Genomic DNA, 555287 nt, shown 5'->3' on the forward strand with positions numbered 1-555287 from the left:
AACCAAACCAGCCAGACAAAAAGGGCTTCGGTTTCACCCCACTGGCTAACCACAAGTCACACAAGCAATTTCCTTAGACACTCCAGTCTCCCAGTATCACCATCAGTGCCACTCGTCCTGGGGATGAATGGTTATGAAAACCAACACCCCAATAAAAGAAAACGGTTCTCTCGATCCCAAAGGACCAAGCCTCAGACCCAGGTCAATATACACATCAGATCTTACCCCCAAATCACGCTGTTGCCAATCCTTTAGAATCTAAAATCTAAAGGTTTATTCATAAAGGGAAAAAGATAGAGATGAGAGCTAGAACTGGTTAAATGGAATCAATTCCATACTGTAATGGCAAAGTTCTTAGTTCAGGCTTGTAGCAGTGATGGAATAAACTGCAGGTTCAAATCAAGTCTCTAGAGTACATCCCCCGCTGGGATGGGTCATTCAGTCCCTTGTGTAGAGCTTCAGCTTGTAGCAAAGTCCCTCCAGAGGTAAGAAGCAGGATTGAAGACAAGATGGAGATGAGGCATCAGCCTTATATAGGCTCTTCCAGGTGTAAGAACACTTCTTTGTTCTTACTGTGGAAAATTACAGCAAAATGGAGTCTGGAGTCATATGGGCAAGTCCCTGCACTTTGCTGAGTTACAAGGCGTATCTGCCTCCTCTCAATGGGTCAATTGTGTAACTGATGGTCCTTAATGGACCATCAAGCAGGCTAGGCAGAGCTAACACCAACTTGTCTGGGATGTTTCGCAGAAGCACAGCACAAATTTGAAACACAGACAGTATAGAGCCAATACTTATAATTTTAACTACAAAATGATACACCCACACACAGACAGCATAATCATAACCAGCAACCCATAACCTGGTCTTAGACACCTTATATGATCCCCTTTACATAAGATTTAGTGCCGTTACAGGACCTTGGTTGCAAACCATGTTCTATATGGTCCCAGTTTATATCAATAACGTCACACCCCCAACGCAAAATTGATGCAGGAAGGGATGACACAAATATCACTGACTGCATCCCAAGAGCCCCCCCTCCTTGGGTCTGTCTCACTACAGCTACTGTTGGGCTAGAGGCCGTACCAGTGTATAACAGAAATGGTTTATCAAAGTCGTGTTCAATAACATGATTTAATCTCTTTACAAACTCCTGGTAAAACTTGGTTTGAACAACAGTGGATTGGATCTGCTTTTGCCTAACAGAAGTCACTGGCTGATGGGGTGGGCTCTCTATGCTAACAGCTATTAGCAAGTCTTCCTTTTCCCAGCCAGGCAGGTAATTTGCATTAACACAAACACTAGCTTTTAACTTCTTAGCTGTTACCAATTCCAAGGCTGGACTCTGTCTTACAGAGATACCACACAAATCCAAAGGGTCTGAGGGTGAGAGCTGGCTTGCTCTACCCTGCATCCTCAAGCATTCAGCCATAAAACTGTTCTGCTCTGAAACACCAGTAACCCAATCTGTCCTCAGATCCTGAAGCACAGACTGCTCACTTACAGATTCAGCCTGGAGACAGTCCTGTTTCAACACCATTGTCTTCTCAACATGCTGGCCACACACAGCCACGTGGTTATAGGGCTGCTCAACTTTCTTAACAGCTTCTACTCCACCTGAGACCTTTTCAAAGCTGCCCACACTGGATCTTTCAAAAGGAAAGTCAGTGGATCCATTCACAACAGAAAATTTCTGGCTGTTAGGAACTAAAACTTTCTTGATTAAATCACGTTCACACCCTTCAGTTGCAGTAAACTGCTTGCACAGATTATGATGAGGACTCCCTTCCCTACGAGGTTTTCTAAGCAGCAATTCACCCCTCTCAGAAATTCTGCTCTCACCCTCTTCACCTAGGGCTTGCTCTAAATGAACACTTTCCTGAGCAACCACAGCCGCTTTCTGGGTCTCACTTACATTTAGAATCACCTTAGGCCCAACAGGCGGATTTCTACACAATCCCCTTTTAGGCACACCTACAGACTTTCTCGATAACAGGTTAGAAGCATTCTCCTTCCCTTGGCCATGAACAAGTTCAGGAATCTTTTCCTTCTTGCTACAAGTTGTTAAACTGTTAGTAGGTAACACAATTAAATCACCTTCATGCTCTCCTTGTGGCCTGGCTAGGGTATCACCCTGATCAGACAGAGTTGCTATACCCTTTTCCAACCACACATTAGCAACCGGCAAACTACAAGCACCAGAATTGTCTGGTCTCTGGGATTTTGCTAAGACACTAACTGGATGCAACCTAGTCACAGGGCCATTCTCCCCAGCAGACAGAAACTTAGGACCATTCCCTTCCTGGGCTTTAGCTGTATTTACAACCAATTTCGAGACAACTGAATTACCCTTAACCATCACAGGTTGAAAGGCACCTTCTGTCTGCTCCACAGACACAGAAGAGCCGGAGACACATTCTCCTTCACCAGACACCCAGCTTGGGATCTCATTTCCCTTGTCCCAGCACACAGGGCTGTTCACAGACAACTGCTTGGAGACCGAGGTAGCTTCCTCCATAGGCAAGTCAATACCCCTGACAGACACAGGCACATTTCCTTCACTGTCACATTTTCTCCACCCAGGACACAGGTAAGGGATAGGGAGACTCATCTTCCACTATCCCTCCCTTCCCACACTGCTGATTAGACAAAGCCATCAGCTCACAAGGCTGCCTAGGCTCCTCCAAACTTTCCCTACCAGGCACATTGCCACTCCCAATGGATAAGCGGCTGCTTTTTTCACTACACTGAGCTACTTCCAGCAAATCACAGTTACCCATTTCAGGTTCCCTTTTCCAAGCTGTACTAGCCACCAATCCATCACCCATCACAAATCTACCCTTTCCTTCCTCAGTTTGGGCTTCTACCTGACCATTTACTTTAATTTGCTCCTGAGAAACATTTTCCTCCCCAATGAGATCTTTCTGCCCATGATCTAACTTCAGATTCACTTCTGAGACATTAGACAGACATTCAGAAACTTCATTCACAAACACACCTTTGGAGCAACCCACCTCAGGCAAATGATTGCCCACAATAGACACAGGTTTAAGATCATTCCTCTCCTGTGACTGGCTACCTGGACTGAACAAAGCTTTAACATTTTCCCCAATTAAAAGATCTGTAGGCAATAACTTCCTGACGCCAGCTATCACTTCATGCTGAGCCCCATTCCACTCAAGGCGGATTCTGGCCAAAGGCACACGCACAGTAAACTCATAGAGGATCACAACATTCACACTCTGATTTGGTAAATAATCTTCCTCTTTGACCAGATCTGCTTTAACAAGAGTGATGTTAGAAGCCATAATTTGCCCTAAACAGCTTTTACCATTGACTTTTACACTCTCTATGAATTTTCCATTACCACTCCCATACATCGCACTGGCACAATTTATGGGGTCACCCTCTACTGAACACACAGTAACAGCATTGACATAAAAGGTGGCAGTGTTGGGGTACATTTGGTTACCCCCAGACAACTGCTCAGAGTTATACAACATACCAACATTGTTACAAACTGGACTTTCAAGAGGATACAATTTCTGCTGTTCTTCCCTTGCTTTTTTGACTTGGAGCTGGAGTCTAGCCGTCTCATAGAATCCAGGCCTGGTGCCTGGATGGGCCTCCTTCAGCTGGGCGGCAGGGCGGGCTGCGCCCATTCCCCTGGCCCCAGGCCTGGTGCCTGGATGGACGGGCCTAGTTCAGCTGGGTGGGAGGGCGGGCTGCGCCCATCCCCCTGCCCCAGGCCTGGTGCCTGGATGGACGGGCCTCCTTCAGCTGGGTGGGAGGGCGAGCTGCGCCCATCCCCCTGGCCCCAGGCCTGGTGCCTGGATGGATGGGCCTCCTTCAGCTGGGCGGCAGGGCGGGCTGCGCCCATCCCCCTGGCCCCAGGCCTGGAGCCTGGATGGACGGGCCTCGTTCAGCTGGGTGGGAGGGCGGGCTGCGCCCATCCCCCTGGCCCCAGGCCTGGTGCCTGGATGGACGGGCGTCATTCAGCTGGGCGGCAGGGCGGGCTGCGCCCATCCCCCTGGCCCCAGGCCTGGTGCCTGGATGGACGGGCGTCATTCAGCTGGGCGGCAGGGCGGGCTGCGCCCATCCCCCTGGCCCCAGGCCTGGTGCCTGGATGGACGGGCCTCGTTCAGCTGGGTGGGAGGGCAGGCTGCGCCCATCCCCCTGGCCCCAGGCCTGGTGCCTGGATGGACGGGCGTCATTCAGCTGGGTGGGAGGGCAGGCTGCGCCCATCCCCCTGGCCCCAGGCCTGGTGCCTGGATGGACGGGCGTCATTCAGCGGGCGGGAGGGCAGGCTGCGCCCATCCCCCTGGCCCCAGGCCTGGTGCCTGGATGGACGGGCGTCATTCAGCTGGGTGGGAGGGCGGGCTGCGCCCATCCCCCTGGCCCCAGGCCTGGTGCCTGGATGGACGGGCGTCATTCAGCTGGGCGGCAGGGCGGGCTGCGCCCATCCCCCTGGCCCCAGGCCTGGTGCCTGGATGGACGGGCCTCGTTCAGCTGGGTGGGAGGGCGGGCTGCGCCCATCCCCCTGGCCCCAGGCCTGGTGCCTGGATGGACGGGCGTCATTCAGCTGGGCGGGCTGCACCCATCCCCCTGGCCCCAGGCCTGGTGCCTGGATGGACGGGCCTCGTTCAGCTGGGTGGGAGGGCGGGCTGCGCCCATCCCCCTGGCCCCAGGCCTGGTGCCTGGATGGACGGGCCTCGTTCAGCTGGGCGGCAGGGCAGGCTGCGCCCATCCCCCTGGCCAGGGGCGGCTCTACAAAGTAGGCTGCCCCAAGCAGCTGGGCGGCAGGCGGGCTGCACCCATCCCCCTGGCCCCAGGCCTGGTGCCTGGATGGACGGGCCTTGTTCAGCTGGGCGGGCTGCGCCCATCCCCTGGCCCCAGGCCTGGTGCCTGGACAGACAGGCGTCATTCAGCTGGGCGGCAGCGGGCTGCGCCCATCCCCCTGGCCCCAGGCCTGGTGCCTGGATGGGCGGGCTCATTCAGCTGGGCGGCAGAGCGGGCTGCGCCCATCCCCCTGGCCCCAGGCCTGGTGCCTGTATGGACGGGCCTCCTTCAGCTGGGCGGGCTGCGCCCATCCCCCTGGCCCCAGGCCTGGTGCCTGGATGGACGGGCCTCGTTCAGCTGGGCGGCAGGGCAGGCTGCGCCCATCCCCCTGGCCCCAGGCCTGGTGCCTGGATGGACGGGCGTCATTCAGCTGGGCGGCAGGGCGGGCTGCGCCCATCCCCCTGGCCCCAGGCCTGGAGCCTGGATGGACGGGCGTCATTCAGCGGGCGGGAGGGCGGGCTGCGCCCATCCCCCTGGCCCCAGGCCTGGTGCCTGGATGGACGGGCCTCGTTCAGCTGGGCGGGCTGCGCCCATCCCCCTGGCCCCAGGCCTGGTGCCTGGATGGACGGGCGTCATTCAGCGGGCGGGAGGGCAGGCTGCACCCATCCCCCTGGCCCCAGGCCTGGTGCCTGGATGGACGGGCGTCATTCAGCGGGCGGGAGGGAGGGCTGCGCCCATCCCCCTGGCCCCAGGCCTGGTGCCTGGATGGACGGGCCTCCTTCAGCTGGGCGGGCTGCGCCCATCCCCCTGGCCCCGCCCCAGCCAGGGCCGCAGGTCGGAGCGTTCCAGAGGCCCCGCCCCCCGCGCTGTACCTGCCCGGCTGGAGGGGCGGGCTCTACCCGGGTGCCCTCCAATCGGGAGGCGGCGGCGGCGGGCCGGGCGCGTGTCATTGGCCCGGCTGTCCCGGCCGCCAGCAGGGTGCGTTGCGCCGCGCCGCGCTACGGTTAGTGCCGTGGCTGTCGGCGACGTAGGAGCAGCCCCGGCGGCGAGAGCGCGAGGCGCCGGGCCCAGCCCGGTGAGTGCGGCCGCGCGGGGCTTGTCCGCGGCCCGGGCCGCGCTGAGCGCGTCTCCCTCCCTCCCTCGGGCGGGCGCTGAGGGCCTGTGGGGCGGGACAGGCCCTGGGGGCGGTGAGAGTCCGGGGGCGGGGCTGGACGGGCCTGGGGCCTGGGGGCGGGGCAGGACAGGCCCTGGGGGCGGTGAGAGTCCCGGGGGCGGGGGCTGGACTGGGCCTGGGGGCGGTGAGAGTCCCGGGGCGGGGGCTGGATGGGCCTGGGCCCTGGGGGCGGTGAGAGTCCGGGGGCTGGACGGGCCTGGGCCCTGGGGGCGGTGAGAGTCCCGGGGGCCTGGGCCCTGAGGGGGCGGGGCTGGACGGGCCTGGGCCCTGGGGCGGTGAGAGTCGGGGGCGGGACGGGCCTGGGCCCTGAGGGGGCGGGGGCTGGACGGGCCTGGGCCCTGGGGCCTGGGGGCTGGATGGGCCTAGGCCCTGTGGGGGCAGTGAGAATCCCCCCCCCCGGACTCTCACCGCTCCCACAGGGCCCAGGCCCGTCCAGCCCCCCCCGAGACCCTCACCCCCCCCCGCAGGCCCTGGGGAGGGGCTGGACGGGTCCGGGCCCTGTGGGGGGCGGTGAGGGTCCCGGGGGCCCCGGTGAGGGTCTGGGGAGGGGTGGCTTGATGGACTTGGGTCCTGTGGGGGGTGGTGAGGGTCCGGGGCGGCGGGGGCTGGATGGGCCCGGGCCCTGTGTGGGGCGGTGAGGGTCTGGGGGGGGGCTGCCCTGTGAGGATCGGCGGGTGGGTGGTGGAGGATGTGCCTGGAGGGGCCGGTGAGGGCCTAGGGAAGCTGGGTGGGGGGCGGCCTGAGGCCTTGGGGGGCGGCCTGAGGCCTTGGGGGGCGGCCGTTTGGGATCTTAGGGCAGCTGTTCCCTGGCTCTAATCTGTTTTCCCCCCTTTGCCGGCCGGGACAGAGATGTCACATTACTGGGAACTGGTGCTTAAATGAGTGGGGGGCGGGGGAGACTGGTGAGTGGGTCTGCCCCTGTTAGCCAAGACCGAGCTTGGGCACTTGTTGAGTAGACCCCGTCTGGTGCTCGCTGCCTTGCCGGTGCTTGTATGAACTACCTACATTTCCCCATAGCAGACCTGGCCCAAAATCCGTCTCTTCCCTCGGGCTTCCTGGTCTAGGGATCTGCTGGATTGAAATGATTCTGTGAAATCTCAGAGAGTGGCCCATGTTGCTGTTGGCCAACTTGTGCCAATGTGCAGTGCTCACTCTTTGTACATCTGGTAATGCTCAGAAAAATGCATCTCTGCCTACCTGAGCAGCAAGATTTCTCCCCCTTAACCAAGCACTAGTTGTTTAGCCTTCCCAGAAAGCAAGGCGTGCCGAATAAGTGTGAGAGAGACAGAAGGTCCCCCACAGTGATTGACCCAGGATTATCTGTAGAGGAATAGGAAGGAAACAGGATGCTTTGCCTTCCAGTGGATCAGATCTCACAGAGAGAATGTTCTCCCCAAACAACTAGGGTGGCTGCAGTACCTTAGGAACATGTGGGGTGAGCTCACTGGTTGGGCCCAAAGCAGATCAGCAGTGGTCAGATACTAAGGCCTTGGCTACCCTTGCAAATTTGCAGCGCTGCAGCAGGGTGTGAAAACACACCCTCTCCAGTGCTGCAAATTGCGGCGCTGCAAAGCGCCAGTGTGGTCAAAGCCCCAGCGCTGTACGTTATTCCCCACAGGGAGGTGGAGTACGGACAGCGCTGGGAGAGCTCTCTCCCAGCGCTGGTGCTTTGACTACACTTAGCGCTTTGAAGTGCAAGTGTAGCCAAAGCCCACGTGCTGCTTTGCTAAGTCTTAGAAGAATCAAGTCAAACTCTTCTTCCTGAGTGAGCTGCCCTGAGCTGGAGAGTGGCTGTCCTTGGGGAATATCCGCTCCACTTTCCCTAGTACTGGGCGGGGTGCTTGACTAGAGGTGGTATGTGAGCTTTGTCATGGTTTCCAGGTACTAGAATTGCATCCCATCATGTCCGAAGGAGAAGCCAAGCAGGTTCCCAGCAGTGGTTCAGACACAAAGCCAGAATCCACATCTTCTGGGCCAGGAATGACCTCCGTGTCTCCACCAGTGACTTCTGCAGCTCCGGCAGCACCCCAGGAGGAGGAGGAAGAGGAGGAGAGTGAAGATGAGTCTGAAATCCTTGAAGAATCTCCTTGTGGACGGTGGCAAAAGAGACGTGAAGAGGTCAGTGCCTAGCAAATAAGCAAAGGGCAGGGAACTTGTAATGTTGTGAAGTCCAAGACTGTAACAGGGTTCAAAAAAGAACTAAATAAGTTAATGGAAGATAGATCAATCAATGCCTATTAGCCAGGATGGGCAGAGATGGTGTCCCTAGCCTCTGTTTGCCAGAAGCTGGGAGGGGGTGATGGGGTGGATCACTTGATGATTACCTGCTCTGTTCATTCCCACTGGGGCACTTGTTATTGGCCACTGTTGGAAGACAGGATACTGGGCTAGAGTGGCCTTTGGTCTGACCCAGTATGGCTGTACTTGTTAAGTTCTAATGGCCTTTATTGGGGCGGGGTGGGGGGGGGGGAAGAACACAGAAAATAGGGGATGTGATGAGGATTGGCGGTGGGTGCCTATGTGAGCTGGTGAAATTCTGTACTTTCTTTTGAGTATAGCCAGTGTTTGGGACTGGTGGAGAGTTACAATTCCCCAGGAAGAAGAATGGTGGTATGAGGAAGCTCAGCCTCGGTATGAGGAACTGGTCTGAGTAGCCCAGGGCATCTTGTCCTGTGGTTGTCATTTGACTATGTCAAAGTGAGCAGGACAGATTGGTGCCATCGGTTCTTTTTATTAGTGAGTGGTCCAGTCATAGAACCTGGTTCCCTTCCTGAGCTGAATTGTACCCGTCCTCTCTCAAAGTAGCTTTCTCCCGTTGGTTCCTTTGCATCCTTTTCTCCCTCACCCCGTCGTCATTTCCAGATAGTAGTTTGTTTTTACCCCTGTTTGTGTAAGAGAGTGAGACAACACATTGGATGTACCTGAGTGCTACTGAATAGTACTCCATGTGGTGGTGGAGTTAACTCCTACCTAATCCCCTTTGGACGGTGGCAAAAGAGAGAAATTCACAAGCCCCATTTGAAAATGATTTTCTTCAGTCTCTGGGATGTCGAGTCCAGGGGCCTACCTGTGGCCTCTGTTTGTTAGGGGTTATTTCTCTTTTTATGCATGTTGAGTTAGAGCTAGTGCAGTTTACTTCTGCACAGAAAATGGGCAACAGAGAAGTGAGGGATGGTATTTGTGGCATCAGTGCATACGTCTCATCAAGCCTTTTGTTGTTGGCTATCCAGAGAGAATTGGCCAATTTGTGTTTTGCTGTATTTGTCTGGTGATTAAGACGTTCTCTGATGTGGAGGTTACCACAATCACCCATCCCTCCATCAGCTGCTGGCTGGACTCTTGTGGCTGTGCTTTGGGCTTGACTTGGAACTTCAGCCAGTGCAAAATCCTGCCTTTTAAGTAGGGGCACACGATGTGAACTTGACTCACATGCTGCTTGCTCTGCACAAAGCTCCTGGTGCATAGCAAGGTTTTGTTTGCCATTTGTAAAGCCCCCAGTGGGCTGTCACAGACTCCAGCTTCCTTCCGTTCTCCATTGTGGCCCGTGTATTTCACGCAGTCCTAGTTGTCTGTTACCAGAGCTGACCTCCAGGTAGGTGACAGGACTTGTCTGGGATTTGCTCCCTGATGCGGTCTGCTAAAATAAATATTATCTTGAGTATCATGCAAGACTCACCCCATCCTCCCCTTTCAGAGCTTGGCTTTACTAGGAAAAAAAAGTGCACACTTCATGTCAGGTATTATTAGGTAACTTCTTAGGGAAGACAAGACAGTTAGAAGGTCAAGGTGAACCCAAGGCTTGCTCATAGTCTTTATATTGACCTGCTAATACATGCAAAGTGGCTGAGCCTGGATTAGAACTCATGGCCCCCTGACTCCTCGTTCCTCCAGATCAAACTGCCTTCCTGCTAGAGATGCTGAGCATCTGCAGTTCCCTTTGATTTCAACTGAAGTTATGAGTGCTTAGCACTTCTGAAAGTCATGCTCCATGTGTCTCAAGCGAGGCACCTAGAAAATGAGGAACACGTAGCTAGTGGCTATCTATGCAAATTTTGGCTTGGCTTGCCCAATGGTCACATAGGAAGTGTGTGGGTTTGATGGCATGGACTGCACTCTCAGCAAGTTTGCAGATGACACTAAACTGGGAGGAGTGGTAGATACGCTGGAGGGTGGGGATAGGATACTGAGGGACCTAGACAAATTAGAGGACTGGGCCAAAAGAAACCTGATGAGGTTCAACAAGGACAAGTGCAGAGTGCTGCACTTATGACAGAAGAATCCCATGCACTGCTACAGACTAGGGACCGAATGGCTAGGAAGCAGTTCTGCAGAAAAGGACCTGGGGATTACAGTGGACGAGAAGCTGGATATGAGTCAACAGTGTGCCCTTGTTGCCAAGAAAGCTAATGGCATTTTGGGCTGTATAAGTAGGGGCATTGCCAGCAGATTGAAGGACGTGATCATTCCCCTCTGTTCAGCACATTGGTGAGGCCTCATCTGGAGTGCTGTGTCCAGTTTTGGGCCCCACACTACAAGAAGGATGTGGAAAAATTGGAAAGAGTCCAGCGGAGGGCAACAAAAATGATGAGGGGGCTGGAGCACATGACTTATGAGGAGCGGCTGAGGGAACTGGCATTGTTTAGTCTGCAGAAGAGAAGAATGAGGGGGATTTGATAGCTGCTTTCAACTACCTGAAAGGGGGTTCCAAAGAGGATGGATCTAGACTGTTCTCAGTGATAGCAGATGACAGAACAAGGAGTAATGGTCTCAAGTTGGATATTAGGAAAAATGTTTTTACTAGGAGGGTGGTGAAGCACTGGAATGGATTACCTAGGGAGGTGGTGGGAATCTCCTTCCTTAGAGGTTTTTAAGGTCAGGCTTGACAAAGCCCTGGCTGGGATGATTTAGTTGGGGATTGGTCCTGCTTTGAGCAGGGGGTTGGACTAGATGACCTCCTGAGGTCCCTTACCATGTGGTCAGCCTTTCTCTTTCTGCAGAAAAGCCTTCCTTAAGGCTTGCCTATATGGGAAAATTGACTGGACTAGCTGTAGCAGAGTAAACTGTTCACAGATAGCTCCTTGTGTGGATGCTGTTCTGGAATAAGTCATTTTATTCCAGAAAAAATGCTATGGAAGTGCATTAATTATTCTGGATTTAAAGTGACTTTGATTCCGATAGTGTTCACAGAAGGAGCTATTGTGGAACAACTTTTCAGCTAATTTCTCTGTGTAGACAAACTCTTTTCACTACACACCATGGCCTAATTTTGGCAGCAGTGAGGTAGTGATCCTGTTGAAAACACTTTAGTCATTACACAGCTGATTCATTCCCTGAGTATCATCCATCCTGTGCACTTAAAGAGGCAGATGCCTGTGAAACAAAATAGTGTGTGATCATTGTACTACATCATGATATATATGTATAGGGGAACAGAATTAAAGTTGCACAGGCAACCTTCATTGTGGCATTTCCTCTTTTGAATCATTGACTTTGCGACCTAAATAACATTCTTTTAGTGTAGATTGGTGTATGTAATAGCCTCGGTTTCTTTAAAACCTGCTGCCAAATTCTGCATAATTGCAATCTAGTGAGACAGTATGTAGCAGCTGGAGAACATTGGGGCCCTAGCAAGTCACCAAGAGGAGGGCGGGTTTTCACTAGGGTTTGCTAATAGAATGGCGATGGCTATTAAGTGCTTATCTCTTTTACTGTACACTTTATTGGGTACCAAGGGAACATGTTCAGAAATGGTGTTTTTTTTTTTCTTTCTACTTCACTCTCCTACCAGTCTTGCAACAGGACAACCTCCTAAAAGGGCTTTGTAGGTGCAAAGTAAATAGGTTGAGTCATAAGTGAGGACAAAAGTCTTAAAATGCTGCACAGCTGTCTTCTCCAGTAGTTTTCCTCCCACTTCCTCGTTTCTCAGCCATTCTTCCCCATAAATATATACCCCTTGACTGGGCCAAAGGAAGATTCCTCCCCCCCCCCCCCCCGAAAGTGGTGAGTGAATGGAAACAAGTTTTTTATAGTGACATCCCACATTGATAGCTAGAGAGCTGGGAAAATTCTATATGCCAGAGGCCAACTCAAATTCTTTCTAAGAACTTACAATTCTTTATGCAGGTTATTAAATGACAACACTTTGAATCAGTGAAATGCAGGATAGAAACATTACAAGTTTTAATATGGGTAAGTGTGTACATCTAGGACAAAGAATGGAAGCCATAATCACCTGACTGGAGGGATTCTATCCTGGGAAGCAGTGACTCTGAAAAAGATATGGGGTTGTGGTGGATAATCAGTTGAAGATGATCTCCCAGTGTGATGCTGTGGCCAAAAGGGAGGTTTAGGTTGGACATTAGGAAAAAGTTCCTAACTGTCAGGGTGGTTAAACACTGGAATAAATGGCCTCGGGAGGTTGTGGACTCTCCATCTCTGGAGATATTTAAGAGTAGGTTAGATAAATGTCTATCCGGGATGGTCGGACATTATTTGGTCCTGCCATGAGGGCAGGGGACTGGACTCGATGACCTCTCGAGGTCCCTCCCAGTCCTAGAGTCTATGATCCAATGGCTGGAAGCTGAAGCTAGACAAATTCAGACTGGAAATAAGGCCTACAGTTTTAAATGAGAGTAATTAATCATGGGAACAGTTTACCAAGGGTCATGGTGGATTCTCCATCAGTGGCAATTCTTAAATCAGGACTGGATGTTTTTCTAAAAGATCTGCTCCAGGAATTGCTCTGGGGCAGTTCTCTAGGGTAGTTATACAGGAGGTCAGACTTGATGATCACGATGGTCCCTTCTGGCCTTGGGATACAAGCGTTGTTAGCGCACACGGTCATCGGCTGCTCTGTGATCTTAAGTGCATAATATGGTTACCTAGCAGCTTCTCATTAGAATTGCCCCTTTGAAAATTGCCTCAGATTCCCACCCCAGGGTTTGTGTGCTCCTTGTGGCTGATTTGGGGCTAGGGTTGTGGGGTCCCAGCTGTGGATAGCTGTGTCAGCAATACACTTAAACATCTCCAAGATCTATCTTGAGTGGTAACAGCTAATTTAGACCGCATCATTTTGTACATATGGCAGCACTCTTCCTCAGGTCTGGGAAATGTACTCATTGTCACACCTAAATACACGGTTAAACAGTTTGTGAACTAACTACTTATGCTAAACTTTCTAAGGGACCATTTGAGGTGAAAAGGCCTGTTAACACTCCTGTAGTCTTAGGACAAAAAGTCACAAGGGGATCTCACTAACTGGTAACTCTTTGCAGTCAGCTTTGGAATTTTATATAATCGAGTAATTTTGTATCATCTGGAAACTTGGCTACCTCACTGTTTACCCCCTTTTCCAGATTTATTATGAAAATGTTGAATAGCCCAGTTCCCAGTGCAGATCTGTGGCAGACCCTGCTGTTTACCTCTCATGCTATTTACGGTGGTTACTAAAAAACTACCTTTCCCTTCCCATGGTGCTCACTGGACATTTCACTAAGCAATGAAAACAGAAGAATGACCAAGAACCCCAGACCTCACAATGTTTCTTTTGGCAGTTTTAGCAGATTTTCAGCCATCCTAGTGCACTGTCTAGATGGTACATTGGGTCTTGTATGCATCCCTGGGCCAGAACAAATTCATCTTTGTCCATTAAAGCCCTATCTTTACAAAAAGGATGTGTTCAGTGTTAGCTCAGTCAAGTTATCTCATCAGGATTGAAAAGCCCTGTTGTAATACAGCCAAGGAAGTTTGAAATTAGATTAGCTTGCTCTTTTAGCCTTGGCTCGCCTAGCTAAAACATGGTTAACATGGCTTCACATGTGTTTAAAAAATCTAATGTAGACAAGACTTATCCCGAGTTAGACTGCTGTTCCCAAAGGTAAACTGCAAACAATTATAACCTGGAACAAGCATTTTGTTAGTGTCCAGACTAGCCTTTACAAACATGAGGTAAAAACTCTGGTGTAGACATAGAACAGAATTTGTTTTCATTTGTTGTTGGAACTTTCCAGCCCTCTGGTGTCACATTGGGGTCTGCAGACCCTGTGTGACTGGCACTTGAACCAGATGCACCTGTGCACAGCTGACATACTTAGCAGAAGAAAATAGTACTGGGCCAGTGTGTTCCTTTTTCTCTAGTAACCAAGTTGTTTTCTTAGCTTGCTCCAGAAGGGAGGACACTGATTATATCCAATTACACACAAGTGCCTGATGTTTTTTCAACCACCTTGAAAGAGCATCTAAATTTGTATTGAATACTGTAATAGTATCGAAGCTCATGATGCAGCCAGAAAGCAGCTAGAGTCTGTGGTGGCCCCTAAGATTAAGATTCATGGTCAGTTGTCAGTAGACTTGGAAGCGTTAGTTTGGTAACGGTTTCATCATGATGGAGAAATTGAAACGGTTGTGGTGGTGCTGGCTTGAGATCACTTGAGCGCCCTGGTGCTATATGATGCACAGAGGAAGACAAGGAGCTGATATAATGGAGAAAGGGGGATGAAGAGGAGGGTGTAGAAGAAATTTTGGCTTTAATCCTATAATGACTTGTGGCTGCAGCAGGCTGTTGCAGGGTAATAGTCCAGGCTGGTTCCTTCCAAATGCCTGCTGTGCAGAGCACATGCCCTCAGGCCCTGCAATGTGAGAGTGGGATAGGTGATTGCACGGACTGCTCATCATCCAGTGCATATTGGGGCTGGACTTTCTCCTTGTAGCCTCTGCGAGTGATGAGCTCCACTGACGTCATTTTAAGAAGCTAAACCTGCTTAATTTTCCTTTGCCCAGAGATGCTTCTTTCCCTGCCAGGGGAAACCCTGTTGTTGTGCTGCAGTGGAAACCAGGTAGTGGTGAGGAAAGGAGTATCAGCCTCTGATCAGAGCCAGCAACAATGGTGAGCTCACTCAGGGTTTGGGTGTGTTTGTGGGAAAATCCTGAGCCTCCCTGCAACCACCCTTGTGGGCAGTTGATGCTGTGATCGCAGGCTTGGCCAGATGCTGGTGTGCTGTGTGAGTGGCAGGCTGAAAGGCGTCCTTGGAGGTACCCCCTAGGGCAGTAGTCTACTGTGGAGTCACTTGGTATTAACTTCTCTGTATTAGGGGGACTTAAGAATGGCTATACTGGGCCAGACCTGTGGTCTGTCTAGCCCAGTGTCCTATCTTCTGACTGTGGCTGGTGCCGGACGCTTCAGAGGGAATAAATGGAGCAGGGGAATTTTCAAGTGATCCATCCTGTCTTGTTCAGTCCCAGCTTCTGGCAGGCTGAGGTTTAGGGACACCAAGAGCATGGGGTTGTGTCCCTGATCATCTTGGCTAATAGTCTTTGATGTACTGATTCTCCTAGAACTTATTTAATTCTTTTTTGAACCCAGTTATGCTTTTGGCCTTCATAACATCCTTTGCCAATGAGTTTCACAGGTTGACTGTTGTGTGAAGAAGTACTTCCTTATGTTTGTTTTAAACCTGCTGCCTATTAATTTAATTGGGTGATCCCTGCTATTTGTGTTATCTGAAGGGATAAATAACACTTGCCTATTCACTTTTTCCACACCTGTCATGATTTTATAGACCTCCATCATTGTCCCCCATAGCACTCTTTTCTAAACTGAACAGTCCTAGTCTTTTAAATCTCTCCTCATATGGAAGCTGATTCATGCCCCCAATCACTTTTTTCTTCCCCCTCTGTACTTTTTCCAATTCTAATATCTCTCTTTGAGACGGGGTGACTAGAAGAGCACACAGTATTCATAGTATGGGTGTGCCGTGAATTTCTATAGTAGCTTTATGATATTTTGTCATATTTTCTATTCCTTTCCTAATGTTTTTTAACAAGAGCACATTTTCAGAGAACTCTCCACAATGACTCCAAGATCTTTCTTGAGGGGTAACAGCTAATTTAGACCCCATAATTCTGTGTGTAGAGTTGGGATTATGTTTTCCAATGTACATTATTTTGCATTTATCAACATTGAATTTCATAAGAACATAACATTCATATGCCATTTTATTGTCCAGTCACCCATTTTTGTGTGAGATCCCTTTGTCTGCTTTGGACTTAACTATCTGGAGTAATTTAGTATCATCTGCAAACTTTGCCACTTCACTGTTCACCCCTTTTTCCAGGTAATTTATGAATATGTTGAACAGCACTGGTCCCAGTGCAGATCCTTGTGGGTGGGGCGGCACTATTTACCTCTCTCCATTCAGAAAACTGACCAGTTAGTCTTACTCTCTTTCCTGTCTGTTAACCAGATACTTATTCATGAGGATCTTCCCTATTATCCTATAACTCCTTACTTTGCTTAAGAGCCTTTGGTGAGGGACCTTGAGGAACACAAAATTCACTGGATCACCCTCGTCCATGTGTGTTGACCCCTTGAGACAATTCTGATAGACTGGTGAGGCATGATTTTTCCCTTTACAAAGGCTGTGTTGACTCTTCCCAAAACAAATCATGTTCATCTATGTGTTTGATTCTTTTCTTTTCTGTTGCTTCAACCAATTTACCTGGTACTGAATTTAGGCTTATTGGCCTGTAATTGCCAGGATTACCTTTGGAATCCTTTTAAAAAAAAAAAAGTCACATTAGCTGTCTTCCAGTCATCTGGTGCAGAGGCTGATTTAAGGGATAGGTTACATACCACATTTATTAGTTCTAAAACTTCATATTTAAGTTCCTTCAGAACTCTTGAGTGAATACCATCAGGTCCTGGTGACTTATTCCTGTTCAATTTATCAGTTTGTTCCAAAATGTCCTCTGACACCTCAGTTTGGGACAGTTCCTCAGATTTGTCTAAAAATAATGGTTCAGATGTAGGAATATCCCTCACATCCCCTGCAGGGAAGAACAATGCAAAGAATTCATGTAGCTTCTCTGCAAGGGCCTTGTCTTCCTTGAATGCTCCTTTAGCGACTCAGTTTGTCCAAGTAGCAAAGAATCCTGTGGCACCTTATAGACTAACAGACGTTTTGCAGCATGAGCTTTTGTGGGTGAATACCCACTTCATCGGATCAGTTTGTCCAGTAGCCCTACTGATTGTCATGCTTCCTGCTTCTGATGTACTTGAAAAAAATATTTGCTGTTAGTTTTTGTCTTTTGGTAGTTGCTCTTCAGATTTTTTTTGTCCTGTCTAATTATACTTTTACACTTGATTAGCCAGAGTTTGTTCCTATTTTTCTCAGTAGGATCTGACTTCCCATTTTTTAAATGATGTCTTTGTCTCTAACTGCCTCTTTTACTCTGTTTAGCCATGGTGGCATGTTTTTGGTCCTCTTACTCTTTTTTGTTTTGTTTTAATTTCGGGTTTACATATAGTTTGAGCCTCTTGTGGTAGTGGTAAAAAGTTTCCGTGCAGCTTGCAGGCATTTCACTTTTGTCACTGTTCCTCTGAATTAGCATTTAACTAGCCTCCCCATTTTTGTGTAGTTCCCCTTCTTGAAATTAAATGCTACTGTGGTGGGTATCTTCGGTATTTCCCCCACCAGAAGGATGATAAATTTAATTACATTATGGTCACTATTACTGAGCAGTTCAACTATATTAGCCTCATGGACCAGATCATGTGTGCCATTTAGGACTAATTCAGGAATTGCCTCTCCCCTTGTGGGTTCCAGGACCATCTGCTGTAAAAAGCAGTCTTTAATGTTGTCTAGAAACTTATCTCTGCATCCTGTCCTGAAGTGATCTGTCCCAATCAATATGGGGATAGTTGAAATCCTCCATTATTTTGGGGTTTTCTGTATTTTTAGCCTCTCTAACCTCCCTGATCACTTCATAGTCACTATCACCATCCTAGTCAGGTGGTTGGTAGTATGCTCCTGCCTCTATACTCTAATTATTTAAGCATGGAATGTCTATCCATAGAGATTCTGTGGTACAGTTTGATTCTTTAAAGATTTTTAGGATATTTGACTCTTCTTTCACATATAGTGACACTACCCCACCAGCATGACTTATTCTGTCATTCCTGTGTATTGTTTACTCTGGTATTACTGTGTCCCATTATCATTGTTCCACCAAGTTTCTGTGATGCCTATTATATCACTATCCTTATTTAGTACGTCACTCAGGTTCACCCATCTTAATATTTCAGCTTCTTGCATTTGTATACAAGCACTTATAAAATTGATCAATATTAGTTGTCTGCCTCCATGTGGTGTAATTCAATGGGATTGTTCTGTTTGACTATTTCTCTTCAGTTCCTACCTGTACTTTATCAAACTTCTATCCTCTTCTCTTTGAGATATAGAGAATCCCCATTAATAGATCTTCCTCTAAGGGATATGTCTTTCTGAATCCTGTGCTTCTCCATATCTTTCGTCTTTCCCCTGTCCTTAATGTTAAAACTCCTCTGTGGCCTTTTAATTTGACATACCAGCAATCTGGTTCAGTTTAGGTGGCGCCCATCCTGCCTGTATAGGGTCCTCCTTTCCCAAAAGGTTTCTCAGTTTTGAATAAATCTGAATCCTTCCTCCTTACACCATCATCTCATTCACGCAGCGAGACCCTGCAGTTCTGCCTGTCTACCTGGCCCTGCACGTTGAACTGGAAGTATTTCAGGGTATGGTCCCATGGAGTCCTGGACTTTAATCTCTTACCTAGCAGCCTAAATTTGGCCTCCAGGACATCTCTCCTACCTTTTCTTATGGCCCTCCTAGATGTATTGAGAGGTCCACAACCTTTGCACTTGGCAGGCAATTTACCATACAGTTCTCCCGCTCATCACAAGCCCAACTATCTGTATTTCTAATTCTCGATTATCTGTCTTCATAATTATAGGGGTCCCGTTCCCTTGAGCGGTATACTTACTGCAAGAGGATACCTTTACATCATCTGTAAGGAGGGTTCAAACTATGCAATTGTTTCTCTCCACTCCTGCTTGATGTTCTCCTTCCCAAATACTTTCCCCTCCTTAGCAACACAGAGGTTGTTAGACTGGGGGTTGGACTGCTCTGCTGTGTCCTGGGTAGGGATGTAAATAGTGGTTTTAAAAAAAGTAACCATGTAACTGATAAAATATTATCAGTTACACGGTTAAACATTTTACTGGGGAACTAGAGGTGCCCAGGATGCTGCAGCACCCCTCACGTTTTACACAGGGCTCTGCTGCCTACCCCTGTGGTCTGCTGCCATGCCCCTGTGGCCAGGTACTTCAGCTGCTGCCCTGGGAGCAGGGCTGACAGCGGAGTCCTGGGCTCTGGGGGGGGGCAGCGGAATTTAATTGTTAACCGTTAACCAAAACTGAAACTCTCTTATCGGTTACATTTTTATATCCCTAGTTCCAGGAAGACTTGTCTATGTACAGCTCTGTCTCCCTTAGCTCCTCCAGTTGAGTCACTCTGGTCTCCGGAGACCGTACACGGTCTCTGAGGGCCATGAGCTGTTTCCCTTGAATGTGCACACATACCACCTGCCCTCAAGGCCAGCTGTACATGCTGCATTCAGTGCAATAAACTGGATACCCCTGCTACTCGGCTACTGGACTTCTGCCTGCGTTATTTTTACTCTTGCTGGTTTTGTTTTGTTTTGGAGGGAGTTATTGGTTCAAGCTTAGAGAATGTTTGTTTAGGTATATCTGGCTCTCTTACAATCCTAGAATATCAGGGTTGGAAGGGACCTCAGGCGCTCATCTAGTCCAACCCCCTGCTCAAAGCAGGACCAATTCCCAACTAAATCATCCCAGCCAGGGCTTTGTCAAGCCTGACCTTAAAAACCTCTAAGGAAGGGGATTCCACCACCTCCCTAGGGAACCCATTCCAGTACTTCACCACTCTGAGTGAAAATGTTTTTCCTAATATCCAACCTAAACCCCACTTGTCTTTTACACCCCTGCTGTGACTACGTGGGTGTGAATTCACCTGGATATCTAAAAAGGCTTTCAGCTAATCAGAAGGCAGCTGCCACTGCAGGCGTTGATTCTGTGTTTTCATAGAATTTGCAAAGCTATTATTTGAAGCTATTCTTGTGTTTGAAAGAAAAATGTGTCCGTTACTAAGGTATGATCTGGGAGAGCAAAATTGCATTCGCTTCTAATTCTCTTGACCTGCCATCTAGAGCTGATTCTTATTTTGTCAGTTTAGTAGTTCCTGTTCACTTAAAAAGCGACAGAGTCCTGAGGCACCTTATAGACGAATACACGTATTGGAGCATAAGCTTTCGTGGGTGAATACTCACTTTGTCAGACACATACCCACTTTGCCGGATGCATGTGTCTGACGAAGTGAGTATTCACCCACTAAAGCTTATGTTCCAATACGTCTGTTAGTCTATAACAGGGGTCTCAAACTCAAATGACCATGAATGCCACATGAGGGCTAGTTCATTGGCCCGAGGGCTGCATCACTGACACATCCCCATCCCCTCGCTGCCCCTGGCCCTGCCCCCATTCCAACCCCTTCCCTGAAGTCCCCACCCCAACTCTGCCCCCTCCCTGCCCCCAGAGGGTGTATAAGGGGTGTGGTGGGGGCTCAGGGCAGGGGGCTCGGGGCAGGGAGTTGAGGTGCAGGAGGGGTGGGATGTGGCAGGGGGTGCAGGCAGGGGGCTCAGGAGATTGGGGTGCAGAAAGGGTGTGGGATGCAACAGGGGCTCGGAAGGGAGTTGAGGTGCAGGCAGGGGTTGGGGTGCAGGTGGGGCGGTGCCTGGAAGCCAGGGCAACACACAGATGGAGCCCTCTGCTTCTCCCCCCCTACAGCAGGAACATGATGCCAGCTGCTTCAGGGAGCAGCATGGGGCTCGGGGGGGGGGGGGGGCGTAATCCTGCTGCTGTAGTTTGCCCACCCCTGGCCTGGAGGGAGGCCGGGGGCGGGCCACTTGGTGGGCCGCAGGAAATAGCCCCGCGGGCCGCGTGTTTGAGACCCCTGGTCTATAAGGTGCCACCTTCCTGGTGCAGGAATTGTACTGGTTGCTAATTTCCCAGAAGTGGAAATATGCAGAGGCTACTGGAAGAAGAAAAAAGTTGCTTACCAGTAACTTCAGATTCCAAGATTCCAGAAAGGACCATTGGGATCACCTAGTCTGACCTTCTGTATAACACAGGCCAGAGAAGTTCCCCAAAATAATTTCTAGAGCAGTTCTTAAAAAACTATCCAATCTGGATTTAAACATTGTCAGTGATAGAAAATCTACCATGACCCTTGGCCAATTGTTCCAATGGTTAATTGCCTTTGCTGTTAAAAGTGTGCGCCTTATTTCCAGTTGGCGTTTGTCTAGCTTCAGTTTCCAGCCATTAGATTGTGTTAGACCTTTCCCTGTTAGTCCGAAGAGCTCATCAAATATTCCCCATGTAGTTACGGAGATCAAGGCAGCCTTCTCTTTCTTCAGCTACATAGATAGACTCAAGGAGCTCAGTCACTATAAAGCAGGTTTAATAATCCTTTAATCCTTCTTGTAGCTCTTCTCTGAACCCTCTCCAATTTAACAACCTCATCCTTAAATTGTGGGCATCAGATCTGACCCCAGCATTTCAGCAGTGGTTGGGGGGGGTGGTGTGCGTGCGCATGCGCTCTCTGCACATTCAAGGTTCAGCCCACCTTCCCCCACTTCAGTCTCTCAGGTCAAGAATTCCAAAAGTAAAGAAGGAACTGGGAGGCGGTTGGGGCCACTGCCCCTTATCTCTTCAGAACCGTCTGCAAGGTCGGGGGAGGAAGGGAAAAGTGGCCCCAAGGACAGTGCTCTCTAGAAGATATTACACTGAGAGGGGCCAATCCCAAAAGTGTGCAGAGGGCACCCTGACTACTGGTCAGTAACCTCTGTCCGTAGTGATAGGAAGGAAGGAGCAGGCATTCTGTTGGGCAGTGTTACATTTTAGTTGATGCTGAGACATCTAGGACAGGCTGTGATTTGGCATTGGATGGAGGGAACTGAAGGAGTGAGCAAATTTGTACTGGAGAAAGTCTGCCGTCATGGGGCTTTCATAAGCTAAGCAGGGTGTGATGTCTGGTCACCTCTCCAAGGAGAACCCAACCTGTGATAGGAAGTCTGTTTTGTCATCTTAGGTGATTTGAGAAGGCAGTCTTGTTAGTACTGACCAAATGCCCAGTGCTTTGTTGCAGTGGTCAAGGTGGATTGATTTAAATCAAGGGGAAAGCCTGCATTTAAATTGACTTTTTAAAGAGGAGGTGCATTCTCAATGGTTGATGCAGCCATTAAAGCTTGTTGATTTACAACAAAACAGTGTCTTTATGCTGGATTTGAGAGAGAATTTTTTTCCCCAGGAGAGTACACTATAACTACATATATTTATTTAAGCAGTTATGTTGCTTAATCTTTTCAGGTTCTTATTAATGCTACATTTTTAGTATGTAGAAAACAGTGACTGATATATTGCTTGTTTATTATATAATTAACTTTTTTGCTTATGCTTTGTATCACGCTGCATTATGATGGTAACTGGCATTTAAATACAATAGCATATAATTTTTTATTAAAACAAGCCCTTAATACAGTACATAACCTATTGTGCCATATTTATAAAGCTTGATCTCAAAAGTTAGAGGTTTTTCCTCTGATTCTTTCTTTATATAGAAAGTCAGCCTTTAACTCAGTTTTTGATAGAGGCTCATGGATTCAGCATATTTTTTTTATTTTATTTAAATATTTTAAGAGATTATAATAAATTTAGGCCTTAACATATTTTGTATTAAATTCAGATTTCATTTAACAGGTTTATTTTGAAAAAGAAAACACTATAATTTAAATCAATTTAAATAATCCAATTTTGTTTTTTAAATAATTGATCATCATCCTAGAAGGGTGGCTGGTCCCTGGCTGAATCAGTGCTAACCCCAGTGTCCCAGCATGGTGCTAAGGGTGTTGTGCTTCTGGCAGAGAGATGTAACACCAAAGTCCTGAATGAGCGTAGGCAGCCCAGATTCCATGTGCAATAAGAGAGATGAGGGCCTCATGTGTAGGCCAAATTAAAATATAAGGACTCTCACTGGCTAAAACTTCATGCAATTTCAGTTTGATATGGTTTCATTCATTTCCTGTTCTGTCTGTGTAGCTAGTTGTTGGTGGTAAACGGCAGCTACTTTCCATCCCAGATGCAGGATCGTGTCAGTGGTGTGATTCCTGTGTGTTTGTAGTGATGGCTAGGCAGAGGCAAATGGGAGTAGTTAGTGCCTTGTTGTAAAAGGATTTAGAAATTGCAGCCCTTTATAAAATGCATCTGTGCTCATCTTCCCCACCTTTTCTCTAAATTTGAAAGCACTTTGGGGCAAGGACAATCGCCTTAATACAACAGGATGTGACCCTGATTGGAGCCTCTGGGTGTATGTGGTACAAACATGCCAATGAGTCTGAGTCTGGATCAGCTGACTTGGGCTCTTGGAGTAGGTGTTGGGGTTATAAAATTGCAATGTTGAGGCTTGGGTTGGAGCCTGGGGCTCTGAGACCTCCCACCTCGCAATTTTATAATCCTGTGAGCCCAAGTCAGCTGACTTCAGCCAGCTGTGGACACGGTGCACTTTCATTGCAGTGTAGACATACTCCAGGTGCCTCATTGGGCCAAGACTGGTTTGTCAGTAGAGCACTAGTCATAGTAGAAGGTGATCTAGAAATGACTGGCCCCAATGGAGGGAAATGGTATGAGCAAATCATCGGGGTGTTGAAATAAGAGTAATAGAAGTGTAGGGCTGGAAGAGATCTCAGAGGTCATCGAGTTCAACCCCCTGTGCTGAGGCAGGACCAAGTAAACCTAGATCATCCCTGACAGGGGTTTGTCCTACCTGTTCCTAAAAACCTCCAGTGTTGGGGATTCCCCAATCTCCCTTGGAAGCCTATTCCAGAATTTGACTCCCTTATAGTATATATTCTTGATGTATAACACCACCACCTCCCTTTTTCTCTGCCTCCCTTCCCTGAACAGACTGTACCACTCTGTACCAATATCTAGTCAGAAGATTTGCCTCACCAAGTCTCATGCTAGCTAGTACATAAACTAAATTATTACTGAACACTTCTAGTTCTTCTTTATTCTCTGTACTCCTTGCATTTGTCTATAGACATCCAAGATGTTGAAAAGAGTCCCCCTCTGATTTCCCTCATGTGGCTCTTATTACCCTACTGTAATTTTCCATGATCCCCCGGCAAGATCAGCTGTACTGCTGACTTCTCCACCCTTGCTTCCAGAGGTCTGTAGTCACCGCTGATCTGCTCAGGGTCATATCTGGCAGTACTATAAGTATGCACGTGGATGAGCAGCATGGGGTGGTGATCAGGGGACAGATGAGCCACGACAACCTTTCCGTAATGTCTCAGATGTGGGCTCTAGGCAGGCAGGACACCACATGAGACATCAGGTCAGTAGATCGATACCTCCATCCCCCGCAGAAGGGAGTCCCTGACAACTAACTTCCAGTGCTGCCTTCTCTTGGGTGTGGTGGCTGTGAGGCTCCCAGCCTTGTGGGGAGGTGGCTGCTCCTCACCTGATGTTGCCAGTGCACTGTCCTGGTGCTCAGTTATGCTGGGTGGGGGGTGGAGAACTGTCTACTGCTCCAAGTGGCCAGCAGCCAGTCTACTCCCTGCAGAGCAGACTGTTTTCCTTCTTCCTCTAGGGATGCTCTAGTCATGTGTAGTTGGCTACCATACTCTGTCCCAGATGCTTCAATGTGCATCCCATCGGTGAAGTCCTCTCACTCCCGGATTCTATGCAGATGAGCAACCTCCTCCTGCAGCTCTTACCTGCTTGCTGAGCAACTCCACCAACAGATATTTCTCAGACTGGGTGGTTCCACCTGCTTGGCCTGTGGCCGAAGGGACATGCAGGCCACGTTCGTAGTAGATCCTTGGCTGCTGCTGCATGTCATGGGAAAATGTACCTTACCAGTGGCAAGGGCAGGGACTGCAACATTTCCTGCTGCTGTGACTTGCTCTTCCTCAAGTCTCTCTGCTAACTTGCATTCAAGCACCTTGTCCTCACCCGCAGGCGCTCTCTGGCTCTTAAAAGCTTATCTGTACAAAGTCATCTTTGTCCATCCCATGCTTTGTCTGCTCATCTCGATGCTTCCTTAGAGCTTGTCTTCACACTCTTTGCATATCTCTAGTGCAGGCACACTCACACTGGGTTATAGCTGTTCATTGGTAAACCTACTGATACCAGCTAAAGTACTGTCAACAGTTTCAAACTGTTCTACTTAAATTGGTACAACAACTGTGTAGACAGCTGTGCATCTCCTCCCACTCACAGCTGTCTTGATTTCCCTGTGCCTGAAATGACTTCCTTCCTTCTGTGCTCCAAGCAACATCACTCTCTGCAAATCCCTCCTGACACTTCTTGTCTGCTTGGTTTCCACATGGGGGTCCTCTCTTCACCCCCTGGATCTGCTTGGGGGCATGACTTTAAGCAGAAAAAAAAAACTAAAAAGATAGGGGGGGTAGAGAGAGGGATGAGAGAGAGGAAAGATAAAGGAGGCTAGAACTTGGAGAAGAGAAGAGGAAAAGAAGAGGGGGACATGATAGAGGATATGATAAAAGTGGATGAAATCATGAAAGTGGATAAGGAAAGTTATATTTAAATTCAAATAACAGAACTAACTAAACAAAAAAAGAAAAAATAAAATTAAAAAAAAAAAAAAAAAAAAAAGTTCTTTCTCACGCAAGCACACAGTCACTTGTGAACTCTCCTTCTGAGAGGGTTGTGAGGGCTAGGGACTAACACAATGTTTAAAAGGGGGATAAATTCGTGTGGCTAAAGTCCATAAATAAATGCCTAGCCAGATGGTAAGAATGGTGTCCCCCTCTGTCTGTCAGGGAGGATGGGAGATGGATGCAGGAGAGAGATCACTTGATCATTGCCTGTTAGGTTCACTCCCTCAGGGGCACCTGGCATAGGCCACTGTCGGTAGACAGATACTGGGCTAGATGGACCTTTGGTCTGACCCGGTACGGCCTTTCTTATGTTCTTATGACTGATAGAACTAGAAATATCCTAAATGATACAAACAAATCATGCCATGAGGCAACCCAAACTGCAAGCTAATGTCTGTGCAAAAAGTTCTCTCCCTAGAGCATTCCCTACTCCCCCGCTCACATGACCCCTGGTCTGCCTCTACACGTGTGGCTTAGAGTGTAGACTCCGCTGGGCACACCATAACTTACATGAATAACCAAGTCTCAGATTGCACCCTGTGGTTAGTAGGGTTGAGGCTGTAAGATCAGTGTAGGAGGAAGCTATAGATGAGTGACTGGTATTGGTGGTGTGTCCCTGCCTTTGGCTTCACATCTGTCCCCATCTATCTGTCCAGGTGAATCAGCGCAACGTCCCTGGAATTGATAGTGCCTACCTGGCAATGGATACAGAAGAAGGTGTGGAAGTTGTTTGGAATGAAGTTCAGTTTTCCGAGCGCAAGAATTTTAAGCTTCAGGAGGTAAGTTAGGGTGGAGATTGTCCTGCACCTTGTACCAAGAATGTGTCCTGTGGCTAGGTGGGGATCACAGACCATGTGGCTGAGCATAGTTACATAGCATAGAGTTACAAACCCAGCCAATCTGACAGGAGTGCTGAATTGCTCTGATTCTCCAACTGAACATGCAGGCCTCTGGGCATGCTTGGAACTGAACTGTGTTGTGCTCCCAGTGCAGAAAGTATGACAGGCTGGTTCTGTCAGGCTCTTCCCCTTGGATGTGGAACATGGTTTGAATCTGTCAATATCAGTGGCCAAATAATGTCCAGCCATAGTTGGGGGCAAGGCATGCAGTTTGTATCTAGCATTGGGGTCAGATGCTGCTAGTGTTAAGCACATCAGTTGGAACCATGCAATGGGGTAGTGCATAGCGTTGGAACGTCTGGGGACTCAGACATAGGAGAAGAGAAGGTTGGGGAATGGATGGGAATGTTCCTTGGCTTAGGACGGTAATGTGGTTCTGCTTTTCTGGTTGTCATAGGAGAAGGTTAAAGCTGTCTTTGACAACCTGATCCAGCTGGAACACTTGAATATTGTGAAATTCCACAAGTACTGGGCTGATGTAAAGGAGAACAAGGCCAGGGTAAGTGGTGTAAGAAGCTCCTCTTAATCCGCTCGCTGGGGATACTGTGGGCTAGAGGGGAAGCAGCAGGTAATGTCTCATCTTGTCCCTGCAGGTGATTTTCATCACAGAGTACATGTCCTCAGGCAGCTTGAAACAGTTCCTGAAGAAGACAAAGAAGAACCACAAGACAATGAATGAAAAGGTAATCTCTCCTCCTGCATGTGTGCCCTGCTTTGATGGGCACTCTCTCCTCTGGAAAGCTCTTTTCACAGGCCCCTTGCTCATGGTTGGGGGTTGCTGTGTCCCTGCCTGCGGTAGAAGCTCCATTCAGCTGTCATCCCTGGCAGTCAGCCAGCATAACTAGGGGTGTCTCTCCAGGAAAGCATCAGGCAGGTTGATGCAACTCTGCAGAGGGAATGAGCTAGTTTTGAGATGTGCACAGATTGTGCACACCTCTCTTGCATGTAGAGTACAGAAAGAAGGTGGAGGATTTCTTCGTCACTGCATGAGTGATGTGGCTGTGTTGAGCGTGGGAGCGGGGATTCCATGGTTACCATTCACCAGTACAACTGGGATGGTCTGGAGCTTAGAGGCCAGGCTGCAGCAGGAGAGGCGCGTTCCTCCAGATGAGCTGAAATGGCAGCAGTTAGTCCTACTTGCTGATTGTGACTTGTACTTCACCTTGTTATTTGTAGGCCTGGAAGCGCTGGTGCACCCAAATCCTCTCTGCTCTCAGGTAGGTGAAGTGGGGCGATGCCCTCAGTATGAATGTCCAGCTGTTCTGGAGTTCGGCAGCCTGAGCCAGTCTTCCTAATTAGCTGTGGGATGGAAGAGTGCAGCCTACTAATTAGGCAGTCTAGACAAAACTACTCTGACCACTAGACTTGGTTTCAAATATGATGACCTCCTCCCCCTCTCCTCCTTCTGCTGGTAATCCTGCCCCTCCCACAGACCAGAGGCAGCTTCAGACTGGCCCTGCAGGCAGCTGGGGACACTGGTCCTGTGAGCCCCAGATTACTTTTTAAATTGTAAACTCATTCACCACATCACTAGCAAGTTACAGAACTAGAGTGAAATATTCAGCCTTGCAAAGAGGAAGGCCTGGATCATCCCATCACTACCATTTTTCCAAGCACAGATAACCATAATGGGGGGAGGGATAGCTCAGTGGTTTGAGCATTGGCCTGCTAAACCCAGGGTTGTAAATTCAATCCTAGAGGGGGCCATTTAGGGAACTGGGGTAAAAATCTGTCTGGAGATTGGTCCTGCTTTGAGCAGGGGGTTGGACTAGATGACCTCCTGAGGTCCCTTCCAACCCAATATTCTATGAACCAGAAATAGCTGGGGATCCAGTGAGCCCCTCAGGCTGCTAACTCGGCTAACAAAAAGTGCAGGATAGATATAATCTCTACTTCTGGCTCTTTAAAGAGCCTAAGCCAAGGACTGGGGAATAAGCTCTGGAACTGAGGGCTCTCTGCTAAGAATGCCCTTGTCTAAACACATGCACCCAAAGACAGTCAGCTCTGGGGATTTAGCTTACCTCGACTGCATGAAAACCACTGATGTGCAAGGTATAAATATCTAGTAGGCCAAGGTGTGTCTCTACAGTACCTGAGACCCAGATCAAGAAGGGCCTGTCTGATCTGGGAATGTGTGTGTGCTAGGCTACATGCTCTCTGTCTAATGTCTGTACAATACTGGGCACCTTCTTGGTTCCCAGTAAGTAAGGTCAGAATGGGTGTTTCTTTTGGGGGTGGACTCTGCTTTCAGACTTGGCTTGCCTCAGTATAATGTCTGAACATCTTTGAAATCCCTGTGGCCAATATTCTACCCATGAGAAATCAGGTCAAGTAATATTTCTCTCCCTTCCCTTCCCACCCCCTCCCCCATTTATTGTATCCTGGGCTTTTGGGCTCCAAGAGCTTGTCAGAGACGGTTTCCTTTTCTTCTTTCCTGGGGTCCTTTAGCAGGAGCCAATTTTATTTTGTGTCTTATTCTTTGTCTTCTAACCCAAAGACTGTGCACTTCCAGTTCCTGAATTGTATCGCCCTGGTTTTGTAAATACTCTTGCATATTGTTCTGTAATGTCACCTTTCCAGCAGGGCAGGGAGAAGCAGTGGGAAGGGGAATGCCACAGCACTCTTTTCACTAGTGTTCTGTTCTGAATTTCCAGCTACCTCCACTCCTGTGATCCCCCAATCATCCACGGCAACCTGACCTGTGACACCATCTTTATTCAGCACAATGGACTGATCAAGATTGGGTCAGGTAAGACTCTCCAGAGGTGACCCTCAACAACAAAGCAGTTAACATGGTCAGTCAGTAGTGGACGCCTGGTTCCTGAGCTGCCGAGAAGCCATTGGAAGGGATATCTGCGGGAATGGGCTATCTAAGTACTAGCACTGCCCCTCCCCAGACTGGGGGGAAGGCTGGGCAGGAGGGTCTGTCCTGCCTTGTCTGTTCCTGGGGCACAGAGGGGCTCAGTGGCACAAACTGCTTTCCCTTCTAGTCAGTTAGGTCTGGGCAGGGCCGGCTCCAGACCTCAGCGCGCGCTTGGGGCGGCAGGCGGCTCCGGTGGACCTCCCGCAGACGTGCCTGCGGATGCTCCACCGAAGCCGTGGGACCAGCGGACCCTCCGCAGGCACGTCTGCGGGAGGCCCACCGGAGCCGTGGGACCGGCGACTGCTAGAGCGCCCCCCGCCGCGTGCCGCCCTGCTTGGGGCGGTGCAATTCCTAGAGCCGCCCCTGGGTCTGGGTTTAGTTCGTGTCCCTGAGGCGAGGGATTGAAACTAAAAATGTCACTGGAAAGTCCCAGAGTCTTGGCTCTGGGCAGAGTCCTCCATTGTTTAAACCTCTCCTCACAATCAGGCCTTCCCCAAGGACTATACGTGCCTCTGCCTATTCGCACTTAATCACTCCCCAGTGCTGTTGATTTTCGAGAACTGCCTGGAAAATTGCCCAGTGAGACCACATGAGCACCCTTTTGGGGGGACCAACTGTTCAGAGCCAAAGTTATGGAAGGATTCTGTGGCCCTTACCCCCTTGGCTCCGTTCGCATGGCTAGCTGCTGCCAGTGGGGGGACAGTTCATCTCGGTGTGATGGCCTTGGCCTGTGCCTGTGAGCCTCGTCTACCATTGCTCAGACCTCTTGCCAACCTAGAGTCACTCCTTCTGGTCTGGGCCACAGGACGTTGTCTGACTGGGCTACGCCTCCAAGTGTAAAGGTGCAGAAAATTGGCTTCCAGTCCAGGAAGCCCTCTCTGCTGAAATGTGAATCTCAGAAGTTGGACAGGCTTTTCCTAGGGCAGTGCAGAGCAATGCGCCTGCTCTCTGCCTCCATCTCAACTGTGTTGCTATTTTTAAGGCTTCTAAGACTGTCTGCAGCCATGTGCATTGTCTGCCATCTTGGCATACTGCCCTCCAGCTGACAGTGCTGCTGTCTTTGGTCATTCCATCATCACTAGCAAATCCATCCAAAGGTCTAGGCCCTAGCGAATGTATTCAGGCTGACTTGTGACCTGTACCAGTTTGATGCTGCCAGTGTTTGGGGACTTGCCCTTTGAACCCGCTTGTTTCACCTGTCACCTAAAGAGACCATGCAAACATGATCATGCCTGCAGTTTTTGTGGCTGATCCTCCTTCGCTGTGCTCCAAAGGGACACTGGTATCCTCATCTCAAATGTATACCACGCATGGTGTCTGTATTCCTTCTAAATCAGATCACCAAGCTCTGCTTCTCCCCGGGGGTTAGACTCCATACAGTAGGTGTCAGAGGCTTTGAACTTGCATAGGATGAAAGCGTTGGAGATCCTGTACAGACATTGTATTCCTTGAGGATCACTGCAGAGGGACATCCCCTCCACACCAGTGGGTTAGGCTGTCCATTGAGCCCGATTCTCCTTTAGTCAGAGTCGGGAGCTCTCCGGGCCCTGGTGCTGACTCCATTCTTTTTCTGATAAGATCTACATTTGGGAACACTTCACAGGAGTTGCATGTCTGATTCCCCCTTGTTGGCAAACCACTTGCCCACCGTCATTCCCCAGGTTCAGCCCATTGATGATACAGGAAGGATTAGACACCTTAAAGGAACTACGCCTCCTACCCTTCCTCGTTGGTAAGAATCGCATGCAGCTGCAGGTTTTCTGACTGAGTCAGCACTTCATTCAGGGAAGGAATCTACTCTTGACTTGGCATTTAGATCTGAGGCTTGATTTGGAAGGACAGTTTTTTCAGTCTTTAACACTCCGCCTACACTTTCCTGGGGGTGTACTGCTTGCTGGACTCCCACAGCTATGCAGAGGCTGCCTTGAAGAAGATTGCCGTGGGTCTTTGAGTGTCGCCCCTGCATAGTCATGCTGTCTGCCTGCCTTTGCCTGGGTTTTGTTTCTCTAGTGTGTATTGAAGGAAGTGAAGCGCTTGGAACCCTGCAGCCTTTCTAAGGACAGTATAGCGTGAAGATGCACAAGTGGTCTAACAGGTTGCACTTTCTAAAAGATCTTCTCCCAGCACTGGGGAGGGTATATCCCATAAGCGTGAATATGCAGAGGCAACACTCAGAATTAGTTACTAGTAGGCAGCCACTCACAGCTACAAATTGTGCTGGCTGGGACCTTTTTTTCCTTACATACAGAAGAAAAATGATCGTAATCTCTCCGATTGAAGCATTTCTTTTAAGTAAGGGAGCTGAACACGAAAATGGGGCTATGGTCATCAAAGCTCCTCTCTGTATAGTATCTCTCATCCCAGTGTGCCCTAGAGTCAGAGCTGCTGAGGACAGTGCCGCATTCCCACTCCTGCAGTGCCCACACAGTTAGGGGAGAGGGAGCTGGGGTCCGGTCTGAATAGCCAAGTGCATTCCAACTGCGTGATCTCTATTCTCTCTGACTACGGGAGCCAGCCAAACCAGTGTGACACCCAAATCATAGGGGGAGTTTATGGTACTCTAGGATCCGTCAGTCAATAAACATGGAGCCTATGTTGCCATTTAATCACTTTCAGGGACTAGCCAAACTTTGAGAACCCTCACTATCCTGTGTGTAATTGAAAGGAGCCAGTGAGCAGTGCAGTTCTGACAGTGTAGGGGCAGCAGTGACAGGCAGTGACAGAAAAGCAGAACTCAGATGCCACTATATGCCCAGTGCAGTTTCTCACTGCAGTGCTGTGTTAGAACAGCAGGGCATGAAAGTGAGAGCAGGTTAAGTTCTCTTTGGGCTGAAGCAGCGGGTGAAGCTGGCACTGGAGACTAGTGGAGCAGGAGGATGGGGGAAGCCGCCACATTGCCCTGTTTAAAGGAAGAACACACAACCCCAGCTGGGCTGGAAGTGTTAAAGGTGGATGGTGCTTCTGGGGCAGCTGACTCCTTTTAAATAATGTAACACTATCGATTAGGTGCTATAGCCTCTAGTGCAGCTTCAGGAACCAAGGCAGCTTGCTGCCTGTCTGGCAGTCCAGTTCCGCAGTGCTCCCTGTGCAATATTTGGAGTTGTGAGGTAGCATGTGCAGTGGCAGGACAGGTCCAGCTCTACATGCAGTCCTGGAGCAATACAATCCTTTTTCTTCACCCGTTCTTCCTAGGCATCCTGATGGGGTGTTGGGACTTGCAAGAACGAAGGACAATCAAGAAGTCCACTATCAGTGTCTCAAACTGGTTGTTGGAGGGTGAGGGGGAGTGACAAGCAGCAGAGCAGTAAATAGAGCTGTGGATGCAGGGGGTCATCTAAGACAGAGATGGGTTGGGATGGACAAAGGGTATGGGATAGTGATAGGTGTAGTGCTGGGGTTGCAATCCATCTGTTCCTGAGCCCATGTGGTCCTTTTCTCACATAAAAAGTGGGTTTAGGGATGGCGGAGAGAGAAGTCATTAAGGCACAGGGAGCGAGGGGACTGGGAAGGCTGTGGCCAGAGCAGGGAGATACCTCACCAAAGGCTCTTATGTAAATTAAGCTGTCATGGGATAAAAGGGAAGGTCCTTTCATGGATTGAAAACTGGTTAAAGGACAGGGAACAAAGGGTAGGAATTAATGGTAAATTCTCAGAATGGAGAGGGGTAACTAGTGGTGTTCTCCAAGGGTCAGTCCTAGGACCAATCCTATTCAATTTATTCATAAATGATCTGGAGAAAGGGGTAAACAGTGAGGTGGCAAAGTTTGCAGATGATACTAAACTACTCAAGATAGTTAAGACCAAAGCAGATTGTGAAGAACTTCAAAAAGATCTCACAAAACTAAGTGATTGGGCAACAAAATGGGAAATGAAATTTCATGTGGATAAATGTAAAGTAATGCACGTTGGAAAAAATAACCCCAACTATACATACAACATGATGGGGGCTAATTTAGCTACGAGTCAGGAAAAAGATCTTGGAGTCATCGTGGATAGTTCTCTGAAGATGTCCACGCAGTGTGCAGAGGCGGTCAAAAAAGCAAACAGGATGTTAGGAATCATTAAAAAGGGGATAGAGAATAAGACTGAGAATATATTATTGCCCTTATATAAATCCATGGTACGCCCACATCTCGAATACTGTGTACAGATGTGGTCTCCTCACCTCAAAAAAGATATTCTAGCACTAGAAAAGGTTCAGAAAAGGGCAACTAAAATGATTAGGGGGTTAGAGAGGGTCCCATACGAGGAAAGATTAAAGAGGCTAGGACTCTTCAGCTTGGAAAAGAGAAGACTAAGGGGGGATATGATAGAGGTATATAAAATCATGAGTGATGTTGAGAAAGTGGATAAGGAAAAGTTATTTACTTATTCCCATAATACAAGAACTAGGGCTCACCAAATGAAATTAATAGGCAGCAGGTTTAAAACAAATAAAAGGAAGTTCTTCTTCATGCAGCGCACAGTCAACTTGTGGAACTCCTTACCTGAGGAGGTTGTGAAGGCTAGGACTATAACAATGTTTAAAAGGGGACTGGATAAATTCATGGTGGCTAAGTCCATAAATGGCTATTAGCCAGGATGCGTAAGAATGGTGTCCCTAGCCTCTGTTCGTCAGAGGATGGAGATGGATGGCAGGAGAGAGATCACTTGATCATTGCCTGTTAGGTTCACTCCCTCAGGGACACCTGGCATTGGCCACTGTCGGTAGACAGATACTGGGCTAGATGGACCTTTGGTCTGACCTGGTACGGCCTTTCTTATGTTCTTATGAGATACCTGCAGCTCTTTCTCCCAGTCAGAATGCTGGGGGGGGAGGGGGGGGATTTTTTTGAGCTACTCTGTGAACTTCTTGTGTTCAGCTGAAATCACCTAGAAATAAAAGCTGCCTGCTTCCCTGTGCATTTCACCAGGTGGTGTTCCCAGAGCCCCCAACTTACTGCCAGGAGGGCACTGTGGTTAGGATGGTGATTGCCTTTCCTTTGGCATTGGCTGCAGTGATTATAATCTGTCTTGAAAATGCAGCTTGCTTCTGAAGACCCTTTGAGTGGGTCGGGGGAGAAAGGAGCCAGAATGGCAGAGGTGGCGGTGGTGCTGTCTAGGAGGAGGGAGATTCCAGGGAAATGCTGGGTTGGACCTAAGGGGCTGTCAGGCAGGGCCCTTTAGGGCAGAAAAGGGGAGAAGAATGTGATGTCAACTGGAAGCTCCAGTGTGGAGTATGGCTGAGGGCTTTTCTCTCCAGGTTCACAGACTTTTTGGGGGTCACTTTGTGGGTTTTAGCAGAGGCCTGAGCTCAGGGGGCTGTGAATGTGGGAGCCAGCCGGTGGTATGGAGGAGCTCGGTGGGTGCATCATTGGGAAGTGTTTGCTCTGGGTGAGCAGAATTGGAAACTCTTAAACTGAAGTCTGGGCTGCCCTCAGTGAAATCTGACTGGGTGGTGTATTGTGCTCCCCCAGAAGATCAAATAGTCATTTCTACAGTGGCTGGGTGTGGGTGGCTTTGGGGCATGTTAACCCCAAGGGCTGTAGGGGTAGCTTCCTGGGAGCGTCCCAAATATATTCATAGAGCCTGACTTGGGCCATTCGCCACTTGCAACAAGGACCTTTTTGTCCTCTAAACGTGCTTGCTGTGCTCTTGGCTGGATACATCCAGTGTGTTTCTGTATACCCCAGCCCTCACTAAATCCCTGCTGTGGGTGCTCGGGGAACATGGGATTTGACCTGAAGTTTGTGTTCATAGGGACAGCAATACAAATTGAGTGCCAAAGCACGTGGCAGGGGTGCGACTGCTAAAATCCATGTAGGGTGTTGGCTGTACTTCCAGCAACATGCTGCCCATATCTGCCCGCTGAGCATGGGCACAGGGACTGGGCACAGGACAATGGTGGCTGAGTGACATGGTTGGAATTCCAGCCTCCTCAAAAGCCGAGAGCCCTGAACATAATGCCCTGGTCGGTGTGAGAGGCCCCCAGAGCCCACCTCTCCTTTGCCCCTCTACAGTTCTTGGTGTGTAGAGGCATCATGCTCCTGGCTTAGCATCAGCAGGTGTAAGGGTTATTGAAAGGGCGGCCAGCCTCTTCCTTTTGTCCCTGTTTTGCCGTGGTTCTACCCAGCTGTCTGTATTGATGTGAAGTGCTTGCTGTTTCATCAACTCATCGACTTCTATCTTGTTTTACTTCCCGCTTACGGGCTGCTCTGTTACCAACAGTCTTTCATAGGATTTTTGCTAATGGTGAGCAAACTTCTCCGCTCCTGTGATGTGACTGTGTCACTATATATATAATGTTCATTATATATATAGATAGATAGATAATATATTATAACTTATATATACGGTGTTCCCTTGCTATAAGGCTGGTGTATAAAACTGTCCAGCATAGGCCCCCCTACCAGCAGTAGCCGTGTTCTGTGCTGGGAGATAGTCTGTTCCTTGTGCTCCCAGCCAAAGCCTTACAGAGAGGGACACTGCCTTGTGTGAAGTCTTCTGAATGTTAGTTCTGTCCCTTCTCCTTGTTCTTAGACTGCACTAGTCTGTGGCCCCCACTGCATGCCAGCTCCTGCATGTCAAGCAAGATAAATGCATTGTTCTGACTGCTCAAAGCCAAGCTCTCCATGTACATCGGGCTCTTCCCTCCTGCTGCTGCTGCTCTGCAGGGCTTGGCTGAGGGCCAGACTTAGACCAGACTCCGCTTCTTGCTCGGACCCCCTGCCGCTTGCTTGTAGCTTTGTTAACCCCATAGACATTTTGTTTTCAGTCTGAATGTTTCAATGAAATGTGTTCTGCACCTGGTGGCTAGACAGATCTTCCACCCAAGTGAGCCCATGGCTGTGAAATGAGGGCCTTCTCTCCCTAGCCAGGCCTTTGGCGTTCAGTGAGCTCACCTGCGTGTTTGTGGGCAGGGAGTTTGCTGAAGCTTTTGGGTGGAGCAGTGGCAGGGGCTGTTGGATTGCCCCCTTGGTTTGCTTAGTTCATAACCACGTTGGGTTTGACATGAGGAAACAAACAAGGAGTCCACCCCTAGTGATCCTGTTCTACCTTTTGTCAAATGGGAATGACTATGGGGCAATGCTCCACTTTCCCCTAACCCTAGTCACCACCACCTAAGGGCCAGTCTGAATAAACTCTGTGGGTTCCCCATGTCTGCAGATGTTTTACAGTAGGGGTAGACCAAAGCCTCTCCCAAGGTGGCTGCTCCTGAGTCCCGTCGGGTTAATGGTGAAGTTATTGGGTGTCATGTGGTCTTAGCAGTATATCAGATCTCCTCCTTTTTCCAGAGGCTGATCTGCGAGGGAGCTAGGAATTAGGTGGCAGCATATTGTGCTGAGAGTCTGGCTCTGAAGGGTCAAGTGACTGGACAAATCCCTCTCCCCAGGAGGCTGCTCTGGAGTGGGGCATTCAGGAAGCGTAGTCTCAGTAAGCACGTTACGGTGCTGCAATGGGGACACATGTTGGGACAAAATGCAGCCTGTTGTGAGCAGCTTCACCACCATCACCCAGAAAATCCTTCTGCACTGGGCACTGATCGCCCACTTAATGGCTGCAGGGCTTGGAGCCCTCAGGAGGTGCTACTGCTAATGCTTCATAGTTATTACACCATCCTGCCTATAAACAAAACCAAGATCTCAACTGATAACATAAGGTAGTGCGCCCTGGGAAATGCTGTATTGTCAGCTACTCAGTGGTCTTGGAGACACCTGCGGAGGGGGAAAAAAAGTCATGGGACCTCAGTTTTGCTGCAACAGCACTGAGACCTCCTTCGAACCTCAGGCTTTCTCAGACAGTCTCTTGAGAGCTAGACCAAAAGACAGGAATGAGTTTTACTGCATTTTCCCTGCACGCTTTTGGCTCATGAGAGCTGGGAATTAGGCTCCTCAGTCACTTGGGTGCACTTGAAAATGTTAGCCAGTGTGGTGGTGCTCTTCATGCATCCAGTTGGACTTGGTCATTTTTTTCCACTCTTTGAATTTGTCATCTGGTGTTCAGGGTATGTCAGATTGTCATTTTCATATCTCTAACAGGCGGCATGTGAGTAGTATTTGTCACTGCACAATGTAAGTGTTTAGTGTTGCAGGAGCTAGGACAGGGATTACTTGGGTATCTTGAACTCTTCAGTCCCCTGTCCCATCCCGGTTAATGCACAAGGTCACTCAACCATTCTCTCTTCTTTGCCTGAAGCTACAATGGGTTTGATGTAAACATTGAAATGTTCTGTTAACTGATAGAAGTCTTGACTCTGAAATATTAGCACCAAAATGACTTAATGAGGGTGGTGACTGCTATACAGATGCCCAAGATGACCTGGTAGCTGAAAAAGTTCTAGCTCTAGAAATGCCAGGCTTTGTGAATACTTTGTCTAGGGTAGCCAGTCCTGTGATGGGAGCACATCACACAGAGCAGCCATACAGGCTCTCACTGATTATTGGCTTCTAATGTGTATTGGTATGTGGGCAATGGCTCACAAGTCAATAACGATCCCTTCCCAGGCACGTCTGGGCAGTTTGTACACTTCTAGTTTTCTTGCTTGTCTCACATGTTAAATTCATTGGGATCAGATCTTTTTTTTTCCCCTCAGGAGATGTAACAATGTCTAGGTAATTGGCATGTTCTCCCAATGACCAGCTTCCTGAGGGCACCAAGTATTGACACCTTCTTTAAATGCCCTCTGTACAGGAGTCTTTCTTCCATCGTACATGATCCCAGACGCAGAGCTCCCATAGCTCAGAGGCCATAACGAAAGTCTTGGCATCAGAACCTAGATAACGAGCTCAGTTTTTGGCTCTGAGGTAGTGAAGACTGAAACAATGCACGCACGCAATCATTTCTTCTGATCAGTAGCTTGCTGGCAACTCCCACTGCCTCCAGCTAGTTCTTCCTTGCCTGTGGCCTGAGGGTTATTTACCACAAGTGCTTGAGGCTCTACACATCTTGAACTCTCTCCCAGCCTCTTATTTATTGCAATGTTCCTAGAGTCCCTGAGGTCTTTCAAGCCATCACTTACTTCAGCTTCCTATTCTGATGCCAGTTGGGATTTCCCAGCAGCTCCTAAACCTGTCCCCAGCATGTGAGCATTAGCCCGTAGACCTCTTTGATTCTACGCTACAGTTCGACTCGTGTCTCTAATTCTCCAGTTTAGTCACCCAAATCAGTGGGTTTAAATTTAAAAAATACACACGCACGCTCTCTCTTACAATCAGAAGTTAACTGGCCTCACTGTCTCTCTAACAGAGCAACTCAAATGTTAAACTAATGCAGGAAGTTGGGCTGGTCATGCATGGAGAAAAGATGCTGTTTCTGTTTGAGGCTGGATGTGATCTTTGTCCTCTGCACAAAACTAATTTCAGATTGTGCAATAGGACAACCACTTTTCATCATAGAATATCAGGATTGGAAGGGACCCCAGGAGGTCATCTAGTCCCACCCCCTGCTCAAAGCAGGACCAATCCCCAACTAAATCATCCCAGCCAGGGCTTCATCAAACCTGACCTTAAAAACCACTAAGGAAGGAGATTCCACCACCTCCCTAGGGAACCTATTCCAGTGCTTCACCACCCTCCTAGTGAAAGTGTTTCCTAATATCCAACCTAGACCTCCCCCACTGCAACTTGAGGCCATTGCTCCTTGTTCTGTCATCTGGTACCACTGAGAACAGTCTACATCCATCCTCTTTGGAACCCCCTTTCAGGTAGTTGAAAGCAGCTATCAAATCCCCCCATATTCTTCTCTTCTGCAGACTAACCCCAGTTCCCTCAGCCTTTCCTCATAAGTCATGTGCTCCAGCCCCCTGATCATTTTCATTGCCCTCCGCTGGACTCTTTCCAATTTTGTCCACATCCCTTCTGTGGTGGGGGCCCCAAAACTGGACACAGTACTCCAGATGAGGCCTCACCAATGTCGAATAGAGGGGAATGATCACATTCCTCGATCTGCTGGCAATGCCCCTACTTATACAGCCAAAATGCCGTTAGCCTTCTTGGCAACAAGGGCACACTGTTGACTCATATCCAGCTTCTCGTCCCTAGGTCCTTTTCTGCAGAACTGCTGCCTAGCCACTCAGTCCCTAGTCTGTAGCAGTGCATGGGATTCTTCCATCCTAAATGCAGATTCCTTTTGGCCCAATCCTCTAATTTGTCTAGGTCCCTTTGTATCCTATCCCTACCCTCCAGCGTATCTACCACTCCTCCCAGTTTAGTGTCATCTGCAGACTTGCCGAGGGTGAAGTCCATGCCATCCTCCAGATCATTAATGAAGATATTGAACAAAACTGGCCCCAGCACCGATCCTTGCGGCACGCCGCTTGAAACCGGCTGCCAACTAGACAAGGAGCCGTTGATCACTACCCGTTGAGCCCGATCTAGCCAGCTTTCTATCCACTTTATAGTCCATTCATCCAGCCCATACTTCTTTAACTTGCCGGCAAGAATACTGTGGGAGACTGTATCAGAAGATTTGCTAAAGGCAAGCAATTACACATCCACTGCTTTCCCCTCATCCACAGACCCAGTTACCTAGTCATAGAAGGCAATTAGGTTAGTCAGGCATGACTTGCCCTTGGTGAATCCATGCTGACTGTTCCTGATCACTTTCCTATCCTCTAATTGCATCAGAATTGATTCCTTGAGGACCTGCTCCATGATTTTTCCAGGGACTGAGGTGAGGTTGACTGGCCTGTAGTTCCCCGGATCCTCCTCCTTCCCTTTTTTAAAGATGGGGGGCACTACATTAGCCTTTTTCCAGTCAGCCGGGACCTCCCCCGTTCGCCATGAGTTTTCAAAGATAATGGCCAATGGCTCTGCAGTCACATCCGCTAACTCCTTTAGCACCCTTGGATGCAGCGCATCCGGCCCCATGGACTTGTGCTCATCTAGCTTTTCTAAGTAATCCTGAACCACTGTTCTCCACAGAGGGCTCGCCACCTCCTCCCCATGCTGTGCTGCCCAGTGCAGCAGTCTGGGAGCTGACCTTGTTTGTGAAGACAGAGGCAAAAAAATCATTGAGTACATTAACTTTTTCCACATCCTCTGTCACTAGGTTCCCTCCCTCATTCAGCAAGGGGCCCACACTTTCCTTGACTTTCTTCTTGTTGCTAACATACCTGAAGAAACCCTTCTTGTTACTCTTAACATCTCTTGTTAGCTGCAACTGCAAGTGTGATTTGGCCTTCCTGATTTCACTCCTGCATGCCTGAGCAATACTTTTATACTCCTCCCTGGTCGTTTGTCCAATCTTCCACTTCTTGTAAGCTTCTTTTTTGTGTTTAAGATCAGCAAGGATTTCACTGTTAAGCCAAGCTTGTCGCCTGCCTTATTTACTATTCTTCCTACACATCGGGATGGTTTGTTCCTGCAACCTCAATAAGAATTCTTTAAAATACAGCCAGCTCTCCTGGACTCCTTTCCCCCTCATGTTGTTCTCCCAGGGGATCCTGCCCATCAGTTCCCTGAGGGAGTCAAAGTCTGCTTTTCTGACAGGGTCTGTATTTTGCTGCTCTCCTTTCTTCCTTGTGTCAGGATCCTGAACTCGACCATCTCATGGTCCCTGCCTCCCAGGTTCCCATCCACTTTTGCTTTCCCTACTAATTCTTCCCTGTTTGTGAGCAGCAGGTCCAGAAGAGCTCTGCCCCTAGTTGGTTCCTCCAGCACTTGCAGCAGGAAATTGTCCCCTACACTTCCCAAAAACTTCCTGGATTGTCTGTGCACTGCTGTATTGCTCTCCCAGCAGATATCAGGGTGATTGAAGTCCTCCATGAGAACCAGGGCCTGTGATCTAGTAACTTCTGTTAGTTGCCGGAAGAAAGCCTCGTCCACCTCATCCCCCTGGTCTGGTGGTCTATAGCAGACTCCCACCACAACATCAGCTTTGTTGCTCACACTTCTAAACTTAATCTGGAGACTCTCAGGTTTTTCTGCAGTTTCATACTGGAGCTCTGAGCAGTCATACTGCTCTCTTACATACAATGCAACTCCCCCACCTTTTCTGCCCTGCCTATGCTTTCTGAACAGTTTATATCCATCCATGACAGTACTCTAGTCATGTGACTTATCCCACCAGGTCTCTGTTATTCCAATCACATCATAATTCCTTGACTGTGCCAGGATTTCCAGTTCTCCCTGCTTGTTTCCCAGGCTTCTTGAATTTGTGTGTAGGCACTTAAGATAACTCGCTGATTGTTCTGCTTTCTCAGTATGAAGCAGGAGTCCTCCCCTCTTGCGCTCTCCTGCTCGTGCTTCCTCCTGGTATCCCATTTTCTCACTTACCTCAGGGCTTTGGTGTCCTTCTCCCGGTGAACCTAGTTTAAAGCCCTCCTCACTAGGTTAGCCACCCTGCTTGCAAAGATGCTTTTCCCTCTCTTCATTAAGTGGAGACCGTCTCTGCCTAGAACTCCTCCTTCTTGGAACACCATCCCATAGTCAAGGAATCCGAAGCCTTCTCTCCGACACCACCTGCGTAGCCATTCAGTGACTTCCACGATTCGACAGTCTCTACCTAGGCCTTTTCCTTCCACAGGGAGGATGGACGAGAACACCACTTGCTCCTCAAACTCCTTTCTTTCATCAAACTCCTTTATCCTTTAGCTCATGACCACATTGTACTTGACCTAATGACAAACTCATAGACATAAGATAGTGATATGGTCAATTAAACTGTTGCTAAGAATCTAGAGATAATTAAAGAACTGAAACTATCAGATTATACAGAGGCTTCACCTGATACCACTTGTGTTGAACACACAATATTCTGGGATGTGGCAGAAACAATAAGGATAAATGTATATCTATAGAATCCTAGGAGGAGAGATAATGATCCAAATAGAACATGCCAGAGCTATGAAAACACTGGAACTAAAATAGAACATCCACTGCTACATGGAAATGACTAACAGGCATGATCAAAGTGATAGGTGAGCGTAGCAACATAGAAAGAGGGTGAATGGAATATTGTTTAAGAGCTTTCTACTTTTGTCCAGGTCATCAAGCCAATGCAGCTTTGGCCTGGCAGCTAAATAACACGTTCATTTCTGAAAATCTTCAGAAGGGTACTAGCCATACCAGCACATTCCACAGAGAGCAGTTTGCCACGTACTTACGAGACCTTATCCCAAACTTCTGGAAATGCTCATTAGGAACCAGTTACAGAGCAGACCTCTTCCTAGATTAGCTGAGGAAGAAGCTGAAGCAAAGATGCTTGAATTCTTGGGGCTGAATACAAGTGATTTTTAAACTTAAAAAGCTTGTTTTACAAAAAAGCACCATCTGCAAAGATGGGAAAGAATTTTAATATCAAACTTACAGAAGAGTAAAATAACCATGGAAACGCTGCATCGTGTTAAATGTGAGAAATGTAAACACCACCTGACTGGATCTGTGGAAGGCACACAGCTGACTCCAATTTGTGTTGGAAAGTCTATGGCATCTTTGGCACAGTAGCCTGCATGTAGTGGAAGACAGGCAATCCTTGCATTCTGGGGAAGGTTTAAAACCTAATTGTAGAGACTGCACAAACTAAATACCCTGTTGTGACACGCTGTACCTCAAAATAACACGCTGGAACTCCCATATTGACCGCTATAATATGATTGATACTTCTATTTGGTGTCCTCTGCCACTGACAGCAGCACAAAACTATGTATACATTATGGACTGCACACAAGATAAATCCCACCCCTTGATCCTAATGATGCACAAGTTTTACAGTAGAATTTGGGAAGTGATGGCGGGATGTCTGTCTTGGAGAGAGAGAGAGAGGGACCTAATCACCAGAATCCTTTTTCATGAATACGTTGTCAGAGGTCATGCTGCTGTCAGCTTAAATCATTCCAACTTTGACCACTTTTAACACCAACATTAACACCCACAAAATAGTTTCCAGGTTCTGAAACAAACTAGATGCTCCATAAATTGTAGTTAAACTTATTCAGAATCATAGATTTTATTTTTAAGACCAGAAGAGACAATTAAATCTGGTTTGATGTTCTGTATATTACAGTCCATAGAATTTCATCTAGAATTGAGCCCAACGACTTGCTTGACTAAAGCATATCTTCCAGAAAAACATCTCTCATTTATTTAGTGTGTGGCCCACATATTTACTGCACACCATCCAAACTCTGCACTGAATACACTATTTATTTATTCATGGGTTTTCTAGGGCACTCTTGTAATTGAACCTTAGTTCTTTATAAGGATTAATCAGTTTTTCACCTCGTCCCTGTGAGATGGTGGTATCCCCATTTTACATGTGAGGTTCTGAGGCACAGATTAAAGCCCAAACTGTCAAGTGTCAGCTAACTTTGGGTGCTCAGTTTTGAGAAGCGATGGGCCTGAGTCATCAGACTAAGCATTTTATAGGACTTTACATGTTCAGAGGAGAGCTCTCATTTCAGTTGCAGCTGTGAGCGTTGGCACTTCTGTAAATCAGATCCTGGGTGACTGAGTACCCAGAAAATAGGAAACACAGTGACCCAGCTGTGAAAAGTTTGGTGTATGTAACTGGCCCAGCTTCATATAGTTTCTCTGTGTGGTGGAGGCATGGATAGAATCCAGTTCTCCAGGGTAGCATTCAGTTGCTTTAACCATGAGACGGTTTCTTTTTCTGCAATCCCCTGCCTCATTCAGTACGTACCTTGCGAGTCCTTCAAATGATGAGTCGCTGGTCCTGTAGACAACAGCATCATTCACTGCACATCCCTGATTCATTCCCAGAGCAAGTCTGTCCAGAGTGTGCTGTGGTGGTGGCAGGGGAGAAACTGTCATCAGACAATTAAAGACATAATGCGCACACACAAGGGAGATGCATTGGAGTTGCACAAGGAACTTTAATACTGGTATTCACCTAATTTCCTAAGACTCAAGTTAGGGAAGTTTCTTTTCAAACAAACCCTTACATTGAAAAAACAAATCACATGGAACTATATTGATTCCCAACCTGGCTCATCAGCAGGTTTGAGATCTCCGATCCTCAGCACAGCCCTCTGCCACTTGAGTAACGGGTAAGAGTAGGAGGCTTACGTTCAGCGTGGACCTGCTGCTAGAGGGGTTGAGACTAGACAGCAGAGGAATGCCACGGCTCAGTAACGAGTCCAGTTCCAAGGTATGTAGGACAGCGAGCGTGCTACAGTGGTCAGACTCTTCCTTGGAGCGATTGCCCCCATCTTTTGCCCATGTTCTGTGCTCCTGTCCTTCCCTGCCCCCTTTTCTCTGCCCCTTGGGGCTCTGGCTTCTGCCCTCTGCCTAGTGTTTCATTCCACCATCCCTCTGCATCTGGCTTGCTGCCTGAGCATCAGCAGGGGGAGCATTCACAGCATAGAAGACAGTCTCCCAGCTCTCACGTCCAGTGCCTGGTGCCATAGCAGCCCCTGGCAGCTGGCAGGAGCAATTGCAAGGTAAGTCCTGCTCAGCTCCTTCAGATCTGGCGTGGAGCATGCTCAGTTACTCCGTGGGGTTGTACATCGATTCATGGCTTAAAGTTTTGCCTTGATTGAGAAATTTTGCTTGATTTGCCCTCTGAAATACCTGGACTGAACTGAATGGCTGAATTCTTGCTGCTGTTCCAAAGAGGTGCACATCTCCTTGTTCAACATTTAAGGCAATGTGCTCTCTCGCTCAAGGTCACTATTTTGTGAGCTTTCCTGTGAAGTGATAATTAGAACATATCAAAAAGGTAATCGGGGTTTGAAACCATAGTGCCTTCTGGCAATTGTGAACATTCTGAGTCCTAACCTGATGAGGCATGATAGGCCTGTGAGTGGGTAAGGCAGTGATGTATCTGAATTGAAGGTGCAACTTAACCTGGCTGAAGCCGAAGCTAGAGATATGTGATCTCTTGGGCAATGTTGCACAGCCCCTGGAGTGTAAAGTGATCCAGTGCAGTGGGCATGCTTGGGCATTGCCTGTTCATTTCTTTTGTCCTTGGGGACCCCTTCGGTGGGAGAGTGCCCTTGGCATGGGTCAGTCTGTGACAGTTCAAGTGAAGTGCTTTTCTTCTGACTGATATAAACTTGTGCAGGGGCGTGTAGCTGCTGCGGTTGATCTACTTGTTGCCATGTTAGTTATGACTGAAACTAGAAAGAGCAGCGGTTTTGTTCCCAAAGTCCAGACCCTTTGTTTTTCAAGCATTAAGTTACTCTGGCGTTGCGGTCAGATAATGTATGTTCTTTCAGATTCCTGGCTGTCCAATAATTAATCAAGCTCACTGCCTGTAACTGCGCTTTGCACTGTTTTGGGGATTGTAACACTTAACTACTGATGGGTCTTCTGCACAAGCTTCACCCTCCGGCTTGATACCTTGATCAGAATGAGTCAATTTCTGTGAATGAGCTTTTCCAGCTTTTGCTGGTTAACTGTCTTCTGTTTATTGCAAACTGAAAAGATCATCTTATAGCACTGTTGGTCTGCAGCCCTTAAGGTAGATCTTCCATGTGACAGCATTTGGATGTAAAATGCTTGGGTTCTCAAAATGTGGCAGATGTTCTGAGATGTTTCCTCTCCAACTTTGATTCCACACTTAATGGCTGTAAACTTCGCTTTGTCACAGTGGCTCTGAAGTCGTGTTCTCCAAGTCTCTGATGCCCTCCTTAATTCAGCTGCATCAAGGTTCATGAATGGAGTGAGCTGTGAAATGTCTCATGCTTTGGCAGATGTATGCAAGTGTGAGAGACTAATCTTTCTACAGCTTAAGAACATAAGAATGGTTGTACTGGGCCAGACAAGTGGTCCATCTAGCCCAGTATCCCATCTTCAGACAGTGGACAGTGCCAGGTGCTTCAGAGGGAATAAATAGAGGGAAATTTATAATGATCATCCCCTGTCATCCTTTCCCAGCTTCTGACAGTTGGAGGTTCAGGGACACCAGCACATGGGGTTGGGTTCCTGGCCATCTTGGCTAATAGCCATTGATGGATCTATCTTCCAGGAACTTATCTAGTTCTTTTTTTAACCCAGTTATGCTTTTGATCTTCACAATATCTTATGACAATGAGTTCCACAGGTTGACTGTGTTTTGAAGAACTTTCTTATGTTTGTTTTTAAACCTGCTGCCTATTAATTTCATTGGATGACCCCTAATTTGTATAATAGGTGAAGGGGTAAATAACACTTACTCACTTTCTCCACACCAGTCATGATTTTATTAGACATCTGTCATATCCCCTCTTAGACATCTTTTCCAAGCTGAACAGCTTGTCTTTTTTAATCTTTCCTTATATGGACACAGTTCCATACCTCTAATCCTTCTCTATACCATATCAAATTTTAATATATCTTTTTTGAGACGAGGTGACCAAAAGTGAACATAGTATTCAACGTGTGGGCATATTATGGATTTCTGTAGTGGCATTATATTTTCTGTTGTCTTGTCTATCCCTTTCCTAATGGTTCCTAACATTGTTAGCTTTTTTGACTGCTGCTTCACATTGAACAGTTTTCAGAGAACTATTCGGGTGCCTCCCAAGAATTTTTTCTTGAGTGGTAACAGCTAATTTATACCCTGTCATTTTTTATGTGTAGTTGGGATTATCTTTTCCAAAATGCATTCCTTCATATTTATCGACATTGAATTACATCTAGTATTCTGTTGCCTAGTCATCCAGTTTAGTGAATTCCCTTTGTGACTCTTTGTAGAGGGGTTTGGGCTTACCTATCTTGAGTAATTTTGTATTCTCTGAAAATGTTGCCACCTCACTATTCACTCTTTTCCAAGTCATTTATGAATATGTTGAATGGAACTGGTCCCAATACAGATCCTTGGGGAACCCCACTATTTACCTCTCTCCACTGTGAAAACTGACTGTTCATTCCTACCCTTTGTTTCTTACATTTTAACCAGTTACTGATCCGGGAGGGGACCGTCCCTCGTATCCCCGTCTACTTACTTTGCTTAAGAGCCCTTGGTGAGGGACCTTGTCAAAGGCTTTCTGAAAGTTCAAGTTACACTGTCCACTGGATCACCCTTGTCTACGTGCTTGTTGACTCCCTCAGAGATTTCTAATAGATTGATGAGGCATGATTTTCCTTTCCAAAAGCCGTGTTGACTTTTCTCCAACATATTGTGTACATCAGGGGTAGGCAACCTATGGCATGGGTGCCAAAGGTGGCACGCAAGCTGGTTTTCAGTGGCACTCGCATTGCCCAGGTCCTGGCCACCGATCCAGGGGGCTCTACATTTTAATTTAATTTTAAATGAAGCTTCTTAAACATTTTAAAAACCTTATTTACTTTACATACAACAATAGTTTAGTTATATATTATAGACTTATAGAAAGAGACCTTCTAAAAACGTTAAAATGTATTACTGGCACGCAAAATCTTAAATTAGAGTGAATAAATGAAGGTTCGGCACACCACTTCTGAAAGGTTGCCGACCCCTGGTATACATTTACGTGTCAAATAATGCTGTTCTTTACTATTGTTTCAACTAATTTGCCTGATACTGAAGTTAGGCTTACTGGCTTGTAATTGCCAGGATCGCCTCTGGAGTCCTTTTTAAAAATTGGTGTTACATTAGCCATCCATCAGTAATCTGGTACAGAGGCTGACTTAAGCGATAGGTCAGATACCACAGTTCAGCAATTTCATTTTTGAGTTCCCTCAGAATTCTTCGATGAATTCCAGCTGGTCCTGGTGACTTGTTACTGTTTATCAGTTTGTTATAAAACCACCTCTTGACACCTCAACCTGGGAGTTTTTCCATTTTTTTAATCTAAAAAGAATGGCTCGAGTGTGGGCATCTCCCCCGCATTTTCTGCAGTGAAGACCGATGCAAGGAATTCATGTAGCTGCTCCACAATGGCCGTGTCTCCCTTGAGTGCTACTTTAGCACCTTGATTGGCTGGTGGCCCCAGTGACTTTTTTAGCAGGCTTCCTGCTTCTGATGTAATTAAAAAAAATTGCTCTTCGTTTTTCTCTTCAGGTAACTGTTCTTCAAATTCTTTCTTGCTCTACTTTTACTCTTGACTTGCCAGAGTTTATGCTCCTTTCTATCTTCCTCCCTAGATTTGACTTCCAGTTTTTAAATAATGTCTTTTTGCCTCTAACTGCTTCTTCTACTCTGCTGTTTAGCTGTGGTAACTTGGTTTTGAGGCATACGTTTAGTTTGAGCCTCATGATGTTTTTAAATAGCTTCCATGCAGCTTGCAGGCATTTCAACCTTGTAACTGTTCCTTTTAACTTATGTTTAACTAGTTTCCTCAGTTGCGTGGTTTCTGTTTCTCATGTTAAATGCTACTGTGGTATGTTTCTTTGGCAATTCCCCCCCCTACACTGTCCTAGGCAGTCTTCTGCTCCAACACCCAGTCTGTGCCGCTTCCCCCACTGGCTGGTAGGGGAATCCTCGCCTGCCTTCTACCTCTGGTTCCAGTCCATGGACCCTACATCTATCAACTGCGGTCTGCTTGATCTCTGACCATGTTGCTCTTTCCCTGAACTCCTTCCTACACCTTCTGGCTTTCCCCTTTATGGGCTCAGCAGCCCAAACTCCCCCCTCCGAGAGAGTGACTGCAGACTGCTTAACTCCTTAACCCCCAGCACACCTTCCTTCTCCCAGGGAGTGACTGCAGACTGCTTCTCTGCAGCTCCTTTCTGCTGCCAACTTCCTGGCTTTATACCAGCCCCACCTGCTCCTTCTCAACTGGGCTCCATCATCAATCACCCTTTTAATTCTTGGCTCTCCCCCAGGTGCAGCCTTTCAGGTTAATTGACCTAATTTACCCTGCTTTACCTTGTGTGGGGTGAACACCCCGTCACAGTACCCATTTGGAGCTTATGGTCACTACGTAGATCTGCCCAGTTGCATACTCAGGACTTGCTTTCACTGCACAGTTAACCTGGACCTTTACTTGTGTTTTAGCCCAACTCCCACCCCCATCCACACAGAAAAACCTCTGACCCGGCTTTGGAGGTGCTTAAAGTCAGTCTGTTGCCACTGCTTTGGGGTGGAATAGAACCTTGGCTCTGGTTTAACTTGGGCTGGAACCTGCCTGGCTGGGATGACTTAGTTGGGAATTGGTCCTGCTTTGAGCAGGGGGTTGAGCTGGATGACCTCCTGAGGTCTCTTCCAACCCTGATCTTCTATGATTCTATAATAGCAACCTTTTAGAAGAGCCTGTACATTTGTTTGGCCCAAGTTTGTAGGTCTGTCATTGAAGTGGTCTCTGCAGGGTACTGTCCCCTCTGCTCATGGCTCCTGTGGGGGTCACACCTCAGTTTAAACTTAGTTGGATAAAGGTGGGAGGGCAGGCTGAAGCACAGGGGTGTTGTCTTCTTTCCCCACTCCATGGGGGTACATATCTCTGCTGTGCAGGCTCCCCACTGTAGTAGACAGAGGGCCTGAGACTTAAGGCCTTGTAGCTGAGGCCTGGGCTAAAGTAGTGGTCAAAACTTTGCTGATATAAAGCAGTGTCAGGCTGTGAGCACTGCAGGGCCTACTCACAATCTGGCAAGAACAGGGCTGATATTGCAGAAATGCACATTCCTAAGAAGTACTAGACAGAGCACTCGCGCAAGTGTCTTCCAGAAGGATGGTACCAGAACACCTCGCTATCACACATTCCCTACAGAGAACAGGAACACGCTGACCCATCCTAGAGATAAGGTCAGGAGGACGGTGTGATGGATAGAGATGTACAAGGTGATGGGTGGTAACCAGCTACATCAAAGGGTGTCAGCTAACTACGTCAGAGGGGCAGTACGTAACTTGTTTGTATCGATGTATAAAATGGAACCTCAGAGGGAGTGTCTGGCCAGCCTGGGGGGAATGGGAAAACCAGCCGCTCACTGACCTGCGTCCATTGTTATGGGCACACGTGTTTTAATATCCTGAGTCTGCCAGGTGCTGTTACTGTGCTTCGTTGACAATAAACCTGGCTGGGTGTCTTCGCTCCTTAATGGATCTTGTGGTCATTGGGTGGTTCACTGCTATGCCAGCTGTCTGCGCAGAGTTGGGACAGCACACAGAGAACACTCACACAGCCCAACATCTGACAACACACACTGCCTGGTGTGGAAAGGGCCTGACGCTCTCCAGTCTTTGGAAATAAGGAATTTCCCTGTGCAGAGCTGGATTGTTCTTTGCAGTCACGGTCTCTGTTCAGGCAGAGACTTGGTAGTAGGGGGCCCATTTGACTACTACTGTGCAGTGCCTTAGCCTGCCCTTGTGAAACAGGCCTCTGTGAAAGCTGCAGGGGCGCTGCCTGGAACTAGGTCTGTCCTTTGCTGTGACGTTGATTGGCAGCTAGGCTGATGCCTGTTTAGTGTTGGTGTACTGACAACAGTGAGTACGCGACCTTGCACTGCTCTCCGCCTGTTGTGGAGAGGGGTTGTTAGTGTTGGTAAGTTTCCCTGGAGTACTGTGTGAGGGAGGAAGCGGTTTATAGCAAGAATTGGAGCAGCTGGAGTGTTACTAGAGAGGTCCCTGTTGTTTCAGTCCTTCCTTCTGCTCCAGAGTCTCTGTTTCTGGCAGGAGCACTCGGGTCTGCCCCTGCTCCTCTGTGCATCCCCTTGGGCGTGCTGCTCCACAGGAGAAGGTCACATGTCCCATCATTGGTAAGCTGCTTTGCTTTTCCTCAAGAGAGATTTAGGGAGCCCAGGAGTTGCCGGTATGGCTCAGGTCCGTAATCCATACCATCCAGTGGCCAGCCAGGTGCTCTAAAGAGAGGTGTAAGAAACCTCCTAATCCCTGGTAGTTACAGATTAATTTAACCCCCAGAGCAGGAGGTTTAATCTCCCTTCCAGAACGCTTGTTAATTATGAAAACGCTGGATATTCTTGTGACCTAGGCAAATGTCCAGTTCCTCTTTAAATCTTGGTAGCTTCAAGTTTTTTCCCCTGTCCTGCTGGTAATAGCTCACCTTAACTGATCGCTGTCACTAGAGTGTGTATGGTAACACCCATTGTTTCATGTTCTGTGTGTGTCTTCCTATTGTATTTTCCGCTGCATCCATCCGATGAAGTGGGTTTTAGCCCACAAAAGCTTAGGCCCAAATAAATTTGTTAGTCTCTTGGTGCCACAAGTACTCCTTGTTCTTGTAGCAGAGTTTCACAAGATAATTACACATTGTGTGAAAAAGTACTTCCTCGTCAGTTTTGAAATTCCCACCTATTTTAATTTCATTGAATGTCCCTGTGTTTGTGTTATGAACCAGGGAGAATAGGGGGAGGGATAGCTCAGTGGTTTGAGCATTGGCCTGCTAAACCCAGGGTTGTGAGTTCAATCCTTGAGGGGGCCACTGAGGGATCTGGGGCAAAAATTGGTCCTGCTAATGAAGGTAGGGGGCTGGACTCAATGACCTTTCGAGGTCCCTTCCAGTTCTAGGGGATTGGTATATCTCCAATTATTACCTTAGATTCTCCTGACCTCCTTTCTCTAGACCGTTCATTATTTTAGCCTTCCATCATGTTCTCTTGCATTTCTCTTTCTCACACACTCTCCAGAGCAGTTTTCCCAAGCCCTTGATCATTCTCGTCACCCTTCTCTGAACCCCCTCTAATTCTGCAGTGCCCTTGGGGGTGGCATGACCAGTCCTGCGTGCAGTATACAGATGAGGCTGCACCATTGATTACATGAAGGCAGAATATTTTGATGATTTCTCTATGCAATTCCTAGTGCATTCTAATATCGTGCTTGTTTTCTTGACTGCAACTGCTCATTGAGTTGTCTCCAGTGACGACCTCCTCCTCATTCTGTTCTCTTGTTTCAGAGCACTCTGTTCATTCATAGAAAAACAGATATGGGAGATGGAAGCACCTTGTTAGGTCCTAGCCCCTGGAAGCCAGGCAGGATTGTCTCTACAGTCTGTTCTCCGAGGCTTTTCTGCAGCCCAAGTGACAGGGCTTTCTTGAGGCTGTGGACTAGTCGGAGCTCACTCAGCGCGAAATTCCTTTTAGTTTCTCCCTGTTGTTCCTCTTTTGGAATAGAACAATCTCTACCTTTTTGAAACAAGCACTGTGTGGAGTCTCCCATTCAAACAGGGATGCTAGAAAGAGTAGCCAGCTGTGATTCGTTTGGAAAGAGTAACTGAGGCAGATTCCCTAGGCTTACTCCTGGGGGAATTCTGTTTCAAAAAGTTAAAAATTCTGCACACAATATTTAAAAATTCTGCAAAATTCTGTGTTTTATTTGTCAAAATAAGTCACTCCAATTTCAATTATTTTGATAATTTATTTCAAAATACCTATTAGCAAGTATATTTGTAACAATACAGACGACAAAAATGATTCTGGACATTTTTTGAGAAATAAATTCCTTAGTAGGCATATTGATACAGACCTTTGAGGAATAATTCAATTAATTAAACTACTATACAGAAATGTATTTCCCGCACCCTTCAAAAACAGGGCAAAGGTTCGGGGAGAGGGATGTAATTGCTGGACAGGTACCTGGGAACAAACCTGGAGGGTTGTTGGGTATGGGTGGAAGAATGGAACAGGTTTTTTTGGGGTGTGGGGATTGTTGTGGAGTTTCCCCCATGCAGACCTGGCTGATCCCAACCTCTCCCGTTCAGTCAGCTACATCTGCCCCGTCCCCATGTGTCCTTGCACCCCCACTCTCATTCAGCCCCTGCCCCAGTCCATTCCTGCCACTAGCCCTTCTGAACCCGTCTGTGACTCTCCCAGCAGCACTGTGTCCCCCGCTCTGTGTATCCCCCCATATCTCATGCCTCCTCACCTGGCCCCGTGGGCATGGTGCTGTGACCCCTCCCTATCGGCTGCTGACTGCTACAGCTGGTGAGCTGGCTGTCCTCTATTCTGGCACCACAGCAGCACCTACTGGCCGAAAGGCATAACTGCAGAGCCTCTCTGGCAGAGTATTTTTTGCCAAGAGAAAACACAAATCTGCAGAGGACATGAATTTTGCACATGCACAGTGGTGCTGAATTCTCCCCCAAGGGAGAACATTCTGAGTTAAGTGTCACTACTTTGTAGGATTGTGGGTGGGAGGGTGTGGATGCCCTGTCTGAAGGAGATGAGGTAGTGTTGGGAGCACTTTGGTGCAGGAGTGGCTGTGCTCCAGGGAGGGGTGAGTGCTAGAAAGGAGGGAACCCATGTGTTCTCTACTTACCTTGATTTTTCTAATGTTTAGACTGCTGTTCCTTCTTGGAAACTTGTCTATAGTCCCCTAATGGAGCGAGTTGTCCCAGGAACTTATCCCCTCCCCTCGGAAGCCCGTGTGCTCATGCTGCTCTGCTTGCCCTCACTGTTGGGTTTGGTGCCATCTTGCTGCTGCTGGTAGGCTGAGTGCTCCTGGCAGAGGCCTCCTGCAGACATGAGCCATAGGCAGAGGCACTGGGCTGGCTGGACCTTCTCCATCAGGGTCTCTGTACTGGTGTCTTTTGTGCTTGGCTCTGCCCTAATGAGGGACCCCTCTGAGCAGAGCAGAATCTGCACCAGCAACAACTTGTTGGCCATGGAACAAGTAGCCTCGTTGCAGAGCTGTCAGTCTGTCTGAAACTCAGTGCCTCTGTAGCCAAGCCTCAAGTTGCTGAATGCTGTGGGTCTGAGCTGAGAGCCTTCAGGCTTGACTGTAAACTTGAGAGGCCTTTCTTAGGTGCTCCTTCCTCTGCAGGGGCCAGGGACTCCACAGGTGCTGTTTGAGCCCAATACCAGGTCTCAGTGAGTGTGCAGCCAAGGGAACAGAGTAGAGAAACATTCAAGTGCCCCTCTGCTCTCCCGTGCATGGGGAAGGTGCACCCACCTCAGTGTGAGATGAGGGAGCTGGTGCCTGGGGTCATTATGGACAGCTGGGGCCCAGCTGGTAAGGATTACTGCATTGTAAGCATCTGTGACTCTCTTCCAGTGGCACCAGACACCATCAACAACCATGTGAAGACATGTCGTGAGGAGCAGAAGAACCTGCACTTCTTTGCCCCAGAGTATGGAGGTACAGTACAGCAGCACAGTGCCCACAGGCCTCGGGTGTGGTATGGCTGGCTTGTCTTGCTAGTAACCAGTCTGTGGGTGGCTATTACCTGCATATCTCAAGAGAGGCTGCAGCTAAGGGGAGCTAATGCTACTCCCCCCGGGACTGCATGGCCTTGATCTGGAGCCACTGGGAGCCCTTGTCCCTGGAATAGCAGTGGAAGGGAGGGGGCTGCAGGATCTTGCTGCCTGGTGTGGCGGCTCCTGGTGCTATAAGGTGCTGGGACTGTCCTGTTGGGAATTGACTGAGGAGCCTTGTTCCTGTGTTACAGAAGTCACCAATGTCACCACTGCTGTGGACATCTACTCCTTCGGGATGTGTGCCCTAGAGGTGAGTGGGCTGGGCTGCTTCTGTTTTATTAGGAAGGGAGATGGCATGGGGGTGTGTTCTGGGCAGGGGAGGGATGTCTGAATGAAACAAGAATCCTCTCTGTTGGAGTTACTCTGTCCCCCAATCCCTCAGCAGCAGTTCAACCATTTCTGTCACCAAGACCCATGCCCTCCCCCGCTGCATCCTCCCACCCCCCACTGGCACTAACATGCTAGACAAGGATTTGGGCTGGTTGGGGCCTTTCCATCAGTGTCTGTCCCCTGTATTGGTCTCCCTTGGGTGGCTCCTCCCACTCCAAATGTAACAAGTGACCCGTGGAACTCAGTGCCACAAGATAATGAGGCCAGAAGCTTAGTAAGAGTCAAAGGAGGAGGATGAATTTTTATGGAGCATCTGGACAACCACAGTTTCGATGCAGTTTAATAAGGAATACGAAGCTTCCTGTTTCAGGGCATAAACCAGCTGCTAATGAAGGTTCATAGAATCATAGAATCTCAGGGTTGGAAGGGACCTCAGGAGGTCATCTAGTCCAACCCCCTGCTCAAAGCAGGACCAAACCCAACTAAATCATCCCAGCCAGGGCTTTGTCAAGCCTGACCTTAAAAACCTCTAAGGAAGGAGATTCCACCACCTCCCTAGGTAACCCATTCCAGTTCTTCACCACGCTACTAGTGAAAAAGTTTTTCCTAATGTCCAACCTAAACCTCCCCCTCTGCAACTTGAGACCATTACTCCTTGTTCTGTCATCTTCTACCACTGAGAACAGTCTAGATCCATCCTCTTTGGAACCCCCTTTCAGGTAGTTGAAAGCAGCTATCAAATCCCCCCTCATTCTTCTCTTCTGCAGACTAAACAATCCCAGTTCCTCAGCCTCTCCTCATAAGTCATGTGCTCCAGCCCCTAATCATTTTGTTGCCCTCCGCTGGACTCTCTCCAATTTATCCACATCCTTCTTGTAGTGTGGGGCCCAAAACTGGACACAGTACTCCAAATGAGGCCTCACCAGTGCTGAGTAGAGGGGAATGATCACATCCCTCGATCTGCTGGAAATGCCCCTACTTATACAGCCCAAAATGCCGTTAGCCTTCTTGGCAACAAGGGCACACTGTTGACTCATATTCAGCTTTTCGTCCACCGTAACCCCTAGGTCATTGGCTGGGCAGCAGTTCTGCAGAAATTCGGTCCCTAGTCTGTAACAGTGCATGGGATTCTTCCGTCCTAAGTGCAGGACTCTGCACTTGTCCTTGTTGAACCTCATCATATTTCTTTTGGCCCAATCCTCTAATTTGTCTAGGTCCCTCTGTATCCTATCCCTACCCTCCAGCGTATCAACCACTCCTCCCAGTTTAGTGTCATCTGCAAACTTGCTAAGGGTGCAGTCCACACCATCCTCCAGATCGTTAATGAAGATATTGAATAAAACCGGCCCCAGCACCGACCCTTGGGGCACTCCACTTGTTACCGGCTGCCAACTAGACATGGAACCATTGATCACTACCCGTTGAGCCCGACCATCTAGCCAGTTTTCTATCCACCTTACCGTCCATTCATCCAGCCCATACTTCTTTAACTTGCTGGCAAGAATACTGTGGGAGACTGTATCAAAAGCTTTGCTAAAGTCCAGAAATAGCACATCCACTGCTTTCCCCTCATCCACAGAGCCGGTTATCTCATCATAGAAGGCAATTAGGTTAGTCAGGCATGACTTGCCCTTGGTGAATCCATGCTGACTGTTCCTGATCACTTTCCCCTCCTTTAAGTGGTTCAGAATTGATTCCTTGAGGACCTGTTCCATGTTTTTTCCGGGGACCGAGGTGAGACTGACTGGCCTGTAGTTCCCTGGATCTTCCTTCTTCCCTTTTTTAAAGATGGGCACTACATTAGCTTTTTTCCAGTCGTCCGGGACCTCCCCCGATCGCCATGATTTTTCAAAGATAATGGCCAATGGCTCTGCAATCTCATCGGCCAACTCCTTTAGCACCCTCGGATGCAGCGCATCCGGCCCCATGGACTTGTGCTCGTCCAGCTTTCCTAAATAGTCCCGAACTACTTCTTTCTCCACAGAGAGCTGGTCACCTCCTCCCCATACCGTGCTGCAGAGTGCAGCTGTCTGGGAGCTGACCTTGTCTGTGAAGACAGAGGCAAAAAAAGCATTGAGTACACTAGCTTTCTCCACATCCTCGGTCACTAGGTTCCCTCCCTCATTCAGCAAGGGGCCCACACTTTCCTTGACTTTCTTCCTGTTGCTAACATACCTAAAGAAACCCTTCTTGTTACTCCTAACATCTCCGGCTAGCTGCAACTCCAAGTGTGATTTGGCCTTCCTAATTTCACACCTGCATGCCTGAGCAATATTTTTATACTCCTCCCTGGCCATTTGTCCAATCTTCCACTTCTTGTAAGCTGTTTTTTTGTGTTTAAGATGAGCAAGGATTTCACTGTTAAGCCAAACTGGTCGCCTGCCATATTTACTTTTCTTCCTACACATCGGGATGGTTTGTTCCTGCAACCTCAATACGATTTCTTTAAAATACAGCCAGCTTTCCTCGGTTGGAGGAAGCTTTTACAAAATGGAGTGAGCGTTTTAAAATGGGGTTTGAATTACAATATGGCAAACAGTGAACAGAAGTTACAATGTAGGCAAGTGTAGTGAATGGTGAGCAGAAGTTACATTAATAAAGTGAACAATTTAAAAATTTCATTCATCAGTTCTACAGCCTTTGACAAAACAGTCTGGCAGAAGAGATTAGAAAAGGGGTAGGAAGTGCGGCTTTTTGTTAATCTTGGGATGCAAGGGCCTTGGTCAATCACAGACAGATGTTCTGGGCTAGCAAGTCAGCCTCGACTTTGGACCCTAGCTCACCTCCCTGGTGTGTGACCCCCAGGAGGCTGGTTGGGGGGGTCCTGCTCCATCACTGTTGTGTCTCAGGCTGGGCAGAGGTGCATGTGCCGCTTCATCCCACCATACCAAGGCTGTGCAGGTCCTTGCTGGTGTGAGAAGCAGTGGGGGATGGAAAGAAGCACAGGAGAGTGGGGGAAACAGAGCAAGATCTCGTGACTATCAGTCTGATGTCCTCACCCGTGTGGCCCTCCTGATGACTGAGTCTTCTCCAGCAGAGTCAGGCAGACTCTGGAGTGAAGCAGAGGCCTGTCAGCCTTTACTCAAGGGAATCCCCCAGGAGTCTTTCCTCCACGTGACCCCCCAAAAGGGGGCAATGGGCAGAATAGTGCATCCCATAGTTCTTTGAGTGCTTGCTCATATCGATTCCAATTAGGTGTGCGCGCGCCGTGTGCATGTTAGTCGGAAGATTTTTACCCTAGCAACACTCGGTGGGTCAGCTGGGCGCCCCCTGGAGTGGCGCCGCTATGGCACCGGATATATACCCCAGCCGACCCATCCGCCCCTCAGTTCCTTCTTACCGCCCGTGTCGGTCGTTGGAACAGTGGAGCGTGGCTTTGCTGACCTCCACTTCCCTAGCTACTCGTAGTTCTCTCGTTAATTCTTGTGTATATATAGTTGTCGTTAACTTTATTCGTTTGTAGTATAGTTAGTGTATATAGTTCAGAGGGGTTCAGGGATTATCCCCTTCCCCGCACCCGGTGCCGGGGCCTATGCCCGGTTCACCGGGTTCCAAACTGTGCTCGGCCTGCCACAAGCCGATGCCGACAAGAGATCCCCACGACTCCTGTCTTAAGTGCCTCGGGGAATCTCACCTAACAGATAAGTGCCGCATTTGTAAGGCCTTTAAGCCGAGAACAAAAAAGGAGCAGGACTTTCGTCTCAAGCAGCTCCTGATGGAGGCAGCTCTTACTCCTCCGCCCTCGGCACCGAGCGCTGGACAGTCCTCAAGAAGCGCTCCCTTGGCACCGGATCACTGGTACCACCAAGGCCTCTCGGCACCGGATCACTAGTACCACCAAGGCCTCTCGGTACCGGCCGTCGCCGGCACTGACGTCCGCTCGGCACCGATCCCTCTCCCCGAGGGCGAAGAGGCACAAGACTCCTGCTGCGTCCGCGCCGCCTGCCCCGCAGCCCGAGCGCTCTACTAAGTCGGACCGCCCGGCACCGATACCTGCCGTGGCACCGACAACATTGGCACCGTCGATTCTGGCCACAAAAGAGCCGTTGAGTCCAGTGCCTGAAAGCTCCCCGGTGCGAGCCGTGGTTGAGCTCACTATTCCCTCCATGCTGGAGACATTTTCCACGGCGAGGGAGTTGATTGCAATGACGGAGTCTGCGCTGCCTCAACCCCCGGCACCGCCGGTGCGGGTTATACAGTCGATCGGGAAGCCTGCCTTGATCAGACTACCCTCCGTCGGCGCCGCAGAGCGGCACCGATCACGATCACAATCCCACAGACGTTCTCGGTCCCGTAGCCGATCCAGGTCCTGACGTCGCTCGCAGTCCCGGCACCGTTCTCCATTTCGGTACCGGTTGTACTCGCGGCACCCGTCAGCGTCCCGTTTGCCGGCCCGGTACACTCGGCACCGATCCAGCTCCAGGCACCGTGACTCTCGTAGCCACTCCCGGCACCACTCCGGTCACAGGTCCCGTTCTCGCTCCTGGTACCGATCCCCGGTGCCGCATCGAGCGACGTCAGCTAGAGAGGGAGACTCTGCCCAGGGCTTTTCAGCTCCTCCATGGCCATCCAGACGTGCATCAGTGTCGTCCCATGCAGGCAGTTCATACGCGCAGGACCGTGATTCGGATGTGCCCACCAGAGTCTTCCAGGAGCCCCAGGCCCAGGACCCTGGCCCCCATCCGTGGTCATTCTGGACACATTGGGCGTACCACCAGGCCCAAGGCGTACCTGTGATCCCATCTCGCTCTGTTCCGTCAGAGCACCGGGTGCCAGAGGCGACAGTTAGCCGTCCCCCTCCGACCGGTACGGAGGAAGCCCCGGTTCAGCCACCGGACTCCCAAATTCCACTGGAACAGGAGGTTGTCCAGGAGCATGAGCCCACGCAGGACCCGCTTGTCCCCGGCCTTTCTTCTTCCTCCTCCCCAGATGAGGCGGTGGCAGGAACATCCTCCTCGGGCCCTCCTCCAATCGACTTGAGGGCCCATCAGGACCTCCTGAGACGGGTGGCACTCAATATGAACCTCCAAGTGGAGGAAGTCTCGGAGATAGAGGATCCGGTCATAGACATTCTGTCGGCTGATGCCCCCACTAGAGTGGCCCTACCATTCATTCGGACAGTCCAGGCCAATGCGGATACCATCTGGCAGCCTCCAGCCTCTATCCTGCCCACGGCCAGGGGAGTCGAACGCAAATACATGGTACCCTCCAGGGGGTACAAGTACCTATATGTACATCCTCCCCCTTGCTCCCTTGTCGTCCAGTCCGTCAATGAGAGGGAACGCCATGGCCAGCAGGCACCAGTCCCTAAATCGAAGGAGGCTAGGCGAATGGACTTACTGGGCCGTAAGGTGTACTCGGCAGGGGCCCTGCAACTCCGCGTAGCAAACCAGCAAGTCCTGCTTAGCCACTACAATTACAACACCTGGGTGGCGGTGGGCAAATTTACGGAGTTGCTTCCTCAGGACTCCCGTCAGGAGTTTGCTGCCCTCCTGGAAGAAGGAAAGAAAGTGGCGAGAACTTCAGGCCTCGTTGGATGCAGCTGACTCCGCTGCCAGGACTCTGGCTTCGGGTGTTGCCATGAGGCGCATTTCATGGCTCCAGGTGTCGGGCCTTCCCCCGGAGCTGCAGCATACTATACAGGACTTGCCCTTCGATGGCAAAGGCCTGTTCTCTGAAAAAACTGACCCTAGGCTGCAAAGCCTAAAGGACAGCAGGGTCACTATGCGCTCTCTTGGCATGCACACGCCGGTGACTCAGCGCCGGCCTTTCTGTCCCCAGCCTCGCTGCCCTTACCCTGCGCCTAGACAAAGACAGGACTTTGGCAGAAGGCGTGGCCGAGGCAGTCGTAGGCGACTGTCAGGGCCCCAAGGGAGCCAAAATCAGGGTCTCTCTAAACCACCAGTGGGGCCAAAGCCTAACTTTTGAAGGCACGCTCGAGGACGGCGTACCAGTTATTACCCAGGATCCATTCCCTCTCTTTTACAACCTCCTCTCCTTTTTCCTCCCTGCGTGGTCCCATCTAACCTCAGATTGTTGGGTCCTACGCACGGTGGAACTTGGGTACTGCCTCCCGTTTATTTTGCCCCCCACCCTCCATCCTCGTCCCTCTTCAGGGACCCCTCTCACGAGCAATTCCTCTTGCAAGAGGTGCGGATGCTCCTCGTCATCGGAGCTATAGAGGAGGGACCAAAGGACGAAAGGGGCAAGGGGTTCTACTCCCGCTATTTCCTAATCCCCAAGGCGAAGGGAGGTCTCAGACCTATCCTAGACCTGCGGGAACTCAACAAGTTCATGATAAAGCTGAAGTTCCGCATGGTATCCCTGGGGACCATCATCCCATCCTTGGATCCCGGAGACTGGTATGCCACCCTCGATATGAAGGACGTGTATTTTCACGTCGCCATTTATCCTCCACACAGAAGGTACCTCCGGTTTGTGGCCAACCGTCAACATTTCCAGTTTACGGTCCTTCTGTTTGGCCTCTCTGCAGCCCCAAGAGTATTCACAAAGTGCATGGCTGTAGTCGCCGCCTCCCTCCGCCGCCATTGGATACACGTTTTTCCATATCTAGACGATTGGCTAATTCGAGGGACCTCAGAGGCCCAAGTTACCCATCATGTGGGCATCGTCAAGGACCTATTCCTGCGTCTAGGCCTGATGATCAGTATAGAGAAATCCACTCTGATTCCCACTCAGAGAATAGAATTCATTGGGGCCATCCTGGACTCCAGTCTCGCCAGAGCCTGCTTACCTCAGCCTCGGTTTCAGGCAATGGTAACAATTATACAAGGTCTATGGAACTTCCCGACAACTTCGGCTTGCACTTGCCTAGGTCTCCTGGGTCACACGGCTGCCTGCACGTTCGTAACCAAACATGCCAGGCTTCGCCTCCGTCCCCTCCAATCGTGGCTCACCTCGGTGTACCACCTGAGCAGAGACAGCATAGACATGATCATCATGATCCCCCCGAGCATCCTAGGCTCCCTCGACTGGTGGTCGACGCCCTCCCTGGTGTGTGCAGGGATGCTGTTCCATCCACCTCACCCCTCGGTGTCCCTCACGACGGACGCCTCATCTCTCGGCTGGGGTGCTCACCTTCGTCAGTTTCACACTCAGGGTCTTTGGTCAGCTCAAGAGCTGGCCTTGCACGTCAATGTCCGAGAGCTGAGAGCAGTCCGCCTTGCATGCCAGGCTTTTCAGCAGCACCTACAAGGCTGTTGTGTCTGTGTTCACAGACACCACAACGGCCATGTATTACATAAACAAGCAGGGAGGAGCACGGTCCTCCCCTCTTTGTCAGGAAGCCATCCAGCTCTGGGACTTCTGCATAGCCCAATCGATAGCATCCTTTCTCCCAGGGGTCCGGAACACTCTGGCGGATCGCCTCAGCAGATCCTTCCTGTCTCACGAGTGGTCGATTCGTCCGGACGTTATCCATTCCGTTTTCCGGAAGTGGGGCTTTCCCCACATAGGCCTCTTCGCTTCTCGCAAGAACAGGAAATGCCAGATGTTCTGCTCATTCCAAGGCCTCTCCCCGGGCTTGATCTTGGATGCTTTTCTGATGCCGTGGACGAGCCTTCTGCTGTACGCTTTTCCACCGTTCCCGCTGGTTCACAGGGTCCTGCTAAAACTCCGCAGGGACAGAGCGCACCTGATCATGATCGCTCCAGTGTGGCCCAGGCAGCACTGGTACACCATGTTGCTAGACCTGTCAATAGCCAACCCGATTCCCCTGCCTCTTCACCCAGACCTTATAACGCAGGATCACAGCAGACTTCATCACCCAGACCTGCAATCCCTGCACCTCACAGCATGGCTGCTGCGTGGCTAAACCGATCCGAGTTACGTTGCTCTGCCTCGGTACAACAGGTACTCCTGGGTAGTAGGAAACCTTCCACTCGGTTAACATATTTGGCCAAGTGGAAGCGTTTCTCCTGCTGGTGCGAAACGCACAGTGTTACTCCCACCGAGATCCCGATCCATTCCATCTTGGACTACCTCTGGTCTCTCAAACAGCAGGGCCTGGCGGAGTCATCATTAAGGGTACACTTGGCAGCCATCTCTACCTTCCACCCAGGGGAGAGTGGCCGCTCCATATTCTCGCACTCTATGGTTTCTAGGTTCCTCAAGGGCTTGGAGTGCTTATATCCTCAAGTTCGCTGCCCCGCCCAAACCTGGGACCTCAACCTGGTTCTAACCAGACTTATGACTGCCCCATTCGAGCCACTGGCAACCTGCTCGCTGCTATACCTGTCCTGGAAGACAGTTTTCCTTGTAGCCATTACATCGGCCACACGAGTCTCTGAGCTTCGGGCTCTCACGGTGGACCCACCGTATACTGTGTTTCACAAGGACAAGGTGCAGTTGCGACCACATCTGGCCTTCCTCCCTAAGGTGGTGTCGGCCTTTCATATCAACTAGGATATCTTCCTTCTGGTTTCTTTCCGAAGCCACACTCACAGCGAAGGGAGCAACAATTGCACTCCCTAGACGCCCGTAGGGCGCTCGCATTTTATATCGAGCGGACAAAGCCTTTTCGTAAAACGCCCCAACTCTTCGTCGCAGTGGCAGACCAAACAAAGGGCCTACCTGTCTCCTCCAGGAGGATTTCATCTTGGGTGACGTCGTGCATCTGCACCTGCTGTGACTTGGCCCATGTTCCATCGAGCCACCTCACTGCACATTCCACCAGGGCTCAGGCTTCTGCTGCTGCCTTCCTGGCTCATATACCCATCCAGGAGATATGTTGCGCAGGTACCTGGTCCTCGGTCCACACCTTTGCCTCACATTATGCACTGGTCCAACAGTCCAGAGATGATGCAGCCTTCGGCTCAGCAGTTTTGCATTCTGCAACATCTCACTCCGACCCCACCACCTAGGTAAGGCTTGGGAGTCACCGAATTGGAATCGATATGAGCAAGCACTCGAAGAAGAAAAGACGGTTACTCACCTTTGTAACTGTTGTTCTTCGAGATGTGTGGCTCATATCCATTCCAATTAGGTGTGTGCGCGCCGCGTGCACGTTCGTCGTACCCTAGCAACACTCGGTGGGTCGGCTGGGCGCCCCCTGGAGTGGCACCGCTATAGCGCCGGATATATACCCCTGCCGACCCATCCGCCCCTCAGTTCCTTCTTGCCGGCTACTCCGACAGAGGGGAAGGAGGGCGGGTTCGGAACGGATATGAGCAACATCTCGAAGAGCAACAGTTACAAAGGTGAGTAACCGTCTCTTCTCTCTCAGCTAGGTCCAGTTTCCAATTTGGTCCATTCTGATTCTTCTCTCACGTTGGTTCCCAGTGACGCTTTTAACAGAGTCCTTGAGTGGTGTCAGTTGAACATTGTTTGGACTAATTCAGTCTGTCTTCTGTCTGGGCCTTCCTCTGTCCATGTTTGACGTAGGTGATTGTAACGCTTTGAGCTTTCACCCTCTTTCCAACACTGTTTTCAGGCTGCTAGACCCCGGTTATTACAACAGTCCCGTCTGTGTTTTGGGCTGCCATTGGAAGTGGCTGGGGTAGCCTCGGTGGCTCTTTGAGGTTCTCTCTGTATTGTGGGTAGCAGCACTGCTGAAGGCACTTTCTTAGCTACCTTTCTGAGGGTATTGGGGAAATAGTCTTTCCAGCTTGTTCTGGGTCACTGGGAGCAGGGGTGATATTGGGAAACTTATGGCAGCAGTCCAGATGGCTCCTGAGAGAGTGCAGGGGTGGGACCATTCCTTGCAGCCTGCTCAGTTACTCTCCTACAATTGGATCCAGTATTGCCATCCCCGAGAGCTCAAAAACCATGAGGAAGACCCCAGCAAATTCTGAGCTGGACTTCAATCATGATTTAAAATAACAATGGATGCTTTTATTTGCTTTTTGAGCCATTAGGTCATGTTAGAGTCCTGCTTTCAGGCTTGTCCCTATAACCATGAGGATTACTCGATTTCTTTATTAAAAAAAAAAAGAAAAAAAAGTGTCACCTAATCACATGCCTCCAGGGGCTGGTGCTTCACAAGAAACACCAAATATCATCTGATCCAATTACAAGAGTTGGCAATATGGAGTTTCCCTCAGTTCTCTCCCTGCTCTGCCAATTCCGGGAATAACTCCCTCGGGCTGAACTCTGGTAGAGTGACTAGGCCACCTGGGCTCAGCTGGGCCTGATGTTTCTTTCTGCTGGCAGATGGCGGTGCTGGAAATCCAGGGTAATGGCGAGTCATCCTATGTGCCCCAGGAGGCTATTAACAGCGCCATCCAGCTGCTGGAGGACCCCTTGCAGAGGGTGAGTACAAGGCAGTGTTAGGAATATGCCTGTTGACGCGAAGGGCTCAGACTTGGCCCCCGCAGCCTGGCTGCAGCACCCTCTTGGCTTTGTCGGATGTGCCTTCCTATGTCTGTGGCTTCTTGTCTTGCAGGAGTTCATTCAGAAGTGCCTGGAGCTGGACCCTGGGAAACGTCCCACTGCTCGGGAGCTCCTCTTCAACCAAGCTCTGTTCGAGGTGCCCTCCATGAAGTTACTGGCCGCTCACTGTATTGTTGGACACCAGCGTGAGTATGAGATCCAGGGCACACCTTGCTCTGTACTTTCAGGAGACTCCAGCAGCTCACCACCCTACAGACACTGCAGCAATGGGAAGCTGGAAGCCAGGCTTGGGGTGGCTGCACCACGTGAGCGTCCATCCCTTAGCAGTGCCTTGCCTGCTGCGAGAGCTGTGTGGCTGTCTCAGAGCTGCATCCCGTGGCTTCCTTTAGCCCTCAGGCAAATTGGGCAGGGGTTGGGGCAGTGTGGGTGTAACCTCCTTCCTCTTCTGTGCAGATATGATTCCTGAAAACGCTCTAGAAGAAATGACCAAAAACATGGACATGAATGCAGTGCTAGCAGAGATCAACCACACAGACAGGGAGGGGGTCAAGATGATGTGAGTACCCCTCTCTGCAGGAGAGCCAGCCTCCCACACTGCTGCAGTGAAGAGCAAGAGCTGCCCAGCACAGTATGATCTGTATTACTGTCGCACCTGGGAGCCCAGTCTTTGGCCAGAACCCCTCTGTGCCAGGCACTACAGACAGGCCCTGCCGCCAAGAGCTTAGTGCTGCCATGCGAGGCTCCCAAACTCTACTGTGGTGGGAGCTGACTCATTGCATGGGGATGGCACAAAGAGCCTGGGAGTGAGAGGAAGCCAGCCTGACAGTCTCCATGGCGGGGAAGGGGTGGCGGCTGCTGCTGCAGAGGAGGAGAAACTGGAGGAAGAACAGATGATGGGGGTGGAGGAGAGGCAGTCTTTGGCTGCTCTGGGTTGTCCTGATCCAAATGGGACTACCCAGAGCAGCCATTGTTGAGTGTTCCTGGACTGATCCAGAGAGGGGACATGGGCTGGCCTGGGAAGCAGGAGCGATAGAGTAGCTCCACGGACCTGCAGCCCAGTCTCCTCCCTGTCTGGCCAGGCTACCCCCAGAAGTCAGTGCTGAAGTTGGTGAATGCTTCAGGCCTGATCCTGAGCCGCCTCTATCTCACTCACTGTACCCCAAGCCTTCAGAATCCGGGGGATTTACTGGGTAACCAGTGAAAGGGTCTCTTCTTTGCTGCCTACATTTTAAAGCTTCTCTCTGCAGCCATGCTGGTAAGAAACTTGTTTTTTTCTGAGCTGTCGCCAAGGTGGATCCCACTGTAGGTGCATATGCCCCCCATGCATGGGAGTGGAGTCTTGAACAGCCGTGTCTGGGGCTGTGCATGTGCCCTGTGCCGTGTCATGAGGCAGCACAAAGGGTGGCGCAGCCATGGCCCTCCCTCAATATGACAGCCAGATGGAATGTGGCAAGTGTCTGACCTAGGGCAGAGCCCCACCCTGGACAGGTGTTATATGCAAGTCCTCCTCTAGGAACCACGAATCCAGTATTGCCCAGCCTGTGACTGTCACTTCTGGGTCTAGAGTGACCCATGCGGACTGCTCTCTGGCAGATTTAGCTTGAGTTGAGCATCCCTGGATATGTCCATCTCAATAGGGATCAGCCAATCAAAGGATGGGGGCAGGGTTTGGATCTGCCAGGTGGTGTGGTGGTGGGTGCAAAGCAGCTTGTTCCAGTGCACCGGAGTGGGCGGGGAGGAGGGGGGCAGACACCGATAGCTTTTCTTCTCTTTGTCAATGTCCAGTTCGATGGGACTGTGAAGATTCCGACACAAGGTTGGATGAAAAATTGGTTTTGAAGTCTAAGGAGAGTAATGGGTAGGATGTTCCCCAGCTGCCGTCTGGCTGCAACTGCCGGGAGTAGAGGGAGGGTCAAGGCTGCTCTGCCTTCTTGTCCTTGCACAGGGTGCATGGGCCCAAGGGACATGGCTATTTCAAATCTCCAGTCTCATGCGCATGAAGTGCATGTACACCTACAATGGAATCCGCACTGACAACAAAGACCTCGACAAACCACAGTTACTGTGGGGTAAGTAAACAAAAGGGAAAGCAATATTCTCACCTGATCACCTGGCTCCAGGAGCTGGGGCTTCAAGAGAACATGAAATATTGGGACAGGTGGCAACACTGTTGGGGAGGGAGTGTCTGCTTCCTTTTGGAGAGGACCTCCACCCTGGTGCTGCACAGGGCCCTGCTCTGGGCTCTTACGCTACGTGTCAGACCTGGCTTGTCATGGGGGGGTGATGGGAGGCAGGAGGGGTGGGGTTGGGCAGATGAGGGTCGTAGCAGTTTGATTCCCCAGGCACTCAGCTGAGGCAGGTGCCCGGTGTGTGAGGAGGTGGTGGTGTGGTGTCTGAGGTTTGTGCAGCCATGTAAAGCAGGAGGCTCTTGCTCCATGCCTGGCCAGAGTGTGGAGTGTTCAGGAGGGCTGGGCAGTGCAGCAAGTTAGGGGCTGGTCACCAGGATGCTTTTCTGCGAGCAGCTTCTCGTTCACAAGAGAGGGTAGCACCTCTCAGCTCTGGGCTCTGCATTGCTGCTGGAGGGTCCGAGACTAAGCCCAGCCCTCAGCTCAGGGCACCAGGAATCCTTCTGCCAGAGGTGGAACAAGCTGGTGGGTCAATTTCTCCCAACTGCTTTGTTTTATAACTAGTTTTACTCATTTTCATGCAGTAGTGACTTCATTTCAGCATCTAGCTCCTCTTGCTCTCCTGAGCGGAGGTTCTAACCCTGTGGTGCAGCCTCTGTAGCAGGCGTCCTCCGTCCCCATCCCAGTAGTGCAGAGCCCCGCAAGCGTCAAGCAAAATGTAAGCATGCTATGAGCATCTTCTGAGGTGCTGCAGAGGGCGAGCTATGCTCTGCTTCCCCAAGCTACTGGCCCTCACTCTGCCATGGCATGGGCCTTTGAATCAGACTGGCATACCAGGGCGTCAGACCCTTGCCCGAAGCAGCGACTCTGTTGTGGGAGGCCTGCCCTGGAGCATCTGGATTCCCCAGGGGAGCAAAGCCCCTCGCAGCCTGCCCAGGGGTGTCTCTTTCAGGCTCCAGGTCCCAAAGACTGCTGCTGGAAAACTGAATCTAGTTCTGGTGCCCACAATTCAAGAAGGGTGTTGTTAAATTGCAGAGGGGTCAGAGAAGAGTCACAAGACTGATTAAAGGATTAGAAAACCTGCCTTATGGTGATAGACTCCAGGAGGTCGGTCTATTTAGCTCAGCAAAGAGAAGGTTTAAGGGGTGACTTGCTCAGTCTGTAAGTACTTACATGTGGAACACACATTTATTAATGGGACCTCTTGTCTAGCAGAGACAGGTCCAAAAAGTTACAATGGCCAGAAGTTGAAGCTACACAAAACTGGACTGGAAGCAAGATGTAAATTTTTAACAGAGGGTAATTTACTGTTGAAACAATTTACCAACAGTCATGGTGGATTCTCCATTACTGACCATTTCTAATCCAAGATTGGATGGTGTTCTAAAAGATTTGCTCTAGTTCAAACAGGAATTAATGGAGGGCAGTCCTATGACCATGGTCCTACAGGAGGTCAGACTAGATGAAAACAATAGTCCCTCCTGCACTTATAATTTATGACAAAGGAAGTGTCCCCTTTATAAAGCAGTGACTTGTATTGTTAATGAGCAGTTGGAGAAGGGTTAAATGCTGATTTTTACGCCTTTACCTTCCCACCCCGAGGGAGCGTGTGCTGGGCCCCTCTCACAGGTAGTCATCTGTATCAGGCTCACTCCCCCTCCCCTCCCCTCCCCGGCCATGCAGAGAAGCCTGTGACTCCTGTGAAGCTCTTCCTCAGGTTGCAATGCAATGGGAATTGTACCTGCCCTGGCTTTCAGCCCATGGACCCTTCCTTTGCCAGGGAATATAAGAACGACCATACTGAGTCAGACCAATAGTCCATCTAGCCCAGTGTCCTGTCTCTGACAGTGGCTGGTGCCAGGTGCTTCACAGGGAATGAACAGAACAGGGCAACTACTGAGTGGTTAATCTTATGTTATCCAGTCCCAGCTTCTGACAGTCAGAAGCTTAGGGACCACCCAAAGCATGAGGTTGCGTCCCTGACCATCTTGGTTAATAGCCATTGATGGACCAGTCCTCCATGAACTTCTCTAGTTCTTGTCTGAGTGCAGTAATACTTCTGTCCCTCACATCATCCCCTAGCAAGGAGTTCCACAGGTTGATTGTGCATTGTATGAAGTACTTCCTTATGTTTGTTTTAAACCTCCTGCCTATTAATTTAATTAGGTGACCCCTGGTTCTTGTGTTACGTGAAGGGGTAAATAACATTTCCTTATTCACTTTCTTCCCACTGTTTATTATTTTATAGACCTTTAATATTTCCCCCCTAGTTGTCCCTTTTCTAAGGTGAACAGTCCTGGTCTTTTTAATTTCTCCTCATATGGAAGCTGTTCCATCCCCATAATAATTTTTGTTGCCCTACTCTGTATTTTTTCTCATTTTGAATGTAATTCTTCTTTGAGTAGTGTCCCTATGGGTGCTCCACTCTAGGTGCCCCATGCACCTCAGATTGGCGATTTTATGTACCAGTGTCCGTTTAGCCTGTGCATGTGCCTGCCTTCCCCCTCTCCCCCCCTGCAGCCTTCTGCTATATAGAGCTGTGCGGGTGAGCCACCCTCAGTTCCTTCTCAGCAGCATCTGAGTTGAGCTTACCTCAACTATATTTTTCTCTAGTTCTTAATAGTTAACATTAGTTCTTCGTTTCCTTTGTGGTAGGTAGCTGGAGTAATTTTTATAGTTTACAAAAAAAAAATACTTACATTTTTAGGATAAGGACCCTTGTCCCTCCCCCTGTTTTTTTGTTCTCTTTCCCTCAGAGGAACTGAAACCCTGAGAGAAGATATGCTTGGTTCTCCCAGGTTTAAATGTTGCCTTTTGCACCAAGAGGCTGTCCGGGTCAGGGAAGGACGTTCCCGGCTTATCCGCTGCCTTGGAGAGTCATGTGTTCCCCAAAAGTACAATTTCTGCCTGAAATTAAAGACAAGAGCCAGAAGGAAATGGGAACTCACACTGTCTCTTTATGATGAAGAGCTTGCACTGACGAGCTTCTTACCTTGACCCAGGGGCCCCCCGTACAGTTTCCAATCACATCGACTGCTTCAGCCTTCTCATTGCAGCATTCCCCTATAGCGTTGAAGAGGAGATCGTTGGAATCCTCTCGAAAAGACTCGAGAAATTGGCCTTCCAGCCCTCTGGGTAGAGAATCTACCTCAAACAGATGGTCTCTGATCAGGTTGAGCATTTCAGCACCTACTGATCTCCGACCCAGTACCCACAAGGCCGCAGGTTCCTCAGTTACTGTCACCGCCAGTAAGCCTAAGGACTCTGAGTTCTAGCTTCAGAAGATTGGCACTGTTGGGTGATTGAAGTGGCAGAGAGAAGCCCAGCTCTTCTAAATTGGTATCAAAAGTCTGCAAGGATCTCAGTACCCAGCACTTCGGCTCCGCAGAAGACCAGACTGACAGCTACTGGTCATTCATCATAGGGCATATGAACTTTGGTACCTTCGGCACCTTCTGTCACAGTCACCTCTGCCCAATTTGCTTCATCAGTACCACTCACTGTTCCGGGACCTCAAGAGATTTAGATTTCCTCGAGACATGGCAGTAACAAATGCCTGAAATCTCCCCTGTTCAGCACCGACCACATCTTGTTCCTCAAAGATTTACCTGGTATCAGTGGAGTTTCTGCTTATTTCTATGACTGCTCCACCTCTATCAAGTGAGGAGGAGGAGGAGGAAGACAATGGGGACTTTTCATCAGTCTCCCACATTTCTGTCCAGGGCGCTCCCTTCCATTATCAAGGAACTTTTTATCCTGAGACCTCTAAGGAGTTGGACAGTCCTTGTGAGAGTCGTGCTCCATGCTGCTGGTATTGATACCTTGGGGTGATTCCACCCATGCCTTACGTACCACCTCAGTGGCTGTACTGGGACCTTGGATGGCTTACTGCCAGCAATTCTCCTGGGACCCTAGTGAGCTTCACCAGGAGATGAGGAGACAGTCCCCACCAGCCTTTCTCTAGGGTTTCTGATCCACAAGAGGAGACCTTTGAGGATCCAGAAATTAGATTGGACAAATTACCCCTACAACTAACATCTCTTCCTCCTCCCCAGACAAAGTTGTCATGCCTCCTTCGCTGTCCTTGGCTGATGATTTTAAACAGTTTCAGACCTTATTAAAAGGGTAGTGGACTCATTACAAATTCCACTGGAGGAGTTTAAGAAGTCGCAGTATAAATTACTTGATATTTTGCACACTTCATCTGCCTATGTTGCGCTACCCATTAACGAGGACTTTAGACCCTGCAAAAATAACCTGGCATATCTTGGCCAAAGTACCACGCATCTATAAGAGGGCAGACAAAAAATATTAAATTTTTTAATATAAAAATATTTCCTCCAAAGTCTCAGAATTTTTATTTTTCACATCATCCCCCAACTCCCTTGTGGTTGATGCTCTGGATAAACATGTCAGACAGCACCACACTAAATCGACTCCAGATGGTAAATATTTAATGTCTTGATTTTTGGGGGGGGGGGGGCATAAGTCATACTGATTGGCTACCTTTACAATTTAGGATTGCCAGTTATCAAGCCCTCGTGGTATACTAACTATTGAGCATCATCCAGAAGACCAGAGGGAGCAGTTCCAGGCAGTCATCGCAGAGGGGCAACTGCTTGCAAGAACATCTCCACAGGCCTCTCTGAACACCACTGTTACAGCTGCTCATTCTGTCTCCATGGAGACAGTCATGAGGAAGGGCCTCCTGGCTTCAGCTCTTGGGTTTTCTGAGATGTTCGATATACAGTTGAGGACCTTCCTTTTGACAGATCAAAGTTGTTTGCAGAAAAACGGATGAATCTTTGCATACCTTAAAAGACTCTAGAGCCACCTTGCACTCTTTGGGAATGTACACCCCTGCACAAAAAAAGGTTCAGTAAGTCTCCGACCGCACAGAGCTCACGTCCCACCCAGTTTCTTACACCGATGTTTGTAATCCCTCTGGGAGGTAAGAGAGAACTCACCAAACAGATATAGCTTAAACATGCTGCTACTCATGCCTTCGGTAGTAGAAATAAATAAAAATCCCTTGACTGGTGGAAGAACCCTCACAATGTTTGCACAGGGGTTCCCTGCGCTCAACCATCTCTAACATCAGTAATAACAGATGCATCCCTACCTGGATGGGGAGCCCACTAGTTGCACACACTGTTCAAGGCAGGTGGTCTTCTCTCGAGTCCACCCACACGTCAACTTGCTAGAACTGAGATCAGTCAGAAACGCCTGTATCCATTTCCTCCCACTGATCGGGGCAAATACATAATGGACATCTCATGCATGTTTTACATAAACTGCCAAGGGGGACGAGATTGCCTTCCCTCTGCACCGAAGCAGTGAGACTTTGGAATTGGTGCAGATGAAGCCAGATCAACGTCTCAGCATCTTACCTCTGAGGCGTACAGAACACCACAGCGGATGCCTTCAGTAGACACTTCTCACAAGATCGCGAATGGGAGACAGATCCCGCTATCCTCCAGTGCGTATTTCACTGTTGGGGTGTCCCACAGATAGTCTAGTTTGCCACAGCCAAAAACAAGGAATGCACCCAGTTCTGCTCAAGAGGTGGTCTGAGTCACCGCTCCCTGGGAGATGCCTTTCTCCTTCGTTGGAGTCCAGGACTTCTGTATGCATTTTCCCCCACTTGATGTCTTGGACAGTAGCTTAGACATAGTCTAGGTGGTTATTGTAGTTCCAACGTGGCTGAGACAAACGTGGTTTCCTTACCTCACTCAGCTCACTGTTTTTGTCAATCAATCACTCTCTAGATTGTCCCCCGTTTCCCCTCTCAGCATGCTGGTCAGATCTGCCACCCCAGGGGTTCTCTGGCTCAAGGCATGATTCACAGGGTTAGAAACAGCCTGTTCTGGGGATGTAAAGGGAGTGCTGTTACAGAGCAGAAAACGATCCATTTTTGACACGCACACCCAAAAGTGGATGAGATTCAAACATTGGTGTGACCTAAAACACCTTTCACCTACACCCTCTGTTATCATTTGTTTCTAGATTACATCTTAGAACTAAAAATGACTGGATTATCTTTAAGCTCTGTAAAGGTGCATTTTGCAACTGTAATGGCCTTCCAGCATTTTTCAGTTTTCACTCATCCTACAACTAGGAGGTTTCTCAGGGGACCGGACCATAGGCGCTGACTTCCTCTCTGCCCAGTGGGTGCTCAAACCTCCCCACCCCAGCCCATATGGCTTCAGCCCATTGGCCAGCACTGAAGTTAGGCTTACTGGCCTGTAATGGCCACCAGCATTGCCTTTGGAGCCTTTTAAAAAATAATTGGTGTTCTCTTTGCTCTCTGCCAGTCGTCTGGGGCAGAGGCTGATCTAAGCGATAGGTTACATACCACAATCAGTACCTGCAATTTCATATTTGAGTTCCCTCAGAATCCTTGGGTGACACCATCTGCTCCTGGGGACCTGTTGCTGTTTAGTTTATTAATTTGTTCCAAAACCACCTCCACTGACACCTCAATCTGGGACAATTCCTCAGATTTGTCATCTAAAAAGGCTGGTTCAGGTGTGGGAATCTCCCTCACTTCCTCAGCTGTGAAGACCAATGCAGAGAATTCATGTCTGGCTGGACCTGTGCACATTTCAGAGGTAACTCCATGGTCTGTGTGTGTGCCAGGAAGAGGGGTTTGTCAGGCTCTGATGGATGTTTTGGGGATGGGGGAACCTTTACGGAAGGACCAGTCTCCACCTCAATCAAAATGGACCTGAACTGCTGGCACATATGAAGAAGTGTTTGTTGGAGGGTGGAGTCAGCTGAAAGCCGGTGTGCGCTGAGGAGCATGTCAGTCACACTGACGTGTATGAGTTGTTGGTAATACACTGGTGTCTGTATCCAACACAGGAGAGGTTGGACATTACAGCTGAACTACAGCAGAGAGAGACTCAGAACCATAACCATGGAAATGCTATGAAGTCTGTAGGATAGCAGCTCAAGGAGTTAAATCAAACCAGACACCTAGTCAAATAGGCTATAAGTGTTTATATACAAATGCAAGAAATTTAAAAGCAAAACCAGGGGAATTTCCTAGAATGCCTGGCAGTGGCCACGAGCAGTGACGTAACAGCGTGATGGAAACGTGGCAGAGTGATGAAAAAACACAAGGGATACAGTGATACCTGGCTACAAACGAAACAGGAAAGAGCAGGACAAAGAGGTGAGGGAGCAGTCGTAAGTCGCACACAGGAGCGTCACTGTAGCCAGCTCGGTGAGACCTGGGCTCTGAGCAGTGCAGTCAAAAAAGCAAACAGCTGCATCAAGAGTGGGGTAGTGAACAGGGAACATTCTCATGCAATTCTGTAAATCAGTGGTGTGGCCCCGTGGGTTCTGTGTGGAGGGCTGGTCACTGACGCTTTTTGTGTTATCCCCAGCTACAGGGTGAATCGCTCTCACCTGCTTACAGTGCAGGGGAGCCTTCTCTGTGCCCCCGGGGGGAACCTGCCCCAAACTAGCAGCCCACTCTGCAAGCCCTGCTCTTCCCTTCCGCAGGCGAGGAATTTCCATGCCCCAGCTCTTAGGCTCCCTAAGTGAGCCTTGGAGGCAGAGTGGAGATAATCTATGGGGCTAGTTAACCCCTTGAGTTCTGCTGTCCCTGGGGCACAAGCCCCCCCGGCCTGTCTGTACACACCACTTCATTACACTCAAGGGCCCAGTCCCACAACTTCTGGACACACAATGTGCAGAGATTCACTGCCTTTGTGGAAGCAGCATCCCCCCTTCACTAGCATCACCACAGATCCGCCCTGTCCTTGGCACACAGCACTGAGCCATGTCTCTAGTAAAACTCAGTGGACGTTTGGGACAAAGCCTGAGAGATTCAAATAGCAGCAAGTAGAAACAACAGGCTGGAAACAACAGGTTATCACTGCTCTACAGCCAAAATGCTTCTGAAATAAATGTAGTCAAACTTTACTAATTCTGGGTCACGGAGAACAAAAATTATGCTTAAAATTGTTGATTGGCTCTAGTTTTCAAGATATGCTATTGGGTCAGTATATACGACCCTTGACTTGGGAATAGCGGAGGATAAGTGAGTTATAAAGGGAAGGGATCTCAATTTAAACCAGAAATGACTAAAATACATCTTTGACTGGATCTATGAATAAATCTATGACTGGGTTTGGACAGTACTTGCTTTTTAGGCAAAACAATGAATGATGCAATCTGAAGCTGGTATTGCGTCATACATGATATGAATTGCATCATGTTATTCCTAGAAGTCATGGATGATGCAATCATAACGAAGCTTACATCACTCTGCTGAACAAATTGCCCTATATCAGCTCTAGAAATCATACAGTGTTGTGCTCTCTTATTTGTCAGTGTTTGATTTTGCAAAGGGACACATTTCTGTTTAGCCAAAGTGAGCAGAGATGCCTCGTACTTGTGTGAACAGTGCAGATAACTTCTGCTATGTTTGTGGTGAAGTGACTTTTGCATCACAAAAGCACAGTATAACCACTATGGTTAAGAAAGCCTATCACCTTTATTTTGGCTGCAAAATTGGAGATCAGGACAAGAGGTGGGCCCCACATATATGCTGCAACACTTGTGCAACAAATCTTTGCCAGTGGTTGAACAGGAAAAGGAAATCTATGCCTTTTGCAGTGCCAATGATTTGGAGAGAGCCAACAGATCATACCAGCAATTGTTACTTCTGCATGGTGCCTCCAGTTGGGAAAGGTGTGTCAAAGAAGAAAAAGTGGACTGTGCATTATCCAAACATTCCATCAGCTATACACCCAGTACCCCACGGAGAAGGACTGCCGGTTCCTGATGCACCAGAATCATTCTCACTTGAGTCAGACGAGGAAGAGGATGAAACTTCTGGTCCTGAACCATCAATGTCACAGGACCCACATTTTCTCCCATCCTCCTTCTCTGAACCACACCTCATAACACAAGGTGAACTGAATGACCTTGTCAGGGATTTGGAACTACCCAAGAGTAAGGCAGAGCTGTTGGGCTCCACACTACAGCAGTGGAATCTCCTGGCAGGTGATGTTAGGGTTTCCATGTTCCGTGACCGTCAAAAGGATCTTGTCCCATTCTTCTTCATGGAAGGTGATCTTGTAGCCTGCAACAACATCGATGGTGTGATGGCAGCCCTCAACATCGTTCACGATCCAGATGAGTGGAGACTGTTCATTGATTCATCGAAGACGAGTCTTAAAGCTGTTTTACTGCATAATGGCAATGTTTTGCCATCAATTCCAGTTGGTCATGCAGTCCATATGAAGGAAACCTATGACAACATGAAACAACTTTTGAGGTGCATAAACTATGACCAACATCAGTGGCAGCTTTGTGGCGATTTGAAGGTTGTTGCTCTCTTGCTTGGTCTGCAGACTGGATACACAAAGTACTACTGTTTTCTCTGTGAATGGGATAGTCGTGCAAGAGATTCCCACTACATCAAGAAAGATTGGCCACTCCGACAGTCATTGGAGCCTGGGAGGAAAAGTGTTCAGCATCCACCACTTGTTGAATCAAGGAAAATTTTGTTACCACCCTTACACATCAAGCTGGGTCTGATGAAGAACTTTGTCAAGGCCATTGACAAAACACAAGCAGCTTTCAAGTACCTCCGTGGAAAATTTCCAAGGTTAAGTGAAGCTAAGATAAAGGAAGGTGTATTTGTTGGTCCTCGGATTCGTGAACTTCTTCGAGATGATGCATTTGACCATGCACTGCGTGGCAAGGAAAAGACAGCATGGAAAGCCTTCCAGTTAGTGGCAATAAATTTTCTCGGAAACAAGGCAGACAACTATAGGTTGGTGGTGGAAAACCTCTGCAAGGCATACAGAAGCCTTGGTTGCAACATGTCACTGAAGATACATTTTTTGCACTTTCATCTAGCTTTTTTTCCACCGAACTGCGGAGCAGTGAGCGAAGAGCACGGCGAGTGATTTCACCAGGACATTGCAACAATGGAGAAACGCTATCAGGGCAAATGGAGCCCATCAATGCTTGCAGACTATTGCTGGACAGTGACAAGAGATGCTCCATTTAATGAATACAAGAGATAAGCCAAGAAGCGCCGAGTAGACACTGAATAGGACTAAACTATGTACATAATAGTTTTTTGCCGTTTGTTTCATAATAAATTTTATTTATATAACCCTTTTGCTGATTTTTAAAGTGTTACATAAACAGGACAGGTGAAATATTATCATGTAAAGCAACCATAAACACATGAAAAGACCTAGGTTTACAATTTATGATTAAAACTCTATCTACACAATATACATAGACATAAAATGTAAAAATTTAAATATCTTAAACAGTAGCCAATCAGTTGTTTTAATTGTCATATTTGAATTCAGCACATCAAAATACATAATAAATAGCACATTTTATCTCTGAAGCAGATGACTTCTCAAAAATTTTAGACCAGTGTTACAGGTAAAAAGAACATGCCCTGTGGAGTCTACACATGTTAGCAAGTTCCTTTCCCTCTGAGGGGTTTCTTGCCCAATGGTCAGTCTGTGCAGCGCCTGCCCAGTCCAGAGAGCTGGGACCCACTTTTCATGAGACACTCGTGCTGGCAGCATGTCACTTCTGTAATGGACAACATCTTCTGTTATACAGAACCAGACCTTTTTGTCTCCTTTGTAATCAGCTTGTCCCTGGTCGTCCCTCTGTTCAGGGTCTTTTTCTTGAGTTCTTTTGTGCTTTGTAAGGGCCCAAGCCTGCACCTTGTCTAGATCATAAACCTTGGCAGGGCTAGGTAGAAAGACATCAGTCGTCACGTTTGAGTGAGTGAGCTTTGAGTTTCACCTCTGGCAGCTTTGGGACACACTATTCCACCTGTCACATGACTCTTAATCTCTTCCACATGCACATCCCACAATAACCATGACAACCAGCGAATTCGTAGCTTTTGACAGGGACCACATGGTCCCCTTTGCTGAAATAGCATGAAGACAATCACAGGGAAAACATGCCCATCTGGGTATACCTAGGCAAGTCGCTGGGTATGTACTTAACCGTGTACCCTCCGACTGTGGCCAGCATGAGGTACTTGGATCACCTCGTCTCCCAGGGTATTGCAGAACTGGAGGGGGTTTGGAGAAGAGCAATGGGAATGATCAAGGGGCTGTAAAAACTCCCCAGGAAGACGGAAGAGATTGGGATTTTTACCTTAGAAAGGAGATTGATAAGAGCAGACACGACAGAGAGAAAAATAGTAGAGGAGGGAGAGGGGGATTATTTGTTCTCCCTGCACAAGAATGGCGGAGTTCAGTCCTTAAAAGGAAAAGGAGAAAAGGAAACACTTTCTCTCACGCAGAACCGGATGTGTAACTAGCCTGTGGAACACTCTGCCACAGGAAGTTGCTGAAGCCAGAATTTAGTAAGATGCGAAAAGGGACTGGACACTTGCGGATCAAAACTATTCAGCATGATCACAGTGGATGATAATTGTGGCATCAACATTAAATCACTTGGTTCAGGGCTTACATCAGTCTCTACCTATTAGATACCATGGTGAGGTCTATGTGGGGGGAAGAGTATCTCACATCTGCTACCCCAGGGTTCTCTCCTCTTCCTCAGCACTATCTAGTGCTGCCACTGTCAGACAGGGAACCTCGTCTGATCCAGTCTGGAGGCTCCTATGTTCATAAGCATCCTTTGGCAGGTAGGTGCTACTGGGTCGGTTCCCAAGTCCGTCCTTTAAATTACAAAAACCTTGTTTTTATATGGACAGAACTTCTACCTATTTCTGCCTGTTCTACTGCCAGTTCTGCGTTATCCTTCTTCCCTAGTGGAGAAAAGCTGGGCACCAGCGTGACTTCTCTGCTCGCAGGGCCTCTCCTCGTTCATCCCTCCCTGGCATCTGCTAAATGGCTGCAATACAATTTGTGATGCGTTAACGTGTTGTTCAGCAGGGAGATGGGGCCCTACCATTGTGTTAGGGCTTGTTGATTTCCCTTAATGCTACTAGTGTGTTCAGCTGTGGAGAGCTCCTTGGAGGGCCCAGGCTGAAGAGCAGGGCTTTGATCTGGATCCTCCAGCCCCTGCATTGCACAGGGGAGAGGCTCTGCCTCCAATGAGGAGAGAACTGTCAGGCAAGGCACTGGGCAGGCAGGGAGGGAGGAGGCACAGGCTGGCTTTGGCTCTGCTCGGCTTGTGACTTCACTGCCTTCTTTTTTCAGCTTCTCCCAGTCCCCAGCACTGGAGCTGGACAAGTTCCTGGAGGATGTGAGGTAAGAGGCCTTCCCCCTCCTATGCTGTGAGACTCCCCTGCCTGCAGCTGGCCCTGGGCAGGTCCCTGGATGCTGGTGCTGCTCACCGAGAGAAGGCAAGTGCCCTCCATAACGCTGCTCCTCTTGCAGGAACGGCATCTACCCACTCACGGCCTTTGGGATGCCTCGGCCCCAGCAGCCCCAGCAGGAGGTGGTGAAGTCCCCCATTGTCCCCCCGTCAGTGAAGACCCCAACGCCAGAACCTGCTGAGGTGGAGACCCGCAAGGTGAGAGCGGGAGATGCTGCTGCTCTCCCTCCAGTGTCTGCACCGTGCAGTGACAGCTGGAGTCACATGCCTCTCTGCTTCCCTTGCAGGTGGTGCTAATGCAGTGCAACATTGAGTCAGTGGAGGAGGGAGTCAAGCACCATGTAGGTTTTCGTCTCCCTCTTGCACATGCATGCTCTGCACGGGCGGGGTCTTACAGCACCATTACTGAGCCGGTGTCTCGGCTCCCCCCTGGCAGCAGTAGTGGGGTGAGCGGAGCTGGCTGCTGAGCACTGCTGCCCCAGCACGACTCCAGTGTGCAGGCCCCAAAGCCAGGCCAGGCTCAGCGATCCAGGGATGAGCGTGGCAGCGCCCCTGGTGCAGCGCAGTCCCTGTGGGACGAGCGTGTGGCATTTCCTGGCTTGGGTGCGGTGCATTCTGTCCCGGGGGGAGCAGAGGGGGTTGTACTGCTCAAAGTACTCCCCATCCTGCCCCCCTCTGTAAAGGGCTCTGGCCACCAGGGCTGTGGGGGGAGGGGCTTCCCTCCAGATCCTGCAGGAATTGCAGCTCCTTCTCATGCCACCTTTCTCCTGCAGCTGACGCTGCTGCTGAAACTGGAAGACAAATTGAATCGACACTTGAGCTGTGACTTACTGCCTAGTAAGTACCTGCCCTTCCCCTCCCCTCTCTGGGGCGTCCCACCAGTCCAGGACTCACTCCTCCTCTCTCTTGTAGATGACAATATCCAGGAGCTGGCGGGGGAGCTGGTGCAGCTGGGATTCATCAGTGAGGTGAGCTCCTGCCTCACCCCCCCCCCCCCGGCACAAGGGGGAACTGGCTGCATGGGCACCCCCTCCCCTCAGTGCACAGGCCACAGGGTTCCTTGTCCTGCCATCCCCACCAGTCTCCCCCTCCCAGGGCCAGGCTCCTGCTGTGCCCTCCATCCCGGTCTCACAGGTGTGGGCTTGGTCACCCTAACCCTAACCCATGGCCCAGCGGGCCGGACCCTGCCCTCTGGCTGCACGGGGCGCCAGCTGGGGCTGCCTGGTGTGCGGTCAGCGCCGTCCCAGCCACGCTCTCACTGTACTCTGCTCTCCCTAGGCTGACCAGAGCAGACTCAGCTGTTTACTTGAAGAGGCGTTCACCAAGTTCCACCTTGCCCGGAACGGAGCCCTGACAGCGGTGACCGTGTCATCCTAGCAGCCCCTCCCAGCTGCCTGGCGTTGCTTAGTTGCCCGTGACCCTTTTCTGAGTCTGTCCATCTGTGTAGGGCACCAGCGAGACACTAGATGCTGCGCTTGGAAGCTCATCCTGCATGTGCCGTCGCCAGGCCCAGCGACAGTCTGCCCTGCCTACCTATTAAAGGGGACTTTGCGAGTCAGTATTATTGCAGCCGTGTTTTGTTGGGATTGTGTGGGGCGGCGTGGCCAGCCAGGCTGCGGGAATGTGCATGGCATTTGCTCTGTTGAACTGTACAAAGGTTGGTGGGTTTTCTTTTGCACAGGACAGAAATCTTATTTAAAGGTAGAAAAGAGGGGAGCCCCCTACCCCCATGTGCACCATATCTGGCATCTGCCTCTAGCACCGTTCTGTACTCACCCCCTTGGGCAGTGGTGAGGGGGCTCTGCCAAGCGCCCTGCTCACGCTCGCCCCCAGCGGCCCCTTGGCGCGTCTCCCTCCGCTCTCCATCACCTGTTTACGTGTGTTGCACAGCAGCTTGGCAGGGGCAGGAGGGCCCACGGCTCTCCTGGACGTGGAGCGAGTGGGGCAGGGGTGGGGCTGGGAGCAGGTGCTGGAGGGTGCCCCCTAGTGGGCTTTTGCTGGCGGGGCATCACAGCGCTGGTCCTCCCACTGCTGGCACCAGAGCCCCCACATGAGACCAGGCCCTGGGCGTGGGGGGGCAGCTGTGGTCACTGCAGAGCCTTAGTGTGGGGTTCCTGCCCCCCCCCGCCCCCCCCGGAGCAGGGGGCTCATCTGAGCAGGGGCCCTTGTCTCAACCACTCCTCTCCCTGCTGCAGCCCCATCCCCAGAGCCGGGACATGGCCTCTGGCAGCTGCTGCTGTAGCACCGAGCCTCCTGTGTCTAGTTTCTATCCGTTCCTATTTTTAATAAACGGTTTTGTAAATAAGTAAATGCTGCTTCTTTGCCATGTCTGCTGGGCCCTACCCCCGCCTGCGGCTGAGCCCTGCCCCTGGGGCACCCCCTTTACCCTGCCCCCCGGCCCTTCCACCCCCCTGCGGCTGGGCCCTGCCCCTGGGGCACCCCCTTTACCCTGGCCCTTCCACCCCCCTGTGGCTGGGCCCTGCCCCTAGGACACCCCCCCCTTACCCTGCCCTGGGGCATCTCTACCCCCCCCAGCGGCTGGGTTCCACCCCCCACTTATCCTGCCCCTGGGGCGCCTCCCCCCTCCAGCTGGGCTCTGCCCCTGGGGCACCTCCCTGGCCCTGCCCCCTGTGTCTCTCTCCCCCCACTTACCTGCCCCTGGGGCACCTCTCCCCCCTGGGGCTGGGCCAGCGTGGGGGGCAAAGGGGAACTTGGCGGGGGGGCACCTCTTTTCTCTCCCTCCCCCCAGGCGCCACAGGGGCCCTCCATGGGGGGGAGGACGAGGGGGCGGTTCGTTTCCTTCAGCGCTGCCGGGGGCTGAACTCCCGGAGCGGGACCCCCAGGCCAGGGCTAGCAGGCGAAAGTGGAGAGGGACCACCCCCCCACCAATCGTTCTGCCGGGAGGCCGGACTCCTGGGTTCCCCGCGGGGGGCGGGATCGGACTCCTGGGTTCCCCGCGGGGGGCGGGGGCGGGATCGGACTCCTGGGTTCCGCGCGGGGGCGGGATCGGACTCCTGGAGTCCCCGCGGGAGGCGGGGAGGAGCGGGGTAGGGATCGGACTCCTGGGTTCCCCGCGAGAGGCGGGGAGGGGCGGGATCGGACTCCTGGGTTCCCCGCGGGAGGCGGGGAGGAGCGGGGGCGGGATCGGACTCCTGGGTTCCCCGCGAGAGGCGGGGAGGAGCGGGGGCGGGATCGGACTCCTGGGTTCCCCGCGGGGAGGGGAGGGGCGGGGGCGGGATCGGACTCCTGGGTTCCGCCCCGGGCCGTGAGGCCGGTCCGGGCCGGTCCCGCCCCCGGGCCTGGCTGCCGCGGGATGGGCTGTGGCGGCGGTGGCTGCGGGTTCGGTGAGTCTCGGGGTCCCGCCTGGAGCCCGTTCGCGTGGGGGGTGTTCGCGAATCGTCTCCCCTCCATTGCGGGCAAATTCCCGCCATGCCGTGCGTGACCCCCCCCCCCCGCGTTGCACACTCAGGGATCTCCCCCCCCCGCCGTGCGTGACCCCCTGTTGCACAGAGGGAGGGGCCGCCTCCCTCGCCGTGTGACCCCCCCGGTGCACACTCAGGGACTGCCCCCCCCGCTGTGCATGACACTCCCCGTGGCACACTCAGGGACTGCCCTCCCCCGCCTGCCATATGTGATTTTCCAGCCATTACACTGCCCCCCCCCCATTGACACTGGGGGTACGAGGCCCTTATGCTGCGTGGGATTCGCTCATTACCCCCCGAGATACAAGCCCCCCCCCCCGGTGCCTGACGCCTGCCTCTCTTGCAGACTTGGGGCGCGGGCCCCAGCGCCTCATGCGCGCTGGCATCACCCTGATCGTCCTGGGCCACCTGAACTTCATCCTGGGAGCCATCGTGCACGGCACGGTTCTGCGCCATGTGGCCAACCCTGAGCGCACCGTCACCTCCGAGTACACGACCGCCAACGTCATCTCCGTCGGCTCCGGGCTGCTGGTGAGTGGGGCCCGCCAGCCGTCCCTGCTCCAGCACCCGTAGCCCCATCGTCCCCTGGGGCTCCAGCTGCCGCATGAGTCCCTGCGGGGCGCCTCAGCGATGTCCCCAGCCAGCTGGCTGGGCCCTGAGCCTGCGGGAACTAGGCGGCCCTTGCCCACTGCAGCGCTGGCCGACCCTGGAGCGAGACGCGTGCCGGGCAGCTGAGCCCTGGCAGCCCAGCGCCTCCCCTGCTGCTAGCGGCTGGAGCTGGGGTGCGTGGGGCTGAGGCTGATGTCGGCACCATGAGGCCAGTGCAAGGAACAGAAAGCAGAACCACTGCTGGCGTGAGACACAAACGATGCCAGGCCTGCCCCCCCCCCGCCCAAACCTCAGGTGTGGCTGAGTTTCTGGCCCATAGGGCCCCTGATTTAAGGATGCCTTTGGTTGCTATGCCTCAGGGACCCAGCTGCCAGGGGTGTGGGGGTGTGGCAGGGCTGCACTGGGGGAGGAACTGACACACCCCCCCCCCTGTGTCTTTCCCTAGAGCATCACTGCTGGGATTGTGGCCATCTTGGTGTCCCGGAACCTCCTCAAGGCAGCCCTGGTGAGTGAGCGCTGGGGAGTGGGGGGGGGCCGGGGAGCCAGGTGGAGCAAAGGCCAATGCTGGGGTCACAGCCGGGGAACCCGGGGTGGGGGGTGGCTGAGTTCGGGCAGGAAGCAACGTTCAGGGCCGTGGCCCAGCTTCTGCGGGAGCCACTCCCTGGACCTTGCTCCCTGAGGTGCCCGTCTCCCGCTGTGTGGGCCCAGCCTGCTTTGCTGCTACGGCCTCAGCAGGCCACACCTGCTGCAGATAAGGCCCCAGCGCTTTCCATCAGTGCGGTTCCTTGTCTCCTCCCACGCCAGGTGCCACGCAGCTCCCCCATCCCCCGTGCCAGGCTGAGGTCTGGGTGCTAGGCTCTGCACAGACCTCCCCTGCCCCGTGCCAGGCACCATCCTGCTCTCCCCAGCCCAGAGCAAGGCTCCACCTTGTGCTGAGTGCTACGTATCGCCCCCGCCCCGCCCCACTTGTGCTGCATAAGTATGTGAGAGCCGCTCCCTGGCACCAGGCGCTCACAGGCAAACCCCCTACAGCCCGTGACAGGAGAGAGCGAGTGTGTGTGTGTCCGTCTGTCCACCCCATTGTATGGGGGAGTGACTGGGCCGTGCAGCGCGGCTGTAATGCAGGCATCTTGGCTCAGACACTGTCCTCACTGGCTCAGTGCAGGACGGCCTGTCCGTGTCCCCCCGGGAATGCCAGGCTCAGAAGTGGGGTCTGGGGGCACTGGGAGGCAGAGGGGCGAGGAATGGCCACAGGCAGAGAGCACCCAGGGTTTGTGCCAAGCCCCCCTCCCCCCCATGGCTATGCTGCAAAGGGAGCGTCTGACACCCGGCGTAAGCACACAGGACGGTGCCAGGCGCAGGCCCCGTGGGGGGGGCTGCGAAGAGCTGAGGCCAGGGCAGCGGCTGCCAGGCGCAGTTGCTCATTGGTGCTGGGATCGGTTCGCACTGGACTGGGCGAGGCAGGGGAGACCCTGCCCCCTGCAGCTTCAGATAGACACGGGTGGGGGGTGCCCTGGGCCCCGTGGGGCTGCAAGGCCCTGGCGTGCAGGGAGACGTTTGAGGCCCAGAGAAATGTTGGGCTGGGAGCAGCTGCTCCAGTTGCTGGAGGACGCTCCTGGCACAGGGGGAGGGGGTCGCTGCTTGGGAATGTAGGGCCCAGGCTTCTGCCCACTCCCCCCCTGGGCTGCTGGAGCTGGTGAGTGGCCCATTGCAGGGGCTGGGGCCATGCCACGTGGCTGCCTGGCCTCCTGCCCACCAGCTCTGGTCTCCACCTGCAGCACTGGGCCTTGCTGTGCGTCTCGCTGCTGAACTGCCTGCTCTCTGCTGCCTGCAGCCTGGGCTTGGCCCTGGCCATCTCCCTCACCGTCGCCAGCAGGGGGCACCGCCTGATCGTAGGATGCAACAGCTCCGCCCTTCCAGCTGACGCCCGGGCTGCCATCGCCACCAACGACTGCCCCTTCGACACCACACGCATCTACGTGAGTCCCTGCTGCGGGGCCAGGCCCTGCCCATCCATCGCCCCTGGGCACCCCCTGCTTCCTGCATGCCCCCCTCCTGCACGCCCTGACCTGACTGTGCCACACCCCACAGGACACGGCGCTGGCGCTCTGGTTCCCCTCCATGGTGATGGCTGCGGTGGAGGCTGCGCTTTCCGGCAGGTGCTGTGTGGTGTCCCTGATCCTCCGCGGCATCGGTCCCTGTGCAGACACCTACATCCGCCAGCAGGTCAGAGGTTCCAGCCAGAACCGCCCCCTTGTCCCCTTTCCCTCCCAGGGACTGTCTCTTGGGGAGAGGGGGTCCTCGCCCCATTTGGTGCACCAGACAGATTCACCTGGGACCCTGTGCTCTAACCCTGAGCACCTTCACCCCAAGTGTGAAGGGAATGAAGGGGCCAGAGCAAGCATGGGGTTGCGGGGGTCCAGGGCCAGATACTACGTATGGGCTTTGGGGTGGGAGGGGCCAGACTGCAGTGCAGGGCCAGGGGTGTCTCCCCAGGGCTGCTGGAAGGGCTGTCCCCCATCTGCCCCCCATGCTCTGCCTACACAGCAGCACGACATTGCTCATCCAGCTTCAACCCTGAAAACATCCACTCGATGTGCAATGGCCATCAAACCAGCTACCAGAATGGTGGGAACTGCTAGGAAAGGGATCAATAATAAGACAGAAAATATCACAATGGCATAGTATAAATCCACGGGACGCTCACACCTTGAATACTGCATGAAGATGTGGTCGCCCCATCTCAAAAAAGAATTATTGGAATTGGAAAAGGTTCAGAAAAAGGCAACAAAAATGATGAGGGGTCTGGAACAGCTCCCATCTGAGGAGAGATTAATAAGCCTGGGACTGTTCAGCTTGGAAAGAGACGACTAAGGGGGATATGATTGAGGTCTGTAAAATCATGACTGTGTGGAGAAAGTGAAATGGGAACTGTTATTTATCTGTGACATAACACAACAACTAGAGGTCCCCAAATGAAATTAACAGGCAGCAGGTTTAAAACAAACGGAAGTATTTCTTCACACACCCTGTGGAACTCATTGCCAGGGCCAAAAGTGTAACAGGGTTCAAGAAAGACACGCATCACTTCATGGAGGCTAGATCCATCAGTGGCTATTAGCCAGGCTGGGCAGGGATGCAGCCACATGCTCTGGGTGTCCCTAACCTTCTGCCGTCCAGACGCTGGGACTGGAGCACTTGCTAACTGCCCCGTTCAGTCCCTCTGGGGCAGGGCTTCTCAAGCGTTTTCTTTCTGAGTCCCCCCCCCCTCCCCCCCCGGTGCCACAGTAACTCTTGCTGCATATAAAAGCCAGGGCTGGCGTTAGCGGGCAGCAAGCAGGGCACCTGCCCAGCGCCCCACGCCACAGGGGCCCCACGACGCTAGGCTGCTCAGGCTTTGGCTTCAGCCCCTGGCGTCGGGCCTTGGAGCCCCGAGGGGGTGGGGCTTTGGCTTCCTGCCCTGGGCCCCAGCAGGTCTCACGCCAGCCCTGCTTGGCGCCCCCCCCCCCGAAACCTGCTCATGGCCCCACAGTGGGCCCCAGACCCCTGGTTGAGAACCACAGCTCTGGGGCACCTGGTGCTGGCTGCTGTGGGAACTGGACCTTGGGTTTGCCCCAGTTTGGCCGGTCTTATAACCCCTGCACCCCCTGGAGCTTCGGTCACCCCGGGCCTGGCATCGCCCTGCCCCCGGGGCACCTCGCTCAGGCGTCGGCCTCCTTTCCAGCTGGAGCAAGAGACGGCGACAAAGGAGGTGGCATCTGAGGACCGGCACGAGCAAGAGCTGAGCCAGCTGCTGGCAGTGCAGGACGGGGCCCGGGCCTAGAGGCAGAGGTGAGCGTCGCCTGACCCAGCAGGGGGAACAGGGCCCATGGGTCTCTGACTGTCCAGCCCAGCGTCGCTGAGAGCTGCCTAACCCAGTGCAGCTTCTATCCAGGCAATGGGGACCCTGTCACTCCCCCCCCTTGCTGGGCAGGGCCCGTTCCCAGCCTGCGCTGGGTCCCCTGGCACCCCCCCCCCCCGGCAGGGCCCGTTCCCAGCCCGCGCCGGGGCTCCGGGTCCTTTGGTGCTGCCCCCCCGGCAGGGCCCGTTCCCGTTCCCAGCCCGCGCCGGGGCTCCGGGTCCTTTGGTGCCACCCCCCGGCAGGGCCCGTTCCCAGCCCGCACCGGGGCTCCGGGTCCCTTGGTGCTGCCCCCACTGGCAGGGCTCGTTCCCAGCCCACGCCGGGGCTCCGGGTCCCTTGGTGCTGCCCCCACTGGCAGGGCCCGTTCCCAGCCCGCGCCGGGGCTCCGGCTCCCTTGGTGCTGCCCCCACTGGCAGGGCCCGTTCCCAGCCCGCGCCGGGGCTCCGGGTCCCTTGGTGCTGCCCCCACTGGCAGGGCCCGTTCCCAGCCCGCGCCGGGGCTCCGGGTCATTTGGCGCTGCCCCCCGGCAGGGCCCGTTCCCAGCCCACACCGGGGCTCTGGTTCATTTGGTGCTGCCCCCCCCGGCAGGGCCCGTTCCCGTTCCCAGCCCGCGCCGGGGCTCCGGGTCCCTTGGCACCGCCCCTGGCAGGGCCTCAGGATTCAGGGGTCTGCAGCCACCACAGCCGGATGGTTTCTTTCTCTCGCAGGTGCTGCTCCAGGAACCTCCAGGCCACATCAGCTAGGAGTGGGGGGTGAAGCGCCCAGCATGCTTATGCTGCCCCATGGAAGAGGCAGAGGACAGGGCCAGGAGGGAGGGGGGAGCTGCCCCACCCTGCAGACTTTTCCCTTCTGCTGTGGCAGGGTCCTGCTGGCATCAGGGCGCCCGTGGCTCTCCCCCTCATGCTCAGAGTGTGCTCGTCCTGCTGCCAGCCCTCCCGGGGCTCTGCCCACCACGCTGTGCTGAGCTCCCACCCCCATCTGGCCATGGGGGGAGGGACCCCTCCCAGAGACGCCAGTGGGGAGGGGTAGAAGCAGCCTGAGCAGGGACATCTGGACAGCCAGTGACCTCCCTGCAGGTGGGACTGGCCTTTCTCAGCTCCCCTCCCTCCAGCTCTTCCCCTCACTCCACACCTGCCCCTTAGCTCGCCCCCCCCTCCCATTCCCACACCCAGCCGTGGCATGAGCTGGCCCTCGCCCCGGCCCGCTGTGGGTGTGCCAGGCCCTGCCAAGTCTGCGGCGCTGGGACAGGCCACGGCTCTGGGGCCAGGGCTCGGCTGGCCCTCAGGCACCAGCTGAATAAACATTGTTCATAAATCCTCAGTGATTTGGGACCTGGTTCCCCAAGCGACTCCCCAAGCCTGGATGAGCCGGCTGCAAGCGAGAGCGTGGCTGGGTACAGCCCTTGGCCACTAGCCAGACTCAGCAATGGCTGGCTGTCCTCCAAGGGGGTGTGTGTGGGGGGGGCTGAGCAGCAATGGGAAGCAGGTGGTAACGGGGGTCAGGATCATGGGAGAGGACCTGGCAGGGGGTGGGTCTATGTGTTAAGGGGGGAGGAGCCTGGCTCTGCAGCCATAGGGGGGGAAGGACCCTGGCTCTGGGGCCAGCCCCTGTTGCTCACCAGCTTGCTGGGTCCTGCCATTGCTCCGGTGCCCTAGAGGAAGATGTGGGGTGCTGGACACTGCTTGTACAGTCAGGGCCTGCTGCTTGGCCCCTGCATCCCCCAGGCAGCGGAAGGGCCCAGCCTGCCCTGGCCCCACAGGGCGTGCTCTGGAGGGCAGGGTCCCTGTGCTCATTCTTGGTAGCTCCAAGCCCAGCCTGAGCCTGTCACTTCAGGGCCCTCCGGGTGGTGCGAGCCTGTGGTGGGCTCCTGCACTCGCCCCCTGCCGGCCGGGCATGGGGGTGCCCCGTGCAGCCGGGGAGGCGCGTGCCACAGGCCGGAGCCAGTGGGATACTGCCCCCCCCCCCTGCCAGGGGAAGCGCAGGACATGCAGGCAGGGCCGGACATGGGATCAGGACCATGGCTGCTTTAATGGGGAGCGGCGAGGGGGGGCCTCAGGCCTGGTGGCTGGCCCAGGGGCACTGCCCCGCTCACTGGAAAGAGAAGCTGCTGCTCGGCAACCCCCCGGACCACTGGCCGATGAACTTGAGCACGTCTTGGCACACGGGACTATGGGACGTCTGCAAGAGAGAAGAGGCGGCGCTGGGCACAGGCTTGCAGAGCCGGGTGGTGAGGCTGAACTCAGCTCCCTGGGGATTCAGCACATCCCCCCGCTCCCTCCTGGGCTGCATGGGCCATGTGAGCCCAGCCCCCCAAGCATGGGCATGACCAGGCAGCAGCTGGGCCCAGCCCCCCACCTCTACACTAGGGCAGCCGTGGGGCCTGTCCCCTGAACTGGAGCGGGGTGGGGCACAGCCCTGGTCCCTGGGGCCACTGGGGGTGGGCTGGGGCAAGGGGGGACCCCAGCGGGATAATACACAGGGGGCCTGCGTGCTGCTGGGGGATGTTCACCCAAGGTGGGGCTGGGCCAGGCTGAAGCCAGGGGAGCCAATGCCCTGGCTCCTCTGCCCTTTGCTGCAGCTGAGAGGTGCTGGGCCGGGAGGTGGGGGTGGATGGCTGCCCCCCATTCTCCCTCCCAGTGGGCACAGGCCTGTGAGTGAGCCAGAGCCTCTGCCCCCTGCGCTCAGCACTGAGCCCCTCCCATGAAGACGGGCCCTGCCCCCGCTCACCTTGACGGCCATCAGGAACTTGTTCCATGTGTCTTTGTTGGCTTCTTTCCCAGGCCGCTTGAACTCGACCTTGTTCCTCAGCACGGGGTAGCCTGGCCACGGACAGGCCAGTGAGTGGGGCTGAGCCCAGCTCCGCCCGACCCCCAGCTCTGCCAGCACCACCCCCAGGGGCCTGGCCCGGGCGCTTAGCCAACAGTGCCACTCTGGGCAGAGCCGACGCGGGGACCCAGAGGTGCCGGGGGCCCCAACACACAGCAATGCCCCTGCCAGGATCCCCCGTGCCAGGACCCCACCCCACGCCCAAGCCCTTCGCCTGCACGTCCCTCGCCAGTGTCTGGAGTCCCCTGCTGCCAATTCCACTCCCCAGGCCCAACCCCCCCCCAATCCTGCTCTCTCCAATCCGCCCCCTGGTCCCAAACCTGCCCCCCCCAGTCTGAAACCTCCCTCCCTCCATTGCTAATCCTGTCCCCATGGGTCCCAACCTCTCCCCATCCTGCGCCCCGCCAAGCCTGCCTCCCCCACCCAGGTTGCAAATCTCCCCGACAGCCAATCCTGCCCACCCAGGCCGGAATCTTGCCCCCCTACTCCCCAGGTCCTGATCCTGTCCCCTCTGCCAAACCTCCCCCCACTGCCAAGCTGCTGCCCCCAGATCTCATCCCTGAGGGGCTGAGGGCCCAGAGACTCACCTGTGAGCAGGCAAGGCAGGGAGCGCACACCCGTGCTCGCGGCCACCAGCGAAGCCTCGTACGTGTCCCGCTCGTCTCGGGGCAGGACCTGCTCCAGACGCTGGTCCATGGACACGGTGAGCACCCAGTCCCTGATCTCCTCCCGCGTCGCCTCCTGCCGCACAGCACAGAGCACTGCTGACTCCGGGCCCCGCCCTGCGAGCCAGCCTGGCCCCCAGACCAGGGAGGGGTCGGCCCCCAGACCCTGAACCCCCACTGACAGAGGGGGCCCTGGTCACTTGCCTCACTTGGTCCTGAGAGCAGGGGCCTCATCCCTCGCTTCCCTTACTCCCCAGTCCTGAGAGCTGGGGGCCTGGCCCCTCGACCCCCCTAGCCCTCTGGGCCTGAGAGCTGGGGCCTGATCCCTCCCTCCTCCACTCACCTGGCCCTGGGGCCCTGGTTCCTTGTGCCATCCCCTATTGCTGAGAGCTGGGGCCCTGCTCCCTCACTTCCCCCAGCCCTGAGAGCTGGGGCCTGGGCCCTCGACCCCCCAGCCCTCTGGTCCTGAGAGCTGGGGCCTGATCCCTCCCTCCTCCACTCACCTGGCCCTGGGGCCCTGGTTCCTTGTGCCATCCCCTATTGCTGAGAGCTGGGGCCCTGCTCCCTCACTTCCCCCAGCCCTGAGAGCTGGGGGCCTGGCCCCTCGACCCCCCAGCCCTCTGGGCCTGAGAGCTGGGGCCTGATCCCTCCCTCCTCCACTCAGCTGGCCCTGGGGCCCTGGTTCCTTGTGCCATCCCCTATTGCTGAGAGCTGGGGCCCTGCTCCCTCACTTCCCCCAGCCCTGAGAGCTGGGGCCTGATCCCTCCCTCCTCCACTCACCTGGCCCTGGGGCCCTGGTTCCTTGTGCCATCCCCTATTGCTGAGAGCTGGGGCCCTGCTCCCTCACTTCCCCCAGCCCTGAGAGCCGGGGGCCTGCTCCCTCGTGCTCCCCACCCTGTTGCTGAGTCAGGTCCCTCACACCCCTGCTTATTGCTGAGAGCTGGGCCCTGTGCTGCCTCACTCCCCTGCCTGGCCTGGAGCTGAGGGAAGCAGGGCTGGGGGGAACGACACTCACGGCCACGTGCTGATGCGCCGGGAGCGGCACCTCGAAGGGGATATCCGTGTTCTGGAAGTCGACGTGGTCCAGGGCATCGAGCGTGCCCTCTTCGATGGCCTGGGGGCAGAGGGAGAGCGCTGCACGGGGGGCGGGGAGCATCCTGCGGTGCGAGCCCAGGCAGCACAAACCTCCCGCACCAGCAATGGCCCAGGCGATGCCTTTGCCACTCCTAGCAGACACGCCCACGGCTCTTTCAATTCTCAATGGAGCAGGTGCCAGCCAAGAGGGCAGTGACTGACACCCTTGGCCAGGGTGCCGGGGAACTGGGTCCCCCAACTGGCCCCGCTGCTAAGGAGTACAGGGTTAGACTGGAAACAGGCACAGGACCTCTACTGGAGCAGCTGGAACCCGAGTGACCCTCCTTGCCAGCTGCTCTGGGGTCTCTGCTGTGTGCTGGACAACAGAAGGGCAAGGAAGGGGCCGAGCTCCACGCTTTCCTTCCTGGTTCTTGAGCAGGCAGCAGCCGAAGAGTCAGGAAATGAGATCAGCTTCCTGCCCTTGTTCACGGCCACCTCCAGGCCAGACATCATGGCCTTTCTGGCCTGAACGTCTCTTGGGCTGGGGCCATGCTGCTCCGGACACGCAGCCAGGGCTTTGCTTGTACAGGCCGTGGTTTCACTCTGTGTCATTTCCAACCTGCAGCATTCAGCCACATGCACATTAACACAGGGCACGCTCCCCCTGTGGGTCCCTGAGGCAGGGCTGGGACAGTCTCTGTCAGGCACCTCCCCTGCAGCCCCCCGACTCAGAACAGCCTGCCCCCCTCAGAGCCGGCGCCAGGAGTAAGCAGCCTGAGCAATTGCTTAGGGCCCCGAGCAGCTCCAGAGCTCCCTACTTAGGGCCCCCAATGGGCTGGCACCAGCACAGCTAGCCACCCCTGTGCCGCCTTTACCCTCGTCCCGATGTGCCACTCACGTCGGTGAGATCCAGGAAACGGTTCAGGAAGATGAATGCCATGTTCTCCCAGCCAACCGCCTAGTGCAGAGAAAGCAAGAGTGAGTGTGAGTGGTGGGAAGCTGATGCTGCCCATCCACACAGGCTGTGGGGAGCCCTGGCCACATCCCACCCACTGGTGATGTGGGGACATGCACTCTGGGCTAAGAGCAGTAACCTTCAGCAGGACAACGGGGGGCACCTGCACTGCACCTTGCTGAGCAGCCAGGGTTCAGGGGAAAACCAGGCAACAAAGGCTTCTGGGGGACTGAATCTGCAGGGTTCAGAGAAAACAGCGGCATCGCCAGCTCGCACAGCCCCAGCTACACCAGAGGCAGGTGTGAGACCTAAGATCACCAAGCAGCAGATGTGTGATAACTTGCTCCCATGAGGGTCTCATCCTGGGCACTCATACTTAAGAGCTCAAATTATTTATTTGTGGGCTTGTCAAGATGAACAGTGAGCGTGCGGCAAGCTGGGGCATGAATTTACTGCACACTAGCCTGCTCTGGACTCCCCAGCCCTGGCCCCTTCACCGGGCACTAAAGGTTCCCAGCAGGCGGTGAGCTACTCCTGTTTTGAAGGGGAGTAAACCACACTAGCAGGGTGCCAGGGACAGGCAGTACATGGCACTGCAGTCACCCCCGGCTTGCTGTGCACTAACTGCAACTAGACAAGCCCTGTATGAGTGCAGTGCCACTGCTCATGGGCCAGGCCTCCACGGAGCTAGCACTGTGCAGACACAGAATTAAGAGACCGTCTGTACCACAAAGCGCTGACAAGCCAAGCTTAACCCCTGAAGCAGGTTACAAATTCCTTCCACAATTTTTTTTCTAGCATTAACTCTGGTAACGCTGGATATTCTTATAATCCAGATAATCTCCAACAACTTCATGTGGAGATGAGTTCCACAGGCTAATAATGCATGGTGCAAAAAAGCATTCCCTTGTATTGGGTTTGAATTTCCCCTATTTGAATTTCATTTAATGCGCCCTTGTTCTTGTGTTGAGACACGAAGAACAGAAGCACCCGGTCTCCGTCTCTAGGCCAGCTATTATTTTAGGTATTTCTGTCATATCCCCTCTCATTGACAAGGTCCCTCACCAAAGGCTCTTAGGTAAATTAAGCTGTCATGGGATAAAAGGAAAGGTCCTTTCATGGATTGAGAACTGGTTAAAGGACAGGGAACAAAGGGTAGGAATTAATGGTAAATTCTCAGAATGGAGAGGGGTAACTAGTGGTGTTCCCCAAGGGTCAGTCCTGGGACCAATCCTATTCAATTTATTCATAAATGATCTGGAGAAAGGGGTAAACAGTGAGGTGGCAAAGTTTGCAGATGATACTAAACTGCTCAAGATAGTTAAGACCAAAGCAGATTGTGAAGAACTTCAAAAAGATCTCACAAAACTAAGTGATTGGGCAACAAAATGGCAAATGAAATTTAATGTGGATAAATGTAAAGTAATGCACATTGGAAAAAATAACCCCAACTATACATACAACATGATGGGGGCTAATTTAGCTACAACGAGTCAGGAAAAAGATCTTGGAGTTATCGTGGATAGTTCTCTGAAGATGTCCACGCAGTGTGCAGAGGCGGTCAAAAAAGCAAACAGGATGTTAGGAATCATTAAAAAGGGGATAGAGAATAAGACTGAGAATATATTATTGCCCTTATATAAATCCATGGTACGCCCACACCTCGAATACTGTGTACAGATGTGGTCTCCTCACCTCAAAAAAGATATTCTAGCACTAGAAAAGGTTCAGAAAAGAGCAACTAAAATGATTAGGGGTTTAGAGAGGGTCCCATATGAGGAAAGATTAAAGAGGCTAGGACTCTTCAGTTTGGAAAAGAGGAGACTAAGGGGGGATATGATAGAGGTATATAAAATCATGAGTGATGTTAAAAAAGTGGATAAGGAAAAGTTATTTACTTATTCCCATAATACAAGAACTAGGGGTCACCAAATGAAATTAATAGGCAGCAAGTTTAAAACAAATAAAAATAAGTTCTTCTTCATGCAGCGCACAGTCAACTTGTGGAACTCCTTACCTGAGGAGGTTGTGAAGGCTAGGACTATAACAATGTTTAAAAGGGGACTGGATAAATTCATGGTGGCTAAGTCCATAAATGGCTATTAGCCAGGATGGGTAAGGAATGGTGTCCCTAGCCTCTGTTCGTCAGAGGATGGAGATGGATGGCAGGAGAGAGATCACTTGATCATTGCCTGTTAGATTCACTCCCTCAGGGGCACCTGGCATTGGCCACTGTCGGTAGACAGATACTGGGCTAGATGGACCTTTGGTCTGACCTGGTACGGCCTTTCTTATGTTCTCATTCATCTCTTAAGGGAACAGTCCCAAGCGTTTTGATCCCTCTTCCCATTGCCCTTCTCTGAACCCCTTGTTCTGCAATAGCCTCTGAGAGGCGGGACCCAGCACTGCACATAGGAGGCTGTGATATGATGGCACTAGGTACTCTCCATGTCACCACCATCCCGCCACACACGGTGTTTGCATTTGGGATCCCTGTGCCTGCTGAGCTGGCCCAGCGATGCCCAGAGCCCTCTCCTGAGCTGCAGCAGGTCACCTCGATCCCTTGTCTACATGCAGTGCTGTGCAGGGGGTCTCTTCCCCAGTGCCAGCAGCAGGAGCCTGCAGTGGCCTGCTATTGCTCTAGGACAAACCTGGAGCCAGGTCGCGCTGCAGGCCCTGCAGCCAAGCACATCAGTGCCCACTGGGACTCCTCTCCCTGCCCAGGGATGCAGAACAGCACTCTGTGCTGGGTAAGCTGGGGTGCAGGAACACAGTTCCCCACCCCAGAGACCATGGTCCAGCACCTGGCGGCACATCTAGGCACGACTGAGTCCTTTGCTGTAGCATGGTCCTTGGGGCAGAGGCAGAGTCTGGGTTCCAGGGCTGGCTGCTGAGCCTTTCCCCATCCCTCTCTACTGGCTGCTTTGATGAACCATGAATGGGTGTGGTGAGCTCGGACTCCCCCTCGGACGGCAGGTCCTGCTGGGAGACGTACCGATGTCAAGTATGCCCGGAATATGTTACTAATAACGACAGCTCCTGCTGGCCCTTGAACCAGGGACACACCCAGAGTCACAGCTACCCACTGCTGTGCTTATCGCAGATGCTATGAGCTAGGCACAGGAAGAGCAGCAATGCCCAACTTAAACGGGAGACACCATCGAAGAAGGAATCCCAGATAAAATGAAGTTGGTGTCTCAATCCCCCAGGGATAGAAAATGGCAAGTTTAAATAAAAGCCCCACCTAGTTGTTAGTCGTTTAGTCAGGGAGGGAATGTCCCTCTCCCCTCTGTCTAGTTATAAACCACCCAAATCTGACACTGGTATAAATCAAGGCCCCGCAGGGAACTCAGAACTTGCTGAAGCCCTCAAGAAGCTGCAGAACATGGAAGTGCTACCACACACTCAGACCAGGCACATGGGCAAATTCTCCCAGGGTTACCAGGGCTGAGAATGGCGAGACATCATTGCAGACCCTGTGTGCTTTAACAGAAGTAACTGAATGTTTCTTGCTGAGTCTGCACCTGTGACAGTGGGACTATTTTGTAATATTGTTGTGAGTCCTGTTTGTGCCTCTGTTTCCCCATATGCTGCATTGTTACCCAGTGGGTGGAAAAGGGCTGTTTGCTTTCTGGGCAGGCGAAGAGATAGACGGTGGGTGTCTCCCAGCTGTCTGGGCCTTAGTCTCCATCTCGCTGGAGCAGCTGAGGAGACTGGCGAATCCAACTGCCAGGACATCAGACATAGCGACCAAGGACCCAGAGGGAGATGGACATCCCCGCCTCCTTTAGGGAAGCTGAACAACAATCCCTGGCTCAAGATCAATAGACTGGAGAGGTGTGAGGGGGGGATAAGAGCTGGGGGCTGGGAGGAGTCGGGGGCAGACCCAGGGTCCATCAACACAGCATTCTAAAGGCCACAGCAGCAAGTCTCAGAGCCCAGGACTTGGGCTCGCAGGCGTTGCACTACAGCGCTAGAAACAGCTGTTGTGATGAAGTGGGTTTTCCCCTTGTTATGTTGTACATGAGCTGAAGTGAATCTTACTGTTTTTGCACGTATACTGTGTGCCTCAGTTTCCCTGTGTGCTGCACCAATGTCTAGGGTGCTGGGACTAAGGGGTGTGACTTTTGCTGAGACCCTCAGGGGCAGGTCAGGCAGCTCCAGCTGCCTGCATGTAAGCAATGGACGGTGTCCTTCGTAACCTGAGACCCAGGAGGGGGGTGCGACCAGGTGACACTTTGCCCAGGAAGCAAGATAAAGACTGGAGGGGCAACAGGCCTTTCGGAGGTTGGGCCACTGGAAGCCAGTCAGTCTCCTGTTTGGGACTTGAAGGGGCGGGGAGTCCAGGGCACCAGACCTGGATCCCCGCACAAGATGGACTTTACGGAATAGTCCTGCTTTCAGTGCTAACAAGCTCTGTTCTGAGCAATGTTCCTGGCGACTAATAAAGCTTCTGTTTTACATGCTGGTTGAGAGTCACAGCTGGGCCCTTCTGGCTTTCCCGGGGGTCCCGTCCAGGTGGACCTGCTGCGGGAAGCGCATGGTGAGAACAGGGGTGCTGAACGCTCTGAGCTCAGACCCAGAAAGGCCATAGCTGAAAAGTCTTCTTGCCCCTGTGATAATATGAGGGGAGGCATGCTACACCAGAGTCCTGTCCGGCTTCATACAGAGCAGTTCCGGAGCACCGGGCCTGTGTTTCTGTGACAGCTGTTTGTATGTTCTGGCTTGGGCTGGAACTCAGGCTCCGAAGCCCAACCCTACCCCAGACTTCAGAGCCCGGGCCTACCTGTCTCCACAGCTGTTTTTAGTGCTGTACCATGAGCCCTGCGTGCCTGATTCTGTAGACCTGGGCTCCCAGACTCACTGCCGCAGGTGGTGGAAGAGTGTTGACGTACCATTCGTCTCCCTGGGGCTGCTATGTCCCATGTCAACATACAGGAGTGGAAACATAAGAATGGCCATACTGGGTCAGACCAAGGGTCCATCTAGCCCAGTATCCGGTCTTCCGACAGTGGCCAGTGCCAGATGCCCCAGAGGGAGTGAACAGAACAGGCAATCACCAAGCGATCCTTCCCCTGTCGCCCATTCCCAGCTCCTGGCAAACAGAGGCTGGGACACCATCCCTGCGCATCCTGGCTAATAGCCATTGATGGACCTGTCCTCCAGGAACTTATCTAGTTCTTGTTTGAACCCTGTTATAGTCTTGGCCCTCACAACATCCTCTGGCAGGGAGTTCCACAGGTTGTTAGTGCTTTTTGTGAAGAAATACTTCCTTGTGTTTGTTTTAAATCTGCTGCCTAATAATTTCATGTGGTGATCCTGGTTCATGTGTTATGAGAAGGAGTAAATAACACTTCCTTGTTCAATTTCTCCAAACCAGTCATGATTTTACAGACCTCTATCATATCCCCCCTTACTCATCTCTTTTCCAAGATGAACAGTCCCAGTCTTATTAATCTCTCCTCATACGGAAGTTGTTTCATCCCCCTAATCATTTTGATGCCTATTTCTGTACTTTTTCAATTCCAATGTATTTTTGAGATGGGGTGACCACATCTGCACACAGTATTCAAGATGTGGTCATACCAGGGATTTATATAGAGGCAATATGATATTTTCTGTCTTATTATCTATCCCTTTTCTAATGGTTCCCAACATTCTGTTCGCTTTTTTGGCTGCCGCTGCACATTGAGTGGATGTTTTCAGAGAACTATCCACAGTGACTCCAAGGTGCCTTTCTTGAGTGGTAAAAGCTAATTTAGACTCATTTTGTATGTATAGTTGGGATTATGTTTTCCAATGTGCATTACTTTGCATTGATCAACATTGAATTTCATCTGCCATTTTGTTGCCCAGTCACCCATTTTGAGAGATTCTTTTGTAGCTCTTCGTAGTCTGCCTGGGACTTAACTACCTTGAGTAGTTTTGTATCATCTGCAAATTTTGTCACCTCACTGTTTAACCCTTTTTCCAGACCATTTATGAATATGTTGAATAGGACTGGGCCCAGCACAGGCCCCAAGGGGACACCACTACTTACCTCTCTCCATTCTGAAAACTGACCATTTATTCCTGCCCTTTGTTTCCTGTCTTTTAACCAGTAACTGATCCATGAGAGGACCTTCCCTCTTATCCCATGACAACTCACTTTGCTTAAGAGCCTTTGGTGAGGGACCTTGTCAAAGACTTTTTGAAAGTCCAAATACTCTACATCCACTGGATCCCTCTTGTCCAAGTGATTGTTGACTCCCTCAGAGAATTCTAGCAGATGGATGAGGCATGACTTCCCTTTACAAAAGCCGTGTTGACTCTTCCCCAGCAAACTCTATTCATCTGTGTTTCTGATAATGCAGGGCCCATGCCAGGCACCTCAGACCCTAGTCACAAGCCAAGCCAGATTTTTGCCAAGGGAAGCTCTGACACGTTCCTCCTTAGATGTGGTGGAGGCTCATCCCCGAGGATCTCTGGTAGGAGGAGACAGCCCTGCCTGCTGGATGCCAGTGGTCAGGGGACTGTCTCGCTCTGCAGGTTGGTGTGGGGGGATGCAGAGCCAGACTTGGAGCAAGGCAGTGTGGCTAAGAACAACTCAGCTGTGTTGGGCAGGATCGCAGTGGGTGCCTGCGTTCAGATAGCAGCCCCTGAGATGCAGCATGGTGGCAGAGGAGATGGCCCGCTGCCATCCCAATTTGCCTGATTGTCCCCAACGAGGCAGCGGCATCGAGCCCCACTCTGTGCTTCCCGATGGCAGGGCGCTAGGTGTCACTAATCTGGCTGTGGCAGAGTATCCCTTGTGGGAGCCGGTGGGGAGCGCATGTGTGAGTCCAATACCCCACCCCAGTGAGTGCTGCAGTGTGTATCTTTCTAGTGGGCTGGCACTCAACCGCCGGACGAGGGCTCTTGGCTTTTCCATCCCCTCTTGGGGTGTCAGGTGAAAAACACAACAGCCTATAGACAGCTAACAAAGCTACAAAAGAATGGGAAAGAAAAACCTGGAGGCAGCTCCCTGCAGGCTCTGGGCTCTCTTCCTTCACTGCCCACTGCAGGGCTCACTGGGGGTTCAAAGCAAGTCTCAGCCTGTTCCCTTTTAATTCAGGGGCTGCACACCCTGCTCTGTGACAGCAGGGGCTCTGCTAGCCTCTCCAGGGCCGGAGCTCCACAGCCTGGTCCAGTCCCAGGTCTGCCGCCAGCTCAGGTGAGTTCCCTCCTTGTAACTCCTCAGGCAGGGCCACTCCAGGCCAGAGCAGCTCTTTAACCCCTTCCATGCCAATGCAAGGTCTGCATACCCCATCACACATAAACATAAGAACGGCCATACTAGGTCAGACCAATGGTCCATCTACCCCAGTACCCTGGTTTCCGACAGTGGCCAATGCCACAACTACAGTATAAGGTGTCAATCAACAATTAATCTATACACCTATCTATGACATTAACTTTGAAAAGTCATGGTGATCAGGGGAGGTCCTGGATGATTGGAAAAAGGCAAATATAGTGCCCATCTTTAAACAAGGGAAGGAGGAGAATCCAGGGAACTACAGACCAGTCAGCCTCACCGCAGTCCCTGGAAAAATCATGGAGCAGGTCCTCAAGGAATCCATTTTGAAGCATTGGAGGGTGATCAGGAACAGTCAACATGGATTCACCAAAGGCAAGTCATGCCTGACTAAGTCATGGTTGCCTTCTACAACGAGATAACTGGCTCTGTGGATATGGGGAAAGCGGTGGATGTGATATATCTTGACTTTAGCAAAGCTTTTGATATGGTCTCCCACAGTATTCTTGCCAGCAAGTTAAAAAAGTCTGGATTGGATGAATGGATTATAAAGTGGATAGAAAGCTGGCTAAATCGGGCTCAACGGATAGTGATCAATGGCTCCATGTCTAGTTGGCAGCTAGTATCAAGCGGAGTGCCCCAGGGGTTGGTCCTGGGGCTGGTTTTGTTCACATCTTCATTAATGATCTGGATGATGGGATTAATTGCACCCTCAGCAAGTTTGCAGAGGACACTAAACTGGGGGGAGCCGTAAATACTCTGGAGGATAGGGATAGGGTCCAGAGTGACCTAGACAAATTAGAGGACTGGGCCAAAAAAAATCTGATGAGGTTCAACAAGGACAAGTGCAGAGTCCTGCACTTAGGACGGAAGAATCCCATGCACTGCTACAGGCTGGGGACCAACTGGCTAAACCGCAGTTCTGCAGAAAAGGACCTGGGGATTCCAGTGGATGAGAAGCTGGATATGAGTCAGCAGTGTGCCCTTGTTGCCAAGAAGGCTAACAGCATATTGGGCTGCATTAGTAGGAGCAGTGCCAGCAGATTGAGGGACATGATCATTCCCCTCTATTTGGCACTGGTGAGGCCACATCTGGAGTACTGCGTCCAGTTTTGGGCCCCACACTTCAGAAAGGATGTGGACAAACTGGAGAGAGTCCAGCGGAGGGCAACAAAAATTATTAGGAGGCTGGGGCACATGACTTATGAAAGGCTGAGGGAACTGGGATTGTTTAGTCTGCAGAAGAGAAGAATGAGGGGGGATTTGATAGCAGCTTTCAACTACCTGAAAGGGGGTTCCAAAGAGGATGGATGTAGACTGTTCTCAGTGGTAGCAGATGACAGAACAAGTAGCAATGGTCTCAAGTTGCAGTGGGGGAGGTTTAGGTTGGATATTAGGAAAAACGTTTTCACTAGGAGGATGGTGAAGCACTGGAATGGGTTACCTAGGGAGGTGGTGGAATCTCCATCCTTAGAGGTTTTTCAGGCCCAGCTTGACAAAGCCCTGGCTGGGATGATTTAGTTGGGGTTGGTCCTGCTTTGAGCAGGGAGTTGGACTAGATACCTCCTGAGGTCCCTTCCAGCCCTGATATTCTATGATTCTATGACACTGGTAAAGCAGGTGCCAGTTCTTGCCATGGCTGTAGGCATCGGCTGAGCACAGACAAATTCATAGCTGGGAAACAAACCAGCTCACCTGTACGCTAGTATTCTTTAAGACAGGTGCTAGACTTGTGAGGAAGTGGTTAGACTCTATAGAATGCTTCTAAGTTGCTGCCTGCATTAATCTGACTTGTAATGCCTGTATCCCATGCTGTAAGGTGATATGTACGTTTTGCTTTGTAACGGTATAAATGCCTGCTCTGGACTTGTGAACGCAGGCAGGAGGAGAGGTTGCCCTGCCCATCAAGAAGGACTATCAAATCTAAATGGGCCATTGTGGAACATCATGATACGAAGACTGGGTTGATAGCCCTCTCACCCCCAGGAAGGTGCTACTGTCAAGAAAGCTGGTCCCATCAGTGTGATGGCATTCACCCAAGAGTTCTGAAAGAACTCAAATGTGAAGTTGCGGAACTATTAACTAAGGTTTGTAACCTGTCCTTTAAATCGGCTTCGGTACCCGATGACTGGAAGTTAGCTAATGTAACGCCAATATTTAGAAAGGGCTCTAGAGGTGATCCCAGCAATTACAGACCGGTAAGTCTAACGTCGGTACCGGGCAAATTAGTTGAAACAATAGTTAAGAATAAAATTGTCAGACACATAGAAAAACAAACTGTTGAATAATAGTCAACATGGTTTCTGTAAAGGGAAATCGTGTCTTACTAATCTATTAGAGTTCTTTGAAGGGGTCAACAAACATGTGGACAAGGGGGATCCGGTGGACATAGTGTACTTAGATTTCCAGAAAGCCTTTGACAAGGTCCCTCACCAAAGGCTCTTACGTAAATTAAGCTGTCATGGGATAAAAGGGAAGGTCCTTTCATGGATTGAGAGCTGGTTAAAAGACAGGGAACAAAGGGTAGGAATTAATGGTAAATTCTCAGAATGGAGAGGGGTAACTAGGGTGTTCCCCAAGGGTCAGTCCTAGGACCAATCCTATTCAATTTATTCATAAATGATCTGGAGAAAGGGGTAAACAGTGAGGTGGCAAAGTTTGCAGATGATACTAAGCTGCTTAAGATAGTTAAGACCAAAGCAGGCTGTGAAGAACTTCAAAAAGATCTCACAAAACTAAGTGATTGGGCAACAAAATGGCAAATGAAATGTAATGTGGATAAATGTAAAGTAATGCACATTGGAAAAAATAATCCCAACTATACATACAATATGATGGGGGCTAATTTAGTTACAACGAGTCAGGAAAAAGATCTTGGAGTCATCGTGGACAGTTCTCTGAAGATGTCCACGCAGTGTGCAGAGGCGGTCAAAAAAGCAAACAGGATGTTAGGAATTATTAAAAAGGGGATAGAGAATAAGACTGAGAATATATTATTGCCCTTATATAAATCCATGGTACGCCCACATCTCAAATACTGTGTACAGATGTGGTCTCCTCACCTCAAAAAAGATATACTGGCACTAGAAAAGGTTCAGAAAAGGGCAACTAAAATGATTAGGAGTTTGGGGAGGGTCCCATATGAGGAAAGATTAAAGAGGCTAGGACTCTTCAGCTTGGAAAAGAGGAGACTAAGTGGGGATATGATACAGGTGTACAAAATCATGAGTGATGTGGAGAAAGTGGATAAGGAAAAGTTATTTACTTATTCCCATAATACAAGAACTAGGGGTCACCAAATGAAATTAATAGGCAGCAGATTTAAAACAAATACAAGGAAGTTCTTCTTCACGCAGCGCACAGTCAACTTGTGGAACTCCTTACCTGAGGAGGTTGTGAAGGCTAGGACTATAACAGCGTTTAAAAGAGAACTGGATAAATTCATGGTGGTTAAGTCCATCAATGGCTATTAGCTAGGATGAGTAAGGAATGGTGTCCCTAGCCTCTGTTTGTCAGAGGGTGGAGATGGATGGCAGGAGAGAGATCACTTGATCATTGCCTGTTAGGTTCACTCCCTCTGGGGCACCTGGCATTGGCCACTGTCGGTAGACAGGATACTGGGCTAGATGGACCTTTGGTCTGACCCGGTACGGCCGTTCTTACGTTCTTATGTTCTTAATTCTGGGAGAGGAGAATAAAGATAGCTGACATGACAATTTTTCATCTCTCTGCTGTTTGGACTCTCACAGGACTGGAGCCAGGAAACAAAAGCAGGGATCCCCAGGGTCAACCTGGGTTACACCTAAAAGACATTCAGTGCTGACCAATTACTACAACTCTGTCACCTCCTGGAACCACAGGCTGTAACTCAGTTCGGTACCTGTTTTAACCTGTAAAGAACTCGCATTTCTTTTCCTAGTCACTACACCCTGAGCTCGTTTACTGTCGGATTGGCTACAAGTGCTGGTAGTGTGAGATCTGCAGTACAAACTGACATGGGGTAAGTGACTGGTCTCTTGGGACTGACAGCAATCTGAACCTTTGCTCATGTTTGGTGTATGGCAACCAAAGAATCACACAGCCCAGCTTGCCTGGGTGGCAGAGACAGGAGGGCCCCAAGGGCCTGTCGGGGATCCATGGTAAGGCTCGTCTAGTGCGTCCAGAGTCCATGTTTGTTACTGGGCTGGTGGCAGCTAACTGCAGAACACAGCAGCATGGGGCGTCTGCCCTGCTTTCGACAGCCTGCCGTGAGCACGGCACTCACGGGCATGAACCACTCCAGGCAGCGGGAGGGTGCACGACCCTCCCCAGTTATTAAGTGTATTTACAAAATCACTATTTCAGCCTGAAGCCCGGGAGTTTTGCCAGCACGAGCGTATTTTATGAGCACGTGCATGAGCCCATGTGTCACACCCCACCAGTCCGATCGGATGAACACAGCGAAGGCGGGGCATTCTTCTCCATTGCCCCGGTGGGTCATGCCCTGGCTCTGCAGTGAGGGGCAGACAGGAGGCTTATGTTCACCCCCCGCCCCGGGTACTGGAGTGTGCCAGCAGGGGCCACCCGGGGCAGGTAGAGCGTGAGACGCAGCCTGTGGCTGGCGGGATGACACAGTGCCCCAAGCCCACCTCCCATCATACCCTCCCTGCACAGTCTGCGGGGGCGGGAGAAGCTGGAGGGGCGATAGCAGAGGAGGTGATGGCAGAGGAGGTCCAGGCCGGGGACTGGTCAAGGTAATTAAGGACCCTAGGTGGTATAGGAGGGCAGCTTTCCTGGCCAGATCCTTCCGGTCTTCCCAATCGGGGTGGGGGCCAGGGGTGCAATGAGGGGGATCCACTGACCCCCAGGGCCCATTCCCATCCCTCTCTCCCTAACCCTCCCACCCTCCCCAATTTGAGGACACCCACTCCCTTGCCAGGCCTGTCACGCTCTCCTCATGCCCCATGGGATACGTGCTCATGGAGAACCCCCGGAGGAGGGGCATTGGCAGCTACATTTGCTGAGGGGCTGGTGGAAGATGGGGGCAGGAGCCCACCAGGCAGGAGGGAGGGAGGGAAAGCTGCCAGAGAAGGACCCACTCCCCCACTGCAGACAGAGAGCCCATGGGAGCCAGGTGACCAGGCCCTCCTGCCAGTGGCCCCTGCATATCGGGCTGCCTCTTACCTTGGCTGCTGTGCCAGCTTCATAAAAGGCCTTGTCTGCAGGGACGAGCTCAGTGTGGCGCAGAAGGGAGATGGAGAGCTTGGCTGCCACGACATCCTGAGGGCAGAGATGCCTTGAGAGCCACCCAGAGCCAACACGTATGAGAGACAGTGACCCAGTCCGGATCCCCAGCACCCGGTGTCTGAGCCCGAGAGCCCTGCCCTCCCAGATCCCCAGCACCCAATGTCTGAGCCCCATAGAGCCCTGCCCTCCCTCTGCCCCGCCCAGATCCCCAGTGCCTGGTGTCTGAGCCACGGAGAGCCCTGCCCTCCCTCTGCCCCGCCCAGATCCCCAGTGCCTGGTGTCTGAGCCCCAGAGAGCCTTGACCTCCCTCTGCCCCGTCCGTATCCCAACACCCAGTGTCTGAGCCCCAGAGAGCCCTGCCCTCCCAGATCCCCAGTGCCTGGTGTCTGAGCCCCATAGAGCCCTGCCCTCCCTCTGCCCCGCCCAGATCCCCAGTGCCTGGTGTCTGAGCCACGGAGAGCCTTGGCCTCCCTCTCCCTACCCAGATCCCCAGCGCCCAGTGTCTGAGCCCCATAGAGCCCTGCCCTCCCTCTGCCCCGCCCAGATCCCCAGTGCCTGGTGTCTGAGCCCCAGAGAGCCTTGACCTCCCTCTGCCCCGTCCGTATCCCAACACCCAGTGTCTGAGCCCCAGAGAGCCCTGCCCTCCCAGATCCCCAGCGCCCAGTGTCTGAGCCACGGAGAGCCTTGGCCTCCCTCTCCCTACCCAGATCCCCAGCGCCCAGTGTCTGAGCCCCATAGAGCCCTGCCCTCCCTCTGCCCTGCCCAGATCCCCAGCGCCCAGTGTCTGAGCCCCAGAGAGCCCTGCCCAGATCCCCAGCACCCAGTGTCTGAGCCTCATAGAGCCCTGCCCTCCCTCTGCCCTGCCCAGATCCCCAGTGCCCAGTGTCTGAGCCCCATAGAGCCCTGCCCTCCCTCTGCCCTGCCCAGATCCCCAGCACCCAGTGTATGAGCACCGGAGAGCCCTGCCCTCTCTCTGCCCTGCCCAGATCCCCAGTGCCCAGTGTCTGAGCCCCATAGAGCCCTGCCCTCCCTCTGCCCTGCCCAGATCCCCAGCGCCCAGTGTCTCAGCCCCAGAGAGCCCTGCCCAGATCCCCAGCGCCCGGTGTCTGAGCTCTGGAGAGCCCTGCCCTCCCTCTGCCCCGCCCAGATCCCCAGTGCCCAGTGTCTGAGCCCCAGAGAGCCCTGCCCAGATCCCCAGCGCCCGGTGTCTGAGCTCCGGAGAGCCCTGCCCTCTCTCTGCCCCGCCCAGATCCCCAATTGCTGTAGGGCTCCTCCCATGCACTGGCTCACAGTGTGTCACTCTGTGCTCTCACAGCAGGGATCCCCAATGCCACCCCTGGCTGTGGCGGGCCCAGGGCCCCATTCCCACGTTCCCCCAGGCAGCCCCCTCTGCAATGGCTGAATGCACTGGAGAGGGCCACAATCAGGTGTTTTGCCTCCAGAGCCCCCTGCCCATGGATCCCAGGTATGGAGGCCGAGCAGAGGGCATGGCAGACCTTACCAGCTGCTTCACACCCTGCGCGGCGGAGCGGGTGGCATAGTAGTGCGATATCAGCAGCATGGTCTCAAACTCCTCGTGTGCGGGGGTGTTCGCTTCGCTCGACTTCACCAGGTTCTCACACTGCAGAGAGAGGGAGCGTGTGAGCACGTGGGGCCCGTGGCAGCCAGGCCACAGAACATGCAGGGCAGGGCAGGGCAGGGCAGGGCAGGGGGTGGGCGGGGAAACAGTGGATGCTAAGCAGAGCTGCAAGGGGTTGGAAAGGGCAAAGGGAGCTGAGACACTGAGCAGTGGGGGACAGAGGGAGCTGTGGGCGCTGAGCAGAGCTGGGGGCAGCGGGAGCCGTGGGCGCTGAGCAGAGCTGGGGGCAGAACTCTGAACTCCGCTGCGGGTAGGGATCTCGCCAGCAGGGGCAGCGCGGTTGCACTCACCAGGTTGAAGAGGACGTCGCGCAGATCGGCCCAGCTGGGATAGGCCTCGGCGCTGTTCATGCCGGGTGCGTTCACCATCTCCACAAAGAGACGCTTGTAGATGTTGAAATTCTGCATGAGGGGGGAAGCCACATATCCTGGGCACCGGGTGGGAGCTGAGGGGAGCCCCAGTCTCCCCCGCCGCACAAGAGAAAACAGACGGGAGGTCCCAGCAGCTCCACACGCGCACAGTATCCTGCAGCAACGTGTCCAGCCAGTATGCAGGGAGCAGTGGTCCCAGAACTGCCCCCTGGCAACGCAGGCTCCTCCCCAGGCCTCTCTCTACAGCCCAGAGTCTCCCAGGAAAGAACAAGACAAAGTGGCACCTGGCAGGACCTTGGCCTGTCCCAAATGCAGCACACGTGGGGTAGATCCTCAGCCTCCTCCCCATCTCCTCTGCACAGGAGGCAGAGAGAGCGGGAAGTGGCCGCAGACCCAGTGTGTGTGTGTGTGTGTGGGGGGGCCCTGTGGGTGCAGAGCTGGGTCCTACGCCACCTTCCCTACAGACATGGCCCAGAGAGAGGGGCATGGTCAGAGCACAAGGCCCCAGCCTGGGGGCCAGGGCTGGAGAGGTTCCCGGCGCTGCACTGAACGTCTCCTTTACCTGCAGGTTGGCAGGAGCTCCATGCTGGACATACAGGCTCAGTGCTTTGTCATAGCTGCCTTCCCGGATGAGGTGGGTTGCGTACAGAGCGACGTACTTGTGCAGGACCTTATAATTCTGGAGCAGGGACAGAGAGAGGAAGCAATGGCCGGGCCAGGCTTTAGATTCAGATCCTCTGTAGAACTTACTCACCATCTCATGATTTACTCCTCCACTCATTTGGGTGTCACCTCGGCATTTTACCAGCAGTGGTTTGATATTTTCTGTCAGACCACTGATCTGGATATAGAACAGCACTGGACAGAGAACGGAGAGCTCCTGGACCCCACTAGGAACACCCCCACTAGACAAAGATTTCCTATTCAGCCACTCCTTGCAATCTACCAGGTAAACAGCTTTTGATCCACTTATTATGGACTGCAATGATTTTGTATAATGCAAAGTTTTTCATCATGTCACAGAATCATAGAATCTCAGGGTTGGAAGGGACCTCAGGAGGTATCTAGTCCAACCCCCTGCTCAAAGCAGGACCAAACCCAACTAAATCATCCCAGCCAGGGCTTTGTCAAGCCTGACCTTTAAAACTGCTAAGGAGGGATGCATTTGTCCTTGTTAAATTTCATCCTATTTACTTCAGACTATTTCTCCAGTTTGTCCAGATCATTTTGAATTTTAATCCTGTCCTCCAAAGCACTTGCAACATGCACATGGCTTTTCTTGTTTTATTTTTTGCCCTCCTTATGTACAATAGAGAAATCCTTGCTTGGATGGAAATGGAAATCTGAGTAAATTCATCTGGCAGTTTTGTCTCTTAGGACGGAAGAATCCCATGCACTGCTACAGGTTGGGGATGGACTGGCTAAGCGGCAGTTCTGCAGAAAAGGACCTGGGAATTACAGTGGATGAGAAGCTGTATATGAGTCGGCAGTGTGCCCTTGTTGCTGAGAAGGCTAATGGCATTTTGGGCTGTATAAGTAGGGGCATTGCCAGCAGATCAAGGGACGTGATCATTCCTCTCTATTCAGCATTGGCAAGGCCTCATCTGGAGTACTGCGTCCAGTTTTGGGTCTCCCACTACAGAAAGGATGTGTACAAATTAGAGAGAGCCCAGCGGAGGGCAATGAAAATCATCAGAGGGCTGGAGCACATGACTTACCAGGAGAGGCTTAGGAAACTGGGGTTATTTAGTCTGCAGAAGAGAAAAGTAAGGGGGGATTTGATAGCAGCCTTCAACTGCCTGAAGTGGGGTTCCAAAGAGGATGGAGCTCGGCTGTTCTCAGTGGTACCAGATGACAGAACAAGGAGCAATGGTCTCAAGTTGCAGTGGGGGAGGTCTAGGTTGGATATTAGGAAACACTATTTCACTAGGAGGGTGGTGAAGCACTGGAATGGGTTCCCTAGGGAGGTGGTGGAATCTCCATCCTTAGAGGTTTTTAAGGTCAGGCTTGACGAAGCCCTGGCTGGGATGATTTAGTTGGGTTTGGTCCTGCTTTGAGCAGGGGTTGGACTGGATGACCTCCTGAGGTCTCTTCCAACCCTAATCTGCTATGATTCTATGTGGGCATACCATGGATTTATATAGAGGCAATATGATATTTTCTGTCTTTTCTAATGGTTCCCAACATTCTGTTCGCTTTTTTGACTGCTGCTGCACATTGAGTGGATGTTTTCAGAGAACTATCCACAATGACTCCGAGGTGTCTTTCTTGAATGGAAACAGTTAATTTAGACCCCATCATTTTATACGTATAGTTGGGATTATGTTTTCCAGTGTGCATTACTTTGCATTGATCAACACTGAATTTCTCCTGTCATTTTCTTGCCCAGTCACCCAGTTTTGTGAGATCCTTTTGTTGCTCTTCACAGTCTGCCTGGGACTTAACTATCCTGAGTAGTTTTGTATCATCTGCAAATTTTGCCACATCACCGTTTACCCTTTTTTCCAGATCATTTATGAATATGTTGACTAGGACTGGTCCCAGTTCAGAGCACTGGGGACCACCACTATTTACCTCTCTCCATTCTGAAAACACCATTTATTTCTACCCTTTGTTTCCTGTCTTTTAACCAGTTACTAATCCATGCGAGGACCTTCCCTCTTATCCCATGACAGCTTACTTTGCTTAAGAACCTTTGGTGAGGGATCTTGTCAAAGGCTTTCTGAAAATTTAAGTCCACTATAGCCACTGGATCCCCCTTGCCCACATGCTTGTTGAACCCCTCAAAGAATTCTAGTAGATTGGTGAGGCATGATTTCCCTTTATTAAAACCATGTTGACTCTTCCCCAACAAATCATGTGCAACTATGTGTCTGACCATTTTGATCTTTACTATAGTTTAAACCAGTTTGCCTGGTACTGAAGTCAGGCCTGCAATTGCCGGGATCACCTTTGGAGCCATTTTTAAAAATTAGCATCACATTTGCTATCCTCCAGTCATTTGGTACAGAAGCTGATTTAAATTATAGGTTACAATCTACAGTTAGGAGTTCTGCAATTTCACATCTGAGTTCCTTCAGAACTCTTGGGTGATACCATCTGGTCCTGGTGACTTACTACTGTTTAGTTTATTAATTTGTTCCAAAAACCTCCTCTAATGACATGTCAATCTGGGACAGTTCCTCAGATTTGTCACCTAAAAAGAATGGCTCAGGTTTGGGAATCTCCCTCACATCCTCAGCCGTGAAGACCGATACATGTACATCCAATGCAAAGAATTCATTTAGCTTTTCTGCAATGGCCTTGTCATCCTTGAGTGCTCCTTTAGCATCTCGATCATCCAGTTGCCCCACTGGTTGTTTAGCAGGCTTCCTGCTTCTGATGTACTTAATTTTTTTTATTTTTTTTTGGTATTACTTTTTGAGTCATTGGCTAGCCGTTCTTCAAATTCTTTTTTGGCCTTTCTAATGATATTTTTACACTTCATTTGCCAGAGTTTATGCTCTTTTCTATTTTCCTCACTAGGATTTCACTTCCACTTTTAAAGGATGGCCTTTTACTGCTTCTTTTACTTTGTTGTTTAGCACAGTGGCACCTTTTTGGTTCTCTTACTATGTTTGTTAATTTGGGGCATACATTTAAGCTGAGCCTCGAGTATGGTGTCTTTAAAAAGTTTCCATGCAGCTTGCAGGGATTTAATTTTTAGCACTGTACCTTTTAATTTCTGTTTAACTAACGTCCTCATTTTTGTGTAGATCAGACATTCTGTGGCTCACAAGCACCACGGAGCTGTGGTCACTAATGATAACACACATTCTGACAGACGTTACACCTCCTGCACCAGGGCTTAGGATAATCTCTACCTGTTAGAGACCGGAACGAGATCAATGTGGGGCTCCGATTAGTCCAGGCCTGCTGCCGCCAGACTCTGGCACTTCCTTGGGGGCTGTCTCAGGCTCAATTTAGTGAGACAAACCCTATGTTCCTGTAGCAGGGTGAACCCCTGCTCCTTCCCTGAAGGGGTTAAAAACAGCCCTGGGAAGGGGCTGTAGCAGGAGAAAACAGCCTTTAGGCTGGGCTGATTGGGGAAGTGGCTGCAGATGGGCCACACCCCAATCAGGCCCAGCTGGCCCTATAAAAGGCCAGGGAAGCCAGAAGCAAAGACAGTCTTCCTCTGCCTGAAGAGGGAGAAGGGCCTGGCTGCAGGGAGCTGGACACAGGGTACCTGAGTGAAGCAGGGCTGGGGAAAGGCAGAGGAGCTGGGGAGCTCCAGTCTGGAAAGCCCCAGGCTGTGGCCTAGCATTGGGCTAACAGGTCCTGGGGGTTGCAGAGGGCAGCCCAGGGGCAGGCCAAGGCAGCAGGTCCAAACCCTCCTTGCCAGTGATGAGTGGCTGATACTGCAGCCTGCCCCAGGGAACGGGGGCTAGAGGATGACTGGCAGTAGCCATACACTGAGGCAAGGTGGGGATAGAGGGTGGGGGTTCCCTGGGAGGGGAGACCCAGTGAGAAAGGGGTTACTGCCAGGGGCAGCACCCCATGTAAAAGGGCTCCGGGTCCAGGGAGGGACACGGGGGCCTGAGGACAGGGGGATCACCAGCCTGCAGAGGGCGCTCCAGCGCTGGAATGAGCTAATTCCCGGAGTCACCAGCAGGAGGCGCCGCAGGGGTGAGTCCGACCCGTCTACAGTTCCCAACTGTCCTATCTGCCCCACTCCTCCCTCTTACTCTCGTTCTCGCCCCGCAGAGCCTGGGCCCTGGCACTCGGCCTGGACTGCGCAGCGGTGGCAGAGCTGCAAGCATGGTGCCCAGGGCTGGAGTGGTACCTGCTTGGCCGCGGTCTCCAGGCACTTCTCCCACTGCTCCCGCTCCGCATACATGTCCAGGGCAGCCATGACATCCACCCCCACTAGCTGCGGAACAGGAGAGAGCCACAACACCCTGAGAATGGACTGAGCAGGGCGCCCAACCCCCCGGCGTGGGCGCCCAACCCCCTCCCCAGCACGGGCGCCCAGCCCTCCTCCCCACTGCCCCCAGCACGAGCGCCCAGCCCTCCCACCGCCCCAGCACGGGCACCCAATGCCCCGCCCCAGCATGGCGCCCAGCCCTCCCCGCCCCAGCACGGGCACCCAATGCCCCCACCCCCCAGCATGGGCGCCCAGCCCTCCCCCACCGCCCCCCAGCACGGGCACCCAATGGCCCTGCCCCCCAGCATGGGTGTCCAGCCCTCCCCCACCACCTCCCAGCACGGGCACCCAATGCCCCCGCCCCCCAGCATGGGCCACCAGCCCTCCCCCCCGCCCCCCAGCACGGGCACCCAATGCCCCCGCCCCCCAGCATGGGCGTCCAGCCCTCCCCCCCGCCCCCCAGCACGGGCACCCAGCCACACACCCATCACACTGCCCTGCATGTTAGCACCCAGACCCCCACACAATGCACCACCCCCAGCACAGAATGGCCCTGCCCCCTCACCCAGCCCCATGGGAGGGTCCCTTGGGCACAAAACGACCCTGGCCCCCTGCCCAGCCCCAGACAAAAACATTCTTACCGAATCCACTTTGCCCTGATTCTTTAAATACTCCTTATAGCGCTGGTCCACATACTCCTCCGACCTGCCGGGCAGAAGCAGACTTTGTTGGCAGCCAAACCCAGCTGGAGGTGCCCAGAGTGGAGCACAGGGGCCCAGCAGGGGTCCCACTGCAGCTGCAGTGACAGGGACAAGGAGCGACCCAGCTGGGGTGAGGAGCAGGCCCCTGTGGCACCTGGAGGTGAGGGCAGACAGACATCCCAACCCATGGCAGGAGGCTGCGAGGAGGGGGACGGCAGTAGAAAACTGCAGGCAGGGACAGGACTGAGAGCACTCCAGGAGGGAGGGGATGGAGACAGGCAAAAGGAGACGAGGGTAGGACTGGAAGTGCCTTAAGGGCGATAGGGGGAAATGGGGCTGAGGGTGACTGGGGGTAGGGGAGCAGGGGAGTGTGGGAAAGAGGGGAACCTGCAGGGGTCAGTGTGGGGAGGACAGGACGGAAGGGAACCTGCAGAGGGCAGTGTGGGGAGCACAGGACGGAGGGGAACCTGCAGAGGGCAGTGTGGGGAGGACAGGACGGAGGGGAACCTGCAGGGGGCAGTGTGGGGAGGACAGGACGGAGGGGAACCTGCAGAGGGCAGTGTGGGGAGGACAGGACAGAGGGGAACCTGCAGGGGTCAGTGTGGGGAGGACAGGACAGAGGGGAACCTGCAGGGGTCAGTGTGGGGAGGACAGGACAGAGGGGAACCTGCAGGGGTCAGTGTGGGGAGGACAGGACAGAGGGGAACCTGCAGGGGGCAGTGGGGGGGGGAATAGGACGGAAGGGAACCTGCAGGGGTCAGTGTGGGGAGGACAGGACAGAGGGGAACCTGCAGGGGTCAGTGTGGGAAGGACAGGACAGAGGGGAACCTGCAGGGGGCAGTGTGGGGGGGGAATAGGACGGAAGGGAACCTGCAGGGGTCAGTGTGGGGAGGACAGGACGGAGGGGAACCTGCAGAGGGCAGTGTGGGGAGGACAGGACGGAGGGGAACCTGCAGAGGGCAGTGTGGGGAGGACAGGACAGGACAGAGGGGAACTTGCAGGGGTCAGTGTGGGGAGGACAGGACAGAGGGGAACCTGCAGGGGGCAGTGGGGGGGGAATAGGACGGAAGGGAACCTGCAGGGGTCAGTGTGGGGAGGACAGGACAGAGGGGAACCTGCAGGGGTCAGTGTGGGAGGACAGGACAGAGGGGAACCTGCAGGGGGCAGTGGGGGGGGAGAATAGGACGGACGGGAACCTGCAGGGGTCAGTGTGGGGAGGACAGGACGGAGGGGAACCTGCAGAGGGCAGTGTGGGGAGGACAGGACGGAGGGGAACCTGCAGAGGGCAGTGTGGGGAGGACAGGACGGAGGGGAACCTGCAGAGGGCAGTGTGGGGAGGACAGGACGGAGGGGAACCTGCAGGGGTCAGTGTGGGGAGGACAGGACGGAGGGGAACCTGCAGAGGGCAGTGTGGGGAGGACAGGGCGGAGGAACCTGCAGAGGGCAGTGTGGGGAGGACAGGACGGAGGGAACCTGCAGATGGCAGTGTGGGAGGACAGGACGGAGGGGAACCTGCAGGGGTCAGTGTGGGGAGGACAGGACGGAGGCGAACCTGCAGGGGTCAGTGTGGGGAGGACAGGACGGAGGGGAACCTGCAGGGGTCAGTGTGGGGAGGACAGGACGGAGGGGAACCTGCAGGGGTCAGTGTGAGGAGGACAGGACGGAAGGGAACCTGCAGGGGTCAGGGTGAGGAGGACAGGACGGAAGGGAACCTGCAGGGGTCAGTGTGAGGAGCACAGGACGGAAGGGAACCTGCAGGGGTCAGTGTGGGGAGGACAGGACGGAGGGGAACCTGCAGGGGTCAGTGTGAGGAGGACAGGACGGAAGGGAACCTGCAGGGGTCAGTGTGAGGAGGACAGGACGGAAGGGAACCTGCAGGGGTCAGTGTGAGGAGCACAGGACGGAAGGGACCCTGCAGGGGTCAGTGTGGGGAGGACAGGACGGAGGAACCTGCAGGGGTCAGTGTGAGGAGGACAGGACGGAGGAACCTGCAGGGGTCAGTGTGAGGAGGACAGGACGGAAGGGAACCTGCAGGGGTCAGTGTGAGGAGGACAGGACGGAAGGGAACCTGCAGGGGTCAGTGTGAGGAGCACAGGACGGAAGGGAACCTGCAGGGGTCAGTGTGAGGAGCACAGGACGGAAGGGAACCTGCAGGGGTCAGTGTGAGGAGCACAGGACGGAGGGGAACCTGCAGGGGTCAGTGTGGGGAGAACAGGACGGAGGGGAACCTGCAGGGGTCAGTGTGGGGAGGACAGGACGGAGGGGAACCTGCAGGGGTCAGTGTGGGGAGGACAGGACGGAGGAACCTGCAGGGGTCAGTGTGGGGGGGACAGGACGGAAGGGAACCTGCAGAGGGCAGTGTGGGGAGGACAGGACGGAAGGGAACCTGCAGGGGTCAGTGTGGGGAGGACAGGACGGAGGGGAACCTGCAGAGGGCAGTGTGGGGAGGACAGGACGGAAGGGAACCTGCAGGGGTCAGTGTGGGGAGCACAGGACGGAGGGGAACCTGCAGGGGTCAGTGTGGGGAGGACAGGACGGAGGGGAACCTGCAGGGGTCAGTGTGGGGAGGACAGGACGGAGGGGAACCTGCAGGGGTCAGTGTGGGGAGGACAGGACGGAGGGGAACCTGCAGGGGTCAGTGTGGGGAGGACAGGACGGAAGGGAACCTGCAGAGGGCAGTGTGGGGAGGACAGGACGGAAGGGAACCTGCAGGGGTCAGTGTGGGGAGGACAGGACGGAGGGGAACCTGCAGAGGGCAGTGTGGGGAGGACAGGACGGAAGGGAACCTGCAGAGGGCAGTGTGGGGAGCACAGGACGGAAGGGAACCTGCAGAGGGCAGTGTGGGGAGGACAGGACGGAGGGGAACCTGCAGAGGGCAGTGTGGGGAGGACAGGACAGAGGGGAACCTGCAGGGGTCAGTGTGGGGAGGACAGGACAGAGGGGAACTTGCAGGGGTCAGTGTGGGGAGGACAGGACAGAGGGGAACCTGCAGGGGGCAGTGTGGGGCGAACAGGACGGAAGGGAACCTGCAGTGGTCACTGTGGGGAGGACAGGACAGAGGGGAACCTGCAGGGTCAGTGTGGGAGGACAGGACAGAGAGGAACCTGCAGGGGGCAGGGGGGGGGGGGACTAGGACGGAAGGGAACCTGCAGGGGTCAGTGTGGGGAGGACAGGACGGAGGGGAACCTGCAGAGGGCAGTGTGGGGAGGACAGGACGGAGGAACCTGCAGAGGGCAGTGTGGGGAGGACAGGACAGGACAGAGGGGAACCTGCAGGGGTCAGTGTGGGGAGGACAGGACAGAGGAACCTGCAGAGGGCAGTGGGGAATAGGACGGAAGGGAACCTGCAGGGGGCAGTGTGGGGAGGACAGGACAGAGGGGAACCTGCAGGGGTCAGTGTGGGGAGGACAGGACAGAGGGGAACCTGCAGGGGGCAGTGGGGGGGGGGAATAGGACGGAAGGGAACCTGCAGGGGTCAGTGTGAGGAGGACAGGACGGAGGGGAACCTGCAGGGGTCAGTGTGAGGAGAACAGGACGGAGGGGAACCTGCAGGGGTCAGTGTGGGGAGGACAGGACGGAGGGGAACCTGCAGGGGTCAGTGTGGGGAGGACAGGACGGAGGGGAACCTGCAGGGGTCAGTGTGAGGAGGACAGGACGGAGGGGAACCTGCAGGGGTCAGTGTGAGGAGGACAGGACGGAGGGGAACCTGCAGGGGTCAGTGTGGGGAGCACAGGACGGAGGGGAACCTGCAGAGGGCAGTGTGGGGAGGACAGGACAGGACAGAGGAACTTGCAGGGGTCAGTGTGGGAGGACAGGACAGAGGAACCTGCAGGGGCAGTGGGGGAATAGGACAGAAGGAACCTGCAGGGGTCAGTGTGGGAGGACAGGACAGAGGGGAACCTGCAGGGGTCAGTGGGGGGAGAATAGGACGGAAGGGAACCTGCAGGGGTCAGTGTGGGGAGGACTGGACGGATGGGCACCTGCAGTGGGCAGTGTGGGGAGGACAGGACGGAGGGGAACCTGCAGAGGGCAGTGTGGGGAGGACAGGACGGAGGGAACCTGCAGGGGTCAGTGTGGGAGCACAGGACGGAGGAACCTGCAGAGGGCAGTGTGGGGAGGACAGGACGGAGGGGAACCTGCAGGGGGCAGTGTGGGGAGCACAGGACGGAGGGGAACCTGCAGAGGGCAGTGTGGGGAGGACAGGACGGAGGGGAACCTGCAGAGGGCAGTGTGGGGAGGACAGGACGGAGGGGAACCTGCAGGGGGCAGTGTGGGGAGCACAGGACGGAGGGGAACCTGCAGAGGGCAGTGTGGGGAGGACAGGACGGAGGGGAACCTGCAGAGGGCAGTGGGGAGGACCAGGCCTGAGGGTTACCTGGGGTCGAGCTCCTTGGCCACACGTTTTGCCTTGTTCCATTCCTCACCCTCAATGAAGGCATCAATGGCTTCTCGGATGAGGTCCAGGTTGAGGTAGAGCTCAGCTGCCTGCAAAAGCAAAGCAGGGTCACGCTTGGGCATTGTCACCTGGAGCTCCAAGGCCAGAGGCCATCTGTGCCCACACCATGGGGCCAGAGCCCTGACTGCAGCCTCTGGGCAGTGCTGCATTCAGCCCAGGTCCTGTCTGCCAACACAGGCCAATGCCAGAGGTTTCAAGGGGAGTGAATTTGGTATCATTTGTAAATTTGGCCACCTCAGTGTTCCATTGTGAAGACTGGCCACTAATTCCTACTCTTTGTTTCCTGTCTTGTAACCAGTTACTGACCCATGAGAGGACCTTCCCTCTTATCCCATGACTCCTTACTTTGCTCAAGAGCCTTTGATGGGGGACCTTGTCAAAGGCTTTCTGAAAATCCAAGCACACTATGGTGATTGGCTCACCCAGTATTTCATACTCCTAGCCTCAGGACACAGCACCCGCCTCCTTCTCTGGGACACGATGCCCCCTTCCCTTCTCGCCCCCCGGTCGACACGCAGAGACTGCATGGCCTCCAGCCCTCCCTCCTCAAGGACAGAGTGGACTGGTCCCACCAAAGGGGCTCCTGATCCCTCCCAAGGACTGTGCTGAGATGGCGTCTGAGAAGCAAAGGAGAATGGAATCTGAAATCAATGGACCCAAACTGGGGTGTGGGAAATGAGATGTAATTGGTGGACAGAAGGAGGGGATGCGTCATTCCGCCCCAGACCCTTTGGGGCTCCTTATATGGAGACGAGATGGGAAATCAGGACACCACGCCTCTTGGCAAGTTGTTCCAGTAGTTAATGACTCTCACTGCTAAACATTCACACCTTATTGCCAGTCTGAATTCTAGCTTCAGCTTCCAGCCATGGGCTCGTGTTAGCCCTGCCTCTGCTAGACTGAAGAGCATGTTATGAAATGTTTGTTCCCCACGTAGGTACTCACACTGTAACCAAGCCACCCCTTCACCTTTCATCCCACTGACATTAACACCTCCCTCCCTTCAGCACCGCGCTGACAGCAGCAGCCCCTACCACACTATACTTCTTCATGGCCACCAGCTGGGGTCCCACCAGTCGAGTCACCTCCACACTCCGGGGCTGGCCCAAGAATTTAATGGCCAGCTCGGCTGCCTGCAGGACAAGAGGCATCAGCGGTAAAAGGGATGGGAGCTATCAGAGAGAAGAGGCCCCGTCGGGGAGAGCAGGGCCCCGGCCCCGAGACTGGGGGGGAGGGGCCCCGTCGGGGAGAGCCGGGCCCCGGCCCCGAGACTGGGGGGGAGGGGCCCCGTTGCAGAGAGTCCAACCCTGGCCCCAGGGGATGCGGTTGTTTGGGGCAGAGCCCTCATGGGTCTCTGGTGCCCTGCTCATCTCTCGGGTCTCAGTCAGTCTGAAGCCCCCAGACATGGTGTCTCTTTGGGGGTGGGGGAGCCCCTGGGGTACCAGAGGAGGGGCGGGGGCTCAGGACTTACCTTCAGCCAGCACTTCTCCACCAGCAGGCTGTTACTGGGATCCTGTACCTTCAGGTAGCAGTCCACAGCCCTGGCGTATTCCCCAGCCTGCTCCCACTGACGGGCCTGCTCCAGCATGCCCTCCACGCCTCTGCCAGGACCAACACGGGAGGTGAGCCTGTGCTGGGCACAGGGAGATGGTGCAGGGACCCTGGCGGGGCCAGGCCCGGGCATGAGCCCTGCACATAGGGAGAGGCAGGTGCAGGGATGGAGAGAGGTTCAGCTGGTGCTGTTTCCTGCCCCTGCCCAGTGCTCAGGGAGGCAGCATGCAACAGGCTCTGAGGCCCTGCCGCAGGGAGCAGGGAACTCAGCCAGCGGCTGGACATCCCTGCACCGGCTCAGCCCAGCGCCCCCAGCCAAACAGCTTTGGCCTACCTGGTCCCTTTCTTGGCAGCCTCCTTGTCGTACTCCTCCTGCAGCACCTCCAGCCGGCTGGGGACGTACTCCTTACAGGTCCGCAGGGCATCGCTCCACATGCCGGCCTCCTGCGCCAAACACACCAGAGCCACAGTTGGGAGGGTCTTTGCTCAGCCTGCTGGGCTCCCAGGCACCCCAGGGCTGATCCAGCCCTGCCCCAGGGCCCCTGATCCAGCCCCTCACTGCTACTACCATGGAGGGGACACCACAGCCCCTCGTTAACCCCCTCTCCAGCTACACCTAGGGAGGGGCACCCACAGCCCCTCCCGATCCAACCCCCCGGTCCCCCCCCAGCTACTCACAGGGCAGGGGTTGTGGGTTCCAGGCCCAGACCGAGTTCTCAGGTGGGGGACAGGGGAGGTGGATCCTCACGAAGACAATGAGCTCCCGGGGGTGATGATGTGGGGTTCCCTGCCCAGACACTGAGCTCTCGGGGGGATGATGTGGGGCTCCCTGCCCAGACACTGAGCTCTTGGGGGTGATGATGGGGGGCTCCCTGCCCAGACACTGAGCTCTCAGGGGTGAGGATGGGGGCGGGGGTTCCCTACCCAGACACTGAGCTCTCGGGGAGGGGAGAATGATGGGCAGTTTCCTGCCCAGACACTGAGCTCCCGGGGGTGATGATGGGGGGGTTCACTACCCAGACACTGAGCTCTCGGGGGTGATGATGCAGGGTTCCCTGCCCAGACACTGAGCTCTCGGGGGGATGATGTGGGGTTCCCTACCCAGACACTGAGCTCTCGAGGGTGATGATGCGGGGTTCCCTGCCCAGACACTGAGCGCTCGGGGGGAGGATGTGGGGTTCCCTGCCCAGACACTGAGCTCTCGGGGATGATGTGGGGCTCCTGCCCAGACACTGAGCTCTCGGGGGAATGATGTGGGGCTCCCTGCCCAGACACAGAGCTCTCGGGGGGATGATGTGGGGTTCCCTACCCAGACACTGAGCTCTCGAGGGTGATGATGCGGGGTTCCCTGCCCAGACACTGAGCTCTCGGGGGGATGATGTGGGGGTTCCCTGCCCAGACACTGAGCTCTCGGGGGGATGATGTGGGGCTCCCTGCCCCGACACTGAGCTCTCGGGGGGATGATGTGGGGCTCCCAGCCCAGACACTGAGCTCTCCGGGTGTTGATGGGGGTCCATGCCCAGACACTGAGCTCTCGGGGATGATGGGAGGTTCCCTGCCCAGACACTGAGCTCTCAGGGGTGATGATGCGGGGTTCCCTGCCCAGACACTGAGCTCTCGGGGAGGGGAGAATGATGGGCGGTTTCCTACCCAGATACTGAGCTCTCCGGGGTGTTGATGGGGCGTTCCCTGCCCAGATACTGAGCTCTCCGGGGTGTTGATGGGGGCGTTCCCTGCCCAGACACTGAGCTCTCCGGGGTGTTGATGGGGGCGTTCCCTGCCCAGACACTGAGCTCTCGGGGGTGATGATGCGGGGTTCCCTGCCCAGACACTGAGCTCTCGGGGGGATGATGGGGGGGTTCCCTGCCCAGACACTGAGCTCTCGGGGATGATGTGGGGCTCCTGCCCAGACACTGAGCTCTCGGGGATGATGTGGGGTTCCCTGCCCAGATACTGAGCTCTCCGGGGTGTTGATGGGGGGGGGGGTTCCATGCCCAGACACAGAGCTCTCGAGGGGATGATGGGAGGTTACCAGCCCAGACACAGAGCTCTCCGGGGTGATGATGCGGGGTACCCTGCCCAGACACTGAGCTCTCGGGGGGAGGAGAATGATGGACGGTTTCCTACCCAGATACTGAGCTCTCGGGGTGTTGATGGGGCGTTCCCTGCCCAGATACTGAGCTCTCGGGGTGTTGATGGGGGCGTTCCCTGCCCAGACACTGAGCTCTCCGGGGTGTTGATGGGGGCGTTCCATGCCCAGACACTGAGCTCTCGGGGGGATGATGCGGGGTTCCCTGCCCAGACACTGAGCTCTCGGGGGGATGATGTGGGGTTCCCTGCCCAGACACTGAGCACTCGGGGGGATGATGTGGGGTTCCCAACACAGACACAGAGCACAAGAGGGTGATGATGTGGGGGGTTCCCTGCCCAGACACTGAGCTCTCGGGGGGATGATGTGGGGCTCCCTGCCCAGACACTGAGCACTCGGGGGGATGATGTGGGGGTTCCCTGCCCAGACACTGAGCTCTCGGGGGGATGATGTGGGGTTCCCTGCCCAGACACTGAGCTCTCGGGGATAATGTGGGGTTCCCTGCCCAGACACTGAGCTCTCTGGGGTGTTGATGGGGTTCCATGCCCAGACACTGAGCTCTCGGGGGGATGATGGGAGGTTCCCTGCCCAGACACTGAGCTCTCAGGGGTGATGATGCGGGGTTCCCTGCCCAGACACTGAGCTCTCGGGGAGAATGATGGGCGGTTTCCTACCCAGATACTGAGCTCTCCGGGGTGTTGATGGGGGCGTTCCCTGCCCAGACACTGAGCTCTCCGGGGTGTTGATGGGGTCGTTCCCTGCCCAGACACTGAGCTCTCGGGGGGATGATGTGGGGTTCCCTGCCCAGACACTGAGCTCTCGGGGGGATGATGGGAGGTTCCCTACCCAGACACTGAGCTCTCAAGGGTGATGATGGGGGGTTCCCTACCCAGACACTGAGCTCTCAAGGGTGATGATGTGGGGGTTCCCTGCCCAGACACTGAGCTCTCGGGGAGATGATGGGAGGTTCCCGACCCAGACACTGAGCTCTCAAGGGTGATGATGGGGTTCCCTACCCAGACACTGAGCTCTCAAGGGTGATGATGTGGGGGTTCCCTGCCCAGACACTGAGCTCTCGGGGAGATGATGGGAGGTTCCCTGCCCAGACACTGAGCTCTCAGGGGTGATGATGTGGGGTTCCCTGCCCAGACACTGAGCTCTCGGGGGGATGATGTGGGGTTCCCTGCCCAGACACTGAGCTCTCGGGGGGATGATGTGGGGTTCTCTACCCAGACACTGAGCTCTCGGGGATGATGTGGGGTTCCCTGCCCAGACACTGAGCTCGGGGATGATGTGGGTTCCCTACCCAGACACTGAGCTCTTGAGGGTGATGATGCGGGGTTCCCTACCCAGACACTGAGCTCTCGGGGATGATGTGGGGTTCCTGCCCAGACACTGAGCTCTCGGGGGGATGATGTGGGGCTCCCTGCCCAGACACTGAGCTCTCAGGGGTGATGATGTGGGGGTTCCCTGCCCAGACACTGAGCTCTCGGGGGGATGATGTGGGGGTTCCCTGCCCAGACACTGAGCTCTCGGGGATGATGTGGGGTTCCCTGCCCAGACACTGAGCTCTCCGGGTGTTGATGGGGTCCATGCCCAGACACTGAGCTCTCGGGGATGATGGGAGGTTCCCTGCCCAGACACTGAGCTCTCAGGGGAGGGGAGAATGATGGGCGGTTTCCTACCCAGATACTGAGCTCTCCGGGGTGTTGATGGGGGCGTTCCCTGCCCAGATACTGAGCTCTCCGGGGTGTTGATGGGGGCGTTCCCTGCCCAGACACTGAGCTCTCCGGGGTGTTGATGGGGGCGTTCCCTGCCCAGACACTGAGCTCTCGGGGGTGATGATGCGGGGTTCCCTGCCCAGACACTGAGCTCTCGGGGGGATGAGGTGGGGTTCCCGGCCCACCCACTGAGCTCTCGGGGGGATGATGTGGGGTTCCCTACCCAGACACTGAGCTCTCGAGGGTGATGATGTGGGGGGTTCCCTGCCCAGACACTGAGCTCTCAGGGGTGATGATGTGGGGTTCCCTGCCCAGACACTGAGCTCTCGGGGGGATGATGTGGGGGTTCCCTGCCCAGACACTGAGCTCTCGGGGGGATAATGTGGGGTTCCCTGCCCAGACACTGAGCTCTCTGGGGTGTTGATGGGGGGGGGGTTCCATGCCCAGACACTGAGCTCTCGGGGGGATGATGGGAGGTTCCCTGCCCAGACACTGAGCTCTCAGGGGTGATGATGCGGGGTTCCCTGCCCAGACACTGAGCTCTCGGGGGGGGGGGGGAGAATGATGGGCGGTTTCCTACCCAGATACTGAGCTCTCCGGGGTGTTGATGGGGGCGTTCCCAGCCCAGACACTGAGCACACCGGGGAGTTGATGGGCGTTCCCTGCCCAGACACTGAGCTCTCGGGGGGATGATGTGGGGTTCCCTGCCCAGACACTGAGCTCTCGGGGGGATGATGGGAGGTTCCCTACCCAGACACTGAGCTCTCAAGGGTGATGATGGGGGGTTCCCTACCCAGACACTGAGCTCTCAAGGGTGATGATGTGGGGGTTCCCTGCCCAGACACTGAGCTCTCGGGCGGGAGGAGCGGGAGATGATGGGCGGTTCCCTACCCAGACACTGAGCTCTCAGGGGTGATGATGGGCGGTTCCCTACCCTGACACTGAGCTCTCCGGGGTGTTGATGGGGGCGTTCCCTGCCCAGACACTCAGCTCTCCGGGGTGATGATGCGGGGTTCCCTGCCCAGACACTGAGCTCTCCGGGGTGATGATGTGGGGTTCCCTGCGCAGACACTGAGCTCTCGGGGGGGAGGAGCGGGAGATGATGGGCGGTTCCCTACCCTGACACTGCGCTCTCGGAGGGATGATGGTGGGGTTCCCTGCCCAGACACTGAGCTCTCGGGAGGAGCGGGAGATGAGGGGCGGTTCCCTACCCTGACACTGCGCTCTCGGAGGGATGATGGGGGGGGTTCCCTGCCCAGACACTGAGCCCTCGGGGGGATGATGGGGGGGTTCCCTACCCAGACACTGAGCTCTCAGGGGTGATGATGCGGGGTTCCCTGCCCAGACACTGAGCTCTCGGGGGGGAGGAGCGGGAGATGATGGGCGGTTCCCTACCCAGACAATGAGCTCTCAGGGGATGATGGGGTTCCCTGCCCAGACACTGAGCTCTCAGGGGGATGATGGGGGGGGGTGCCCTGCCCAAACACAGAGCTCTCGGGGGGATGATGTGGAGCTCCCTGCCCAGCCACTGAGCTCTCAGGGGGATGATGGGGGGGGGGGGTTCCCTGTTCAGACACTGCGCTCTTGGGGGGATGATGGGGGCGGGGGTTCCCTACCCAGATACTGAGCTCTCCGGGGTGTTGATGGGGGCGTTCCATGCCCAGACACTGAGCTCTCGGGGGTATGATGGGAGGTTCCCTGCCCGGACACTGAGCTCTCAGGGGTGATGATGCGGGGTTCCCTGCCCAGACACTGAGCTCTCGGGGATGATGTTGGGTTCCCTGCCCAGACACTGAGCTCTCAGGGGGGAGGAGCGGGAGATGATGGGCGGTTCCCTACCCAGACACTGCGCTCTCAGGGGTGATGATGGGCGGTTCCCTGCCCAGACACTGAGCTCTCGAGGGTGATGATGCGGGGTTCCCTGCCCAGACACTGAGCTCTCGGGGGGGAGGAGCGGGAGATGATGGGCGGTTCCCTACCCAGACACTGCGCTCTCAGGGGTGATGATGGGCGGTTCCCTACCCTGACACTGCGCTCTCGGGGGGATGATGGGGGGGGTTCCCTGCCCAGACACTGAGCTCTGTGGGGTGAAGTGACATCGTCACTGGCCGCACCCACCTTGTAATACTTCACGGCCAGCTCTGGCCGCTGGGCCCGCAGGAGGAAAGCCTCTGCTTTCTGGAATTCCTTCTGCTCAAAGGCGAAGCGAGCCTGCCCCACGAGCACGTCGGCCACACTGTCTGGGTCGTGGGCCTCAGCCACGCGCTGGGCAGCGTCCCAGTTCTGGTTGTGGACAAACCTGGGGAGCCAAGGAGACATGCCAGCCTGGGTCCGGCAGATTGGGGTGGGGGAGGGAGCATGAGATCGACTGGCGAGAAGAGCTGCCAAGCTGGGGTCAGGCAGGGGAGCAAGGCCCCCTGGCCTGGAACCTGGATTCAGTCAGCAGGGGGCACTCACATTAGCACCGCTTCCTTGGGCTTCCCAGCTTTAATGAACTCGGCCTCGGCCTCTTCGAACTTGCCCTAGGACAGAGGAGAGCAATCTGCTGACCCCGGCCAGGAGAGGCAAGGGCTTCACAGAGCCGGCTTGCACGCTCTGGGCTGCAGCCACACCACTGCCTGCCTGGGGCAGGCCCCCGAGGGAGTGCTCTGCAGCCTGGGCACAGTGCAGGGCCTGGGGTTGTACCTCGTCCTCCAGGAACATGGCGTACTTCAAGTGGATCTCGGGTGTCTTCTGCTTCAGCGAGAGCCGGGCCAGTTCGAACGCAAAGTCAAAGACGCTGTGACGAGAGGAAAGGGATGGGGGTGAGCCAAGCTAGGTCCTGGCTGTGCCCCACGTGGCGCAGACGGGACGAGGAGGGCTGGTGCTGGCAGGCAGAACCCAGGGCGAGGTGAGGGGAGCGCTGGGGCTGGGACCCGGCACAGGAGACGGCTGCGGTGACGGACGATGCAGGCAGTGAGAGCACAGGGCAGGTGCTGATGCTGTGGCAGGAGGCTGCCCCAGCGGCTGGCAGCTTGTGGTGCTGCTGGTGCCTTGGGCCCCACAGGTGGAAGCTCTGCAAGGCCTCACTTCCCTCAAGCCAAGACGGGAAAAGCTCCTTCCCAGCCCCCAGGGCCGCACAGCAGCTCCTCCTCGGTCCCAGCCTCCATCCCGGGGCCTGTAGCTGCTGCGAGTGAAGAGCATTCCCCAGGCCTGGCTTTGCTCTCCCTGTGCCAGGAGGCGAGCTCCTAGCCTCAGGACACTCACCCATTGTCTGCTGCATGGTCAATGGCCATTTCCAGGAGCCCAAACTTATTGAGGAGTTTCACGGCAGCTTCCCCTCCGAGGCTCTTTGCCCACAGATAGGCCACATGCTTGTAGGAATTCGCCCCCCCATGGGCCTTGGCCACCTGTCCAAAGCAAACAGAGCCGAAGGACCAGCTGAGTCTCCCAGGGGGCTCCTCGCTGGAGCAAGCTGAGTCTGTGGCTCCCTCCCCAACTCAGACTCTTCCCCAAGTTACGGCCTCCCTGCGGCCTGGTGAGGAGGAGGCAAGGACCTGCAGGGGACGGAGTGCAGAGACCTCCTTGCCTCCTCAGCACTGCTCACCCAAGAGGGCAGCAGACGTCAATCCCAGGATGCAATGCTTCCTCCTGACCCAAGCGCCTCATCCATCACCACACTCAGCCTATGTTCAGACCAGTGGGGAGCAGTGCATGCTGGGACTTGCAGTGCTGCCAGCAACACTGCGGCTAGACACATACGGGGACCTACTGGTGCCATGTCGTCCTCTCTGTTAAAGAGCTGCTGTTACCCTGTACGCGTCCTCCCACATGTCATTCACTCTGTACATGTTCACTGTGGCCTTCCAGTCCTTGGCTTCCAGGTAGTGGTACTCAGCCTCCTGCAAGCGGCCCTCAGTCGCCAGCTCCTGTCATAGGAGATGGTGTGTTAGGGAGCATCCTAGCCCTCCTGCTGGGATGACAGATCCTTTCTCGCACCCCGAGAGCTTTACCTTCCCCAGATGCAGGTGTGTGTCACTCAGCAAGTCCTTGTGGTACTTTGCTACCAGGCGAATCATCTCATCATACATCTTACACTTTTTATACATGGTGATGGCCAGGTCAGGTTCCTCCACCGTGATGTACAGCCTGAGAACACAAGCACAGAAATGCTGAGACTGCCGCCGGGCCGGGCCCCGGGACGCAGGGGCGGCGGGTGCCGGTTCTGCTGCCGGGCCGGGCCCCGGGACGCAGGGGCGGCGGGTGCCGGCTCTGCCGCGGGCGGGCCCGGGGCGCAGGCGGCCGGCGCCGGCTCTGCCGCCGGGCAGGCCCGGGCGCAGGCGGCAGCGCCCGGCTCTGCCGCCGGGCCCCGGGCGCAGGGGTGGCAGCGCAGGCTCTGCCGCCGGCCGGGCCCGGGACGCAGGGCGGCCGGCGCCGGCTCTGCCGCGGGCGGGCCCGGGATGCAGGCGGCAGCGCAGGCTCTGCCGCCGGGCCGGGCCCCGGGACGCACGGGCGGCCGGTGCAGGCTCTGCCGCCGGGCCGGGCCCCGGGACGCCCGGGCGGCGGGCACTCACTGTCACTGAGCCGGGCCCAAGAACCCGTCTGCTCCCAGGCCAGCTGGAGCAGGGCAGGGGCTGAATACTCATCAGACAGGAAATGGTGCACGGCATGTCGTGTTGATGAAAGGTGTGGGACTGAGTGCTGTGGAGATGGACGGCTCCATGTAACCTACCCACACGGGTGATGGGCAGGGCCACCTTCCCATCCTGTCCCTACCAGTCTGCCTCAGCTCTCCTGTGGAGGGACCCTCCTGGGTCTCTGGGGCCCAGTCATGCCTTGGCCTCCCTGCTGAGGCTGCCAGCAGTCCCAGGGGTTGATGACGGCTTGGTGATGTGACCCAGCTCACTTCATTTAGATCACTAAAGAGCTTATGTCACTGCTACCTGGGATCGATTGGACCTGGTGACTTACATGGGAGTGGCCCAGTATCCCATTTCCTACCACCCCCTCGGCAGTCCTGTCCTGGGGCTGACCAGAGCAGTGCCCATAGAAGAGAAAGGCTTGTATTGCATTCCCAATCCCCCAGCCAGCCAGTCCACTCAATAGGAGCTGGCACTCACTGGAGGGAAAAGGCCCCGACCACCCTCCTGAGCCAACCACTGGATCTGGTCCAGCTCCTCTCTGCCCATGTGCAAACAGATGCACAAACTGTACAACCACTTCACCCCTAGGAATCCTGCCTGGTGTCTCAGCTGGAGGCTGCCAGTGGCTTGGCGCTGCCCTGCAGAATTCCCCACTGGGTTGGTGAACTTCTGGCCTCTCTCTCATGTACCCAGAGGCCTGTCAGGCTCCCCCTGCTCGTTTTTTATAATAGAAATCTCAGTCCCAGTTCCTCTCCTTTTGCGGGAGGGCTGCGTGGATGGTGGGAGAGCAGGCGCCAGAGATCAAACCCCACTCTCGCTGAGGGGAGAGTTTTAGCTAGAACAAGTACTTGAGAGAGAAATGCCAGTGTCCCTTCAGAAGGGCTGAGAAAGGTCTCATCATTCTCTGCTCCTCCAAGGAGCCCTCCACAGAACCAGGGGGGAGAGGGTGGGGCATTCCTCACTGGTCCCAGAGCAGGAACGGAGACTTGTTTTGGGGGAAAACCCAGAAAAATCCCACTGGCTGCTGCAGTTGAGAAAAATGGAAGAGAGAAATCTGGAAAAGTAACTGCAGTGTCGGGCCCATGGCAAGGCCAGTGCATTCTGCCCCTGCACAGGGATCAGTGGGGAGACGTGCTGCATGGCTTCCTAGGGCCTCCCCAGAAACGGGGAGTGGCAGCAGTGGGGCTCAGAGCCGGGCAGGGAATGGTTACAGGTGGCACACTGGGGAACACCCAGCCTGAAGTTTGTAATGGGAGCTGCTGGCTCAGCCACCAGCCTCACATGGCTGGGGAGAAGTTAGGCCAGGGCAGCCTGGCAGGGTAGCCTGGCAGGGTTGCCTGGGGCTACAGAGGCATGTGAGATGGCTCAAGGGCCACGTGGCTGAGCGGTGACATGTGACCTGCAGGGGGTTTCTATTCCCCACCCTCCAGTCCCAGGAAAGCGCCTTTGTCCTCCCATCATAAAACCAACCTCACAGCAAGACTCCTAGGGCACATTCCTGGCAGGCCTGGCTAGGGACTGGACTCTGGAGAGACTCAGCCCTGTCCTGCTCTACGTCCCACGGGCCGCTACCGAGGCCTAGCCCCCACCCATGGTGTCCAGGCAGACACTCACCGCTCTGCTTCTTTGTATTTGCCCTGCTTCTCCATCTCTTGAGCCTGGGTGATGTAGAGCACGGACACATCTTCCTGCCTCATGCACTTGGTCGCCAGCTGCAGGGAGACACGAAACAGGTTCCAGCCCCCTACCCAGCAACCTCAGCGTAAAGGGGATAGTGAGAATTTGGGGAGAGTCCCCCAACCTCCTCACAGATCTGCCCCGGCTCCCTGCTGAGCTAGCCAGGCAGGCCACGGCATATAAACCCAGCCATTCCCCTGGGAATACCAGCTGGGTGTGTGGTGGGCTCAGCTCAGAAACCTAGGCACTGATTCCAGGCACCCACTGAGCACTCTGCACAAGCTGCCCACGGCCAATCTCGCTGGTCTCCATTTTGGATGGTCTGGGGACAGACACCAACCCCTTTCCCCCCGGGGTGCAGATGCTGCATCCACAGCAGACTGTGGGCACTTGGTCATGCAGCTCAGCGAGAGCAGGGCTGAGCCCGGTGGTTGCCCAGTCCTTTTGAGAAGTGCTGTAATTCAGGCCAGAGCCGGAAGTGGAGGGAGACACAGACAGGGCACAGGGAGCAGTGGGCTACCCCGTTCTGTGGCTGGCAGCTCACAGCTCCTGCCTGCAGCAACCCTTTGGAAACAGAGCACTGTCTGCAGGCTGCTGAGCCCAGACATTTACTGCTTTGGAAGGTGGGGAGCAGGGTCCGAGAGACTCAGCCGCTCTCAGTTTCTATCCCTACCTTGTGTGCCTGCTCCCAGAGCCCTGCCTGCGTGTACATGTCAATCGCATCCTTGGGCCGATCTCCTTTGATGAACAGCTCCTCTGCGATCTGTGGGGAAGAGGACAGCAGGTGAGCCGTCTCTGACCATCGTGGGGCTGGGAGATGCTGGGAGCTGGCGTCTCACCTGGAATTCCTGCAAGGCGGCGTAGTGCTGGGCAATCCTCGGGTAGTACTTGACTGCTATCCTTTTCTCTTGGGAATCCAGGATGTAAATGGCCTTCTTCCACTGCCGGGCCCCCAGGGCTGCCTCAATGGCCTTGATGGAGCACCTAGCGCCGGAAGGGGCAGAGATCCTTAGCAGGCCTAGGAGACCAGATCCGGCGGAGCTCTGCTCACTCGAGAGACAGGCAGTGAGACTGGGAACTGTGTGAGGAGACAACGAAGCAGCCTCCCTGCTCGGGTCACCTGCATGCGCGTCTGCACAGGGGACAGGGAACTGGGGAGCAAGGAGGGTCAGGGAGAACAGCTGGCAAGGAGGGGATGGTGTCATCAGGCCTGGCACGTGGAGTAGAGAAAGTCCACCAGCACCTTAGAGAAACGGCCTAGCACAGGCTCTGGGCACCTCCCGCAGATCACGAGGGAAGGACTGTTTAGGCTCCAAGCCTAGACTCCACTTTCCCCATCATAAAACCACTATACACTGGCACAAGAGGGTACAATCAGCGTCCCAGGCTGGGAGAGCAGAGGGCTCTGGGCACCGGCAGAGCTGGGTGGGTGTGAGGGAAGGAGGGAGCCCAAGGCTGGGAGAGCAGAGGGCTCTGGGCACCGGCAGAGCTGGGTGGGTGTGAGGGAAGGAGGGAGCCCAAGGCTGGGAGAGCAGAGGGCTCTGGGCACCGGCAGAGCTGGGTGGGTGTGAGGGAGGGAGGGAGCCCAGGGCTGGGAGAGCAGAGGGCTCTGGGCACCGGCAGAGCTGGGTGGGTGTGAGGGAAGGAGGGAGGGAGCCCAAGGCTGGGAGAGCAGAGGGCTCTGGGCACCGGCAGAGCTGGGTGGGTGTGAGGGAAGGAGGGAGGGAGCCCAGGGCTGGGAGAGCAGAGGGCTCTGGGCACCGGCAGAGCTGGGTGGGTGTGAGGGACGGAGGGAGCCCAGGGCTGGGAGAGCAGAGGGCTCTGGGCACCGGCAGAGCTGGGTGGGTGTGAGGGAGGGAGGCAGCCCCGGGCTGGGAGAGCAGAGGGCTCTGGACACCGGCAGAGCTGGGTGGGTGTGAGGGAAGGAGGGAGGGAGCCCAGGGCTGGGAGAGCAGAGGGCTCTGGACACCGGCAGAGCTGGGTGGGTGTGAGGGAAGGAGGGAGCCCAGGGCTGGGAGAGCAGAGGGCTCTGGGCACCGGCAGAGCTGGGTGGGTGTGAGGGAAGGAGGGAGGGTGCCCAAGGCTGGGAGAGCAGAGGGCTCTGGGCACTGGCAGAGCTGGGTGGGTGTGAGGGAAGGAGGGAGCCCAAGGCTGGGAGAGCAGAGGGCTCTGGGCACCGGCAGAGCTGGGTGGGTGTGAGGGAAGGAGGGAGCCCAGGGCTGGGAGAGCAGAGGGCTCTGGGCACCGGCAGAGCTGGGTGGGTGTGAGGGTGGCTGGGAGCCCAGGGCTGGGAGAGCAGAGGGCTCTGGGCACCGGCAGAGCTGGGTGGGTGTGAGGGAGGGAGGGAGCCCAGGGCTGGGAGAGCAGAGGGCTCTGGGCACCGGCAGAGCTGGGTGGGTGTGAGGGAGGGAGGGAGCGCAGGGCTGGGAGAGCAGAGGGCTCTGGACACCGGCAGAGCTGGGTGGGTGTGAGGAAGGAGGAGGAGCCCAGGGCTGGGAGAGCAGAGGGCTCTGGGCACCGGCAGAGCTGGGTGGGTGTGAGGGAAGGAGGGAGGGAGCCCAGGGCTGGGAGAGCAGAGGGCTCTGGGCACCGGCAGAGCTGGGTGGGTGTGAGGGAAGGAGGGAGCCCAGGGCTGGGAGAGCAGAGGGCTCTGGGCACCGGCAGAGCTGGGTGGGTGTGAGGGAAGGAGGGAGCCCAGGGCTGGGAGAGCAGAGGGCTCTGGGCACCGGCAGAGCTGGGTGGGTGTGCGGGAGGGAGGGAGCGCAGGGCTGGGAGAGCAGAGGGCTCTGGGCACCGGCAGAGCTGGGTGGGTGTGAGGAGGGAGGAGCCCAGGGCTGGGAGAGCAGAGGGCTCTGGGCACCGGCAGAGCTGGGTGGGTGTGAGGAGGAAGGAGCCCAGGGCTGGGAGAGCAGAGGGCTCTGGGCACCGGCAGAGCTGGGTGGGTGTGAGGGAAGGAGGGAGCCCAGGGCTGGGCGTGCATAGGGCTCTGGGCACCAGCAGAGCTGGGTGGGTGTGAGGGAGGGAAGGAGGGAGCCCAGGGCTGGGAGAGCAGAGGGCTCTGGGCACCGGCAGAGCTGGGTGGGTGTGAGGGAGGGACGGAGGGAGCCCAGGGCTGGGAGTGCAGAGGGCTCTGGGCACCAGCAGAGCTGGGTGGGGGTGAGGGAGGGACGGAGGGAGCCCAGGGCTGGGAGAGCAGAGGGCTCTGGGCACCGGCAGAGCTGGGTGGGTGTGAGGGAGGGAAGGAGGGAGCCCAAGGCTGGGAGTGCAGAGGGCTCTGGGCACCAGCAGAGCTGGGTGGGTGTGAGGGAGGGAAGGAGGGAGCCCAGGGCTGGGAGAGCAGAGGGCTCTGGGCACCGGCAGAGCTGGGTGGGTGTGAGGGAAGGAGGGAGGGAGCCCAGGGCTGGGATAGCAGAGGGCTCTGGGCGGGTGTGAAGGAGGGAGCCCAGGGCCATAGGCGGCAGGTTTGTATAATTTTTGGTGGGGCCCAAAATGGTGGTGCCCCCCCGCTCCCGCCAGGGGTGGATCTAGAAATTCCGCTGCTCCAAGCAGGGCGGTGCGCCGCGCCGCTTGCGCCGCCCTTCCCCAGTCCCGTGGCCGGGGCAAAAGTGCCTGCGGACGGTCCCGTGGTCCCGCGGCTCCGGTGGGGCATCCGCAGGCATGACTGCGGGAGCTCCGTCCGAGCCGCGGGACCAGCGCACCCGCCGCAGTCATGCCTGCGGCAGGTCCGCTCCTCCCAGGGCTCCTGTGGACCTCCCGCAGGCATGCCTGCGGAAGGTCCGCCGGAGCCAAATGCCGCCCTGCCAGGACAATGCCGCCCCACGCGCCTGCTTGGCGCGCTGGGGTCTGGAGCCGGCCCTGGCTCCCGCCCTGTAAGCCGATATAAAATGAAGCTACAATGCATCAGTGCCACAAGATTACAAAGGTCAATTAAAAGTGGAAAGTCAGAAGCAGCACTTGCCTACTTCAATATACAGTATTATATTTTGTTGCACCCGTTGTGATGAAGTGGGAACGTCCTTAATATTTTTTCTGAATACTGTGTGGGTGCCTCAGTTTCCCCTGCAAGATGCCAACTGAAGGTGTTGGGGACAAAGAGATCAGGTGGCCTCCTTGTCCGGAAGAGACACAGAGGCCAGAGGAGGGAGTGTCAGTTTGGAGCTGGCTGGGGAAATGGGGAGAGACCCAGAACTTGGTTCTGGGCTCCCCACCCCCCAAGATGGACCTGACAGAGGGGTTCTGTTTTCTGTACCTACAAGCTCTGTTTAAACTGTGTTCCCGTCATCTAATAAACCTTCTGTTTTACTGTCTGGCTGAGAGTCACATCTGACTGCAGAGCTGGGGTGCAGGGACCTCTGGTTGCCCCAGGACCCGCCTGGGCAGACTCGCTGTGGAAAGCGCATGATGTGGAAGGGCTGAATGCTCCGAGGTCAGACCCAGGAAGGTGTAAGCTTCTTGCCCTGGAGACAGTCTGCTCCGAGAGAGGAGGCTCCCCCAGAGTCCTGACTGGCTTTGTATGGAGTTGTTCCAAAGCATCACAGCATCCCCTTCCACACCGTGCACTTCCCAGAAGTCCGCACAGGCACTGACACTCCCTCCTCCGGCCTTTGTCTCTTTTCTAGGCATTAGGAGGCCACCCGATCTCTCTGTTCTCCAACACCTTTAGTTGGCACCTTGCAGGGGAAACTGATTTGGGAGAAATGAAGTAAAAGCTGCCCAAACCGAGCTTGAGCACACCTGAATTTTGAGGTGTTCAAATCTGGAAGGCAGGTGCTGGGGGTGGGAGAGGGCTGTGGGCTCCATGGGGGAGCATGGCAGCAACTATCTGGAGCTGCACAGAGCCAGATACTGTGCCACTCAGACCAGCGTAAGCGGTTTGGGGGTTGGAGAAGGGGTAGGGAGTTCCGGGGGGCAGTCAAGGGACAAGGAGCAGGGGGAGTTGGATGGGGCAGAGGCTCGAAGGGGCAGTCAGGGGACAGGCAGCAATTCGATAGGCATGGGAGTCTAAGAGGTTTATCAGGGGACAGGTAGGGGTGCGGTCCTGGGGAAGTTGAGTGGGGTCTCAGGAGGGGGCTGTTGGGGACAAGGAGAAGGGAGGCTTAGATAGGGGCTGGGGTCCCAAGGGGCAGTTAGGGGCAGGGGGGGTAATCGGGGGACAAGGACCAGTGGTGCTTAGATACGGGGTGGGGGTCCTGGGGGGCAGTTGGGGCAAGGGTCTGGGGAGGGGGCACTCAGCGGCCAGGGGCTGGGATTCAAAGGGCTCTGGGCTGCTGGCAGCTGCGGGAGCCCTGAGCCCTTTAAATCCCAGCCACCTCCCCGGCTGGGATTCAAAGGGTTCGGGGCTCCCTGCCCCTGGGGCAGTGCAGAGCCCTCTGATTCCCAGCCGCGGCTGAGATTTAAAGGGCGCTGGGCTCCCCGCGCTTGCAGGCAGCCCAGAGCCCTCTGATTCCCGGCCGCGGCTGAGATTTAAAGGGCTCTGGGCTCCCCGCGCTTGCAGGCAGCCCAGAACCTCTGACTCCCAGCCGCGGCTGGGATTTAAAAGGCTCTGGGCTCCCCGCTCTTGCAGGCAGCCCAGAGCCCTCTGATTCCCTGCCGCGGCTGGGATTTAAAAGGCTCTGGGCTCCCCGCGGCTGCGGGCAGCGCAGAGCCCTCTGACTCCCGGCCGCGGCTGGGATTTAAAAGGGGCGAAACCTAGCTCCAACTATTGGTGGAGCAGAGCCCCTGACTGTAAATATTCCTGGGGCTAAAGCCCCAGGAGCCCATATAAGTCGGCGCCCATGCCCAGGGCTGGGATAGCAGGGTCCCATGGGTCAGGCCCGTGGGGCTCCAGCAGACCCTGGAGGGTCCAGCTAGCTCACTAGTGTAAGGAGACTCACCCAAGTGCTTTGCTTTCAGAGCTGTGCAGCTGCCGTGGGAATGCTCCAGCCTGGCCTTACCTGGCTTCAATGTAATGGTTAATGGCAGCATCCAGCTGCTTCTGCTGCACCAGGTGATCTCCCCAGGCCTCCTCCAGCTTCAGCACCTCCGCAGGGAACGCCACGCGAGCCAGCTCCACCGCTGCAAGGGGAGAGGAACGTGTCACACCAGCCACCAGCTGGGAGAGGATGCTGACCTGACAGCACTGAAGACAGGCCCTGGGAGGCGTGGGGCTGATTCCAGTAGCGTCTGGCCTCCTGCTGGCTGATAAGCCCAGGAGGAACCTGCACTGAGGCCATGAGTGGCTACAGGAGACGGGAACTCAGGACTGGAAGGGATGGCCTGGGGCATCGAGTCCAGTGCCCACTTTGCAGGCAGTCTCACCAGGCAATCCTGTTCCTCAACTCATGGAGCTCCAGCTCAGAACTAGAGCTGTTGACAGGAAGACGGGCAGCGATGACACGCAGCCAGGTCCTCTGGGCTCCGGGGCAGCCACTTGTGTGGCAACAGAACAGGGCATCCCTGCAAGAGGTGTTGGGGGTGCTCACACCAAGGAAGGGGGACGGGGACCATGGTACCTTTCAGGAAGGCGCAGCCCTTGCGGTAACACTCCAGAGCCTTCTGGGGGTTCCTGATCGTCTCAAACAGGTCTCCAGCCTAGCGCACACACACAGGCTGTCAGACAGGCTGCAGAGCCGCTGGCCCCCCTGCCACATGTCACACCAGGCTGGGGGCCAGGACCAGAGCTCCCAGGCCCCGACCGCTGCCCCAGCCATACACCTCGCCAGGTACAGAGCCCCCATGCCCACCCCACAAGCCATGCACCCTGCAGCCCCAGGGCCACTCCCTGTCCAGAGCCCCCAGACCATGGGGTCCTGGAGCCGTTACCCTGCATGCCACCGAGCCTGGGGCTGGTCCTGCAGCTGCCAAGCCGCTGCCTGTTTGTTTCCTGTGGAGATGCCAGCAGGTACCATGAAGAGCTGCTTGGACGTTCCCAGCAACTCCAGGGACGGGGATGAGGGCTCCTGCCCCAGGCCCTCTGTCTCTAGGGCGCAGGGAGCTGGCACCACAGCTCTGTGCAATTGAGGCTCCAACTCCCTGGGGTGGGGGCTGAGGGGAGGGTGGGGGTAAGGCTGTTACTCGGTGAGAGTGAGGGGGAGGCTCTGACCCTGGGGAGTGGGTTTGGGGAAGGGGCGCTGACTGGGGGCTGGGGAGGCGGCGCTGACTGGGGGCTGGGGAGGGGCGGCGCTGACCCTGGGGAGCTGGGGACAGGTTGAGGAGGCGCTGACCTGGGGAGGGGAGGCGAGGCACCGACCTGGGGACTGGAGGAGGGGTTGGGGTGGGCGGGGGCTGACCTGGAGGCTGGGGAGGCGGGCGCCGACCTGGGGATGGGGATGGGTTGGGGAGGGCGAGATGCTGACCTGGGGCTGGGGAGGGCGAGGTGCCGACCTGGGGGCTGGGGGAGGGGTCGGGGAGGAGCGAGGTGCTGACCTGGGGGCTGGGGGAGGGGAGGGGCGAGGCACCGACCTGGGGGACTGGAGGAGGGGTTGGGGGTGGGCAGGAGCTGACCTGGAGGCTGGGGAGGCGGGGCGCCGACCTGGGGGCTGGGAGAGGGGATGGGGAGGCGGCGAGGCGCCGACCTGGGGGCTGGGGAGGCGAGGCGCCGACCTGGGGCTGGGGAGGCGAGGCGCCGACCTGGGGGCTGGGGAGGGCGAGGCGCCGACCTGGGGGCTGGGGAGGCGAGGCGCCGACCTGGGGGCTGGGGGAGGGGTCGGGGAGGGGCGAGGCGCCGACCTGGGGGCTGGGGGAGGGGTCGGGGAGGGGCCAGGCGCCGACCTGGGGGCTGGGGGAGGGGTCGGGGAGGAGCGAGGTGCCGACCTGGGGGCTGGGGGAGGGGCAAGGCGCCGACCTGGGGGCTGGGGGAGGGTGGAAGCTCTGACCCTGGGGGAGGGGGAGGCTCTCACCTGCTCGTACAGCTCCCCTTTGATCAGCGCGGTGGTGACTCGGTTGATGACATCTCCATTGGCCAGGAGCGGGTCCCTAGCCATGGCCAGCCGAGCGGCTCGGGCCGGCAGTCCGGCCCTCAGGTACAGGCCCACGGCGGCCAGGTGCTCCCCCTGGCTCTCCTGCACCTCCCCAGCCTTCTCCTCCTGCTGCGTGTCCAGCAGCCACTGGTAATAGCCCCGGCGCAGCTTCTCCACCGCCGGGTGCCCCTGGTGGAGGCAGGGGGCAGCATCTGTCAGCCCCGGCCAGCTCCCCTCCTGCAGGCTTCTCCCGGTGCCAGGCACAGACGCCGGCCAGAGCCCCCACATTCCCCTCTGCTCCGCCCCACAGCGCCCCCTGAGCTCCCCTTCCCTCTGACCCATAGCGCCCCCTGAGCTCCCCTCCTCTCTGCTCTGCCCTGCCCCACAGCCCCCCGAGCTCCCCTCCGCTCCGCCCCACAGCGCCCCCTGAGCTCCCCCTGCCCGGCCCCACCCCTCCTGCAGGCTTCTTCCAGTGCCAGGCACAGCCGCCGGCCAGAGCCCCCCCCATTCCCCTCTGCTCCGCCCCACAGCGCCCCTGAGCTCCCCTCTGACCCATAGCGCCCCCCGAGCTCCCCTCCTCTCTGCTCGGCCCTGCCCCACAGCCCCCCGAGCTCCCCTCCGCTCCACCCCACAGCGCCCCTGAACTCCCTCTCCTCTGCTCTGCCCCACCCCACAGTGCTCCTGAACTCCCTCTCCTCTGCTCGGCCCCACAGTGTCCCCTGAACTACCTTTCCCTCCCCTCCACAGCGCCCCCTGAACTCCCCTCTCCTCTGCTCTGCCCCACCCCACAGTGCTCCCTGAGCTCCCCTCTCCTCTGCCCCACAGTGTCCCCTGAACTACCTTTCCCTCCCCACCACAGCACCCCCTGAGCTCCCCTCTGCTCAGCTCCACATGCCTCCCTCCCCCAGCCTTGTGTCCCCCCATGAGCCCATCTCAGTTCCAGTCCCCAGCTGCACGGCCCAGCAGGATGCGCTGCCTTTCCTCCCAAGCCTCCTCACCTGCCAAGTCTACAGCACCCAGGCCCGCTGCAGACCCGTGTACCTTCCCACCCTGCCTGATAACAGCCTCCTCCCCCAGCTGTCAGCGGCAGGAAGCCTCCTTCCTCGCCCCCTGTCCCTGGCATCACAGCCAAGCCCCTCATTCACCCCCCGCCCTGTCCCTCCATTCCCTTCTGCAGCTCTGCACACACGTGGAGTGATAACATGCCCTCCCCCCTTCTTTACTGCAGAGCCCCCAGGCACCTCCCCACTCAGCCACCTGGCACTGAACTGGCTCATCCGAGTCCAGCTGGGAGTCTCCCAGGCAGATGCAGGCTCTCTGTGACAGAACCCAGGCTCAGACGTTATCCCCCAGCGCAGATGGAGCACCCCAGCGGGGCCCAGTCCACCGGCAAGGGAGGGCAAAGCGCAATATACACGGTACCTTGGCCTCTGCCACCACAATGCACTCCTGCCACATGTGCAGCTCCTGGTACATTTCCATGGCCTCCTCCACCGCGTTCTGGGCACAGAGAGCAGAGCGTTACTATGGGGCGGGCTTCCCTCGCTGCTGACTCGTCAGCCTGAGCCTGGGGAACACCCTGCCACATGGGGTTAGCTCCCAAAACGAGGCCAGGCTGGGCACTTCAGACAATGAGTCCGAATGCTGGGCAGCAGGGCAAACCTCGCAGCCAATAAACGAGCCCCCCGCACCTCAGCGAAACCTCCTTCCCACCGAGAAGAGCTGTGAGAACAATTAAAGGGTTAGACACCTGCCTCACAGTGACAGACTCCAGGAGCTCAAGGGGAAGGGGTGACTTGATCACAGCCTCTAAGCACCTACATGGGGAACAAATATTTAACAGCAGGCTCTTGGGTCTAGCAGAGACAGGGCTAACACAATCCAGTGGCTGGAAGTTAAAGCTAGACAAATTCAGATTGGAAATAGGGTGCAAAGACAGTAATTAACCACAGGAACAATTTACTAAGGCCGTGGTGGATTCTCCCTCATCAGCAACTTTTAAATCAAGACTGGATGTCTTCCTAAAAGCTCTGCTCTAGGAATTATTCTGGGGCAGGTCTCTGGCCTGTGTTCTACAGGAGGTCAGACTAGACGATCACAACAGTCCCTTCTCTAGGGAACTATGAGCCCCACGGCACTGCAGGGCAAACCTCACAGCCAGTTGTGAAGAGGTTATACAGTTCCTGGTCCCGAGGGTCACCAGACAGGACCAGGATGTGATGCAGTGGGGAGCTTAAGAAATGTAGGAAGGAACTTCCTGGTCAGGGAGTTCTCTAGACGCTGCTTAAAGCTTGGTGCTCTGTGCTTATGTGCTCACACCGCAGGGTGTCAGCCGTGGGAAATCCCTCTCTCAGGGGTAAAGGAAAGACTCGCACAGCAGCAGTGGTGAGGGAGTGGGAGCAGTGGAAAGCCAGGGAGCAGAGCTGCGAAAGCTGCAGCATGAAGGATGCAGAGTCCTCTCAGCGCAGCAGCAGGACCCATAGCACAGATGACTGCTAGAGAAGTTTGATTTTGGAAACTCAGGCAGCAGCCTTGCTGGATCCGTAGGTCTGAGTGATTCCGGGTGGCTTATGATTTACAGAGAAAGCACAAGAACAGCAGGCACATGCCCTGATATTTGCCATGAGTGATGCTGCTGCTGTGTGCCATACCTGTCCGGCTGAGGGAAAGCAAGTAGACTCCAAAGCTGTGACAGAGTGGAATTTTCTGTAATATTTTTGTGAATGATGCGTGTGGCAGTGACTCCCTGGCCTAGGAGGCAGAAGGGGTAAAAAGCTGCTCTGGGGCAGAGCCGGAGACATGAGATCTTGTGTCAGGGAACTGTCTGGGGTGGGAGGAATGGATTGTTGAAGGACTGGCTGACACCAACCCACATCAGTGGAGGATCCTGAGAGAGCCCTAACAACTGAACAACTGACACTTATCCATGGGAAACTCCAAGGCCTGTTCCTGCCGTGAGATCTGAACTTTGTGTTGTCAAGATTTATGGGTCCCCCATTTAAGCCTTTGGCTACTTGCTCGCTGCTGTATCCATGAATGAAAGTGCCATTTTTGGTTGCCGTTACCTTGGCCAGAAGAGTAGGAGAGTTGCGTGCCCCAGTGCCAGCCTAGCCTGTAGAACTCTGAGTGCAGTCTGACCTACTGAATCAAAAGGGCTAGAGGCCACATGCCCCAAGGAATCTCAGCTTCATGCTGTTGTGACCAGGTGAGCTTTCATCTCTGTAACAATTGATCGAATTGCCAAAACTATAAAAGGGTTCAGAAAAGAATTAGGTAAGTTCATGGAGGATAGATCCATTAGTCAATATGCTCGGGACGCAACTCCATGCTCTGTGTCCCTAGCCTCTGACTGTCAGAAGCGGAGAGTGGACGACAGGGGATGGATCACTCGATACTTGCCCTGTTCTGTTCATTCCCTCTGAAGCATCTGGCACTGGCCACTGCTGAAAGACAGGACCCTGGGGTAGATGGACCATCGGTCTGACCCAGTATGGCCATTCTTATGGATTGTCTGAACCCTCAGGTCTGGAAGAAAAGCTCTGACTTGAGACAAGTCCAGTACAGTCCTTATACACTCTATCCTCTGGATGGGGAAAAGGAGAAATTCTCTGCATTGACTAGCAGTCTCAGAGCACTGAATGTTGACTGGATCAGGAATACACAACAATACCTGCAGTCTGGATCACAAGCCAGTCACCTAGGTAGGGGTAAACTTGGATTCTCGATCTTCTCAGGAAGCCAACTTCTACTGCCATAACTTTGGTAAAAGCCCTGGGAGTTGCTGACAGGCCAAATGGTAGTACAGCGAACTGCTGATGATTTTGATTTACCACATATCTGAGGTACTTCCTATGAACCTGGTTGACTGCCACATGGAAGTAGACATCTTTTAAGTCCAGGTTGGCCCACCAGTCCCCAGATCCAGGGTGGGAATAACAGAAGCTAGGGTGACCATGAGAAACGTTATCTTTTTAAAGAATTTGTTGAATTGACGCAGGTTTAAAACTGGACTGAGACAGCCCCCCATTAGGAAATAACAGGAATAAAACCCCTTCCCTCTTGGACAGTGTAGAACCTCTTCTCTGGCCTCTGACCGAAGGAGAGAGTGTACCTCCTGGAGAAGGAGCTCCTCATTGGCGTGATCCCTGCAGAGGAATATTGGCGGGGAGGGAGAGGCAGAAACAAACTAAAGGGTATATCCCACTTCCACAATGCTCACAACCCATTGGTTGAAGTAATTTGGGAGCAAGCACTGAGGAAGTGAAACAGATGGTTTGCAAATGTGGGGGAAATAGGGTCTGGAGAGATGGAGACTGGCCCGGCAGCCTTGACTGGCCAGGTGTCTTGAAGGGTCCAGAGCTGGAGCCGAAGCAACAGGAGGGGGAGGCTTGCACTTCTCACCCCTGCACTTCTGTTTTGACAGGTCCTGACAAGGAGGTGGAGTGGGAAAACAGTGGATCTGTTGAGGTCAATAGCACTTTCTGACCAGGCAGGCGTGTACAAGCCCATGAATCTTGTTGTCCACTTGGTCTGAGAACAGAGAAGGACCCTCAAACGGCAAGTCCTGAATAGTATTCTGGACTTCATAGGGGAGACCAGAAGACTATAACCCTGAGGATCTCTGCATGGCAACAATGGATGCGGCAGCCATGTTCTCAACACTAGTCTGCCCTCGTTCACCAGGGAAGAGATCTTCTGCGTGGCATTCCCAGGAAGCAGTTCTGAGAACTTCTCCATGGAGCCCCATAAATTTAAATCATAGAATTGTAGGACTGGAAGGGACTTCGTGAGTCATCTAGTCCCGTCCCCTGCCCTCAAGGCAGGGCTAAGTATTATCTAGACCACCCCTGACAGGCGTTTGTCATAAGGCCCCAGCAGAGCCTGCTGGTTGGCAATTCAAAGCTTCAATCCTCTAGCTGAAGAAATGTTCCTGCCAAACAAGTCCCATCTCTTTGAGTCCTTTGATTTTTGGGGTGACAGCCTGATGCCCCATTGCTCTCTCTCATTAGCTGCTGTAACAACTAAGGACCCTGGAGATGGATGGGAGTAAAGATATTCAAAGCCTTGGGAGGGCACAGAGTGCTTCTGCTCTGCTATCTTTGAGGTGGGAGGCAATGAAGATGGGGTCTACTATAGCACCGTTACAGACGCCAATATTGCCTCAGTCCCATTCTGGAGGGACCTGCCATTGATCAAACGTCAATCAGATGAGATGAGGATTGACCTCCTCGACCTGTAGCCACCCTCCCTCACAATTCCTGTTAAGCTTTAAAATCATCACAAGGGGTGATGTTGCCTCTAAGGAAACTGCCTTGTCTGGAGAGGAGGAGGAGGAGGAATCCAAGATTGGACATGGTTGAATTTCTTCCACAGGCTGTTCCTCTGCTTTCAACGCCTCTTCTGAGCCCAGTACTGGACATGGGATGGGGCAGCTCGGTGCAAGGACTTCCCCCACCGAGATGAGGGCACTGAGTAGGCATGACGAGGGGAGGATCTAGAAGTTGGGAAGGAAACCCAGGGGTTTCAACATAGCCACCGATACAGGGCTAGTCCCCAGTGACCTCCTGGCCGCATTTCCATAGTAGTGTCCACGGTGGGGTTGCGCTGGTGGGTGGAGAGGGAGGAGAGAGCAGGGATCTGCAGGATATGCTTCAGCATTGTGAGATACAAGATCCCATCTCTGAGTCCCGCAGTGAAGCTTCCCTTCCCTCTGACCATGGAGGGGCTGGTCCAGTGGGTGTTGGAGGCTGGTCCCAAGAACCTGGGGATGGGCACAGCACTGCCATCATTGCTGGCTTCCCCTCAGATGATACCGATGGGCTGCCTGTCCAGGAAGCAGGCAGCTGGCATGGTAACACAAGTGGCACGGCTGTGTTGGTGCCAGATGGGGCAACGGGGCCCAGGGATCTGACTCCTGCATGGCCAGCGACACACAGAAGCAGAGCAAATTCCTTGCTGCTGTGAACACTTCCAGGGCAGTCGGCACTGAGAGTGTGTCTGCCACTGCAGTGCTGCTGAAGTTGATGGTGTTACTTCTGGCACCGCACTGAACGGTGCCCTCTCCAGCACCGAAGCCAACTGTGCCGGCTTAGGCACTGATTTGGAGGAGGAGAGCTTAGATTTCATATGCAAGCTACACCACTCCCTCTTGCCCCTCTTACCAGACTTGCAAGGTGGAGCTCTTCCCTTGGTCGGTTCCTCTTTGGAAGATTTATATTTCTTCCTTGGCACAGGTGAAGGAGATCACTGCCGGGACTCCAGCAACATTGGAGGTGAGCTTTTCACTGGAGCGGTAACCCTCGGCACTGAGTTGGACCAGAATGGCTCCAACAGTGGTCTGAATGCTGCCTCCATCAGCAGGAATTTCAGCCTAGCCTCCCTATCCTTTTCATTCTAGGCTTCAATTCCCAGCAAATCTGGCATTGGTCTTTCACCTGTGCTTTGCCCAGGCACTTCCCCCACCGAGATGAGGGCACTGAGTAGGCATGACGAGGGGAGGATCTAGAAGTTGGGGAGGAAACCCAGGGGTTCCAACATGGCCACCAATACAGGGCTGGTCCCCAGTGACCTCCTGGGGACCACTTAAGACAACTACTGTGTGGGTCGCTCACCAGCATAGGCTTTGAGCAAGAAGCACTTGGCTTGAAGCCCAGCAACTGGGGCATGCCTCGGTGCCGGCAGCAGAACACTGAAATGGAGAAAAACAACAAAATCCACCCTCCCCCCCCCCCCGTTTTTTTTAACCAAACAACTACAACTTACTAACTATAACTACTAAACCACAACGATACTATCTACACAGCAGAGAGAAAGCTGTTCTGGCAACGAACAGGGATTCCAGTGACTGCCACGGGCGGTAAGAAGAAAAATTGGAATGAGTCCAGAGGAGGGCAACAAAAATGATGAGGGGGCTGGAGCACATGACTTATGAGGAGAGGCTGAGGGAACTGAGATTGTTTAGTCTGCAGAAGAGAAGAATGAGGGGGGATTTGATAGCTGCTTTCAACTACCTGAAAGGGGGTTCCAAAGAGGATGGATCTAGACTGTTCTCAGTGGTACCAGATGACAGAACAAGGAGCAATGGTCTCAGGTTGCAGTAGGGGAGGTTTAGGTTGGATATTAGGAAAAACTTTTTCACTAGGAGGGTGGTGAAGCACTGGAATGGGTTACCTAGGGAGGTGGTGGAATCTCCTTCCTTAGAAGTTTTTAAGGTCAGTCTTGACAAAGCCCTGGCTGGGATGATTTAGTTGGGAATTGGTCCTGCTTTGAGCAGGGGGTTGAACTAGATACCTCCTGAGGTCCCTTCTAACCCCGATATTCTATGATTCTGTGATTAAGGAACAACGGGTGGTCTAGTGGCGGCTCTTCCCTTCAGACCTGGCTGCAGTGACATGCAGCAGCAGAGGGGTCTCGAGCCACCCAATGGGTACCGCTGAGGGAAAAAGCTTCCAATGGCCATGTGCTGAGAGCACAGACTCTGAGAGCGGAATGCACATGTGCAATCTCTCAAAGAATTAAAATAAGGTTAGTCAAAGGAAACATCAAGAAAATGGCATAAGACCAGCTCCTAAGAACAGCACTGTGGAGCTGTGCAGGGAGACATGGTTAAGTTTTGGGAAGTTAAACGAGGTGCAGCTGATTGCTCGCCTGGAGAAGGATGACTGGACCAAGAACCAGGGTCCAGGCACAGGCAGGATTCCGAAAGAGTCCAAGGGCAACAGGGGCAGCCGGAGCAGTGCATCCTCACGGCCCAATTCCCCAGCAGCAAGTGTCCTCACGGCCCAATTCCCCAGCAGCAAGTGTCCTCACGGCCCAATTCCACAGTGCTAGATTTGAAGGGGCGGAAGTTGGTGCTGAGAGAGAAGAACCTTCAGCTAGAGAAACAGAAGCTGAATAATTGCAGCGACAGCATTAACTGAATTTGGAGAAGCAAGAGGTTCCATAGAGGGGTATCTGTGGAGAGACCATGAGAAGCCACTTCCCCAGGGAACCTATGTCCCAATGTGCGGCCCCAGTTTAAGGAAGGGGGATATAGAAGCCTACCTCAGTGCCTTTGAGAATGCTTGTGATGTAAACCAGTTTGAATCTGCAGACCAGCTCCGCTGTCTCACCCCATTAGTCAATCTTAAAGTGGCAGAGGTGTACAGCCAGATGGACAGAGTGAATACTGGGGACTATGAACAGATCCAAAAGGCTCTACTCCTTACGTTTGACTGGAAACCTGTGGCTTACAGGGAAAGGTTTCAGGGTATACAAATGAGTCGGGATGTGATGTATACGATAGCTACCACCCTGATGGGAGGAGATCTCCACAAATGAGGTCAAGGTGCAAGTGTTGCTATGCTGGAACATTTATATGGCCTAGTTGGTTTAGAACAACCCTATGAGATATGTTCCCACAAGCTTAAATGGGGTTAGTGGAGAGGAAGCCTGAGGATCTGTGTAGTGCAGGCCAATTGGTGGCAGAAGTTGTGGACAGTAGGCCCAGGTATGAAAAGACAGTAGGTCCAGAGGGGATGGGCCTACGCATGGGTCACAGAGTCAGAGAATTTAAAGCCAGAAGCGACCACTAGACGATCTAGTTTGACCTCCTGTATATCAGAGGTCACCAACACCACCCAGCAAAGGCACACTAAACCCAACAACCGAAATGAGACCACAGTATTACAGCCCACAGGAGACTAGACAATCATAGAATCGTAGGACTGGAAGGGACCTCAAGAGGTCTTCTAGTCCAGTCCCCTGCACTCAGAGCAGGACTAAATATTATCTAGTCTAGGGGTTCTCAAACGTCATTGCACTGTGACCCCCTTCTGACAACAAAAATTACTACATGACCCCAGGAGGGGGGACCGAAGCCTGAGCCCGCCCAAGTCCTGCCGCCTTGGATGGGGGGACAAAGACCAAGGGTTTCAGCCCCAGGCAGGGGGCCTGTAACCTGAGCTCCACCGCCTAGCGCTGAAGCCCTCAGGCTTTGGCTTTGACCTCGGGCGATGGGACTCAGGCTTCGGCTTCAGCCCCAGGCTCCAGCAAGTCTAAGCCAGCCCTGGTGACCCATTAAAATGGGCTCATGACCCACTTTGGGGTCCTGACCCACAGTTTGAGAACTGCTGATCTAGACCATCCCTGACAGGTGTTTGTCTAACTTGCTCTTAAGAATCTCCAATGATGGAGATTCCACAACCTCCCTTAGCAATTTATTCCAGTGCTTAACCACCCTGACAGCTAGGAAGTTTTTCCTAATGTCCAACCTAAACCTCTCTTCCTGCAATTTAAGCCCATTGCTTCTTGTCCTATCCTCAGAGGTTAAGGAAAACAATTTTTCCCCTCCTCCTTGTAACAACCTTTTATGTACTTGAAACTCTTATCATGTCCCCCCTCAGTCATAGTGGATCATAAGCTAAATATGAATGAAGAGTGGAACACTGTTGAAAAAAAAGCGAACATAATTCTGGGCTGTATTAGCAGGAGTGTTGGAAGCAAAACAAGAGAAGTAATTCTTCTGCTCTACTCCGCACTGATTAGGCCTCAACTGGAGTATTGTGTCCAGTTCTGGATGCCACATTTCAGGAAAGATGTGAACAAATTTGAGAAAGTCCAGAGAAGAGCAACAGAAATGATTAAAGATCTAGAAAACATGACCTATGAGGGAAGATTGAAAAAATTGGGTTTCTTTAATCTGGAGAAGAGAAGACTGAGAGGGGACATGAAAACGGTTTTCAAGTACATAGAAGGTTGTTATAAGGAGGAGGGAGAAAAATTGTTTTCCTTAACCTCTGAGGACAGGACAAGAAGCAATGGGCTTAAATTGCAGCAAGGGTGGTTTAGGTTGAACATTAGGAAAAATGTCCTGTCAGGGTGGTTAAGTGCTGAAATAAATTTCCTAGGGAGGTTGTGGAATCTCCATAATTGGAGATTTTTAAGAGCATATTGGACAAACACCTGTCTAGATAATACTTAGGCCTAGTCCACACTAGGACTTTAATTCGAATTTAGCAGCGTTAATTCGAATTAACCGTGCACCCGTCCACACCAGGAAGCCATTTAATTCGACATAGAGGGCTCTTTAGTTCGAATTCTGTACTCCTCCCCGACGAGGGGAGTAGCGCTAAATTCGACATGGCCATGTCGAATTAGGCTAGGTGTGGATGCAAATTGACCTTAGTAGCTCCGGCAGCTATCCCACAGTGCACCACTCTGTTGACGCTCTTGACAGCAGTCCGAGCTTGGGTGCTCTGACCAGCCACACAGGAAAAGCCCCATGGAAATTTGAATTCCTTTTCCTGTCTGGCCAGTTTGAATCTCATTTCCTGGTTGGACGTCGTGGCGAGCTCAGCAGCACTGGCAGCGATGCAGAGCTCTCCAGCAGAGGTGTCCATGCAATCTCAGACTAGAAAGAGGGCCCCAGCATGGATTGACCAGGAAGTCTTGGATCTCATTGCTGTGGGGGGCGATGAGTCTGTGCTTTCGGAGCTGCGCTCCAATAAACGGAATGCAAAGACCTATGAGAAGGTCTCCAAAGCCATGGCACTCAGAGGATACAGCCGGGATGCAACGCAGTGCCGCGTGAAAGTCAATGAGCTGAGACAAGGCTACCAAAAAATCAGAGCGGCAAACGGACGCTCCGGAGCCCAGCCCCAGACATGCCAGTTCTACGAGGCACTGCATGCCATTCTCGGTGGGTCTGCCACCACTGCCCCACCAGTGTGCGTGGACTCTGAGGATGGGATACTGTCGACGGACTGTTCCTCGGAGATGTTCGCGGACGGGGAAGATGAGGAGGACGAGGCAGTCGACAGCGCTTACAACGCTGATTTCCCCGACAGCCAGGATCTCTTCATCACCCTCACTGAGATCCCCTACCAACCCTCCCCAGCCGTTACCCCGGACCCTGAATCAGGGGAAGGATCAGTCGGTAAGTGCTTTAAACATGCAAACATTTTTTCTAACAGAACAGGAATATTAACTATGCGAAAAGAAGGTCAATATATATGGGGATGGAACAGAAATCCTCTTGGGAGATTTCCGAGAAGCTCTCCTGCAGGTAATCGAAAAGCCTCCGCATGAGGTTCCTGGGGAGAGCTGCCTTATTGGGTGATCCGTGGTAGCACACTTTTCCGTGCCAGGCTATCATCAGGTACTCCGGGAGCATTGCCTCCACGAGTATGGCCGCATAGGCCCCTGGTTTGTGCTGGCTTTCACGCAGCATGCGCTCTCTATCTGCCTCAGTGACCCTCCTCAGGGTGATCTCGCTCGGAGACTCCTGCATTTAATTACAGTAATTTGTGTACTATTAGTATTGGGAGTGCTTCACTGTTCCTTTGCATAACAATGAGCGTCACTTTACAGCCACGTGGTGGAGGCTGCAGAGTGGCATTATACAGGGATCTTTCACAGGGAACAGACGCGAGGGGGTGCAACAGGGGCAGAGTTTATGCTATCAGGATTGCCTGTAGCAAGAGGACAGTGGTATACATTGACTTTTAAGCAGCCAAAAGTTTTTGGCTTACCATGCCCGGCTGCTCCACGGATTCTGCTGTCCTGCCCCGCTTGTCTGATCTGCAGTGCAATCCCCCAGGCAATGAAAGCGAATTCCGAAAATTCAAACTTTCCCTGAGTGAGTGCTGTGCATGGTCTTGTTCACAGAGACTGACTAGATTATGTTTCCTCTTTGCGGAAATGTATCTTTATAAGGAAGTCAATCCCTTTTTCCCATCACACAGCTGCACCTGTATCCCGACCTGCTCCAGCATGCCCCTCAGAGAGGCTGGCGCAGATTAGGCGGCGCAAGAAAAAGACACGGGACGAGATGTTCGCAGAACTTATGGGCTGCTCCCGAGCCGAGGCGGCCCAGCAGAGCCAGTGGAGGGAGAACCTCTCCCAGCAGCAGCGCTCACACAGCGAACGGGAGGACAGATGGTGTCTGGAGGACCAGCAGGCGACTCAAACGCTGCTTGGACTAATGAGGGAGCAAACGGACACGCTCAGGCGCCTTGTGGATGTTCTGCAGGACCGCAGGCAGGAGGACAGAGCCCCCCTGCAGTGTATCTGCAACCGCCCTCCCCCGCCACAAAGTCCCATACCCCCCTCACCCAAAATAACAAGAAGGAGGTGCGCCAGGGGCCGTGAAAACTGTCACTCCACCCCAGCAGAGTGCTCAAGTACCAAAAAGCTCTCATTCGCTAAATTTTGAGACGTCCTTCCCTTCCTGGATCACCCAAGCCCAAATCCCAGTTTCGTTCCCTCACTGTGTAGTTGATTATTAAAAATAGTTTGCTGTTCATTACTGTTTCCGTCATGTTTCTTTACAGAAGGCTTTGTGTGAAGGGGGAGGAGGGGTTTGGTAATTGCATAGGACGGTCACCATTACCTGGATACATACATGGGGGCAGGATCTACAGCAGGTCACACACACATAGTGCAGTCACTAGGCACCCTGGTCAGTCTGGGAGGTGTTTTTCATGTTCTGTGCATAGGCGGAAGGTGCCCTGCTCCAGCTATATTTGGAGCTGGGTCTCTCCCCCGCTCCTGCCTGGATCGGGCCCTGGCCCCTACGGGTCTCCCCCCCGCCCCGCTGCGCTCCATACCTGCCTGACAGTAGAGCAGCTCCCCGCAGAAATGCTGTCTGGTGCCCCAGGGTCCTAGCGCCTGCCATACACAAATGGCAAGGCAGGCTGCCCTTACCCTGCCCTTCCACCATAGCCCTGAGCCTCTCCAATGCCCCAAACCCTCAGCCCCAGCCAGAGCCCTCATCCCCCTACACCTCCTCCCCCTTCCCACACACTCCTCACCCCTTCCTACGCCCCCACCCCCAGCCCAGAGCCTGCACCCCTCACCCCTTCCTTCACACCCACCTGTAAACGTCCTGCCCCCAGTCCTCCCCCACCACAAGGCCACATAGCCCCCGCACACAGAGTCCCGAAAAGGAGGGATGGCAGGCTCCGTTGAAACAACTAGTCCGGCAGTGCAGACCGCTCTAGGGGCAGGAGCCTGTCATTCCTCGAGTGTAGAAGCAGTCTGTACATCACTGCACACCCTACCCACCACAGTCTGCGTCCCTGTTTCAACCCTTTAACGCGAATTCATTAGTAAAGAAAACGTTGCTAATTAAAAATATTCCATTAACTTTATTTTTAAACGTGTGTTGGAAGGGGGGAAACGTGGTGAACGGGGTATGTCACCGCAGAAGAAAGTCAACAGTAACTGAAGCAGGGGCAGGTTCAGCTTCTCTGTAAAGAAACTGAACAGTCACAGGTTACCCCGCTCCCTGAGGAACCTAGCTTTCAAAGCCTCCTGGATGCACAGCGCTTCCCGCTGGGCTCTTCTAATTGCACGGGTGTCTGGCTGAGCGTAATCAGCAGCCAGGCGATTTGCCTCAACCTCCCATCCCGCCATAAAGGTCTCCCCCTTGCTCTCACAGAGATTGTGGAGCACACAGCAAGCAGCAATAACAATGGGGATATTGCTTTCGCTGAGATCCGAGCGAGTCAGTAAGCTTCGCCATCTCCCCTTGAGACGTCCGAAAGCACACTCCACCACCATTCTGCACTTGCTCAGCCAGTAGTTGAAGAGCTCCTTGTCACTGTCCAAAGCACCTGTATAGGGCTTCATGAGCCAGGGCATTAGCGGGTAGGCTGGGTCCCCGAGGATCACTATAGGCATCTCCACATCCCCAACACTTATTTTGTGGTCCGGGAAGAAACTACCTTCCTGCAGGCGTCTAAAGAGACCAGAGTTCCTGAAAACACGCGCGTCATGAACCTTGCCCGGCTACCCAACGTTGATGTTAGTAAAACGTCCCCTATGGTCCACCACTGCTTGCAGCACCATTGAAAAGTAGCCCTTTCGGTTAATATACTGGCTGGCCTGGTGGGCCGGTCCCAGGATAGGGATGTGAGTCCCATCTATAGCCCCACCGCAGTTTGGGAATCCCATCGCGGCGAAGCCATCTGTGATGACCTGGACGTTTCCCAGGGTCACTACCTTTGAGAGCAGTAGCTCAACGATTGCGTTGGCTACTTGCATCACAGCAACCCCCACGGTAGATTTGCCCACGCCAAAGTGGTTCGCTACTGACCGGTAGCTGTCTGGCGTGGCAAGTTTCCAGAGGGCTATGGCCACTCGCTTCTGCACACTCAGGGCTGCTCGCATACGGGTGTCCTTGCGCTTCAGGGCAGGGGACAGCAAGTCACACAGTTCAAGGAAAGTGCCCTTACACATCCTGAAGTTTCGCAGCCACTGTGATTCATCCCAGACCTGCAGCACTATGCGGTCCCACCAGTCTGTGCTTGTTTCCCGGGCCCAGAATCGCCGTCCCATAGCATGAACATGACCCATTGCCACCATGATCTCCATGGCGCGGCGTACCGTGCTTTCTGAGAGGTCTGTGCCACTTTGAGACTTCATGTCCTCACCACGCTGCCGGAGCCTCCTCGCCCGATTTCTCAGCATCTGACTGTTGAAGAGGTGGACGATAAGGTGCGAGGAGTTGACAACGGCCATAAGTGCAGCGATGATCACAGCGGGCTCCATGATCGCAGTGGAGTGCTGTGGCGTCCGCGCTGTCACTAACAGGAAAAGTGCGCGAACTGATTTCCCGCCGGCGGGAGTGACGGTTGAATGCTGACAGTTACCCAAGACCACCCTCGACACAGTTTTCCCCCCAGCATGCATTGGGGGGAAATCCCAGAATTCCAATGGGCAGTGGGGAGTGCAGGAACTGTGGGATAGCTTCCCACAGTGCACCGCTTCCAAAGTCGACGCTGGCCCCGTTAGTGTTGGATCACAAAGTTGAATTAGTGTCCTTAGTGTGGATACACAAATTCGACTTCGTAAGGTCGATTCCACAAATTCGAATTAAGTTGAATCGAACTACTCTTGTAGTGTAGACATACCCTTAGTCTTGCCTTGAGTACAGGGGATTGGATTAGAAGAGCTCTTGAGGTCCCTTCCAGTCCTACGATTCTATGACTCTGTGTCCACTTTGCTAGTGACAAACTCACAAAATCTAAGGGAGGGTGTGAAACTGTTCTGTATTATGTTATGAAACCTATGCTGTAAGAATCTTGGAAGTGCCTGGAAAGAGAGCTACAAAGTGGGTGGGAAATCAGTTTTGGCTTCCATGAGTAACAACTTTAGGTTGAACTTCCCAGGTCTCTCTCGAAGAGGAAAAAATGTGACACAATGAGAATTTCAATACTATTTTATGAGCATATTGTTGGCATGCACTGTGCAGTGTTGTTGTAGCTGTGTTGGCCCCAGGATATTAGAGAGACAAGGGGGGTGAGGTAATACCTTTTAATGGACCAGCTTCTGTTGGTGAGAAAGACAAGCCATCAAGCTACACTTGCTAAACAAACGGTTCCACCTTGTATTTAGCTGTGACACTCTGAGCACCATTGCCAGACCTGAAGAGCTGTGCGTAAGCTTGAAAGGGTGTCTCTTTCACCAACAGAAGTTGGGTCCAATAAAAGATATTCCCTCGCCCCCCCCCCCCCTTGTCTCTCTATGTGGTGACTTACTGGACTAGGGATTGCTAGCCAGTGGGTGTTAAAGGGCTGAAAACCTGCTCTTGGGGCAGGGGCAGAGATGGAGACTTGAGATATTTGTGTCACGTGACTGTCTGGAGTGGGAGCAATGGATTGTTAAAGGCCTGGCTGAAACCAACCGACATCAACAGAAGATCCGGAAAGACAAAGGGAGCCCCAGGGACTGAACAACTGACCCCTATTTATGGGAAACGGAAAAGAGACAGAGGGGAAGGGCCAACAAATGGATTCCACGCCCGCTTGGCTTTGTGGTGTGCTGGCTTGGCCAGGCTGGACTATGTCTATGCAAACTTAAGGACTTTCCGATGCTGCGTTCCAGCTGACTGGCCCTGCTCTGTTTTGAAATACCTGCCTGGTGTCACTGCAAATAGCTGCGGAGGTGCATTTGTCCCTGAAGAGTGTATGAGTCTCTGACCCATAATCTATCTCAGATGGACTCAATGGGCAGGAATCACAGTGTGAAACAGTAGTGCTGGAGCCCAGAGGCTCAGTTTAGGAGATGTGGAGGCTGTGCGGCCTACCCTTAAGGAAGAGAAGGACTTTGGGGTCTGCAGGGGTTCCTCCAAGGGACTGCTTAAAAATAGGGGCAGAGCACAGATCCTGGGGATCTGTGACAAAACAAAAGAGGCCTCTGAAGCCCATTTCATAGGTAGGCAGAATATTATATGTGAAGGGCCAAATTTAATAGCAGGTGACAGGAACAAGGGGAAATAGTAGGGTTGCCAACAATGCAAGGACTACACCTAGTAGAGAAACTGGAATGCATTAATGGCAGAAAGCAACCTGCACAGGAGATGTATACACATCTTCCCAGGGCCAGGACAGCTGTCAGGGGAGTTCAAAAGAAAACTGGTGCCATCAGTGACTCCCTTTGCTCTCATGGCCTCACACCACATCCCCACACCCTGCTAGCCAAAGTCAAAGAATTCATGAGAATGGAAGATATGGGGATTTCCCAGACAGAAGAACCCACTGACTGGTGTGAGAGAACGGTTGAAGTATCAAAAGCCCAAGGGCAAAATCCAGATTTGCATGTTACACAATAAAATAAACATGTGTGCAGAGAAAGAAAAGACAAATGCTTTCTGCAGTTGACCAGACATCAGAGATTAATTTATCCCCGTGGCTGGTACTTCAGAAACAGATGCTCTCCAAAATCCACGAGGGACACTACGGCATAAACAAGTACAAGGCATTTGCACAACAACTGGATGGTCTCTGAGAAGGCAAATTCAGACCTTAGTAGAAGGCTGTGAGATATGTAACAAGGAAAGAAAACAATCACCAGAGCCACTGCTCTCTACAAAGCTACATGACAGACCGTGGCAGTGGGTAGCCACAGTTTTTCTGGAAAGGACACATACATTATTGTAGCGAATTGCCTCCCCAGATACATTGACTTGGCTATCCTCACACAGAGTTCATCAGCACAATCGTCCAGAAACCAGTCAATATCTGCAGGACAGGGAGTTTCTGAAATCCTCATGTCTGATAATGGGCCTCAAATCACCTCTGAAACATCCCTAGCATTTGCACAGGACTTTGATTTTGAACGTCGCACTAGTAGTCCACATTGCCCCCAGAGCAACCGGGAGATGGAGAGGTCAGTGCAGATATTACAAAGACTTCTCTGCAAATATCAGCGGACCCACAGAAAGGACTCCTGGAATATCAGTCACCACTGTTTGCCTCTGGGCTATCTCCAGCAGAATTTCTGATGCAAAGACAGTGAAGGAGGCTTTTACCTGTGGCACTGACTCAGCTCAAACCTCACTGGCCCAACCTGAAGGAATTTTGAGAATGGGATCCTGAAATAAACATTCGGCAGCAGCAAAACTTGAATGTTTGGCACCGAACAAAAGCAGGGCCTGGACTGAGACAGATAAAGTTTGGCTTAAACTTGTTTTCGCAGACATTTGGAACTTGACAGCAACTCCCAGATCCTACCTAGAGAAGACTCCAAGGAGACTTCTCTGGAGAAACTGGCTCCATCTTCAATATTTCTCAACCCAACAGAGGATCAGGAACCTTCAGGTACTCTGCCAGGATGCGAGAGCCTCTCTTAAGGGAACTCCATACCCAAACTCAACAGAAATGAGAACACAGTCTGGATGTGTGACCACATCTCCTCCACGACTTGATTTTTAGAATACTGCTCAGGACTATTTAAATGCAATTGAAAAGGGGACATATTAGTGTAAACAGTTTTAAGGAATGTTCAGTGTATTTTGAATTGCTGTGTGAAAATACTCTGGTTATTAATTAAGGTTTTAATCTTTTACTATAAAGAAAGGGAGCTGTGGAGTGGTTATAGAACTCCTGTTCTCCACCAGAACCATAGCAAAAGTGAAAGTGCTGTATTTTTATGGTTTCTTGCAATATGACTTACACTCCATCAGCATAGGAGAGACTACAATATTGACACAATAAAGAGGAAAAGAAGCAGACAGACCAAATGTACAACCTTAGAACAGTGCACAACTCGACTGGGAGACCAAGGAACCTTTGGAGGGAAGGTAGGAAAAGCTGTGCAAGATGTGGCAAGACACCAAGCCACAGCTGGCAACAACCAGCAAAAGAAGCAGATGTCTCATTTTGTGGCATCTCCTACATTTTGGACATGTTGCAGCGGGCAGCTCAAAAAACATAGGAAGGAACTTCCTGGTACAGTTCTCTGGATGTTGCGTATGTCTCCTCACACTACATCAACAAATGAGCCTCACACCCCCGTACCTCAGGGGAAACCTCACGGCCAATTAATCAGATCTCCGACCCCATACCCCAGGGGTGAACCTCACAGCCAACAAATAAGCCCCACCCCCCCGGCAAACCCCATAGCCAGCGAATGAGCCACCCCTCCCCGGCAAACCCCATAGCCAGCGAATGAGCCACCCCAGGGCAAACCCCATAGCCAACGAATGAGCCCCCCCTCCCCAGCAAACCCCATAGCCAGCGAATTAGCTCCACACTCCAGGGTAAACTTCTCAGCCAACAGCAAACCCTCCCTCACCTGCTCCAGGAAGATCATCTCTGCCAGCTTGTAATTCTTCTCCAGCATGGCTAGGCGGGCACGCACCTGGTAATAGTCTGTGCCATCCCCACCCTATAGACACACACAAACATCTCAGACAAGCTGGGGACGCAGCACTGGGCATGGTGCAAGGGAGGTGGCTGTGGGAGGCCAGCACCTGGCACCCCGTGAGGGAGGCAGCTGTAGGAAGGGTGCTCTGGCTGCCCCGTGAGGGAGGCAGCTGGGAGGGCACTCTGGGCACCTTGTGAGGGAGGCAGTGGGGGGGTGCTCTAGGCACCCCATGAGGGATACAGCCAGGGGGGCGCTTTGGGCATCCTGTGAGGGATGCAGTTGGGATGAGTGGAGCTGGGATGCCTGGGTGAAGGACAGTGTGAGCAATTCCCACATGACTCAGGGTCTCCAGAAAACCCCTGCCAGGCCAGCGTGATCGGCTGCACACTCTCCATGCCGGGGAAAGTAGGCGTGGCGCACACACACACACACACACACACACACACACACACACACACACACACACACACACACACACACACACACACACACACACACTCTGCTGCATAGCAGAAGTGAAGCTTGACTCACGTATTCCTTGGCCACCTGGTCAGCGATCTCATTGGTTTCATGGAGGAATCGCGCCTTTGACACGTGGCCCAGCGCTGAGAAGCATCTGGGGAGAGTGAGGAGGGCAGAGTGACCAGCAGCATGGGCTGCCAAGCAGATACCTGGGCTTTTATCTGCCCTCAGACCCAGAAGGCAAGGCCAGGGCTCAGAACACTGGGGCAGGTAGTCACAGCGAAGTAAGGCCAAGCCATAGCACTGACCGACTCCACAAGAGGGAGCTCGAGCCCCATGCTCTGCCTGTTTTCCACCCCACAGAGCCATGAGCTCTGCTCCGCAGGAGGGAGCCCCAGAAACATGCTCTGTCTATGCACCTTCGTAGGGCTGTCGGCCCATGGCAGGGGGCCCCAGCCACCTGTTTGTATCCCGCACCCTCCGACATGAGCTCTGCTCCACAGGAGGGAGCACCAGCCACGTGCTCTGTCCACCTTGTGATCTGTAGCAGAGCTATGCTACACAGGCATGTGTCCCCCAGGGCCGAGGATGGTAAGACTGAGCCAGCACCTGGGATGGAGAACACTGCGCACCCCACTGCAGGAACTCTGGCTCACACGTAACACTGAAAGGCACACAATCCAGTTCTCCTTGGCCAGAACCTGGGCCACTGGGATCAGGCCTTCGGGGCGTGAGGAACCCCCAGAAGGAAAGGTACCGGGTGGCAGGTTCCTCCCTGTACCTCTCAGCGATGTGCAGCTGCTTGGCCTCCAGGGCTAGTCTGCTTAGGGTCTTCCACATGGCTTCAGTCTCCGTGGACATTTCCAGCGTCTCCAAGAATGCAGCTGCCCTGGGGAGAGGAGGGTTTGCAGCACATTAGAGAAGAGGGAGGTGGGTTACCATGTGACCCTGCAGCACTGTGAGGCCCTGGGGCTCAGCAGCCCTTCAGCTGGGCCTGTCCTAGGAGTGTCTGACACTCTTTTCCACTTTGGAAAACCCTGATGGATTTTGTTCCACACAACCACCACTCTTCACCCTTTCTCCTGGCCATGGACAGGGCTCTGGCTGGTGCTACATGAATTGCTCAGTTCCTGCCCTGCATGTCACCCCAGAGCCCACCCAGCCCTGCCGCCCGCTCTCTGGCTGTGTCTCCCTCATGCAGGAACGGGCTGTGGGCAGCCCAAGGAGCCCCACCTGCTGGGCCTCTCTGGGGATCTGTTGAAAAGCATCACGGCTCCGTGGAGGGCAGTGACGGGGAAGCCTGAGGACGGCAAACCAGGGCTAGCTGTTTCTTGTTGCTTATAACAGCCGCAGCCACACCCCACTGTTACCCCTCTGGCTACAGCAGGGAAATTCTGTCCCCCTGAACTCACAGTGACTTCACTGGGGCCAGCGTCTCACACAGTGAGCCTCTGGGTGCTGAGAACTAGGCTGGCTCCTTTCGACCATTTGGCCAGAAGCACAAAGATGTGCCATGCTTTACCTCAGAAGCAGCTCAATACCCCATGCACCACCGCAAACCTACCTCCCACTGTGATGCAAACAGAGGGGCCAAGCTGCAGTTCCAGCCCCACAGAGCCCCACAGATGGTGTCTGCATCCATGCACAGGCCCATGTGGGCTCAAGAGGCTTTTGCAGAGCTCTGCATCTCTGAGGAGACCTGACATATGCACGCAGCCTGGAACAGGCCCTCACACACACTGCTCAGAACCTGCATTCGTCCCTTTGCACAGGTTTAAGAACATAGGAATGGCCATACTGGGTCAGACCACAGGTTCATCTAGCCCAATATCCTGTCTTCCCACAGTGGCCAATGCCAGGTGCCCCAGAGGGAATGAACAGATCAGGTAATCACCAAGTGATCCATCTCCTGTCCCCATTCCCAGCGTCTGGCAAACAGAGGCACCAGCCCTGCCCATCCTGGCTAATAGCCATGGATGGACCTGTCCTCCATGAATGTATCTAGTTCTTTTTGAACCCTGTTATAGTCTTGGCTTCACAACACCCTCTGGCAAACAGTTCCACAGGTTGACTGTGCGTTGTGTGAAGAAATACTGCCTTTTTTTGTTTTAAACCTGCTGCTTATTAATTTCATTGGGAGACCCTGGTTCCTGTGTTACGAGAAGGAGTAAATAACACTTCCTTGTTCAATTTCTCCAAACCAGTCATGATTTTATAGACCTCTATCATATCCCCCCTTAGTTGTCTCACATCTATTAGCACACACTCATGCTCTGGCTGTGCTCTCATATTTGCACACATATCCTTGGACATCACACCTGGCTACTGCACTCCCTTCTGCTACTTATACTGGGCTCAGGGGAGTCTGGGCAGATTCATTCTGTAAGCTGCCACGCTGCTCACAGCTCCTGGCTCTGCTCCCATCCAGCTCTCCGGGGATTTTCTCTCGCTGTCCGCCCTGTGATGGATGGGACAGTGATCACCGGGGAGCCTCTTCTTCCCTTGAATGAAGCTGGCACCACGTCTGGTGGCTGCCCTCAGACATCTCCCTCCAGCCCACACCGTTCTGTTCAGTGGCCAGTTGCCCTGTCCCCCACAAATTGCACCGTCTGGCTCCCCCATGCCTGCTCTTCGTCACAACACCTCCTTCACTTCCAGCCACCCTTTAGCCTCCTTGTGGACTCGACTGCCCAGCCCACCCCGGGTCGCTGGCTGCCAGCACTCACCTGCTATAGTCCCCATCATCAATTGCTGTTCCAAACTCAATGAGCCCCTCATCCAGCGTGTAGGACACCGTGTTCACCCCTTCCGCCACTATCACCTCAGTCTTCCCATTGCTCCGCTCCAGGTTCACGATATCCCCCTGAAAGAGCCCCAGACACCTCAGCACCTCCACTCTCAGCTCCCATTCCACCTTCCGCTGTGCGCGGGGAGGGGGCTAGGGCACACTGGGACAGCTCTGCCATAGTCTCCTACAGGTAGATGAGCTCAGCAGAACTGCCCCCCACCAGGCACTTGGGCTAACCCCACCGTCACAAGCAGAACTAAGAGAAAGGCCATTTCTCCCAGTGAACTCCCGAACGTCACCCGTCCGCCTTCTGCTCTCTCCATCCCCTCCTACCCTACAGCTTTCAGGAGGGTCAGACCCCAGGCTTCCTCCTATTCCCCTTTCAAAGCACCACCCCATCTGTTCTCGCTGCATAAAATACTGCTCTGCCCAGTGCCCTCCCAGAACCCCCCCCCCCCCCCACATGACGGTGGGTGACGGTGGGGAGCTCTGGGGGAAGGGAGCAGACTGGAATTTTACCTTCAGCGGGAACATGGTAACTCGCTCTGGGGCATCGTTGTTGTACCAAATGCAGAGGCTGTTTCTGTTCTGAGCCACCACCACATCACTGCCTGGGACCCACTGCACATAGGAGCAGTAGTTCAGGATCGTGGTCTTGGTGCTGCTCTCAATGTCATAAAGCTGCAACTAGATGAGGAAAGAGACAGAATCAGCAGGGCCTGTGACCCACCCCGGCGAGGACACTGGCACCCTGCATCCAGCCACCTAGTGCTGTGACACAGCTGGATCTCATATGCTGAGTCAGGTCAGCCTGCTCAGCACCTAGATGGGAGATTTTCCAGGCACAGACATCTGCTGCAGAGACTGAGGTGAGTAGGTCAGAGAGAGGGCGGTGCTCTCCCCTCGGGGCAGTACTGATCCCAAGGACCCAGTATGGTGCTAGGCTGTGCTGTGAGGCCACTCCCAGAGAGAGCCCATTGTGATGATCTGGGGAACCTGTTTTTACAATTTAACAAATTCCATGTGAGATTATGAACTCCCTGTATGTATCTTTACCAAGCTGCACGCTCCAGTTTGAATATGCAGCCTTTATATATTGAGTATTAGCCCTTATTAAATCCAGGATCTTTATTAACATCTGTTAATTTTTAGGATCTAGCAAAGTTATGAATTTAAACTCCCAGGCTGGTCTGCTGAAAGTGCTGTGCAGGTTCCGTTTGAGGATGAAGACTTACCAGACAGTTGTAAGATACACTCATAGCCTGTCTGGTATTGATGGGTCTTCTCTTCCCAGCCCTCAGCCTCAAAGGAAACCTGCACCAGACTTTCAAAAGATAAGCCTGGGAGCTTAAATTCATAACTCTGCTAAATACTAAAAATCATGGTCTTAATGAAGACATTGGATTTATGGTTTATTACAACAATCTGTAACCCACTAACACACACACACCCCTTTTGTCCTATGATCACAGCGGTGTTAACAGGCCACTTCACCTTGAATGGTCTCTTACCATTCTAACTACTTATGCTAAACTCTCTGTTCCACCTTGCATTTAGCTGTGACATGTCTGTGAGTGCCTTTCCCAGACCTGAAGAAGAGCTCTTTGCAGCTCGAAAGCTTGTCTCCCTCACCACTAGAAGCTGGTCCAATAAAAGGTATCGTCTCATGCACCTTGTCTTTCTAATATCCTGGGACTGAACCAGCTACAACACTGCATTCAAGGTCTCAAAATGTAATTACAAACAGGGATTCGTCACCGAGTGGGAGTGTTTCCAGTGGGGTCCCTCAGGGATTGGTTCTTGGCCCTATGTTATTTAACATTTTTATCAATGAACTGGAAGAAAACATAAAACCATCACTGATAAAGTTTGCAGAGGACACAAAAATTGAGGGAGAGGTAAATAATGAAAAGGACGGGTCACTGATTCACAGCGATCTGTTCCACTTGGTAAACAGGACGCAAGCAAACAGCATGCATTTCAATACAGCTAAATGTAAATGTATACTGTGACACTGACAGGCCAGGGGCCAGTGCATGCCAGGGTCTCCATGTCTCAACTAGACAATGACAGACATGGACTCTGTCGGCTCACTTGTGGGTTAATATTGATAAAACAGGTATTAGAATTACAAGAAAGTGAATGTTTGTGAGTTGCTGCTCCATAAATCTTATTGAGATATCTGTGCTCCACATTATAATGTAATATTTGAGCGGTTGTCCTGTGAACCTCTGTGGCTGTATGAATTATCACAGATGAGAGGGACATTAATTCATGGGAAGAGCTGCTCTCTTCTACAGAAACAGTTATGCCTCTCCTGAAAGAGGAGACCCATGGATACCAGGCAGGATATGAGTGGATTTTACAGCTGGAAACTCCCTACATCTGGATTGAGGAATTGTCAACAAAAGGACTAAAGACTCTTATTTTTGTTCTGCCCTCCCTCCTGTGAAGATGAATCATGACAGTGGACTCCTCCCAAGTCCCATCAATTGAGTTTGAAGCTCAGAGCACATGGCAGGAGAGGGATAAAAACCTATGCTGCTTGGACTGGGGGCGGGTGGAGGTGGGGGAAAGCAAGGTGTTTCTCGACATAAGCAAGAAATCCCCAGCTGCTTAGCCTGGGCTAGCCCTAAAGGTCAAATAGAACTTGCTGATTACAGAAGCCTGTATTACCTTTTCATACCTAAGGCTGCAAAGAATCCTGTGGCACCGTATAGACTAACAGACGTTTTGCAGCATGAGCTTTCGTGGGTGAATACCCACTTCGTCGGATGCAAAGTGGGTATTCACCCACGAAAGCTCATGCTGCAAAACGTCTGTTAGTCTATAAGGTCCCACAGGACTCTTTGCTGCTTTTACAGATCCAGACTAACACGGCTACCCCTCTGATACTTGATACCTAAGGCTGTAACTCATTGATGTGTCTGTTTGCTTGCTTTAATCTGGTAAATAACTCTCTGATTTCCTTTTCCTATTTAATACATCTTCATGTAGTTTACTATAAGGCTACAAGTGTTGTCTTTGGTGTGAGATCTAGGATGACTGGTCCTTTGGGATCAGAAGTAACCTGATTATTGCTATGATTTGTGGTGTAAGGGGCCATCTATCACAGAGATATGCTCACCTGGGTGGCAAGAAAGACTGGAGAACCCAAGGGGACTGTCTGTGACTCTGTGTTAAGGCTAACTAAGTGCCTGAGGAATTTGCACTTGGTGCAGGTGGTTGGTGAAATCTATGTTTAGAACTCACAACCAGTTAACGGTCTGCCCTGAGGTTGCTTTTGCACTACCCTTGGAAGCTATATGTAGGCCATACATACTTACAGGATGGGGGATCTATCCTGGGAAGCAGTGACTGAAAAAGATTTGGGGGTCCTGGGGGATAATCTGCTGAACACAAGCTCCCAGGGTGATGCCGTGGCCAAAAGAACTAATGCCATCCGGAGAGGGATAAATAGGGGAATCTTGAACAGGAATAGAGAGGTATATTAGGCACTTGTGTGACCGTTGCTGGAATACTGTGTCCAGTTCCAGTGCTCACAATTCAAGAAGGATGTTGATAAATTGGAGAGAAGTCAGAGAAGGATTAGAAAACCTGCCTTATAGAGCTCAATCTATTTAGCTTAGCAAAGAAAAGGTTAAGGGATGACTTGATCCCAGTCTATAATATCTACACAGATTCATAGAAATGTAGCCTGGAAGAGACCTTGAAACATCATCAATCCAGCCCCTGCACTGTGGCAGGACCAGTAACCCTAGACCAACCCTGACAGGTGTTTGTCAAACATGTTTTTTAAAATTTTCAATGACGTGAATTCCACAACCTCCCTTGGAAGCCTATTTCATAGCTTAACTACCCTGAGAGTTAGAAAGTTTTTCCTAACGTCTAGCGTAAATCGTCCTTGCTGCAGATTAATGACCATTATGTCTTGTCCTACTTTCTGTGGAAATGGAGAACTGATCGCCGTCCTTTTTAACAGCTCTGAGCATAGCTGAAGACTGTAATCATCTCCCTCCCCCATTCTTTTCTCAAGACGAAACATGCTCAGTTTTTGTAACCTTTCCTCCTAGGTCAGGTTTTCTAAACTTTTTATCAGTTTTGTTGCTGTCCACTACTAGCCTCTCTCCAATTTGTCGATATCTTTCTTTAAGCGTGGCCTGCAGAACTGGACATAGTGTTCTAGCTGAGGCCTCAACAGTGCCGACTAGAGCACGACAATTAATTCCCATCTCTTACATACAAGACTCCTGTTAATACATCCCAGAATATTAGCCTTTTCCACAGCTGCATCACATTATTGACTCATATTCAATTTGTGATTCACAAGAATCCCCAGAGCCTTTTCAGCAGTACGACCACCTAGCCAGTTATTCCCTGGTTTGTAGCTGTGCTTTTGATTTTTCCTTCCTAAATGAAGTACTTTGCACTTGTCTTTTTTGAATTTCATCTTGTTGATTTCAGACCAATTCTCCAATATGTCAAGGTCATTTTGAATTCTAAACCTGTCCTCCAAAGAGTTTGAAACCCCTCCCAGTGTGGTGTCATCTGCAAATTTCATAAGCGTACTCTCCACTCCATTATCCAAGTCATTAATGAAAATATCGATAGTACCGGACACAGAGTTGACCCCTGCAAGACACTACATGGGGAACAAATATTTAATAATGGTTGGTCAATCTAGCAGAGCAAAGCACAACACAATCCAACTGCTGGAAGTTGAAGCTAGACAAATTCAGACTGGAATTAGGACACACATTTTTAATGGTGAGAGTAATTAATGATTGGAACAATTTACCAAGGGTCGTGATGCATTCTCCATCAGTGGCAATTTTAAAATCCAGCTTAGATGTTTTTCAAAAAAATCTGCTCTAGGAATTATTTTGGGAAAGTTCTCTGGCCTGTGTGAGACAGGGGATCAGACTGGGTGAGCCCAGTGGTTCCTTCTGGCCTGGGAATCTATGATCTGTGAAACTCGGAGGTCTCTCCAGGGAAAGGTGAGCTGCAGTTTAAAGCACTGTGTTCATGATGTTTGTTGTTTTCTATAAGATCTGTGTATTTCTTGTGCGATTATGTAAACAGCAACGGTGTTACAATCCTGTGCAAAGTGTCTGTGTGTTTCATGTGTTGCAGCTATCACGCGCCCATGAAGAGGTAAACCGTGGGACCAGAACGCCCCCCGGCTGGAGTTCGGGGAAAGGGTGCATGTAAGCTATGGGCACGCCTAAGGGGTCAGTACTGATTCCAGGGGCTGAGCAGTGTGGTAGCAGCTCTCCGGAGAGGGTGCTAGACAGGGGCTGTGCTCTGAGAATGTGACTAGAGGCCCCAAAGCAGTGGGAGTGCTTGGATGCTGTGCAGTGTCCAGAGGATTAAAACACCTGGGACTGAGCGGCTGGATCCTCTCATGGCAAGTGTCCAAGAGGAGACACTAGATTAGAGCGGTGACACCCACCTTCCCTGCTCCTGGGCATGCCCAGCTCATTCCCCGTACCCTGGGCATGCCTGTCTCCCACCTCACCCTCATCTTCTTGTCCCTGAAGAGAAGCTTGTGGCCTGTCTCATTCAGCTCCAGCCAGTCAATCTTGCTGTCATGGCTGATGGTGCCAATGTTGTATCCACCAACAAGATCCACTGGGAAAGGGAAAGAAGAGAGGCTCAGTATGAGAATGTTCTGTCAAGCCAGGAGGTGAATGGCAGGGCAGACCTGCAGAAGCCTTGCTGCAAAGAGGGCACTCAGTCTGTGGGCAGGAGAAGGATGGAGAGGGATTATTTAGGGTGGTACAAGGGGGACACAACTCAGAGCAAGAGGATGACACTGAGAAAAGGACATGTAAGCTGCATATCAGGATAAGTCCCCTGACAGCGAGCTGTGTCAAGCAGGGACTCATCTCCCAAGGATGGAAGCCCATCCGTCTCCTGCGACATGTAAATTAGTACCAGACAGAACACTAATAAATTCCCAGGCAAAGAGCATTGTTAAACAAAGTGAGAGGTTCGAAACTGCTCTCTGTGATCAGTGTGTGCTAGAAAATCTCTATCTCCTCCTCCCCGGAACACACCAACATTTCAGTAAAGTGGGAATTACTTACCTTATAGTAACTGATGATCTTTGAGATGTGTTGTCTATACGTCTTCCACTCATGGGCATTATGCACTCCCTAGCGCCACAGACAGGACATTTTCTTCTTACTAGCAGTCCCCCATTGGTCTGCACATACTCACACAATCCATCCCACCCAGGCAAAAAGGGGTGGGGTGGACCAACTGCCACTAAGTTCATTCACCAGCCAAAATCTTGAAGGCCTTCATATAGTGGGGAAGGAGGATGGGTCATGGAATACATACAGACAACACACATTGAAGAACATCAGTTACTATAAGTAAGTAACCTCTTTTTCTTAACTGAGTGGTTGTCTATATATCTTCCACTCATGGAGACTAAAAAGTAATTGACAAATGGAGGTGGGTACACAAGTGTTACGTAAAGACAGATCTAAGGAACAAAGCTGTAACAAAGGTTACATCGTCTCTAGTTGCCCGTCCAGCTACGTAATGTTTCATGAGAGTATGAATAGAAGCCCACGTGGTTACCTTAGGAACTCCTAAAACCGAGACATTACTAAAAGAAGCTATGGAATCATCTCAGGCTCTTGTAGAATGGGCCCTAATTACTAACGATAGCACAGTTTAATACATCTTGAAATCCAACTTGAAAGTGTTTGAGAGGAAATCGGTTTCTCTTTAACTCCCTCAGCATATGCCAAATAATATGGAACAACTACTAAAAAAAAAGTTCTGCTCAGATAAAAGGTGAAATAAAGCTCTAGCTACAGCTACAGAGTGCAGAGTCCTTTCCATTTTATCAGCATCAGGTTTTGGACAAGGTATTGGTAAATTAACTGCCTGGTCAACATGAAATTCGGACACAATCTTAGGCAGAAAACTTGGATGAGGGCTTAATGAAACTTTACCTCTATGAAATATCATATAGGGAGGATGGACCAATCAGGGGACAAGATAATTTCAAATCTCTGTGTTCCTTGTTGGTCCTCTGGTCAGGTGTTCATCAGGTTACTGAGCTTGTTAACCCTTAACTATCTGTTATGACAGAGGACCTGACATCAAAGCATTAATTTCACTCATGCTATATGCAAAAATACTGTTTCCATGGATGGAAGGTTTAACGGAGGGGTAGCTAAAGTCTTAAATCGAGTTTTCATTAAACTAGACAATAAAATATTCAGATCTCTAGGGATCCTTCATAGGTGGAAATACTTTAACCAGACCCTAAAGGAATCTTTTAGAAATAGGATGAGAAAATATATTAAACCCAACCATCTTCTTAGGATGATAGGCAGATATTGAGCATAAGAATGGCCATACTGGGTCAGACTAATGCTCCACCTAGCCCAATATCCTGTCTTCGGACAGTGGCCAGTACCAGATGCTCCAGAGGGAATGAATAGAACAGGGCATTTTCGAGTGAGTCATCCCCTGTGGGAGGTATTGCTAACACAGAGAAGGACCGGGATATCATACAAGAAGATCTGGATGACCTTGTAAACTGGAGTAATAGTAATAGGATGAAATTTAATAGTGAAAAGTGCAAGGTCATGTATTTAGGGATTAATAACAAGAATTTTAGTTATAAATTGGGGACGCATTAGATGGAAGTAACAAAGGAGGAGAAGGACCTCAGAGTATTGGTTGATCACAGGATGACTATGAGCCACCAATGTGATATGGCCGTTAAAAAAGCTAATGCAGTTTTAGGATGCATCAGGCGAGGTATTTCCAGCAAAGATAAGGAGGTGTTAGTACCATTATACAAGGCACTGGTGAGACCTCATCTGGAATACTGTGTGCAGTTCTGGTCTCCCATGTTTAAGAAGGATGAATTCAAACTGGAACAGGTTCAGAGACGGGCTACTAGGATGATCCGAGGAATGGAAAACCTGTCTTATGAAAGGAGACTCAAAGAGCTTGGCTTGCTTAGCCTAACCAAAAGAAGGTTGAGGGGGGATATGATTGCTCTTTATAAATATATCAGAGGGATTAATATCAGGGAGGGAGAGGAATTATTTAAGCTTAGTACCAATGTGGACACAAGAACAAATGGATATAAACTGGACACTAGGAAGTTTAGACTTGAAATTAGATGAAGGTTTCAAACCATTAGAGGAGTGAAGTTCTGGAACAGCCTTCCAAGGGGAGTAGTGGGGGCAAAAGACATATCTGGCTTTAAGACTAAGCTTGATAAATTTATGGAGGGGATGGGATGATGGGATAGCCTAATTTTGGCAATTAATTTAGCAATTGATCTTTGATTATCAGCAGGTAAGTATGCCCAGTGGTCTGTGATGGGATGTTAGATGGGTGGGGATCTGAGTTACTATAGAGAATTCTTTCCTGGGTGCTGGCTGGTGAGTCTTGCCCACATGCTCAGAGTTTAACTGATCGCCATATTTGGGGTCGGGAAGGAATTTTCCTCCAGGGCAGATTGGCAGAGGCCCTGGAGGTTTTTCGCTTTCCTCTGCAGCATGGGGCATGGGTCACTTGCTGGAGGATTCTCTGCAGCTTGAGGTCTTCAAACCACAGTTTGAGGACTTCAATAACTCAGACGTAGATTAGGGGTTTGTTACAGGAGTGGGTGGGTGAGATTCTGTGGCCTGCGTTGTGCAGGAGGTCAGACTAGATGATCATAATGGTCCCTTCTGATCTTAAAGTCTATGAGTTTAGTTCCCGCTTCTGGCAGTTGGAGGTTTAGGGACATCCAAAACATGGGGTTGCATCCATGACCATCTTGGCTAAAGAAGAGCTCTGTGTATGCTCAAAAGCTTGTCTCTTTCACCAGCAGAAGTGGGTCCAACAAAAGATATAACCTCACCCACCTTGCCTATCATCTTGGCTAATAGCTACTGATGGACCTATTCTCTATGAACTTACCTAATTCTTTTTTGAACCCAGTTACACTTTTGGCCCTCACAACATCCCCTGGAAACAAGATCCACAATTTGACTGTGTGTTGTGTGAAGAAGAACATTCTTTTGTTTATTTTAAACCTGCTGCCTATTAATTTCACTGGGTGACCCCTGGTTCTTGTATAACACTTCCCTATTCACTTCCTCTACACCATTCATGATTTATAGACCTCTATCATATCCCTGCTCAGGCATTTCATTTCTAAGATGAACGGTTCCAGTCTTTTTAAATCTCTCCTCATATGGAAGCTGCTCCATAACCCTAATCGTTGTTGTTGCCCTTCTCTGCACTTTTTCCAATTCTAACATATCTTTTTTGGAGTGGGGTGACCAGAACTGCACACGGTATTCAAAGTGTAGTATAGAATGGATTTATATAATGGCATTATGATATTTTCTGTTGTCTTATTGACCCCTTTCCTAACAATTCCTGTTATTTTATTTGACTGCCACTGCACAGTGAGCAGATGTTTTGAGAGAACTATCCACTGATGACTATAAAATCAATTTGAGTGGTAACAGCTAATTTAGACCCCAACTTTTTGTATGTATAGTTGGGATTATTTTCTCCAGGGTGCACTACTTTGGATTTATCAACATTGAATTTCAGCTGCCACTTTCTTGCCCAGTCTTCCAGTTTAGTGAGATCCCTTTGTAACTCTTCACAGTTTGCTGTGTTTACTATCTTGAGTAATTTTGTATCTAAAATTTTTGCTACCTCACCGTTCACCCCCTTTTCCAGATAATTTATGAATACGTTCAACAGCACTAGTTCCTGTATAGATCCTTGGGGGACCCCACTGTTTACCTCTCTTCACAGTGAAAACTGACCGTTTAGTCCTACTTTTTGTTTCCTATCTTTTAACCAGTTATAGATCCATGAAAGGACCTTTCCGCTTATCCCACGGCAGCTTACTTTGCTTAGGATCCATTGGTGAGAGACCTAGCCAACGGCTTTCTGGTTTGTGAAGTATAAATTCTCAGTGTCTTTAAGGTAGCTCTTGAAGCCTTCACAGTATGGAAGGAGTCATCAGTCTTGAAACTGAATAAACCTGTTCCCTCAGAATGTATCCTGAACTTCACATGGGAAACCAGAGGACTGAAACCATGAAGCTCTTCTCATGACTAATGCTGTAGCACCTGAACAGACGCCCGTGTTAACTGTATCTCCAGCTGTCTGTAAAGCTGTTCTGCAAAGTCCTTCATTAATAACATTCCACATTTCATATTGAGATTTCTGAAGCTACTTGATTTAAAGATTTAAACATTTGATTGACAACAGACATAATCATATCTAGATAGGAGAGCCCTATAGTTAGAAATCCTCATTGGGAGCACTGATTTCTGTGCCATGAGCTTGTCCAGAATAGTTTGCTGTAAGATTGCTGCTTTGTGAGCTCTCGAGCAGCAGTGAATTGTGTGCCAGACGGGCATAAAACATCTCTAAGTCTTTAGTGGGAACTTGGTATTCCCTATCAGCTCTCTCAATCATCATTGGCATCAACATGAGGTTTGAGCTGGTTGCAGTAACCCCTCATTTATGGACACGGCTATTCTGTCACATGCAGCAGTGTGGAAAATAACTAAAATCTTATTCACCCACGAAAGCTTATGCGCCAATACTTCTGTTAGTCTATAAGGTGCCACAGGACTCTTTGTCACGTTTTAAAAATCTTATGAGAGTTCTTATCTGTCAGATCAGAATTGAAAACCTGCTACCGCTATGACCATAAGTGGTACAACCTGTACTGGTCAACGCTGAGTGCTGAGCAGCGGTTAATTGACCCAGAAATCTCAGGAAGTGCCAACAGCTTCTGCCAGACAAGCGTCTGAGGAGAGTGGCGGAATCCCTGATGGAGGAAATGCCATCAAAAGGCGGATGAGCAAATTCACTGTGTTTCTGCCAAGGGCATCCATGCAGGACAGATTGGTTAGTAGCCTCAGCTGAAGGGCCCAATCTAGAAATGGAGCACAGAAAGGCAGGCAAATGGAGGATCTCCTCTGCACTGGCAACTCCTGCAGCACAGCTAGTTCCAAATGTATTTACTCCCGTCCTTCCTTTGGTCCAAACCAGTGAAATCGAGAGGGGGACGCTGACACATGGGCAAAGCAGCGCCTCCATATCAACTGTTCAGGCTATTGCAGCAAGATCACATGGAGAGAACACTCCATCCTTGCTTGCAGCATGGACACAACACAGAAGGTGGCAGTTACGGGTTATAAGCTCTCACTTGATTGGTGGGAGGAACCACTGCATTCCACTGGTCAGCCATCGCTCGCCACAAAGCCGGGCAGCCCCCAGACAGTTAGGTGCTGACCCACCACGGTCTGTCCACCTCCCAGGGTGCATGGGGCTAGACCAAAAGTTGAAAGGCAGATGGAAATCTTGCACCTGGCAAAAATAAGGAACCAAGAACTTTCTGCCTTGGAAGCTAAATGTCGGGACCATATGTCCGGTATTAACCAATGATGACAACCTACAATACACAAGCAGCACACAGCAGTCAGCTTTGATAGACCGTGAGCTGTATAAAGTCAATGCTGACATTGCAGCACTCATGGAAATGAGACTTGCAGATGCTGGCTCTGTCCAAGAGGCCAATTACATCATTTTTGGCAAGGTAAAAGCAGTGAAGAAAATTGTCTGCGTGGTGTCGGTTTCGCTATGAGAAACAAATGGGTAAAGCTCCTAGAAACACCCATTGGGAAGTGAGGGCGCATCATCTCACTTAAACTTCAGACAGCCACAGGCTCTGTGAACATCATTAGCGCTTATGCACCAACACTCAGATCTAGTCCCGAGGAGGATACATTTAACGAGTTATCAAAAGAATACCATCAACTAAGCAACTTTTCCTCCTTGGTGACTTCAATGCGAGAGTTGCAGAGACAACAACTCATGGCCAGATTGACACTCACAGTGAGACCCTTTTCTCTCTTTCTCCTGTAGATCCTGGATGTCAGTCTGTGTGGCTTCCTGGGCAAACGTCCTGGCCTGCTGCCATTCTGTCCACTAAGTCCCGGCATGCCCTGGCATTGTCATCAATGCCATCCCGCCCAGAGGTAAAGCAGAGGGGACACTGGTAGGCACTGTGCCCCTGGTTCCACTGATGAGCGAGTTGGAAGCCACATCAAGCAGAACTTGTGTTCCCAGAAACACAGACATGGAAGCCAAGGGATCCCTGCAGGAACTTTTGCCTTCTTAAGCCAAGAAGTAGACCCACGTCTATTGTCAGCTCTGCTCTCTAAAGAGACTAGTGACACAGGGGCCAAATCCCCCAGGTGCACGATACCCACATGGAGGAAAACCGAGGATAACCTTGAGATTTAAAGAGCTCAATCTGTTTAGTTTAGCAAAAAGAAGACTGAAAGGTGACTTGAATTAGTGTCTAAGGACCTTCCTGGGGAGAAAATACTAATACTGAAGGGCTCTTTAGTCCAGTGGAGAAAGACAGAACACGAACCAATGGCTGGAAACTGAAGTCAGACAAATGTAAATTAGAAATAAGGCACAATATTTTATCATTGTGGTTGATTAATCACTGGAGCAAACTACCAAGGGATGTGGTGGATTATTCATCTCTTGAAATTTTCAAATCCAGACTGGCTGCCTTTCTGGAAGATGCTTTAGCCAAACACAAAAGTTACTAGGCTCAATACAGGGGTAAATGGGTGAAAATCAGCCGCCTGTGATGTACAGAAGATCAGACTAGATGATCGAATGGTTCCCTCTGGCCTTTAAAAATCTATTAAAACTGCTCCTCATGAAACTTTCATCCCAGCCCCAATTGTTAGAGACACCCTGAAGCAGAGGGTTTTACCGCCCTGCCAACATTAACGTTACCTGCTTTATCGCTGGATATTCTTGTTATCCAGATAAAATCCATATGCGGAGTGCATTTACATGAGGACAAGCCCTTTCTGTCTGGGCTTTAGCCTCAGGGTTTGGCACCACGGGAGGCTTAGGGGTCATGCTACTCATGCCTGGGGAAAGCTTTTTGGGAGGTGGTCCCCCCAGAGCCTCTTGCAGGAGCCACTCCTGGAGCAGAGTCCTTCAGTCCTTCTTATCTTTAGAGAAAGCCTTACAGGCATTGTATCCCTCGGCCCAAACCCCTCCTTGAGGCAGGAAGGCACTTTTCATTCCCACCAAAGACAGATAATTGTGGGGAAGAGGAACATTTCTTCAGCTGCAATCTCTGGGGCAGATCCGCCATCCTGGGCCTGGCCCAAAAAATCCAAACACAGCAAAACCTCAATACAAACCCTCCCAACCCATGAACTGACATGAGCCTAAAATGTTTTCGATTAATTATGCTACCTAAGAACGATTTCGAGCGTACCCGATGGTACTGCAGCTGGCAGAGAGGAGCTGAGGACAGGATTTACACCCTTGTTCTATGTAGTCCAGGGTGCAGGGGAATTGTGCATCCCTGCCACCTACCACTCAGGAACGACCTGTAACTGACCACATGGCCAGCAGGGGGCTGGGGAGCAATGGCAGGAAGGAGGGAACATTATTGTTCATGATGGTGACAGACAGCAATTCTCTCTTCTGTTCTTATTCACTATTTAAGGCTGCCAGAGACCATTATGAACATCGAGTCTGAGCTGCACAGCACAGGCCAGATAACCTCACCCAGCGATTCCTGCACTGAATGTATAACTGCTGGAGGAGCTGCAGCAGATTTTTTAGAAAGATGCGCAGTCCCAATGTAAAGACTCCAAGTGCTGGGGAATCTGCCACACTACCTGGTATGTTGTGCCAATGGTTAATTGCCCTCACTGTATAAATGTGCACCTTGTTTCCAATCTTCGTCTAGTTTCAACCAGGGCCAGCTCCAGGCACCAGCGTTCCAAGCATGTGCTTGGGGCGGCACTTTTCAAGGGGCAACACTCTTTTTTTTTTTTTTTTTTTGCTTTGGCAGCAGCACTTCATCCCCCCCTGCTTTTTTTGTTGTTGCTTGGGACAGCAAAAAACCTGGAGCCGGCCCTAGTTTCAACTTCCAAACATCTGTTTGCTACACTAAAGAGTCTCTGCTATGAGAAATCTCTTCCCCAGGTGAGTACTTCTAGACCATGATCAAGTCACCTCTTAACCTTCTCTTTATTAAGCTAAATAAACCACTTCTTTACTCTCACTGCACGGCAGGCATTCCAGACTGCAAATCATTCTTGCCCTACTCCATTGTTCTCTGCACACTGTTCAACCTGAGCATCCAGAACTCAAGTCCTGCAATGCCGGATGAGATGGGGTCCCATGGAAACTGCACCATGACATCGCATACCTAAGGCATCGGGGCAGAACGTGCTGATACCTCCCAACTCTGGGAGCTTCACCTGGCAGCACTAATGCCCGTCTCATCAGCTCGAGGAGTCTGTGCCCTGACAGTGCCTGCAGCAATACAGTTCTGATGACTGATGGCCGCACACACAGACAGGAGACATGGCGCTGCCCCAGAGACCCACCATCCTCACCAGACATGTAACACACCCGTGAGCAGGGCAGCCTCCCAGCCAGACATGAGTGCAACTTGACTCTAATGATTCGCCTCCCGGAAGAAATGTGACTGTAGACGGGGCAGGGAGGAAAACGGTCACCATTCACCTGCTGCTATAGTTTTGATGTCGATAAGATATGCCAGTCTCTTGTTCTCCTCCATCCCTCTTTGCCTTCTCTCATTGATGCGAACGCTGTAATGGAGAAGAGTGAAGAATGACTGACAATGCTGTGCACTTACCAAACCACCTGAGGCATCTCCCATCCTCCCCCAGAACCACCCCTTGTGTCCCCCTCCACCCGCGGAACCACACCTCCTGACCTGTGGCTCTCCATCCCCACAACCACCCCAGCCTATCCATCAGGTCCCATGGGGTACCGTATAGCCCTCAGTCCCTGCAGATTGGCGCGTCTCTACATAGAAGGGACAGTTACTTAGGTCCCTGAAATTCTGCCTCTGAAACACCTTGTATCATGGATCCGTGGGATAAGTCCTATGCCCAGCTTAAACAGTCTTTTGGAGGAACCCCATCCGTGTGCCAGACTCCCCATGGGTCTCACACTTCCTTCAGGTTAGGCTACACAGCCTCACTGCCTCTGAGATTGAGCCCCAGGACTCCAGAATTCCTGCTTCACACTGGGACCTCTGCTCAGCAATCCAGCTGAGATAGAGACTTGTTCGCTGTTCAGGGACTAATGCTCCCTACCCAGTATTTGTGGTGACATCAAACCAGCCTTTCAAAACAGAGTAGGACTTATTAGGCAACTGGAACACAGCACTGGAAGGCCTGAGGTTAGCATTCAGAAATGAAGGTTAAAGATCATCCATTCTGGTCAAGCCAGAGCAGCCCACCAGCCTAGTCGTAGTGGATTCCATCTCAGGCCCGGTCCCTTTCTCACTCCTCAGTCACTCCCAGAGGAGAGCAGCCAGCCTCCTCCAGAATCCCACTCTTTATCCCTTGCTGGTCATGTCTCAAAAAATTCTTTGCTCTGTGTCACTGTTTGCTAGCTGTCAATGTTCTGGTCATTGGAGCTTTCCATTGTCTCTTTTGGATTCTCCACTCAGCAGGGTCCAGCCAGTTCCACAACCACCTCATTCACTGGATCCCAGACAAGGTAATATCCTCACCTCATGTCCTGAGCTGCCCCTAGGAAGAGACTTAACCCTTTTTCCTCCCTGGGATAATAATGCAAAGGACAGAGGGAAACTGAGGCACGCATAGAATTCATAAAACTGTCACAGGTAATTCTCATTTCATCACATTGTGTGTGCAGGGTTCTCAGTCCTTATAGCACAGGCTCAGCAACACATGAAGGCAGTGGAAGCGAATGGAGCAGGAGCCAGGAGCCTCACACCACCATCCACTTGGGAGCATCTGCACATTACAGACAGCTTCTGGGAGGTGCAGGGGCCAGACTCCCAGGCTGGTACGCCACAAATTATCCCAAATAGGCTCCAAGCACAAAAATGAGAGCAAATTAATAGATTCCTAGATTCCAAGGCCAGCAGTGGCCATTTTCACCACCTAATCTGACCCTCTGTATAACACAAGCCAGAGAACTGCCCCGAAATAATTCCTAGAGCAGATCTTTTAGAAAAACATCCAATCTTGACTCAAAAATTGTCAGTGATGGAGAATCACGACCCCCTGGTAAACTGTTCCAATGGTTAATTACTGTTAAATGTACACTCAGGATTGGAAGTTGTTCTAAAAGATCTGCTCTAGGAATAGTTTGGGGGAACTTCTCTGGCCTGTGTTATACAGGAGGTCAGACTAGATGATCCCAATGGTCTCTTCTAGTCTTAGAATCTATAAATCAATGAACAATTCTACCATTTCTATCTAGTAATGGACCAATACCATTGTTAGCATTCCTTTTGTTCTTAATATACTTAAAAACTCCTTATTGTCCTTAACTCTGCTGGCCATAGATTTCTTCTTGTGTCCCTTTCTTCCTTTATCAACTTCCTAAATTCCTAGCATCTGATTTATACTCTCAGGACCCATAACAGGGGCTGTCTGAGTCTGACACAGTGGTTGGAGCCATGGGTAGCATTGAGGTCATGGTCACATCAAGAGTTAAGTCAAGTCACACGAAGGATCAAAGCCAGAGTCAACAACTGGGGTCAGAGCAAGGAAGCAGGAACCATGCTGGGTAGCAACAACCAGGCAAGGAAGCAGGGACCTGGTCTCAGAGTTCTGAGTAACAAGAGATTGCCTGGTACTGAAGTTAGGCTTGCCAGCCTGTAATTGCAGGATCACCGTGGATACTTTTTTAAAAAATTGGCATCACATTAGCTATCCACCAGTCAGCTGGTACAGAGGCTGATTTAAGCGATATGTTACATACCATAGTTGCAGGTTTCAGAGTAGCAGCCGTGTTAGTCTGTATCCGCAAAAAGAACAGGAGTACTTGTGGCACCTTAAAGACTAACAAATTTATTTTAGCATGGGCTTTCGTGAGCTACAGCTCACTTCTTCGGATGCATAGAATGGAACACACAGACAGGAGATATTTATACATACAGAGAACATGAAAAGGTGGAAGTATGCATAACAACAGGAAAAGTCTAATCAATTGAGATGAGCTATCATCAGCAGGAGGAAAAAAACCTTTTTGAAGTGATAATTAAGATGGCCCATAGAAGGTGTGAGGAGAACTTAACATTTCCCTATGTTAAGTTCTCCTCACACCTTCTATGGGCCATCTTAATTATCACTTCAAAAAGGTTTTTTTCCTCCTGCTGATGATAGCTCATCTCAATTGATTAGACTTTTCCTGTTGTTATGAATACTTCCACCTTTTCATGTTCTCTGTATGTATAAATATCTCCTGTCTGTGTGTTCCATTCTATGCATCCGAAGAAGTGAGCTGTAGCTCACGAAAGCTCATGCTAAAATAAATTTGTTAGTCTTTAAGGTGCCACAAGTACTCCTGTACCATAGTTGGTAATTCTGCAATTTCACATCCGAACTCTCAGGTGAACATCGTTTGCTACTGGTGACTTATTGCTACTTAATGTATCAATTTGTTCCAAAACCTCTTCAGTAAGCATTCAAGACCATTCCAAGTTCTCCTTTTGTTTGTTTTAAACCTGCTGCCTATTAATTTTGTTTGGTGACCCCTAGTTCTTGGGTTATGAGGAGGAGTAAATAACACTTCCTTATTTATTTTTGCCACACCAGTCACGTTTTTTAGACCGCTATCATACCCCCCCTTAGTCATCCCTTTTCCAAGCTGAAAAGTCACCATCTTATTCGTCATGCATCCGACGAAGTGGGTATTCACCCACGAAAGCTCATGCTCCAAAACGTCTGTTAGTCTATAAGGTGCCACAAGACTCTTTGCTGCTTTTACAGATCCAGACTAACATGGCTACCCCTCTGATACTTGACATCTTATTAATCTCTCCTCATATGAAACTATTCCATACCCCTAATCATTTTTGTTGCCATTTTCTGAACGTTTTCTAATTCAAATATTGTGGGGCAATCACATTTGCACACAGTATTCAAGATGTGGGCGTCCCATGGATTTATATAGAGGCAATATGATATTTTCTGTCTTATTATCTATCCCTTTCTTAATGATGCCCAACATTCTGTTCACTTTTTTGACTGCCACTGCACATTGAGCGGATGTTTTCAGAGAACTATCCATGATGACTCTAAGCCCTGGTCTACACTATGAGTTTAGGTCGAATTTAGCAGTGTTAGATCGATTTAACCCTTCACCCGTCCACACGACTAAGCCATTTTTGTCGACTTAAAGGGCTCTTAAAATCGATTTCTGTACTCCTCCCCGATGAGGGGATTAGCGCTGAAATCGACCCTTGTGGGTCGAATTTGGGGTAGTGTGGACGCAATTCGACGGTATTGGCCTCCGGGAGCTATCCCAGAATGCTCTATTGTGACCGCTTTGGACAGCACTCTCAACTCAGATGCACTGGCCAGGTAGACAGGAAAAGCCCCGCGAACTTTTGAATTTAATTTCCTGTTTGGCCAGCGTGGCGAGCTGATCAGCACAGCTGACCATCCAGAGCTCATCAGCACAGGTGACCATGGAGTCCCAGAATCGCAAAAGAGCTCCACCGTGGACCACACGGGAGGTACGGGATCTGATCGCTGTATGGGGAGACGAATCCATGCTATCCAAACTCCATTCCTAAAGACGAAATGCTGGAATATTTGAAAAAAATCTCCAAGGGCATGAAGGACAGAGGTTATAACAGGGACCCGCAGCAGTGTGCATGAAACTTAAGGAGCTCAGGCAAGCCTATCAAAGAACCAGAGAGGCAAACGGCCGCTCCGGGTCTGAGCCCCAGACATGCCGCTTCTATGACGAGCTGCATGACATTCTAGGGTGTGCCCCTACAACTACCCGACCCCTGTGCTTCCCTCCTCCCCCACCCCTCCCGGGCTACCTTGGCAGTTATCCCCTCATTTGTGTCGAATTAATAAAGAATGCATGAATTTGAAACAATGACTTTATTGCCTCTGCAAGTGGAGATTAAAGGGGGGAGGGGAGGGCAGTTGGTTTACAGGGAAGTAGAGTGAACCAAGGGGGTGGGTTTTCATCAAGGAGAAACAAACAGGACTTTCACACTGTAGCCTGGCCAGTCATGAAACTGGTTTTCAAAGCTTCTCTGATGCACAGCGCGCCCTGCTGTGCTCTTCTAACCACCCTGGTGTCTGGCTGTGCGTAATCAGTGGCCAGGCCATTTGCCTCAACCTCCCACCCCACCATAAACGTCTCCCCCTTACTCTCACAGATATTGTGGCGCACACAGCAAGCAGTAATAAGGATGGGAATACTGGTTTCACTGAGGTCTAACCGAGTCAGTAAACTGCACTAGCGAGCTTTTAAACGTCCAAATGGGCATTCTACCACCATTCTGCACTTGCTCAGCCTATAGTTGAACTGCTCCTTACTACTGTCTAGGCTTCATGAGCCATGGAAGCAAGGGGTGGGCTGGGGTAGGTGCGACGGCACGGTGCTGCCAACTGGGAGAGCAGCCTGAGGCAGAACCCTCCAGCTGGCATGATATTCCAGGCAGGACTGAATCTCCATTAGACGAAACTTAAAGAAGAGAATGACCTAGAGTCATTCCCATTTTTGTCCAGGCCCCCCCAACCAACCTCACCGAGGCCGGCCAGGAGCACCATGTCTGCCCAGGCGCCCCCAACCAACTTAACCGAGGTCGGCCAGGAGCACCCACGGGGCAACAATGACTGTTAGCAGTCATATTGCACCATCTGCCATCCGCAAGGCAAGGGGATGCTGCTGTGTAGCACTGCAGTACCGCGTCTGCCAGCAGCACCAAGGAGACATACAGTGACAGTGAGCTGAGCAGGCTCCATGCTTGCCATGGTATGTCGTCTGCACGGGTAACCCAGGAAAAAATGCAAGAAACAATTTTTTGTCGTTGCTTTCATGGCGGGAGGGAGGGGGGCCTGATGACATGAACCACCTGATGACCCAGAACCACCCGCGACAATGTTTTTGCCCCATCAGGCATTGGGAACTCAACCCAGAATTCCAATGGGTGGCGGAGACTACGGGAACTGTGGGATAGCTACCACAGTGCAACACTCCGAAAGTCGACGCTAGCCTCGGTACTGTGGACGCACACCGCCGACTTAATGCACTTAGTGGGGACACACACAATTGACTGTATCAAATCGATTTCTAAAAAATCAATTTCTATTAAATCGACCTAATTTCGTAGTGTAGACATATCACTCAAGAGAGAGATCTTAGGGTAACAGCTAACTTAGACCCCATCATTTTATATGTATAGTTGGGATTGTGTTTTCCAATGTGCATTACTTTGCATTTAGCAACATTGAATTTCACCTGCAATTTTGTTGCCCAGTCACCCAGTCTTGTGAATGCCTTTGTAGCTCTTCGCAGTCTGCTTTGGACTTAACTATCTTGAGTAGTTTGTATCATCTGCAAATTTTTCCACCTCACTGTTTACCCCTTTTTTCAGATCATTTATGAATGTTAAATAGTACTAGTCCCCATACATATCCCTGGGAGACACCACTATTTACCTCTCTCCATTCTAAAAATTGGCCATTTATTCCTACCCTTTGTTTCCTATCTTTTAGCCAGTTACCAATCAATGAGAGAACCTTCCCTCTTATCCCATGACAGCTTACTCTGCTTAAGCGCCTTTGGTGAGGGACCTTGTCAAAGGCTTTCTGAAAATATAAGTACACTATATCCACTGGATCCCCCTGGTCCACATGCTTGCTGACCCCCTCAAGGAATTCTAGTAGATTGGTGAGGCATGATTTCCCTTAACAAAACCATGTTGATTCTTCCCCAACAAATTATGTTCACCTATGCGTCATCTTGACAATTTTGCTCTTTACTATAGTTTCAACCAGTTTGCCTGGTACTGAAGTCAGGCTTACTGGCCTATAATTGCCAGGATCACCTCTGGAGCCCTTTTTAAAAATTAGCATCACATTAGCTATCCTCCAGTCATTTGGTACAGAAGCTGATTTAAATGATAGTTTACAAACTACAGTTAGGAGTTCTGCAATTTCACTTGAGTTCCTTCCGAACTCTTGGGTGATACCATCTGGTCCTGGTGACTTATTACTGTTCAATTTATCAGTTTGTTCCAAAACCTCCTCTACTGACACCTCAATCTGGGACAGTTCCTCATATTTGTCACCTAAGAAGAATGGCTCAGGTTTGGGAATCTCCCTCACATCTTCAACCATGAAGACTGATGCAAAGAATTCATTTAGTTTCTCTGCAATGGCCTTTCAATATTCAACAAGAGGCCAGTTGCGAAGGAGAGAGAAGTGAAGAACAGATTTTTTTAGGGATAGAGCAAGACTCAGTGGCATTGAGACCTTCCATTTAGTGCCAGTCAGACCAGCTGGCCTCCAGGTGTGGGTTAGGGGTCCCTCTTCCGAAAGAGGAACACCAGAGTCATGCACAAAAGTGCATATGACAAATGTACTTCTGTCCTCCTATAACTACTGTGCACCCATTAGCCATAACAGTATCCACAGGCAGCAGATTTAATGAGGGTGTCTACACTACAGAGACTATGGCAGCCTAGCCCTGCAGTGTAGACATAGCCTACACCAACAGAAGGGGTTTCTCCATAGGTGTAGAAATACCACCTCCCCAAATGATGGTAGGTACGTGGACAGAAACATTCTTCTGCTGACGCACATGCACTTACACTGAGACTTAAGTCGGCAAAGCTATGTCAGTCAGAGACGTAAGATTTTTCACATCTGACCAATGTATCCACCTCAACCTAACTTTTAAGTGCAGGCTAAGCCTCAGAGACCATCCAGGAACAACATGGGTCTCATTGTGTCTCAGGGCTAGGACCCATGCAATGGGGACAATCTGGGATGTGATGGCCCCCGATCAGTCCCATGCCATCTCAAGGCAGTGCCTGTGGTGGTGCGACACTTACCTGATGAGATGAGGGTTCATAAACTCTGTGCGGACAGATCCCAGAATTTCATTGCTTCCATATTCCACTATAGTCAGCTCTCCGGCATTGAAGATCATGCAGACCTATAGGGAGACAGAAGACAGGACTCCTACAGCAGGCAGTGTGAGAGGAAGGTCTCAGTGGAGGAGCACAGGTAGTACCTGTGTTGGTGAAAGAGATGCCCTGCACCCTGACCTGGATTCACCCTCTCGGGCCAGGAGGAGAGCTCAGACTCTGGAGCTCATTCCATCCTTGGTCTCACTGCTGTGACTGCCACTAATCAGTACCAACGGGCTGAGGTTTCTTGTGCTGTAGGAGCCAGGCTGTAGGCTAGTAAGCCAACTCCTCCAAGCCTCTCAGCCCTGCCAGGTGAAGCAGGATTCCCCGCAGTGTCACATGTCTGCTCTCTGTACGTCTAATTTCCTCCAAGTGTCCTCCTCCTCTGCCCTAGCCCTCTGCTGCCAGGGCAGTGTTTCCACCCTTCTGTTGTGGAAACACTGCGTATGAAGCTCTCATACCAAAGGTTTGTTCTGCTCCCTGAAACATGGGCAGGGTAGGGAGCAGGCCACAGGCTGCATGAGTTGGGTGGACAGAATGAGGCATGGCAAAGAAATGGGCCACCCCAGGGGACAGACTTCATGTTTGCAGTTTGTGAATAGTGTGTTCAGCCAGGAGGGGGAAGAGTTTCACCCAATCCAACTCACGTTCTCGTTGTCAAAGAAAAACTTCTCGTTCCCTCCGGATCCTTGCCAGGCCACCTGCAACACAAGGGTGTGGAGTGAATGAGCGCTGCACTGGTGGTCCTTTTGCTGCTGTCACTGCACTGCAGGAATCTCAAGCTGCAGGCACCACAGGATCTGGAGGCAGCAAGATGGGATTCCAGCTAGCGATCAAAGCAGCAAAAGCATGTCAGCTCTGACTTCATCTCGATTGTTGCATCTGGCTTGGGTTCTGAAATCTCACTGCTATTTGGCTCTGTGGAACTAACCTCCTTCCACGCTCTGCAGCAGCACAGACAAGCCTGGTGCCTTCCATGCAAACAGCTGGAGTCAGCACAACGAGGGATGCTGCACAAGAGTTCACCTCCCAACACTTCAGGTGCCTGCACAGCCAGCGAGCAGTTTGCACTGCCATTCCTCCTACTTTTCCAGGTAATAAGACCCCCCACCCCCATCACTGGCTCCCCACTGAGCTGGCGTCAAATTTGAGCTCTCTGCCTTTGCTCCCAGGGCTCCAGCCTGCACCTTGGACCTGGGCTCCTTTCACATTCCCTCCACCAATGACACAGCCTGTCTATCCCTTCCTCTCCTTCTCTCACAGGCCTCCTCTCTGTGCCTTCCTCCATGCTGCCCCCATGCATGGAACACTCCCCAAGCTACCTTCCTGGCCTCAGTTAAACGCCTCTGTAGAATTCAGTGGAGCTGAAGTTCAGGAGAAAGGAGGAGAAGGGACAGAACCTCTGCCTGCCCTCTCCTCACCTCGCTGTTTAAGCTCTCACTTGAAGTGGGTCATGCTGACTACAGATTTGTCTCCCTTCTGTGCCGGAAGGTGCCTTTCCCGTCTCTCTGGCTACATCTACGCTGCAGCTAGGAGCTGTAATTCCCATTCACTAGCTTCTCAGCGGCAACCCAAAGCTGCTGCCTGTGCCACTGTGGTCACACTGCTATTTTCAGTGTGCTAGCTTGAGCAGAGCTAACGCATGATATCTACCAGAGCTAAGAATTACAGCTTTCAGCTGCAGTGTAGAGGTACCCTGTGAGGTGCCCAGCACACTTTTGGCAACTGAAAATAATTAACAACAGAATAGTTGTAGTGATGTCAAAGGGCAGTAAACAGACTGAGGCAGCAAACCCAGCCAGCCAGAGAAAGCGGCTGCAGTTGGTCCTTCCTCCTCCAAGCAGCAGCTTTCAGTCTAGCTTCAAGGAGCACAGGCAAGATAAACAGGAGAGTCAACTGACCACACCAAGACCTGATTCCTTATTAGAAACAAGTTTGGCTGGACGTGTGAGAGGAATACTGTGCACCGGAGAGATAAACCTGGAGATTAACTCCAGCCAACGCCTGCTCTGGCTCCCGAGCCGCAGTGTCACAGGCTCAGGTTCCTGAACAGGTGCTGTTGTTCCCAGCCCAGTTTAGCACTGTTGCTGGGGGCCATACATACGGCATCCCTTCCCCTGAGGATGCTACCGAAGCTGGGAACTGATGTCAGCAGGAGCTGCAATGGAGACAAGAAGTTCAGACTTGGCTGCTGAGCACAAAGCCCTTGACCCAGGTTTGGGAAGGGCACTGCGAGGGGATGAACCCTATGGGGCATTTCACCTGGCCTTAAAATGAAAGCTTTATCTAATACTTTACATTTCAAATGCTTAGCCCATTTATTCCATCTAAATTAACAGAACAGGCCCCAGATCCCACTACCAATTCTCTCAGCTAACCAGTCCCCACCAATGAGTCTGCCTGGGAATCCAGAGACACCAGGTCAACCCCACAGTCCTGCAGCGATTTCCAGTACCTCACTGAGCTTGTTGGAGTTCAGATCCCCCAGCAGCAGTGTATCTGAGGTATGGGCCACAAGGTACCTCTCCTTCCCCAAAATCTTCACCTCATCAATCTCATAGCCATAGTGGGATTTCAGCACCACTCGGGTTCCTGTGGAGAGGTTCTTCACAATGACCTGGAGAGAGTGGGGTGAGAGGTAAGGAAGCTCGCTGCCCCCTACAGGAGCACAACACAAGGTACATGTCTATCTGTCTAGGTAGTTCTATGCCCCAGCCCCTCACAAACACAGCACCCCTGCAGGAAAGGGAGCATTACCCCCCACCCCATTGTACCCATGGGGAGCTATGGCACAAGGAGACTGAGTGCCTTGAACAAGGGCACACAATGAGCCTACGTTAGATCCAGGAACTGATGCCAGGTCTGTCATCCCAGCTGCCCTCCACCACACACCCACACTGAATCTTGTTCCTAAAATATGCAAAAACATAAACGTTTCCCAGCAAACTGACCGAGATGGATCCCTTGGCTAGCAATGGGATTTTACCCTTGCCTGGTAATGCACTGTGTTGACTTCTGTGTATATTTTCCAAATTTTAGAGGCTAAAGTTTGGTGCGGGGTGGGCAGGAGGGCAAGGAGAGAGGCTGGATTCCGTTTCCAGACTTTTTAATATTTGGGTGTTTTAGAAGGCACAAGGCTTTCCAAGCCAGTGGAATTGTTTAAGCATTTTGCTGAATCCCAATGGCACTGTTAACTCTTTTGAACAGAATTTTTTAAACAAAGCTAATGTTTTATCGGGGATGGGTGTAAGCAGGAGCCCAGCTGTGAGAGCTTATGAGACCCGTCACAGCAGACTGGAGGGAGTCTCCAGGAGGGTCTGGGGACCGGGAGCGGGCTGGGGAGGCAGACCTGGGTGAGACAGGAGAGTAGCTGACAGTACTGAGGACTCCAAGCATGCCAGGTGACTGATTATCACAGCTTCACTCAGACACCTACTTCACACAGCCTATAATCTGCTTACCTGGCTCGGCCCCACATATGTCATTTCAAATTTATTCTTGTAAATGCTCCTGCGCAGGCAGCAATCAAACTGCTCCACCCCTCCACAAAGGGTGCCCTGGGGAGCAAACACAAGGCAGGTAGAGTGCAGCAAGTGAAGGTCCTTAGATACTGTAATCAAGTCACTCCTCAGGCTTCTTTTCGATAAACTAAACAGATGAAGCTCTCTCACTGTAAGACATTTGCTCCAGCCCTAGAATAATCGTTGTGGCTCTTTTCTGCACCCTCTCCAATTTTTCAACATCCTTCTTAAAAAGTGGACATCAGAACTGCATGAGTATTCCAGTACTGGGCTCACCAATGACGTATGCACAGGTAAAACCTCCTCCCGACTCATACTCACTACTCCCCTGCTTATCTATCCAAGGATCACATTAGAGTTTTTCGCTAGCACGTTACTCTGGGCGCTCATGTTGAGCTGTCTGTCCAATATGATCCCTTTCAGAGTCACTGCTTTCCAGGACAGAGCCTCTATTCTATAGGTATGGCCTACATTCCTTCTTCCTAGATGTCTGACCTTCTATTTGGCTGCATTAAAAACAAATTTGGTTGAATGGGCCCAGCTTACAAGCTATCCAGATTGCTCTATATGACTGCCCTGTCCTCAGTTATTTACCATTCCACCAAACTTTGTGTCACCACAAATTTGATCAGCAGTGATTTTATATCTACTGTCAAATCATTGAAGAAAATGTAGATTAGTGTCAGGCCTAGTACGATCCCTGTGGAATCCCGCTTGAAACACCGCCATTTAATGATGGATTCCCCACTGACAACTACTGTGTGAGGTCTGTCAGTCAGTTCTCAATTCATTAACATGTAGTCATTTTTTACATCGAATGTCATGCAGTACTAAGCCAAATGCCTTTCCATAGTCTCAGTATATTACACCGACTCAGTTATCCTTAGCAACCAAACTTCTAATCTTATCACAGAATGAGACCAGGTTTGTTTGAAAGACCAAGGTCTTACAAGGAACAGCCTAGTAGGGCACATCTTTTGCCATGGGGACTTTCAGCCTGGGATAATTTCGAACAGAATCCCCAAGGCAGAGACATGGGCACTCTCTGGTCCCTGGAATACAAGGGGTTAATGCCAGTTCAGCTCCTCCCCACCCCGCCAGGTGCTATGGGGAGACAGAGGGCACACTGCATTTGGGAAGGCCAGGCCAAACCCCTTCTGGTATTTTCCCTGGAGGAAGGAATCTTGCTGCTGCCGCTAAACCACCCCTTGTGCCATTTCTCAAACTCTCATGACTCATCACATACCAGACTGCAGCAACTTCTTTCCCACCTTAGATCCCACCCCTCCTCCTTGTGTTTCTAGGTCCCATCCCTCCCCCTTGGTCTCTGGCTGGCCCTCCCAGTGCCATGTCTTGTTGACTGTAGGGACACAGATCAGACTCCGCCATGCAGCAGGCAGCACTGTCACTCCAGGACACCTCAGGGTGGCTCTGGCGGAGGCTTGAGGCTATCACTTCATGGTACGCACCGCACAGAGCCTCGAGCCATCCCTCTTCCATGCTAAGGCTGTGATAGTATAAAGGTGTGCGATTTCTTTGGGTTTGGCTTCCTCCCAGGCACTCCTGCGGGGGCTCCAGTTCAACACCCTCAGCCTGTGGGAAGAGATGAAGCAGTGAACTTGAAAACATACAAGCTGCAGGCGAGGAAGGCCATTCTAAAGGAAAGGCCAGCCATTAGGCACCATACCTGTCATAGCTGCCAATGACAACTGACTGGCCCCCAGGGCTAGTGACTGCTGTGGTGAACTCCTTCTCCAAAGGGTCCCGGCTATAATCAAAGGTTTGAATTATGTGGCCTTCCTTTCCATAAGCTATAATCTTCTTATCGCAGCCTGCAGCCACGATACTGCTGGAAGCCCAGGTGAGGGCATATGGAGGGCAGGGGTGCGTCACCAATTTACCCTACAATAAACAAAACAGAAAGTCCTGAACAGAGCAGCAGCACCGGCAGCAGACTGAGCAGACCAGGTACAAAGCTCCCTGTGAGCTTGTTTAAAAAGTATGTTTCTAGACCAGCGGTCGGCAACCTTTCAGACGTGGTGTGCTGAGTCTTCATTTACTCACTCTAATTTAAGGGTTTGCGTGCCGGTAATACATTTTAAACCTTTTAGAAGGTCTCTCTCTATAAGTCTATAAACTATTGTTGCATGTAAAGTAAACAAGTTTTTTAAAATGTTTAAGAAGCTTCATTTAAAATTAAATTAAAATACAGATCTTATCAGTTTAGTGCAGTGGTTCTTAACCTGGGGTGCACGCACCCCCTGGGGCAGGGCCGGTGCAAGGATATTTTGCGCCCTAGGCAAAACTTCCACCTTGCCCCTCTCCGCACATCGGTTCATTGAGGAGCAAATCCCAATGAGCCTTTATAGACCCCAGGGGCCAGCCTGCCCAGGGGCCAGCTGTGCCCAGGGGCTGCTTCCCAGACCAGGTTTGCCCCTCCTCGCCCCCTGAACTCCCCTGGAGGGTGCACAGCACACCCCCCCCCCATGAGCCCTCCCCACCCAACCCCGGTGGCTCCTGCCCTGAGTCCACTCACTGGCTTTGCTGGGCTTTGGCTGCTGCAGAGCTTGGCAGGGAGGAGCTGCCTTCCAGAGGCACCGGAGAGCCAGAGCGTCCTGCTTGCGGCAGCAGCGAGCCCCAGCCATGGAGAAGCCAGCATGGTGCAGGGGGGCAGCGCCGCTAGCGGGGGCAGCCGCACCCCTCCTGCCCCTCCTGCCCAGGCTGCAGCCCAGCGCTCCCCACTGGGGGCTCCCGCAGGCTGCAGTGGATGTATGCAGGCGCCAGCCGCCATGCGTCCCCCGGCTTCCCCCTCGCCTAGGGTTACCATATTTCAACAATCAAAAAAGAGGGGAGAGCCCTGCCCTCATCCACTCCCTCCCACTTCCCACCCCGACTGCCCCCGTCAGAACCCCCAACCCCCCCGCTCCTTGTCCCCTGACTGCCTGCTCCTGGGACCCCTGCCCCTAACTTCCCCCCAGAACCCCACCCCCTACCTAAGCCTCCCTGCTCCTTGTCCCCTGACTTCCCCTTCTGAGACCCCACACCACCCTAACTGCCCCCCTAGGACCCTGCCCCCTACCTGTCCCCTGACTACCCCAACCCTTATCCACACCCCCGCTCCCAGACAGACCCCCAGACTCCCACGCCCCATCCAACCACTCCCCGCCCCCTGACAGGACCCTCAGAACTCCCGACCCATCCAACCCTCCCCCTGCTCCCTAACTGTCCCCTGGGACTCCCCTTACCATGGCCATGCCGGTCAGATGCTGGCTCCACGTGGAGGCAAAACACGCTGCCGGGCTGCTGTGCGCACAGCCCCTCCCCCGCAGAGTGCTGAGGCAGCGGGCGGGGCGGGGGGGGGGGGGAGAGCTGCGGGAGGGGCAGCGGTGGCTCACCTTCCAGGAGCTGCAGAACCCGAGAGTGGTGAGGGGGGAGCCGGGGGGCTGCAGCTCCTGCATGCTGGCGGCGGCCCTCGTGCGCCCCCCGGCTCCTCCCTCGCCACACTCGGGCCCTGCGGCTCCCGGAAGTGTGAGCCGCCACCGCTGCCCCTCCCGCAGCAGGCTCAGGGCCCTGCGCCCCAGCGGCTCAGACTCCTGGGAGCCGCAGAACCCAAGCGCGGTGAGGGGTAAGCCGGGGGCGCGCCTGCCCCCAGTCTGGGGTCCTGGCCGCCGGCCCCGCTCAGCCTCCTGCTGGCCTGGGGTTCTGTTCACTCAGCCAACAGCAGGCTGAGCGGGGCCGGCAGCCAGGACCCCAGCTGGCAGTCGCTTGCCAGGCAAAATCAGCACATGTGCCAAAGGGATTGCCGACCCCTGTTCTAGAGGGTTTCTAGTGCTGACTGTCAAAGTTGCCAAAGAAACAGCCTGAAACCAGAGCTCTGAGAGGAATGAGCTGCCCCATCACCTTAAGGTGTGTTAACTCTGAACTCTACTGTTGACAATTTAAATGTCAACAGCTAATGTAAGCCAAGAGACAATACCTAGGTAGAGACAGACCAACAGGAAACAATGAGATGCTATTGTCAGTATGACACAGCGTGGACACAGTACACCTTCGCCCTGGCAGAGTGATCTCTAAGACCCTGGGTAACATATATGCACAACCTACTCCAGCCAGGGAGGGAAGGGCTGAGTGGAAATGGCATTCCCTTTCCCCTGACCAAGGCCATGGGGTCCAGCATTCCACGATCAGAATGAGGTTTTGGGAAGACCATTGGAAGATGGTCTGGCTAGGTGGCACTCAGACACCACATCCAGCAAGAATTTGGGATGAGGACACCAGACGACTTTGCCCCTGTGGCACGTTGTGAAGGAGGATCAGCCACTAAAGCTGTTCACTTACTCTTCCTGTTACTGCAATTAAAATGCTGCTGTGAGTGACAGCTGGAATAAAGAGTACTCTTCCACCTTCTTGTCCACTATGGATAACTTGAAAAGCTTGGCTTGGGACTGTTTGGTCTCAAGCCTTCTCAGGAGGAAACCCAAGGTGATCGTTACAAATGGAAATCTCCTGTTAAAATCTGTTGGTGTAACTATGAAGAATACAACAGGGGGCAGTGGGAAGAAGGCAATACACATACCCCACAGCTCTCACAACTTGAGCACTGCTCTCCTGGGCACCAGGGTGCTCCCAGAGCCCCATGGAGATGTGGATAGCCTCGGGTCTCACAGGCACTGGGGTAATTCCCCTATCCACACAAATTCTAGATCTAGACACCCTTCCATGATTTAATCAGTGCTCCATTAGCCACGCAGTGATGAGAGCAATCTGCTGCCCCTCCTCTGACCTGCCCTCCCTTCCACAGGTCCCAGTTACTCTCCAGGCCTGGTGTGACTGGGGAGGAAGGATGTGTGCAAGAGGGAGTCTTTTCCAAAGAGCCATTCAGTACCTGTGATTCACCTGAGCCTTCGTCATCAAAGAAGTAGCGCACAATGGTTCCATCTGCATGGCCAGACAGGATCCCCTTCCCAGACACACTGTCAAGAGACACCAGGACAAGTCGGCATAGAGTCACAGCAGCACTCATAGTCCCACTTTTCCCTCCCATCCCCAGCTGATCTGATTCTCATGGGGTTGCAGGAGTCAATAGTAGCCCACTGTTTCTCCTTAGTTACTTCTTGATAGTGCCCACAATCTGCCCGATGGCACACACATCAAGCAGGTCTGGATCCTGCCCCAGAGAGCTCAAAGTCTCTGTAAAGACAAAGCAGACAGACTGACACGGGGAGGGTAAGGTGGGAAAGGAAGAGTATAGTGACCAGCTGGCATGTCTCGATAATGCAATGTTACTGTATTATTGGTAAAACACACAGAAGCCGGGAACCCCAAGGGAGTGGGGCTCTAGGCTTATTTATCTTTATAATGGAGCCTATGAAGCTGCCCCATCAGCACTAAGGAGGCCTCTTCAGAGCCAGCAGCTGGGTCAGGAGACTGAACTGGGGCAGCGGGAGCCTGCAGCAGCACCATACTCACTTGGAGGTTAATGAGACCACAAAAGAATCTGTGCCATAAATGGTGGAGGACTTGTTGGTCTTTGTATTTGCTAAACGAACCTGAGGGAGAGAAGGACACTGGTCAATGCAGTCTCCATCCTCATGTCATAAACAAGGATTCACAAGATGGCTTTTAAACAGAACGAGGGAGAGCTCTCATCTATGCTGGGCTGGCACCTTTAGGCCAAGCAGCAAGGTAAGAGATCGCATGGAGCGCCGTGGTCTCTGGTGGGTTGTGGGGGAGGAGTGGAAGCTGTAGTGGATGAATAACTCACTCTCACGACTGTGCAGCGTGGCATGAGAGACTCACGGGGAATTGGTGCAGTAGAGCAAGTCACCAGTATAATCCCTTCACTGCTGAGCAGTGCCCGGGGCCCATAACTCAGTGACAGCATTAGGCTTCTCTACCTTCCCCTCGGCGAGTCCAAAGACAATGATGTTCTCTGCTGGCCACAGCAAACAGGTCACTGCGCTCTGTCAGGGAAAGAGAAGTTAGAGCTCTCAGCCAAGCCAGAAGGCTTCCTGCCCCACAGGCGGCAATGCCACTCCAATTCAACACAGAGCTATTGGCACAGGAAGCCTGGAGCAGATATTAACAGGACAGCACCAGAATCCTCAGTGGGACTGAGATGAGAATCCCCACGGAGGAGCCTGGATTGGGCCCATTTGTGACGTTGTATGGAGTATGGGTGACCATTTATAATATTATGGATACCAATATTACAAAATTACAATAAGTCATACAAGATATGCCACATAAGGTATCAGTGGAAACTTTATAATTTGTCAAATATGATACTCTTATTTATATGTATGTATCATCTTTGTATGAGTTATAACTAGGTGTGATATACTTGTGCTGTGTATCTGGGTAACACCCCCAGACAGATTGGCATCAGCACTACCTAGCCTGCTTAATGGCCCATCAAGGGCAATCATCTGTACAATGAATCCACTGAGAGAAGGCAGGGGCTATGACTAGGGCTCCGTGTCTGTCACCGAGGTCGGTGAAGTCCGGATTCCATGACGTCCTGCTACCTCCGTGACTTCTGCAGCAGCTGGTGTGGCTGACCACTGGGGTGCCTGAGCGGCTGGCTCCAGGGACCGCATGAGCTGTGGCCGATGTGGCTGGCCCGGTGAGCAGCCACAGCTCAGTGGCTGCTGTCAGCAGTCTGGGGGCGGCCAGAGCAGCGGCTGGCCCCCCGGGGCTCCCCGCCCAGTGGCAGCGAGAGCTGCTGCTGGCCCCCGGGGCTCCCTCCACGTGGCAGCTGAAGCAGCAGTGGACCCCAACGGGGCTTCCCCCTGCAGCGGCGACTAGAGCGGCAGTGAGCCCCATGAGGCTTTTCCCCGCCACCCTCCCCCACAGGGCTTCCCCCTGGTGGAGGTTGGAGCAGCAGCAGGGCCCCCCAAGGGCTTCTCCCCCACCCCACAGCTGGTGCTGCAGGCCCCTCGGGCTTCGCCCCCAAGATTCAATCAGGATATTTATGGTATAAGTCATGGACAGGTCATAGGCTGTGATTTTTTTGTTTCTTGCCCGTGACCCGTCCATGACTTGTACTAAAAATACCCACGATTAAATCGTAGCCTTAGCTATGAGTCAGCAGGACATGTAGGGATATGCCTCTGGACTAGGGACTCCAAGCGCTTTTCCATGCCCATGTGCTGTGAGCTTGTGTTTGGGACAAAGGAAGTACAAGCCACCTGACAAATGATCCAAAAGGCAACTGCCTCTTCTCCATTTTCTCGTCAATCCTGCTTCTCACCACTGGAGCAACTTCTCTACAAACTGAAGCTTTGAACAAAGGACTGGTAGACCCATTCTGACACATGGCCAGAAAGGGTTAAGCAGCTTGCAGGCTAATTGACCCACATTCAACCTTTAGAAACATGTTAGAAAAGTATCTAAACAGGTGACAGACAGCTTCCTTTTGTGGACACCCAGCCAGCCAGTTGGCTGTGCAATCCCTCTTGGTGGTTGTTCTCTGCTTGCTTTACCCGTAAAGGGTTAACAAGCCCACAGGTAAAAGGAAAGGAGTGGGCACCTTACCAAAAGAGCAAATGGGAGGGCTAGAACCTTTTCAAATTGGGAAAAAATTTCCCTTTGTCTGTGTGGTGTTGTTGTCCGGGAAAGAGGGGAACGGGGAGCAGTTATGCTGTAAGAAGCTGAAAGCCAGGTACGAAAAAACCATCAGATCATACCTAGAGATTGTTTATCTGAAACCCCAGGTATGTAAGTAAACTGGGGATGTCTAGGAAGACGTGATTAGGTTTATTTCTGTTTATTTCTTACTGGCTTGTGGACTCCTCTGTGCTAACCCCAAATGCTTTTTGTTTTGCTTGTAATCTTTAAACTGGACCTCAAGAAGATTATTCTTGATGTTTAATTTTTGTAAGTGGGTTTTTTAAATCTAGCAAAAGCTAGAGTTCCAGATGTATTTTCTTTCTTTTTGTCTTTAATAAAATTTACCTTTTTTAAGAACAGGATTGGATTTTTGGTGTCCTAAGAGGTTTGTGCACAGGTTGTTTAAGTAGCTGGTGGCAACAGCTGATTTCCTGTTTTACTTTCTCAGCTCTTCCCCAGAGGGGGGTAGGGGGGTGAAAGGGCTTGAGGGTACCCCACAGGAAGGAATTCCCAAGTGCATCTTTCTGGTTTCAAAGGGTTTTTTTGCACTTGGCTTGCGGCAGCATCTACTCATCCAAAGTCAGAGAGAAGCTGTAGCCTTGGGAGTTTAATACAAGTTGGAGTGGCCAGTATTAATTTTTAAAATCCTTGCAGGCCCCCACCTTCAGCATTCGAAGTGCCAGAGTGGGGAATCAGCCTTGATAAGGGCTGTGACACTGCACCCCATATTCTTCACAGTGATATGATCATGACATAATTATGATGCATTTTATGCAAGATAAGTCACGAGAGATGGCACTGAAAAGGTTATGATTTGCTGAATATGACTATATTCGTATGCATGTATAATTTTTGTATCTGAAGTTATGAATATTGATTATGTATCTGTATTTCAAATGTAGTTACACCTGGGTGATGCCCACTAGACAAGATGCTTTCATTCTAGATAGTGGGTGGGCAAGGGCCATTAGGGAAGAACAACAGGCTTTAGGAGAAGCTTACCTCCTACCCGGTGAGCCTTCCTGTGAACGCGCCAAACAGCCTGTGAGTAATGACTGCTATGACTCAACAAGGACATGTGATGAGACCACATGTCTCTGGACTCCATCTCGGGATGTCAGTGTTTTTCCACAGACCGGTCTCAGAACCAAGATTTGTAACAAAAGGTTCCCGCCATATACAAAAACTATATAAGGCAGGGAGTGACATCATCTGGGGTTCTTCACTCCCCACCCAAGAAGACTCCTGGAAACACCTGAGGAAAAAAGACTGACCTGGGGGAAGTGCTGGACCCAGGCTAAAGGGATTTTTAGCCTGTGAATGGAACCCCTGGGGATCCCAAGCTGTAAGCAAGAGCAGCTCGCCCCTTAAGAATCTGCAGCCTGCTGGTATCATCTCTGGATATCAATAGCAGAGTCTCATCCTCAATCTATTTAAGTTTAGTTTGCGTTTTTTGTTTATTTGCTAGGTAATCTGCTTTGATCTCTTTGCTATCACTTAAAATCTATCTTTTGTAGTTAATAAACTTGTTTTTGCTTTATCTAAACCAGTGTGTGGGAATCATAACTCAGGGCAAAAGGCTGTTCCATAGTTCTGTCCCCATTGAGGGAGGGGGCGAATTTTATGAGCTTATGCTGTACAGTTCCCTGTGCAGTGCAAGACGGTGTAATTTTGGTTTATACTCCAGAGGGGGTGCATGCCTGAGGAGCTGGGAGTAGCTTTCCCAAGCACAGCATGGCCAGACAGCCTGCTTGTAACTGCAGCTGGGTGTGTCCCTACCTGTATGTATGCTGGTGAAAGTGCAGGCTGGAAGGCTGTGTAGCTTGTCACAGCAGGGAACCCAGGCTGGTGGGTCAGGAGGCTCAGTGGTACCCCAGTTCCAGGTGACACCCTGGGGGGAACCCATCACAAGGGCCATTCCACGTTAGATGGGCTAGAACTTTGAAATGCAAATCTATATTGTTAGAGAATTAGAGGTGATACTAATTGTAAGTGTCAAGTATCAGAGGGGTAGCCATGCCAGTCTGGATCTGTAAAAAGCGACAAAGAGTCCTGTGGCACCTTACAGAATAACAGACGTATTGGAGCATGAGCTTTCTTGGGTGAATACCCACTTTGTCAGATGCACGTAGTGGAAATTTCCAGAGGCAGGTATAAATATGCAGGCAAGAATCAGTCTAGAGATAACGAGGTTAGTTCAGTCAGGGAGGATGAGGCCCTCTTCTAGCAGTTGAGGTGTGAACACCAATAGAGGAGAAACTGCTTTTGTAGTTGGCTAGCCATTCACAGTCTTTGTTTAATCCTGAGCTGATGGTGTCAAATTTGCAAATGAAATGAAGCTCAGCAGTTTCTCTTTGAAGTCTGGTCCTGAAGTCTTTTTGCTGCAGGATGGATACCTTTAAATCTGCTATTGTGTATCCAGGGAGGCTGAAGTGTTCTCCTACAGGTTTTTGTATACTGCCATTCCTGATATCTGACTTGCGTCCATTTATCCTTTTATGTAGGGACTGTCCAGTTTGGCCGATGTACATAGCAGAGGGGCATTGCTGGCACATAATGGTGTATATTACATTGGTGGACGTGCAGGTGAATGAACCGGTGATGTTGTGGCTGATCTGGTTAAGTCCTGTGATGGTGTCGCTGGTGTAGATATGTGGGCAGAGTTAGCATCGAGGTTTGTTGCATGGATTGGTTCCTACGTTAGAATTACTACGGTTCAGTATGTGGTTGCTGGTGAGAATATGTTTAAGGTTGGCAGGTTGTCTGTGGGCGAGGACTGGCCTGCCTCCCAAGGCCTGTGAAAGCGGGGGATCGTTGTCCAGGATGGGTTGTAGATCACTGATGATGCATTGGAGGGGTTTTAGCTGAGGACTAGGTGATGGCCAATGGAGTTCTGTTGGTTTCTTTCTTGAGCTTGGTCTTGCAGCAGGAGACTTCTGGGTACACTTCTGGCTCTGTTGATTTGTTTCCTTATTTCCTTGTGCGGGTATCGTAGTTTTGAGAATGCTTGGTGAAGATCTTGCAGGTGTTGATGTCATTGATGACATTTGTCATTATGACAAATGTCCAGGGAGGAGTTTAAAAAATTGCTCAGGAATGCAGGAGTGAAATCAGGAAGGCCAAATCACACTTGGAGTTGCAGCTAGCAGGAGATGTTAAGAGTAACAAGAAGGGTTTCTTGAGGTATGTTAGCAACAAGAAGAAAGTCAAGGAAAGTGTGGGCCCCTTACTGAATGAGGGAGGCAACCTAGTGATGTGGAAAAAGCTAATGTACTCAATGCTTTTTTTGCCTCTGTCTTCACGAACAAGGTCAGCTCCCAGACTGCTGCACTGGGCAGCACAGTATGGGAAGGAGGTGACCAGCCCTCTGTGGAGAAAGAAGTGGTTCGGGACTATTGAGAAAAACTGGGCGAGCACAAGTCCATAGGGCCAGATGCGCTGCATCCGAGGATGCTAAAGGAGTTGACGGATGTGATTGCAGAGCCATTGGCCATTATCTTTGGCCTAGTCTACACTGGGGGTGGCGGGGGGGTCGATGTAAGATACGCAACTTCAGCTATGGGAATAGTGTAGCTGAAGTCGACGTATCTTATTTCGACTTACCTCCTGTCCTCACGGCGCGGGATCGACGGCTGCAGCTCCCCCGTCGACTCCACTTCCGCCTCTCGCCCTGGTGGAGTTCTGGAGTCGACGGGAATGCGTTTGGGGATTGATTTATCGTGTCTAGACGAGACGCGATATATCGATCCCCAATAGATCGATCGCTACCCACCAATCCAGCGGGTAGTGTGGATGTACCCTTTGAAAACTCATGGCGATCGGGGGAGGTCCCAGATGACTGGAAAAAGGCTAATCCCATCTTTAAAAAAAGGGAAGGAGGAGGATCCAGGGAACGACAGGCTAGTCAGCCTCACCTCAGTCCCTGGAAAAATCATGGAGCAGGTCCTCAAGGAATCAATTCTGAAGCACTTAGAGGAGAGGAAAGTGATCAGGAACAGTCAGCATGGATTCACCAAGGGCAAGTCATGCCTCACTAACCTAATTGCCTTCTATGACGAGATAACTGGGTCTGTGGATGAGGAGAAAGCAGTGGATGTGTTATTCCTTGACTTTAGCAAAGCTTTTGATACGGTCTCCCACAGTATTCTTGCCGGCAAGTTAAAGAAGTCTGGGCTGGATGAATGGACTATAAGGTGGATAGAAAGCTGGCTAGATCGTCGGGCTCAACGGGTAGTGATCAATGGCTCCATGTCTAGTTGGCAGCCGGTGTCAAGCGAAGTGCCCCAAGGGTCGGTCCTGGGGCTGGTTTTGTTCAATATCTTCATTAATGATCTGGAGGATGGCGTGGACTTCACTCTGGGCAAGTTTGCAGATGACACTAAACTGGGAGGAGTGGTAGATACGCTAGGGATAGGATACAGAGGGACCTAGACAAATTAGAGGATTGGGCCAAAAGAAACCTGATGAGGTTCAGCAAGGACAAGTGCAGAGTCCTGCACTTAGGACGGAAGAATCCCATGCACTGCTATAGACTAGGGACCGAATGGCTGGGCAGCAGTTCTGCAGAACGGGACCTAGGGGTTACAGTGGATGAGAAGCTGGATATGAGTCAGCAGTGTGCCCTTGTTGCCAAGAAGGCTAATGGCATTTTGGCCTTTATCAGTAGGGGCAGCAGATTGAGGGATGTGATCATTCCCCTCTATTCGACATTGGTGAGGCCTCATCTGGAGTAGTTTGTCCAGTTTTGGGCCCCACACTACAAGAAGGATGTGGAAAAATTGGGAAGAGTCCAGCGGAGGGCAACAAAAATGATTAGGGGGCTGGAGCACATGACTTATGAGGAGAGGCTGAGGGAACTGGGATTGTTTAGTCTGCAGAAGAGAAGAATGAGGGGGGATGTGATAGCTGCTTTCAACTACCTGAAAGGGGGTTCCAAAGAGGATGGATCTAGACTGTTCTCAGTGGTAACAGATGACAGAACAAGGAGTAATGGTCTCAAGTTGCAGTGGGGGAGGTTTAGGTTGGATATTAGGAAAAACTTTTTCACTAGGAGGGTGGTGAAGCACTGGAACGGGTTACCTAGGGAGGTGGTGGAATCTCCTTCCTTAGAGGTTTTTAAGATCAGGCTTGACAAAGCCCTGGCTGGGATGATTTAGTTGGGTTTGGTCCTGCTTTGAGCAGGCGGTTGGACTAGATGACCTCCTAAGCTCCCTTCCAACCCTGATATCCTATGATTCTATGATTAAAGGACTGGAAAATATGCCTTACAGTGACAGACTCAAGGAGCTCAATCTGTTTAGCTTAACAAAGAGAAGAAGAGGTGACTTGATCACAGTTGCAAGTACCTACATGGGGAACACAAATTTGACTAGTGGGTCACGCACTTCATTGCTTCTTTAGGCCGAGCTCATTGCAGATGCCCTCCAATCCCATTTTATTTCAAGGACTTGCTGCAAGCCCTAATCCCCTCCTTCATACTAGGGCCTCTGGGTGTGCCCCCCTTCCCTTTAATACCAGGGTCCTCCATTTGTCCCCCTCCCAGCCGGGATGCTATGTGTGATCTTATTCCCCCTTCCCTGAGACCTCCCCTTTACCCCATAACCCATGGGCTCTGAGTGAGACCCCATTCCCTTTATCAGGGTCCCCATTCTCCCCTACCAAGCCACAGGTTCTGTGTGCACCCCTTCTCCCACATTATTTCTCCTCTTTCTGCCTGGGAAATAAGTCCTTCAGGGTGCCAACATATTAAACTGTATTGGGAGGATGGGGAGAAATGAAATAGAGGTATTGTCATGCTGGAAGATGCTAATGGATGCCATTCAATCAGTTTTTGAGCTATAGACAATTGCAGAGGTGCTTGAAGCTATGGCTCTGCTAAACAGATATCAGGGGCTCCATGTGTCTCCCATGTTTTCCTTCTGGTTTTCCAATTTTCCCTCAAAAGCAACAGGTTCTGTTCACTGATGCCTAAAACATTCCGTGGAATTTTGGAACTGATCGGATATGCCACTCAGAAGTTGTCATGTTACATCCAAAACAGAGAAATGCCATTGGGTTGGGGATAGGGACTTATAAGCTTGGCCAATAACAGAAGGCTCTGCAGTCTAGCAGGCAGAGGTATAACAAGGTCCAATGGCTGGAAACTGAAGCTAGGTGAATTTAGACTCGACATAATGGGCAATTTTTTACAGTGAGAGTAATTAACCATAGGAACAACTTATCAAGCGCTCTGGTGGATCCTCCAACACTGGCAATTTTAAAATCGAGATTGGATATTTTTCTCAACAGTATGCTCCAGTGCAAACAGGAATTAAATCAGAGGAGTCCTTCGGCATGTGTTATCCAGGAGGTCAGACTAGAGAACCACAATGGTCTCTTCAGGCCTTATGAATCAATAGCTTAGTCTCAAAGGAAGAGAGCAGAGCCCCCAGAGCCGGGACATTAAAGACACAGGGCTAGATTTTCAAAAGTAATTAGGTGCCTATAGATGCAGACAGGTGCCTAAGATGGTTTTGGAAGCCCCTCTGGGCACCTATCTGCATCCTTAGACAACTAAATACGTTTGACAATCTGGCTCATCCCGCCTGAGAGCCAGAGGAAAGACCTATAGTAGAGCTGAAAGGGAGGCTGGGACTTACTGTCTGAATGAACTTGTTGCAGATTACCTTCTTATCACCCCTGCAGAAAAAGAAATACACAAATATAATTGCAGTCAGGGCTGGTAACACTTCCTATTAGTAAGGTTGCCCAACACTTCCATTATAAGACCCTGTTTTCAGTTGCTTATACTTTTGCCATATGTTAATTTTATATTGTTCTAGTTTTTTTTTAATAAAAAATGTCATACAGTACCAAGTGAAATGCTTTACAAAAGACAAAGTATATTACACCAACACTCTTATCTTTATCAACCAAACTTGTAATCTCATAAAAAATGACATCCAGTTGACAGGATCTATCTTCCATAAGCCCATGTTGATTGGGTTAATTATATCACCCTCATTTAATTCTTTACATCCTAGGGGACTTCAATTTGAGTGATATATGTTGGAGGTATGATGCTACCAATACGAAAACATTCCTTGGAATTTCTAAATATGGTGGATGACAATTTCCTAACTCAGAAAGCGCTGCATCCAACATGGGGGAACTCTATATTAGACCTTGCCTTGACGGACACAGAGGAACTGATCACAGAATTAAAAGTTAATGGTAGCTGAAAGTTAAAATCTAATGGTAGCTTAGGTACAAGTGATTATGGCTTGATCACATTTATAATATGCAAACAGAATAAAGTCCAGAGAAGTAACATACATACATTTGGTGCTTTAAAAAGGCCATTTTCGCAAACCTGAAAACAATTATGAGCCAAATCAGCTTGCAGAATTTAATAAGAAAAATCTGAATGACAATTGGGAATTATTTAAGAACACTTTACTAGATGCCCAAAATACCATAATCAAGAGAGATGGCTGCATTGGTTAAAAAAACAACCTGCTTTAGAGGAGAAGCAAAGGCAGCTATAAAAATTAAAACATAATATATAACAAATGGAAGAACAGGGAAGTTGATAATTATGAATATAAATCAGAAGCTTGTAACTGTAGAAAATTTATGAAGTAAAGGGACACAAGAAGAAATCTGTGGCTAGCAGAGTTAAAGAGAATAAGAAGGTGTTTCTGGAGTATATTTAGGAAGAAAAAGAATCCTGGCAATGGTATTGGTCCATTACTAGAACCAATAATGGTAGAATTATCAATAATGCAGAAAAGGGAGAAGTGTTTGTTGGGGGTATGTAAGGGTTAAGTAAAGACCTGGGTAACTGCTAGCATGGTATTAGGGAGGAAGACAGGGGCAGGCACTGTCTCTTCGCTTGATAAAGTGCTATCCCTCTCCCTTCCCTTCTCCTTGTTAAGGACAGATAAGCCTTGCAGCAGCATAAGGAATGCAGGGATCTAAAGACTACTCTTTATGTAAAGCAGTGATATCTCCCTATCCCTTCCTTTCCCAGCCACATAAAGGAGCTCGGGGTCTTGGCCACTTCCTCCCTTCCCTGGGAACTGCTGATCAAGGGAATTCATGGCTGCAATTATTGCAAAGAAATGTATCTTCAAATCAAAAACTATCTGTAGAATATGCTAATAGAATGTAGAATATGGGTCAACCTGCTCTTCTAACAGTGTTCAGCACATATTTCTGTTCTGTATTTGAGGGGAAAACAGATGATGTAGTCATATCATATAATGATGGTGAAATACTTTCCATTCCACTAGCATCTCAGGAGGATGTTAAATAGCAGCTGCTAAAGCTAGACACTTTTAAATCAGCAGGTCCAGATAACTTGAATTCAAGAGTTTTAGCAGAGCTGGCCGAGGAGCTCACTGGACCATTAATGTTGATTTTCAGTAAGTCTTGGAACACCAGGGAAGTTCCAGAAGACTGGAAGAAAGCTAATGTGCCAATATTTAAAAAGGGTAAACAGGATGACACAGATAATTATAGGCCTGTCAGTGTGACATCAATTTGGGCAAGGTAATAGAGTGGCTGTCAGGAATAAGGCCCTGCAGCTATGCCTGCTGAATCTCCTGACAGCCTAATGAACAGAGCTGGGCTGCATGAGCCTGTAAGGGTGCGGACTCATCCCTGCAGCCCCTCTTGCTGGTCTCTCAGGGAATCAGCTCATTCCAGCTCCGGAGTGCCCTCTGCAGGCCGGTGATCCGCCTTCCCGCTTGCTGTTGGCCCCCGTGTCCCTCCCTGGACCCAGTGCCCCTTTTACCTGGGGTGCTGCCCCCTGGGAGTAACCCCTTTCAGCCTCAGGGTCTCCCCCTCCCAGGGGAACCCCCACCCACTATCCCCACCTTGCCTCAGTATCAGGCTACTGCCAGTCATCATCTAGCCCCCACACCCTGGGGCAGACTGCAGTATCAGCCTGCTTGTCACTGGCAAGGTTGGGTTTGGACCTGCTGCCTTTGCCTACCCCTGGGCTGCCCTCTGCAACCCCCAGTACCTGTTAGCCCAATGCTAGGTCGCAGCCTGGGGCTTTCCAGGCTGGAGCTCCCCAGCTCCTCTATCAGGGCCAGGCCAGGGCGCAGGGCGGGTCACACCCAGCCAGAACCAGAGCCAGAGAGAAGGCAGCAGCAAGGCTGGCTCCAGCAGCACAGCAGCAGCTTGCAGCTTGCTCAAAGCATTTGCTAAGGCTGTGATTCATTCTCTCTCCTCCCCCTCCCTCCCCCTCCTTGCCCCCTCCAGCCACCCCAACCTGGACCCCTGGGCTCAAATTTCTGACTTCAAGGCTGACATCTTCTCATCCTGCTCTGGACCTGGACTCCTGGCCACCTCCCTGCTCAACTCGCTAGGCTGACTCCTCCTGCTTCAACCATATATAGGCTGCTGCCCCGCCCCAGTCCAGTCCCTGCTGATACAGGACGCAGTTAACAAAGAATTAAAGGCGGGTAATATAATTAATGTCAATCAATACGGCTTCATGGAAAATATGGAAAAGGTAATAGTGTTGATGAAAGGGCATTTGACTTGGTACCACATGACATTCTGATTAAAAAACTACAAGGAGATCAAATTAACACAGCACACATTAAATAGTTTAAAAACTGGCTAACTGTAAATCAAAGAATCATAGAACTGGAAGGGCCCTCCAGAGGCAGGAATTATTTTGGGGAAATTCCATGGCCTGCGTTATACAGGAAGTCAGACTGGATGATCACAGTGGTACCTTCTGGCCTTGGAATCTATGATTTTATTTTATAAATTGCTAATTTATAGTTATTGCCAGACATTTCAGTTTTGCGAAACAGTCCCCTGTTTGGGCCCCTCCCCTGCTATATGTTCTCAGGGCAGTGAGTCTGGGTACTGAGCAGGCACAGAATTCTCTTACTTTGTGTAGGAGCTTTCCTGCGGCAGCAGGAATATCTCCCTGCAGAGGGATAAGGCGGAGCCCAAACAGCTCCCTAGAACCACACGCAGGGGGAGCAGACCATCAGGGGGAGGGGGAAAGTAGGCCTTTAAAACAGTTACTTCCCAGAACAACTGTAGTTCTTGTAGGCAAGAGCCTCCACAGATCCACACTGCAGAGGATGCATGTGTCCTGGGTGCATCAGCACTGATCTCCTGAACAGCAATGTCCACTGGGGCTGTGCACACTGCCCATTTCCTCACTCCCCACTCCCCTCAGCATACATAGAAGAATATGATGACCTACATCTGATTTGCAGGAGGCCACAGCTTGAGAGTGAAGGGATTTGACTTCTGCCACATTAGTACAGCCTGGAGTGGAGCAGGAAAGGCACGAACAAGCCATGAGCCAAAACAATATGCCTGATGGGGCTCAATATCCCTAACACTAACTATAGGAACGACAGACATTGAGAAAAGCCAAACTTCCATAGAAGGGAGCTGAATTCCTATTGCCCCAACTGTCCCCAGAAGCAACTGAGGAGCAGTCATGTCTGCACTCCTTATAAGGCCCCGGCAAAAGTCAGAGGGCACAAGAAGTGGGCAGGGTGTGCAAAGGCCCTATAGCCTGCTCCTCCAGACCTCTGGCTGGCACACACCTGCAGAAGAGATCTGGCAGGTAGTACAGTACTTGAAGAACCTTTATGCTGTTCAGCAAAACCACTCAGTGTAACAGGGGACCGCAGTTCAGGGTTGGGTAAGGTATGATTTGAAGGGGAGGTGAGGGCTAGTGTAGAGTGAGATCTGGCTGAACACCAGGGCAAAAATCATGGGCATGAAGAACACATTGTGCATTTCCAAAGCAGCCTGCGGTATTGGCAGAAAGGAGGCACCGCACACACAGGTGCATGGCACCACACACACAGGGATGCTATACTGAGGGCCTCACCATTCCTCTCCGATCTTGTAGACGTAGATGATGTTGTCTGTTTGTCCAATGGCAATCTTGGTGGAGTCAGGAGAGAATGCCATGCCTTTCACCATGTAGCTCTTCCTGCCATACTGGGGAGAGGAGAAGGGAGGAAGCGTGGACCAAGGGTGAGGTTAATTAAACATGTCCCAAAAGAACCTCAAGACAGACCCAGAGTAAGGATCACAGGTCAACCCATTCAGTGGTGTAAAGGCCCATACAACATACAAGCTGATCCCATTCCCATCCCATCTCCATGGTGCGAGCTTCCTGCAGTTATGAACTACACTGATCTAGTGTTTTGTTTTTGTTTTACCAGAAAAATATTTATCAATTTTATATTTAAATTTGTATTAAAAAAAATCTCTTTACAATCCCTGAATTTGGGAGAAACAAGACACCTAAAATCAGTAACCCAACATTTCACCTAGGTTTTGGAGATCCCCATAAAGACACATGACCTTTGTAGGTCCATTTATTAAGGTGGTTTTGATTTTCTATTAATGATGTGCGTACACAAGCATGCATGACATATTACTGCACATGTGGGTGTATGTACTAGATATGAACACTGATCTAGTGTTGCCAGGCACCTGGCTGTGGTTACAGCTGCTATATACAATATCTAGCAGGGAGGTTAATGAGAGTCACTAACCACTGGACCTTATCAAGGGCCATGGGGGATTCTCCATCACTGACAATTTTCCAATCAAGATTGGATGTTCTTCTAAAAGCTAGATCCTAGGAATTAGTTTGGGGAAGTTCTATAGCCTGTGTTATACAGGAGGTCAGACTACATGATCACAGTGGTCCCTTCTGGCCTTGGGATCTATGGAATGAGGGTGGGTCAGTGTGAGTGAGATACCCCAGCCCAGCAGAGACAGCTGAAGGATTAGGTAACCTGCTAGCTCAGTCTGATTTCTCCTTCCATACAAGTTGTTCACTGGATGCATGCTAGGCAATTAGAGATATGGCTCCCTATTGCTGTGCTCATGCACACAGAAGCACATGCTTACTCCCACGGGTGCATATGGCCAAACACCACAGCCAGACCACATACAAAAGCATGCACAAACACGCACAGGTGCATGCATTCTCACAGTGGCAGCCCTTAAACACACTGACAGGTAGGTAGATGCTACATACACTGGACATGAGAACAGTCATTCTAGGTGTGACAGAATGTATCCCTGGGTCCAAGCCCTAAACACTATTGTAATAACCTTTGTTCAAAGTATTCCTTGTGAAGTATCATTTGAAAACTCATAATTTGCTGGTCATTATTGTTCTGGCAAAATATGTGTGGCAACATTTTATGTGAAGATATAAGATTTTCCAGTATGATGTTATTAACATATGTTCCAAATCACAGCTCTCCCCAAGCAGAAGTTGGCAAATAGGTCTGTCCTAAACAAAGGAATGTGTGCTCTGCTTAATTTGCAGTAAACAGAGTCATCAAGCAGGAAGGGGAAACACAGGAAGCTCAAATAGATGAGAAAAGCAGCAGGGAATGTCCTTCCACATGGACTTTTTGTCTCCTGGTACCCAGCTGGAAATGTTTTACAAAAGGGGGGACTGAAACTATGGGCTGGTCTACACTACGGGGGGAAATCGATCTAAGATACGCAACTTCAGCTACGTGAATAATGTAGCTGAAGTCGAAGTATCTTAGATCGAATTACCTACCTTCCTCACGGTGCAGGATCGATGTCCGCGGCTCCCCATGTCGACTCCGCTACGGCCATTCGGCTTGGTAGAGTTCTGGAGTCGACAGGAGCTCATTTGGGGTCGATATATCGCGTCTAGATGAAACGCGATATATCGATCCCCAAGAAATCGATTGCTACCCGCTGTATCAGCGGGTAGTGAAGACGTAGCCTATAAAAAGGAAGGGAGAACACCCCAACATACCCCTCTCTCTTCCCTTGCCCATCACATTCTCTACAGCTGAAGCAAAAGGAAGCCTTCATTGGATTCTGAGAGAAGGAGTTCTGACCTAGAGGGTTTGGACAGTAAGACTGCTGAAAGCACATGGTGAGAAACATTGCTTGAATCTGATATAGTTTATTAATTTGGCACCAGTAGGGTTTTAACATTATTTTAGGGCTGTCAAACGATTAAAAAAATTAATCGCAATTAATCGCGAGATTTAAAAAAATAATCACAATTAATTGCAGTTTTAATCACACTGTTAAACAATAATAGAATATCATTTATTTAAATAGATCATAAATAGGGCATAAGAGCATGTTAGACAAATGCCTGTCAGGGATGGTCTAGATAATATTTAGTCGTGCCATGAGTGCAGAGGGCTGGACTAGATGACCACTTGAAGTCCCTTCCAGTCCTATGATTCTACGAAGATGGTCAGAAACGCAACCCCATCCTCAGGGTGTCCCTAAACTTCTGACTGCCAGAAGCTTGGACTGGATGACAGGGGATGGATTGCTTGATAATTTCCCTATTCTGTTCATTCCCTCTGAATCACCTGGCACTGGTCACTGTCAGAAGAGAAGTTACTGGGCTAGATGGACCATTGGTCTGACCCAGTATGGCTATTCTTATGTTCTTATGAAATTGATATTTTGTATTCTGATCCAACCCCTGTACCATTTTGGGTACAGGCTACAGACTTCTGTTTCACCAGCCATCAAGAGGACCAGTCAGGTATGCTGGAATGCAAGCTAGCTGTAGATATCTCCAGGCTGTTTGTTTGCTGACACGGTTGTGAAGCATTTGAAAGGACTGAAAAGTTGCCATTTCTCAAGATCTGAAAAGTCCAGGTGACACACAGTACACACACGCTATGATCATATTATAAAGACTGAAAAATCACCTCTGAGAGTTCAGAAGGAATGTGTTTTGGGAATTGGTCCTGCTTTGAGCAGGGGGTTGGACTAGATGACCCCCTGAGGTCCCTTACAACCCTGATATTCTATGATTCTATTCTATGTGTGTGCTAAAGTATATATATAAAAAAAATGCTGATACCTTATATTTGAATGTTTGCATCAAAAACAAAAAGGGGAAACATCTGTATAAGGAAAATCAGTAGATTTATTGTTTAATAGTTTTGTTAAGAAGTTATTCCTGGTATTCCAAAAAATATTTACAATACTTTATACTATATACAATGTGTTTCGTATGCATTGCTTGTTTTACTAAGAAAGTGCACAGTAGTCTCTCTAAGGTTTAACTCTGTGTCATGCTTTCTGAAAAGTTTTGACAAGACAGAACTTTAGCCTCTGCTTCAACAAAGAGTTAAGCTGAAGTCCAGGAAAGAGGGGATGGTATAATTATACAGAATATTGCTTAAGCATTCCCTCCCCTGTCCCCTTTACAACAGCATAGGAACAGTCTCGGCCATGTAGTTGTACTCTGATGGGAGCAGCATTTGAGGCTGTGCTTTGGGGCTGTGCAAAACGTGGTGCAGCATTTCAAGCTGTTATGAGCCCTCTGAAAAGTATGGAGCAACTTACAAGTTGCTCTTCTACTGCCAAAAAACTGCCCTGCATAGCAGCATGCAAAGTATCAGTATCTCACAGACCAAGAGGGTACGGTGTCCAGTTACACACAAGCAAACAAACAATCTCTTTACCTTTGCATCAGCAGGCTTGGTGGAAAATTTGTCCCTTCTCTCTCCATGTTCATCATACAGAAGCACGACCCTGTCTACAGTGCAGACAGCAAACTTGGCATTGTTGTAGGACCAAGCCATGCAGGTGACCTTTGCAGCACCATCCTGGAAGAAAACACAGCCATTGCCAGTCTGGAAGATGGTCAGACCAAAGGTCCATCTAGCCCAGTATCCTGTCTTCCGACAGTGGGCAATGCCAGGTGCCCCAGAGGGAATGAACAGAACAGGTAACGATCAAGTGATGCATCCCATCGCCCATTCCCAGCTTCTGGCAAACAGAGGTTAGAGACACCATCCCTGCGCATCCTGGCTAACAGCCATTGACTCCAAAACCCCTTTTCTTGAGTGGTAACAGCTAATTTAGACCCCATCGTTTTATATGTTTAGTTAGGATTGTCAACTCTGCCATGTACATTGGCCAAACCGGACAGTCTCTACGCAAAAGAATAAATGGACACAAATCTGACATCAGGAATCATAATATTCAAAAACCAGTAGGAGAACACTTCAACCTCTCTGGTCACTCAGTAACAGACTTAAAAGTGGCAATTTTGCAACAGAAAAACTTCAAAAACAGACTCCAACGAGAATCTGCTGAACTGGAATGAATTTGCAAACTAGATACCATTAACATGGGCTTGAATACAGACTGGGCGTGGCTGGGTCATTACACAAATTGAATCTATTTCCCCATGTTAAGTATCCTCACACCTTCTTGTCAACTGTCTGAAATGGCCATCTTGATTATCACTACAAAAGTTTTTCCCCCCCTGCTCATAATAGCTCATCTTAATTAATTAGCCGCTTAGAGTTGGTATGACAACTTCCACCTTTTCATGTTCTCTGTATGTATATATATATATCATCTTACTGTATGTTCCATTCTATGCATCTGATGAAGTGGGTTTTAGCCCACAAAAACTTATGCCCAAATAAATGTGTTAGTCTCTAAGGTGCCACAAGTTCTTTTTGCGGATACAGACTAACACGGCTGCTACTCTGAAACCAGCTGGGATTATGTTTTCCAGTGTGCATTACTTTGCATTTGTCCATCTAGTCCAGGGGTAGGCAACCTATGGCACACGTGCCGAAGGCAGCACGCGAACTGATTTTCAGTGGCACTCACACTGCCTGGGTCCTGGCCACCAGTCCCAGGGGGCTCTGCATTTTAATTTAATTTTAAATGAAAATTCTTAAACATTTTAAAAACCTTATTTACTTTACACACAACAATAGTTTAGTTATATGTTATAGACTTATAGAAAGAGACCTTCTAAAAACGTTAAAATGTATGACTGGCGCGCGAACCCTTGCATCAGAGTGAATGGATGAAGACTCGGCACAGCACTGCTGACAGGTTGCCGACCCCTGAGCTAGGCCACAGTATCTGCTCTCTGACGGGCCAGCCCACCGGCTTTAGGGGAGGGTGCAGCTCCCCGCAGTGGCCATGGTGGGGCAGCCTGCCCCAGGGACCGGGTCCCCCGCCCCGCCCCGCTCTGGTTTGAGCGTTGCCACTTGCGGAGCTGTTTCCGAACGGACCCCTCGGAGCGCGCTGCCAGGCTCTGGGCTCAGCCACGTCCTGTGGCTGGCAGTTCCACAGGCCGTTGTCCCCACGCTCCGGCCCGCCAGGCCCCTCACGCGCCCGGACGCCTGGGTCCCGCCCGCGGCTGACCTGGGGGGTGAGCAGCGTCCGCACGTGCCGCAGCTGCATCCCGAGGCCTCTCGCGCCAGCCCGGCCACGGTGCCACTCTGGCTCCGCGTCTCCCGCCTCCGCGTTGCCCCGGTAACAGTCGGTCGAACACCACAGTACGCAAACGGACTACGTCACAGGGAGCGACCCGCATCGCGCATGCGCCAAGCCAGGCAGCGCCTCAGGGCGACGGCAGGGTTAGACGCATAGACTCCACCCTCACGTGCAACGGCCAGCGGCTTCGCCTCACCCACAAGCCCCGCCCATTCCCCAGAGCCCCGCCTCCATCAGCCGTGAGCCACACCCTCTTCCACAAGCCACGCCCACTCAGGCCGCCTGAGCTCCCCAGACAAGCCCCGCCCCCACAGCCAGTCGCGTGTTCGGCCGACTCCGCGTGTCCCGCGGGGGCTGGGTCGGGAGCGCGCGCTGGCCCCGCCCCGCCCCGCCCCGCCCCGCCGGGGGCTGCACGGCAGAGCCGCGGGGATGGAGGCGCTGCGGGCGGCGGGACGGGCCGTGCTGCGGAGCCCCCGACTCGCCCGCCACGGCCTGGGGCTCTGCTGGCACCGCAGTGAGTGTGGGGCGCGGGCGGGTTGTGGGGCTATTGAGGGTGGGGTGGTACAGAGGGGGCTGGGTGGGGTATTGAGGGTGGGGGCACTGAGTGCTGCGGGGATATTGGGGTGGTACAGAGGAGCTGGGTGGGGGCACTGAGGGGCTGTGGGTATTGAGGGTGGGGGTGGTACAGTGGGGGCTGGGTGGGGTATTGAGGGTGGGGGCACTGAGGGGCTGTGGGTATTGAGGGTGGTACAGAGGGGGCTGGGTGGGGTTACTGAAGGCGAGGGCAGGGTGGGGTACTGAGGGTGGGGTAGTGAGGGTGGGGTGGGTGGTACAGAGGGGGCTGGGTGGGGGTAGTGAGGGTGGGGTGGTACAGTGGGGTTACTGAAGGCGAGGCAGGGTGGGGTACTGAGGGTGGGGTAGTGAGGGTGGGGTGGGTGGTACAGAGGGGGCTGGGTGGGGGTAGTGAGGGTGGGGTGGTACAGTGGGGTTACTGAAGGCGAGGGCAGGGTGGGGTACTGAGGGGTGTGGGGGGTACTGAGGGTGGGGGTAGTGAGGGTGGAATGGGGGCACTGAGGGGGGGTGTCAAGGGCAGGGTGGAGGGCTGTGGGAATATTTGGGGAGGATACTGAGGGGGCTGTGGGAGTATTTTGGGTGAAGGTGATGTAGGGTACTGAAGGGGGCTGTGGGGGTACTGAGGGTGGGGATAATGAGGGGGGTTTGGGGGTATTGAGAGTGAGAGCAGGGTGGGGGTATTGAGTGTGGGGTATTGAGGGTGAATGGGGGCTGTGGCATTACTGAAGGGGAGGGCGGGGTGGGGTGGATGGTCCAGGGGGGGCTGTGTGGGTATTGAGGGTGGGGTGGGTGGTACAGAGGGGGACTGTGGGGTTACTGAAGGTGAGGGCAGGGTGGGGTACTGAGGAGTGTGGGAGGTACTGAGGGTGGGGGCAGTGAGAGCGGAATGGGGTTACTGGGGGGTGTTGAGGGCAGGATGGAGGGCTGTGGAAGTATTTAGGGTGATGGTGGTGTAGGGTATTGAGGGTCGGGTTGGGGGCTGTGGGAGTATTGAGGGTGAGGGTAGGGTGGGGGCCAGTGAGAGTACAGACTTAGATCTGTGGGTGAATCTGGCTGATGGGGCTCTTTTTCTTTCAGCCTGTGTGGGGACATTAAGGGTGGTTGTGGGGGGGGGAGTGAAAGCAGCAGGCAGGATTGAGGGGGGTGGGGTGAGTCTTGGCAGGTGGGGCCCTTTTCCTCCTCCAGCCCAGGTGGGGGGCAATGAGTGCCAGGGGCCCCAGGAGCAGGAGGAGCCATGGCATTGCTGGGGGACTGAGTGTCTCTGCCCCCACCCCTATATCTCAGGGCACTCCATCGTCTAAGCCAGTGTTTTTAAAACCGTGGGTCGTGACCCATTACTGGGTCGCAGCATGTAAAGTGCTGGGTCACCTTGCTGTGGTCAGCACCGCCAACCGGGATGTTAAATGTCCCGTCGGCAGTGCTGCCCAGTTAAGGCAGGCTAGTGCCTACCTTTTCTAACACCACACTGTGCCCCGGAAGCAGCCAGCAGCAGGTCCGGCGTCTAGGCAGGGGGGCCACAGGGCTCCGTGCGCTGCCCCTGCCCCGAGCACCAGCTCTGGCCAATGGGAACTGGGGGTGGGGGGTGGTGCCTGTGGGTGAGAGCCTCCACCTGGGAGCCAGACCTGCTGCTGGCTGTTTCTGAGGTGCAGCATGGTCCACCGTGCACCCCGGCTGCGCCTCTGACTGGGATCTGATGGAGGGAAGTCCGTGCCCCAACCCCATGCCTCAATCCTCTGCCCCAGCCCTGAGCCCCCCAAAACCTGGAACCCCTTCCTGCACCCCAAACTCCTCATCCCTGGCCCCACCCCAGAGCCCTGAACCCCTCCCACACCCCAACCCTCTGCCCAGAGCCCCCTCCCACACCCTGAACCCCTCATTCGTGACCCCACCCCACAGCCCTCACCCCAACCATCTGCCCCAGCCCTCAACCTCTCCCACACCCCAAACCTCTCATCCACAGCTTTATTGTGTCGCATGCATCAACAATGTTCTTCAACTGGGTCCCCAGAAAAAAAGTTTGAAAACCACTGGTCTAAGCAGGGCTGCCTCCAGGCTGCAGAGACACTGAGTCTGAGCCCTAATCTCATGGGCTGGGAGTGTCCATAGCACTATCCCTTTGGGTCCTGGAATGCCAGTTTGGGACCCCTGCTTCTCTCTGCAGTCAGAGATGACTCTGCACTCGGACCATGGGACAGCAAATAAAAGCGGGGGGGGGGCAATCTTTCCAAACACAGTTGAACTGCTCCAAATGCTGCAGTCCCATCACTGAAAGACCCCCAGTGACCTGGTGCTAAAGGGGCCCAGTAACAATTGCCCAGACCCTCTGGGAATTGGGTCATGTTCCTTCAGCACTCCAGATCTCAAGGGTTCCCAGGCACCTCTGAGAGGGGACATGGTGCTATCTCAGATCCCAGACTCCAAGGGTTAATCTCTTGTCTCCGAGATAGTTTTATACTAATGGATGTGGCTATGTGGCCGGTACTGTCTTTGTGTTTAGTGTCCAGAGACCCCATTTGGGATGGGGCTCCACTGTCCTGGGTGGTGCTGGACAAATGCTGGACTTGCCCCAGGGAGCTTACAGTTTTAGGATGCAAAGTGCACCCATGTGGATTAACAAATTCAAAAATTGAGATTTCTATTGTATTTGATATGAAGAGTAACACAATCAGTACAGAGGTCCTCATTTTATAGTACATTCATTTGTTTTACAGAGTGGTCAAATTTTCAATATGCTGCATATTTTTGTATCCATGAAGGGGACTGATTATTAGGGGAAGACAGCTTGAGTTCTTGACACCCAGGAGGGAGACAGCTCCTCTTTCCCTCCCATTATGAGTGTGGAAGTAGAGAAAGAACTGACAGGGATTTGAAGGAGATTTCATAGTCAAATAGTCCCCTTATGTGAGCAAGAGTTAGGCTAGCTGTAACCCTAACAACGTGAGATTTGTAGAAGTGAGGATTGTGTGAGGTGAGTGAGAAAGAACTGTGTGAGAAAAGTATGGAATGTGTAGACTAAGTAGAGGTGAGAAAAATAAGATATCAGGATGACCTATGTATGAACAAAATGCAGCTGTTGCTCATTATTGTATGTAACAAAGGTATAAATGCTTGCTGTAATTGTTTACCTGGTGAGAGACCTGTTTAGTTCTCCCTCCATGCAATTGCTAGAGATAATAAAGTATCTGACTTGCTGCACCCAACCTGAGAATGAGAACTCTGTTTTTCTCCAACATGAGGGAACTGACTTAAAATTCAAAAGAAAGAGGGAGGGGATTGAACTCCTCATTGCCCCCCCTTTCAACAGCAAGAAATCAGAATGTTAACTGGCTATTTCTGCTAAAAAGATCAGTAGTAAAATAATAAATGATGACACTGGGCTTCAGAGTCACCATCCCATTGGGATAATTTGGACAGTTACACCTCTCAGGATATTGTTTGAGGCAGATTCAGGAACACAATGCTGCCATTGTTGCAGCATAGGAAGGGTGGGAAAGAGGGACATGGCTGGATAGTTACAATTCCCACACAAAAATGAGGAGTACTTGTGGCACCTTAGAGACTAACAAATTTATTCGGGCATAAGCTTTTGTGGGCTAAAACCCACTTCATCAGATGCATGGAGTGGAAAATACAGTCGGAAGACGCACGTACACACACACACTCACTCACTCTGAGGGTTGCCATACCAACTTTAACAAGACAAATCAATTAAATTGAACTATTATCAGCAGGAGGGGGAAAAAAACTTTTGTAGTGGTAATCAGGATGGCCCATTTCAAACAGTTGACAAGAAGGTGTGAGTAACAGTAGGGGGGGAAATTAGCATACGGAAATAGTTTTTAGTTTGCTAATGACCCATCCACTCCCAGTCTTTATTTAGGCCTAACTTGATGGTGTCCAGTTTGCAAACTAATTCCAGTTCTGCAGTTTCTTGTTGGAGTCTGTTTCTGAAGTTTTTTTGTTGAAGAATTGCCACTTTTAGGTCTGCAATTGGGTATCCAGGGAGGTTGAAGTGTTCTCCGATTAGTTTTTGAATTTTATGATTCTTGATGTCTGGTTTGTGTCCATTTATTCTTTTGCATAGAGACTGTCTGGTTTGGCCAATGTACATGGCAGGGGGCATTGCTGGCATTGGTGTCCCTTGAATAGATATGTGGACAGAGTTGGCAATGGGGTTAGTTGCAAGGATAGGTTCCTGGGTTAGTGTTTTTTGTTGTGTGGTTGCTAGTGAGTATTTGCTTCAGATTTGGGGTCTGTCTGTGAGAACTGGCCTGTCTGCCAAGGTCTGTGAGAGTGAAGGATCATCCTTCAGGATAGGTTGTAGATCCTTGATCATGTGCTGGAGAGGTTTTAGTTGGGGGCTGAAGGTTACGGCTAGTGGTGTTCTGTTACTTTCTTTGTTGGTCCTGTGCTGTAGTAGCTGACTTCTGGATACTCTTCTGGCTCTGTCAATCTGTTTCTTCACTTCAGCAGGTGGGTATTGTAGTTTTAAGAACACTTGATAGAGATCCTGTAGGTGTTTGAGGGATTGGAGAAAATGTGGTTGTATCTTTGAGCTTGGCTGTAGACAATGGACTGTGTAATGTGGTCTGGATGAACTGTTTGAAACGGGCCATCCTGATTACCACTACAAAGGTTTTTTTTCCTCCTGCTGATGATAGCCCACTTTAATTGATTTGTCTCATTAGTGTTGATATGGCAACACCTATCTTTTCATGTTCTCTGTATATATATCTTTCTACTGTATTTTCCACTCCATGCATCTGATGAAGTGGGTTTTAGTCCATGAAAGCTTATGCCCAAATAAATTTGTTAGTCTCTAAGGTGCCACAAGTACTCGTTCTTTTTGCTGATACAGACTAACACGGCTACCACTCTGAGACTTAAAAATGGCAATTTTTCAACAAAAAAGCTTCAGAAACAGACTTCAACGAGAAACTGCAGAACTGGAATTAATTTACAAACTGGACACCATCAAATTAGGCTTGAATAAAGAGTGGGAGTGGATGGGTCACTACAAAACAATTTTCCCTCTGCTGATAACTCTCACCTTCTTATCAACTGTTGCAAATGGGCAACATACACCTTGATTGCATTGGCCTCTTTAGCACTACAAAAGTAATTTTCCCTCTCTTGATATTCACCCCTTGTTGTCAACTGTTGAGAATAGGCCACTTCCACCTTAATTGAATTGGCCTCATTAGCACTGACCCCCCCCCCACTTGGTAAGGCAACTCCCATCTTTTCATGTGAGATATATATACACACACTGCTTACTGTATTTTCCACTCCATGTGTCTGATGAAGTGGGTTTTAGCCCTTGAAAGCTTATGCCCAAATAACTGTGTTAGTCTCTAAGGCAGTGGTCGCTAACCTTTTCCGTGGGGCAGGCGCTGGACGACTAGCCGCCGAGGACTGTGGCCGCCGGAGAAGCAGCCACTGAAATGATGCCATGAAGCGGCACGTCAAGAGGCGTTGCCACCGAAATGCTGCCATGAAGGAGCGTCATCAAGAGGCGTCGCCGCTGAAATGCCGCTGAAATTCGGGGTTTCGGCAGTAGCGCTTCTTGACGTTGCCCCTTTTTGGCAGCATTTTGGCAGCTGCTTATCCGGCGGCCAGTAGGCGGGTGCACATGGATGCCCCGGCAGGCACCGCGTTCGGGACCCCTGCTGTAAGGTGCCACAAAGACTCCTCGTTGTTTTTGCTGATACAGACTAACACAGCCACCACTCTGAAACCAATTCCCACACAATACGCCTTGAAAGCACTGAGCTGGGGCTGCTAGAGCACAGGGCCCAGCTGTGCAAACCGAAAGTAGTATTACTGCAGGCATTCACACCTCACCTACACTGAACCACTCAGCATGCACTCACTATCTATCACCTGTCTCTCTCCACCCTTGTGAATGTCCAGTGGCTTCATACTGATGTGAGTGAGGTCTGGCATCAGGTCCCCCTCTCAGTGTGGGAGATGTTCAGGGGAAACAGAGCAAATGGGGGAGTGCTGCTGGAGAGTGATCTGGATTGGTAACTCAGTAGAAATGAGGAATCAAAATTTGCATTTGCAAAGTAAGGCTGCTTGTTGGCTGGTCAGATGGAAGAGGGAGATGTTGACTGTGCAAGGTGCCTGGGGTGGGGAGAGCTGAGTGGAGCAATGTGGGTGCTGGATGGGAGGCAGCTGTGATGGAGAAGGGGCACCGAAGAGCAGAGATGGGGTGTTGAATGATTAAGCTGCTCTTTCCTTGCTCTTAGTGGCTTGGGCTGTGCCTCTTCTGGGGAAGGGGGTTCTGTGCTCTCTGGATAGTGGGGTGGGCAGGCCAGACTGCACAATCTCCTCCTGAAGACAGAGCCTGAATGCTGTGGTGAAAGCACTTTGTGCTCCTGTCCCTATTCTGCCTTTGGAGACTCACTTTTTTCCAGACCCCCAGTTCCCCTGAGTGCAGATGAAAGTGGAACAGTTGGTGATAGCAGGAGCATGTTGCTAAGATACAGGAAGCTGTGAAAGCTCAGCAGCCTCCTGTCTCTGGAGAGCTGCAGAGAAGAGCTAGAGTACTCTAGCAGGTGGGGCCTGAGCCAGTCTGAGACCAGCCCCACAGTGCTGGCTGGAGACCTCACACACATGCACCCTGATACTCCAGTGGGGATGGGCTACCCCTGAATCCCGATCCAAAACCACACAGGTGGGGACCACACATAAAGCTGAAGGAGCAAAAGGATCTTAATGTAGGACATAGTCACTGAGCCAGCCTGACCTGGGGGATGCCAGCCCAGCCATGTGTATGGAGCTGGGCGGAAGGGAGGTGCTAGCTTGGCCCCATTTATTTACTTGTAACTTACAGCTGAATCCTCCCATTTCTAACTAGCAGTTTCTTGCCCTACTTTTTGAATCAAGGTCACTTGCTTTAGCTAGTGAAAGACGCTGCAGGAGGCAGTGACTGAGAGGGTTCCCTTGGAAGGCTTACGCTGTCCAGACGGTTCTGTGCTCTGTACAAGGCTGTTCTCCCACTGATTCACGCCTGCCATGCAGTCAGAGCAGTGTCCTTGTTAATGTGCCTTCTGCCTGTTGCACCTGCTGAGAGGCAGGGACCTGGATCCTTGGGCTGTGGGCCATGTAGGCTCTGTACAGATTGTGTCCAAACAATGCCATATAAAGCTATTACCCTGGACTCCAGTCAGTAAATTTCCACTCATATGCCCCTCTTCTCATGCCCAGACTCTTGCACATATGCAACATTTCAGTGGAAAAAGTGCAGTTTGGGCCAGAGGGGAATGGCCCTGGAAAGTTTTAGCAAAATCTTGGGGGAATGAAAAGTGCATTGAAGGCAAAAAGTAGGTCAAGAAACAAAAATGTGCTCCCGTTGTTTTAATCACAATTTTGCCCACGGTAAGCTGCCTTGTGATCATGGCTAGTAATGCCTTAGTGTAGTCTCCAAGTTATACATTTAATGTTTGTGCCCCTGTCTTACCCGTCCCCAGTTGTGTTCCGTATTCACCATCATGTCGTGTTCCTATTTACATAGTGCCTCCACCAGTGTTTACAATCTTGTTTATACCACACTCAGCACAGTGGGGCACCAATTCTGGTCGAGGCTGCTGAATGTTACTGTAATGCAGAAAATCATTTACAAGATGATAGCAGAAAGTCTGATTATCAGACGAGTGATTAAAGCAATAGGAGCATATTTTGTTTTATTTAGATCTTCACAAGTCTCCTGACCATGTGCTCCCTAGGCACATGTAGAATTAATTCAATTACAAATATTACAGAAAGTGAAGATTATAAACTTCCTTATGCAATTATCAGAGGGGTAGCCATGTTAGTCTGGATCTGTAAAAGCAGCAAAGAATCCTGTGGCACCTTATAAACATCAGTTAGTCTTTAAGGTGCCACAGGACTTTATGCAATTAATTCACTTGGATTATACACCCAACAGCAAGCTGTTCTGGAGCCTGTTCATCCACCAGGAGAGTCTATGAACACAATTATTGCTAACTTCAAACCAAGTGGGGCTCAAATCTAACCCAATGATTTAGGAGCAGCATAGATCTGAGTGCTGGTGGAATATTCTGCTGGGCATAAGTGCTGCATCCGGCACTAGCTGGAATTTCTAAATGCTGACTGTGACGAAGTTGGAATGTTCATAATGTTTTTTTCTAAATACTGTGTGGGTGCCTCACTTTCCCCAATGCATTTCTTAAGTATCTAGGTGGTGGGATAAGGGTGTGTAATTGTTGCAGAGCCTTAGGGCTAGTCTACACTTACCGTCCGGGTGGACGCGGTGAGTTCGACTTCTTGGAGTTCGAACTATTGCGTCTGATCTAGACGCGATAGTTCGAACTCCGGAAGCGCCGCGGTCGACTCCGGTACTCCACCACTGCAAACAGCGGTGGTGCAGTCGACGGGGGAGCCGCGGAGTTCGACCCCGCCGCGTCTGGACGGGTGAGTAGTTCGAATTAGGGTACTTCGAATTCAGCTACGCTATTCATGTAGCTGAATTTGTGTACCCTAATTCGAACCCCCTTTTTAGTGTAGACCAGGCCTTAGAGGGCCAGTGTGATACTGTCTGCACAGAGAATGGCTGACACCCTGTCTCCTGGCAACTGATGGCCTTGGCCCCTCCCCTGCAAGGTGCCAACTGAAGGTGTTGGAGAACAAAGAGATCAGGTGGCCTCCTGGCCTGGGAAAGAGACAAAGGCCAGAGGAGGGGCTGGAGAGTTTCAGTTTGGAGCTGGCTAGGGAAAGAGAGGGAGGTGCAGACCTGGGGTCTGGCCTCCCTGGCCCCAAAATGGACCTGACTTAGGTTTCTGTACCTACAAGCTCTATTTTGGACTGTGTTCCTGTTGTTTAATAAACTTTCTGTTTTACTGGCTGGCTGAGAGTCAGGTCTGACTGCATAATTGGGGTGCAGGGCCCTCTGGCTTCCCCAGGAGCCCTGCCTGGCGGAATCGCTGTGGGAAGCGCACGGAGGGGCAGAGGAGGCTGCTCACAGAGAGGAGGCTCCCCCAGAGTCCTGCCTGGCTTTGTATGGAGTAGTTCCAGAGCGTCGCCCTGGTGACTCTGTGACGCTGCCCCATGTAGAGTGTGCTGCCGTGATTCAGGCTCGAGTTCGCATTGCTCTAGTTAACTGGGCAAATTCCTGCCCTCAGAAAAGTAACCCCTCTAGCTAAGAACAGTTAGAAAAAGTGCTGTTGGCCAGGCTGCTGCTTGGACTCCAGAAGCAGCTGGAGAGCCAAGAACTCCCAAAGCTGGGAGCCTGCAATGAATGGCAGGGAGCACAAGGGGGCCAAAAGAGACGTTTCTGCCACTTGCCTCCTTCCTCTCTCCCCCACGCCTCCAGCCTTCAGGTGATGCCTCGGTGCTGTCTGGGCTGAGTCTCAGCCAGGTCCCAGTCTGTGAGGCCCTGGGTAAATTGTTTAATCAGTTTAGGGACGAACTCTCTACAGATGGGTCTCATCAGCATCCTTAAGGCACTGCAGCTTGTATCTCCTCACTCATGGCACCAGAGACACCTTGACAAGAGGGCTGGCAGAGCAGAGGCCCACAAACGCTCAACTGCCACTGCTCAGAATGAGAGGAATGAATCCTTCTAGCCCTGCAAGGATCTGTTTGGGGCCTGTCCCTATTGAGTGCAGTAGGAGCTGTTACCCACACAAAATTCTCTGTTACACACACTCTAGGGCACCTACCTTTACACTTCCGTGTGCTCAAGGTATAAGGCACCCAACTTTACCCTAAATTTGTTACCTGTTCGCTCTAGGACACCCCACCTCTACCTAGTTCCTAGGGTTCAAGGCACAACCTGGTTGATTTAGGCACCCCCACCTTTTCCCAATCCTTAGGGCTCCAGGCCATCCATACCCAATTGCTAGGGCTCAGGGCCTAATCTTTTGTGGGTTTATGGGGTCTTTTACCAGTGAAAGAGCCTTACACAGTAATATCCTTAACCTCTATTTATTAACAATCACCCAAACAGAATGCACACACTAAGCATACAATGCTCACCACTCCCAATAAGGCAGATGAACTTTTCTTGATGGCCCGTTAGGATCAGGTCATCTGGGGCTCCAGCTTCTGCACGGTGTGGCAAATCTGATTTGGGGTATGTCCTGGAGTTGGTTCCAAAGAACTTCCTTTTAGACCTCAGTTTATACAGTGAAACTTGAGTCCTGCTTAGCTGTACCTTAACCAATCATTTTACTAAAATATTACGAAACAATTTTCTAGCCAATCCTAACATTGTAAAACAATTCTTTATCCAATTATGCCCCACCACCCTAGTTGATTTACACTTTACAAAGTTAATTATGCAACAGACAAACAATCAAAGAACTAGACAGAGACCATGTAGATAAACAATAGAGAAATGGGGATCATAAAGACAAAACAATAAAGTAGGGATTTCATAAACACAACTGTTGACAATTGATTTCTTGCCACAGATAATGCTATTAAACAAAGTTTTCTTTAACCATCTTAAGATCGGTTTCTTTATCTGGTGATGCTGGGCACTATTAGGACAAGGTTGCCTTCTCAACAGCCTGATATTACATTGTTTTAATGTAATTTAGATGGAATGTGAGGATATGACTTTCTGCTTCTTGGCTCACGGCTCCTGCTCGCTTTATATGGCTGCAGAAAAAGGCCTCAGACCTTACAATATGGCTACAGGAAAAGGCCTCATCCTTACAGAGTGGGGTTGGGCTCTTAGTCATAACCTGCTTAAAAGTATCTGGAATGTGGGCTTTCACACTGTCTCTGTGGGAAATGCCTTTGTCCAAACCATTTCCAGCACTGAACCGAGCCTCTGACACATGGACTGGGGCCTTCCTGGAAGGGGTGAAACATGATTCTGAAAAGAGGCTCATCTGCATGGAGCAGGAAAGACCCTGCCCTGTGCTAAGGAAATCCATGCCAATCTGATGTTCACAATATGATTAGGAGCCCAAGTTTCCCCCAGGTTGACTCACCGCTAAGAACAACCATACTGGGTCAGTGATCCATCTAGCTCTGTACCTTATCTTCTGACCGTGACCAGTGCCAGATGCTTCAGAGGGTGTGAAGAAAAGAGGGCAACTACAGTATTGAATGGTCAATTCCCTGTGGTCCATTCCTATTACCCTTACAAGGGTAAGGCCCTGGCCTCCTGTTTCTTGTCATTTCTGTAGTTCCCCTCCCTGTAACTAACCTAGTTGGTGCTGTTTAACATCCATGGACGATGGTTGATAACAGCAGGTTCAGAGCCTCAGCTCATCCTGTTAAGCTTATTTGTTTCTATTACTGGCTACTGGACAGAGTAGAGATCAGTGAAACATTCAGCACATTAAAAGTTGCTTCCATATATCAAATGTGATGGTACTTTGACCAATAAATAGGTCTGTCATCTTTAAAGATAGAGAACTTCCATTTATCAAAGATTACTTAGATCCTGTGGGAACCAAGCTGAAGCTGGAGTGGCACAAATGGAGATTCAAATGTATTCATACCCTATTTTCCAACCCATGTGTCCCACATACTGTAGCTGCAGCATGTGTAATTATGTAACCTGTTCCCCTGAGCCTCCTGCCATGAGAGTGCAAAGCCCTGTGGTTACTTTTTTCTCAAAGAAGCTAGCTGGCTAGCTAGCTAGGAGAAACCGGGGGCTGGTCATTGGGAACCTTCCTTATTCTAAACAAACATTCTAGGTCTACAGGAAAAATGGCTGCAGCTCAAAAGGCAGCAGGATGTAGGCTTCAACAAAGACTAGTGCCCTTATGTCCCATCTCTCCCCCATGCAGCACCGTAGGTTTGGATGCCCCTTCCCCTCTCCTCCGAGTCCCTCCAAAACCCACCTCTCTTCCAGGTACCTGAGTTCTCACCTTCGAGAAGGGCTAACAAAATATTTCCTCAAGCCATGGTGCTGCCTAGCCTTCAGGGTGCAGGCATATCCTGTCCAACTCCTGCTCTGACTGCTTAGCTCTTGCTAGTAAGACCATGCCCCGGCAGACTTGTGACTTCTGGATAACAACAACAGGGACTCTGATTTTGATTTAACCTAGCTGTGACTGTTTAAAGACTGCACTGAGCAAGTGCAGTAGAGAACACTATTGAGTGCATGGTGCACCTGTGGCCACTGAGTTAAGGGCCAGTCCTTGAGAATGGGCAATGGGATGCATCACTCGATGATTGCCTGTTCTGTTTGTTCCCTCTGAAGCACTTGGCGTTGGCCACTGTGGGAAGACAGGATACTGGGCTAGATGGACCTTTGGTCTGACCCAGTATGGCCGTTCTTATGTTCCTCCAAGATGCAGTGCACCCATCACTCCCAGCAAAGTCAATGGGAGCTGGGAGCTCCCTGCACAGCATCTCACAGGATCAGGCTCTGTGTAGGCATCAGTTGGGTCAAGGAGCTTACAAGTTCTGCTAGCAGAGCAAATGCCTCCAGAACAAGGAGCTTAGAGCATCATAGGATTGAATTTTTTCCCAAAACAAAAAGCTGAGAAGTTAAATGCACCCCCTGGTGCAGATAGCAGCACTGAGATGGGGAGCTGCAGAAGAAGTGCCCACAGCACTATTAACTCTGCTGCAGGGCACCTGCTGCAAATAGTAACAAATTGCTGGAGAGAATCAAGCTGGGAACAGTGCATCAGGTACCAGCATGGCAGTTGTTTGTGCATGTTATTACTCACACTAACCACGCTACCTGTGCCTCTGCAGAGCTCCCGGAGAACTGGGCCGACATGCAGGAGCCCCTGCTGGAGGGGATTGGCTTCACACTCAAGTACCTGGGCATGACACTGGTGGAGAAACCCAAAGGAGAAGACATGGCAGCCAATGCCATCCGTCGGATCATCGCTATGGTAAGCGATGTCCCCCAGTGCTGGACTTCAGTGTCTCTGCCTGCCTGGTGAGGGGGTGGAAGGAAAGTCAGTATTTAGGGACTTGGCCCCACAGAATTTGGGGGAACTGGGCTAAGTGATTGTTTCCAAGGCCTGTGCTCCTCTCCGCTTCTCACCTTCTGTTTCCAACATGCTCATGGTTCCACAGCCCATGTGTCCTGCCCTCTGAGTCAAGCCTCCAGAGCATCGGATGGCAGCTGGCCCCTGTCCAGGCAGAGGAGGGGGCCCAGCAGGGGCCTTGGTCTCTGAGGAGGGAGACTCTCAGTTTCACTTGCATGCAGGGGAGAGAGAGGGTCCCCCTCTCTGCCTGCCTCTAGCCCCTTCTCTGAGGATCTCAAAGCACTTTCCAGATGGGAAGCTTGATCGGTGACTTAAACCCTGTTACACAGATGGGGAGCTTGAAGTGCAGAGAGGGGAAGGGATCTGCCCAGGGTCATGCAGTATGGTAGAGGCATGAACAGAACCCAGGAGTCCTGACTCCAAGGGCAGTGCCAGAATCCCAGGACCAGCTTTCCACTTCCTATGGTACTGACATTTGCTATCTGAAATCCCAGTGCCTGGGATGCTGCAGAGGGTCTGGACTACTGATTCCAATGGAGAGTGATGGGAGCAAGAATCACTCACTGGGTTTTGGTCAGTGACTAAAGTGCCCCCATGCATTTCCCCTCTCCCTGCCTCCAGGCTCGCGTGGGAGCCAAGAAATTCCAGAAGGTGATTCTGACTGTCTCTCCGAGGGGAATCTCACTGCAGGACGCTGAGACCAAGGAGATGATAGAGTGTGTCTCCATTTACAGGTATGGTGGGGGTGGGGGCGGCAGTAGAACAGAAAAGTGAAAGGTACTAGGCTACTAGGAATAGGAGGTGGGAGGAGGGGTGGAAGGATTTTGTCAACCAGGAGGTGGTCCCCTGTGCCCTTTGTCAGTGGGAATGTCTTCCCTTCACCTTCCTAGTCAGCAAGCGGCCCTCCAGCCCTGTCCCATCAGCGACCCTAGTGCCCTGTCCCGGCCTCAAGCTCAGCTGACTTTGCACTAGGACTTTATAGACCTGTGCACAGCCTGGCAGGTTGCAGTGGGGCAGGTGCAGGTGCTGTGTATTGGTAGGAGAGAGATGCCAGGCTAAGCTTCAGCGGCGTGAACCCTGCATTTGTCTATTGAGTGATCGTTCACTTACCATGCTGCTTCCTCCGCCCCCAGACACACACTTCCTCTTCAGGGTCACCTGCTGCCCAGCTCCCTGAACCACTGACCCGCAGTGACATTAGCCTCACACCTTGCCCAGACCACAGACACATACTGAGGAGACAGCATGCAGCACAGGTTCAGTGGGATGGTTGCATGGGGCTCAGTGCAGAGGCAGCTGGGCCCTGTCTGTCTGATATTGCTGCCCACCACTGTAGAATCTGAGCATGTTCCTCATTAAATCAGTAACACAGTCCCTGGTGGTCTCCTTGGAGTATCTGGTGCATCTCCTTTTTCACTGTCAAAACTCTGCTTAGGAGGGGGTAGTTGGATTTGGGGTTTATGTTGAGGCTTTATTTTCTCTTTTTGGTTTGATTAGGGTTGGAGGGGCAGAAGGGTGGGATGTGAGTATGTTGGGGGAGCCAGGGGCGTCTGGGTGGCAAAGGGGCATCTGTGTTGGGGAGCATGGGGAGTGGAGATAGGTCTGTGTGTTGGGAAGCAGGGGTGGCGCGGGTTGTGGGTTTGCAGGGTGTCTGTTGGGCTGGGCAGGGCAGGGCAGAAGAAGGTTATCTGTGTTGGGGATGTTGTGGAAGAGGGAGTCTGTGTGTGTCATGGGGTTGGGTGGGTGTCTGTGTCAGGAGTGTCTGTCTGTCCGGGGTGGGGGGCAGAAGGAGGGAGTCTGTGTGTCAAGGGGGCAGAAGTAGGGGAGTTTGTGTGTGTCATTCTTAGGATGGAAAGGCCTCCTCCAAGAAGAAGGTTTTGCACTGTTTCCTAGACTGAGTCTGGATGTCCCTGGTCTCCCCTGGAAGTTTGTTACATAGCTGGTTCCTCCCCTCTGTGCTTTGTCTCCAGAGCCCACATGCTTTGTCCCGGGCTCTGTGATCTGCGCCATCCCACAGCAGCAACACTGTCACGGGGGTTCAGCGATTAAATTCAGTCTTTGTAGCTGGGGCTTAATCTAGTAATTGCTGTGAAGATTAGGATGAAGGCCTTAAACCGGCATCGGAAGCTGACTGAGAGCCTTCCAATAGGAGGAGTGAGGGCAAATAACCTGACTATCAAGCTCTGTCAAAACTAAACTTATGAACTGGAGTTGTCTGATAGCAGGGGACTTGATGGCCCCAGAGGTCTCTTGCAGTCCTATGTCATTTGTTCCTATGGAAGACAGTGCTGGGACTTGAGCACAGGCCTGATGTGCTCACAGGGTATGTCTGTCTACACAACTTGCAGCAGCAAGCACCCAGTCTGGGCTAACACACCTGTGTTAGTGGGGCTCACGCTAGCGCTCCAAGAGTAGCTAGAATTGCAGCACTTAGAAGTTGCGGCTCAGGCTGGAACTCGGGCTCTGAAGCCCACCCTCCTGTTTAGGCGTCAGAGCCTGAGCCGCAGCTTCAAGGTGCTGTCTACTCAGCTATTTTTAGAGCACTAGGACGAGCCCACTAGCCCAAATCTGTCAGGCCAGGCTGGAGGGCACTGCCGTGGGCTGTGTAAACATACCTGCAGTGGCCTGGGCCATGGAGAAGGCAGCCAGCCTTGTACCAACCGGAGCCTGTCCATCATCTTCACATTCAGCTTCAGACAAAGTGAATTGCAATTATCCATCCTGGAGGTGATCAGTGCATGGATTACTGTGGCCAGCGTTATACCGATTTAACCCTGCACCCATCCACACGAGGCCCTTTATATCGATATAAAGGGCTCTTTAAACCGGTTTCTGTACTCCTCCCCGCCGAGAGGAGTAGCGCTGAAATTGGTATTGCCATGTCGGATTAGGGTTAGTGTGGTATTGGCCTCCGGGAGCTATCCCACAGTGCACCATTGTGACCACTCTGGAAAGCCATCTGAACTCGGATGCACTGGCCAGGTAGACAGGAAAAGCCCTGTGAACTTTTGAATTTCATTTCCTGTTTGCCCAGCGTGGAGCTCTGATCAGCACGGGTGGCGATGCAGTCCTAAATCCAAAAAGAGCTCCAGCATGGACCGTACGAGAGATACTGGATCTGATCGCTGTACGGAGAGACAAATCTGTTGTATCAGAGCTCCGTTACAGAAGACGAAATGACAAAGCATTTGAAAAAATCTCCAGGCTATGATAGACAGAGGCCACAGCAGGGACTCAGCACAGTGCTGCATGAGAAGCGTAACGGAAAGCCAAAGAATCAAATGGATGCTCATGGAGGGAGGGAGGGGGTACTGAGGACTCCAGCTATCCCACAGTCCCCGCAGTCTCCGAAAAGCATTTGCATTCTTGGCTGGGCTCCCAGTGCCTGAAGGGTCAAAAACATTTTCCCGGGTGTTTCAGGGTGTATGTCATCAATTTACACCCTTCACCCCCCAACCCCCGAAAGAAAAGGGAAAAAAATCGTTTCTCGCCTTTTTTCAATGTCACCCTATGTCTACTGCATGCTGCTGGTAGACGGGGTGCTGGAGCAGCATCCTCTCCTCTCCCCTCCCCTCCCCGGTGGCAGACAGTACAGTACAGAAGGACTGGTATCCGTTCTCGTCATCAGCCTATGAGTGCTCCTGGCTGGCCTCGGTGAGTTCGGCCGGGGGCACCTGGGTAAAAATAGGAATGACTCCTGGTCATTCCCAGTAGATGGTACAGAACGGCTGGTAACCGTCCTCATCATAGCAACTGGGGGCTGAGCTCTATCAGCCCCCCCGTCATGTCTAAAGAAAAGATTCTGTACTGCCTGGACTATCATAGCAGCTGGAGGCTTCCTCCCCCTCATTTTATCTCACTAAAAAGTCTTGCATCCGAAGAAGTGGGTATTCACCCACGAAAGCTCATGCTGCAAAACGTCTGTTAGTCTATAAGGTGCCACAGGATTTTTTGTTGCTTTTACAGATCCAGACTAACACGGCTACCCCCCTGATACTAAAAAGTCTGTGTTTCTTATTCCTGCATTCTTTATTACTTCATCACACAAATGGGGGGACACTGCCACGGTAGCCCAGGAGGGTTGGGGGAGGAGAGAAGCAACAGGTGGGGTTGTTGCAGGGGCACCCCCTAGAATGGCATGCAGCTTATCATTTCTGCGGGATCTCTGGGGCTCTGACACGGAGCGGCTGTGCTCTCTGGTTCTCTAGTACACTTGCCCCATATTCTAGGCAGGACTGACTATTTTTAGACAAAACATAGGAAGGGAATGACCCCCTGGGTCATTCCCATTTTTGCCTATGCGTCCCCGGCCGAACTCAGCGAGGCCAGCCAGGAGCACCCATGATAGCAGCAGACAGTACAGAACGACTGATAACCGTCATCTCATCACCAATTTACAATGGCATGGTAGACGGTACAATATGACTGGTAACCATCTCTGCTATCTTGCAAAGGCAAATGAATGCTGCTGTGTAGCAATGCAGTACCGCATCTGTCAGCAGCATCCAGTACACATACGGTGACAGTGACAAAAGGCAAAACGGGCTCCATGGTTGCCATGCTATGGCGTCTGCCAGGGCAATCCAGGGAAAAAGGGCATGAAATGATTGTCTGCAGTTGCTTTCCCAGAGGAAGGATTGAGTGACGACATTTACCCAGAATCACCTGTGACACTGTTTTTGCATTGGGATCTCAACCCAGAATTCCAATGGGCAGGGGAGACTGCAGGAACTATGGGATAGCTACAGGATAGCTACCCACAGTGCAACACTCTGGAAATCGACACTAGCCTCGGTACATGGAATTAATGTGCTTAGTGTGGCGCGTGCACTCGACTTTATACCATCTGTTTTACAAAACCGGTGTATGTAAAATCGGAATAATCCCATGGCAGATGAGTCAGGAGGCAACAGCATGCAACACCCATGACAAGCAGGGAGGGGATATACCAGCCCCATGCTGGCCATGGCAGCCCAGCACAACCACCACCAACAGGCTCCCTGGGTATGAGGATGGGGTCAAGGTACTCACTGGGACTGTACTTTGGAGCTGGCCCCACCATGTTTCCTGCCCTGAGTGACCAGATAGCCTGACCTATCAGCAAGGGGTATAAAGGCTGCCCAAGATCCTGGAGGATTATAAACTGTCCCCTGCCTGCCTCCTCCTGCTGCTGCACCCCCCTCCACACCATGAATTTAAGCCCAGACCCTGGAGCGCCTTGCCTATGGGCCGCCAGCATCGGGAGTGGTGCCCAGGTGTGATGTGATTGCAGGAGCTCATGTTGCCGAGTCCCCGCAGGGCTGAAGGCTCCTGCTCCAGGTGAGATGTGCTGGCAGGAGCCCACGTTGCCGGGGAGAGGTGCTGCAGCAGGCTGAGCTAGCTGGACTCCCTGCAGTTCCCAGGGCTCCTGCTCCAGGTGGGATGCGTTGCCATGATGCAGATGGCAGGAGATGAAGCATGTATAACTGAGGCAGGTCAGCATCTACCAGGATGGGGCAGGGTCTCCTAGCCATGGAGGTGGTAGACAGCTTTACTCACAGCTCAGCATTAGTGAAGAATCCAGGAGTCACCTAGACTACAGACTGAACCGAACTGACCAATTGTGGGTATGAACCTGCCATCAGGGGAGACTGCATCGGGGCTGTGAACTCCTTACAGTACTTTCCTCTGACACCAGCATCACCTTTGTCTTGCTCAGGATCAGTCCTCCATCCATCAACAGCAGATCATCCATCAGTGACACTAAACCAGTTTCCATCCTGAATCCTGGCCTGAATCCAGCTTGTGCCCAGTCTAGGATATTAGCTAAAGATAGCAAAGAATCCTGTGGCACCTTATAGACTAACAGATGTTTTGCAGCATGAGCTTTCGTGGGTGAATACCCACTTCTTCGGATGCAAGCAGTGGAAATTTCCAGGGGCAGGTGTGTATATATAAGCAAGCAAGAAGCAAGCTAGAGATAATGAGGTTAGATCAATCAGGGAGGATGGGGCCCTGTTCCAGCAGCTGAGGTGTGAAAACCAAGGGAGGAGAAACTGGTTCTGTAATTGGCAAGCCATTCACAGTCTTTGTTTAGTCCTAAACTGATGGTGTTAAATTTGCATATGAACTGGAGCTCAGCAGTTTCTCTCTGGAGTCTGGTCCTAAAGTTTTTTTGCTGGAGGATGGCCACCTTAAAATCTGCTATTGTGTGGTCAGGGAGGTTGAAGTGTTCTCCTACAGGTTTTTGTATATTGCCATTCCTAATGTCTGATTTGTGTCCATTTATCCTTTTCCTTAGAGACTGTCCAGTTTGGCCGATGTACATAGCAGAGGGGCATTGCTGGCATATATTACATTGGTGGACGTGCAGGTGAATGAACCGGTGATGGTGTGGCTGATCTGGTTAGGTCCTGTGATGGTGTTGCTGGTGTAGATATGTGGGCAGAGTTGGCATCGAGGTTTGTTGCATGGGTTGGTTCCTGAGCTAGAGTTACTATGGTGCGGTGTGCAGTTGCTGGTGAGAATATGCTTCAGGTTGGCAGGTTGTCTGTGGGACTGGCCTGCCACCCAAGGCCTGTGAAAGTGTGGGATCATTGTCCAGGATGGGTTGTAGATCCCTGATGATGCGCTGGAGGGGTTTGAGCTGGGGACTGTATGTGATGGCCAGTGGAGTCCTGTTGGTTTCTTTCTTGGGCTTGTCTTGCAGTAGGAGGCTTCTGGGTACACATCTGGCTCTGTTGATCTGTTTCCTTATTTCCTCATGTGGGTACTGTAGTCTTGAGAATGCTTGGTGGAGATTTTCTAAGTGTTGGTCTCTGTCTGCGGGGTTAGAGCAGATACGGTTGTACCTCAGTGCTTGGCTGTAGACAATGGATCTTGTGGTGTGCCGGGATGGAAGCTGGAGGCATGAAGGTAGGCATAGGTCGGGTAGTTTTCGGTATAGGGTGGTGTTAATGTGACCACCACTTATTTGCACCGTGGTGTCTAGGAAGTGGACCTCCCGTGTAGATAGGTCCAGGCTGAGGTTGATGGAGGGTGGAAGCTGTTGAAATCATGGTGGAATTTTTCCAGAGTCTCCTTCCCATGGGTCCAGATGATGAAGATGTCATCAATGTAGCGTAGGTAGAGAAGGGGCGTGAGTGGACGGGAGCTGAGGAAGCGTTGTTCCAGGTCAGCCATAAAAATATTGGCATATTGTGGGGCCAGTGCCACTGATCTGGAGATATATATTGTCATTAAATTTGAAATAGTTGTGTGTGAGGATAAAGGCACAGAGCTCAGCAACCAGTTGTGCTGTGGCATCATCAGGGATACTGTTCCTGACAGCTTGTATTCCATCAGTGTGTGGGATGTTTGTGTAGAGAGCCTCTACATCCATGGTGGCTAGGATGGTGTTCTCTGGAAGGTCACCAATGCATTGTAGTTTCCTCAGGAAATCAGTGGTGTCACGGAGATAGCTGGGAGTGCTGGTAACATAGGGTCTGAGTAGAGAGTCCACATATCCAGACAGTCCTTCAGTGAGAGTTCCAATGCCAGAGATGATGGGGCGTCCAGGATTTCTGGGTTTGTGGATCTTGGGTAGTAGATAGAATAACCCTGGTCGGGGTTCTAAGGGTATGTTGATTTGTTCTGGTGTTAGTGTAGGGAGTGTCCTGAGTAGATGGTTCAGTTCCTTAGTGTATTCCTCAGTGGGATCTGAGGGAAGTAGCCTGTAAAATTTGGTATTGGAGAGTTGTCTGACGGCCTCCTTTTGGTAGTCAGACCTGTTCATGATGACAACAGCCCCTCCTTTATCAGCCTCTTTGATTATAATGTCAGGATGTTTTCTGAGGCTGTGGATGGCATTGCGTTCTGCACGACTTAGGTTGTGAGGCAAGCGATGTTGTTTTTCCACAATTTCTGCCTGTGAAGCATTCAATGTATAGGTCCAGACTGTCATTTCGACCCTCAGGAGGAGTCCATGTGGAGTTCTTCTTTTGTGCTGTTGGTGGAGGGTAACTGTGTATCAGTGCGCTGTTCAGTGTTGTCCTGGAAGTATTCTTTGAGTCGGAGAGATCGCCGCAGAACTGTATCATGTTGGTGGGGGTGGCAGGGCAGAAAGAGGCTGATAAAGGAGGGGCTGTTGTCATCATGAACAGGTCTGACTACCAAAAGGAGGCCGTCAGACAACTCTCCAATACCAAATTTTACAGGCTACTTCCCTCAGATCCCACTGAGGAATACACTAAGGAACTGAACCATCTACTCAGGACACTCCTACACTAACACCAGAACAAATCAACATATTCTATCTACTACCCAAGATCCACATCATCTCTGGCATTGGAACTCTCACTGAAGGACTGTCTGGACTCTCTACTCAGACCCTATGTTACCAGCACTCCCAGCTATCTCCGTGACACCACTGATTTCCTGAGGAAACTACAATGCATTGGTGACCTTCCAGAGAACACCATCCTAGCCACCATGGATGTAGAGGCTCTCTACACAAACATCCCACACACTGATGGAATACAAGCTGTCAGGAACAGTATCCCTGATGATGCCACAGCACAACTGGTTGCTGAGCTCTGTGGCTTTATCCTCACACACAACTATTTCAAATTTAATGACAATATATATCTCCAGATCAGAGGCATATGCCAATATTTTTATGGCTGACCTGGAACAACGCTCTCAGCTCTACATTGATGACATCTTCATCATCTGGACCCATGGGAAGGAGACTCTGGAAAAATTCCACCATGATTTCAACAGCTTACACCCCTCCATCAACCTCAGCCTGGACCTATCGCTATGCCTACCTTCATGCCTCCATTCCATCCCGGCACACCACAAGATCCATTGTACAGCCAAGCACTGAGGTACAACTGTATCTGCTCTAACCCAAACAGATCAACAGAGCCAGATGAAAGAAACCAACAGGACTCCACTGGCCATCACATACAGTCCCCAGCTCAAACCCTCCAGCGCATCATCAGGATCTACAACCCATCCTGGACAATGATCCCACACTTTCACAGGCCTTGGGTGGCAGGCCAGTACAGACAACCTGCCAACCTGAAGCATATTCTCACCAGCAACTGCACAGCTCAGGAACCAATCCATGCAACAAACCTCGATGCCAACTCTGCCACATATCTACACCAGCAACACCATCCACAGGACCTAACCAGATCAGCCACACCATCACCGGTTCATTCACCTGCACGCCCACCAATGTAATATATGCCATCATATGCCAGCAATGCCCATCTGTATGTACATCGGCCAAACTGGACAGTCTCTAAGGAAAGGATAAATGGACACAAATCAGACATTAGGAATGGCAATATACAAAAACCAGTACTAGAACACATCAACCTCCCAGACAACACAAAAGCAGAATATAAGGTGGCCATCCTCAAGCAAAAAAAATTTAGGACAATACTCCATAGAGAAACTGCTGAGCTCCAGTTCATATGCAAATTTAACACCATCAGTTTAGGACTAAACAAAGACTGTGAATGGCTTGCCAATTACAGAACCAGTTTCTCCTCCCTTGGTTTTCACACCTCAGCTGCTGGAACAGGGCCCCATCCTCCCTGATTGATCTAACCTCATTATCTCTAGCTTGCTAAATTTCCACTGCTTGCATCCGAAGAAGTGGGTATTCACCCACGAAAGCTCATGCTGCAAAACATCTGTTAGTCTATAAGGTGCCACAGGATTCTTTGCTATCTTTAGCTAATATCCTAGACTGGGCACAAGCTGGATTCAGGCCAGGATTCAGGATGGAAACTGGTTTAGTGTCACTGATGGATGATCTGCTGTTGATGGATGGAGGACTGATCCTGAGCAAGACAAAGGTGATGCTGGTGTCAGAGGAAAGTACTGTAAGGAGTTCACAGCCCCGATGCAGTCTCCCCTGATGGCAGGTTCATACCCACAATTGGTCAGTTCGGTTCAGTCTGTAGTCTAGGTGACTCCTGGATTCTTCACTAATGCTGAGCTGTGAGTAAAGCTGTCTACCACCTCCATGGCTAGGAGACCCTGCCCCATCCTGGTAGATGCTGACCTGCCTCAGTTATACATGCTTCATCTCCTGCCATCTGCATCATGGCAACGCATCCCACCTGGAGCAGGAGCCCTGGGAACTGCAGGGAGTCCAGCTAGCTCAGCCTGCTGCAGCACCTCTCCCCGGCAACGTGGGCTCCTGCCAGCACATCTCACCTGGAGCAGGAGCCTTCAGCCCTGCGGGGACTCGGCAACATGAGCTCCTGCAATCACATCACACCTGGGCACCACTCCCGATGCTGGCGGCCCATAGGCAAGGCGCTCCAGGGTCTGGGCTTAAATTCATGGTGTGGAGGGGGGTGCAGCAGCAGGAGGAGGCAGGCAGGGGACAGTTTATAATCCTCCAGGATCTTGGGCAGCCTTTATACCCCTTGCTGATAGGTCAGGCTATCTGGTCACTCAGGGCAGGAAACATGGTGGGGCCAGCTCCAAAGTACAGTCCCAGTGAGTACCTTGACCCCATCCTCATACCCAGGGAGCCTGTTGGTGGTGGTTGTGCTGGGCTGCCATGGCCAGCATGGGGCTGGTATATCCCCTCCCTGCTTGTCATGGGTGTTGCATGCTGTTGCCCCTCCTGACTCATCTGCCATGGGCGTCCCTGTGTAAGGGTACGTCTACACTACGGGATTATTCCGATTTTACATACACCGGTTTTGTAAAACAGATGGTATAAAGTCGAGTGCACGCGGCCACACTAAGCACATTAATTCGGCGGTGTGCGTCCATGTACCGAGGCTAGTGTCGATTTCCAGAGTGTTGCACTGTGGGTAGCTATCCTGTAGCTATCCCATAGTTCCTGCAGTCTCCCCTGCCCATTGGAATTCTGGGTTGAGATCCCAATGCAAAAACAGTGTCACAGGTGATTCTGGGTAAATGTCGTCACTCAATCCTTCCTCTGGGAAAGCAACTGCAGACAATCATTTCATGCCCTTTTTCCCTGGATTGCCCTGGCAGACGCCATAGCATGGCAACCATGGAGCCCGTTTTGCCTTTTGTCACTGTCACCGTATGTGTACTGGATGCTGCTGACAGATGCGGTACTGCATTGCTACACAGCAGCATTCATTTGCCTTTGCAAGATAGCAGAGATGGTTACCAGTCATATTGTACCGTCTACCATGCCATTGTAAATTGGTGATGAGATGACGGTTATCAGTCGTTCTGTACTGTCTGCTGCTATCATGGGTGCTCCTGGCTGGCCTCGCTGAGTTCGGCCGGGGACGCATAGGCAAAAATGGGAATGACCCCCTGGGTCATTCCCTTCCTATGTTTTGTCTAAAAATAGTCAGTCCTGCCTAGAATATGGGGCAAGTGTACTAGAGAACCAGAGAGCACAGCCGCTCCGTGTCAGAGCCCCAGAGATCCCGCAGAAATGATGAGCTGCATGCCATTCTAGGGGGTGCCCCTGCAACAACCCCACCCGTTGCTTCTCTCCTCCCCCAACCCTCCTGGGCTACCGTGGCAGTGTCCCCCCATTTGTGTGATGAAGTAATAAAGAATGCAGGAATAAGAAACACAGACTTTTTAGTATCAGGGGGGTAGCCGTGTTAGTCTGGATCTGTAAAAGCAACAAAGAATCCTGTGGCACCTTATAGACTAACAGACGTTTTGCAGCATGAGCTTTCGTGGGTGAATACCCACTTCTTCGGATGCAAGACTTTTTAGTGAGATAAAATGAGGGGGAGGAAGCCTCCAGCTGCTATGATAGTCCAGGCAGTACAGAATCTTTTCTTTAGACATGACGGGGGGGCTGATAGAGCTCAGCCCCCAGTTGCTATGATGAGGACGGTTACCAGCCGTTCTGTACCATCTACTGGGAATGACCAGGAGTCATTCCTATTTTTACCCAGGTGCCCCCGGCCGAACTCACCGAGGCCAGCCAGGAGCACTCACAGGCTGATGACGAGAACGGATACCAGTCCTTCTGTACTGTACCGTCTGCCACCGGGGAGGGGAGGGGAGAGGAGAGGATGCTGCTCCAGCACCCCGTCTACCAGCAGCATGCAGTAGACATAGGGTGACATTGAAAAAAGGCGAGAAACGATTTTTTTCCCTTTCGGGGGGTGGGGGGTGAAGGGTGTAAATTGATGACATACACCCTGAAACACCCGGGAAAATGTTTTTGACCCTTCAGGCACTGGGAGCCCAGCCAAGAATGCAAATGCTTTTCGGAGACTGCGGGGACTGTGGGATAGCTGGAGTCCTCAGTACCCCCTCCCTCCCTCCATGAGCATCCATTTGATTCTTTGGCTTTCCGTTACGCTTCTCATGCAGCACTGTGCTGAGTCCCTGCTGTGGCCTCTGTCTATCATAGCCTGGAGATTTTTTCAAATGCTTTGTCATTTCGTCTTCTGTAACGGAGCTCTGATACAACAGATTTGTCTCTCCGTACAGCGATCAGATCCAGTATCTCTCGTACGGTCCATGCTGGAGCTCTTTTTGGATTTAGGACTGCATCGCCACCCGTGCTGATCAGAGCTCCACGCTGGGCAAACAGGAAATGAAAATCAAAAGTTCACAGGGCTTTTCCTGTCTACCTGGCCAGTGCATCCGAGTTCAGATGGCTTTCCAGAGCGGTCACAATGGTGCACTGTGGGATAGCTCCCGGAGGCCAATACCGTCGATTTGCGGCCACACTAACCCTAATCCGACATGGCAATACCAATTTCAGCGCTACTCCTCTCGTCGGGGAGGAGTACAGAAACCGGTTTAAAGAGCCCTTTATATCGGTATAAAGGGCCTCGTGTGGATGGGTGCAGGGTTAAATCGGTATAACGCTGCTAAATTCGGTTTAAACGCGTAGTGTAGACCAGGCCTAAGACTCCCCAGCAGCATATCAGCTTCCCACACTAAATATTTAGCCAGCTCAGTGCTGCCCAGGCACCCAAAGGCTCCAGTCCCAGGCTGAATCCTGGGCGTCTGGCTGCTACCAAACCTGCCCAGTCACTTGTAGCTAGCACCGTCCTCTGACTGGCTGTCCCTTCTTGCAGGATTTCCTACTGCACCACGGACAAGCTGCAGAACAAGGTGTTTGCCTACGTGGCGCAGAGCCAGCAGAGTGGGGCGCTGGAGTGCCATGCCTTCCTGTCATCCAAGAAGAAGATTGTAAGCACCTGCCTTTAGCAAGAAGAGTCCAGGATGGGTCCTGCAAGTTCCCACTGCCCAGGAGAGGGAAAGTCCCTGCTTCCCCAGCACCTCTAGGATCTAACCATCTGTCCATGCCATGTTTCAGAGGGTGCCATCCCTACTCTGCTGCCCAATGCCCCTCTCCCAGCAAGAACAGCATTCTTCCCATCACCTGTCACAGATCCACAGGATCTGTGCTATGCCCCCACTTTTAAAGAGTCTCTTGGAGGAACCCCTTCAGTGTGGCACATCCCCAAGGGGTCCCACTCATTCTTCAGGGTTGACCCTGTATCCTCACCACCTCGGAGACTGAGCCTCTGGGCTCCAGCACTCCTGCTTCATGCAGTGAGCTCTGTCCAGCTGAGATAGACTCTTAGTCAGAGACTTTTCCACGCCTCAGGGACTGATGCACCCTGGCCAGGCTTTGCAATGACACTAGGCAGTGTTTTCCAAACAGAGCAGGGTTTATTAGTCACCTGGACACAGCACCAGGAAGTCCTTAAGTTAGCAAGAGAAACAAAGGTTAAGCCATAGTCCAGTTGGCCAAGCCAGTGCAGCCAGCCAGCCAAGATGCTATGGACTCCATGTCAGGCTCTGTCTCTCTCTCTCCTTTCTCAGTCCCAGATGAGAGGTCGGGGTTTATGCGGAGGGCAGCACTTAGCCCTGACATCTTAGCCTTTGTTCTTGAGCTGGGGCTTTGCTTGGTGAGAATGTTCTGGGCAGTGGGGTGTCCCATTATGGTTTCTTTTGGATTCTCTATTGATATAGGGAGTTTCATCAGGTTCCATCCAGTTTCCTAAAGACCCGGTCATTGCACCCTGGACAGTGAGGTGATTGTCACTTTCCTGAGGTGTTGTCACCATCTGCCCCACAACACTGGGTTTCTCGCAATGCTTTACTATTGTAGCTTCCAACCAGAGCTGCTCACAAACAGCCCTACCCGCATGCAGGTCGCACCCTGGGTGTCTGGGTATAGCTTGCAGCCCTGGTCCAGCATTTCTGACCCCAGCAGCCTGTCAGCAACACTCCAGTCACATGCTGGCTTCCACCAGCTATGGTTACTCCCAGTCCCAGATTTTCCCAAAAATGTGTGTTCTACACTGTCCAGCCCTCTCCTCGCAGTTCAGATATTAAAGGTCCATTTCCCCTGTAAAGAGACAGTATTCAACAATTCCCTGCCATAACTGGAATTACCAAACAGTTCAGTTTAAACACAGCAGTGGATTAGTTTAGGTTAAAAATGAAACAAGGTTGTTTAACTGCAAAGAGAGAGGTTTTAAGTGAGTACAAGTATGAAGGATTAAAGTCAGAAATGGTTACAAGAAAAAGAAAGATAAAATGCTTTCTAGTAGCTAAAGCTTTACAAGCTAGACGTGGTTCAAGGTAAAATCCTTACCACATGTTCCCAGCAACAGGGCTGACCAAATTCTCAGCTCAGGATCTCCTCCCAAAGTCAAAGGGCTGCTTCCTTTGTCATCTTAGGTGAGAGAGAGAGAGACAGAACCTGGGGTGTTTGTGCCCCTCACTTTTGTAGTCCAGTTACCCTTTGAGATGGATTTTCCCAAGGGTTACCCCTAGATAAAGCTCATTCCAGCTGTGAGGACAGAGACATGGTCTCGAGGTGAAAGAGGTTCCCATGTTGTTGTTTGCTAAAATGCAGATTGATCTGTTCCTGCTCCCCTTTGTTGCCAAAGAATGGCCTCTTGACCAGTGATTGCCAATCACCTTTGATGACAGCTGGCTAGAGGCATCAGCTTGTCCTATGTCTTTGAGAAACCGGTTTCCCCCCTCCCCACACTTGTCTGGTAAACACATTGAAGCTATAATTTCAGCTTATGTTTGTAACTCTTAATACAGATTCCATACATACACTCCACAAGAATATTGATGATCAATGTGTTAACTAGTTTTTAAATGATACCTAACAAGACACATTTTTCACAAACTGGATAAATTCATGGTGGCTAAGTCCATAAATGGCTATTAGCCAGGCTGGGTAAGAATGGTGTCCCTAGCCTCTGTTTGTCAGAGGATGGAGATGGATGGCAGGAGAGAGATCACTTGATCATTGCCTGTTAGGTTCACTCCCTCTGGGGCACCTGGCATTGGCCACTGTCGGTAGACAGGATACTGGGCTAGATGGACCTTTGGTCTGACCCGGTACGGCCGTTCTTATGTTACAAAGATGATTATAGTAATGTGTAGGGTGTGAATACAGGGGTGCTTCAGTCACAGTGACACACACACCTCATGTCTCCTACTCTGCCAAAAGAGCAGTGTTAACCCTTTGTCACGCACTGGGTAGCAATGCAAAGTACAGGGCGAAATGGAGGCACGCATAGGCTCCATAAAAATATTACAGAAAATTTGCACTTCATCACAGCCCCCTAGCCCTTCCTCTTCCCCACCTAAAGTGTCTGCTGCTCCTGGCTGACTTGCACCTTCTACTGGCTAGGCCTTCAACCGCCAGCTCCTGCAGCTCATGTAGTTATGAGCCCTCCAGCCCCTGGTGCTTCTCAGTTGGAGAAAGAGCGTGTGAGAGAGACAAGTTCCTGGGAGGAGGGAGTTGGGGTGTGGGACTGGTTTCCCCCATAGGCCCACTGACTACAGCACCCTCTGTTGCTGCCCCTCACCCCAGGAAACTGGCCAGTCCCCTGTAAATTTGTGAAAGCAATGAATGCAATCTTACCCTGATCCCCATCCCCACAGCCAAGTGATCCCAGGACTCTGTTCTGTTCCTGACTCTTCACTATGCTTGTGCCTTTCCCAGTGCCCCTGCAGACCTGGTCACTCCTCCCTGGGGAACAGGCACTCTCTGTGGTCTGACACCCCCCTCCCTGGAGGAATCTACCTTACTTTCTTTCTCCCCCCTTTAAGCTCTGGAAGTGCTGGATGTTGTGGGTGGTAGGGGTGCTGAAGGAAAAGATGATGGGCTTGTGGCCAAGGGCTATGGGGGAGGTGGGGGTAGGGATGCTGGGGCTTTGTGGGCAAGAGACACTGGTAGGTTGAGGGGTACTGCCCTGGGGTACATGGGGGCACTTGTAGAGGTTCTGGCGGGAGGGGGTGCAGGCAGGCTGCCTCGTTATTGACCACCGTGTGTCTCTTGCATACAGGCCCAAGCTGTGACTCTGACTGTGGCTCAGGCCTTCCAGGTGGCGCTAGATCACTGGGAAACAGCACAGGCAGGTAGGAGAGAACTGTCCCCTGACACCTCCCTCTGACCAGCCCAGGATTCCCCTTGGGACTGAGCAGGGCTGCTCCCTGCACTTGCTGGGGAAATGCACCACAGCATGAAGAGCAGCCTTCTCTGAGCCAGCACTCCAGGGCCCCCCCGCCCAAGTCCCTGGATCTCTGACAGTGGCAGTTCCCAGCTTGGCTTTCATCATTTAACACTTCCCCCACCTGCTGACTTCAGATGCAGCTCGAAGCCCTGGAGACCCCTGGGAGCCCACATGAAACCTGCCCCTGGGCTGGGAATTCCCAGCCTCCTCCTCCCCCGAGCAGGTTCTAAGGTATCTGCCCCCAGGACTCCCAGGCTCTGAATCTGCATCTTTCACCCTGTTTCAGGCTCTGTGCAGGAACAGTCCCTCCCTGAGTGTACCCTGGAGAGCAACAGGCCAGGCAGCACAAGTGAGCCAGCTCCGGTCCCCACGGGGAGCACCCCATTCAAACACCACTTTGAGGTACAGTCTATCCAGATCATTGCCCCTGCAAGGTGCAGAGTGAGTCCTCCTGGGGCAGCGAAGAGTCTGGCTTGCCCATCCCCACCACAGTAGAGAGCAATGCAGCTGGGCCTGGCTCCCCCCAGGTATCTCGGGGGCTGGGATTCTGGACATTGGGCATCAGGGAAGGTCAGAATGCTGGGGAAAAGCAATTCCTCCCCTGCCATCTCCCCCGGCTGAGACCCCCCACCTCCTGGCTTGTGTTGCTGACTCCTGAGCCCTCTCACACGCTGGACAGAGCCGAGTAGCATGGCAGGCTCTGGTGAAGGAAGAGGGTGAGCTCTGTGCTCTGAGTCCCTTTAACTGACTTTCAGGAATGGGGCAGGGCAGGGGTTTGTTGAGCAGTGCTTGCTGTGGAAGCTGTCATATGAGGCCCTAGCAGGTCCAGGATTGTCGTCAAGCTGGAAGGGCATATTGAATGGGGTCCTGCAGGGATCAGTTCTGGGTCTGGTTCTGGTCAATATCTTCATCAGTGATTTAGAGAATGGCATAGAGAGTACACTTATAAAGGGCTACCCCTCTGATACTTATAAAGTTTGTGGACGATACCAAGCTGGGAGGGGTTGCAAGTGCTTTGGAGGACAGGATTAAAATTCAAAATGATCTGAACAAACTGGAGAAATTATCTGAAGTAAATAGGATGAAACTCAATAAGGACAAATGCAAAGTCCTCCACTTAGGAAGGAACATCTGCTGCACATGTACAAAATGGGGAATGACTGCCTAGGAAGGATACTGCAGAAAGGGATCTGGGGGTCCTAGTGGATCACAAGCTAAATATGAGTGAAGAGTGGAAGACTTGCAAGAAAAGCAAACTTCATTCTGGGATGTATTAGCAGGAGTGTTGGAAGCAAGACAGGAGAAGTAATTCTTCTGCTCTACTCTGCGCTGATTAGGCCTCAGCTGGGGTATTGTGTCCAGTTCTGGGCACCACATTTCAGACAAGATGTGGACAAATTGGAGAAAGTCCAGAGAAGAGCAACAAAAATGATTAAAGGTCTAAAAAACATGACATATGAGGGAAGATTGAAAAAATTGGGTTTGTTTAGTCTAGAGAAGAGACTATTGAGAGGGGACATAAGTTTTCAAATACAGAGAAGGTTGTTACAAGGAGGAGAGAGAAAAATTGTTTTTGTTAACCTCTGAGGATAGGACAAGAAGCAATGGTCTCAAATTGCAGCGAGGATGGTTTAAGTTGGACATTAGGAAAAACTTCTTAACTGTCAGAGTGGTTAAGCACTGGAATAAATTGCCTAGAGAAATTGTGGAATCTCCATTGTTGGAAATTGTTAAGAGCAGGTTAGACAAACACCTGTCAGGGATAATACTTAGACCTTCCATGAGGCCAGGGGACTGGACTAGATGACCTCTCGAGGTCCCTTCTAGTCCTACGATTCTATAACCCTATGAGCACCAGGCCCCGTTGTGCTCTCTGTGTGTAACGGGCTTCTCTGATGCAAGTCTACTAACTCATGCTCCAGTTCAGACCCTATGTACAAGTTCTCTGTGGTCTCCTCTGGGCACCAAGAGAGCCAGGGCAGGAATTCTGTGTTCTCTCCCTTCCACGTGCCGTGGCCCTTCCTTTGAGCCCTAGGCCAAACAATTTCACCACGTACACTTGCCGGCTAGGCTGTGGTTCGCAGTGCCATGCTGATTCCCAGGAAAAGACAGTGCCCTTTTCTAGTGCAAAGCTTCATGGGGTTATTGTCCTGTAGCTTGGGGCATTGGGGCCATGCATGGGAGGTGTGGCCGGGGCATCAGGCCTGCATCTAGGAGGTGTGGCAAGGTCATTGGGGCCATGTTGCTGAGTGGGAGCAGTACCCCAGATGGAGTCATCTATTGGGATTTAAGCTTTCCTCTTTCTTGGTTTGCCAGGAGGAGGAGGAGGAGGAAGATGATGATGATCTCAATGAAGCCTTTTCTGGGTAGGTGACCATAGGATAGCAGGGCCCACCCAAGCCCAGAGCTATCCTGAAATCTGAGCAGGTGGGGCCATTTCCTGTCTTTAAATGAGATGGGTGTTCCGATTTCTCCTCCCTATGAAGATGTCAGGTCTGCGTCCTGTTCCAGGGGTGCCGTTAGCTTTACGGGCATAGTCAGATGTCAAAGGGGAACTGCATTGAAACAAACATTTGTGGGGAGGAGGGGTTGTCTCTGTGGCTTTGTCTTCCTTTGGAGAAGTCCCTGGGGAGCAGTGCTGAATGCTAATGCCCCAGAGATTCTACTCCTGGGGGAATTCTGCACCACTGTGCATGCACAGAATTTATGTCCCCTGCAGATTTCTTTGCTTCCCTGCAGAAAAATTACAGCAGTATGTTTCAGGGGCCAGAACAGCTGGCAGAGAGGTAAATCACTGTGGGGCAGGAGGTGGGACTGGGGAAGACCCGGCTGGTGGCTCCTACCCTGCGCCAGGCTCAGCTGCTAGTCTCGGCTGGGCTGGAGAGGACTGGACTTCCTCTTCCCTTGCACAGCATCCAGGACTGGGTCAGACCCACCCCCAGATTTCTCCCCCGGCTGAAGGAAGCTCTGCAAACTCTTCCCCCCCCCTTCCTGCACCCATCCCTCCTCAGCTGCAGGGGATGGGATCCCTGTACAGGGAGCTGCTCCCCCAGCCATCCAACCGCTGTGCATCCAGACCCTCCCGGCAAGCTTCACAGCCCCGCACTCAGAACCCGTTCTCCCCACCCCTCCATGAGCCCCACTCCCCCTGCACCTGGACCACCCCAATGAGCCACCCACACCCAGATCCCTATCCAACCAAGCCCCAATCAGCTGCATCTGGACCGTCCACTGAGCTTCCCCACACCCATACCCCCCTGCCAAGCTCTATTCTGGTTGAGTTTAGAAGGGGGTTCGAGCAGATGATGGAGGAAAGACATGAGGAGGCTGAAGTGCAAGAGTGTAATAAGAAAAGCCAAAGAGGAGTTTGAAGAACGGCTAGCCAAAAACTCCAAAGGTAATAACAAAATGTTTTTTAAGTACATCAGAAGCAGGAAGCCTGCTAAACAACCAGTGGGGCCCCTTGATGACCAAAATACAAAAGGAGTGCTTAAAGACGATAAAGTCATTGCGGAGAAACTAAATGGATTCTTTGCTTCAGTCTTCACGGCTGAGGATGTTAGGAAGATTCCCAAACCTGAGCTGGCTTTTGTAGGTGACAAATCTGAGGAACTGTCACAGATTGAAGTGTCACTAGAGGAGGTTTTGGAATTAATTGATAAACTCAACATTAACAAGTCACCGGGACCAGATGGCATTCACCCAAGAGTTCTGAAAGAACTCAAATGTGAAGTTGCGGAACTATTAACTAAGGTTTGTAACCTGTCCTTTAAATCGGCTTCGGTACCCAATGACTGGAAGTTAGCTAATGTAATGCCAATATTTAAAAAGGGCTCTAGGGGTGATCCCGGCAATTACAGACTGGTAAGTCTAACGTCGGTACCGGGCAAATTAGTTGAAACAATAGTAAAGAATAAAATTGTCAGACACATAGAAAAACATAAACTCTTGAGCAATAGTCAACATGGTTTCTGTAAAGGGAAATCGTGTCTTACTAATCTATTAGAGTTCTTTGAAGGTCAACAAACATGTGGACAAGGGGATCCGTGGACATAGTGTACTTAGATTTCCAGAAAGCCTTTGACAAGGTCCTCACCAAAGGCTCTTACGTAAATTAAGCTGTCATGGGATAAAAGGAAAGGTCCTTTCATGGATTGAGAACTGGTTAAAGGACAGTGAACAAAGGGTAGGAATTAATGGTAAATTCTCAGAATGGAGAGGGGTAACTAGTGGTGTTCCCCAAGGGTCAGTCCTGGCACCAATCCTATTCAATTTATTCTTATTTGATCTGGAGTTATGGGTAAAAAGTGAGGTGGCATAGTTTGCAGATGATACTAAAATACTCAAGATAGTTAAGACCAACTAAGATTGTGAAGAACTTCAAAAGATCTCACAAAACTAAGTGATTGGGCAACAAAATGGCAAATGAAATTTAATGTGGATAAATGTAAAGTAATGCACATTGGAAAAAATAACCCCAACTATACATACAACATGATGGGGCTAATTTAGCTACAACGAGTCAGGAAAAGATCTTGGAGTCATCGTGGATAGTTCTCTAAAGATGTCACGCAGTGTGCAGAGGCGGTCAAAAAGCAAACAGGATGTTAGGAATCATTAAAAGGGGATAGAGAATAAGACTGAGAATATATTATTGCCCTTATATAAATCCATGGTACGCCCACATCTCGAATACTGTGTACAGATGTGGTTTCCTCCTCAAAAAGATATTCTAGCACTAGAAAAGGTTCAGAAAAGAGCAACTAAAATGATTAGGGGTTTAGAGAGGGTCCCATATGAGGAAAGATTAAAGAGGCTAGGACTCTTCAGTTTGGAAAAGAGAAGACTAAGGGGGACATGATAGAGGTATATAAAATCATGAGTGATGTTGAGAAAGTGGATAAGGAAAAGTTATTTACTTATTCCCATAATACAAGAACTAGGGTCACCAAATGAAATTAATAGGCAGCAGGTTTAAAACAAATAAAAGGAAGTTCTTCTTCACGCAGCGCACAGTCAACTTGTGGAACTCCTTACCTGAGGAGGTTGTGAAGGCTAGGACTATAACAATGTTTAAAAGGGGGCTGGATAAATTCATGGTGGCTAAGTCCATAAATGGCTATTAGCCAGGATGGGTAAGAATGGAGTCCCTAGCCTCTGTTCGTCAGAGGATGGAGATGGATGGCAGGAGAGAGATCACTTGATCATTGCCTGTTAGGTTCACTCCCTCAGGGGCACCTGGCATTGGCCACTGTCGGTAGACAGATACTGGGCTAGATGGACCTTTGGTCTGACCCGGTACGGCCTTTCTTATGTTCTTATGTTCTTAGGATATGGAGGTAGATATTACCACATCTGAGGTAAAAGCCAAACTCGAACAGCTTAATGGGACTAAATTGAGGGGCCCAGATAATCTTCATCCAAGAATATTAAAGGAACTGGCACATGAAATTGCAAGCCCATTAGCAAGAATTTTTATTTAATCTGTAAACTCAGGGGTTGTACCCTATGACTGGAGAATGGCTAACATAGTTCCTATTTTTAAGAGAGGGAAAAAAAGTGATCTGGGTAACTACAGGCCTGTCAGTTTGACATCTCTAGTATGCAAGGTCTTGGAAAAAATTTTGAAGGAGAAAATAGTTAAGGACATTGAGGTCAATGGTAATTGGGACAAAATACAACATGGTTTTACAAAAGGTAGATCATGCCTGGTGAATCTTGCCCACATGCTCGGGGTTCAGCTGACCACCATATTTGGGGTCGGGAAGGAATTTTCCTCCAGGGCAGATTGGCAGAGCCCCTGGGGGTTTTTCGCCTTCCTCTGCAGAGTGGGGCACGGGTCACTTTCTTAGCAGGAGTGGGTGGATCGGCTTATGTGGCCTGCATCTTGCGGGAGGTCAGACTAGATGATCATAATGGTCCCTTCTGATCTTGAATTCTATGATTCTATTCACCAGAGACCCCACCCACCAGCCCCCCAACCACAACCACCCTCACCCCCTGCAGAGTTCCATTACCAATGCACCCAGAACTCCCTAACAAGTCCCTGTCCATCCAGATCCCCCTCCCTCCCCCCAGCACCCGGATCACCCACTGAGCTGCCCGCACCCAGATTGCCCCACATAGAAGCCTCTCAACCCACACCTGGATCCCCCCATACTAAGCCCCTCCACACTTGTGTCCTGCCTTGCTGAGCCTGCCTGTCCACACCTGGCACAGAGGGGCAAGGCCCTGGGGTGTTTCTGGGGCAGGCCCGGTCCTTGTGCTGTGTCAGGGTTGGATGCAGCCTCACCGCTGAGTCTGTGTCCTGGGGGGAGCTGCAGAGTGATCTCCCACCTCAGTGCATCCAGTGGCCTGTGCTCCCTGCTGCCAGGCTGGAGCCTCCACATCTGCAGAATTTAGCAGAATTTTAAAATATTGTGCACAGAATGTTTATATTTTTGGCGCAGGATGCCCGTGGAGTAAGAGAGGCACTCTTCGGGCAGGGCAGCAGAATTCTCTGCACTATGGGTAGTGGGAAAGCTAAAGGGAGTGAAAGCCGGTGCAGCCAGAGCAGGGTGGGAGCTTGTAAAGAACAGATCTCAACAGGCCACATTGTGCGACTGTTTAATTTAGTCACCGAATGTGCAGAGTCAGGGAGCCATGCTGGAGTGGAGGGGAGACCTGCAGATAGGGGCACCCCGAAGGTGGGGGGGGGAAGAGGGCACTCCTTGGAGTTTGGGGAAGACTTTCATACTATGTCTCCTAAACTCTTGCCTGAGATTGTCTTGTCCAGGAACGTGGCTCAGTCAGTGCCCTGAGCCCTGACTGGAGGATTATTAACCCAGCAGAGTCTGTACATTTGGGGACCCAGAGATTGCAGTGAGGTCTGGGTTCATATAGAGTCTTCATTAAAGCTCTGCAAGGGATGGGGGTGATATCACATTAATGACACTAGATGGGGAGGAGCTGTGAGACAGAAATAACCTGCCAAGACACCACAGTGACTGGTGCACAAGGAGATCCTTCAGACCATGTCTGCCTGTGAGTCATAGATCCCAAGGCCAGAAGGGACCATTGTGATCATCTAGTCTGACCTCCTGTATAACATAGGCCAGAGACCTGCCCCACAATAATTTCCTGATTTAGAAATTACCATTTATGAAGAATCCGTCACAAACCTTGATAAATTGTGACCATGAGGCAGTGCAGTGCCTCATACGATCCCCGCTTTCCCTGGAGGAGAGAGTAAAAAGACTGGGACTTTTCAGTTTGGAAAAGAGACGACTAAAGGGGGATATGATAAAGTTCTATAAAATTATGACTGGTGTGGAGAAATTGAACAAGGAAGTGTTATTTACTCCTTCTCTTAACACAAGAACCGGGGGTCACCTAATGAAATGAACAGGCAGCAGCTTTAAAACAAACACAAGGCAGTATTTCTTCACACAACGCAGAGTCAGCCCCTGGAACTTGTTGGCAGGGGATGTTGTGAAGGCCAAAACTATAACGGGGTTCAAATAGATGAGTTCATGGAGGATAGGTTCATCAGTGGCTATTAGCCAAGATGGTCAGAGATGCAGCACCATGCTTTGGGTGTCCCTAGCCTTTGATTGCCAGAAACTGGGACTGGATGACAAGGGATGAATCACTCAGTGACTGCCTGTTCTATTCATTCCCTCTGGGGCACCTGGCATTGGCCACTGTTGGGAGACAGGATACTGGCTAGATGGACCTTTGGGCTGACCCAGTGTGGTGGTTCTTGTGGACTGGGCTCTTTAGTGCTGCTGATGAGCCAGCTCAGCTAGTGGGATCTGATGGGGTCACAGCACAGGCAGATCAGCTGCAGTGAACAACATGTCGCCTTTTTGTCTGATCTTCCCTGGCGAGTGCATGGGGCTCCCTGCACGTGCCTGGGACTCCTCGTGGGTATACGGACGTGTGTATTTGTTGTGCCCATGGCATTGATGGCCAGATGCCACCACAGTCCTGTTTCATAGAAGGGTGTAATGTGTGCTCTCTTCTTTGTTCCAAGCTGCACTGAGGAGGGCACTCAAGACACAGCAGGTAAACAGCTTTCTGTCGTATTTCTTCTCCCACCCAAGGATTCCCTGTAGAGACATGCTCCGGGGTGCAGTGTGGTGGGTCTTGCCAGCAGCGGGTACTCATAGGCCTAACCCAGAAGGGTCCTGCAAGTCCTGCCTGCTCTTCCCTCACCCCATCTCCTCCCTCGGGCCCATCCCCCCAGCCATCCTCTCACAGCTCTGGGGCTCATGCCCTCCCCTCACCCCGTCTCCTCCCTCAGCCCCATCCCCCCAGCCATCCTCTCACAGCTCTGGGGCTCATGCCTCCCCTCACCCTGTCTCCTCCTCAGCCCCATCCCCAGCCATCCTCTCACAGCTCTGGGGCTCATGCCCTCCTCACCCCTGTCTCCTCCCTCAGGCCCATCCCCCCAGCCATCCTCTCACAGCTCTGGGGCTCATGCCCTCCCCTCACCCCGTCTCCTCCCTCAGCCCCATCCCCCCAGCCATCCTCTCACAGCTCTGGGGCTCATGCCCTCCCCTCACCCCGTCTCCTCCCTCAGCCCCATCCCCCCAGCCATCCTCTCACAGCTCTGGGGCTCATGCCCTCCCCTCACCCTGTCTCCTCCCTCGGGCCCATCCCCCCAGCCATCCTCTCACAGCTCTGGGGCTCATGCCCTCCCCTCACCCTGTCTCCTCCCTCAGCCCCATCCCCCCAGCCATCCTCTCACAGCTCTGGGGCTCATGCCCTCCCCTCACCCTGTCTCCTCCCTCAGCCCCATCCCCCAGCCATCCTCTCACAGCTCTGGGGCTCATGCCCTCCCTCACCCCTGTCTCCTCCCTCAGCCCCATCCCCCCAGCCATCCTCTCACAGCTCTGGGGCTCATGCCCTCCCCTCACCCCGTCTCTCCCTCAGGCCCATCCCCAGCCATCCTCTCACAGCTCTGGGGCTCATGCCCTCCCCTCACCCTGTCTCCTCCCTCGGGCCCATCCCCCCAGCCATCCTCTCACAGCTCTGGGGCTCATGCCCTCCCCTCACCCCGTCTCCTCCCTCGGGCCCATCCCCCCAGCCATCCTCTCACAGCTCTGGGGCTCATGCCCTCCCCTCACCCCGTCTCCTCCCTCAGCCCCATCCCCACAGCCATCCTCTCACAGCTCTGGGGCTCATGCCCTCCCCTCACCCTGTCTCCTCCCTCAGCCCCATCCCCCCAGCCATCCTCTCACAGTTCTGGGGCTCATGCCCTCCCCTCACCCTGTCTCCTCCCTCAGCCCCATCCCCCCAGCCATCCTCTCACAGCTCTGGGGCTCATGCCCTCCCCTCACCCTGTCTCCTCCCTCAGCCCCATCCCCCCAGCCATCCTCTCACAGCTCTGGGGCTCATGCCCTCCCCTCACCCCGTCTCCTCCCTCAGCCCCATCCCCCCAGCCATCCTCTCACAGCTCTGGGGCTCATGCCCTTTTGTGTTTCAGACTTTGTCTCCCCCACACCAGGAGGCAGCTCGTCCATCATGCGCTTACCACAGAGCTGGGCCCCACCTGGAGTGCCCCCGACACAGCAGGATGAAATGGGATGGGGGCGCTGGAGGCCAAGCACCCACCTGCCCCAAGGGACCTTCCTCTAAGGTTTCCACAGGTTAATGAGGCTTTGTCAGTCTTCCAGTGTTTATATATCACCATAATGGGTTAACCAGTCAGAATCCTCTCTGTGCCTGAGGCTCAGACCAGTTGGCACGTGGAACATGGGCCAGGCATCATCTTTTCCCCACATTGTGCCTGAGGCATTGCTCTCCTCTCTGCCCTGTGCCTTTGGACTAACTGGCAGCTCGCCCTGTTTTGCTCCTGGGACATGGCCAGGCAGGTTTCCTTGACTCTTTTGTATGTTCATTTTTGCTGGTACTAGTGAAGCTGCCCTGCCAACAACCTCTGGGCTTCCCCCAATTAGGCTCAGCCCAGGCAGTGGCAGGGCTGGCTTCCCACACCCACTGGCCTGCTCTGTGCCACCACCCAGCCCTGCAGGGACTTCCACTAGCGGGTGAAAGGGAGTGCAGTATCCATGGCCTGCCTGTTCCTCAGCCTATCCATGGAGGGTGCCAGTAATGGTCAATTGGAATTGGTGGGATGGGGCCACCCAGCCCTGTGGGCCCCAGAACAGCTCCTTGCTCTCCCTGTTGCGCTGGCTGGGCTCGACCCCGTGGCCAAGTGTGCTGCTGACTGGGCTGGCCCCTCAATTAAGGCCTTTCCCTCCTCTGCTGTCTGGTTCCGGGGCACAGCTGTGTCAGGGTTTTGGCCTCATCCCTGTTGGGTAAATGCAGCATGCTAGAAAATGCGTTAGCCAGCGAACTGTGCTGAGCACCACTCGGCACCTGGCATGTGCAGGGCAATTGTGTTCCTGAACGTGACTGCCCCATGCACATGGGTGCTCACCACTGTTAGCTGGGCATGCGCTCCCAGGCATGCTGTGTGTGGGGTGGGGCTCACTGCTGTTAGTGTGCCGGAGAGCACACACCTAGCTGAGTCCAGAGCATTGTTCAGTTTTCTCTGGCTCACATGTTTTCTTGCTTGCTGTGTTTGCTCTGTGTAGAAGAGACCCATAGCTCCGGTCTTTCCCATCCCTGTAGCTGAAGAATGGAAGTGTGAACTGAAGGACTGTGTGGATGATGCCCCCTGCAAGCCCTCTGTCCTTACTGCCTCTCTCCTTGGGATAAGGGTCAGCAGATGCCTGCTTCTTAGGGGAGTCCTAGATTTAAGGCCAGGAGAGAGTGCGCTGAGCATCTGATCTAACCTCCAGCCTAGCCAGGCCAGAGGATGCTGCCCACAGATTCAGGCAGTAGAGGAAGGGGGTTATTCTCTCCTATGTAGGTGTCGCACCCCTTTGCTGGTAGTCCCAGAGAACCCATTGCTTGTAGCCCAGAGAAGGCACAAAACCACAGGGTCTGCTTGCTCCCCTTGCGTCTGTGGAATGGAGGTCCCCACAGATCTGACATCTGCAGCCCCCACACCCTTTACTACAGCCTCTCACTGTCATGTGGTGAAATCACTGGTTTTTAAATGAAAATGCCACCTTTGTAGAGTGCGATAAAATCAATTTTTTAACATTGTAAAATTGACTCTGCCCTTGTGGCCTCTGACATAGATTTCCCAGGTCCCTCTGAGTTTGGGAGGGGAAGGGTTACGGAGGAAGCAGGCGAGTGGCTCTTTGTGCCCCTTGCTACCCGCTTGGTTTGGTTTTTAAACCTTCAGCCCTGCCCCTTGTCAAGAAGCTCCCTCCCTTGCTGCCTGAGTGATGGTGATACCTTCAGTAGACTATGACGTGTCACCCTGGGATGAAGACAATCAAGGAGAATAAGGCAGCAGAAAGTCCCTACCCTCAGCCATACCACTAGGCACCAGCTCTCTGAGGTGATACTAAGGAGTGGCAGGTCCCCGTCCACCTCAGCTCTGTGACTGAAAGCAAAGGCCGTAAGCCTGGGTCAAACTGCCTAGTCCCAGATAGCAAGGGGGCAAGTGATCCTTACCAGCAGGGGCTTCCGGGGGCAGTGGGATGTCCACGGTCCACCCCCCCACTCATCTCGTTAAGTGAGGTCCCTTTAGGAACACTGGCTAATGCCCCCTTCCTCTGCTTGCACTTGGTATAACCTGGTGTGGATGCCCCTTTGTCCCAGCAGGAGATCCTAAGCCCTTCCATCCCCTCTGCCAGCTGGTGTCTCCTTCAGCCTTCCCCTCCCAGCACGCAGATGGGGGCAGCCCTGCCCCTGGCCCAGGAGAACAGCCTGCACAGGTTTCACTTCTTTGTGCTCTGGATCCTGCATCTTGTGTCTCTTGCAGCCATTTTCTGAGACTCCATCCTGGGAGTGAACAAGGCCTTTGCTGTTCCCTCTTTAACCACCAGCCCCATTTCTCTGTCAAACTACTGTTCTACCAAGTGCAGGTGGTCTGGCAGCCCAACCAGTGCCATGGAACTGCAAAGATGGAGGGCCTAATTCTCCCACTACAAGGCCCTATAGAGCAGTGGGACCATTAGGGGAGGGGGGGCCAGGAGTAAATCACCTTCCCCAATAGGGACTCCTGGTACAAATCTGGCAGCAGCTTCCAGTAGGGACCCAGCCTGGGCTGATGTCCTGTGCAAGGGAATAGGATGGGATAGCAAGTGCTACGCTAGCTAGGAATCACCAGCACCCTTTGATCTGACAGAACAGAGAGTGGACTGCCAGCTTCTTGTGCATGCATGTGAGAGTGAGCATGCATGCAACAGGGGATGGGGGGTAAGAGAGATCCGCTCTCTACATGTGACTCAGCCAGGAACAGCATTGTCACTGGGCTCCAGCCATCAGCAGAGACCCACAGGCAGCAGTTCTATCACTGCCCATGCTGTGTGGAGAGAAGCAGAGAGGCCATCTCCCTGATGGGCATGGACAGATGGCGGAGGGCCTGCTCCCCAAGGGGAGAAGTATGCTTCTCTGGAACTGCCCTGCCCCTGGGAACAGGTCTGTGCCGAAGGTGTCTGGTGGGAGCATGAGGCTCCCTAGCTCCTGGGGCAGGGGAGGCCTTTCTTCTTTCAGGAGCCAGCAACTGGGGAGCTGAAGAAAAACCCAGGAGCAGAGCCAATGGGACTTCCATCCCTCAGCTCTAACACAACCCCTGCTGTCCCCCATTTTGCCATTGTCACTGCCCTGCATCAAAATCTGTCTCTTCTGTTCCCCCTGCCCAGCCCAGCCCTCCAGCAGGATCCCAGCCTGTGCTAGTTGGTCTGTCCCTCAGTCTTGGCAGCTGGCTCCCAAGCCCTGTGCACACACTGGAGTAGCCACCACAGTGACCCTTCTGCCTTTGAGCCAGAGACTTTTATTGAAAAGACCCTGCTGCAGGGAGTCACTTGCCCTGCTCCCGGTATTCCCATGGCAGGAGCTGAGCAGCACCTGGAGGGAAGAGTCTGAAATTGCTTTGCTTGAAGATTAAGTTCCTGGAAGACGCTGGATCCTGTGATTCTCATCAATCCTGGGGCTGCACAGACAGCATCCTGCCCCCGGAGGAGCAGGCTACAAACCTGTCATTCCTCCCGTGGAGGCCGTTCTCTTCTCTTCTGATGGCGGAAGGCAGATGTGGGGGAGAGGGGCTGGGGTTGGCTTGGCCTCAGCCTTTTGGCTAGGAGCAATGCTGGTTCCAGATGACAGAATTCAGTCCATGGTGATGCCACATGGTTCCTGGGATTTGGGTGCCAACAGGAGGTGTTCAGCTTTAACCACCCCTGGGTACTCCTCTGCCCTGAACGCCTCCCTGGCTGATGGGCAGTGAGCGGTGCAGACACCCTGCCGGACAAACTTGTCCATACAGTACAAGAACTTGGTGGGTTTCATTGGTGTTTCTGAGTTGCTTGGGTCAGCTCCTTTCCAGGAGAAGGTCCTAGGGAAATAAGCACCGCACTCCCATGGGAACCTGGGCCAGGGGATGCTTCCTGCTCTGTGGGGAAGGAGTAACAGCTGCAGCCACTGAGCAGTGGGGGACTATAACCCCATTGGACTGGAAGCGTATCCCCTATGTGACACTGGGGCACAGGCAAGGATTCAAGCTATAAAGACCTGCTGAGCCTGGGTCTGTGAGCACACGGGGGTGGGGTTGTGACATAATGGACACTATAGAACTCAGGCTTAGAATCCTGCCCACCAGGCCCCTGTTGGCAGATTTATTTAACCCCTGGATCCCAGATGGCCTGCTACCCACCCCAGGAGTGCGTCGCTGGAAACTACGCCATGGCAGTGTCCGAGGCAGTCATTGGAGGGCACGGGAGGCTGCAAAGGGTTGCCATGCCAGCCATGGGGTAGGGAGGGAGAACTCTGCCCAGGTTCAGGGCTGATGATGTGATGAGGGTGGGCTGGAGTGGCACATTTCCTAGGGGGAATGGCTCCCTGCACAGACTCTGACGCCACTGCCTCCTCCATAGAGCAAGTGCTGTGTGTCTGGGAAGCCCTGGGACAGCCTCTCTCCAGCAGCAACATCTCCCTCTGGCTGGAGACCAATCCCTTCTAGGCCATGCACTGGTGTGTAAAGGAACTATCCCCTCACACGCCATAGGGACCCAACATAAAACTACACTGCAATCGGGGCAGGGCCTGCTGTGAGGCCTTCAATGCCAGGCTTAAAAACGGGCAAGAGCAGTAGGATAGAGCTGGGGCAGGCCCTATGGTGAGGCCTTGGCAGAGTGAGGGGGCTCGGGCAGAACCCTGAGCTGAGGCCTTTGCCTGATGGGCAGAGGCATATGGGCCACAGGCAGTTTGCATTGTGGCCTTTGCCCCCCAGGGGCTTGGCGATTCAGCATGATATTCTCTCCCCTGCCACACACATTTCTCTGTGGCCTGGGGATGTTTCCCAGTGGTCCAGACTGTAGCTCCATGTGGCCTGCACCAGGGCTGCTGGAACAGAGCTTCTGTATGCTGGAAGCCTTTGCGGGAGGCAGAGGAGAGGACTCAGAGGTACATGTGCTAGATTTCCCTCCCACACCCAGAGCTGAACCGTGACCTGGAGACCTCCCAGGCAATGCCGTTAGCAGGGGATATGTTTTTATGGGCACTGGGTACGTCCCTGCTGCCCTACAAACTGGGCAGGCGTGAGATGTGATAGGGAGAACTCTCCCCTGCATCCCGCTGTCTCTGCAGCAAGGCCCTGCTTTGCTGTTTGCCGGGCACAGCACAAGGCAGCGTTGGCACTTCCTGGTCTGAGGTCCTCACCTCCCTGGGGTGGTCTCACTCACGCTAAGGGAAGGTATGGAAGCTTATCTGAGCTGCCAGCAGCTGAAGTCAGCTCAGTGACCCAGCCAACTTCCTGCCTCCTTGGGCTGGGATTCCATCTCTGGTCATGTCTGCAGGGCGCATGGGGCCGTCCTGCAATTCAGACTCCAGATGTTGGGGAGTGTTCAGGAAACCTCCCCAGCTCCGATCAGTTCTCTTGCCAGCCCTTCCTGAGCTAGCACCTGCTCCACCTCTATGAGCTCCACAGTCTGGGCTTGCAGGGTTAGGGGGCTGGAAAGTGGGCACTTCTCTGGGACTGTAAACAAACAAAATCCCTCTGAGTCTCCAGGCATGCTGGATGAGAGCTAGACCCCTCCTAGGTAACTGGAGCTATGTCTGCGCCCTGGCTTAGGTCTGGCCATACCTAGGGCTGTAACAGCATGAACATGAGGACACACTGCCATTTACCTAACAGTTGCTGGGTGACAGGGCCATGAGATCCCACTTCCACAACATTATCCCTGCATCAGCAGGAGGCTCCCCCATCCCTTGAAATCTGGATATTGCTGTTCTTTCGGTGCTGTTCCAGACTCCCCATTGACTCCTGAGTGGCCCGTGCGCGGTTATATGATGGGTGTGAGGCTGAGTTCTGCATGCATCATCCAAACAGTCTCCATGCAGATCCCCTTGAGGGGAGAAGGCCTTGGAAGAAGCATAATTTCTGATAATTCTTTGCATGCTGAGGGTTGCAGGCTGGCAGCCTGCTGTTGTCCTTTTATCCCATGATCTTCCTTGGGTCTGGCAGCATTCCCAGATCCAGAGCTGGACTGTGCTCACACCTCAATGATATTGACAGACAGAGACTTTTTCTACAAGAGAAAAATCAGCATTAAGACCAGATTTTCCAAAATGCTCAGGACCAGATTCCCCCTGGGTTCAGCACGCCCTGCACCACAGGGATCTGCTGTGCTGAGCTCTTTTGGAGATCTGGTCCCAGTTGTGGGTACTGAGCCCTTCTGAGCGTTCCACTGATGTGCCAAGTGAGGGGTGTGCTCCCCTCTCCTATGGCCCAGTGACAGCACCCCCCCCAGGCTAAGCAGTGGTGGTGCACCCCAGCCGTGGGCGGAGCAGCAGTGCGCACCCCGCCTCCCATGGCCTGGTGCTGTGCTCTGGCTTTAGCCTCTGCTTGAGGTTTCTTTATAAAACTTGAGACTCAATAAAGACTAAAGCACTTCATGGTGAACTGACTCCCTGCAAGAAATGCAGATAAACATCATTGCGCCCCCTCCCCCACCTAACCCACTGCCACCATTCCCTTCTGCCCCTGACTGGCACTGCCCCCCTTCCCTCCCCAATAAGCCCAACCCACTGGCACTGCCCCCCTCCCCGTGCCCCTAAGAAACCCAACTGACCAACACAGAGAAAATAACAGTAGAAAAAAACCAAACCCAAATCCCTCTCCAAACGGAGATTTTGCCCCAAAATGAGAGATGAGCCAGCCACTCCAGTCTCTAGGGACTGGGCGATTTCTGGGAGTTTCAGGTGGAAGATGCTCAGATACGCGGTGATGGGCAGCCGTATGAAACCCTGAGACAGACAGATAAGAACTGCTTGTAACACATGGGGATGGAGTTATTTCCAGGCCATTAGTAACCAGGGAGAATGTTAAACAGCATCTATTAGAGATAAACATTTTAATATCAGCAGGCTGTGAGAACCGTCACCAAAGAGTTGGCTGAGGATCTCTGGCTGCTGATGTTCATTGTTAATAACTCTTGGACCACTAGAGAAATGACAAATGACTGGAAGAGCCCGAGTGTTGCGCCAATATTCAAAAAGGGCAAGCAGGATGATGTGAATAGGTCAGTCAACCTGATATCAGTCCCAAGAGACTAATGGATAAGCTGATATGGGGTCGTACGGACTGTGTCATACAGGAGGTCTGACTAGATGATCACAAGTGGTCCCTTCTGGCCTTGTACTCAAAGAAGAATGAGTATCTGAGGGAGCAGGCAATGTGCTTGTGGCTGGAGGTGGCGATTATCATCCCCTAGAATCATAGAATCATAGAACGTCAAGGTTGGAAGGGACCTCAGGAGGTATCCAGTCCAACCCCCTGCTCAAAGCAGGACCAACCCCAACTAAATCATCCCAGCCAGGGCTTTGTCAAGCCTGACCTTAAAAACCTCTAAGGAGGGAGATTCCACCACCTCCCTAGGGAACCCATTCCAGTGCTTCACCACCCTCCCAGTGAAATAGTGTTTCCTAATATCCAACCTAGACCTCCCCCACTGCAACTTGAGACCATTGCTCCTTATTCTGCCATCTGCTATCAGGGACGGCTACAGCTTTTTTGCTGCCCCAAGCGGCGAAGCAGGGAAAAAAAAAAAGATAAAGCCCATCAGCAGCACTTCAATGGCCGGTCCTTTGCTCCCTCTCTTCCTCTTCAGCGGCAGCTCAAAGAGGAAGAGGAGAACTGAGGGACCCACCGCTAAATTGCTGCCAAAGACCAGAACGTGCCGCCCCTTTGTATTGGCCGCCCCAAGCGCCTGCTTCCTTTGCTGGTGCCTGGAGCCAGCCCTGTCTGCTACCATTGAAAACAGTCTAAAGTGCCATGGAGGTAGGGGCTCCCTTCCACTGGCTGCTGCCCATGACTACACTAAGAAACAGTCCCTGCCCCAAACTGCTTCTTGTCTTAAGAAATCTGAGGTCTCTTACCACATGACCACCCCCAGTGCCTCACACACACAGACCCCATTCCCATCTCCCAGTGCCTCACACATCCAGTCCCCATACTACCCCAGTGCCTTGCCCACCAGATCTCATCCCCCAGTCCCACCTCCAGTGCTTCATACACACACCCCATCCCCCAGGGCCTCACACCCCCAGTGCTTCATACACACACCCATTCCCCAGTCCCTCGCACACCCAGACCCCACCCCCACCCCCAGTGCTTCATACACACACCCCATCCCCCAGTGCCTCACACACAGACCCCATCCCCCAGTCCCTCACACACACAGACCCCATCCCCACCCCCAGTGCTTCATACACACACCCCATCCCCCAGTGCCTCACACACAGACTCCACCCCCAGTGCTTCATACACACACCCATTCCCCAGTCCCTCGCACACCCAGACCCCACCCCCACCCCCAGTGCTTCATACACACACCCCATCCCCCAGTGCCTCACACACACAGACCCCATTCCCATCTCCCAGTGCCTCACACATCCAGTCCCCATACTACCCCAGTGCTTCACACACCCAGACCCCATCCCTCAGTGCCTTGCCCACCAGACCCCATCCCCCCGTGCCGCACCCCCCCAGACCCCACCCCAGTAACCTGCTCCCCCCATTACCTTACTGTACAGTAGCCCCCCCGTGGGTCGCTCCGGCGTGCTGTGCTCTGAGGACGGCTTAGTCTTTTCCTTGTTGTTGTTGGAGTCATTGTCCTTGATAATGTCATACTGTCTGCAGAAGAGCGCAATCACTGCTGCAGGGAGAGACAGCCATGGTTTGAGGGGGTGTCCCCAACACTGTGCTCAACACCACCCCCTGCCCAAAACACCAACCCAAATACCACCTTCTTCCAACACCGCCATCCCCCAACACCGTGCCCTTCCTGCAACTCACTGTCTCTAACCCCCCGCGAAGTACCCCGACACCATCCCCCCCAACACCACCCCTCCTCACAACACCACCAGCAGCCCACCTTTCCTCACAACACCTCTTCCCTACATCTTCCCCAACACCCCCCTCCCCAAAACACCCCCAACACCCCCCTTCCCCACAACTCCCCCAGCAGCCCACCTTTCCTCACAACACCTCTTCCCTACATCTTCCCCAACACCCCCCACCCCAAACATCTCCCTCCCCACAACACCCCCAACACAACCCCTTGCCCACATCACCCTAAATACCACCTTCTTCCAACACCACCCTCCCCCAACACCGTGCCCTTCCTGCAACTCACTGTCTCTAACCCCCAAGTACCCGACACCATCCCCAGACACTACCCCTTCCCACAACTCCCCCATCACCACCCCTCCTCACAGCTTCTCTTCCCCACAATGCCCCATCTTTCCCTACAACACCTCTTCCCTATATCTCCCCCAACACCACCCCCACAACACCCATTTCCCATATCTCCCCCAACACCACCCCTCTTCACATCTCCCACATATTGCCCCAAATACCACCTTCTTCAAACAACACCATCCCCCCAACACTGCTCTTCCCCACACCACCTCTCCTCACATCTCCCCCCAACACCACCCCCTCTACATCTTCCACATTACCCCAAATACCACCTTCTTCCAACAATGCCACCACCCTTCCCCACATCTCCCTCAACACCCCCCCACCCCACCACACCTCCCCGCAACACCACCAGCACCCCACCTTTCCCCACAACACCTCTTCCCTGCAACACCCCCAACTCCACTCCCTGCCCACAACACCATCCCAAATACCACCTTCTTCCAACAACACCATCCCCCCAACACCATGCCCTTCCTTCAACTCACTGTCTCCAACACCATGCCCCTGGAAGTACCCCAACACTGCCCCTTCCCCAGAACTTCCCCAAAACCATACCCCTTCCCACAACTCCCCCCTAAAGTATTTTTCAGAAAGGCAGCATGGCTTGATTTTAAGACATCAAGAGATGAGACTCCACCACTTCCTTGAGAAGCAGCAAAGAGTCCTGTGGCACCTTATAGACTAACAGAAGTTTTGGAGCATGAGCTTTCATGTACATGCATCCGACGAAGTGGGTATTCACCCATGAAAGCTCATGCTCCAAAACGTCTGTTAGTCTATAAGGTGCGATAGGACTCTTTGCTGCTTTTGCAGATCCAGACTAACACAGCTACCCCTCTGATACTTGACACTTCCTTGAGAGTTTGTCCCAGCGACTCATCGCCCTCACTGTTAAACATTTGTGCTTAATTTCTCCTTTGAATTTGTCTGGCTTCATTGGTTCATATTATTTGCCTTTTACTGGTAGACCAAAGAGCCCGTTAGTACTGGGGGTTTGCGCGCTACCAAGGTAATTAGATAATTCACCTTGTAATCTTCAGAAATCTGCAGAAATTACTGGGCAGGTTCTCTAGCTTGTGTTATGCAGGTCAGACTAGGCCAGTGATCCCCAACCTTTTTCGGCTGGCGGGTGCCAGACGATGAGCCATGGAGGACTGTGGCGGCGGACGAGCATCCGCTGAAATTCTGCCGACAAGCGGCGTCACTAGGCGTCGCTGCCAAAATACCGCTGAAAATCAGTGGCATTTGGATGATGCAGCTTGTCAGCGGCATTTCGGCGGATGCTCGTCCGCCGGCCAGTACATGGGCGCACTTAGACACCCACGGACACCGTGTTTGGGACCCCTGGACTGGATGCTCATGAGAGTCCCTTCTGGCCTTGGAATCCGGGAATCTCATGTTGCCTGTGTAGGCTGCCCCAAAGAGCCCTCTCCCTCTTAACCTCTAAGCCCACCCAAGCCCTGGTTCTGAGCTCTGGTGTCCAGCCGGAATCTCTCCTGCTGCTGCACTGGCCACACTGCATTGTTAGCATTGCTCCAGCCCCCAAGCGTGCGTCTGCGTACTCAGGCTGCGAGGCTCGCACCCAGCTGCAGTGTACACCAGCGGTGGGCAAACTTTTTGGCCCGAGGGCCACATCGGGGTTGCGCAACTGTATGGAGTGCCGTGTAGGGAAGGCTGTGCCTCCCCAAACAGCCTGACCCCCGCCCCCTACCCACCCCCTCCCACTTTCCACCCTCTGACTGCCACCCTCAGAACCCCCCACCCATCCAATCCCCCCTGCTCCTTGTCCCCTGACCACCCCCTCCTGGGACCCCCACCCCCTCTCCAACCCCTCTGTTCTCTGTCCCCTGACTGCCCTGACCCCTATCCACACATCTCCACCCCCTGACAGCCCCCCCGGGATTCCACCCCCCTATCCAACCGCCCTCTGCTCCTCGTCCCTGACCATGCCCTCCCAGGACCCCACCCCTAACTGCCCCCAGGATCCCACCCCTTATCCAACCCCCTCCTGCTCCCTGTCCCCTGACTGCCCTCCCAACCCCTATCCACATTCCTGCCCCCAACAGGCCCCCCGGGACTCCCACTCCCAACCCTCCCTGTTCCCCATCCCCTGACCACCCCCCCAGAACCTCTGCCCCATCCAACCAACCCCTCCTCCCTGACTGCCCCCCAGGAACTCCCGCCCCCTTACCAGCAGCAGGAGCTCACAGCCGTGACACCTGGCCAGAGCCAGCTGTGCTGCCCATGCTGCCCAGCAGGAGCGGCGGGACAGAGCGCGGCCCGGGTGGCTGCGGGTGAGGGGGGACAGCAGTGGAGGGACCAGGGACCAGGCTCCCCAACTGGGAGCTCAGGGGCCGAGCAGGATGCTCCCACAGGCCGGATGTTGCCCACATCTGGTGTACACAGACCCACACTGTTCATGTAACTCTCTTCTGAACCCTTTCCAACTGGTCGCAATCTTTTTTGAAGGGTAGGCCCAGAACTGGACACAGTATCTAGCAGTGGTCCCACTAATGCAAAGCAAAGAGGAAATAACACCTCCTTACTCTTGCTTATACGTCCAAGGATCAGCAGAGTCCTCTTAGCTACAGCACCATGCAGGGAACTCAGGCTCAGTTGGTTATCTGTGATCAGGGTCAACTGACTTTCACGAAGTCCAGCCCCCTGCGCTCTGACAGGACCAAGTAAACCTAGACTGTCCCTGACAGGGGTTTGTCCAACCTGTTCCTAAAAATCTCCCGTGATGGGGATTCCACAATCTCCCCTGGAAGCCTGTTCCAGAGCTTAACTATCCTCAGAGTTAGGAAGTTTTTCCTAAAACCTAATCTAAATCGCCCTTGCTGCAGATTAAATTCATTATTCTTGTCCCACCTTCAGGTCTCAAGTGTAAGCTTGAAAGTTTGTCTCTCTTACCAACAGACATTGATCCAATCAAAGATATTACTTCATTCCCCTTGTATCTGTAACTTCCTGGGTCCGACACAGCTACAACCACACTGCATACGGACTTTGCACTTGTCTTTACTGAATTTCATCTTGTTGTTTTCAGACCAATTCTCTAATTTGTCAAGGCCAATTTGAATTCTAATCCTGTCCTCCAAAGTGGTTGCAACCCCACCCAGTTTGGTGTCATCCACAAACTTTATAAGCAGTCTCTCCACTCCATTACACAAATCACTAATGAAATTACTGACTAGCACTGGGCCCAGGACTGACCTGTGGGATATACCCGCCCGGCTTGAGAGCAACCATTGACAATGACTCTTCCAGTAGTCTTTCAACCGGTGTTGCACCTACTGTAGAGTAATTTCATCTAGCCCTGGGTTGTTATGAGAACGTCACTGGGGACTGTGTCAAAGCTTTACTAACACCAGGATATTTCATGTCTACAGCTGCCCCCAACCCACCAGAGCCACAGCCCCTTGCACCTCCTGCACCCGCCTTCACCCAACCCCATATGGAATCCAGAGGGGCCAGAGGCCCACGAGGTTGGACCCTGGGTGGTGGCCAGTGAGCACTGCCCCCTCACTTTTCCTCACCTGCCCACATGAGCAGCACAGTCACGATGATGACAATCTCCCCGGTCTGGAGCTGCCGCTCCTTGTCCAGCCCTTCCACAGTGATGTCACCTGCAAGACACATGCTGAGCAGTGGGGTGTGGCCCGGCCTGGTGGGGCTGTCAGGCTGTGCAGCCCCCGCCAGGCTGCGGGTGGATGAGAAACCCCATCCAGCCCAGGCACGGAGCCAGAGGAGACTCCAGAACCGCAGGGGGCCAATAGGACACAAGTGGAGGAAGGGGAAACAGGGCTCTGGGTTTCATCTCCTCAGCTCCCAGCAGTGTAAAGGGCAGGGGACACCTGAGCCAATCAAACCTTTGCTGCTTCAGAGGCACCTGGGGCTGGTCAGAGGCAGCAGCCTGGCCAGGCTGGACTGATCCCGGGTGGCCCCTTGTGAGTTAAAGCATCTTCTCCTTTTCCTGGGAGATGGGGGTACAGTTGGGGGAGGTGTGAGCTCCAGGGAAGGGGGGGCATATACCCACCAGCCAGGGGGGCCTGGGGCATGGCTGTGTCTGACAGGCCTGTGTGTGCTGGGGAGCAGGATCCCCACAGATCTGCCCCACCTGCCTACCTTCCATCAACACTCCAGCGTGTGCCGCCCACCCTCGGGGCACACACCCGCCTGCCTAGCAGCAGCTCCTTGGTTTCTGATTTGGCCTGGGATGACGATGTACCTCCTGCTCATGTCAGAGTCCCGGGGTCAGTGCCAGGCCCTCGGCAGCTTGCTGGAGAGGGCGGAGGCTGCGTAGAGAGGTGGTCAGTGTGCTGTACAAAGAGCGGAGCTGTTGCGCTGCAGCCTGGGAGTGTGAGTTTTCTAGTGCATTTGCCAGGGTGCTAAGCAAGCCAAGGTTGCTGTAGTCACGCCTGCAAGCTGTTTAACTGCTTTGAGTTTTACATGTCACTGTCTGGGGCTCTCTGGACCCGTTTAGACCATTGAGACTGACCCAGCCAGGGCTGCAGAGTGACATGGGGAACCAGAGAGGGGTCAGGGGTCGGCGAGGGCAAACACTGGGGTGAGACTAGGGACTTGGGATGGCACCTGGAGGCGTGGTGAAAGCACTCCGTGCAAAGGCTCTGCTGCCCCCTTTAACACAGGTCAGGCCAACCTGATCCTGTGTGGACCAAACGCAGGCTCCAGTCCACACCCAAGCTGGCTCCGGCCCTGCAGAGAGCGGCACTGGCCTGATGGCACTGGCTGCCCTTTCAGAAACCAGCCAGTTTACCCAGAATTCCTTTTTCTAACAGGGAAGCCCATGGTGGGCATCTCCCAGCCCAGCACCCCCGCCAAGGGGAAGAGGACTGAGCCCACTGGCCCCTGAGAGAAGCCACTGGGGAGACAAGCAGGGCAGGGCTGTGAGCCACTGTCTGGAGCGGGAGAAGGACGAGGGCTGAGCCTGTGGCTCCAGAGTTGGGGCTGAGCTGTCCGCCCTGCACCGGGCACCTGCCCCGGCCAGCTCCTCCCCTCAGCGACAGTGCCCACAAGGAGCGTCAGCACAGCTTGCCCTCCCCAGCAGGGCGTGGGGCAGAGCGAGCCCCGGGCTGCAGGGGAGGGATGGGACCCAGCCGGGCCAGAGATGCTGGAGAGTTTCTCTCCTGCCAAGGGCCTGCAGCAGCCACAGGGCAGGTTTAACCCCTCGTGGGCCCTCCCAGGGCCGGTGCTTCCATTAGGTGACCCTAGGCGATTGCCTAGGGCGCCAGGATTCGGGGGGCAGCATTTTGCACGCTCCCCCCGTGGCGCGCAGGAGCTTCGGGTTCCGCTCCCGTCGCGCTGCCGAAGAAGGACCCTCCGCCGACGTGCCGCGGAAAACCGTAGCAGGCAATTGAGCTACCGCCGACGTTTCGGCAATGACTGCCGCTGTCGCCTGCGGCATTTCGGCAGAGTGTCCTACGGCGGCGCGACGGGAGCAGAACCAGAAGCTCCCACGCGCCCCGTGGGGAGTGCACAAAATGCCACCCCCAAATTCTGTCTAGGGTGCCAGAAACCCTGTCACCGCTCCTGGGGCCTCCCCAGTGTCACATGCCCGGGGTCCTTGTGACTGGCTGCACCAGGCTCTCACAATCCTACCACCCCTGCCCAGACAAGGAGCAGCGAAGGTGGGTCCTCCAGGCCTGCCTAGAGAGGCTTCAGGGAAGCAGCCAATCAGAGCGCAGCAGGCTCAGTTAAAAGGTGCTGCAGGGGCTGAGACCCCAGTTGCTGGCTGGGAGCAGAAGTGGGAGGAAGGGTGGGGTGCCTGTGACACTCCCCATGTTGGGGTGCCTGGGAGAGACCCTGCTCAAGCAGGGAACAGTCAGACACCTCAAGGAGGTGATGGGACAGAGTGAGACGCAGCCCAGGGAGGCCGCAGTGACCATTAAAGGAAAGCAGCACGTGGCTGCTGTCTATAGGGACCCTGGGTTGGGAACTTGGGACCCAGAGTAGTGGGCAGGCCCAACCCCCCCCTCCCCCCGAGGAGTGGCCTAAGCCCCAAGGAGGGGAGAAAAGGCATCAGATGCCCAAGAAAGGGGCTTGGAGTTTAAACAGGGCTGGGGCTGAAGACCCTGCAGAGGGCCAACCATTTGCTGGACTTTGTTACCCTGGAAGGGGACTGAACCCCAAGGAGTGACCTGGCTGGAGAGCAGGGGCAGTAAGAACTGATTAGGGCAGAGTCGCCAAGCAGGAAGCTGGGGGCCCTGCTCTGTGCCAGGGCAGGCAGGGATCTCGAGCCCAGGAGAACTGAGCACAGAGACAGGGCTACAGACATTCACAAGGGCACTGGGACAGGCCCTCATGGACCTTCTCCCCTGGAAGAGGTTCATCCATCCATTCACCTATTAACCAAGTGACTTGGGGGGTGTGGGGGCTGAGCCGCTGAGGACCTGCCTGACCAGGGCAACAGCCAAGGGGTGCCGGCTGCACAGAAATGGGAAGTGCAGGATCGCACCCAGCCGACAGGAGGTGCTCACCAGAGGTGAGTGCACCCTGTCACTTTCCTGCAGCAGGGAAAAGCGCTCCGCTCTCAGGACTGACCCTCTGCAGGGAGCTGGAGGGAACAGAGAACCTGGTACAAGCCCCCTGCAGCCCAGCACGACAAGGGAGCTGGTCCCCATCGCTCTGCCCCTGCTCCATGCTGCGGGGAGCTTGGGTGATGTTAGCAGGCAAGGCTGTATGCCAGGCAGTGCTGTGCCTCTCTAGGATGGGCTTTCCCAGCAGCAAGGGACAGCTTATCACCTTCACCTCTGTTGCCTTGCTGCAGGATTTAGTGGAGGAACCCATGTGGGTGCCATCCCACGGCAGGACGCCCCTGGGCTGTGCAGCAGGAAATGTCTCTCTCCCCCTCCCCCCTCTGGCCTTGTGTCTCCTGTGGGGCTTGGCTCCATGTTGGGCAGGGGCTTGCCTCTGTTCTGCCTGCTGGCTGTAACACCAGAGGTGCCATGCTAGGTCCTGCCGTGGGCTTTACTCCCTCTCCTTTGGTCCTGGGGCCTCCGTTCCCAACACTCCCAGACTGATAAACCTGCCACACTGGGAGACTGCACGAGCTATTGGAACATCCTTGTGGTTCAGGCTGTGTCTCCTTGTCCCGCACTGAGCAGCTCGGCCCAGGAGCCCTGAGCGTGCAGCAGGGAATGAAAGGATTCTGCGGAGGCACCTCTCCAGTCCCGGGCACAGCCCCTGCCAGGAGCCCCCAGGTGGCTCTCCCCAGCCCCTCTGCAGCGCCCCCCCTCCCTTCTGCTCCTTCTGCCACCTCACCTGGGGGCAGGCTGAACAGCGAGAGGCCTGACTTGACCCAGTGCTACTCTATAGCTCAGCACTGCAATACAGCATCAGCCCTAGCTGCCCCCACGGGGATTCCCACGTGGCAGCCCCGACTCCCCTCGGTTACCAGGACCTGTCTCCTGCTTCCGTGGGTTGTGGGGCCCTGCAGGGAATTTTCCTTGCAGGGCCCACTGACCAATCTCCCAACCAGAGTGTGTGGCAATGGCACAGCGTGGGCTCCTGCCCTCACCTTGGTTGGAGCTGTTGGAGGGGAGGCGATCGGTCTCTTTCAGGGTCCGGAAATGGACCCTCTTGCTGGCCTGGCTCTCTCCGTGCAGGCCGATGCTCTGCACCTGGATGATGTAGTCTGCGTCCTCCGCCAGGTCCCACAGCACGCAGGCCCGGTTCGTGGTGTTCACCTCCCGGATGAACCGCTGCATTTGCCCGTCCTGCCGCTGCCAGAGTCGGAGAGAGACAGTCAGTCACAGGGAGGGCTCCCCTGCCCTTCTGGAAACAGGTTAGTGAGGGCAAGTGGCCAGCTCGGGTGGGTGGAGGCATGGTGACCTCTGAGCTCCTGCCCAGCCCCAGCTCCTCGGAGACTCTGCTGGGCCATTCACGTGCGGGGTGGGGATAATCCTGTGAACAGCAGTATTTCTAGAGTACCCCATGCCATTGTACAGCCACAAGGACAAACTCCTCCCTCGCAAAGCCCTGCCTGGAGGGGAGACCCCACCCAGGGCAGCAGGGAGGGGATGGGGCTCAGTACAGGGCTGGAGCCCGAAGCAGACATTTTGTGGAGAGGGGTTTCAAGGTGGCGGTGGCCAGGAGCGCGGGTGGGGCCAAGTGAGTCCTGCCCCTTGGAGGCCCAATGGCCTGCTGGCCCCCAATAGGCTGATGAGATGGGTGGGGTCAGAGTTCATCCCCCCCAGCAGTGGGGTGGCCAGAGAAGGAAGGAGCCTGCATAACCCATGGCCAGCACTGCTCATGGTGCATCCCTCGGGTGGGGTTGGCTTCCCGGGAAGGGAAGGGAAGGGGAGGCAGGGTGGAGACACCTTGGAGGCAGAGCCTGGCGTACCTGCTGTGAGATGGCATAGCCAATGATGACGTCTCCCTCCGGGACATCCCAGGAGACAGTGGCAGAGTTTGCCTTCAGGTGCGTAACCGTCACGTTGACTGGGGACGGCGGCCTATCTGTATGAACCAGGAGGGAGCAGAAAGCCAGTGTGCAGGAGAGGGGACAAGACAGAGAGATCACTCTGTGCTCTATACAATTACTGAGCTGCTGAGTTGCCTGGGTCCCAGCTTGCAACCAGCCTGTACAACAAACAACATCTGAGGATGTCCTTAACAACAGCCCGTCTGCCAGGTGTCTGACTGGGCTTTGCAGAGTGAGCAGGCTGCATAGCCAGCGAGGCTAAGTGCAGAAGCCATGAGCAGGGCTGATGAGGGGGAGACAATTGTACCAGGGCCTCAGTTCAGGCCCCCCAAAACAGCTGTAGCGTCTATGTAAAAAAGTGAAATAGGAGGGGGTGGGGCCCCAGCGAACATGATGCACACCAGCAGCCCAATTTCCCTCAGCTGGTCTGTTCATGGTCTCCCATGGCAGAGACCTGGGTTCTAGTCCCTGATCTGACAGGCGTGACCTTTTGCAGCCCCTGAGAGCTGATCATAGGATGGAGGGACTGATGCTTGTCCGCCTCCTTGCTCAGTGATAAGGGTGTGAAGGGCAGAGAGCTAGGGACACCTGGTGCCCTGATTCCCAGCCCAATGGACCTCTCCCTAGGCCGAATGGGGAGCCCTGCCATTCTCCAGGCCAGGGCCATCCTCTGCTGAGCCAGCTGGAAAGTGGCCACTTTGTGCTGGTGTTTTCTTTTCCGATCAGTAGAAATTGTTCCCTACAGAGGAGGGCTGAAAGGCTGCAGAGTCCGGGAGTTTGCAGTGCCCAGGAGGGGGATGTGCAGTCCGGGTGAACCCCAGTGTTGGTGGATGCTATGGCTTCCATGTGACGGGGTGCAAACCCAGGCCACGCACGAAAGCAGTGGAGGATGACTGCAGCCGAGAGCCCTGGCAGCCTTGCCCACTCCCAGGGATGTTTTAAAGCACATTACAGTTCCAGCGCCACAGTTGAAAGGTCCTGTAGAAGGCAAAAGCCTGATGCAGCCACTCCCAGTGCCTCTCCCGTTGTTGGTTGTGGGCCTGTTGTGCTGGGGGCTAGAGAAGATGTGGTCCCTGCCCATCTCAGAAGAGTCCTTTAAGGGCTCCCTGACTGCCTGAGGATTCCCACTCACTGGGTTTCCTGCAGGGCCCCAGCCGCACCATGACAGGTATTCACAGCTCAGGCAGGGCATTGCTTTTCCTTCACCCTGATTTTGTTTTCACTTCCTGAATAAACTCTGAAATAGCAGCAGAGAAACTACCACAGCAGCTTTCGCAGCAGGTCTCCGTCCCGAGTGATGCAACGCAGCAACAGAAACAGCCAAACCAGCCTCCCTTCGGCCTTGGGAGCGTGGAGCATGTGCCTGTCTGCACACCCAGGCACAAATCCCATCCCTACCAGCACGCACAGAGGCTAGTGCATGCCCAGAGTGACAGGGCACAGAGCTGTGCGTCTGAACATCCAGCCCAGCCAGTCCTGGAGCAGAGGCTGCATGGGCGTGAGGTGATGGGAGGAGCATGACTGGCAGAGGGACGCATTGATCCAAGAGGACCCAGAGAGATTTGAAACAAGGGCAGGGAAGAGCCTGAGACTCTGGCTGGAGAGACGCAGCAAACCCATTAGTAATCCCTCAGCCAGCCCGGCAGGGACTCTAGGTCACAGTGCAGGGTGGGTCGGGCATGTGTCATGGCGCAGGCAGCTGAAGGGAGTGAGAGCCGAGGCGGTAAAGCCACTTCCTCTCCAAACAGGCCTCTGCATCTACCTGCCTCACCCTGGGCAGTGGGGGCTGGGTGAGGTGACTAGCATCCATGCGTGCTGGTAGGGAGGGGATTTGTGCCTGGGTGTGCAGACAGGCACATGCTCCAAGGTGCCCAAGCACTAAGGGAGGCTGGCTTTGAAGCCCTGTTGCTGCATTGCATCGCTCGGGACAGAGACCTGGTGCCAAGCTGTGCTGGCCCCTGTCTGGGGCTGCGCTGTGCTCAGTCCTCTGAGCCCACAGGTCACCAAGGACTCTGCCGCGGCTGCTGGGCCCTCCTGCAGCCCAAGGAAAGAGACCCTCAAACTCATTATGGCCTGGGGTCCTCCCAGGGCTCAGCCAGGCAGGGCAGGGATCTGTGCACTCTGGCCCCGGGCACCCCACCTCCACCCATGAAGTCATGCGGGCCTGAGGCTATGGGGTAATGGCACTGCTGCTCGGGCCTGGAGAAGGCACATGGGAGCAGGCCCTGTGCTCTGACCGCCTGGAGGCAGCCAGGAAAGCGGGGTGAGGGGGGTGTGGTGCTCCCTTTGCTATTTAAGATTTTTATTAATCACCTGGAAGAAAATGTAAAATTACACAACAATTGGGTGAATGGTAAATAATGAAGAAAACAGATACTGATTGATTGGGAAGCTGGGCACAAGCAAACAATGCCTTTTAATACAGGTAAATATACGTTTGGGAATAAAGAATGCAGGCTGTATTTACAGGATGGGGGACTCTACCTGGGGAGATAGTGACTCTGAAAAAGATTTGGGGGTCATGATAGATAATCGGCTCAGCATGAGTGCCCAGTGTGACAGGGCTAATGCCACCCTTGGATGTGCAAATGGGAATCTTGAGTAGGAGCAGAGAGGTTACTTGGCATTGGTGCCACCACTGATGGGACATTGTGTCTGATTCAAGAAGGATGTTGACAGTGCTTAATTTGTGCCAGGGCTGAGCCCCGGGCCCCTCTGGGCCTGGCAGCTCAGAGCCCCGGCCCCTCTGGGCCCCAGCACCTTTCTCATTACAGATTAAGCACTGGGTGCTGGTAAAGGGGAGAGGGGTTAGAGAAGAGCCACGCGATGGATGAAAGGATCAGAAAACCTGCCTGGGAGCTCCTAGAGTCTATTGCCCAGCCTAATTAGCTGAACAAGGAGATGGTTAAGGGGTGTGTGAGGCGGTTTCTACCCCCCACAAGGCCTGAGTAGGTAAGAGGCCGTTAACACCTGGAAGAGAGTCCGGGCTGATATGCTCTAAGGGATGGTGAAGCCCAGCTGGGCAGGGGCAGGCTGTGCTAGTATAAAACCCGGAAGTTGCGCACAAGAGGAGGCTGTAGGAAGGAGCTCTGCACTCGTTCCCTGCCAGGAGACAAGGAGGTGGCCGCGCGGGGGTGAGTCCTAGGGTCCTGCCTGGACAATACAGACTCTGGCAAGAACCGGAGAGCAGATGAAACTCTGGTAACTTGGCGGGGGGGACCGGAAGATAGAGAGGAAGGAGCCCAGGGAAACAGCCCCAGGGTCTGAGTGTGCAGCTGGTGTTGCTAGACACAGGGTCCCTGGGCTGGAATCTGGAATAGTGGCCAGGCCTGGGTTCCCCTACTGGCCCCTGGGGAGGTGGCACATTCAGGGGAGTGGATTGGACGACTGCCTGAGACAGCTTGTGCGGGGGGGCTTTGTTACTGCGGGAGGGGAGGACTATAGTGAGCCGGCTGAAGGGCCAAACCATGAAGAGGGAGCCCCACAAGTTGAGAGAGGAGGGGGCGTCAGATGGGTTGAGAGCTAATCCCCAGGTGACCCACAAGGAGGCGCCCCAGTGGTGAGTAGTAAACCTGTGACAGGGCGATTGGATTACAATCTATCGGTACCTGCGTGGGGAACAAATAGTTAACAATGAGCTCTTCCGTCTAGCAGAGACGGTACAACACGATCCATGGAAATATGGCATACGTTGTTTTAATGGTGAGGGGAGTTACCCACTGGGACAATTTCCCAGGGGCCGTGGTGGATTCTCCAGCACTGACCATTTTTCAATCCAGATTGGCCGTTTTTCTAACAGCTGCTCTAGGAGTTACTGTGGGGCAGCTCTCTGGGCTGTGTGATACTGGGGGCCTGTCTGGCCGGGGGATACTCCCCGTCCAGGGCTCTATACAAGTGCCTCGCAGGCAGGCAGGCCGGTTAAGGGTTCACCTCACGCAGACATTGATGCCAACATTCACTGGCTGCTCTTCTCAGGGTCTGTGTTCGTTCTTGCTGGCTTGCTGTTTATTCAGGGCCACAGTCTGACACACATGAGCTCCCCCCATGCTTGAACAAACGAGCGCATGGATGCACACACACACTCATTGCTGAGCAGGTGCTCATGAGGAGCCCTCTTGCAGTCCAGGGATAGGCATGTGCAAAGCTCTTCCCCCACCCCCTCGTGCTGTGCCGTGCCGTGCCGTGCCGTGCCAGGTGCTGTGCTAGCATGAAGGAGGCCTGGCTCAGCCCTGTCCCAAAGAGCTTGCAGTCCAAGGTGACAAAGAGGAAGGGCGGGGAGGACTGTGACGCACACCGAGGAGGGCTTGACCAGGGAGTCCCCAGAGGCCCCGTCAGTATCAGGAGACCCCTCTCTCTAAGTGGTCTCAGTGTCACTAGATGGGACAGAGCACCACACCCAGGAGGTGTGTGGGTTATGCTTACAGGACAGGAGGGTGGAGGAGGCAGCAGGAAGATTTCAGCAGCTCACAGCCACTATGCACCTCCCCTGCCTGGTGCAGGGGGGCGGGTCAGACCCCTGTGGAAGCCCCAGGCCTGGGAGAGATGGGTGAAGAGCCCCAGAAGCTTCAGGGGTGAGGTAGGGGCTGGGCAGGTGTGAGCAGTGGTGGATTTAGAGTGTGCACAGCTTCATTTTTGGGGGCTCCCCCTTGGGACTCAGCCAAGAAAAAGAACATTCTGTCTTATCTCCCTGCCCAGTTTTCATTCTTTTTTTCTTCATCCTCCTCCATGGTACACCAACATCTTGAATACTGTGTACGGATGTGGTCGTCTCATCTCAAAAAAAGATATACTGGCATTAGAAAACGTTCAGAGAAGGGCAACTAAAATGATTAGGGGTTTGGAACAGGTCCCATATAAGGAGAGATTAAAGAGGCTAGGACTTTTCAGCTTGGAAAAGAGGAGACTAAGGGGGGACATGATAGAGGTATATAAAATCATGAGTGATGTTGAGAAAGTGGATAAGGAAAAGTTATTTACTTATTCCCATAATACAAGAACTAGGGGTCACCAAATGAAATTAATAGGCAGCAGGTTTAAAACAAATACAAGGAAGTTCTTCTTCACGCAGCGCACAGTCAACTTGTGGAACTCCTTACCTGAGGAGGTTGTGAAGGCTGAGACTATAACAGGGTTTAAAAGAGAACTGGATAAATTCATGGTGGTTAAGTCCATTAATGGCTATTAGCCAGGATGGGTAAGAATGGTGTCCCTAGCCTCTGTTCGTCAGAGGAGGGAGATGGATGGCAGGAGAGAGATCACTTGATCATTGCCTGTTAGGTTCACTCCCTCTGGGGCACCTGGCATTGGCCACTGTTGGTAGACAGGATACTGGGCTGGATGGACCTTTGGTCTGACCCAGTACGGCCGTTCTTATGTTCTTATAAGTAATGGAAAGTAAATGAAAATAAAGTGAGGTACCTTAATAGGGGCAGGGGGTTGTGGTGTGGGAGGGGGTCAGGGGTGCGGGCTCTGGGAGGAAGCTTGGGTTTGGAGTGCAGGCTCTGGGCTGGGGCAGGGAGTTGGGGTGCAGAAGGGGGGCAGGGGGCGGCGCAGCTCCCAAAGCGACCAGCACACACACTGCACCGGCAGCGGCTCCTAGATGGGGGGGTCTCTGTGCACCGCTGCCCACAGGCACCACCCCTGCAGCTCCCATTGGCTGCAGTTTCTGGCCAATAGGAGCTGCAGAATTGGTGCTCGGGGCAGGGGCAGCATGTGGAGACACTCCCCAACCCTCGGGCTGTAGGGACATGCCAGCCGCTTCCAGGACCGAAGCGGCGCGGAGGGAGGCACAGCAGGCAGGGAGCTGCCTTAGCTCTGCTGCCGGCACATCTCTGCACACCCCTTGGAGGGAGGGGGTCAGCAGGTCTCTGTGCACTGCCCGGGGTGGGGGCAGTGCATGGAGTCACACACCCCCCCCCATTAGGGGCACACAGAGACGTGCCTGCAGCCAGCTGCTTCCGAGAGGTCTCCCTCCCTCCCTCTGTGCGGTTAACGATTGCTCGCTGTCTGTCTCTGGGGCCCTGATTGGCTGGAGTTTGAGAGACGGCTTGTCAGTAAGCAAGGGACATCTTGTAAAGTCCCTGTGCTAGGGATGCCAGGGTGCCAAGTGATTGCTAAACTCTGTTGTTACTCCACAAAACAATGCCGCTTGGCCCTAGAGTCTGAGCTATGGCAGCAGGTTGGGGCTCACCCAGTTTTGTGAGGTCCCTTTGTGACTCGTCACAGACAGCTTTGCGCTTAACTATCTGGAGTAGTTTGTATCACCTCTAAGTGTTGCCACCTCACTGTTTACTCTCTTTTCTAGATCGTTTATGAACATATTGAATAGGATTGAACCCAGAACAGACCTCTGGGAGCCACCTCTATTCACCTCTCTCCATTCTGAATACTGACCATTCCCCCCCCCCCCGTCTTTTAACCAGTTACCGATCCAGGAGGGGACCTTCCCTCTATCCCATGACAGCTCACTCTGCTCAAGAGCCTTTGGAGAGAGACCTTGTCAAAGGTTTTCTGAAAGTCCAAGTACACTATATCCACTGGATTCCCCCTGGTCCACATGCTTGTTGACCCCCTCAAAGAATTCTAGTAGACTGGAGAGGCGTGATTTCCCTTTCTAAGAGCCATGTTGGCTTTTCCCCACAAATTGTGTTCATGTATGTGACTGAAACTGTAGTAAAGAACAGAATTAGCAATCATTTTGCCTGCCACTGAAGTCAGGCTTACTGGCCTGTAATTGCTGGAATCACCTCTGGAGCCTTTTTTAAAAATTGGTGTCACGTCATCCAGTCATCTGGTACAGAAGCTGATTTAAATGATAGGTTACGTACCACAGCTAGTCATTCTGCAATTTCATATTTGAGTTCCTTGAGAACTCTTGGGTAAATACCATCTAGTCCTGGTGACTTACTTCTCTTTAATGTATCAGTTGTTCCAAACCTTCTCCACTGACACCTCAATCTGGGACAGTTCCTCAGATCTGTCACCTAAAAAGACTGGCTCAGATGTGGGAATCTCCCTCAGCCTCTGCAGTGAAGACTAATGGAAGTGCTACTCCTTTAGCACCTCCATCAGCCAGTGGCCCCACTAATTGTTAGGCCGCCTTCCTGCATCTGATGTACTTAACAATAAAAAAAAAGTTTAGTTTTTGACTCTTTGGCTAATTGCTCTTCAAATTCTTTTTTGTCCTGCCTAATTATATGTTTATCCTTGTCATGCCAGAGTTTATGCTCCTTTCTATTTTCCTCAGTAAGATTTCATTTTCAATTTTTAATACACCTTAAAGGATGTCTTCTCTGACAACTTGCTTGACTGTTTAGCCACGATGGCATTTTTTTGGTCCTCTCACTATGTTTTTTAATTAGGGATATACATTTAATTTGAGCCTTTGTTATGGTGTCTTTAAAAAGTTTCCATGTAGCTTGCAGGCATGGCACTTTTGTGACTGTATCTTTTACATTTCTGTTTAACTAGCTTCCTCTTTTTAAAAAAAATGTGAACTTTCTGAAGTTAAATGCTACTGTGAGGGGCTTCTTTGGTATTTTCTCTCTCATAGGGATGTGAAATGTAATTACATTATGGTTGCTGTTACTGAGCGTCTCAGCATTATTCACCTCTTGGACCAGATCCTGTGCACCACTTAGAACTAAATCAAGAATTGCCTCTCTCCTAGTGGGTTCCAGGAGTAGCTGCTCCAAGAAAACCTCATTAATTATCTCTACAAATTTTATCTCTGCATCCCATCCTGAGGTGACATGTACCCAATCGATATGGAAATAGTAATAATGGGGGATTTCAGCTGAGTTTTCTAGTTTTATAGCCTCTCCAATCTCCGGGAGCATTTCACAATCACCATCACCATCCTGGTCAGTAGTGTATCCCTACTGCTATATTCTTATTATTCAAGCATAGAATTTCTATCCATAGAGATTCTATGGTACACTTTGAGTCATTTAAGATTTGTATTCTATTTGACTCTGCCCCCCCCCCCCGCCCCACACACACATTTAGTGCTACTCCCCAACCATTACAACCTATTCTGTCATTCCTATATATTTTCTACCCTGGTATTACCGTGTCCCATTGATTATCCTCATTCCACCAAGTTCTTGTGATGACTGTTACCGTTTAGAGAAGTTTAAATCGTTTTTTTTAACACAAAACAAGCACCACGCAACCAGGCACTATCGATTTTTTTAATTTATTTAAATTTTAATATTTCCTCCTTCCGAGACCCTCCCGATAGGAGTAGCGCTAATAGGAGTGCGCGAGAGTGTTAAGGAAGTAAAAATTTGTATTGATTGAGCTGAGCAGGGTCCATGCTTGGTGCATGCTGCGTGTGCTATGGCCACCAAGGCCAAAGCCAAAAAAAGGTCGCTTTCAAGGTCTGGGAGGGAGGGGAGAGGGAGGGGGGAGGGGTGACCCAGAACCACACTTTTTTTTTGATTTTTGCCCCCAGGATCTCTGGGATCGGGAATGCCAAAGGGGCGGGCGGGGGGGGGGAAACGGGGGATAGCTATAGATAGCCACTATACAGTGCAACGCAGAAACGCTCCAGAAATCGAGCCATGGACGACACCACACCACGATTTAATGTGTTTTGGTGTGTGGCGCGACTGATTTTATAAAATCTGTTTTACAAAACCGGTTTATGCAAATTCGGAATAGTCCCGTAGTGTAGACGTACCCTTATATCAAATCCTCACATAATACCAGGCCCTCAAGTTCACCCATCATAGAATTTAGAGTTCTTGCATTTACAGAATTTGTCACTTTTTAGCTGTCCGCCATTATGTGATGTAATTAAATGGGACTCTTTTTCATTTGATTTTTCCTCTTCAGTTCCTGTCGGTACTTTATCAACTTCCATCCTCTCCTCCTTACTAGCAATAGAATAACCTCTTTAACAAATCCTCCTCTAAGGGATGTGTCCGTCTGAATCGCGTGCTCCTCCACACCTGTCGGCTTTCTCCCAGCCCTTACTTTAGAAACTTCGCTGACCTTTTTAATTTGACATGCAACAGTCTGGTTCCATTTTGGGTTAGATGGAGCCCATCCCTCCTGAATACGCTCCTCCTTTCCCTAAAGGTCAATGGTGACCAGATGCTCAACACAATTAATATTAACAACAAGGGAGAGGCAACACATTCCCTAATAGGGAAAGAACAGGTTACAGATAACTTGGGGAAGTTAAATGTATTCAAGTCAGCAGAGCCTGATGAAATTCATCTTAGGGTACTTCAGGAGCCAGTTGAAGCAATCTCAGAACCATTAGCAATTATTTTTGAGGGTGCGTGACCCTCAGAGGACTGAAGAAGGGCAAAGATAGCACCTGCCTTTAAAAAGGGAACAGAGAACCCAGGGAACTACAGACCAATCAGCCTAACTTCAGTACCTGGAAAGATACTGGAACAAATGATTAAACAATCAGTTTGTAAGCCCCATAAGATTAAGAAGGTTTCAAGGAATAGCCAGCATGGCTTTGTCAGGTTCATGCCAAACCCACCTGATTTCCATCTTTGACAGGGCTTTGGCCTAGTGGATGGGGGGAAGCAGTAGACCTGGTACAACTTGATTTTTTTTATTATTAAGGCTTTTGACAGAATCCCACATGCCAGTCTCATAAGGAAACTAGGGGAAAGTGGCATAGATGAAATTATTATAAGGTGGGTGGACAATCAGTTGAAAGACCATTCTCAGAGTAGTTATCAATGGTTCATTGACAAACTGGTAGAATATATCTACTGGGGTTCCACAGGGGTCAGTCCTGGGTCTGGTACTAGTCAATATCTTAATTCATGACCTGGATAATAGTGCAGAGAGTATGCTTATAAAATTTGCAAGTGACACCAAACTGTGAGGGGTTGCAAGCACTTTAGAGGACAGGATTAGAGTTCAAAATGACCTTGACAAATTAGAGAACTGGTCTGAATTTAACAAGATGAAATTCAGTAAAGACCAGTGCAAAGTACGACACTTAGGAAGGGAACAATCAAATGCCCAACTACAAAATGGGGCATAACTGTCTAGGTGGCAGTACTGCAGAAAAGGATCTGGGAGTTATAGTGGATCACAAATTGAATATGAGTTGTCAATGTGATGCAGTTGCAAAAATGGCTTATTTTCCAGGGGGTATTAATAGGAATATAATATGTAAGACATGGGAGGTAATTGTCCTGTTCTACTCGGCACTGGTGAGGCCTCAGCTGGAGCACTGTCCAATTCTGGGCACCACACTTTAGGAAAGGTGTGGCTAAACTAGACAGAGTCCTGAGGAGAACAATAAAAATGATGAAACGGTTAGAAAACCTGACCTCTGGCTATGAGGAAAGGTTACAAAAACTGGGCACGTTTAGTCTTGAGAAAAGAAGGGTGAGGAGCGACCTGATAAGTCTTCAGATATGTTCAGGGCTGCTATAAAGAGGATGGTGACCAATTGTTCTCCATGTCCCCTGAAAGGTAAGTCAAGAAGTAATGAGCTTAATCTGCAACAAGGGAGCTTTGTTATGCGTTAGGAAAAGCTTTCTAACAATACAGATAGGTAAGTTCTGGAACAGGCTTCCAAAGGAGGTGGAGGAATCCCCTGTTACTAGAGGTTTTTAAGAACAGGTTGGACAAACAACTCTCAAAATGGCCTAGGTTTACTTGGTCCATCCTCAGTGCAGGGGGCTGGACTGTATGGTCTCTCGAGGTCCCTCCATTGTACCTTTTCCCCTCCCGCGTGGCTTACTTTGTGTTTATTGACATTGAACTTAACTTGGCATCACGTCGCCCATCGCCTAGCAGAGTCAGGTCTCTCTAGTTGCTCACACCTCTCTCTGGTCCTGACCCAAGTTCCCTCTAAGCCGCACAGCCATGCAGCTGCCTATGAAGCCCCACGCAGAGGCTCAGGGCTGTGGCGGGGAGAGGAGCCCCTCCTCACTGCCCCAGAGCAGACCGGCTGCGGGAGAGGCCCCAGCGTGGACCTGGCCTGGCCCAGCCTGCCGGAGCTGCCGGTGGAGAGGATCCCCTCCTTCAGCCCAGCCCAGCCCAGCCCTGCTGGAGCTGCCATGGCTGGGGAGAGGTACCTCTCCCCCAGCCTGAAATGCTGGTGTGAGGGGGGCTTGTGGGAGCCCTGTCTCCCTACCTCAGCTCTGGGGCAGCCTGCACTCCAAACCCCTCATCCCTGGCTCCACCCCAGAGCCCATCCCCCCCCACACATCCCAATCTTCTGCCCCACCCCAGAGCCCCCACCTGCACACTGAACCTCTCGTCCCTGGCTCCACCCCAGAGCCCATCCCCCACACATCCCAATCTTCTGCCCCACCCCAGAGCCCCCTTCCACACTCTGAACCTCTCGTCCCTGGCCCCACCCCAGAGCCCATCTCCCCCCCCCACACACCCTAACCTTCTGCCCCCCCCCAAAGCCCCCACCTGCACATTGAACCTCTCATCCCTGGTCCCACCCCAGAGCCCACCCCCACACATCCCAATCTTCTGCCCCACCCCAGAGCCCCCACCTGCCCACTGAACCTCGTCCCTGGCTCCACCCCAGAGCCCATCTCCCACACATCCCAACCTTCTGCCCCACCCCAAAGCCCCACCTGCACACTGAACCTCTCGTCCCTGGCTCCACCCCAGAGCCCATCTCCCCACATCCCAACCTTCTGCCCCAACCCTGAGCCCCCTCCCACACCCCAAACCCCTCATCCCTGGCCCCACCCCAGAGCCCCCTCCCACATCCTGAACCTCTCATCCCTGGCCCCACCCCAGAGCCCATCCCCACATCCCAATCTTCTGCCCCACCCCAGAGCCCCCACCTGCACACTGAACCTCTCATCCCTGGCCCCACCCCAGAGCCCATCCCCACACACATCCCAATCTTCTGCCCCACCCCAGAGCCCCCTCCCACACTCCGAACCTCTCATCCCTGGCCTCACCCCAGAGCCTGTGCCCCAGCCCTGATCCCCCTCCCGCACTCCGAACCCCTCAGTTCATACAGATGCTGATCAAAGCTCCTTGCTAACCCCAGGCAGCTGCTGGCTGGATCATCTCGTCCCCAGCACTCCCGCCACAACATGCAGTTATAACACACCCACACCTGCCCCCTTTCCAAGGAAGGTCACAGGCAAGAAGTGAGGTCTGAAGAGGTGCTTGCAGCTTGGAAGGCCTGCCTGCCTGTTGTCTCCTCAGCCCAGCATTACTCTTTCTGCAGGGCCTGTATGGAGCCGTGATGCCTGGGGCAGTCACTGCTGTATCTCCAGTCGCCCTTCCTTGTGCTCCGTACAGAGGTATGTAGTGAGCCCAATCCTGTAGCTCCCATTGAAGTCAGTGCAGCTGCTGCAATGGGACTCAGAGCGTGGCCTGGACAGTGTGAGAGGGGCCGGATTAATAATGGGTGTGTTCCTCTGCTGCCGGGCCGCCCCTTGGGCTCTGGGGAAAGCTCCCTGCCCCCGTATCCGGAGGGAAAGCTCCAGAGTCTCCCTCAAGGCGTTTAGGAGCTTCACTCTCCGTCCTTTGGGACCTCCGCAGGCTCTGCATGGCTGGACACGCTCACCCAGCTCACTGCATCAGGCCTTGTGCCTCACCCACCAGCCGGAGCATCAGCACCAGCCCCATCCCACTCCAGAGCCAGTGCCTGCCCTCTCCCTCCCCGGGGGAAGGCTGCGCGGTTAGGCTCTGCCTCCTGGGTTCCCCGCCATGAAGCCTCGCAGGCAGGGAGAGGGTTTGCCACAGCTTGAGTGGGACACAGTAGGCAGCAAGTTGGCTATTGAATAATAGGGGGGCAGGGATCTGGATGGGGTTCTGCATGTGTCATTTAGCGTAGATCCCTGGTGAGCCAGTGCTGCCCTCCCTCTAGCTCTGTATTTCGTGATGTGCCAGAAGGCCAGTCCGTACTGCCTGGGCAATCCCCAGGGCCATCCCCCCCCCCGCCCCTCCACCCCCCACGTACAGAGCAGAGACTGCAGGCCCCGTGCCCCCCCCAGCCCCTCCACCCCCCCACGTACAGAGCAGAGACTGCAGGCCCAGGGCCCCCGCCCCTCCACCCCACGTACAGAGCAGAGACTGCAGGCCCAGTGCCCCCAGCCCCTCCACCCCACGTACAGAGCAGAGACTGCAGGCCCAGTGCCCGCCTCAGCCCCTCCACCCCATGTACAGAGCAGAGACTGCAGGCCCAGTGCCCCTCCGCCCCGCCACCCCCACGTACAGAGCAGAGACTGCAGGCCCAGTGCCGCCCCGCCCGCCACCCCACGTACAGAGCAGAGCAGAGACTGCAGGCCCAGCGCCCCTCCGCCCCGCCACTCCCCACATACAGAGCAGAGACTGCAGGCCCAGTGCCCCCAGCCCCTCCACCCCCACGTACAGAGCAGAGACTGCAGGCCCAGTGCCCCCTCACCCCGCCCCACGTACAGAGCAGAGACTGCAGGCCCAGTGCCCCCGCCCCTCCACCCCACGTACAGAGCAGAGACTGCAGGCCCAGTGCCCCCAGCCCCTCCACCCCCACGTACAGAGCAGAGACTGCAGGCCCAGTGCCCCCAGCCCCTCTACCCCCACGTACAGAGCAGAGACTGCAGGCCCAGTGCCGCCCCGCCCCGCCACCTCCCCACGTACAGAGCAGAGACTGCAGGCCCAGTGCCCCTAAGCCTCTCCACCCCACGCACAGAGCAGAGACTGCAGGCCCAGTGCCCCCAGCCCCTCTACCCCACGTACAGAGCAGAGACTGCAGGCCCAGTGCCCCCTCCGCCCCACATACAGAGCAGAGACTGCAGGCCCAGTGTCCCCACGCCACCCCCACGTACAGAGCAGAGACTGCAGGCCCAGTGCCCGCCCTCCCGCCCCGCCACCCCACGTACAGAGCAGAGACTGCAGGCCCAGTGCCCCCTCGCCCCCACGTACAGAGCAGAGACTGCAGGCCCAGTGCCCCCGCCCGCCACCCCCATGTACAGAGCAGAGACTGCAGGCCCAGTGCCCCCACCCAGCCCCCACCCCACGTACAGAGCAGAGACTGCAGGCCCAGTGCCCCCGCCCCGCCACCCCACGTACAGAGCAGAGACTGCAGGCCCAGTGCCCGCCCCGCCCCGCCACCCCACGTACAGAGCGGAGACTGCAGGCCCGGTGTCCCCACCCCCACGTACAGAGCAGAGACTGCAGGCCCAGTGCCCCTCCACCCCACGTACAGAGCAGAGACTGCAGGCCCGGTTCCCCCTCCACCCGCACGTACAGAGCAGAGACTGCAGGCCCGGTGCCCCTCCACCCCCACGTACAGAGCAGAGACTGCAGGCCCGGTGCCCCCTCCACCCCCACGTACAGAGCAGAGACTGCAGGCCCGGTGCCCTCCACCCCACGTACAGAGCAGAGACTGCAGGCCCGGTTCCCCCTCCACCCAGAGCAGAGACTGCAGGCCCGGTGCCCCCTCCACCCCACGTACAGAGCAGAGACTGCAGGCCCGGTGCCCTCCACCCCCACGTACAGAGCAGAGACTGCAGGCCTGGTGCCCCTCCACCCAGAGCAGAGACTGCAGGCCCGCTGCCCCCAGCCCCTCCACCTCCACGTACAGAACAGAGACTGCAGGCCCAGTGCCCTCCACCCCCATGTACAGAGCAGAGACTGCAGGCCCAGTGCCCCCGCCCCTTCACCCCAACGTACAGAGCAGAGACTGCAGGCCCAGTGCCCCCAGCCCCTCCACCCCACGTACAGAGCAGAGACTGCAGGCCCAGTGCCCCCGCCCTTCCACCCCACGTACAGAACAGAGACTGCAGGCCCAGTGCCCTCCACCCCATGTACAGAGCAGAGACTGCAGGCCCAGTGCCCCGCCCCTTCACCCCAACGTACAGAGCAGAGACTGCAGGCCCAGTGCCCCCAGCCCCTCCACCCCCACGTACAGAGCAGAGACTGCAGGCCCAGTGCCCCCGCCCCTCCACCCCCACGTACAGAGCAGAGACTGCAGGCCCTCCATCCCCGGACAGCAGCTGGGCTGGAGGAGGGATGCTGTGCTCTCCAAACACATTGATCACCTTGGAGGACAGCTAGTGTCAGATCAACAGGCAGCATTAGCACTAGAATCGATGCCCATGTCCCTGCAGCTGCTGAGGACACATCTGCTGAGGTATTAATCTGCTGCAAGGTTTATATGATCACTGTGTTTATCTTGGGTGACAAAGGAAGCAGGAGCTGCCTGATGCGACCTCTTTATGCTCAGCACAGGCAGGGACAAAACGTGTTCCTCGTTTCCAGAGCTCTTCAATCTCTGGTCCTAGCCTGACACACCACGTGGGGCCACTTACGCAGTAGCACCGGCGCAACATTTCATATCGTGAGGGTAAACACTACACAGTTCAATCTGCTTGCACAGCCTCACTGGAGCAATAGCATTAAACTCTACACTGGAGCCTATGCAGAAGGTGAAAGGGACGGGCTTTTCTGTTTCCCTGCCAGATATTATGTTCCCAGTGCCGCAAGGTCCTGGGCTGCAAGAGTTTATTGCAATGCACATCCGTAGGGGCAGAGCTCAGCTTGCTGTGGGCACCTTCCCCCTGCATTTCCTGAGGTCTGTGTGATCAAGTGGCCCCTAAAGCAGACACAGCTCCCTGTCCCAAAGAGCTTTCTAGGACAAGAGGCACCATGTGAGGGCAACAAACCACAGGGCTTCTAGGGGATGGAGGGTATTGGAGCAAATATAATAGTGTGGTTACACAGGCTACTATCACTGACAAAACTTTATCCAGGGGCTGGGAGAAAACATAAAATCATTGCTGCTAAAGCTTGCCAATGCCACAGTAACTGGTGGGGTGGTGAATAACGATGGGGACAGGTCAGTTATACAGAGCCAGTTAGCTCTCCGGGGCAGGTCGGCTTACTTGAACATGAGTGTTAATACAGCCAAATCCAAAGTCATAAATTGAATAACAAATGCAGACCACACTTAGCTGATGGAGGACAGTAGTTTGCAAAGCATCAACTCTATAAAGGACTTAGGAATCACAGTAGAAACCAATGAACATGAGTTCCCAGTGGGATGCTGTGACAAAAACAGCAAATGTGATCCTTGGATACATAGGTGGGGGAATACAGAGCAGAAGTAGGTTGTATACAATGGCAGTAACTCCCGTTACTGGATACTATGTCAGTTCTGCTGTCCACACTTCAGAAAGGATGATGACAAACTGGCAAGGGTTCAGAAAAGAGTTACTAAAATAATTTATCGTCTAGAAAAAGATTTGTTGTTTACCTTGCTGTGACTGGTTCTTTGAGACATTTAGTCCACGTGGATCCCAGTCACAGCGCATGCACCTCATGTGCATGAGACCAGAATCTGGGACTAGCAGTATCTTTTGAGGCCACTTCTGAGCCCTACATGTCCTTCTAGCCCCACTGGCCAAGGGCATAAAAAGCAGAATTGGCCCTACAGCCTCTCAGCTCTCTCACCAATGCAGAGAACCAGGAGAGATTAACTCCAAAGGCGAGCGAGTCATGGGCTCCACACATACATCACATCTCAAAGAACCACAGTTCCTGCCAGAGAAGTAACTGTTCATTCTGCATCAAAGTCCACGTGGCTCTGACGTGTGCCTTGCTAGCAGGTCCCAGATTAACAGGAGGTGGGTGGAGGAGTCCTAGCCACACCTCGCTAAATAAGGATTTCAGAACTGCTCTCTCCAATTTGGCTCTGATCTAGAGGCCAGATCCATAATGGTGCCTGAAAGTCTGGGCTGACTCCATGGGGCTGTTCTCCAGGTGGCTGGTATGGGAATGGGCCTTGGGCAAGCCACAGAGGTTGGCTGAGCAGTAGTTGAGTGGGCCCCAATTCCTGTGGGGAGAAGGTAAACTTCCTAACTGGTAGATGGGTGTAATGGGATGGGTTATCCAGGACAACGTTTCCAAGATGAGATGAATTGACCCTGAACTGTTTTCCCAGTGACCCAAATAAACAGGACAGTTTTCTGAATGACATCCAAGGTGTGCAGCTTGGCTTCCCCTGGATTGGGAGAGAAAAACAGGAGGGTGGGGGTTTGGTTTAAATGAAAATCCGACACCACCTTGGTCAGGAATGTAGGGGGGAGCCCCAGCACCACTTCTCCCTAGGCAGCACTGTGTAAGGAGGATCTACCATCAGAGCTGGGAGCTCACCAGCCATTCTGGCGGAGGTGATCGCTACAGGAGGGCAGTTTGAGTGTGAGGGGTCGAAGGGGCCGTCTATATGGCCCATCAGAACTGCACTGAAGGGTGGGTGGGAGCACCCGTACGGGTGGGTATGTATGAGCCAGGCCTTTTAGAAATGTTGGAACACTGAGAGGAAACACTGGATGGGGCAGGGGGGGCAAGCTGAAACAACAGCTAACTGGACCCTGACAGACCCAAGAACCCTCCTTCAGTTTGCCATCACCACAGAGCCCAGCCTCACCCTGGTCCCGTTCTGCTGAACATCTGCCCAAGTGGTTCTGGCTTATTGTCTAACCCAGGGGTCGGAAACCTTTCAGAAGTGCTGTGCCGACTCTTCATTTATTCACTCTGATTTAAGGGTTCGCGCGCCAGTCATACATTTTAACATTTTTAGAAGATCTCTTTCTATAAGTCTATAATATATAACTAAACTATTGTATGTAAAGTAAATAAGGTTTTTTAAATGTTTAAGATGCTTCATTTAAAATTAAATTAAAATGAAGAGCCCCCCGGACTGGTGGCCAGGACCCAGGCAGTGTGAGTGCCACTGAAAATCAGCCTTTGGCACATGTGCGTTAGGTTGCCTACCCCTGGTCTAACCCCTGTTCACTGAGGGGAGCATTTCCAAAGGTGCTCACTGAGTTTTGGTGCTTAAGCTGAAACATCTGGGGTCTGATCTTCAGAGATGCTGGGTGCCCTCAGCTCCAGGGGAAGCCAAGAGTAGACCAGCACCTCGCTGAATCAGGAACCTGGGACTGGATGGACAAAAGGAGTTAGGCACCTCAGTCCCAGTTTTGCACAAAACTCCCACTGAACCTTGTAGGTGCCTAAACTCTCATAGGCGCTGACTCCATGAGTGCTCCTGGACTGGAGCACCCACAGGAAAAAATTAGTGGGTGCTTAGCACCCATCAGCAGCCAGCTCCCCCCGATCAACTCTTCCCCCTCCCTCCCAGCACCTCCTGCTGTTTTATGGCATATAGGAGGTGCTGGGAGGGAGGGGGGAGGAGTGGGGATGGGGCGTGCTCAGGGGAGGCGGCGGAACTGGGTGAGAAGAGGCGGGGCAGGGATGGGGCGGGGATGGGAGCTTGGGGAAATGGTGGGGTGGGGCCTAAGGTGGAGTGGGGGTGGGAAGAGGCGGGGTGGGGGTGGGTGCTTGGGAGCAGGGGTCGGGTGAGGGAAGGGCCTGGGGCAGAGTGGGGGGTTGAGCACTCCCGGGACCCGGAGGAAGCCAGCACCTGAGTGTCTGCAGTAGAATTCCCTTGGCACCTATGTTTCCATCTCAGAGCAGGTGCAATGCTGCCTCCCTCTAGGCATCTGCATACCTATCTCCCACCTAAGCGCCAGAGCGAGTCCCAGGCTGGGGGAAGATGGCGTCTGGCTGCCTAAGGGCTTGGCTACATTCGAAACTCCAAAGCGCTGCCGCGGGAGCGCTCCCGCGGCAGCGCTTTGAAGTGCGAGTGTGGTCGCGGCGCCAGCGCTGGGAGAGAGCTCTCCCAGCGCTGCAGGTACTCCACCTCCCCGAGGGGATTAGCTTACAGCGCTGGGAGGTCCACAGCATTTGAAAGTTAAGTGTTACTTAACATTTTTGAACAAGGCATTTTAAGTTGTTAGTTCTCCTTTACTGGGGTAGGTAGCAGAGCAGTACCATGAGAGGAGTAGAACAGGAAGAAGACAGAATTGAGACCTTTCAAAGTTTTGGCCCAAGCGAGAGGGCATGGAGGTGTCATTTGAGCTCCTCGCCTCAGGTGCCAAAATGTTGTGGCCCGGCCCTGAAACAGACTGTAAGTACCTACATGGGGCACTTCGGTCTAGCAGAGACAGGGCTAACACAAGCCCATGGCTGGAAGCAGAAGCTAGACAAATTCAGACTGGAAATAAGGCACAATTTTTTTTTAACACTCACAATTATTAACCATTGGAACAACTTATCAAGGGCTCTGGTGGCTTCTCCCCCACTGGCAGTTTTTTAAATAAATATGTGATGTTTTTGTAAAAGATCTGCTCTAGTTCAAACAGAAATCTCCAGGGATACTGCAAAGCCTGAGGGGCCCAGAGAAGAGCAAGGAGAGTGATCAAGGACATGAAAAAGAGAGATCAAAACGACTGGGATTGTTACCTCAGGAGAGGACTAAGGAGCGATGAGGGAAGTACCTTCCATAAAGACTGGTCTAGAGCAGGTAGATTCAGAGCTTGTGTTCTCCATGTCTCATAACCTAAGAAAGAAGGGTACGTCCAGACTGCCCGCTGGATTGGCGGGTAGCGATCAATTTATCGGGGATCGATATATCGCGTCTCGTCTAGACGTGATATATCGATCCCCAAACGCGCTCCCGTCGACTCCAGAACTCCACCAGAGTGAGCAGCAATAGCGGAGTCGATGGGGGGAGTCGTGGCCGTTGATCTCACGCCGTGAGGACGGGAGGTAAGTCGAAATAAGATATGTCGACTTCAGCTACGCTATTCCTGTAGCTGAAGTTGCGTATCTTACATTGACACCCCGCCCCCCAGTGTAGACCAGGCCAAAGGGACAGTAAGAAAAACTGAAAGTGGGAAATTCAAAACTGATAAAAGAAAATATGTTTTCACACAAGATATAATCAGCCCATGGAATTCACTGCCATAGGAAGTCATGGAGGCCAAGGGTTAGCATTCAGAAAGGGACTGGAGCTATATGGATAACAAGAATATCCAGAGTTATCATAGTTAATGATAACTAGCCAAAAACTCCAAAGGTAATAACAAAATGTTTTTTAAGTACATCAGAAGCAGGAAGCCTGCTAAACAACCAGGGGGCCCTGGATGATCAAGATAGAAAAGGAGCACTTAAAGTCAATAAAGTCATTGCGGAGAAACTAAATGGATTCTTTGCTTCAGTCTTCACGGCTGAGGATGTTAGGGAGATTTCCAAACCTGAGCTGGCTTTTGTAGGTGACAAATCTGAGGAACTGTCACAGATTGAAGTGTCACTAGAGGAGGTTTTGGAATTAATTGATAAACTCAACATTAACAAGTCACCGGGACCAGATGGCATTCACCCAAGAGTTCTGAAAGAACTCAAATGTGAAGTTGCGGAACTATTAACTAAGATTTGTAACCTGTCCTTTAAATCGGCTTCGGTACCCAGTGACTGGAAGTTAGCTAATGTAACACCAATATTTAAAAAGGGCTCTAGAGGTGATCCCAGCAATTACAGACCGGTAAGTCTAACATCGGTACCGGGCAAATTAGTCGAAACAACAGTAAAGAATAAAATTGTCAGACACATAGAAAAACATAAACTGTTGAGCAATAGTCAATATGGTTTCTGTAAAGGGAAATCGTGTCTTACTAATCTATTAGAGTTCTTTGAAGGGGTCAACAAACATGTGGACAAGGGGGATCCAGTGGACATAGTAAACTTAGATTTCCAGAAAGCCTTTGACAAGGTCCCTCACCAAAGGCTCTTACGTAAATTAAGCTGTCATGGGATAAAAGGGAAGGTCCTTTCATGGATTGAGAACTGGTTAAAGGACAGGGAACAAAGGGTAGGAATTGATGGTAAATTCTCAGAATGGAGAGGGGTAACTAGTGGTGTTCCCCAAGGGTCAGTCCTAGGACCAATCCTATTCAATTTATTCATAAATGATCTGGAGAAAGGGGTAAACAGTGAGGTGGCAAAGTTTGCAGATGATACTAAACTGCTCAAGATAGTTAAGACCAAAGCAGACTGTGAAGAACTTCAAAAAGATCTCACAAAACTAAGTGATTGGGCAACAAAATGGGAAATGAAATTTAATGTGGATAAATGTAAAGTAATGCACATTGGAAAAAATAACCCCAACTATACATACAATATGATGGGGGCTAATTTAGCTACAACGAGTCAGGAAAAAGATCTTGGCATCATCGTGGATAGTTCTCTGAAGATGTCCATGCATTGTGCAGAGGCAGTCAAAAAAGCAAACAGGATGTTAGGAATAATTAAAAAGGGGATAGAGAATAAGACTGAGAATATATTATTGCCCTTATATAAATCGATGATACGCCCACATCTCGAATACTGTGTACAGATGTGGTCTCCTCACCTCAAAAAAGATATACTGGCATTAGAAAAGGTTCAGAAAAGGGCAACTAAAATGATTAGGAGTTTGGGGAGGGTCCCATATGAGGAAAGATTAAAGAGGCTAGGACTCTTCAGCTTGGAAAAGAGGAGACTAAGGGGGAATATGATAGAGATATATAAAATCATGAGTGGTGTGGAGAAAGTGAATAAGGAAAAGTTATTTACTTATTCCCATAATACAAGAACTAGGGGTCACCAAATGAAATTAATAGGCAGCAGGTTTAAAACAAATAAAAGGAAGTTCTTCTTCATGCAGCGCACAGTCAACTTGTGGAACTCCTTAGCTGAGGAGGTTGTGAAGGCTAGGACTATAACAGCGTTTAAAAGAGAACTGGATAAATTCATGGTGGTTAAGTCCATAAATGGCTATTAGCCAGGATGGGTAAAGAATGGTGTCCCTAGCCTCTGTTTGTCAGAGGATGGAGATGGGTGGCAGGAGAGAGATCACTTGATCATTCCCTGTTAGGTTCACTCCCTCTGGGGCACCTGGCATTGGCCACTGTCAGTAGACAGGATACTGGGCTAGATGGACCTTTGGTCTGACCCAGTATAGCTGTTCTTATGTTCTTATGATAACAAAAGTTCTGGCAGGAAGCGTAAACCTCCTGCTTCAGGTTTTAAGATGAGCTGTAATTATTAGAGACTAGGATGAGGACTAAAGTGTAGGGCAGATTATCCCATAACTGCAGCTGTGGTGTTCTCTGACCTTCCTCTGCAGCACTGGTACTAGCTGCAGCATACTGTGCTAGGTGGGCCTTGGGTCTGGCATCCCTGCTCCTAAAAACTAGCCCACACTCCAGCAAGTAGAGCTGACCTGAAGCTCTTAATTTCTGCTTTATAAATAAGCAAAGCAGACGACGACTCTAAAGGGAATGTTAGTAACTTTCTTGTACTTCAAGTGGGGGCTTGCTGGGGCTTCAGTGATGCAGGGACCTGGTGCAGGCCATCTGCATGTGGTGTATTTCACCTTACAGATTAAATTGTGATCTCCAGTAGAAAAGGAATAGGTAATGCAACCTTCCCCTGGTGGTCAGACTGGTGTAATGTTCGAAGGAGGCCAGGACTTGCCCCCAGAGCTAACCAGCGACACCCAGCTGCAATGGCCCAGTTTTGCCGAGTGCACCCAGACCAAGGAGGCAGGAGCTTGGAACTCTACTGATTAATCAATTATGTTTTGGTAAAACGGAGTCAGTCCCCCGCCCCCACACACACACACAAGCAGGAGCAATGACGTTATATCAGGGATGAATTTGGGCCAGTGGGGCTGCTCGTGTGAACAGGGTAGACAAGATTTGTTCTTCAGCGAGGAGGGGGAACTTCGCTGTTTACATAGCAGCTAAGTCAGGGCTCCCCGTTCTCCTGTGCTTGGCTCGGCAGAGGGGCCTCCCCTGGGCCTGCGGAGAGCGGGCAGGGACTGATCTATTTAGCCCGTCTCGGTGGGTTCTTCTGCCTTCACATAGGAAACCGGAACCGACTTCCGAGCGCCCTCCCGGGGCGGGGGGCAAAGGGGCTGCGGAGAGAGCAGCACGGGGCGAGACCCGGGACCCGGCCAGGGCTGGAGGGCTCGGATCACTGCGGAACCTCCTTCCTCTCGCCTTAAAAACCCGAGCGCTGCTGGAGTCCCTGCTCGCTCGGCGCTGCAGCCCGGCGCTCCCGCAGCCCGGTGCTCCCGCAGCCCGGCGCTTGCTGCAGTCTGCGGCCCCGGAGCCCCTTTGCATTGCAGGGCTTTGCCACTGGGTTACAGCCGCAGCCGCGGCCGGGTCCCCTCCTGCAGCTGCCGCGCGCCGGGCTGGGATCAGCCCAGTGCAAAGCTGGACAGGAGCCCGGCCCTGGGTCCTCTCCCGGCCCGGCCCGGCGCCCTCCCCCGGCCCGGCCCCGCGCCCTCCCCCGGCCCTGCCCGGTGCCCTCCTCCGGGCCCGGCCCTGGGTCCTCTCCCGGCCCTGCCCGGCGCCCTCCCCCGCCCCGGCCCGGCCCGCACTCACTCGCTCGCACCAGGCAGAGGTCGCAGCTGAACAGCACCAGCACGGCCGAGTTGAGGCAGGCGGGGAAGGGGGCCATGGCCCCGCGGAGGGGCAGCCCGCTGGGGCCGCAGGAACCCCGGGCTCCGTGTCCGGCGCGGCGGCTTCGGCCCCCTGCCCCGGTGCGCAGGGACGGGGCGCGGCCGGGGCATCAGCCTCACAGGGGCGGCCCCGCCGGGAGAGGGGCGCGGGGCTCCCCGCGGCGGCTGCCCTGGGGCTCCCCGCCGGCGCCCCGCACGGGAGCCCGGCGCAGCGATGGCAGCGAGCCGGGAGGCAGCCGCGCTCTCCTCCATCAATGCCGCGCCCAGGGGAGCGCAGCGGGGCACGGGCAGGACGCGGCTGGCACCGGCCCGAGCGCAGCGCGCAGTCTGGAGCCAGGCGGGACCTGCGGGGCCAGCACCGCGGACAGCTCCGCCCAGGCCCCGCCCTGCCCCCCCGCGCCGGGCGGCTGCTCCCGCCAGTGCCCCCCACCTCTGGGCAGCTCTCCATCCCCAGGACCCTCCTGCAGTGACATGCTGGTGCACTCGCTGCACCTCGCGGTGCCACCCTGTGCCTGCCTCGCACGGTGACACACGTGCATGGTGGCGCACTCACCCAACCTAACCCCATGGCATGTTCGCACGATGGTGCACCCTCCCCGTCTCGCACGGTGCCACCCTGTGCCTGCCTCGCACGGTGACACACGTGCATGGTGGCACACTCACCCACCTAACCCCATGGCATGTTCGCACGATGGTGCACCCTCCCCACCTCGCACGGTGCCACCTTTACCTGCCTCGCACGGTGACACATGTGCATGGTGGCGCACTCACCCACCTAACCCCATGGCATGTTCGCACGATCTTGGCACCCCCACCTCGCACGGTGCCACCCTGTACCTGCCTCGCACGGTGACACACGTGCATGGTGGTACACTCACCCACCTAACCCCATGGCATGTTCGCACGATATTTGCACCCTCCCCACCTCGCACGGTGCCACCTTTACCTGCCTCGCACGGTGACACACGTGCATGGTGGCGCACTCACCCACCTAACCCCATGGCATGTTCGCACGATGGTGCACCCTCCCCAACCCGCACGGTGCCACCTTTTCCTGCCTCGCACGGTGACACACGTGCATGGTGGCGCACTCACCCAGCCTAACCCCATGGCATGTTCGCACGATGGTGCACCCTCCCACCTCGCACGCGGTGCCACCTTTACCTGCCTCGCACGGTGACACACGTGCATGGTGGCGCACTCACCCACTTAACCCCATGGCATGTTCGCACGATGGTGCACCCTCCCCACCTCGCACGGTGCCACCTTTACCTGCCTCGCACGGTGACACACGTGCATGGTGGCGCACTCACCCACTTAACCCCATGGCATGTTCGCACGATGGTGCACCCTCCCCATCTCGCACGGTGCCACCTTTACCTGCCTCGCACGGTGACACACGTGCATGGTGGCACACTCACCCACCTAACCCCATGGCATGTTCGCACGATGGTGCACCCTCCCCATCTCGCACGGTGCCACCTTTACCTGCCTCGCACGGTGACACACGTGCATGGTGGCGCACTCACCTACCTAACCCCATGACATGTTCGCAGGATCTTTGCACCCTCCCCATCTCGCACGGTGCCACCTTTACCTGCCTTGCACGGTGACACACGTGCATGGTGGCGCACTCACCCACCTAACCCCATGGCATGTTCGCACGATGGTGCACCCTCCCCATCTCGCACGGTGCCACCTTTACCTGCCTCGCACGGTGACACACGTGCATGGTGGCGCACTCACCCACCTAACCCCATGGCATGTTCGCACGATGTTTGCACCCTCCCCATCTCGCACGGTGCCACCTTTACCTGCCTCGCACGGTGACACACGTGCATGGTGGCACACTCACCCACCTAACCCCATGGCATGTTCACACGATGTTTGCACCCTCCCCACCTCGCACGGTGCCACCCTGTACCTGCCTCGCACGGTGACACACGTGCATGGTGGCACACTCACCCACCTAACCCCATGGCATGTTCGCACGATGTTTGCACCCTCCCCATCTCGCACGGTGCCACCTTTACCTGCCTCGCACGGTGACACACGTGCATGGTGGCGCACTCACCCACTTAACCCCATGGCTTGTTCGAACTATTGTGCACCCTCCCCATCTCGCACGGTGCCACCCTTTACCTGCCTCGCACGGTGACACACGTGCATGGTGGCACACTCACCCACCTAACCCCATGGCATGTTCGCATGATGGTGCACCCTCCCCATCTCGCACGGTGCCACCTTTACCTGCCTTGCACGGTGACACACGTGCATGGTGGCGCACTCACCTACCTAACCCCATGACATGTTCGCAGGATCTTTGCACCCTCCCCATCTCGCACGGTGCCACCTTTACCTGCCTTGCACGGTGACACACGTGCATGGTGGCGCACTCACCCACCTAACCCCATGGCATGTTCGCACGATGGTGCACCCTCCCCATCTCGCACGGTGCCACCTTTACCTGCCTCGCACGGTGACACACGTGCATGGTGGCGCACTCACCCACCTAACCCCATGACAAGTTCGCACGATGTTTGCACCCTCCCCATCTCGTGACGGTGCCACCTTTACCTGCCTCGCACGCTGACACAAGTGCAAGGTGGCACACTCAACCACCTAACCCCATGGCATGTTCAAACGATGTTTGCACCCTCCACACCTCGCACGGTGCCACCCTGTACCTGCCTCGCACGGTGACACACGTGCATGGTGGCACACTCACCCACCTAACCCCATGGCATGTTCGCACGATGTTTGCACCCTCCCCATCTCGCACGGTGCCACCTTTACCTGCCTCGCACGGTGACACACGTGCATGGTGGCGCACTCACCCACCTAACCCCATGGCATGTTCGCACGATGGTGCACCCTCCCCACCTCGCACGGTGCCACCTTTACCTGCCTTGCACGGTGACATACGTGTATGGTGGCACACTCACCCACCTAACCCCATGGCATGTTCGCACGATGTTTGCACCCTCCCCACCTCGCACGGTGCCACCCTGTACCTGCCTCGCACGGTGACACACGTGCATGGTGGCGCACTCACCCACCTAACCCCATGGCATGTTCACACGATGGTGCACCCTCCCCACCTCGCACGGTGCCACCTTTACCTGCCTCGCACGGTGACACACGTGCATGGTGGCGCACTCACCCACCTAACCCCATGGCATGTTCGCACGATCTTTGCACCCTCCCCATCTCGCACGGTGCCACCCTTTACCTGCCTCGCACGGTGACACACGTGCATGGTAGCACACTCACCCAACCTAACCCCAAGGCATGTTTGCAGGATCTTTGCACCCTCCCCATCTTGCACGGTGCCACCTTTACCTGCCTCGCACGGTGACACACGTGCATGGTGGCACACTCACCCAACCTAACCCCATGGCATGTTTGCACGATCTTTGCACCCTCCCCACCTTGCACGGTGCCACCCTGTACCTGCCTCGCACGGTGACACACGTGCATGGTGGCGCACTCACCCACCTAACCCCATGGCATATTCGCTCGATCTTTGCACCCTCCCCATCTCGCACGGTGCCACCCTTTACCTGCCTCGCACGGTGACACACGTGCATGGTAGCACACTCACCCAACCTAACCCCATGGCATGTTCGCAGGATCTTTGCACCCTCCCCATCTCGCACGGTGCCACCTTTACCTGCCTCGCACGGTGACACACGTGCATGGTGGCGCACTCACCCAACCTAACCCCTTGGCATGTTCGCACGATCTTTGCACCCTCCCCATCTCGTACAGTGGCGCCATTTACCTGCCTCACACAGCAATGCCCTAGCACAATGGTGCATCCTCCCCACCTCGCACGGTGCCACATTTACCTGCCTCACACGGTGACACACGTGCATGGTGGCACACTCACCCAACCTAACCCCATGGCATGTTCGCACGATCTTTGCACCCTCCCCATCTCATACAGTGATGCCATTTACCTGCCTCACACAGCAATGCCTTAGCACAATGGTGCATCCTCCCCACCTCGCACGGTGCCACCTTTACCTGCCTCACACGGTGACGCACTCACATGGTGACATAGTTGCCTCACCTTACACCCTGGTATGCTTGCACGATGGCGCACGCTCTCCACCTGGCACAGTGACACCATCTCCCCCCCTCACACAGTGACACACTCGCATGGTGATGCACTCTCCCTGCCTCGCACAGTGACACACTCCCATAGTGAAGGTCTCCCCACTTCATGCAGTACTCCCCCCTGCTTGGCACAGTGACATGCTCACATAGTAACACACTCCTGCATAGCTGTGTTCATGCTGTGACGTGTCCTCCCTGCCTGACACGGTGATGTTTGCTCGGTGACACATGTTCATGGGCTCAGCGGGTACTGATCAATGGTTCCATGTCTAGTTGGAGTGCCCCAAGGGTCGGTGCTGGGGCCGGTTTTATTCAATATCTTCATTAACGATCTGGAGGATGGTGTGGACTGCACCCTTAGCAAGTTTGCAGATGACACTAAACTGGGAGGAGTGGTTGATACGCTGGAGGGTAGGGATAGGATACAGAGGGACCTAGACAAATTAGAGGATTGGGCCAAAAGAAACCTGACGAGGTTCAACAAGGACAAGTGCAGAGTCCTGCACTTAGGATGGAAGAATCCCATGCACTGCTACAGACTAGGGACCGAATGGCTGGGCAGCAGTTCTGTAGAAAAGGACCTAGGGGTTACGGTGGATGTAAAGCTGACTATGAGTCAACAGTGTGCCCTTGTTGCCAAGAAGGCTAATGGCATTTTGGGTTGTATAAGTAGGGGCATTTCCAGCAGATCGAGGGATGTGATCATTCCCCTCTACTCAGCACTGGTGAGGCCTCATTTGGAGTACTGTGTCCAGTTTTGGGCCCCACACTACAAGAAGGATGTGGATAAATTGGAGAGAGTCCAGCGGAGGGCAACAAAAATGATTAGGGGGCTGGAGCACATGACTTATGAGGAGAGGCTGAGGGAACTGGGATTGCTTAGTCTGCAGAAGAGAAGAATGAGGGGGGATTTGATAGCTGCTTTCAACTACCTGAAAGGGGGTTCCAAAGAGGATGGATCTAGACTGTTCTCAGTGGTAGAAGATGACAGAACAAGGAGTAATGGTCTCAAGTTGCAGAGGGGGAGGTTTAGGTTGGACATTAGGAAAAACTTTTTCACTAGTAGGGTGGTGAAGAACTGGAATGGGTTACCTAGGGAGGTGGTGGAATCTCCTTCCTTAGAGGTTTTTAAGGTCAGGCTTGACAAAGCCCTGGCTGGGATGATTTAGTTGGGTTTGGTCCTGCTTTGAGCAGGGGGTTGGACTAGATGACCTCCTGAGGTCCCTTCCAACCCTGAGATTCTATGATTCTATGATGCTTTTCCCACATCCCCTGTGATGGTTCTCGCTGGGGCACCTGTCCATGCGCCTCCCCTGCTCACGCTGTCTGTCACACAGTAGGTCTCCTTGAGTTACATTTCCTTGCAGATCTGAACTTGTCCCCTGGGCTGGTTGTGAGGTTTGGGGAAAGCAGCCCTGCCACCACCCGCCCAGCCAGCAGCCATGGTGTGGCTAACAGGGGCAGGGGAGGGGAACAATTTGCAGGCCAGGGTGAAATTCACCCTGTGCAGAGGGACAGCTCAGGGCACAAAGGTTCCAGTGAGCTGTCCGAGGCCTACGCGCCCTGTGCTGGGCTGCATGGGGTTTGCTGCAAGAGACCCCAGCTGGCTAGGTTCAGACCTTGGCAGATCTGGGGGAGGGAGTAACTCCTCCCCTGGGCTCTGTGAGCTCGGCTGCAGAGCCCCATTATGCCTGTGTGCAGAAGGGTGCAGCATCCTCACCTGCTGAGTTGGATGCTGCTCTGCTCTCTGTACACACTCCTATGCACCCAGCAAGACCCTAGTTTCTCAGGGAGGCCAACACATCTCAGGGACCTGGAGAGGAACCGTCCAGGGTTTGAAATGACTCATCCAAATGTTGCCCTCTCCAAGTTCTGTGTTTCCAGGTTCGGGGCCACACTGCTCTTCCCCCTGTAGCAGGAATGTTACTCACACACTGCTCCCCCATCCTCCAACCTCCAGGCCCCCCAAACCTGTAACAAACCAACCACACACCCCTCAGAAAGAGATTTCTCCCCCAGAAGAGCGGTGCCAGCGACTGCCCTGGTTAGCATGGTGGGTTTATGGCAGGCGCAGATTCTGTGGGGATGGAGGCCATAGACAAACAGACTGACTGACTCTGGGCCAGAGTTAGCCCTATGCCATTTGAGGCTGGTGAAATGGCTCCTCCACCTCTCCATAGCCCATGCTGTGGCCTGGCCTTGCTGGCACAGGCGGGTAACAGCTGGGCTAACCATACAGATGGTCTGGCAAGGGTCCAAGTTGTGCAGTGTAAGCCAGGCCTGCAGGGACCTTCCCACAACTTGCCCTGTGCAGTCATCTCTGCAAAGGGGGACACACGGGCTGCCCCACGCTCCAGGGAGCAGGGCTAGCTAGAGCACTGTGCGCTCGGGTACAGCTACACGTGTGGTACAGGGCGTGCAAAGTGGATGCTGGCTCCTTTGGGCATTTTTCCCCGTGAAAAGGAGACACATGCAAATCTTTGGTGTTTCAGCTCCTTAGGAATCCCTGCCTGCACTGGTGGGTTCTCATCCTGGGAGAGTTCCGGCTCCTGGCCAACGACTCCCCTTTGCCTAGTCTTTTCTGCTCATCTCTCTATTGAAACAAACATAGGCCCAGCCAGACCTACATCATGCATTCTGGACAAAGTGCTTCATTACTATAGCACGTAAAGACTGCTCTGTCCTCACTGCCGCCGCCTCTGATGGGTTAGCGGCAGCGCCAGAGCCTGATCTCTGCACAGGAAGGTGTGTGGCTCAAACTCTGCGCTACGCTCCCTCTTCCTTAGCCCCTGAGGGAGGAGTGTGTTTGGCCAGCGCTGATACCATGAGCCGCCGGGCAGTCTGCTTGGCCTGGTGCCAGTGCATCCATACGCTGAGACCAGGGGAGGGGAGGAGTAGTTAGGTGGTCACAATTTTTTTAATGGCAAAGAGGAATTTTCTCCTCCTGGAAAGTCCCCCATGCAGGATGCAGCTAGAGCAGAAAATGAGCTAGAAGCTGGTGCTCTGGATGTTAGCTATTGATTGGCGCTCCCTAACATCAGAGGTGCTGCACAGCGAATGGCCTGGGGAGGATTGTGCTCAGTGCACATGGCAGACGCATGGGTTAGAACCCACACCCAGCAGGTGGTGGCATGAGGACAGTTGAACAGAGTTACTCTTCTTGGCAGAGAACATGGCTTGGGGTATAGATCCTTTCCCTTCTCTCATTCTGTCTAGGGGAGGGATGCAGGTCGGGGGGCGGGGGCTTCCTGCACAAAGCTCCATTGGTGGGTGGGCCAGTAGAGACCAGCTGCCGTGTTTCAACCCCCCAATGTCTGAGCCTGACTTACCATGTGACTGCAATTCAAACCCCACAAGTGGTCCATGCCAGCTGGCTCGGGCTCACAGGGCTCGGGCTAAAGGGCTGCAGCCGAGCTTTGAGAGCTTCCCCTCTCGCAGGGTCCTCCAGCCTGAGCCCAAACATCTACATTGCAATTAAATGGCCCCTTAGCCCGAGCCCTGCAAGCCTGAGTCAGCTGGCATGAGCCAGCCACGAGTGTCTATTGCAGTGCAGACATGCCCACACACAGCTCCCTCCATAGCTAGCATGAGTGGAGCCGCAGTGCAGAGATTTCCTTCAGGCTGCTAGTGCCGAGAGCCTCCCATAACACCAGTCACCGTGGGACCATTCCCTGGATCCCCCAGTGCTTTAGCCACTTTTAAATGCTTTAAGCAAAGGGGGCTCCCTGCCTCTCTAAGGTCAGTGCACTGCAGGCTTAGATTTCACTATACCTCTCAGCTCTTCTCTAACCCCCAGCTGACATGAACAAGCAAAGCATGTGACAAATGGCCAAGACGTGGCACACCTGGGGTTTGTTGCACATGGCACCGTTATTTACAGACTGTAATGCCTTTTCTAAGCATCTGTTTTAAGTGTGTTTCCCTGTATGTGGGTTAAATAAACCTGTGCTGCAATCTGCTATGGGGGAGTGTGCAGGGAGGGATGGTGTTCTGGGAGGAGGAACCCCCTTCCCCCGCCCCTGCTTTTTGGGAACAGAGTCTTTTGGGAGAGGGACCCTGCCTGGGCTTCTTGTACGGTGTCTGGGGGAAATGGTTTAAGTCATTATTGGTAGATTATAAGGCCAGAAGAGACCACTGTGATCATCTAGTCTGACCTGTATAACTTCCCTGAATTAATTTCTGTTGAATTATTGGAATCTGAACAGCTGGTCAGAGGAAGAGACAGGGACATATTTGGCCACATGCCTGACTGGTGATGCCCAGCCTGTCTAAGTCAGTGTGGACAAGTATTGCAGTTACCAGGCTCTGTGTGGGGCCCTTGTTCTCAGGTTCAGGTGGAGACACAGCGAGAGGTGGCTGCACCCAGCTCCAGGAACCAAGGGCTGAGATGTTCCCACATTTTGCTGGTGCAGGTAGTTTATCAGATTGCTGCAGAAGAAGTGTTTGATGACAGGGTGCTGGAGCAGTTTGGCAGGGCTGGATAATTCAGCTCTGCAGGTACAGGTGAAGCTAAAGGGACTGAAATCCCTGGGGGAGGCCATGTGAGCAGCCTTGGAAATAGAAACAGTGTCCTGGCCAGAAAGACAGATTGGGGCTGTGAAACTGCCTAGGGCCCCCAAATGGGTTGCTGGGATTGAGCCTGTGCAGGACTGGGCAGAGGTGAAGGGGGACCAAAGCCCAAGGCAGTGGCAGGCAGCCCCAGTCTCAGCAGGAAAGATGTTTAGGATGGCTCCACCTGATGCCTTCAGGAATCATGTGGGAGCACCTGTTTAGGGCCTAACCCAGCATTTGCAGAGGGGTGTCCATGACCCATTGAGACTAACTCCCCAGCAGGCAGAGAAGCTCTGACTCTTCGGGTGGGTGATGTTGCGTCTGGAGCATGCAGCCAGCATCCAGCACTGTGGAGGGGCTGGCAGAAACAGCTACAGAGTCCTCTGGGTGGCCCTGGTCAGGCCCCAGCAGAGTGACATACCTGCTGGATATGTGGGAGTTTGGAGAAGCTTGCTGAGCATTGCCCCTCCAAATGGTGGTGCTGTGGGCAAAGTAGAGAAAGTCAGGCCTGTGGCATTGTACCTGGCTCATGGTGCTAACACTAGATCCCCACCTAGGGCATGTCTACAGTGCCGCTGGGAGCGAGTCTCCCGGTGCTAGGGGGCTCAAGCTAGTGTGCTAAAATAGCAGTGTGGACACTGGTTTCAGAGCGGTGGCCGTGTTAGTCTGTATCAGCAAAAACAACGAGGGGTCCTCGTGGCACCTTAGAGACTAACACAGTTATTTGGGCATAAACTTTTGTGGGCTGAAACCCTCTTCATCAGATACATGGAGTGGACAATACAGGAGCAGGTAGAAATACATGAAAGGATGAGGGTTGCCTTACCAAGTGTGAGGTCAGTCTAATGAGACAATTCATTTAACAGCAGGATACCAAGGGAGGAAAAATAACTTTAAAAGTGGTAATGAGAGTGGCCCATTTCAGACAGTTAACAAGAAGGTGTGAGTAACACTCCCAGTCTTTATTCAGGCCTAATCTGATGGTGTCCAGTTTGCAAATTAATTCCAGTTCTGCAGTTTCATGTTGGAGTCTGTTTTGTTGAAGAATTGCCACTTTTAGGTTTGTTATTGAGTATCCAGAGAGGTTGAAGTGCTCTCCTGCTGGTTTTTGAATGTTATGATTCCTGATGTCAGATTGCCTTCCCCAATCAGGAAGTAACAACAATGGCTGGGGCCCTGGTGATGGTGTTCTTGGAGAACTGCACAGAGAACAGAGGAGGAATTTCTAGCTGAAATGTTCCAGGGGATCTGCATGAACAGTAGCATGGTGGAGAGCTACAGCTGCATGTTGGGGAATGGGTCAGCCTGTTACCAGCTCCAGGGGAGTCCGTGCTGTGGGGTGAGGTCATGGACTGCATTAAAGTTTGCTGGATTCTTTGACAATGTGGTCTTGCCTCTCCTTTGAATACCCCTGGTGCTACAGTGGTTTTTAGCTCACCAAGAAGTTGCAGGAATTGCTGGTGAAATCCTTTGGGCTGTGTAAAGCAGGAGGTCAGGCTGGATTAGTGGTCTCCAAACTTTTTTGATCGCGCACCCCATCAGTAAAAAAATTTTGAGCATGCACCCCTTGCTGCAACAAAGTAAAAAACAAACAAACAAACAAACAAAAAAACTCAGACTCCCACCCGAAAAGAAAAGCGCTTCTCCTGCCGCACACCCCACTTTGGAGACCACTGGGCTAGATGATCAGGATGGTCCCTTCTGGACATAGAAGAATCTGTCAGTCTGAGAAGAGAAGAGCTGTTTTCCATGGTTGAGGGGAGCTGGAGGCCAGTTCAATTTTCACAGGAGGAAGAGGGACTGGAGCCTCCCAGTTTGTGAAGAGCTGAGTGAGCAGCCCAGGTCCTGCTCCATTCCCTCCCCCTTTCTGTGAGTAACGTGGCCTCTTGGGTCTGTCCAGGGGCTGCCCAGCTGTTTAACAAAGTCCTGCTTCTGTGAAGCCCTGTACTGGGCAGTCTGCTTCCTTCCCATTTGGATGCCTGAAGAGCTCTCTGGTTGAAGCTGTGAATGGTGCTTAGCACTGGGAGAATCAGATAAAAAGGCTAAAAGTTTGTGAACACTTTTACCACAGACATCACTCAGTTAGTAACCTGCTAGGTCTATAACTGGGTGACCATATTCATGTCAAATTGGAGAGAGAAAAAGGATGGACAATTTCAGCTGTTGTAAAGACTCAGAATCTCTGGAGGTATTTAGTCAACCCTGTGCTCAAAGCAGGACTAATCCCCAGCTGGATTTTTGCCCATGATCCCTAAATGGCCCCCTCAAGGATTGAGCTCACAACTGGGGGCCTAGCAGACTAATGCTCAAACCACTGAGCCATCCCTCCTCTCTGAAGTGCTCAGTCTATTACCAAGCCCACTGATCCATCCAGTCCCCCAAACACACTCAAGAGAAGGAGTTCAGTGCCCAGATCATGTGTGATCAAGACCAACAGTGGAGCGTTCAATAGAAACCACTGACATCTAGAGTTTGTTTCTCAGAAAGACCAATCAACAGAGCAAACTCTACAGATGGCAGAAGAAGAAGAAGACTCAAGGATTCCAAACCAACCACAGACAATCGTTGTAACTAATGGATATTCAGCAAACCAAGTTGTTATGATTTGGGTTGTGTAACTAGAAAACCAGCCTGACTTAGAGACACTTAACAGACTGATCTGTACTGAGCTTCACTGATAATGTGAATGGCAGAAATGTAGAACTTAAAGGGGGAAGATGCAACAAACACTCCACCGTATTATACTGTTTGTGATGTCCTAGGTCTTGAACCGCAGTTGGGGAGTCCCTAGACAGCTGCTGTATCCTGGCCTCTACCTGAGCTCTGCTGAAAGCTGGTTGGCCAAGAAGCTACCAGGCCTACAACCAAAGCATCACCCATGAGACCCCTGATTGGAGGATCACCCGGCTATACCCATTGGTCCAACCTGCTATTTAAGTCAGAAGGAGGCTCAGGAAGTTTGTCTGAGCAACAAGGTGATTTCCTGTTGTGGCTGCATTGGACCTGCCTCTTGCACCCACCCACCCTGATTCCTGCCTGACCCCAGCCTTTGCTCCTGTTCCCACCGTGCTCTTGCTTCATGCTTGATCTTTGCCTCTCCTCTAGTTCCTGCACTTCCCCCTCAGCTCCCATCCTCAGGGACCAGCCCTGGCTCTGACCCCAGCCTTTGGCTTTTGACCCTGGTTCTGGCTTGACCCCTGGCTCTAGTCAGTGGCATCTGACCTCAGCTTTGATGCCTGGTTCTGACTCTGGCTTGACTCCTCGCTCTGGTAATTGGCAGTTGAGTGATGCTGACCCTTAGCTTTGTTCCCCAAGCTGGATGCCTGCTCTGACTACTAGGCCAGACTGCCTACATCCTGGCCTGTAGCATTGTTCCACCATGTGTGTGAAATGCCTTAGTTAAACCTGTCTCAGCCATGCCTGGCAGAGCACTGGAGGATGTTCCGATTCGCACACCCGGTGTGTGTATAAGGAAGTTCCCTCAGTGACAAGAGGCACGTGTGACAACCTGTTTCCATAGAGCCAGCTCCCTGCTAGGACTGGTGCTGCCACCATTTAGTTCTCCCGTATTAGCCGCTCCCTGATTTCCCAGGGGCTCCTGCCATCATTGGCCTATAGTTACCGGCTCGACCCACCTGTCCTGTGAAAATATTGGCCCAACATTAGCTGTTTTCCAGCCCTCTGGTGTTTCCTGCCTATTCTCTCCTGCCCAAGACCCTGCCAGGCTGGCTTTGGGCATTATCAGCTGAGAATGCTTGGCAGGTGCACAGTAGCAATCACTCGGGACGTGTTTGAACTGCTGGCCCTGTCGCTGTTAAACACCTGCTCCCGCCTGTCTTCCTTGTGCTTGTTCATGACACCCATTTGTTGCGTCTCCTCCCTGTTAGCATGTGCATGCTGTGAGGCAGGGACTGTCTCACTCTCTGTTTTTGTATAGAGTTCACCCAACGGGGGTCCCTGCTCTGACTAGGCCTCTAGTGCTGCTGCCATGCAAATAACAACGCTAACGAATCACAAAGCCCTCAGTCTGTGGAGCTATATCAATAACTGGTAATAGAGTTGGAAGGATCACTGTGACAGACTAGCTGGCCCTTTAAATTAAACTGGGCTCAGCTTGCCTATTCCAGTCTAGCTCCACCCTCCTTTGGTGTAATGAGGAGGTAAGCGTGCGGCTGGGAGTTATAAATGAGAGCTTAGGCTCATGAGAGGGGAGTTCAGAGTCCCGAGAGAAAGTTTCAGAAACCAGAGTTAAGAAAAGGAAAAATCCAGAGACCTCAGAGACAAGCGAGCTCTGAGGAAGAGCAGAGCTGGGCTGAGAGCTGCAGCGAGGGAGCAGTGAGTTCCCTGGTAGCGCTAGATCAGGTTGGTGAAAGCGGAAGGCAGTCAGGAGGCCACCTACAACCCTCCCTAGGCCCCAGAGACATAGGCAGAGAGAGCTGGATGCTGAGACAGCAGAAGGAGGCGCCTGCTGACTCTCTGAGCTGGAGAGCTGAAGCCAGAGGGGCAGAGAGGGCTGATAGCTGAGGATTGATGGAGGGGTGAAGCCACTGATGTTGCCAGGGAACAGCTCATCCCCCTCCCTGGGAAGGAAACAGAATGGAAAGACCTCAGCTGGAGGTGCTGGATGAGGAGTGGGGAGAGACACGGAGCTGTACCTGGGAGCCGAGCTGGAGCATGGTGAGAGATGCTGGAGCTCTAGTCATCTTGCACTGTTGGGATGAATGTACTGTTTGGACTGTGTTGGGGGGATTCTGGTTTATGGCTGTCGAGCTGTCCCATAGTGGCTCAAGAGCATGAGTACTAAACTCAGGGCAGACTTTTAAACCCTAAATTGGCTGTGAGTTCTATCCTTAGATTTCCCCAGCTAATTATCAAACGTAAATTCTTCAGGGCTGCCCAGAGGATTCAGGGGGCCTGGGGCAAAGCAATTTTGGGGGCCCCACTTGCCCGCCTGCCCCGGGAGGCCCTGAAATTCTTGAGGTGTTATAATAGCCTAGACTTGGAGCTACAGACACTTTCCTTGGGTTCCCCGATCTGTCTGGCACCCAGGTAAGTTTACCTTTGTGATAGATGGTCCCTGTTGTCAGAGTGCTACCGGTATGGTGCTCTGCTCTCTCCAATGTTGATATCACTCGGCTGCGTGCGTGTGTTCCCTCTGTGTGCTGCCCCAGCTCTGCGCAGATAGCTGACACAGCAGACCCGACAAGAACCCCCAATAACCACAGAGTCCAGTAAGATGCAAAGCCACGTCGGCTAGGTTTATTGCGACCTCGGACACAATTGCAATTCCCTGTAGGTTTCTTAGCCTAACTCAGGGCATACTACGAGAAAGTGCCTCCTGGCAATGGACCCGGCTCAGTCAGTGGCGGGACTTTCCACTGCCCCCTCGGCCGGACAAAGACACCGCCCCAGGGATGCATCTTATACACAGATACAAACAAGTTACACATCACACCTGACGTATTGAGGTACAACCTCTCTACGTAGCAAGTTACAACCCCTCTACGTATTAAGGTGCCGCCTTCTACCTTGTACATGTTGGTTCGATCAAAACAACTCTATCCATCATATTACCCTTTTGCCCCTGTCATTGGGATGGGCCAGCCTGTTCTTTGTTATCTGTGTGGGATGTGCAAGTATGTGAATGTTCTGATATCTAGTGTTCAGTACCTTTTAGGTACGTATCTTCTTGCAGCATCAGCCCTTTCCGTGCCAGCTTCTGTGAGCAGGGCCTGCCTCTGGCTCACAGCTTAACTTTGCTTTATGTTAGCAAAGTCTTGACCATCACTTTAGTTTAGGCCTCAGGCCTCATACCAGGCTTCTGATACCAAGGTTTATATCTTAGGGCCTCCTCTTACTACATTCCCCCACTTTTTGTCTTTTTATGGGGAGGATGTTTACCCATCGTCCCGGAAAAGCATAATGCAGGGACTGAGGACAACCCAGTGGGCTAAACACTGTTATGTGGTTACCTTATTTTACCATCCATACACTCATGCCCCACCTGTCTGTTTAGTCTGCACATTCCCTCGTACGACTGTTAGGCAGATTTATTATCCAATTATTTTTTAGTCCCTTATGGTGTGCCTGGGAATGTTAGGCCCGGGACCATGACTGAGGAATGTAGTATTATGATTGAGCCTTAGAGGCACTCCCAAATAATTAATATACATTAATTATATGGCTATGGCATATATATTTGTAGTGTGTATGGGCATATATGTATAGTATGTATGTGTACATATGACACCACCTTATATCCAAGCAGAACCATGTTTTTCCAGTCTGCTGGTGTACTCTGGCCCTTTTACTTTGGTGACACAGATAGAAACACACTCCATTAGGGCAATTCCAGTTATCACCTGTCTCCTCATTAGTAGTAGGCTGAGTGCTTTGAAATACTGGGATGGGGATTGTGATAGTGTGTCCCACACTGCTATGTATATGAGAAGTAAAACAAAAATTTGGAGTAGTGACACTACCACTGAGGCCTTTATAGATAAATATATTGTAATTAGTTACTACACAGTACTGTCCATTCATGTTATAGGTTATCCTTAAGGCTGGTTGTCACCCTCTGGTCAGCTTTACTGGGCAGGAAACAGAAGTGGGTAGCTTCTCTGTTCCATTGCTTGATGTAGATCCAGTTGTTTCTTATGGATGCCGTCTTCCAGATAACCTACTGAATGGACAGTCACCAATTTATCAAATATTGCTGTGTCAGGATTTAATATTGGTACCCAGACACTGAACAAGATTGTTTTGAATAACATGTGCCTCAGTTAGGATGCAGTGTTACTGACCTAAATTATGACTGGTACTAACAGGCAATTTGTTTACCCAATTTGTAGTTACTATGTAACTTAGTTTCTTTACCAATTTGTTTTTTCCTTGTCTTCACGTTGTTTGCTGCCATTCGTTTGTTGATTTTTACCTGTGTTGGTTAAACAATTTAGCAAGGTTATACACATTGTACATGTTGCACAGCAATCATACAATACAGCAATAATACAGCAGTACAGTGATAATACAGTAGTACAGAAATAATACAATTGTTTTTACACAGTAACCAAGTTGAAATTAAATGACAGTTTTTCTGGTCCAGCTAGTGGTTTTTAGCTGATTGTTAAATTAATTGTGCATATATTGTAGATAGAGGTGTAATTGACCAGTCTCTTATTTATAAAACACTTTATTTTTCTTTTCTTGATGCTTGGGGGTTTCTTCACTGTATACGGATATGAACTGGTGTCTTCAGGGTGTGATATTTTCTGGTGTCTTTGGTCTGTGGGATGCAACTTAAACAACTTTTGTTAGTTAACAGTAAAGTTTTTTTTCTTTGTTTGTTCATTTTTAGTAATCCAAGCTTAATACAGTTTCAACTTAGTTTGTTTACAATGTATAAGAACAATGTAATAGGGACCAAGCACAAGCTATACTTTTGCAATTGTTGTATAGACATTCATTTTTATTTGGGGTGCATTACTAATATTTCATACTAAATGTAATGCTTAACAGCTAAAATAAATACTCACAATCTTCCATGAGAAGGTATATTGCTTTCCCTTGCTGAACACTTTGTTACAGCAAAAGAGATAGTAACATAATTTTAACTAGCTTTCTAGAGTTAATTTGCTTGTGATACCAACTTCACTCTTAACTGTTTAGAAGCACAAACCTTAACAACCATTGCTTCCCATTAACATAACATAACAAAAGAAAAGCATATTAAAATTAAAAATTAAACCAACTATAAAATTAAACCAAAATAAATTTTAAACACAGATACATGCAAATACTTTGAGGGTATTTGAGGGGATACTTTTATGATGCTTTGCCATGTTTGGGAGCCAAAGGTGGAAACCTGTTGAAAATGTTAAAACCTGTTAAAATTGTTTGGTTAGCTTTATGCATAAATTGTTATTTTAAAACATCTTGGTTATGACATTCTTATAACTATATTTAAAAGTGCAAACAAGTTTATAAAAAGCCCAAACAAGAAATTGACATTTTGTTAGTATTATCTTTACCTTAATGTTGAGGTTTCCCCTTACATTTTTTATTTGAATAACAATTTAAAAAAAAAACTTAAAAAACAAAACTGTGATTGATAAAAGAGAATTGTTTTTGTTTGCAATTGCATTATTTGTTGAGGCAGAAATATATGTACATATATTTGTAACTGAAACCTTTTTGAACTTTACACAAAAAATTGGTGTTAATAATATGATTATACCCCAACCATGATCTTAAAATAGTGTGGTACCACAGCTCATATATTTTTTTAAAAGGGTATAAAATTGACTTTTGTTGCAATAAAATAAAAATAATAATGAGAAAAATAGTCACGTGACACACACAACATAGACATAAGACACACACATGACATACAGGACAAACTTACAATTAAAAACAAATGGTGCCAAAATTCTATTCATAACTATACAAAATAACACAACCAAAAATAAAAAGTAAAAAGGGTTAAACATTTGAATAAACAAGTTATTACCTTATTTAAAACTTGTAGCATAAATTTGATAAAAAATATATTAATATTTGCCAAATGTATTATATTAATTTGGTAACCAGGATTTTTGCATTACTTTATATTTAACATTATTTAAAAACTCTGCTATATGGAAATAAGAAAAGCCCATGTTTCAAATATTAGTTAGTGGTTTGTGGTTAGCAGAGAGTGCATTTCTGTTGCTTGGCAACCATATCTTCAAGAAAGTTAGGAATAATTCCAGCTGTTGCATTCCTGAAGGGTTAAAATAATTAATTTACTGGATTTAAAGTTTTTACCTTGTTTTCTTTTTGCTTCTTGTTTTGTTCTGTTTTCAGTTGCTTTATTTTTTGGAGGTTTCTGTAAAAACTATAACTCTTAACTTTTTTAAACAAAAAGAGAGAGCCGAAGTGAGTAGAGGCGGGGGGGGGGGGGAAGGTTGGGGGTGAAGAGCATAGGAAGGTAGCGAGACTTGAGCCAAGAGAGATTAACTCCATCAAGGTATTTGAAAGTACATGCAGCAGCAGCAAGTTTAGCAAACTGAGCAAACATATACAGGACAAAACTTAACTGGTATGTAAAAATATATGAAAAAGAAGGTTATATTTTTAGATATGAGCGCAGAGTGTGGTTCCATGGGTTAAAGCACTTGGGAACCTGCACAGTTGGGAATCGCACCCCTGGTTTTTATCCTGGCTGTGAGAGGAGATTGGGGGTAGTTACCTGCTCTTGTAAAACCTGAATTTGTTCCCCCAGTGTCTGTTGCTTTTGTGTGCATGCCAAATGGATAGTGGGAGTGCCCTTTTTTGCTGCAGTTAACTGTTTTTGGGCAGCTCCATGTAGTAATGCATCAATTCTAGGTGTTAACCCGCTTAATTTCAGTTTTTTACTTTGAAATTCTTTTTTATTCACTCCCCTGCGATCGAGTTGCAGCTCCTGTCTCCTAATGTGCTCTGTGAACTGTTCCATTTTTTCCTTCATTTGATTTACCAATTCAATGAGAGTATTGTTTGCTACTCTTTCCTTCTGTGCACTTACTTGTCCCGTTCTGAAAAGCACCAGTCTAGGTTCTGGTTTAAGTTTAACTGGAACCCGGCTTTTATCATAAGGTGATGGTTGCAATGCAGTGGACCCCATTTCATCTTTTAATTTTACTAGGGCCACCTTTTTCCATTTCTGTCCCCACTCTTCAGGCACAGGGTAGCTACCTGAAGCCTGCTGTTTACCACCAATATTTATAACAGGGGACGGCACATGTATTTTTTGTAGGTTCCTTACAGCTGTTTCCAGTGTTTCACTCTGTTCCTGTACTGGTTGTCTCTGGGCTGCTTGCCACCCTGCAAGGGGGGTGGGAGCATTCCAGGGCTGTGTAGCTTCTTTTGATTCTTTTAACTCTTTCTTTGTTACTGTTACTTGTTTGGCCAGCATGCTGTTTAAGCCGTCTCACTGCCAGAGAAATGAGTTGCAAAATTCTTGCTTTTTTACTCTTATTACTATTTCTTAGAGCCTCGTTTTCTACCCTCGCTCTACATATGCCAGTCCATGTTTCCCCACTCTCTTTTTTAAATTCATATGGACCCCCCTTACTGGCAATCCAGCAGGTCCAGGAGTTATCAAACTCCGTGGGGTTCAAAAGGGAGGGGATCAGGGGGTTCCCTAGCTCGAGGTTTGCTGCCATGTTGGATTGCGATTCTTACCACGGCAGGTTCGCTTACTCACCAGATCAGCGGTCGGGGTCACCAGTGTTGTCAGAGTGCTACCGGTGTGGTGCTCTGCTCTCTCCAATGTTGATATCACTCGGCTGCGTGCGTGTGTTCCCTCTGTGTGCTGCCCCAGCTCTGCAGATAGCTGACACAGCAGACCCGACGAGAACCCCCAATAACCACAGAGTCCAGTAAGATGCAAAGCCACGTCGGCTAGGTTTATTGCGATCTCGGACACAATTGCAGTTCCCTGTAGGTTTCTTAGCCTAACTCAGGGCATACTACGAGAAAGTGCCTCTTGGCAATGGACCCGGCTCAGTCAGTGGTGGGACTTTCCACTGCCCCCTCGGCCGGACAAAGACACCGCCCCAGGGATGCATCTTATACACAGATACAAACAAGTTACACATCACACCTGACGTATTGAGGTGCAACCCCTCTACGTAGCAAGGTACAACCCCTCTACGTATTAAGGTGCAACCTCTTACCTTGAACATGTTGGTTCGTACAAAACAACTCTCTCCATCATATTACCCTTTTGCCCCTGTCATTGGGATGGGCCAGCCTGTTCTTTGTTATCTGTGTGGGATGTGCAAGTATGTGAATGTTCTGATATCTAGTGTTCAGTACCTTTTAGGTACGTATCTTCTTGCAGCATCAGCCCTTTCCTTGCTTCTGTGAGCAGGGCCTGCCTCTGGCTCACAGCTTAACTTTGCTTTATGTTAGCAAAGTCTTGACCATCACTTTAGTTTAGGCCTCAGGCCTCATACCAGGCCTCTGATACCAAGGTTTATATTTTAGGGCCTCCTCTTACTACAGTCCCTTACATCAAAGATCACAGCAGTGTTCAGGTTACTACATAAGGACATAGGAATGGCCACACTGGGTCAGACCAAAGGTCCATCTAGCCCAGTATCCTGTCTGCCATCAGTGCCCAGTGCCAGGTGCCCCAGAGGGAATGAACAGAACAGGCAATCACCAAGCGATCCATCCCCGTCACCCATTCCCAGCTCCTGGCAAACAGAGTCTAGGGACACCATCCCTGCCCATCCTGACTAATAGCCATTTTTTATGAACTTATCTAATTCTTGTTTGAACCCAGTTATAGTCTTGGCCTTCTCAGCATCCTCTGGCAAAGAGTTCCACAAGTTGACCGTGTGTTGTGTGTAGAAATACTTCCTTTTGTTTGTTTTAAACCTGCTGCCTGTTAATTTCATTTGGTGACCCCTAGTTCTTGTGTTATGAGAAGGAGTAAATAACACTTCCTTGTTCAATTACTCCACACCAGACATGATTTTATAGACTTCTATCATCTCCCCCTTTAGTCGTCTCTTTGCCAAGCTGAAAAGTCCCAGTCTTATTAATCTCTCCTCAGATGGAAGCTGTTCCATACTCCTAATCATTTTTGTTGCCCTTTTCTATACCTTTCCTAATTCTAGTAGATCTTTTTTGAGATGGGGCGACCACATCTGCACACAGTATTCAAGGTGTGAGTGTACCATGGATTTATATAGAGGCAAGATGATATTTTCTGCTTTATTATCTATTCCTTTCTTAATGATGCCCAAAATTCTGTTACCTTTTTGACAGCTGCTGCGCGTTGAATGGATGTTTTCAGAGAACTATCCACAATGACTCCAAGATCTCTTTCTTGAGTGGTAACAGCTAATTTAGACCCCCATCATTTTGGGATTATATTTTCCAATGTGCATTACTTTGCATTTATCAGCATTGAATTTCATCTGCCATTTTGTAGCCCAGTTACCCAGTTTTGCAAGATCCCTGTGTAACTCTTTGCAGTCTGCTTTGGACTTAATTATCTTGAATAATTTTGTTTCATCTTTTGCCACCTCACTGTTTACCCCTTTTTCCAGATAATGTATGAATATGTTGAATAGTACAGGTCCCAGTACAGACCCCTGGGGGACACCACTATTTACCTCTCTCTATTCTGAAAACTGACCATTTATCCCTACCCTTTTTTTCCTGTCTTTTAACCAGTTACTGATCCATGCGAGGACCTTCCCTCTCATCCCAGGACAGCTCACTTTGCTTAAGAGCCTTTGGTGAGGGATCTTGTCAAAGGCTTTCTGAACAGTAAAATTATTTCCCATGTTTATTCCCCCACACACTGTTCCTCACACCTTCTTGTCAACTGCTGCAAATGGACCATTTTCATTACCACTACAAAAAGTTTTTTCTCTCCTGCTGATAATAGCTCACCTTAACTGATCACTGTCATTAGAGTGTGTATGGTAACACCCATTGTTTCATGTTCTCTGTATATATAGATCTTCCTACTGTATTTTCCACTGCATGTATCTGACGAAGTGGGTATTCACCCACAAAACCTCATGCTCCAATACATCTCTTAGTCTATAAGGTGCCACAGGACTCTTTGCTGCTTTTACAGATCCAGACTAACACGGCTACCCCTCTGATACTTGACAAGTACTGCTGTTCTTTTTGAAAATCTAAGTGCACTATATCCACTAGATCACACTTGTCCACATCCTTGTGACCCCCCTCAAAGAATTCTAATAGATTGGTGACACATGATTTCCCTTTACAAAAATCATGTTGACTCTTTCCCAACAAATCATGTTGATCTATATGTCTGATAATTCCGTTCTTTACAATAGTTTCAACCAGTTTGCCTGGTACTGAAGTTAGGTTGACTGGCCTATAATTGCCAGGATCACACCTGGAGCCTTTTTTTAAAATTGGTGTCACATTAGCTATCCTCCAGTCATCTGGTACAGAAGCTGGTTTAAATGGTAGGTTACATACCACATACTCCCAGTCCCAAAGAACCAGTTGCTTACCTCAAGTCAATTGCATTTTATAGCCCAGACGAAAGCACTGCTTGTAGCCAATCCTATAATAAACTATACAGGTTTATTAATAGGAAAGGGAAACAAGAAAGTTATTTACAAGGTTACAGTAGTCAAACATACATACACAAATATTAATTCCAATCTTCATTTTCAAAAAATAATAGAAGCTTCTATAATAAGCAACCACTATACATCCTTTAGGGCTAATCGAGGGTAAGCCTGGGGGATCTTTTCTTATGCCTAGTAATCCTTGTCCCCCAGAGTTCAAACAGCATGAAGATACAGTTCCTCCTTGTCAGGGCTTTTATTCCCTTCCATCCTTATGCTTTGAGTTGCAAACTCAGCTGATGAGAGGAATTTATTTGGAAGTCTCATCTTCATGGGGGTGTGTGCGGGAGAGTAAACAAGAAAATCTTTTATCCTCGTTAATGTTCCACTGTAGTCCCACTGGTGTCAATGGGCCTTCAAATGCTAATGTCTCTCTCCTGTCTGGTGATGTTTACAGTTACAAAGGCTTACAATGCAAATGCTCAAATATTACCTTTCAATATGGAATACGGAGATTGAGTGAAATTAACACATGCAGCAACTCACACCACATTCAAATCCCTCTTCAAAACTTGTGTATACCATGAAAGCTACAAGAAGCAAAGGCAGGAGATTAGGAAGCAGCAAATGAGAACATAAAACCATAAGGATGACCATCCCGCCAAGCCGGGTCCAGGCCCACTATGTAACTAACCATGTGATCTTCTCACCCTCACAATGGCCCTCCTCTAATTTTCCCACCCCTTGCTTGTGTAGGATCCTCTTTCCCTGTGGCACGTTCTATGTGATCTGTATGTTCTCCGGGGAAGGGTCGATACTTGTCTCTCTCATGCCTACTGGTTTCTGAGCAGTCTAGAAAGGATGAGTAGCAATAATAAAAACATGTGACTGGAATCTTGAGCAGTCACTCGTTTGGGTTTCTTTCCTTAGGCAAAAATGTCATTTTCAACCACAAATCAGGAAGCCAGGTGGCTAAATTCTATTATCTGATACACAAGGGATTGTGCACAGCATACTGGGTGGAAGCCGAGGAACGGGAGGCGCGGGGAGTTCTCTTTGAAATCCTGGCCCTAAAATCTGCTATCTGGAAACCTGGCGCATGTTTCCTTCTCCTCTTCCTCCCTGTGCACAGTGCTGACTGTTTGGGTCTGTGCATATGATAAAACACCACCAGCTTCATGATTTCGACCTCCTGCTGGTCGTGCCTAATTCCTACCTTAATTCCTGGGGGGCAACTGCAGGGAACAGGATTCTAAAACTGCACCAATAAAACATCTTGCCTGCGCCAGGGAGTTTGTGTTCCACAAACAGAGGCGATTTAATTCTGAATCAGGTGATTCATACTAAGAGCACCCTGATCTCTCTGGAAGGAAAAAGCTGGAACCAGTGACCATCACTTGGGCAAATCTGAGCATACAGTGTGAGGAACCTAGATCCGCTCCAGCACACTCTTGCTGTTTCATCTATCAGTTTGTGTCCAGAGGCCTTGTGGCTTTCTGCATTCCCCCACTCCTCCCCTTTCATGGGGGCCTCACTAGTCAGGTGTTTTAGGTGGCTTTGAGGAAAGAATAATGAGATATTGCTGATGTCATGGAGGTTGTTGAAGTCATGCATCCTGTGACTTACCATGACCTCTGTGACTTCTGCAGCTGCCAGTGTGGCTGGCCCTGGGGACCACCTGAGCAGCGACCCCAGGGGCGGATGGAGCAGCAACTCTGGGGGTGGCCGCACCAGCTGCTGCTCAGTGGCCTTTGGCTGCTGGTCCTGGGGACTGTCCAAGCAGCGGCTGGTGCCACTGGCCCTGCAGATGGCCGGAGCGGCAGCAGGTGGGGCTGGCCCCAGGGACCTCCCAGAGCAGCAGTTCCCCAGAGGCCCCAAGCTAAGATTTAGTCAGGGGTATTTATAGTAAAGGTCATGGACAGGCACAGGGCGTGAATTTTTGTTTATTGCCCATGACCTGTCCATGACTTTTACTAAAAATATCCATGACTAAATTGTAGCCTTACTAATAGGGAAATGCACCTTATCATAAACGAGGAAAGGGAGGCACAAGGCTAGAAGGAAGAGAATGGCTGCCTTGGTCCCCATCCTCTGTCTCTAGCATGTTTGTATTTTAAAAAGATGTTGAAAAATTGGAGCAGATGCAGAGAAAACAGCCACAAAAATAATTTGAGAGCTGGAGAAAATGCCTTACAGTGAGAGACTTGAAGAGCTCAATCTGTTTAGTAAAGACAAAAAAAGATCAACAGGTAACTTGATTACAATGTATAAGTCATAAGAACATAAGAAAGGCCGTACCGGGTCAGACCAAAGGTCCATCTAGCCCAGTATCTGTGAATGCCATAGTCAATATGGGGATAATTGAAACCCCACTATTATTGGGTTCTTAATTTTGATAGCATAAAGGGCTCTTTAAGCAAATGGAGAAAAGTGGAACAAGAACCAAATATTGGAATTTAGGATCAGACAGATTTAAATGAGAAATTAGGCACTCATGTTTAACAGTGTCAGTGATTAACCACTGGGACAAATGACCAAGGGAATAATCACTTCCCTCAATCTGCTGGCAATGCTCCTACTAATACAGCCCAATATGCCTTTAGCCTTCTTGGCTACAAGGGCACACTGCTGACTCATATCTAGCTTCTCACCCACTGTAATCCCCAGGTCCTTTTCTGCAGAACTGCTGCTTAGCCAGTCGGTCCCCAGCCTGTAACAGTGAATGGGATTCTTCCATCCTAAGTGCAGGACTCTGCACTTGTCCTTGTTGAACCTTATCAGATTTCTTTTGGCCCAATCCTCTAATTTGTCTAGGTCACTCTGTATCCTGTCCCTACCCTCCAGCGTATCTACCACTCCTCCCAGTTTAGTGTCATCTGCAAACTTGCTGAGGGTGCAATTCATCCCATCATCCAGATCATTAATGAAGATATTGAACAAAACCGGCCCCAGAACCGACCCTTGGGGCACTCCGCTTGATACTGGCTGCCAACTAGACATGGAGCCATTGATCACTACACGTTGAGCCTGACGATCTAGCCAGCTTTCTATCCACTTTATAGTCCATTCAGCCAATCCAGACTTTTTTAACTTGCTGGCAAGAATACTGTGGCAGACCATAGCAAAAGCTTTGCTAAAGTCAAGATATATCATGTCTATTGCTTTCCCTGTATCCACAGAGCCAGTTATCTCATCATTGAAGGCAACCAGGTTGGTCAGGCATGACTTGCCCTTGGTGAATCCATGCTGACTGTTCCTGATCACCTTCCTCTCCTTCAAGTGCTTTAAAATGGTTTCCTTGAGGACCTGCTCCATGATTTTGCTGGGGCCTGAGGTGAGGCTGACCAGGCTGTAGTTCTCCAGGTTCTCTTTCTTCCCTTTTTTAAAGCTGGGCACTACATTAGCCTTTTTCCAGTTGTCTGGGACCTCCCCCGATTGCCACGGGTTTTCAAAGATAATGGCCAATGGCTCTGCAATCACATCAGCCAACTCCCTCAGCACCCTTGGATGCATTAGATCCAGACCCATGGATTTGTGCATGTCCAGCTTTTCTAAATAGTCTTTAACCTGTTCTTTCACCACCAAGGGCTGCTGACATAGAGAGATATAGAGAGAGGCTGTTCCATCTTCGGAGCTGTAGAGGAGCAGTCTCTTGCAACCAACAGTGGGGAGATTATTCGGGGTGGATTTAAAGGCTAAAGGAAGAACTGGCATTGCCTAGTGCAGAAAATGAAAACAAAACCACTTCTGTGGTGGGATGAATGTGCCGTGCTGAGACCCTGCTGGAGAATTCTGGGCGACTGGTAGCAAGTGGAGTGGTTGAGAGGAACAGTAACTGATTAGAGTGTTGCTCCTATTGAAGTCACTGGCAAAACTCCCATTGTCTTCAGTGGTGCAAGATCAGGGCCAGAGAGGGGTCTGGGTGTCCCTGGAGAAACGGGGAGAGAGGATCTGGGAGCTGGCAGGTCACCAGCAGCCTCACAGCATGTTTGAGCTCAGGAGCATACAAAACCCCACAAGGGAGCTCTGAGCCTCTGTCCCTCCCCCTTTCAAGTGCCTCCCAGATTGCTAGAAATTGTCCGGAGCCATAGCTAACCAGATATGTCAGCTGCCTGCAGAGCTCCAGGGGTCAGCCATTCCAGGAGAGGCGTTCTAGGAACAAGCCTGAAGTAAGGCTGGGTGCATGTGTCAATGTGAGCAGAAGGGAATGGCAGGGCCTTGGAAGGCATGATTTAGTCAAGACACAGACCCATAGGTGCTGGAACTAGGGGTGTGTGGGTGCTGCAGCACCCCCCGGTTTGAAGTGGTTTCCATTATAAACAGAGTTAACAGTTTGTTCAATACAAATTGTTCCAGCACCCCTGCACTGACCCAGCAGTCGTGAGGAGGAGAGACCACCCCAGCGACACTGCAAGAAGCTGAGAGTGCTGCTGTTGGGGATAGTGGGAGACAGAGATTGGTGCTGAGGAGACAGGGAAAGCCACGAGAGATGGTTTTAGTCCCTGCACCTAGCACACTCATCTCAGACCCTTAACTGCCTTCTGCACAAATGTGTCAGGGACTTTGCTCATCAAAATAACCTGTTAATTAATGTGTACCTGCCCAGGAGCACGTGGGATTTGAATGTGTGAGCACAAACTCAAGCTAGTTGGTATTACTGAAATCTGATGGGATGATTCCCATGACTGGAATGTTAAAATCAATGGTTATAAGCAAGTTAGAAAAGGTTCAAGTGGGTAAAAGGGAGGGGAAGTGGCACTCCATGTCAAGAATGGCATTACCTGTTTCTGAGTCCAGGGACTCTAGAACTGGGGTGCAGCGGCAGCACCCCCTGGCTTGAAGTAATAGTATCAACCAAATGCATGGTTCCCATCATCTACAGGGTTACAGTTTTGTTCCATGGCTTTCAGCACCCCACAGCCACCCTGTCTGAGTCACTGATAATCTGGAAGAAAATGCTCTTGAATGCTCATGGATCAATGTAGGAGAAAAAGCTGTGTGATTATGGGGGACTTCAATTTGAATGAAATGCTGGAGCTCTCATGCCTAGGGCTCCATGTCTGTCACAGAGGTTGCAGAAGTCACAGATTCCATGACTTTCTGCAACCTATGCAACTTCTGCAGGGGCCAGTGTGGCTGACCCCACGGCCACCCAAACAGCTGGCTCCGGTGGCCCCGAGGACAGCCACACCAGCTGTGGTTGCTGGCTGGCTGGCTGCTGGAGCAGCTGTGGTCAGTAGCCCCGGCCAATGGTCCCTTGCCAGCCAGCTGGAGCAGCCGTGGTCCACGGTCCTCATCAACTGGTGCTGCTGGCCCCAGGTGTTCCCCCCTCGCTGCTCCAGCACCCCCACCCGATACTAAAAATACCTGTGATTAAATAAGTAATGGACAGGTCACTGGCTGTGAATTTTTGTTTATTGCCCATGACCTGTCCATGATTTCTACTAAAAATACCCGTGATTAAATTGTAGCCTCACTCATGCCTGCCAATACAAAAGCATCCTGGAATGTCTAAATATTGTAGATGGCAATTTCCTAACTCAGAAAGTGTTGCATCCAACACAGGAGAATTCTATAGTAGACCTCATCTTGACAGATAAAGAAGAACTGATCACAGAACAAAAAATAATGATAGTTTAGATACAAGTGCTCATGACGCGATCACTTTTATAATGCACAAGAAGATTAAAGTCCAGACCAGTAACATACATATACTTGGTGCTTTAGAAAGGCCAATTGCACAAAGCTGAAACAATTATGAGCCAGATCAGCTGGGAGGAAGAATTTAATCAGAAAAATGTGAATGATAATTGGGAATTGTTTAAGAACATCTTGCTAGAGGCGCAAAATGCCACAAGCCCACAATTAAGGAAGAAGACAATATTGGTTAAAAAATGACCTGGGTTAGAGCAGAAGTGAGGGGAGCTATACAAAATATACATAAGAAAGGGGAAGGTGATAGTAATGAATATAAATCAGAAGCTAGGAATTGTGGAAAAGTGATGAGGGAACCAAAGGGACGCAAGGAGAAATCTGTGGCCAACAGAATTAAGGACAATAAGGAGTTTTTTAAAGTACATTAAGAACAACAAAATCATAACAAAGTTATTGATCCATTACTAGATGGAAATGGAAGAATTATCAATAATAATGCAAAAAAGCCAGATGTGCTTAGTAAATATTTTTGTTCTGTTTTTTGGGGGAAAAAGATGATTAAGTTAGATCATATGATAACTCTTTCAATTCCATTAGTATCTCAGAGGATGTTAAACAGCAGTTAGTAAAATTAGACATTTTTAAATCAGTAGGTCCAGATAATTTGCATCCAAGAGTTTTAAAAGAGTTGGCTGAGGAGCTCACTGGACCATGAATGTTGATTTTCAATACATTTTGGAAAATTGTGAAAGTTCCAGAAGACTGGAAGAAAGCTAATGTTATGCCAATATTTAACAAGGGTAAATAGAATGACCCAGGTAATCATAGGCCTGTCAGTCTGACATCAGTCCTGGCCAAGATAATGGAGTAGTTGATATAGGATTTGATTAATAAAGAATTAAAGGGAGATAATAAAATTAATGCCAGTCAACATGGGTTTATGGAAAATAGATCTTGTCAAACAAACTTGATGCCTTATTTTGATGAGATTACAAGTTTGGATAATAAAGGTAATAGTGTTGATGTAAAATACTTTTGATTCATATCACATGACATTTTGATTAAAAAACTAGAATGATATAAAACCAACATGGCACACATTAAATTGATTAAAAGTTGTCTAACTGATAGGTCTCAAACTGAAACTGTAAATGGGGAGTCATCATTGAGCAGATGTATTTCTAGTGAGGTCCTGCCGAGATTGGTTCTTGGCCTTACACTATTTAACGCAGGAGGGGAATTCTTAACAGTATAGGAGGAAACAATCAGCTATTAGCATCCTGATTCTAGTAAAAGCAGCAAAGAGTCCTGTGGCACCTTATAGACAACTGCACCATCTACTCAGGACACTCCCTACACTGACACCGGAACAAATCAACATACCCTTAGAGCCCTGACCAGGGTTATTCTATCTACTACCCAAGATCCACAAACCCGGAAATCCTGGACTCCCCATCATCTCAGGCATTGGCACTCTCACTGAAGGACTGTCCGGATATGTGGACTCTCTACTCAGACCCTATGCCACCAGCACTCCCAGCTATCTCCGTGACACCACTGATTTCCTGAGAAAACTACAATGCATTGGTGATCTTCCAGAAAACATCATCCTAGCCACCATGGATGTAGAGGCTCTCTACACAAACATCCCTTAGTCTATAAGGTGCCATAGGACTCTTTGCTGCTTTTACAGATCCAGACTAACACGGCTACCCCTCTCATACCTGATTCTAGTGTTTGTATTGATACCACTTGCTAGTTAGATGCTTGGATGAAGGATGTCAAACCAAACAATAGCCCTGAAGCTTTCACTTTCATTATATGGTCTCTCTACGGCACAAAACAAAAACAAAGCATGCCTACACCCCAAATTCCTAGTACTCTTTTTTTTCTTAACAATATTTTTCAAATCCAGAATTGCTTCTTCAGCTAGGAGAAAATGAAACATTTTAATGTTGTTCTACAGTTGAAAGAGTTTCCAGAAAGTTCAAATTAAACTTCTTATACATTGCTCCCTAACAAAAAGCCAGATTTTGCCACCCTTATGTTGGGTATTATTTTACTCCACAGTAAATCACATTGATTTAAGTGGGATTACTCACAAGGTAGGATGAGGTGAGTAAAGGTGGCAGAATTTGGCCTAAAGTGAATTGGGATCCTCTAACCAGCGTAGTAATTGCTGTTATAAAATGCACAGACTCAGAAAATACGTTTTATACTTGATGCTTTTAGCATGTCTAGGCCCAATTTTCAATATGGGCCTCAGTCTATGCCTGTGTAATCTTACTGAATTCACTAAAGCTTTTAAGTCAATCATGGTGCAGAAAAGACAGAAGCATTCAACAAATATTTCTGTTCTGTATTTGAAAAGAAGCAGGATCTTACAGTGAAAATTTAAATACTTTCTACTCCATCTGTAACTAATAGTTGTAATTTAACATCCTCCCTACAATTAAAGATTTTTAAATCAGCAGGATCAGATAACTTGCACCCAAGAGTTTTGAAAGAATTGGCTGTGGTGCTCTCTGAAATATTAATGGTGATCTCTAACAAATCTGGAACAAATGGGGAAGTTCCAGATGACTGAAAAAAAGCTACTGTTGTGCCAATATTTTAAAAGGGCAAATGGGATGACCCAGGTAACTAGAGGCTGGTTACCCTGACGTTCCCAGGCAAAATCATGGAAAGGTTGTTATGGGATGAAAGCAGTAAAGAATTGAAGAATAGTATCATAATTAATGCCAGTTAAAATGGATCTATGGAAAACAGGTGTTGTCAAACAAATTTGTTTTTTGTTTTGTTTTGGATTAAATGACAAATTTGGTTGATAAAGGTAACTATTGCCCCGATATTCTTAGATTCTGTAAAAAGCAACAAAGAGTCCTGTGGCACCTTATAGACTAAGTGAACAGTCCCAGTCATTTTAATCTCACCCTGTATGAAAGATGTTCCATACTCCTTACCATTTTTGTTCTCCTTCGTTGTACTTTTTCTAGTTCTAATATCTCTTTTCTGAGATGGGGTGACCAGAACTGCATGCATTATTCAAGGTGTGGGTGTGCCATGGATTTATATAGTAATCTGTCCATTTAAGAATGGTTCCAAACATTCTGTTAGCTTTTTTGACTGCCACTGCACGTCGAGCAGATGTTTTCAGAGAAGTGTCCATGATGATGCCAAGATCTCTTTCTTGAATGGTAACATCTAATTTAGACTCATTTTGTATTTACAGTTGGGATTATTTTTTCCAATGTGCATTACTTTGCATTTATCAACATTGAATTTCATCTGCCATTTTGTTGCCCAGTTATCAAGTTTAGTGAGATCCCTCTGTTTCTTCATAGTCAGCATTGAACTTAAGTATCATCAGTAATTTTGGATTGTCTGCAAATTTTGACACCTCACTGTTTACCTCTTTTTCCAGATCATTTATGAATATGTTGAACAGCCCTGGTCCCAGTACAGATCCTTGGGCGAGCCCATTATTTACATGTCTCCATTCTGAAAACTGACCATTTATTCCTGCCCTTTGTTTCCTGTCTTTTAACCAGTAATTGATCCATGAGAGGACCTTCCCTCTTAGCCCATGGCAACTCACTTTGCTTAAGAGCCTTTGGTGAGGGACCTTGTCAAAGGTTTTCTGAAAGTCCAAGTTACACTATATCCACTGGATCACTCTTGTGCATATGTTTGTTGACACTCTCTAAGAATTCTAATTGGTGAGTCATGATTTTTCCTTTACAAAAACCGGGTTGACTTTTCCCCACCAAATCGTGTTCATCTCTGTGGCTGATAATTCTATTTTGTACTATAGCTTCAACTAATTTGCCTGGTACTGAAGTCAGGCTTACCGGCCTATAACTGCCATGATCGCCTCTGGAGCCTTTTTTAAAACTTGGCATTACATTAGCTATCCTACAGTCATCTGGTACAGAGACTGACTTTAGTGACAGATTCCACATCGCTGTGAGTAGTTCTGCAATTTCATATTTGAGTTCCTTTAGAACTACTGGGTGATACCATCTGGCCCTGGTGACATATTACTGTTTGTATCAATTTGTTCGAAAACCTCCTCTATTGACCCCTCAATCTGGGACAGTTCCTCAGATTTGTCATTTAAAAAGAATGACTCAGTTGTGGGAATCCCTTCACGTCAGGGGTGGGCAAACTTTTTGACCCGAGGGCCACATCAGGGTTGTGCAACTGTCTGGAGGGCTGGGTAGAGAAGGCTGTGCCTCCCCAAACAGCCTGGCCCCCGTACCCTATCAGCCCCCTCCCACTTCCCACCCCCTGACTGCCTCCCTCAGAAATCCTGACCCATCCAACCCCCCCCACTCCTTGGCCCCTGAACGCTTCCTCCCAAGACCCCCACCCCAAACCGCACCCCAGGACCCCACTCCCTATCCACCCCCGCTCCCTGTCCCCTGACTGCCCTGACCCTATCCACATCCCCGCCCCTGACAGGATCCCAGGACTCCCACTTATCCAACCCCCATTACCCGTCCCTGACTGCCCCCAGAACCTCCACCCCATCCAACCACCCCCTACTCCCTGTCCCCGGACTGCCCCCCGGTACCCCCCACCCCTTATCCAACCCCCAGGCCCCGGCCCCCTTACCATGCCACTCAGAGCAGCATGTCTGGCAGCCACGCTGCCTGGCTGGAGCCAGACACACTGCCACGCTGCCCTGCCAGAGCATGCAGCCCCGCCGCAGAGAGTGCTGCCCATGCAGCGGTGTCACTGCGGGGAAGGGGGGATAGCGGGGGACGGACCGGGGGCTAGCCTCCCTGGCTGAGAGCTCAAGGGCTGGGCAGGATGGTCACGCAGGCCATAGTTTGCCCACCTCTGCCTCACATCCTCTGCAGTGAAGACTGATGCAGAGAATTCATTAGCTTCTCTGCAATGGCTTTGTCTTCCTTGAGTGCTACTTTAGCACCTCAATTGTCCAGTGATGCCACTGATTGTTTGGTAGGCTTCCTGCTTCTGATGTTCTTAAAAAATAATATTGCTGTTCAGTGTTTGGGGTGGTTGGTTTTTGTTTTTGTTTTTTGGCTAGTTGCTCTTCAAATACTTTTTTGGCCTGCCTAATTATACTTGTACACTTGCCTTGCCAGAGTTTATGCTCCTCTCTATTTTCCTCAGTACAATTTCACTTCCAGTTTTTAAAGGACGCCCTTTTGTCTCTAACCCTTTTTTACTGCATTATTACATAAGAACATAAGAACGGCTGTACTGGGTCAGACCAAAGGCCCATCTAGCCCAGTATCCTGTCTACTGACAGTGGCCAATGCCAGGTGCCCCAGAGGGAGTGAACCTAACAGGCAATGATCAAGTGATCTCTCTCCTGCCATCCATCTCCACTCTCTGATAAACTGAGGCTAGGGACACCATTCTTACCCATCCTGGCTAATAGTCATTGATGGACTTAACCACCATGAATTTATCCAGTTCTCTTTTAAACCCTGTTATAGTCCCAGCCTTCACAACCTCCTCAGGCAAAGAGTTCCACAAGTTGACTGTGCGCTGTGTGAAGAAGAACTTCCTTGTATTTGTTTTAAACCTGATGCCTATTAATTTCATTTGGTGGCTCCTAGTTCTTGTATTATGGGAACAAGTAAATAACTTTTCCTTATTCACTTTCTCCACACCACTCATGATTTTATAGACCTCTATCATATCCCCCCTTAGTCTCCCCTTTTCCAAGCTGAAGAGTCCTAGCCTCTTTAATCTCTCCTCATATGGGACCCTCTCCAAACCCCTAATCATGTTAGTTGCCCTTCTCTGAACCTTTTCTAATGCCAGTATATCTTTTTTGAGATGAGGAGACCACATCTGTACGCAGTATTCGAGATGTGGGCGTAACATGGATTTCTATAAGGGCAATAATATATTCTCCGTCTTATTCTCTATCCCCTTTTTAATGATTCCTAACATCCTGTTTGCTTTTTTGACTGCCTCTGCACACTACGTGGACATCTTCAGAGAACTATCCATGATGACTCCAAGATCTTTTTCCGGATTTGTTGTAGCTAAATTAGCCCCCATCATATTGTATGTATAGTTGAGGTTATTTTTTCCAATGTGCATTACTTTACATTTATCCACATTAAATTTCATTTCCCCATTTGGTTGCCCAATCACTTAATTTTGTGAGATCTTTTTGAAGTTCTTCACAGTCTGCTATTGTTTTGACTAATTTGCCCAGTACCAACGTTAGACTTACCGGGATCACCTCTAGAGCCCTTTTTAAATATTGGCATTACATTAGCTAACTTCCAGTCGTTGGGTACAGAGGTCAATTTAAAGGACAGGTTACAAACCCTAGTTAATAGTTCCGCAATTTCACATTTGAGTTCTTTCAGAACTCTTGGGTGAATGCCATCCAGTCCCAGTGACTTGTTAATGTTGAGTTTATCAATTAATTCCAAATCCTCCTCTAGTGACACTTCAATCTGTGACAGTTCCTCAGATTTGTCACCTACAAAAGCCGGTTCAAGTTTGGGAATCTCCTTAACATCCTCAGCCATGAAGACTGAAGCAAAGAATTCATTTAGTTTCTCCGCAATGACTTTATCATCTTTAAGCGCTCCTTTTGTATCTCGATCATCCAGGGGCCCCACTGGTTGTTTAGCTGGCTTTCTGCTTCTGATATACTTACAAAACATTTTGTTATTACCTTTGGAGTTTTTGGCTAGCCGTTCTTCAAACTCCTCTTTGGCTTTCCTTATTACATTTTTATACTTAATTTGGCGATGTTTATGCTCCTTTCTATTTACCTTGCTAGGATTTGACTTCCACTTTTTAAAGGAAGTCTTTTTATCTCTCACTGCTTCTTTTACATGGTTATTAAGCCACGGTGGCACTTTTTTAGTTCTTTTACTGTGTTTCTTAATTTGGGGTATACATTGAAGTTGGGCCTCTATTATGGTGTCTTTAAAAAGCGCCCATGCAGCTTGCAGGGATTTCACTTTAGTCACTGTACCTTTTAATTTCTGTTTAACTAACCCCCTCATTTTTGCATACTTCCCCTTTTTTAAATTAAATGCCACAGCGTTGGGCTGTTGAGATGTTCTTCCCACCACAGGGATGTTAAATGTTATTATATTACGGTCACTATTTCCAAGCGGCCCTGTTATAGTTACCTCTTGGACCAGCTCCTGCGCTCCACTCAGAACTAAATCAAGAGTTGCCTCTCCCCTTGTGGGTTCCCGTACCAGCTGCTCCAAGAAGCAGCCATTTAAAGTATCAAGAAATTTTGTCTCTGCATTTCATCCTGAGGTGACATGTTCCCAGTCAATATGGGGATAATTGAAACCCCCCACTATTATTGAGTTCTTAATTTTGATAGCCTCTCTAATCTCCCTTAGCATTTCATCATCACTATCACTGTCCTGGGCAGGTGGTCGATAATGGATCCCTAATGTTATATTCTTCTTAGAGCATGAAATTACTATCCATAGAGATTCTATGGAACATGTGGATTCACTTAAGATTTTTACTTCATTTGATTCTACATTTTCTTTCACATGTAGCACCACTCCTCCCCCTGCATGACCGGTTCTGTCCTTCCAATATATTTTGTACCCTGGAATGATTGTGTCCCATTGATTGTCCTCACTCCACCAGGTTTCTGTGATGCCTATTATATCAATATCTTCCTTTATCACAAGGCACTCTAGTTCACCCATCTTATTATTTAGACTTCTGGCATTTGTGTACAAGCACTTTAAAAACTTGTCCCTGTTTATTTGTCTGCCCTTTTCTGATGTGTCAGATTCCTTTTTATGTGAATGTTTCTTGTCTGATCTGGACCTTATTGAGCCATGGTGCAGTTTTTTGGTCCTCTTATTTTTATTTTTTATTTGGGGTATACATTTAGTTTGAACCTCTCTTAGGGTGTTCTTAAAAAGTTTCCATGCAGCTTGCAGGCATTTCACTCATGTGACTGTCCCTTTCATTTCTGTTTAACTAGCCACCTAATTTTTGTGTAGTTCCCCTTTTTGAACTTAAATGCTACTGTGGTGGGTTTCTTTGATATTTCCCCCGACAAGGATGTTAAATGCTGGGCCAGCTGGTCACCAGGCCTTCCCGTTACAGACCCTTTGAAAGATGTTTTTAGATTAATAAGAATTACTTGTTGCCACAGATGTCGTCTATAATAAGGAATTAGTTCTGGTATCTTTAGTCTATTGGTTAGGTAAGCTCAGGGGCGGCTCTAGCTTTTTTGCCGTCCCAAGCACGGCAGTGAGGCAGCCTTCAGTGGCATGCCTGTGGGCGGTCCGCTGGTAACATGGATTTGGTGGCGCACCTGTGGGAGATCCGCCGGTCCTGCGGCTTCGGCGTGCCCGCTGCCGAATTGCCACCAAATCTGTGTGACCGGCGGACCTCCCACAGGCGCATCACCGAAGGCAGCCTGACTGCCGCCCAGGGACCAGCAGGCCGCCCCCCATGGCTTGCCGCCCCAGGCACGCGCTTTGAGTGCTGGTGCCTGGAGCCACCGCTGGGTAAGCTGAGCTACCATAAAAGGGACTCCATGTGTCGGTCAGTTTCAGGAAAGGAATGTCTTACAGAAGTATAATGATGAGAGTTTTGGAAGCTTTGAGTAATAAATTCCAATTGAGCCTGATTATTTTCTGCTTAATAACAGACCCAAACCTAAACCCAACACTTTGTGGAATGCGAGAAGCCCCCAAACTAATGAATGGAGTGGAGAAGTACAGAAAAGGTGGATTTGAGCTTCATCAGTGGATGGGGAGCTGAAAGATGGTCAATTCAAAACCAGAAATAGGAAATATTTTTTCAAGGACAGGGCAGGCCCATTACTCAATGCGGAGGGAAAGACAGTAACAGAAAATGTGGAAATGGCAGAGGTGCTTAATGACGTCTTTGTTTCGGTTTTCACCCAGAAGGTTGCTGGCAAATGGACCTCTAACATAGCGAATGCCAGTGAAAATGAGGTAGGATCAGAGTCTAAAATAGGGAAAGGACAAGTTAGACAGCATGCAGACGACGCATCTGAAGCAATGTTTTTTACCCACAAAAGCTTATGCCCAAATAAATCTGTCTTTAAGGTGCCACCGGACTCCTCATTGTTTTTCTGGATATAGACTAACATGGCTACCCCTCTGATATTAAACAAGTTAGATGTCTTCAAATCACCAGGCCCTGATGAAATGCATCCTAGAATACCCAAGGCGCTGACTGAGGAGATATCTGAGCCATTAGCAATTATCTTTGAAAAGTCATGGAAGACAGGAGAGATTCCAGAAGACTGGAAAAGGGCAAATCTAGTGCCCATCTATGAAAAGGGAAATAAGGACAACCCAGGGAATTACAGACCAGTCAGCTTAATTTCCAGCTTCTTCCAAAGAGTGCTAGGTTGGTGCTTTTTCTTTGGCATTTCCTCTAGGCCAGGGCAATTTGTCATCTGCATCATTGATTCTGGATCCACTTGCTGCATTTCCCTTAGGCTGACTCAGCATTTGCTTCCATTAAGGAAGAACAAGGAGCCAAGGCTGGGTCTGTGCCACCTAGATGGAGGAAACAGAATGTGCCTGCCAGGCACTGCAGCTGATCCCCCAGGCAGTGCAGTGGATGATGGCAGGATGTTTGGGAGGGAAAGCAAAGCAAGTGAAGAGAAGGGGCTTAATCAGTTTGATCTAGGAGCTGAGAGGAGAGTTTTTTCTGGGCCGGGGGCAGCACTCCTGAGCGAGATGATCCACCAGTCCTGCTAGGTTCTTGCTGGCTTCCGCAGCGAGGGGAGAGGAACAGGCTGCACGCCCACCTACTCAGGGCTGTAATAATGCAGTGATGCCAGATGGCCACAGCAAGGGGCAGGACTCCTGCATATTCACATGGCTGGTGTCGTGCTGGGGTGTGAGACAAGCCCAGACCCTGTCCTTTCTCACCACGCCTCCTGCCCATCAGTTTGACAGACCATTGTCCTGGCTGCTGGGACTTTTCCACACACTGACCACACAGATCCCTGCCGCTCGTGTGTATCCACCTGGCTGTCGGGACACTGTGCTCCCTCGGGCTCCCAGGGGTTTCCCTTGCTGGAGACAGACAGCTTGTGATCTCCACTGCTTCTCCCAGGTCAAATTCCTTCCTGTCAGCAAGACTCAGGAGCCGCTCTCTCAGCACGTGGGCCCTGAAACAAGCCCGTCCTTTAGGATTTAGTATTGATGATTATTTATGGGGCCTTCAGCACTGAGACTTCTTGTCCAGTCCTCAGTGGACATGGAGAACAGTTGATCACCATCCTCTATAACAGCCCTTATCATATGAGACTTATCAGAGGCCCCCCCCCACCCACCAGTCATTTCTCACAACTAAATGTAACTGTTGGTTGGGCTAGAGTTTACTTTACCGTCCCTCTGTCACAGACCCACAGGGTCGGTGTTCTGGGCCCAGCCGGGGAACAGTGTCTGGGAGGAGCCCTTCAGTGGGCCAACCCTCCCTCAGGGGTCTCACTCTTCCCCTGGGGTGAGCCATGTGGCCTCACTGCCTCCTGAGACTGGGCCTCTGGGGCTGCAGCCCCCCCTGCCCCACCCCGCGAGCTCCGGGCAGCGACTTCCACTGAGCCAGACCCTGGGGGAGATGTGTACGATCTTAGGGAGCAGCACACACCCCTCCCACCCATGTCTGTGGGGGCACGCAGCCAGCGCGGGCAGACAGGCGGGTGTATCCGTGGCCTGGCGCACAGCCCAGGCAGCCCTTGGGGAGCCCAGAGAAGTGACGGTTACAGCCCAGCCCAGCTGCAGTGACCCCCGTGGTTCAAGCTCTGTCCCCCTGTCTGTCCGATCTCCTTTGTCAGACTCCTGTGTGTATCCTCAGAAGCCCTCAGCAGCCAACCCTTAACCACCTCACCCCCACCCCCCAGTCCTTTGTTGCTGAGCTAGGAAGATGTTGCTCTGCTTAGAATCATAGAACCATAGAGTTAGAAGGGACCACAAGGGTCATCTAGTCTAACCCCCTGCCAGGTTGCAGGATTTGTTGTGCATAAACCAGCCCAGACAGATGCTATCCAGCCTTCTTCTGAAAACCTCCAGAGAAGGACCTTCCACAACCTCCCTAGCTGTCTGTTCCATCATCCTACTGTCCTTACAGTTAGGAAGCTTTTCCTGAGATTTAATCTAAATCTGCTCTGCTGTAGTTTGAACCCACTGTCTCTTGTCCTGCTCTCTGTGGCAAGAGAGAACAACATTTCTCCATCTTTTTTATGGGAGCCTTTCAAGTATCTGAAGACAGCTATCATATTTCCCCTCAATCTCCTCTTTTCCAAGCTAAACATACCCAGCTTCTTCAGCCTTTGTTCATGTGGCTTGTGTTCCATCCCTTTGATCGTCTTTGTCACTCACCTCTGGATCCTTTCCAGTTTCTCTACATCCTTTTTATACACTGGTGACCAAAACTGGACACAGTACTCCAGCTGAGGCCTAACCAGTGCTGAGTAAAGCGGTATTATCATCTCCCATGACTTGCCTCTGTGTTAATGCAACCTAAAATTACATTTGCTTTTTTTGCAACAGCATCATACTGTTGACTCATGTTGAGCGTGTGATGCACCACAATTCCTGGATCCTTCTCAGCTGTGCTGGTGCCAAGCCAGTTTTCCCCCATTCTGTATTTGTGCATTTGGTTTTTCTTCCTCAAGTGTAACACCTGTCATTTGAATTTAATTTTGTTGTCTATACTCCAGTTCATAGATTCATAGACTCTAGGACTGGAAGGGACCTCGAGAGGTCATCGAGTCCAGTCCCCTGCCCTCATGGCAGGACCAAATACTGTCTAGACCATCCCTGATAGACATTTATCTAACCTACTCTTAAATATCTCCAGAGATGGAGAGTCCACAACCTCCCTAGGCAATTTATTCCAATGTTTAACCACCCTGACAGTTAGGAACTTTTTCCTAATGTCCAACCCAAACCTCCCTTGCTGCAGTTTAAGCCCATTGCTTCTTGTTCTATTCTTAGAGGCTAAGATGAACAAGTTTTCTCCCACCTCCTTATGACACATAAGAACATAAGAATGGCCGTACCGGGTCAGACCAAAGGTCCATCTAGCCCAGTATCTGTCTACCGACAGTGGCCAATGCCAGGTGCCCCAGAGGGAGTGAACCTAACAGGCAATGATCAAGTGATCTCTCTCCTGCCATCCATCTCCATCCTCTGACAAACAGAGGCTAGGGACACCGTTCCTTACCCATCCTGGCTAATAGCCATTTATGGACTTCACCACCATAACCCTTTTAGATACCTGAAAACTGCTATCATGTCCCCTCTCAGTCTTCTCTTTTCCAAACTAAACAAACCCAATTCTTTCAGCCTTCCTTCATAGGTCATGTTCTCTAGACCTTTAATCATTCTTGTTGCTCTTCTCTGGACCCTCTCCAATTTCTCCACATCTTTCTTGAAATGCAGTGCCCAGAACTGGACACAATACTCCAGCTGAGGTCTGACCAGCGCAGAGGAATGACTGCTCGTGTCTTGCTCACAACACACCTGCTAATACATCCCAGAATCACATTTGCTTTTTTTGCAACAGCATCACACTGTTGACTCATATTTAGCTTGTGGTCCACTATAACCCCTAGATCCCTTTCATTTTATCAAGATCCCTTTGAATTTTAGCTCTATCCTCCAAAGTGTTTGCAACTCCGTCTCCCCAGCTTTGTGTCATCTGCAGATTTGATCGGTATGCTCTCTATTCCCATATCCACGTCATTAAAAATGTTAAACTACACTGGACCCAGAACACATCCCTGTGGAACCCCAGACCTCCCTCCAATCCAACATCATTCCATTAGTAGTTACTCATTGTTAGGATATAGATATTCAGGCCTGCCTGCAATGGCCTATACTTTAAGAATTTAGGTGTATTCTTATCACTTAGCTAGTTATAGAGTTATAAAAGAAAGAATCAAAATCACTGTCTGTGTAATGGTTTCTCTTACTGTGACAGGCTAAGGCCTTCAGCTAAGATGTAGTTAGGAAGCCATAAGCTGGGAAGTGTATGGTCACATCCTCACATTCCAAACTAGTCACATTGAAATAAGGTGCTATTGGGCTATTAGGAATACAATCCTGTCCTGATATTCCTATCACCTCCAGAGAAAGGGAAGAGCCGAGAAGATGTAAAAGGAAACTTAGTTTGATAGCATCCTGTCTGGCAAGAATTCACTTATCAATAGACACAGCTGGAAAACCTTCTGTCTGTATAGATGTAGTTGTGAAATCCTCACTTCTGCATTGTTTTGTAGGTTTATTTGCATGGTCTCTGTCTGGTTCTGTGATTGTTTCTGTCTGCTGTATAATTAATTTTGTTGGGTGTAAACCAATGAAGGTGGTGGGATATAATTGGTTAAATAACCATGTTACAGTATGTTAGGATTGGTTAGTTAAATTTCAGTAAAATGATTGGTTAAGGTCTAGCTAAGCAGAATTCAAGTTTTACTATATAGTCTGCAGTCAATCAGGAAGTGTGGGGGGAAATGGGAACAGGGACTGGGGATGGAGGAATTGGGGTTATGTTTTGGGGGGAGGGATAGCTCAGTGGTTTGAGCATTGGCTTGCTAAACCCAGGGTTGTGAGTTCAATCCTTGAGGAGGCCACTTAGGGATCTGGGGCAAAAATCAGTCCTGCTAATGAAGGCAGGGGGCTGGACTTAATGACCTTTTGAGGTCCCTTCCAGTTCTAGGAGATTGATATATCTCCAATTATTACCTTTTATTACCTTTGCTAAAGGGGGAATGGGAACAGGGGATGGGAACAGGAACAGGGACACAGGCCAGGCTCTGTGGTGTCAGAGCTGGGAAGGGGGACACTAAGGAAGGAAACTGGAATCATGCTTGCTGGAAGTTCACCCCAATAAACATTGAATTGTTTGTGCCTTTGGACTTCGGGTATTGTTTCTTTCTGTTCATGCGAGAAGGACCAGGGAAGTGAGAGGGTGAAGGAATAAGCCCCCTAACATCTTGGTGCTGGTGACTCGGTGCATTGCATCGGATAGGTGAGTGGCAGCCTGTAGGTTCCCCCTCTCCAACAGTCCGCGCGGCTGCTTGGAGCGGGTATAGCGAACTCTCGTGATGGTAGTTGTGGGTTCTGGCAAGCCAGGGTAAAGGATTTTTTGGATAAATTGATAAGGAAGAAGCAGGGCCCATTCCAGGTGCAGGGGTCAGCATGGGATGAGATTAAAAAGGAAATGTTAGGGGACCCAGAGGAATGGGGGGTGACTAAGGAGCCCACCCTCCCTTGGTATATGGGTAGTGGAAGAAGGTCCCTGCCCATGGGGACTGGATGCCTTCCAGGGAAAGGAGGCACTTCAGTCCACTTGTGAGAGGTTTGAAGTAAGGGCAGCATTATGGGAAGCTGCCAGTAATCTTTCAAGTTTGGTGCTGTTTCAGCAAGGGCTGCTGCAGTGTTGTAAATTAGTTAGTGTGGTTAAAGATAATTTGGCACAACAGGGTTTAGAGTCAGAAGCAAAGTTAACAGACCACCTTCAGAGACAGGAGCTGGGACTTGGTCCTGGGGGAGTGGAGGGGAAAAAAAAAGGTTTCAAAGTGAAAAATGGTGAGGTTTGCAGTAGCGGGTAACAACCCCCACTCTTCTCCCAGAGCCAGGATGAGAACTTGGGGGTAAGGGGTCCCAGCTGTTTCAACCTGGGAGCCTACTCTTGGTTCAGAGCTAACTATATCCTTTTCTTCTTTCCCTTCTTCTTTCTCTTCCACCTCTTCCCCATCCTCTCCCCCTGCCTTTCCACACCTTCGTTTTTCTGAAGTTTTAATGGAGGGTACTTTGGATACTTATGTGAAATGTTTTTGGGTTTTGTTTGTTTTTGTTTTTGTTTTGTTTGGGACAAAGTATGACAGAGGTCTGCTGTATTCCACTGGAATTTTTGAAGTAAAAGATCCGTGGGCAACCACGAAGACAAATGTTTTACTGCCTTTTGAACAGTCTGAAGGTAAAGACAGCCCAGGTTAAGGCAGCTGTGTGGCAATAATTGTACTTGGTGGCTGAATTGTTAGAGACAAAGTGCACTACCTTAAAGAACTAAATGTAGGAGCAAGTAATTTAAAGAAGTAAGTGAAAAGTTACAAATACCTTTTGCAAAAGTTAATAATACAGGATTTGGAGGAAAGTAAACATTTGGGTGTTGTAAAAATGGTACAGGTAACAGTTGTGAAGATGTTAAAGGTAACAGTTGTGGTGTTAAAAAAAGCAAGTTTTTGGTTTAATAATAAAATCCAGTTATATAAATGTAACTGTGTGTGCAACTCTGTGCAGTCACATTGAATGGAAGCTTGGTGATTAAATTATACCAGGCGGTCAGGTACAGTGGCCACCACCACCACTATGCTTCTGTCCCCAGAGGCCCTTTACAGCTATTTTGAGGGGAGATGGGCCCTTTTCCCTCAGAAATGGTCTATAAGGGACTGCTGCAGGCAGCAGGTGGAGGATTAATCTGATCAAAATTATTTGACTATTGGGTAATGTAATCAAAATCACTAAAGGAATGTCAGGGGTTTCTATTGGAACGTGACTGCCCCTGGCTGTCTCTGGTTGTACAAGATGGAAGTGTAATCGGGGTACAGTTGTGTAAAAACAGTAATCACAGTGCAAGGGATGTTAGACAAAATAGAACTGTGTGCGCACAGGAAAAGGAAAAGGGGAGCAATGATGGGAACACTGAGCCTTGGGGTGGCTCTGGGGGATCGGACTGTGGCTTTGGTGGGGGTGCATGAAAACTCTGTGGGCACACGGAGGCAGTTACACCTTGTGTAAAATTAATATGGTTAATATAATGTTATGGAGTTTAAACTATTTCCCAGGACATGTGCAGTGTATATTGGACAAGGGGTAAAAGAAATGCAAACAAAACATGGTACTTAATTAAAATCCTGTTAGGGCTCCAAAAGGAGCTACAATAGATTGTGCTTCTTTTCCAGATCTGTGTGTTTTGGAGCAGGAGATGGAAGTGAAAAGTAATCAGAACTCTGGTGGAAGTGGAATGTGTCCCTTTCAAGACAGTCTCTGAGCTGCTGATAGCTTTGGATCCAGAGGAAAGCCAAGAAAGCCTCTGTGTGAATGCAAATTACCCATCTGATGGGGGAAGGAGGAAACTACCCTTTGCAGCACAAAGAACCTGAGAATAATGAATACATCTGGTCAGCAAACAAGCTTCTAGAAGACTCAAATCATGGCCTTCCAGAAAAGGGAGGTAAAAAAACAAGTCAAGCCTGAAAATAAGGGAAACAGGTTAACCCTAAGGATTGTAAGTGTGTGTACAGAGCAGAAATCTGAAGCTGTCTCTCAGCTATTACCTGAGAATAAACGTAAAGCTTGGTACAGCAGAGAAACTATTGCAAACCTGGTCTGTTGTACAAGAGGGGAAACTGAGGCACACCACCTCATAAATTTCATAAATAACCAGCGAGTGGGGTAATTCATTAGCCTAACTATAGAACAAAATAAGGACAGCCTGGAGGTAATTCTTCTGTTTTTTCCTGCAATTAGCAAGGAAATTTGTAAAAGGAATTGGTATTATTATTAAGCAATAATCTGTCCCCACCAGGGGGGTGGAAATTGTTTCTTTTGTTTTTCAGACACTCTACAAGCATGCAGGCGCCAGCGGAAGAATAACCCAGAATACCCTGGCTTTGGAAGTTCACCCCAATAAACATCGAATTGTTTGCACCTTTGGACTTCGGGTATTGTTTCTTTCTGTTCATGCGAGAAGGACCAGGGAAGTGAGAGGGTGAAGGAATAAGCCCCCTAACACTCATTGCAGTTTTTTAACCAATTACTGGCCGCTGCAGGCAGCAAGGGCCCCGGGAGCTTCCATCCACCACTGGTGCTCTGCAGTTCCCGGCTGCTGTGGAAGCCCTGGCGCATGGAGCCACCATGACCGACACAAGTGCCCCGGAGCAGTGAGCTGCTGCAGGTGGAGGGGGAACCTCCTCCGAGCCACCGCAGGAGGTGGGGGTGCACTGGAGCTCCAAGCCACTGCAGGTGGAGGGACCCTGCAGCTCCTAGCCAGGTCCCTCAGGGATAGGTCACGGGCTTCCATGAATTTTGTTTATTGCCCGTGATCTGTCTGTGACTTTTACTTAAAATATGCGTGACAAAAACTTAGACTTACTAATGAGACTGTCATGAGGGACTGTGTCAAAAGCCTTGCTGAAGTCCAGGTATAATATGTTTACCGCATTCCCCCATCCACCAAATCAGTTAGCCTGTCAAGGAAGGAAATCAAGCGGGGATGGTATAATTTGTTCTTAGTAAATCCATGCTGGCTGCTAGCGATCACCCCTTGGAATGCTTTATACATTGCTTTAGTAGCTTCTCAGGTATCAAAGTCAGACTGACTGGTCTATAGTTCCTCAGCTTCTCCTTTCCCCCCCGTTTAAAGACGGGCCCTACGTTAGCCCTTCTCCCAGTCTTCTGGGAGCTCGCCTGTCATCCATGAGTTTTCAAATATTATTGCCAGTATCTCTGAGATTTCTTCAGCACCCTGCGGTGACTAACAGCCAGCCCCACTGACTTGAATTCATTCAAATTAGTCAGAAGATCTGATGTGTTCTTTACTTATCCCGATCTGCCTCCCTTCCCCTTTATTATCTATGGTAACTTCGCTGGTTGTCCAGTCACATGTTATTTTTTGTGAGACGAATCAAGCAAAGTAGGCATCGAGCAGCTCAACCTTCCTATCATCTTCCGTTACCAGCTCACCTGCTCAGTGGACTCACACCGTCCTTGATTTTTCTTTTTTGTCTGATAGATTTGTAGAACCCCTTCCTGTTGTCTCTAACATTCCTTGCCAGCTGTAACTCGTTCTTTTCCTTGGCTTTCCTGATTTTTGTCCCTATACGCTCATGTTATTCCTATGTATACCTCCTTGGTGCCATGCCCCTCCTTCCATTTCCTGTATGTATCCCCCTTGGGTTTTAAATAGCTAAAAAGCTCCTTGTGCAGCCACATTGGCCTTGTGTGGCTCTTCTTATCTATCCTCTGCGTTGGAATAGCTTGATGTTGAGCCTCGAGTATTACATCTTTTAGGAACTGCCAGCTCCCATCGACTCCTTTTGTTCCTAATTGGTCTTTCCATGGGACCTTGCCTACTATTTCTGAGTTGGTTGAAATCCGCCTTTCTGAAGTCCATTGTCCTTGTTTTGTGTTCTCATGTCCTCCTTTCCCTAGGATCTTGAATTCCATCAGATCATGATCACTTCCTCCCTAGTTTCCAACCACCTTCATGCTCACAACTACTTCATCCCTGTTGGTCAAACCATATCCAAAATGGACAGCTCCCTAGTTGTTTCTTCAATTTTTTGAAACAGAAAGTTGTCCCCTACACATGCTAAGAACTTGCAGGACATATAATATTTTCCTGGAATAGTCTTCCAACAAAGACCAGGGATGTTAAAATCCTCCATGAATACAAGCATTACTTCTTACAGTGAGGTGGGGCAATCCATGGTCACCAGGGCCGGTGCAACCATTTAGGCGACCTAGGCGGTCGCCTAGGGCACTAGGATTTGGGGAGCGCCATTTTCTTCGGCAGCAACCGCAGAAGCCAGACCTTCAGCAGCCCCAGTCGCCACCGGCATTTAGGCGGAGGGAGCTGGGGCAGGGGAACGCGGGGAGGGCTGCCTGCAGCAAGTAAGGAGGGGGAGGTGCTCAGGGAGGAGGCGGGGCAGGGGTGAGCTGGGGCTGGGGGTGCCTCAGGGTGGAGGGGGCGGGGTGAGGAGCTGCCGCAGGGGGGTGCCTCAGGGCGGGAGTGCGGGGGGGGGGAGGGCACAAGGTGGAAGTTTTGCCTAGGGCGCGAAACATCCTTGCACCTGCCCTGATGGTCACTAGTTGCTAGGTTTCAATGTCATGGTGATTGGATTTGCCATTGTCTTCATGGATTCTCCATTGATACAGGATTAAGGCCCACTTAGTCCGAGATAGCTAGGTGCCACTCACACCTGGGTCTTAGCCTGCCCTCAGAGTAAACAGACCTCCCTCCCATCAAGTAGTAATGCAGCATATGGGGAAACTGAGGCACGCATAGGGTTCATAAAAATACTACAGAAAATTCCCACTTCAGCACAACGTATCCTCAGCACAACTCTACAAAAGCACATGGTGAGTCAGAACTCAGACATCTGAGGCATTTCAGTAAGAATTGCACAGGGTCAACCTCCCCACAATCCAGTCCAAAAAGAACAAGAGAAATGAAATTAAAAGTACCAACTTTATAAAATTTGATAATGATAAAGAAACATAATAGCTTAATGTCTACTCACAGCAAGTAATTCATAATCCACATACATTCTATTCAGTTATACATAGATATTAACAGGGACGGCGCTATGTTTTTTGCCGCCCGAAGCACGGCAGTCATGATGCCTTCGGCGGCGTTTCTGCGGGCGGTCCGCTGGTCATGCAGATTCGGCGGCAGTTCTGCAGGTGATCTGTCGGTCCCACGCCTTCGGCATACCCGACGCCGAATTGCTGCTGAAGCTGTGGGACCGGTGAACCTCCCACAGAAACGCCGCCGAAGGCTCCCTGACCGACACGCCCCCCCCCCCCCCCGGCTTGCTGCCCCAGGCACGCTCTTGCTGCGCTGGTGCCTGGAGCCCCCTCCCGGATATTAATAAAAGAAACAAATTAAATCTAAACAGGTCAGGCCCTGTGGAAACACAATGAGAAGGACCTCCGAGTTCCAAAAGCTTAGGTTGAGTTTACCTGAGTCTAGAGTGTTTGTTTATCAGCTGTCTACAATCTGCTGAGTTAAAAGCGCTGCAATAATAATTTTCTGCCTCTTGCCTGCAGAAATTTTCAGTTGGGGGAACCCATGCACCCTCTGTCTCTTCTTCTGTTGAATGGCTGGAATTACTTCATTAGCTAGTCAGTTAACTAACCAACCAATCAATATTAAGAATATAAATTAATAACCCTGCTGCAAAATGCTTCAGAGTTAAGGGAAAATACTCTGCTGCTTTCGGCTCCTGTGGCTGAGCTTCTCTCAACCCACAAAGGTCACACATCCTTTTGTAAAGCAGCTGCCCTGACTACTTGCCCTCAATGAGATCTTAGTCCAGCTACAGGGAGCCTGCTGAGGATGCCCAGAACTACCACCCCCAGTTCCTGGGCTTGGAATACTAATTGTGCATCTAACACTGGGAGTGTTTTCCTTTTTTTTTTTTTTAAGAGACTAATTTTTCCATTTGACCAATAACTACTGTATGATGTATAAGCTTGATTCATTTAGACAATTAGAAGTATGTAAATGTAGACAAGTAATAACATACTTATTACTATCTATTACCATTAAAAAATAGTGACAACAATCCAGACACAACTCATCCCTCCCCCCACTTCTCTGCAGATGCTGTAGGCATGTCGCTAGATGTCTGAGACATGACTGTTACATAAGCATGCCCAGCTTTTTAACCCTGCCTCTTAGGTCAGAGGTTTTTTTAAACCTGTTATTATTTTTGTTGTCTCCTGTGGACTCTCTTCAGTTTGTCCATAATTTTCCTAAAGTGTGTCACCAGGAACTGGACCAGTGCCCCAGCTGAGGCCTCACCAGTGCCGAGCAGGGCAGGGCAATTACCTCCAATGTCTTGTATACGTCTTACATGCCTGTTCATACACCCCAGAATTATATTAGCCTTTTTTGCAGCTGCATCACACTGACTCATATCCAATTTGTGGTCTACTAGAACGCCCAGATCTTTTCTGCAGCACTACCACCTAGCCAGTTATTCCCCATTTTACTGTTGGGCATTTGATTCTTACCCCCCGCCCCCATTCCTAAATGTAGTACTTTGCATCTGTCTCTATTGAACATCATCTTGTTGATTTCACACCAATTCTCCAATTTGTCAAGCTTGTTTTGAATTCTAATCCTGTCCTCTAAAGTGCTTGCAACCCCTTCCAGCTTGGTGTCACCTGCAAATTTTACAAATATAAGCTCCACTCCATTATCCAAGTCATTAATTAAAAAAATGTATAGTACCAGTCCCAGGACTGACCCCTGCAGGATCCCAGTAGATTCACGAGCCCAGTTTGACAGCAAACCATTGATGTCTATGCGTTGAGTATGTTCTTTCAACCAGTTGTGCACTACCTTATAGTAATTTCATGTAGATCACATAGCCCTAGTTTGCTTATGAGAATGCCACGTGGGACTGTGTCAAAAGCCTTAAAATCAAGATATATCATGTCTACAGCTGCCCCCCACCTCATCCATGAGGCTAGTAACCCTGTCAAACAAGGAAATTAGGTTGGCTTGGCATGATTTGTTCTTGACAAAGCCATGCTGGCCATTACTACTTATCCTCCAGGTGCTTGCAAACTGGTTGTTTTAGTAATTTGTTCAAGTATATTTCCAGGTATTGAAGTTAGGTTGACTGGTCTATAATTCCCTGGATCCTCTGTATTCCCCCGTCATGAATAGTTAGTAAAGGGTTAAAGCATAGTACCTGGTGGGCACCTGACCTGAGGACCAATCAGGGAAGAGAATTTGGAATTCCTAGGAGGGAACTTTTCCCCTCTGTGTGTGTGTGTATTGTCTTTGGCCGTTTGGAGTTACAAGAGTCCAGATGTTTTAATCAAGTCTACAAGTTTCTACCTTTCTGAACTAATTTCTTCTAGTCAAGATAGTGAGTATTAGAAAGATACTTTGTGTCATTATCTAATAATCCTATGTTTGCAATTCTGTGTGTTTGTTATTGATTATTCTTAATTCTGCCTGTACTGGTTGTACTGAGAAGAGAGAGGATTCTCTCCAGAACTTAGAAAGGTTATACCCTATGAGTGTCCAGCTTGTTTTTTTTTCTTGTTTTTCTTTTAATAAATTCTTTCTATAAAGATTTGATTAAATCCCTTCTACTGTGGATATAGGGGGAGGGGCTAAGACATTCTCTCTCGGTGGTGAGACAGCTTATCTCCGGGCAGAGAAGGGAGGGGGAAGAGATAGTTCCTCCTGGGTTTGATTCAAGCAGTTTGAATCAGGTATCTCTTTCCAGGACTAGGGAAGGGGAGGGGGAGGTAAGTCCCTCTTTGTGTTGAGTCAAGGATTTGACTCGGTGTATATCCTTCCAGTGGCTAGGAGAGAGGGAGGGGGGAGGTTCCTCCTCTGTGAGTTGATCTGTGTTCCCCAGGGAGTGTCTTCCGAGGGAGACAGGGGGAAAACAGGGGTGTCCCGGCCCACGTAATTGACTGAGGTGGTGGCAGCAAAAGGGAGACCTACCCTAGGATTTTGGGGTGGGGAAGACATGCGGGTCCTCACTTTGAAACCCCCCAGTTTCAAGTGAGGGTAGACTCATGACATGGTGGCAGCGGTGTTTCGGACCCAGAGACAGAGGCACGGCTTTTCTACCAAAGGCACTCTGAGGCAGTTTCAGGGTTAGAAAGATTTTCAGTTTCTTCCAGGGCTTTCTGTTACAAAGCCCTCCTGCTGAGCGGTGCTTTTGTCCATTGTGAGACGAGATACCACTCAGGATTCCCGAGGTGGGGGGAAGTGCTCGTCAAAGTACATTCCCATCCAGCGGGAAAAACAGGTTTGGGGGGGGAGAGAGAAACCCTCCAGCCAGGTTTTTTTTTTCTCCTGGGTCTTTTGAAATGCTCAAAAGGCAGGAGAACACAGATCCCTGAGGGAAATAGACCAGGCTTTTCTCACAGGTATTGAGTCAGCAGCTCAGAAGGAGAGGGAGACAGAGAAATTTTTTTTAAATCTTTCCCTCTTTCTCAGTACAAAACAGTGACAGTCCACAAACCACAATTTGCTATACAAAGGATTGATTTCTCTTTCTTTACTCAAGTTATCATAGGCAGGGGTAGGGACTGTCAAGCACCACAAACAGTCCACTGCCTGCATAGGGGTGTGGCCAGCACCAGAGGGCACAGACATGAGTGATACACAGGAACAAATGGACCTTGCTAGATTGCAAATACAATTAATTGAGGCACAAAAGGAGAGGGAGGAAGCTACCCACCGGAGGGAGGAAGCAAGCCACAAGAGGGAGCTGGAGATACTTCAAGCCAGGGAAGCTAACCACAACAGGGAGATGGAGATACTACAAGCCAGAGAGGCTGACTACAAGAGACAAATGGAGTTAAAAGACAAAGACCTGGAATTAGCAAAGGCTAAGCAGCAGGAGCCAACCAATCCAACCCCTTTTCAACCTACTGATCAACCTTCTCAGAGAAAATTTCCCGCCTACAGGGCAGGTGAAGATGTTGAGGCCTTCTTAGAAAACTTTGAAAGGGTCTGCCTTGGGTACAAGATCCCTGAAGACCAATACATGGTAGAGCTGAGGTCACAGCTCTGCGGAGACTTATTACAGGTGGCAACTGAAATGCCTAGGGGCAACATGAACGACTATAAACTGTTTTTAACCAAGGCCAAATACAGAATGGGCATAACCCCTGATCACGCCCGTCAGCGTTTCAGAGACCAGAAATGGACACCAGAGGAGTCATTTCCAAAACATTTCCTCCTACATTGAAAAGCATTATTCTTCCTGGTTATCAGGAGCCAATGTTACAACCATGGACGAGCTAAACCTCCTGATAATGATGGAGCAGTTCTTGGATGGTGTTCCTGAGGACATTACATGCTACATACGAGATGGAAAACCAAAGAATATCACTGAGGCAGGGGAGATTGGAGCCAAATGGATGGCAGTTACACCGAACAAGAAAACTGCTGCCAAGGGGAGCGAATCCCACAAGGTACACACCGACACTAAACCCTACCGTCGAGGACCAATCAAGCCCACACCTACAACCCAAAGACAGTCACACTCTACCTCTTCTTCTACCTCACCAGTCTCCAGTAGACCAACACAAACCGGTGACCCATCAAGTGGGCGATGTTTTCAGTGCAATGAACTGGGGCATATCAAAGCCAAATGCCCAAAGAACCTAAACCGAGTGCAACTCCTTGCACCTTCACACCAAGGAAAGCCGGACATAGATGTATCTCAAATACCCTTAGAACATAGGGAAACTTTGAGAGTGGACGGAAAGGAGATCATCGCATGGAGAGACACTGCAGCACATGTGTCAGCTATCCACCGAACCTTCGTGGACCCCAAATTCATCAACCAGAAAACCAAAGTGACAATTCGCCCCTTCATGTCAAAACCTGTAACATTACCTACAGTGCGTTTACCTGTCCAGTACAAGGGCTGGTCAGGGAAGTGGACTTTTGCTGTCTATGACAACCATTCGATTCCCATGCTACTGGGGAACGACTTGGCCCGACACGTTGAACAGCAAAAAACAGAGGGAGTGGTTACACGCAGCCAAGCCAGACGAGCTGCCAGACCCATCCCTGTTCCTGAGCCATCCACCAAGACCCCGTCTGTGTTACCAGAGACCCAGACAGAGGTGGTGGAACCGGATCCCAGGCCAACACCTACAGCAGCCATAGTACATCCAGTCCCAGAACTGGAACTGGAAGAGCAACCAGCGCCAGCACCGACGCCAGCGCTTACAACTCCACCGCCAGAAGGCGACAACGGGCCTGAACTGGAAGAAACAGCAGACAACCCTACCCAAGAGGCTCAGCCAGAGCCTGAAATATCACCTTGTGCACCAGCGGAGAGCGGTTCACAGTCAACGGAAACAACCTCATCACCTACATCACTTCCAGAGGAACTGGTGTCTCCCACCTCAAGGGAACAGTTCCAGATGGAGCAGGAAGCCGATGACAGCCTCAAGAAAGCATGGGCGGCGGCACGCAGCAACCCACCGCCTCTCAGCTCTACTAACCGATCCCGGTTCGTTGTGGACCAAAGACTTTTATACAAGGAATTTCTTTCTGGTGGACACCAGGAGGGCTGGCATCCTCAAAAACGGTTGCTAGTTCTGACCAAGTACCGGGAAAAGCTCTTAAGCTTAGCCCATGATCACCCTAGTGGCCATTCTGGGGTGAAGCGAAGCAAAGACAGGTTGGGAAGGTCCTTTGACTGGGAGGGGATGGGCAAGGCGGTAGCCACTTACGTCCGGTCTTGTAAGGTATGCCAAACGGTAGGAAAACCCCAAGACCAGGTCAAGGCCCCTCTCCAACCACTTCCCATAATGGAGGTCCCATTTCAGCGAGTAGCTGTGGATATTATGGGTCCTTTCCCAAAGAAGACCCCCAGAGGAAAGCAGTACATACTGACTTTTGTGGACTTTGCTACCAGATGGCCGGAAGCAGTAGCTCTAGGCAACACCAGGGCTACAACTGTGTGCCGGGCCTTAACTGACATTTTTACCAGGGTGGGTTGGCCCTCTGAAATTCTTACAGATTCGGGAACAAATTTCCTATCAGGGACCATGAAAGACCTGTGGGAAACTCATGGGGTGCATCACTTGGTGGCCACCCCATACCATCACCAAACTAATGGCCTAGTGGAAAGGTTTAATGGAACTTTGGGGGCCATGATCCGTAAATTTGTACATGAACATTCCAATAATTGGGATCTAGTGTTACAGCAGTTGCTGTTTGCCTACAGGGCTGTTCCACATCCCAGTTTAGGTTTCTCACCATTCGAGCTGGTGTATGGCCATGAGGTTAAAGACAGGTACTGTTTGACCTTCTCCAGTCTTCTGGGACCTGACCCATCCTCCAAGAGTTCTTAGAGATAATTGCTAACAGTTCTGAGATTGTTTCAGCTAGTTTCTGAAGTACCCTAGGATGAATTTCATCAGGCCTCGCTGACATGAAGGAGAGCTAATAGCTGAGGACATCAAGGAAGCTAAGTAGAGGACGTACATTTTTGTAAGGATCTCTGGATTAAACCTAGGTCAGCAGAGCCTGGGATGGCTGATGTTCCCGCAATGCCTTTGGGAGGGCATGCAAAGCTGCATCCAGGGAGCACCGTGGAGAGTAAGTGCTGCAGGCTGTACCGCCCAAAGATCCCAGACTGACAGTACCCTGTGGCCCTCTGATTGGCCAGGTGGACTATTTAACCCTGGAAGGTGCCCCAAGAAGTTGTCTGGACAACCACATGTACTTCTGGCCTGCTGCGACTCCAGACCTTGACAAATTAGAGAATTTGTCTGATATCAACAAGATGAAATTCAATAAAGACAAGGGCAAAGTACTACAGTTCAGAAGGAAAAATCAAATGCACAACTACAACATAGCTGGTTAGGCGGCAGTACTTTTTAAAGACACCATAATAGAGGCCCAACTTCAATGTAGACCCCAAATTAAGAAACACAGTAAAAGAACTAAAAAAGAGCCACCGTGGCTTAATAACCATGTAAAAGAAGCAGTGAGAGATAAAAAGACTTCCTTTAAAAAGTGGATGTCAAATCGTAGTGAGGTAAATAGAAAGGAGCATAAACACTGCCAAATTAAGTGCAAGAGTGTAATAAGAAAAGCCAAAGAGGAGTTTGAAGAACGGCTAGCCAAAAACTCCAAATGTTTTTTAAGTACATCAGAAGCAGGAAGCCTGCTAAACAACCAGGGGCCCCTGGATGATCGAGATAGAAAAGGAGCACTTAAAGTCAATAAGTGCTCCTTTGCAGAGAAACTAAATGGATTCTTTGCTTCAGTCTTCACGGCTGAGGATGTTAGGGAGATTCCCAAACCTGAGCCGGTTTTTGTAGATGACAAATCTGAGGAACTGTCAACAGATTGAAGTGTCACTAGAGGAGGTTTTAGAATTAATTGATAAACTTAACATTAACAAGTCACCGGGACCAGATGGCATTCACGCAAGAGTTCTGAAAGAACTCAAATGTGAAGTTGCAGAACTATTAACTAGGGTTTGTAACCTGTCCTTTAAATCGGCCTCTGTACCCAATGACTGGAAGATAGCTAATGTAACACCAATATTTTAAAAAGGCTCTAGAGGTGATACTGCCAATTACAGAACGGTAAGTCTAACGTCGGTACTGGGCAAATTAGTCAAAACAATAGGAAAGAATAAAATTGTCAGATAACTAGAAGAACATAAATTGTTGGGCAAAAGTCAACATGGTTTCTGTAAAGGGAAATCATGTCTTACAAATCTATTAGAGTTCTTTGAAGGGGTCAATAAACATATGGACAAGGGGGATCCGGTGGACATAAGGTACTTAGATTTCCAGAAAGCCTTTGACAAGGTCCCTCACCAAAGGCTCTTACGTAAATTAAGTTGTCATGAGATAAGAGGGAAGATCCTTTCATGGATTGAGAACTGGTTAAAAGACAGGGAACAAAGGTAAATTCTCAGAATGGAGAGGGGTAACTGGTGGTGTTCCCCAAGGGTCAGTCCTAGGACCAATCCTATTCAACTTTTTCATAACTGAGCTGGAGAAAGGGGTAAACAGTAAGGTGGCAAAGTTTGCAGATGATACTAAACTGCTCAAGATAGTTAAGACCAAAGCAGACTGTGAAGAACTTCAAAAAAATCTCACAAAATTAAGTGATTGGGCAACCAAATGGGAAATGAAATTTAATGTGGATAAATGTAAAGTAATGCACATTGGAAAAAATAACCCCAACTATACATACAACATGATGGGAGCTAATTTAGCTACAACGAGTAAGGAAAAAGATCTTGGAGTCCATCGTGGCTAGTTCTCTGAAGATGTCCACACCCTGCGCAGAGGCAGTCAAAAAAGCAAACAGGATGTTAGGAATCATTAAAAGGGGATAGAGAATAAGACTGAGAATATATTATTGCCCTTATATAAATCAACGATACGCCCACATCTTGAATACTGCGTACAGATGTGGTCTCATCTCAAAAAAGATATACTGGCATTAGAAAAGGTTCAGAGAAGGGCAACTAACATGATTAGGGGTTTGGAATGGGTCCCATTTGAGGAGAGATTAAAGATGCTAGGACTTTTCAGCTTGGAAAAGAGGAGACTAAGGGGAGATATGATAGAGTTATATAAAATTATGAGTGATGTGTAGAAAGTAGATAAGGAAAAGTTATTTACTTGTTCCCATAATACAAGAACTAGGGGTCATCAAATGAAATTAATAGGCAGCAGGTTTAAAACAAATAAAAGGAAGTTCTTCACGCAGAGCACAGTCAACTTGTGGAACTCCTTAGCTGAGGAGGTTGTGAAGGCTAGGACTATAACAGCGTTTAAAAGAGAACTGGATAAATTCACGGAGGTTAAGTCCATTAATGGCTATTAGCCAGGATGGGTAAGGAATGGTGGCCCTAGTCTCTTGTTTGTCAGGGTGGAGATGGATGGCAGGAGAGAGATCACTTGATCATTGCCTGTTAGGTTCACTCCCTCTGGGGCACCTGGCATTGGCCACTGTCGGTAGACAGGATACTGGGCTAGATGGACCTTTGATCTGACCCAGTACAGCCGTTCTTATGAACATCCTCCATCCTCTGATGAACAGAGGCTAGGGACACCATGCGGGGCTGGGGCAGAGCAGGGGCGGGCCTGGGGAAGAGGCAGGGGTAGGGGTAGGGCTGGGGCAGAGGAGGGGCGGGGCCTGGGGAAGAGGCCGGGCTGGGGCAGTGCAGGGGTGGGGCCTGGGGGAAGCGGCGGGGATGGGGCAGAGCAGGGGAAGGGCTGGGACAGAGCAGGGACGGGGCCTGGGGAAGAGGCGGGGCTGGGGCAGAGCAGGGGTAGGGGTAGGGGTAGGGCTGGGGCAGAGGAGGGCGGGGCCTGGGGAAGAGGCGGGGCTGGGGCAGAGGAGGGGCGGGGCCTGGGGAAGAGGCAGGGCTGGGGCAGAGCAGGGGCGGGGCCTGGGGAAGAGGCGGGGTTGGGGAGAAGCAGGGGCGGGGCCATGGGGAAGAGGCGGGGCTGGGACAGAGCAGGGGTGGGGCCCTGGGGAAGAGGTGGGGCTGGGGCAGAGCAGGGCGGGGCCTGGGGAAGAGGCAGGCCTGGGGCAGAGCAGGGGCGGGGTCCTGGGGAAGAGGCGGGGCTGGGGCAGAGCAGGGCGGGGCCCTGGGGAAGAGGCGGGGCTGGGGCAGAGCAGGGGTAGGGCAGGGGCAGAGCAGGGGTGGGGCCTGGGGAAGAGGTGGGGCTGGGGCAGAGCAGGGGTAGGGCAGGGACAGAGCAGGGGTGGGGCCTGGGGAAGAGGTGGGGCTGGGGCAGAGCAGGGGTAGGGCAGGGGCAGAGCAGGGGTGGGCCCTGGGAAGAGGCGGGGCTGGGGCAGAGCAGGGGTAGGGCAGGGACAGAGCAGGGGTGGGGCCCTGGGGAAGAGGTGGGGCTGGGGCAGAGCAGGGGCGGGGCCTGGGGAAGAGGCAGGCCTGGGGCAGAGCAGGGGCGGGGTCCTGGGGAAGAGGCGGGGCTGGGGCAGAGCAGGGCGGGGCCCTGGGGAAGAGGCAGGGCTGGGGCAGAGCAGGGGCGGGGCCTGGGGAGGAGGCAGGGCTGGGGCAGAGCAGGGCGGGGGCCTGGGGAGGAGGCAGGGCTGGGGCAGAGCAGGGGCGGGGCCTGGGGAAGAGGCAGGGCTGGGGCAGAGCAGGGGCGGGGCCTGGGGAAGAGGCAGGGCTGGGGCAGAGCAGGGGCGGGGCCTGGGGAAGAGGCAGGGCTGGGGCAGAGCAGGGGCGGGGCCTGGGGAGGAGGCAGGGCTGGGGCCGAGCAGGGGCGGGGCCTGGGGAAGAGGCGGGGCAGGGGCAGAGCAGGGCGGGGCCTGGGGAAGAGGCAGGGCTGGGGCAGAGCAGGGGCGGGGCCTGGGAAGAGGCAGGGCTGGGGCAGAGCAGGCGGGGCCTGGGGAAGAGGCAGGGCTGGGGCAGAGCAGGGGCGGGGCCTGGGGAGGAGGCAGGGCTGGGGCAGAGCAGGGGCGGGGCCTGGGGACGAGGCGGGGCAGGGGCAGAGCAGGGGCGGGGCCGGGGGAAGAGGCGGGGCAGGGGCAGAGCAGGGGCGGGGCCTGGGGAAGAGGCAGGGCTGGGGCAGAGCAGGGGCGGGGCCTGGGGAAGAGGGGAGCAGGGGCTGGAGCAGCACGCAGCTGCGCAGGGCACCAGGAAATGTGCACATGGTTAAGGATGGCCCTGACTATGATTCTTCTATGATTCTAACCCTAATCTAGTTAGCAAGACTGGATAAGGCAGAGACAGTCTCAGGAGGCCACAGCCGAGGAGGAGGCGTGAGGTGACTGAGGCCTTGGAGAGGAGCTGCTGGATTCTGGGTGTGCAGTTTTTCTTTGCACTTAGCATAGTCCGCACTGATTCTGGACCTTGAACACAAAACAAGTTCTCCTTTATCTCTAAGCCAAGCTGAATTTCAAATTAACCCGTTCCTAGACAAATTGCTCACACTGTGTCAGAGGCTTTTCTTTGGTAATTAAAAGCTCCTCTGAGATATATGATCTTATCTAGATTGAAGATACCTTCTAATGGGCATTATTTAGATGGATTTTCACGCGTGTACAGATTCCAATCATTTAAATACCTGCAGGTTTTAGGACCATAATGTACGTACATGTAATATGCTGGGGTACCCTTAGGGGGTGAGGTGGAATGTTTAGACTGTCCCTTACCCATTTTCCCCTTACACACAGAGAGAGGGTGCCCTGTCCGCGCTAGCGGCTCAAAAACTAAGGAGATGATCAGACTGTCAGTAGCCCACACGGAAGGGAAAGGGGAGGGAAGATGGGTTCACACACCCCTAGACCCAGGCAGCTTCCTCGCCGGACTATGCCAGGCTGAGTCAGACCACCGTGGGTCGGATCTCCTAAAGATCCACTAGTTACCGGGCTTGCGTTAGAGCAGTCCTGATCATTAGCTTCCGCTTCACAGGGTACTCTGGGCGTCTTCCGATAACGATCACTCACACTGGTGTACACACACACACACACACCAAGGCCTCTTTTCTTCCTTTTTTGTTAACCCTTTTTTAACCTTTTAATCTCTTTTTAATTTTTTTTTTTTTAACCACGATGCATCTTTACCTGGTCCGGACCAATACCATGAGACGGTATGACAACCCCTCTTGAGGCGGTAAAAACCCCTCAGCACCGGTGCATTCTAATGCATTTACCTATGCATTACCTTATGCATTTACCTATGCATTTACCTTGGCCAACTCAGCAGTTCCCAGTACTGCTCTAAACTAACCTTATTGGGGCCTCTCCCCAATACCACTTTGCATCTGATCCTGCTGCACAGTCAATAAGTTCAGATGGCGTGAGCCCAACAGAGACAGACGTCCTCACGGAAAGTCCTCCTCCGATACCCCAATAGAGATTTCAAAAGGTCTCATACCTCTCATGTGGCGCCATGGGGTTCGAAGGGGAATGATCCGTAGTAGCCGTCTGTGGGTCCGTGGGCGTTGCCATCCCGGACGAGCCCCCAAATTGTCGAAGAAAAACTCAGTTCTCGCTTTTTGTTTGGGTGCAGCAAAATCAAATACTTTATTATTTCTCCAGTAATTACAATGGAGGGAGAGAATGCCATAGGACACAGGGTCGCCCCAGTCCTGGACAGGTCTCTCAACTGGTAAACAATCACAGCAAGCCTTTATACCTTTGTTACAGACAATTTCTAGCAATAATACAGATAGTAAAAAGCAACAACTACATTTTGTTTATACATAGCAGAAAGGCTTATCTTATTTGCCTCAGTCCTAAGAAAAAGCAAGCCTGCATTTTGGTTAGTGATTGCAAGGTCGTAATAACTTTGTACACAGTTCTTGTCCTGTCGCCTCGCACTATCTTTGCTCCTACAAGTCTCACGTCATTAGGGTTACAGTATGGCCTGACTCTTGCTAACTGACTAACATGCATTAAAATCCCCTTCAAATCCTTATTGAAGCTTTCCCTGCTTCCACAGGAGCTAAAGTGAGCATGCTCCAGCAGTGTGTCTGGGAGTGGGGGTGGGGACAGAGGCAGAGGGAAGCTCTGCACATGCTCTCTATACAATTGCGTGCTGGTTTCCTCTAGTAGGAAAGTGCTTGTGCTGTCAGGGACAATGGCACCATGTGAGGCAGACCTGGCCTCAGCTTAGAGGATCTGCTGGTGGGTTCACTCCTGGCTAGGGACTGCACTGCACCCACGTTTCTCCTAAAGGCAAGGCTTGTTCCTTCACTGTGGCTGTGCGAGGCTTAGCCAAGTAGTAACAGACGGTAGTCGGCAAAGAGGTTGGACTTCTGAACTCTGTAGATAAGGGGACAGCATCCACCTGCTGGGCCTGATCTGCCTTGTTCAGTGACTGTGACCTTTTGCCTGCTGTTGATCACATATCTACAAATCAATGTAAAATTCAACTAGCTCAGAATAATCAGCCAGTGGATGGATCTGAGTGGCTCAGCGGCCCTGGTTCCATCCCAGTGAACGTGATTATTTGGGGGCATGATCACACCAGACAGACTCGTCCTGAGCCCTCTCTGTCTGCTTGCGACAGGAGGACAAAGACCAGCTCCCTCCCATTCACTCCTGCTTCATTGGTTTTAAATCACTGATGGACACGTTAATGTCCCAGGTGCGCAGAGATGGATACAGTCCCAGGAGCAAACAGCAAACCAGGTGTGAGGTGCTCCCAAGTGGGGTAGGAAGGGATTGCTGCTATATGGCCACTGTGCTTTCCTAAACCAGGCCCAGTTTGGCTTGCAACACTGTACACGGGATGCCCAGTGCTCCCTCTAGGAACCCCTGTCTGGGCACAGCAAGGAGCCGGGCTAGGGAAAGCGTGAGTGTTTCAGCTGGCTGTTCTCCCTGGTGCAATTGCCCTGAGGCTGCCAGGCCTGGTCAGTGCAACACATCTCAGAACCCGGCCCCCATTGCCTCATTCAGCCAATCTGAGAGGAGAGCTGGTGAGGGTGGGGATAGGTTAATAGGGAGGTGGAGCCCTGTCCCCTCCCTGCATGGGGATTGGTGTGAGGGTCAGGGGAGGTGGGTTAGGTTAATGATCTGCTCCATGCTCTCGTTGTCCCAAGACCCAGCCTTCCAGCAGGGCGGGGGGATCCAGGAAGGGTCGAAAGGGAAAAGCTGTGGATCTCAGAGTGCTTCTGGGGCTCATTGTCTGACATGGCTGCCCAGCATGATTCTGCTTCCCCCCCTCCTCTCTCCTCCCTTGCTACTGTTCTCCGTGGGTGCTGTGGCCCATGACCAGCCAGGCCCTGCTCCTGGGAGAACCGGCGGTGTCCAGGGATGGCAGCACTCTCAGACCGGATCAGTTTGGGAGGAGGGCTGTTATGGGTGGCCTGTTCCTGTGGACTGAGAGATGCCCTGGGTTGGACCGTATCCCCAGGGTAAGGGTTCAGAGTTCCTCAAGACCAATAGCGAAGGGCAGGAGGCTCTAGTTGCTTCCGGAGACTCTAATCTATGCATTTTGTTTATTGCTGTAGACTTCCATTGGTTCATACACCGAAGGCACCAGGCACCTCGATGATGCATTTAAACAATCAGACCAAACCAGCATCTAGCCCCATAACAGGGCCCAACCAAAGCTCCTCCCTCCCCACAAACCAGCCCATCAAGGCTTCACTCCTCACACCGTGAGCCTGGCAACATTCCCTGAAGTTCTGTAGAACCAGGCTATTTCACCCTATAATGTGGGGAGCAGATTACAAAGCTGAGGGCCCTGCCACCAGCCGCTTCTCTTATAACAAGGTGGCTCCAGCTGAGGTGCCTCTCCTTATCTGGAGTGTGGCCCGGTGGGGAGAGCCGTGTCTCTCAAGTAGGGATGTCCCTGGCCTTTAGGGCTTTGTAAGTCAGAACAAACACCTCCAACTCCACCGGGAAACCACTGAGTGGCCAGTGCAGATCCCAGAGCACCAGCGCCACATGGAGCCCTGCAGGAAAGTGCTGCTCAGGAAAAACTGCCACAGACTGCCCCAGCAGCAGTAAACTCCTGGCCACTGCAGCAGTCCAGCCTGACAGTGTTGCAGACCAGGATCCTCCAGCTTGTGTCGCTGGGGAGGAGTCGCCCAGGTACAATACCCTCCTTCCCCCTGCTGCCTCCAGCATGGCTGAGCTCCTCTGGCCACTTGGCACAGGAGAGAAAGCTGGCGATGGTGTAGGGAGAGCCGGGGAGGACATGTGACAGTGGGCCCATACTGGAGCTGTTGACCCTGAGAGGTCAGACTAGCGCAAACGACCTTGTTTTGCAGCGAGGAGCTGTGCAGTGCCAGAGGTCTGGTGAGCTCCGCTTCCCCACATTGCATCTCGCTGGTCGCCAGCGGGTGCTGGGGCTGAAGCAAGTAACACAGAGCTGCTCCGAGCTTGAACCAAGAATGGACCTCCCCTGTGCGGCCCAGCCCTGCCTGCCCCTCTCTGCTCAGCCTCAAGTCTACACTGGAGCTGGAGGTTTAACTTCCAGTTGGGGCAAACATACCTGCACTAGCTCTGATCAAGCTATTGTGCTAAAACCAGCAGGCTAGCCGCCCCACATATGCGCCTATCTGACCCCTAGGTACCTTCCTGGGGCAGGTAGCCTGTCCCATTGCCCATGCAGCCGTGGCTACACTGCCATCATTAACACTCAAGCTTGAGCAGAGCTAGTGAACTTATATCTTCCCTAGCTGGAAATTACACCTCCAGCTCCAGCGGAGACATCCCCTCAGTCCAGCCCAGCCCTTGCTACCCGGTTCTGCCCAGTCTACTCTACCCAGCCTGGCCCTGCCCTCGCGGCCCAATCCTGCCTGGTCCTCTCCAGCCGCGGAAGTATTAATTTAGATGGAATAAATGGGACAAAGCTGTTAACAGAACCTAGTCCCTGTCCAACATTAATCAGTTTTAACCAAGGCTTGGCGTTTGGTATACAGAGGCCTCAGCTTGCTTAGCACCATGGCAAACTCACCATGGAGCAGCGTGTTCATCTGCTATTACAGCCACAAAAAAGAAGGCAAACGAGTAAAGCAGCTGAAATGTGAGTGATGAAATAAGGCTTTGGTGTGACCATTTCTTGTTCCCTTTCCCTTAGGAGCAGAGTGTTTTAGAAGGAAAAACCCAACCCTTGCTTGACAGGCTCTTAGATGGTATTGGAGACGGCAACCGCTGTCCGTCCTAGAACCAGAGGTTAGTTGGGAGAGACTGGAGCTGGTGTTATTGCTGCTGCTGCTGTTTAAAGTCCTTTCCTGCCAGGCGGTGGTTAAGATTCAGCTGGAGCTGGTAGGGCAGCAGTGTCATTGGGCTCCTTCTCGCTGGCCTGGCCTGGTCAGGACATTTCTCAGGCTCAGGGTGATGATGGCCCAGGTCCCAGGAAACAATGTGCCGGGGGGACACACCATGATGGTGAAGCTTTCCTCAGTAGCCACCCCCATTCTTTGTACATTCCTGTAAAATCTCTTTCTTTTAATGCCCCGCAGAGGGTGTGCAGGGTGGAATAGCCCATCCCCTCATTACTGTGGCCACCAGGCCTAATGTCTGACATACCAGTTTTGGCTCATTAGCTTCCGGCTACACAGCTCCTGTTTTTAACAAGCAAAATTTCAATACAGTTCTTGACTCGTATTAACTTGGCTGTTTTATTTAGAGCCGGTCAGTTCTTGCGATGCCCTTTCGCACCGTATGGTTGGTGTAACCTCCTGTACGGGCTTGGTGCAGTTGAGCTCACAATTTGTGTAAATTCGTGGGCCTGAGGGCCACAACATCTCCCTGGGGGTCGGAAGCTTGGGCTTGCCTTTTGTCCTCTCCCGCCCCACCCCGGTCTCGTGGGGTATCTTTGCCTAGAGGCGGGTTTACGCCGGCTCTGATAGGGGTGTCAGACCAGAGCACAAAGACAGTCTCCCCCAGGCGTGTGCTCCCAGGGGAGGAGGGCCACCCACCTCTGCCCATGCTCCCAGAAGAGACAATTCCATTCAGTTCTGTGATCTCTCTTGGGCCTGAGATACTAGCTCCATGGTGCTGAAGTGGAGCAGACAGGGCCCTCAGGACACTGAGGTGGATACAGAATGGCAGGTGAGTGGGGAGAGACGTGCTGTAGGGATGCTCGCTGTGTGTGTCTGATTCCTGGGGAGGGGGCACAGGCTTTCTCTGGCTGCCTACGGCATTGCTGGGGAAAGCCGTGTCCGTGACCGCTCTGAGGGTGAGCTGGGCTCATGCACAGTCCCCTGCCCTGCACGCGGGCCCTGGCCAGGAGCCCATATGCACCTGTCATGCTATGCGGCTGCGCAGCTGCTGACCAGCTGCCTGGCCTCTGTGAATGACGCAAGCAGCTGCCCTTATCCTCCTGGGATCAGTGGTGGGGGTGGTGGGGACCCTGGAGAGATAAGCTGGGGTATCTGCCCAGCAGCAGGACACGGGGTGATAGGAGCAGTTGAAATGTAACTGTTCAGATTAATCATTACAGCGTAGGGCTGATAAGGCTGGGACAAACCTAGCTGCCCGGAATGAGGGGGGAGGAGTGAGTGCCCAGTCCTTGTATCACCCACCTGCAGCAGCCAGACGACTGTTTGCACTGGAGTAAGAGGTTTGGGAACCTTTGGATTCTTCCAGCGCCATCGCCGTCAGTTCTGGGCCCGGACCATGCGTGGGACAAAGAAATACAGGCATGTTATTGAGACGCCAGATTCCGGCAAGTGGGAGGTAAGAACCACAGAGCAGCTTGTGGGTCTTTATTGTCTCCGGGAACTCCCCTGTGCTGGGACTGAGATAGGACACTACCCCGGGACCAGGTGCTGCCCTGGCTGCTCCAGCAGGGACAGGGCAGGAGATTTCTTCGTCACCTGCTGCCACTCCCCAACCAAACCCGCCCTGATGAGCTGGTTGCCGTGTTGCAGCCACTGCCCAGAAACCATTCCCATTCCAGTTACTGTGAGGGGAGCCAGGCAGAAAAGCTGCAGCCTGGCACTGCCGATGTGCGTCTGCGAGTGTGCTTCATCCCACAGCGGCTCAGCTGGTTCCGGTCCATGTCGTGCACAGAACAGACTCAGCACAGAAGGACAGACTCTGAGGCCAGAAGGGACCATTGTGATCATCTAGTCCAGTGGTCCCCAAACTTTTCAGAGTTGCGCCCTCACCCTTTCCCCACACCCCTGTGCTGGGGATGGGAGCAGGGCTATGGCTCCCAGGGGTGGGAGATGCTGACATTGATCAAGGGACTGAAGCTGGGGGTGGCTGCAGCTGGGGGTGGGTCTGGGGCCAGGAGTGGAGTCGGGAGGGGAGCTGCAGCCAGGGGCCAAGGCTGGTAGTGGGGCCAGGACTGGGGATGGTACCAGGGGCCAAGGCTGAGGATGGGGACGGGACTGGGGATGGGTGCAGAGCCTCGGCTGGTCTGCGGTCAGAGGCCAAGCCTGGGGGCGGGGCCGGAGCAGATCTGGGAGCAAAGCGGAGCTCTGTGGCGTTCCCTCCCATGGGGGCTGGCCCAGGCCCTGCCGTGCCCCCCCTCACTGAATGTTCCTCTGCGCTCCCCTGGGGGGGGCATGCCCCACAGTTTGGGGACCTCTGATCTAGTCTGAACTCCTGTATCACACAGGCCAGGGAACTTCCCTGAAGTAATTTCTGCTCCAGCTTTGATAGCTGAGACTGAGCTAACATAAGAACAGTCGCACTGAGTCAGATCAATGATCCATCGAGTCCAATATCCTGTCTTCCAACCGTGACCAATGCCAGATGCTTCACAGAGAATGAACAGAACAAGGCAATTATGCATCCCCTCTCGTCCATTCCCAGGTTATGGCAGTCAGAGGTTTAGGGGCACCCAGAGCGCGGGGTTGTGTCCCTGACCATCTTAGCCATTGATGGACCTATCCCCCAGGAACTTATCTAGTTCTTTTTTTGAGCTCACTTATACTTTTGGCCTTCACAACATCCCCTGGCAACAAGTTCCACAGGTTGACTGCGTGTTGTGTGAAGAAATACTGCCTTGTGTTTGTTTTAAACCTGCTGCCTGTTAATTTTACTGAGTGACCCTGGGTTCTTGTGTTATGTGAAGGGATAAATGACACTTCCTTATTCACTTTCTCCACGTCAGTCATAGTTTATAGACCTCTATTAAATCCAGCTTTAGTCATCTCTTTTCTAAGCTGAACAGTCCCAGTCTTTTTAATCGCTCCTCATATGGAAGCTGCTCCATCCCCCTACTCAATTTTGTTGGACTTCTCTGTATTTTTTCCAATTCTAATATCTCTTTTTTGAGATGGGGTGACCAGAAGTGCATGCAGTATTCAAGATGTGGGTGCACCGTGGATTTATACAGTGGCATTATGATATTTTCTGTCTTATTATCTATCCCATTTCTAATGGCTCCTAACATCCTTTTTGCTTTTTTGACTCCTGCTGCAAATCGAGCAGATGTTTTCAGAGAACTATCCATGATGACACCAAGATCTTTCTTGAGTGGTAACAGCTAATTTAGACTCATTTTGTATGTATAGTTGGGATTATTTTTTCCAACATGCATTACTTTGCCCTTATCAACATTGAATTGCATCTGCCATTTTGTCACCCAATCATCCAGTTTTGTGAGACCCCTTTGTAGCTCTTCGCAGTCTGCTTTAGACTTAACTATCTTCAGTAATTTTGTGTCATCTGAAAACTTTGCCATCTTACTGTTCACCCCTTTTTCCAGATCATTTATGAATATGTTGAACAGCCCTGGTCCCAGTGCAGATCCTTGGGAGACCTTGCTATTTAGCTCTTCCATTGTAAAAACTGACCATTTATTCCTACCCTATGTTTCCAATCTTTTAACCAGTTACTGATCCATGAGAGGACCCTTCCTCTTATCCCATGACAGCTCACTTTGCTTAAACACCTTTGGTGAGGGACCTGGTCAAAGGCTTTCTGAAAGTCTAAATACACCACATCCACTGGATCACCCTTGTCCCCATGCTTATTGACACTCTCAAAGAATTCTAGTAGATAGGTGAGGCATGATTTCCCTTTACAAAAGCCAAGCTGGCTCTTCCCCAATATATTGTGTTCATCTATGTGTCTGATAATTCTGTTCCTTACTATAGTGTCAACATACTTGCCTGGTACTGAAGTGAGGCTTACTGGCCTATAATTGCCAGGATCACCGCTGGAGCCTTTAAAAAAATCTGCATTACATTAGCTACCCTCCAGTCATGTGGTACAGAGGCTGATTTAAGCAATAGGTTACATACCACAGTTAGTAGTTCTGCAATTTCATATGTGAGTTCCTTCAGAACTCTTGGGTGAATCCCATCTGGTCCTGGTGACATATTGCTGTTTAATTAATCAGTTTGTTCCCAAATCTTCTCCTTTGAGGCTCAGTCTGGGACCTCAGATTTGTCACCTAAAAGAATGGTTCAGGTGTGGGAATCTCCCTCATATCCACTGCAGTGAAGACCAATGCAATGGTCTTTTCATCCCTGAGTGCCCTTACTGTTAGAAATGTGCACTTTTTTATAGTCTGAATTAATTTGAGCAGGTAAATCAGAAATTTAGCCAGAGCACCTGTAAGATACCAGTGCTTGACAAGCAAGGCAAGTCAGCCCTGAATTCTACAATGCTCTGGGTGGCTGGTGGGGCATTCTGCTGGAGCATCAGGCAAATTAAATATGAGCATGAATTGCACACTGAGTGCAGGGCTGCAGGGCTAATTCAAAGCGCTTGACGCTGTCCCTAGCCTCTCCATTCTCACTGTGTAGCAGGTGCGTATGTTGCCAGGAGACAGAAGCAGTGTAGAAGACCCCTGGAGCGGGAGTGGGAAGTTGAGGCTTGGCAGCTGTGTCGGAGGATAGCTGGGGTGAGAGACAGGTACTTTAGCGGATACGTCTAGTAAAATTAAGAGTAGTTAAGTTCTAGAATAGGCTACCAGGGGAGGCTGTAGAGTCACCATCATTGGAGGTTTTTAAGAACTGGTTGTACAAAAGAACATATCAAGGGTGGTTTAGGGTTACAGGTGGGACTGGACTTGATGAGCTCTTGAGGTCCCTTCCACCCTACATTTTTATGATTCTATTATTATGATCATCTGGTCCAGAGGTGGGCAAACTATGGCCCGTGGGCCACATCTGGCCCACAGGACCATCCTGCCCGGCCCCAGAGCTCCTGGCCAAGGAGGCTACCCCTGGCCCCTCCCCTGCTGTCCCCCCTCCCCTGCAGCCTCACTGCTGCATGGGCAGCGCTCTGGGTGGCGGGGCTGCGTGCTCATGCAGAGCAGCGTGTCTGGCTCCGGCCAGGAGGCGCGGCTCCAGACATGCTGCTCTCAGCAGCATGGTAAGGGGGCCGGGGCTGGGGCCGGGGGGTTGGATATGTGTCAGGGAGTCCTGGGGGGCAGTCAGGGGACAGGGAGCAGGGGGCGGTTGGATGGAGCAGAGGTTCGGGGGGGGGCAGGGGATGGGGAACAGGGGAGATTGGATAGGGGTGGGGTCCTGGGGCTGTCAGGGGGCGGGGGTGTGGATGAGGTCAGGGCAGTCAGGGGACAGGGATCGGGGGGGTTGGATAGGGGGTGGGGTCCTGGGGGGCAGTTGGAGCAGGGGTCCCAGGAGGGGGCGGTCAGGGGACAAGGAGTGGGGGGGGGTTGGATGGGTGGGAGGTTCTGAGGGGGGCAGTCAGGGGGTGGGAAGTGGGAGGGGTTGGCTGGGGGGGGCAGGCTGTTTGGGGGGCATAGCCTTCCCTACCCAGCCCTCCAGACAGTTTCACACCCCGATGTGGCCCTCGGGCCAAAAAGTTTGCCCACCCCTGATCTAGTCTGTTCTCCCGAATAACAGCAGTTTCCTGAATTGTTTGGGCTAGGTCAGAGCTATAGAAAAACAGCCAGCCTTGATTTAAACATTGTCAGTGGTGGAGTATCAGGCTGCCTGCTCACATCAACTGTTAGTGGCTTTCAGGATCTGTCCCACAATGCCTCACACTGACCGTACAATCGATCCAAGCGTTCCCGGTGAGGATACACACCGCCGACACAAGGATCCAAGTGTGCACACACACACAAGCGATTTAATAACTGTGGTGGCTGTATGCTGACATAAGTTAGGTCGACTTATTTTTATTGTAGATGTGGCATAAGGGAGGTTTTCTAATCCTTTTATCATTCCCATGGTGGTTCTCTGAACCCTCTCCAAATTATCAGCATCCTTCCTGAACTATGGACAGAGTGTTCCAGCAGCAGTCGTACCAGTGCCAAATACAGAGATAATAAAACCTCTCTACCTCTAGTCGCGGTGCCCCTGTTTATGTATCCAAGGAGCCAATTAGCTGTTTTAGCCACAGCCTTGCATTGGGAGCTCATGTTCAGCTGATTATCCACCTTTCTGTGATGCCCATTTGGAAGGGGATCTGCAAATGTGTCCATGGGAATCATACATCTGAGTTCCCTGATTTTAGACAATGACAATTGGCACTATCCTGGCCCCTTGCCAACGGGTGTGTGCAGAAACCAGCAGCTGCCAGTGCCCTTGGGTGCAGCCAGGCAGAGTATGAAAATTCCTAGAAACAAGGGAAACAAACATTGAGTGCAGCAGGTTTAGAAACCCAAAGGCAAGTTAATGCTGAGGTTGCTGAGCCCTGGCCAAACCTTTTGTTTCCTCACCTCTAGCTCTCTTTGTTGCTCAGTTTTGTTCTCCTGGTGTTCCCTCTCTGACCCGAGACTGGGCAGGGCGTGTGTGTACAGCACCAAACACCATGGCGCCCTGATCACTGGTCGGGTTCCTAGGAGCAGCCATAATGGAAAGTAACAATCAGAACAACAAAAGAGCGTAAATAAGCCCATCTGGTGAGCGGGGGAAGAAGGGCCGGAGGGTTGCAGTGTGAGGGGCTCTCTGTCCCCAGCTAAATGTGCACAATTGGACTAGTATATTGAGAGGCTGTGGGAGCCGTTCTAACACTGGGGCCCAGTCCCGCCAGGGCCGGCTCTAGGTTTTTTGCTGCCCCAAGCAAAAAAAATTTTGGCTGCCCCCGTCCCAGCCCTCAGCTCCCCCCAGCACTCCCCTGCTGCCCCAGCCTTGGGCTCTCCCCTCCCCCCCCCCCCCCCCGCACCCTCCTTCCGCCGCAGCCCTGGGTCACTGGTAACTTGCTCCCAGGGCGGGTCATTCAGCAGGAATTTGGATGTGCACAGAACACAGACAGGATTGGTTCCCATATGGTTACAGAGCTGCAGTAAAGTGGAACAATTTTCAGCTTGTGTGATTGGAGGATATCTAATCTGGATGCATATTATAAGACTGTCCTCCATAAATGAGGAAAAGTTGAGGTGCCTTTATTATTCTTTTGTTCCACTCTTTCTTTCTATGGGGAATTTGCCAATGCAGTATCACTGTCTTCCTTTTAAACAAACAAACAAAAAAATAGCAATTGAAAATAGCAATTCCAGTCCTAATAACCACTGGGACGAATCTCTTGCTCAATTTTATCCTACTTTTTCTACAGCAAGTTACAGTGGATCAGTATATTTGATTTGTGAGAAATGAAGTAACAGCTGCCCAAACTGAGCTTGAGCACTCCTGAATTTTGAGGTGTTCAAATCTAGAAGGCAGGTGCTGGGTGTGTGTGTGGCAGGGGCTGTGGGCTCCGCGGGGGAGCACAGCAGCATGTATGCAGCAGAGTGTCTGGCGCTGCGTGGAGCCAGACATGCTGGTCTGAGTGGCACGGTAAGGGGGCTGGGGGGTTGGAGAAGGGGTAGAGAGTTTTGGGGGGGCAGTCAAGGGACAGGGAGCAGGGAGGGGTTGGATGGGGTGGAGGTTCGGGGGGGCAATCAGGGGCAGGGAGAAGGGGGGGTTAGATGGGTCAGGGGTTGGGGGCAGTCAGGGGACAGGCAGCAGTTGGATAGGCATGGGAGTCCCAGGGTTTGTCAGGGGACAGGTAGGGGGTGGGGTCCTAGGGGGGACGTGTGTGGGGGTCTCAGAAGGGGGCAGTTGGGGACAAGGAGAAGGGAGGCTTAGATAGGGGGTAGGGTCCTGGGGGGCAGTTAGGGGCAGGGGTCCCGGAGGGGCAATCAGCGGACAAGGAGCAGCAGCGTTTGGATAGGGGGTGGGGTCCTGGGGGGCAGTTGGGGGCAGGGGTCCCGGGAGGGGGTGATCAGGGGACAGGGAGCAGGGGGGGTGTTGGATGGGTTGGGGTTTCTGTGGGGGGCAGTCGGAGGGAGTGGATGGTGGCAGGGTGGGGCTACCCTCCCTCCCCCTGGAGTGTCCTGTTTTTTGAATGTTAAAATATGGTCTCCCTGCCCTCCACAGTGCAGCTCTACACTCACAGCACACTGCAGCATGAGGTCCCCCTCCTTCCTTTCCAGTTGGAAGTGGCCAAGGGAATGCTGGGAAATGTAGTTCTTTCCCTGCTCCAGGGCTGGCTCTACAGGCAGGGAGCTCACCAAGGAACTACAGCTCCCAGAGCCCCTTGTTGGTTCTCAGCTCCCAGGCTGGATCCCTGCCACCCCTGCAAATGGGCTGCCCCAAGCAGGTGCTTGCTTTGCTGGTGCCTAGAGCCACCCCTGAGTCCCGCTCTGCCCTGCGAGACTCTGTATCCTGTGTGCATTGCCTTTCAGCTGGCGGGATACGAGGCAACTCTGCCCATCAGTGAGAAGTCCAACCCCATCACCAGGGAGCTGGATAAGGCTGACCCTGTGCAGATTGTCCAGCTTCTGAAGGAATGTGACGCAGAGATATTCCAGGAGGAGGACGAAGCTCTGCTCAACTATACGGTAAATTATCTGTCTTGCCTGCCTGTGTGCTGAGACCCCCTCCCCATAGCCACATGGGGTGTAGTGCTGTGGGAGAGCCTAGGGAAGTGGTAGGCCTGGGATTGAGTCCAAGAGGTGCTGAGATTTGTGTTGGAGGGCATTGCAAAGCCATCAGGCTGGCCCCTGAGAAGGCTCTATCTCTTGCTCTCATTGGCCTTGCCCTCATCACCGAGAGCTTGTTGATTGTGAGGGAAGAGATGACACACGAGGGAACCCCAGTTCAGTCATTCAGAGCCCAGCAGACCAGTCAGGCCCTCACTCTGAACCCCTGTATTCAGATGATGTTAATAGTCTCCTTTTCCTACTTTTCTGGCATGTATATATGGGTGGGTGGGGGAGTAAGCCCACAGAGCCCTGAGCTTTGGAGTGAGGGGGTTATCTCATAGGCCACTGAACCACCCCATGGAGTATGGGCCCAGCTGGGGTGAATAACCCTGCAGAGCCCTGACCCTTCTCCCCCGATCCATGGGCCTAGTTGGGAGATAACATCACAAAGCCCTAATCCTCTCGCTTTCTTCTCAGAGACTGTACAGTGAGTCAGTGCTGAAGACCATGATCGACATTATCAATAAAGTGCAGGAAGTCCTGAAGGTACATTGTAGTGCAGTGCACTGTGGGACAGTGGCTGGGTGTGGTATGGTATGGCACAGTGCAGAATGGTGCAGAGAAGTATGGTTTGGTGTGGTGTGGTACAGTATGGTGGGACATGCTGTGATGCAGTATGGTGCAGTTTGCCATGAAGCAATGCAGTAGGGTGTGGTACGGTGAAATGCAGTGTAGTGTGGCATGATATGCTGAAGTGCAATGTGGTTCCTATGAGGTGAGGTGCAGTACAGTGGGATGAGGTAAAGTGAGGTGCAATGAGGTGAGATGTAGTGTGCTATGGAGTAGCATGTGAGGGGAGGTGTGGTGCAGTGAGATGTGGTGCAGCATGGTACCGTGAGGCGAGGTGTGGTGCAGCGAGGTGCAGTATGGTATGGTGCAGTGAGGTAGGGTGACCAGACAGCAAATGTGAAAGATCAGGACAGTGGGTGGGGGTGGTAATAGGAACCTATATAAGAAAAAGACCCAAAAATTGGACTGTCCCTTTAAAATCGGGACATCTGGTCACCCTGAGTGAGGCGAGGTGTGGTGCAGTGAGATATGGTGCAGCATGGTACAGTAAGGTGAGGTGCAGTGATGCATGGTGCAGTGAGTTATGGAACCATGGCATAGTGAGGTGAGGTGCATTGAGGTGCAGCATGGTGTGGAGCAGCATGGTACAGTGAGGTGAGGTGCAGTGGGGTATGGAGCAGCATAGTACAGTGTGGTGAGGTGGTGTGCTATGGAGCGGTGAGGTGCAGTGTGGTTTGAGAACCATGGTTCCGCGAGGTGAGGTGCAGCACAGTACAGTACAGGAATACTTGTCAGCGCTGAAAGGTACTGTGCCCTTTGGGCATCACACAGGAGATGCCCAATCAGCCCTCTTTGCTGTGTTTATTGGCATCATCAGCATGTCTGGGGAGCCATGGGTCAGTGGTTCTTGGAGTTCCACACTGGAGAGGACCAGGCCTGCCCCCTCCTGGGTTCCCTCCTCTCGCAGAGCCAGGGAGCTGGGGACAGACAAGCCTTGGGTCACATCAGGGCCACGGCATGATAAAGGAAGAGGTGTCTCAGCACAGTGAATGTGCTGCCATCACAGAGCCCACTCCCTCTTCCTAAAGGACGTGCTGGAGAGGCAGCAGGGCATGGGGGCTCTTACCCCAGATTCTGGGGTCCATGTGCTCCCATAGCAGCCAGCTGATGGGATCCCTCGAGGCAGGCATCTGGGCCTGTGGTCCACGGCCAGGTCTGCGACTCCCAGAGCAGGCAGCCATGTTCTGCACTAGTTGCAGCTTCAAGTGAGCATGTTGCAGAGTGTGGCTGGGAGGAGACTGAGCATGGAATTGGGCTGAGGCCCAGATCTCACAGGGAAGGCTGATGTGAAAGGGAACAACACTCCTGGTCTAAGAGTCACTGAGGATCCTGTTATCAAAGGCTGCCACCATCCTCAGTGCAAGCGACTGTGGCCTCTGTCTGCTCTGAGCAGCTGTGGGACTCCTGCCTCTGGCTGGGGAGATGGGCCCACCTCCGCAGGATATCACCTGTCTCTGTTGGTTCTGCAGGACCCAGACAACACCCTTATCGTGCTGAGCGGCGGGGGCGCCTCGGGCAGGCTGGCCTTCCTCATTGCTGTGAGTTGCTCCTGCTTCCTACTCATCTCCACAGGGTGCTGGTACAGGATGGGATCCAGATACAGGATCCCAGCCCTGGAGAACACCCTGGATATGCTCAGCACACCCCACCCTCCCAATGATGCACCCCAACCCCTTAAGGACACACCCTACTTGGAGATAGCCCCCCACATCCTCCAGCAACGCCCCTGGCTCCCCAATGCAGCTCAGCCTCCCTGACCCCCTCCCCAGAGGTGCTCAGCATCCCTCTCCATTTCCCAAGGACACTGTGCCCCATGGTCTCTCAGTGAAGCACGTTCCTCTTGGGATCCCTGGAGATGCCCAACGCCCCAGCCCCACTGCCCTCAGTGGAGACACTCAGCCCCTTCCCCCTCCCCAGCTCCCACAAAGATGCTCAGGTTCTCCCGGACCCATCCAGACACTTAGCTCTCCCCAGCCCCTCAGCTGTCCTGCAGGTGACCAGCACCCCCCAGGCCTTGAGGGGGGAGCACAGAGGGCCATGGGCTGCATGGGTGGAGCATAGGATGGCTTGAGGGTGCAAGGTGCTGTAAGCAGCACGGGGTGTCCAAGGGAGCCGTGGCAGCAGGCAGGAAGGGTGCAGTGGGTTGCAATCACAAATTGCCATGAACTCTCTGGGTCAGTGCTGGCTGCCTGAGGTGGGGTGGGTGCCGGGTGCTCCTCTTGGGTTCCGTTTCCCACTTATAATCCCTGTTTCTGCTTGTGTTATGGGACCAGCCCCAAGCCCTTGGCAGAAAGAACCGTGCACTAGAGCTCATTCCTGGACTGGAAACCTCGGGGCGAGACACCGTAGTTTCCTGTTACAGGTGGGCTCTGTAGGGCAGATACAGCGGTGCTGGCTTAGGGGCCTCCTATTGTGCATATCACTGGGAAAAAGGGTCTGCTGCTGCCTCTGGCTTTGTCTTCTCTTCACAGTATGTTGTAGCTCCATCGTCTGCGTGGGCTGGGTGGTTCCTAGGATGGTTAATTGATAGACAGGTTACTGGGGTGCACGGCCTGCCTGTTAGTGCCTCTCTCCTCTCTCTCCTCCCAGGTTTCCTTTAACAAGCTGCTGAAGGGTCTAGGTCAGCTGCCCTGTTACACATACATCATTGCTGGGGGAGACAGGTAAGGGGGAGAGCACGTGTTTGCACCCAGCCCAGCTGAGTGGATAATGACCTTTGCTTCCGGCTGTGGCTCTGGCTGTCTGCCAGCCAGAGGCTGAGATTTGTCCCATCTGAGACCCTAGTGGGTAGCGTCTTACCTCCCACATTGCCTGGCCAAGGAAGGGATGGCAGAATGCTCCAGTGCACAGTTTGTAGACCAGTACTGTATGTGTGGGGTCGAGCGCACTTGGGTCTCTGGTTAGTAGTTGTCAATAGGAAATGATAATCAAATGGGGGTGTTTCTACTGGAATTCACTGGTACTAGGCCTGATGCTATTCAACACTTTAATCAATTATCTGGTATTAAGTATAAACTCATGGATGACTCACAGATTGTCAAAGTAAACAATGAAGAGGACAGGGCATCATGCAGAGCGAGGTGGATCAATTGGTAAGCTGGCCGATTGAAACAAAATGTGGTTTAATTTGCCAAATGCCTACAGCTAGAAACGAGGACTGCAGGCCATGCCTATAGAATGGGGACTCCATCCTGGAAAGCAGTGACTCTGCAAAGGTTATGGGGTCCCACTGGACAAGGAGCTGAAGATGAGTGTGATGGTCTGGCCAAAAGGGTGAATGCAGTTATTTGATGTATAAGCAGGGGAGTAGTGAGTAGGAGCAGGGAGATGGTTTCAGCTCTGTATAGGGCATTGGTGAGACTGGTACTGGAATACTGTATCCAGTTTTGGTATCCACAGTTTAAAAGGCTGTTGGAAAATTTGAGAGGGTGCAGAGAAGAGCCACAAAAATGATTCAAGGGTTGGAAAAATTGACTTACAGTGAGAGACTTACGGAGCTCACTCAGTTTAGTTTGGGGGTGGGCAAACTACGGCCCGTGGGCTGGATCTGGCCTGCGAGCCGTTTTAAGGTGGCCCGCGAGCCGCACCACACAGCTCAGCTCCACTCCAGCGCTCCGTCCAGGGCACAGGGTTGTGGGCCGGACCACACGGCTTGGCCCTGCTCCAGCACTCCATCCGGGGTGCTGGGTCGGGGGTCACACCAGTGTCCGGGCCCCGCTCAGGCCTGGGTGCTGGGTTGGGGCCACACCACGTGACTTGGCCCTGCTCCAGCTGGGGTGCAGGGTCAGGGCTGCACCATGTGGCTCCCGGAAGCAGCCGCATGGCCCCACTCCAGCTTCTACGTGCTCCAATGGGAACTGCAGGGGCGGTGCCTGAGGATGGGGCAGCGTGTGGAGCCTCCTGGCCGTACCGCTGTGTAGGCGCTGGAGAAGGGACATGCCACAGCTTCCAGGAGCTGCTTGAGGTAAGCGCTGCTCAGCGCCTAGACCCCCTGAGCCTCCCCCCACACCCCAACCCCCTGCCCCAGCCCTGATCCCCCTCCCACCCTCCAAACCCCTTGGTCCCAGGCCAGAGCACCCTCCTACACCTCAAACTCCTCATCCCCAGCCCCACGCCAGAGCCCGCACCCCCCTCCCGCACCTCAAGCTCAATTTTGTGAGCATTCATGACCCGCCATACAATTTCTATTCCCTGATGTGGCCCTCAGGCCAAAAAGTTTGCCCATCCCTGGTTTAGTTGGTCAAAAAGATCAAAAGCTGATTGATTACAGTGTCTAAGTACCTTCACAGGGAGCAAATACTGTGTACTAAAGAGCTCTTCAATCTGGTGGAGAAAAGCAGAACAAGAGCCAGTGGCTGGAAGATAAAGCCAGACAAATTCCTATTAGCAATAAGGCACACGTGATTAACCATTGTAACAAACTGCCAGTAGAAATGGTGGATTCCGCACATGACTGGGCTCAGTCCAAGGGTCGCGGGGTGGAATTATTAACACATTAGCTGTGTTCTACAGGACATCAGACTACGTGAGCTAATGACACTGGTCCCTTTTGACATTAACCTCTATGAATCTATCCAACCGAGCCAGCTGGAGCTCACACAGATAGGACTGAGCTGATGTGGGTGCACAGGGGGAGGTCTTGCTCCCACTCTGAGACTCAGTGAAGAGGGGCTTTTAGCTTCAGGTGGCAAATGGAGCCAGGAATCCTTTTTTCCCCTGTGTTGCAGCTGGTTAACCGGAGGCCACAAGCACCAGCTCACTGCCCGTTTCTCCCAGGTGCGGGATGTGGCTCCAGTGAGCCTGGTGCTTGTGGCCTCCAGATTAACCAGCTGCAACACGTGTGCTGCCCTGCACTGGGGCAGCCCAGGCCACTTGGGCTAGAGTGACGGGGCCCATTTGCTTGGTGGAGTAGCGCATGCTCCTTGTGAGGTCACAGGCTGCTCAAGTTTCCTGTGTCCTGCCAGCTGCAGTTCAGAGGGCTGTGGAGTCGACGTGTCCTGCATCCTGAGTGCATGGGGGACAGTTCCCTGAGAAGGGAGCATGGGGCCTGCAGGCTCCTGTGATCTGAGTGCGTGCGTTTCGCGGGTAGGGTGAGTGAATTGGCTGGTTGTATCTGTGAGTAACTGAACAAGGTTGTTTCCTCATGTAGATCCCTAGTGATGTCCCAGGAGGGACTGGAGGACTCCGCCCTGCTGGGGATCGAGGAGCTGAGCAAGGTGAGGTCTGGAGATGGGGAAGGAGACAGAGACTGAAACAAAACTTCAGTCATGACCCAGAGAACCCAGTCTTGGGGGTTTCATGCACCAAGTCTCTCTGGGAAGGCAGGAAGAGGATGGCCAGGGAAGGGCATATTGTGGATTTCCAGGAGACAGCAGGCCTAAGCCCCACCCATAGCTAAGGCCCTCCCCCTTAGCCATCGGCAGGAGCACCGCCAGCTTTTTTGGCGCCCTAGGCGGCGGAAGGTCCCGCCCCCAAAATACCGCCAATAACCAGGGCGACCAAAGATCCGGCCTCTGCGGTTACCGCCCCCCAAATGTTAGCGCCCTAGGCAACCGCCTAGGTCGCCTAATGGGTTGCACCGGCCCTGGCCGTTGAGAGGGGCCAGGGAACTGGGGCCACAGCTGAACACTGGGGACAACAAACAAAAAAACAGGGATGGGAGTAAAGGTCACAGGGTGAAAATCAGGCAGCGCCCACTGCTCCCCCCAAAGGCATTCAAGGGGGCAGCGAGGCAGGGCACGGTGGAGGAAGGGCCAGAGCATCTGGCTTCCTCTCTCTCACCTCTGCCTGGGCAGGGTCTTCCTCTTTCCCACTGCTGTCATAGGTTTGTTCCCCACTTTGAACTTTAGCGTCCAAAAGGTGGGGACCTGCATGTACCCTTCTAAGCTTAAATTCTAGCTTAGATTTGATAGCGCTGCCACCAACCAAAACTATAGTGTTTTGGTACACTTTCCATTCCCCCCAAACCTTCCCTGGGGAACCCAAGACCCAAACCCCTTGGGTTTTAACACAAAGGGAAATAGATCACTTCCCCACCTTTCCCCCTCCCAGACTTTCCCTCCCGTGGTCGTCTGGAGAGACCACACTGATTCAAACTCCTTGTATCTAAAACAAAGAGGGATTCACCTTCCCCCTCCTCTTCCCCCCCCCCACCTATCCCTGGTGAGTCAGACTAATCCCCTGGGGTCTCAGACAAGGGGGAAAAAATCACTCAGGTTCTTAAAAAGAAAAGCTTTTAATTAAAGAAAGAAAAAGTAAAACTATCTCTGTAAAATCAGGATGGAAATGCTTACAGGGTATACAGCTTATAAAACTAAAGGGACTCCCTCCCCCCTAGCATAAGTACAAGTTTCAGCAACCAGAGGTAAAATATTCTTTCAGCAAAATACACATTTGCAAATATAGAAAACAAACAAAAGACTAATCCGCCTTTTTAATTAATACTCACTATATTGAACAGAAGAGACTATTTCAGGAAGCTTGGAGAGCCTGGATGTAGTCTGGCCCCCCTTAGATCCAAGAGAGAACAACCCCCAAAAGAAAGAACCCAAACAAAGACTTCCCTCCACCGAGATTTGAAAGTATCTTGTCCCTTCATTGGTCCTCTGGTCAGGTGTCAGCCGGGTTCACTGAGCTTGTTAACCCTTTACAGGTAAAAGAGACATTAACCCGTAACTATCTGTTGATGACAACTGCTCAGGCAGGGAGAGGAGGGGGCAGCAAAGTACAAGGTCCCCTTGCCCACTCATCCCAGTGCCAGGACAGCCCCTTTCCCCGGCCCAGCACAGTGCCAGGGCAGCCCCTCCGCTCACCCGCACTGTACTGAGTTCTCCCATTTCCCCCCCAGGTCTGTGAGGGGAAGAAAAAAGTAGTTTTCATTGGAATTTCATGTGGTTTATCTGTAAGTAGCCAAAGGATTATTGCATATTTTCTGGGAGCAGAGTGGGTACAGTCAGGGTTAGGGGGTGCAGAGTGGGTGCGTGGTATAGTTGGGGTAGGGGGTGCAGAGTGGGTGCCTGGTATAATTGGGGTAGGGGGTGCAGAGTGGGTGCCTGGTATAGTTGGGGTAGGGGGTGCAGAGTGGGTGCGTGGTATAATTGGGGTAGGGGGTGCAGAGTGGGTGCCTGGTATAGTTGGGGTAGGGGGTGCAGAGTGGGTGCCTGGCTCACTTGGGGTAGGGGGTGCAGATTGGGTGCCTGGTATCATGGCGGTAGGGGGTGCAGAGTGGGGGCCTGGCATAGTGGGGGTAGGGGGTTGCAGTGGGGGTCTGGTACTGTTGGGGTGGGGGTACAGAGTGGGTGCCTGGTATAGTTGGGGTGGGGGTGCAGTGGGTGTCTGGTACAGTTGGGGTGGGGGGTACAAAGTGAGTGCCTGCCATGGTTGGGGTGCGGGTGCAGAGTGGGTGCCTGGTACAATCAGAGGGGGTGGTGCAGTGGGTGCCTTGTACAGTTGGGGTCGGGGGGTGCAGAGTGGGTGCCTGGTACAGTCAGGTGGGGGGTACAGAGTGGATGATCACAGAAGGGGGAGACGAAGTGGGTACCTGCCATAGTCAAGGTTTGGGAGGGGAGCCGAGTGGGTGCCTGCCAGGGCCGGCTTTAGGCCGATTCCCTGGAATCGGGCCCTGTGCCTTAGGCATCTTTTTAATTTTTTAATTTTTTTTATTCACCCGGCGGTGGGGATGGTCCGCTCCGGGATTCGGTGGCATTTCGGCGGTGGGGGGTCCTTCGGTGCCACAGAAGACCCGGAGTGGACCCCCCACCGCCGAAGTGCTGCCGAAGCCCCAGACCACCGCCAGGTATTCGAATCGGGCCCCGCCGTTCACAAAGCCGGACCTGGTGCCTGCCAGGGTGGGGTGGCTTACGGGGTGCTCAGCATGGGGGGCAGATAGAGTGGGGATTGCAACGTGTCTTGGTTTGCCCTGGTCCGCTTTATGGCAGCAGGCAGGGCGGACTCTGATCTGTGCTCAGCCTGGGGGTCTCACTGACTCTATTTGCTGCAGGCGCCTTTTGTGGCTGGACAGCTGGACTTTTGCATGAATAACCTGGACATTTTCTTGCCAGTCCTGGTGGGATTCAACCCCGTCAGCATGGCCAGGTAACAGCCAGCATGGGAGCAGGGAAGGGGCACCGTGGGCTCAGTTGCTCCCCCTGCCCTAGACAAGGGACTACACAGGCCCTGATGCTGGCATCTCAAGCCCAGAGCTGGATCCGAGTCCATTTCCAATGAGAACCAGATCATGCTAAGGCGGGACGTGCCAGTCAGCCTCCCACGTTGCCTCACCCAGTTCCCTGAAAAGCTATGGGGTCCCCTGGAGCAGGGTGGGAAGCCCCTGGCAGGGCTGAGGGCCAGGCCCTCTCACGGGATGTCAGGGCTGGGGTCGTTTGTGGAAGCCTTGGGCAGGGCTAAGGGCCAGTCCCTCTCACGGGGATGTTAGTCTCTGAGGCAGGGTGAGGTCCCTGTCCCAGGCCTGATTGCAGTGGGTCTCTCTTGCAGGAATGAGAAGATCGAGGGCTGGCACTCTACCTTCCGCCAGGTGGCTGAGCGGATGCAGAAGCTGCAGGAGTCACACAAAGCCTTTATCCTTAATCCCGCTGTGGGGGTAGGTGACAGGTTCCACCTGGGTTTTGTATCCTCTCCAGAAAGCTGCCTGGAAATCCCCTTTGGGCTGGGCTTCTCCTCAGTGAAGCGCTGTCCCTAATGTTCAGCAAGGAGTTCTGGTGAGACAGGGCCCGCAAGCCAGCAGGATCAGTTACAGAAGACTGGGGAGAAAGGGAGTGGGAGTGCGAAAGAGCTCTGCAGATCCCTGGGTAGAGGGCCCAGGACGCTGCGATCAGAGCAGCCCAGCTCCCACTCGGAGCCGACCTGCGGGGGCCTGGATCTGATACGTGTGAGTGCTGCTTCTGAACAGGCTCCAGGACTGGGGTTACACCTCACCCCACTGGCATGTCAATAGCACAGGACCAGAACTCAGGCAGTAGGGTGGGAGCTCCCCCGCTAGTGGGGCTCTACAGGCCTCCAGCATTTATTTGTTACCCCTCCCATGCACAAAAGGTGCTTTGGGATCCCTGCACAGGAGCTTCCCAGGTGACAACAGGAAAAGCAGATGAGGTGAGGCAGGCCAGGGCAGGGCAGGAAGGCGGGTGAGCCAGGCCAATGGGAGCACTGCTAGTGCTGGGAGACAGCTCTGCCTTCAGCCTTTCAGCGTTGCTCTTGTGGTCTGTGTCTGTGCAGCAGGCAGGATGGGGACGGGAGCTAGAGCTGTGTGTCACAGTCACAGGAGGAGCTGAAGGGATTTCGCCCTCCCCATCCCTGTCCTCAGATGCCCCAGCAACCTCTCGGACTCTCTCAGTTGAGCAGCAACCTGTGTGGTTTATTTACATTCCCACCACCAACCCCAATACAGTCCCAGGCAGCAATATTCTAGACAGGGCTTCTCACCCGTTAGCCCTTTCCCTCAGCGCTGATGGGGAACAGAGGTCTGTGAACAGACTGAGACAAGCTAGCCGAGCTCCTCTCCCTCTGTCCCCCAGTACTTCCTTCCTGTCCCCCCCCTTTTATACCCCTCAGCTGATGGACTAATTGGTTCATCCAGCCTCCCAGCCATTAGCTTACACGTTCCCAGCAGCCTTTTGCAGGTGCGCTGACTGAGGCCTGGATTCCCAGTAGGTGCAAGCTCCCAGAACTCTGGTCACAGGTACTTGTTCCAGCTCCATTGGAAGTGCTTCCGGCAGGGCTAGCTGTGATCTGCGTGCAGACTGTGCTGTGTCCCAGGAGCCCCGGCTCTGGGCTGATCTCCCAAGTTGGACAAGCTGGAGTGAGAGACTGAAACTCAGCGGTTTCTGACCTCGGTTCAGTGTACCAATATGTTCTAAGGAAAGCAAGGAGTGAGAACAGCAGAATAGGACAATGGATTTCAAAAAAGCAGATTTTAAGAACTTTAGATAACTGCTAGGTAAGGTCCCATAGGAAGAAAATCTAAGGGATAAAGGAATTCAGGAGAACTGGCAGTTTCTCCAGGAGAAACTTGGAAAATAGGAGACTCAGCTTGGAAGAGAGGAGACTAAGGGGGGCTATGATAGAGGTATATAAAATCATGAGTGGTGTGGAGAAAGTGGATAAGGAAAAATTATTTACTTGTTCCCATAATATAAGAACTAGGGGCCACCAAATGAAATTAATAGGCAGCAGGTTTAAAACAAATAAAAGGAAGTTCTTCTTCATGCAGCGCACAGTCAGCTTGTGGAACTCCTTGCCTGAGGAGGTTCTGAAGGCTAGGACTGTAACAGCGTTTAAAAGAGAACTGGATAAATTCATGGAGGTTAAGTCCATTAATGGCTATTAGCCAGGATGGGTAAGGAATGGTGTCCCTAGCCTCTGTTTGTCAGAGGATGGAGATGGATGGCAGGAGAGAGATCACTTGATCATTGCCTGTTAGGTTCACTCCCTCTGGGGCACCAGGCATTGGCCACTGTCGGTAGACAGGATACTGGGCTGGATCGACCTTTGGTCTGACCCAGTATGGCCGTTTTTATGTTCTTATGTTCTTAGACAATATTAAAGGCACAATTGCAAACTTCTCAGAGTGAAGGAAAGATAGGATGAATAGTAAGAGGTCAGTATGGCTTCATCAGGAGCTCTTCAATGACCTGAAAATGAAAAAAGAATTCTACATAAAAGGTCAGATTGTTAAGGAGGAGTACAAAAGAATGGCCTGGGCATGTAGGGACAAAAGCAGAAAGGCTAAGACACAAAATGAGTTATACGTAGCAAGGGACATAAAGGCAATAAGAAGAGATTCTTTAAATACATTAGGAACAAGAGAAATATGAAGGAAAAGTAGGTCCTCTACTTAGCAGGAAAGGAGAGCTAATGACTGATGACATCGAGAAGGCTGAGGCCTTTAATGCAAGACTCAACACAATAGTGTTGAGAACTCGTGGAGGATGGGTGAGGTCCCAGAGGACTGGAGTGGGGCAAACCTAATACCAGTCTTTAAAAGGAGGAACAAAGAGGATCCCGGGAATTATAGATCAGTCAGTCTAACTTTGATACCTGGAAAGATACTAGAACAAATTATTAAACAATTAGTTGTAAACACCTGGAGGATAATAGGATTATAAGGAATAGCCAGCATGGCTTTGTCAAGAACAACTCATGCCAAACCAACCTAATTTCCTTTTTGATAGGGTTATTGGACTGGTGGATGGGGCAAAGCAACAGATATGTATCTTGATTTTAGTAAGGCTTTGACATAGTCCCCCATGACAGTCTCATAAGCAAACTAGGGTTATGTGGTCTAGGTGAAATTACTATAAGGTGGGTGCGAATCTGGTTGAAAGACCATACACAAAGAGTGGTTATCAATGGCTTGTTGTCAAACTGGATGGGCATAGCTAGTGGGATTTCACAGGAGTCAGGCCTGGGTCTAGTACTATACAATATTTTCATTAATGACTTGGATAATGGAGTGGAGAGTATGCTTGTAAATTTGCAGATGACACCAATCTGGAAAGGGTTACGAGCATTTAGGAGGACAGGATTAGAATTCAAAACGATTTTGACAAATTAGACAATTGGCTTGAAATCAACAAAATTAAAGTCACTAAAGACAAATGTAAAGTGCTACAGTGAGGAAGAAAAAAATCAAATGCACAACTATAAAATGGCGTATAACTGGCTAGGTGGCAGCACTGCTGAAAAGGATCAGGGGGTTATAGTGGATCACAAATAGAATACGTCAACAATGTGATGCATTTGCAAAAAAGGCTAATATAATTCTGGGGTATATTAACAGGAGTGTTACATGTAAGACTCTGGAGGTAATTGTCCTGCTCTACTCGGTACTGTTGAGGCCACAGCTGGAGCACTGTATCCAGTTCTAGGCACCACTCTTTATAAAAGATGTGGATAAATTGGAGAGAGTCCAATGGAGAGCACCAAAAATAATAAAAGGTTTAGAAAACCTGACATATGAGGAAAGGTTACAAAACTGCGCAAGTTTAATCTTGAGAAAAGACGACTGAGGGGGACCTGATGACAGTCTTTAGATATGTTACGGGCTATTATAAAGATGATGGTGATCCATTGTTCTTCACATCCATTGAGGACAGGACAAGAAGTAATTGGCTTCTCTGCAGCAAGGAAGATTTAGGTTAGGTCTTAAGAAAAGCTTTCTAACTATAAGGATAGTTACGTTCTGGAAGATGTTTCCAGGGCCAGTTGTGGAATCTCCATCACTGGAAGTTTTTCAGAACAGGTTCGACAAACACCTGTCAGGGATGGTCTAGACAGTATTCTTGGTCCTGCCTGAGGGCGGGAGTCTTGACTTGATGACCACTCAGATCATTTCCAGCCATACATTTATATGATTCTGTGGAGTACCTGCCTGGGATGGGGCTGCTTGGAAGATGGGCTTCCGTCCCCCAGGATGGGGTGCACAGGGAGTGGGGTACACTCAGGATGGGGGCTTGGGGAGTGGGTTTGAGCCCCGGTGCCCATATGTCATTCAGTTCTCTCTCTCCCACTGCCTCAGCCTGAAGGCATCAGTGGCTCCTCACGGATGAAGGGCGGAAGTGCCACCAAGATCCTGCTAGAGACCCTGTTGCTTGCAGCACACAAGACAGTCTCCAAGGACGCTGACATCTCAGAAAAGTAAGTCTCCAATTACAGAGCTAGTAGGCTACACTGGGCAGGCAACCTCCCCCAGTGCCGGAGTCCCCTGATGTGACTGGGCACACAGCTGGCCTATTGTTATGCTCGGGGATTGGCTGGGAACATTGGTGTCATGCTGGGACATTGGGAAAGGACCTCCACGCTTGACTGCTCCTGATCAGACTGTGAATGGCAGTAGGGCAGACAGGAGCTTGGCATGCACAGGTCCCTTGAGTCCTCTCCATGTTCTTCCCATGTCTAGATGCCTCCTGGAAATCCTGAGGACATATGAACGTGCTCACAAAGTCACCTATGCCCAGAGCAAAAAGATCGCTGCCTTGGTGAAGCAAGCAGGCACCAGGTGAGGTGGGCAGGCATCTCCATTTCTGCTGGAGAAGCTGGGGTTGGGGATAAAAGGAAAGGGGAGAGGAAAGACATGTAGGGTGCAGGACTACTCAGTGAGCAGTGCATGGGGGTGTGATGGGGTATATCAGACCCTCTGAGGCCCCCTGCTGGAGGCCTCGTGGTCCTGGCACACCCCGTCCCAAAAAAAAAAGGCAGTAGAGAGGTCCTCCAAGCTACCTAGAGTGGCTGTGTGGGACACAGCCAATCGGGGCCCAGCAGCCTAGTATAAGAAGAGCTTCAGGGCCAGAGGCAGTTCAGTTCCTTGCTGGAGCTGTAGGAGTGTGGCTGGTGGGTGGAGCGACAGAACCCCAGACATGGCAGTGCTGCCAGAAGCTGGGGAGAGTAAGGAGGAGTCCTGAGCTGGTTGCTGGGATTCCATTAGGAAGGGTGAAGATGGCATGGGGCCACAGGGAAGTAGCCCAGGGAATTAGAGAAGCTGTGCGATATAGTTAAAGGGACACAGCAGATGGGTGCTCTCTACAGGGTCCCTGGGCTGGGACCTGGAGTAGTGGGTGGGCCTGAGTCTCCCCAACCCCCCCCCATTAGCCACTGGTGGGCGAGTGGCCGGGGCAGTGAGGCACCCAGAAGGGGAACTGAAATATAGTGTCCCAGCTGGAGAGCTGTAGCCAGGAAGCCCAAGAGAGCCAAGACCTTGTCTCCAGGGAGGGAGCCCTGGGCCGCTGTTCTATCCCAGAGCAGGGACAATCTGAAAGAGAGAGCAGCACACATACTTGGCCAAGGGGATGCTCACAAGGGGTGAATGCACTCCGTTATGGGGGGCAACAGCCAATTAACACCCAGTAACCCCGCCATGCTGTGCTCTGCTCTGCTTCTACTCCCCCAAGCAACACTGGTAACCCCCTGTGCTGTGCTCTCCCTGACCCCTCAATAACCCCCATGCTGTGCTCTCCCCTGACCATGTCCAGTAACTCCCAGTGTTGTGCTCTGCCCCTACCCTCTGAGCACAGCTCTGCCCCTGAGTAACCCCTCTGTGCTGTCCTTTCCCAGCTTGCAGAAGAAGGCCTGTGTGTACATAGTGGGTTGGCACACGCTGGGCATCATTGCCATCATGGACGGTGCTGAGTGCATCCCAACGTTTGGGGCAGGTAAGCGAACTGGCTGTGTTGGAAAGAGCCCTGATGCCTCTGGCAAAGGGTCCCTGTGTTGTGGGAGAGGTGTCCAAGCTCCTTGCTCTGAGCTCCCCCTGCACCCAGCTGTTGATCTATCGTAGAGTCAATTGCTTGACCACCCTTTGGTTCATTATAAAATATATTCAAAAGACCAAATAACCAATATCAGTCAGGTTTATTGCTCTAAGCAAATAATAATATAGTGTCACCGTGCCTCTGTGGGTCACAAGTAGGGTGACCAGATGTCCTGTTTTTAAAGGGACAGTCCCGTTTTTGGGGACTTTTTCTTATATAGGCGCCTATTACCCCCCACCCCTGTCCTGTTTTTTCACAGTTGCTATTTGGTCACCCTAGTCACAAGTGAGACTAGCAGATGCAGGACAGACTGGTGAGAAATAGGGCAGACACACCCCAAAATTCTCCCATAAAATATACGCATCCAGTAAAACTTCTGTCTCACTACACTGGCTAAGCAGAAGTCAGAAATGCAGTCTCCTTAGGTATCCCAGTCTTTGTTTCAACACCCAGACACTAGACTTAAGGATGAGTGGTTATTTAAAACCAGTTTAATCAACCAAAGGGTTTTTCTGATCCCAAACAACCAGCCACAAACCCAGGTCAATATATCACTTGGATCTTACCCAATAATCAACTATTGCCAATCCTTTAGTATCTTACATCTAAAGGGTTATTTTTAAGAAAAAAGAAAGAGGTGAGAGTTAAAATTGGTTAAAGGAATCAAATACATACAATGATGACAAAGTTCTTGGATCAGGCTTGAAGCAGTGATGGAATAAACTGCTGGCTTGTTAAGTCTCTGGTTGCTTCCAAATGATTGGAAGGTCCTCAGTCCCTTGCTTAGAATGCTCCTGTTAGTATAAGTCCATAGTTCAGAGCTCAGAACAGGAAAGAGGCAAAATGGAGACATTTCCCAGGCCTTTTATAGCTTCTGCCATGTGAAGGGAAAATCACTGTTCCAAGTAAAGCCCTCAGCACAGTTTGTGAAAAAGTTCAGGCGCACAAGATGGAGTTCAGCACCACATAATCTAGTCACATGCCCTTCCATGCTTCGATGAGTCATAGCAGCCATTGCCATATTCTCAGAACATCCTCAGGAAAGGCCATTAGTGGAGATAAGTTTCTTCCATGGCCCAGTGTTCATTGATGGGCCATCAGCTTGAATAGTCCATTCACAATGTGCTGACTAGACTGGATGTAAACTATGGGAGCAAACACATTTGAAATACAGGTACATAGTCAATATTCATAACTTCAGATACAAAAATGATACATGCAAACAAATAGGGTAGATGCTCCATGGGTTATGCAAGACCCAATTTATGCAAATCCACACTTATGGAAAAAGTTCCATAAGCTAGAAATATAATGGTTGGAGATATGTTTCCGACTTATGCAAAATTTGAGTTATGCAAGGCCTCCCCTTCCCCCCCCACCCCCCCCAGCCCTTGGGGATCCAGCTTGGTAACATCTTGCCTGCCAAAGGCCCCCTGAGCAAGATTCCTGGGGTCTGTGGGGCAAGGGGTCTCTGTTCTGGATCCCTGGGGACTGGAGGGCCAAGGGGTCTCTGAGCAGAAACCGGGGGGGGGAGGGGTCTCTCTGAGCAGGATACCTGCAGGTGAGATGCAAGAGTCTATGAGCTGAATCCTGGGAGCAGGGGGTCAAGGGGTCTGCAAGCAGGAGCCCCAAAGAATTGAGGGGAAGGGTTCTCTGAGCAGGCTTCGTGGGGGCTGGAGAGCAAGGGGTGCCCAATCTGGGTCCTGGTTTCTCTCTTAGCTGGATCCTGGGGTCTCCAAGCTGGATCTCTGGCCTCTGGGATCCTGCAAAGAGACCCCTTGGCCCACAGCCCCGTTCCCTCTGCCTCTGGTTCACTCACTTGCTTTCCTGTTATTTTCCTGCACAGACTATAATGACGTGCGAGGCTTCTTGATTGGGGATCGCAGTGAGATGTTCAACAAGGAGGCAGATCTGATAGCACAGGTAGGAGCTGGGCTGCAGTACAGGTGAAGAGCAGGGCCCTGGCTGTCAGGGTTATTCTAGGTGTGTGCTGGGTTCGTTGGAGCGGATTCTGCGGGAGATGAGATCTTGCTTGGCCTGGTATGAGAGGGCTGGGAGGGTCAGGGAGTTCTAGCTGATTTTGAGCCCTGCCCTTGGGTAGGTCCTAGGTGGGGAGTAAGTCCTGGGAGTAGTTCTGACCAGGAGTCCAGGGCTGGACTCGGCTGGGGTGGCTATCAGGCAGGGTCTGATCTGAGGTAGCTTATGGGTGTGATGAACCTCATGGTCTTGGATGGGTGCTGGGTGGGGAGTGGGTACCGGCCTGGGGCGCATGCTGTGGGGGCATGGTGGCCGCTGAGTGGGTGGTGATTCTGTGTGCCCATGCCTCTGGTTCCCAGAGCCTCCCAGGCTGATGGGCAGACAGGGACTGATACCCCTGTGCTCCCTGGTGTCAGGGAAGGGAGGAGTGCTGCTAAGTTGGGGAGCAAAGGAGGAGTCCCCATGGCGGGGAAGGAGGCCCCAGTCTTAGGGACTGGAGGTGGAGTCCAGATGTCAGGGAGGATGAGGGGCCTGGTCTCAGGGTATATGGGGGAGCCTGGCTGGTGAGGGATACAGGGGGCCCTGATTTGGGGGAGGTTAGGTGGGAGGTCCCAGTGGTAGGGTGTGGAGGGGGGACCCTGATGTTAGTGGGGGCATGGGGCCTTGGTGTCAGGAAGATGGGGGGGACCTGGAGTCAGGCAGGAGAGAGCCGGGGAAGTCTCAGTGTTGTGAAGGGGATGGTGCCTCCCATGTTTGGGAAGGGAGGAGGGGGTTCTGATGTTGGGAATGGAGAGGGGCCCCAATGAAGGGGTGGGCAGGGGGGCCCATGTGTCAGGGAGTGTAATGGGAACCCTAGCACCATGTTAAACAGGCTCGCTCTCTCTGGCAGGGCCCGCAGTTCGCCTTCTCTCAGGAGGACTTTGTGAAGACGATTCTCCCATCACTGACTGAGCTCGATACTGTTCTCTTCCTCTTCACGCTGGATGGTGAGGAGTGGCTGGGAGCTGAGGGAAGGGGTCAGCACTAGTTGTGGGGGGAGAAAAGGAAGGCGCTTTTGTTCCCCTGCTGGGCACTACCCTTTGCTGAGTGATCACGTCAGCCTCTTGCTGTGATTTATCCCGCCTCACCTCTCCCTAGTATGCTGAACGATTGAAAAGATTGGGGTTCTTGTTACTTTGGAAAAAGACAGGTAAGAGGGGACATGATAAAAAATTATGAAAAGTATCTAAAACAATGCAGGGTCTTGAGATGGGAGATCGAGAGTATCTGTTCTCCCTGTCTCATAAGACAAGAATGAGGGGGAAGCTCACTGGGCCTGAAAGGCAGCAAAGGAAATGTTTTCCCACAAGGGGCTTGTGGAACTCCCTGCCACATGACATAACAGGCTAAGAGCCTGGCAGGATTCAGAGAGGGGATAGACGTTCCTATGAGCATGAAGAATATCCAGACTCATCAGAGGAAATACTAACTCCCAAACTACAGCTTGGGATTGGCCATGAACCATCAGGCTCCAGGGCATGAGCGCCTAACTACTGGGGCTGGGGGAACCTTCCCCTGGGGCAGGCCACCTGGTCACTGCACCTTCCCCTGAAGCAGCTGGTGCTGGCCCCCGTCGGAGATAGAACACTGGACTAAATGGATCCTGGTCCAGTCCACATGGGCAGTGTCTGAGTCCCAGTGGTGCTGGCTCATGGTAAGCTTGGCCTGTAGTTACGGTACTAGCCTAAGACTCAGGAAATCTGGGTTCAGTTCCCAGTTCTTCCACAGGCTCCGTGTGACCTTAGACAAGTAACTTCCCTTTCTGTGCCTCAGTTCCTTATGTCCATACAAATCGTTCTGTCACAAGGGGCTGTGAGGGTGAACTCAGTGCACTGTGGTCTGGGCTGTGTAGATGCCTAGATCGATAACTTTGTGGTTAAGAATTGATACTGTCAGCGGCAGGGCGGCGGGGTCACACTCATCTTTTGCTTTGGGCCTTTGTCTCCAGATCCATTTCTTAGGACTGTGGAATTTGTATGGGGTGCTGTTGGTGGGGTTTGCCTAGGGCCAGTTGGCTGGTCTCCTATCAATGCACTGATGTCTCATAGACTTTAAGGCCAGAAGGGACCATCATAATAATCTCATCTGACCTCCTGGACAATGCAGGCCACAGAACCTCACCCACCCACTCCTGTAATAGACCCACAACCTCTGGCTGAGTTACTGAAGTCCTCAAATCATGAGTTAAAAGACTTCAAATTACAGAGAATCCACTTGTTACACTAATTTAAATCTGCAGGTGACTCATGCCCAGAGGAAAGAAAAAACAAAACAACCCCCCCCCCCCCCAAAAAAAACCACAGGATCTCTGCCAGCCTGACCTGGGAGAAAATTCCTTCCTGACACCAAATATGGCGATCAGTTAGACCCTGAGCATGTGGGCAAGACTCACCAGCCAGACTCCTGGGAGAGAAAGAAAGAATTCTCTGTAGTAACTCAGAGCCCTCCCCATCTAGTGTCCCAACACCAGCCGTTGGAGATATTTGCTGCTAGCAGTTGCAGATCGGCTACATGCCATCGTAGGCAGCCCCACCATACCATCCCCTCCATAAAGGTATCAAGCTCAGTCTGGAAGTCACTTAGGTTTTTTGCCCCCACCGCTCCCCTTGGAAGGCTGTTCCAGAACGTCACTCCTCTGATGCTTGGAAACCTTTGTCTAGTTTGAAGCCTAAACTTGTTGATGGCCAGTTTATATCCATTTGTTCTTGTGTCCACATTGGCGCTTAACTCATATAACTCCTCTCCCTCCCTGGTATTTATCCCTCTGATGTATTTATAGAGAGCGATCGTCTCTCCCCTCAGCCTTCTTTTGGTTAGGCTAAACAAGCCAAGCTCTTTGAATCTCCTCTCATAAGCTATAATAACTCCTTGCTTAACGTAGTTATGTTCCTGAAAAATGCAACTTTAAGCAAAACAATGTTAAGCGAATCCAATTTCCCATTAAGAATAAATGTAATTAGGGGTGGGGGGGTGTTTAGATTCCAGGGAAATTTTTTTCACCAGACAAAAAACTATATTTTATTTTTATATCTATATCTATATCTATATCTATATCTATATCTATATCTATATCTAATAGATATAGATAGATATAATCTAGATCATAGAATATCAGGGTTGGAAGGGACCTCAGGAGGTCATCTAGTCCAACCCCTTGCTCAAACAGGACCAATCCCCAACTAAATCATCCCAGCCAGGGCTTCGTCAAGCCTGACCTTAAAAACCTCTAAGGAAGGAGATTCCATTGCTTTTAAAAAGATCAGGAAGTTGAGACAGCAGCTGTGGCCAGCAAGCTCTCTCCTCCTGAGCCCTGTCCTGTCCCCACCCTGCTCTATATGGAGAAGGGGTAAGCGGGAGACAGGAGCAGTGGGGAGGGGGACACCCTGACATTCCCCCTCCTCCCCGCTCCCCTGCACAGCAAGCAGGAGGCTCTTGGGAGCAGCTCCAAGGCAGAGGGCAGGAGCAGCACATGGCAGTAGGGGGAGGGACCATGGGATGGTCTTCCAAGAAGAAGGATTGCTAGGCAGAGATGGGCTCCACCTCACGAAGAGAGGGAAGAGCATCTTCGCAAGCAGGCTGGCTGCCCTAGTGAGGAGGGCTTTAAACTAGGTTCACCGGGGGAAGGAGACCAAAGCCCCGAGGTAAGTGGGGAAGTGGGAGACCGGGAGGAAGTACAAGCAGGAGACTGCAAGAGGGGAGGACTCCTGTCTCAGACCGAGAAAGCGGGACAATCAGCGAGTTATCTTAAGTGCCTATACACAAATGCAAGAAGCCTGGGGAACAAGCAGGGAGAACTAGAAGTCCTGGCACAGTCAAGGAACTATGATGTGACTGGAATAACAGAGACTTGGTGGGATAACTCACATGGCTGGAGCACTGTCATGGATGGATATAAACTGTTCAGGAAGGACAGGCAGGGCAGAAAAGGTGGGGGAGTTGCGTTGTATGTAAGAGAGCAGTATGACTGCTCAGAGCTCCAGTATGAAACTGCAGAAAAACCTGAGAGTCTCTGGATTAAATTTAGAAGTATGAAAAACAAGGGTGATGTCGTGGTGGGAGTCTGCTACAGACCACCAGACCAGGGGGATGAGGTGGACGAGGCTTTCTTCCAGCAACTAACAGAAGTTGCTAGATCACAGGCCCTGGTTCTCATGGGTGACTTTAATCACCCCAATATCTGCTGGGAGAGCAATACAGCAGTGCACAGACAATCCAGGAAGTTTCTGGAAAGTGTAGGGGACAATTTCCTGGTGCAAGTGCTGGAGGAACCAACTAGGGGAAAAGCTCTTCTAGACCTGCTGCTCACAAACAGGGAAGAAATAGTAGAGGAAGCAATAGTGGATGGGAACCTGGGAGGCAGTGACCATGAGATGGTCAAGTTCAGGATCCTGACACAAGGAAGAAAGGAAAGCAGTAGAACAGAGACCCTGGACTTCAGAAAAGCAGACTTTGACTCCCTCAGGGAACTGATGGGCAAGGTCCCCTGGGAGAATAACATGACGGGGAAAGGAGTCGAGGAAAGCTGGCTGTATTTTAAAGAATCCTTATTGAGGTTGCAGGAACAAACCATCCCGGTGTGTAGGAAGAAAAGTAAATATGGCAGGCGACCAGCTTGGCTTAACAGTGAAATCCTTGCTCGTCTTAAACGCAAAAAAACAGCTTACAAGAAGTGGAAGATTGGACAAATAACCAGGGAGGAGTATAAAAGTATTGCTCAGGCATGCAGGAGTGAAATTAGGAAGGCCAAATCACACTTGGAGTTGCAGCTAGCCGGAGATGTTAGGAGTAACAAGAAGGGTTTCTTCAGGTATGTTAGCAACAAGAAGAAAGTCAAGGAAAGTGTGGGCCCCTTGCTGAATGAGGGAGGGAACCTAGTGACCGAGGATGTGGAGAAAGCTAGTGTACTCAATGCTTTTTTTGCCTCTGTCTTCACAGACAAGGTCAGCTCCCAGACAGCTGCACTCTGCAGCGCGGTATGGGGAGGAGGTGACCAGCTCTCTGTGGGGAAAGAAGTAGTTCGGGACTATTTAGAAAAGCTGGACGAGCACAAGTCCACGGGGCCGGATGCGCTGCATCCGAGGGTGCTAAAGGAGTTGGCCGATGAGATTGCAGAGCCATTGGCCATTATCTTTGAAAAATCATGGCGATCGGGGGAGGTCCCGGATGACTGGAAAAAAGCTAATGTAGTGCCCATCTTTAAAAAAGGGAAGAAGGAAGATCCAGGGAACTACAGGCCAGTCAGTCTCACTTCAGTCCCTGGAAAAATCATGGAACAGGTCCTCAAGGAATCAATTCTGAACCACTTAAAGGAGGGGAAAGTGATCAGGAACAGTCAGCATGGATTCACCAAGGGCAAGTCATGCCAGACTAACCTAATTGCCTTCTATGATGAGATAACCGGCTCTGTGGATGAGGGGAAAGCAGTGGATGTGCTATTTCTGGACTTTAGCAAAGCTTTTGATACGGTCTCCCACAGTATTCTTGCCAGCAAGTTAAAGAAGTCTGGGCTGGATGAATGGACGGTAAGGTGGATAGAAAACTGGCTAGATCGTCTGGCTCAACGGGTAGCAATCAATGGCTCCATGTCTAGTTGGCAGCCGGTATCAAGTGGAGTGCCCCAATGGTCGGTGCTGGGGCCGGTTTTGTTCAATATCTTCATTAACGATCTGGAGGATGGTGTGGACTGCACCCTTAGCAAGTTTGCAGATGACACTAAACTGGGAGGAGTGGTTGATATGCTGGAGGGTAGGGATAGGATACAGAGGGACCTAGACAAATTAGAGGATTGTGCCAAAAGAAATATGATGAGGTTCAACAAGGACAAGTGCAGAGTCCTGCACTTAGGACGGAAGAATCCCATGCACTGCTACAGACTAGGGACCGAATGGCTGGGCAGCAGTTCTGCAGAAAAGGACCTAGGGGTTATGGTGGACGAAAAGCTGAATATGAGTCAACAGTGTGCCCTTGTTGCCAAGAAGGCTAATGGCATTTTGGGTTGTATAAGTAGGGGCATTTCCAGCAGATCGAGGGACGTGATCATTCCCCTCTATTCAGCACTGGTGAGGCCTCATTTGGAGTACTGTGTCCAGTTTTGGGCCCCACACTACAAGAAGGATGTGGATAAATTGGAGAGAGTCCAGCGGAGGGCAACAAAAATGATTAGGGGGCTGGAGCACATGACTTATGAGGAGAAGCTGAGGGAACTGAGATTGTTTAGCCTGCAGAAGAGAAGAATGAGGGGGGATTTGATAGCTGCTTTCAACTACCTGAAAGGGGGTTCCAAAGAGGATGGATCTAGACTGTTCTCAGTGGGGGATGATGACAGAACAAGGAGTAATGGTCTCAAGTTGCAGAGGGGGAGGTTTAGGTTGGACATTAGGAAAAACTTTTTCACTAGTAGGGTGGTGAAGCACTGGAATGGGTTACCTAGGGAGGTGGTGGAATCTCCTTCCTTAGAGGTTTTTAAGGTCAGGCTTGACAAAGCCCTGGCTGGGATGATTTAGTTGGGTTTGGTCCTGCTTTGAGAAGGGGGTTGGACTAGATGACCTCCTGAGGTCCCTTCCAACCCTGAGATTCTATGATTCTATGAACTGAACTGCCAGCAATTGGTAGCCTGCTGGGCGGCTGCTGCACAGGGAGCTGATGGGCGGGGGGGCTGCCGGTCCACCCTGTTTCCAAGCCCCCACCAGCTAGTTGCAATGGGCTGCTCTTCCTGCAAGCAGTGGACAAAGCAGGCGGCTGCCAAACAATGTTATAAGGGAGCATTGCACAACTTTAAACGAGCATGTTTCCTAATTGATCAGCAACTTAACATTGAAACATCGTTAACCAGGATGACTTTAAGTGAGGAGTTACTGTATGTTTTCCATTCATCAGATCAGCCTAGTCACCCTTCTCTGCACCTGTTCCAGTTTGAATTCATATTTCTTAAACGTGGGAGGCCAGAATTACACACAGTATTCCAGATGAGGTCTCACCAGTGCCTTGTATAATGGTACTAACACTTCCCTGTCTCTACTGGAAATACCTTGCCTGATGCATTCTAAGACTGCATTAGCCTTTTTCATGGTTGCATCACATTAGCGGCTCTTAGGCATCCTGTGATCAGCCAATACACCCAGGTCTTTCTCCTACTCCATCACTTCCAACTGATATGGTACCAGCAAAAATTCTTGTTGTTAGTCCCAAAATGCATGACTTTGCACTTAATTAAATTTCATCCCATTTCTATTACTGCAGTTTTCAAGTTCATCCAGATCTTCTTGTATGATAATCCTGTCCTCCTCCATATTGTCAATACCTCCCAACTTTGTGTTATCCACAAATTTTATTAGCACAGTCCCACTTTTTGTGCTAAGGTCAGTAATAAAAATGTTAAATAAGATTGGTCCCAAAACCAGTCCCTGAGGAACTCCACTAGTAACCTCCTTCCAGCCTGACAGTTCACCTTGCAGAATGACCCATTGTAGTCTCCCCTTTAACGAGTTCCTTATCCACCTTTCAATTCTCAGATTAACCCCCATCTTCTCCAGTGTAACTGATAATGTCACTGCAGTCTAGATCTGTCATGGCAGAGCCAATCACACTGGGTCCTTTGAGCTACAGACAAACCAGGAAGAGGGGTGCAGCTGTTCTCTGACCTACCCCAGCTGCAAGGCTTGGGAGGGAGTCTATGGACCAGTTACCCTCTTACCCTGGAGTTGTAGCAAAGAAAGTAGCAAAGAAAGTGAATGAGACAGAAGTAAGGTAGACGTGTGTGTGTGTGTGTACACATGTCTCTGGATGTTGGTATGATGATCTGGCTGATGTGCAAAGGGCCCTTGACTCTGACTAGCTCTGGATCTTCCTGAATGACTGTCCAGAGCCTGGTTACCCCAGTCTTATGCTCCCGCTTGCTTTAAGATGACCTCGCAGAGGTGGAGAAGCTTGTGGTTCAGGTGAAGGAGAAGACATCAAATGTCCAAGCACTTTCTCATGCCACTGTTGGGCAGTACCTTCCGGTGAGTAGAGAAGGCTCTTTGTCTCCATCCCAGGTGAGGGAAAGGTCTTGTGGGAAATTGAGCTTGTGCTCATGTAATTAGACTGTACCCTGGTGCATGCCTAGAGGGGGCAGAGTTGGGGTTGCCTTCATTCTGGAATTCCAGAAGGGAGTGGGTCTTGCCCCACAGTGGCACTGGGTGCCCCTGGCGCTGTACTAAGTTGCAGCAAGGCCACACTGCCCCCAACCAGACCTCAAAGGTCAAAGAAAAACAAAAAAAGCAATCTGCAGCCTATACTTATCAACAAGTTCCATTCCTATCTAATAAGGTATTTCTCACCCAATGGTTAGTTCGTCCAGCGCTTGTCCCCACTGACTCAGTCCCTTCCCCTAATGGTTACCTACTACCCGATTTTATAGGGACAGTCCCGATTTTGGGGGCTTTTTCTTATATAGGGTCCTATTACCCCCCACCCCCTGTCCTGGTTTTTCACACTTGCTGTCTGGTCACCCTATACCTACTTGGGACAATCGTCTGCTCTTATACAGTCTTACTCCAGGGGGCTCACTCTCCCCAGAACTCTCAGAGTTTGTTTGGCTTTGTAAATCTCCAGCCTGCATCTACTCCAGACAGCAAACACAGGCTGTCTGATGAGTGTTCATGGTTCTCCTGTTGATTGGGTCAGCTCTCAGACTGCTCTCCCTCAGGTGCTAGTTTTCACTCCCAACAGATTTAGAACACAATGTCCTGTGTTAGTTAACTCTAAAATTGTTTCCTATATAAACATCTCATAATAACCAGGACAGTCAGCTAGAGCTTAGCTTTCGGCAGACCAAACACAACTCCCTTCGGTATAGTATTGAGAAAACAGTGGGACTCAGTATCCCTGCCAGGGCATGCCTGGGCACGTCTGTGTCACAACAAAACTTCTGTTTGTATCTTTATCCCCACCAGGCCTCCCTCAAGAAGCTGTTTCCTTCCATCATGAGCATCACGTGGCCCATCCTGTTCCTGGAGTATGAGGGGAATTTTATCCAGGTAATGCATGAAAAACCTGCTTTGGATCCTGAGGTTGATTCCTAGCAGGGTGCCAACTGACTGGACTTTTGTGATTTCTGAGGTAAGTGAGGGGTGGCTGCAGGGCCGTGGCTCCCCCGGCTGCTGCAAGGCTGTGGTTCCCGCTGGCTGGCAGTTTGTGGCTGCCCCGTTCACGGGGATCTGTTTTTCTGTATTTCACACAGAAGTTCCAGAGGGAGCTCAGCACCAAGTGGATCCTCAACACAGTCAGCACCGGGGCCCATGTCCTCAAGGGCAAAATTCTCCACAACTACATGGTGGACCTGAGAATTAGCAACTCCAAGCTCTTCTGGAGAGCGGTGTGCATCCTGCAGGTACTAAGGCCCAAGGCAATGGCCTAGTGAGGGAATAAGAAGGTAGCAGCATTACCAGTTATTACTTCAGAATGTAGGGGGAGGCTCCAGTTGTGGGAAAGGCAGGAAGCAAGATCAGTAGCTAAGGGGGTGAGGGGGGAAGACTCCTGGTGTGGCCCTTCTCTGGACATTGGCACTGCCCCCAGTGGGACCTCTTCAAGGCCAGGCAGAGCACTACAGCCCAGTAGCCGACCCTCCCGTCCTCCACCTCCCCCATCCTCTGTACCATGGCTGGGAGCCTAATCCTGAGCATGAGAGAATCTCATCACCAAGATGAAACAGTGCACCACAGTGCACTGCTAACCCACCTGTGGGACAAAGCAGATGTACTTGGCCCACAGTTTATATGGGAGAGGCCCAGCAGTATGAGCATGGTGAGCGTGTGTACCAGGCCATGACAGAGCATGTCTTGATGTCCCTCAAGCTGTCTCCATGCTGTGCCCTGCTCTGAGGCAGATTGTGAGAGGCAGCCAGCATGTTGCTGGAGCTTGGTGGTCACTACTGGGCCTGGGAATGGGAGGTTGGAGATGGGACAGAAGTTGAAGAGGTCTCAAGGTTGAGTTTTGGCATTTCTTGGGGTTGGGGAGGGATAGCTCAGTGGTTTGAGCATTGGCCTGCTAAACCCAGGGTTGTGAGCTCAATCCTTGAGGAGGCCACTTAGGGATCTGGGGCAAAAATTGGTCCTGCTAGTGAAGGCAGGGGGCTGGACTCGATGACCTTTCAAGGTCCCTTCCAGTTCTAGGAGATTGGTATATATCTCCAATTATTACCTTGCCCAGTTACCTGTAACCTGCGCCCTTCTCTGTGCTGCCCCTGCCCAGCTCGTGTCCACACACATGTGCACATACGCACCCCCATTCACCCAACCCTGGCTGGGGCTGTCATCTCTGGTGTCATGCATGACTCTGAGTTTGCCCATCCCCCAGCCAAACCATGTAGATTTGGGACAGACAGGAGCCAGCCCTGCTTTCCAGCCATTCTGGCTGTCATCATCTCCTTCTCAGTGTTACTCACCACTGGTGCGCTCCCACTCCCCCTGGTTCCCTGGCCTGCTCAGGATCAGTGCACGGGACCCTGCAAATGCCCCTTGCTAAGCCATGTGAGAGCCACTCCAGCACCATCCCTGAGCTGCACTGAAATGGAATCTGGTCTCTGTCCCTGCTCTGACTGGCATGCTCTCCCCACAGCGGTTCACGGGGCACTCCCAGGCCAGGTGCCTGGAGGGCCTGCTGCAGACCATATATGACCCTGAGGTGCTCTCAGATGACATTCGCAATGCAGAGCTCTCCAAACATATTGCAATAGCAACGGAGAAGAAAAAGGTAACAAGGCCCATGCCCTGTCTCTCATCAGCACCCCACCTCATGGTGCCATACACGGTGGGACCCCAGCCCTCTGGCTCCACTCTGCTCAGATGTGCCGCTCAATGGGCCTGATGCAAACTCTGGCACCTGTGACACTCGCACAGGGACACGCAGCAACAGCTTTCGAAGGCAGGAGACCAGGGGTGGCTCTAGAAATTACGTGGCCCCAAGCAGGGCGGTGCGCTGCGCTGCCCTTCCCCGGTCCCGCGGCCGGGGCAGAAGTGTCTGCGGATGGTCCTGTGGTCCCGCGGCTCCGGTGGAGCATCCGCAGGCACGCCTGCGGGAGCTCCGTCTGAGCCGCGGGACCAGCGCACCCACCGCAGTCATGCCTGCGGGAGCTCAAGCAGAGCCGCGGGAAGAGGGGACCCTCCGCAGTCATGTCTGCGGCAGGTCCGCTCGTCCCGGGCTCCAGTGGACCTCCCGCAGGCATGACTGCGGAAGGTCCGCCAGAGCCAAATGCCGCCCTGCCACGAAATGCCGCCCCACGCGCCTGCTTGGCGCGCTGGGGTCTGGAGCCGGCCCTGCAGGAGACAGAATTTCAGGTGGTTGGTGTGGGGCAGAGATTGGGGGCCACCTTCCAAAAACCATTGTCCGTGCTGGGGCTTCTCCTCGCAGAGGGGGTGAGGCTCCCAAGAGGCACCAGCAGACAGGTTTCCCCCTGGAAGAGGGGGAGGCCACCCCCAGATGCAAGTGGGGTGCTGATGCCCCCAGATCCCCAGCAGGTGGCGCTCCCCTTAGCACTTGCACACCAGGGCCTATGCAACTGGCTGAGCTGCTGGGGAAATGACGGGGTGAGCACCCCCCTGCCTGATTCTGACGCTGTCTCCTCTTGTCTCCCAGGTTGTCCCCACAGCCCTTCTGTGCCTGCTGCGGAACTGCTCAGTGCAGGAGGCCCAACTGCGGCTTGACACCTCCCCGTCCATCCGAGCAGCCATTGAGTCCTCACTGAATGCTCCGGGGCGCAAACGGGGTGCAGACAAATCAGACTCCACAGGCAGGAGCACATAGGAGGCAGCACCCATCCACTAAGGGGACTATGGGGGGAGGGAAGGGCCCAGCATCATTAACTTGTGTATGGATCCAGCAGTGCATGCTGGCCAGGCAGCCACACTGTCTTCCAGCCAGGGAGAGCCGCCAACTCCCTGAACAAGAGCAGCAGCTGGGATCTGGTGAACACAAGCAGCACCCACCTAGATTGGGAGCCGAATGCTGTGGGCTCTCCTGTTAGCTCCTGGTGGGAGGGGACAGATTACCTGGAGGTGGGAATCTTGTGTTGTCTAGGAGCCTGAATTTCCATGGCGGACCATGTGCTCCCCAGGGGCCTGGATTGCTCTGGGTGAGCTAATCTCTGGTGGATGGGGGAGTGGGGGGGTATCATCTTACCTTGGGGAATCAGGGTGTGGGATGCACTGTAATCCTTTGAGCAGGTCAGCTGTTCTCTCTGCTCTCGGGAGGAGGAAGAGTCACTCTGTGATGTGAGCTACTGGGGGAAGTTGTTCTGTAATCCCCAGAACATGGGGTGGGTTGTAGGTGTGTGGGGTCAGGTGAGGCTGGATGTTGTCACCGTGTGTTTAATCTTTTTTTAAATAAACTGTTCTGTGTTTGCCCAGCTGTCTGTGCTGTCAGCTCAGCAGCTGTTTGGGGCTCATGGGCGGCTCCCCAGCTTGTGCAAGACCAGAGCTGGCAGCAGAGGGGATGTGTGCCCTGCCCACCTATCCCAAACTGCACTGACTGCCAACAGCCCACAGGGCCCCGGCACAGCCCCACCCCACCAGCAGGGGCTGGAGTGGAAGGGGAGTCTCTGCATTGTGGCAATTATTCACTGAGTGGCCGGAGTGCTAGGGCTGTCAAAACCCTTGCATTTGTCCCTGTGTCCAGCAGCTTCCATGCCCCCCACCATGGCAAAGTCCTTTGCTGCATTATCTCTGCAGGTGGGATGATGGATGTTGGAGCTGAAGGTTCGAGGTGAGGAACTTGCCTTGAACAGTCCTGTGTTCTAGAGCTATGGGGGCACCGCCTGCCTTTGCTTTAGGCATCACATCACCAGGACACTGACAGCCAGGAACTCTGGTGGGCATTGTCCTTGACTCTGTAATCAGCTCCCTCCTAGTGCTATCACAGCATCCCTGCACCTCCAAACGTGGTTTGGCTGCATTCTGAGAAAAACAAGGTTATGGCACAATTCTCACACCAGGCAGCAGAACTGAGCTTTCTGGCTGGGCTGGGCAGTCAGTCCATTCCTGGGCGTGTAGCCAGCATGGCATGGAATAACCATTCCCCTTTCCCCAGGGCCTCTTTAGCATTCGGCACCCTAGCATTCTGGCTGCTCTGCACCACCTGATCAGTAGAGACTGAGGGCCTAAGCTTCACCTCTGCAGTTCCCAACCCTGGGACCTGCAGGCTGCTCTAGCTTAGTCTGGATGCTAACACTCCCTGGGGCAGAAACAGGCCAGAGTAGTACCAGGGATTGTCATGAGGGAGGGTTTGTTCTAACTGCTAAGTCAACTCCTGCCCCTCTGCTGAGCTGATGGTCCTGTGGCTCCATGGCCAGACTGCCAGCAGCACGGCACAGAGTAGCCACCTCGTAGCCATGCCTGGCCCACAGATGGCAAACCGCTCAGGCCCAGCATGCACCTGCCAAGCCACATACGTTACTGTTCATCATCATCATCGCTTTGGTGTGTTGGAGCGAGTGGGGTGGGGGAGGTGGAGGAGTGCTCAGGAACATGGAAGTGGGGGGAAATGGGGCCTGTGAGAGCACATGGGTTCAGGCATGTGGGGAGGGGGTGTTGGGCATATGAGGGAGTCAGGGTGCATGAAGAGGAGGTGTTGGATGTGTGGCACTGGGGCAGCTGGGTATGTAAGAAGGAATGAGGGCAGGCCTGGGGAAAGAGGATGGCAGGTCCATGAGAGAGGCAGGCAGGTGGAGGTGAGGGGGTAGGTGCATGGAACTGGGAGGGGATTGGGCACATGGATTTGGAGGGGTTGGGGGTGTGTGGGGGGGGGTTGAGCACGTAGAGGTGGAGGGATTAGGGAGGTGTGGGGGGGGCTTGTGGAGGTGGAGGGGTTGGGGGTGTGTGTGGGGTTGACACATGGAGGTAGGCATTTGGGCATGGGAGAGAGAGTGGAGTCAAGGGCATGGAGGTCGGGGGAGGGGTTTGGCATGTGGACGTGGGACAGGGCAGCCACATGGGGTGAGGGGGGGTTGGGCATGTGAAAGTGAGGGGGGTTGGGCACATGGCAGTGTGTGGAGGTGTGGGAGGTGTCATGTCTCTTCTTGTACAGAGACCCTGGACTTCAGAAAAGCAGACTTCGACTCCCTCAGGGAACTGATGGGCAAGGTCCCCTGGGAGAATAACATGACGGGGAAAGTAGTCGAGGAAAGCTGGCTGTATTTCAAAGAAACCTTATTGAGGTTGCAGGAACAAACCATCCCGATGTGTAGGAAGAGAAGTAAATATGGCAGGCGACCAGCTTGGCTTAACAGTGAAATCCTTGCTGATCTTAAAGGCAAAAAAACAGCTTACAAGAAGTGGAAGATTGGACAAACGACCAGGGAGGAGTATAAAAATATTGCTCAGGCATGCAGGAGTGAAATTAGGAAGGCCAAATCACACCTGGCGTTGCAGCTAGCCGGAGATGTTAGGAGTAACAAGAAGGGTTTCTTCAGGTATGTTAGCAACAGGAAGAAAGTCAAGGAAAGTGTGGGCCCCTTGCTGAATGAGGGAGGGAACCTAGTGACAGAGGATGTGGAGAAAGCTAGTGTACTCAATGCTTTTTTTGCCTCTGTCTTCAGACACAGGTCAGCTCCCAGACAGCTGCACTCTGCAGCACGGTATGGGGAGGAGGTGACCAGCTCTCTGTGGAGAAAGAAGTAGTTCGGGACTATTTAGAAAAGCTGGACGAGCACAAGTCCATGGGGCTGGATGCGCTGCATCCGAGGGTGCTAAAGGAGTTGGCCGGTGAGATTGCAGAGCCATTGGCCATTATCTTTGAAAAATCATGGCAATCGGGGGAGGTCCCGGATGACTGGAAAAAAGCTAATGTAGTACCCATCTTTAAAAAAGGGAAGAAGGAAAATCCAGGGAACTACAGGCCAGTCAGTCTCACCTCAGTCCCTGGAAAAATCATGGAACAGGTCCTCAAGGAATCAATCCTGAACCACTTAAAGGAGGGGAAAGTGATCAGGAATAGTCAGCATGGATTCACCAAGGGCAAGTCATGCCTGACTAACCTAATTGCCTTCTATGACGAGATAACCGGCTCTGTGGATGAGGGGAAAGCAGTGGATGTACTATTTCTGGACTTTAGCAAAGCTTTTGATACAGTCTCCCACAGTATTCTTGCCAGCAAGTTAAAGAAGTCTGGGCTGGATGAATGGACGGTAAGGTGGATAGAAAACTGGCTAGATGGTCGGGCTCAACGGGTAGTGATCAATGGTTCCATGTCTAGTTGGCAGCTGGTATCAAGTGGAGTGCCCCAAGGGTCGGTGCTGGGGCCGGTTTTATTCAATATCTTCATTAACGATCTGGAGGATGGTGTGGACTGCACCCTTAGCAAGTTTGCAGATGACACTAAACTGGGAGGAGTGGTTGATACGCTGGAGGGTAGGGATAGGATACAGAGGGACCTAGACAAATTAGAGGATTGGGCCAAAAGAAATATGATGAGGTTCAACAAGGACAAGTGCAGAGTCCTGCACTTAGGACGGAAGAATCCCATGCACTGCTACAGACTAGGGACCAAATGGCTGGGCAGCAGTTCTGCAGAAAAGGACCTAGGGGTTATGGTGGACGAAAAGCTGAATATGAGTCAACAGTGTGCCCTTGTTGCCAAGAAGGCTAATGGCATTTTGGGTTGTATAAGTAGGGGCATTTCCAGCAGATCGAGGGATGTGATCATTCCCCTCTACTCAGCACTGGTGAGGCCTCATTTGGAGTACTGTGTCCAGTTTTGGGCCCCACACTACAAGAAGGATGTGGATAAATTGGAGAGTCCAGCGGAGGGCAACAAAAATGATTAGAGGGCTGGAGCACATGACTTATGAGGAGAGGCTGAGGGAACTGGGATTGTTTAGTCTGCAGAAGAGAAGAATGAGGTGGGATTTGATAGCTGCTTTCAACTACCTGAAAGGGGGTTCCAAAGAGGATGGATCTAGACTGTTCTCAGTGGTAGCAGATGACAGAACAAGGAGTAATGGTCTCAAGTTGCAGAGTGGGAAGTTTAGGCTGGATATTAGGAAAAACTTTTTCACTAGTAGGGTGGTGAAGAACTGGAATGGGTTACCTAGGGAGGTGGTGGAATCTCCTTCCTTAGAGGTTTTTAAGGCCCGGCTTGACAAAGCCCTGGCTGGGATGATTTAGTTGGGTTTGGTCCTGCTTTGAGCAGGGGGTTGGACTAGATGACCTCCTGAGGTCCCTTCCAACCCTGAGATTCTATGATTCTATACCTGGGAGGTTGCAGGGCTGCTACTAGCAGGTCAGGCTCTTGTACCAGATATGGACTCGCTACAGAGCCTCCTTTAGGGAGACAGAGGATGCCAGAGATGTGTCTTCCTAAAGACCCTTTAATACACTGCTGGCTACATTGCCACTAGCTCAGGTCACTGTTGACTAGTGGCTGAACAGTATAATACAGTCTAATTAAAGGTAATAATTGGAGATATACACCAATCTCCTAGAACTGAAAGGGACTTTGAAAGGTCATTAAGTCCAGCCCCCTGCCTTCACTAGCAGGACCAATTTTTGGCCCAGATCCCTAAGTGGCCTCTTCAAGGATTGAACTCACAACCCTGGGTTTAGCAGGCCAATGCTCAAGCCACTGAGCTATCCCTCCCTCCATTACAGCTCCTCCATTAAGTGTTACATTCCCCGCATTTACATACTATAATGCTGTCTTTAAATTTCAGCATGTATCAGTCTGTTAAATGTCTGTGAATCATAGTGTTTTTTCTAATTACATGACCCAAACGCAAAACTACTTGGCCATCTGGCTATCCATTAGTTGCACTGACTGTCTCTGGCAGGTTTGGAATGTTCTGCATCTGTAGTTGTCTCTCTTGATAGTTCTGTCTGAGGAACAAACTGAAGATGTTGATGGTTTCTGTTGAACTCTCCACTATTAGTCTCGCACACATATCATCTGGCCAATTAGTTGTTTTTCTTTATGACAGCTGGAGTTGTCCAGCCTTTCTCTCCGTCTTGTTTGACGCAAACATGGTCACCAGCTTCTAGATCCAGCAGCTCTCTGAGAGATGTCTGTTGTGAAGGCATTCATAAGCTCTTTTTATCCTATTTGGCTACTCTTTATGTCTGGCCACTTTGTAGGTACACTGAGGGCCAAAGTTGGAACAGTAGTTCTGAGTTGTCTTCCCATCAGGCATTGTTCTGGACTCTATCCACGAGCCGCTGTGTGTTGATCTGCACCTCAGAAGAGCAAGGAATGGATCTTCTGGCTGCAGGATTTTCTTACCTCTCTGTACAGCTCATTCAGCCTTTCCATTTACATGTGGGCTGCTTGTAAAATGATTAAAACTATTTTTCATTCAGAATGACTTAGATTCTGGTGCAATGAATTGTGGCCATTGTCCATCACTAATTGTTTAGGAATAGTGAAATGAGCAAAAGTGGACTTCAGTTTCTCGCTACACTGCAACCTGTTACATCTGTCAAACACATTATTTCTATATGCCTGGAAAATTGTCCACTACAACCAGATAACAATGTACTCTGACTTTGTATAATCTGCAGCTAGTCTCTACCAAGGCGTGTCTGGCAGAGGTGGTGGTGTTAGAAGTTCTTTGTGTTGTGTTGGTCTGTTAGTTCTGTAACATTCACATGCAAATACTTTGTCCATACTCAGGCCTGGCCACCACAGTGACTGGTTGGTGCATTCATGGCATTCAGTCTTTGATGTCTTCATGAATGACGTTTAGGATTTTTCCTTTCATTGCATTTGGAATTGTGATTCAATTGCCTTTAATTGTGAGTCCATTTGACTAATTTGGTCCATGTACTACAAAGTATTCTCTTGTCACTTCTTTAGTGAGACATACTATTACAAGAGAGGGTCAGGTGCATGGCGGGAGGGGAGGGGTGAGGCATGTCAGAGCAAGTTGGGTTGGATGCATTGAGGAGAGGAAAAGATGTGGGGTTTGTTAGTGAGTGGGGTTGAATGTGAGGGTGGGAAAAGCTAGGGGGAAATTAACCCAAAGCAGGGAGATGAGAGGTGACGGAGGAAGACAAACCCATGTGCTACCCTGGGAAGAGCAGGCTCTGTGCAGCAGTGCAGGGAGCCAGGCCAAGAGAAGCATCTCCGAGACCTTGTCTCCTCCATTGAGATTTTTCAGGCTGCACAACATCCCATTTAAGCAGCATCTGAGTTAATGATGCCCTGTTTAACAGAACACAGTCACACTAGTATCTGCTCCCACAAACACAATGGCTTTTGCCATTGTGACCATGATCACAGCAGAAGTCATAGAATATCAGGATTGGAAGGGACTTCAAGAGGTATCTAGTCCAACCCCCTGCTCAAAGCAGGACCAACCCCAACTAAATCACACTACAAGAAGGATGTGGATAAATTGGAAAGAGTCCAGCAGAGGGCAACAAAAATGTGTGTCATAAGTCATGTGCTCCAGCCCTCTAATCATTTTTGTTGCCCTCCGCTGGACTCTCTCCAATTTTTCCACATCCTTCTTGTAGTGTGGGGCCCAAAACTGGACACAGTATCCAGATGAGGCCTCACCAATGTCGAATAGAGGGGAATGATCACGTCCCTCGATCTGCTGCCAATGCCCCTACTTATACAGCCCAAAATGCCTTTAGCCTTCTTGGCAACAAGGGCACACGTTTGACTCATATCCAGCGTCTCGTCCACTGTAACTCCCAGGTCCTTTTCTGCAGAACTGCTGCCTAGCCACTCGGTCCCTAGTCTGTAGCAGTGCATGGGATTCTTCCGTCCTAAGTGCAGGACTCTGCACTTGTCCTTGTTGAACCTCATCAGATCACTTTTGGCCCAATCCTCTAAGTCATAGATCCCAAGACCAAAAGGGACCATTTTGATAATCTAGTCTGATCTCCTGTATAACACAGACCAGAGAACTTCTCCCAAATAATTCCTAGAGCAGAGCTTTTAGAAAAACATCCAATGGTGACTGAAAAATTGTCAGTGATGGAGAATTCACCACAACCCTTGGTGAATTGTTCTAATGGTTAACCCCTCTCACCATTAAAAATGTACACCTTGCTTCCAAGGTCTACTTGCTTAGGTCTGAATTTGTCCAGCTATAACTTCCAGCCATGGGCTCATGTTAGACCTTTCTCTGCTAGACTGAAGAGCTCATTGTCAAATATTTGTTCCCTATACAGGTACTTACAGACTCTAATCAAGTCATTCCTTAACTGTCTCTTTATTAAACTAACTAGATTGAGCTCCTTGAGTCTATCACTACAAGGCATGTTTTGTAATACTTTAAACATTCTTAGGGCTCTTCCCTGAACCCGCTCCAATTTACCAATATCCTTCTTGAATTGTGGACCCCAGAACTGGACTCAGAACTCCAGCGGCAGTTGCACCAGTGCCAAATACGGAGGTAAAATACTATTCCTACTTGCGATTCTCCTGTTTATGCAGATCCAAGGATCACTTTAGCCCTTTTGGCCACAGCATTGCACTGGGAGCTAATGTTCAGCTGATTGTCCATCATGACCCCAACGCCTTTTCAGAGTCACTGCTTCCCAGGATAGAGTTCTGCAGCCTTTATGTATGGACTACTTTTCCCCCCTGAGCTGTATTGTATACATTTACATTTATTGACATTAAAACACCTATTGTTTGCATGCGCCCAGCTTATTATGTGCTCCAGATTGCTCTGTATCAGTGACCTGTCCTCTTCGTATTTACCATTCTCCCAATGTGTGTGTCATCTACAATCTTTATCAGTGATTATTTTATATTTTCTTCCATGTTAACTAGCATAGGGCCAAGACCCAGTCCCTGCAGGATACCAATAGAAACACAGTTAGCCAGTTCAATTCATTTAATGGGGTCCATGTTGATTTTATATCATTCTAGTTTTTAAATCAAAATATTGAGCTGTACCAAGTCAAATGCCTTACAGAGGCATATTACATCAACACTAGTTCCTTTATTAACCAAATGTACAATCTCATCAAAAAAGATATCAAGTTATTTTGACAGGATCTATTTTTCCATAAGCCTGTGTTGCCTGGCATTACTTATTCTACCTTTTAAAAAACATGTATTAGTTGAATACCATATCGCCCACCCTATTGTGTGGCTCAGGAGCGATGTCAGACTGACAGGCCTATAACTATCTTGGTTTTACTTATTGGCTCAACATTAGCTTGCTTCCAGCCTTCTGGAACTCACAGTGTTCTAAAATTTATGGAAAATCAACATTAACAGTCCAGTGAGCAACTCAGCTAGTTCTTTTAAAACACATGGATGCAACAGGAGCATCTAACGGGAGTTTTGCAAGGGAGTTCTCCAGGTGAGGGAGGAGCCATTATGTAACTCTTGGGGTAAGGTTGTTGTCTGTAGTGTGTGTGTGTGTGTGGTGTTCTTGCTGCTTGACTGACAGGGGTGGCTCCAGGCACAAGCACATGCCTGGGGCAGCAAGCCACGGGGGGTGGCCTGCCGGTCGCTGTGAGGGCGGCAGTCAGGCTGCCTTCGGCGGCATGCCTGCAGGAGGTCCCACGGCTTCGGCAGCAATTCGGCAGCAGATACGCTGAAGGCATGGAACCGGTGGACCCCACACAGGCGTGCCGCCAAAAGCCACCTGACTGCTGTGCTTGGGGCGGCAAAATATATAGATCTGCCCCTGTTGACTGAAATATACCATGTGGTCTGTTTGTTTGGGGACCGTGTGCTGAGCCTAGTGGCCTGCTAGGCAAGGCTGAGAGCTTCTTAATGAGACTTTGATCCCTGAACCCTTTAGCACCGATCAACCTGTTGCCGGCACAAAAAGGCCTGAGGCTACAGCAACAGTGATTCGTTGCCCGGAGTGCCTTGCTCCAATTAGACACACCAGGGTGGAGAAGCAAAAAAAGGTTTATTTGAGATCTCAAAGCGCAGGATGCTTGGAGGAACACACCTCAGATCAAGCACACCCCAGACAAGCAGCTCTCTGTCTTTATACATGATCTTAGTTAAGCATGTCTATTACCCCCAATGCCCAGCTCCCCCCTCCCCCCACTCTTCTCCCTCCTTTTCAGTTCCCATACAGCAAATACATTATGAAGCAGCAATTACTCTAAACAGGTTAGATCATACTTGGCAAAAAACATATTATCTCGTTAGTAACTTTTCTTGACCGGTCATTCTGTTTCACTCCCTTTAGCCAGGTGCAAGCAGGCTGTATAATTGCCTCCTGGTACTGATAACTAGTTGCCACACATTCCATTCTTTCCATCTAGCCTGTGGGGTTAATTAAAGTTTAAACATGGAAGCGGTTCAGACAAGCAGAGGCCTAATACAGGGAGCCTTCATTGGCACTGTCATTTTCCACCCCTCTGTCAACACTGGGTCATGCCTGGTGCCACCAACAAACCCTTAATCAGGGGGTGGGGCTACTCAGGGAGACCGGGGCTTTAAAAAGCCCACTCCTAAATGACCAGAGGAGCTAGTGAATAGGGGAGTTCTGTGAGGGAGTTTGCAGGGGCAATGTGAGAGGTGTGGGGCTAGATACACTTCACATTCTTTAAACTTAAGGCTAAAAACACCCCCTGATAAAAACAAAACATCAACAAAGGCAGGAGTAAAAAGAGACTGCAGGTGTAACGCTGACAGACCCCAGTCATCAATGGGCGGGATCAAACCTGGGACCTCTAGAGCTTAGTGCATGAGCCTCTACTGCATGAGCTAAAAGCCAACTGCCTGTTAGCTAAGGCTGTAGAGCAGACTCGTTTTATCTTTCTCTCTCTAAGTGGTCTCTGCCACGAGATGGGGCAGAACACCACACCCAGAAGGGGTGTGGGTTACACAGGCAGAAGGCCAGCAACAAAGTGGGGGCTACCCAGTTTATTGCACCCAGTGCAGCATGTATGATTATCTGCCCTATGGGCAGGTGGCGATATGTGTGCATTCGGGTCAAGGAGCTCCTGGCCCTCAGAGACTGTGTACAGGCTTCACAGAGCAGAGTGGCTGAACTGGAGGAGCCAAGGGGAGACAGAGAGGTACCTAGATGGAACTTTCTGGGACACAGTAGAATGGTTCCACCCCTGGTCTGACAACCTCTGTGCTGTTGAGGAGGATGAAAGTCTCAGGGAAGGAAAACATCCAACTGGACCAGAGGGAAACAATCCCATAGTTGGGATCCTCCTTCCAGATGGTGGTGTGGTATCCTCTCGCACTGAGGAGACTTCTCCGGGGGAGGGAACTCCAGTTATTAGGAAGAGACAGGTAATAGTAATGGGGGATTTGACCATTAGAAACATAGATAGCTGGGTTTGCAATGACCAGGAGAACCGTATGGTGACTTGCCTGCCTGGTGTGAAGGTTGCAGATCTCTCTAGACATCTAGACAGACTTCTGTGTAGTGCTGGGGAGGAACCGGTGGTCGTGGCACATGTAGGTAGGGAAGGACATAGGGAAGGACAGAAGAGAGGTCCTGGAGGCCAAATTTAGGCTGTTAGGTAAGAGACTGAAGTCCAGGACCTCCATGGGCGCCATTCTCTGAAATGCTTCCAGTTCCATGCGCAGGGCCAGTTAGACAGGCAGAACTGCAGTGTCTCAATGCGTGGATGAGATGATGGTGGGGGGAGGGGGTTAGATTTACTGGGAATTGGGGCGCCTTTTGGGAATGGGGAGTCTGGTGGCACCTTAAAGACTAACAGATTTATTTTGTTCAATATCTTCATTAACGATCTGGAGGATGGTGTGGACTGCACCCTTAGCAAGTTTGCAGATGAAACTAAACTGGGAGGAGTGGTTGATACGCTGGAGGGTAGGGATAGGATACAGAGGGACCTAGACAAATTAGAGGATTGGGCCAAAAGAAATATGATGAGGTTCAACAAGGACAAGTGCAGAGTCCTGCACTTAGGACGGAAGAATCCCATGCACTGCTACAGACTAGGGACCAAATGGCTGGGCAGCAGTTCTGCAGAAAAGGACCTAGGGGTTATGGTGGATGAAAAGCTGAATATGAGTCAACAGTGTGCCCTTGTTGCCAAGAAGGCTAATGGCATTTTGGGTTGTATAAGTAGGGGCATTTCCAGCAGATCGAGGGATGTGATCATTCCCCTCTACTCAGCACTGGTGAGGCCTCATTTGGAGTACTGTGTCCAGTTTTGGGCCCCACACTACAAGAAGGATGTGGATAAATTGGAGAGAGTCCAGCGGAGGGCAACAAAAATGATTAGGGGGCTGGAGCACATGACTTATGAGGAGAGGCTGAGGGAACTGAGATTGTTTAGCCTGCAGAAGAGAAGAATGAGGGGGGATTTAATAGCTGCTTTCAACTACCTGAAAGGGGGTTCCAAAGAGGCTGGATCTAGACTGTTCTCAGTGGTAGAAGATGACAGAACAAGGAGTAATGGTCTCAAGTTGCAGAGGGGGAGGTTTAGGTTGGACATTAGGAAAAACTTTTTCACTAGGAGGGTGGTGAAGCACTGGAATGGGTTACCTAGGGAGGTGGTGGAATCTCCTTCCTTAGAGGTTTTTAAGGTCAGGCTTGACAAAGCCCTGGCTGGGATGATTTAGTTGGGTTTGGTCCTGCTTTGAGCAGGGGGTTGGACTAGATGACCTCCTGAGGTCCCTTCCAACCCTGAGATTCTATGATTTGGGCATAAGCTTTCATGGGTAAAAAAAACACTTCTTCAGATGCATGGAGTGACATTTACAGATACAGGCATAAATATACTGGCACATGAAGAGAAGGGAGTTACCTTACAAGTGGAGAACCAGCGTTGACAAGGCCAATTCAGTCAGGGTGGATGTGGTCCACTCCCAATAATTGAGGAGGAGGTGTCAATACCAAGAGAGGGACTATTGCTTTTGTAGTGCACTCCCAGTCCCGATTCAAGCCCAAATCAATGGTGTTAAGTTTGCAAATGAATTGTAGCTCAGTAGTTTCTCTTTGAAGTCTGTTTTTGAAGTTTTTTGTTGTTGAAGGATAGCTACTTTTAAATCTGTTATTGAATGTCCAGGGAGATTGCAGTGTTCTCCTATTGGCTTTTGTATGTTACCATTCCTGATGTCTGATTTGTGTCCATTTATTCTTTTACATAGAGACTGTCCAGTTTGGCCAATGTACATGGCAGAGGGCATTGCTGGCACATGATGGCATATATCACACCTGATGGTGTCGTTGGGTCCTCTGATGATGTCACTAGAGTAGATATGGGGACAGAGTAGGCAATGGGGTTTGTTACAAGGATTTGTTCCTGGGTTAGTGTTTCTGTGGTGTGGTGTGTAGTTGCTGGTGAGTATTTGCTTCAGGTTGGAGGGGTTGTCTGTTAGTGAGGACTGGCCTGTCTCCCAAGATCTGAGAGAGTGAGGGATCATTTTCTAGGATTGATTGTAGATCATTGATGATGTGCTGGTGAGATTTTAGCATGAGGCTGTACGTGATGGCCAGTGGTGTTGTGTTGTTTTCCTTGTTGGGCCCGTCCTGTAGTAGGTGACTTCTGGGTACGTGTCTCACTCTGTAGTAGTTTGTAGTTTTAAGAATGCTTGATAAAGATCTTGTAGGTGTTTTGTCTCTGTCTGAGGGATTGAAGCAAATACAGTTGTATCTTAGGGCTTGGCTGTAGACAATGGATCGTGTGATGTGTCCTGGATGGCTGTATGGAGGCATGTAAGTAAGTATAGCAGTCAGTAGGTTTCCAGTATAGGGTGGTGTTTATGTGACCATCGCTTATTTGCATTGTAGTGTCCAGGAAGTGGATCTCTTGTGTGGATTGGCTACCCCTCTGATTTTTGGGAATGGAGGAGTCTATACAGGAAGGCTGGGCTCCACCTAAACCAAAATGGAACCAGATTGCTGATACTTAAAATTAAGAAGGTCATAGAGCAGTTTTTAAACTAAGGGCTGGGGGAAACCCGACAGGTTCAGAGGAGCACATAATTTGGACAGAGACATTCCTTGGGGGGATCTATTAATGGAGATTCTCTATGTCCTAGTAAGGAGGAGAGGATGGAAGGTGATAAAATATGGGTAAGATCTAATGAGAAACAGTCAAATGAAAAAGAGTCCCATCATAGAATATCAGGGTTGGAAGGGACCTCAGGAGGTCATCTAGTCCATGTAATGGTAGACAGGTAAAAAGTGAAGAAGAAAAAAGTGCTTATATACAAATACTGGAAGTCAAAATAATAAGATGGGTGAACTAGAGTGCCTCATATTAAATGAGGATATTGATATAATAGGCATCACAGAAACATGGTGGAATGAGGATAATGAATGCGACACGGTAATACCAGGGTACAAAATATAACAGAACAGGTTGTGCGGTGGGGGAGTGGCATTATACGTGAAAGAAAGCATAGAATCAAACCTTAAATGAACCAAACTCTACCATAGAATCTCTATGAATAATAATTCCATGCTCTAATAATAAGAATATAGCAATAGGGCTATATTACCAATCACCCGACCAGGATGGGGATAGTGACTGTGAAATACTCAGGGAGATTAGAGAGGCTATAAAAATAAAAAATGCAATAATAATGGGGGATTTCAATGATCTCCATATAGACTGGGTACATGTCACCTCAGGATGGGATGCAGAGATAAAGTTTCTTGATACCTTAAATGACTGCTTCTTGGAGCAGCTAGTTCTAGAACCCACAAGAGAAGAGGCAGTTCTTGATTTAGTTCTAAGTGGAGCACAGAATCTGGTCCAAGAGGTGAATATAGCTGGACCTCTTGGTAATAGTGACCATAACATAATAAAATTTAACATCCCTGCAGGGAAAACACAGCAGCCCAACATGGTAGCATTTAATTTCAGAAGGGGGACTACACAAAAAATGAGGAAGTTAGTGAAACAGAAATTAAAAGGTAAAGTGCCAAAAGTGAAATCCCTGCAAGCTGCATGGGAACTTTTTAAAGGCACCATAATAGAAGCTCAACTTAAATGTATATCCCAAATTAAAAAAACATACTAAGGGACCCAAAAAAGTGCCACTATAGCTAAACAACAAAGTAAAAGAAGCAGTGAGAAGCAAAAAGGCATCCTTTAAAAAGTGGAAGTTAATTCCTAGTGAGGAAAATAGAAATTAGCATAAAATCTTGCACGTGAAGGCCAAAAATATAATTAGAAAGGCCAAAAAAGAATTTGAAGAGCAGCTAGCCAAAGACGCAAAAAGTGACAGCATAATTTTTCTTAAGTACATCAGAAGCAGGAAGCCTCCTAAACAACCAGTGGGGCCATTGGACGATCGAGAGGCTAAAGGAGCACTCAAGGACAATAAGGCCATTGCGGAGAAATTAAATGAATTCTTTGCATCCGTCTTCATGGCTGAGGATTTGAGGGAGCTTCCCAAACCTGAGCCATTCTTTTTAGGTGACAAATGTGAGGAACTGTCCCAGACTGACATGTCATTAGAGGAGGTTTTGGAACAAATTGATAAATTAAATAGTAATATTGGTATTCACCCAAGAGTTCTGAAGGAACTCAAATGTGAAATTGCAGAACTACAAGCTGTGGTATGTAACCTAAATGTAATCATTTAAATCAGCTTTTGTACCAGATGACCTGAAGATAGCTAATGTGATGCCAATTTTTTAAAAAGGGTCCAGAGGCGATCACAGAAATTACTGGTTGATAAGTGTAACTTCAGGACAGGGAAAACTGATTGAAACTATAGTAAAGAACAGAATTGTCAGGCACATAGATGAGCATAATTTTGGGGGGGAAGAGTCAACATGTTTTTTGTAAAGGGAAATCATGCCTCACCAATCTATTAGAATTATTTGACGGAGTCAACAAGCATGTAGACAAGGGTGATCCAGTGGATATAGTGTACTTAGATTTTCAGAAAGCCTTTGATAAGGTCCCTCACCAAAGGCTCTTAAGAAAAGTAAGATGTAATGAGATAAGAGGGAAAGTCTTCTCATGGACTGGTAACTGGTTAAAAGAAAGGAAACAAAGGGTAGGAATAAATGGTCTGAACTGATCTCAGAACTAAAAATTATAGCTTAGGTGTAAGTGACCATCACTTGATCATATTTATAATGTGCAAAGAGAATAAATATTTACTGATCATTTCTGCCTTTTCTGCATTATTACTGATAATTCTACCATTTCCATTTAGTAATGGATCATTGTTAGGCTTCTTTTTGTTCCTAATATACTTTTAAAACTCCTTATTGTCCTGTTACTCATAGATTTCTCCATGTGTCCTTTTGATTCCCTTATCAATTTTCTACAATGCCTGACTTTTAGTTTATATTTATTGCTATCAACTTCCCCTTTCTTCTATTGTTTTATATATATTATAATTGCCTTCACTTTCTTTCAAAACCTGGTCAGTTTTTTTTTAATCTCTGTGGTCTTTTCCCTTGTTTGTGGAATTATGGTATTTTGGGCATCTAGTAAAGTGTTCTTAAACAATTCTTAATGATCATTCACAGTTTTCAGATTAAATTCTTCCTCCTAGCTGATTTGGCTCATAATTGTTTTCAGCTGTGTGAAATTGGCTCTTTTAAGACACCAACTATATAGAGCAGGGGTCCCCAACGCGGTGCCTGCGGCTGCCATTGTGCCCGTGGGGGCATCTAAATGCGCCCATGTCCTGGCTGGCGGTCAAGCATCCGCCGAAATGCCACCAAATTTCTGCGGCATTTCGGCGGCGACACCTCTCGATGACACCGCTTGCCGCTGAAAAGCAACGTCATCGAGAGGTGCCGCTGCCGAAATGCCGCCGAAATTCGACGGCATTTTGGCGGATGCTCAGCCACCGCCACGGTCCTTTGTCTGGCACCTGCCAGACGAAAAGTTTGAGGACCATTGATCTAGAGTACTGATCTGGACTTTATTCTCTTTGCACATTATAAATATGATCAAGTGATGGTCACTTACACCTAAGCTATAATTTTTAGTTCTGTGATCAGTTCTTTATCTGTCAAGACTAGGTCTAATACACTATTCTATCATGTTGGATGCAACCGTTTGAGTTAGGAAATGGCTTGTGTATTTAGAAATTTCAGTGATGTTTTAGTACTGGCAATATGTGACCTCCAGCATGCCACTCAAATTGAAGTTCCCCCATGATGATGCAGCTTTTTTCCTACACTTTAGACAGGGATATAAGGAAACTGTGACTTGGCAGTTTGTAGCAAACATCTGCTAATACCCCCACCTTGTGCCTGTTACAACAGTGATCCATGAACATTCAAGATGATTTTATTCTGAGTTATCAGTGACTTGGAAACAGGTAATGCCATTTTGACATACAGTGCCCTCCCACTCCCCTTTTGTCCACGTGATTCTTCCTAAAGAAGTAGGATCCAATCTTGTGAATCATTCTACCGGGTTTCAGTACCACTAACTAGATCACATTTATGTTCATGGATGAGCAATTTCCATGAGCTGGGAGTATCGTAGGCCAGGGGAGGCTCCCCTAACCCAGGCCATGACCCCACACATGCTCCTCCCCACCCTCGCTCCCCCTCTCCCCTGCAACTGGCAGGGGTAGGGTCCTGCTCAGGCCAGCCATAGGGTTGCCAGCAGGGGCAGCTCCAGGCCCCAGCACGCCAAGCATGTGCTTGGGGCGGCATGCTGTGTGTGTGTGTGGGGGGGGGCGCTCTGCCGGTCGCCGGGAGGGCGGCAGGAGGCTCCAGTGAACCTCCCGCAGGCGTCCCTGCGGAGGATCCGCTGGTCCCACGGCTTCGGTGGAGCACGCCTGCGGGAGGTCCACCGGAGCCACGGGACTGGCGTGCCGTGCTTGGGGCGGCAAAATGGCTAGAGCTGCCCCTGGTTGCCAGGTGTCCGGTTTTTCAGTGGAATGAAAAGGGACCTTGGTGGCTGACCAGGCCGTTAAAAGTCCGGTTGGTGCCTGTCACGGAGTGGGGTACACCCCTGGCTTCCTGCAATTCACCATGACTCCCAGCCAGCCAGTAAAACAGAGGTTTATTAAGATGACCGGAACACAGTCCAAAACAGGTCTTGCCAGTACAGACAACAGGACCCCCTTTAGTTAGGTCCATCTGGGGACCCCAGGGAGACCACAGACCTGTTTATTTCCCAGCCAGCTCCAAAACTGAAACTCCCTTCCGCTGTCTCCTTTCTCCCCTTCCCCCGATCCGTCCCCCAGCCTTTGTGTCCTTTGTCCAGTTTCCCGGGCAGAGGTGTTACCTGGCCTTTTTTAAAACCCCCTCCCGCAGCCTAACCCCTTCCCACATCCCAGCCCCCTGCTCTAGCCGAGCCCCCTCTTGCACCCAAACTCCCCCCCCCGGAGCCTGTACACTGCACCCCCTCCCACACCTCAACCCCAGCCCTGAGCCCCCTCCTGCACTCCAAACCCCCAGCCTCACCCCAGAGCCCACCCCCAGCTGGAGCCCCCGCATCCCAACCCCTTGTCCCAACCCTGCGCCCGTGCCCACCGTTTGAACCCCTCAGTGCCAGCCCAGAGCCCTCTCCACACCCTGAACCCCTCATCTCTGGCCCCACCCTGGAGCCCTCACCCCCTTCTGCACCTCAACCCCCTGCCACAGCGCAGTGAAAGGGCGTGAGGGTGGGGGGGGGGGTGAGCGGGGGCTGGAGGGCGGGGGGCAGGAGCAGGGCCCTCGGGAAGAAGTGAGGGGGCGGGCAGGGGCCTCAGGCCGCGGGGGGGCGGTTTTGTGGTAGCTCCGGCCGCGGGGGCGAGGGGCAGGAGGGGCGGGGCTGGCTGCCCCAGAGGGCGGGTCGCCCAGGCCCCAGGCCGAGGCCGGCTGTCTGTGAGCCGCAGGCCGAGCACGGGTGTTCAGGCAGCTGCGGACGAGCCGCTCGGCTTGTCCTGTGGGCCCGGGCTGAGCGCCAGGGCTGGAGCCGGGGGTGGGGGGGCAACAAGCGCCCCCCCCCCGGTGTGGGTGTGTAGGGGCGCCCCGCCCCCCCCCGGTGTGGGTGTGTAGGGGCGCCCCGCCCGCACGCTGGGGGGGGAGGCGGGAGGGGCACCGGGGCCGTGGGGGGGAGGCCCGGCCTCATGAATATTCCGTCTTGTTAAGTGAGGGGAGGAGCCAGGGCAGCATCGTCCCCGCCCTCGGGTGCGCGCTTCGCCCCGGGCCCCGGGGTGGGAGGCGGAGCTGCCCCGTCTCCAGGCAACGGGGAAGCGGCGCGGGACCAGGTCCGGGTGAGGGGCCCGAAAACGCAGCAGTTTACAGGGGGGGCGGGGGCACTGGGTGAGGGGAGCAGGGGCTGGTATGGGGAGGGCTGGGGGCACTGGGTGAGGGGAGCAGGGGCTGGTACGAGAGGGGGAGCCAGGGCCCTGGCATGGGGAGGGGGAGGGGAGGGCTGGGCACAGGGTGAGGGAAGCAGGGGGCTGGTATGGGGGAGGGGCTGGGGGCACTGGGTGAGGGGAGCAGGGGGCTGGTATGGGGGAGGGGCTGGGGCACTGGGTGAGGGGAGCAGGGGGCTGGTACCAGTGAGGGGCCCAGGGGGCACAAGTAGGGAGGAGCCAGGGCCATGGCATGGGGGGAGGGGAGCAGGGGGCTGGTACACGGGGCGGGGGGCGTTAGGGTTCCCCCCTCAGCTCCCCTGGTCTGTGAGCTGCTCTTGCTGCTCACTGGGGAGAGGTGGGTGGAGGCTCTTTTACTATATCTTGTTCCATTCTGTCTCTCTTGAGGACGCACTATGCCCCCCAAGAGAAGGCAGAAACTGCAGCAAGAGCAGAAGGGGCAGCCAGCTGTGGCTGCTCCCCTGGAGGGAGCTGCTGAGGGGGCTGTAGCCAGCAGAGAAGAGGTGCTGCTGCAGCAGGAGTACAGCCGCCTTTGCAAGGAGCTGGAGGACATGAAGGGGGCACGTGTTCAGCTTCGGGAGGAGAACGAGTTCCTGCAGCAAGAGGCCCAGCGCCTCCGTGCTGAGAACCAGGAATTCATGTGCTATGTGGCCAAGCGGGCCCAGCGGCGCCAGGATGCCATCGTCTGCCTGAATGATCAGAACAAGCAGGCTGTAGAGGAGATCCGCAGGGAGCAGCAGGAACTGCTCACCCTCTACCAGAGGAAGGAGGCAGCTCTGCGGGAACAACTGTTGCACAAAGAGGGTGAACTTCTCCGCCTTAGCAAGGAGGTTGAGGGCCTGCGGGAGATCCAGGCACTGCAGCAGGAGCAGGCTGCCCACATCAGGGAGCTGCAGGGAGAGCTGGTGACCACCAGGCAGCAGCACACTCAGCACCTGCAGGAGACCAAAAGCCATTTCCTGCAAGAGAAGGCTGCCTTTGAGCAGAAGTCCCAGCAGCAGGTGCTCTGCCTGCTGCAGCAGGCACAGGAAGTGGTTGCACGATGCATGCAGGAGCATAGTGACCAGGTGAAATGTGAGAACCAGGAGCTGCGGCAGGAGCTGCACCAGCTCATCCAGCGATCACGCACACTGCATTTACACAAGCGCCGGTTAGAGAATCAGGCACAGCAGCTGCTGCGAGAGCGTTGCTACATGCAAGACATGGCTCGCCTGTACCACACCCACCAGGGCAAGAAGTAGGCCTTAGCTGTGACCCCAGGAATGAGCTGACAGAGAGGTGGCCACTATTCACTGCCATGACTTGCTTTTGGTATTAGAATTATTTAGGTCAGGGGTTCTCAAACTGGGGGTTGGGACCCCTCATGGGGTCACGAGGATATTACATGGAGGGGTCATGAGCGGACAGTCTCCACCCCAAACCCCACTTTGCCTCCAGCATTTATAATGGTGTTAAATATATAAAAAAGTTTTTAATTTATAGGGGGGGGGGTCACACTCAGAGGCTTCCTATCTGAAAGGGGTCACTAGTACAAAAGTTTGAGAACCACTGCTTTAGGTCAACATTCTTCAGTAACAGCTTTGTTAATAAGCTGAGAGGGAAATTAAATTCCCAGAGGATACTGAACTGGGAGGAACTATAACTTCCAACAAAAAGATCTGATCCAAAAGGCTTTAGTGAGACATTGTCAGGGAACAATTTATCCAGCTATCACGCTTGGGTCTTATATGGGCCCCATTGCTGAAGTATCCAAGTGCCTCACAAACTTTAATATATTTATCCACAAAGCATCACTGTGGATGCCATTGTTGGATATTTTTCTAAAGGATCTATTCTAGGGGATGTTTTCTGGCTTGTGTTATAAGGATGTCAGATATGATCACAGTGGTCCCTTCTGACCTTGGAATGTGTGAATCTATGAATCTGTTATCCTCATTTTACAGCCTGTGGCAGAGCCTGGAATTAATCCAGGTCTTCTGAGTCCCAGGCTAGCATTCTAACCCCTGTGCTATCCCTCTGCACAGAGATTGATCCTGGGCCAGCTCTTGTGCTATCCTGCTGGGTCTTGTGATCTTTAGAGAGAGACAAGTCTTTATTGAAGCAACTTCTCTTGGCAAGAAAGACAAGCTTTTGAGCCACACAGACTATCCCCCCACCCAGAAATGTGCCCCTAATGTATATCTGCAAGAAGACGAGCTCTGTGTAGCTCAAAATCTTGTCTCTCTCACCAACAGAAATTGGTCCAATAAAAGATATTATCTCACCCACCTTGTCTCTCTGGTATCCTAGGACCAGCACAGCTACAACTACACTCTTGTGATCTTTGGTATTTCTGGAATCCTGTGATTTAAAAACAAACAAACAAACACCCCTCAGATTTTCTCCTAAAGAATTTATGTTTTTTTTTCTGTCTTAATACCAGAAGAACAACGGGACATTCAGTGAAATAAAAAGGTGGACAATTCAGAACTAACGAAAGGAAAAACTTTTTCACACAATGTGTAATTGGACTGTATAACTCACTGCCACAGGAAGTCATTGTGTAAGGATGAGGCCTTTTCCTGTGGCCATATTATAAGGCCTAAAGCCTAAGCTTTTGTCTGCATCCATATTAGAAGAACAGCAGCCATGAGCTAAGAAGCAGGAAGTCACATCCCATCTAAATGACATTGAAACAATGTAATATCAGGCTGTTAAGAAGGAGATCCTGGTCTAATAGCACCCCACTATCACCAGATAAAGAAACAGATCTTAAGATGGTGAAAGAAAACATAGCAGCAAAGAATCCTGTGGCACCTTATAGCAGGGCCGCCCAGAGGATTCCGGGGGCCCGGGGTCTTCGGCGGCGGGGGGCCCTTCCGTTCCGGGACCCGCCGCCAAAGTGCCCCAAAGACCCGCGGCGGGAGCCCCCCGCCGCCGAATTACCGCCGAAGCGGGACCCGCCGCCGAAGCGCAGCCCGGTCTTCGGCGGTAATTCGGTGGCGGGGGGGCCCCCACCGTGGGCCTTCGGGGCACTTCGGCGGCGGGTCCCGGAACAGAAGGGGCCCCCCGCCGCCGAAGACCGAGCTGCGCTTCGGCGGCGGCGGGTCCCGCTTCCTCCCCGCCCCGGCCCCAGCCTCAGCCTCTTACCCGGAGCTGTGAGCTCCACGCCGAGCGGAGGCAGCTGCCCCGCCCCCTCCCCACGCCGTTCTGAGCGGGGCGGGGCTCAGGCCCCGTTGGAGCTCCCAGCCCCGCCCCCTCACCACGTGGCTCGGGGCGGGGCTCAGGGGCCCCGGCGGAGACTCGGCGCTTGATGCGCTGAGGCTCCAGGAGAGGGGCGGAGGCGGGAGCCTCCGCTCTTCTCTTGGGGGCCCCTGCGGAGCCCGGGGCCCGGGGCAAATTGCCCCCTTTGCCCCCCCCTCTGGGCGGCCCTGCCTTATAGACTAACAGATGTTTTGCAGCATGAGCTTTCGTGGGTGAATACCCACTTTGTCGGATGCAAGAGTGGAAATTTCCAGGGGCAGGTAAATATATGCAAGCAAGAAGCAAGCTAGAGATAACGAGGTTAGATTAATCAGGGAGGATGAGGCCCTGTTCCAGCAGCTGAGGTGTGAAAACCAAGGGAGGAGAAACTGGTTCTGTAGCTGGCAAGCCATTGATAACAAAGATAACATAGTTTGCTAGCATTCTCTCTGTCAAGAAATCACTTCTCAACAGTTGTGGTTGTGAAATCCTCACTTCTTTATGTTCTGTCATTATGGTCCCCACTTCCCAATTGTTTGTCTGATGTATGATCTCTGTCTGGTTCTTTGATTGTTTCTGTCGGTTACATAACTAATTTTGCTAGGTGTAAATTAAGGGGGTGGGGTATAATTGGCTAGAGAATTTTGTTACAGTGTGTTAGGATTGGTTGGTGAAGGTAGAGCTAAGCAGGACTCAAGTTTCACTATATAAATTGGGGTCCAAAAGGAAGTTCTTTGGGAACCAACTCCAGGACACAGCCCCATCAGGGCTGCCAGACCTCAACACTCTGCCAATGACACCATGTAGAAACTGGAATCCCCCAGATGACCTGATCCTGACTGGCCCTCAAGAAAAGTTCATCTGTCTTATTGGGACTGGTGAACATTTTTGTATGTGTAGTGTGTGCAGTCTGTTTTTGGTGATTGTTAATAAATAGGATAAGGATATTACTGTGTAAGGCTCTGTCACTGGTAAAAGGTCCTGCGAACCTGCAGAAAATAGACAGGGTTACGCCTGAGCCCTAGGAACAGGGTAAGTGTGGGTTCTCCTTGAATGTGTGAGTAATAGAGAATTTTGTGTATGTAACAATTGGGGCCGGGAATGTAAGATTCAAAAAGGGATTGGACATTTAGATAGATGAATATCCAGAGTTATATTTAATGGTAACAGAAATTTAGAGGAGGTGATAAATCCTGTAGAATTCTGTCCTGGGAGGAGAGTAAGGAGACCTAGACCAGCACATCCCAGTCTTCCTTGGGGAAGAAAGGCATTAATTTATTGTTGCTTCTAGCAGTAGAAACAGGGTCATGGATTCCTGCAGTCTCTTAGGGAGTCCCCATTTCTGATGCAGCAATTTTTCTCTCAGGTGGAATTCAAAGTATTTTTTTGTGTCATCTGTAACAAGACTTTCTTCACCCTCAGCTCCTGGGATTTGCAGGGAGGCTGCCGGGTTGGTGCTGAGGGTCATGGGCACTTGGGAGGGACTCTGCAAACCCAATTTAATCTGAAGATTTTTATTCCTCAGCATGTCTCCATTGAGAGCCCAGGGAACTCCAGCTGGGCTGGGTTGCAACTGGGATTCCAGAGGGAGCTCTGTAAGAGCCACCTTTTGCCTAGCCTCTTGATTCTCACCCTCCAGTGAGGCTAACTGCCCTGGCAGTAACAGGGCCCTAGAGAGCTCAGCTGCATCACGCTCAGTTCTGTGCATAGTTACTGACCTACAAGAGCCAGCTATTCCAAGAAATTTCTGTCCTTCCTGGACAAAGTTAGATTTTGGAACCTCCTCTCTGCCCTGTGAAAGCAGCTGTGATTGTGACTGTTCTGGAGGATTGATGGCTCTTAAGAGGCCCTGGGAAAATCCCCATTGGCACCTATGGGGTAATTTTTGAGACCCACTGCTTTTTTCTGCTCCTGAGCTGGGCTTTCTCTCCCAGTAAGTGAGTTGGGCAGGGGGAGGTCTCATGGCAGGAGAGGATTCCTGGAACATGTAGGAGACACCCCATTTCATCTCTAGCTTCGTCCCGAGCTCCAGGTTCTGGTTACATTGTCCCTTGCTATTTATGAACCGTGTGTTCATGAAGCTAGTTCCAATTTCACTCTGAGCCCCATTGAGGAGAGCTGGTTGTGTGCTTGGTGGACTTGTACCCAGCAAAAATGTATCCCTGGAGCCCTCAGTGTCTTCTGAAAGGTCACAGTTCTCCTTCCCTCCCTGAAACTCCAGGTGCTTTTTCTTCTCCCCAATCACTGGCAGCTCAGTTGTATCTGGGTTGAAATTCATAGACCATTCCAGCAGCAAAGACTCCTCTCCTGTTTTATTCTGTGGACATGTTCGGGTCTGACATCTCTGAAGATTTCTTATGCTTCCAGCTAGAGTGGTCTCAGATGTAGTGCCTAGTGTCACTGTGGTTTGTCCACTGCCTTCAGATCTCTGTGCTGTCAGACAGATCCTGCTAGTACAGGCCTCTGAGCTCCCACATGAAGCTTCACAAAGTCCTGTATGTGTAGAGGTAGATATAGAAACCTTCTCATCAAGCATGGGCTCCTGTTTGGCTGCCTCAGGAGGAATAAACCATTTCAAAGACTTCTGGATTCTCTTGGGAAGGCCCCATTTGCGATGCACCATTTTCTCTCTCAGGTGTCGCTCAAGGTGCTTACGCCTTTCTGCCCTGAAGAGTGGCCGCTGGTAGTCTTTAGACTCCAGCAGCGCTGTGCATTCCAGGAACTCTGGGATGGATGGGATGGATGCTGCCAGGGAGTTCAGGATTATATGTGGCAAGCCCCACAGGAGCTGGAGTCTCTTTTTTCTGATGTGCGTGTTTAGCTGCTCTTTCACATCCTTGATGAGCAGCAAAGGATGAAGCAGAGAAGATTCCACAATAGCACCACTGCCTCTGCTCAGAGGAGGTGGGAAAGGACAGGGGGACTCCATGACTCACCACTGCTCCTGGTGCAAGCCTGCAGCTGGTGATTCTTTGTCTTTGGAAGTGGTAGCTTTTGGCCTCGTTTCTCTCTTGATCCAAGGTTCTGAGGCTGCAGCATGAAAGCTGCTGAAGACTCACGTTCCAATTCCTGGCCTGTTAATTGTAAAGATGATAGTGTATAGGAAAATGCATGGATGATTGTGACACAGACACCACTGATACCAACTGGCAAAAAAGAGTTCACTGTTCTTTACAAGCAACTCCTGGCTCAGATCTGACAAACTTACTACACATGATACATGGCTTTCATGGGACTTATCCTTGAAGGACAGTTGGTGAGTTCTCTGCTGAAAGCTTGTAACTTATCAATACTTATGATTGTGAGAGGTGTATATGGGTAATGTTTAAGGAATAATGTAACTATATTGAAAATCATGCCCTTATGGTCTTGGAGTAAAAGGTAGTCACCAGGGAATCATGTGTCTTGGTGAGGACCCATTCAAGCAGGAGGGAGTTGTCACTGCGCCATGGCTAGCTGATTATGTAATATATTGTTCAGTTCCCTACCCTTGCCTCATCCCAGAGCAGTCAAAGGAAAACCATCAAAGACAACTGCTAGCAATCAAAACCACATGGAGGTAAAAGGGAACATTATAGCAGACATGCGAGTGCCCTGTGTGTGGATAAAGACAGAAGACTCATTAGGTATATCACAGAGTGGAGAAAAAGACACTGCATCCATTCACTGAGGAGAGCTTTATTTACGTGCTTACAAGTGCAGTTTACACGAGTGATGTTTTTAAGGTAAAACTGGGGTACACTGCTGGGGGTATACTTCTGCTTTGGGATGAGACGATCTGGCATTTCTGGGAGTAGCCAGTGTCAGGGCCTGGCTATCACAGAGGAATACTTCAAGGGGACTCGGGTGTACCTCTTGTAAACCTGCAAGGTGAAGGAAGTGCTGGTATAGCCCAGAGGGGAGTGCTTTAGAGGCTCATGGGTGGGGGTATCAGGGAGCTGACATCCAGATACTGCAGGGAAGACTCCCCCTCACTAGAGGCAGGGGGTAACGAGGTGATCCACAATCCTGGGACCCCTGAGAAAAATCTCAGTGCTATTTCAAAAGCAGGGGGAGGCTTTTGCCAGATGCTTTTGTATTTCTCTGTTGAAATGGAATATGAAGAGTGGAGACTCATAAATCCTTATCCAGGCTGCTGGTAAACAGGGAACAAACACCTTCCCCATCCCCAAGCTCTGCAGAGGCTTGGGGCTGAAGGAGGGAAGACCAAAAGAGAGGAGACTCTTGTGGTTCAATAGACTTTATAGGGGAAGGGAAGCAAAGGGAGCACTGGGTTTAGGATGTCTTCACCCATCAGTGCAGATTGTTCCCACCCAACACCCCACCGCAGTATAGCAAATCTCCCTTACCCTGAAGCTCAGGACATGCCGCCTCAGCTAGGACCCGGCAGTTTCCTGGAGTGTCCTGCTGCCCAGCAGCACTGTCCTCCAGTGTGAGACTATGAGAGCTTTACCTCCAAGAAGTTCTGAGTGCTCTGATGCTAACCACCACCACTGTGAGGTCATCACTGCATCACATCTGTGCTGGGCTGGAACTTCCCTGGTGGTAGCCTGAGTCTATTTTCTTGTACTCTAACCAGACTGGAGCAGATGCTGCTCAGAAAGCACCCCTCCCTCTGTGACTAGGCCCTAGCATGACAGGCACATTACACTGGAACAGTCACCTCTAAGCAGTATGATGAGACTCACGAGTTCGGAAGCTAGAGCTATTCCAGGAGCCAGACATAGACTGTGAGACTTGCTCCTGTAAGAGAGAAAAGACCTGGGGGGGGGGGGCTCCCCATCGCCAGCATTAAATGCACAATTCAGATGGCTGAATTAACCCTCCCCTTAGCAATGTATTATGACTCTTACACATGCAAACCACAAAGCCCTGTAAACAAATTGTGGAAGCAGGGAAAGAATTAATAAGGATTTGAAGGGGATCTTAATGCATGTCAGTCAGTTAGCAAGAGTTAGCCCAGCTGTAACCCTAATGACGTGAGACTTCTAGAAGCAAGGATAGTGTGAGGCAGAGGGAAAGAACTGTGTAAAAAGTTATTACGACCTTGTAACTGATAACCAAATATGCAGCCTGGTGTCTTCTAGGAGTGAGAAAACAAGATAGCAGAATGGCTTATGTATAAACAAAATGTAGTTGTTGCTCTTTATTGTCTGTATTATTGCTAGTTATTGTCTGTAACAAAGGTATAAAGGCTTGCTGTAATTGTTTACCAGTGGAGAGACCTGTCCGGGACTGGGGCGACCCTGTGTCCTATGGCACTCTCTCCCTCCATTGTAATTACTGGAGAAATAATCAAGTATTTGATTTTGCTGCACCCAAACAAAAAGCGAGAACTGAGTTTTTCTTTGACAATTTGGGGGCTCGTCCGGGATGGCAACGCCCACGGACCCACAGACGGCTACTACGGATCATTCCCCTTCGAACCCCATGGTGCCACATGAGAGGTATGAGACCTTTTGAAATCTCTATTGGGGTATTGGAGGAGGACTGTCCGTGAGGACGTCTGTCTCTGTTGGGCTCACGCCATCTGAACTTATTGACTGTGCAGCAAGATCAGATGCAGAGTGGTATTGGGGAAAGGCCCCAACAAGGTTAGTTTATAGCAGTATTGGGAACTGCTGAGTTGGCCAACAAGGTAATGCATAAGGTAAATGCATAAGGTAATGCATAGGTAAATGCATTAGAATGCACCGGTGCTGAGGGGTTTTTACCGCCTCAAGAGGGGTTGTCATACCGCCTCATGGTATTGGTCCGGACCAGGTAAAGATGCATCGTGGTTAAAAACAAAAAAAAAGAGGCCTTGGTGTGTGGGTGTGTGTACACCAGTGTGAGTGACTGTTACCGGAAGACGCCCAGAGTACCCTGTGAAGCGAAAGCTCGTGACCAGGACTACTCTAACGCAAGCCCGGTAACTAGTGGAGCTTTAGGAGATCCGACCCACGGTGGGCTGACTCGGCCTGGCATAGTCCGGCGAGGAAGCTGCCTGGGTCTAGGAGTGTGTGAACCCATCTTCCCTCCCCTTTCCCTTCCGTGTGGGCTACTGACAGTCTGATCATCTCACTGGACGCAATCAGAGTAAGCGGCGCCGTCTCCCAGAGAGTAGCCGACGCTCTTTGCTGAAGGGAGGTGTAGGAGAGTCGTGGTCATCCTCGTTAGTCTCTCCTGTGTAAGTGCCCTGTAGGGAGAGATCCTTAGTTTATGAGCCGCTAGCGCGGACAGGGCACCCTCTCTGTGTGTGTGAATGGAAAATGGGTAAGGGACAGTCTAAACATTCCACCTCACCCCCTAAGGGTACCCCAGCATATTACATGTACGTACATTATGGTCCTAAAACCTGCAGGTATTTAGAGAATTGGAATCTTCACACTTGTGAAGATCCATCTAAACAATGCCCATTAGAAGGTACCTTCAATCTAGATAAGATCATACATCTCAGAGGAGCTTAATCACCAAAGAAAAGCCTCTGACACAGTGTGAGCAATTTGTCTAGGAACGGGTTAATTTGAAATTCAGCTTGGCTTAGAGATAAAGAGAAGTTGCTCTATGTTCAAGGTCAAGAATCAACGCAGACTATGCTAAGTACAAAGAAAAACTGCTTTCAGCCCCAGCTGGCTGTGGAAAATAGAGACAGAGGCAAACCAAAGGCAATACAAGTTACAGAACTGAAATTACATTTGCAAAGCTTAACTGTTCAGTGAGATCCAACAGTCTTTGCAACTCCGAAGCTGGACAGGCAGCTGACCTGGACTGGAATCTCTGAAAGAGACACCGCAGGAGATTCCAGGGTGTAAAAGAACAGCCATCCCAAGAGCAGAAGTATGTTGGAAATTCTGAACAAGCTGTATACAGGGTATTCTCCCGTCCACCTATTCCCCCTTCTCTGAACGTTATACACAGACGTGGCCAGTCTGGACATGTGTGAGTATTAAAGTGGCTTAAGGCTTGGAGCATTCATATTTTTCCCGAGTGATGTGGGAGCGTTCCCAACACTCTCCATTGTTGTTTTATTATTTTTAATGAAGCTTTAAAATTTGGTTATATGGTGTGTTTTCTTCCCCCAAAGTCCTGCAGTGTCAGCCTGATCACCTGACATGAGGGATAAATTGGTAACAGATATTTGTCACAGTTTGGTGAGCAATTGAGAATGGGGGAGCCTTGCAGAATTTACACCATCTATCTGTTTTACCCTTGTTATTTTATGTTTGCTTTGTTTGGTATTGTTGGTGTTATGTGTTAAGAATTGCATGATTAAATTGCAAGCTATTGTTTCTGTGGGTTAGAGGGGACAAGGAGCTCTTGTTATTGCTATTTTTAATCTATGTGCGAGTTGCTCTGAAAGAATAGTCGCCAACCTTTTTACACCCAAGATCACTTTTTGAATTTAAGGGCAACTCGGGATCTACCCTTCCCCAAAGACCCACCCATTCCATCCCCCAACCCTCTCCAGGCTCGCTCCCTTCACCCTCACTGGGCTGCGATAGCGGTTTGGGGTTCGGGAGGGGGTGCAGGCTCTGGGCTCAGGCTGAGGGGTTCGCAGTGTGGGAGGGGGCTCTGGGCTGAGCCTGGGGCAGGGGGGTTGGGTGCAGGAGGGGATGTGGTGATGCAAGCTCTGGGAGATACATTGGGTGCAGGAGGGGGCTGGGGCTGAGTGTTGGGGTGCAGGAGTAGGTATGAGGTGCTGGCTCAGGGAGGGGGCTCAGGGCTGGGGGTTCAGCCTCCCTCTGGGCCGCACTTACCTCAGGCAGCTCCTGGTTGGCAGTACAGCATAGCTGCCACTAAGGCAGGCTCCCTGCCTACCCCGGCCCCATGCTGCTCCTGGCAGGGACCAATGCACCCCTGCAGCTCCTGGGGTGTGTGCACAGGGCTCTGCATGCTGCCCGTCTCTGCAAGCACCGCCCCCACAGCTCCCATGGATTTACTAAGAACAAATCATACCATCCCAGCCTGCTTTCCTTCTTTGACAGGGTAACTGGTTTGGTGTAGTGATATAATATACCTGGATTTCAGAAAGACTTTTGACACAGTCCCTCATGATATTCTGATAAGTAAGTTGGAGAAATGCGGGCTGAACAGAATGATTATTAAGTGGATACATAATTGGTTAACAACAGCAAAGAGTAACTATTAATGGAATGATGTCGGATTGAAGGGAAGTCTCAAGTTGGATTCCACAAGGATCTATTCTGGGTCCGGTGTTGATTAACATCTTTATTAATGACCTGGATGTAGGAATAGAGAGCACACTGATCAAATTTGCAGATGACAATGCTGGGGCGGTGGGGAGGAAGGGGAGGTGTTGCCAATACTTTGGAGAATACAACTAAAATTCAGAGGGAACTTGATAAATTGGAGAACAGGGCTAGACACCACAAAATGAAATTCAACCAAGACAAATGTAAGGTGCTACACTTAAGGAAGAAAAAAAAATGCTCAAATACAGAATGAGGGACAACTGACTTGGCAGCAGCACTGCTGAGAAGGACCTGTGAGTTGTGGTGGAACACAACCGCAACATGAGTCAACAATGTGATGCTGCTTCAAAAAAAGCAAATGCAATTGTAGTTTATATTAACAGAGGCACAGCAGGCAAGTGGTGGTGATAGTACCACTTGGCACTGGTTAGGCCTCAGCTGGAGTACTGTGTCCAATTTTGGTCACCAATGTATAGAAAGGATGTAGAGAAACTGGAAAGGATCCAGAAGTGAGCATCAAAGATTATTAACAGGCTGGAATGCAAGCCATATGAGCAGCAGCTGAAGGAACTGGGTTTGTTTAGTTTGGAAAAGAGGTGATTAATGGGGGGACATGATAGTGGTCTTCAAATACTTGCAGAAGATGGAGAAAAGTTGTTCTTTCCACAGAGGGCAGGACAAAAGCAGTGGGTTCAAACTACAGCATAACATTTAGATTACACCTCAGGAAAAACTTTCTTACTGTAAGAACAGTAGGACAATGGAACAGATGCCTAGGGAGGTCATGGAAGCTCCTTCACTGGAGGTTTTTTTTCTTTAAAAAAAAAAAAAGACTTTTGTCTTGGATGGTTTAGACTCAGCAAATCCTGCATCCTATGATTCTATGTCTCTATGGTAAGCTAAGGACTTCCAGTGCTCTGTTCCAGTTGACTAATAAATCCTGCTCTGTTTTGAAAATCCTGCTTGGGTGTCACTGCAAATACTTGCTGAGGTGCATTAATCCCTGGACTGTACAAGCCATTACCAGGAGTCAAGCCCAGTTGGACTTGCTGAGAAGAACTCATGGTGAGAAGCAGGAGTGCTGGAACCCAGACGCTCAGTCTAGGAGGCCGTGAGGTGCTATGGTTTACCCCCAGCATAAGAAGTGGTCTCCCATGGGGGTCTGCCACACTGAAGGGGTTCCTCCAAGAGACTGATTAAAAATTGGGGCATAGCACAGATCCTGTGGCTCTGTGACAATAACTAAATTCTATTAATAAGGCAAATAGATAGCAAATCAATCTACATTAGAAGCTATGAAGTATGGAAAATTGAAAAGGGAATGAAAGACATCAGGGGAAAATTCCTGGTGGGAAATGCTAGGGTCCATTGAGAAGGATTTTTTAAAAAGTATATTAGAACAAAAGAAATCCTAGCAATGGTATAGGCCCATTACTAGATGGAGATAACATGGTTAATAATAATAATATAGAAAAAGCAGAGGCGTTCAATGAATGTCTGTTCTCTATCTGAAAAGAAGCATTATGATCTATTTGTATCACATGAGGATAATGAAGTACTTTCCAGTCCTTTAGGGACTAAGGAGGATGTTAAATATCATCTGGTAGGGATAAACATTTTTAAATCAACAGGTCAGATAACTTGTGCCCAAGAGTCATAAAAGTGTTTGCTGAAAGTTCTCTGGCCCCACTGATGTTAATTTTCAATAAATCTTAGATACTGGGAAAATTCCAGAAGACTGGAAGAGTGCTAATATTGTGCATCACGGTTCAGGACACCTACACCTGTTTTTCCTCTCTGTGATCCAGCAAGCACACCCATGCTATACTCCAGGCTCTTCAGCTGTCACCTTTCAGGTGGAGACATGCATCTCCTGACAGCAGTACTGTGACACTGCACAACTTCCTGCCTAGCCTGTGAACTCCCTAGAAAGTCATGATGCGTAAGCAGGCTTGTTTTACTTTTCTGCTCAGGGATGGTAAACAGTGCAATTGCTACAGTTAAGCAACCACACAGCTCTTTCTAAGCAAGCACATTTATTCTAAAGGTAAAAGCACTACAGAGGAAACATTAAAAACAAGAAGCGACCGTACACATGTTAAGAAGCTTACCAGAGATTAGCTTGTCCAACAGAGAAAGGCTCTGATGGGTGGTAAGAACATAAAAACGGCCACACTGGGTCAGACCAATGGTCTATCTAGCCCAGCATCCTGTCTTCCAGCAGTCAGTGGCATCAGAGGGAATGAACAGAACAGGGCAATTATCAGGTGAGCCATGCCCTCTCATCCAGTCCCAGCTGTTGGCAGTCAGAAAGTAGGGATACCCTGATCATAGGGGTTCCATCCCTGACCATCTTGACAAAAGCCACTGACAGACCTATCCTCCATAAACTTATCTAATTCTTTTTTGAACCCAGTTATACTTTAGGCCTTCACAGCATCCCCTGTCAATGAGTTCCAAAAGTTGTGTGATGACATACTTCCTTCTCATTTTAAACTTGCTCCCTATTAATTTCATTGGGTGAACCCTGGCTCTTTTGTTATGTGGAGTAAATAACACTTTCTTATCTCTTTCTCCACACCATTCATAATTTTACACACTTCTATCACATCTCCCATTAGTCATCTCTTTTCTAAAGTGACCCATCCCAGTCTTTTTAATTTTTCCTTGTATGGAAGCTTCTCCATACCCCTACTTATGTTTGCTGCCTCTTTCTGCAGTTTTTCCAAGTCTAATATGTTGTTCTGGAGGTGCGGGTGACTAGAACTGCATGCAGGATTCAAGGTGTGGGTGTACCATCATTTTATATAGTAGTATTATGCTATTTTCTGCCCTATTAACTATCCCTTTCTTAATGGTTACTAAACGTAGGCCTTCCTGGAGCCCCACGTATAGCTAACAGCGTGAACCGAAGGGCATGAACCAGAGTAGTCCTGGTCTTGGCAAAATAACAACACACTAGATATTGACCAACTAAGTTAGCACATTTCTGACCAGAGAGGATGGTACAAAACCACCTACAGTTCTCAAGTACCTACATAAATACACTCTGAAGAGATGGTACAGGAACACATCAAGCCCCTCATAAGATAAGGATGGGCTGACAGAATAATGGATATGGATGTTTTGTTCAAACTAGCGGGTACAAGGTGTAGGGTTGGTAACTAGCAATGTCTGGAGTGCAATATGTATCAACCTATACAAGAAGTCACAGGAGGGGCACCTTTGTCCAGCCTAGGGGGCAGCAGCCTGGTGCACTGACTGAGCTGGTACCATTGTCATGGACATACAACATGTTAGTGTACCTGAAGCCATGGAGCCAGGGTGCTAGTATCTGGCTTTGTTCGCACCAAACCAGGCTGAGTGCCTTTGCTACCAAGCTGATCCTGTGGTCTTTATGAGTAACCCTTAAGTCTGCTGAATTAGTAGGCTGCACTCTCTCCTTGTGAAGCTAACATCAGAGCTCCACGAACAGATGCACAGAGATGCTGTAACAGCTTAGCAGCCTTGACAGCATTGCCATAGCAACAACATTCCTCAGCACTTAACTAACATCCTGTTTAATTTGTTGTCTTTTTTGCACATTGAGCAGACATTTTCAGACAGCTAGTCACAATGACTCCAAGTGGTATCAGCTAATTTAGACTCCATGGTGTCGTATGTATAGTTGAAATTCAATGTTGATGAATGCAAAATAATTCACATTGGAAAACAATCCCATCTGCCATTTTGTTGCTCAGTCACCCAGTTTTGTTACCTTTGTAACTCTTCATTGTCTGCTTTGGATTTTTTTTAGTAATTTTGTATCATCTGGAAACTTTGCTACCTCACTGTTTACCCATTTTTCTAGCTAATTTATGAATATGTTGAACAGCACTGGCCCCAATACAGTTCCCTGTGGGATGCCACTATTTTCATGTCTCCATTCTGAAAACTGGCCAGTTATTCCTACCCTTTGTTTCCTGTCTTTTAACCAGTTACTGATCCATGAGAAGACCTTCCCTCTTATCCCATGACAACTCACTTTGCTTAAGAGCCTTTGGTGAGGGACCTTGTCAAAGACTTTCTGAAAGTCCAAGTTACACTATCCACTGGATCCCCCCTGTCCACATGCTTGTTGACTCCCTCAGAGAATTCTAATAGATTGGTGAGGTATGATTTCCCTTTACAAAATCTGTTGACTATTCCCCAACAAATCATATTCATCCCTGTGTCAGATAGTTTTGTTCTTTACTACCGTTTCAACCAGTTTTCCCAGCACTGAAGTTAGGCTTACCAGCTTGTAATTGCTAGGATCACTTAACAAGCCTTTTTAAAAAATTGGTGACATATTAGCTACCGTCTAGGCACCTGGTACAGAAGCTGATTTAAATGATAGGTTGCATTAGTAGATCTGCAGCCAGAGGCCGAGTGCCAGAGATAAGGCTCACCAGCAGAGTCAGGAGTTGAAGCCCAGGGTCAGAACAGGGTTACCTAGAGTGAGGCAAGGCAGGAGGCAGCACTGGGTCCAAAGCTGGGAACAAGCAGGTGTAGGAACTATCAGTCATGGTCAAATGGTTTGAGCTGCTGCTGCTTGGCTTAAGAGCTGGTCTGCTGACCCTTCTGACCAATCGGCACCTCCTAGATCTAGGACCCAGTTTCTTGGGGTACTTCTGATGTTACTCAATAGGTCCTGAAGATGGATGTTTCTACTGGTTCCCAAGGCTGTTCATCCAGACTGTACCCTTCCCAGTCAACCAGGTACTGGAACCTTCTCTTAACTTGCTGAGAGTCAAAGATTGGGTGGACCAAGTACTCCTCCTGTCCACAGACTGTTAGTGGTCGTTGTTTGGGCATGGGTTCTTGGCATAGGGCTTTAAAAGTGAGATATAAAAGAGGGAGTGGATCTTTAAGGACTTGGACAGCTGTAACCTGAAAGCCACCTGTTCAATCAGTCTATTACCTTGAAGGGGCCCAGATACAGTCAGTCTAGTCTGGTGGACAGGCAGCTCGAGCTGAGTTCTGGGAAGAGAGCCATACCTTGTCCCCTACAGCCAGATTGGGGCAGCCTAAAGGTCTTGGTGTTTATAAATTTATTTTGGGGATTGCAAGTATTCATTGCATTCCTGATTCACTGCTAAATCTGTGACAATCAGTACTGGAGAAGACAGGGGCAAATCTGGGTGGAAGCAGGGGTGAAAGTTATAGATTGCAAAGAATGGGCTGTGGAGTCAATGTGTGGACTGCATTGTTATATGCAAATTCAGGGTAGCACAGTAAGGGAAGCCAGTCATCCTGGTGATAGCGCAAAAAGGCAGTAGCGATACTACTCCCATGATTTGATTGATCCTTTCTGTTTGTCCATTAGTCTGTGGGTGACAGGCAGATCAGGTGAGGGACTCGATGCCAAGAAGTCTTAGAAATTCCTACCAGAATTGGGAAATGAACTGAGGACCCTGGTCCAATATAACGCCCATGGCTAAGCCATGGTCGCAGAAGGCATTTTCCAGGAAGTGCTAAGCCATCTCCCATGCAGGAGGAACAGCAGAATGTGGGATGAAGTGCACCATCTTTGTTAGGAAGTCAACGACAACAGGATTACCAAGTGTCCCTGGGAGCTTGGCAGTTCTACAATGAAGGCTAGGTTAGCGTATACCCGAAATCTCAGATTTCAATCCTCTGAAAAGGGGAAAGGAGGAAGGCAAGTTAACTCTTGAAAAGCAACGTGCCCTTACAGACTTGCCTCACATCTCTAAAATACCAAAACCCCAAGGATGTGGTTAAAACTAAAAGCCTATGTTAAGGAAAACCCTGAGATAAAGGAAAAGCTGCAAAGGTTCAAAGGGAATATTGAACAAGCAGACCTAAAAAATGTCTATCTAAACCAAAGGCTTAACAAAAATAACATTGTACATACTTGTGTTAAATTTGCTGTTAATATAATTTTGCTGATGCCAAAAACTGTAAAACTGTATAATGTGCATGGCTTATGGGAAAAATCCTCAAACATGGTGGAAGTGCTACATAAAAACACACTATGTAATAGAAACCCTTATAATTATGCTGTTTGGTTCAGTAAGAACATACTTTGCATTAGAAAGCCTAATAATGTTGAAATTTCACAGCTAATACCTATGCACAATCCTAAAACTTTCCACAGCAGAAAAACCATTACAAACTTGGACTGCTGTGCAAGAAGGGAAACTGAGGTACAACATCTCACAGCCTTCATGGCTGAATGTCAAAGTGCTCTCTGGAGAACACTGATGTCTATGTTAAGTTAGCACATAGACCGAACCCTGAAATCAGTAAAGTGTTTCACAAAGTATGGACTAAGTTGTGAACCTGGCCAAGGCATGCATCAATGATTTGGCCTTTCAAAGAATTCAATATAAACACAGCTCCTATCAATATTGGAAGGTCCTTAAGGTGTATCCAGGAGCTCTAATTGCTCCCTTCCACACCAATCTCGCGTTGGGGGTGTGACGTTATCGGATTAAACCATGTAAACCATTGTTGCTACCACTGTTACAGAATTGCAACAAATCTTATACAAAATGTGATGCATGGCCGGAAAGGGTTAAGTATCCTACAGGATAAATGATCCAGATTCAACCATTAGAGACATGTTATAAAGGTATGTAAATGGTAATTAGGGCCATTCCATGGTAGATAGGCTAGAATTTTGAAATACAAACCTATATTATTAGAAGTTAGAAGTGATACCAAATGTATGATGTACTCATAAATATTAGCCATGTAAACAGACACTTCCTGTCTGTCACTATGACTACTGAATCAGATCAAAAGCTATAGTAAAGCGTGGCCACTGGGAGCTGCGAGTGGCCGTACCTGTGGATGCTCAGGGAAACAAACTGTCTTGTGGCCTGCCAGGGGCTTACCCTGAACAAACTACAAACCAAGTTTGGGAACCCCTGGTCTAGCATCAACATCCAGTCAATAGACTGTGTTATACCTTTCTCTGCTAGAATGAAGTGCTCATTATTAAACATTTATTCTCCCCCACCCCTCCCCCCCGGTACTTATAGATGGTAATCAAGTCCTCCCTTAATCACCTTCTTTGTTAAGCTAAATACATAGACTTAAGGAGCTCAAATCACTATAAGACATGGTTTCTAATCCTCTAATCATTATCATGGCTCTTCTCTGATGCCTCTCCAATTTAACAGTGCCACCTACAGAGGTAAAATCTCTCTTCTCCTACTCAAGATTCCTGTTTTTACATCGAAAGATTGCATTAGACCTTTTGACCACAGTGGGGACCTCATGTTCACCTCATTATATACCATGACCCCCAATTCTTTTTTTCCAGAGTCACTGCTTCCCCGGATAGGATGCAGAGCCATCCTGCATGGCTTACATTTTTTGTTCCTAGATGCATACATTTACATATTACAGATATTGTGGACAAGGGGGATCCGGTGGACATAGTGTACTTAGATTTCCAGAAAGCCTTTGACAAGGTCCCTCACCAAAGGCTCTTATGTAAATTAAGCTGTCATGGGATAAAAGGAAAGGTCCTTTCATGGATTGAGAACTGGTTAAAGGACAGGGAACAAAGGGTAGGAATTAATGGTAAATTCTCAGAATGGAGAGGGGTAACTAGTGGTGTTCCCCAAGGGTCAGTCCTAGGACCAATCCTATTCAATTTATTCATAAATGATCTGGAGAAAGGGGTAAACAGTGAGGTGGCCAAGTTTGCAGATGATACTAAACTACTCAAGATAGTTAGGACCAAAGCAGATTGTGAAGAACTTCAAAAAGATCTCACAAAACTAAGTGATTGGGCAACAAAATGGCAAATGAAATTTAATGTGGATAAATGTAAAGTAATGCACATTGGAAAAAATAACCCCAACTATACATACAACATGATGGGGGCTAATTTAGCTACAACGAGTCAGGAAAAAGATCTTGGCATCATCGTGGATAGCTCTCTGAAGATGTCCACGCAGTGTGCAGAGGCGGTCAAAAAAGCAAACAGGATGTTAGGAATCATTAGAAAGGGGATAGAGAATAAGACTGAGAATATATTATTGCCCTTATAGAAATCCATGGTACGCCCACATCTCGAATACTGTGTACAGATGTGGTCTCCTCACCTCAAAAAAGATATTCTAGCACTAGAAAAGGTTCAGAAAAGAGCAACTAAAATGATTAGGGGTTTAGAGAGGGTCCCATATGAGGAAAGATTAAAGAGGCTAGGACTCTTCAGTTTGGAAAAGAGAAGACTAAGGGGGGACATGATAGAGGTATATAAAATCATGAGTGATGTTGAGAAAGTGGATAAGGAAAAGTTATTTACTTATTCCCATAATACAAGAACTAGGGGTCACCAAATGAAATTAATAGGCAGAAGGTTTAAAACAAATAAAAGGAAGTTCTTCTTCACGCAGCGCACAGTCAACTTGTGGAACTCCTTACCTGAGGAGGTTGTGAAGGCTAGGACTATAACAATGTTTAAAAGGGGACTGGATAAATTCATGGTGGCTAAGTCCATAAATGGCTATTAGCCAGGATGGGTAAGAATGGTGTCCCTAGCCTCTGTTTGTCAGAGGATGGCAGGAGAGAGATCACTTGATCATTGCCTGTTAGGTTCACTCCCTCAGGGGCACCTGGCATTGGCCACTGTCGGTAGACAGATGCTGGGCTGGATGGACCTTTGGTCTGACCCGGTACGGCCTTTCTTATGTTCTTATATTAAAACACATATTGTTTGTTTGCACTCAGCTTGCCAGGCCATCCTGATCACTCTGTATCAGTGACCTGTCCTCGTCATTATTTACCTCTCTCCCAATTTTTTGTGACATCTGCAAACCTTCTTGGTGACGACTGTATGTTTTCTTCCAGGTAATTGACAAAAATGTTAACTAGTGCAGGGCCAAGACCCAATCTCTGCAGGATACCAATATAAAAACATCTGCTCAATGATGATTCCCCGTTTACAATTACATTTTGAGACCTATCAGTTAGCTAGCTTTTAATCCATTTAATGTGCACCAGGTTAAGTTTATATTGTTCTAGGTTTTTTAATCAAAATGTTGTGCAGTACCAAGTCAATGTCTAATACATCAACACTATTACCTTTATCAACCAAACTTGTAATTTAATTAAAAAAATTTCAAGTAGGTTTGACAGGATCTATTTTCCATGTTGATTGACATTAATTATTTTACCATCCTTTTGATTCTTTATTTATTGAGCTCTGTATCAGCTGCTCCATTATCTTGACTGGGATCAAAATCAGAATGACTGGCCTATAATTACCCAGGTCATCCCATTTACCCTTTTCACTTGTTGACCCAATAATTAGCTGTCTTCTAGAACTTCCCCAGTGTTTCAAGATTTACTGAAAATCAACATTAATGGTTCAGCAAGCTTCTCAGCCAGCTCTTTTAAAACTCTTGGATGAAAGTTATCTGGACCTGCTGATTTAAAAATGTCAAACTTTAATAGCTGCTGTTTAACATCCTCCACAGCTACTAGTGAAGTGGCAAAAGTGTTATCATATATGACTACATCATTCCCCCCACCCCCCAATGCAGATGTATTTATTGAGCACTTCTGCCTTTTCTGCATTATTATTGATAATTCTACCATTTCCATCTACAAATGGATCAACACCACTGTTAGAATTCTTTGTGTTCCTAATACATGCCTTTGACTCTCTGTGCCCACATATTTCACCTACATTAATGCAACAGGCTGTGAGGAGGGTTGGAGTGCTGGATAGAGAAGTGGTTGAAAAACTGAAAGTGAGGGCTCTTTGCCTCAGTGCTTAAGGGCATGCGTCCTATTGCCACCCACAACAAGCCCAGAGACAGGCAGTTCTGCACTCTTCTGCCCCACACTGCTAAAGTGGGGATGATTCTAAAGACACTATACACCAAAGAAGCTATCACATTCTTGCATTGGTGACATTTTATTTCATTTTGTTCTGATCTTGCTGCTCTGACCACACATCTCACAGCCTCTATAGAAGAGCCCAGAAACCTGCCTCTTTAATACAGCACTGCAATCCATGACAACTGCAGGTCCCAGCATGAAATGCAGCTGCTGCCCCTAGATCAGAATGGAGCATTGCATGCAGAGTCCAACAATCGCCATAGGTGTTAGTTTGTATGAGACAAGAGGTGGGTGTAATTTGCTTCACTCTACGCATATTAGGGTGTAGCTTCTGTAAAATGGCCATGGCTGGGGAGAGCTTGGGTCCTACCCCCAGCCACAAAGGCAATTTGATTATATGGGTGAATGAACATCACTGCTAGAAACAAACACATGAATAAACCTGACTGTGCCCTGTGCACCTCAGGGAATCCGCTGTGAATTTCAGCACCAGCAACTTTGGCTGATGTGGAAGCTTCCACTGCAGCGAGATATGAACTGAATCCTCATGTATCAAACTAAAGAGCCAGCTGAGGCAGGGAACTGTAGCGGGACAAGAGAGGAGAGGGTAAAGAGACATCAAATCCTGCAGTTTTCTGTCAGGGCATGTGAGCTGACATCAGAAATCCTGCAGGCCCCTTCTCTACCCAGCAGAGAATGGGGGTGGCTAAGCCTGCCAGAGATGTTATCCATTTATGGGTCTCAACTGGCCCTGCTGTACAAGTGGAACATGGCAGAACACTCACCATGCACTAAATTAAAACTTAATTCAACAGGTAAACAGGACCCCCTTCCTCCAGCCCTGACACCAACACACAGGAAGGCCCATTACATAAGGCTTGTCCCGGTAAAGGTGGCAATCCCAGGAGCAGGCTACAACTAGCTCAGGGGAGAAGGCACCTGCAGAGCTCACTGACAAGGAGAAGCAGCTCCTACTGAGGCTTGAGGGAAGAAAGACACCAAACTAGGGCAAGGCCACCCCATGGCAGCAATACGCAGGGCTTTGCTACTGTGTATGAGCTCTGTCCTGCAGGTGGGGGTTGGCTGTTATGAAGTGTGAACCTGTAACACAGCACAAGCCATCTGCACTGATCTCACACATCCCCAGACTGTAGCGTGCTGGCAGACAAGTTTGCTGCCATGTGCCTCTGGAAGGCAAGGGTCCAGAGAGCTGGTCCTTAGCCACAGACTGGAGGAAGAGCTCCCTCCCCACTTTTAGGGACCAGTCAGTGCTCAGCCTTAAAGGAGGCAGGTGCTGAAGGGTACATTAGCTCACTGCAAACACTCCTGCTTTTGGCAGGGTGATGTCCTACCCTCTCAGGCAGGCCTGGACTCCTAAACTGCTGGGCAGTGCTGAGTTTGAAGGGATGGTGCTTTATGGCAATGACCTAAGGGGGAGACAGCACTCAGGTGTCTGAGTCTCAGAGGCAGCCCCTTTAAGCACCTGAGGTAGCACTGGGCTGCAGGTGATCAAGCCAGAGCATCTGTGCCCCACCCCAGAAACTGCCCAGGATCTGCACACACTACCCCAAAGGAAATCACTCCCCCAACTGAGACCTGCACACCCAGCCCTAGAGATCCATCAAGGAAACCTGCCCTCACCAAAGCTGAGGATCCCTAAGAGGAGGACAACAAAAGCAGAGAGCTGTAACGGAGACTGAAATATTTAAAATCACTAAATAAGCAACTAACATAACCTGAACTCAGCCTGTAACTAGGGCACAAACTACACTGCTAGTGCCACTGTCCACGGGAGGGAGTGACTGCTGTGCCATGACCTGGGCTCCTGGCTTCCTAGAACTGTCTAGTTCCTCTGCCTCCAATGATCTATTTCCTGCCCCGTTTGCGGATAGTTTTTGGAGTTTCTGCTCTCTGTGCAGCTTGGGGCTCCTCCTCCTCCTCCTCGCTGCTCCTGCTCTCATTGTCCACCAGCTGGGAATGCCCCCTCTTACTCCTTCTTCTGCTTCTCTCGGCCCCTGCACCAAGGAGCTTCTTGGCAGATACAATTCCAGGCCTTTTCTTTCTGCTCCGAGCTGCAATACACTTCTTTCGCTGCTTTCTCTGCTCATCTTCTCTCTGGCGGATTTTCATCAGCTTCTCAAAGCTTTTTTTGTTAGTGGTATTCACATCAAACCAGTCCTGGAGGGTTCAGAAGGCAGAGGGTTAGTACTGGAGGAGGAGATACAATAGGGGTGCCTGTCATGTTCTACTGCTGGAATCACCCACAGGGCAGGGATTAGCAGAGAAATGGGATCCGAGAATTAGGCTGGCCAGCACAGCGTTATTTTTACCAGTTGCTGGGCAGATTCTATCCTGCTCTCTGGGGGCACACTGGATTCTGCAATGGGTTGGCTAATACTGCAGAATATGGAAGGTGCTGGCAAAATGAATAGAGTGGCAGCAGCATGGGACAAGGGGTAGGACATGGCACTTCCCCCCATCCCTTTGAAGGGGGCAGGGCACCACGCTCTTCTCACCTCAGCATGCACAGAGTTGATGTGATACTTGACCCCGCTCTCTGATATGAATTCCTTCTCACATAGGAGACACTTGTATTTCCCAGCCACAAAGTCTCCCTGCCACCAAAACAGAAAACACATCACCAGATGCCACCCTCCTCTCTGCCCAGTGACACTGAAAGGCCCAGACCCTGCACCCAAGGCATGGCCAGACGTGATCCAGTAGTAAGGAGACAGAGCACAAAATCCCTTAACTCATCCAAGAGGGTGAGCACTCAGGCCACAGCAGCACAGAAACTGATGCACAAGCGCGGCCTGAGAGAATGAGGGTGGAACCAGCTTCAGCTACTCCCCAAGTAACCTCCATCGCTGCTGGAGGCCTTGCGGTCTCACACAGGGGGAGTATCTGGTAAAGGTGCTCTTGTAGCCATGAGATTGCAGGCAGGACAGTGACTGAGGTACAGGTATAAGGGACATACAATCTTACTGCCCCACAGTGCATTTGTGATGCAGATCCATTAATACTTGGGGAGGCAGTCAGACACTGTGGAGAAGCGGCTATTAAAGAGCCTTGACAGACAAGGATCCAGCAGGGTAATGACTGATATGCACGTATTTGGGGAACAACAACAGTGGGAGTGCATGTATGAAAGAGACTGTATAGAAATGGTACAAACCAAGGTGCAGGTGCCGAGGTGAGATTTGAGTCCTGAGACACTGCCATATACAGACTCACAGCCCTGAAATGAGAGAAGGGCAACAGCTGTCAGCAAGACACAGCTGAGGAATCAGTTCCCCATGCACAGAAATGTTTTTTTCTCTGGAATTGTCCTTCCTTAGAAGGGAGAAAGCAAAGAAAGGATACACAGTTTTATAAGACCAGACATGACAGGGATGGGGAGAAGAGAGCCCTTTGCAAATAGATTTGTTTAAGGCTCCAGTAAATGAAATAATTCCCACCTCTGGGCAAGTGTGCAAATCTCAGACAAAATAAAGAGACCCTATCCAGCAATGAGCTGCTGATAGAGATGCCCATTCTACTAACCCCCCAAGTGAATTGATAGGGTTTGCACCATGCCCTGAAGGTCCATCAACCTGGGCTCTGTCCGAGAAATGGGTGGAGGTAATTACCAGAATCTAGGACTCTTCCTCCACATTCACAGATGGGGAAAGTACTGCAGCTGACCTCAATGGTCCCAGCTGTCATTGGGAAAGGGGCACTTCTATGACTAGACCCGGTGGTGCTTTGAATACCAATCACACCACCTTGAATTGTGCTCATAAGGAAGCCAGTGCAGAATCTGGAGCACAGGAAGCAACATGCTTCATGTGGAAAATGCTGGTGAGGCAGTGGCTGCTGCACTGGGTCATCTGCAATTTCTGAGGGTAATCACACATGCAGAACAACATTATAATACTCCAAGGCATGTTGATGATAGAGCCCTAAAAAAACACAGCAAGGTCCATTGCACAGAAAGGGTTGTAGTGGGGCAGCCCCCTGTCCCAGTCAAGGAGGAGTTAAAGAGCTCCTCTGGGTTCAAACAATCCCAATCTGTTGCACTTTGTCAGTCCTGGGGAAGGGTAGGGAGAATACTGGCTCAGGCATGGTCTCTGGGTGGCTTCCAGGAGCAAAGAGAGCTAGTGCTGAACTCCTTAGCCCCAGGAAACAGGGCCTATCTGCTAGTGAAACTTTGAGAGCACCCTGAGCCCTCTGAAGAAACAGAGGGACCAGTTTTTCCTTATTTTTATTTTCAGCATCCTGGGACTCAGCCTTGGGTTGTTTGGACACACAAGGGATAAGGAGCCCAGACCTTCCTCCTAAGACTACCAGTCTTTGCCCTCCATGAGACTGTGGGGACATGGCCCCTTTCATGAAATGTGGAGGTATTTTCACTTTTCCCTTTGGACTCCTCTAACCCCCTGGAAGAGCAGAGGCTCAAATCTCACCTGGCAGCCTCCCCACCATGATGGAGGAGTGGCTGGGCCAAACCCGAGTGGTGCTCTGCAAGTTCAGTATAAACCCTTCTCAAACTGCCATCATTCTACTGAGACAGCAATCAAAGGAGCTAAACTTGCAGTTTATGTATCATGTGCTCTTTGGGGCACCTGAGTCCCATCAACAGTATTGTCTCACTTAGGAAACAGGGTTGGCAGTAGAGTTTTCCCACAGTGCACCACTTTCGTAGGGCTAGAGTGTTCACGGGGTGGGGTGGGGTGGTGGGAGGAATGGGAGTAGGCACTCTGGGATACAGTTACTTTGACTCGGATCTGTGCACAGCAGTGTGGAGACCAGAGCCCTAGGTTCAGGCATGGGTCAGAAAATCCTTAACCTAGGGTTAAAATGCAGTGTAGACGCTCAAGCCCAGGGTTCTTGACATGGGTCAGCTGACTCAAATCCCACCAACCCAAGGCTTACATTGCTGTGTAGACATACCACAAGGAGAAAGGATTAGGAAACATAAGAAAATTATTCCCAGTTCTTAGCCTGGGTTAGCCATAAAGGACATAAATTGCTGTGTAGACATAGCCTGACACCCACAGCTGTCCCATGCCAGCTGACTCAGGCTGCAGGGCTGTTTCATTGCAGTGTAGACTTCTGGGCTTGGGCTGGAGCCCAGGCTCTAGGACCCTGCACAGTGGAAGGATCCTAGATCCTGGAAGTCTGCACTGTAGTGAAACAGCCCCAGGAGCCCAAGTAAGCTGGTATGGGGCAGCCACAGGTTTTTCTTTGCAAAGTAGACATACCCATAGATTTTTCTTATTACCACCAAAGGCTCTTTCGTAAATTAAGCTGTCATGGGATAAGAGGGAAGATCCTTTCATGGATTGAGAACTGGTTAAAGGACAGGGAACAAAGGGTAGGAATAAATGGTAAATTTTCAGAATGGAGAGGGGTAACTAGTGGTGTGCCCCAAGGGTCAGTCCTAGGACCAATCCTATTCAACTTATTCATAAATGATCTGGAGAAAGGGGTAAACAGTGAGGTGGCAAAGTTTGCAAATGATACTAAACTGCTCAAGATAGTTAAGACCAAAGCACGCAGTAATGACCCAACCATTCCCAGTCTTTGTTTAAACCACAGTTAATTGTATCTAGTTTGCATATTAATTCGAGTTCAGCAGTTTCTCTTTGGAGTCTGTTTTTGAAGTTTTTTTGTTGCAAAATTGCCACCTTCAAGTCTGTCACTGAGTGGTTAGAGAGGCTGAAGTGTTCTCCCACTGGTTTTTGAATGTTATGATTCCTGATGTCAGATTTGTGTCCATTTATTCTTTTGCGTAGAGAATAACACCAATTATTACACCAATTGAATCTATTTCCCTATGTTAAGTTCTCCTCACACCTTCTATGGGCCATCTTAATTATCACTTCAAAAAGTTTTTTTTCCTCCTGCTAACGATAGCTCATCTCAATTGATTAGACTCTGCCTGTTGGTATGCATACTTCCACCTTTTCATGTTCTCTGTATGTATAAATATCTCCTGTCTGTGTGTTCCATTCTATGCATCCGAAGAAGTGAGCTTTAGCTCACGAAAGCTCATGCTGAAATAAATTTGTTAGTCTCTAAGGTGCCACAAGTACTCCTGGTTTTTTTGCGGATACAGACTAACACGGCTGCTACTCTGAAACTTGCCCTTCTCTGTACTTTTTCCAATTCTAATATATCTTTTTTTAGATGGGTGACCTGAACTGCATGCAGTGTTCAAGGTGAGGGTGTACCAAGTCTGTTTAATTATCAATCCCTTCCCTAATGGGTCCTAACATTCTATTAGCATTTTTGACTGCTGTTGCACACTGAGTAAATGTTTTCAAAGAACTATTCATAATGACTCCAAGATCTCTCGTGAGTGGTAACAGCTAATTTAGACCCCATCCTTTTGCATGTATAGTTGGGATTAAATTATCTAATGCGCATTACTTTGCATTTATCAACACTGAATTTCATCTGACATTTTCTTGCCCAGTTACTCAGTTTTGTGAGATCCCTTTGTAAACTGTTCACAATCAGCACTGGACTTCGCTATTTTGAGTAATTCTATAGTGTCTGCAAACTTTGCCACCTCACTGTTTACCCATTTTTCCAGATCATTTATGACTATGTTAAACAGCGCTGGTCCCAGTACAGATCCTTGGGGAACCTTGCTATTTACCTCTCTCCACTGTGAAAACTGACCCTTTATTCCTATCCCTTGTTTCCTACCTTCTAACCAGTTACTGATCCATGAGATGACCTTCTCTCTTACCCCATGACTGCTTAGCGAGGCAGGATTTCCATTTACAAAAGCTGTGTTGGCTCTTCCCCAACACATCATGTTAATCTGTGTGTCTGATAATTGTGTTCCCTAATAGTTTCAACCAATTTGCCCGGTACCAAAGTCAGTCTTCCCGGTCTGTAATTACCAGGATCACCTTGGGAGCCTTTTTAAAAATTAGGCATCACATTAGCTATCCTCCAGTCAGAGGCTGATTTAAGTGAAGGTTACATACCACAGTTAATAGTTCTGCAATTTCATATTTAAGTTCCTTCAGAAATCTTGAGTGAATACAATCTGGTCCTGGTGATCAATTTGTTCCTAAACCTCTGGCACTTCAGCAGTCCCTGTAGGCTGCGAACCTCGTGACAAATGTGGGCAAAGCCTCATACTATAGGACAGCTCCCCCACACAATCACATATGCTTTAGTAATCCCCCCCATGCAGTATCACCTGTTTCTTATTTGTCATGAACCTCAGCCAGCTCACTGCCATTCAAGCCCCTACCTCAGACAGACACTGGGAAAGCGGGGATGTATGGTCTGGATCCAATGAAAAGACAGAGCTGTATGTTTCAACATGACGATGGCACTTTTGTTTTTCTTCAGCCTGCAGCCTGGCCAGGTCGAGTTTGCTAATTGTTTCACCAGCACTCATGATTGTGTGCCTTCTGGTGCTGGTCACACCCCTATGCAGTCAGTGAACTGTCTGTGGTGTTTGACAGTCCCTAACCCTGGCTAGGATAACTTGAGTAAAGAAAGAGAAATCAATCCTTTGTATAGCAAATTGTGGTTTGTGTAATGTTACTGTTTTGTACTGAGAAAGAGGGAAAGATTAAAAAAAATTCTCTGTCTCCCTCTCCTTCTGAGCTGTGGCACTAAGAAGCCCAGCTGACAGGCTGTTGCTACTTAGTACCTGTGAAAAAAAAAAATCTAGTGAATCCTCTCAGGGATTTGTATTCCTTGGCTCCAGAGGATTTCAAAAGACACAGGGAAAAAAAACCTGGCTGGAGGGTTTATTCCCTCCCCCCCCAAACCTGTTTTTCCCGCTGGATGGGAATGTACTTTGATGAGCACTTCCCCCCACCTCGGGAATCCTGAGTGGTATCTCGTCTCACAATGGACGAAAGCACCGCTCCGCAGGAGGGCTTTGTAACAGAAAGCCCTGCAAAAAACTGAAAATACTTCTAACCCTGAAACTGCCTCAGAGTGCCTCTGGTAGAAAAGCGCGCCTCTCTCTCTGGGTCCGAAACACCACTGCCACCATGTCAGAGTCTACCCTCACTTGAAACTGGGGGGTTTCAAAGTGAGGACCCGCATGTCTTCCCCACCCCAAAATCCTAGGGTAGGTCTTATTCAGGCTGCCACCACTCGGTCAATTACGTGGGCCGAGACACCCCTGTATTCCCACTCCCCTTTCCAGAGACGTTCCCTGGGGAAATACAGATCAACTCACAGGAGGGAAACCTCCCCCCTCCCTCTCTCCTAGCCACTGGAAAGATATACGCCTCAAATCCTTGACTCAACACAAAGAGGGACTTACCTCCCCCTCCCCCCCTCCCCTTCCCTAGTCCTGGAAAGAGATACCTGATTCAAACTGCTTGAATCAAACCCAGGAGGAACTATCTCTTCCCCCTCCCTTCTCTGCCCGGAGATAAGCTGTCTCACCACCGAGAGAGAATGTCTTAGCCCCTTTCCCTATATCCACAGTAGAAGGGATTTAATCAAATCTTTATAGAAAGAATTTATTAAAAGAAAAACAAGAAAATACAGAATCTCTATGAGTCCAAGCTGGACACTCATAGGGTATAACCTTGCTAAATTCTGGAGAGAATCCTCTCTCTTCTCAGTACAACCAGTACAGGCAGAATTAAGAATAATCAATAACAAACACACAGAATTGCACACATAGGATTATTAGATAATGACACAAAGTATCTTTCTAATACTCACTATCTTGACTAGAAGAAATTAGTTCAGAAAGGTAGAAACTTGTAGACTTGATTAAAACATCTGGACTCTTGTAACTCCAGACGGCTAAAGACAAAACACACAGGATCAGAGGGAAAAAGTTCCCTCCTAGAAATTTCAAATTCTCTTCCCTGATTGGTCCTCAGGTCAGGTGCCTACCAGGTACTATTTTTAACCCTTTACTAACTATTCATGACAGGAACCATACCCAAACTGCATCTCTACCCAACAAGTGGCCTCAGATATGAGGGCTGGGAATACAACTCTCCAGGATTCCTCACAGGAGTCCTTGGGCATGGATGAGCATTTGCCAACACTTTCGCAAGGATCTCTGACAGGGAAGTAGACACATTTCTCTTCTATGAGGAGTCCCACAGTGCAGGCAGCCATGGGTAGGATAATATTGTAGGATGCTGTCATACTGATCAGAATCGGCATGGACATCTGGCCTTCATCCATCACTAACCAGAGAGACCAGTGCAGTGTCCATACTAAACCCAGACCTAAAGCCCAGGCAACAAGGATCTAGAAAATACCAGGGTTCTGCCTGCAGGCAGAGAGGGTTCTCTAACCCCTCAATAGCCTTGCTCTGGAAAGTCTGGGTGGAGTTTGCAAGATTCTCAAACTTAAGTGATGGTTCCTAGGGAATGGACTAATGACCACTCAGTTCTTACTCACCTTTGGAGAGACACTAACAGTGTCCACCAATGGACCCAATAGTTCCCCACTGGATTTTTCTATCCATAATAACACAGGATCATCTCTTGAGAAGCAACTTAAATGTTGCCCAGGCACATCCAGAACCTCAGTGAGAAACTGACAGATAGTCACCCTGAGAGCAAGTAGTGTTTGATTCCTCCAGACACAGAGATGAACCTTGATTGTGGCCTTGTGAAAGTCTCTCAACTCATTGCTGTACAGCCTGGCCAGACTAAATTATTTTTCTAAGGTCCTCGGACTTGGTCTCTTCAGTGCTTTAGAAAGGACTGGGGGTTGGTTACCTGGTTTGGACAGTGGACCCTTCGGTACATCTTTATCTCCGATTTCCACTTGCACAACACATCCTGACTAAATGTGGGCAGTCCGGGCCGGGTGTATTTCAGCTGAGACAGAAGAATGGAGACAGAATCTGAAGTCAGATGGCAGGATGGCTACACACAGGGTCAAGCATGCGCCTCTTAAGTTTTAAGGCTTTTTCCCCACAGTAGTCACTTCCCTTGTAGTAAACTTTCCTCCCGATCCAACAGTGAAACTCAATGAATAACCTTCCCCAGCACCACTGAGCGACTCTCCACAAGCTTGGCTAAATCCCTACTTCACTTCACTCCTGGCATCCAAAACCTCCCCCAAACTCACACTGGAGTGATTCTTCCCACCCTCGGTTACATAAAAGAGTAGGACCCAGGCCCCTCTCCCTCACAGAATCACACAAATTTAGGCCTGAAAGGGATCTCAAGAGGTCATCTAGTCCATTCCCCTGTGCTGAGACAGGACTAAGTACATTGATCATCCAGGACAGGTGTTTGTTTAACCTGTTCCTAAAAAAACCCCAAAGTGGGCATTCCACAACCTCCCTAGGTAACCTGTTCCAGTGCTTAACTATCCTTAAGAGTTGGAAAGTTTTTCCTTACATCTAACCTGAATCTCCCTTGCTGCAAACTAAGCTGATTTCTTCTTGTCCTATCAGTGAACATGGAGAACAACTGATCATCATTCTCTTTATACAATCTTTTTACATATTTAAAGATTGTTTTCATGTTGTCCTTGTACCCCTGAGCTATATTAATAGATTCTAAGGCCAGAAGGGACCACTATGATCATCTAGTTTGACCTCCTGTATAACACAGGACATATAACTTCTCTAAAATGATTTCTAGAGCAGATCTTTTAGAAAAACATCCAATCTTGATTAAAAAATAGTCAGTGATGGAGAATCGACCACGACCCTTGGTAAATTGTTCCGATGGTTAATTACTCTTGTAGTTAAAAATCAACTCCCAGCCTTTGGATCATGTTATACCTTTCTCTGCTAGACTGAAGATCTTGTTATTAAATATTTGTTTCCCAAATAGGGACACTAAACTAAGGGTAGGGTTCTCTAAACTAAACAGGTTCAATTTTTTCAACCTTTCTTCACAAATCAGGTTTTCTAAACCTCTTTTTTTTTGTTCATCTCTGCACTCTCTCCAATATGTCCAAATTTTTCTTAAAATGTAGTGCCCAAGATTGGACATATTCCAGCTGAGGTTTCACAAGTGCTAAGTAGATCAGAAAAGATTGTTACTTATCTGTGCCACAACTGTTGTTCTTCAAGATGTGGGTGGAGATATGTATTCCAATCAGGTGTGTAGGTGCCAAGCACACCAAAATTGGAGAATTTTGCCATGGGGTGGCACTCCTATGGTTATATAAGAGTGGCAACACTCTGACCCCCCTCCCCCCCCCAGTTCCTTTGCCCTGAAACCCCAGCTGCAGACTCAGATTCAGAAGGGACAGACGATGGGTTGTAAAATACAAGTCTGCATCCACATCTCAAAGAACAGTTAAGACACAGGTAAGTAACAGTCTTTTCTTCTTCAAGGGTGCTGACATATATTCCTCTCAGGTGACTCACAAGCAGTTTCAGCAGGAGGTGGAGCTCAGAGTCTATTTAAACAGTGACTGCAGAACTGTCTTACCAAAGTTTGCATCAGATCTTGATGCTAGGGTGATAGCATAATGTCTAACAAAAGTATGAATAGAAGACCTTGTTGGAGCCCTGCAAATATCCAATACGGAGACATTGCTAAGAAATGCAATTGATGTCACTTGAGCTCCTGCTGGATAAGACTGTAATGACTAAGCTGGTGTCATCTGAGTAACTCCATAAGCCAAGATAATACAGGCAATTATCCACTTGGAAAAAGTCTGAGCGGAGACCAGTTATCCTTTCATCTGCTCAGCACAGAGTCGAAATAACATACAAAGTGGCTTAGCCCTTTCTAAACAGAATGATAAGCACCGTCTGACATTTAAGGTATGCACATGTAGTTCCTTCACAGCTGAACATGGTGTGGGAAAAAATATAGGTAAGAAAATAACCCAGTTAAGGTGAAACAGATACCACTTGGGACAAAAATGTTGAGTGTGATCTTAAAGACACCTTGTCCTTGAAGAATTGAGTGTCTGGAGGATTTGCCATTAAAGCTTGTATATTGCTGATTTTTCTTGAGGATGTTATAGTCATAAAGAAGGCCCCTTCCGTAAGAGGAGAGCCAATGAGCATGTTGTCAGCTCAAATGATGGACCCATCAGTGCTGCCACCACCATATTAAGTTCCCACGATGGCACCGTTTCCTTCACTGGTGGAAAAAGATGAACAATACCTTTAAACAACTTCATCATCATAGGGTCTGAGAATATTGACTTTCCTTAGATGGGAGGATGGAAAGCTGAGATTGCAGCCAAATGATTTTGCAGGGAGCTAAGAGCTAGGCCTGAGAGTACAGAGTTGCTTGCAAATCCTTAAATGAACATAAAGTATCAACCGTTTTGTCTTAGAATATAAAATGACCATCAGAAGATAGGCCTTCCACATTCTGTTGGATATCTGGTGCTATTCCTGAATTCTGCAACCATGGTGCTCTTCTTATTGTGACCAGTGAAGCAAATACTTTGATAGCCATAACAGCTATGTCCAGGACCAATAGAAAACATGTCTTAACAACCAGGTGACCCTCCACAACAAATGCCTTGAACTCCCCTTGAAAGGATTTGGTAATTTGTCTGTGAACTTGGCTACAGAGTCCCAGTTCATAAAATTATATTTGGATAGCAGTGCCTGCTCATTTGTAATTTACATTTTTAAGGAGGAAGTTGAATAAATCTTTCCACCCAGGAGCCAACCTCTTTACCTCTGTCCTGGGGCATGGACTTGTACCTCTCTTGATGCAACCTCTCATTGGCTGCTGTCACAACAAGCAAGTTAGGAGCAGGATGTGAATAAAAATACTTGAATCCCTGCATAGGGACATAATACCGTACTTGCCCATATGCTTTGCCACAGATGTCAAAGGGTGTCCCACAAGGCCATAGCAGATTGCAACAGTGCTTTGCTAATAGGGTGAGCTACTCGCCCTGGGATTGAGGACAGAAGAATGTTCACTAACTTTTGTGTGTTTTCCTGCACCAATTCAGCCTGATATACCCAAGGCTGAACCCAGTTGTCTAAGGAGCTTCTGATGTGCCCAAAAGTCCTCAGGCACTGGAAAGGAAGCATCCGGTACTCAGGTGTAATCTGGTGATGATGAGGACTGAGGAAGGGGGTTCACAGGCCTTGCAGTGCAGTACCAGACCCTGCACATGTGTCTGAGGTTGCACATGTTCTGAGGTGTCATCCTCCACCTGAATTTGCACCTGGGCAGCTGGCACTGACAACTGTCGGAAGACAGGATATTGAGCTAGATGGACCTTTGGTGTGACCCAGTATGGCTGTTCTTATGTAGGTGGCTGGGGAGGTGATGACATGGATTTGTTGGGTGATCTTGCCCTGGAGTGGGTTGAAGATCGGGTCCTTAAGGAACAAGGACCATCCCATGGACTCCCATGCCACGATGGAGATGGGTAAGGAATCAGTGGCCAGTAAACAGTGAGCCCCTTTCTCTGCAGCAGGAAAAGTCCTGGGCAGTATCAGCAGGAGGTCTGGGCTGTCTTTAGTCTGGCATTTGAAAGACAAAGGAATGGAGGACAACCTTGAGCTTGAGCTAGACGAATACCCAGAATCATCCAGAGTCAATGAGGGAGAAACCCCCAAGGGGCAAGCCACCATCCAGCCTCCTCGGAGGTCCAACATGGTGGTAACATCAATGCCAAGGCCGGTAAATAAATTGGTGCTCTGAAGATTGGCATAGGCAACACACTCTCTCTTGGTACCGAAAAGAGGCATTGATGCTGGGGTCAGTACCAATCCTCATGACATGGTTTGCATCATGATCACCGTTGGTGCCTAAGCAGACTGCTCTGCCAATGAACCCCAATGAAGGTGCCAGCCTCAACTGTGTACTCAGAGTAATATGCAGTGCTGGTATCTGGGACACCTGTGTAATTAACCCCGACGGTGGGGTCATTACTTAGGAAGTCGCAGCAGCTGAATGTTCCTAGATAACTGGAGAATCGGGAACCAAAAGGCATAGCAGATCTGATACTGCCTGGTACACCAGAGGTGTGGACACTGTCAGTGTCAATGCCGTCACTACTTGGCTCAATGTACAATGCCAGAGTCAACGGTACAGCCTCAAGTTGATGTTTGCCTGGTACCAGAGGGCAGGTAGAAGGCCCAGTTCCACCACACATACCTGAAGAGTCATGGTGCCAGTCTGCACTGATTCTGGCAAAGGAAGATGATGCTCCCCGAAATCTGGAGTGACTACAGTCCGTTTTATTGGTCCTTTTCTTGGTGGGCCTGAGTAACAGTCAACGATCCCTCTTCCTCAGTGTCCGGACAAGAAACATTGGCTCGTTGCGGCTCTGATGACATCTGAGGAGCTGGTACTATTTCTGGTGCTGAGGCAGGCCTCCTGGCCTGCCCCATCAGGTGCTGCTCGAGTCTCAAGTCCCTTGCGTTCTTTTCTTAAAGACTTGCAGATGAAGCACCTCTCCCAACACAATACACACTTTGTGTGGGGAATCACTATTAGGAATAGCCACCCCACGTGACAGACAGAGCTTGAATCCTGATGAAGGCATTGCACCAAAAAAACAAAGATATTTAACCTAAATCACTATTCTAACTAAGGTACTACTAGCTAATAAACTAAAGGTAATAATTGGAGATATACCAATCTCCTAGAACTGGAAGGGACCTTGAAAGGTCATCAAGTCCAGCCCCCTGCCTTCACTAGCAGGACCAATTTTTGCCCCAGATCCCTAAGTGGCCTCCTCAAGGATTGAACTCACAACCCTGGGTTTAGCAGGCCAATGCTCAAACCACTGAGCTATCCCTCCCCCCTAACTACTTTAATTATTTACGACTAAATCTCAGAAGACTGAGGTACGAAAATCTATGTGAAGAAACACCACACTGAGTGCTCTAACTAGCTCTGGGCAGTCAGAAGGAAATTATGGGGATCAGAGAAGTGTCACCCTTATATAGCCAGGGCAGAGGGAAGAGCGTGAGTGCAGCTCCTAGAGTACTGCTAGGCAATATTCTTTGATTTCAGTGCGCTGAGCATACACACACTTCTTTAGAATACATGTCTGCAACTACTCAAAGAACAGTTACCGCCCATGTTTTACATGGATGTAGTAACAGGAGTCTTCTAAGAATATCTGCATTTTTTGCAAGTGCATCACACTGATGACTCATATCCAATCTGTGATTCACTATAATCCCCAAATCCTTTTCAGCAGTACTGCTGCCTAGCCAGGTATACCCCATTTTATATTGTGTCATAAATCAGCTCTTTCCACACCCAATCAGGTACTACTGGCCCATTGCCTGGAACCAGAAAGCACTATACAGTGTCATCTCCTAGGGGCCAGTGCAGGATTCTTCTGTTGTGCAAAACTTGTTGCTAATACAGTCCCCACCTAAACCCTTATACCTTCCGATCATCTGGGACTAGGTCCTGTAGAACCTTCTTCTTAGGCCACTCCTTGGCCAGCTCTTCATTAGCTAGCTCGTGAAGGTAATAGACTGCCACCTTAGCAGATTTTCTCTGGACTCTGCCTGCACTACTGGGCTCCAGGGTCATTTCCTTCAGACTCTCAGGCCTCTCTTCTTCATGGAGGAAAGTGACCTGCAAGGAAAGGGCAGTAGGGTGAGCCCTATTCATCAGATCCCACTTAGGCCACACTTGAATGCCTAGAATGATCCGTCAAGGTCCTTCAGACCCAGGCCAAAATACCCTATCCCAGTCACTTCCCCTCAAAAAACCTCAGGCACAAGAGTACCCTGGGGGCAGGAAAAGACTGTGAGATCCATGTATCAGGGCAGTTATGGGAAGAGAGCTCTCTGCCCAGACACAACAAGGCTCAGAAAGAAACCAGAGATATGTGCCTTTGATGGGCTGACGCACCCCACCCCCATCTCTATTGAACACCTCAGGAATAACATTCATTCTGGTTCCTGTCCTGTCCCACAGACGGATCTCAAATCTGGAGGGGAAAAAGAAGAGCAACAAGCAGCTCTCACAGGACATCAAACATGCCAGCACCATACCCCCATGGAGGAGGGTGAGGGGAGCTGGGGAAGGGTTTGCTGCCACCCAGACTACTTACGTATCAAGCTGTCCTAGCTGCAGAGCAGCAGAAGTCTCAATCACAAGGGGAGCATCGCATGTTCCCCTCCCAGATGAAAAGGGATCAGGAAGGAGTATTCTACTAGACAGGCAGGAGGCGGCTACCAGCCCCTACCACACCGTGAAGCGTGAAACAGACGGGACTAGGCTCTCTGGTGTACAGTGGGCCCGGGAAGATCAGAATCAATTGTCCAAAGTGGGCAAATGAAAGAGTGGTTTGGAGAAAGAGAGGTCACCACCCATAGCTCCTTTTCCCGATAACAATGGCAACTCATACTTACCGGCCCATGCTCAGACCTAAGGTGATAAACAAGCCCTGCCTTTGACTTGTATGCTTTCCCACAGTGACGACATTTCATGGTCATTTTCTCCAACTCAGAGGCCTCCTTCCCACACTTTTTCATATGGTACAGGTATCCCATTATGCTGGTGAAGCTGCCTGTACATCCCTGTCAATGCAGAAGAGAAGAGCATGGAGCCAGAGCTCTGGCACATGTGGCAGACCCCATCCCTGGCTGGCAAAGAACAGAAATAACCCTACTGAATCTGAAGAAGCCAATGGTCCATCCAGACTAGGCTGATCACTCTCTAGCAGCTGCCAGCCTCAGATGTTGCACATCATAAAACCACCATAATGCACATCCCTGTGTAATACTGTCCTGGGGAAAGCATTCATGGCTGGATGAAGGAGCCCACTGGTCACTGTTTTCCCTCTTTGCCTCACTGCAGATGCCACCATTTTAAAGCTACAGAGCTAGGTAACTACTTAGCAGCTGCAGAACATTACAGATGTTCAAAGGGGCAAGAAAACCTCCAATGGCAGTGACCACATGAAGAGACACCAATATTTATGGTGCTGTGGAGAACTGGGAAGTGATCACAGCAACCAAGTATAGCTGCCAAAACGAAGTGCTTGGGGACTAGAGACATCCTACACAATAAATACAGAACACCCACATTGGACCAGTCAGTGGCTTGCTTCAATATCCCCTACCAGTGAGTTCCATGGAGTAATTGTGTGCTACATAAACACAAATTTACTTTTGTCCATTTGAAATTTTCATCTTACAGTGTAACCCCCACACCTCCTGGGTGTGGTGCTCTGTCCCATCTAGTGGCACTGAGGCCACTTAGAGAGAGATTAATCAGTCTACTCTACAGCCTTAGCCAACAGCTATATGGCTTTTAGCTCATGCAGTAGAGGCTCATGCACTAAGCTCCAGAGGTCCGAGGTTTGATCCCGCCCCGTCGACGACCGGGGTCTGTCAGCGTTACAACAGCACCCTCCCATCCTCTTTGATGGGGCATGATAAAGCATTGTCAGCCCCATCAACAATCCATTGCTCTAAATACCTCTCATACCTCCTTGTACTCTTCCAAATGAAGCAGCCTCATGACCAGATTCTGTCTGTCACTACAGCCTATTTACACCATTACATCCCTTTGTGGATTACCACTTGTGTAAAGGAGTTCCCCCACTGGCATTCAGCTCTCAGAACAGCCCTATGCCATGCTCTTGCACAGCTGTTAGATCAGGGCAGGGAGTGTGTCTGTAGCACAATGCACTCTGGCTATTCTGGGCCAGGGAGCAATCCTCAGGTACCCGTGCAAGATTGCTGTAACTCAGAGCTAGGCAGTGGCAGGCACTCAAGACAGATCCAAAATTCAGAGGGTGCACAGGTGGAATAAAGCCACAATATACTACACCTTCCGAGAGGGACAGCACAGAATCTGGCCTGAGTCCTTAATTCCTCTTTGGATGGCAGATGAAATTCAATGTTGATAAATGCAAAATAATGCACATTGGAAAACATAATCCCAACGCTACATATACAATGATGGGGGCTAAATTAGCTTTTACCACTCAAGAAAGATCTTGGAGTCATTGTGGACATTTCTCTGAAAACATCCACTCAATGTGCAGCAGCAGTCAAAAAAGCGAACAGAATGTTGGGAATCATTAAGAAAGAGATAGACAAGACAGAAAATATCATATTGCCTCTATATAAATCCATGGTACACCCACATCTTGAAAACTGTGTGCAGATGTGGTTGCCCCATCTCAAAAAAGATATATTGGACTTGGAAAAGGTTCAGAAAAGGGCAACAAAAATGATTAGGGGTATGGAACGGCTGCTGTATGAGGAGAGATTAATAAGACTGGAACTTTCAGCTTGGAAAAGAGATGACTAAGGGGGATATGATAGAGGTCTATAAAATCATGACACGTGCTGAGAAAGTAAATAAGGAAGTGTTATTTACTCCTTCTCATAACACAAGAACTAGTGGCCACCAAATGAAATTAACAGGAAGCAGGTTTAAAACAAATAAAAGGAAGTATTTTTTCACTCAACGAACAGTCAACCTGTGGAACTCCTTGCCAGAGGATGCTGTGAAGGCCAAGACTATAACAAGGTTCAAAAATGAACAAGATAAATTCATGGAGGATAGGTCCATCAATGGCTATTAGCCAGGATGGGCAGGGATGGTTTCCCTAGCGTCTGTTTGCCAAAAGCTGGGAATCGGTGATGAGATGGATCACTTGATGATTACCTGGTTCTGTTCATTCCCTCTGGGGCATCTGGCATTGTCCACTGTCGGAAGACAGGATACTGGACTAGATGGACCTTTGGCTGACCCAGTATGGCCAGTTCTTATGGTACCCTCCTTTCAGCCCCACTATAAATAGCTGCCAAATCTTTTTTGTTGCCCTTCTTGGGATTTTACTGTTTTGTTTTAAATTTCTGTTTTGTCTTTTCTGAGATAAAATGATGAACACCAAATGCAGAATCTTAGGTGTGGACACACTGATGACAGCACAAATATTAGATGTTGCATGCCTGCAATCCCCCCTCCCATCCTGCTGTGAACTCAGTGCATGAGAAGTACCAAACTAAGGTCTTGTAAACTGAAACCCTCTTTCTGTAGAGCAGCTACAGCTTGGGGAAAAAAGCCAGCGTACATTGTCTCCTGCCAATTTCTCTCCGCCCTTATACAGACAGACCACCCACAGAGGCAAGAGGGGCTGTCAGTCTACATGGCTCATTCAGTTATTGACCTCATTCAGATTGTAGAGATGGGCTGGGCAATTTGTGGTGAAGTACACACCTGTTCACTGAGAATGGAGCTGTGGCCAAAGTTTATCCAAGCCATTGTACTTCCTAAGTATCTTACTCGCTGTGTTGATCACTGCTGCACATTAAGCAGATGTCTGTTCTTTTCACAATTACCTCTACAGCTTCAAGTTTCAATAGATTAATAGAATTTAAGGCCAGAAGGAATCATGATGATTATGTAGTCTGACCTGCACAACCTATGTCAGAGATGTTCATGCAGAAATACCTACATAAAGCCCTATAATTTGGGTTGAGCTAAGCCCACCAGAACCGATCACATCCCTAGGTAAGAGGTTACAATAGTTCAGCGAGTGCAGATCATTTAAATCATTCCTTCTAAACGTACATCACTTTATATTTGTCTATTTTAATCCCTTCTGCCATTGTGCTGTCCACCCAGTTACCTAACAGCATTAGGTTCTTCTGAAGAGGCCCATTATCTTAAAACCATAACCAGAGCTTTGGCACAAGTCCCACTGACTGGGTCTTGTAAGTGTGTCCAGCAGACACCATGCAGTGCTCTAAACTCTGGCAAAGGCTGCTGCTTCATTTGGGACGCAAGATACTGCAGCTCACCTCCCTCATACACTTTAGCTTTCCCATTCGTTTCAGCACCTTCCGGAGGCGGTCTCGTTCACACTGCTCATCTAATTCACCTCCCTCCTTCACAACTGGCTAAAAGCAAAGCAGAGAGAAAAAAGGTGAGCACAGGACCCACAGCACTCTGTAATTCTACATTCTGGGAATTTGCTCCATAATCCAGCTCCGTAATCTAAGCACTTTCTAAATCTATGGCTGTGTAGGAAACCTTCCAAAAGTGACCTGAATGTATCTGATGAAGCAATCTCTGCTTAAGTCTGCGGGACAACGGAACAACTTTAAGAGGAATGAACTATTCCATTCATCCCAGTGGGGTGATAACTATTTCACAGGTGATCATTTTAACATCCAACTAAAGGCCCCCACACTGATGAAAAGCCCAGCCAACCTACAGCTGCTGGGAAGAGGAGTATATACGCGGACCTTATAAGGGTGCTATCTGGTTGGGGCTCCATTTCTCATATCAGCCTTTGGCTATGGCTACACTTAAACTTCAAAGAGGCAGCGCTTTGAAGCGCTAAGTGTAGTCAAAGCGCCAGCGCTGGGAGAAAACTCTCCCAGCGCTGTCCGTACTCCACCTCCCTGTGGGGAATAACGGACAGCGCTGGGAGCGCGGCTCCCAGCGCTGGGGCTTTGACTACACTGGCGCTTTGTAGCGCCGCAATTTGCAGCGCTGCAGAGGGTGTGTTTTCACACCCTGCTGCAGCGCTGCAAATTTGTAAGTGTAGCCAAGCCCTCTGACTCCCAGGTATCGGATACATTTCAAGTTGCCCAGACCCTCTGCTCTCCAGAGTGGAGGAACATTCTCTTTCTGCTGTTCCCATCCTGTGAGTTAAGGGGCAGGGGAGGCCTCTGTTACTCTGCATGCCTGCAATCCCCCCTCCCTTTTCTTCCATTGTGTCCCCTCTTTCCTTGTGAATAACTCCTGCTGTCTCAGCTGTTGCTCAGAGCTTCTCAAGCAGTAGCAGCATGAAAGTGATACAATTCTCGTTGGTCTCACTGCTGTCCTCAGGGTTCCGAACAGCAGTAACACAACTGACAGTTTTGTTGGCAAACTCTGCAGCACAGATGGACAGCCCTGCTGTTTATATAGTATTATAAACACTATATAAAAAGCAATGAGGGATAAATTCACCAAGCCTAGGAACTCTCTCCCACTCTTCTGAATGACATCTCCCAAAGGATTTCTCTCTTCACTGCCAGACCTAGAGACAGAGGCTTCTTAAAGGTGACTAAAGGGGGAAAATGGGTTATGCCCTTTGTGTATCTTTATGAAGGATAACGGAGGACTGAAAGGTGTTTATTGCTTGTTTTTTTACTTTGAAAACGTCAGGATCTCAACTAGTCTGCTCTGTAATTGCTGGATGACTCTGATCTGTATTTTACAAAATCTTCCAGCCCTTTAGTGAAGGGGTGAGAAATATAGAGTCTTTAATAATCAGATCATTTCTTCTGGGTTTTTTTTTTCCCTCCAGAGTATTTGATAAATATTAATAACAAATTCACACCCAAGTGTTTTAAAGAGTCTGACTAGAAAGACCTTCCCATCTTTATCAGCTGTCACTTGCCTAGCATTTCTGACATCACAATGCTACTAGTTTTCCATGTATTCAGTCTTTCAGGAAAAACTGGTTAGATAAGACCTGAATTTTTAAAGGTAGAAAATGTTTGACAACCCACCACCTTTCAGTCTCTTTGTGCATCAAGAGAGCAACAAAGAGCTGTCTGGCCTGGAAGGTCAGGGCTTCTGCTAGACGTACAATATCAACGTTACCAGGTTGTTGTGATCTGCCATGATGTGGTATTTCATTCCTGCCAAAGACCTGAGCTGTTTTCCACAGTGATGACACGTGAACATCTCCTACAAGTAAAACAAGAGTGCAGACTGCATTAACACAAACCTCAGATATTGGGTGACTGTAGGAGAAATGGGGCAGCAGGCAGGGAGAAAAACCTTGTATGGGTCAGATAACTGCACAGTGAGAAAAAACCCACCATGCATTTGGAAGTCAATGAACAGATTTACAGGGGTATAAAGACTAGTGAAAGAGACAGGGTAAGAAAAAGAGAATGGATATGTCTCTGCCCACTTTCCTAAAACCACAAGTAACATGGAGAGGAAGGAGCAGTTGACTACATTGATCCAGGACCGGATTAACCTTTTGTGGGTCCAGCGCCAAACATATTTGTGGGGCCCCCTGGGGAATGAAGAGGCCAGGGGCAAAAGCACAGCAGGCAGGGTGGATTTGATTTAAATCATGATTTAAATCACTAGTTAGGAAGACTCAATTTAATCATGGGTTTCTACATAAAAAGTCCATTCTTGTTGGTTGTTATAACCTTAAAACATATTCTTCACAACTCAGGCCTGGTCTATACTATGAGTTTTTTTCAAATTTAGCAGTGTTAAACCGAAGTAATGCTGCACCCGTCCACACAACGAAGTCCTTTATTTTGATATAAAGGGCTGGTAATATCGATATCTGTACTCTTCCCCGACGAGGGGAGTAGCGCTGAAATCGATATTGCCATTTCGAATTAGGGTTAGCGTGGCCGCAATTCGATGGTATTGGCCTCCGGAACCTATCCCACATTGCACCATTGTGACCGCTCTGGACAGCAATCTGAACTCGTATGCACTGGCCAGGTAGACAGGAAAAGCCCCGCGAACTTTTGAATTTCATGTCCTGTTTGCCCAGCGTGGAGCGCTGATCAGCACAGGTGACCATGCAGAGCTCATCAGCACAGGTAACCATAACCATGCAGTCTGAGAATCGAAAAAAGAGCACCAGCATGGACAGTACGGGAGGTACTTGATCTGATTGCTATATGGGGAGAGAAGTCCCTAGCTGAACTACGTTCCAAAAGACGAAATGCCAAAACATTTGAAAGTCTCCAAGGGCATGATGGAGAGAGGCCACAATAGGGACTCACTACAGTGCTGTGTGAAAGTTAAGGAGCTCAGACAAGCCTACCAGAAAACCAAAGAAGCAAATGGAAGGTCCGGGCCAGAGCCGCAGACATGCCACTTCTATGCTGAGCTGCATGCAATTCTAGGGGAGGCCGCCACCACTACCCCACCCCTGACCATGGATTCCGAGGAGGGGGTAATCTCAGCCATGCCTGAGGATTCTGCAGACGGGGAAGATGAGGAGGAGGACGATGAGCTTGCGGAGAGCACACAGCACTCCGTTCTCCTCAACAGCCAGGATCTTTTTCTCAGCCTGACTGAAGTAGCCTCCCAACCCTCCCAAGGCAGTATCCCAGACCATGAAGCCATGGAAGGGACATCTGGTGAGTGTACCTTTGTAAATATAAAACATGGTTTAAAAGCAAGCGTTTTTAAATGATTAATTTGCCCTGAGGACTTGGGATGCATTAGCGGCCAGTACAGCTACTGGAAAAGTCTGTTAACGTGTCTGGGGATGGAGCGGAAATCCTCCAGGGACATCTCCATGAAGCGCTCCTGGAGGCACTCTAAAAGCCTTTGCAGAAGGTTTCTGGGCAGTGCAGCCTTATTCTGTCCTCCATGGTAGGACACTTGACCACGCCATGCTAGTAGCAAGTAATCTGGTATCACTGCATGACAAAGCCTGGCAGCGTATGGTCCTGGTGTTTGCTGGCATTCAAGCAACATCTGTTCTTTATCTTGCTGTGTTATTCTCAGGAGCAGGGGTAGGCAACCTATGGGACGGGTGCCGAAGGCGGCACATGAGCTGATTTTCAGTGGCACTCACACTGCCCGGGTCCTGGCCACCGGTCTGGGGGGCTTTGCATTTTAATTTAAATTTTAAATGAAGCTTCTTAAACATTTAAAAAACCTTATTTACTTTACATACAATAGTTTAGTATATATTATATAGACTTACAGAAAGAGACCTTCTAAAAACGTTAAAATGTATTACTGGCACATGAGACCTTAAATTAGAGTGAATAAATGAAGACTCGGCCCACCACTTCTGAAAGGTTGCCGACCCCTGCTCAGGAGAGTGATATCGTTCATGGTAACCTGGTTGAAATACGGGAATTTAATTAAGGGGACAGAGGTGGCCGTTCCTACGGGGCTGTTTGCCTGTGGCTGAAAAGAAATCCTTCCCTGCAGTTAGCCAAACGGGGGGGGGGGGGGGGGGAGAGTGAGGGGAGAAAGATTGGCGCTGAGCTTTTCGCGTTTGGCTAGCAGGGATCTTCCCTGATACCAGCCACGCGGTGGGGGGAAGGGGTAAAGCGATCATCCCAGAGAATTGGATGGTGGCAGGGGGGTTAGTTTGTTTTCTGCTGCTGCGCATTAACAGGAAAACTGCAGCACTCAATGGGCTTTGCTTGGTAGGTGGGAAAGGAGAGCGCTGGATATATGAAGGCTGCAGAAGCCAAAAGACAATGGCTTACCATGGCCGCATGCAAGCCGAATTCCATTGCCCGGACCTGCGTCTGTGATCTCTAACACCAAAGCCACAGGCACTCAATATTAAGATGCAAAATGCGACCTTGTACTGAAATCACATGTGCTATGTAATGTGAATAGTGTAGTTCACCGTGAAAGAGTATAACCATTGTTCTGTAAAATGTATCTTTTAAAATACTTCTCTCCCTCCCCCCCCTGCAGCTGCAAGTTTTTCAAGCCTCCCTCCTCTGTCCCAAAGGCTCTCTCAGATAAGGCGGAAAAAAAAAAAAAAAAGGACACGAGATGAAATGTTCTCAGAAATCATGGAATCGACCCGCAATGAAAGAGCTCATCTGAATGAGTGGAAGGTCACCCTATCCCAGTACAGGAAAACTGCAAGCGAGTGTGAGGCCATGAGGGACGAACGTGAGGAGAGGAGAGACGCTCGAGATGACGGGATGCAACACTGGGGCTGCTGCGTGATCAAACTGACATGCTCCAGCGTCTGGTGGAGCTTCAGGAACGGAAGCAGGATCACAGAGTGCCGCTGCAGCCCCTGTATAACCACCCTTCCTCCTCACCATGTTCCATAGCCTCCTCACCCAGACGTGTAAGAAGGCAGGTGGGGGGAGGCTCCGTGCACCCACCCACTCCACCCCAGTGGACAGCCCAAGCAAAAGGCTGTCACTACTTTGAATTTTTTTTAGTGGCCTTTTATTTCCCTGCTATCCTCCTCCCAAACCCCACCCAGGCTACCTTGTCAGTTCTCGCCCTCTTTTTATAATCAATTAACAAAGAATATATGATTTCTAAACGATAGCGACTTTATTTCCTTAGAAAGCAAGCTGTGATCGAAGGGGGAGGGTGGGTTGCTTACAAGGAATGAGTCAATCAAGGGGGTGGGTTTTCATCAAGGAGAAACAAACCAAACTTTCAAACCGTAGCCTAGCCAGTCATGAAACTGGTTTTCAAAGCTTCTCTGATGCGCAGCGCTTCCTGATGTGCTCGTCTAATCGCCCTGGTGTCTGGCTGCGCGTAATCAGCAGCCAGGCGATTTGCCTCAGCCTCCCACCCCGCCATAAAGGTCTCTCCTTTACTCTCACAGAGATTGTGGAGCACACAACAAGCAGCAATAACAATGGGTATATTGGTTTGGCTGAGGTCTGAGTGAGTCAGTAATGTGCGCCAGCGTCCCTTTAAACGGCCAAATGCACATTCTACCACCATTCTGCACTTGCTCAGCCTGTAGTTGAAAAGCTCCTGACTACTGTCCAGGCTGACTGTGTATGGCTTCATGAGCCATGGCATCAAGGGGTAGGCTGGGTCCCCCAGGATAACGACAGGCATTTCAACAGCCCCAACTGTTATTTTCTGGTCTGGGAAGTAAATCCCTTGCTGCAGCCATCTAAACAGAGTAGTGTTCCTGAAGATGCGAGCGTCATGAACCCTTCCCGGCCATCCCACGTTGATGTTGGTGAAACGTCCCTTGTGATCCACCAGTGCTTGCAGCACCACTGAAAAGTACCCCTTGCAGTTTACGTACTGGCTGCCCTGGTGCTCCGGTGCCAAGATAGGGATATGGGTTCCATCTATCGCCCCACCACAGTTAGGGAATCCCACTGCAGCAAAGCCATCCACTATGACCTGCACATTTCCCAGAGTCACTACCTTTGGTAGCAGCAGGTCAGTGATTGCTTTGGCTACTTGCATCACAGCAGCCCCCACAGTAGATCTGCCCACTCAAATTGATTCCCGACTGACCGGTAGCTGTCTGGCGTTGCAAGGTTCCACAGGGCTATCGCCACTCGCTTGTGAACTGTTAGGGCTGCTCTCATCTTGGTATTCTGGCGCTTCAGGGCAGGGGAAAACAAGTCACAAAGTTCCATGAAAGTGCCCTTACACATGCGAAAGTTTCATAGTCACTGGGAATCGTCCCACACGTGCAACACTATGTGGTCCCACCAGTCTGTGCTTGTTCCTGGGCCCAAAATCGGCGTTCCATGGCTAGAACCTGCCCCATTAACAGCATGATCTCCAAAGCACCGGGGCCAGCGGTTTGAGAGAATTCTGTGTCCATGTCCATATCACTCTCGTCGCCGCGCTGCTGTAGCCGCCTCCTCCTCGCCTGGTTTTTCAGGTCCTGGTTCAGCATAAATTGCACAAGAATGTGCGAGGTGTTTACAATGTCCATGATTGCTGTCTTGAGCTGAGCGGGCTCCATGCTTGCTGTGGTATGGTGTCTGCACAGTTCACCCAGGAAAAGGCACAAAACGGTTGTCTGCCGTTGCTTTCATGGTGGGAGGGAGAGGATATACCCAGAACCACCAGCGACAATGTTTTTTGCCCCATCAGGCACTGGGATCGCAACCCAGAATTCCAATGGGCGGGGGAGACTGGGGACTATGGGATAGCTACCCACAGTGCAATGCTCCGGAAATCGACGCTAGCCTTGGTACATGGACGCACACTGCCTAATTAATGTGCTTAGTGTGGCCGCGTGCACTCGACTTTATACAATTTGTTTCCTAAAATCGGTTTCTGTAAAATCAGAATAATCCCATAGTGTAGACATACCCTTAGAGATAGATTTAGGTTTCATTTTTAGAAAGTACACACTATACATTTTTAAACCATAATTTATTTTGAAAACTTTTCAGATGAGTTTTACAGCTATATCAGAAAATTAATGATTGTTTGGTTATTTCATTTACCAAAGGTAATTGAAGCAGATATTTATGAAGTCATTGGGAGGTGAACTATCTCCAATTCAAGAGGTTAATCATTAAAATTTGGAGGATTTTCTTGCCAGGCTATATTAGGAGTAGAACATCACCAGAGACACATTTACATTGTTTTATTTAACTAAAACAACAACCTTAAGTATTCTGGATTTTTTCCCTTCCACAGCAAACATAATATTTTAACAAAAAAAATATGTCCCTCACTTCTCACATTTATCTCGACTTCTCCTTGTCCAGATCTATTCTGCCCCCAACAATCTTCTATTAATTGAACGCTTTGAAACTTTTCACTTTTAAAGAGAGGTAAGGGGTTGACCCTGTGTACACAAATTTGCAGAGGGACAATAGAGTTGAGGTCTGTTATTTCTCACCTCTATACATTATTTATTTAAAAACATTTTTGCTGTTAACAAGCATGTTACCTCTGGAGACACAAATCCACAGTTTGAGAACTGCAAAACTAAGCATCTCTGATGGTATCTTCTAGACTGAGCACTGAGTCCCATTGGGTAGATAGAAAAATTAACCTAAATAATCTATACAGACATCTGGGAACCACATAAGATTGGGTCCCTAAACCTGTAGAACTGGTGAATGAAATGGTTTTTAACTGTTCACTTTATTAATGTAACTTCATAAGTAAAGTTTTATGAATGAACAGGGGTATTGAATGGGTCACACTTTATGTAATTGTTTTTAATTGTTCATAAGTAAAGTTTTATGAATGAAACAACATTCATTCATATAACCGGTTACCCCAATAACTGGCTAATTGACAATTAAGATGCTTGTTAAGAGCCATAGCTGTTCAGCCAGTTGCCCTTGTAAATTTCACTTCCAATCCAATTCCTGCTTAAATCACTGAGACTTGCACTGTTTCAGTATTGTAACTTCTGTTCGCTGTTTGCCATTCATTACACTTGTCTACTTCTGTTCACTGTTTGCCATATTGTAATTCAAACTCCATTTTAAAACGCTCACTCCATTTTGTAAAAGTTTGCTTCAACCCTCATTTTTGCAAATCCCTGCTGTAAATCTTATTTGTTTAGTTTAGATGTGTGAATGAGGTATGTATGGATGATGGAATCAACCTCCAGCACCAGCCTGTCCTGATGAAACAGAGTTCAAAACCAATGGCTGAAGATGCAGACAAGAGCCCTAACAAAGTAAGAAGAGTCCACCCTCAGAAGAAAAGAACAAAGGTACAATAGAAGGAAGATCAAAGCCAGGTCCCAGGCTGAAAGTCAGGTCTGCAACTGACGGGTAATCAATCACACCGAACCCAGAGGCAGCGTGACACAACAAGACCTATAGACACTGGATTCAAACTAAAGCCTACAAAAAGGATGAGTGAGATGGAAGACTTGGAAGGATAACATTCTGCTGCCAACATGGGAGGGCACACCCAGCCCTTTCTTGTACCCGGCTTTTCTGGCTAGTTAGCTGCCACAAGCTACGATCCCAAGCTGTGATCCCAAGCCACGAACTCAAGCTATGTTCAGGACTGGTAACTATACAGAAGCTGCAGAACATCTGATATGTGTGTGTGTGTGTGTGTGTGATATATATATATATATACACATACATATATATATACATATATATATAAATAAAAGTATTAAGGTATTAGCTAGTGGTTATAGATCAAATTGTTATAATAATAAATGTGGCATCTTGCCTTGCCCCCTGAAATGATCCTGTGTAGTTTCATCTGCATAACAAGCCATGAACTATTAGAACTCATTTACAAAACTTTTCTTAAACATCACATGAATATATTGTCTCATACTATAGAATCAGAATTTATAATCCCTATTCCATGATATAATGTATCTTAATTAAAACTATCTTTAGATTGGATTTTTGAGGGGAAAAACTATTTAAATTAAAAAAAAAAATGATTTTTTTTAAGTCATTGATTTTTATCCACCCTGACAGCTGGGCATGGGGGTGGGGGGTGGGGAAGGATTGGTCCCCAGCTGGAGTGAGGGAGGGGTCAGGGGTGAGATGAGCACAGTGGGGCATAGGGAGAGGATTAGTCCCTGCTGACTGGAGCAAAGCAGGGGCTGGGGTCAAAAACACAGTGGGGTGAGAGCTAGGGTTGCTCATTGGAGCAAGGGAGGGGCCGGGAGTAAACTGCAAGCGCAGCAGGGCTGGGGAGGGGGTAAACAGGATCCCCCCCCTCACCCCTGACCACATAGAGCGGGTATTTACCTTCTCTCTGGTTCTAGCCCATTCTCTTCGCCTCTCTCTGCACCGAGCTGAGGGTGGGGGTGCAGGGTCTGGGAGGGAGTTAGGGTGCAGGGGCAGGCTGGGGGTTGGGGTCTGGCCAGGAGCTAGAATGAGGGAGGGGGCTCAGGGTTGGGGCAGGAGGTTGGAGTGTGGAGCGCTTACATGGGGCAGCTCCCATTCAGTGCGAGGGGTATAGGTGGGTATGTGGGGGGGAGAGGGTGCAGGAGCTCCCGTTTGGTGCTCAGGGTGGGGATGTGAGGGGTGCAGGAGTCAGGGCAGGGGGCTGGGAGTTTGTGAGGGGGTGCAGGGGTCAGGACTGGGGAGGTGGGCTGGGGTTGTGGGGGTGCTCCCAGCCCCCACCCTGAGCAGTTCACAGCAGGGAGCCGGAGAGGGTATGCCCTGATTCCACCCCCTTTCCCAAGGCCCTGCCCCCCCTCTTCTCCACTTCCTCCTCTCTCTCTTGAAAGTTATTAAATGTTCAGCGCCAAGGAACAGATGGGGTAAAGGACTGAATTTTCCACAGCCTCCCTCACGTCCTGTGACCTCTTTCACCTAAAGAAAACTTGTGAGTGCAGGTGATGCAATAGCTCTTTACCGCCCTCCCAGTTATAGTGGTGGGGGATGAGTAAAGGTGGGGGTGCAGTGTTTAGGCTCCCTGACCCCCAATGCCTGCACACTTCAGGGGACAGCAACTGCTATTGGAAGGGGCATTTCCCTCACTAGTGTTAAGCCACCCGATGCTCCCAGGACTTGGAGGGACAGCGTGGCTGCTACTCTAGCCCAGACTGGAGCTGGGAGGAAGGACACGGGTGCTGCTGTGCAAGGTCCCTCACCCTCATTAGGAGTTGGAGCAAGGACAGGGAACCAGAGGCAAGGAGTGGGGAAATGGGAGGGGGGATCTGAGGGGAAGAGGGGTTCCCGGGCCGGGCAGGGGAAGGAGGATGGGGAGGAAGATCTGGGAAAAGGGGGCAGCCTGAAAAAAACATCGTTTCCTTCTGGAGAAGCAGACTCATCCTGCCCAGGGTCCAGGCAGTGGCGGCTGCTGCTGCTCCCCATCCCCCCAAACAGCTGATTGGGAGCATGGAGTGAAAGGAGGAGGGGCGAGTAAGAGGTGGGGGAGGGAGAGCTTTGGGCTGTGTGCAACAGAAGGACAGAGCCCCGGGCACAGCAGCACCAAGCTTCCCAGAGAAGAGAGGCTGGGCCAGGGCCCCTTTGGAGTATGGGGCCGGTGCCAGTGGCGCCATTGTAAATCTGGTATTGCACTGATTTACAGACAGGCAAATGGATACCTCACACATTAACATGATAGAAGGAAATGGTGTGGTTCTTGTTGGTCTGAAGGTTGTGTACCCACTGGCAGGTATTGCAGTCATTAAGCTGGAGAAAAAGGGAATGGGAGATGGTGCTATTCTGTCTCTCTCACCTGTCTGCAATTCGCCATATGTTTCTTCAGTCCCTCTACAGTCTTCCTGACCACAGCTCTGCATGTTGGACAGGTAACTCTGCCCTTACTTAGGATCTCCAGGTACCACTGTTCCTCCATACTGCCTGTCAGATCACAAGAATGGAGGCACAAGAGGAAAATCAAAAACAAAATGAAACACAACATAGGTTTCCTCTAGCTTGGGCAGAAGGGCTTTTCTTTAAGTTAATGGTTTGATTGCATTGCTGGGGAACAAATTCCCCATTCTACTAACTAAATCTGAATGTTGTGTTATCTCCTCACCCCACGCCAGATCACTTACACTGGAAACCAGGAAGGGAGCTGAAGGAATGAGGATTTCTGTGTGATTTCACTGTACATTAATAAATGGCTTTGCTACTTCATGCAAACGTGGAATTGCTCCAGAAGACCATGCCACACAACAGGCAAAGAAAAGCATACGGACAGGTGTGGCCTCCAGTCCCTGGCCCCTTTTGAGAATTAGCAGGAGAAGTTTCAGCTCCAAAGATTCTCTGGCCTGAAAATGGTTTCAGAGAATGAAAGCCAGAACTGGAATCCTTACGGCAATGTGCTCCAATACAGTTCCTCCTTATATGTAACTCTAAAAGGTGTTCCCTTGAGACAGGAGGAGGCTGTTGTGAATCAGACCATTAGATGGACCACTGGCCTGACCCAGTATGGCCGTTCTTATGTTCTTAATCATAAGGTCTTCTGAATAGGAGCTGGGAGTTGAGTGGGTGTAGTAGACACTCCACTGGTTACTCCGCCGATTGTAACAAAGACTGAAGTCCAAAGTCCAACATTCTAGAACAAAGGTGTTACTGTATGGCTACAGACGGGGTTGCTTGAGCCTCTGGCTATCAGGCTATGGCGTGGGGTGATTTGTAGTAATGCCTTCATTCTGCTGAGTGAAAGAAATATGAATATTTTGCTGTCGTCTAGGCTGAAACCAGCTTGATGTATTTCTGCACAATTCAAGAAGTGATTCCCTCCCCAGGCACCACTGAACGTGCATTGCCAGTACAAAGTCTAAATTTCCACGCCTTAGAAAGGGAACATTACCATAGAATAGGTTTAACTGACAGAAAGTGGTAAAGATCAACATGCTGCAACGCCCACCATTAGATATTCCTACAATGCCATCGGGTCCAAATGACAATGGTATCCAAAAGCACTTTGGATAAAGCAAAAAGCAAAGTGACTGAGATCATAGAAAAACATTACCCAGGACTGACCACACAGAACTACAATCACCTCTTACCTGTTGCATAAACACTGCTCGTCCCTCTTACCTGCTGCATACGTTGGTGGCTCTTTCCGCACATAACGCCCTTTGGATTTGGGATTTTGTTGCACCCCAGCTCGTTGCTTTTTCCTTGCTAAAATTTAAACAATGAGAAAACCTGTGAAACCTAATTCTGAAAACCTTCATTAGACAGAAAGTGGAGCTCGTGGGGCAGGGGCCCTATTCAAGATACTGGCTTGGCAGGCAAGGACTGCAAGGGTCAATTTCTCTCTTCAGAGGACTGAAGTTTATTTACTGATTTTAAAATGGAGTCCATTAGCTCAGCATCCAAAGCTAGTTAAATATGGCTCATGAAATAAAGACTATAAAACCCTACTGCACAAATGGAGATATAAAAGGCCTAAGTCAAGAGTGTATGTGATCTATAGGACACCCTGAAGTTCATGCAACTGGGGCTCTAGTGTGCCCCATAGGAAGCAGATTCCAAAGGTGGGGATTTTTTTCTGAATCCTACACTACATAGCCCAGAGAATAAGCAACAGGAACACACAGGAAGAGCAGCCCAGGAGACTACAACCACTATAATGGGATGTGGGAAGAGAAGCATGAAAGGAACATAGAACTGTAAGGGACCTCCTGGATCATCAAGTGCAGTCCCCTCCTATAGCAGGAAACCCCATGATATAATCCTGTTCAGAAACTTATCAACCTCCATTGTAAAACTAGTAAGGAGTAGTAGGGAAAACAGCCTATCAGGAGGCTGCTCCAGAACCTCACTCCTCTGATGGTCAGAAATCTTCTAATTTCCACACCAAATTTTAAAATGGTCAGTTTATATCTATTTGTTCTTGTGCCAACATTTCCCCTCCCTGGCATTTACCCCTTTGATGTATTTACGAAGCGCAACAATATTCCCTCAGCCTTCATTTTGCTAGGCTAAAGAAGCTAATCTTTCTTCATCTTCTCTAGTCAGACCTGATCACCCTAGCAGCTCTTCTCTGCACCTGTTCCAGGTCCAACTCATCTTTCTTGAAAATGAGCTACCAGAACTGCACACACTATTCCAGAGGCGGTATTACCAGTGCCTTGCACAAAAATATTAATACCTTCCTATCCCTTCTGGAAATATCTCACTTCATGGCTGTGTGAACATTGGTGGCTTGTGGTCATTTTGTGACCAGTACATACACCCAGGTCTTTCTGCTCTTCTGTTGTTTCCAAATGAAGAGTTCCCACTTATAGCAGACATTTTTATTAGTCAGTAAATGCATGACATCGCTTTTTACTATTACATTTCATCCCATTTATATTTTTCTAGTCCTCAACGTCACCCAATTCTTCCTGTGTAATATCCCAACCCTCCTCTGTACTGACAATGCCTCACAACTTTGTGCCATCAGCAAATGTCATTAACATACACCTACTTTTTGTCCTAAGGTAATTAATGAAAATAAGAAAAAAAAGACTGGTCTCAAGACAGATCCTGGAAAAACTCCATTAGTTAGCTCCCTCCAGCTGAATAGTTCTCTTTTCAGCACAACCCATTGATACATCCCTTTTAGGGAGTGGTTTTGGAGAGGAGGGATAGCTCAGTGGTTTGAGCATTGGCCTGCTAAACCCAGAATTGTAAATTCAATCCCTGAAGGGGCCATTTAGGGATCTGGGGCAAAAATCTGTTAGGGAGGGTACTTGGTCCTGCTGTGAAGGCAGGGGACTGGATTCAATGACCTTTCAAGGTCCCTTCCAGCTCTATGAGATAGGTATATCTCCATCATAAACAAAACAAAAAAAAAACCAACGTTTCCTTCCTTGCCTTACAATTCCTATACCAATTCCCATCTTCTCCTTCTTACGTAATAATTCCCCAGGTGGTACCATGTAAAATTCCTTATTGAAGTCCAGATAGATTGGCTCTACTGCATTTACTTTGTTTAAGAAATCAGTCATCAAATCATAGAAAGATATCACATTAGCCTAGGATGATCTACCTTTGGAAACCCATGCTGCATTTCATCCCCTTTTCCATTTACCTCCATGTCCTTAATTAGCCTTTCTTCAAAATTTGTTCTAAAGCTTTACATACTGTGACAATGTATCCCATAATGCTTGAAATTATGAATATTGGCTGTATACTTGCTTGATTTCTAAGTAAGCTTTGTAAGGCATTTGGTCAGCTTCTTTAGAAAGTATCAGAGGGGTAGCCGTGTTAGTCTGGTTCTGTAGAAGCAGCAAAGAATCCTGTGGCACCTTATAGACTAACAGACGTTTTGCAGCATGAGCTTTCGTGGGTGAATACCCAGTGGGTATTCACCCACGAAAGCTCATGCTGCAAAACGTCTGTTAGTCTATAAGGTGCCACAGGATTCTTTGCTGCTTCTTTAGAAAGGAATTCACAAAGTTAAGTGCCCAATCAAGAAGCACTTAAGGAATCATGCATCTTGGAATGCTCCAATCCACATAAGAAATCTTCCTGGAGACATTCAAGATATCATGGGGGCAATGGTTTCTGCCTGTAAAAACTGTGAGTCATGCGTGGACATGTGACTTGCCCAGGTGACTCCAGAACTCCATCTTGGAGCTGGACTTTGCATAGGAGAGAGAAGAGGGTCTCCACCCAGAACAGAAAGTCTATTTAAGCCTGTGGGAGACCCCTCCATTTGGTCTTCATCTGGCTAAAGAGAGCCTCTTCACCCCAAGGATATCTGACAGAAACTGGAACAAAGGACGATAACCACAGGGGGTGTGAGTGATTGCTGGACCCAGACCAGAAGGAGACTAATCTGTAAAAGGAAGCTTACTGGTGAGGGTTACTACTTGGAATCACTTAAATCCTACTTTCTGTATTTAATAAAATCACTTTTTACTTATTAATTAACCCAGAGTACGTATTAATACCTGGGGGGGTGGGAAACAGCTGTGCATCTCTCTCTATCAGTGTTATAGAGGGTTTATACAGGGTAAAACGGATTTATTTGGATTTAGACCCCACTGGGAGTTAGGCCTCTGAGTATTAAAGACAAGAACACTTCTGTAAGCTGCTTTCAGTTAAGCCTGCAGCTGTTAGGGGACGTGGTTCAGACCTGGGACTGGGTTTGCAGCAGGCTAGCGAGTCTGGCTCAAACCAGGCAGGGAACTTTAGTCCTGAGCTGACAGGGCAGGAAAGCAGGGGCAGAAGTAGTCTTGGCACATCAGGTGGCAGCTCCCAAGGGGGTTCTGTGATTCAACCTGTCACACATATCACTAATGTCAGATGAACAGGTCTATAGTTGCCCAGATTAACACCCCCCCCCACACACACACACTTTCTTAAATATACATATTATATTTGTTATTTTCCAGTCATTTCCCCCAATTTGATAGATCAGGGGTTCTCAAATTGGGGGTTGGGACCCCTGAGGGGGTCACAAGGTTATTACATGGGGAGTCACAAGCTGTCAACCTCTACCCCAAACTCTGCTTTGCCTCCAGCATTTATAATGGTGTTAAATATATAAAAAAGTGTTTTTAATTTATATGGGGGGTGGGGTGTCACATCCAGAGGCTTGCTATGTGAAAGGGGTCATCAGTACAAAAATTTGAGAACCAATGTGCAAGATTAAAAATTCTTGCTACTGGACTTGCAATTTCATGTGCGAAATCACTCAGTATTTAGGGATGGAGATTCTCTGATCCCCTGATTTAACTCTTTGAGCTGTATTTCCACATTGGATGTGGTCATTTCCATTTCTACACACTTATTTCCACTAGCCATCCTGCCTTTGTTCCCATGTGCTACATTTTCATCCTTACTGAATACTGAGGCAAAACATTGGTTTAGTTTTTTGGGCCATACCTAGATTATTCTTAATCTTTCCTCCTTCCATAGTGGTTGCACTTCCTGTCTTTTTATTCTCTTTTATTTATATGTCTAAAGAATTTTGTACTGCTTGTTTTAATTTAATTTTTAACTCAAATAATAATAATAATAGGAGATACACCAATCTCCTAGAACTGGAAGGGACCTCGAAAGGTCATTGAGTCCAGCCCCCTGCCTTCACTAGCAGGGCCAGGTACTGATTTTTGCCCCAGATCCCTAAGTGGCCCCCTCAAGGATTGAACTCAGAACCGTGGGTTTAGCAGTCCAATGCTCAAACCTCTGAGCTATCCCTCCCCACAGCCTCACTTTTGGCAATTCTCACTTTATCCCTATGTTTTGACCTCCACGACATACCTTTCTTTCCTGATCAACCCCTTCCTCCATTCTTTTCAGGAAACTAATACTAAGGCCATTCAATGCTTCATAAACCGTAACCAATATTTTGAACTGTACCCAAGGGCAAGCAGCAGACAACTGCTATCAAGCACCGTGGCTCCAGCAGCACATGGTAACAACATAGTAAGCTGAGAGCACACACAGGTCTGTGGCTAGGAACTACAAGTTATTCATATTACCAGGAACTTTCTGCTTCTTTCTGGAAAATTCTTCATAATCTTCATCATCCTCTCGCTCAGATTTCCTCTTTCCTCTGGAAGGTGATTCTCCTGTGAGGTGTCAGAGAATGAAGACAGGTCAGTCCTGCTGAGGCTCAGGGAGTGTAACATCACACCTAGCCGATCTCCATCTGTTGCTTCAGTTTCCCCTTATCTCCAGTGATGCTCTCTCAGTCTTCAACATGGTTTGGTTGCTGAGGTGACTTAGCTCTGTGGCCAAGCCCCAAAAAATCCACACCCCTGCTGGCATATCAAAGTCCAAACCAACACAGAGCCAAAATAGTCTTCTGCCTTGCTACTAAGCTGGGCACAGCCTTTCCTTCCCAAGGGTCTATCTTCCCTTCCAACCCTGCCCTTCTCCTGGGCTCAGCTCTAGCCCCACCTGGGCTTTGTTCAGTCTCTCTATCTTCCCCTCGTTCTCGGGGGTCATTACAGCTCCCTGCTAGGTGGCAGTATGGGGGAAACTCATTCACCTCTTCAATGCATTCCCATTCCTGGGAACACAAACAACTAGGCTTTCTGCCTCCTGTCCCTCCAACCCACTGCTCTCTTCCTAATCTTTCATCCCTCCCAGATTCCCTCCAACACACTCTTCTATACAGCACTGACTCCCAGGGTTGTTCTCTCTGCAGTCCCTCTATGATTGAATCACCAGCTCCCCTTATTTCCCCACCATGACTAGTTTAGTCATATGACTTCGCTTATTTCCTCCACCTGGGGAGGCAAACTAAAAGTATGGCATAGATGCAACTGAGCCTCAACCCTTTTAAAGGGCCAGCTTACCCTAAGACAGGAAGCAACTACTTGTGCGCAAGTGGGAGGCAAGGAGTACAGCTGACATGAGAGCCAGAAAGAACAGTCAGAGATCACAGCCAGGTAAGCAGTAACACAGAACAGCCACATGCACCTCGGGGCCTTATGAGGAACAAGGCTGAAGACCTGGGCCCTGTCTACACTAAGAAATAACAAGTGGGTCACCCTGGCCAGCCCTCAGCTAGAGCTGAAACTGATTTAGTGGTTAGTATAGATCAGAACCAGAAAGTTGTTAGGTTTTGGATGAACTCCTTCTGTAACGGATACTCAACATGCTTTCATAGTGGCCAAACTGCACACAATCCTAGTCAAAGGGAAGCCAAGGGAAGACTCAACATGTGGAAAAGGGGTTAGTTAAGTGGGGAACACAGTGGTTGTTCTGTCAGGAAGGTAGAATTTTTTGCAGGTCCTTGAAAGGACTGGAAGTGCCGCACTGCTCCCCAGTTCTATGCAGAAAGAGAGAAGTCACACACACCCCACTGCCAGAACCCAGAGGATGGAGAATGCACTGGAAAGTTTGAGAGAAGGAGTATAAAACACCTTCCGGAAGAGTTTGCTCCTCTGTAATATGCATGGAAATGGGAGCCAAATCAGGAGAAAAGATGCAGGGAGGAGCCCCTTATTTGGGATCCTGAGGCCCATGTCCAGAACAAGGAACTGGCAACCAGCACTTAAAACTGACCCTCAGCTGCTGCTCACAAAATTTCCAGTCAGGTCCCCATTAGTCATGAAACTGCTGCAGAGACTGCTACAGAGTTTGCATTGGCTCATGTAAATCACCTGCCCACCACAGCCATTCTCAGGGGGAAGCTCCTCATCCATAACAGAAGAGATTCCAGGAAAGCTCATCTGACCACCCACTACTGCCTAGTTTGTATTCTGCTTGCTGTAAGGCACTGAGACACCATGAACACAGACAGGGCTCCCCCCCGCCCCTCCTTAGTGCACTGGAGGAAGAAACCCCCACATAGGACACAAATGCTGATGCAGCACACACATGGGATCTTTCCTCTCAAAAATCAGGATTACCAACTCTCATTGTTTTAGCATGACTCTTGTGATATATCTTGTGTTTGTCTTAAAGTCCCAGCTCTTGGAGTGATCTACTTTCATATTTAAAAAACCCAACAAGGTTCTACTCTCATGGTTGCACCCAAGTGGATTTAAGAGCTCAAAAGCCAAAAGGAAAATGCTAAGAAACAAACTTTTTAAAAAATGATTTTTAAGTCAATTTCATGATATTTGAATGCCTGGGGCTAGCAATACTGAGATGTTTCCCCTGCTGTGTACTGGTGTCTCAAAGACAGGTTTTCAACCAACATATGACCAATCCCTACACATGCAGAACCTTCTCAGCCAAGTTCATGCCTCCTTTCACACTGCCCCCGTTTTCATCCAGTATAGACACCTAAATATCAGAGGTCTTCCCCTAACAGGTTTCATCTCATGGGATATGACATGCAAGATGCATTAGTACATCCACACAAAAGGCCCTAGCCCATTCTAAATCAGAAAACAACAGATGTTAGAAATGGAAAAGACAACTTGGTGCCAGTTTCTAACCTTCAGGACCACTGCTGGCTTGCTCTCTTTTGTATATGTTCTAGTGTTACTTCTATTTTCTAGCCTAGTTTTAAAATTCCTATGCAAAGCATTCTCCTGAAACACTGGTAGAGCTCTCACCCACAGATAAAGCAGACCTGTAGTCATAGTTTCATTGATCTTAAAGGCCAGATCATTTAGCCTGACCTTCTGCACAAAACTGACCATAGAATTTTACCAGTAAGTTCTGCAGTGGAGACAGTTATTCTTCCGTAACCTGGAAAAGACACTATTGAGACCATAACTTGTGGTTGAACTGTAGCATATCTTTCAGAAAGACATTCGATCTTGATTAAAAGAACCAATGAGAAGACAGCTGTGCCCAGTACTAAGGGCTCTAAAGTACCTTTCTTCTCTGAGGATTTATTAATATTGGTTTTTATTCCCCTCATTTCCAGCCAGTCAGTGGGTCTGCGAATAGCCCGCTTGCCCCAGATTCTGAGCTCCCGTTCACTCGACCCTTGGAATAGGTAGAAGAAGAATCACTGAAGCACTCATTATTATTGTCCGAACCTAGGAGACTAGTTTCAAACTCCTCGAACCTAGAAAAAAAAAATCCTAGATATAAAACAATCATCAAGATGCGTACATGCACACATGCCGATACGAGTCTCACGGCAGAGCATGCTGCTTTCATCTTCACAACCAGTCTTCAAGCCCACCCCACAGTAAACCTTCTAATTTTGTTTTTATTAATACTAATGTAGTGTCTAGGAGCCCAGTCATGGACCCGGACCCCAGTGGGCTACCCACTGTACAAACACAGAAAAAGAAGGCAGTCTCTGCCCCAAAGAGCTGACAATCTAAGTATAAGACAGGAGATAACAGATGGGTACAGACAGACAGGGGAATACAAGGAAACAGAGGCAAGATAGAATACAGTCTGCAGGACAGACATCCTGAATGTTGTATACTGTGTTGATGGTGCTGTGGTCGGTCCCAGGATATGTGAGAGACAAGGTGGGTAAGTAATATCTTTTAGTAGACCAATTTCTGTTGCTGAGACAGACAAATTTTTGAGCTACACAGTGCTCTTCTTTGGGTCTGTGAAAGGTACTAAGTTGCTCCTGGGGGAATTCTGCACCACTGTGCAATGCATAATTTGCTCAGAAATTAATGTTGTACACGCAGAATTTCATTTTTCTCCCCACAGAAATGGGCTGCAGAGCTGCTGGCTGCCACTAGGGGCCGCTGGACCCAGAAGAACTCAGCTCACAAACAGAAGACACTGCTGGGAGTGGGAGGGAGCTGGAGGGTTCTCAGCAGTTACAGTTCTCAACATGCCCTGAAGGAAGGAAGCATCCTGCAGGAAACTCCATACAAGCCCAGGACTCAGCACCTGACTGTTTCTTCCTCTGGCTCCCTGAGCTCCTGTGGGGGGAGGGGGGGGGAGTCTGCAGCTGGGCTCTGAGGAAGAGGGGATGCAGGAATAAGGACTGCAGGGGGCAGAGAAACAGAAACTGGGTTGCTGTAGGCGTTTCTTTAACTCTACTCCTGGAGGAATTTGTGTGTGTGTGTGGATTATTACAGACATGCTGACAGATATTTTAAAATAGATTACCAAAATAAGTGAAACTGACATGATTGCACAGTTATTTGACAAATAAAATATGCAGAATTTTAAAATATAGTGTGCAGAATTTTTAATTTTTTGGTGCAGAATGCCCCCAGGAGTATAAGAGCTAAATACAGTAACTCCCCACTTAACGTCGTCTCGCTTAATGTTGTTTCGATCTTACGTCCCTGCTCAATTCACTATAACGTTGTTTGGCTGCCTGCTTTGTCCACAGCTGGCAGCCCCCCCATCAGCTCCCCTATGCCCCCCCCCGCCGGAGACCCCGCAGATTACCACCAACAAAAGTTACATAGACAGAAGCACCGATGTGGACAGCACTATGTTGGTGGGAGATGCTCTTCTGCCGACATAGCTATCGCCGCTCATTGGGGGTGGTTTAATTATGTCGATGGGAGAGATCCCATCTGGCACAGAGCGGCTACACGAGAGATCTTACAGTGGCGCAGCTGCATTAGTACAGCTCTGCTGCTGTAAGGTCTCTAGTGTAGACCTAGCCTAAAAATCATGGTCTTAATAAAGCACTGGATTTATGGCTTATTTTGTCCTATGACTACAGGGGTGTTAACAGACCACTTCAACTCAAATGGTCCCTTGGAATATGTATTTAGCTACGACACTCAGAGTACCTTTCCCAGAACTGAGGAAGAGCTCCGTGTAGCTTGAAAGCTATTACCTCCCCGACCCTGTCTCTCACACATCTAAAAGGAAGTTATTGTTCTACATACACTTCACAGACATTAAGGAGAGCTACACAAGTGCATTTGAAGCAGGGGGGTGTGTGTCAGCCTAGCCCTTAAACACCCTGAGCAGGAGTGGATCCACCTAATTCATAGAATATCTGGGTTCGAAGGGACCTCAGGAGGTCATCTAGTCCAACCTCCTGCTCAAAGCAGGGCCAATCCCCAGACAGATTTTTGCCCCAGATCCCTATAATGGTCCCCTCAAGGACTGAACTCACAACCCTGGGTTTAGCAGGCCAATGCTCAAACCACTAATTCATTACAGCTTCAAAATCTTCAGAAGAGAATGTTTACTCTTCTGACGATTTTTAACACTTTTCATCCTTGGCAAGGGCCAGGGTCATGGGCCTGAGTAGGCATCTGACAGAGGTCTGTTGGTTAGTGCCTTGGTAGAGGTCACTTGGAGCTTTCATCAGCACTGCCGTTTGCAGTCTGAGTGGTCAACAGCTCCCTGGTGGTGAGGAGCGAAGCTGCGCTGGCTAGGCAGGGAGATTTGGTATAAAAAGTCATGTGCTAGGTGAACCCAAGAGCCACAAATAGATAGCTGCATCTAACAGTGGAGTTCTGGAGGCTGTCACTGGGGACTCTGTGCTTGAAGGTAGTGGGACTGCATGAGTGGTGTGTTTGGTCTGTCTGTGGGTTGGTTGTTTGACTGTTTATTTGCTCTCTGTGTACAGGCTGCATAGCTGGGTTGTGGGCCCTTGAGTAAGTAGATGAGACAGGCTTGTTTGCTGGTGCCTTGGTAAAAGCCATACAGCTCTAACCCTGGGAGCTTTGATCAACTCTGTTGTTTGCGGTCTCTGAGTGGTTAATTGCTCCTTGGTGGGGAGGGGCGGAGCTAAGCAAGGAGATTTGAACTATAAAGAGTCACTTGTCAGGTGAACTTGAAAGCCATAAACAGAGACAGCTAACAGGGAGTTTCAGAGGGCATTTGGAAAGGGAATGTGAGCAAGTAGAAATGCTACTGAGAATCAGAGAAGCTGAGGACATCCCAGATAGTTAGGCTCAGGAAGCATCAGCATCCCTGATTCAAAAAAGAAAGGAACTTGCCACCGAGGAGCTGGAGAGAGAGGAAGTCAAAAAGGAGGCCTTGGAGCTCATAACCACTGGAGGCAAGAGGTCAAAGTGACATTCTACAGGACTGTAAGGAATTCCACAGCTATAAGTTTCCAAATGATACCACATCCAAAATAAGGAAACTGTGGACGACACCTCTCATGATCCAGTTGGAGAGTATGGGACACACCTGTGGAAAACAGCTCAGCCTAACCTATAAGAAAAATCACAGAGTCCTCCAACTGTCCAAGGAAGACAGTCTATCTTTGTTGGAGATTCAATAAGAAGAAGAATCCAAACATTCTGCAAGGAACAGGCAAACAGTAGGACAGGCTTTTGAAGTCAACAGGATTGGATCCATTGGTGTTGCTTCATATCTGCAGTAATGACCGTGTGTCACGGGATCTCTTGCAGATAATAGATGACATCAAGGAACTCAGAAACTTGCTGAAGAAGAATGACCAAGAGATCTTCTCTCAGATTCTTCATGTCCTACAAACAAAGGAAGACCTCAGGCAGAAGATTCTAGAAGTGAACCGCTGGCTACGTAGGTGGTGAAAGGTTTTGGTTTTGTGGAAAGTTGGTCTACCATCTACATGGCGAGCGGCTGAATAGTTTGGAAGGAAGACAGGCTGGCTGGAGTAGTCAGGAGGACATTAAACTAATAACAAAAGGAGCAGGGGAGTGGAGGGGGTAAAAAGAGGGAAGATATGAGCACTCAGCACACAATTGAGATGTTGAGAACAAAATTAATTAAGGAACCAAAGGACATGAAGAGTAGAAATTAGGGCTGTCGCGGGATTAAAAAAATTAATTGCAATTAATCATGCTGTTCAACAACAACAGAATACCATTTATTTAAAATATTTTTGGATGTTTACTACATTTTCAAATATATTAATTTAAGTTACAACACAGAATACAAAGTGCACAGTGCTCACTTTCTATTTATTTTTTATTACAAATATTTGCACTGTAAACAAAAACATTGTATTTTTCAATTAATCTCATACAAGTACTGTAGTGCAATCTCTATTATGAAAGTTGAATTTACAAATGTAGAATTATGTAAAAAAAGCTGCATTCAAAAACAAAACAGTGTAAAACTTCAGAGCCTACAAGTCCACTCAGTCCTACCTCTTGGTCAGCCAATTACTCAGAAAAACAAGGTTGATTACAATTTGCAGGACATAATGCTGCCTGCTTCTTGTTTACAATGTTACCTGAAAGCGAGAACAGGCGTTTGCATGGCACTGTTGTAGCTGGCATTGCAAGATATTTATCTGCCAGATGTGCTAAAGAGTCATATGTCCCTTCATGCTTTAACCACCATTCCAGAGGACATGCTTCCATGCTGCTGATGAGTTCTGCTTCATAATAATCCAAAGCAGAGTGGAGCGATGCATGTTCATGGTCATCATTTGAATCAGATGCCACCAGCAGGTGGTTGATTGTCCTTTTTGGTGGTTCGGGTTCTGTAGTTTCCGCATCTGAGTGTCACTCTTTTAAGACTGCTGAAAGCGTGCTCCACACTTCGTCCCTCTCAGATTTTGGACAGCACTTCAGATTCTTAAACCTTGAGTCTAGTGCTGTAGCTATTTTTAGAAATCTCACATCGGTACCTTTTTTTGCGCTTTGTCAAATCTGCTGTGAAATGTTTGTTTTAAGAACATGTGCTGGGTCATCATTCGAGACTGCTATAACATGAAATATATGCAGAATGCGGGTAAAACAGAGAAGATGACACACAATTCTCCCCCCAGGAAGTACAGTCACAAATTTAATTGATGCATTATTTTTTTAACGAGCATCATCAGCATGGAAGCATGTCCTCTGTAATGGTGGCCGAACCATGAAGGGGTATACGAATGTTTAGCATATTTGGCATGTAAATACCTTGCAATGCTAGCTATGAAAGTGCCATGTGAACACCTGATCTCACTTTCAGGTGACATTGTAAATAAGAAGCAGGCAGCAGTATCTCCCATCAGCGTAAACAAACTTGTTTGTCTTAGCGATTAGCAGAATAAGAAGTAGGACTGAGTGGACTTGTAGGCTCTAAAGTTTTACACTGTTTTGTTTTTGAGTGCAGTTATGTAACCAAAAAAAAAAAAATCTGCATTTGTAAGTTACACTTTTACGATAAAGAGATTGCACTTCAGTACTTGTATGAGGCAAACTGAAAAATAATATTTCTTTTATCTATCATTTTTACAGTTTGCACTTCAGTACTTTTATGAGGTGAATTGAAAAATACTACACCTCTACCCTGATATAACGTGGCCCTCGGGACACAAAAAAAATCTCACCGCGTTATAGGTGAGACTGTGTTATATCAAACTTGCTTTGCCTCCCCCACCCCCGGTTCCCTGACCGCTCCCTCTCCAGAGACCCCTGTCCCTAATCACCCCCAGGATCCCACCCCCTACCCAACCCCCCGTCCCCTGACTGCTCCGACCCCTATCCACCTCCCCTCCCTCTGCCCCCTGACAGGCAGTCACCGGCAGCAATGGGAAGCAGAGCAGCCCGGCCCGTCTGCTCCACTCCGCCAGCTCCCAGCTGCGGCGCTATGCTTCCTGCCGTCGGTGAGTGCAGGGAGGTTGGGGAAAGGATGCTCCCCCGCACTCACCTGTGGTGGGAAGCAGAGCGATGCGGCCCCAGCCCGCTCCGCTTTCCTTGCTCCGGCCCCAGCCATGTCACTGGGAGGCAGCTGGGGAAAGGTCCTGCACTCACCTGTGGCAGGAAGTGGAGCGCCACGGCTGGGAGCTGGCGGAGTGGAGCTGGCTGGGGCTGGGCTGCTCTGCTTCCCGCCGCCGGTGAATGCAGGGAGGTTGGGGAAAGGATGGCCTCCGCACTCACCAGCGGCAGGAAGCGGAGCGCCGCGGCCCTAGCCCGCTCCACTCTGCCACCTCCCAGCCGCAGCGCTCTGCTTCCCGCCGGTGAGTGCAGGGAGGTTAGGGAAAGGACGGCCCCCATACTCACCTGCGGCGAGAAGCGGACCGCTGCGGCTGGGAGCTGGCAGAGTGGAGCGGGCTGGGGCCAGACTGCTCTGCTTCCGCCACTGCTAGTGAGTGCGGGGGAGGGGAACGATCCCTTCCCCCAAATCCCCTCCCCCAAGCGACACGGCTGGGGCTGGGGCTGAGGTGAGGGAAGCAGAGCGGGCTGCTCCCGGCCCCCCGCTAATCCCCTGGGCCACTCTGGGACTGCGGGGCCCCCAAAAGTGCCCTTCCACAGCTCCTGCCCCCCAGACCCTGGAGAGGGGTGGGGTGTGTGTGGGGGGGGAGCCCCTGACCACCTCGAGACCCTCTGCCCCTTATCAAATCCCTCGGGCCCGGTCTGGCCCGGCACCCTTAACACGCTGCTCAGGGCAGCGTGTCAGAGCTTTACCATGTTGTATACGAACCCGCGTTATATCGGGTCACGTTATATCAAGGTAGAGGTGTATATCTTTTGTTTATCATTTTTACAGTGCATATATTTGTAATGAAAAATAATAATATAAAGTGAGCACTGTGCACTTTGTATGCTGTGTTGTAATTGAAATCAATATTGAAAATGTAGAAAAACATCCAAAAATATTTAATAAATTTAAATTGGTATTCTATTGTTATAAGTGTGATTAATTGCGATTAATTTGGAGGGGGAGTGGCACTATGTCCAAAATGGCATTACCTCTTTCCTATTATTGATAACCAGGAAGAAAATTATCTTGAATATTTACGAATCAATGTCCTAACAGATAGAGCACAAGATGGGGTATCGATCTATGTCTGCTACAGACCACCAAATCACACTAGTGAACAGGATGAGTGGGTCCTATAACGTGTAGGAAAAATAGCTGTGTGATCCTGGGATACTTCAGTATGAGTAATGTATGCTGGAGGTCTCATGATGCCAGTATTAAAACATCCTTGGTATTTCTAAATTTCCTAACCCAGAAAGCATTACATCCAACATGAAAGCAGTCTATATGAGACCTCATCTTGACAGATAAAGAGGAACTGATCACAGAACTAAAAATTAACAATAACTTCAGTACAAGTTATCATGACTTGATCACATTTACGTTCTGTTTGCACACTAAAGTCCAGATCAATGATATACATATATATACCTGGGGCTTTAAAAGGACCAATTTCACAAAGCTGAAAACAATTATGAGCCAAATCAACTTGGAGGAAGAATTTAATCAAAAAATGTGACTGGTCATTTGGAATCGTTTAAGAACACTTTATTAGTTGCTCAAAAAGCCACAACTGAGGAAGAAGGCTGGATTGGTTAAAAAAGAATTTGGTTTAGAAGAAAAGTGAAGACAGCTATATATATTATATATATAAACAAATGGAAGAAGGGGGAAGTTGATAGCAATGAATATAAATCAGAAGCTAGGAATTGTAGAAAATTGATAAGGGAAGCAAAGGGACACAAGGAGAACTCTATGGACAGCAGAATTAAGAACAAGAAGGATTTTCTAAAGTATATTGCAGAAAAAAGAATCTTAACAAGGCATTACTAATTGGAAATGATAGACTCATCAAATATAACACAGAAAAGGCAGAAGTATTCGGTAAATGTTTCCGCTCTCTATTTGTGTAAAAACAAAAAAACAAAAAACAGATGTCATATTATATGATAACACTCTTTCTATTCCATTAGTACCTCAGGAGGGTGTTAAACAGCAGCTACTGAAGTCAGACATTTTAAAATCAGTAGGTCTGGATAACTTGCATCCATGAGTTTTAAAAGAGCTAACTAAGAGCTTACTGAATCATTAATGTTGATTTTCAATAAGTCTTGGAACAGCAGTGAAGTTCCAGAAGATTGGCTTTCTCCTAATATTTTTAAGAGAGATGACTGGGTGATTATAGGCCTGCTAGTCTGACACAGATCCCAGGCAAGATAATGGAGTGGCTGATACGGGACTTAATTAATAAACAATTAAAGGAGGGCAAGAAGAGCCATCAACATGGATTTATGGAAAACAGATCCTGCCAAACTATTTTTTGTGTGTGAGAGATTACAAATTTGGTTGATAAAGGTAATAGTATTGATGTACCATAGATTTCTGTAAGGTACTTGACTTGGTACTCAACACATTTTGAATAAAAAACTGACAAGATAAAATTAACATGGCATATATTAATGGATTAAAAGCTGGCTGAGATGTCTCAAAATGTAATTGTAAATAGGAAATTATCATCAAATGGGTGTGGTGTCTACTGGGGTACCACAGGGACCTATTCTTGGCCCTATTCTATTTAAACCATTTTTTATTAATGACCTGGAAGAAGGCATAAAATTAGCACTGAAAGTTTGCAGATAACACAAATTGCGGGAGTGATAAATAAGGAAGAGGATAAGTCGCTGACACAGAGCAATCTGGATCGCTTGGTAAACTGGGTGCCAGCATACAATATGCATTTTAATATGGCTAAATGTAATGTATACATCTAAGAGCAAAGAATGGAGGCCATACTTACAGGATGGGGTACTCTATCCTGTGAAGCAGTGACTCTGAAAATGATTTGGGGGTCCTGATGGATAGTCAGGCGAACATGAGGTCCCCAGTGTGGTGCTATGGCCAAAAAAGCTAATGCAATCCTGAAATGCACAAATTAGATAATCTTCAGTAGGAGCAAAGATGTTATTTTACCTCTGTATTTGGCACAGGTGCAACCATTGCTCTAATACTGTGTCAAGGTCTGGTGTCCACAATTCAAGAAGGATATTGATCAATTGGAGAGGGTTCAGAGAAGAGCCACAAGAACGATTAAGGGTTTAGAAAATAAGCCTTATAGTGACAGACTCAAGGAACTCAATCTACTTAGTTTAAAAAGAAAATGTTAAGGGGTGACTTGACTATACTCTAAGTACCTACATGTGGAATAATTAGAGAAAGGTATAGCGGGACATTAAAATTGTCTAGGTATAGCAGGACTAGACAAATTCAGACTGAAAATAAGGTGTAAAAGCTGAACAGTGAGAGCACTTCCATTGGAACAACTTACTAAGGGTCAGGGTGGATTCTCCATCACTGACAATTTTTCAATCAAGATTAGATATTTTTCTGAAAGATCTGGTCTAGGAATTATTTTGGAGATGTACTCTGGTCTGTGCTATACAGGAGGTCAGAGTAGATGATCACAATGATCCCTTCTGTAATCTATGAAAAGGGGCCATTCAAATCCACACTCCAGGTCAGAGCTGATTTAATAATAGCCTTCCAAAGAGATGTAAATGCCAGGTTATGGAGTGAATCAGCAGCTGCCACAAGAGGCTATTGCACCACTAGTACTACCAGAGAATACACCTCCAGAGTTCTTTGTAAGAAAATCAAGTCAGAGTCTGTCATCATGCTGTAGGTGCAGACTGCAGTTGCACAGTCTTGCCACTAGTGGACATTTGCTGCACACACCACAATTTGAGAGCTTTTACAGCATGAGCTGCAAATACACAAATAATGTTTAACACTTGTGGCAACTGCTCCTACCTTTAGTTAGCATGGCTTGTGGCTCAGAAGACAGCATCATAACAAGTCCTGTGATTTACTCTATATTAAGACTTTCTGAATTGGGGTTTAGAGCTAAATAATGTCTCCTATAAATGACCTGCTACCACCTGGGGTCAGATGCAGGGAGTGGTGTGCTCTCTTCTTCTCAAATTCTGCCCACAACCCTGAAGTACTTGGCTGTTTCCACTAATATGATCAGCAGCTAAATATTTTTCAATGACAACATTTAAATTGTTGGTTGTCTAAGATGTTCAGAACTTTCATAAGACCAAATGTGGCCCCTATCTTCTGCAAAGCACATGTAAATGGGATTTGCACAGAGAACAGAAGAGGAACCGAAGGAAAACAAATATCCCCCACCAATCTGGCAGCATGGTGTGGAGTCACAAAATCATAGAATAGCCGGGTTTGAAGGGACCTCCGGGGTCATCTAGTCCAACCCCCTGCTCAAAGCAGGACCAAACCCAACTAAATCATCCCAGCCAGGGCTTTGTCAAGCCTGATCTTAAAAACCTCTAAGGAAGGAGATTCCATCACCTCCTAGGGAACCCATTCCAGTGTTTCACCACCCTCCTAGTGAAATTTTTTTTCCTAAGATCCAACCTAAACCTCCCCCTCTGCAACTTGAGACCATTACTCCTTGTTCTGTCATCTGCTACCATGGAGAACAGTCTAGATCCAGCCTCTTTGGAACCCCCTTTCAGGTAGTTGAAAGCAGCTATCAAATCCCCCCTCATTCTTCTCTTCTGTAGACTAAACAATCCCACTTCCCTCCGCCTCTCCTCATAAGTCATGTGCTCCAGCCCCCTAACTATTTTTGTTGCCCTCCACTGGACTCTCTCCAATTTTTCCACATCCTTCTTGTAGTGTGTGGCCCAAAACTGGACACAGTACTCCAGATGAGGCCTCACCAATGTCGAATAGATGGGAATGATCACGTCCCTCGATCTACTGGCAATGCCCCTACTTATACAGCCCAAAATGCCGTTAGCCTTCTTGGCAACAAGAGCACACTGTTGACTCATATCCAACTTCTCGTCCACTGTAACCCCTAGGTCCTTTTCTTCAGAACTGCTGCCTAGCCATTCGGTCCCTAGTCTGTAACAGTGAATGGGATTCTTCTGTCCTAAGTGCAGGACTCTGCACTTGTCCTTGTTGAACCTCATCAGGTTTCTTTTGGCCCAATCCTCTAATTTGTCTAGGTTCCTCTGTATCCTATCCCTACCTTCCAGCGTATCTACCACTCCTCCCAGTTTAGTGTCATCTGCAAGCTTGCTGAGAGTGCAGTCCACGCCATCCTCCAGATCCCAAGGGCTTCAGCCCTGGGTGGCGAGGCTCAGGTTACAGGCCCCCCACCTAGGGCTGAAGCTGTTGGGCTTTGACTTTGGCTTCTCCGCCCGGGGTGGTGGGGTTCGGGCTTTGGCCCCTCAACCCAAGGCGGCGGGGCTTAGGCTTTGGTCCCCCCTCCTGGGATCGTGTAGTAATTTTTGCCATCAGAAGAGGGTCGCAGTGCAATGAAGTTTGAGAACCGCTGATCTAGTCTGACCTTCTGTACAACACAGACCACAGAACTTCCCCAAAATAATTCCTAGAGCATATATTTTAGAAAAAATTGTCAGTGATGGAGAATTCACCACAATGCTTGGTAAGTTGTTCCAGTGGTTAATTACTCTCACCATTAAAAATGAACACCTTATTTCCAGTCTGAATTTGTCTAGCTTCAGCTTCCAGCCATGTTATGCCTGTCTCTAATAGACAGAAGAGCCCATTATTAAATATTTGTTCCCCATGTAGGTACTTATAGACTGGGATTAAGTCACCCCTTAAATCTTCTCTTTGCTAAACTATATAGATTGAGCTCTTTGAGCCTATCACTATAAGGTCTGTTTTCTAATCCTTTAGTTATTCTTTGTTGCTCTTCTCTGCAGTTTATCAACATCCTTCTTGAATTATGGACACCAGAACTGGAAACAATATTCCAGCAGCAGTTGCACCAGTACCAAATACAGAGATAAAATAATCTCTCTACTCCTACTCAAGAATCCCCTAAAACAAAATCTTACAATTAATGGGGTATGGTGACCCCTGTGAGCCAGCTCAATCCAGGCCCTAGATAAGCTATGGAAAATGTGCCGTTTATATAGCCCTTAAGGTTAAGGACATTGTTAAAAGGAGGGGATGGAACTCTGCAGTGAGAATTTCTCAGCTTTGTTCCTTGTTCTTAGCCAGATTTCACATGAAACGTATGCATACTTTTTGTTTCCCAGAGATCTCTTGATCTTCTGTTGTCTGTGCCCAGGTCCTGTATCCTAGCAAAATAGAAAGAGGAACAATTCAGGATAGTACCATAAGGATTTTTCTTTTTGTGTTAGTTTTTCAGTTCACATAATAAACTGCACCTTATTAATCTGTCATATCACTTATGAAGGGGAAGCGTTGTCCTCTTCAGTGAAAAAGTTATTGTCCCGACCTCAAACCCAGGTGAACTTGTAAAGGAATTAGAATAGGGACCAACCCATGCAGTGGGAGATCTAATCTCTTCTCTTGCACTGGGGCACAATGAAGTTTTCATTATCCCAAGCCATTCATTCCCAATAAATGGGTGACTAAACTCAGCCTGGACTTTCTCACTTGATGGCAATTGCATCAGATCCCCAGCAACTTTTGCCAACTTCTAAAGTATTACTTTTTCCTAACATTTTTTCTATCGCAGTTTAAGCCTATTCTTACTTGCTCTATAGTAAGAATCACTAGTCTCTACCCTGGCTTAAACATTTTTCTCCTGTCACCCTCCATCACCGTTTCTGGGTCGTATACACGCCTGTCTCCTAACCTTTTCTCCTGGATTTTATTCACCAAATCTTTTGCCATTTTTTCCACTCCAGTTTATCTGTCTCCATTATGAAATGAGGGGCTTCAAATGAATCCTCGCCAGGTTGGGACAGCACTTAAGACATCAAGGTGATAGGTGCCATATGAATTCCCAAGAGAGAATAAGGACCTCAGCTGCACACCATTAGTCCCACCCAAAGTCTCATTTTCCACCTCCCTCCTCTGTAACATCTCAGGCCTAAGTAAGTTTCAATATCAAGCAGTCAGCACAACCCTTTTTCAATAGCCCTCTGTGCTTCAGGCTCGGGAACCCAGAGTGTATAGCTTTCCTGTTCTAAATGGGATGGACATCTACATCTTCACAGCATTACTACACTGAAGATATGGATGACATGGTGTTGAGAAAAGCTACACCAGTGGTTCCCCAAATCCAGTGCCCAGTAAAGATATGATTAACTCAGGTGACAGAACAGCTGTGGTCCAGGATGAGCGGTCAAGTTCTATTATGGATTAAAAACTGGCTAAGAGACAGAAAACAAAGAGAAGGGCTAAATTGTCAATTTTCTTCATGGCAAAAAGTTAACAGCAGGTGCCACAAAGTTCCCTTTCAAGGATGGGGCTTGCTTAATGTATTAATTATCTGGAGGAGGGGGTTAGTAGGGAGGTGACAAAATTTGCAGATGACACAAATTATGTAGACTGGTCTGAGATAGAGGCAATGGGGAGAAACTTCAGAGGGATCCTAACAAAACAGGAAATGAGCAGCAGCACGATGGCAAATGAATGTCAATGAATGTTGGCAAATGAATGTTGACAAATGCAAAATGGACAGAATAATTCACTATTCACATATACTACTGACTTCTAAATGTACTGTACAAGTCAGGAAAGATCTGTGGATCACTGTGGGCAGAACCAGTCCAAAAAAGACAAGACAAAAAAAAAAAAGTTTGAATGCTTAAGGAATCGGATGGTGAAAAAAAGTTATAATTATGGCTGTCAATCACAGTTAACTCACGCGATTAACTCAAAAAATTAACTGCAATTAAAAAAATTAATCACTATTAATTGCACAGTTAAACAATAGAATACCAATTGAAATTCATTAAATATTTGTGGCTGTTTTTCTACATTTTCAAATATTTTGATTTCTATTACAACACAGAATACGAAGTGTACAGTGCTCACTTTATATTATTTTTTATCACAAATATTTGCACTGTAAAAAAAGTATTTTACAATTCACCTCATACAAGTAGTGCAATCTCTATCCTTAAAGTAACTTACAAATGTAGATATTTCTGTGTTACGTAACTGCACTCAAACAAAACAATGTAAAATTTTAGCACCTACAAGTCCACTCAGTCCTACTTCTGGTTCAGCCAACCGTGAAGACAAATTTGTTTACATTTATGGGAGATATTGCAGCCTGCTTCTTATTTACAATGTCACCTAAAAGTGAGAGCAGGAGTTCGCATGGCACATTTGTACCCAGCGTTGCAAGGTATTTACGTGCCAGATATGCTAAACATTTGTATGCCACTTCATGCTTCTGCCACCATTCCAGAGGACATACTTCCATGCTGATAATGCTCGTTAAAAAATAGTGTTATTAAATTTGTGACTGAACTCTTTGGGGGAGAATTGTATGTCCCCTGCTCTGTTTTACCCACATTCTGCATATATTTCATGTTATAGCAGTCTTGGATGATAACCCAGCACGTTGTTTGATTTACGAACACTGTCACTGCAGATTTGACAAATGCAAAGAAGATACCTGTGATGTTCCCCTCTGGTGTTATCTGGACCAGTGATCTGCTAGGTCACTCCAATCCTTGACTCTGGGAACCAGCCTTACCCTGGTCTGCTGTGAAAACCCCCACGCCTGGGCTGTTCACGCACAGCCTCTGGCATGTAAGCTGCTCCCAGCTACTTGCAACGGAATGACACTAGCCAATATCTCCAGTCCCAGAGACAACCCTAGGAACCTCCGTCTTGCAGTGTCCAGTTATGCCCCCTGGACGCTGCAAGCTTATATGACGACGTCAATTTTACAGAAATTGATATGTACCAGGCTTGTTATCCCAAGGGGAGCCTCTGACACACTTCGAATCAAATGCATTGTTTCGGGTAGAATAAACAAATAAATTTATTAACTATAAAGATAGATTTTAAGTGATTATAAGTCAAAACACAAGTCAGATTTGGTCAAATTAAATAAAAGCAAAATACATTCTAAGCTGATCTTAACACTTTCAGTGCCCTTACAAACTTAGATGCTTCTCACCAAAGGTTGGCTGGTTGCTCTTCAGCCAGGCTCTCCCCTTTGATCAGCACTTCAGTTGCTTGGTGGTGGTGTATGTAGATGTGGGTGGAAGAGAGAGAGAGCCTGGCAAATGTCTCTCCCTTTTACCATTTCCTTTCTTCCCTCTTGGCTTTGCCGCCTCCCCGCCTACCCCCGACTTCAGAGTCAGGTGAGCATTACCTCCTCGCAGTTCCAAACTGACTCTCTCAAGAGTCTAACAGATTCTTTGGTTGCTGCCTAGGCCATTACCCTTTGTTCCTGCGTGGTCGGGCTGGGTTTGTCCCATCCACGTCCTGATGAGGTGCGAACTGCCTCTCTGCTCTTGGAGAGTTTTTGCCTGGGCTTATTTAAAGCCATGGGGATACATTTTCAGCCTCATAACTACATACATGAAATTATAACCTATAACATTACTATAACAACAATGATCAGTGCATCACGAGCCTTCCAAAGACACCTGACATGACAAACTTTGCATTGGATACCACACAATCATTTTATAAGGATGAACATGGGGGTGCTGGCTGTCCCCCTGAGGTACAGAGCATCACAGTACCAATGTGAGATTTCTAAAAATAGCTAAAGCACTTTACCCAAGGCTTAAGAATCTGAAGTGCCTTCCAAAATCTGAGAGGGACGAAATGTGGCACACGTTTTCAGAAGTCTTAAAAGAGTGACACTCAGATGTGGAAACTACAGAACCCAAATCACCAAAAAAGAAAATCAACCTTCTGCTGATGGCATCTGATTCAAATGATGAAAATGAACGTGCATCGGTCCACTCTGCTTTGGATCGTTATCGAGCAGAACCTGTCATCAGCACGATGCATATCCTCTGGAATGGTGGTTGAAGCATGAAGGGACATATGAATCTTTAGCGCATCTGGCATGTAAATATCTTGCAATGTCGATTACAACAGTGCCATGAAAACGCCTGTTCTGACTTTCAGATGACACTGTAAACAAGAAGCTGGCAGCGTTATTGCTTGCAAATATAACCAAACTTGTTGGTCTGAGCAATTGGCTGAAGTAGGGCTGAGTGGACTTGTACGCTCTAAAGTTTTACATTGTTTTATTTTTGAATGCAGTTATTTTTTTGTACATAATTCAACATTTGTAAGTTCAACTTTCATGATAAAAAGATTGCACTACAGTACTTGTATTAGGTGAATTGAAATATATTATTTCTTTTGTTTTTTACAGTGAAAATATTTGTAATAAATATAACGTGAGCACTGTATACTTTGTATTGTGTTGTAACTGAAATTAATATATTTGAAAATGTAAAAAACCATCCTTCCATTATTGTTTAGCAGTGCGATTAATCGTGATTCATTGTTTTAATCGCTTGACAGCCCTAGTTATAATGGCACTATCAGAGAGACAAGGTGAGTGAGGTAACGTCTTTTACTGGACCAACTTCTGTTGGTGAGACAGAGAAGCTTTCAAGCCCACTTTATCTCTTGAATAACCTGGCATCAACATGGCTACAACTACGCTGCATTCAATAATGGCATTATATAAGTCAGAGGCTCACCCTTCAGTTCTGGTGGCCACCCTATCTACTTCTGTATGACGAGAGATTGAAAAGATTGGACTGTTTAGTGAGGTGACAGAAGAGCAGGGATATGACAGCAGGATAAAAAATGATGGGCCCAGAGAAGCTGGATTCAATCAGTCTGCTCTTAAAATGTTTTAGTGGTACATACTAAACTATATGAAGAAAAAAAAAGCCTCTTACAGGCTGCAGTACCACACAAACGTGAAAGAGAAAAATACTGCTGTAGGTGAGTTTCTATTAGCAGAGATAGCAGTTTCACTGTGCGTATGTCTTCACTGCAGAGTTAACTTGAGTTATACACTCAAGTTACATTTCTCAAGTTAGTCAAGCTCAAGTGGTCACACTGTGAAACAACATTTGAGCTGCTGTGTCCACACTGCCGTTGCACTCACTGTCATGTAACACACTAAGGGTACATCCAAACTACCCGCCAGATCGGCGGGTAGCGATCGATCCCCGAATGCGCTCCCTGTCGACTCTGGAACTCCACCAGGGCGAGAGGCGGAAGCGGAGTCGATGGGGGAGCCGCGGCCATTGATCCCGCGCCCTGAGGACGGAAGGTAAGTCGATCTAAGATACGGCGACTTCAGCTATGAATTCTCATAGCTGAAGTTGGGTATCTTAGATCAACACTCCCCTACCAGTGTAGACCAGGCCTAAGACATCTGGGGACACATCCCATGGTGCTCACGTGTGCTCTTGTTGCCAAGAAGGCTAACGGCATTTTGGGCTGTATAAGTAGGGGCATTGCCAGCAGATCGAGGAACGTGATCATTCCCATCTATTCAATATTGGTGAGGCCTCATCTGGAGTACTGTGTCCAGTTTTGGGCCACACACTACAAGAAGGATGTGGAAAAATTGGAGAGAGTCCAGTGGAGGGCAACAAAAATGATTAGGGGGCTGGAGCACATGACTTATGAGGAGAGGCTGAGGGAACTGGGATTATTTAGTCTGCAGAAGAGAAGAATGAGGGGGGATTTGATAGCTGCTTTCAACTACCTGAAAGGGGGTTCCAAAGAGGATGGATCTAGACTGTTCTCAGTGGTAGCAGATGACAGAACATGGAGTAATGGTTTCAAGTTGCAGTGGGGGAGGTTTAGGTTGGATATTAGGAAAAACTTTTCACTAGGAGGACGGTGAAGCACTGGAATGGGTTCCCTAGGGAGGTGGTGGAATCTCCTTCCCTAGAGGTTTTTAAGGTCAGGCTTGACAAAGCCCTGGCTGGGATGGTTTAGTTGAGGATTGGTCCTGCTTTGAGCAGGGGGTTGGACTAGATGACCTCCTGAAGTCCCTTCCAACCCTGATATATAAGAACATAAGAAAGGCCGTACCGGGTCAGACCAAAGGTCCATCTAGCCCAGTATCTGTCTACCGACAGTGGCCAATGCCAGGTGCCCCAGAGGGAGTGACTCTAACAGGCAATGATCAAGTGATCTCTCTCCTGCCATCCATCTCCATCCTCTGACGAACAGAGGCTAGGGACACCATTCTTACCCATTCTGGCTAATAGCCATTTATGGACTTAGCCACCATGAATTTATCCAGTCCCCTTTTAAACATTGTTATAGTCCTAGCCTTCACAACCTCCTCAGGTAAGGAGTTCCACAAGTTGACTGTGCGCTGCATGAAGAAGAACTTCCTTTTATTTGTTTTAAACCTGCTGCCTATTAATTTCATTTGGTGACCCCTAGTTCTTGTATTATGGGAATAAGTAAATAACTTTTCCTTATTCACTTTCTCAACATCACTCATGATTTTATATACCTCTATCATGTCCCCCCTTAGTCTTCTCTTTTCCAAGCTGAAGAGTCCTAGCCTCTTTAATCTTTCCTCATATGGGACCCTCTCTAAACCCCTAATCATTTTAGTTGCCCTTTTCTGAATCTTTTCTAGTGCTAGAATATCTTTTTTGAGGTGAGACGACCACATCTGTACACAGTATTCGAGATGTGGGCGTACCATGGATTTCTATAAGGGCAATAATATATTCTCAGTCTTATTCTCTATCCCCTTTTTAATGATTCCTAACATCCTGTTTGCTTTTTTGACTGCCTCTGCACACTGCGTGGACATCTTCAGAGAACTATCCACGATGACGCCAAGATCTTTTTCCTGACTCGTTGTAGCTAAATTAGCCCCCATCATGTTGTATGTATAGTTGGGGTTATTTTTTCCAATGTGCATTACTTTACATTTATCCACATTACATTTCATTTGCCATTTTGTTGCCCAATCACTTAGTTTTGTGAGATCTTTTTGAAGTTCTTCACAATCTGCTTTGGTATTAACTATCTTGAGTAGTTTAGTATCATCTGCAAACTTGGCCACCTCACTGTTTACCCCTTTCTCCAGATCATTTATGAATAAATTGAATAGGATTGGTCCGAGGACTGACCCTTGGGGAACACCACTAGTTACCCCTCTCCATTCTGAGAATTTACCATTAATTCCTACCCTTTGTTCCCTGTCCTGTAACCAGTTCTCAATCCATGAAAGGACCTTCCCTTTTATCCCATGACAGCTTAATTTACGTAAGAACCTTTGGTGAGAGACCTTGTCAAAGGCTTTCTGGAAATCTAAGTACACTATGTCCACCGGATCCCCCTTGTCCACATGTTTGTTGACCCCTTCAAAGAATTCTAATAGATTAGTAAGACACGATTTCCCTTTACAGAAACCATGTTGACTATTGCTCAAGAGTTTATGTTTTTCTATGTGTCTGACAATTTTATTCTTTACTATTGTTTCAACTAATTTGCCCAGTACCGACGTTAGACTTACTGGTCCGGTAATTGCCGGGATCACCCCTAGAGCCCTTTTTAAATATTGGCGTTACATTAGCTAACTTCCAGTCATTGGGTACCGAAGCCGATTTAAAGGACAGGTTACAAACTTTAGTTAATAGTTCCGCAACTTCACATTTGAGTTCTTTCAGAACTCTTGGGTGAATGCCATCTGGTCCCAGTGACTTGTTAATGTTGAGTTTATCAATTAATTCCAAAACCTCCTCTAGTGACACTTCAATCTGTGACAGTTCCTCAGATTTGTCACCTACAAAAGCCAGCTCAGATTTGGGAATCTCCCTAACATCCTCATCCGTGAAGACTGAAGCAAAGAATCCATTTAGTTTCTCCGCAATGACTTTATCGTCTTTAAGCGCTCCTTTTGTATTTTGATCATCAAGGGGCCCCACTGGTTGTTTAGCAGGCTTCCTGCTTCTGATGTACTTAAAAAACATTTTGTTATTACCTTTGGAGTTTTTGGCTAGCCGTTCTTCAAACTCCTCTTTGGCTTTTCTTATTACACTCTTGCACTTAAGTTGGCAGTGTTTGTGCTCCTTTCTATTTGCCTCACTAGGATTTGACTTCCACTTTTTAAAGGAAGTCTTTTTATCTCTCACTGCTTCTTTTACATGGTTGTTAAGCCACGGTGGCTCTTTTTTAGTTCTTTTACTGTTTTTCTTAATTTGGGGTATACATTGAAGTTGGGCCTCTATTATGGTGTCTTTAAAAAGGGCCCATGCAACTTGCAGGGATTTCACTTTAGTCACTGTACCTTTTAACTTTTGTCTAACTAACCCCCTCATTTTTGTATAGTTCCCCCTTTTGAAATTAAATGCCACAGTGTTGGGCAGTTGAGGTGTTCTTCCCACCACAGGGATGTTGAATGCTATTGTATTATGGTCACTATTTCCAAGCGGTCCTGCTATAGTTACCTCTTGGACCATCTCCTGCGCTCCACTCAGGATTAAATCTAGAGTTGCCTCTCCCCTTGTGGGTTCCCGTATCCATGAAGCAGTCATTTAAAGTATCGAGAAATTTTATCTCTGCATTTCGTCCTGAAGTGAAATGTTCCCAGTCAATATGGGGATAATTGAAATCCCCCACTATTATTGGGTTCTTAATTTTGATAGCCTCTCTAATTTCCCTTAGCATTTTATCATCACTATTACCGTCCTGGTCAGGTGGTCGATAATAGATCCCTAATGTTATATTTTTACTAGAGTATGAAATTTCTATCCATAGAGACTCTATGGAACATGTGGATTCGCTTACGATTTTTACTTCATTTGAATCTACACTCTCTTTCACATATAGTGCCACTCCTCCTCATATTCTATGATTCTATGGAAAAGTCTGGAGATAAATGTGAGAAGGGAGGGACAGGTAGTAGAAACAAAAGTGAAACTGTTTGAGCAGCATATTCCACAAGTCTTGAGGTCTTTCTGAGTGTAGCCTTTATTGATTTGAAATCTACCATGCCATTCTCTCACTAGAAAGGAAAACCTATAATGGCAACTGGCTGTAAAAGAGACCCAGTTTGGGAATATTTTAATCAACTTCCTCTACCTGTGGGTAAGACAGGCATACATGCAAAATGTAAACAGCATCATGAGAAGTGTTCCTTCTCAGAAGGAAGCTGCGTTGAAGATGATGAAAGGAACATGTCTGAACATGCAGGATCTTCAGGTTGGTAAACTTTTTTATTTTATACTTCTTTCTAAAGGACTGCCTGTTTCCCTTCTGGACTATTCTTGAATTCTCATGTTTGAGCAAAAAATATGGTTGTTACTTTATGGTATCATTTTAGATGCAGTTGTGATAAAAAATAAATAGCTGAAATAGGCAGATCTTCCTTTTACAATGTCACCTTTAAAGTAGTACGAAGTGTCAGTGAATGCAATGAGTAATACTAAATGAGCAGTATGGTAATAATAATTAAATAACTGCATAGACTAATTTTATTTAGGAGAATCCATCCTCAACATACAGGATTCTGAAGACTATCCACATTCAAGATCACCATCATTTTCTTTAGTTTCACAGTTATCTGCCAATGATAGTGTTTCAGTCACATCATGTATGTCACACAGCCACAGTATATTACCCGTAGCAAAAAGGAAAAAAAACACCTCCATCATCCAGAAACAACCATAGATGAATTTGCGATAAGAACCAGCAGATTACAAAAAGAGGTAATTGATGAAAAAATTGTCCGGTTTGTTTATGTAACAAACTCCTTTCCCTATGATTGAGAACCCACACTTCATTAACATGGTTCAGTCATTAAGACCAGAATACAGTCCACCCAACAGAGCAGATGCCGCAGGCAAATTGCTAGATAAAGTGTATGAAAGAGAAATTGAGCAGTGTGCAAAAGGTCTACAGGGTAAAATTGTTAACCTGAGTCTTGATGGGTGGAGCAATGTCCACAATGATCCTGTTGTACGTGCTTGTGTGACAACAGAAGGGAATGTCTTCTTTACAAAAACAATTGATACATCAGGAAATGCACACACCACAGAATACTTACAAGAAGTAGCAGTAAAAGCTAGAACAAACTGTGGGGAAAAAATGCAAATGTCTAGTACACAGCTTGGTCACAGACAATGCTGCAAATGTATCCAAGATTAGAAGAAATTTAGAATAGAGTCCCAAGTTAACAACATATAATTGCAGTTCTCATTTGACGCACCTCCTAGCCAAAGACTTTAGCGTTCCAGAAATAAAGGCTAATGTTGTTGAAATTGCAAAATACTTCTGTAACAACCACTTTGCAGCAGATGCTCTGAAAAAAGTGGGAGGAACCAAGCTAACTCTCCCATAAGATGTGCAATGGAACTCAGTAGTGGACTGTTTTGAGCACTATATGAAGAACTCGCCTAATCTGATGACAGTTTGTGAACAAAATCGTGAAAAAATAGATGGCACTGTCTCAGCCAAAATTCTCAACATTGGGCTTAAGAGAAATGTTGAACACCTGCTGAGTACCCTGAAGCCTATTTCTGTAGCCTTGAACAAAATGCAGGGAAATAGCTGTTTTATTGTTGACGCTGCTGAAATTTGGAAGAAACTGAGTGAGATCTTTAAAAGAGAAATATGCAATGACAGAGTTAAATTACAAACATTAAAAAAATGAATGGGACAAGCGCTATCTCAAGCTCATTTTCTTGCAAATATTCTCAATACTCCTTACCAGGGTCAAATCTTAACCGCTGAAGAGGCAGAGTTGGCTATGACATGGACATCCAGCGATCATCCCTCCATAATGCCAACTATAATAAACTTCACAGCTAAGGGTGAACCATTCAAGAAATATGTTTGCTGATGACGTTTTAAAGAAAGTCACACCAGTGAACTGGTGGAAGTCACTTAAGCACTTGGATTCAGAAACTGTTGAAGTGAATCTCACTTGTAACAGCAGTAGCTTCTTCTGCCAGTGTAGAAAAAATATTTTCTTCCTTTGAACTAATTCATTCCAAACTGAGAAATCGTTTGGGACCTGAAAAAGCAGGAAAGCTTGTTTTTCTTTTCCAGATTATGAACAAACAGGAAAATGAAGACTGAGTTAGCTGCAGAAGCCAATATTTTAGGTTTCTCATGTTGACCTGGCTGACAAAGTCAATTTAATTTTTGTTTTAATATTTCATTTAACTATTTTAGTTAAAAATAATTTTAACCAAAACAAATCTGATTTTAAAAAACTTGAATGTTTAACTAAATTAAAAAATTCATATGTATGTTGTTAAAATATTATGTTTGCTATTGAAGAAAAAAAATCCAGAATACATAATGTTCTTGTTTTCGTTAAATATAAGAACATAAGAACGGCCATACTGGTTCAGACCAAAGGTCCATCAAGCCCAGTATCCTGTCCTCTTGACAGTGGCCAATGGCAAGTGCCCCAAAGGGAATGAACAGAAAGGTTATCATCAACTGATCCACGCCGTCACCCAATCCCAGCTTCTGGCAAACAAAACAATCTAAATGTCTGTCTGGTAATGTTCTCCTCCTAATACAGCATGGCAAGAAAATCCTCCAAATATTAATGATTAATCTGTTGAACTGGGGATAGTTCACCTTTCAATGACTTCATAAATAGCTGTTTCAATTACTTTTGGTAAATGAAATAACCAAACATTCATTCATTTTCTGATATAAAACTAATCTGAAAAGTTTTCAAAAGTAATCACTTTAAAAATGTATAGTGTGTACCTTCTAAAAATGAAACCTACATGTATCTCTGAGTTGTGAAGAATACATATTAAGGTTATAACAACCAACAAGAATGCACTTTTATGTAGAAATCCATGATTAAATTGAGTCTTCCTGACTAGTGATTTAAATCAATTTGATTTAAATCAAATCCACTCTGCTGAACACTGTTTGAATCTTGCAGAGGTATTTTTAATTAACAACCATCAACAATTCCAATGCAGTTATGTGTCTGATGAGATGTTAATCAAGGTGCTTACAGATGCACATGGATAAGGAGGAGTCAGCCTCAGCACCAAACGTCCATGTGCCGTGTGTGGAAAAGTATATTCCCGCTGCTAAAACTCTATTAGTTTCTATAGTTAACCAGGTTCAAAAGATCTGAATGAATGCCATTTTGGTTCCACCATACAACTCCCTAAAACCTGTATCTTCAGTTCCAATCCATCCAGCACTCTGTCCCTTTCTGAGGTGATCTGTGCGTGGACCTGGCTTTCATGTCACATTCAAGCTCTGTCTAGACTCACATTATTTTCAATGCCCTGCAACATTGTAATATTTGAATGCCTGAACTGTCTTTGAAAGAAGTTTAAATGTTCGCATCTAGGCAAATGCTCTTCTGGTTCCAGTAGCTCAAAGCATAGGACCAATCCCTAGCCCAGTCAAGCAAACTTGTACTAGATCAGTTTCCTAATATAGACTATCATCATCTATAGTAACATTGAGCCTAAGAGCCCTAATCATGGTCCAGGATCCCACTGTGCTAGGCCCTGCACAAACACAGAACAAGACATGCTCCCGTACCCCTGAGAGTTTATAATCTAAGTATAGAGCAAGAGACACCAGATGGACACAGACCTACTGATGTGGAATCAAAGGTAATGTGAGGATAGGCTGTTGTCTCTATTTACCAGTTTTGTAGTTTGTGCCTTCCCCACCTTCAGAGACAAGCTGCTCCTTTCCCGCCGAGAACATGCCCAGCCCCCCACCCCCCATGGAGACAGCCCCTGCCCATAACTCGAACCGGGCCCCCCCAGACACGGATACAGCCCCTGCCCATAACTCGAGCCCGGCACCCCCCCCCGGACACGGAGACAGCCCCTGCCCATAACTCGAGCCCGCCCCCCCCAACACAGAGACAGCCCCTGCCCATAACTCGAGCCCGCCCCCCCCCCCACACGGAGACAGCCCCTGCCCATAACTCGAGCCCGGCCCCCCCCCGACACGGAGACAGCCCCTGCCCGTAACTCGAGCCAGGCTCCCCGGACACGGAGACAGCCCCTCCTACCAGGGCTGCCTGGGGGAGGGGTCAAGTGGGGCAATTTGCTCTAGGCTCCCACAAGAATATAGTATTTTATAGTATTGCAACTTTTTTTATGGAAGAGGCCCCCAAAATTGCTTTGCCCCGGGCCCCCTGAATCCTCTGGGCAGCCCTGGCCCCTGCCCTGGAGAGCTCACAGCCAGCCTGAAACAAGACACAGGTCAGTGGGGCACGAAGGGAGGGAGCTGGCGGGACAAGCTCAGCCAGGGGCTGCCACTTGGCCCCCGGACCGGCGCCGAGCACAGCGCGGGAGAGGGAGGCTGAGCTGCCTGAAGCGGGGAGGGGGCGGGCAACAAGCACTTACCGAACAACCGTCGCTCCGCATGGCGCGCGCCCCACTACCGCCTCATCGCTCTGCGCCACTCGCAAACAGCGGGGATCACCCACGTGACCCAAACAGGCTTGTGTTGACATCATCTTACCGCGCCTCAACCATAGAGTCAGACCCTCCGCCGGAGCAGCCGTTTCCGAGAGTGCCGCGCCCCCTCCCGCTCTGGCGGACCAGCCCCAAGCAGCGGGCAGGAGCAGGAGCGAGCGAGCCCGAGGCGGCGCGGGCCCGGCCGCTTCCCCTGCCGTGTCGGTCCCCTTACCCCCTCCTCTGATGCCTGGAGCATGGCTGGCCCACAGCTCCCTTTGCCGTATTCCGTTGGCTCCCCTTGGTGGCATCAAACACAGGCTTCGTGCCTTTGCCTTGGAGCCCTTCCTAGCCTAGCCCCGAGAAAGCAGTTTCCTCGGGAGTCACCGCTGCTGTGAGCTCTTCAAAACCCAGCTAGCTGGCCGTGCCCAGGCAGGCGGCCAGCTGCGAGTATTGCTCACTGAGCCAAAATTACTATTGGCAGCTGGAGGGGCAGGCGAGGACTGGGTGGCAGGAGTGGAGTTATAGGAGCTGGAGAGAGAGGCTGCCTGTGTGGTCTCCTAATCCTGAACTCCAACTGAATCATCTTCTGAGCAGGGGTGGCTCCAGGCACCAGCGCAAGCGCATGCCTAGGGCAGCAAGCCGCGGGGGACAAGCTGCTGGTTGCTGTGAGGGAGGCAGTCAGTCAGCCTTCAGTGGTGTTACTGAAATATCGGGTCCATCTAGCTGAGAGCTAATAACAGCCTGACAGGGATAAGGAAAGATTGCTTTATTTTGCAGAAAAAAGGAGAGCCTTGTACTCAGGTACAAAGAACTTTGCTGCACACAAGTTTTATAAACTTTGTATACACTTTTAGACAAAGACCATGCCGTGTTAACACTTTATTGGTGGGTGTTAAACCCCGTGCTTTTGTTATTTGGTCAGGGAAAACCAGTTTGGAGCTAGTTCCTTCTGCTTCAAGGCAGAGGATGAAAGATAGTTCAAAAGTTCAGGTTACTGTGTACGTGAGGCTTCTGCTTCCCCCTACTGGCTGCCTGCTAGTTGTTCAGGGTGGCCACCAGTAACTTTCACAGTGGCGTTTCTGCGGGAGGTTCGCCGGTTTTGGCGGCAATTCGGCGGCGGGCACAATGAAGGCGCGGGACCAGCAGATCACCCGCAGAACTGCTGCCGAATCTGCGTAACCAGCAAACCTCCCGCAGAAATGCCGCCAAAGGCTGCCTGACTGCCATGCTTGGGGCGGCAAAAAACATAGAGCCGCCCCTGCTTCTGAGCCATCTGAATGACAAGGTCACCTGTTCCTTCCGGCTTATTTGACTTCTCCCCCTCCCACAACTAGGGCAGCACCTGTCGAAACAAGAAGCTCAGGAAATATCTTTTGAGTAGCCATCAAACTGTCACCATAATGGTCCTGCATTCCCATTTGTGTCCTTTAGGGTTTGTCTGGCCTAGATTATAAACCCATAAAGGACCATTGTAGTCATCTAGTTTGATTTAAAAGTGTGTTGTTAGAACATAGAATCATATAGGACTGCAAGGGACCTCAAGAGATCATTTAGTCCAGTCCCCTGCACTCCTGGTAGGACTAAGTATTATCTGGACCAGGGGTCTCAAACTCAATTTACCTTAGGACCAGTGCCAGTCCTCAGATCCTCCCAGTGGGCCAATAATGTCACTCATGCTACCCAGAACCTGCCCCCCAAACTCCATCCCCCACCTGGTTCTGGGATAGGGTGACCAGATACAGTCCTGTTTTTTGGGACTTTTTTTTCTATAGGCGCCTATTACCCCCAACCACTGTCCCATTTTTTCACAGTTGCTATCTGGTCACCCTACTCTGGGAGTGAGTTTGGGTTGGGGAGGAGGTCTGGGGTAGGGGATTGGGGTGCAGGGTTCAGGCTCTGGGAGGGAGTTTGGGTCTGGGTGGGGGTCTGGGGTGCAGGCTCTGGGATGGAGTTTCGTTGCTGGGTGCAGGCTCTGTGATGGGGCAGGGGGTGCAGGAGGAGGATGGGGTTGGGTTGCAGGCTCTGGGAGGGAGTTTAGGAGCAGGAGGGGTGCAGGCTCTGGGAGGGAATCTGGGGGCTGGAAGGGGTGTGTGGGAAAGGGGAGGAGGTGCAGGCTCCTGGAGGGGGTCAGGGTGTGTGGTGTTTACCTGGGGCTCCAAGGCAGGGTGGGCCGGGCTGGGGGGCCTCCGCAAGCTGCTGCCCCCAAACACCACCCCCACAGCTTCCCATTGGCCACAGAGGCACTCAGGGTGGGGGCAGCACACAGAGGCGCAGCCCTGCCTCAGGGCTGGGTGGTGAGTGGGGCCCTGGGACATTTTAAATTGCTGAGGGAGCGCCCTGGGATGGCAGGTGGGGCCAAGGGAGAGACCTGGCCCCAAAATTGCTGGAGCCCTGCAGGCCACATTGGGGGTTCTCAGGCCGCAGATGGCCCACGGGCCAGGAGTTTGAGACCTCTGATTTAGACCATCCCTGTTTGTCTAATCTGCTCTTAAAAATCTCCAATGATGGAGATTCCACAACCTCCCTAGGCAATTTATTACATTGCTTAACTACCCTGACAGGAAGTTTTTCCTAGTGTCCAACCTAAACCTCCCATGCTAGCTAATGTGTTATAGGATAGTTTAATGGTTGAAGCACAAGCTTAAGGCTTGAAAGACTTGGGATCAATTCTCTGTTCCACCAGAGACTTCCTGTGTAACCTTGAGCAAATCACTTTGCCTATCTGTGCCTCAGTTCCCCACTTGTAAATGGGGATAATAATACTCCTCTATTTCATGGTGGTGGTGTGAAGATAAAGATGATGAAGTTCTCAGATACTGTAATAATAGTAGCCAGCCTTAGAAAAAAGCCTAGTGTAAACAAGGCAGAGAAAACTTTAACAGGTGGTAAATTGGTTGCCTTAAAACCAAAGGAGAAGTTCCAGCATATTAGCTAACATACATCTTTAAATCCTAGTTAGACAAAGTCTAGCATTCACACACTGGTAAACTGAGGAGAGTCTAGAGCAGGGGTCGGCAACCTTTCAGAAGTGGTGTGCCGAGTTTTCATTTATTCACTCTAATTTAAGGTTTCGCATGCCTGTAATACATTTTAACGTTTTTAGAAGGTCTCTTTCTCTAAATCTATAATATATAACTAAACTATTGTTGTGTGAAAAGTAAATAAAGTTTTTAAAATGTTTAAGAAGCTTCATTTAAAATTAAATTAAAATGCAAAGCCCCCCGGACCGATGGCCAAGACCCAGGCAGTGTGAGTGCCACTGAAAATCAGTTTGTGTGCCGCCTTTGGCATACGTGCCATAGGTTGCCTACCCCTGGTCTAGAGGTTGTTTTAGGAGTTGTGCCAATAAGTCCATTTGTATTAAGTCAACCGTTTATACTTCCACTTTCTTCTTTTGGCATTAAATGGACAAGTGAAAAATTTTCAGCCTCTCCTCATTGCCTTGGTCTCCTTGTCTGTTTCCTTCACTCTGATTTTTCTCTCTAGAACCCCAATCTCCCTTCCCCTTCTTTAGGATTTTTTCCCCTTCGATTAATTCTCAATAAATATTTATCTTCTGTATTCGGGATAAAAAAAAAGATGATGCTGTCTCATCATATGGTGATAACACTCTTTCCATTCCACTACTATTTCTGGAGGGTGTTAAACAGAGGTTAGACATTTTAAAATCTGCAGGTCCAGATAACTTGCTTCCAAGAGTTTTAAAGGTGCTTGCTGAGGAGCTCGCTGGACCAGTACTGATGATTTTCAATCAGTCTGTGAGCACTGAAGAAGTTCCAGACGACTGGAAGAAAGCTAATTTTTTAAAAGGGTAAATGGGATGACCCAGGTAATTAGAGACTGTCAGCCTGACAAGATAATGGAGTGTCTGATATAGGACTTGATTGATAGAGAACTAAGGGAGGGTAATGTAACTAATGCAAATCAACATGGGTTTATGGAAAATAGATCCTGTCAAATTAATAGATTTTTTTTATGAGATTACAAATTTGGTTGATAAACATAATAGTGCTTACATAATAGGCTTCTTCTGTAAGGTGCTTGACTTGGTACTACACAATATTTTGACTAGAAAAGTAGAACTATATAAAATGAACCTGGCACACATTAAATGGATTAAAAACTGGCTAACTGATAGGTCTCAATAAGTAACTGTAAACATGGAATTGTCATCAAGCAGTTCTGTTTCCAGGGGGCCCATACAGGATTGATTCTTGGACATACACTATTTAACATTTTTATTAATGACCTGAAAGAAAACATAAAAATTGGGGAAATGGTAAATAACGAAGAGAGCAGGTCACTGATTCAGAGCAACCTAGATCATTTGGTAAATAGCACAGGAAAACAATGTGTTTTAATATAGCTAAATGTAATATATGCATCTGGGAACGAAGAATGTAGGCCATATGTACAGGATGGGAGACTCTATCCTTGGAAGCAGTGACTTTTACAAAGATTTGGGGGTTACAGTGGATAATCAGCTGAACATGAGCCCTCAGTGTGATGCTATGGCTAAAAGATCTAATGTGATTCTGGAATGTATAAATAGGGGAATTTCGAGCAGGGGTAGAGAGGTTATTTTATGTCTGTATTTGGCACTAGTATGACCACTATTAGAATTTTGTGTCCCTTTCTGGTGCCCACAATTCAAGAAGGATGTTAATAAATTGGAGTGAGTTCAGAGAAGAACCATGACAATGATTAAAGGAGTAAAAACATGCCTCATAGTTATAGATTCAAGGAACTCAATCTATTTATCTTAACAAACAGAAAGCTAATTACAGTCTAAGTATGGAGCTCTATCATATATGGATAACATATTTAACAGTCTAAGTATGGAGCTCTATCATATATGGATAACAGATATTTAACAATGCGCTCTTCAGTCTATCAGAGAAAGGCATACCATGATCCAATGGCCAGACGTTAAAGATAAACAAATTCAGACTGGAAATAAGGCATACATTTTTAACAATTAAATCCAAAGCAGATTGTGAAGAGTTACAAAGGGATCTCACAAAACTGGGTGACTGGTCAACAAAATGGCAGATTAAATTCAATATTCATAAATGGAAAGTAATGCACATTGGAAAACAATCTCAACTATACATACAAAATTATGGGGTCTAAATGAGATATCACCCAAGAGAAAGATCTTGGGGTCATTTATGATAGTTCTCTGAAAATATCTGCTCAATTTGCAATAGTAGTCAAAAAAGCTAACAGAATCCTAGAAACCATTAGGAAAGAGATAACAAGCCAGAAAATATCATAATGCCACTATATAAATCCACTGTACTCCCACATCTTGAATAAGGCACGTAGTTCTGTTTGCCCCATCTCAAAAAAGATATATTAGAATTGGAAAAAAGTTTAGAGAAGGGCAACAAAAATGATTAGGAGCATAGATCAGCTTCTCTATTAGTAGAGATTAAAAAGACTTGGACTGTTCAGTTTGGAAAAGATGACTGAGGAGATATATTATAGAGCTCTATAAAACCATGACCGGTGTGGAGAAAGTAAATAAGGAAGTGTTATTTACCCCTTCACATAACACAAGAACCAGGTGTCACCCAATGAAATATATAGGCTGCGTTAAAACAAATGGAAGTACTTCTTTATACAACACACAGTCAACCTGTGGAACTCATTGCCAGGAGATGTTGTGAAGGGCAAAAGTATAACTGAGTTTAAAAAAAAATAGATACATTATAGAGGATAGGTCCAACAGTGGCTACTAGCCAAGATGGTCAAGGATGTAATCCATGCTCTGTCCATAAACCTCTGACTGCTAGAAGCAGGGACTGGATGATGGGGGTTGATCACTCAATACATTGCCCTGTTCTGTTCACTCCCTTTGAAGTGTCTGGTACCGGGCATGGGCATCCTCAGAAGCCAGGATACTGGTCTAGCTGGACCATCAGTCTGACGTGGTATGGTCGTTCTTAGGTAGATGATCACAATGATCCGTTTTGGCCTTAGAATCTTTGAATGAATTTATTCTTCTCTCCCCTTTCTGCGTTAACCCCTGTCCTCCCCTGATCTTTCATGGAATTCCGCCTTCCCTTTCCTCTCAGGTCTTTCTTCCCCTTCCCCAATCTCACCTTCCTGTCTTCCCTCTTTCCACAGGCAGCGCACACTGGTGGCCAATAAAACCACCAGACACCCTTGCATTCAAGGGCCCCAGCTACTCGTGCACCCGCTGGATGGGTTACCCCACCCCCAACACACGCACACTCGCCGTGCTGCCTGCTCCCACACGGCACACACCCCTCACACAGGGCGGCCAGGACCCTGCTGCCCATCGCAGGCTGCTGCGCTGGGAGGCGACAGGGGGTTCGTGGGGCTGCGTGGCCGCGCCGGGAGGCTCTTGGGAGAAGGCCCGTGGGCTGGGCAGTGCGGGGGTGGGAGAGGACGCGATGCCGTGCAGGGGGAGCCAGCCCGCGAGCGAGTCACTTTCTCTCCCGAACCCCGCCCCGGCGCTTACACTCCGCTCCCGCCCGGAAGCGCTTTTCGATCTGCTCCGGAAGCGGAAGGGGCATTAGCAAGATGGCGGCGGCGGCAGCCGAGGCGGCGCCGGCAGGAGCCGGCTCCGAGTCTCCGGCCCCGCCGGTGTGCGTGCTGGTGCTGGGCATGGCGGGCTCTGGGAAAACCACCCTGGTGCAGGTGATGAGCTTAGACCCGGGGGAGGGGACCCCTCTCGGGCCCGGGGGGCAGGTGTCTGGGGGGGGGAAGCGAGATCTCCTCCGTTCCTTTACTTTCTCCTCTTCTCCTCAGCGGCTCACTGCTCATTTGCACAGCCAGAATTCCCCGCCCTACGTCATCAACCTGGACCCCGCTGTGCACGAGCTCCCCTTTCCAGCCAACATCGGTGAGTAGCTCGCGCTGCGCTGCGCTCTCTGGCCCGTGCGGCAGATGCGCTTCTGTGACTCTCTGCTGATTCCCTTTCATGCAACCCTGAGTCAGGGCTAATAATTGCTGGCTGAATATACAGATTCCTCTGACTACTGAGCCCATTTGTTCATCCCAGTCACGTTTCTAAGGCAAGTCTAGCACCTCGCAGTTCATAATGTCACATGCAGTTGAGGGCTGAGCAGAATGAGCTCTTTCTCTTTCTTTCCTTACCCATGAAAGACTTATCTAGTAGTGCTGTCTCTGTGCCTGGTCCGATTGAGAGGGCGCTGGGTTGTAGGCAGGTTGTGATGAATACTGAGTTTGCTAGATGTGTAATTCACTGTATTCTCTTTGGATCAGAGGGGTAAGCTGTGTTAGTCTGGATCTGTAAAAGCAGCAAAGAATCCTGTGGCACCTTATAGACTAACAGACAAATGTCTGACTAATGTCTGTTAGTCTATAAGGTGCCACAGGATTCTTTGCTGCTTTTACAGATCCAGACTAACAGACATTAGTCAGACATTTGTCTGTTAGTCTATAAGGTGCCACAGGATTCTTTGCTGTATTCTCTATACTTTTGTAGTTTTTGTATATCTTTGTTCAGAAATGGGAAGTTGGATGCTGTGAGGTAGTTGGCTAGGTGGGTTGTATCTCCTGTTGGAAGAGTCTGAATGCTAACGTGGGGGTTTATTTAGGGTAGACTAACGGGGTATAACTAGGGAGAAAAGGGTTGGTTTATTTTTTACATTGCACTAGCAACTAAAGGCTCTAGTTAGGATTGGAGTCCCATTGTTCTGGGCATGGTACAGATGCTTAGGTAAACAGCCCCTGATTTGGAAAGTTTGCTGTCTAATTTGGAAGATGCTGCAACAAACAATGGAGAGAATGAGGAATGAAGGATAAGAGTAGTAGTAATATGAGGTGGTTCTGAAGCATTTGAAAGCTTTCTCCTTTATTTATAAATATTAGCTATTGGCAGTTGCCACTTAGTCTAGCCATTTTCAATTTGTGACTTCCTTTGTGGATCACAGAAGGAGTCTTGATAGAGGAAGCTGAAGGACAAGACTAATACCCTTTCAGAATAGTTCAAAGAAGAGCATTCTATTTTTAAGGGATGGCATGGAAGGAATTGCAGAAGGGGACAAATGAGTGAACAAGATTTTCAACTTTGAAACTGGAAAAGCAAAAAATATAAACTGCCTATCAAGAAGCACTTGATGAGAGGAGGTTATTTCAGAGTTTGGTATGCCCTTCATTTGTGATATTCAGATTGGACTAAACAGAGAATTGGAGGATATTTAATCCCAGGTTGCCCTCTACAGTGTAAGGGAGTGAAGTTTTCAGACTTCTTTTTCCTGGTTTGAGTAAGGGAATACTACATACCAGCTCTCCCTTCTATTTCAGTCTGTTTTAATCACTGGGAACAGCCATGTTCTATCTTAGGCATATGGACTAGATGTTGTTTCCATAGCACTCAGAACCCAGAGATATAATAGATGTTGCTGGCTTGAAGAATTTAAAATCTAAATAGGTTTAAGTGAACCAAAGAAACCACATAAGTTATTAAAGAAAAAAAATAAAAAGTGTAGGTGGGTGGGGGAAGGATGCCCATGGTTCCAGTGAAAGCAAGTGGCTGCTTAGATAGTTGTCTTGACCGATTGTGTTGTATCATATTCACTTATTTAAAAAGTAAATTTTTGAGTGGCTCTTGGGGTTTAATTTTTACTTTCTGCACAGCACATAGCCTCAAAAATATTTTGTGTCAAAGAGTTTAATAGATTAGGATTAATTAAAAAAAAGGATTATATCTATATGAATAATATGCACATTCAAACTCATACTAGGACAAAAAAGGGATAGAAACTTTCCTACTTCAGGGCATAAAACAACCACCAGCTGCCTGAGGTTAGGAAGAAACTTCCCCCTGTGCATATTATTCCATAACTGTCAACTATGGGGTGTCGTGTATATTTCTGTAAAGTATTTGGCATTGACTACAGGCAGATGTGGGTGACTGGACTAAAATAAACTATTGGTCTGATCCATCCTGGTAGTTCCTATATTTCTGTGAAATGGGGAAGGGATGATATTGTGGTAACAAAAGAATGTGAACAGGAGAGTACAGGGGGCGGATGATGGATGGCTGAAAAATGAAAAGAGAGGTTAGAAAAAGAGAGTGAGAAATAGTGAGCAAAGGGAGGGAGCGTTGATAGCAAAGGGTTTGCAGTGCTAGATGACAGGCGGATTTAGAGGATTACAAGCGAACAGTGCAGTAGAGAAATATAAATTATTGCTTTCCAGCAATGGTTCTCAAACTGTGGGTCGGGACCCCGTTTTAATGGGGTCACCAGGACTGGCTTAGACTTTCTGGGGTCTGGGGCTAAAGCCCAAGCCCAAGCCTCACTGCCCGGGGCTGAGCCAAAACTCAAATACTTCAGCCCTGGGCACTGGGTCTCTGGTTACAGTCTCCCTGCCTGGGGCTGAAACCTCTGGGCATTGCCCCCCACCCCCACAGGGGTGGCGGCGGAGCTTGGTTGGGCTCAAGCTTTAGTTCCTTCTCCCGGTGTTGTGTAGTAGTTTTTGTTGTCAGAAGGGGGTTATGGTGCAATGAAGTTTGAGAACCCCGCTTTACAGATCTCAAGAGTGTTGGATCCCTCACTGTTCAGATAAATGCACGTTTTGTTCACCATTGTATCTGGATCTAGCCCTGCTGATAGCAAATCTAATCCAAACAGTGATTGTCAAACATGTAAACTATTTGAAGGTGTCATGTATCGATCTGATGTTTTACAGGTATGGTGGGGGTGGCTAGTGTTGATGAAGCATTAAAGTCCTCTATGAAACTAGTCCCACATGTACTGGCTTCCTTCATTGAGGCAGGGAGGGTAGGGGGAATTCTTACACCTGGGGAGCTGTCTTTCCCCGCTCATCAAATTACTATAATTTATTCAGTTGTGACTGTATCACTTTATTCTTTTCTAGATATCAGAGACACAGTGAAGTACAAAGAAGTCATGAAACAGTATCCTTTTCCTTTGCTTAAGATCACCTCTTCATACTCAACTCCTACAGACTACCATCTCTGTACACTGGGGAAAACAGAGAGGGTTGGGGTTTGGGGTTGCTCATGGGTAAAATGTAGCCAGAGACGGTGAGAATTTAAGCCAGGATACTGGTTGGCCTGGGTAGGTTGGAAAACAAGGGCTTTGGTTTGCTTGTTGGCTGCTCCTGTGATGGAATAGGTTCAGAAAAAGACAACAAAAATTATAAGGGGGTATCGAACAGCTTCCATATGAGAGAGATTAATAAGAATGGGACTTCTCATCTTGGAAAAGAGATGAGTAAGGGAGGATATGATAGATGTCTATAAAATCATGACTGGTGTGGAGAAAGTAAATAAGGAAGTGTTATTTGCTGCTTCTCGTAACACAAGAACTAGGGTCACCAAGTGAAATTAATAGGCAACAGGTTTAAAACAAACAAGAGGAAGTATTTTTTCACACAACACACAGTCAACCTGTGGAACTCCAGAGGATGTAGGCCAGGGGTAGGCAACCTATGGCACGTGTGCTGAAGGCGGCACGCAAGCTGATTTTCAGTGGCACTCACACTGCCCAGGTAATAGGTAAGGTAATAAAGGTAATAATTGGAGATATACCAATCTCCTAGAGCTGGAAGGAACCTTGAAAGGTCATCAAGTCCAGCCCCCTGCCTTCACTAGCAGGACCAATTTTTGCCCCAGATCCCTAAGTGGCCCCCTCAAGGATTGAACTCACAACCCTGGGTTTAGCAGGCCAATGCTCAAACCACTGAGCTATCCCTCCCCCTGGCCACCGGTCCAGGGGGCTGTACATTTTAATTTAATTTTAAACGAAGCTTCTTAAACATTTTAAAAACCTTATTTACTTTACATACAAGAATAGTTTAGTTATATATTATAGACTTATAGAAAGAGACCTTCTAAAAATGTTAAAATGTATTACTGGCACGCAAAACCTTAAATTTACTTGTTACTGTTAGTCCAAGAGTATGCCAGACACCTATGTAAACAAGCAAGTAGTACCAGGTTTGGGGGAAAAAGCCTATTAACGTTTCTGTAACCTGCTTTCCTGAGCTGTGTGTCCAGATATGGTCTGGGCCCAAATGGTGGAATAGTGACTTCTCTCAATCTCTTTGCCACAAGATTTGATCAGGTACCAAGCTCTTTGTGCTTATTATATGAGTCTGTGCTGTATGTTAGTAAGAGGCAGCATGTAACTTACAAGCCATTTTCACACACTTCTACATGTGGAATTGCAGAGGGCATATTTTCACTGAGAAGAAAAGTTAGAAGCTGCAGTAAAAAGTAATTGCTTTGAGGCAGGGCAAGTGCAGTCTGCTTCATTGAACCACATACCTAGTAAATTGACTGAGTAATGTTAAATTGAGTTTGATCCAGGGATTTGCTGCTGTGAGAGTAAAATGTCTCAGGGATACAGAGTGGAAGGGCGCAAGCAAATGGCACCTCTCCCTGCTCCACTTGGCAAATAGAAAGCAGCAATACTGCCAGCAATGTGTTTCTCCCTAACTTTTGATGACCTGGTTTAAAGTAGGAGGGGAAAACGTTATGGAGAGATAATAGTTGCATTTGCAGCCATGTCCTCTGATTATTATGGTTATTATGGTTATCATTAATAATGTTTATTATGGTAGTGCCAAAGTGCTAACCGAGAATGGGAGCTCATAATGCTAGGCACTGTACAAACACAGAGTAGCAGACAGTCTAAGCCCTGTATTCTCTTATCTTGTAACTTTACCTGGGAAATGTATTTTTGTGCTTGCTCCCTTTTAAAATTATTTTTTGGATGTTTGAAGGCAATTCACCTAGCCATATTTAAGTTTGGTTAAAAATTCTACCATTTTCAAAATTTTCCTTGAAGAGTCTTTGAATCCTGTAGCTAAAACAATGTGAAGTTTTGAATGTTTACAGTAATACAGTTAAACATGATTAATATCTGGAACATGGGCTAATAAAACAAGAATTGTCTTTATTTAGTAAAGAGAAAGTTGCCTTATGAAGTTTGAATGGTTTGACAAGTACTTCATAAATTCTATGCAGAGTAAGAAAAACAGGAGAAATGAGAACACTGCTGTTTGTATATAAATTCTACAAAGCAATATGAAGCGGAGGAAAATTGGGGATACTGCAGCTCATTAGCTTCGTAGGGCTGTGTGGTCTAGCAAGAGCCAGGATAGGGTGGCACTCCTAAGCCTTGAATTTTTTTTTAACCTCCAACAAAATACTACCTTAAGTTAAAGATCTTTAAGATGTTGCTATATCACAATGAACTTCGTTAAGATGAAGTTAAGTTTGCAGGCATATATCAGTGGTTTGAGTTTATTACCTTTCCAGAATGTTGGGTACATTCTAACTCTAACATTTAGAAACCCAGGATATTCAGAGTTAAGACTAAAGATACAAAAAACCCAAACTTTTGAAAATGTGGAGGTTCCATTGTAAAGTAGCCAGTCTGCCTTAGCTCTACTCCCGTAGAGACGCCAGCTTCTTGTTGTGTGTAGAGTATTGAAAATGTGCTCCACAGAACATCAGTTGTGTCATTTTTCATACATACTTGTCTTTGATATTATGTGTTCTGCTTTGACACCATTCTGATTTCTGTCCTTTTCATGTATGTGCTCTGATTTCTGGGCATCTGAGGCTTGTATATGGAGACTTGCTAGCTCTGTCTAATGACACTTGAAAACTGGCTTCCATCTGGAATCACAGGGCCTGATCTAGTGAAATGCTGAGGACCTTTGATGAGGCATTGAACCAAACCACATCACACAAGATGAGACTCTTCATGAAGAGTGGGAAATTATTGCCTTCCTTGTACAATTTCTCTAATCAGGATATGGGCAGAGTTAAGGTTGACTTTATTATATGCAATGATTGAGTACTTACCCAATTTCTCTTAACAGTTAATTTCTATATTTTTTAAATGCTTGGGTTTTTAACTTTAGCATTCCTTGGTGTACATATATAGTAAAAAAAAAAATAATTTGAAGTTAAAGCTTATCTCTTAATAAAGAGCATAGTCTTTGCTTTGTACTGGATCTAAATAAAAAGTCTATTATTGATTCCTTTTTCTTTCCAATCAGGTGATGAAGTTTATTGAAAAGCGACAGAACACATCTCAGTGAGTAAATTCCAGAAGAATATACTATTCTGAAATCCCTCTAGGAAAGCCACTTGAAAGAGTTCCAGTACAGGGTCTTTACTTGAGCAAAGCTGTCTGAAATTACCAGTCTTGTGCTGGGAAAGATTTGTATATATCCAGTTGTAGGAACTGTCTGCTACTTAGGTGTGTGGTGCTTGAGAAAAGAGCTACAGCTGGAAGCAGAACCACAAGTTTCCAGTAACTAGAGCAGAGTAATTTGGAGACACAAATGCAAGAAGCCTGGGGAACAAGCAGGGAGAACTAGAAGTCCTGGCACAGTCAAGGAATTATGATGTAATTGGAATAACAGAGACTTGGTGGGATTATTCACATGATTGGAGTACTGTCATGGATAGCTATAAACTGTTCAGGAAGGATAGGCAGGGCAGAAAAGGTGGGGAGTTGCGTTGTATGTAAGAGAGCAGTATGACTGCTCAGAGCTCCAGTATGAAACTGCAGAATAACCTGAGAGTCTCTGGATTAAATTTAGAAGTATGAACAACAAGGGTGATGTCGTGGTGGGAGTCTGCTACAGACCACCAGACCAGGGGGATGAGGTGGACGAGGCTTTCTTCCAGCAACTAACAGAAGTTGCTAGATCACAGGCCCTGGTTCTCATGGGTGACTTTAATCACCCTGATATCTGCTGGGAGAGCAATACAGCAGTGCACAGACAATCCAGGAAGTTTCTGGAAAGTGTAGGGGACAATTTCCTGGTGCAAGTGCTGGAGGAACCAACTAGGGGAAAAGCTCTTCTTGACCTGCTGCTCACAAACAGGGAAGAAATAGTAGAGGAAGCAATAGTGGATGGGAACCTGGGAGGCAGTGACCATGAGATGGTCGAGTTCAGGAACCTGACACAAGGAAGAAAGGAGAGCAGTAGAACAGAGACCCTGGACTTCAGAAAAGCAGACTTCGACTCCCTCAGGGAACTGATGGGCAAGGTCCCTTGGGAGAATAACATGACGGGGAAAGGAGTCGAGGAAAACTGGCTGTATTTTAAAGAATTCTTATTGAGGTTGCAGGAACAAACCATCCTGATGTGTAGGAAGAAAAGTAAATATGGCAGGCGACCAGCTTGGCTTAACAGTGAAATCCTTGCTCGTCTTAAACACAAAAAAAAGCTTACAAGAAGTGGAAGATTGGACAAATAACCAGGGAGGAGTATAAAAGTATTGCTCAGGCATGCAGGAGTGAAATTAGGAAGGCCAAATCACACTTGGAGTTGCAGCTAGCCGGAGATGTTAAGAGTAACAAGAAGGGTTTCTTCAGTATATGTTAGCAACAAGAAGAAAGTCAAGGAAAGTGTGGGCCCCTTGCTGAATGAGGGAGGGAACCTAGTGACAGAGGATGTGGAGAAAGCTAGTGTACTCAATGCTTTTTTTGCCTCTCTGCACTCTGCAGCACGGTATGGGGAGGAGGTGACCAGCTCTCTGTGGAGAAAGAAGTAGTTCGGGACTATTTAGAAAAGCTGGACGAGCACAAGTCCATGGGGCTGGATGCACTGTATCCGAGGGTGCTAAAGGAGTTGGCCGATGAGATTGCAGAGCCATTGGCCATTATCTTTGAAAAATCATGGCGATTGGGGGAGGTCCCGGATGACTGGAAAAAGGCTAATGTAGTGCCCATCTTTAAAAAAGGGAAGAAGGAAGATCCAGGGAACAACAGGCCAGTCAGTCTCACCTCAGTCCCTGGAAAAATCATGGAGCAGGTCCTCAAGGAATCAATTCTGAACCACTTAAAGGAGGGGAAAGTGATCAGGAACAGTCAGCATGGATTCACCAAGGGCAAGTCATGCCTGACTAACCTAATTGCCTTCTATGATGAGGTAACCGGCTCTGTGGATGAGGGGAAAGCAGTGGATGTGCTATTTCTGGACTTTAGCAAAGCTTTTGATACAGTCTCCCACAGTATTCTTGCCAGCAAGTTAAAGAAGTCTGGGCTGGATGAATGGACGGTAAGGTGGATAGAAAACTGGCTAGATGGTCGGGCTCAACGGGTAGTGATCAATGGTTCCATGTCTAGTTGGCAGCTGGTATCAAGTGGAGTGCCCCAAGGGTCGGTGCTGGGGCCGGTTTTATTCAATATCTTCATTAACGATCTGGAGGATGGTGTGGACTGCACCCTTAGCAAGTTTGTAGATGACACTAAACTGGGAGGAGTGGTTGATACGCTGGAGGGTAGGGATAGGATACAGAGGGACCTAGACAAATTAGAGGACTGGGCCAAAAGAAATATAATAAGGTTCAACAAGGACAAGTGCAGAGTCCTGCATTTAGGATGGAAGAATCCCATGCACTGCTATAGACTAGGGACCGAATGGCTGGGCAGCAGTTCTGCAGAAAGGGACCTAGGGGTTACAGTGGACGAAAAGCTGAATATGAGTCAACAGTGTGCCCTTGTTGCCAAGAAGGCTAATGGCATTTTGGGTTGTATAAGTAGGGGCATTTCCAGCAGATCGAGGGATGTGATCATTCCCCTCTATTCAGCACTGGTGAGGCCTCATCTGGAGTACTGTGTCCAGTTTTGGGCCCCACACTACAAGAAGGATGTGGATAAATTGGAGAGAGTCCAGTGGAGGGCAACAAAAATGATTAGGGGGCTGGAGCACATGACTTATGAGGAGAGGCTGAGGGAACTGAGATTGTTTAGCCTGCAGAAGAGAAGAATGAGGGGGGATTTGATAGCTGCTTTCAACTACCTGAAAGGGTGTTCCAAAGAGGATGGATCTAGACTGTTCTCAGTGGTAGAAGATGACAGAACAAGGAGTAATGGTCTCAAGTTGCAGAGGGGGAGGTTTAGGTTGGACATTAGGAAAAACTTTTTCACTAGTAGGGTGGTGAAGCACTGGAATGGGTTACCTAGGGAGGTGGTGGAATCTCCTTCCTTAGAGGTTTTTAAGGTCAGGCTTGACAAAGCCCTGGCTGGGATGATTTAGTTGGGTTTGGTCCTGCTTTGAGCAGGGGGTTGGACTAGATGACCTCCTGAGGTCCCTTCCAACCCTGAGATTCTATGACTCATTCTCCTGGTCTCACACCTCTCTTGTGCTTTCCCAATACAAGACTGGTGATTTTATCTATTTTTCTTCTGTAAGGTTCATGGGGCGGGAGGGGAGTTCAGTGCCACCTGCTTGTTGGTTTTTCCCTTAGCCTCAATATTGACGATATCTAAACAGAAGACTTGGAATTTGATGGATAATTAATGTCCTCTATGATATAATCCAAATGCTAACAGTTTGAAGTTGTTAGAGGATGGGTCTGTTGATTGCAAAGCTCCCTTAATACAATTCATATAAACCCCATTGTTCTATGTGAGGTGTAAAAACTGATTCCCTGTGTTTGTTCTAAAGAGCTTACAGTCTAAGTCAGGGGTCTCAAACTCAAATGACCATGAGGGCCACATGAGGGCTAGTTCATTGGCCCGAGGGCCGCATCATTGACACCCCCCCACCTTGCTGCCCCTGGCCCTGCCCCCACTCCACCCCTTCTATGAGGCCCGCCTCTTCCCACCCCTTCCCTGCCCCCATTCCAACCCCTTCCCTGAAGTCCCCACCCCAACTCCGCCCTCTCCCTGCCCCCAGAGGGTGCATGAGGGGTGTGGCAGGGGCTCAGGGCAGGGAGGTGAGGTGCTGCAGGGGGCTGGGGTGCAGGCAGGGGGCTCGGGGTGCAGAAGGGGTGTGCGGAGCAGCAGGGGGCTCAGGGCAGGGGGTTGAGGTGTGGGGTGCAGCAGGGGCTCAGGGCAGGGGATTGGGGTGCAGAAGGGGTTTGGGGTGCAGCAGAGGACTCAGGGCACGGGGTTGGGGTGTGGGGTGCAGCAGGGGGCTCAGGGCATGGGGTGCGGGGTGCTGGGGGGCTCCGGGGTGGCAGCGGTGCACACTGGGGCTAGGGCAGGCTGCCGGCTCCAGCCCTGGCTCCACTGCGCTCCGGGAAATAGCTGGAACCATGTCCCTGTGGCCCCTGGGGGAGGGGGATGCAGGGCTCTGCGCACTGCTTGCTGCGCCTCCAGGCACCTCATCCAAAGCTCCCATTGGCCACAGTTCCCTGTTCCTGGCCAGTGGGAGCTGTGTGTGCCTGGAACCAGGGCAACATGGATGGAGCTCTCTGCTCTCTGCTGCTGCCCCCCCCCCCCCCCCCGGCCGCAGGGACATGATGCCAGCTGCTTCAGGGAGCGGTGTGGGGCTCGAGCGGGGGCAATCCTGCAGCTGTAGTTTGCCCACCCCTGGCCTGGAGGTAGGCCAGGGGGGCGGATGCGGGCCACTTGGCGAGCCGCAGGAAATAGCCCCACGGGCCACATGCAACCTGTGGGATGCGTTTTTGAGAACCCTGGTCTAAGTAGCTGCTATGTCGATGCTTTTGACTTTATCATTTAAATGTAATCTGCAGAGAACAGTAATGACCTTTTACTGGCACCTTCAGTGCAGGAGATTTTTCAGGTCCTTGCCTAAGGGTATATCTACACTGGCAAGCTTCTTGCGCCACAAGTTACACCACTTTTATTAAAACTCTGGAATTAAACCGCTGTTGCATGTCCATGCTGTGCTCCTTGTGACGCTGGAGCGCATCCACATTAGCAGCTCTTGCAAAGGCAAAGAGCAGTGCATTGTGGTAGCTATCCCACTGTGCAGGGTGCTTTGGAAAGGGTTTGCAATGCCTCATGAGGCAGGCACAGTATCACATGGTGCAGGTTTCCCCATCCCATTGTTCCATGGTGTGATGAAGTGGGTTTTTTTTTTCATCTTGCCATGTTGCATGTGAGTCTTACACTGTGTACTCCACCAATACTTAGGTGGTGGGAATTGAGTGTGTGATTTTGCTGAGGCCCTCAGGGCAGGTGAGACTGCCCAACTATTTGCAGCTATTTAACCTGAGACCCAAGATGGGGGTGCGTCCAGATGACACCTTTGGCCTGGAAAGTGAGAGAAGGAGGAGGGGCTGGAGGCTGGCAGTCTGCTTGGGGGAACTGGAAGAGAGGGAATCCAGGGCATCTGGCCCAGGATTCCCAAGATAGATTTGGCTGAAAGTCACTGATGTCTGTAATAGGAAGCTCTGTTCTATGCTGTGGTCCTAGGGGAGGGATAGCTCAGTGGTTTGAGCATTGGCTTTCTAAACCCAGGGTTGTGAGTTCAATCCTTGAGGGGGCCACTAAGGGATCTGAGGCAAAATCAGCACTTGGTCCTGCTAGTGAAGGCAGGGGGCTGGACTCAATGATCTTTTGGGGTCCCTTTCAGTTCTACGAGGTGTGTGTGTGTGTGTATATATATATATTTATTTTTGAAAATGTAGAAAACATCCAAAAATATGTAAATAAATAGTATTCCATTGTTTAACTGTGATTAATCTCACTATTAATCACAACTAATTTTTTAAATCTCTTGACAGCCCTACTTTTGACTAATTTTTTCTTTGTTTGTGGGGGTTTTCTTCTTCACAGATATGTTCTTATTGATACACCAGGACAGATTGAGGTGTTCACCTGGTCGGCCTCAGGCACTATCATCACTGAGGCACTGGTAAGTGTGTTTTGCAGGACATCAGAGTGAGGCTGGCTGGTTGCAGAATGGCATGTTTTACTTAACTAAAACTTGTTTCATCCTATTCTTTCAGGCTTCCACTTTTCCTTCAGTTGTCGTTTATGTGATGGACACATCTCGCAGCACCAGCCCTATCACCTTTATGTCTAACATGTTGTATGCTTGCAGGTAAGAAATTGTAGGTTCAGAAATCAAATATATATCTTTTCAAAATGCTGTCTGTCTTATCCTCACAAAGAAATGAGAGAGCCCACATTTCTTGAAAAGATCTTTAAATTGGAACAAAGTTATTGGATTTGGTTGAGAGGTGCTACATGAAATCAGTTGTTTGCAGTGTTGTTATATCTGTGTTGGTCCCAGGATATGAGAGACACAAGGTAGGTGAGGTAATATCTTTTGTTGGACCAGCTTCTGTTGATGGAAGGGACAAGCTTTCAAGCTACACAGAGCTTTTCCTCACATCTGGAGAACGTACTCAGAGTGTCTGATGAAATCAGTGCAGTCTGAGAGTTCTTAATGTCTGCAAAATCAGTATCTTGATGAAGAGCAAACTCAGCCGAGGCAAGAGTCCTATACTAATGGTGGGAGGGCAGAAATATTTTGTTTGCTAGCCAGGATACTGAGTAGATCTTTCATTAAAGGCATCTGCTCTGCCTTTTGTCAAGGTCATTGATATTTGAGTACTACTGGTAATCTTGGACAAAGTGGCAAAGAAATTGTTGCATCTACAGACATCTTGTCAGGATGCTTCATTTTTGCCCCTTGGAGGAGTATGTAGCTATAGCAGTTCACACATTTGTCACCTCCTGGAGGAGCTATTTAAAATACCATGTTGTCTTCCTCTTTAGTTCCAGACACAGGAAAGTTTGGTTTGTGCAGGATCCCGTCTGCTTAGCTACATAAGCCACCAAGAGCACATCACAGTGGCATGCTGCACCCTCCACTGAGTCCTGTTTTCTTCAACACAAATTCAGTTTCTGTTCTGACCTCTTTTTAAATTAATGGAGATATCCTATCTCCTAGAACTGGAAGGGACCTTGAAAGGTCATCAAGTCCAGCCCCCCTGCCTTCACTAGCAGGGCCAAGTGCTGTTTTTGCCCCAGATCCCTAAGTGGCCCCCTTCAAGGATTGAACTCACAACCCTGGGTTTAGCAGGCCAATGCTCAAACCACTGAGCTATCTCCTCCTCCCTTTGCAGCTTGGGTTTTCCAGGTTTTTATACACAGGCTAGCACTTTCTTAGCCTGGGACCATCACTTCTCCCTGTTTAGTCTTTAGTCTTTATTTCTCCGATATTTTCAGCTGTGTTGTAGGGAGAGCAAGGTCCCTTTTATGATGTCGTTTTTTCCCTTTTATATCTTTTATTCACTTGTTGGAAAGCTCTTTTGCTGTGACCTGGGTCAAACAGTTCCCATTGTGTAGTGCTATCTCAGAGAGGTTTTTATTGTTCTTGTGTGCATTTCCTTAATAAGCCATTAACATTGTTTGGCCTTTTTACGGTTGTACCTGAAAGGCTGCTTGTGGGTGTTTTCAACCTCACAACGTGTTTTAGTAACACATACACAGCCAAACTTCATAACTTCACATACAATGATAGCACATACAATTCAATGACATATTGATGTCTAGCAGATTAAGACTTTTAGAATGATACCTCACAAGGCATACTTTGTACAAAAACAGGTTTCAGAGTAGCAGCCATGTTAGTCTGTATCCGCAAAAAGAACAGGAGTACTTGTGGCACCTTAGAGACTAACACATTTATTTCAGCATGAGCTTTCGTGAGCTACAGCTCAGTTCTTCGGATGCATAGAATGGAACACACAGACAGGATATATTTATACATACAGAGAACATGAAAAGGTGGAAGTATGCATACCAACAGGAAGAGTCTAATCAATTGAGATGAGCTATCATCAGCAGGAGAAAAAAAACTTTTGAAGTGATAATTAAGATGACCCATAGAAGGTGTGAGGAGAACTTAACATAGGGAAATAGATTCAATTAGTGTAATGACCCAACCATTCCCAGTCTCTGTTTAGGCCTGAGTTAATTGTGTCTAATTTGCATATTAATTCAAGCAAACAGGATGTTAGGAATCATTAAAAAGGGGATAGAGAATAAGACTGAGAATATATTATTGCCCTTATATAAATCCATGGTACGCCCACATCTCAAATACTGTGTACAGATGTGGTCTCCTCACCTCAAAAAAGATATTCTAGCACTAGAAAAGGTTCAGAAAAGAGCAACTAAAATGATTAGGGGTTTAGAGAGGGTCCCATATGAGGAAAGATTAAAGAGGCTAGGACTCTTCAGTTTGGAAAAGAGAAGACTAAGGGGGGACATGATAGAGGTATATAAAATCATGAGTGATGTTGAGAAAGTGGATAAGGAAAAGTTATTTACTTATTCCCATAATACAAGAACTAGGGGTCACCAAATGAAATTAATAGGCAGCAGGTTTAAAACAAATAAAAGGAAGTTCTTCTTCACGCAGCGCACTGTCAACTTGTGGAACTCCTTACCTGAGGAGGTTGTGAAGGCTAGGACTATAACAATGTTTAAAAGGGGACTGGATAAATTCATGGTGGCTAAGTCCATAAATGGCTATTAGCCAGGATGGGTAAGAATGGAGTCCCTAGCCTCTGTTCGTCAGAGGATGGAGATGGATGGCAGGAGAGAGATCACTTGATCATTGCCTGTTAGGTTCACTCCCTCAGGGGCACCTGGCATTGGCCACTGTCGGTAGACAGATACTGGGCTAGATGGACCTTTGGTCTGACCCGGTACGGCCTTTCTTATGTTCTTATGTTAAGTTCAGCAGTCTGTCTTTGGAGTCTGTTTTTGAAGTTTTTTTGTTGCAAAATTGCCACCTTCAAGTCTGTCACTGAATGGTTAGAGAGGTTGAAGTGTTCTCCCACAAGTACTCCTGTTCTTTTTGTACAAAAAATGTCACACCCACCTTTTTCTGAACATGTTGCAAGAGTCCCCTTTTTGCAAAAGTTTTTCTTGTAGTGACTGAAAATAAGACATTAAAATGGAAATAAAAATCAAACAACAATAGTAAACAGAAGTTGCTGAACCTGGAATCCAAAGCAGATTCCATTAAGGACAACTCTAAACAAATCTTACATGAGAACCATAGACTTATTAGGGGGGCTGGTTTGTCTTTTAGGTTAACTGGCTGATATCCACTCCAGGGCTACTTTTGCATGCAACATGTAATCAAGCTGTGTAGCTTACTGCTAGAGGAAGTAATTGAGGCTAAGAATTTAACAAAATTCAAAAAGGGATTGGTTATTTATATGGCTAATAAGAATATTCAGAATTTTTGTTATAACAATACAAATTTTGAAAGGAATATTAAACCTTGTTTTTCAGGTCTTAAGCCAATCTCTAACTATTAGAGATGAGGATGAGTTTTATATGGGGGATAGATTATTCCACATAAGCCTGCTGCACTGTTCTTATGTCATCCTCTGAAGTGTCTGGTTCTGGCCACTGTTGGAGACAGTATATTAAACTGGGTAGACCTGAGGTCTGATGCAGTTTAGCAATTCTGTATTCCTAAACAGAGAACTTACCCTTTCTAGTAACTATACCTCAAAGTTCATGGATCCAAAAATATGTCCGGTTGGGTCTGCAGGTCTGTATGTATTTTGAGGTCATAGGTCAGTCCACAGATATCATCTCAACCATGCTAAAAGTCCTGAGTCAAAATAGAAAAAAAAGAAAAAAGGAAGGTTAATAACAAGTAGAGCTGAAATAATAGAAAAACATCAGTCAAGCTCAGCTATGCACACAGGACAATTGCTGTTCTACAGAGAGATGCTTATAACCTCTTTTTATATTTTGGTCCTTAGTGATCTGAGCGAAAGATTACACTTTAATTTGGTCAGAGTAAAATGTCCTTTCCTACTAAAAGCACAATTTTGGGGTTTGGTTTTTATATGCAGGCCTATCTGTCTCATGCTTAACGTGGAAAGATGTTAATCTATGTCTTATTGAAGTCTAGGTGACTTTTCTGACTGCTCCTCTTCTCTCCTTTCAGTATCCTGTACAAAACAAAACTACCTTTTATTTTGGCCATGAACAAGGTAAGTAGAATCTGTTGTCAGTGTCCAAGTGAACAAAATGCTTGTTAGACTTCTCTTATAATAGTGTCATCACCTCTCCTCAGCAAGAACATCATTGCCTTGGAGATGGATGAAGGAATACTGGCTACTAAAGGGCTCTAATTTAGTGGAGAATGGCATAACAAGAACCAATGGCCAGAAGTCAAAGCCAGATAAATTCTAATTAGAAATAAGGCACAGATTTTTAACAGTGAGGGCAATTAACTATTGGAAAGCAGGGATGTGGTGAATTCTCTATCACTTGGAGTGTGTAAATCAAAACTAGATGCATTTCTGGAAGATCTATTTTAGCCAAACACAAGCAATTTGGCCTCAATACAAGGTAATCGGGTGAAATTCTGTGACCTCTGTTATACAGAAAGTCAAACTAGATAATCAAGTGGTTGCTTCTGTTCTTAAAAATCTATGAATAGGAGGCTTATTTTTGATGTGGAAAAGATAAAGGCAGTGAAGCTTAGCCATAAGGTAACTGACAGGAGTGATCAAATCTAGGAAAGTGAAGGTAGCATTTCAATTTGATAATCCATTAAATATTTTTGAAGGATGCTAGTTGTGTCGTCATGTCTGGTATCAAAATGGAAGAATAGGACTGAGGAATAGAGAAGAGCTTTGTTCTACAGAAAAGTGACAAAGAATCGCATGCGTCTGACGAAGTGGGTATTCACCCACGAAAGCTCATGCTCCAATACTTCTGTTATTCTATAAGGTGCCCCAGGACTCTTTGTCGCTTTTCACAGATCCAGACTAACACGGCTACCCCCCTCTGATACGTTCTACAGAAAATTGTCTCTAAATTGGAGAAACTGCCAGACTCCTTCCTTTTCCTCTTATGTTTCCCTCTCTTTCTTATATCAAGCTGTCAAACTTTGCTGTGAAACCTCAATCTAGAGAGACCCTAATTTTGTGGGGTTCTGCCTGGATGCTAGGTTTTCAAAAGCATGTATGTGACTTAGAACCACAAATCCCATTGAGAGTGACCTATGCTCCTAAATCACTTAAAATTTAAAAAATGACCCTTGCCTTACAGAGGTTAGAATCTAAATATAAGATGAGACACAACAGGCAAGTTTGACAAGCAACAGGATGGAGAAAGGGGAAGGCAGGGCTAGGGTAACACAGCTAAGACTCTTCAGCTACAGAGGTAGCTAGTGCACAACGTGATTTTTGATTCAGATGAAAAGTTCTGCCATTTAAAAAAAATACTTTTAAAACTTTCTGTTGCTGTTCTTGTGTATGCCCACACACAAATGATCACCCCCAATTCTGCCCTCTCCGTGCCCTTTCCAGGGTTTAAGGGCTGCCATCTCCAGCAGACAGCTTTGCCTTTAAAAAAAAAAAAAAATCATTGGGGCTTCTGAGGGACTGAAGATATTTGCCCCTGCTGCTCCTCCTCGCTTCTCTGGACCTGCCAGGAGAACTAGCTTCACATGCCTGGATGAGGGCCCCAGTTAGTCTCTCCTCATCTGCAGAGAGTTGCAGGGCTACTCTAGTTGGGACTCCCTGTTTCCAGCTGCTACACCTTTCCTTTGACTCCAGTCTTCTCCTTTTTACACTGATTTTACATGCCATCTTCACTGACAAAGACCACATTTCTGCCATCTTTCACTTATACTGGATACCTTAACCCTTCAACTAGAGGTGTGGTTTAGTACCTATGTTCATATCTACCCCCATAGTCTTGCCCTGCCCTAGTAAGGTAGGGAGAATTTTCGAAACCTACCACTTCTCAATAATGGGCTGAGTTTCCTTGCCCAACAGAAAAAGCACAAATGGAGTCCTGTAAACAAATTCCTTTCTATTGCCCAAGTTCCTTTTTCTTAAGGCGAGAGTCCTCTGTGCTGTAATGGGCATCCTTTGGCAAAGCCTGTTGGTGTCGATAGTTGACACTACTAAACTGGACACTTGGCAGATACCAGTCATCCTAAGGATGTGTTTCCATTCCTTTTTATGTATACTCTTAAAGGAATGCTGTCAGCTTGAAGCCTAGTCCACTTTTATAAATGTGATAGTTATTTCAGATGCCAACAAAAGTACCGTGTAGACATAGCCTGAGTTAGGCCTTTTTTACACTACAGTTTCATCATCAAAAGGCAGCTTTTCTCAATAAAATAGTGGAGGTGTACACACGACAGTGTTCCTCCCACCAATGTTCCTCCTGCTTTGCTGACAAAATAAAACTACCATGCCAAGAGGCACAGAGCTTGTTGCGGCAAAGTTAGATCAACAAAGCGTCCGTTTAGACACAGCGTTTATTACATCGCCGTAACTGGCCTCCGGGGGTATCGCACAATGCTCCACTGTCCTGCATCCAGCTACACAGGCATTTGCCCCTCTCCTTTCAAAGCCCCAGGAAATTTTGGAATTCCTCAGTGTGGAGAGCTCACATGGCACACTCAGCTGCGCAGTAACTGGCTCCCGCATCACACACACTTCTGCCTGCACTACAGGGAAAGGGATTGATCTCCTTGGTCTGTGGGGAGAGGAGGCTGTGGGAGAATATGTTGAACAGCACAGGTCCAGTATAGATCTTTGGGGTACCCTGCTATTTACCCCTCTCCATTGTGAAGACTGGCCACTTATTCCTACCCTTTGTTTCCTGTCTTTTAACCAGTTACTGATTCATAGATTTTAAGGTCAGACGGGACCATTATGATCATCTAGTCTGACCACCTGCACAATGCAGGCCACAGAATCTCACCCCCCACTCCTGTAACAAACCCCTAACCTATGTCTGAGTTATTAAAGTCCTCAAATCGTGGCTTAAAGACCTCAAGGTGCAGAGAATCCTCCAGCAAGTGACCTGTGCACCACACTGCAGAAAAAGGCAAAAAACCTCCAGGGCCTCTGCCCTGGAGGAAAATTCCTTCCCGACCCCAAATATGGCGATCAGTTAAACCCTGAGCATGTGGGCAAGACTCACCAGCCAGCACCCAGGAAAGAATTCTCTATAGTAACTCAGATCCCACCCCATCTAACATCCCATCACAGACCATTGGGCATATTTACCTGCTAATAATCAAAGATCAATTAATTGCCAAAATTAAGCCTATCCCATCATACCATCCCCTCCATAAAGTTATCAAGCTTAGTCTTGAAGCCAAATATGTCTTTTGCCCCCACTGCTCCCCTTGGAAGGCTGTTCCAGAACTTCACTCCTCTAATGGTTAGAGTACCTTCCCTCTAATCCCATGACTGCCTTGTTTGCTTAAAAGCCTGTGGTGAGGGACCTTGTCAAAAGCTTTCTGAAAGTCCAAGAATACTTCAGCCACTCGATTACCCTTGCCCACGTGCTTGTTGACACCCTAAAATAATTCTAATAAACTGGTGAGGCATGATTTTCCTTTACAAAAGCCCTGTTGACTCTTCCCCAACAAATTATGTCATAGAATCATAGAATCTCAGGGTTGGAAGGGACCTCAGGAGGTCATCTAGTCCAACCCCCTGCTCAAAGCAGGACCAAACCCAACTAAATCATCCCAGCCAGGGCTTTGTCAAGCCTGACCTTAAAAACCTCTAAGGAAGGAGTTTCCACCACCTCCCTAGGTAACCCATTCCAGTTCTTCACCACCCTACTAGTGAAAAAGTTTTTCCTAATATCCAACCTAAACCTCCCCCTCTGCAACTTGAGACCATTACTCCTTGTTCTGTCATCTTCTACCACTGAGAACAGTCTAGATCCATCCTCTTTGGAACCCCCTTTCATGTAGTTGAAAGCAGCTATCAAATCCCCCCTCATTCTTCTCTTCTGCAGGCTAAACAATCCCAGTTCCCTCAGCCTCTCCTCATAAGTCATGTGTTCCAGTCCCTTAATCATTTTTGTTGCCCTCCACTGGACTCCCCAATTTATCCATATCCTTCTTGTAGTGTGGGGCCCAAAACTGGACACAGTACTCCAGATGAGGCCTCACCAGTGCTGAATAGAGGGGAATGATCACATCCCTCGATCTGCTGGAAATGCCCCTACTTATACAACCCAAAATGCCATTAGCCTTCTTGGCAACAAGGGCACACTGTTGACTCATATTCAGCTTTTCGTCCACCGTAACCCCTAGGTCCTTTTCTGCAGAACTGCTGCCCAGCCATTCGGTCCCTAGTCTGTAGCAGTGCATGGGATTCTTCAGTCCTAAGTGCAGGACTCTGCACTTGTCCTTGTTGAACCTCATCATATTTCTTTTGGCCCAATCCTCTAATTTGTCTCGGTCCCTCTGTATCCTATCCCTACCCTCCAGCATATCAACCACTCCTCCCAGTTTAGTGTCATCTGCAAACTTGCTAAGGGTGCAGTCCACACCATCCTCCAGATCGTTAATGAAGATATTGAACAAAACCGGCCCCAGCACCGACCCTTGGGGCACCCCACTTGATACCGGCTGCCAACTAGACATGGAACCATTGATCACTACCCGTTGAGCCCGACTATCTAGCCAGTTTTCTATCCACCTTACCGTCCATTGATCCAGCCCAGACTTCTTTAACTTGCTGGCAAGAATACTGTGGGAGACTGTATCAAAAGCTTTGCTAAAGTCCAGAAATAGCACATCCACTGCTTTCCCCTCATCCACAGAGCCGGTTATCTCATCATAGAAGGCAATTAGGTTAGTCAGGCATGACTTGCCCTTGGTGAATCCATGCTGACTGTTCCTGATCACTTTCCCCTCCTTTAAGTGGTTCAGAATTGATTCCTTGAGGACCTGTTCCATGATTTTTCCAGGGACTGAGGTGAGACTGACTGGCCTGTAGTTCCCTGGATCTTCCTTCTTCCCTTTTTTAAAGATGGGCACTACATTAGCCTTTTTCCAGTCATCCGGGACCTTCCCCGATCGCCATGATTTTTCAAAGATAATGGCCAATGGCTCTGCAATCTCATCGGCCAACTCCTTTAGCACCCTCGGATGCAGTGCATCCGGCCCCATGGACTTGTGCTCGTCCAGCTTTTCTAAATAGTCCCGAACTACTTCTTTCCCCACAGAGAGCTGGTCACCTCCTCCCCATACCGTGCTGCAGAGTGCAGCTGTCTGGGAGCTGACCTTGTCTGTGAAGACAGAGGCAAAAAAAGCATTGAGTACACTAGCTTTCTCCACATCCTCTGTCACTAGGTTCCCTCCCTCATTCAGCAAGGGGCCCACACTTTCCTTGACTTTCTTCTTGTTGCTAACATATCTGAAGAAACCCTTCTTGTTACTCCTAACATCTCCGGCTAGCTGCAACTCCAAGCATGATTTCGCCTTCCTAATTTCACTCCTGCATGCCTGAGCAATACTTTTATACCCCTCCCTGGTTATTTGTCCAATCTTCCACTTCTTGTAAGCTGTTTTTTTGTGTTTAAGATGAGCAAGGATTTCACTGTTGAGCCAAGCTGGTCGCCTGCCATATTTACTTTTCTTCCTACACATCGGGATGGTTTGTTCCTGCAACCTCAATAAGGTTTCTTTAAAATACAGCCAGCTTTCCTCGACTCCTTTCCCCGTCATGTTATTCTCCCAAGGGACCTTGCCCATCAGTTCCCTGAGGGAGTCAAAGTCTGCTTTTCTGAAGTCCAGGGTCTCTGTTCTACTGCTCTCCTTTCTTCCTTGTGTCAGGATCCTGAACTCGACCATCTCATGGTCACTGCCTCCCAGGTTCCCATCCACTATTGCTTCCTCTGCTATTTCTTCCCTGTTTGTGAGCAGCAGGTCAAGAAGAGCTTTTCCCCTAGTTGGTTCCTCCAGCACTTGCACCAGGAAATTGTCCCCTACACTTTCCAGAAACTTCCTGGATTGCCTGTGCACTGCTGTATTGCTCTCCCAGCAGATATCAGGGTGATTAAAGTCACCCATGAGAACCAGGGCCTGTGATCTAGCAACTTCTGTTAGTTGCTGGAAGAAAGCCTCGTCCACCTCATCCCCCTGGTCTGGTGGTCTGTAGCAGACTCCCACCACGACATCACCCTTGTTTTTCATACTTCTAAATTTAATCCAGAGACACTCAGGTTTTTCTGGAGTTTCATACTGGAGCTCTGAGCAGTCATACTGCTCTCTTACATGCAACGCAACTCCCCCACCTTTTCTGCCCTGCCTGTCCTTCCTGAACAGTTTATATCCATCCATGACAGTACTCCAATCATGTGAATTATCCCACCAAGTCTCTGTTATTCCAATTACATCATAATTCCTTGACTGTGCCAGGACTTCTAGTTCTCCCTGCTTGTTCCCCAGGCTTCTTGCAGTTGTGTATAGGCACTTAAGATAACTCGCTGATTGTCCCGCTTTCTCGGTCTGAGACAGGAGTCCTCCCCTCTTGCAGTTTCCTGCTTGTGCTTACTCCCGGAATCCCACTTCCCCACTTACCTCGGGGCTTTGGTCTCCTTCCCCCGGTGAACCTAGTTTAAAGCCCTCCTCACTAGGTTAGCCAGCCTGCTTGCAAAGATGCTCTTCCCTCTCTTCGTGAGGTGGAGCCCGTCTCTGCCTAGCAATCCTTCTTCTTGGAAGACCATCCCATGTCCATCTATGTGCCTGATAATTCTGTTCTTTTCTATAGTTCCAACCAATTTGCTTGTTACTGAAGTTAGGTTTACTGGCCTGGAAGTGCCAGGACTTCCTCTGGAGCCTCTTTTTTTTTTTTTTTAAATCAGCATTAAATTAGCTACCCTTCAATCATCTGATACAGAGGGTGATTTAAGTGATAGGTTGCATACTACAATAGCAGTTCAATTTAGTATGAATTCCTTCAGAACATTTGGGTGAATACCATGTGGTCTTATTGACTTATTACTGTTTGTATCAATCTGTTCCAAAGCCTCCTCTATGGACACCTCAGTCTGGAACAGGTCCTCAGATTTGGCAACTAAAAAGAATGACTCTGGTGCTGGAATCTCCCCCACATCTTCTGCAGTGAAGACCAATGCAAAGAATTCATTTAGCTTCTCCCCAATGGCCTTGTCTTCCTTGAGTGCTCTCGGTATAATAACTATATACTCCCCACATCGCTGCTGGACTTCTGTCTGCATTATTTTTACTCTTGCAGGTTTTCTTTTTGGCTGGGGCCGGTGAGTGATTAAAATGGCCCAAGTTTAGAGTATTTTTGTTAGGTGTATCTGCTTCACTCACTCCCTCACAAAACTCCTGTTTGCGGCTGTATTCACTGCTTTCTCCGGCTGCTTAGGAGCTGGCTTTTTAAGCCCCCATTTTCCCTGAGTTATCCCTGCCTCCTGTCAAGGGACCCAAAAGGATTTAAGTATCAAAGGATAGCAGGCTAGAGCCTCATTAGTTAACTCTCAGCCTAGCCTAGCACTTGGCTTAGCATGCAACCCCCAAAACAGACCACACTATAATCTTCACTATAAGGAATCACACAGCAGGCAGGCAAGCAAGCACAGAACAAACTGACAGACAGGCTCACCCAGTCTTTCCTCCTTCACTTGTAAAAGTCCCTTGCAAAACTCCCCTTTACTGCTCCTGTTCTTTTGTTTTCCCTATTCTCCCCCAAATCCATTTATCTTGCCTTAAAAATTATATTGTAAGTTCTATGGGGGCAGGGAGTGCTGTACTATATGTTTGCATAGCTCTTATTGCTGTGGCGCTCGGTGAGTAGTGTTTAGTCACTAATTGAAAAACTAAAGTTTTTCAAGCCAACCAACAGTGTGTGAGGTCATAAGTGAGGACTCAACTTGCCTAGATCCCAATAGTGCAATCTCATACACACTGGCAGGGCCCCATTGGCCTCAGTGGGACTGCACGCAGACCTACAAGTCCTCCTGTGTTGATCAAATTGCAGTAGCAATGCCTTAAACTCTAAACATGCCTTTTAAAAATTGAAATAGTGTTGGAGTTTGTACCTTTTTTCAAATTGAAACAGCTGAACTGACAAAACAAAGCATGGGATATTTCAGGCCAGGGAGTGAATGTTTTGGAAAGTTATGAGCTTTTGATAGTGGAGTTAGAATGAAAACTGTTTACTAGCCTTAACTCTCAGGTACTATTGAGTGCCCATGCTAATACAGAACCAACCAACCACCATCATCTCTGAAAACTGACTTCTCATTTCCTTATACATTCCAGACAGATATCATTGATCACAGTTTTGCAGTAGAATGGATGCAGGATTTTGAGATCTTCCAAGATGCCTTGAATCAAGAGACAACATATGTTAGTAACCTGACTCGTTCCATGAGCCTGGTGTTGGATGAGTTTTACAGCTCACTCAAGGTAAGCCTCCTCCCCTATTCACTACCCCCTACACAGGGATCTCTCTTCACTGCTCTCAGCCTTGATTCCCTTGCTGAGTCCTGCACCCTGGGGCATAGAGGGGACTGATTTCTCTGCGTCATTCTTCAGAGAATAAGGGGCAAATGCTTTGGATTACATTATCCTGCCTCAGGGGAGGAGGGGTGTGCAAGCTGGCAGAGGGAGTAATTTAAAATTAAATTGCAAATAAATCACCAGAGAAAGCAAAGAATGAAGTAGTCGTGTTCCTAAGAAAGCAGTGGAGTGGATGGTGTCATTTCAGAGTCTCTCATTTGAAATGCCTTGTACTCTAGCAGGGTCAGCTAAGCCCTTCATTCTTTTTAAAGGAGTCCGATTCAGCTCTGTACCACTTACTGAAGGAGGTTGTTTTGGTCATGACCATAGAAACAAAGATCTAGCCCATATGGTAAATGGGAAGATATCTTTTCCTACCCCAGTGGGATTGGGAGGCTAAACCCATTATATAAAGAACTTAAATAATCCAGTAATGAGTGCCATTGAAAAGTTTATATAACAGGGAGTGCCAGTGATCCCATAGCTATTTCACTGGGGTTTGCATGGTATCCCTCCCGTAATGTCCCCTTGCTGCAGAATTGTGCTCCCCATTAGCTTTCAGTTTTAAAAAAGTGTTAAAATTTTTAATTTTTTTTTTTACCATTGTGCTTTCACCCATGCTGCCCCACACGCTTGGCAGATGTTTCCTGTAAACATCCACAAAGGTACCTCATTATCCACTTTGAACTCTCTCTTCAAAACTGTCCTTTGCCACAGTGCCTACAAAAAACTTGACAATAGTTAGGCTGTTGGTGTGCAAAGACTATTGCCTATAATGCAGAACCATACTGTCTCCTTGTTCACTTGTACCCCTCCATCTGCCCATATCCATCTGTAGTCTCTTGCCTCATACTTGATTTTAATCTCTGTGGTTCAGGTACTGTCTTTTTGCCCTGGGTCGGCAACCTACTGGGTCCCGGCTGCCGGCCCCACTCAGCCTGCTACCGGATGAGCGACTGGAACCCCAGGCCGGCAGGAGGCTGAGCGGGACCAGCGGCCGGGACCCCAGACCGGCGGCAGGTGCGCCCCCCGGTTCCCCCTCACCGTGCTTGGGTTCTGCGGCTCCCGGAAGTGTGAGCCGCCGGGGCCCTGAGCCTGCTGCAGGAGGGGCAGCGGCGGCTCACACTCCTGGGAGCCGCAGAGCCTGAGCGTGGCGAGTGGGGAGCCAGGGGGCGCACAGGGACCGCCGCCAGCATGCATCCGCTCCCTGGCTCCTCCCTCACCATGCTCGGGTTCTGCGGCTCCTGGGATGGGGAGGGTTGTATGGGTCAGGAGTCCCAGGGGTCTGTCTGGGGGCAGGGGTGTGGATAAGGGTTGGGGCAGTCAGGGGACAGGTAGTGGGTAGGGTCCTAGGGGGGCAGTTAGGGTGGGGGGGTCTCAGGAGGGGGCAGTCAGGGGACAAGGAGCAGGGGCAGGTTGGGGGTTCTGACCGGGGCAATCGGGGTGGGAAGTGGGAGGGAGTGGATGGGGGTGGGGCTATGGCAGGGCTCGCCCCTCTTTTTTGATTGTTGAAATATGGTAACCCTAGGCAGTGGGGGAGCCGAGGGGGCGCATAGGGGCTGGCGCCTGCATACATCCACTGCAGCCTGCAGGAGCCCCCGGGTGGGGGGGGGGAACACAGCTGCTCCCTACTAGCAGCACTGCCGCCTTTGCAGGGCTGCTGTCCCCCTGCACCATGCCGCCTCCTCCATGGCTGGGGCTTGCTGCTGCTGCAAGCGGGACACTCTGGCTCTGATGCCTCCGGAATGCAGCTGCTCCCTGCTGAGCTGCTGCAGCGGCCCAAGCCCGGCAAAGCCAGTGAGTGGACTCGGGGCAGGGGCCACTGGGGTTGGGTGGGGAGGGCTCGCGGGCAGGGGGACGCTGTGCACCCTCCAGGGGAGTTCAGGGGGTGGGGAGAGGGGAACCTGGTCTGGGGAGCAGCCCCTGGGCATGGCTGGCCCCTGGGGTCTATAAAGGCTCATTGGGATTTGCCCCTCAGTGAACTGATGGGGGGCGGGGGGAGGGCAGAGCAAGGTAGAAGTTTCACCTAGGGCACAAAATATCCTTGTACCGGCCCTGTCCCAGGGGGTGTGTGCACCCCAGGTTAAGAACCACTGCACTAAACTGATAAGATCTGCATTTTAATTTAATTTTAAATGAAGCTTCTTAAACATTTTTAAAAACTTGTTTACTTTACATACAACAATAGTTTATAGCCTTAGATAGAGAGACCTTCTAAAAACATTAAAATGTATTACCGGCACGCAAAACCTTAAATTAGAGTGAATAAATGAAGACTCAGCACACCACGTCTGAAAGGTTGCTGACCTCTGCTGTTTAGCATCCAGCACGATCAGGTCCTGGCATCTAGGCATGATGGTAAAGCTACAGATGATAATGATTAAGTGGACAGAGTGTAAGCTGTTGCTGTATTTTCTTCCTGAAACATTAGCTCTGTGTGAACTGCCCCATTCATCGTAACACAATGGTGACTTTGAGACATAATTTAAAATGTCAACTCAAGTGTTTCACTGATAATTTTAGTAGAAACATCCAGCTAATGAGTTTATTCCATAATTCCAAATGGCTTCCTCTGTCTCCCTAGCTGCTAAAAGTACCAGCAGCCTGCTCCCACTATGTAGCTGTAAAAACCCTTCTTCTTTCCTCCCTGAGAGTTCTGTGATGCAGTTAGGCGTTGTCAGTACGCAAATCTACACATGTTGACATCTGAAAATGTGTGGACAACAACGCTGAATTCAATATCAAAATAAATAACACCAGCTGCTGAATCAATAATGCTATTTCTTATATAGCACTCGTCGTCAGTATATCCCAAAGTGCTTCCTAATCTTTAATGAAGTTGTCCTCACAACACCTTGTTGTCAGTAGCTACCGGTGTGGTGCTCTGCTCTTGTTCGATGATAACGGTCAGCTGCGTGCATGTTCCCTCTGTGTGCTGCCCGAGTTCTGCACAGATAGCTGATACAGCAAACCCCGAGAGAACCCCCAAAGACCATTGTCAAACGAAGCACGGTAGTAGTTTCCTATAGACTCTACAGGACATACTACGAATTTGTGCCCCTTGGCAATGGACCGGCTCAATCAGTGGTGGGACTTTCTACTGCCCCCTAGGCTGGACAAAGATGCGCACTCCGGGACCTACTTTTATACAGTTACAGGACAGATTACTCATCCCTACTGCCATATTGAAGTACAGCCCCTTGACTCATTGGGGTCTGTCTCCCTCTTTGATCATGTCGGTTCAAACAAATCTATCCATCATGTTGTCCTTTTAACCCTGTCTTTAATATGCACCTGCCTGTTCCTTGTTATCTCTGTGGAGTGTTCTGATGCTATCTTGGCACAAGTTCCTCTTATTAGCACTTATATGTGGATGCACCTGCTTCTAGCAGCCCTCTTCTTGCCAACTTCTGTGAGTGGGGCCTACCCCTGGCTCACAGCCCAGCTTTTGCTTAGCAATGCCTGGAAGTACTTTGGTTCAGGCTTCAGGCCTCAGACTGGGCCTCTGACACAAGAGTTTGTTTCAGTGCCTCATCTTACTACACACCTGTTGTTTAGGGAGGGGTGCTATCCCCATTTTACAGATGGAGAACTGAAACAGAGAGAGGCTAAGTAACTTTCCCAAGGTCATACAGGAAGTCTGTGGTGGAGAAGGGAATTGAACCCAGTTTTCCCATGTCTTAAACCAGTGTCCTGCATGGATCCTTTGGCCAGAGCATGACTTACAAATATACTCTGCTGATTGCATGATTTGTTTTCATACCTAATTCAATAAAATTCTGCTGTTTTGTATGTAAACAAATGAGTATCTCAGATTTTCTGGTCTGTATCACTAGAGAACCACAGAAATCAGGTGGATTTTACCACATACTTTAGGCCTTGATTATATTGCAAATGTTCTTGTACTTTATAAAAATTACTGCGTACCCTGGATGTTTGTTGTTTGTATTATGGTAACATCAAAAGGCCCATGGTCTGGGCTGCATTGTGCTGCACAGACAGAGGAAGACACTGCCCCTGCTCCAAAAGCCTTGTAATCTCAAGACCAAAATTAGATGAGATGGCACAACATATAAACAAAGTGATCAGGGTCATGACAGGCCATGTCTTGTATTTCTATCCAGGGAAATGGTGCACAGGGGCTAAATGACTTGCCCAAGGTCACACAGTAAGTCTGTAGCAGACCACAGAATTGAACCCCAGTTTCCCAAGTTCCAGGCTAGCCCCTGGCCTATCCTCCCTTTCTAGAAAGCTCTGGGATGCTTTGTTTTCCATTATCTGTAAGCTCCTCAGGACAGGAGGGACCTTGTTGTCTGTCCTGTCTATAACCTTGTGCTCCTGCTCAGTTGTCTCATCATTCCTTCTGCTTGCCCTTTCATTCACACCATCCCCCTTTCCGATTCACTTCTCCACTCCATGCAGCACCCCAAATTATGATAAGCCTTAGATTTAAAAAAAAGGGCTGTTTAGGTCAGAGCAGGGACTATGTCGTCTTTGTTTTTAAAGCCCCTTGAATCATAGAAATGTAGGACTGAAAGGGAGCCCAAGAGGTTATCTAGTCCACCCTACTTCCCTGTTCTGAGTCGGGATCAGTTAAACCTAGATTGTCCCTGACAGCTATTTATCCAACCTGTTCATAAAAAATCTCCAGTAATGAAAATTCCACAACCTCCCTTAGTAACCTATTCTACAACGTAACTTTATAGTTAGAAAGTTTTTCTTAATATCTAACCTAAATCTCCCTTGTTCCAGATTAAGACAATTCCTGTCCTACCTTCAGTGGACATGGAGATCAGTTGATAATTATCTTCTTTGTAACAGCCCTTAATGCATTTAAAGACTATCATCAGGCCCCTCTTCCCTTCTACTGACTAAAAAGGCCCAGTTTTTTAACTCTTCCTCATAGGTCAGGCTTTCTGAACCTTTTATAATTTTTCTTGTTCTCCTCTGCACTCCCTCTTGTTTTGGCCACAATTTTCATAGTGTGGCACCCAGAACTGGACACAGTACTCCTGCCGAGGGCTCACCAGTACCATATAGAGCGGAACAGTGGCCTTCCATGTCTCACATATGACATCCCTGTTAATACATCCCAGAATATTGGTCTTTGTTGGCTCATATTCAGTTTGCCATCCACTATAACACCCAGATCCTTTTCAGCAGTACTACCACCTTGCAGTTATTCTCACATTAGCTATCTGCCAGTCATCTAGTACAGAAGCTGATTTAAGTGAGAGGTTATATACCACAGTTAGTAGTTCTTCAGTTTCAGATTAGAGTTCCTTCAGAACCATTGAGTGAATGTCATCTGGTCCTGGTGATTTATTACTGTTTAATTTATCAATTTGTTCCAAAACCTCCTCTAATGAAACCTCAATCTGGGACAGTTTTCAGAATGGAGAGAGGTAAGTAAGTGTCACCCAGCGATCTGTACTGGGACCTGTGCTGATCAACATGTTCGCAGATTATCTGGAAAGAGGGGTAAACAGTGAAGTGGCAAAGTTTGCAGATACAAAATTGCTCGAGATAGTTAAGTCCAACACAGACTGCGAAGGGTTGCAAAGGATTTCACAAAACTGGTTGACAAAATGGCAAATGAAATTATATTTATATATAAAATAAAAAGCCATAATCCCAACTGTACATACAAAATGATGGGGTCTAAATTAGCTTTTAGCACTCAGGAAAGAGATCTGAGAGCCATAGCAAGTAGTTCTCTGAAAACATCTGTTCAATGTGCTGTGGCAGTCAAAAAAGCTAACAGTGTTAAGAACCATTAGGAAAGAGGAAATAAGACAAACTCTCCATCTTAATGGTACTCCCACACCGTGAATACTGTGTGAAGTTCTGGTCGCCCCATCTCAAAAGAGATATTTTGGAAAAAGAACAGAAAGATCAACAAAAATGATTAAGGATATGGAACATCTTCCCTATGAGGAGAGATTAAAAAGATTGGTACTATTTAGCTTGGAAAAGAGACTACTTGGCGGGGAATGTGATAGAGGTCTATAAAACCATGAATGGTGTGGACAGAGTTAATAGGGAAGTGTGGTTTACCAATCACATAACTCAACAACCAGAGCTCACTCAATGAAATTAATAGGTGGCAGGTTTAAAACAAACAAAAGGAGGTACTGCTTCACACAATGCACAGTCAACCTGTGGAACGCATTGCCAGGGGATGTTGTGAAGGCCAAAAATATAACTGGATTAAAACAAGAATTATATAAATTCATGGAGAATAGGTCCATCAATGGCTATTAGCCAAGATGGTCAGGGATACAATCCCTGCCTTGGGTGTCCCGAAGCCTCTGAATGCCAGACACGGGATGGATCACTTGATTACCCTGTTCTGTTCTTTCCCTTTGAAGCATCTGGCATTGGTTGCTGCCAGAAGACAAGATACTGGACTCGGTGGACCATATGATCGTACCCATATGGCCATTCTTATGTATTAGGAAACAAAGGGTAGGAATAAATAGTCAGGGAGAGAGGTAAATAGTGATGTCTCCAGGGGGTCTGTACTGGGACCAGTCCTATTCAGCATATTCATAAATGATTTGCAGATGTGGTTACCCCATCTCAAAAAAGATATATTGGACTTGGAAAAGGTACAGAGAAGGGCAACCAAACTGATTAGGGGTATGGAACAGCTTCTGTACGAGGAGAGATTAATAAGATTGTGACTTTTCAGCTTGGAAAATAGACGACTATGGGGGGATATAATAGAGGTTTATAAAATCATGATTGGTGTGGAGAAAGTAAATAAGGAAGTGTTATTTACTCACAAGAACTAGAGGTCACCAAATGAAATTAATAGGCAGCAGGTTTAAAACAAACAAAAGGAAGTATTTCTTCACACAACACAGTTATCCGGTGGAATTCTTTGCCAGGGGATGTTGTGTAGCCAAGACTATCACAGGGTTCAAAAAAGAACTAGATAAATTCATGGAGGATAGGTCCATCAATGGCTGTTAGCCAGGATGGGCAGGGATGGTGTCCCTAGCCTCTGCCAGAAGCTGGGAATGGGTGACGGGGATGGATCGCTTGATGATTCCCTGTTCTGTCCATTCCCTCTGGGGCAACTGGCATTGGCCACTGTCAGGATGGAAGACAGGATACTGGGCTAGATGGACCTTTGGTCTGACCCAATATGGCTGTTCTTATGTTTAATCCTGTCCTCCAAAGTGCTTGCAACCCATCCCAGTTTGGTGTCATCCACACATTTTATAAGTATGCTCTCCACTCCATTATGCAAATTATTAATGAAAATATGAATAGTACCTAGACCCAGGGCTGACCCCTGCGGGACCCCACTAGATATGCCCACTCTTTGACAGTAAAGCCACTTTATAGTAATTTCATCTAGACTACATTTCCCTGGTTTGTATATCATAATGTCAAGTGGGAATGTTGTCAGATGTCACTGGTGTGGTGCTTTGCTCTGTTCAATTATAACAGTTGTCTGCGTGCGTGTGTTCCCTCTGTGCGCTGCCCCAGCTCTGTGCAGATAGCTGACACAGCAGACCCCGAAAAAACCCGAAATGACCACAGACTCTAATAAGGTACGAAGGCACCCAGCTAGGTTTATTTCAAAATGAAACACAGTCTTTGCCTCCCCGGATTAGATGTCTACAGTTCTGCTAGTATGTATGTGCTCCCTGACGATGGACCAGCTTACTCAGTAGCGGGATTTGCCACTGCCCCCTAGGCCAGACCAAGACATCCACTCAGGGTGCATTCCTATACACAGGTACAAACAGGTTACACATCACTCCTGACATATTGAGGTACAACCCCTCTACGCATTAGCGTGCTGCCTCTCCCCTGGTACAGGTTGGTTCAAATAAACAAGTCTGTCCCTCATATTGTCCTTCTGACCCTGTCTTTAGGATGGGTCTGCTTATTCCTTGTTATCTCTGTGGAGTGTGTTCATACCGGGATGTTCTGGTGCCATCCTGGCACATGTTCATCTTATTAGTGCTTATATGTGTATACGAGCTTTTAGCAGCCGCCTTCTTGCCAACTTTGTGAGCAGGGCCTGCCTCTGGCTCACAGCTTAACTTTACTTTGTTAGCAAAGTCTTGACCATTACTTCAGTTCAGGCCTCAGGCCTCATACCGGGCCTCTGATACCAAGGGTTTATGTCTCAGGGCCTCATCTTACTATAGGGACTATGTCAAAAGCCTACTAAAAGCAAGATATATTACACCTAATGCTTCCCCTCTTTCTACTAGGCCAGTAACCTTGTCAAAGAAGGAAATTAAATTGGCTTGGCATGATTTGCTCTTGACTATCCATGCTGGGTATTTCTTATTACCCTATTGTCCTTTAGGTGCTTAAAAATTGATTGTTTAATAATTTGTTCCAGTATTTTCCAGATGTTGAGGTGAGGCTGACTGGTCAATAATTCCCTGGGTTCTCTTTTTAAAGATGGATACTATGTTTGCCCTTCTCCAGCCCTGCAGGGCATCACCCGTCCTCCATGAGTTCCTGAATGTAATCGGCAAAGGGTCCAAGATTGCTTCAGCTAGTTTCTTAAGTACCTTAGGGTGAATTTCATTCTGATTTATCTAAATATTCTTTATTCCTTATTCTGGCTTGTGTTTCTTCCCCCTTGTCAATTTTAATTGTGTTAAGCATCTGGCAAATCATGGCATCATATAAATCATTAAAATAGTGCTATGCATACTTATCATGCTAAATAGTTAATTGTACTGAGCTGCTTTATAATACAAGACCTAAACTCTGAATGGTAACTTTCTGCATAGATTTTGAGGCCAGGAGAGACCAATAGACAGTTCCATGACTAAAGTGTGGATGCCCTTTGGTGTAACAGAGGGTATTGAGTATCAGAGGGGTAGCCTTGTTAGTCTGGATCTGTAAAAGCAGCAAAGAGTCCTGTGGCACCTTATAGACTAACAGACGTTTTGGAGCATGAGCTTTCGTGGGTGATCTGACGAAGTGAGTATTCACCCACGAAAGCTCATGCTCCAAAACGTCTGTTAGTCTATAAGGTGCCACAGGACTCTTTGCTGCTTTTACAGAGGGTATTGAGGTGCAAGGTAGGCTCCACCAGGGGTCAGTGCTTAGTCCCTCACTATTCATAATTGTGATGAATTTCATCAAGAAAATAAAAAATGGAATATTTTACTAAGTTGATCTGTGTAGACAATATTGCTCTAATGCCCACTGCTGAGGAAGATTTGGTCCAAGCAACTGATGCCTGGAACAGGGAACTAACAAATTGTAACCTCAGAATGAGTAAAGCAAAGACTAAAATCGTGTGGGTGGCTTGGGTGGAACCAAGATAGACGAATACCAACATTGAGAGCCAGCACCTAACTCAGGCTTCTGCGTGTAAGTTTCTTTTGGGCTGATTAACGGCAAATAGCAAAATCAACCGAGAACTACAGGCAAGGCTGTTGAGTGCAGAAGAAGTCTTGTGCAGCGGAAGTGTAGTGTTTTATGATAAATGGATGTCCTTGCAACTTAAGGGACAACTACACAAACCATGGTAAAATCAGCTCTTCTGTACAGATCAAAGACGTGGGTGACCAAAGAGAGGCACTTGAGAAGACTTGGAGCTATTGAAGTGACATGTTTGAAGGCATTGAAGGAATGACATTGCTGGATCTCATGTGGAATAAAGTTCTCAGGAGTGAGACCAAGATCTGTGTTGTTGGAGTTGAGATGTTTGGGCATGTACGAAGGATGAATGAAGAGAATCCTGTTAGGGAGATGTTTGAAACTAGAGTTCATAGGCAGAGAATAAGAGGACCCCCGAGAAAATTTTGGATAGATTGTGTACAGGCTCACAAAGTGGGTATGGATTGACCATTGGACTGGCAATCCTGTCACAGACTGATCCAGCGACTCAACTCCAGCTAGCTGGGAAAACAGAAAGAAGAAGAAGAGACACCAATAGTACTAGTCTTACCTGTATAAATACAAGGTTCCCTTCTGGCCTTAGGAATGTATGCATTTGCCTCAGTATCACTCTAGGAGCTCATAACATATATGTTTAAAAGATGAGTTTTTAGTTTCTGTCCCAGAATGAGAGGGTTGCTCTATGCCCCACGATAACCCATCTTTTCTTTAATTAGAAAACAGCCTTGATATTTTTTCCCCTGCACTTGCCCATCTTCTCTACTATATACAAGGAATTCATTATTTTCATGCATTGGATTGTGTTGCCCATGTTTTTTGACTAGGATTCAGCTGAACGTTATGAATGTAAAGATACTATATTCTCAGTGTTGCATTGTCTTTATTTATGCTGTGGCAGTGCTTAAAAGCCCCAATGAGGACTGGAGCCCTGTTGTGCCAGGCACTACACACATGTATAGGAAGGAGCCAGTCTTTGCCCCCAAAGAACTTAGTCTAAAGACAAGACAAAATAAGTGAGTGTAACAAACTGAATGAGTGAGGAAGAGATGATGAATGTAGCAATGACAGGAACGTAGGCTGTTAACACAGCTTGATGGTTCTGGATCATTTGAAGGATTGTAGTTATAATTAAATTTAAATTGATAGCAGTCCCAATGGGTCATTTCCCTAGTCATTGTCTTTGATTGGTAACTCTAGAATTCATCTCCCATAAGGGTTATTTATAATACTTTGTATGAATTGTCTCATTTAGTTTCTGGAACAAACATTTCTTTTGCAGGTGGTTGGTGTTTCTGCCGTGCTGGGTACAGGACTGGATGAATTTTTTGTGAAAGTCTCTGAAGCTGTAGATGAATATGAGAGGTGAGGTGGTTATTTTCAGTGTGAGGGAAAGTGTCCTTGATCTAAAGAATGCTGCTCAGCTTCCAATTCATGGACTTGTTCCTTTGCTTGAATGTGTGCTAGTCTTTTGCAGCTCAGTTGGCCTAGAGTAGTGGTCCCCGAACTGTGGGGTGTGCCCCCTAGAGGGATATGGAGGAATGTTTAGGAGGGTGCGGTGGGGCCCAGACCAGCCCCTACAGGGGATGGTGAGGGAGTGCTGTTCAGCCCAGCCACTGCTCCGCTCCTGGCTATGACTCTGGCCCCATTCCTTGCTCCCAAGCATGGCTCTGGGGGTGTGTGGGGGGGAGGAGGGGCAACAACCAAAAAGGTTTGGGGACCACTGACCTAGAGTATTTGTTATAAAACACTTGTCCTGTGTATGCTAGAGTACACAAATAAGACATTCAAACACGCAAACTGTCCAGACATAAATTTCAAAATTGGTAACTGCTCAATAGAAAATTCAGAAAACACCAGTACAGATAACCCCTTCAACCAACCTCCTCCTTAGATGCCTCAGGATAGACTAGGTTTGCATTGTGCTCTGAAAGCAAACACAACAGGGCTCTGGCAGACTCAGTGGTGAGCAAATTCAAAGAACCTTCACAGAAAACATCCTGCCAGCAAGCTCTCTCCTGTTTAAACTGGTGAAGCTCCAGGTCAGGCATATCTGCAGATTGCAGTTGTGCTTCTCCCCTCATGGAATACTGCCAGATTGTTTGGTTGCCTTATACCAGTGGTCCCCAACCTTTTCGTCTGGCGGGCCCCAGATGAAGGTCCACGGCGACAGTGGAGCATCAACCAAAATGCCGCCAAATTTCTGCGGCATTTCGGCGGCGACGCGCCTCGATGATGTCGCTTGTCGGCGGCATTTCGGGGGATGCTGCACCGCCGTTCAGCACACGGGCGCATTTAGATGCCCCCGCGGGCGCCGTGTTGGGGACCCCTGCCTTATACAGTTAAACTCAACACTTGGAACTTCAACTTGACACCTGTGAGTAGACTGTAGGTCATGGATCGCTGGTGAGAGGTGCTGCCTGTGTGAAACCCTAATTAATAAGTAGCATTCTGCAATAGCTTTAGCTTCCAAATAATCCCATGGTGTAGCACCATGTAAAGTGTGCCAGAGTAGTGTAATCGTGAGGTGACAAAGTCTTGGAAAACTGTAACAAGTCCTGCATCTGTGAGAGGTAAATCTCTCTCTCTCTCTCTCTCTCTCTCTCTCTCTCTCTTTTATTTTTTAACTGGGTACAGATGCAAAAAGTACTCTAGGCTAGTGAGTGCTGCCAGGAATTAGCCCTTCTAATCAGGCCCCCAAATTGCAAACCTGTGAGATACTTGTCCCTACTCCTAACCCTAGTTGTCACCTACCACCCCACACTGGAACCCCTATGGAGTATTATGAAACAACTGCAACCCATACTCGATAGGACACCCCACCCCCCAATACACCTTTCAAGATCAAGGGTCCTACACATCTCTATCACAACATGTGGTATATCTCATCCAGTACATTGTAAATGTCCCAATAACAGCTGTGTGGGTGAAACCAGACAATCACTATGCTCTTAAATCAGGAGTTCTCAAACTGGGGGTTGGGACCCCTCAGGGGGTTGTGAGGTTATTACATGGGGGGTCATGAGCTGTGAGCCTCCACCCCAAACCCTGCTTTGCCTCCAGCATTTATAATGGTGTTATAAATTAAAACCACTTTTTTGTATATTTAAGGGGGGTTGCACTCAGAGGCTTGCTGTGTGAAAGGGGTCACTAGTGCAAAAGTTTGAGAATCACTGTCTTAAATGAACTCTGAGGAAAATCATAAGACAAAAACACCCTATCACCTGTGGGTGAACACTTTTCACAAAGCAATCACTCCATGCCTGACCTATCAGTTTCAAAAGATGAGTATGGGAGCTTAAATTCATGAGTTTGTTAGACACTAAAAATCATGGTCTTAATAAAGACATTGGATTTATGGCTTATTACAACAGTCTGTAACCCACGGACCCCCTTTTTTGTCCTATGACCACAGCAGTGTTAATGGGCCACTTCACCTTGAATGGTAGGGCTAGTCTACACTAGAAGCACTTTAGAGAATCATAGACTATCAGGGTTGGAAGGGACCTCAGGAGGTATCTAGTCCAACCCCCTGCTCAAAGCAGGACCAAACCCAACTAAATCCCCAAATCCCTAAATGGCCCCCTCAGGGATTGAGCTCACAACCCTGGATTTAGCAGGTCAATGCTCAAATCACTGGGATATACCCCACCCCCCCATCAGTGCAGCTGCACTGCTTTAGCATGTCTGGTGAAGATGTTCTATGCCAGTGGTCTCCAACCTTTTTATGCCCAAAATTACTTTTTGAATTTAAAGGCAACCCAGGATCTACCCTGCCCCTTCCCTGAGGCCCTGCCCCTTCCCCAAAGCCCTGCCCCGCTCACTCTATCCGCCCCTCTCTTAGTTGCTCACCCTCACTCACTTTCACCGGGCTGAGGTAGGGAGTTTGGGCTTGGGAGGGGGTGCGGGCTCTGGGCTGGGGCCAAGGGTTTCACAGTGTGAGAGGGGGCTCCGGGTTGAGCCTGGGGAAGGGGGTTGGGGTGCAAGAGGGGGTGTGGGGTGTGGGCTCTGGGAGGGAGTTTGGGTGCAGGAGGGAGCTCCAGGCTGGGGCAGTGTGTTGGGGTTCTGGCTCGGAGGGGGGGGTGCAGGAGGTGGTGCAGTGCTGGCTCTAAGAGGGGGTCAGGGCAGGGGGTTGGGGTGCAGGAGGGGTTATGCGGTGCTGACTCTGAGAGGGGGCTCAGGGCTGGGGGTTGGGGTGCGGCATCCCGCAGGGTGGCACTTACCTAAGGCAACTCCTGGTTGGCAGTGCAGCGACCCTAAGGCAGGCTCCCTGCCTACCCTGGCCCCACGCTGCTCCTGGAAGGGGCCAACGTGCCTCTGGTCCCTGGTGGGGCACAGGGGGCACGTGGCTCTGCATGCTGCCCCTCTCTGCAAGCACCACCCCTGCAGCTTCCATTGGCCACAGCTCCCTGTTCCCAGCCAATGAGAGCTTCAGGGGTGGTGCTTCCAGGTGGGAGCTGTGTGTGTGGAGGGAGACCTTCACCCACGGGGCTGCACTGGCCGCTTCCAGGAGCAGCGCGGGGCCGGGGCAGGCAGGGAACCTGACTTAGCAGCAGCTCCGCTACACCGCCAAAGATCGCAATCAACTGGGAGATTCTCTAGGATCGACCAATCGATCACTACTGCTCTATGCCGAAGGGAGAGCATTAATTACTCCACCTCCATGAGAGGCGGAAGCTATGTCGGCGGGAGAGTATCTCCTGATAACATAGTGCCGTTGTGGACCTCGCTTAGGTCACTATAACTTGCGTTGTTCAGAGGGCTGGTGGCTTTTTCAAAATCCTGAGCGACGTAGGTTATATCAACTTAAGCAGTAGTGTAGACCTGCCCTTAGAATATGTACTATCTCTTTGACCTTGTATTTAGCTGCGACACTCTGAGTACCTTTCCTTGACCTGAGGAAGAGCTCTATTTAGCTCAAAAGCTTGTATCTCTCACCAACAGAAGTTGGTCCAATAAAAGATATTACCTCACTCATCTTGTCTGTCTAATATCCCGGGACCGACATGGCTACACCAACACTGTGTACAATGTCATCCTCACCAATTCTGGCAGTTTCCCTCATCATAGCAGCCTTACCTCAGTCATCTTTGGGTTGAGTCTCTGCCAACTTGCTTGTGTGAGCAACAGCTGCAGTTTTTGTATTTGTCCTTAGCTTCTCATCTTCTGCCTTAAGAGGGACAGCCCATGTATTGGTCAACATTCCTATATGCTTTTTGAAAAAAAATCTCCCTTGAAAAAGGCACCATTTGTTCACTCAATGTCTGGTTTATTATGGGTAATTGAAAATTCAGGGTCTGTTCTAGTTGCAGCTATAATGTTAAATGTTGTCTTAATTGTTGGATTAATGGAAATATGCTCAGAGGCTTAGGTAATGGACAGATGTTGTTTATAAGTAAATGTTCAAAATGTTTCTCTTTTCAGGGAGTATCGTCCAGAATATGAGCGTCTGAGAAAATCATTGGTAAAGATTTACAAGTATTTCACACACAGGCAGTGTATTCTGGGGTCAGAGTGCCAACTAGTCTGCTCCAGCTTTCCTTCAGGACCCCAGCTTCTCAGAGTATAGTCTGGTTATTTTCCTTAAAAGACTTATCCAATCTGGATTTAAATTTCCACTGCACTGCAGAGGCCCATTATTTAATTTACTAATCACACTTACGGTGAAAAGCCCTTTCCCGAGACCCATCCTCAGTCTCTCCTTTGCTAGATTTGGCATGGTGCGGTTTTATTTTGTACAGCAGTCTTTTCTACAAACCATGCATCCTCCAAATGCTTTAGTTCTAGTAATTGAGTGTGGTATGGCTTGGACAGAGTGTCTGTCTGAGAGCCATGAGGAAGGTAAATAAGATGTAGGGTGTGTACGGTGGGGAATAGAGTCTAAAGCAAGAAGCGAATAATTCTACTACACAAGCTGTAGAGAATTACTCTTGGAATCCTGGGCATGGTTATAGTCACTTAGCTTCAAGGGGTATCTAATTTAGAAGGATTCATGTACCTTGAGGGGTGGAGGACACCATTTGTTATGACCTTCCAAAGTGACTTTTTAGGTCTTTGTATATACCACCGCAAATTCCCACTTTGGCTTACATGAAGATATCAAGTATGTTAATAAAGTAGAAGTCAGAGATGTAACTTTCATGTTAGAGATGAAAAATGTCTTCTGGCTACCCTGTTTTATGCAAAGTTTGGATTCTAGCTCCAGTCTGGTAGGTTACTGTACCCTTTTTTCTCTTCCTCTGGGCTGTCCTTTGCCATCCTGAACTTTTCTTTTACCATGGAATAGAATCATAGGACTGGAAGGGACCTCGAGAGGTCATCTAGTCCAGTCCCCTGAACTCATGGCAGAACTAAGTATTATCTAGACCAGGGGTAGGCAACCTATGGCACGCATGCTGAAGGCAGCGCATGAGCTGATTTTCAGTGGCACTCACACTGCCCGGGTCCTGGCCACCAGTCCGGGGGGGCTCTGCATTTTAGTTTAATTTTAAATGAAGCTTCTTAAACATTTAAAAAACCTTATTTTTACATTTTCGTACAACAATAGTTTAGTTATATATTATAGACTTATAGAAAGAGACCTTCTAAAAATGTTAATGTATTACTGGCACGCAAAACCTTAAATTAGAGTGAATAAATGAAGACTATGCACACCACTTCTGAAAGGTTCTAGACATCCTTGATCTAGACATCCCTGATAGGTGTTTGTCTAACCTGCTTTTAACATTTTTCATGGATAGAGATTCCACAACCTCCCTATGCAATTTATTCCAGTGCTTAACCACCCTGACAGGAAGTTTTTCTTAATGTCCAACTTAAATCTCCCTGGCTGCAATTTAAGCCCATTGCTTCTAGTCCTATCCTCAGAGATTAAGAAGAACAATTTTTCTCCCTCTTCTTTGTAACAATCTTTTATGTACTTGAAAACTGTTATTATGTCCCCTCTCAGTTCTCGTCCAGACTAAATAAACACAATTTTTTTCCCTCATAGGTCATGTTTTCCTGACCTTTAATCATTTTTGTTGCTCTTTGGACTGTCTCCAGTTTGTCCACATCTTTCCTGAAATGTGGCACTCAGAACTGGGCACAATACTCCAGTTGAGGCCTAATCAGTGCGGAGTAGAGCGGAAGAATTATTTCTCATGTCTTGCTTACAACACTCCTGCTAATATGTCTCAGAATGATGTTCGCTCTTTTTTTTTTTTTTTTTTTTTTTTGGCAACAGCGTTACACTGTTGACTCATATTTAGCTTGTGGTCCACTATGACCCCCAGATCCCTTTCCACAGTACTCCTTCCTAGGCAGTCATTTCCCATTTTGTATGTGTGCAACTGATTGTTCCTTCCTAAGTGGAGTTATTTGCATTTGTCCTTATTGAATTTCATCCTATTTCCTTCAAACCACTTCTCCAGTTTGTCCAGATCATTTTGAATTATAATCCTATCCTCCAAAGCACTTGCAACCCCTCCCAGTTTGGTATCATATACAGACTTAATAAGTGTAATCTCTATGCCATTATCTAAATCGTTGATGAAGATATTGAACAGAACCGGACCCAGAACTAACATAGAATGTTGATCAGTTGAGCATTTTTGACTCTGGAACTTACTGTGCCGGTTCTCCAAAGACTCTGCTGGCTTTCTGTTCAGTGTATTCCACTGAAACAAAACAAATTGTACCTCTACATGCTTTGAGTCCTGGCTATCCAAGAGACACCTCTCAATGCACTAGTGTGACAGTTGAGACTGGATAGCTTAAAGTGCTTCTGGTGGAGGTCTCTCAGCTCTGGAATTCATTTTCCTCCTCTGGTCCAACAAATTCTGCTGTAAAGTCCATTTATTGACTCATACCTTTACCCAATGTTTGGGTAGTCCTCTCTTCTAGAGCGGAAATATTGTTTTACTTGTATTACTTGAACTGTGTCCAGAGACCCTATGGTGGGTGTTATATTAATCACACTAAAATGTTCCCGTGTGTAGGCGAAAGCCCAGAGCAAGCAGCAAAAAGAGCAGCTGGAACGTTTGCAGAAAGACATGGGCTCTGTGGCTATGGAGAGCAACCCACTTGCAGGTAATGAAAGGGTTTTGTGTGGTGGAGTAATTTAAAGGTAATAATTGGAGATATACCAATCTCCTAGAACTGGAAGAGACCTTGAAAGGTCATTGAGTCCAGCCCCCTGCCTTCACTAGCAGGACCAATTTTTGCCCCAGATCCCTAAGTGGCCCCCTCAAGGATTGAACTCACAACCCTGGGTTTAGCAGGCTAATGCTCAAACCACTGAGCTATCCCTCCCCCTTCAGAAGAGTCTCTGTAGAGTTTGCCTTGAAAATTCTCTGTCGTTTTTCTCTCTGCCACAAAAGTATAAAAGCAACTTAGTCCCAGTGAAGGGCACAGACCATTTCCCTGTTGGAGGGTCTCATCTTCTATGCCAGTGGTTCTCAAACTTTATTTTCCATGGACCACTTGAAAATTGCTGAGGGTCTCGGCGGACCACTTAGTGATCTTTCCAAATGTTGTTTGTACCGTTAGCTAACTATTGTAAAGTGCTTTGGGTAAAAGTGCGATATTAAAAAAAAACCTTAATAATAATTAACATTTTTTGTTCTACAAATAAAAGTACACAACTCATATTTTAATATCAATGGTCTTACCTTTCCAATGTGATGGATGTGCCCTCTCCCCCTCCCTTCACTCCCCCAGCAGCCACAGAGCTGAGGTGGGAAGGAGGGCTGTCTTTCCCTGGCAGCCGCAGCCCTGGAGCTGGGGAAAGTCACCTCTTTCTCTGGCCGCTGCGGCCCTGCACGTTCCAAATTCCTGCACGTTCCAAATTCCTGCACATCTCAAATTCCCCCACCCCCTCTTCTCACCCCACTGTCCCTCCCACCTACACCCTATTCCCCCAAGGCCACCACCTCACCTTACATGTGCGTCTTCTCCAGGGTCCAGGCACCTAATTAGTGGAGCCACACTTGCGCGGCTCCACTAATTAGGTGGGTGGACCTTCATTGTGTCATGTGTGGCTGCCCAGGCGCACACTTTAGAGGGAACTGTCCGTGCACCACCTGAATGGAGCTCGCGGACCACTGGTGGTCCGCGGACCACAGTTTGAGAACCTCTGTTCTATGTGTTAGCCCCAGCAGAAGATCAGGGAAAGAAGAAACCCTGGTGCCTAGCCGATAGGAGAGTGGGCATGCTAGAAATAAATAGATTGCGTTGATAAAACATTCCAGGCAGGGTGACACAGCAATTAAACTGGCAGCGAACAAGAGTTCAACAATATGGGTGGGGCTGTAATCTGTGGGGTTCTACAGGGAACATGCTACTGTGTAACATCTCACATTCTAGTGCATGTATTTGTGTCTATGGGGGCCATGGGGTGTGGTCCATACTTGTAGGGTAGGTACCAGTAGCTGTGGTTGCTGTGTGCAGATGCTTACGTTATGAAATATTAGGGAATTAGGTTGTTGTCAGTATGAGACTTTGTCTTTAGAAGCTTCTATTTCTCACTAGATTCTTCTGACACTTCTGCATTGGGCCCCTCTGACTTGATCATGACACGAGGCACTTTGGATGAGGAAGATGAAGAAAGAGAGAGTGATACTGATGATATTGACCATCAAGGTAAGGGAAAGCGAGGCTGCCTGTGGCTTGGAATTACACAACATGCCCCTTGAGAGGGGAGATCAGAGGTCAAGTGCATGACTGTTATGGTGAGTGAGAGAGCTGATTCAGTGTTGAAAGTCAAATGAGGTGGGAGGCCAGGGATCAGACAGGTCATCAGTGTAGCCATTGGAGACACCAAGGGTGGGAAATTGTGAAGAGAGCAAGAGCGAGAGCAATGAACCCAAAATTGGAGAGGAAGGTGAATGGGTCAGAGTCAGGGAGAGGCAGGTAACTGTGATGTGGAAGTGGGGAGTCAGATGGAGTCATTCTTCAAAAGAATGGGGTGAAGGAGGAGAGGTTGGAAATGACAAGAGTGGAAGAGAAACCTGTGCCTACCATGTGGGACAGTTCAGAGCAACTGCACCTCTGTTTCCCCTCAGTGGTCCATCAAGGACACGTAACTCTCATGCTTCCAGCTCTTCAGCAATTGCATTTCTTCAGCACTCCCTTCCGACTCAGGTATTCCTATGCTGCACAGTTCCCTGCCTTCACTGTATTATTCCCAGCAGAGGCAGGCTGCCCAAGCACAGCTGCATGCTTTCTCTTCAGACAAGGAAAACAGTGTGACTGTCCACAGTTATAGTTAGTTACAGCACAGCTCTTTTTATGCAAGCCCATTTTATTCTTAAGGTAAAAACACTACAAAGGAAAACATATTAAAAACAATAAAGATCCTACACAGTTGCTAATAAGCTTACCAGAGATCACCCCAACCTTAACATGGGCTCTGGCAGGAGCAGTCCTTCAACATCCCATCTAAGGGATTTCCTTGTGGATTCATGTTCATCACAGCTCCAGTGTAGACCAAGCACATGGTCTTATGGTGTCAAGTATCAGAGGGGTAGCCGTGTTAGTCTGGATCTGTAAAAGCAGTAAAGAGTCCTGTGGCACCTTATAGACTAACAGACATATTGGAGCATAAGCTTTTGTGATTGAATACCCACTTTGTCGGATGCTTGTAGTGGAAATTTCCAGAGGCAAAACTTCCACTACATGCATCCAACGAAGTGGGTATTCACCCACGAAAGCTCATGCTCCAATATGTCTGTTAGTCTATAAGATGCCACAGGACTCTTTGATGGTCTTATGGGTACTCAGTAGGCCTAGTCCTTCCAATCCTTCCCTAAGGATTAGGGCCGTTTGTGGACTTGGGGTCCTGTCTGTTTGCTGGATCAGGAAGAAGGCCCAGAGATTATTTAAAACCAGGGTATTTATTCAAAAAATCCTTTTTGTCTGTTGGTCCATGGAGAATCCTTGACGTTAGCAAAGCTTTTGTTATGGTTTCCCACGGTATTCTTGCGAGCAAGTTAAAGTAGTATGGGCTGGATGAATGGACTATAAGGTAGATAGAAAGCTGGCTAGATCATCGGGTTCAACGGGTAGTGATCAATGGCTCCATGTCTAGTTGACAGCCGGTATCAAGCGGAGTGCCCCAAGGGTTGGTCCTGGGGCTGGTTTTGTTCAATATCTTCATTAATGATCTGGAGGATGGCGTGGATTGCACACCATCCTCCAGATCGTTAATGAAGATCTTGAACAAAACCGGCCCCAGCACCGACCCTTGGGGCACTCCACTTGATACCGGCTGCCAACTAGACATGGAACCATTGATCACTACCCGTTGAGCCCGACCATCTAGCCAGTTTTCTATCCACCTTACCGTCCATTCATCCAGCCCAGACTTCTTTAACTTGCTGGCAAGAATACTGTGGGAGACTGTATCAAAAGTTTTGCTAAAGTCCAGAAATAGCACATCCATTGCTTTCCCCTCATCCACAGAGCCGGTTATCTCATCATAGAAGGCAATTAGGTTAGTCAGGCATGACTTGCCCTTGGTGAATCCATGCTGACTGTTCCTGATCACTTTCCCCTCCTTTAAGTGGTTCAGGATTGATTCCTTGAGGACCTGTTCCATGATTTTTCCAGGGACTGAGTTGAGACTGACTGGCCTGTAGTTCCTTGGATCTTCCTTCTTCCCTTTTTTAACGATGGGCACTACATTAGCCTTTTTCCAGTCATCCGGGACCTTCCCCGATCGCCATGATTTTTCAAAGATAATGGCCAATGGCTCTGCAATCTCATCGGCCAACTCCTTTAGCACCCTCGGATGCAGCGCATCCGGCCCCATGGACTTGTGCTCGTCCAGCTTTTCTAAATAGTCCCGAACTACTTCTTTCTCCACAGAGAGCTGGTCACCTCCTCGCCATACCGTGCTGCAGAGTGCAGCTATCTGGGAGCTGACCTTGTCTGTGAAGACAGAGGCAAAAAAAGCATTGAGTACACTAGCTTTCTCCACATCCTCCGTCACTAGGTTCCCTCCCTCATTCAGCAAGGGGCCCACACTTTCCTTGACTTTCTTCTTGTTGCTAACATATCTGAAGAAACCCTTCTTGTTACTCCTAACATCTCCGGCTAGCTGCAACTCCAAGTGTGATTTGGCCTTCCTGATTTCACTCCTGCAGCCTGAGCAATACTTTTATACTCCTCCCTGGTTATTTGTCCAATCTTCCACTCCACCCAGGGCTCCAAGCCTGGTCCAGGATCCACCACTGACTCCTGTGAGCAGTTGGGGCACCCTACACTTGTGAGCCCATTGACGCTGGAGGCATTCCACTTGGCAAGAGACCTAAGGTCGCTCCCAGTGCCACCCAAGAACCTCAACCTGCGGAATCATCGATGGCAGCCCCCACCAGAGAGAAACCCTCTATGGGTCCACTTCAGTGGTCTCCAGCTTTGGCGCACCGGTCGCCGGATTCCCAGTCGCCAGCTTCACGGCACCGATCCCCAGCTTTGTGACACCTATCTCCGGTCCCATGACAACCATCGCCTACTCCATTGCTCTGATCTCCAGCTTCCTGGCACCACTCCCTGGTTCCCCATCACAGCCAATAGGCGGAAATGGCAACGGCTCCACCATTGTCTCTGAGGGAAGAGTCCTCGTCAGAGTACAGGTGTGACTCCATCCCTCCCCCAAGGAGACACTGGTATCAGTTTGTACACACTGAACTTCGGTGCCGGACCTTCTGCAGGCGCTTGGCCACCAGGGCAGTGGCCAGTGCACTGGCAATATTGGAACCCTGGGGGTGGTGAGGGTGTTTCCCATCAATGCTGGGACCTTAGTCCCAGATGTCGTCCTTGGTGGGATCTGAGAGGCGAACCACAGCACCGCCCCAGCCAGTGCCGAATCTTGACTCGGACCCCAATATTGAGACCCAAGCAGTGGTCCAAGTGGAGGCAGCTCCGGTGATGGAGGAGCAGCCAGCTCCTCCTATGGTGGTGGCCTCTTCCTCTTCGTCCCCAGACCAGGTGGTTGTGGGTCCGGCCAGTCCCCTTCCACCGGATGACTTCAGGGATCACCAAGAGCTCCTCAAGCGAGTTGCCACAAACTTGGGGCTGGAGGAGGAGGAGCTCGAGCCCATGGACAGCCTGTTTGACATTTTAGCTTCAGTGGCCCCCTCCAAAGTGGCCCTACCAGTTCACAAAAGGGTGTTGAAGCTGATTAGGGTGCTGTGATAGACCTCATCTTTCCTGCCCCGACCTCAAAAAGGGCAGCGAAGAAATATTATGTCCCAGCCAAGGGGTGTGAATATATGTATGAGCAAATGAGCAGGACAGACAGGGGCAGGCAGGTGCCTCCCTTAAAAATAAGGGTGCAAAGAGACTCCGTTTGTTTGGTTGGAAGGTATATTCAACAGTCAGCCTATAGCTTCGTATCTCCAAACAGTAGGCATTGCTGGGAGGTACGATTTTAATATCTAGAACTCGATGGCCAGATTCAAAGACTCCCTGCCACAGGGATCAAGGCAGGAATTCTTGGCCATCCTGGAGGAAGGCAAGTTGGTGGCCAGGGCCTCGCTTCAGGCTGCCTTGGATGTGACCAACTCAACAGCCAGATCAATGGTGTCCAGGCAACACAGCTCATGGCTGCAATTATCAGATCTTTCTCACGAGGTGCAGCAATCAGTCCAAGACCTCCCAGGTTGCATTCTTCTTGGAACAGACGAACACCAAGGACTGAAGGACTCTAGAGCCATGTTGTGCTCCTTGGGCTTGTACACATCCCTGGCCTCCAGGGGACATTTCCGGCTGCAGCTGCCTCTCAGGTTCTCAGGACATCCCAGGGATGATCCCTATAAGAAAAAAAGGGAAAGGTTATAAGTGCCAGCTCCTGCACTGTCCACCTCTGCCTCTGTCAAACTCAGGAAGGTACCCTAGTCGCTTGAGGCAGACCTTTTGAGGGTGCACCCAAAGACGGTCTTCTGGACTTGACCCAGGATCCATCCCCTCTCTTGTTTTTGGACCATTTGTTTCCTTTTGATACTGCATGGTCCCTAATAACTTTGAACCGTTGGGTACTCAACACCGTGGCAGTTGGGTATACCCTGCAGTTTTTGTCCATCTCCCCCTCCTACTCCTCAACCCTGTTCCTCTTCAGGGACCCTTCTCACAAGCAACTCCTTATCCAGGAGGTGGAAGCTCTCCTACGTGTGAGGGCCATAGAGGAAGTTCCTCAAGATTTGAGGGGCAAAGGGTTTTATTCATGATATTTCCTAATCCCGAAGGCCAAAGGGGGCCTCAGGCCCATCCTGGACCTGCATTGCTTCAACAAACATCTCAGGAAGTTGAAGTTCCACATGCTCTCCCTGGCCTCCATCATCCTCTCCTTGGATCCGGGAGACTGGTACGCTGCCCTCGATTTAAAGGATCCATATTTCAATATCTCCATCTTCCATGGACACAGGAGATTCCTCTGGCTCGTGGTGGGGCAGCACCATTATCAACTAACTGTACTCCCCTTTGGTCTCTCATCAGCCCCAAGGGTTTTCACAAAGTGCATGGTGGTGGTTGCAGCTTACCTGAGACATCCAGGTGTGCAGATTTACCCATACCTCAATGACTGGTTAATCAAGGGCCGCTCACAAGCTCAGGTCCAACACAGCGTCAACGTTATATGGGCCATGTGTTGGGAGCTGGGTCTGGTTATAAATGAGCAGAAATCAACTTTGATCCTGGTTCAAAGAATGGAGTTTATAGGAGCAGTACTTGACTCCACTCAGGCCAAGTCATACCTGCTGGAGGCCCAGTTCCAGGTGACGTCAGACCTAATCACCCATGTCAGGGCCCACCAACTCATGACCACTCAGATTTGCCTCAAGCTGCTGGAATACATGGCAGTGTGTACTTACCTGGTGCAGTATGTGCAGCTGCGTCTCAGACCTCTGCAGATGTGGCTAGTGTCAGGCTACTTTCCCGGCAGGCACCACTTGGACCTAATTCTCACAATCCTGCTGACTGTTTTAGCATCACTGACTTGGTGGACAGAACCGTGCATGATGAACAGAGTCCCCTTTGCTGCCCTGTACCCGTCAGTGGCATTGGTCTCAGATGCTTCAGACCTGGGGTGGGGGGCTCATACTCTCCCTGCACATAAATGTCAGGGAACTTAAGGTGATATGCTTGGCCTGCCAGATGTTCTGTCCCTACCTGTCAGGCAGGGTAATGCAGTTCTTGATGGACAACACGGCCGTGATGTTTTACATCAACAATCAAGTCAGGGTTCACTCCTCGGACCTGTGGCAGGAGGCTCTTCAATTGTGGGACTTCTGTGTAGAACATGCCATTCATGTCAAGGCATCACACCTCCTGGGGGCCCAGAATGCACTGGCGGTTCTCCTCAGCAGGTCATTTTCCTCTCGCTATGAGTGGTCTGTTCATCCAGAGGCCGTCAGCATTATCTTCCAGAGGTCAGGGACTCCCCAGGTGGACCTGTTTGCCTCCAGACAGAACAGGAAATGGCAGCAGTTTTGCTGGATGCATGGGCTCAGCGAGGGCTCCCTGTCTGATGCCTTCCTGCTTTCGTGGGTGGGGGAGACTATTGTATGCCTTCCCACTCACATGCTTGGTCCACAAGGTCCTCTTAAAGATCAAGAGAGACAAGGCAAGGATTATCCTCATAGCCCCAGCGTGGCCACACCCGCACTGATATGGCACACTTCTGGACCTTTCGGTAGCAGCCCTGTCACAGCTCCCAACTTGATCTCGCAGAACCAAAGTTGGTTGCTTCACCTGAACTTCGCGTCTCTGCATCTGACAGCTTGGCTGCTGCGTGGTTGAACCCTGGGGAACAGGCCTGCTCAGAGCAGGTCCAGCAAGTCTTATTGGGTAGCAGGAAACCCTCTACCAAAGCGACCTACTTGGCCAAGTGGAAGCACTTCACTTGTTGGGCCTCTGATTGGGGTCTTTCCCCATCTCAGTCCAAGATGGACTGCATAGATGACTATCTACTCCACCTGAAGCACCAGGGTCTGGCCCTATCATCGGTCAAGGTACACATGGTCGCCATCTTGGCCTTTCATCCTCCGGTCCAGGGTAAATTAGTCTTCTCACACGAGATGACAGTCAGGTTCCATAAAGGCTTGGGAAGACTTTATCCACAGGTGCGTGACCTGATTCCCCCATAGGACTTGAATCTGATATTGTCAAAGCTCATGGGGGGGCCCCCTTTGAGCCATTGGCATTTTGTTCCCTGCTACTACTGTCATGGAAGGCGGCCTTCTTGGTGGCAGTTGGGTTGACCAGAAGGGTCTCTGAAATCAGAGCCCTGACTTCAGAACCCCTTATATGGTGTTTTTCAAAGATGAGGTCTGGCTGCATCCCCACCCAACCTTCCTGCCAAAGGTGGTTTCACAGTTCCATAACAACCAGGACACTTTCTGCTCATCTTCTTTCCAAAGTTTCATGGATCAGATGAGGATCGTCGACTACATACCTTAGATGTTAGCACTGGCCTTCTACATCGAAAGGACTAACCCTTTCTGCGAATCAGCGCAGCTCTTTATAGTGGTGGTGAACAGGATGAAAGGTCTGCCAGTATCATCTGAAGATCTGGATAACTGCCTGCATCTGGGCATGCTATGAGCAAGTGAAAGTCCCGCTATTGGCCATTGTGACAGCCCACTGTACAAGGGCCCAGGCTTCATCAGCAGCATTCCTTGTGCAGATTCCAGTCCAGGACATCTGCAGGGCTGCAATGTGGTCATCGATCCATACCTTCTTATCCCACTACACCATCATCCAGCAGGCCCGTGACAATGCCAGTTTTGGGAGAGCAGTGTTGCAGTCGACACCTCCGTGAACCCCAAGCCCACTGCCAGGGATACTGCTTGTGAGACACCTAGAATGGAATTGACATGATCAAGCACTCGAAGAAAAAACGGTTACTAGCCTTCTGTAACTGCTGTTTTTTGAGATGTGTTGCTCATGTCCATTCCATGGCTTGCCCTCCTATCCCTCTGTCGGAGTTGCTAGCAAGAAGCAACTGAGGGTGCGGGGCTGGCGGCGCCCCTCATATGGGCATGTAAGTGTGGGGCTCCAGGGTGCGCTAGGGCTGTCCTTACAGATACCACTAAGGGGAAAATCTCCAGCAATTGTGCCTGTGATGTGTACACAACTAGTATGGAATGAACATACCATCTCGAACAACCGTTATGGAAGGTTAGTAACTGTTTTTTGTGGAGCAGTGCCCCATTGTGCAAGGTGCTGTACGAACACAGAACAGAAAGACAGTACTTACCTAAATATAGGACAAAGAGATAACAAATGGACGGAGGAGTACATGGTGTCAGCATGATAAACAGTGGTCTTAGCTCACCGGTAGCCTAACCATTGTCAACATTTCTGTAGGCATCATGGCAAAGAGTTTTGAGGAGGGATTTGAAAGTGGAGAATGAGATAGCTTTGTGGAAGTTTGAGGGAACACCTCCCAAGTGTGAGGATCAGCATTGGAGAAAATGCTTGTGTGAAAGTGTAACAAGTGTGCAGTGGAGGCTGCCACCACGGGTGGATCAGAGGCAAGCATCAACAGCTCATTAGCAGATGAGATGATTGGTAAAGTGGGGATTGACTGTGAAGGGCCTTGAAAACAAATGCAAGCAGGTTTATGTTCGATGTGATAGAGTAGAGAAGGGAGAGCCAGAAGAGGCATGCAAGAGATGGGTGACCTGGTCAAAGAGAGAGGCTAGGAAAATTCCTTGCAGCCAACATTCTGAATGGATACAAGCAAGGCAAGATTGCATTTGTCAAGGCTAGCGAGAAGAATGTTTCAGTAATTGAGATGTGAGACTTGGATGAGAGTTTTAGCTGTGTGGATGGATAGGAAAGGCTATGTCTTAGGCTATATCTACACTGCAGAGTTTTATCGCCAAAAGTTATGCTGTTTTAATTAAAGCACTTTAATTAAACCACTGTTGCATGTCCACATTATGCTCCTTGTGTTGGCAGAGTGCATCCACACTAACAGCTCTTGCATTGACACTGAGAGCGGTTCACTGTGGGTAGCTATCCCACTGTGCAACTGGCCGCAGGGTGCTTTGGGAAGGGTTTGCAATGCCTCATGAGGCAGGTACAGTGTCATATGATGTAGGTTTTTCAATCCCATTGTTCCATGGGGATCCTACTAGATTGTCAGCCACTTTTCAACTAAAGTGTGTGTGTGGGGGGAGACAGGGAGCGTGTGAGGGAGAGGCAGAGATTGAATGTGTGTTCCCTTTCCCTGTCCAATTCTCTCTAGCTTCTCGTATTCCTCTCCTGGGAATTTCTAGGACTTGAGTGGGCCAAGGAGAAGGGAATTGCAAGTAGATGAAGACCTAGACAGACATTTTCCATCTTACTCTAAGTGTTCCCAGTAGCCTTACTCCTGCCTTAACTCAGAACCTTAAGCAGGGTAGGAGCTGGCTTAGTACTGAATTATGTTTTGTTTTTTGCCCCTCCAGTCACTGAGGAAAGCCACGAAGAACCAGCCTTCAGAAACTTCATGCAGGAAACAAGGATGAAGTACCAGAATAGAAGCAGCCACTAAGAGAGACTTTCAGAAGCAAAGCGCTGCAAACCCTTCGACTGGCAAGAACAGCAAGAGCAAACTGTCCACCACCTTCTGTTCTGTGAAGACACCAGTGCAGCCTTGTATGCAATCTAACTTCTGTGAAGCACTTTCTCTGATACTTAAATATCTGTACTTGCAAAATCAGTTGGTTACTGTGAGCTGGAGTTCTGACTTCAGGTGTTTAACCTTTTGCCATTGTGACTTTGAAAACAAAATAAGGATTGCGCTTTTCCCTTTTCTCCAACTAGTTTTGCTCTGCCTTGTTGGGAACTTGAATTCCTGGTGTGTCAGCATTATTGTCTGGAGTTTTGGTCCACCCCTGGGAGTTCAACACCATCCCCACATTCAAAGCTCATGGTTTCTCTTGGGCGCAGGGGATGGGTGAGACCTCTGCTGGAAGGCTCTTCTGAGAATTGTCTCCATTTAGTTATGGTGGTGGCTCAAATTAAGAGGGTTGGGGCAATAGTCTTGTGTGATAACAGCCAGAGCCTCAATTTTAAATATATTCCCTATTAAATTCTGCAGCTAAAATTTGATCAGAGGCTAGAAAGGTCTTTTCAGGGACTTGTTTCTGAATGGAGTTTTCTCTGAGTGACTGAAACAGGGTAACTGAAATGTCACTGCAATCCCATGTTTGACATTTTATTTTGTTCTGTAATTTATTATAAAGTATTTTTTGCTATTGACAAATGGCTTAGTGGTGATTGGGAATGACAGAGTTGGATTCTTTCTTGCTATGAGCGGTTCATTGAATAAGCTTGCTCTGCATGCTTGCAGCACACCCAGAGGCACAACACTGGGAGTGAGCTGCGTGCCTGAAGCCATAGTATCTTGAGCTGTGAAGCTAAATGGCATTTCATCTGGTGACCAGAGACACTGAAAACGCAGGTGCTACAGGAAGTGTTGTGAGTGATTCAGTAGCTGGTGCTCTTCCCTCTGAGTCAGAAATGAACCAATACCCTACATAGTGTTGTGGGCACTGTGCTGCCCACCTACAATTACTCATCCGTTTCATTCTTATTCCAAATAGTTCTAAAACTTTTTGGCCCCAAAGACAAGCAAAATGAAGGGTGCTATCCAAGTCGGGAAGAGGGAAATCTTCCCATTACCTACAGTTACGCTTATTTCCTATATACATTATCCATCATCAGGAGGTTTTTTCTTAGATTTTAAAGCCAGAAAGGATCATTAATATCATGTAGTCCAACCACCTACATGCATAGGCCATAAAATCGCACTCAGTAATTACTACATCAGTCCTATAATTTCTTTTTTGAGCTATATCATATATTTTAGAAAGATATTCAGTCTTGATTTTAAGCTTCAAGTGAGAGAATCCACTGTGTTTCTAGGTACGTTGTTCCAATGGTTAATTATAATCACTATTAAAAATGTGCTCCTTATTTCTATTTTGTTTGCAGTATTGTAGCTGTGCTGGTCCCAGGATATTAGAGAGACATGGTGGTTGAGGTAATATTGATTGGACCAACTCCTGTTGGTGAAAGAGACAAGCTTTCGAGCTACATAGAGCTCTTCTTCAGGTCTGGGAAACTATTCAAGGTGAAGTGGCCCATTAACACCTCTGTAGTCATAGGACAAAAAAGGGGGTTAGTTGGTTACAGATTGTTGTAAAAAGCCATATCATAGGAGCGAACACTTTTTTCACAAAACAACCACTCCATATCTGACTTCATTTCCCATCCACCTGGGATACTTGCACCCCACCTTAAAAAACGAGCCTGGGAGCTTAATTTAATAATTTAGCTGGATGCTAAAAATCGTGGTTTTATTAATGACACTGGATTTATGGCTTGTTACAACAATTGGTAACCCACTAACCCCCCTTTTTGTCCTATGACTGCAGAGCTGCACACCCTTCAACAAGCTAGAACGCCATTCTGGCTTCCGCCTCCTCTGCCTCAGTCAAGGTTGTGGGGTGTCCCCCACTCCAGCTGCTACAGAAAGAAGGAAAAAGACAAGGAGTTTAGGCAATGGCACACTTCGTTTTCCTACTCTTCTGCCCAGCCTATCCCCTCTAGAGACCAGGAAAGCCAGAAACATGCATTTTGAGGATGCGTGCAAGGATGGCACCCCAGCCACTGCCCAGGATCCACCACCTGCTTTTTCCTCAACTGTCTATGTCCCTTGCGGTCAGCCTGGTCACAGGTGACTTCAGACTGTTGGGTGCTCAACACAATTTCTTTGGGCTACATCCTGCAATTTGTGGCACCCCCTCTTCAAGCCTCTGGCTTTCAGTTCTCTCCTCTTTCTTTCTTGGAAGTCCGCGTTCTTGGTCGCAATAAGTTCAGCCCACAGGGTCTCTGAGATCAGAGCACTTACCGTGGAATCACCCTATACAGTCTTTTATAAGGACAAGGTCCAACTGCATCCACACCCGGCTTTCCTGCCCAAGGTAGCCTCCCAGTTTCATATGGGCCAGGACATTTATCTGCCTATATTTTTTCCAAAGCCACATAAGCTGGAGGAGGAGAGTTGGCTGCATTCCCTAGATGTCAGAAGGGTTCTAGCCTTCTACATTGAATGGACCAAACCATTTAGCAAATTGACACAGCTGTTTGCTGCAGTGGCTGACAGGATGAAAGGTCGTCCGGTGTCCGCTCAAAGACTTTCTTCTAGGATCACCGCCTGCATTTGCTACTGCTATGACCAGATGAAGGTGCCACCTCCAGCGATTGTCACCGCCCACTCAACCAGAGTGCAGGCCTCTTCAGCAGCTTTCCTAGCCCAAGTGTCTATCCAGGACATCTGTATGGCGGCCATCTGGTCATCTGTCCACACGTTCACATCCCATTATGTGTGTACCCAACAGGCCTGGGACAATGCTGGCTTTGGTAGAGCAGTACTGCAAGCAGCTAGACTGTGAACTCTGAGCCCACCTCCAAGGATGCTGTTTGAGTCGCCTAGAATGTAATAGTAATAATTGGAGATATACCAATCTCCTAGAACTGGAAGGGACCTTGAAAGGTCATCAAGTCCAGCCCCCTGCCTTCACAAGAAGGACCAATTTTTGCCCCAGATCCCTAAGTGGCCCCCTGCAAGGATTGAGCTCACAACCCTGCGTTTAGCAGGCCAATGCTCAAACCACTGAGCTATCCTCCCCCCCCCCCCCATGTTTGAATCAACATGAACAAGTACTCAAAGAAGAAAAAACAGTTACCTTCTTTTCATAACTTGTTCTTTGAGATGTTTTGCTCACATCCATTCCATTACCTGCCCTCCTGCCCCTATGTTGGAGTTGCCAGCAAGAAGAACTGAGAAGATAGTTGGCGCCTGATGTACCGACGCATGACTGCAGCACTCAAGGGGGCGTCGCAGATGACCCTGTGGATACCACTAAGGTAAAAGTCTCCGACAACTGTGCATATGGGCACACACACACCTAGAATGGAATGGACATGAGCAACACATCTCGAAGAACAACAGTTACAAAAGGTAGGTAACCATTTCTTCTTTGTCCTTCTGAAAATTTAGTCACCTCCATGAGTGATATGTCCAACTCGCAACTCAAAGCTTCTTTTCCTACTTGTATCCCCTAAATGTACAGTAGAACCTCTGAGTTGTGAACTGACCAGTCAATCACACACCTCATTTGGAACTGGAAGTACACAATCAATCAGCAGCAGAGACCAAAAAAAACCAAATACAGTACAGCACTGTGTTAAACATAAACTACTAAAAAAAAAAAAAAAGTCTGATTAATCTATTGGAATTCTTTGAGAGGGTCAACAAGCATGTGGCAAGGGTGATCCAGTGGATATAGTGTTCTTGGACTTTCATGGATCAGTAACTGGTTAACAGATATGAAACAATGGGTAGGAATAAATAGTTTTCACAGTGGAGAGGTAAATAGCAGGGTCCCCTAAGGATCTGTATTATGGCTACTGTTGTTCAACGTATTCATAAATGATCTGGAAAAAGGGGTGAACAGCAAGGTGGCAAAATTTGCAGATGATACAAAACTACTCAAGATAGTTAAATACAAAGGTGACTCTGAAGAGTTACAAAAGAATCTCACAAAATTAGATGACCGGGCAACACAATGGCAGATGAAATTCAATGTTCATAAACACGAAGTAATTCACATTGGAAAACATAATCCTAAGTATACATACAAAAGAATGGGGTCTGAATTAGCTGTTACCACTCCAGAACGAGACCTTGGAGTCATTGTGGATTATTCTCTGAAAACATCTGCTCAGTGTGTAGCAGCAGTCAAAACAAGCTAACAATGTTAGGAACCATTAGAAAAGGGATAGATACTAAGACAGAAAATATTGTAATAACTATAGAAATCTATGATATGCCCACATCTTGAATACTATGTGCAATTCTGGTCTTCCCCAAATCAAAAAAATATATTAG

General features: G+C 49.9%; 10 protein-coding genes across 27 annotated transcripts; 6 read left to right on the top strand and 4 right to left on the bottom strand.

Annotated features, from left to right (window-relative positions):
- The first annotated feature begins 5749 nt into the window (after positions 1 to 5749).
- Positions 5750 to 80943, top strand: NRBP1 (nuclear receptor binding protein 1). Its single transcript, XM_039530329.1, has 18 exons — positions 5750 to 5857; positions 7838 to 8074; positions 26188 to 26310; positions 26828 to 26929; positions 27024 to 27113; positions 27607 to 27647; positions 29085 to 29179; positions 54077 to 54160; positions 54471 to 54529; positions 64780 to 64878; positions 65012 to 65144; positions 65413 to 65515; positions 79262 to 79312; positions 79442 to 79577; positions 79667 to 79720; positions 80153 to 80216; positions 80292 to 80347; positions 80658 to 80943. Exons 2-18 carry the CDS (start codon positions 7859 to 7861, stop codon positions 80754 to 80756), a joined length of 1605 nt encoding a protein of 534 aa, XP_039386263.1. The 5' UTR covers positions 5750 to 5857; positions 7838 to 7858; the 3' UTR covers positions 80757 to 80943.
- A 1644-nt stretch (positions 80944 to 82587) lies between these two features.
- On the top strand, positions 82588 to 88758 carry KRTCAP3 (keratinocyte associated protein 3). Its single transcript, XM_039531273.1, has 7 exons — positions 82588 to 82723; positions 83148 to 83332; positions 83856 to 83915; positions 85189 to 85389; positions 85502 to 85636; positions 87135 to 87241; positions 88019 to 88758. The coding sequence occupies exons 1-6, from the start codon at positions 82693 to 82695 to the stop codon at positions 87231 to 87233; spliced, it is 711 nt and encodes a 236-aa protein (XP_039387207.1). The 5' UTR covers positions 82588 to 82692; the 3' UTR covers positions 87234 to 87241; positions 88019 to 88758.
- A 562-nt stretch (positions 88759 to 89320) lies between these two features.
- Positions 89321 to 208365, bottom strand: IFT172 (intraflagellar transport 172). Of its 2 annotated transcripts, none has more exons than XM_039531272.1 (48): positions 208209 to 208365; positions 206498 to 206641; positions 202879 to 202991; positions 198686 to 198698; positions 190307 to 190372; positions 189879 to 189958; positions 189295 to 189382; positions 186097 to 186311; positions 185879 to 186002; positions 184350 to 184445; positions 183344 to 183505; positions 181536 to 181589; positions 180811 to 180914; positions 173463 to 173548; positions 164395 to 164507; positions 159396 to 159563; positions 158815 to 158951; positions 156870 to 156977; positions 156158 to 156242; positions 155555 to 155647; positions 138419 to 138496; positions 136937 to 137185; positions 135551 to 135629; positions 134993 to 135113; positions 129899 to 130043; positions 129733 to 129822; positions 128997 to 129094; positions 126753 to 126888; positions 126552 to 126668; positions 126007 to 126149; positions 125446 to 125539; positions 125218 to 125282; positions 124879 to 125059; positions 119285 to 119394; positions 118871 to 119000; positions 118434 to 118532; positions 117319 to 117428; positions 112885 to 112948; positions 112163 to 112249; positions 107903 to 108019; positions 107260 to 107370; positions 106832 to 106951; positions 105268 to 105363; positions 92775 to 92834; positions 91818 to 91916; positions 90725 to 90878; positions 90039 to 90130; positions 89321 to 89489 (listed from the first exon to the last, which is right to left on the bottom strand). In XM_039531272.1, exons 1-48 carry the CDS (start codon positions 208245 to 208247, stop codon positions 89400 to 89402), a joined length of 5223 nt encoding a protein of 1740 aa, XP_039387206.1. In that variant the 5' UTR covers positions 208248 to 208365; the 3' UTR covers positions 89321 to 89399. The 2 variants fall into 2 exon arrangements, with proteins under 2 accessions (XP_039387206.1, XP_039387205.1); XM_039531271.1 differs by having other exon boundaries at positions 198659 to 198698.
- Positions 208366 to 208425: 60 nt separating this feature from the next.
- LOC120400768 (low density lipoprotein receptor adapter protein 1-like) lies at positions 208426 to 251748 on the top strand. 10 transcript variants are annotated; one of them, XM_039529745.1, is made up of 10 exons: positions 208426 to 208794; positions 221547 to 221689; positions 222410 to 222522; positions 234817 to 234931; positions 238066 to 238138; positions 238520 to 238636; positions 240548 to 240599; positions 246248 to 246279; positions 247703 to 247865; positions 250941 to 251073. In XM_039529745.1, exons 1-9 carry the CDS (start codon positions 208710 to 208712, stop codon positions 247852 to 247854), a joined length of 882 nt encoding a protein of 293 aa, XP_039385679.1. In that variant the 5' UTR covers positions 208426 to 208709; the 3' UTR covers positions 247855 to 247865; positions 250941 to 251073. The 10 variants fall into 10 exon arrangements, 8 of the variants coding, with proteins under 8 accessions (XP_039385679.1, XP_039385680.1, XP_039385681.1 ...); XM_039529746.1 differs by lacking the exon at positions 250941 to 251073 and adding an exon at positions 250424 to 250441; XR_005596056.1 differs by lacking the exon at positions 246248 to 246279.
- Positions 251749 to 251842: 94 nt separating this feature from the next.
- Positions 251843 to 288728, bottom strand: FNDC4 (fibronectin type III domain containing 4). Its single transcript, XM_039529752.1, has 6 exons — positions 288665 to 288728; positions 265362 to 265477; positions 264537 to 264741; positions 260536 to 260625; positions 256315 to 256448; positions 251843 to 253820 (listed from the first exon to the last, which is right to left on the bottom strand). The coding sequence occupies exons 3-6, from the start codon at positions 264724 to 264726 to the stop codon at positions 253785 to 253787; spliced, it is 450 nt and encodes a 149-aa protein (XP_039385686.1). The 5' UTR covers positions 264727 to 264741; positions 265362 to 265477; positions 288665 to 288728; the 3' UTR covers positions 251843 to 253784.
- Positions 288729 to 350990: 62262 nt separating this feature from the next.
- GCKR (glucokinase regulator) lies at positions 350991 to 390048 on the top strand. Of its 3 annotated transcripts, XM_039532306.1 has the most exons (20): positions 350991 to 351074; positions 352494 to 352583; positions 359446 to 359601; positions 360163 to 360231; positions 361785 to 361853; positions 362905 to 362978; positions 365465 to 365531; positions 367163 to 367216; positions 368315 to 368409; positions 368809 to 368914; positions 372848 to 372966; positions 373229 to 373327; positions 374380 to 374477; positions 376423 to 376499; positions 377443 to 377539; positions 384495 to 384592; positions 385526 to 385609; positions 385813 to 385962; positions 387189 to 387323; positions 388206 to 390048. In XM_039532306.1, the coding sequence occupies exons 2-20, from the start codon at positions 352524 to 352526 to the stop codon at positions 388371 to 388373; spliced, it is 1875 nt and encodes a 624-aa protein (XP_039388240.1). In that variant the 5' UTR covers positions 350991 to 351074; positions 352494 to 352523; the 3' UTR covers positions 388374 to 390048. The 3 variants fall into 3 exon arrangements, with proteins under 3 accessions (XP_039388240.1, XP_039388241.1, XP_039388242.1); XM_039532307.1 differs by lacking the exons at positions 350991 to 351074; positions 361785 to 361853 and having other exon boundaries at positions 352376 to 352583; XM_039532308.1 differs by lacking the exons at positions 350991 to 351074; positions 352494 to 352583; positions 359446 to 359601; positions 360163 to 360231; positions 361785 to 361853 and adding an exon at positions 362357 to 362677.
- Positions 390049 to 406279: 16231 nt separating this feature from the next.
- Positions 406280 to 408213, top strand: LOC120402026 (coiled-coil domain-containing protein 166-like). Of its 3 annotated transcripts, none has more exons than XM_039532352.1 (2): positions 406280 to 406407; positions 407160 to 408213. In XM_039532352.1, the coding sequence occupies exon 2, from the start codon at positions 407168 to 407170 to the stop codon at positions 408011 to 408013; it is 846 nt and encodes a 281-aa protein (XP_039388286.1). In that variant the 5' UTR covers positions 406280 to 406407; positions 407160 to 407167; the 3' UTR covers positions 408014 to 408213. The 3 variants fall into 3 exon arrangements, with proteins under 3 accessions (XP_039388286.1, XP_039388284.1, XP_039388285.1); XM_039532350.1 differs by lacking the exon at positions 406280 to 406407 and adding an exon at positions 406600 to 406667; XM_039532351.1 differs by lacking the exon at positions 406280 to 406407 and adding an exon at positions 406631 to 406661.
- A 2915-nt stretch (positions 408214 to 411128) lies between these two features.
- LOC120400187 lies at positions 411129 to 414927 on the bottom strand. Its single transcript, XM_039528598.1, has 2 exons — positions 414344 to 414927; positions 411129 to 413068 (listed from the first exon to the last, which is right to left on the bottom strand). The coding sequence occupies exon 2, from the start codon at positions 412921 to 412923 to the stop codon at positions 411265 to 411267; it is 1659 nt and encodes a 552-aa protein (XP_039384532.1). The 5' UTR covers positions 412924 to 413068; positions 414344 to 414927; the 3' UTR covers positions 411129 to 411264.
- Positions 414928 to 426867: 11940 nt separating this feature from the next.
- On the bottom strand, positions 426868 to 492023 carry ZNF512 (zinc finger protein 512). 4 transcript variants are annotated; one of them, XM_039529661.1, is made up of 15 exons: positions 491879 to 491962; positions 478812 to 478867; positions 475528 to 475648; positions 467022 to 467217; positions 464222 to 464311; positions 459837 to 459923; positions 458524 to 458648; positions 449521 to 449607; positions 447723 to 447821; positions 444312 to 444479; positions 443335 to 443529; positions 437755 to 437856; positions 431211 to 431273; positions 430552 to 430650; positions 429902 to 430213 (listed from the first exon to the last, which is right to left on the bottom strand). In XM_039529661.1, the coding sequence occupies exons 4-15, from the start codon at positions 467065 to 467067 to the stop codon at positions 429902 to 429904; spliced, it is 1473 nt and encodes a 490-aa protein (XP_039385595.1). In that variant the 5' UTR covers positions 467068 to 467217; positions 475528 to 475648; positions 478812 to 478867; positions 491879 to 491962. The 4 variants fall into 4 exon arrangements, with proteins under 4 accessions (XP_039385591.1, XP_039385592.1, XP_039385595.1 ...); XM_039529660.1 differs by lacking the exon at positions 475528 to 475648 and having other exon boundaries at positions 491879 to 491950; XM_039529657.1 differs by lacking the exons at positions 467022 to 467217; positions 475528 to 475648 and having other exon boundaries at positions 426868 to 430213; positions 491879 to 492022.
- A 6425-nt stretch (positions 492024 to 498448) lies between these two features.
- Positions 498449 to 551594, top strand: GPN1 (GPN-loop GTPase 1). The gene is made up of 14 exons (XM_039529662.1): positions 498449 to 498601; positions 498713 to 498806; positions 501812 to 501851; positions 502956 to 503022; positions 504971 to 505008; positions 510460 to 510538; positions 510633 to 510727; positions 514613 to 514658; positions 522734 to 522880; positions 533643 to 533725; positions 537785 to 537824; positions 540340 to 540430; positions 541871 to 541981; positions 550795 to 551594. Exons 1-14 carry the CDS (start codon positions 498485 to 498487, stop codon positions 550878 to 550880), a joined length of 1134 nt encoding a protein of 377 aa, XP_039385596.1. The 5' UTR covers positions 498449 to 498484; the 3' UTR covers positions 550881 to 551594.
- Positions 551595 to 555287: the final 3693 nt, after the last annotated feature.

This window comes from Mauremys reevesii, linkage group 3 (assembly GCF_016161935.1).
Source record: "Mauremys reevesii isolate NIE-2019 linkage group 3, ASM1616193v1, whole genome shotgun sequence".
In the NCBI taxonomy this organism is placed as follows: Eukaryota; Metazoa; Chordata; order Testudines; family Geoemydidae; genus Mauremys; species Mauremys reevesii.

Excerpts from the sequence above, each read along its gene's own strand:
- GPN1 (XM_039529662.1), top strand. The coding sequence starts at position 498,485 with ATGGCGGCGGCGGCAGCCGAGGCGGCGCCGGCAGGAGCCGGCTCCGAG. Across the intron at positions 498,602-498,712 it reads GGAAAACCACCCTGGTGCAG|CGGCTCACTGCTCATTTGCA; the intron begins GTGATGAGCTTA and ends TCTTCTCCTCAG. Across the intron at positions 510,539-510,632 it reads CTATCATCACTGAGGCACTG|GCTTCCACTTTTCCTTCAGT; the intron begins GTAAGTGTGTTT and ends CTATTCTTTCAG.
- LOC120402026 (XM_039532352.1), top strand. The coding sequence starts at position 407,168 with ATGCCCCCCAAGAGAAGGCAGAAACTGCAGCAAGAGCAGAAGGGGCAG.
- KRTCAP3 (XM_039531273.1), top strand. The coding sequence starts at position 82,693 with ATGGGCTGTGGCGGCGGTGGCTGCGGGTTCG. Across the intron at positions 82,724-83,147 it reads CGGCGGTGGCTGCGGGTTCG|ACTTGGGGCGCGGGCCCCAG; the intron begins GTGAGTCTCGGG and ends CCTCTCTTGCAG. Across the intron at positions 83,333-83,855 it reads CCGTCGGCTCCGGGCTGCTG|AGCATCACTGCTGGGATTGT; the intron begins GTGAGTGGGGCC and ends GTCTTTCCCTAG.
- FNDC4 (XM_039529752.1), bottom strand. The coding sequence starts at position 264,726 with ATGCAGCGGTTCATCCGGGAGGTGAACACCACGAACCGGGCCTGCGTG. Across the intron at positions 260,626-264,536 it reads CTCCAACAGCTCCAACCAAG|GTGACATCACTGTGGAAGGG; the intron begins GTGAGGGCAGGA and ends TGTGTCTTGCAG. Across the intron at positions 253,821-256,314 it reads GGGGGCTACTGTACAGTAAG|AAAAAGTCTCTGTCTGTCAA; the intron begins GTAATGGGGGGA and ends TTTCTCTTGTAG.
- IFT172 (XM_039531271.1), bottom strand. The coding sequence starts at position 208,247 with ATGCAGCTGCGGCACGTGCGGACGCTGCTCACCCCCCAG. Across the intron at positions 112,949-117,318 it reads GCCAAGGAGCTCGACCCCAG|GTCGGAGGAGTATGTGGACC; the intron begins GTAACCCTCAGG and ends TCTGCCCGGCAG. Across the intron at positions 108,020-112,162 it reads TGGAGACCGCGGCCAAGCAG|AATTATAAGGTCCTGCACAA; the intron begins GTACCACTCCAG and ends TCCCTGCTCCAG.
- ZNF512 (XM_039529657.1), bottom strand. The coding sequence starts at position 491,991 with ATGATGTCAACACAAGCCTGTTTGGGTCACGTGGGTGATCCCCGCTGT. Across the intron at positions 447,822-449,520 it reads TGGCAGATCACAACAACCTG|CCAGTTGTGAAGGAGGGAGG; the intron begins GTAACGTTGATA and ends CTTTGCTTTTAG. Across the intron at positions 430,214-430,551 it reads TCAACTCTGTGCATGCTGAG|GACTGGTTTGATGTGAATAC; the intron begins GTGAGAAGAGCG and ends TGAACCCTCCAG.
- LOC120400187 (XM_039528598.1), bottom strand. The coding sequence starts at position 412,923 with ATGGAGTCCCCCTGTCCTTTCCCACCTCCTCTGAGCAGAGGCAGTGGT.
- NRBP1 (XM_039530329.1), top strand. The coding sequence starts at position 7,859 with ATGTCCGAAGGAGAAGCCAAGCAGGTTCCCAGCAGTGGTTCAGACACA. Across the intron at positions 8,075-26,187 it reads GGCAAAAGAGACGTGAAGAG|GTGAATCAGCGCAACGTCCC; the intron begins GTCAGTGCCTAG and ends CTATCTGTCCAG. Across the intron at positions 80,348-80,657 it reads AGCTGGGATTCATCAGTGAG|GCTGACCAGAGCAGACTCAG; the intron begins GTGAGCTCCTGC and ends TGCTCTCCCTAG.
- LOC120400768 (XM_039529743.1), top strand. The coding sequence starts at position 208,710 with ATGGAGGCGCTGCGGGCGGCGGGACGGGCCGTGCTGCGGAGCCCCCGA. Across the intron at positions 234,932-238,065 it reads TGTCATCCAAGAAGAAGATT|GCCCAAGCTGTGACTCTGAC; the intron begins GTAAGCACCTGC and ends TCTTGCATACAG. Across the intron at positions 238,139-238,519 it reads CTGGGAAACAGCACAGGCAG|GCTCTGTGCAGGAACAGTCC; the intron begins GTAGGAGAGAAC and ends ACCCTGTTTCAG.
- GCKR (XM_039532306.1), top strand. The coding sequence starts at position 352,524 with ATGCGTGGGACAAAGAAATACAGGCATGTTATTGAGACGCCAGATTCC. Across the intron at positions 359,602-360,162 it reads AAGCTCTGCTCAACTATACG|AGACTGTACAGTGAGTCAGT; the intron begins GTAAATTATCTG and ends CTTTCTTCTCAG. Across the intron at positions 385,963-387,188 it reads GAGCGGTGTGCATCCTGCAG|CGGTTCACGGGGCACTCCCA; the intron begins GTACTAAGGCCC and ends CTCTCCCCACAG.